General features: G+C 37.6%; 38 protein-coding genes and 1 long non-coding RNA gene across 85 annotated transcripts; 22 read left to right on the forward strand and 17 right to left on the reverse strand.

The window, feature by feature from the left end:
• Positions 1-15,390: 15,390 nt before the first annotated feature.
• Positions 15,391-24,562, reverse strand: LOC307152908 (hormonally up-regulated neu tumor-associated kinase homolog A-like). Its single transcript, XM_079861904.1, has 7 exons — positions 24,260-24,562; positions 20,197-20,489; positions 19,922-19,977; positions 18,887-19,022; positions 18,670-18,797; positions 17,507-17,630; positions 15,391-17,418 (listed from the first exon to the last, which is right to left on the reverse strand). Exons 1-7 carry the CDS (start codon positions 24,497-24,499, stop codon positions 16,701-16,703), a joined length of 1,695 nt encoding a protein of 564 aa, XP_079718030.1. The 5' UTR covers positions 24,500-24,562; the 3' UTR covers positions 15,391-16,700.
• A 6,693-nt stretch (positions 24,563-31,255) lies between these two features.
• LOC307153128 (hormonally up-regulated neu tumor-associated kinase homolog A-like) lies at positions 31,256-40,069 on the forward strand. Its single transcript, XM_079862302.1, has 9 exons — positions 31,256-31,867; positions 34,026-34,318; positions 34,572-34,627; positions 35,005-35,140; positions 35,222-35,349; positions 36,640-36,766; positions 36,855-37,023; positions 37,117-37,270; positions 38,134-40,069. The coding sequence occupies exons 1-9, from the start codon at positions 31,628-31,630 to the stop codon at positions 38,808-38,810; spliced, it is 1,980 nt and encodes a 659-aa protein (XP_079718428.1). The 5' UTR covers positions 31,256-31,627; the 3' UTR covers positions 38,811-40,069.
• Positions 40,070-47,818: 7,749 nt separating this feature from the next.
• Positions 47,819-50,500, reverse strand: mis18a (MIS18 kinetochore protein A). The gene is made up of 5 exons (XM_079861812.1): positions 50,207-50,500; positions 49,459-49,525; positions 49,230-49,352; positions 49,017-49,119; positions 47,819-48,277 (listed from the first exon to the last, which is right to left on the reverse strand). The coding sequence occupies exons 1-5, from the start codon at positions 50,412-50,414 to the stop codon at positions 48,200-48,202; spliced, it is 579 nt and encodes a 192-aa protein (XP_079717938.1). The 5' UTR covers positions 50,415-50,500; the 3' UTR covers positions 47,819-48,199.
• A 16-nt stretch (positions 50,501-50,516) lies between these two features.
• eva1c (eva-1 homolog C (C. elegans)) lies at positions 50,517-56,175 on the forward strand. 12 transcript variants are annotated; one of them, XM_079861808.1, is made up of 9 exons: positions 50,517-50,592; positions 51,283-51,449; positions 52,539-52,735; positions 52,986-53,109; positions 53,190-53,342; positions 53,995-54,138; positions 54,615-54,692; positions 54,784-54,870; positions 55,271-56,175. In XM_079861808.1, the coding sequence occupies exons 2-9, from the start codon at positions 51,335-51,337 to the stop codon at positions 55,684-55,686; spliced, it is 1,314 nt and encodes a 437-aa protein (XP_079717934.1). In that variant the 5' UTR covers positions 50,517-50,592; positions 51,283-51,334; the 3' UTR covers positions 55,687-56,175. The 12 variants fall into 12 exon arrangements, with proteins under 12 accessions (XP_079717934.1, XP_079717932.1, XP_079717933.1 ...); XM_079861806.1 differs by having other exon boundaries at positions 50,527-50,592; positions 51,137-51,449; XM_079861807.1 differs by having other exon boundaries at positions 50,527-50,559; positions 51,137-51,449.
• Positions 56,176-56,809: 634 nt separating this feature from the next.
• cfap298 (cilia and flagella associated protein 298) lies at positions 56,810-59,772 on the reverse strand. Of its 2 annotated transcripts, none has more exons than XM_079861810.1 (8): positions 59,695-59,772; positions 59,254-59,413; positions 58,865-59,032; positions 58,717-58,784; positions 58,442-58,600; positions 57,880-58,011; positions 57,445-57,540; positions 56,810-57,299 (listed from the first exon to the last, which is right to left on the reverse strand). In XM_079861810.1, exons 2-8 carry the CDS (start codon positions 59,390-59,392, stop codon positions 57,189-57,191), a joined length of 873 nt encoding a protein of 290 aa, XP_079717936.1. In that variant the 5' UTR covers positions 59,393-59,413; positions 59,695-59,772; the 3' UTR covers positions 56,810-57,188. The 2 variants fall into 2 exon arrangements, with proteins under 2 accessions (XP_079717936.1, XP_079717937.1); XM_079861811.1 differs by having other exon boundaries at positions 59,254-59,434; positions 59,695-59,734.
• A 558-nt stretch (positions 59,773-60,330) lies between these two features.
• Positions 60,331-67,010, forward strand: LOC307152716 (heat shock factor protein). The gene is made up of 12 exons (XM_079861580.1): positions 60,331-60,610; positions 61,909-62,017; positions 62,116-62,246; positions 62,380-62,495; positions 62,716-62,791; positions 62,866-62,927; positions 63,027-63,141; positions 63,275-63,393; positions 63,570-63,710; positions 65,256-65,352; positions 65,459-65,567; positions 65,703-67,010. Exons 1-12 carry the CDS (start codon positions 60,389-60,391, stop codon positions 65,858-65,860), a joined length of 1,455 nt encoding a protein of 484 aa, XP_079717706.1. The 5' UTR covers positions 60,331-60,388; the 3' UTR covers positions 65,861-67,010.
• On the forward strand, positions 66,866-80,628 carry LOC307152722 (cytokine receptor common subunit gamma-like). The gene is made up of 8 exons (XM_079861586.1): positions 66,866-67,010; positions 72,330-72,417; positions 72,501-72,673; positions 72,769-72,905; positions 73,195-73,360; positions 77,810-77,909; positions 78,024-78,114; positions 78,209-80,628. Exons 1-8 carry the CDS (start codon positions 66,929-66,931, stop codon positions 78,455-78,457), a joined length of 1,086 nt encoding a protein of 361 aa, XP_079717712.1. The 5' UTR covers positions 66,866-66,928; the 3' UTR covers positions 78,458-80,628.
• A 4,265-nt stretch (positions 80,629-84,893) lies between these two features.
• Positions 84,894-88,955, forward strand: LOC307152717 (cytokine receptor common subunit gamma-like). Of its 3 annotated transcripts, none has more exons than XR_013820039.1 (9): positions 84,894-85,017; positions 85,653-85,740; positions 85,824-85,996; positions 86,092-86,237; positions 86,631-86,790; positions 86,915-87,041; positions 87,156-87,249; positions 87,345-87,829; positions 88,191-88,955. XR_013820039.1 is itself a non-coding variant. In XM_079861581.1 (8 exons), exons 1-8 carry the CDS (start codon positions 84,936-84,938, stop codon positions 87,591-87,593), a joined length of 1,119 nt encoding a protein of 372 aa, XP_079717707.1. In that variant the 5' UTR covers positions 84,897-84,935; the 3' UTR covers positions 87,594-88,955. The 3 variants fall into 3 exon arrangements, 1 of the variants encoding a protein (XP_079717707.1); XR_013820040.1 differs by having other exon boundaries at positions 84,898-85,017; positions 87,345-87,745; positions 88,177-88,955; XM_079861581.1 differs by having other exon boundaries at positions 84,897-85,017; positions 87,345-88,955.
• Positions 88,868-92,390, reverse strand: LOC307152161 (ryanodine receptor 1-like; the record flags this gene model as incomplete). Its single annotated transcript, XM_079860568.1, has 13 exons — positions 88,868-89,294; positions 89,381-89,432; positions 89,522-89,622; positions 89,718-89,782; positions 89,945-90,101; positions 90,244-90,378; positions 90,459-90,605; positions 90,694-90,754; positions 90,954-91,090; positions 91,178-91,220; positions 91,487-91,617; positions 91,772-92,044; positions 92,280-92,390. The coding sequence occupies 13 exons, from the start codon at positions 92,388-92,390 to the stop codon at positions 89,199-89,201; spliced, it is 1,509 nt and encodes a 502-aa protein (XP_079716694.1). The 3' UTR covers positions 88,868-89,198.
• Positions 92,391-93,882: 1,492 nt separating this feature from the next.
• On the forward strand, positions 93,883-97,358 carry LOC307152718 (cytokine receptor common subunit gamma-like). Its single transcript, XM_079861582.1, has 8 exons — positions 93,883-94,018; positions 94,651-94,738; positions 94,822-94,994; positions 95,088-95,233; positions 95,627-95,783; positions 95,908-96,007; positions 96,122-96,215; positions 96,311-97,358. Exons 1-8 carry the CDS (start codon positions 93,937-93,939, stop codon positions 96,557-96,559), a joined length of 1,089 nt encoding a protein of 362 aa, XP_079717708.1. The 5' UTR covers positions 93,883-93,936; the 3' UTR covers positions 96,560-97,358.
• On the reverse strand, positions 97,005-100,793 carry LOC307152162 (ryanodine receptor 1-like; the record flags this gene model as incomplete). Its single annotated transcript, XM_079860569.1, has 13 exons — positions 97,005-97,700; positions 97,787-97,838; positions 97,928-98,028; positions 98,124-98,188; positions 98,351-98,507; positions 98,651-98,785; positions 98,866-99,012; positions 99,101-99,161; positions 99,361-99,497; positions 99,581-99,623; positions 99,890-100,020; positions 100,175-100,447; positions 100,683-100,793. The coding sequence occupies 13 exons, from the start codon at positions 100,791-100,793 to the stop codon at positions 97,605-97,607; spliced, it is 1,509 nt and encodes a 502-aa protein (XP_079716695.1). The 3' UTR covers positions 97,005-97,604.
• Positions 100,794-102,317: 1,524 nt separating this feature from the next.
• LOC307152720 (cytokine receptor common subunit gamma-like) lies at positions 102,318-105,619 on the forward strand. Its single transcript, XM_079861584.1, has 8 exons — positions 102,318-102,431; positions 103,064-103,151; positions 103,235-103,407; positions 103,501-103,646; positions 104,040-104,196; positions 104,321-104,420; positions 104,536-104,626; positions 104,722-105,619. Exons 1-8 carry the CDS (start codon positions 102,350-102,352, stop codon positions 104,968-104,970), a joined length of 1,086 nt encoding a protein of 361 aa, XP_079717710.1. The 5' UTR covers positions 102,318-102,349; the 3' UTR covers positions 104,971-105,619.
• Positions 105,620-105,973: 354 nt separating this feature from the next.
• On the reverse strand, positions 105,974-109,256 carry LOC307152163 (ryanodine receptor 1-like; the record flags this gene model as incomplete). The annotated part of the gene is made up of 13 exons (XM_079860570.1): positions 105,974-106,111; positions 106,198-106,249; positions 106,339-106,439; positions 106,529-106,593; positions 106,756-106,912; positions 107,080-107,214; positions 107,295-107,441; positions 107,530-107,590; positions 107,809-107,945; positions 108,029-108,071; positions 108,338-108,468; positions 108,623-108,895; positions 109,146-109,256. The coding sequence occupies 13 exons, from the start codon at positions 109,254-109,256 to the stop codon at positions 106,016-106,018; spliced, it is 1,509 nt and encodes a 502-aa protein (XP_079716696.1). The 3' UTR covers positions 105,974-106,015.
• Positions 109,257-110,780: 1,524 nt separating this feature from the next.
• On the forward strand, positions 110,781-114,082 carry LOC307152721 (cytokine receptor common subunit gamma-like). The gene is made up of 8 exons (XM_079861585.1): positions 110,781-110,894; positions 111,527-111,614; positions 111,698-111,870; positions 111,964-112,109; positions 112,503-112,659; positions 112,784-112,883; positions 112,999-113,089; positions 113,185-114,082. Exons 1-8 carry the CDS (start codon positions 110,813-110,815, stop codon positions 113,431-113,433), a joined length of 1,086 nt encoding a protein of 361 aa, XP_079717711.1. The 5' UTR covers positions 110,781-110,812; the 3' UTR covers positions 113,434-114,082.
• A 354-nt stretch (positions 114,083-114,436) lies between these two features.
• Positions 114,437-117,704, reverse strand: LOC307152164 (ryanodine receptor 1-like; the record flags this gene model as incomplete). Its single annotated transcript, XM_079860571.1, has 13 exons — positions 114,437-114,574; positions 114,661-114,712; positions 114,802-114,902; positions 114,992-115,056; positions 115,219-115,375; positions 115,543-115,677; positions 115,758-115,904; positions 115,993-116,053; positions 116,272-116,408; positions 116,492-116,534; positions 116,801-116,931; positions 117,086-117,358; positions 117,594-117,704. 13 exons carry the CDS (start codon positions 117,702-117,704, stop codon positions 114,479-114,481), a joined length of 1,509 nt encoding a protein of 502 aa, XP_079716697.1. The 3' UTR covers positions 114,437-114,478.
• A 1,504-nt stretch (positions 117,705-119,208) lies between these two features.
• On the forward strand, positions 119,209-120,202 carry LOC307152947. The gene is made up of 3 exons (XR_013820093.1): positions 119,209-119,322; positions 119,952-120,039; positions 120,123-120,202. It is a non-coding gene; the product is annotated as an uncharacterized lncRNA (long non-coding RNA).
• Positions 120,203-120,480: 278 nt separating this feature from the next.
• Positions 120,481-122,569, forward strand: LOC307152165 (cytokine receptor common subunit gamma-like; the record flags this gene model as incomplete). Its single annotated transcript, XM_079860572.1, has 5 exons — positions 120,481-120,536; positions 120,844-120,983; positions 121,108-121,234; positions 121,350-121,443; positions 121,538-122,569. 5 exons carry the CDS (start codon positions 120,481-120,483, stop codon positions 121,784-121,786), a joined length of 666 nt encoding a protein of 221 aa, XP_079716698.1. The 3' UTR covers positions 121,787-122,569.
• A 238-nt stretch (positions 122,570-122,807) lies between these two features.
• Positions 122,808-171,394, reverse strand: LOC307152945 (ryanodine receptor 1-like). 4 transcript variants are annotated; one of them, XM_079861951.1, is made up of 107 exons: positions 171,160-171,394; positions 167,498-167,617; positions 167,310-167,408; positions 167,028-167,048; positions 166,616-166,690; positions 166,412-166,490; positions 166,206-166,318; positions 166,018-166,117; positions 165,690-165,786; positions 165,520-165,594; positions 165,274-165,430; positions 165,010-165,174; positions 164,317-164,438; positions 163,882-164,071; positions 163,603-163,738; positions 163,375-163,470; positions 162,710-162,828; positions 162,483-162,616; positions 162,160-162,401; positions 161,889-162,081; positions 161,598-161,814; positions 161,408-161,512; positions 161,182-161,285; positions 160,073-160,156; positions 159,455-159,614; positions 159,054-159,201; positions 158,703-158,908; positions 157,913-158,087; positions 157,626-157,834; positions 156,834-157,192; positions 156,628-156,754; positions 156,341-156,501; positions 155,980-156,142; positions 155,632-155,718; positions 155,318-155,544; positions 154,726-155,170; positions 153,028-153,618; positions 152,744-152,944; positions 152,408-152,519; positions 152,048-152,188; positions 151,679-151,952; positions 151,434-151,548; positions 151,199-151,331; positions 150,952-151,046; positions 150,729-150,864; positions 150,348-150,534; positions 149,958-150,069; positions 149,744-149,864; positions 149,490-149,659; positions 149,096-149,316; positions 148,755-148,845; positions 148,529-148,669; positions 148,243-148,406; positions 148,069-148,147; positions 147,839-147,928; positions 147,592-147,729; positions 147,311-147,388; positions 147,131-147,206; positions 146,903-147,026; positions 146,671-146,786; positions 146,521-146,588; positions 146,311-146,432; positions 146,084-146,133; positions 145,824-145,884; positions 144,833-144,959; positions 144,630-144,741; positions 144,449-144,530; positions 144,233-144,363; positions 143,462-143,782; positions 143,137-143,377; positions 142,967-143,054; positions 142,708-142,800; positions 141,949-141,963; positions 138,697-138,867; positions 138,506-138,565; positions 138,288-138,422; positions 137,918-138,030; positions 137,708-137,804; positions 137,523-137,629; positions 137,141-137,192; positions 136,959-137,033; positions 134,136-134,235; positions 133,928-134,007; positions 133,763-133,839; positions 133,602-133,675; positions 133,077-133,094; positions 131,270-131,350; positions 130,904-130,992; positions 130,678-130,806; positions 130,350-130,454; positions 128,935-129,016; positions 127,547-128,847; positions 127,381-127,451; positions 127,109-127,274; positions 126,467-126,553; positions 125,958-126,230; positions 125,673-125,803; positions 125,364-125,406; positions 125,144-125,280; positions 124,884-124,944; positions 124,649-124,795; positions 124,434-124,568; positions 124,135-124,291; positions 123,908-123,972; positions 123,712-123,812; positions 123,571-123,622; positions 122,808-123,484 (listed from the first exon to the last, which is right to left on the reverse strand). In XM_079861951.1, exons 1-107 carry the CDS (start codon positions 171,205-171,207, stop codon positions 123,389-123,391), a joined length of 15,243 nt encoding a protein of 5,080 aa, XP_079718077.1. In that variant the 5' UTR covers positions 171,208-171,394; the 3' UTR covers positions 122,808-123,388. The 4 variants fall into 4 exon arrangements, with proteins under 4 accessions (XP_079718077.1, XP_079718075.1, XP_079718078.1 ...); XM_079861949.1 differs by lacking the exon at positions 141,949-141,963 and having other exon boundaries at positions 136,941-137,033; XM_079861952.1 differs by lacking the exons at positions 133,077-133,094; positions 141,949-141,963 and having other exon boundaries at positions 136,941-137,033.
• An 821-nt stretch (positions 171,395-172,215) lies between these two features.
• On the reverse strand, positions 172,216-178,494 carry LOC307152677 (uncharacterized protein). Its single transcript, XM_079861507.1, has 13 exons — positions 178,184-178,494; positions 177,817-177,905; positions 177,570-177,666; positions 176,788-177,071; positions 176,427-176,578; positions 176,159-176,305; positions 175,167-175,247; positions 174,968-175,070; positions 174,786-174,841; positions 174,593-174,698; positions 174,401-174,485; positions 174,175-174,313; positions 172,216-173,919 (listed from the first exon to the last, which is right to left on the reverse strand). The coding sequence occupies exons 1-13, from the start codon at positions 178,313-178,315 to the stop codon at positions 172,388-172,390; spliced, it is 3,003 nt and encodes a 1,000-aa protein (XP_079717633.1). The 5' UTR covers positions 178,316-178,494; the 3' UTR covers positions 172,216-172,387.
• A 1,295-nt stretch (positions 178,495-179,789) lies between these two features.
• mdh2 (malate dehydrogenase 2, NAD (mitochondrial)) lies at positions 179,790-185,280 on the reverse strand. Its single transcript, XM_079860338.1, has 9 exons — positions 185,034-185,280; positions 183,059-183,227; positions 182,634-182,717; positions 182,296-182,405; positions 181,245-181,370; positions 181,047-181,124; positions 180,617-180,716; positions 180,239-180,390; positions 179,790-180,094 (listed from the first exon to the last, which is right to left on the reverse strand). The coding sequence occupies exons 1-9, from the start codon at positions 185,094-185,096 to the stop codon at positions 179,963-179,965; spliced, it is 1,014 nt and encodes a 337-aa protein (XP_079716464.1). The 5' UTR covers positions 185,097-185,280; the 3' UTR covers positions 179,790-179,962.
• A 909-nt stretch (positions 185,281-186,189) lies between these two features.
• ska2 (spindle and kinetochore associated complex subunit 2) lies at positions 186,190-189,942 on the forward strand. 3 transcript variants are annotated; one of them, XM_079860808.1, is made up of 7 exons: positions 186,190-186,303; positions 187,886-187,975; positions 188,051-188,227; positions 188,392-188,466; positions 188,988-189,030; positions 189,154-189,286; positions 189,405-189,942. In XM_079860808.1, the coding sequence occupies exons 1-7, from the start codon at positions 186,274-186,276 to the stop codon at positions 189,535-189,537; spliced, it is 681 nt and encodes a 226-aa protein (XP_079716934.1). In that variant the 5' UTR covers positions 186,190-186,273; the 3' UTR covers positions 189,538-189,942. The 3 variants fall into 3 exon arrangements, with proteins under 3 accessions (XP_079716934.1, XP_079716935.1, XP_079716936.1); XM_079860810.1 differs by having other exon boundaries at positions 186,267-187,474; positions 187,673-187,975; XM_079860809.1 differs by lacking the exon at positions 188,392-188,466 and having other exon boundaries at positions 186,213-186,303.
• On the reverse strand, positions 189,918-206,261 carry tex14 (testis expressed 14, intercellular bridge forming factor). 3 transcript variants are annotated; one of them, XM_079860806.1, is made up of 29 exons: positions 206,153-206,261; positions 205,637-205,825; positions 205,434-205,548; positions 205,177-205,342; positions 204,849-204,988; positions 204,543-204,627; positions 203,802-203,935; positions 203,580-203,696; positions 202,604-202,727; positions 202,332-202,510; positions 201,872-202,020; positions 201,567-201,757; positions 200,561-200,666; positions 199,891-200,432; positions 199,029-199,096; positions 198,806-198,867; positions 198,485-198,697; positions 198,259-198,356; positions 196,362-196,481; positions 194,483-194,582; positions 194,309-194,384; positions 193,718-193,869; positions 193,476-193,594; positions 191,920-192,094; positions 191,661-191,804; positions 191,495-191,585; positions 190,686-190,807; positions 190,519-190,579; positions 189,918-190,300 (listed from the first exon to the last, which is right to left on the reverse strand). In XM_079860806.1, the coding sequence occupies exons 2-29, from the start codon at positions 205,764-205,766 to the stop codon at positions 190,255-190,257; spliced, it is 3,825 nt and encodes a 1,274-aa protein (XP_079716932.1). In that variant the 5' UTR covers positions 205,767-205,825; positions 206,153-206,261; the 3' UTR covers positions 189,918-190,254. The 3 variants fall into 3 exon arrangements, with proteins under 3 accessions (XP_079716932.1, XP_079716931.1, XP_079716933.1); XM_079860805.1 differs by having other exon boundaries at positions 200,561-200,669; XM_079860807.1 differs by having other exon boundaries at positions 189,933-190,300; positions 194,327-194,384; positions 200,561-200,669.
• Positions 206,262-207,493: 1,232 nt separating this feature from the next.
• Positions 207,494-223,798, forward strand: c2cd2 (C2 calcium dependent domain containing 2). Of its 2 annotated transcripts, none has more exons than XM_079860875.1 (14): positions 207,494-208,501; positions 208,652-208,747; positions 209,003-209,122; positions 212,364-212,465; positions 212,618-212,734; positions 213,280-213,397; positions 214,210-214,318; positions 214,761-214,825; positions 215,246-215,361; positions 215,643-215,799; positions 215,985-216,089; positions 216,255-216,382; positions 219,508-219,790; positions 221,694-223,798. In XM_079860875.1, the coding sequence occupies exons 1-14, from the start codon at positions 208,232-208,234 to the stop codon at positions 221,921-221,923; spliced, it is 2,016 nt and encodes a 671-aa protein (XP_079717001.1). In that variant the 5' UTR covers positions 207,494-208,231; the 3' UTR covers positions 221,924-223,798. The 2 variants fall into 2 exon arrangements, with proteins under 2 accessions (XP_079717001.1, XP_079717000.1); XM_079860874.1 differs by having other exon boundaries at positions 208,122-208,501; positions 212,364-212,464; positions 212,584-212,734.
• Positions 223,799-224,559: 761 nt separating this feature from the next.
• On the forward strand, positions 224,560-238,742 carry prdm15 (PR domain containing 15). 4 transcript variants are annotated; one of them, XM_079861090.1, is made up of 24 exons: positions 224,560-224,629; positions 225,798-225,837; positions 225,957-226,050; positions 226,934-227,087; positions 227,164-227,316; positions 227,470-227,572; positions 227,652-227,900; positions 228,780-228,936; positions 229,589-229,710; positions 229,812-229,906; positions 230,030-230,117; positions 230,855-231,022; positions 231,294-231,388; positions 231,484-231,615; positions 231,858-232,001; positions 233,074-233,237; positions 233,346-233,425; positions 233,578-233,697; positions 234,484-234,615; positions 234,717-234,800; positions 234,888-235,063; positions 236,265-236,342; positions 236,660-236,863; positions 237,645-238,742. In XM_079861090.1, the coding sequence occupies exons 2-24, from the start codon at positions 225,807-225,809 to the stop codon at positions 238,191-238,193; spliced, it is 3,372 nt and encodes a 1,123-aa protein (XP_079717216.1). In that variant the 5' UTR covers positions 224,560-224,629; positions 225,798-225,806; the 3' UTR covers positions 238,194-238,742. The 4 variants fall into 4 exon arrangements, with proteins under 4 accessions (XP_079717216.1, XP_079717217.1, XP_079717218.1 ...); XM_079861091.1 differs by having other exon boundaries at positions 228,783-228,936; XM_079861092.1 differs by lacking the exon at positions 236,265-236,342.
• Positions 238,743-238,851: 109 nt separating this feature from the next.
• On the forward strand, positions 238,852-243,176 carry tbl2 (transducin beta like 2). Its single transcript, XM_079862276.1, has 7 exons — positions 238,852-239,332; positions 239,495-239,610; positions 240,117-240,301; positions 240,414-240,565; positions 240,667-240,793; positions 241,019-241,171; positions 242,139-243,176. The coding sequence occupies exons 1-7, from the start codon at positions 239,200-239,202 to the stop codon at positions 242,596-242,598; spliced, it is 1,326 nt and encodes a 441-aa protein (XP_079718402.1). The 5' UTR covers positions 238,852-239,199; the 3' UTR covers positions 242,599-243,176.
• A 325-nt stretch (positions 243,177-243,501) lies between these two features.
• Positions 243,502-246,043, forward strand: bcl7ba (BAF chromatin remodeling complex subunit BCL7B a). The gene is made up of 6 exons (XM_079862303.1): positions 243,502-243,665; positions 244,249-244,324; positions 244,509-244,611; positions 244,754-244,924; positions 245,313-245,392; positions 245,568-246,043. The coding sequence occupies exons 1-6, from the start codon at positions 243,574-243,576 to the stop codon at positions 245,658-245,660; spliced, it is 615 nt and encodes a 204-aa protein (XP_079718429.1). The 5' UTR covers positions 243,502-243,573; the 3' UTR covers positions 245,661-246,043.
• Positions 246,044-248,137: 2,094 nt separating this feature from the next.
• col26a1 (collagen, type XXVI, alpha 1) lies at positions 248,138-264,483 on the forward strand. The gene is made up of 14 exons (XM_079862027.1): positions 248,138-248,472; positions 250,188-250,310; positions 250,414-250,517; positions 259,664-259,725; positions 259,812-259,941; positions 260,135-260,242; positions 260,335-260,460; positions 261,618-261,701; positions 261,798-261,841; positions 262,052-262,114; positions 262,243-262,278; positions 262,474-262,518; positions 262,593-262,668; positions 262,979-264,483. Exons 1-14 carry the CDS (start codon positions 248,330-248,332, stop codon positions 263,095-263,097), a joined length of 1,263 nt encoding a protein of 420 aa, XP_079718153.1. The 5' UTR covers positions 248,138-248,329; the 3' UTR covers positions 263,098-264,483.
• Positions 264,484-264,557: 74 nt separating this feature from the next.
• On the reverse strand, positions 264,558-267,165 carry myl10 (myosin, light chain 10, regulatory). The gene is made up of 7 exons (XM_079862347.1): positions 267,042-267,165; positions 266,432-266,518; positions 266,266-266,341; positions 265,662-265,766; positions 265,035-265,113; positions 264,904-264,952; positions 264,558-264,769 (listed from the first exon to the last, which is right to left on the reverse strand). Exons 1-7 carry the CDS (start codon positions 267,042-267,044, stop codon positions 264,665-264,667), a joined length of 504 nt encoding a protein of 167 aa, XP_079718473.1. The 5' UTR covers positions 267,045-267,165; the 3' UTR covers positions 264,558-264,664.
• A 4,672-nt stretch (positions 267,166-271,837) lies between these two features.
• On the forward strand, positions 271,838-393,525 carry cux1a (cut-like homeobox 1a). 9 transcript variants are annotated; one of them, XM_079862334.1, is made up of 26 exons: positions 271,838-272,048; positions 303,021-303,131; positions 325,835-325,882; positions 335,613-335,691; positions 339,848-339,985; positions 342,547-342,709; positions 345,135-345,202; positions 345,307-345,373; positions 356,482-356,530; positions 357,719-357,823; positions 358,679-358,867; positions 360,490-360,548; positions 361,779-361,830; positions 362,883-362,979; positions 364,410-365,138; positions 367,632-367,712; positions 368,853-368,954; positions 369,802-369,888; positions 370,764-371,227; positions 374,139-374,471; positions 374,712-374,871; positions 381,015-381,293; positions 381,770-381,790; positions 383,772-383,960; positions 387,457-387,757; positions 389,360-393,525. In XM_079862334.1, exons 5-26 carry the CDS (start codon positions 339,901-339,903, stop codon positions 389,802-389,804), a joined length of 4,125 nt encoding a protein of 1,374 aa, XP_079718460.1. In that variant the 5' UTR covers positions 271,838-272,048; positions 303,021-303,131; positions 325,835-325,882; positions 335,613-335,691; positions 339,848-339,900; the 3' UTR covers positions 389,805-393,525. The 9 variants fall into 9 exon arrangements, with proteins under 9 accessions (XP_079718460.1, XP_079718452.1, XP_079718454.1 ...); XM_079862326.1 differs by lacking the exon at positions 271,838-272,048 and adding an exon at positions 272,587-272,725; XM_079862327.1 differs by lacking the exon at positions 271,838-272,048 and adding an exon at positions 273,061-273,371.
• A 1,096-nt stretch (positions 393,526-394,621) lies between these two features.
• On the reverse strand, positions 394,622-396,385 carry dnajc30a (DnaJ (Hsp40) homolog, subfamily C, member 30a). The gene has a single exon (XM_079862346.1). The coding sequence runs from the start codon at positions 396,346-396,348 to the stop codon at positions 395,326-395,328; it is 1,023 nt and encodes a 340-aa protein (XP_079718472.1). The 5' UTR covers positions 396,349-396,385; the 3' UTR covers positions 394,622-395,325.
• Positions 396,386-396,934: 549 nt separating this feature from the next.
• kctd7 (potassium channel tetramerization domain containing 7) lies at positions 396,935-401,608 on the forward strand. Its single transcript, XM_079861579.1, has 4 exons — positions 396,935-398,550; positions 399,509-399,678; positions 399,878-400,056; positions 400,459-401,608. The coding sequence occupies exons 1-4, from the start codon at positions 398,257-398,259 to the stop codon at positions 400,833-400,835; spliced, it is 1,020 nt and encodes a 339-aa protein (XP_079717705.1). The 5' UTR covers positions 396,935-398,256; the 3' UTR covers positions 400,836-401,608.
• Positions 401,609-402,320: 712 nt separating this feature from the next.
• rabgef1 (RAB guanine nucleotide exchange factor (GEF) 1) lies at positions 402,321-409,936 on the forward strand. 8 transcript variants are annotated; one of them, XM_079862336.1, is made up of 11 exons: positions 402,321-402,377; positions 403,168-403,360; positions 403,538-403,731; positions 405,024-405,167; positions 405,555-405,575; positions 406,261-406,427; positions 406,511-406,598; positions 407,981-408,113; positions 408,516-408,607; positions 408,690-408,946; positions 409,276-409,936. In XM_079862336.1, the coding sequence occupies exons 2-11, from the start codon at positions 403,182-403,184 to the stop codon at positions 409,675-409,677; spliced, it is 1,677 nt and encodes a 558-aa protein (XP_079718462.1). In that variant the 5' UTR covers positions 402,321-402,377; positions 403,168-403,181; the 3' UTR covers positions 409,678-409,936. The 8 variants fall into 8 exon arrangements, with proteins under 8 accessions (XP_079718462.1, XP_079718463.1, XP_079718465.1 ...); XM_079862337.1 differs by having other exon boundaries at positions 406,517-406,598; XM_079862338.1 differs by having other exon boundaries at positions 402,347-402,498; positions 406,517-406,598.
• Positions 409,937-411,662: 1,726 nt separating this feature from the next.
• Positions 411,663-434,453, forward strand: trim37 (tripartite motif containing 37). The gene is made up of 25 exons (XM_079862348.1): positions 411,663-411,784; positions 412,459-412,539; positions 415,088-415,189; positions 415,848-415,888; positions 416,383-416,499; positions 417,636-417,723; positions 417,905-418,027; positions 418,868-418,991; positions 419,081-419,148; positions 419,454-419,578; positions 419,864-419,914; positions 420,013-420,094; positions 420,194-420,270; positions 420,362-420,541; positions 422,560-422,674; positions 423,209-423,406; positions 423,766-423,902; positions 426,052-426,134; positions 427,350-427,526; positions 427,651-427,941; positions 428,931-429,095; positions 430,286-430,478; positions 431,140-431,255; positions 431,578-431,730; positions 432,977-434,453. The coding sequence occupies exons 2-25, from the start codon at positions 412,519-412,521 to the stop codon at positions 433,033-433,035; spliced, it is 2,886 nt and encodes a 961-aa protein (XP_079718474.1). The 5' UTR covers positions 411,663-411,784; positions 412,459-412,518; the 3' UTR covers positions 433,036-434,453.
• A 5,095-nt stretch (positions 434,454-439,548) lies between these two features.
• On the reverse strand, positions 439,549-488,621 carry ppm1e (protein phosphatase, Mg2+/Mn2+ dependent, 1E). The gene is made up of 7 exons (XM_079861587.1): positions 488,358-488,621; positions 452,880-453,001; positions 448,770-448,969; positions 446,295-446,483; positions 446,060-446,203; positions 444,972-445,065; positions 439,549-443,912 (listed from the first exon to the last, which is right to left on the reverse strand). Exons 1-7 carry the CDS (start codon positions 488,537-488,539, stop codon positions 442,969-442,971), a joined length of 1,875 nt encoding a protein of 624 aa, XP_079717713.1. The 5' UTR covers positions 488,540-488,621; the 3' UTR covers positions 439,549-442,968.
• Positions 488,622-492,102: 3,481 nt separating this feature from the next.
• rad51c (RAD51 paralog C) lies at positions 492,103-495,776 on the reverse strand. The gene is made up of 9 exons (XM_079861133.1): positions 495,359-495,776; positions 495,005-495,248; positions 494,741-494,898; positions 494,425-494,558; positions 494,200-494,331; positions 493,208-493,274; positions 493,063-493,123; positions 492,421-492,481; positions 492,103-492,299 (listed from the first exon to the last, which is right to left on the reverse strand). Exons 1-9 carry the CDS (start codon positions 495,474-495,476, stop codon positions 492,207-492,209), a joined length of 1,068 nt encoding a protein of 355 aa, XP_079717259.1. The 5' UTR covers positions 495,477-495,776; the 3' UTR covers positions 492,103-492,206.
• A 565-nt stretch (positions 495,777-496,341) lies between these two features.
• On the forward strand, positions 496,342-498,651 carry atg101 (autophagy related 101). Of its 2 annotated transcripts, none has more exons than XM_079861963.1 (3): positions 496,342-496,441; positions 496,693-496,950; positions 497,654-498,651. In XM_079861963.1, exons 1-3 carry the CDS (start codon positions 496,343-496,345, stop codon positions 498,056-498,058), a joined length of 762 nt encoding a protein of 253 aa, XP_079718089.1. In that variant the 5' UTR covers position 496,342; the 3' UTR covers positions 498,059-498,651. The 2 variants fall into 2 exon arrangements, with proteins under 2 accessions (XP_079718089.1, XP_079718090.1); XM_079861964.1 differs by having other exon boundaries at positions 496,361-496,441; positions 496,680-496,950.
• Positions 498,652-498,777: 126 nt separating this feature from the next.
• On the reverse strand, positions 498,778-506,821 carry zbtb21 (zinc finger and BTB domain containing 21). The gene is made up of 2 exons (XM_079861962.1): positions 506,705-506,821; positions 498,778-504,112 (listed from the first exon to the last, which is right to left on the reverse strand). Exon 2 carries the CDS (start codon positions 504,105-504,107, stop codon positions 501,024-501,026), a length of 3,084 nt encoding a protein of 1,027 aa, XP_079718088.1. The 5' UTR covers positions 504,108-504,112; positions 506,705-506,821; the 3' UTR covers positions 498,778-501,023.
• A 2,150-nt stretch (positions 506,822-508,971) lies between these two features.
• On the forward strand, positions 508,972-522,259 carry umodl1 (uromodulin-like 1). The gene is made up of 18 exons (XM_079861508.1): positions 508,972-509,068; positions 509,793-510,035; positions 510,195-510,389; positions 510,481-510,584; positions 510,943-511,126; positions 512,000-512,140; positions 512,423-512,488; positions 512,608-512,733; positions 513,308-513,571; positions 513,762-513,874; positions 515,185-515,398; positions 515,542-515,679; positions 516,653-517,104; positions 518,792-518,925; positions 519,393-519,632; positions 521,241-521,400; positions 521,739-521,823; positions 521,944-522,259. The coding sequence occupies exons 1-18, from the start codon at positions 508,993-508,995 to the stop codon at positions 522,129-522,131; spliced, it is 3,123 nt and encodes a 1,040-aa protein (XP_079717634.1). The 5' UTR covers positions 508,972-508,992; the 3' UTR covers positions 522,132-522,259.
• A 4,107-nt stretch (positions 522,260-526,366) lies between these two features.
• map6a (microtubule-associated protein 6a) lies at positions 526,367-544,978 on the reverse strand. Of its 6 annotated transcripts, none has more exons than XM_079860500.1 (5): positions 543,941-544,978; positions 534,804-535,017; positions 533,165-533,379; positions 528,460-528,570; positions 526,367-526,873 (listed from the first exon to the last, which is right to left on the reverse strand). In XM_079860500.1, the coding sequence occupies exons 1-5, from the start codon at positions 544,645-544,647 to the stop codon at positions 526,741-526,743; spliced, it is 1,380 nt and encodes a 459-aa protein (XP_079716626.1). In that variant the 5' UTR covers positions 544,648-544,978; the 3' UTR covers positions 526,367-526,740. The 6 variants fall into 6 exon arrangements, with proteins under 6 accessions (XP_079716626.1, XP_079716631.1, XP_079716629.1 ...); XM_079860502.1 differs by lacking the exons at positions 526,367-526,873; positions 528,460-528,570 and adding exons at positions 529,503-530,111; positions 530,304-530,518 and having other exon boundaries at positions 533,202-533,379; XM_079860505.1 differs by lacking the exon at positions 528,460-528,570 and having other exon boundaries at positions 533,202-533,379.
• Positions 544,979-551,417: the final 6,439 nt, after the last annotated feature.

The raw sequence follows: 551,417 nt of genomic DNA on the forward strand, positions 1-551,417 counted from the left end.
TATAACAAGCAAAGGTTTCTCAATTTTTAAACGGCATCTAAATGTAGCTCAAACAGTAGAGCGTTAATTGGCGCTTGCAATGCCAAGGTCATGGGTTTGATTCCCAGGGAAAGCAAGAATTGATAAGAATGTGAATGTGTACCTTGAAATGCAATATAAGTTGCTTTGGATAAAAGCGTCTGCCAAATGCATAAGTGTAAGTGTATCTTATGTATCTTCATATGGATGGCAGTGATGAAGCTGAGGTGTGTAATTTCTACATAATAATAATAAAGTTATAGAAAATTATATTTATTAATAATAATAATAAAATTATAATTATTTATTTTTAGTTCATGATGTGAACTAAATTCAGTAACTCATGTTAACATATACAACTTTTATATTAGACTCCATTATTACATGCAGAAAAGAACATTGACCAAAATGAATAAATGCTGTACGACTATTGATCATTATTAAATTTATGTTAAACATTGTGTTACTTAAAAAGCACAGACTTCACCTTTCAAGTTTGGCTAGTGATGATCCAGTGATGGTCTTTAATCTTTTTTTGAAGAACAGCTGACTACTCCCACCTCTATCTCCATGAAATCTTTGACATACAGCAACAAAGATGTCCTCATTTTGCACAGGGTTTCCCTATGAAGAACATAACAGATTATTCAAGCAATTCAGTGCACAAAACCTTTGCAATATTTTCAAAATGTCCATAAAAAACTATTGCGAAATAACAGCGTTTCGTTAACCGATGTTATATGACTAAAATTTTAACTAGAATATAAGTCATAAGTCATAAAATAAGTCATTCCAAAAATCATGGCAATGGATGTCGGTTGGTTTACGTATATCACAGCCACCGCACTAGCCGTAATTTTTAATCGAAGGAGACGTAGGCACGTTATCCAAGCATTAATGGCAAGGAAAGCCCCTTATACTTGGGAGCGGAACATGGTGTTTCTGGGTGTTTCTCCCTTTGAGGTATATAGAAACGCAGCTAGTTTCTGCTACCATCAAAGCCTTCATTTCAGTATTTGGGTTAAAACCAGAGTACCTCCTGTTCCTAATTTAAGACATAGTAGGTCTTCCAATGAGTTATTATAGAATGTCTGCCTGTCAGCTCTGAGAGGATACTTTGTGAATGTGAAGGAATATGAACTCATAGGCCTTTGATTATTATCATTCAAACTCAGAAAGAACAGCAAAAACCACAAGCAGGAATTTGGTGTTCACTTTTGAAGGCTGTCATTTATTAGGGTATTACAGCAGGGAAAGAGTGATGGCAATGACAACTGAAGCCTGAACAGAACAGCTTGTTATAGTTTCATTATTTCACATGGCTGAGAGCTTATATAAATCTCTGAACCAAATTTGTAGAAGGTGTGCTAGTGTTTATAGTACTTACACAGGAGGACAAGTAGGTGTTGATGGTCGTAGCCATGTTGAGAAAAACTCCTTCACGGCCGTCAAAGCAGGACCCCTCTCTTCCTGCCAAATGTAAAGGGCAATCTGAAACATCAATAAGTGGAGCAATGTATGACTTCTACTCCATCAAGGAATCAATGACTGTTAAACGAGTTGAACTAAAGAGACAAGTAAACACGCAAGTGCAAAGAACAAAGCAATTCAGAGATCACAGAAAGAGAGTGTATTTTATAAACAAAAGATTCACCCACAAATTAACAATCTGCAATCATTTGTTCAACCTCATGTCATTGGACTTTCTTCTGTGGAACATAAAAGGAGACATTTAGCATGAATTCTTTTCTGAATGAGTAAAAGTAGTGCACAACGACTCATGCACTACATTCAGTGTCTTCTGAAGCTAAATACAGAACATCAGGTTTGATGTCAGTGATATCAAACAACACTGTTTTTCATCGAATTTTCATCGAATAATGAGTAAAACGCACTGTAAAATGGCATATAGACTACTGTTATGGTACTTTTGTAGCTACTTCCATTGTATGGAAAAGAACAGCTTGAACATTCTGCTAAACATCTCTTTTTGAAAAGAATAGCTTGAACATTCTACTAAACATCTCTTTTTGTGGTCTACGGAAGAGAAAAAGTCATCCAGGTTTGGAACGACATGACCGGAGTGTAAATGATGACAGAATTTGAATGTATGAGTGGACTATCCCTTTAAGAACAAGACCGATGCCAGTCAGTGAAACCAGAGGGTTTTGAGCAGACTCTTAGAGAGTACTACATCAATAGAGATTTCAAAAGTAGTACTGAGAGTTCTCTCTGGAACATACGGTCTCGTTTTTATCAGCAAGAGAGAAAGAAGTGATGGCAAGAGAAAAGGAGTGAGTGAGAGAGAGAGAGAGAGAGTCTTTCATTGTCACACAATTCAAAGCCCTTCCTTTAATGATGACAGTTCCTCCATAAAAAATATCAATGAGAATTAATATATACACAGATATTCCCATTTGTAGGCAGATGGCAAATTATTTTAACATGAGATGCCAGACACCTTGATTTAAGATGCGACATTGAAGGAAGTATGTAGAATGTGAATTATATAAAATGGAAAGAGCTGAGATGATAGATCTGAAGAGGGGAAAAAAGTCTATTATCTGTGTCTGGGTCACTTTGGGGAAAAATGTCTTTTGTTGAGATGCTTTCAGAAAGATTTCTAGCTGATGCATTAGAGCAACTTCCATTACAAATTATTCATATTTATTACAAACCAAAAAGCAAGTACTTCCATTACAAAATAATGAATTATGCCATATGTAGAAGAACTCCAATTACATAGAAATAGTTTGTGATATTTTTCACCTCACGTTGAAGGTCAATTGTGAAATCCAATTTGGGTGGCTAATAATTCACACGTTCTGCGGTTCAGAGACACCAGACCAAATAATATCTGTATTAAAAGTCTAAAGTAGCAGCTCGCTGCAGAGGTACCCAAGAAGCACGGAGATGAAATCTGACCGCTTAGCCAGGGGGCAGCTGAGAGCCCAGCCAGCCATGAGGTCAGAGTAACTGAAGCTGTAGGGGTCCTCTCAGAAAGCATAGTGGTGGATAATTGTCAGTTCATCATCATGGATGGGTCTGCCCAGAAACCACTCCTATGGAGAAAAAACACTTGGATAAAAAACAAGAAGCATTGGATTAATCTTCCAAGCCATGTTTCAGGCTGCTCTTTAATTTCCTCTGATTACTTTAAGTTTGCAGAAGATGGTTTTGTGTTGACATATCTACAGTTTTCTCCAGTGATTGTTTGTTTATGGAGTTGTAGCACTTTTAAAGGATCTACGGTTGATTTTAAGATTAAATTCATATGGCCTAAATAATATTATCCAAGAGACTGCGGCACAACATTTGTTTTCAGGTCGATGAGAGTCAAGAATATCACAGGTGAAATTTCACGCAATCAAGAAATGATTTATAAGAGAATTGATCCCTGAGGGCTCCCTCACAGCTGCTGATGATTGGATGCCTGAAATTCAAGTAGCATAGATCATTTCAAGTGCTGTGTGTCCTAAGAGTGAAAAGTACATTTGGCTGAAAAAGTAAATATGGGCAAAACTATTCAGTTGCTTACTACTTGAAATTTTGCATGTCCACCCTTATGAAAAAAAAATATATATTTCCCTATATGAATGATCAATATATTAAATGGTTTGACAGTATATTTGAAAATATATTGTGTTAATATATTACAAAATATTGAATAATACATAACGAATTGACGCTTTTCATATATTGAAAAATATGTGACAGTATATTATATTTACTAATATAGCATAATGTATGTAATTGTATATTTAGTAATACACTTCATGATAGATGTATATGTGATCAGATATGGTACTGCATGTGTAATATATTGCAGATATATTTACTCATGCACCATAAACACACATATATGGAGAAATATATAATGTAATATATTTCTTGTATTTTTTTAACTATTTACATTATAAATGTTTCATATTTTAAAGCTAGTTAATAAAAGCACAAGCACACCTGCATTTACTAAAGTATTTAGCCAAGAGAATATCACTGTGATGAGGAGTGCACAGCCATTACTTTTAAAATATAGTAATTATTGTCTTAATGTTGTTCGGCCAATTGACAACCTAACCACAGTCTTTACTCTTCAGCACAATGGTAAACCCAAAAACTCAGACATACCAGAAAACCTTTTAAACTCCAAAATAATAGAACCTTAAACACTAACAGACCCAAAATTGTATTTTGAAGTATATTCCCATATATTTTTGTTCCGTAAGGGCAGTCTCAGGGACATCAGTTATTTTCAGAACCTCAACCAATAACATGCTCTGTTAGTTTTCCTGATCCATAAACAACAATTGTAGCTGTAAGAATGCCACAGTGAACCAGGCATGAAGTCTTGATATTGCACGTTTGCAATAGCTAAAGTCTGACACTCACCTTTCTTATTAAATTTGTTCAGCAACTGCATAAGGTTGTGCAAATTCACGTTTGTCTCTTCTACCAAAAACACAATTTTTGGCAGTACTGTGAGGAAAGGCTAAAAAAAGAACAACATACAGCTGCATAAAATGTGATTAAGACAACCTTGTGAACAAACACTCATAATTCTGACATCAAGAGGTGGAGTACATTAACATTTGTGTTTGTTTTTGCGTTTTACCATGGCAGTGCTGGAAGAATGCTCCAGTTTCTATCATAATCTGACAGCTGGTGCAGGAGCACAACATATGGTGAACTCTGCAAAACAGCAAAAATTTTAAAGAGTTTATGCACAATGTTATTCATTAACTCAATGCATTCTGAGTGACAGTTGATATTAATTAAATATGAAATCTCTGTCATTAATTACTCACCCTTGTGTCGTTCAAAACCTGTACAACCTTTGTTCATCTTCGGAACATAAATCCAGATATGTTTGATGGAATTCGAGAGCTGTCTGAGCTCTCTGAGCTTTCTGAGTCTCCTAAGCTGATCATGTCGTAAACACAGTGCAGTGCGTCCAGTTTCTACGTCAGAATGCAGGCTCAGTATTGGCCCGCTTCTGCTCATGTGAACAGCGCCGGCCAATAATTAGCCGGCGTTCTGACGTAGAAACCAGACGCATCGCACTGTGTTTACTACATGATCAGCGTATGAGACTGACACGGAAGTGTTGAATAAAGTCGTTATTTTGAGAGACATTATAACATTAAGGTTGAACCACTGTCACATGGACTATTTTAACAATGTCTTTACTACCTTTCTGGGCCTTGAAAGTTGCAATGTTCAGAAACCTCGGATTTCATAAAAAATATCTTAATTTGTGTTCCAAAGATGACCGAAGGTCTTACAGATTTGGAACGACATGAGGGTGAGTAATTAATGACAGAAATTTCATTTTTGGGTGAACTAACACTTTAAAGTCCGCGTGAACCGGAAGTTGCAAACGACTTTTCTCCAGTGTTTTGACATATTTCCCAGTGAAAAGGAATATTGAACAGAGGGCAGGGTTTTACTCTAGCGCTCCTCCTCTCCATCTCTGCTCATAACAGACTAACGGTTTGAGGGGAGTGGTTAAGAGTTTCCCAACCCAAGCCGTCAAACCTACGTCATCAGCCATTCCAGACCGGAAGTAATTTTTCAGACTTTGATTAAAGATTACGACGGCAAACAAATTTTTTCTGTGTATTAACTTGCACGGATTAATTTTTCACCACAAGATTAGTAATATGCGCTAACAAAGTAAATCGGGTCAATTTTGATTTCAGTTGGACTTTAAGGAACAAGGCATGTCCTCATGCAGGTACTCAGTGACAGAAATACCATTGAAAGCTGCCAGGTAACTGAAATAGATCCATGTAAAATTGATATGCATGAATTCACAGTCAATCCAATTTTAAAGGAATACATCATGAAAAAATGAACATTCTGTAGAAATGAAAAAACAAAATGGTTTGGAATTACATAGAGATGATAAATCATGATTTTTATTTTTTCGGTAAAACTCTTCCTTTAAATGTAAACCTCATGTAAACCAAATTGCTGCAGTTCTACAATTGCAATTTTAAAATATTTAAATATTAAATTTAAATATGTAAATATTTTACATTTTAAATATTATGTTTAAAATTAAATATTTTTTAAAAAATATATATTTTTTAGCTTCATATGGCATCATAACAAATTATTTTTCAATTCAGGAGTTTACATACTGTACTTTTTTGTATGTTAATGCATCTCGCAGCCAAACAGTAGCTTAGTCTATGCCTTGGGGATTATGACCACAGGCTCTTCTAAATGTTTTGCGCTTCAAATCTAACTTTACAGAGAACGGTCAAGGACTGCAGATACCGAATGCGAAGAGGAAGAGGTAGGAGTTATGGAGTGCCGTATGAACCAGATGTGCTTAGAAAACTGAAACAGTAGCTTGTTTAGATGAAGCATGCATGCCATAGCAGAGAGTTTGTGGTTATTCTGAATGTGCTGGAAAATTCAGCAGATGGAAGATCAAGACAACATTTGTGAGAGTGTGGACAAAGGACGTTAGGATTTATTGACAGAAGAAAATTAAACACCCCACATGACTCACCATTTTAAAAACATCCATTTTGTTCTGTTATAGGAAAGCTTTCAAACTTGTATCTTTAATGTTCCATTTTCAGACTAGGCTGTTAACTCCCTCTGACAAATCAGTTAGCATGCACAAAAACAACAACCTGTTTTTTAAAGCACATTGTAATTCTTGACAATTTTCTAATCACATGGTATGAAAAGTTAAAAGTTAAGTGTGTAATTTCCGCAGTCCTAGCATAACCAAAGGAATAATGCTAACATAATGGCTTTCATTCACTAATAATGCCAAATTTTTATAAAACGCCAAATCATTCCAGGGCGTTCTTTATGACCTCACTCTTTTCTTGCTCTTGTCTGAGAGCATGCAGAGTAAGATCTTCAAATAAAGCAAAGTGTGCCATTATCAAAACCAGTTAAAACCCAACTAAAGAATTTTTGAATGATGCATTATTTAAAAACAGGTTTCCTGAGGAATTTTTAGCGGCTCAAGCTTTTTTTTAAAGGGAAATCAACCAACAGATCGGTCACTTATAGCTGTCTCTCAAAATTAAGGTGCGATAGGAGAAAGTATTTTAACATCAAATTACACACAACCATAAGCATATAAGAACTTTGTTAAAGTTTAAATCTACTTCCTTGGGGTCTGAGTTAATGAAAAACACCCAAATATCATTGTAACATACTGTAGATGATGCCTTAAATTTTTAAGTACAATCAACTTGGATGTTTCATTTCAACTTAAATTACATTAAACTGACTTAAACAATGAGTTGAATCTTGTATAACTTTAAAAAAAAAAGTTTTCATATAATTTTATAAAATATATATTTTTTTACAGTGTAGTGAAGCTTTGAAGGCTTCCTGACTGCTGCACTTTTGAAGGGGGGACAAAAGTAGCAAACTGCCCAAACTTGAGTGCCAGTTATACTGCCAATAGTGAGGAACTGGATGATGTTTATGACAATGCAGTGGAAAGAAATCGGGCCTTCTGAATTCAGGCAGTAAAAATGCTTCTAATGCCAGGTCACAGCCAGTCAGCGGGTCTATCCCTGCCCCAGCACAGCACACAGTGGTTAATAAGCAAAGCTGATGTGTCAGGCAGCGATGCTCGGAAAACCTTTTCCAAATGCCGTAGCCTCCCATACAGAAAAAAAAAAAATTGAAATATATTTTAAAGTGTCAAAAATATATGTGGCATATATTCCAAAAATATATTTTGAAAATATATTTCAAATATATTTATTTTGTGTATGGGCTATAAGGAGTCCTGCCGATTAACAGGAGGTCAAGATACCAACTGGAGCGTTCTTACCTTCCCGCTCAACAGCCCCAATCCTCCCATCCTTCCCGGCAGCCCCACTGTGAAAGTGGTCTTCTAATGAGCCTGAAAACCTCAACTTTCTCAAGAAAACCTCAAGTCTCTCAACTTTCAAAATCAGCCAAAACTCATAAGGAAGATCTCATAAGGAGGCTCTAATAAAAGTAAAAGAGAGAAGAGGCGATTAAGGGCCTTATTATCTGGAATGACTCACGGAAGGTGAGATTCGATTCAGAAACTTCTGCTTAAGAATTGGGATGCAGAGAATTCAGATAGCTAATTAGCAATGAGAAATTCAGTCTTCCAAATATAAAATATGCATCAGCGAGAAACTGAAGATATAGTGAAAGTAAGAGGCTGGGAAACAGATGGCATGATGAAACAAAGAGAAAAAAACTCACCTGAGAAAATGAAAGGCATCAGCAAAAATCCTTTCCTAGGCTCTGCACAACATGCTCATGTTCAACATGCACTTTTTGACAAACTTGTAGCGACCATATATAATGTTCTTGCTAGGAAACAGGCATCTGTCATGAGTCAATTTCAAATTGTTGTGGTAAAACACTAGTCACAACATTTACAAAACTGAAGAAGTTAATCATCTGTTCTTGGCAACACATGCAAATTTACCTCAATGTTTGGAGCAGCCATATTAGGCTATATTTATTATTATAATGGTACAATTATAAAGCATCTATCTATGTACTGTATCTATCATTGCCTATTAATTCTAATTCAAAATGCATTATAGCCCTATATTGAATACTATAGTTATACGTACATAGACAAACCCTTTTTCATTTTAAGCAAGGCTTTGTTAAGCCAACATTAAATCATTGTCTTGGTTTAATAATAATTCATTACATTTATATAGTACTTTTCTCTGCACTCAAAGCACTTTACATAGGGGGGAATGTCCTCAACCACCACCAATGTGCAACATCCACCTGGATGATACGACGGCAGCCATATTGCGCCAGAACGCCCACCTCACACCAGCTTATTGGTGGAGAGGAGACAGAGTGATGAAGCCAATGAGTATACATGGGGATGATTAGGAGGCCATGATGGACAGAGGCCAATGGGCAAATTTGGCCAGGATGCCGGGGTTACACCCCTACTCTTTCGAAGGAAGATTTTTTATGACCATAGAGAGTCAGGACCTCGGTTTAACGTCTCATCCGAAGGACAGTGCTTTTTGACAGTATAGTGTCCCCGTCACTATACTGGGGTGTCAGGTCCCACACAGACCACAGGGTGAGCACCCCCTGCTGGCCTCACTAACACCTCACTGAAGCTAAGCAGGGCTGAGCCTGGTTAGTACCTGGATGGGAGACCTCCTGGGAAAATTAGGTTGCTGCTGGAAGAGGTGTTAGTGAGGCCAGCAGGGGGTGCTCACACTGTGGTCTGTGTGGGACCTGCGCCCCAGTAAAGTGATGGGGACACTATGCTGTAACAAGCACCGTCCTTCGGACGCGACTTTAAACCGAGGCCCTGACTCTCTGTGGTCATTGAAAATCCAATTTGTCCATTGGCCTCTGTCCATCATGGCCTCCTAATCATCCCCATGTATACTCATTGGCTTCATCACTCTGTCTCCTCTCCATCAATAAGCTGGTGTGTGGTGGGCGTTCTGGCGCAATATGGCTGCCGTGCCGTCACATCATCCAGGTGGATGTTGCACATTGGTGGTGGTTGAGGAGATTCCCCCTTCTATGTAAAGCGCTATATAAGCACTATATAAATGTAATGAATTATTATTAGTAGTATTATAATTATGCATGTGTTTTCTTCAGTTGCAGCGTGTGGTGCTCTAAACCGTACAATCTGACTTTTCCTAAGACAACAGTGCCATCATGTGGGTGAAATTCAGCATCAGGACACACACATTTATTTCTGCATATAGTCTTCCTTAAAACTATACCTGGTTTAGGGTCTGAGCCTGATGGAGAAGTTCTGTTCTTCCTTGATCGGCCCTACAAGTTTCTCTGGCTCTGTATCACAAATACCACATCCATATAAAGAGAAAAAAACAGTAGGGAGAGAAATATATGAGCCATAATTAGATCTCAAATAATCTGCTTGATATTGCAAGACTCAATGCAACCCCCCCCCCCCCCCCCCCCCAAAAAAAAACATTCAAACTGAAGATATTTTTGTATATTTTCTGTGTTAATGAACATGATGACATCACACCATAGTTGCATGTAATTTTGATTAATTGTAAACATGTTGATTTTACATTTAATGGCGACTGTAAAATAAACAGAAGGATTAAGCTATGCAACTAACCAGTAAATTGATCAAACTTGTGAGGATTACTTTCTGTGATCAGTGGAAATATAAACTGTTAATATTTTATTCAATGTTACTGTAATAATATATACACAATTCTGTAAATGTTTAATGCAAATGAGCCATTGCATATATATATTTTAAATGATACTTAACACTAGCCTTTGGAAAATAAATAACACAAAAAAAGTCAACTGTTTAAAATAGAAGACAAACATAGACGAATATTAATGCCAGAGGTGGGACAAAGTCATTGTTATGCAAGTCACAAGTAAGTCTCAAGTCTTTGCCCTCGAGTCCCGAGTCAAGTCGAGTCAAAGATGAGGCAAGTCCCGAGTCGAGTCAAAAGTCAAAGCCAACAAGTCTCAAGTCGAGTCCAAAGTCCTACCATTTTAGTTTCGAGTCATTTCAAGTCTTCTTACCACAGAAATAAAATTTATACAAATCATGTATGTCTGTAAGATTTGTATTTATTTAAACCTCTTTTTATACAATGACATTAATTAAATACAGTAAAAAACAGAAAATTTAATTTTCACAAAAAATGCTTGTATTTCAACAGCATATTGCACTACAACAATGCACAGCATGCAGCTTCAGTCCTGTATTGTATTGACCTCATATTGCAAAACAGTTTAACTTTCAAATAGACATGGGTCGTTTTAGCCTAAACCTTTTTAAACATGTCATCAATAAAATCCTCACTCCTCAAAATTATCACTTCTGAAAAACTGGACCAACCTGATAATATAATTGGAATGCCTCCATAGAGACTGGTGTGTATGAGAGAGAGAGAGAGAGAGAGAGAGAGAGAGAGAGAGAGAGAGAGAGAGAGAGAGAGAGAGAGAGAGAGAGAGAGAGAGAGAGAGGTCTATTGGGGACTCGGCTATTATTTGAAGTTTTACGGTACATCCGATAAGGTGCTTAGCATTCGTTCAAAACTTACCTTTCTTTGTGCAACTTCAGGCAACTTCAAATTGCAACTTGTTTTTTGTCGACTACCTCGTAATTTTTATAGCCAAATGAAACTACCTTCGGTATCCTTTTGCCTACTGGCGCGTTGTTGCTTGTTGCGCTTCATTGGTTGTCTTGCAATGTGCCTGCTTACGCCGTTTCACACATACTCCGTGTGCAGTGCGTATGCGGTGCGTGTTGCAGTGCGTATGCGGTGCAAGACCAGCACGCGCAATAGTGCTTTCACATATGCTGCGTTTGCAGTGCGTGATCCGCGGCTGTACCACAAATACATAGCCTACTCACTATTTGTATTTCAAATCCAGAAGTTATTAGCAACTTTTATTTTAAAAAAGTTTTTTTGTCAGCATTGCGATTCTCTTTGTACACACGTCTCTTTAATAGACGTATTCACGTTTAAATACAATTTAAATAACGTATTATTTAATGCATTACTCTTATATAACTATATATTAAGTTGCTCAAGCAAGTGGTAAAATATTTAACCATGTAGGCTACTTATATTAAAATCGCATAGCCTACATTTTAAATTAAAACTTAAAATTGACAAAAACAGCAGACTCATAGGCTACTCTTTCTTTTGCATAATTTAAATCTTTATACAATAAATCTCGCATGTCACAAAGAACTTGTTTTTCCACCTCCACGAATGAGACGAGTGTTCATTATGTTGCCTTGTTGAATGATGTATTTCCTTTGATTTACCCCGGTCTTAACGTCTCAGCATTGCGATTCTCTTTGTACACATATACACTCTTTAATAGACGTATGCACGTTTAAACACAATTTAAACAATGTAGGCCTATTATTCAATGCATTACTTCTACTTATATTAAGTTCCTAAAGCAAGTGGTCAAATATTTAACCATGTAGGCTACTTATATAAAAAACAGCCGACTCTCATGCCTTTTCTTTTATATTTAAATTAATACAATAAATCTCGCATGTCACAAGGAACATGTTTTTCCACCTCCACGAATGAGAGTGTCGTTCATTATGTCGCCTTGTTGAGGTAAATTGTAGTTTTCCTTGCTTTACCCTGGTCTTAAAGTGAAAATAGTATTTAATTAAATACATTTATGGTGAGATTACTACATTTTATTTAATTAATCGCATTTATGGTGAAATTACTACATTTTTAGGTCAATCTGTGTTCATTTTGACCATGAAACATGCGCTGTCACTTTAATTCAGCGCGTGCAGCACAGCAGAAATAGACTCGGTGCGGAAACGATCGCGGCACTGCTGTATACGCACCGCACCTGGAACGGATCGACGGACTGCAACCGCATGCAGTGTGAAAGCTCTAACCTGTTAACATGGGTACGGAAAAAAATACGCACCGCTGGCGCATACGCACTGCAAACGGAGTATGTGTGAAACGGGCGTTAGATGCTGTCGAATCAAAACAACGTGGGACTACAGTGATTGGATGTCGTGCAGGCAGCGCGCGCGCTCTCTGCATGCATACAGGTGGTGCACATTTTTTTCACAGATGCAGATAAACTGAGAGCAGCGCGGCCGTGTGGACATTTTTTTCCCCAGTTTTCATGGGAAGTAGCAAGTCTTCTCGAGTCAAAAGGCGCAAGTCCAAGTGAAGTCACGAGTCATTGATGTTAAAGTCCAAGTCGAGTTGCAAGTCTTTGTACATTTTGTCAAGTCGAGTCTGAAGTCATCAAATTCATGACTCGAGTCTGACTCGAGTCCAAGTCACATGACTCGAGTCCACACCTCTGATTAATGCCATAATTTATCAGTGGACAGAAATTAAACAGTTAATGTGAATTTGCTTTTGGCGAGTTCAACATGAATTATTGTCAGCTATATACCAAGATGACTTGTGTATTAAATGGGGATGTGTAAAAAAATGGGCTGTTAGATCAGCTGTCTGCAAGGCCTGCTGTTATGAGATATGAATGTGCTCTTCTGGACATGGTGGCCCTGAGTTTGAGACAAGAAGTGAATAAACCCTATGATAAATATTTGAAATGTGCACAGTTTATTTGACCATTTTTTAACAATAATTCCTGCCAAAACTACATAGTTATTTCCATTGTAACCTTACCAAAACATTGCTAGTTGATTTGCTGGAAGACAAGAACAGCAATACATACCTTGTAATACCTTGTTTTTTACTGTTTATCTTGAGAATAAACTTTGGGCACTTCTCAAGATGTAGGGGGAGACCGGGATAGTTGTAACACTGGTTAATTGTAACACTTTCTCCAATCAGGAACAAGTTACAAATCACCTGATCCATACATGCTCGACACAGCAGATTTTAGAGCAGAAAAACTAATTTTAAAGTAAGAACGTTTTTTTTTTACTTCATTTATTTTTGTAATGGCAATTTCTGCTTTGTTGTTAAACTCAATTTATTGTGTTTATTGTGTCTGTCTAGATCATTTACATGCAAGTTGTTAGTGCAAATGTTTTGTTTGTTAGCTGTAAAGTGAGCTAGTTCATGGCTACAAGACTCTGGGTTGGTTGTAACATCAATGAAACATGTTACAACCTACCCCAGGTAAATATTTCAGTTTCCTTTGAATTTCAGTAAGCAATAGCTAAAAGCGGACTCGCCATGCTTAGAGTGAACCCTTGGTATTTCTAGCTGATATGATCCTAATGATCTGAGTGATCTGTTGGGTTTATATTCAGTGAGCATATCTGCAATGTATTGAGGTCCTAGGCCATTGAATGATTTATATACCAGTAATAATACTTTAAAATCAATCCTAAATCTAACTGGGAGCCAGTGTAAAGACCTGAGGACTGGTGTGATATGTTCATATTTTCTGGTTCTGCTCAGAATCCTGGCGGCAGCGTTCTGTATGAGCTGCAACTGTCTTATGGTCTTTTTGGGAAGGCCAGTGAGGAGTCCATTACAATAATCCACCCTGCTGATGATGAAAGCATGCACAAGGTTCTCTAAGTCTCTAAGAAACAAAGCATCTAATTCTTGCAATATTTTTCAGATGATAGTATGCTGATTTAGTTATTGCTTTGACATGACTACTGAAACTAAGGTCTGACTTTAAGCATGCAGACTCCTCAGCTCCACGCACGTCCCGCCTCTTTGCCCATTTTCTGTTATCAGGGAGTAACGCGCTGCCAAGATGGCGACGGCCGGCTCTGTACACTTTAGGCTTCAAAAATGCTCTTCAGAAACCTACAGGTGATGTCCAAGGGGGTAATCCAGCGTACTTTCCCTGGGGGCCGCCATTGGTTAGCAAGCCATCACCTGCTGTTAGCATTCAATTGACTCACATTCATTTTGGCGTCACTTTGACAGCGAATAACTTTACATCTGAGGCGTTTAAAGACTCTATTTATCCATTGTTTATTTCTAAAGAAACACGACAATGTATAAAAGGCTCCATTACCTTGTATCTTACGTTATGGCCCTGTAGAAGCAGTTTTTGTAAAAATAGGCTAATAATTGTGTCATAACTACGCGACTCTGTCACACAGTAGAGAAATTACTGTATAGACAGGAGGAGAAGCTCGCAGGCAATGGGGGGGACGTAGAGGCATAAAGTCCGATAAAGTCAAGGGAGAAGCCCATAGAAAGTCATAGGGCCCTATTTTAACGATCTGAAATGCAAGTATCAAGCGCGAAACGCAGTAACTTTGTGGGCGGGTTTTTTTACATAGATTTACATAAACCCCGCCCATGCACAGTAATACAAGCAGTGTTGATAAGAGGAAGAGTTGTTGCACATTTGTAAATTGTGAGTCTGCTCAAGCAGTCCGTCTTTTCACATTTATTGCAATACTTAACGTAACACAAATGCAATAGCATGTCACTCTGTAGGCATCTTACAACAGTTCCCACACTAGCGATTTATAGATTATCATGAAAGAATATGCTAATCAATGACTTGAATATAGATAACTCCACATCAGCTAGCCATTCAGAAACGTCCTGTTGCATTCTACATGTTGTCACTTCTTGAGTCTCTCCATCATTGTCCGACTCCGGTTTAAACATAAAAGGCAGAACAGTTTCTGACATTTTAGTGTGTGTTTGTGTGAGGTAATCGGAGCTGCTAACACACACACACACACACACACACACACACACACACAGTTACACCAGGTCACTCTGTCAAAAAAAGTACAACTGAAATTTAGGTATTGTGCATTTATTTGTGTCAAAAAAGTAATACATATTGCATTAGAATAGAAAATTCAGAACACAAATAATATTTCTATATATATATATACATATACATACATACATATATATATTTATTTTTTTATTTTTTTTATTTTTTACACCATTAAAATATCCTTTGACTTGGCAAATCAATACAAAACTTACAAAAGTCCTTCAAATGTATCTTCACATTAACAAAAGTACAAACACATGTCACCAAAAAACTGACATCGCTTTGGGAAAAAAAAAATGCCTGGTGTGCATGCGAAAGTGCAGTTGAGATCAGAAAAAAAGTTTTTCATTGCTCATAAGTTTTCTGTGCACATGAATGTGAAAGAGGTCTGCTTTGTAAATCTAATGTGAAAATGACAGCATTAATTTTTAAATCATTTTAAACCCATGGAATTAAAGACACTTGAGTTCTATGTCAGGCATATCTGAATCTCGTGTTATAAACAGGTCAGCCATCAAGTATACACTATTACACAATCTATTACTTTACATAATGCTCCTTTACTTTCGTTTTGTGTTTGTTTGTTTGTTTATTTAATTTTTTTGCGGAAGGAGGCTGGAACCGGTGAACGTTTAACATAAAAACTTAATTAAAAAATAAACAAACACAAAACGAAAGTAAAGCGGCAGCCCCTCATGGCGACTGCCGCATATAAACATAAAAAAACAAAACAAAGTACAGACCTGGCCCGCTCTCTCATCTATCACTGTCATCACTCCTTTTATTCTAACAGATCTCCTTCCGTGAGTCTAGAGGCTGGTGTGGCGTGCAGGTGACACTCTTTAGCAATCGCGCCACCAGCATCGCCCTGCTTGCCACAACTGAAAATCTTCCATTTCAACTCGAAGGCTAAATAATGAGGAATGTTGTCTTCCAATAAAATATTGATGTTTCACTACAGGTTTAAAAGTGAGGCTATTGGAAAAGTGACGCATTGACCTGAGTGTAATTACAATTTGAGTTTGAATAAAGTAAGAGTTTAAAAATCACTAATATTGTTTGCTCAAATAAGCGCACTATCAAAAAACCCTCCAACCATTCATTAAGAGTCTTTGTTGTTTTACTGTACATGAACATATATCAGTACACACATTATTGTGGGCAGTGACAGCTTTGTTTCACAGAAGAATTGTGCGTTAAAGGTTGTGGCACAGCTGCTACATGGCACTTGAACTAGAAGCTTGTTGAACGTGCTGCTGTATGTGTACTTGGCTTTCAGTGTCTACTGTCCTGGGGCTTTGTTACCTCAAGATCTACTTGTGTTCTATATGTTCTCTGCAAGCTGTGTATGACATGCCAAATAACTCCCCGTGGGGTTAGCAATGTCTCTGTTCTGCGTGTTACTGCAAGCATTGTTGATGAGAGAATACGGTACTGCATACATATGATTTTATATAATCGAAAAGTTCTCATCCTCAGCGCAGGGTTTTGAGAGCCCCTGAGGCGTAGAGCAGAGTTTGCATATGGTAGGGAGTTGGAGACTCCACTTCCACCGCAGGCTCTGGCCTGAACGGGGGCAGCTGGAAGCTGAAGGGCGGCAGCTTTCTCTTTAAAATCTGCCCGATACCCATGGAAGGGAACTTGCTGCGGTGTTGAAGGCTGTCGGGTTCTTCGCTACCCCTGCTGCTGGGAGGGTTACTGCTTGAATCTGAGGAGCTAGACCAGTCTGAAGTGGGAGGACTTTTCTTGGGTTGAGGTTTGACGATGAGAACAGGTGGCCTGGGGATCGTGGCCTTCTTCAAGTATGAGCTATCGGGTTGAAAAGCAGATACATGTCGAGGCGGAGAAAGTGCTCCGTTGGTCAGTTTGTACCATGGTGATGGACGAGCTTCTTTGCTTGGTTCCTTGCTTGCGGAAGCCCAGGAATGAGCGCCGAGGGAGGAAGGTGGGCGAACAGGGATGTTGACAGCTTTTGAGGGTTCTTTAGAGCTGTCTTTCTGGGGCGGCTTACCCTGTACTCTTACCCTGTACTCTTTTGAGAGTCTCTTCATTTTGTTGTTGAGGAGGAAGTACACAGCCAGTGTGTGGCAAGCTTTGTTATTGAGCACTGCACTCAGCACCTCACTGTGTTTGAAGCCCATTTTCTTAGCCATGTAGAGCAGAACCGTATGGTTGATCTCCTCAATGTGGATTCTGAGAGTTAAAAGGAGATGTTTTAGGTCACAATGTCATAAAAGGTGTAATAAAAGCAATTTAGCTTAAAGCATATTAGATGACTAACCTATTGTAAGGAACTCCAGTGTGAGGGTTGCCCAACTGCAGCCACGAGTCGGTCATCACTTGGTGGATGTTGGGTCTCTTGTCAGGGTCAGGCTCTAACAGTCTCTTCAGCAGATTGACGGCAGCTGTGAACACAGACAGGAAGCAGTGAGGACTTTGTGCAATGTTACTTTAAGTAAACAAGAAAATTATAAGCACATCCTTGGTCAGTCTCTAGGTTTAATTTATGTATTAGGACAAATAAATCATTATTTATTAGGACAAATATATAATGTTGTGGCCATTATGATTCTCCTACATCTAGCCTTTGTCAAGGGATGACTGCACAGCCTTGCGTCCATGAGATGCTAAATTATGGTGTTACATAATGAGGCTAATCTCATTTCGACACTGCATCATCCTGTTGTAATATATCCTGTCACAGATTTAGTAATGAATGAATCACCTGTTGTTGAGAATGCTCACGTAAGTGTAATGCAATGGAAAAGTCCACAGAATGTGACTAACCGCAATGTTGGGTGTAGCATAATTTTCAAGAGAATTTATCTGGAATTCTGCTTGCATCATTTAGGTCAGTGAACTTCAATGGTAATGTATTCTATTATATTCTAATCAATGGTAAGATGACTACTTAACTACATACTATGGACAAATCTTACATATTTGGAAGGTTTACAGACAGTATTAAAAAATCTGAATAAAGCATAATTCTATCATTTCTTCTAGAGAATAAAACTGTTTTTTTCCAGTGGTTGAAAAATAAGCCGCCACTTGTCTGGCATATTTGCAGTAAACAGTGGAATGGAACAGTCTGGAATTCTGCTTGCATATTTTCGTTCAGTACAATACAATGGTAATGGTATTTGTAGCATCCCTTGACTAATCTCGAACGGCTTGAGTGTGAGTAATGCATGGGTTTAATATAATTTTTGGCCGAACTATCCCTTTAAGCATTCAAAAGCACCATACTGGACTAAAAAACGGTGAAGTCTCACAAACATTACATTCATGCTCAACTTTTGGAGCATGATACCTATTAGAACGTAATTGGTAAGAGTACACAGGCTAATTTTCAGCATGTAATAGTTGCTTGTTCCTGTTTGAATGTTATCTTTGATTATAAATATCATTTTGAAAATCTCAGATATGCAGTTCTGTCAATACCTGAAGAGATAGATGGAGGTAGAGGGTTCATATCTATGTTCACCATCCTCTGATGCAGAGCTTCCAGGCTAAATGGCTCCACATTGAATGGTAGGGTACCAGTCAGCATGGTGTACATGTTCACCCCTCTACAATCAAAAACATACACAAAGTCAAATCCCCAAAAAATTACTCAATGTGAACTTAGAACATGGTGCTTCACATTTAGCAAACTCACATTGACCAGACATCCACTTTGAGCCCATATTTCTTCCTTGAGAGAAGCTCTGGTGCGGCGTATGCTGGGCTGCCACACTGTGTGCTGAAGGGATCAAAGTATCCCAGAATTCCCGCACAGTTACTGAGGCCAAAATCTGTATGGGGAAACAGAGAGAGGGTTGAGTATAAGACAATGTTTATGTGTACTGGCTCATAGAGGGATTGACTCTAAATACCTTCCCACTAGGAGGAATGCAAAAGTGTATATGGCTTCCCAACACTAACCCTGTCTGTCACACACAACTGCTAAATAAAGGCCATGTGTTTGCCAACAGAGAGGTGAGAAGTCGTTCGGTTTTAATGAGATACTGATTACTCAATCAGTCTTCACCACAAGCTAAAGATGAACGCTTTCATGTCACATCACTTTAGGTCAGGGGTCAGGAACCTTTTTTGACCAAAGAGAAAATGCATGTTTTCGTTTTTGGTTAATGCATTATTATAACTGATAATGTCTCTTGGTGCAGCAGAGCACCAGTTTCAATAAAAGTATATGTTTCTGTCCAGGCACTTTTTATATACTTTTATAAATTTTCGCTGTTGCTCTAAAAATCTTTCTTTTTGCCATTACCACAAACAAGCTACGTAACTCTGCTTGAATCTGAGTGCAGGAGCTCTAGTTTACCATAGAAACATAAGTGGTTTGCCGTTGATTTATATCGTGATACAGCACTGAACATTCCCTTTTGCCGGTACAACTTGAAATATGTTATGATAACCTTTTCATTACCTTCTGTAGACTGTACAACAAAGGATTTGTAATTGGCTGTTTTAATGCAGAAAGCTGATAAGGTGGGTCTAATTTTTTATCGATCATTTGTTGGTAAAAGGTGAGAGACCTGGCGGCATGATTTTTGTCAAAGAGCCAGATGTGCCTCACAAGCCATAGGTTCCCGACCGCTGCTTTAGGACTTATTAGTGTGACTTTGTGATGTTAAGTAAACCTATCAGGAGGAGCAAACCTTGCATAATGTAAATCTCAGACAATGCTTACCGATCAGTTTTATGTTGTCCTGTTCGTCAAGTAGGAGGTTATCAATCTTCAAGTCTCTGTTGAAAATAACTATAAATAAACTATGCCACAATAGTTCTTAAAAAGATTTAACTGCCCATTGTGCTCTAATAAAGACTTGTATACATTATACATTATATGTATATACAATTGGTTAGTTTTCAGAATTAATTCACTAATGTTTATTCCTTTGGAAAGTCTCATTTAAAGTTTCCTTATCGATGACCTCACACCCTGTGACTTTTTGGTTTTCTCACCTGTGAACAACTCCTGCCCTGTGCAGATGTTCCACTGCCATGACTAGCTGGCGTACGTATTTCTGGGCTTCTCTTTCATCCAGCCTTTTCTTCTCATAAATGTGGTTCATGAGGTTTCCACCAGGGCAGAGCTCCATGACGAGGTAGTAGCTGTTCTCCGTCTCCAGGATGTCCAGCAGTTGGGTGATGTGTGGGTGTCGGATCATCTGCTGAATCTGCCCTTCACGCCGCAAGTACTTTGTGACATACGAATCCTTTTTGACCTTTCTCTTGTCAATCACTTTCACCGCCACCTGTGAAGGTTAATAAAAAGGTTTTGTCAAGATAGAAAACACAACAGGACTGTTTATTGGTCTCCTTATGTATGGAATAATTCTAACAGCCCTGAACAGGCGAGGTGAACCAGACTAAGACAGATGGGACTCTTATTTCACATTTATCTGTCTCCTCACATCTCCAGGTTTGAATGTTTGACCCGAGTTCCTGTTGAGGAATCAGTGGGGGAGGGATAAGGACAAATGATCGATTGTAGTCACTAAAGTTTATAATTTGGATTTCTTTTAAAGTCTTGCCAGTGTTTAAACCACTCAGCACTCGTGCGCTCTCTTAGAGATAGAGCGCTCATGTACACTCACAAACAGCTCGCTAATACCAAATTGAGCATAAATGGTCAAATACTCACAAGTGTGTGTACAAAATTACAATCTTGACCAGCAGGCACGTAAACAGTCGTTTTTCTCTTTAACGTAAGCAGTTTGAAAAGAACATGCATGCAGTATATTGGATCCGTCCATTCGCTCTTAAAGTGACACTGACAGCCAATAAATAATCCTGCATGCTGTCTCTGATTTTCTTTTTGTTTTTTGTTGTTTGCTTAACATTACACTCACTGCTCTTGAATGAATAACTTTTGTAGCTTTATTTGAAAGAATTATTCTGTATTTAATTTATTAATGGGAGACAATCCAGTATTATTTTACGTTTGATTCCTTGTTCAGTTTCTGTAGTATTACCTCAATAATACTGTTTGACAAAAAAAAACATTAAAACATTTTATTTGTATCTTTATTATGTTGTATTTATTTGTGCTACTGCTTGTAAATTTCTTATTTTATTACTGACTTCTTAATTTGTCTTTTTGTGAATTCAATTCAACATTTCAAGTCAGGCTTAGCCATCAACATTTCAAATCAATAAGCTATAGTGCAATTCAATAGCCCCATTGTAAAAAAAACTAATATGCACTGCATTTCTAAATAATTCTACATGATAAAAAAAGCTCCGCTGGCAAAACCAGCAATGCAAGTTTGAGAGGTGGCACCCCGACAAATCTTGCGAGAATCACAACTTGCTTTGCGGCACGACATAGCCTATCATACATCAACAACATATGAAGCAGCCTCAATGGAAGACACTATAGCACGCATTTCAGACATTAATCATGGCAGAGTCGACGAAGAAAGTGCGGTCAGAAGAGTGCAGACAGCTCGATGGTGTTTTAAGCCCCCAATGGCTCCTTAGAGGCAGCTAACCCGACCCTCAACCTTAAACCTACCCATCCCCTCGCTGCCTGGAAGGCGCCGTTGGGGGCTTAAAACACCAAGTGCCGTGCAGACACGGCTCTGCGTGAGTGGTATTTACGACACGTTAAATACAAGTACTCCACAGCGACTCTAGGGGTCGCTGTTTGAGAAAAACGGACACTGCATAGTGTGCCTTAAAGACATTTATTTTGATGCTCCTTTGGCTGCGTTTACACTTGGCATTAACATGCGACCTGTATCCGGCTGTTGTCCACATACACATTGAAAAGACAAGTGTAAATGCGCTTCTGATCGGAATGTTATCCGATCAGCGTGTCCAAGTTCGGAGGTAGTCGAGGACGTATTGTGATCCGATCTCAGTGTAATGTAAACGCAATCCAGCCATCGTGTCTGCATTCACAGGTGGACCTCACACAAAACCCCGCCCACAGTCATTATTCCCCCTCCTCTCTCCGGAACTGAGAGCTGTGTGGTTTTGCGATACAGTCGTGCGAAGTACATCGCAAATATACTGAAGTGTTTGCTTTCGCACTCTAAAGTTGCGGAACACTTAATTTTCTGTAAAGAACGCTCATTTTTCCCACCACAGCTGGCGAAGTTCACGGATACGTTGTACCGTTTCCATTCTATTATACATGCAGCCTCGTCCTCCTCATTTTGCGAGATTTGTAAAATGTTCCCCCTACTGAAAACTGTTTTTAAAAGAAAGCCCACCACATCAGGTCGACTTTGCACCGGAGCCACCCTTTTTTTTTTCTTTTTTCTTTTTTTTTCACGGGAAAGCGAGATCCATTTTGTGATCCAGATACAGCCACTTGATGTGGACAGGTGTAAACGCATCGTGTCCTGATTGGCTTATGATCCGATCTGCTTGATCGGATCACGGTGTTCGCATGTGTAAACGCAGTTTATTAGTCTCTGTGCATACACAACCGACGCCTGACAGGATTATGTTTCTAACTATTTTTGTCATGTAATTTGGTATCAGTAACCGACAACAATTTGTAGCTCTGCCCGGGACAGACCTTTACTCCTTCCCACAGCAACAGTGAAAGGGGGCAATAGGACTGAACAAATCTCGGATATGCTTTGAAGATATTTCATTTCACTCACTGAAAGAGCAAACTACTTTTTAGCGCAATTTTCCTACGGACAAAATTGCGATTGTTAACTCATGAATTCTGTTCTGTCTGTGCGCACCAATCTTGCACTTCTATCTCCTCCTCAACCAGACCACCTAGAGACTTCGGGTTTTCGGCATTATGTTAAGGAAGGTCTAATCTCGGGAACGCACACACAAAAAAAAAAAAAAAAAAAAAAAAAAAACATAAAAAGATTTACTATCTCTTAGTGTTGTGATCCCATGACGTCAGAAAATTGCGCTAAAACACTCACTGAGTATTTATTACTTGTTTTCTAAGTATGCAAATAGAAGCTTCACCCAATAGAACATAATACAAAGGAAGACAGCAGCCAGTTAAAAAGAAAAACACACCCTACTCAGAGGAAGTTACATATTCACAGTCAACAAACAATAACTATAAATATTGTCATAAACCAGATATCACATCTAAGTAAAACACATAGGCTATTGAAGATACATTCTGCTGGTAGGCTATATAAAATTATGAAGAATAAATCGTGTTAATCTGTAACCTGAGATTAATACACCTGATCTGAATGCAAGCAGGCTCAAGGATTGAATGCATTTAATGCACAGATCCGATCTTTTGACCAGATCCGATTTTTTGGCCCGATCTGTTTGCACTCACTTTAGACAGGACTTGTAGGCTATCCGATATCTGTGTTTACATTAATCCAATATGGTTTTTGGTGATCGTTTTATTATCCATATGGTTTGATGGCCGTGATATTAAAATTATAGGCTATAATTCATGTCGGGTGGTCATGATTATTTTCCAGCATGGACAAGAAGATAACAACTGTCACCTGACGGAACAGATAGCCTATAGGACATAAAAACAAAATATTTTTCGTTTATCTAGCCTACAGCTCAGATCTAGAATTCTGAAGTGAAATAAAGTATAGCCTAAATGCGTCTCTACGCACTGTGTTTATCGTGAAATTTATATCGCGAAAATGAGTTTTTACGTCCATGTGATAGCCTACTGGGTAGGTAGCCTACTAAATAACAAGTAGCCAGCCTACTAAATTGTACTAATTTTTTTTTTATTATTGTAGGCTACTAAATAACAAGTAGCCTACAATAGAGAATTCAACTCGTGGTGTAGCCTATACCTGACTACACTGAGGGGGGTTTGACCAAAACAATTTAGACAGATGTTATTTCTCTTTTTAACTTTACATTTTCACTGGAAATAACAAATAGCTTACAAATGCATTTAGCCTAAGTCATGGTTTTGGCTGGGTTTTGACCAATTTCTATTTTGTTATTTCTCTTTCAAACAAGTTTCGTGCTTAGAGAATTATATAAACAAATAAATAAACAAATTAGCTACTTATTATTATGCCATTTTGACAGTGTTCACAAATCTCACCTTCTCGCCGGTGGTCGCATGAAGCCCCTCTCGCACTTTGGCGAACGACCCCTCTCCCAGCTTCCTCCCGATCAGATAATTCCCAACTCTTTTCGTGTGGTAAAAGTTTCGGAGGATGTCAGCTGGAGGACCGTTGCGTAGAGACGAAGGATGGATGTTTTCTGTGGCTACGGGAGCCTTAGCTTTCATCCCAAAAATCCTCCCGCTGTCCGTACCCATGTATGTTCCTGCATCGGGCATCCTTGCGACTGTTGAACGAAACCCGGTGTCCTCTGAATCTACTGCTTACTAAGAGCTCTATGAGAATGAGACATCGGAATTCCTGTCCCTTATACTAACCTGACACACGCGCCACCCAGGGGCGGATCTAGAAATTTGTTTATAGTGATGGCAAAGTGTGGCAACACCAAAGCAAGTGCAAATGCGTAGTTTTTTTTTTTGGATTTATGGCCTGACGTTCACAATTGTGTTCACAAATAGGCCTACAAAGTAGGCAAGTAGCCTAATCACCTTTACTGTTATATAGGCTACTGTTATTGTTAAATAACAACCTTTAATTTTTGATTTCATCGAGGTACTCTGAAAAACATCAACAGATTCTAAATGTTTCTGAGCTTGTATCTCTAAAGAAGACAAGCCTTTTTTTATTAATATTGCATAGGCTGCTTGCTTGGATGGTAAATCACATGTTTTAGTGCAAGTAAAAGAGCAACAAAAACTTTTGAATTTCCTAATGTTAGAAAGAAATCAGATGGGAATGTCTGTGTGGTCACCCAGAACACCCTACCAACCGTAACACCCCAGCAAGAGCCTAGCAACCACCCAGAATATCCTAGCAACCTAGCAACACTTTAGCAAACACCCCGGACATAGGCCGATCTATCCTGACCTATGTTTTTTAAACAAGAATTTAAGTTGACTTTAAGACAAGTCAGTATAAATTTGTCTTTCAAACTTTTCAAGTTATTACAGTTCTTCTTGATTGCTAACACACAATTCATGAAACTATTCACCATTTTCTCACAATTATCTCAAAACTTTACACCAACTTGCACAAACCTCAAAATATAAACCTCAAACTTCCAGGTCAAAATAAAATACTCTAGTCAAAATACATTCTCGTCTGTCAAAATCAAACTTTGACCTCATGACGCACAAAACATAACCGATTACTTTCCTGCCCAGTGAACCTATAGTAACCATCCACACGGCTAATTACAGGTGTGTCAAGAGCACAAATCACGAAATCTTTTAGTGGTCATGAAAATGTATTTCGATTTAGCATATTATTGATGCATTCTTCTCATATGACACTGCTTTCCACAGAAGTGCAGAAGCAAAACCTCCAGTAGTGTAGCTCAAAACAGGATTTGCCAGTCCATTTCTTGCTAATATGCAAATTGCATGCATAGGTTCTAAGGAAAAACAACTTTTTCATTCGTTTGCATGCCTCAACATTCCTTGCAATTATGAGGAAAACAACTGTGACCTCTTTGAAATTCCTGCTGTTACACCACAATGAGTTTAGTAGAAATGCAGTATGCATTTATAATAGGCCAATAAACATCTATTTCACTTCAGATTTTAAGTTTATTTTGGTTTCTTGTGACTTTAAAGATTCACACACACATAAAAACAAATTGACTATAATGCCCTACTGGCTGACTTGCCACTAACTGTAACACTGTACAGTAACATTTACTATTTTTACCTTACTATTTTTATTTTTACTTTACCTTGAATTTCTGAACACCAGGTAATGAGTAGCTTAGGTTCACTGCAGAGGGCAAGTATTTAAAAGGCACATATAAACACAGACAATGACTAGAAAATGTACCAATTTATATTTTGTTTGAAAGATTGATTGAATGTAGATTAAATAAAATTACAATAACAATGAAATAAAAATAAAAGCACAAATGAATGTTTTGTTCTCAGTCCCTTGAGTTTCTTTTATATTGAAGTGTTCAGCTCTAATGTTATTTGAATTATCTATACTTATGTTCTAATTGTATTTATTTATAGTTTGTAGATATTTCATTGTATTAACTTGTAGGCTAGTTCAATCATTTAAATTAGAGCTTTTGCTAATCCTTTGGATTTTGGTTTGTTTGAGCATTATTTAAATGGCAATACCAAACCAAATTAAAACATCAAAAATATGAAAGAGGGGAAATGCATTATACTGGTTCCCTGTTGAATATTCTTACCCCTTGAACAACCCGGTATCACGACAAGACGTGAAATAATCACGTTGGTCCCCTTTGGAAAACGTGTAGATGTCACAGTTTAACGCCCTCAAACGTGAATCTTACACGTTCCCTCAAACGTGAATATTACACGTTCCCTCAAACGTGAATCTTACACGTACCCTCAAACGTGAATCTTACACGTACCATTATCCCGGGACGTTTGCTAATCCTACCCCAATCTAATCATAACCATTTCTTAAAACTAAGTTACGTAGGCTACAATTATAAAGAAAAACAACAGACAGACAAGTATAATCACAATAATTTATTTATTGAGAAAATGTCAAAATCGGTACCAAAAGTTGTTCACGTGACGATGTGTCGCAGTCCTCTCTGGCAGTGGTTTTGTAGGTAACAGAGCAGAATTTAAGTTATTAATTCAAATCCATGAAAATGTTAATCCGTCTTCGGTTCGGTAGTTCGGTTCGCTCTGAGGGCTGCGCGCTTCATTTCAAATGTGAATGTGCATGACGCAATCTGTGACGAAGCAGGCGAGGCGAGAGCCAATGAGCGTTTGATATTGCCGTAACCATAGTAACCTTGAGGGCGCAATTTTTGAATTTGAATTCATAACAAGCGCGGGGTTTGACGTTTACGGTCAAGATGACGATTACTGGATAAAGGGCTGAGTTTGGATCTTTTTCTTGCAAATAATATATGGATTCTGAAGGTTTGGATTACATCAAGCTAATAAAATTTATGTATTTTGTGAATCGATGTTGTGTTGTAAGGTTAGTATATTATGGTTATTAGGAACGATAAATAAATTATTGTGATCATACTCGTCTGTCTGTTGTTTTTCTTTATAATTGTTGCCTAGGTAACGTTAGTTTTAAGAAATGGTTATGGTTAGGTTTAGGGGTAGGATTCGTGGCTCAAACTATCTTTTAATGCCATATTGTTCATAAAAATGCCATTTTCATACACATATCTGTCCATACGTTTTATCATTTTAATATTGTCCATAAAATGGGTATGTTTAGGTGTGGGAGTAGAAGTATAATCTATAAAATGGTAAGGAAATTGTACAGATATCTTCAATGGCAAACGTGTAAGATTCACGTTTGAGGGCGTTAAACTGTGACATCTACACGTTTTCCAAAGGGGACCAACGTGATTATTTCACGTCTTGTCGTGATACCGGGTTGCCTTGAAACATCTTGGTATTAGTTCTATGCATTAAATACAAAATGGTTGAGCTACTGTTGCCATAAACTGGCAAGCATATTTTCTACACATTCTATTAAACTTTTTTTCCTGAATTGATGAATCGCGGAGGCGAATTTTGAATTTCACTAATAAAGGGAAATGTAAAGGGCTACATCAACCAATGTTCTCTAAACTTGCTCAGATGTGCATGTCATGAACCTTCATTTGGCAAGCATATAGACAGAGCACAACACAATGTTACAAATTCTGACCATGGAAGAACAACAAGGAAGCAAAAAGGGTCAACAGCCAGGAAGAAGAAGAGGAATAAGGATGCGTGGTGGAAGGGTACAAAGGCAGTGGAAGAGGTAGAAGAGGCCAAGATTGTTGACATGATTTTGATGAAATAAGGGCCAATATTGTAGACCATGTTCTCAAACATGACCTTACAATGGCTGAGGCGGGTTGAAAGGTGCAGCCGAATGTTGGGAGAACAACCGTGTCCTTAACAAGGTTATTTTCGTAAACGAAAACTGAAACTAAGACTAAAAGTATTGGTCAAAAAACATTTTCGTAAGCTGAAATAAAATAGAAATTTCAACATTAATGAAAAACTAAAACTAAACGAAACTAACAACAGTTACTGAAAAACTAACTGAAACAAAATAATAATTAGCAGAAATAAATAATCGTTTTCGTAATTAATAAGCTCTCCTAAATAAGCCTACCGGAAAATCACTTTTTTCCATTCCACTGCCTTACTTTATTTTTCAATGTAGCCTATGACCGTTGCGCTTGAGTCTCGCGTCTTCTGCAGCATCACGTGCATGACACGACGCTCTAAAAACGCGGCACTCAAGTTAAAATAAGTTCAACTTTTAAAAGACCCGTATCGAGACCTTGCGCTTTTTCCCCACTGTGCCCGCGTCTTTTTCCGTTTTTCAAAGCAAAACCGCTTTCTGTGTGAACAGCCCTAAGACGAAAGGCCCAAATAAGTATTTCCACCTCATGCAAATACAGCTGTACCTTAATTCCAGGTATAAGATAACCATCTCGTGAAACTAGCCTAAACAAGATAGGCCTATAGGCCTAGGCTACTACATATTAGACAAGATACCACACTGAGCAGAAAACGGAAAAAACAAATAGCATGTCTATAACCCAGAAATAGACGTAGCCTATATTTGTCAGAAGTATACTAAATGTCTGAGATTTGAATATGTGTATAACTATGATGAGTATACGATTTTAAACAAAATGCATAAATGGATCAATACAAGAATAATGTTTGAAAGGATTAATCATAGAAATAAACTTAAAGAATAATCATAATAATCATACGCATATCTTTTTCTTTTTCTTATACACCACGTTTAACAAGATTTCATTTTTAATATTATTATATAATTTTTACTTTTTAGTTGCATTTGTTTGGTTCTTTGTTCATCCTCAAACAATTATTTTATTTTTATTATTAAGAGGTTTTCACAAGAGTTAAATGTAAACTGCAAACATTAAACTTTGCTGAAATTAAATGTCTTTGTAAAAAGTGAATAGTTGGATCAACTTAAAAAACTTACTTCAATTGGTAACACCTAAATAAATTAAGTTTTCTCAACTTAAATTATCCTGTTTTATCGTGAAATACGTGATAATTTAAGTTGAGAAAACTTAATTTCTTTAGGTGTTACCAATTGAAGTAATTTTTTTAAGTTGATCCAACTATTCACTTTTTACAATGTAAGTGTTCTGTTAACTCTGCTAAACTATAATTACTAAAACTAAAACTGAAACTTAATATAAAAACTAAATAGAAATGTGTTCACAAAATAAAAACTCAACTAAAACTAACAAAACCAATAATGAAACTAACTAAAACTAAACTGAAATTATAGGAAATTTGAAAATGATATTAAAATAAAAACTAATTTAAAAATGCAAAACTATAATAACCTTGGTCCTTAATCATTCAAACGTTTAGAGACAGAACAGAATGTAATCAGACAATATTCACTATGCAATGCTATTACAGTAGTCCATGTTCATTTTACATTATACAGTAAATCTACTTTGTAGAGACATGTAGTAAACAAAAAAGTGTTACACAACCCAGAATATGGTTTAAATTTATATTTTCCAAAGTAGCCACATTAAGCTTTGATGACAACTTGGCGCACTCATGATATTCTCTCATCAGATTCACGAGGTAGTCACTTGGAATGGTCAATTCAAAGGTTTGCTTTGTCAAGAGTTAACTTGTGACATTTATTGCCTTACTAATGTGCTTTAGTTTAAACTTTAGAGACTCATCAGTTGTCTTTTGCAGAGGAAGAGTGGGTACAGAGTCAATAGCCAATTAGTGCTACTACAACTACTCCATATTACGGCAAGAAACACTAAGACAGTCATTTTATGAAGGTGAGAATGAGAAAGTAAAATTCCCTGTTATTGGGGAACATGAGCTTTGAATGAATGAGAGAGAGAGAGAGTCAGAGAGAGTACTTGTCCTACGCATTATTGCCAATAGAGAGCGCAATAGACCTACCCACCTTCATTTCTCTGTACATCGCTCGTCTCATGACCGCATGGTAATGTAAACAAGCTGCCGACTAGCTGGGGTGTGGTGACGCAATATTATTAAAAAGCCAGACTTCCATTGTTGTGAAGATCTATTAATAATGTCTGGGTATTCATCGCTAAAAGATTACACTTTAATGAACGAATGAACACCAAGGCATTCATTTACAAAACACAATGTGTGTAAGATAGAATTTAGGGTTAATTGAAATAATTAAAACGACATTGGTGGTCTTTCGATTATCATTTTGTAGGATATACAGTTTTTTTTTTTGTTTCAACGATAATATTAAAATGGAAACAAATGAAACGTATAAGGTAGCCTACACTTGTCATATTTGTTCATCATTTATAGAGCATGACTGTCCGCATTTACAATATTGCCACCATTTAAAATACTTGAAGTGTTGAAATAGACATTACAGAAAACAAATGGGGTGAGGTAATCTAGAAATACATACATTTAAGGGAAAATGAAAGAAACTGGCATGGTAAAACTAAAGGTAAAAAATACAACGGGGATGAATTTATGTAGCTAGCTATAGGCCTATATGTGCTATGTTTATATAATAAAATAAGTGTAATTATATCTGATGAGGTGAATTGCATTAGCAAATGAGTTAAATCAAATCAAATCAATGCTCCACATCATATGCATGACATCACTGCATAGCCTAAAACGTGTTTGTGTGCATAAGCATGTCCGTCTCATTTGAATGAATAATCAATAGATAATTTAGTCGCGACCAATAGGTCAGCCAAAAGCGATCTACGTAAACCATCACTGGGGAAAGCTGATAGAAATCAGGAATCACTGCGAATCTGACCCCTCAGCAACATGCTCTTTGTTGTCTAGGTAAGCATGGGTGAGAGGCGGGGTTCATTTTACAACTCAGAAGAGGGCGGAGCCTCTGATCCCGACGCGGCAGCTGATTGGATTAGATTTTAACCCAGTGACTGAGAAGAGATTTGCTAGCAAATAAGAAACGCCCCCACCCCGTGCCGGGAAACTAACTTCAAATAACAAATATGAGAGATTCGGCAGTCAGACATTCACTTAATTCTCACTCAGATACAGAGAGGTGCTGGAATCTATTTAGCTTTGTCATTCGGAACAGTCCGCATGTAAATGAGACGTTTTGATAATTTGATTTAGATTAGGATCGAGTGGCTTTATTCATTATTCCATGACGAATGCAATAGTTAGGTAAACCTATTACAATCTTACAGTTTGCGGATTGACTGGCAGCTGAACCGAACAGGTGGCGCGTGTGTCAGGTTCCGCTAAGCGTTTAGTATTAGGGACGGGGATTCAGATGTCTCATTCTCATAGAGCTCTTAGTAAGCAGTAGATTCAGAGGACACCGGGTTTCGTTCAACAGGCGCAGGGATGCCCGATGCAGGAACAGACATGGGTACGGACAGCGGGAGGATTTTTGGGATGAAAGCTAAGGCTCCCGTAGCCACAGAAAACATCCATCCTTCGTCTCTAAGCAACGGTCCTCCAGCTGACATCCTCCGAAACTTTTACCACACGAAAAGAGTTGGGAATTATCTGATCGGGAGGAAGCTGGGAGAGGGGTCGTTCGCCAAAGTGCGAGAGGGGCTTCATGCGACCACCGGCGAGAAGGTGAGAAGATTTGAAGAAATGTTAGCTCACTTGCACCTAAATGACACTGAAAAAATGTCATAATAATAGAAACATAATAAACCACCAAGTCAATATAAATTGGTCAAAATCCAGCCAAATCATGACTTAAATGCTGTTGTATTTGTTATTTTCTAGCGATTGTTCATTGTCTACATGAAAATTGCTCACTGAAAAACTGTTGAGAATCCAGCCAAGACCTGACTAGAATGATGTTGCATTTATTATTTACTAGTTGATCCGTTTGTCTGAATATGAAAATGTAAAGTTAAAAAGAGAAATAACATCTGTCTAAATTGTTTTGGTCAAACCCCCCTCAGTGTCAATGGTAGTCTGTGGACCACGAGTTGAATTCTCGTTGTATTTGTTATTTAGTGATTTATTCTAAAACAAATGTTTTCCATCAATGTGAATATAAAGCTTGAATTCTATTTCAAAAGTACCCAGAAATCAGTTTGTGTTGGGTCCTTGGGGAAGAACAGCAGAAACATTCCCCTGATCATCAGGTTGAGTTGAGATGTTTCTCACTGGTCTCATGTTCCCCTTCATACAGATTAAATTGGGTAACAATCCTTGAGCCTGTTTGCATTCAGGTGTCTGTATTAATCTCAGATTACCCCAAAGAAAGTGTGCAACCCTTCATAATGAATGGATAAATATTTCTTATATATATATATATATATATATATATATATATATATAACACATTCAGCAGGATGCATATTCAGTATTTTACTCAGTTAGACATGATATCTGGTTTCTAGGGCGTGTTTTATGACAGTATATATTCATTATTGTTTGTTGACTGTGAATGTCACTTCCTCAATAAATAGGGTGTGTTTTTCTTTTTAACTGGCTGCTGTCTTCCTTTGTAAAATGTTCTGGGTGAAGCTTCTATTTGCATTAGAAAAAAAAAAGTTGTTTGCCCTTCCAGGGAGTGACCTGAAATACCTTCTTAGCATATCAGAGATTTGTTCAGTCCTCTTATGCTGTTGCTGTGGGAAGGAGAAGAGGTCTGTCCCGGGCGATGATGCAAACGCTAGCAATCACAAAGAGAAGCAAGGCTGCCTCGTGCTCTTGTCTCCTGCTTCGCTCTCGTTCTCTGACATCACCTAGAAAAACAGACAGGGTGGGGCGGGGCTCACGGTTGGTGGGCAATAGCACATGCTTCCCCCATGTCTGTTGTGAGCATATCTAACCCACTTTCACCCTCGCCGCCTTTGTCTGCCTGAGAGAAAAACAACATGTTAGTCTAAGGCTCCGGGGGTCCCCCTGCCACCCCCCTTTAACCATCGACCACCTTGTCAACAATGCTGGCAAAACACGACGGTTAAGATCCAGTAATGTCGGATTAGCATTTTGGGGATTGTTTAGAAATGGAACTTTCCCCCTTTTTCCTCAGTTCCTCCTTTAAAATGCTCCTCAGTTGGAGAAATTGGTCCAATTATCTGCTCAAATGGCCATGTTTGATCGGTTTGCTCAACAGTCTATTGATGATTTGTGGTGGCACAGCAAGTCACCCCTTCAACCCTCATCGGGTCACGCTCTGGGGCTCTTTCAAGGGTGGAACCAATAGCACCAGGCTATTGTTACAGCACACAGAGGGACATTTTACCCAGGACAAAGGAATCTTGTTTGATAAAGAACAAAGACCCTCCCCTCCCACCTTAATTGAGAAAAACCCCATCAAAATCATTAACAAATAAGCGAATTCACTTCCATGTGTATATGCATGCTATGCTACATTACATTGTCCGTGAACGTGTTTTTGAGGGGGCAGAGATTTTTTTAACCCAATGTTTATAAAGCATTAGTGGTTCACGGCATGTTGGTGACAAATGGGTGGCATTAACAGGCCATTTGGACATTCTTCATTCAACTGGAGGTGCTTTAACGACTACAAATCGGTCATTTGTCCTTATCCCTCCCCCACCGAGTCCTTCACAGGAACTCGGGTCAAACATTCAACCCTGGAGACGTGAGGAGACCGACAAATGTGAAATAAGAGTCCCATCTGTCTTAGTCTGGCTCACCTCACCTGTTCAGGACTGTTAGAATTATTCCATACATAAGGAGACCAATAAACAGTCCTGTTGTGTTTTCTATCTTGACGAAACCTCCTTTTTATTAACCTTCACAGGTGGCGGTGAAAGTGATTGACAAGAGAAAGGCCAAAAAGGATTCGTATGTCACAAAGAACTTGCGGCGTGAAGGGCAGATTCAGCAGATGATCCGACACCCACACATCACCCAACTGCTGGACATCCTGGAGACGGAGAACAGCTACTACCTCGTCATGGAGCTCTGCCCTGGTGGAAACCTCATGAACCACATTTATGAGAAGAAAAGGCTGGATGAAAGAGAAGCCCAGAAATACGTACGCCAGCTAGTCATGGCAGTGGAACATCTGCACAGGGCAGGAGTTGTTCACAGGTGAGAAAACCAAAAAGTCACAGGGTGTGAGGTCATCGATAAGGAAACTTTAAATGAGACTTTCCAAAGGAATAAACATTAGTGAATTAATTCTGAAAACTAAGAAACCATGTGTAGATACTCTGTAATGTATATAAGTCTATTTTAGAGCACAATAAGCAGTAAAATCAATTCAAAGACTATAGTGGCTTAGTTTGTTTATAGTTCAGACGGTTGATGAAAGTTGTTTGAATCACTTTTTTATTTTCAACAGAGACTTGAAGATTGAAAACCTCCTCCTTGATGAACAGGACAACATAAAACTGATCGGTAAGCATTGTATGAAATTTACATTATGCAATGTTTTCTCCTGACAGGCCTACTCAAAGAACGTCACAAAGTCACATTAAGTCCTAATGACCTAAAGTGATGTGACATGAAAGTGTTCATCTTTAGCATGTGGTGAAGACTGATTGAGTAATCAGTATCTCATTAAAACCGAACGACCTCTCATCTCTCTGTGAAGACTGTTGGCAAATGCATGGCCTTTATTTAGCAGTGGTGTGTGACAGATAGGGTTAGTGTTGGGAAGCCATATACACTTTTGCATTCCTCCTAGTGGGAAGGTATTTAGAGTCAATCCCTCTATGAGCCAGTACACATAAACAATGTCTTATACACAACCCTCTCTCTGTTTCCCCATACAGATTTTGGCCTCAGTAACTGTGCGGGAATTCTGGGATACTCTGATCCCTTCAGCACACAGTGTGGCAGCCCAGCATACGCCGCACCAGAGCTTCTCTCAAGGAAGAAATATGGGCCCAAAGTGGATGTCTGGTCAATGTGAGTTTGCTAAATCTGAAGCACCATGTTTCAAGTTCACATTGAGTACATATTTGACTATATGTATGTTTTTGATTGTAGAGGGGTGAACATGTACGCCATGCTGACTGGTACCCTACCATTCACTGTGGAGCCATTTAGCCTGAAAGCTCTGCATCAGAGGATGGTGGACAAAGATATGAACCCTCTACCTCCATCTATCTCTTCAGGTATTGACAGAACTGCATATCTGAGATTTTCAAAAAGATATTTATGACCACAAAGATCACATCCAAACAGGAACAAGCAACTATTACAATTAGCCTGAAAATTAGACCGTGTACTCCTACCAATTACGTTCTAATGGGTATCATGCTCCAGAAGTTGAGCATGAATGCAGTCTTTGTGGGACTGTACCATTTTTTAGTCCAGTATGGTGCTTTTGAATGCTTAATTGAAAAAAAATGGGGATGGTCTGGTGTCCACTGGTGTTTTAAATATCTCAGGAGATGAAAGACAAATCTAATAAAGCAGCGAGTCTTCATGAAACATCTAGTTTTCTGACTTATGTCACGCTATTTTGTAAACCTGTATTCCATAGAAAAACATTCCTGAGTGTCAACACCATTGCATGTGTAATCTTTTTATTTTTATGAAATCATTATATAGGTCATCATTTAGATACTTATTAGTTATGTCATCATATTGAGGTTTTACAAAAGTGGTTGCACATTTACTTTTCCATTTACCATTGTGCAATTCTCCTTTAACTTTGTTTTTTATTTGACTATTAAGCATGGTTAATTTTAATGGCAACAAACACATACTCAAAAGAACACAGTCAAAATTCTCAGTGAACCGTCAGCTCATAAACACTGTTTACTGCAAATATGCCAGACAAGTGGCGGCTTATTTTTCAACCACAGGAAAAACCGGGTTTTTTCTCTAGAAGTAATTATAGAATCTGCTTTATTCAGATTTTGTTAATACTGTCTGTAAACCTTCCAAAGATGTAAGATTTTTCCATAGTATGTAGTTAAGTAGTCATCTTACCATTGATTAGAATATAATAGAATACAATTATAGAATCTAATAATAGAATCTAATAGATCTTGAAAATGATGATACTGCCAACATTGCGGTTAATCACATTCTGTGGACTTTTCCATTGCATTACACTTATGTGAGCATTCTCAACAACAGGTGATTCATTCACTACTAAATCTGTGACAGGATATATTACAACAGGATGATGCAGTGTTGAAATGAGATTAGCCTCATTATGTAAGACCATTTAGCATCTCAAGGACGCAAGGCTGTGCAGTCATCCCTTGACAAAGGCTAGATGTAGGAGAATCATAATGGCCACAACATTATATATTTGTCCTAATAAATAATGATTTATTTGTCCTAATACATAAATTAAACCTAGAGACTGACCAAGGATGTGCTTATAATTTTCTTGTTTACTTAAAGTAACATTGCACAAAGTCCTCACTGCTTCCTGTCTGTGTTCACAGCTGCCGTCAATCTGCTGAAGAGACTGTTAGAGCCTGACCCCGACAAGAGACCCAACATCCACCAAGTGATGACCGACTCGTGGCTGCAGTTGGGCAACCCTCACACTGGAGTTCCTTACTTAAATAGGTTAGCCATCTAATATGCTTTAAGCTAAATTGCTTTTATTACACCTTTTATGACATTGTGACCTAAAACATCTCCTTTTAACTCTCAGAATCCACATTGAGGAGATCAACCATACGGTTCTGCTCCACATGACTGAGAAAATGGGCTACAAGCACAGTGAGGTGCTGAGTGCGGTGCTCACTAACAAAGCTTGCCACACACTGGCTGTGTACTTCCTTCTCAACAATAAAATGAAGAGACTGTCAAAAGAGTACAGGGTAAGTTTGAGGAACCAACATCTACACGATTATCCTTCATAGAACCTTGTCAGATGTGTTTCCTGAGTGTTTAACATACTTTCTTTCTCACAGGAGAAACAGTACAACATGGAGAAAGAGAAAAAGAGCGAGCTGTTTCAGACCCAGTGGAGGAAGCACATTGAGAAGATCACGATTCCACCCAAACAGACACCTGTCTATCTCGCTGTGAGCAAAGGCCCCACCAAGGAGAAGAAACAAAGAACTGGTAAGTGCCAAAACTATATACACAGTTAAACATAGACATGTATGAACCAACCATGTGGTTAAGACGTGATCTGGCACACAATTGATGCGTGACTTAGATGTACGTGACAATAATTGACAGAATGAGAACAAATGGTACCGTACATATACAATGGTACAAATGAAACCGTTTTTTAATATAGCTCTTTGTTGAAGGCAGCTTTGAATAAGCTCTGTTGCCTGAGGGATAATTCAATATTTTTTACTTGGCAAATAGGTTGACAGTAAATCAAACAAATGTAAAACCTTCAGGGCTGTTCAAGATCGCCAGAAAGATCAAGTTGAAGATTAAAGATGACTTCATTAGGCACATACAAATGTATAGAAAACCTGTTTCACACGCTCTCTCTTGTTTGTTTGCCAAGTCATGCGACTATATTGAAGTATTTCAAGCCTCAAAGATGCTCCAACTCCACAAACTCAGTATAACGTGTGGAACATCGTACAGTTGGTTGAAATTTTCACTTAGGGCAATAATTCACCCAAAAGTGAAAATGTATTCAGCTACTCACCCTCACGTCACTCCAAACCCCGAGCACAAAATATATATTTTTAAAATATCTGCTTATTTGTTTGTCCATACAATGAAAATCAGTTGGGTCCAAGGCTCTTTTGCCTGACTTTCATTGAATGAACAAAAACAGTGGAAACGTTCAACAACATCTTTTCTTAGTTTAAAATGTAAATGTCCAGCACTAAATTACAAAGACTTTCCCTAGGCCATCAGACTTTCTGCATGACAGTACTATAAAGATATTTGCTTGTACAAATAAAGACATGAGTTAGATCTGCTCTGAATCAAACTCTTTCTCCTATCAATTTCAGGTCTTCTGAAAGCTGTGACTGGAGGTTTTAAAGATGTTTACTCAGGACGTGGTGGTTGCATCACGTCCTCCTCTCTGGAGTACCTGGAGATCCACCCCCTGTTCCCAAACAACCCGCAGCCAGCCCATCCTACACCCGAGACCCAGCCGCCCCAGAAAGACAGCTCCAAAGAACCCTCAAAAGCTGTCAACATCCCTGTTCGCCCACCTTCCTCCCTCGGCGCTCATTCCTGGGCTTCCGCAAGCAAGGAACCAAGCAAAGAAGCTCCTCCATCACCATGGTACAAACTGACCAACGGAGCACTTTCTCCGCCTCGACATGTATCTGCTTTTCAACCCGATAGCTCATACTTGAAGAAGGCCACGATCCCCAGCCCACCTGTTCTCATCGTCAAACCTCAGCCCAAGAAAAGTCCTCCCACTTCAGACTGGTCTAGCTCTTCAGATTCAAGCGGTAGCCCTCCCAGCAGCGGGGGTAGCGAAGAACCCGACAGCCCTCAACACCGCAGCAAGTTCCCTTCCATGGGTATCGGGCAGATTTTAAAGAAAAAGCTGCCGCCCTTCAGCTTCCAGCTGCCCCCGTTCAGGCCAGAGCCTGCGGTGGAAGTGGAGTCTCCAACTCCCTACCATATGCAAACTCTGCTCTGCGCCTCAGGGGCTCTCAAAACCCTGTGTTGAGGATGAGAACTTTTCGATTATATAAAATCATATGTATGCAGTACCGTATTCTCTCATCAACAATGCTTGCAGTAACATGCAGAACACATACATTGCTAACCCCACGGGGAGTTATTTGGCATGTCATACACAGCTTGCAGAGAACATATAGAACACAAGTAGATCTTGAGGTAACAAAGCCCCAGGACAGTAGACACTGAAAGCCAAGTACACATACAGCAGCACGTTCAACAGGCTTCTAGTTCAAGTGCCATGTAGCAGCTGTGCCACAACCTTTAACGCACAATTCTTCTGTGAAACAAAGCTGTCACTGCCCACAATAATGTGTGTACTGATATATGTTCATGTACAGTAAAACAACAAAGACTGTTAATGAATGGTGGGAGGGTTTTTTGATAGTGCGCTTATTTGAGCAAACAGTATTATTTGATTTTTAAGCTCTTACTTAATTCAACCTCAAATTGTAATTGCACTCAGGTCAATGCTTCACTTTTTTAATAGCCTCACATTTAAACCTGTAGTGAAATGTCAATAATTCATTGGAAGACAACATTCCTAGTTTTTTCAATGTTGGACAACATTCCAACATTCCATTCCTCCTGTAGGGGATTGCTGGCATTTTGTATAGCCTTAAATATCTTGCATTCAGCCTTTTGGCTGTAATGGAAGATTTTCAGAATTATTTGAACTCTTCGTGTATAAGATTCATTTTATCTGCAGAGCATCATGTGAAGTAATAGATTGTGCAATAGTGTGTATATATTTAATAGCTGACCTGGTTATGACCAGGGTGGTGTTGTCTCTCCATTGAACGAAAGAGATTCAAATCTGCCTGTAAATAGAACTCAAGTGTCTTTAATTCCATGCGTTTAAAAATGATTCATGCTGTCTTTTTCACATTAGATTTACAAAGCAGACCTCTTTCACAGTCTTCACGTGCACAGAAGACTTATGAGCTGTGAACACATTTTCTGATCTCAACTACACTTTTGCATGCTCACCAGGATTTTTTAAAAAAGTGATGTCAGTTTTTTGGTGACACGTCTTTGTACTTTTGTTACGGTGAAGATAAATTTGAAGGTCTTTTGCAAGTTTTGTATTGATTTGCTTTTTTGCCAAGTTAAAGGAGATTTTTTAACACTGTAAAAAAGATTTTAAATATTTATATTTAAAGATTATTATTTGTGTTCTGAATTTTCTATTTTAATGCAGCATGTATTGTTTTTTTGACACAAATAAATGCACAATACTTACATTTCAGAGTTGTATATTTTTTGTGCACATAAAATGGCTCTACATAAAACACTCATTTTTGATGGTAGTTAAAAGAGTTTGTCACAGAAACTAAATTTTAACAGTCATTTACAGAGAAACAGGTGACCTGGTGTAACTCTATACGCTTTTCCCACGAGAACCCAGCAATAACCATTAAATGAGTGACAGCTGAAAGACCCTGTGTCAGATAATCCAGTCAGCTGTACCCTCACATGCACAAACACTCATATTATACACCCTCTTGTGTCGCTGTACAGGAGGGGGGGTTGACCCACAGACACAAACACTCTAGCCCAGATAAGTCTGTGCAGCTAAGCTGATAAAAGCTTAAGGACAAAAGAGGCTGCAAAGTATATTAAAGCAAAACTCTTTGTTTACAAAGGACGACACTCACTGAAAATCCTTTAGCGAAAAGTGGTGAAAACAAGCTATGATTAAAAAACATCTGATTCAGAGTAATTCACAACAACAACATGAGCTGAGGATAAATTGGCTGCGAGATATAGTGATATAGAACAACATTAAAATCAAACGCCTGACTTTAAACGATCATCCGCTTTTACCTAAATGTTTTAGCTCTGTAACTTACTTAAGAACATCCAACCAGACCTTACAAAGAAATGCTGAGATAATTCCATGGGACAGTGATGACATAAAGTAGAATTACAAAGCTACATCAGTACATTCTATGGAAGTGAATGATTACCACATTCATCATGTAGCTTGGAATCAATGGTCCTTCAGTGAATACCGTTGTGTTTCCCAGTAAATGTCCAATAAAACATTATAGTAGCTTTAAAGTAACTTTTGTAAGATTTGACTAGATTACTACTTTTATGGCTTTGGTAGAGGAATTTTCTGTGTTTTATACAAATTAAGCTCAATCAACAGAATTTTAGCAAAATAATTTTGACAAATGCCTCACTGTAACCCAGATTCTTGGTTCTTTTTGTTTTTAACGGATCATAATGTTCATGATTATCACCATTACGCCTTACATGCTGTTGATTGGGCTTAACGTGTTGAACCCAGAATATACAGATACAGAAATACAGAATATTTTACTGTATTTACCTATTTTAACTAGTAAGTGCTGATTGACTGATTCAGTGATATAAATGTAAACAGGAATACCAGTCAGGAAGCACTTGATGTCAGCAGAACAGAAATGAGTCTTGCATTAAGAACATGATGTCTGAGTTTAACACAAGAATAGAAGGGCTAATGTCAAGTTAACCTGCTGACATCATAACCTGAGCTAAAGGAAGGATAAATAATAAATCCCGGATATCCTTTAGTGTCATCAATATTAACCTACCGGGGCAATGTTAATACGGCATCGTCACAATTTAAAACTCTGTGTCCAGGGTGTGCAAATCCCTATTTACTGTTTGTTACATGGCAAAGACCATCATTAGACTCAAAGTCAAATAAAGGCCCTCTTGCTGTGCTTAGACCTCTCAATCTCTCAATCTGTTCTGGCTTAGACCCTGATTGAGACTAATCCTGTTTTCAAATGTTGTTTTTTTTATCAGCTGAGGAGCATTTTCTTTGTGTCTGAAAAAAACAGACAATTAATACCATCCTCACAGACCCAGTATAAAAAGGGGAGACAGGGGCTTTTCAGAGTAGGTTTATTTTTGAAAACTCAGTTTCTGTATAGATAGATACACAAATGTTTTGAGGGAAATGTTGTCACACTGCACATGTTGTAACAATAAAACAATTACACTATCTTAAAATTTCCAGCTAAATTTATTTATAAAACATTTACAAAACTTTAAAACAGTGTAATCTTAAAAAAAAAAAAAAAAAAAAAAAAAAAATTTTTTTTTTTTTAATAAGCCTGTATTCCATAAATAACCTTATAAAACTCATATGATAAATTGCGCCAATCTGATATTCATGAAAATACCCTTGTCCAGAGAACAAGCTACCTTCAGTGTGGTTTTATGGTCTTTATCTGTTTAATCAACAACTATTAAAAAACAGAGATTAGAATTTTGGTTTAGATGACAGAAATCACCAAATTATTTTAATTTAAAAGCGTTTCAAACTAGATGTACACATTTGGCCTATTAAATACAATTTACAACAACATTTCTAACAACCTCATTCTGTTGTGTTACTTCAGGAAGTTCGAAAATGTCACAATTCTTTTCATCATAATTGCAAGGAATGTTGAGGCGAATACACGCAAAGGAAAGGGCAGCTGTTTCATAGAACCTAAACATGTAATTTGTAAATTAGCAAGAATGGACTGGCAAATCCCGTTTTGAGCTACACTAGGAGGGTTTGTCTCTGCACTCCTTGTGTCGATTGCTTCATGGGGTTATTTGCAATGAAGTAACCTTCGCTTAATCAGACTGTCTACATTATTGATTACCACCCCACCAGTCCTCCAGGACAAAGAGTGTGTGTGTGTGTGTGTGTGTGTGTGTGTGTGTGTGTGTGTGTGTGTGTGTGTGTGTGTTTATGTCTGGACACTTAGATGAAGGTGGATGGGGTGGGTAAGATCATACTGAAAGTGCAGCGCATCAGCACTCCAGTTCAAGTGAGATGCACTCTGAGATTGCAGCTAGCATCCATTAATCAAAATGACAGCGGCTGGCGGAGCAGGTGAAAAAAAAATTAGGCTATGGGAGAAAAATACTTGAATTAAAAATTCAGTACAGCAGAACCGAGACAGTCATGTTCAGACAGTTCAGTCATGTTTTGTTCATGAACAAATCTGTGTTTTTAAATCTTTGAAATAAATGACATACATTCTGGTTCATTTATTTTTTGTTTATTAATGTAATTTTGAGGCTTTACTTCAACTGCTTTCCTTCGAAAATTCATTATACAACGAGTAAACGGCTTCCTAGAGCATGTTGTGGAGAATTTCATTGTTTTGACCGACCGAAGGAGTTGTTGCTTTGAGATTCAATGCAGCACTTAGACATTTAATTCGTGAACGAGTGAGGCATTTCATTTTGAAGTTTGTTTCGTGAGATTTGTTGTAACGCATATTTTAAAAGACAATAAGACATGTTTAACCATGAATGATCTGAGTTGTTTAACGAATCGATTGAGTGATGGAGTCAATGGTTCGGAACACAGGATAACAAAAGGTCACTGAAGAAAACTGGAAGAAAACGATGAGCAAATCTGATATATTTTAGGTAGGCCTACCTTTTATCTTAAAAGTGTTTGTTGAACGTATATAGAGCTACGGCCCGTTCACACAAAGACAATACAGTTTTAATAATCATTCTAATTCTCTGAGAACAGGAAAGTCCGCACTACAACTAATGATAAAGATACAGAAGAACAATATCGTTGGAATCCCTCTTTCCAGCTGATTAGAGAGAAAACGTGGACAGTCGATCAGAATCTGTCTGGCTTTAAGTCTTTCCCTGCCATTGACGGAACTTTCCATCAGTTTGAGACAACACTTCCCTGCCATTGACGTAATTTTTGAGACTGGGATAGCTGCAGGTGAGTAATATGCTTGCCGAAATGAGATGTCCCTAAAGGTGAATTGCTACAACAGAAATGGTGGTGAGTCATGCATATAACTACTCTTCCCAGAAGGACGGAAACACGGTACAACACATGACTATGGGAAGACATGCCTGAAAGGCCAATGATGACACATGACGATATGGTGTCCACAGCATATAAATGTAGTCGCATGCGTCATTCCCTTTGTTCAGTCCAGCTCTTCACCAAGCCTCTGACTGCGCGGGCCACAGAGGTGTTGTACCTTGTTTCCCTCCTTATGGGAACAGTTGTTATTTAGTTACTCAACATTCCCATTCAGCCGGTTCACTCGGTACAACACATGACTATGGGACATATATTCACGCCCCGCAAAGTTGCTGAACTAAACGCAAGGGACCAGCACCGCCACATACCCCTTTTCCTTTTTCATGGGAGCGACGGCCCCTGATTAAAAAACCCCTGCGGCGAGCACAAACTGACCTACCACCGCCGCAGTGACATCTAGTCTGTAAACCGGACAAATCTGTGCATGGTGATGCCCAACTGGCATCAGCATGAAAATCTTAAGCCATGCCCATAACATTTCCATGCCCTCATTTCACTTCCAACCACCACCTTGGAGGAGCAGTGATCTGCCTGCTTGAAAAAAATATATCATCAGAGCATTCCTCGCCCACATCCAGCGAGACAGAAACCTTCCCCCGACAGTCAAAGTTCTGCTTTCAGGGGCAGCCATGGGAACCTTGTCTGGAACACTACACCGACACTAAAATGTATATTAAACATTGTATACATTTTAAAATATTGCTGATTACTTACAAAGCACTAAATGGTTCAGCTCTGCAGTACTTGAGCGAGCTCTTAACACATAGTCCTTCACGTCTATTGCGATCTCAAAATTCCGGCCAGTTGATAATACCTCCTAGAATATCAAAATCGACTGCTGGCGGTAGATCCATTTCCTATTTAGCACCAAAACTTTGGAACAGTCTTCCTAACATTGTCCTCACTCTGTCAGTTCATCTAGACCAGTGATCTCAAACTCAATTCCTGGAGGGCCACAGCTCTGCACAGTTTTGCTCCAACCCTAATCAAACACACCTGATCCAGCTAATCAAGGTCTTCAGGATTACTAGAAACTTCCTTGCAGGTGTGAGTTGGAGCTGGTTGGAGCTAAACTGTGCAGAGTTGTGGCCCTCCAGGAATTGAGTTTGAGATCACTGATCTAAACACATCTATTTGACCTAGCATACATATAACACATTATAGACTTCTATAATTCAATGTTAGGCTGCATAGATTAGGTCAGCCGGAACCGGGAACTCTTCCCATAAATCCTGATGTACTTGTTACATCATAAGAAGAATGGCATCTACGCTAATATTAGTCTCTCTGTTTATCCCGAGGTTTACCACAGACCGTCGGATCCAGGCCGTATCCAGATCTGATGAAGGACCTGCGCCTGGACACAACGACAACTCATTCCTGAAGTGTCAACTAGTCTCTCCCCTGTGAAGGCCTCCTTCCCTTCCCTTTACCTCTGTACAGATAAAACGTTGTCAGGATAATTCCAGTTCACGTGGCTACATGGAAGCGATAAAAATTCTGTTTAATACATTTTAAGGCCAGACAAGTAGTTTGTTGAGGGTTGGTTTGTAAAGAAGGACTAAGCCTGTGCACATATATATTCAAATGCACATACTTATAGACTAAACACGTAATATGCATGTGCACGCCATCAGCGTTCTCACAGGTTCACGTTTTTATAGTTTGCGCAGAGAGAACCTTAAGGGTTTTCTGTTAGAACGGTGTCGTGTTAGCGGCCCCTAAGTTAATAACTAATGATCGTTGCGACAGAAGTGAATCAATCAAAACTAACTTTAGCTGGACAATAATTTTATTCTAAAGCTGCTGTAAAGCCAAAACAATCTCTGTTACTTTAATTTCCTATTATCACTGTAAAGCTGCTTTGAAACAATCTATGTTCTTAAAAGCGCTATATAAATGAAGGCGACTTAACTTGACACTCCTTGGCCTCCATACAATCGTTCCAACTCTCTATGGCCCCCATAAACGGCGATCGTTACATCTGGATCAGCACCTGAAGACAGGAGCGGACCATGTCTGGCCACTGCCCCACCGAGCACACATGCCTCTGGGTTGGAGAAATCCAGCCTAGCGTGGACAATTCCAAACACACTGGACATGCTCATGATGAGTATACCATAAACACCCAGAACAAGGTTCAGATATTTCTCATAAAAAAGTTTATTAGCCATTTGTTAGCTGTGCTAAACTCGAGCTAAAAACTTCTCTTTTATGCCTTTTTCTTCAACAAGAGTCACCACCATGGGGTTTCTTGTGAATGTGGCATGTTTGGACATTTTGTTTGAGAAAAGCTTATTAGCCCTTCGTTAGCGAAGCTAAACTTGTGCTAAAAGCTTTCTCTTTTCTGCATTAGTTTCGACAAGAATTACCACCGTGTGCTTTCCTTCTTGCAAAAATGTGGCGTGATGGTGTTCTAGCAGCATGGTGAAGAGCTGAAGAACAAGGGGAATGACTGGGTAATGGGTAATGACTACGACTGCATTTATATGCTGTGGGCAGGTAACCCCACCCATGTCGTCATGCATCATTGGCCTTTCAGGTGTGAATAAAGGTGTCTTCAGCAAATGGCACAAGAGCACGATATCCCATAGTCATGTGCTGTACTGAGTGAACCGACTGAATGGGAACACAAAACCCTAGCCCACACCCTGACAGACAGCTTTCACGACCAATGATAAACACCCTTCGCCACACCGCAACCTTTCATCATGCCCATCAATCCAACCTGCAGATACCCTCACTTGGAATTTTCCGGCTTTCCGTGTGTTCACGGTTATACCATAGGGGGGCTTATTACGCATTGGCAACTTCTGAAAGAATAGAGAATCTCAGGATCAAAACACAGGAAAAGGAGCAGAAACAAGCGATAAAAGCATTGCTTATGCACGTTGTAGTCTTTGGGGGAAAACATGATTTTCTTTGTTCAAAAAGTAGCTTTTTTAATGAAATTTGCCCACATTCAAGTTTTGATTGAAAAAAGAATGCATGAAGCTAGAATCCCTTTAGAAAATGAACCATGGTTTTACTGCAAACACACACACACACACACACAAATAACATGGTTAGTTAAACCATGTTATTTGTGTGTGTGTGTGTGTGTGTTTGCAGTAAAGCTAGTAAAGTTAGTTAAACCATGGTAACCACAAATTAATCATGGTTTTGCTACACTAACCACCATAGTTTAACCATGGCATTTGTAGTAAAACTTATCCACAAAAAAAAAAACATGGTTACTACTTTTACTATAATAAAACCATGGTTAATTTCAGTAAGGGATAAAACTTTGTGTGTGTGTGTGTATTGTTTAAAAGCAAAGGCCCTGTTTCTTTCTTTTAATATATTGCATGTTCAGATATTCATACACCAAAATGCGTGCTTAACATAATTAGGTTCGTTATCGTTCTTGAATTTGCACGGGCCTTTACTGAGATGAACCCCCATGAACTAGTACAACAAGAAAGGATATAGGCTACATGTAGAGTGATGTTGTTTCCCTCTACTGGACACAAACAATAAAAACGATGCAATAATACAATGTCCTATAAGCGTGTTTTACCTCTTGTTCCTATTTTTAACACTACTGGATAAACAGACAGAACGGAGGAGGAGTTCAAAGACACAAGAATGAAGAAGTCTCTGCGGGCGCGGGAGATGGAGACAACGCCCCTGCGAACGACTGACGCGCAACGTCATCAGACTGACAGACCGCCTCGCAAGCTGATTGGCTGTCCGGCAAATAAGGAAACGACGGATGATATGGCAACAGGCTCTAACGGCAGCATGTGCGCTTTGTTTCCATAGCAGCATGTCCCTTAGATACAGCTCTCTGGTTGGTCCGAGGCGCGCGGGTTTTCTCTCAGTCGCTGTTGTTATGCTACCCTAGGATTCGGGATTGGGGGCGCGCACCTTCAGGGGTCTCTAGCAGTCTTTTTCCCGCCTCTTGGTGGAGTGTGTTGCTAGGCACATTAGACAGGAACTGTAAACAAAAAAATGGCTTAAGCCCCCCTGCCCCCCTCCATCCTCATGCAATATCCACTTGTTATTGAACCAGTTTTCCAGAGGGTTGGAGCAGGGATGTTTTGATACAAAAGATGAAATATCAAAAACAAACAAGTGGAGGGCGAAAAAACAACACATGTGATGCTTTACCATTATATTTATGATGCAGTCTCACCCTGTGCATCACATGACAACAACACAAGGATCACTTCTGACAAAATATAAGCTGGTGACAAACCATTAATAGTTTTCTCTAACATACAGTACAGCAACATTTAAAGAACAATAAAATGTTGTTACATCTATTATATGCATGCATCTATGTCAAAGGACATCGTTTAGAATGTGTTTTATGACATTAATAAAAGGTAGGACACTACAGATGTGTGTGTCACTTGCAAACAACTGTATAGTAAATGCATTACAGTCAAACATAATTATCTTACACTAAAGAGTCCAAAATTCTCATTCATGACAGACATGAGGGATTATTATCCTCAATCATGAAACAACAGCTCACGTCATTTTTCAGAACTGCACTGGAGGTTAGTTTCAATCTCCAGTAGGCGTTGTCCTATTATCACGGCGAGGGATTTTATCTGCAAGGTATATTAGAAAATGACAGGAGCATAAGGAAATGACTATAGAATTTTGTATAATAAAATTAAATTAATTAATAAAAGCAAATAATTACCAGTACATATCTGAAAAAATACTAAAACATATTTTCACACTATGATGAAGACATTTCATCATCACCCACAGGAATCTTATTGTAAATCTTATCAGAGGTTTTCATTTGATTTATTTGACAAACACATAGACATGGAAAATTTCATTAAAACATTCAAATATCTCAAACAGACTGTCCCTTCTAGATCAAATTCTTTAACAGCTCCTAATATCTATTGTTTGCCGGACTCAGTGACCAAACAAAGAGCTCTGGCATCACCACAAGAGCGCCATCTGCTGTTTACTTGTGCGTTTTGAAACAGCAAAAAAGAATCAGATATTCTTATTCGTTTTCTACATATTTATATCTCTTCTTTGAACCCCCATCCCTCCCCATACTAAAGCACATTATTATTAGAGATATATTAGTTTGAATTTATTTATATTATCTAATGTTTTAATAACAATAAATATAACAGTTTTAAATGATTCGTTTTATTCTTTCTGTCATATTCTATACGCACTCAATATTGGCATTCATCTCTACATTTGTAGTGCAAAAGAAATTGGTTATTTTTAAACGGAGAGAGAGAGACAAGATTTACATCGGTTTACATCATACTCATAGATCAATAATTTAAATGTTCTCTAGGCGAACTACTTTACCTCTGTCATCTGCTGCTCCACAGTGTTCTGGTACTCCAGGGTCACTGGTTTGTCTTGTCTGTCTAATTCTGGCATCTGCTGGCCTGGACTGCCCACTACATAGCTATAGAGAGAAACAGTCATGTCCTCAATGAGAATTATGAGTTATGGTAAACATGCAAAAATCCAAAAAGACCCAAGATAAACAACACTTGTGCACAATAGGCTACTTACCTTTCAATATTTTCGACGTTAAAGCAGAAAAGGGATCTCTTGAAATCAAGCTTTTTTGGGGTTGATATGTACATGATTCCTAATTCTGCACAACACCCACGGCAGGTGAGATTAACAACGAGGCTAAACGTGAGAGACAATTTTACAGAGACATTGATTTTAATGTTTTGGTGGTTAGGGTGGGAAAAATACATCTATGACATATACTGTATACAAACAAATATCTCACCATCCAAGCTCCTTTTGGGTACCAGAAACAAAGGGCTCTTTCCCTATGGCAATATTGTCAGTGATACCTGAAATTCAAGGTGCAAAAATCAAGACATTGCATGTACTAAAAACATTACTGTCACAATCCTAACGTGTTGCTTAGTCCAATTTCAGCTAACTTTTGTTGTTTATCCAGAATTATTATTTTATGCTATTTTAACAAATGCATGCAAAAATGTATATTTAGATGTGATCATTATCAAGTCAAAAAATAACATTAACCACCATTCAAAAGTTTGAGGTCTCTGACATTGAGGTCTGCATTTATTTGATCAGAAATGCAGTAAAACTGTTAAAAGTTATTACAATTTACATACAATAACTGTTTTGTACTTTAACATTTTAAAACGTATTTTATTCCTGTGATGGCAAAGCATCATTACTCCAGAAATCATTCAAATAAGCAGATTTGGTGCTCAAGTAACATCCCTTATTATTATCAATGTTGAAAACAGTTGTGTTGCTTAATTTGCAAACTGTGATACATACATTCAGGATTCTATGATGAACAGAATATTCAAAATAACTTGTTAATTTTTTATAAACATTATAAACGTATATACGGACATTTTTTAGTCAATTTAATGCGCCTCTGCTGCATAAAAGTATTATTTTTTTTATTTATTTTTTTAAATCATACTGACATCAAACTTATCAAAGGCAGTGTCTTAACATACAACAGCAATAAAAACGTAATAATCTTTTACGTTTAAGCATGATTTGGTTCTGCTCGTCATCACAGCCTGCCCAGGACAGACTGTCTCCGATGGGCAGCTTGCATTTCCCGCACATAAACACGGCTGGGCCGTCGATTTCGCCATCTTCCTCCACTCTGTTGCTGCTGTCAGCGGCACTCTCGCAAACAGAGTATGTTTTATAGCTACAATCGTCCGGGACTTTAATTTTCCCAGCCATATTATTTTCAAAACTAGTAAAATGTTTTCAAACGTCCGCGGGCAGCTGTACTTCTGCTGGTTTGCAGTGAACGCATTTGAGAAGATAAGAGCAGAGCGCCCTCTTCTGCAACGGAGTAACACTTTCACTTGATTCTCAACGCGAGGTTCGTACAATAGCAGCCAGACGACCCTTCTCGGTTCGTATGGTTTTACTAGAATATTATAAACATGACCAAACTCATAATACTCAGGCAATCAATTATTAAAAACACACACACACAAATAAACATTTTCTTGTAAAACCATCTTTTAATAAACTAGGCTTTATAAAAGCTCAGAGGTCCCAAAAGTTTAGCTTCAAAGACAGTCGGTTCAATAATTATATGAAATATTATTGATTGTAAAGGCGGTTTAAATCAGATTGGTTACAATACTGTTGGCAGTGTCTCAACTCCTACAGCACTGCCAATTTTAGGCATTCACCGCCACGCCCCGTTCAAAAGTCCTATTCCTCATCCTCCTCAAAAATCACTTTCTGAATGTCAAGAAGTCTCTTGTTACTATTTGTAGTCTTGCTAAAGACCATAAACTCATCAATATTCGAATACATAATGCGAATGTCGCTGTTTTCAGGCACAACTGACTTGTTGCGCACTTGTTATTTCCCATAGGCTGCAACGCATTGACCGCGTCGCTTTGAAATGTTTTCTTTTTGCCTTATATCTTCTGACTTCTTTTTAGATTGAAACGATTCGCTTTCTTAGACTTTGGCGTGAAAGGAGTGGGATGTCAAAGTCGTGATATGAGAATAATATACTTTAGCGGGGTGAGATCCCTGGCAGGTGTGAGAGAGAGACGGGAATTCCTGACAGCCTTTCTTTCACCAGCACGCGCTTGAATGCACGCGGCTTGATGCAGAAATAATTGAAGAATTTGAACATGATCTCAGCGCTGCACCCAAGAAGCTGCCGTGCACCTGGGCTGTGTGTTCAAATACTTTACAGTGTTCTCATACTGTGGACCAAAGAAATGGACGGACTCTCGGATTTCTCAAGTGAGTCAATAATGATGAACTGTAAGACTAAAAAATATTTATGAATGCAATATTCAATAACAATCATAATGGAAAACGATTGAACGAATACAAATCATTTGTATTAATTATTAATTAATTAATGTTTTTTAAGTATACAGTCTAAAATAATTACACGTATGGATCAATGCCAAATCCTCCGTGATGGTTTCATCAATGTTTGAAATTTTGTATAACATTTCTAAAAATATTTTTTCTTTAATTGCACTAAAATGGCATAAATAAATCACAAGCTACCCAATAATTTAATTATTTATTAAACTTTTATTAATTTAAAAACCTTCATAAATATATAAGTAATATGTATGGGAATACTGGACAATCACACCACCTATAGACACTTTTGATGTGAAGTCTCACAAAAAAAATGACTTTAATTTTGAAAACAAAAAGTAGTTCATTGTAGAAGAGGTGTATCCAAATAATATTTTGCATGTTTTTTGAATTGCATTCATAGGGCTGTCAAAAGATTAATCGCGATTAATCGCATCCAAAATAAAAGTTTGTTTTTAATAATATATGTGTGTGTACGGTGTATAATTAAATTTGTATATATAAATACACACACATGCATGTATATGAAAAATGTGTTATTTATATATAAAAAAATATATATTTATATATAATATAAACTATATAAATATATATTCAGTATATGTATGCAAATATTTCTTAAATATATACATGCATGTGTGTGTATTTATATATACAAAATAATTATACACAGCACACACACATATATTATGTAAACACAAACTTTTATTTTGGATGCAATTAATCGCGATTAATCTTTTGACAGCCCTAATATATATATACTGGACAATTACTCCATATTAATCGCACTGATAATGTATTTTTAATGAACTTATTAGGTCCATTAGATAGTATATACTGGACAATTACACCATCTACAGACACTTTTGATGTGAAGCCTCACAAAAAAATAAAAATAGAAGAGGAGAAATAATATTTAGCATGCTTTCTAAATCGCGTTCATAATGTATTTTTAATGAACTTATTAGTTTCTCCCTCCCAAACCCCTTTCATTAGATTATCTGTTTAGGATCATCAACAGTCAATCAGCTCAAGCCTGTGATGGAGATCTCCTGCTCCTCAGGTGTCCACGACACTCCACCATAATGATTCGGTCTGCATTTTATGGACAGAGTGAAACCCTTCCCGGGATCGTGCCAGGAATGAGATGCCAATGGCGTAATCACAGCTGTTCTGCTACCACAGCGCTGCAGGTGAGGAGCCTGAGCCTTGCTTTCAGGAAAATAGACCTTTAATTGTGCATCCACTAAACACTAACTTGATTAAGTCATTTTAGTACCTTTTAAATAGTCCCACTGAGACTAGACTTCTGTGGCAGATCTTTTTCACTTCTGGCTCAGAAAATATAATGTGTTTTCCAGAGTCAGGACAAGGCTATACTACATTTTCCCTGCCTTTTGTATAACACACAGTCGATGGTCTTTGATTATCCCTCTCTATTAGAAAGTGCTCTCTGAATGCCAGGGTCATAGAGATTGCCAGTTCCTGGTTAATCATCAAGTCTTTGGCAGAGATCCTTGTCCTGGAACCCCTAAATTCCTCCATGTATCATACAGGTGTAAACCTAGTACGTATTTCCTTCTTTAAAGCCTTAATTGATTATTTCTTCCTCAAATATTTACTCCTCTAATAATTTTTGCCTTACAGCAGAGCACAAGAAGAAAGTAACATGTGAGGGAGATCGACTTCTGCTGCACTGCAAGTATCCAAAAGTTCTGAATATCTACTCTGCTGTTTATGGTAGACCGCTGGAGGAGAAAGACTTGTGCCCAGCCGAGGAACGAGAGCCTCCACCATTTGGTACGTTTTTAGGTTGAAGTCAGATTTATATTTAATATTACATTGATTTAATGGTAACATTTGGCTGTGGGTTAAATCAGTGGAAGAGCAACATGTTCCTGGATCAACATCTTTGTTGATCCTGGAACAAAATTCCAATCATCCAATCAGATTTGAGTTTGCCCAGTTTAGACTCTTTTTCAGCACACTTAAAAACCACTATTGCCAAAGTGCGATTCATCTTGCTCTATTTGTTTACCAGTAGCGTATGCTTATTCTTCTATACCAACTTACGTCACAGCCTACGATTCAATTGGTGTCATCATCGTACAGTCTACAATACATACATGCCGTACCCATGTTTATTAGATCCATGTCGTACAGTGTGATTTGTTCTTATAGGATTGCTGAAATCGCACTGTCTGTAGTAGGCATAACTCAGCAAAATCAGGGCGTGTATGTCCCAAAACAACGTAGAATGCAAATAATATAATACTAACATGCTCAAATAATGCATAGCTGGGATAACAGAATAAATAGACACATTTTTGCATTGTTGAATATGAGTCCATGCAGTCTATTTATAAAGTTCTTAATTTGATTTGAAGGAAAAAAATTATATTTTTGTGGTTTGTACTGTATAATAAGCCATTTTTTTTCTTTATTTTGGCAGAATGTCTTTTTCATGGAGCTGGTGATGTGGTATCCAAAATCTGCTATGGCAAACAGAGGTGTTTTTTTACTGTAGACCAGGAAAATTTCAAAGACCCCTGCCCTCCTGGAACAAAAAAGTATATCACCGTCCTTTATGCATGCGGTATGAGCGCTCTTATATCCATCAGAATCTTCCTAAAGCAAAACCTATTTGAGTGTGTTCTTGAAATGTCTTGAATTTTTCAAAATTAAAGTTGCATGACATGCCATCTTCATGGCATGGCAGATTTTAAATAAGTTTCCCATTGATTGAGAGCGTGGGAAAAGACTAACATATGGCCTTTGTCTCATCTCAGTTTGTTGATTAACCCGTCTGTTTTCTTCCCGTCCTTAAATTACAACGAAGACAAAGTTGTTTGGGAATAAAAATAGGGAATGAGCCTGGCATTTTGTAGCTCTCAGGGGTTTCCTGTGTAAGACTTCCTGTGATTGCTTTGAATGCCAGGCTTTTGTTACTGATTGAAGGCAGAATCAGTTCGCAGGAAAAGTAAAGATTACTCATCACCGTCGTATTGAAAGATCCTGGGAGATAACGACTGGGAGTTGGAAGTTGTTAACTTGTACTGTGCCTTTTTTCAGTTCCACAAAGTTTACTTAAGGAGGCTGATCCCAGAAGTTTCCAAACTACCTCAGTTCCTAACCAGAGCACCAAAAAAGGTGACGGTACACCATACAGTTCACTTTATATAGAACTGTGCAGTGGAGGTAAATTAACAATTAAACTGTCTTATTTTGTTGTTATTCGTAGGGGAACAGCCAGTCATAAGAAGTTCAAAGTTTCCAGAGAACAGGATTATTGTCAGCAATTCTTTAATGGCATATTTCTACATTACAGGTAAACTGAAATATATAAAATGTCTTAAATTGAACATACTTGGACATTTTTTATGATCCCTTCCCAGTCAACATAAAGTAGCGGGAGGGAATATATTTTTAAAATAAAAATCCCATTAAAATGATTGTTTATTTATATAAAATTCTATAATAAAATAAAAAATTCTATTATTATTTACTCACCTTCATGTAATTCAAACCTCTATGCTATAAGTTTCCCCATGCAATACAGATTAGAACTTTTAAGAATCTTCATGTTTCATTTTATTGAACTGTTTATGAACTGTTATACTGAAAATGTTATTTTTTGTGTTCCTCTGAAAAAAATAACTGCATATGCATGAATGACATTTTTTTTTTTTTGGTCAACTATTCTACATGAGTACTTTTCTCTTGCTCAGAGCATTCGGAGATGGCAGGACTACTCTTCACGTCAAGTGTTTGCGTGGGCCTTCTGATTGTTCTAATAGCCGTTTCAACGCAGCTAACCTGCAGTAGACATCTAAATACACCTACATTTAGGAAGAAGAGTGGAACGACCAATCTGGAAGAGGAAGAGCCAATGAACCAGGATAATGATGAGGAAGAAGATGAGGATGAGAAAGGGTCACTGACGGACAGTTCTAACCTGGCAGAGATAGACAGGAAGGTGTATTGCTGGGAAGATGTGGCGTACACCACAGAGGCAGCAGAGCTGATGGAGAGAATTGAACGCAGAGAGCTTGTGATTCAGGAAATCAGGATGAACGCATACCTCAATGGAAACACGTGCATCCTGCAGTCATACATGCCAGCTATTACACAGAATGTGCAGTAGCTGTAATTTCAACCAAATGGGAGTTAACTTTTTGAATGTTTTCTGTTACCAAAACACTGCAATGAAAGGTGAAGGGTGTAATTTCTGCAACACTTTTGCTAATCAGAACTGCCAAAACTGTCTTCAAACAGGTTTCCTGAACACTCCCCTCATCTATTAGTCATCCAAACAAATGGCCCCGCCCCAAACTCACATTATTTGTTGAGCTAATGTTGCTGTTGTTGGGCAGCTCAAATAAGTGAAGAAAATATCAAATTTTACACGGGAATGTCTTTAAAAACATTGCCAGGTGCCTTACTTAAAAAAAAAAAGAAAAAAAAAAAAAAAAGATCTGGCACAGGGCTAGCGATACCTGACGTGTTTTAGTGATTAAATGAAAAGTTTATTTATATAAAAGTAGCTGTTAAATAATATATGTGGTATTGAATGTAAATGCAAATTAAGATGGCAAAACATTTTTAATTAAAAGTATATTATATTTAAATGTACAATAAAAAAAAAAAAAAATTAACACAAACAGAATGTTCTTTTATTACACAACATCACACTCAACTTTCCTCTAACCTCTTTCTAGTGAAACCACATCTCCCGATACTGTAACCTCTCTTTTGCCTTGAGGAAAATAATATGTTCAGTAACTCCTTCTCAACGCTCTCCAAATGAACTCTGTGGTGCCACAGTAATCCTGAGTGCTGCTCAGAAACATCCTGTCTTTAAAATGCATCAAGTTTCAATTGAGCAATTGCCAGCGGCACAGACAAAGAAAGGAAAGGTGTTGCATCCTTTTGCCAATGAATTAGTACAGGGAAATCTTGTCTCATGCTTGCATTACACACACATTTACAAACAGACACATTAATTAAAGGATTAGTTCAATTCAGAATTAAAATTTCCTGATAATTTACTCATCTCCACGTCATCCAAGATATTAATGTCTTTCTTTCTTCAGTCGAAAAGGTTTTTCAGGAAAACATTCCAGGATTTTTCTCCATATAGTGGACTTTAACAGGAACCAGTGGGTGGAAGTTCCAAACTGCAGCTTCAAAGGGCTCTACACGATCTCTGAAGTCGTGGACGTGCATTTGTGGTTAAAAAGTTTATAAATGTTTATTTTTTTAGAAAATGACTAATCGTTTGGCTAGATAAGACCCTTATTCTGCGGCTGGAATCGTGTAGAGCCCTTTGAAGCTGCATTGAAACTGCAATTTGGACCTTCAACCCGTTGGTTCCTGTTGAAGTCCACTATGTGGAGAAAAATCCTGGAATGTTTTCCTCGAAAACCTTAATTTCTTTTCAACTGAAGAAAGAAAGACATGAACATCCTGGATGACATGGCGGTGAGTAAATTATCAGGAAATTTTTATTCTGAAGTGAACTACTCCTTTAAAACCTTTCATATGTAAGGAAGGCATCAAATTGCATAAAAAAGGCGTGTAGAAGAGATTAAGGTCTCTGATGTGCCAAACAGTTATTGTAGAAAAGCTGTGATTTTCTCTGTTAATCTATCTTGGGCCCCATTTGATATTTGTGAGTCCCTGGAACTGTCTTTTAAGGGCCTGTCTATCAGACCAACTGGACTGAAGATGTGTGTCATCATCTACCTCTTCTAGTTTCTAGAGCAAAACAGACAAAACAATGATGAATGCTCAACAATAATATATAAAGTACGTACACACACACACACACACACACACACACACAATACAATATATAATGAGGATATAAAATAAAAACAAAAGAATTAGAAGCTTCACTCACTTTCAGTTCTTCCTGCCTCTTGTAATAGTGCAGCATCATCTGTTTTTGTTCATCTTCACCTACTAGAGGTTCTCGCGCTGGTGCCCCCTGGCCTCTCTATAATGAAAATGTGATGGTGATTAGTTTTCATTTCATTTAATAGAAAAACCATGGCCAAATTGAATTATTTGCAGACACTTTCAAACACCAGGAGCCGGTTGCATCAATTAGTTAGTTAGTCATAAAAAATAAAAAAAAATCTTAAAGACTGTTTATACATTTTTTTAAGCCAGAAACATTAAATCTAGATTGATCCAATTTGATACTGAAAAGTAAGATCCCTAACTAACTGCTAGTTGGTCATACTAGTTCTTAAACACAGTCTTGAAATGTTTATGCAACTGGCCCCAGATCAAGGTCACAAAAAAATTACTAAAATTCACACCGAACACTTACTTTCTGAATTTTCACTATAATTTTCGTTTTCTCATTTTTCCCAACATAATCTTGCAGCTTTTTGCCCCTCTGCAGTTCTTTAGATGCCCACCACAGCTGAGCATCTTCATCTGGGATCACTTGCAATGAGGCCTGCAGTGGAAAGCCTTCATATCAGTATTACAGCTTTTATGTTCATTCAACAAATAAATAAAATTACACTAGTCTGTTTTATTTATGAAGTTAAAATGCTAACCCTGCAATGTGCATGTAGTTATTTAAGAGGAACATTCCACCCAAAGATTAAAAGTTTTTATTTCAATCATCATTTTCTCACCCTCATGTCATTTCAAACCTATATGACTTTCTTTCTTTTTCAGAACACAAAAGAAGATGGTTTGAAGAATGTTGGGTACCAAACAACATTGAAGCCCATTGACTTCCATTGAATGGGCAAAAAAACACTTTTTGACGTTTCTCGAAATATCTTCTTTTTTATTCCATAGAAGAAAGTCATACAGGTGTGCTATAACACAAGGGTAAGTGGTAAATTACATCATTTTAAATTTGGAAAATCTCATACCTGTGTTCCAGTAAGATCCTCTTGATTTTCAAACTCCATCCTAATTGGATCGTGTGGAGGCAGTCCCATTGGGTAAACTATCATCACAGCTCCTCGCAACTGGTCTAGAGCCTCTTTGACCATATCCATGGTAACACAGACATTTGCTCTTACTTGTTTCTATAGACAGAAGAAAATACATATATATATAAACATACATAGTTGTTACAATAATATCAGAAGGGTAACAATGTACTGAGGTTTAGAAGTATTCTATATTAAAAACAGCTTCATACGTTTGAGATTAAAGCCTTGGCTTCCTCCATTGTTTTCCTTAAAACATCTTTCATCTTCTCATTTGGAGCTAAATGGAAAAGCAGAGTACAGTTATAGCAATTAATGAGGCAATTCAAACTCAAACTTTAAATGTGACATGATGACTACCATGTCCATTTCGACGTCCAATCTCATCCTTCTTAAACTCAGCACCACTGCTGGGAATGCAGCGGTCTTCCCATTCATCCTTTAGTTTGAGCTCCATGATCTGATCATCGGCCAGGCCCTGCATATTTGGTGGAAGAGAGATCCCATGATCTGCCAGCTCTGGAATTTCTATGGAGATACAAATGAAAAGTGTCATGGTTGTGCATTTTTACACTTGTGAGTAACGTTAGTTGACTTCTATCATTTGCTAACTTGTAACTGCCACTGACAAAATACATGCATTTTTAAAACCATTTATGTATGAAATTGTCGATCAAGAACAAAAAATTGGCTAAATCCAAAGAATATGAGGCATTTTTACTGTTTTCACCACAAACTCATTGTCATACCAGAGCAGATCCTGTCCACTTTTAATCTTCCATTGTAGACCTCGCTGATCTGCTGGGACAGTGTCTCAATAGAGACATCCACTGTAGTATTGAAGAGAAACTGACTCTCGTCTCCTCGTTTGACGTGCAGCTGAACCATCTCTCACTTGCTGAATCAGTCCTGTGCAGGAATATTATAAATCTGAGATATGAAGGTAAAGTATATATAAAACCACTGGACGGCAAGGGAGATGTCGCGCAACTCGCGCCTGACTGTGTTTGTGTGTGTTACCATGGCAGCCATAACATCGCGTTTCAAGAAAATTCTAGCATGCTGTGCGGGCACGTCGCAGAAAATATGATTTTGAGGCATGAAATTAGTAATACAAGTAACAGAATAGAAATCGATAAATAATGATTTCAAACTCATTTCCACTATCAAATTAATCAAAATATACTTACTCTTGATTCAGTGCACCAACAGGCAGCAGTCTTTTACTGTCTATGGCAACAGCAGCGATACTATTTCCACAGGAAGTGGCTAATTCAAAATAAAAGTCTTTTTAAACGCTTAACGTTATGCTTCACCAAAGAGTCAGATTATAGGTTCACTCGTTTCTAGTTTCATACAAAGTAGTTTACCTAATTAATTTAACACGAATTTTAGTTTTCAATAATGCCACATACTCATTCACGCATTCACTTATATAATATACATGCGTGATAAATATTCCATAAAAGAGGTAGAAGATACCAGATCAAGTTACTCACTGGTTACTGTAAGGATTTATGATTTATTATAATTTATAATATTTTTTTATAATAATCTACATTTTATAATTTATTTATGATTATATCATTTACATTTATAATTTATTGCATATAATAAAACCATGCTGCTAAACCACAACAACGTTAATTTGTCTAATTAATTTAGACGCGTAAAAGATTTAGCTGTTGTTTATTATAATCAGACAAATTCAGGTATTTGAGCCTTGAAAGGGACTTTGTTTGAGCTCTTTATCAGAGTATATTTCAATACAGCAAAAGTTCATTTATTTTAAGTGAGTGATTATGTAAGACAGGCAGGTAAAATACGTACAAGACTTATGTATACTACAGAGAGCCATGTTGATGATTGGTGGATAGAGGGACAATGGGGTGTGTCGCAGCAGGAATATTCACGTGTTGGTCAACCTGGGACTCCTCACACTGGGCGAATGCCTCGAGCAGTGTGACATTTATCTTCACAGAAGACTTAAAGGTTATGATTTTAACAGGAGAGATGAAACACAGTAATAGCGTCCCAGCTTTTGTCAGCAAACTTTGGGCACTTGTAGAGGCTGAGTCAACGAACGAATTGATCTGCTGGAGCCAAGTGAGTGTTTTATGCAGAATACAGATGATTTAATTTAACTTCTGTTTATATTAAATAATTGTTATATAGTGGTTCTTTATTTACAGTATTACATGTCTTGTATATATCGTAATACAAACAACAAACAGTACAAATAATATTAACTCTTCAGAATATAAACTTCACAATAATAATAAACTCTTCAGAATTTCTTGTTATTCTTTTAACATTGCCCAGTAGACGTATATTCTGATGTAATCAGGTGCCATATTAGCAAAACGCTGTCTGACCTAGTTTACAAAACAGATCCACGTGTACTGTGCTGATGTTGGTGGAGGTAGCTCGCTATTGGTCCACTGTCCGTCCAATCGCTGCGCATTATATTATTAGAACTTGCGAACTAAAGTTGCCTGCAAGAATGAGTTTGGATTGGAACAGCGCGCTCTGAACCGATGCATCATGTGACAGATTTTGGAACGTCATGTTTACGCCCCCAAAATAGAACGTTTATCATAAACATCCATCAAAAAAAAAAAAAAAAAAAAAAATTCCGCCTGAGACTAGAAATGACTAGAAATGAGAAATGTTTCTAATAAAATAAAGTAGAACCTTTATTAAAAACCATTTAAATTATTTAATATTTTTGTTGTGGATTTTGAATAATGCAAAGTAGTGAATTGAACGTTTTAAAGTGTGATATTTTTTATTATTACAATTTAATGACTTTATGGATATTAACTTTTTTAATATCAGTTGTTTATGTATGCAAATATGACTTTATTTTCCTTGAAGTTGTTTTTATTAACAGAACCACCTATATATTATATATATATAACCACCATAACAATTAAGTACATTATGCTGAATAAATCAGTAATTAATATGTACTATATCAATGATTATATATTAAAATTATTTATTTATTAATGTTATTATATATCAGTATTACAGATATTAAAGTATTGTTTTACTAATATTGATCTAATCTGAATTGTTTTTCTTCAAGCAGGCATTTGTAACAAATACTAGTGCTTGCACATTTGAGTGCACATACTAGTGCCTGCATTATTCGATTGTGAGTTTTTATATGTTAAAGAAAACATGAGCTGTGCAAAACAATTCATGTTAAAATAAGTCAACTGTAATGGAATTCAGAAAGCAAACTGATTATAGAAACCTGCGTTATGTTGATGAGTGCAAGTGACCTTCAAGCTCAAAATAGTGTTTCATGCCAGACCAGAATAGGCTCTTCTTTAGAAATAGTTTAACAGATATAACGTGATGTAACAAACCACATCCGCCTGTTTCCTGTCTGTTAGGATGGCTGCAGTTTTCTTGTCCAGGATGAGCAACGGTTTAGCAGGGAAGTCCTGCCCCTTTACTTCAAACATAGCAACATGACCAGCTTTGTGCGCCAGCTTAACATGTGTAGGTGTTCAGCTAATGATGATAAGATATACAATGATAATATATGTATAAATTTAGCATGATAGATGATACTCTATGTGTCTGACCTCCAAATACAGATGGCTTCCACAAAGTGGTACATGTAGACGCTGGCTTGCCAAAAGCTGACGGGCAGGTAAATTGTGTTGAGTTTCAGCACGAGGACTTTCAGAGAGCTCAACCCCATCTGTTGGGCCTCATCCGCAGGAAGGTGAAGCCGATAAACCTTATCATACTTGTGCAGTACTCAAAATGCAGTGATATCTGCAAAGCAGTTGCTATCCATCACATTCTCTCATGCTAAGTAAGATACATTTGTGTTGTATATATGATTTCATGACTAGGTGTCAGTTAGCCGTGGAGTTGAAGAGGGAGGGCAGATCTCTCAGGTACTCGTTCAGGTTAGTCATGTCAAAGGCTGGCAAGACTCCTCAGACCTCAAACTCATGGCTTTGTGCAGGTGAGCCTTCCTCCAAGACAAGCACACTATTCATCAGTGTAAACCTACAGTAAACTTCAGTCCTGTTTGTGCACTTAATATATTTTAAAATGTCATTTATTCCAATAAGGGCAAAGTAGAAATGATTCAAAAATGCTGCTTTGGTGCTCAAGAAATGTTTCATCTTATTATCAAAGTTGAAAAGAACCATTTTCTTTTAACCATTTATCCATTCCTAAAGGGATAACGAGAGTTTGTGGAGAGAACTGGACTTGTTAAGACAGAACTATCAGAAGCAGCACAAAATCATACGCAAGGTAAATGAAATAGACAAATGTTATATATATAAATGACACTATACACAACTGATCCTTATTTCACTTCTTTTCAGATTATAAAGTTCATCCTCAACAGCGTCCAATCAAATGGGATCAAAGGTTGTAAAAGGAGACTGTAAGTTTCACTTAAAGTACACAAAATATTTTTAGTCAGTGAGAAATGCTATCTGCTCTTTAAGTTCTCACTTCTTGCATCACATTTCCTTTCAAACAGCCCTATGATCGACAATTCTGTCGAGTTTCAGTCAGCACCGAAATATGCCCGTTCCTTCAGTGTTAATCACACCCAAAGCACTTCCTCCCTCCAAGAAATCCCTTCGTTGCAAGAGGTACCTGCTAAAATCTTAGTCTGATCCACTTGTGGTCAATTATTCCATGTTTAACATATGAATTATGAAGTCATGTCATCAAACACAATGCTGTTTAGTTATAAAAGTAGCTCGATTTCTGTCACATTGAAAGGAAGTGACACCACTTTGGGTTTCTGGGCGGTTGGATGCGTCACCTGCTGACGTGTACTCAAATGGTACGATCATCTCTGACATCACCAACCTGCTGGATCAAACACCTGAGCCTATCAAGTAAGACAGCAGCAGTCCACCTGTAGTCACCATCCTCTACACAGGAGTCATGTTTTGTATAATTATAATCTTTTGAGGTTTTTAAACATTCTTCTTTAATGTGTAAAAAAGGAAATGAAAGTATTTTTCAGAGATTCAGTTTCTTTTCTGGTTTCGTTTCTTTTTCTGTTTTACAGAGCGGCTGAGACAGAAAGCCTTCCTGTAACTCTCCACCCATTCTTATCCCCCGCCTCCCCGACTCTGCCCTCCGTGGAGCTGGCGTTGTCTTTGCTGGATGACCCGACTGTCCAGGAGTTTGAGGAAATACCCTCGGAAAGGTTCATGCCTGTCATCTGTTCTATCAATAACTCTGTACAATACTTCATTGGGCTGCACAATTTGGGGGAAAAGTCTAATTGTGATTTTTATGATCAAAATTGTGAATGTGATTTTCCATGTTTGCTGCCACACACAAAAAAAAGTATACATCAAGATGACAATAACATAAATATATTAAACAAAATAAGAAATATTACTAGACAATTTCACTCTAAAAATAGTATTTAAACGTACAATATGTAATTTTTTTTCGCCACTAGGGGTCGCTAACCTCTTACAATAACAAAGGCGTAGTTTGATGACGCAACATTTGCTAAGAATTATAGATCTTGTCGTCAACGTCAAGCCGACCGATCTAATAATGTTTATGGATGAGTAAATACATCAATGTTTTTATCATGACTGTGATATGAAGCAGGATTGCTAAGAGACAGCTGTCAGCTCCACACGCGACGCGAGTCCCGCGGATATAAAAGGAATATGGAAATTTCATTCTACCGAACTACACGCGCAGAATTACTACTCACAGGTCAGTTTATTAGACAAATTAAACTTGTGAGGTAACGCAGTGCTGTTTCACTTGGTCTAACATTACACTATCACACTAAACTGCATTTGAATGTGTTGAAATGTATGTTATTCTATGTGTTAGTTTGTCTGTATGAGACTAGCAGTAAGCTAGATCAACATTAGAATAACATACAGATCATATTCTAACATTTTATCATTGTTGAACTATATAACATTGATTAGTTTTATGTAAATGTGCTCACCTGTTTAATAAAGTACATGTAGGAGCGGTCGAAGTCTCGGACGTGGAGCTCTCGTTTAGATACTGTCTATGGGAGCTCTCGGCATCTCGAAAACACAGGGCTGATATTGATTCTCGTTTTAGTTCTCCTTTTTTATCCAAAGTCTGCTTGCCATGGTCCATAATGTTTGAACGAAACAACAACAGCATGCAAATAGACATTGCGAACTACACAGTTGTCCACGTCTGTCGCTTTGGTTACTATCAGAGGGCTCTGGTTACTATGGCAGTACGAGCGGAAAACAGGGAGAACGCGGTTATGACGCCATTGACGGCGACAAAACGGAAATAAAGAAACGTGACGTGTCTTCGAATTAAATTACAAATTTCTCCTGGTTTGAAAGTTGTTGGAAACAGTCGGGATAATTTAAGTACACACAAAAAAAAAAAAATTACATAGATATAGTGATTTTTGCTATTTTTAAAGCAAAAAAATTACATATTGTACCTTTAAGAAAAATAGTATAATAAAATAAGTACAACTGTAAAATTAAAATACTAATATTTGTGTCTTAATCTATTTTCAAATGTTAAACCATTGAGCTTTTATTTTGACAGGAAACTGCACGGTTAAAGCTTGTCTTTTGCTGGTTTATAAATGCTTCTGGTGAAACGCAGCAAATATATTTATTTTAAATAAATTTGATAATCGAACCAAGCCACATCATGTTGACTTTAATTCGATTAAATGTTCAGCTCTAATATTTCACTCCCCCTCTTCTCTTGAGAGCAGAATTGATGTGTCTGATCCACTGGATCTTATTGACTCCAGTTTAGCAGCGATCCGCTCCTGCTCTCCACCTTCACCAGACCTGGACAATTTCAGCAAGGTCTGGCTTGCAACATCACACAACACAGAGGTTATTACAAGAGCACAGTGCTTGAGTTATACGTAGTTTAACATATCTGATCTGTCTGATTTCTTGTTCATGTTAGATCCTTAGTCCTGGCTGCCATGTTTCTGCTGTTAAAGACTCTATCACAGAAACCAAGATCAAACAGAGAGGCCAGAATGAAGATGACACGCTACCTCAAACCGACACAGGTACACATACTCCCACGCTTCCTTCTCACACCGTCCTAGACCCACACATGAATTTCCTGCACAAAACCACATGAACTCAGAACTTACACTATTTTTTTTTCAAGTTTCCCTGTTAAATATATTGTTTTTGTGCAGTTATACAGCAGAGAAGCTTGCAAGAAAATGCAGACTCGGAGCAGGAGCACTATGATGGTGAAGATATTTTACAATCTCTGCTGCAGATGGCGCAGGAAGCGTCCAGCTTCTCCTTCAGTAACACTACACTGCCCTTAGAGCTCTCCTTTGTCATTTAAAGCTCTACTGCATGGGTCATTTGATATTGTGATATGGTGGTTGATAGAGAAAAGTGCTATCTGAAACGGCCCAGTTGAGAGTTGATAGTCCAGTCATTTGATTAAGGGTTCAGACACGTGTCATTTTGATATTTGTCAATGGTAAATTATATAAATAATGTACATTTTCTGTCATGTTCTATTTTTATCCATCAGTGAACTGTAACATGGTAGTACTTCTATACAGTCTTGTTGACTCAAGATTGATTGTAGGGGAATGCAGTAGAGCAAAATGACAGAAAGCACTCAATGTTTTAAAAAGTCTGTAAATGGTGGAATTTTTTTTGTAAACGCAACCTCTGAATTGGGTGCTGGTTTTAAGTCAGTATTTGTGTGGGAAGGTTGCCATGATGAGAATTAGATTTCTAAATCAGTACATTTACATTTATAAATCCCCCTTTTTTTGGCACATAGAACTAATCTTGTACGCAAGTTACTTGATATTGATGCACCATATAAATATAAAAATATATGTACAATAAAACAATCAAAATGTATCAGCATCTCTTACATATGATGCAAAAATATAATTGATTATCAGTTTGTTTAATGGTTTATCTTCTTCAGAACAGTAAATTTCCCCACTGAAATAACGATATGGTAGCCAATTGTATGATAGCACAGAAGTGCAAAGTTTGTTTACAGTATGAATTGTGATGTGAAACATTTATTTTGTTGTACTTGATTGTTATATACAATGTCTACATGTAACTAAAGGTCAGAATATATATTTATTCCTTATACATATTAGTATTGCTTACTTTAGGTTTTTGATAACAGTGTGTTTTTATGTAAAAGTGAACTGTAATAAAAAATAAAATAAGTTATTCTAATTCCTATTTCTTCTAAATCCTAATCTAATTACTATTTTCTTTTATACACAAATTAAGCATTCAGTTCTTTTCATAACAGGCAGTGAGCAAAAAAGTGGTGAACAGGAAATAGATACGTCAACCCACAAAGAGCAGATACATTTAGAGCAGAACAGGGAAGAGTAAAACAGACACAAAACAAGTGAGTTATGTAATCATGTCCAAGATGATATTACTATTAGTCAGTCTTTTCCTTGGGAATATTCCTTCATTTGTATTTTCAGAATCATCTGAACCGAGTGAGTATGGTATAACTATGCTATTTTGAAAATAAAATGTTGTTTTTTCTTTATTGATTAGATTTGACATTATGTTGCCTTTACAATACATATAACAAAAAGTATTTTAAAAATCCACAAGGTTTACCAAAGTAATTTCTAAACAACTTAAATCAGGGGAGGGTACGTCGTGTTTTTATTAATTTCCTCCCCATTTTGTGGTTTTATATACAAATTTTAAAACTACGGAAGTAATGTGGTTGTACAACATTTAAGATGTTAAAATATAGTATGTTAACATATATAGGGCCTAAAAAGTCTGGCCACAGAGTTTATTTCATCAGAAGAGGTGACCATTCAGTACTACTCAGGAAATTGTGAAGTTCTTCAGCAACCTGTCGCTGAGAAGTTGACAAAATGTTCAGACGATTGCTTTCCAAAATGTCTGATCTGCCATGATGTGTACACGCAACATGAGCTTACAACCTTTTCGGTTTAGTTTTTTATACAAATTACTGTATTAAAATAGTCTAAGAATTCTTATGCAAGACATATGAGTTTACTTTTAATTTTAATCAGTAAGATTGAATAAAATAGTGTTTTTGACAAAAAAAAAAAAAAAAAAAAAAAAAACTTCCTGTATGTAACCATGTCTGTCTGGTCCTCTGGGGCCTCATTTATAACCCTTGCGTACGCACAAAACAGGCCCTGAAAGAGGCGTACGCCACATCATGTATCCAGAGATATTGTCAAAACCAGCATCAGCTATCAATATCAAAATGATTTAGCATTTCCAATTTATGTATTAAATTATTATTAGTATTTTTGTATTATTATTATTATTATTATTAGGGAAGGCCTATAGGCTACTTTTATTATTAAACTGGGCTATTTCATAGCGCATCACCGCATAACCAACGCGCTGTGAGGATAATAAAATATTACATAGAAGCTTCCTCCTTATTGAAAATTGTCTAAAACATTTAGGTCGATTACAATGAATTATAGGCATATAATTAATTATTAACAGTCTATAATATGTCCGAACACTGCAATAATTAGTCATCAATGAAAATTAAAAACAGCTTTATTTCAAAAACATTGTTTAACAAATTAATAAAAGAGGCACGGTGTAGATAGGCTACATCGCAGGTGGCTTGGAAGATGTGGGCAATGGTTAATCCAACAGTAATTTGTTGCTAGTTTGAACTTCAGAACTTAAAGATCTTCCTCTTATGTTTTTGGTAGTGGTGGGCGATACTGCAAATTTCGGTATCGATCCGATACCAAGTAAATACAGGGCCAGTATCGCCGATATCGATACCGATACTTTTTCATTTTAAAAACATGCACTTGAACTTGTATGCACTTTCCTGTGCTAGAGCAGTGTGTCATGATATATGAGGTGAATGCATCATTAATATGCTAAATCTGAATACGTTTTCATGACTACTAAATATTTTGTGATTTGTGCTCTCAACTCGCTTGTAATTAGTCAGTGACTTTTACAAAACTACCCTAATTATAGTACTAGCCTACTAGTATACTAGCCTACTGTTCAAAAGTTTGGGGTCTGTAAGATTTTTAATTCTCTTCTGCATTTATTTGATCAAAAATACAGTAAAAACTGGAATATTACAATTTAACATAGGTTTTCTATGTCATAGTAAACTGTAATTTATTCATGTGATCAAAGCTGAATTTTCGGCATCATTACTCCAGTCATGATGATAGTTCATTTTAATATGCTGATTTGCTGCTCAGGAAACATTTCTTATTATTATCAATGTTGAAAACAGTTTCATATTTTTGTGGAAACCATGATACATTTTATGCAGAATTATTTGATGAACAAAGTTGAAAGAACAGCATTTATATGAAGTAGATTTTTTTTAACAGTGTAAAACCCTTGACTGTCACTTTTGATCAATTTAATGCATCGATCCTTGTTGAATAAAAATATTCATTTCATTAAAGGAGTCATGACCTAGTATTACCTTGGATACCTACTGCTGTATTATAGTCTTTCAGGCCCTTCTAAAAAAGAAAAGTGAAAAAAAAATAAACACAGAGCTCCTCAGACCCTTATTTCTGAAGGCATTATTGTCTCGCGAGATCTGATGCGATATTTTGGCTGTCGTGGACAGTCATTTTAATAATGCAAATGAGGGGCGCGTTGATTGGTGGCAGGAAGGAGGGGGTTGACACCGCAGGTGACGCTTTAGCATATCATTACAAAATGACATCATGGCGCAAATTATGAATGAACCCGACCTGGCCGCGACCGGCTTCCCGGCCAGTGTATAAGTATGAGGCGCCGTTTAGGGCTTAAATCAAACTTCATTCACGCACACATATATGAAACACGCTTGCATACATACTAAGTAGTCACACATACATGTATATGAACTCTCCACGCACACGCACATACTCATATGAGACGCGAGCACGCACACGCACACACACACACACACAAACTAGACGGCGCCTCATATATAAGCGTTAGGCAATCAATATACAATAGCCGAATTCATGATGATCTCAGTCATTTGTTGTTTGCAAAGTAACGTTAGCAGCCATTCCCCATGTTTACCTCGAAGCTAATACTCCCGCTAGCATACAATAGCCGCATTAGCAGTTGGCTGCTGTTTGTTACACAGAGTAGAGCAATAAAAACACATTCTTACTGTTTCAATTGCAGGCAAGTGTCTGATTGCTGAAAATGGCCCCTTTTTCCCGAGCTTCGATGCCAACTTCGCCTGATATTGCCTCAAATTTGTGAAGGATTCCGGCGTAAAATGTTTAGTTAGCACAGACACATAACGTTAAGCCAGTGGGAAGGGTTGTAGGAACCGCGTCATTAAAAATGAATTTAATCCACTGGTCCCTGACAGCTTGGTCCGTTCTTGGGAGAGAAAACACATTTACATGTTGATTCTGGCAGTCAACAACAGAGCAACTCAGTGTGCACTACGTTTCTGCTTCTTTCTCGACTGAATATGAGGGGAGGAGGGGCGCCAGGGCGCACTTCCTGCGGCAGGTCTGCGGTGTCCATATATGGTATATCCTGCCCCGTCATGACGTCAAGTCGGAGCTGAAATCAAAATCTCGTATTTGAGTGCGCGTGCACGCGCGCTGGTTTATGAACCCTGGGGTAAACGAACGCTTCACTTTTAAATATCGGCTTCCCGGCCAGTGTATAATCGTTAGGCAATCATAACATACATTGATTCTCGTGGAAAAGTGAAAATTGCAGGTCATGACTCCTTTAAAAAAATCTTACTGACGTCAACATTTTGAACCGTTATGTACACTTTTGGTTTGTTTATTGCGAAATAACTCCCGATTGTTTCTCTGTCATCTAAGCAAGGCTTCGTTTCCCAAACGCACTGGGCCTGTGAGCACCAGCATCGAACGCTCTCTGTGATTGATTGGTTTCGTTTTGTATCCAGATGACTAGGAGAAAAGTTCTATCCTACACAATTATCCGCTAACATTCGCTTATTTTTCAACTTAGAAGCTTATTTTATGCACTGAATTGCGTGATAAATTAATAAAAAATGACTGGTAAAAAACACACACATTTGGATCGATATTTTTATGTGAGGATCGATCCTTTTCGATACCACGTCAGTATCGATATATCGATACTTCAGGATCGATCCGCCCACCGCCAGTTTTTGGCACAGGCGAAGTGAGGGAAAAAACACTGAGTTTAGGGCAATCGGTTCGTAGCTTTGCTTCAACTGTGCGATATAGTCACGAGGAGCGACCAAAATTTCTGACATGCCTGAAATTCATCCGACCATCCGATTGCCGGTCGGGATAGGTTAATCGCCTCTCGTTTACCCCTGCATGAATACTGCACGACAAACGACGCACGACAAAGCTGAAAATCGGCCCGACCCGAAAAAGAGTCGCACGACTCGAGTCAGAATTCGTCTCAAAATCGGACGAAAATCGCACATTGTATGCCCGCCTTTACAATTCTACGTTGTTACAATGTTGCGAGCACGTAGACAGCAAAGTTGCCATAGCAGAAATGAAAAGTGTCACAGACATTGCCACAACGTAAATGTGTTTGCTGGGTAAGATGCGTAATTATTCAAACACAACCTACAAGTTCATTGTCTAATGTGACACTTATTTGAACATCTTCTGGTCAGGTATGACAAATATTTAACTTATGTAAAAAGTATGAAGCCAAAATGACTTTAATGATGAGTAATTGATTTCAGCACTCCTTGAACAGGCAGCGATTTAAGCGCGCAGCCTACTTGTTGCACATTAATGTTTTTTAAAAAGGAGAAAAAGGTCTGTCCGACGTCGGATGTTGACGTCAGTCTGACGTGACGTCAACCCAACTTTCATTTCCAACCAAAATCCAATGTCGGACAGACAGATTTTGGTTGGAAATGAAAGTTGTAATAATAGTAATAGTAATAGTAATAATAATAATAACTGAATGTGCGCATGTATGCACAATCTTTCGTTGACTCGGATTTGTAAAGGGAATTTTGCGCAGGTTCTGGCGTACGCACGGTTTTATAAGTCTGATGCCTTGTCCAAATACCCAAACTTAAGGTCTTGGCCACTTAAGAGCGCGTGTACGTGACAGGAAGTAAGTGCGCAAGACTGCCCCATGCTTTAAAAATTGCAGTGCCATTAATGCACACTAAACCCACACTTTGGAGCGGTATTCGAGGCTAAGCATATCCCATCATGCATTATGTCCGGGACCTCATGTGCCGCGAAATCGCGAGATGTCAAGGAAAACATTCCACTATAATTTAAATTAATACTGTTTTTATCACTTAATTAGAAGCACCACAATTTTAAATTTGTGTCTTCTGTTAGTTGCAAAGCGACTACTGAACAGACTGAAATGCAAAGTATTGAAAATATAATATTTAAAATCTCTGTAAACACTTGCATTTTTTGCAAGACAATAAGTATGTCCCATCGAGTAATCAAAAGTCTCTTGCAGTCTTTACGCCTACTTGAACTCTTGGGCCAAATAGAGGAAATACGTCATGCAAGTAGACAAGTGGTCAAGTGCAAAGACAGCAAGTGTGGTTACAGTATTTGGACAAGGCATGAATATTTTTTGCTGTACGCCATTTTGGGTTTTTGGGCGCACATACACTTTTAATAAGGATCCTATACGCAATGAGACCCCTGAAGCTGAGCATCCTCTATGGACAAACAATATGCATTACAGGCTGTACTTTTCTTTCTTTCTTTTTTTTAGAAAATTGAATTGAGTTTGTAAATAAATTAAGGTTCTACAAAGTATACCCAAGGTGCATTTACTATACTGTTTCTCTCATCTTTACCCAGAAATAAACTGCCTTATCATAAATCTGGACTATGTTAACTGCACATGGAGTGAGCTTGGGCTCAAGTACAATTACAGTTTCAAGAGCAGGTGCGTATGTTGTACAAAATAGAAAAACCTGTAATTTTGGATGAAAATATCAAGACAAACAATTTTCTTTTGATTTCTCTTAGGTTTTCACATCACGAAATTCTGAATTGTTCTACATATCACAAGATTAACAAAGTTAATGTGGGCTGCATGTTTCCCTACAATAAACCACAAAGGTTTAATTTGTTGACCACATGGCTGTACAGTGACACTGGCAGTTTGGTGACAGAGCAGAACCATTCTCTGAAAGAATATGGTATGAAAAGTTATTCATATTTCTTACAACTTGACAACAACTGTATGGCAATAACTGGTTGATGGATTGATACGTTATACTGTGTTGCTTATCAGTGAAGCTTAACCCTCCGTTCAACCTGTCTGTGGTGGAGAGAAAAGATGCTGAACTGTGGCTGTACTGGAATGTCACGAATAATGGCAGCTGTATTGAGAGTGAAGTTCGTCACAGGACAAATAACAATGACTGGAAGGTATAAAATTAGTATTATAAAAATAAATTCTGATTGGATGAGCTACATTTGAAGCATGTGCACATTGAATATTTATTTAATACAGCCTCTCACAGCTTATTAATTTATTATGAAAAGCTTGTGCTGATATTCAGACAAACAGCAAGATTTGATATTGCCTTTATGCAACTATTAAATAAACAAATAAAATGAATAAAAATAAATTATCATTGTTATGCATTTCACCTTATGGTGTTGTCTGATAACCAGATACAAAACGTGGCACAGTTAACAACTTCTCTCTCTCCAGAACCCCCGTGCAGGCAGCAGGACCTCCTTCATTTTGACTTTTCCCTCCAGAAAACGGTATGAGTTCCAGGTCAGGGCTCGAATCTCATCATCCTGCGGAGAGTCTAAGTTTTGGAGCGACTGGAGTGAGTCTGTGTACTGGGGATCTTTAAAGACCAACGACACAGGTACCAATGCAGGACAAACTTATCACATCTTATCTCTAGTCACTCACTGATCTATATATGCCTATACAACTATACAAATATTCTTTACATAGATCAGTGGGCGTGACACGACAGATCAGTTTATCACAATCACAGCCAATCAAATCAGTTCTCAACGCACCGCAGCGCAGCGCACATGTATTTTGTCATTTTCGTATCTTCTGTTATGCTTCAGCGGATTGGATGCTTTTTATGGATTTACATGTTAGAACCTGAGGTATTTGTCATACTATACTTCGGATAGTATGTACTTCGGATAATTAATATACTTGAGGATGACATTTCAGGGTTTATTCATTAAAGACGGGAGTCTCTCACTGTTTCCACACTAGGCAGAGAGTACCAATACCCACACTTGCAGTCATTGCACTCAACCACTTGTCTACTTGACGTATTTCTTGTGTTTGGCCCAATAAAGTGTTAAAATGGGCTTCAAGAACTTGACTACCCAATGGGGCACGTTCACACTTGGCATGTTTGGTTCGATTAAAACGAACCCTGGTGTGTGCATTTAATTTGAATGAGTGTGAACGCTTTTGCGAACCCTGTTGCGAAACAAAGCAAGCAGAAAAAACAGGTATGCTTGAGCATTCTGTCCTTTTTAGGGTCGCATCTTGTCACATGTTTTGTTCGTTTACATGTCGTGTTCATGTTTCATTACAACCGTACCAGAGTTTGTTTGGAAGCACACCGAGACCTTTTCAGCGGTCTCGGTCTGCTTCCAAACGAACTCTGGTACGGTTGTAATGAAACATGAACACAAGGTAGAAAAAAATAAAAAATGTATCATTTCCAGAGCTGTAAACTATATACTATCTGCCAGACCCATACCCTTTAGGAAACTAAATAAATGTGTATTTATGTCATTTGATGTTTTTCCCAGTAGTTCCTTAAGTGAGTTCCCTTGGACCCCCAATCTTCTTATGCCTTCTTTCATCTTTATCCTTTCCGTCTCATACTTCTGACATTCAAACACCACATGTTTGGTGTCATTCAATAGCTTCAACCCTTCAACCGGCTTGTTTTGCCAAACCATCTACCATTTCATTTCCTTTAACTCCTACATGTGCGGGAACCCATGCAAGCTTTACCCATCTGTGTAAATATCCAGTTAGCCATTATACTCCTTCACACAAATCCATATTCTCTCCACTCTTGAAGTGACTATTTAATATCTGCAGGTCCAAACTGGCCATCCAAAACTCTGATTTTTAACCCTTTCATGCACCCATCATACCAGCATAACTGCCCTTGAGGGGTGAGACCTACCATGCCCTTGTAAGTTTGCCCAATAGTTGCCTCCCAATGCCAGCTGTTCCCTTCTTAACTGCAGAGGCATCTCACCCATCTCTACCTGCAATGCCACTGCCGGTGATGTCCGAAAAGTCCCACTACATCAGGGTTCACCAATCTCGGTCCTGGAGGGCCGCTGTCCTGCAGAGTTTAGCTCCAACCAGCTCCAACACACCTGTTTGAAAGTTTCTAGTATGCCTAGTGAGACCTTGATTAGCTGGTTCAGGTGTGTTTAATTGGGGTTGGAGCTAAACTCTGCAGGACAGCGGCCCTCCAGGACCGAGATTGGTGAACCCTGCACTACATCTTCTAAGTGATTGGGTTTGTTTAACTTCCAACTTGGCCAGTGTAGTTCTTGCTGCATCTACATGCTATATACAACCATAATCTATAACAGACTTAATCAGTGCAACATATATCTCCCTCAGTGATTGCCTGCTCGCCCCCCAGTCCACTCCTGCCAGACACCTCATCACATTTAATACCTTTTTACACTTTACTCTGATTTTCTCTATGTTCTCTATTTTCTCTGTGCCCCCTGTTAATCTAGCATCAAAAACCATTCCCAAAAACCTAAAGGACTGTACTTTCTCCAGTACATGCCCATATAAATTGAGATTAATCTCTTCCCCCACCTTTTTACTTGTAAAGAAAATCACTTGAGTTTTTTCTTTTGAAAATCTAACACCCCATCTCATTGCTATTGCTTCCTTGACCTTACTTACTGTATATATTCCTCCCCCTTTTCCACAAGGCCCCATCATCCATAAATAACGATCTTTCAATACCAGGCCCTACATCCGAAAATACATCATTTATCATGATGGTGATGAGCAAAGGACTAATAACACTGCCCTGAGGGGTCCCGTTTTCTACAAGAAGCTACCAGATATGTTTTTCCCAATTCTCACCTGAATAGAGCGCCCATACAGGAAATCTTTCACCCAGTTAAAGGCCCTAACATCCTACTCCCAAAAGATCTAATTTAACCAACAACCCTTCTTGCCACATCATTTCATACGCTTTCTCAACATCTAGAAGATTGCCACCACTGTTTCTCTATTAACCTGGAACCTCTACCCTTCCTGAATCCAGTTTGAAATTAAATTCTAACTCTATAGTATAGTCTAAGCAGTCTTCCTAATGCTATCTCACCCATAAAAGACAACATGATAACACATTTCATCTTCTCCTGGTGATGCCATCCCTGCACTGGTAATCACTCTCTCCATTCTGCACTCTCAGAAAAAGGTACACTTAATGCATCGTCCACTTCCTCTCTTTTTTCCAAGAATCCAGGATATGCCTTCAATGTCCTTCCCTTCCTTTCTTTCAATCCCCATCTAGGTTAACAGGATTGTGTATTGCTACAAAAGCTTTTCCCATCATCTCTGCCTTCTCCTTGTCTGTCACTGCCTTCTTCCCACTGACCAGTACAGGGTAATCCCATTCCCTCCTTACGCCACCCATCTTACTTATCATCCCCCATACTTCAGGTGTTATTCTACCTATTGAGCTGCATAACTCACTCCAATAATTACTCTTAACCTTGCGTATTGTCTTTTTTTACTAATGCTTGAGCTCTTTTATATTGAAATAAATGCTCATAATTATGAGTCCGACTCAATTGCCTGAAGGCCCTATTCCTCTTACAAATTCTCTGCATTCCTCTGTCCACCATGGAACTGCTTTCCTTCTCCTTCTTCCAGAACTCTTAGGCCCCGTCCACACTACTGCGTTTTCGTTTAAAAACGGAGAACTTTTGCTACGTTTGCACCTCCCGTCCACACTAAAACGGTAAAAACGGAGACCCAAAACGGAGAAGTTTAGAAACGCTGCCGACCCGTTTTTCGTTTTGAATCTCCGGAGGGCGTTTTAGTGTGGACGGGTCAAAACGGAGGACTTTAGAAACGATGACGCAGAAGCTCACGCTCGGCTCTATGATTGGGTGTCATCGGTCATGGCGTATCCTTCCCTTCCTTCCCTAAATTCTGCATTTTACAATGCTATAACTGCCAATTCGATCGATGTTTGACAATTCTCGTGTGCAGCGGTAATGTTAGCTACTTTCTTCTTCATCAAATCTGAGGAATAGTCAATCCGTTTCCTGTTTACACCGGCACGCGCATACCCAGTGTTGGTGAATGGTCACGTGATCCGCGTTTTCAGTCGTTTTAATGTGGACGGAGATCAATTCTAATATGCAGCTAAAAACGCTGGTGTGGACGGAGATCGTATTCGTTTTAATTCTCCGTTTCTAAACAAAAACGCAGTAGTGTGGACGGGGCCTTAGGAAGAGTTTCATTCACCACCCCTCTTATAATTTCTTGGAAACTACTATACTCTCTATCAATATCCATGTCTCTAATCTCCCCAGATAACCTTTCCTCACATAACTCTTTGAATTTTCACACAGTATTGTTTTGGATGTTCTGTAAGTTCTGTCTAGAAATATACGCCATAAAAGCCGACCAATCAGGTCGAACATATCCCTATGCCTTTAGGTTCGGTATCTTTAAGTTCGGTGTTAAAAATGACAATGGGAACGCTAAGCTAAGCTAACCAAGACTACATGTTGTTGTTTTTTGGTCCGGACAAAACGAACCAAGTGAACCAAACTACAAGTGTGAACACACCCTTTATTTACAGCTTTATTTCCACATTTTAATGTTCAGTGCTTTAAAATAAAGTTCTAAATGTCTGTTCAGTAGTCTCTATGTGACAAATGACAATTTAGTATATTGTAAGAACACAAAGGCTTGTAATTAAGTGATAAAAAGCGGTTGCAAACCTTTTACAAAATACACATACCCATCTCAGCAACAATAAAATGTGCAGCACTTTGTTTTGCTTCCAAATTATATGTAATATATATTTAAATTAACATCTAACGATTTCAGGGCATATGAATTATTGAACATGATGATTGATGGGATACAAAAAAGGCACTCCGAGGCAGAATTAGAGATAGTGTGGATTTAGTGTGCATTAAGTGCATTTATACCGTACTAAAGCATAAAAATATCATAATATGTTTGAAGAGATTTAGGAAATATGCTAAGTTGAAAACAATAATGAAAAGTGCAGCAGTGGCTTTAATGGCAACTCTTTTCCCAGAGAGTCTGGCTCCTGTGTCTGTGATGACACTGGTGCTGTATACAGTGGGAGCCACAATCATACTCGTCATACTCTCCTGCTTGCTGGTCCGTAGTGAGAGGTTAGAATACATTTTTTTGTCCAATCATTTTAAACATTTTAGTTTAATAATTTTCAACAATAAAAGTCCATAAGTGTTTTTATTTACTCTAATCTAATGTTTAATGTTCCTTAGATTAAGAATAATTTTAATACCAGTGGTACCAAATGCAGGACGAAATGTAAGCAAATACCTTGCATCCCTTTTTGACAATGATGGCATGGAGGTAAGCAGTTTTTTGTTTTTTAGTCATGTGCCTTGAATTTATTTTTTAATTCATAGAGGGGAATATGAGAATATATCATCTTTTTTTCACACAGAAATGGCTGTCCATGCCTAAAGATCTGGAGAACGGCTTCAAACCCAATTTCACAGAGCGTGCCTGTCCTGTGCGCGAGTACAGAATGGTGTCCCAGTCCAGCAGTGACAGTGAAAGCATCCTCTCAAACCCAACAGACCTGTCGTCAGATTACCAATGCATGCATAGCTATTCATCAGCCTCCACCATACCTGGACCTGCTGAACCCCTACCAACCCAGGACCCATCTCCAGTGGATAACCCAGTCTAGGTATCTGTCTTAACCCCTGTGTTATGTTGCGGGTCAATTTGACCCGTTTAGATTTTCTAGTTGTTGGAAATACTGGTTAACCTATGTTTTTTTTCTTGATATTTTGTGACTTTTTCTCATTTATCATCATGAACATGCATGCAAAGTTTCAACATGCTGGTGTTTTTTGACATATACAAACAAAATTACTGTTACTTTTGTGATGTTCGCAGGTCAATTTGACCCGCATATTTTAACGCTCTAAGGCAACTGTACGGACCCAAAATAATAACATTTCTTGGTTATACTTTGTTATTTTATTTTTTTACTACCTTATGAAGCTAAAAAATGAGGTTTTCCACACTTATTTCAATACAGAAAAATATTTTGTCAGCCACAGATGGTAAAAATTACCTATCATTTATTTTTTCAAGCTATCTGAAATAATATTAAACCTTTTTTTTTTTTCTTGATATTTTGTGACTTTTTCACATTTATCATCATGAACATGCATGCGAAGTTTCAACATGCTGGTGTTTTTTTTTTTTTGACATATACAAACAAAATTACTATTACGTTTGTGATGTTCGCAGGTCAATTTGACCATCATAGGCAGCTATTCAAAAGCAACTGTACAGACACAAAATAAAAACATTTATTTTATGTATGTCAGGGCATCAACTCCAGTTCTAAAGTGTAAGTGTATCTAAAAGTGCTCTAACCCAAACCAAACACACTTGAAAAAGCTAAATCATGGTGTTCAGAATTAATTGCAAATTACAAATGAAAATCTTTGACAGACACAGATAGTAAAATAAGCTCTCATTTATATATTCAAGATATCTGAAATATCTTGAGACTTTGACATAGACAGCAGGAAAAATGAGCTCAGATTAATTGATTAATTGTTCAGTTATGATGTTCTAAGCAACAAAAAAAAAAAAAAAAAATGTATATGCAAATATATATAAATATAATGTATATTCAAATTTAGTCAAAGTTTTTAAAAATGGTTAAAAAACATTTTCATTAAATCATATCTTCAGATATATATTTTTTGGAATATTTGACAAATGTTGATATTAAAAGTTTACAGTTTGTACCTGAATCTTTGTTGTTTTTCATAGTGTGATTTTTGAGGAATTGTATTGAATCCAATTAGGGTCAATTTGACCCGAACCATAAGGGGAGTGCACAGAATTCCAACATAACAAGGGATCTGACGGAGGCAATTCAGTGTAAGAGTTTAGAAATAAGTGTTATGAAATCAGAATTTTGATTGATGAAAAGTAGAACATTTACAGGTGAAAAAAAATATTGGCATTTTGCATACATTTTGTTTTAAAAAATTAACTCAGAGTCAAGTTACATATCAAAACAAGGAATGATAAATGTTTGAATGTTTGAATTTCTTATGTTCTTTTGTTTAAGCAGGATAATGTAGTGTTTGTCATTTAAATTGTATTCTTTTTTTTTTTTAATAAAGATGCCGTTCGTTTTCTCCATTTTAGTAGTCATGTAAGCACTTTTCATGTGTTTTTCCCCAGATTGTTTGCTCTTGTTCAGTTTTTTATTCACTTGTGTGTTCCTCGACATGTTATATCCGCTGTTTTCGACATGAGATTTCTGTAGTTACAGGTAGGAAGCCTAGTAAAAGATTAGTCTACTAAAGCAATGAGCTTTGTATCATAGTGTAAGATGTGTCTGATAAGAGATATATTTGGAAGAAAGAAGTAAATTCCAGAGTATGATTTGTGTACTGATGGTGAAAAGCCCTTCACCTTCCAAACCATGATTTAGAGTGCTTAATAGTTATTTGTGATTCATGCTGCTGCCAATTGGCAATGTAGTTGCAGTTTCATTTCAAATAGTTTAACTACATCTGTTTTTCATGTATCTCTTTGAAGAAAAAAAAAAAGTCTTAAAAAGTCATTTGAAATCCTACAATGAAACAATGTTGGTAGCACCTGTATGTTGCTGAAATGTATATTAGCTGTATGTTTTCATCAGGATTTTTGCATTTGTAGCATGTTGCTCATCAGTAGTACTGAACAACATGTTTTTGGATGTTTAACATTTACAATGTATGTGAACTTGCAATTTTAAGATTTAAGATGAGTAGATGTTTGTACACATATTATGTTTAAAGAATGTAATGCTTTTAAAATCACTGAATAAAAACAGCTACAGTTTATCACAATGTTTGTGATGATTATTTGCACATTTGGTTTAAATGATTATCCTTATTTAATTTTTCACAGTCAATTCTGATGTTTGAGCTGATGTTGAAGTGGGATGCTTATGCTCATAACTGCAAGAACATTAAATACAATTCATATTTACTTGGTTAAAACTTAATGTGACATGCACTAAAGAATGAGATAGGTCTTAGCAACATGAACATTTTAAATAAGAAGATTCTTAAAAACTACCAAAAATGTACTATGAATAAATAGCATGCATTTTGAGTGTATAACAGAGTTTAAATGATCTGCTACTGTGCATGTCTACAACAAAATTTATAATTATAAATTTCCATAAAACATGGTTTGCCACATAACATCATAATAGTTTTGTTAGTTTAAAAACTAGGTATAAAACAGAATTGCATTTATCCAAGCTAAGGCCAATTCACACTGCACGGACAGACGCAAACCAATGCCGACAGTCACCAGATTACAGCACGACACTTCTCAAGGCATTCTAAATCAGATTCAGCATGTTCAATCTGCTAAAACAAGCGCCGACAGACGCCAACAGACTCTGACTCAGTAACACACACTGATCCACAAAACTAACAAAGTGTCTGTTGCCATCTGTCAACGCAGTGTGAATTAGCCTTAAAGGACAAGTTCGGTATTTTACACTTAAAGCCCTGTTTACAGATCGTTTCTGATGAAATAGAACGGTTAAGATTAAATTTTGGACAAATGCTGCTGTCCCGAGAATTTTAGGTTTCTTTCGCTTTCCCCCCCCACCAGTAGACTGGGTGTATAGGTGCACTGGAACACTCCTTCCTAAAACACATTAAACTTTCGTTTACAAAGACGTGAAACTCACCGAGTGGTCAGGGGTGTCCACTGATATGCTCACACAAAAATCGCTGCAAAAGATGCTTTCCAACAGGTTTTATCGTAGTTTTTGTCTCCTCCATTGACTTGCATTGGATGTGCTGTGAGGTACGGTATTACTCCGCGCCGGAAACTGAAATGGGGTTCAGGGGTTGTTTTCTTCTTCTTCTTCGTGTTTTTTTTTTTTTTTTTTTTTTTTTTTTTTTTTTTTACGGCGGATCGCAAACAATGAAATGCCAGTGGTTTGCTTTATCGCCACCAACTGGGCTGGAGTGTCTATTATTCAAGCTGTCAACGGAAGAAGTTCGGGTGTGAGGCGTTTGGAAAAATAGCTCCACAGTTTTACAACGAATAGTAAAACACCTGTTGAAAAGCATATTTTGCAGCGATTTTTGTGTGAGCATATCAGTGGACACCCCTGACCACTCGATGAGTTTCACGTCTTTGTAAACGAAAGTTTAATGTGTTTTAGGAAGGAGTGTTCCAGTGCACCTATACACCCAGTCTACTGGTGGGGGGGTACGAAAGAAACCTAAAATTCTCGGGACAGCAGCATTTGTCCAAAATTTAATCTTAACCGTTCTATTTCATCAGAAAATGAAATAGAAACAGGGCTTTAAGTGTAAAATACCGAACTTGTCCTTTAATGGTTACTTTTCTGAAATGAGGCATCCCCGATGACATGTGACCTCTAGAAGATGCAGCCTTTGTAATGTTACAGCGATTAATGCGTCTTAAATTGCATACTCGGAATATACTTCTTTTGAATAAGTAATTACTTTGCGACCATTAAAAATGTTTGTTCTATAATATAATGTATTCCAGACATACATTAATTATGTTGTCACTGTCATGTGATGTATACCAGCCTTAGTTGAGTCGCTTCACTGACATTCACAAATCCTCTCCCATATTTGCCTACTATATAATACTAGAGAAGTAGGCTATACATAGCCATTGAGGACATAGTGGAGTGAAAGTCCCAGTGCTCAGATTCCAGGCAATCTGTTTATTGTCACCTTATTGACACAAAAGGTGACACAGTTAGCCTAACTTCCTTTTCTCTCCCTAGAATATCACAACATTCTCATCCAGTTTGCCTTTCCCTCCAAAAAAACTATGAGTTCCAGGTCAGGTCTCGAATCTCATCATCCTATATGGAGAATCTAAGTTTTGGAGCGACTGGAGTGAGTCTATACTGGGGATCTTTAAAGGCCAACACTGACACAGGCGTATACCAATGACGAACTTATCACATCTTTATATGCCTTACTGACTAATCATTTTCCTCGCCATGTTATGTTCGCTGTTTTCCACAGGAACGTATGTGAGATTTCTGTAGATTTGTTGGAAGAAAGCCAAACAGATTAGTCTACTAACATTTTTGTCGAAGCAATGAGGTTTGAATCATAGTGCAAGATGTTATCTGTGCTAACACATATATTTCAGCAGAAAGAAGTCAATTCTAGAGTATGATTCGTGTACGGTTGGGAAATGCCCATCATCTACCAACCCATGTATTATCTGATTATTTAGCTGAGTGCTATTTGTGATTCATGCTACTATTATGCTACTATTCATACCAGTAGGCCTAGTTGCATTTACAGTGCTGGTCAGAATTATTTGCCCCCTTGGTAAATATGATCAAAGATGTCTGTAAAAAATAAATCTGCTTTGTTAATCCTTTTGATATTTTATTAAAAAATTAGCAAAAATCTAACCTTTTATTGAAGTAAAAGAATTGAAAGTGGGGGGAAAATCACATTATGAAATAAATATACGTTGGGATCAATTATTTGCCCCCTTGTATAACTTAAATGTATTGTTTCTCTTGGGAAAAGTTTTTTTTTAAAGGCATCTGAAATCTTAAAATTAAACAATGTCAGTATGTTGCTGAAATATATTAGCTGTGAATGTTTTAATCTAGATTTTTTTGTATTTGTAGCGTGTGCTCATCTGTAGCAACTGATAAAAAAAATTACAATTAGAATGTAATTCTATAAACGTGCTTTTTTACGATTTTAATGATTAGAAGTTTGTACACAAATATGTTGCTTAAAGAATGCGATGATTTTGTAATCACTGAATAAAAACATTAAATTTATCAATGTCTATGATGATTATTTACACATTTTAATAAAACAGTCAATTCTGACTTTCAAGCTGATCTTGGAAGTGAGATGCTTATCATGAATAGCAAGAACATCAAATACAATAACAGTGTGATTTTGTGATCTGGTATTTTGCATGTCTACAACATAATTTCAAAGTATAATTTTACATAAAACATGTAAACATTCATGTGAAAATGAAAGGACACCCTATTAAATTCTGTGATTTTATGTATCAGGAATAATAAAATAAATAATAAATAAAATAATTTGGTCTTATAGGTAAATACAACCTCAGATGAACAACAACACATGACATATTGTCATTATTTATTTAACAAAAACCAGGCTAAAATGGAGAAGCATGGGGGACAAACTAAGTACACTCTTACTGCTTCCATAGGAATTAAGAGGGTGAGTAGCAGTCAGGCACTGCTAATCTAATGCCTTTGATGAATTGATCATCAGCGAGTGTGATCACCTCTATAACAGCAGAAGTTTGGGCAGTTTGCTGGTCCTGAAGCCTTCAGGTGTGTGTTAACACAATGCCAGGGAGGAAAGACATCAGTACTGATCTTAAAACAGCAACTGTTGCTGCCATCAATCTGAGAAGGGTTGTACGGCCATTTCCAAACAATATGATGTCCAACATTCTACAGTGAGGAAGATTATTCTCAAGTGGAAATCATTCAAGACAGCTGCCAATCTCCGTCTCAGTAAATTCACCCTACGGTCAGACCGTGCAATGCAACAGGACAATGATCCCAAGCACACATAAGAATGGCTGAAAAAGAAAAGAATTAAAGTGTTGCAATGGCCCAGTCAAAGTCCAGACCCCAACTGAAATGTTGTGACGTATAAACAAATGCCCACAAACCTCAATGAACTGAAGCAACGTTATAAAGGCCAGAATCTATATTTATTATTTGTGTGTGTGTATATACATATATATATATTAAAACTATTTTTCAGATGCCGATTCACTTGTACATAAAAACTCACATATTGAGTTTAAGTTTAAAACCTAAAAAAAGCAAGACTAATAATAATATATATATATATACTAATATTGTCTTGCTTATTTTAGGTTTTAAACTCTTTTTATGTACAAGTGAATCGGCATCTGAAAAATAGTGTGTAAAAATAGATACAAATTAAAAACAAATTTAGCATTCAGTTCTTTTTAGGCGGTGAGCAGAGTGGCTTCTTCAGAAACAGGAAATCTCACATATATACGTCAGCCCACAAAGAACAGATACATTTAGAGCAGAACAAGGAAGACTGAAACAGACACAAAACAAGTGAGTTATGTAAAACATGTCCAAGATGATATTACTATTTGTCAGCCTTTTCCTTGGGAATATTCCTTCATTTACATTTGCAGCATCATCCGAACCGAGTGAGTATCATATAACTATTTTGAATTTTTTTTTTTTTTTTGATTATTATTAGATTTGACATGTTGACTTAAAACATATAATACCAAGTAAGGTTTACAAAAGTAAATTCTGAGGGTAGGGTACGTTGTCTTTTTATTCATTTCTTCCCCATTTTGTGGTTTTATTTGCATTTTAAAACTACGGAAGTAGTGTAATATATATATTATTATATATATATATATAATAATATGTTAACATATATAGGGCCAAAAAAGTCTGGCCACAGAGATTATTTCCAAAATGTCTGATTTGCCATGATGTGTATATTTAACATGAGCTTTTCTGTTTAGTTTTTTATACAAATAACTAAATTAAAATATTCAAAGAATTCTTGTGTAAGTCATTGATTTTATACTTTCAATTTGAATTAATATTATGTAATAAAATTGTGTTTTTGACTAAACAATTTACATATTTCCTGTAGGCTATGTATACGTGTCTGTCTTGCTGAGTGAGCGTCCTCTACTGACAAACAATATGCATTACAAGCTGTAATTATTTAGAAAAATGAACCTCAGGAGTTTGTAAATAAGTTAAGGTTCTACGAAGTATACCCAAGGTGCGTTTATTATACTTTTCTCTCATCTTTACCCAGAAATAAACTGCATTATCATAAATCTGGACTATGTTAACTGCACATGGAGTGAGCTTGGGCTCAAGTACAATTACAGTTTCAAGAGCAGGTGCGTATGTTGTACAAAATAGAAAAACCTGTAATTTTGGATGAAAATATCAAGACAAACTATTTTCTTTTGATTTCTCTTAGGTTTTCACATTCTGAAATTCTGGATTGTTCTACATATCACAAGATTAACAGTGTTAATGTGGGCTGCATGTTTCCCTTCAAAGAAGAACAAAGGTTTAATTTGTTGACCACATGGCTGTACAGTGACACTGGCAGTTTGGTGACAGAGCAGAACCATTCTCTGAAAGATTATGGTATGAAAAGTTATTCATATTTCTTACAACTTGACAACAACTGTATGGCAATAACTGGTTGATGGATTGATACGTTATACTGTGTTGCTTATCAGTGAAGCTTAACCCTCCGTTCAACCTGTCTGTGGTGGAGAGAAAGTATGCTGAACTGTGGCTGTACTGGAATGTCACGAATGTCACGAATAATGACATCTGTATTGAGAGTGAAGTTCGTCACAGGACAAATAACAGTGACTGGAAGGTATAAAATTACTATTATAAAAAAACTAAATGAATTCTGATTGCATGAGCTACATTCGAAGCACGTGCACATTGTATTTGTGTTCCTATTTATTTAATACAGCCTCTCACAGCTTATTAATTTACGAGAAGCTCGAGCTGATATTCAGACAAACGATTGTGATTTTTATATTTCCTTAAAGCAACTATTAAATAAACAAATAAACTGAATAAAAATAAATTATCATTGCTATGTATCTCTAGCCTGGTAATACCAGACTCTGCTACTTCACTTTGCTTCGTATACAGAAGCGAAATGAAATTGAGCGGAAGTAGGAAGTCTGACGTAGTCAGGCTAATGTATCTCACCTTGTGACACAGAACGTGGCACAGTTAACAACTTCTCTCTCTCCAGAACCCCCGTGCGGCCAGCAGGACCTCCTTCATTTGGACTTTTCCCTCCAAAAAACGGTATGAGTTCCAGGTCAGGGCTCGAATCTCATCATACTGCGGAGAGTCTAAGTTTTGGAGCGACTGGAGTGAGTCTGTGTACTGGGGATCTTTAACCCTTAATGGTACGGAGTTGCCATATGGCAACACTTAATTATTACTCATGTCCTTGTTATTCAGAAAAAATACAATAGTTGAAAACAATAATGAAAAGTGCAGCAGTGGCTTTAATAGCAACTCTTTTCCCAGAGAGTCTGGCTCCTGTGTCTGTGACGACCATAGACAGTAAAATAAAGGTGACGACACTGGTGTTGTGTACAGTGGGAGCCACAATAATACTCGTCATACTCTCCTGCTTGCTGGTCCGTAGTGAGAGGTTAGAATACATTTTTTTGTCCAATCATTTTAAACATTTTAGTTTAATAATTTTCAACAATAAAAGTCCATAAGTGTTTTTATTTACTCTAATCTAATGTTTAATGTTCCTTAGATTAAGAATAATTTTAATACCAGTGGTACCAAATGCAGGACGAAATGTAAGCAAATACCTTGCATCCCTTTTTGACAATGATGGCAATATAGAGGTAAGCAGTTTTTTGTTTTTTTAGTCATGTACCTTGAATTTGTTTTTTAATTCATAGAGGGGAATATGAGAATATATCATCTTTTTTTCACACAGAAATGGCTGTCCTTTCCTAAAGATCTGGAGAACGGCTTCAAACCCAATTTCACAGAGCGTGCCTGTCCTGTGCGCGAGTACAGAATGGTGTCCCAGTCCAGCAGTGACAGTGAAAGCATCCTCTCAAACCCAACAGACCTGTCGTCAGATTACCAATGCATGCATAGCTATTCATCAGCCTCCACCATACCTGGACCTGCTGAACCCCTACCAACCCAGGACCCATCTCCAGTGGATAACCCAGTCTAGGTATCTGTCTTAATTGACGGAGGCAATTCAGTGTAAGAGTTTAGAAATAAGTGTTATGAAATTAGAATTTTGATTGATGAAAAGCAGAACATTAACAGGTGAAAATTTGTTTTTTCAGGTTATATAATGATAAAATCCAGTTTTGGTATTTTGCACACATTTTGTTAAAAAATAAATAATCCAGTTAGAGTGTCACGATTTGGTTATGTTTCATGTTCCTGTTTCATGTCTGTCATGTGATCCCCTGTTCAAGTCATGTGATCCTGCCATGTGTTCCCTTGTCTGATGTTCACAGGTGTCCCTTGTCTTGTCATTAGTCTTGTGCGTATTTAAGCCCTCATGTTTGCCACGTGTCTTGGTCAAGTTTTCTGTAAAGTGTTTCACTGTAACCATGGTTGGTAAGTGTCTTGTCAATGTTCATGCTTTTGTTTTATGTTTGTCAATAAACTGCACTTGGGTTCTCTCTACAACACAAAGAAAACTTGACCAAGAAAAGACATGGCAAACATGAGGGCTTAAATACAAGACTAATGACAAGACAAGGGACACCTGTGAACAATGAACCAATGACACATCAGACAAGGGAACACATGGCAGGATCACATTGAACTTGAACAGGGGACTTGAACAGGGGATCACATGACAGACATGAAACAGGAACATGAAACATAACCAAATCGTGACAGAGTCAAGTTACATATCCAAACAAGGAATGATAAATGCTTGAATGTTTTTATATTTTATTTCTTATGTTCTTTTGTTTAAGCAGAATAATCATAGTGTAAGATGTGTCTGATAAGAGATGTATTTGGAAGAAAGAAGTAAATTCTAGAGTATGATTTGTGTACTGGTGGGAAAAGCCCTTCACCTTCCAAACCATGATTTAGAGTGCTTAATAGTTATTTGTGATTCATGCTGCTGCCAATTGGCAATGTAGTTGCAGTTTCATTTCAAATAGTGTTTCATTTTAACTAGACAAGTTGCTCAGGGATTTTACTTTTCAATTGTTCTGCTTTTCTTTATGTATTTATTCATAAAAGGTCTTAAAAAATGCATTTAAAATCTTAAAATTAAACAATGTTGGTATGTTGCTGAAATGTATATTGCCGTGTTTATCATCAATAGTATTGAACAAGTTTTGAGTTGTTTGTACACAAATATTATGCTTAAAGAATGTAATGCTTTTGCAATCATTGCACAAAACAGCTAAACTATCAATGTCTGTGATGATTATTTATACATTTGGATTCAATTATTCTTTTTATTTCATTTTTCACAGTCAATTCTGATGTTTGAGCTGATATTGAAGTGGGATGCTTATGCTCATAACTGCAAGAACATTAAATACAATTCATATTTATGAAACAAAAGGTACTTGGTTAAAACTTAATGTGACACGCACTAAATCATTAGAATAGGTCTTAGCAACATGAACATTTTAAATGATTAGAAACTACCCAAAAACGTACTATCCATAAATAGCATGCTTTTTTTTTTTTTCTACAACATAATTTCTAAGTATAAATGTACATAAATCATGGCTGGTCGCATAACATCATGATAGTTTTGTTAGTTTAAAAAACTAGGTACAAAACAGAATTGCATTTATCCAAGCTGGTCTTCATATTGTTTTCTGAAGCAGTCTCCAGCAGGGAAGAAATCCCAGCATCTCTCTTGGTACATCTTCCACACATATGATTCCTGTCAAACACACACGCATATCCTATATGTTTGACTAACTCTTCATTATTGTTCTGATGAGGTGTGAACATTGTGACATGTCTCACCTGCCCAGTGTGCTCCGTTTCATCCTTGTTGATTAAGTACATCAGGAAGAACCTAGTCAAGAGAGAAACATTAGTTCTGTTTGTCTGGAGATGGAGAGATTGTATAACATCAGAAAGGTGCCATAAAACTGAATTGCTCACATGTAATTGGCCAGGTTGTGTTCTTCAAGCGTATGGGTCTCAAAGCCATGTGGAGTTGTATCAAAATAATCACTCCCAATACCACATATAAAGCATTTGGTCTGAAGAAGCAATGCAGTGTGTAAAATCAGACAGACAGCTAAGTATATAAATACTTAATATGTATTTTTTTATTGGACAGTAATGATCTCAGTACCTCCATATCTTCTTTTACTTGCTCTTGCTGGTCTCTCAGCTCCCCAAAAGCATCAATGATCAGACCTGTGCAGACAAACATGCATTGGCAGTGAATTGCAGTGTAGTGTTTTCAATCAGATCCAGAAAATGAAATTTCATAGCCAGCCATAAATCTCCAAAACGTAAGATTTAATGTGGTATAATTGCTAGGATGTTACACAATTTGAAAAGCAAGACAAATCTCACCTTGAATGATGGCCAGCAGGATGACGATGACAAAAAAGAAAAAAGTGATGTCGAAGACCACACGATAGAGTTCATACTCGTCCCCTGCTGGGTCCTCAATCTCGTCTCCTATACCTCCACCTGCCCGAACACCCACATACATGTGGAACAGATAACACTGCCAAGAGAAAGAGAGAGAGATTTGTTGGATTAAACAGCATGTGTTTGGTTAGCAAAGAATGGCAATTTTTTTTTAAGGACTATACATTATTGGAGAAAGAGAATAAAGGACAATTTGATTGTATAATGAAGTGACCAACCGTCATCATGTCGTCACACTTCATGTCCGGCTCATCCTCGTCCTCGCTCTTATTGTAGAACTTCCTGAAGAAGTTGAAGGCCACCACAGTGTAAAGGTACACAACCACAGCCAGCAAACCCACAGTCATCATCAGCTAAAAACAATCCAACAGAGTCAACCGGTGCATCAGTACTGATTTCCAGACCCAGTTTTGTTTTGTTGTACTGACTGTACCTGTTTTCCATTGTGTGTGACGGAGGAAAGAATTGTACGCAGGGTCTTGACACCCATTGCAATGTCCAAAAGGTGACAAGCAAAGAAGAAATGGTTGTAATGTCCCAGAAGTGACATCACTGTGTACCACACCAGGTAGAGGAAAGTCTAAAAATAAAGAACACGTAGTGCACATGACATGAACTTAGCAATCAATCAATAAAATAAAATGTATTAGCTCACAAAAAAGACTTACATTGTCTGTGAACACAACTCCAAACTTCCAGATCTGATACTTGATGTCAATGGCAGTGAGCCTAAAAAATAATATGGAAAGAAAATCTAAAACTTGATCTCATATGAAAACATTGCCTTGACCAATCTGATTATGAAAAATCTATATTTTTGAAATTCTGTTTGGTGCCACTAGTGGCAAATAATAACACATAACCTAAATGTAATATCTTAGATAAAATGTCACAAACTTATATGCCAGTAGTGATGTATTTTTAATACCATGCAAGCATGGAGTTGTCTGGCTCTTCGTGTTTCTTGTCTGTCTGTTGTTTGCTGACATCCAGCGATGCCAGATCCATACCCAGCAGCTCTGCGATTCGCTCACGTCCATAAATATCTCCGTATTTATCCAGAACCTTACAAAATAATCAAGAATAATAAAGCTTTGTAAATGCACTCATTTTAAACCAAAACACCAACTAACAGGAAGAATATTGGTTTACCTTTCGCTTAACAAATTTGTCCCAGTAGTTGGTGGGAAAGGAGCTAAAACAATGATAAAGAGTATTAGTTTTTTTTAAATAATTATTATTAAAGGACCACAACTGGCTAGGTCTGCTAATGAACACTTATTAGAACACTTATCCTAGCGCATTATGGAAACATTAATTAGGGACCACATACCAGATGTACAAAACAACTTTGAGCTCAAAACATAATCTAGGTTAACTTTCGTTGTAGTCTACATGTCCGTTTTCCGATATATCTTGTAAGAAACAGCTCCATAATAATCAAGATGTCTCCACACTTACGGTGTATTTAGCACCAATCTGTCCCACTGGCCTTTGATGTCATCATCCTCTGGCTGTTCAGTGATGTAAAGACCATCAAACTCCAGCTTTCTCGCCAGCTCTTTCTCTCTCCTAAAAATTACCAGTGGAATCTAACAGACAATGACATCATGATCACTCACTGATAGCACAAATAAATAAGAATATTCGTGTACATATTCCAGATCAGAATTAAATAAAAACCAAAAATCAAAACTGATAATCATATAAGTTCAGGCACTAAAATATGAAACTAGTGGTTAAAACCTTAAGGCAGTTGTATCCAATGATGGTTATGAAAGCGATGACGGTGTGCAGAATGGACAGGCCGGACATAGTGGGCTGCATGTATCCGGTACTCTCTTCCAGAAAATAATAGACAGGACCTTCCTCAACATCATCATCGCCTCCATCCTCTCTGCCAGAGCCATCAAAGTCCTCCCCAGAGCCTTCAAACAGCCCAGAGCCTTCAAACATCCCTGAGCCTTCAAACATGCCTGAGCCTTCAAACTCATCAGTATTGGGAGGAGTATCAGATACCTGGAGAAATAAAAAGATGGAGCCTTAAAAACAAAAACTAGATTTTATTTTTACATCTACTGTATGCGTATGCGAAAGCAAAATTATTGTGAGGCATGCCATTTTAAAAGGAATTTAAAATGGTCATGAATATTTGATAATTTAAACAAAAGGACATATAAAGGAGACCAGAAATCCAAATGGACCAAAAATTTAAATGGGAAAACAATGTAAAAATCTAAAATAAGTTTACAACCTTGTAGAAGAGAAGAATGAAGTTCAAGGCAAAGGAGATGAACAAAGCCAGGAAACGAAGGTTGTAGAAGTTACGGGACAAACTGTTCTGTAGATGAACAAAGAAGGACATATAATTTTTTAATATATTATCGGTACTAGCAACTAGTAAGAAGGCCTTTACAAGGAAATGGCTCAATGAAGATCCCCCATCTGAAATTTTAAATAATGTGTACAATATGGAAACTCTGACCTTTTCATCAAGACAACATAATGATAGAATTTCATCATATTGGGGGAAATGGTTGAAAAGATTACATCGGTTAACTAAGTGTTTTTTTCCCCCCATGAACATCAAATACAATAACTGTGATTTTGTGATCTGGTATTGTGCATGTCTACAACATAATTTCAAAGTATAATTTTACATAAAACATGTAAACATTCATGTGAAAATGAAAGGACACCCTATTAAATTCTGTGATTTTATGTATCAGGAATAATAAAATAAATAATAAATAAAATAATTTGGTCTTATAGGTAAATACAACCTCAGATGAACAACAACACATGACATATTACACCGTGTCATTATTTATTTAACAAAAACCAGGCTAAAATGGAGAAGCATGGGGGACAAACTAAGTACACTCTTACTGCTTCCATAGGAATTAAGAGGGTGAGTAGCAGTCAGGCACTGCTAATCAAATGCCTTTGATGAATTGATCATCAGCGAGCGTGATCACCTCTATAACAGCAGAAGTTTGGGCAGTTTGCTGGTCCTGGAGCCTTCAGGTGTGTGTTAACACTATGCCAGGGAGGAAAGACATCAGTACTGATCTTAAAACAGCAACTGTTGCTGCCATCAATCTGAGAAGGGTTGTACGGCCATTTCCAAACAATTTGATGTCCAACATTCTACAGTGAGGAAGATTATTCTCAAGTGGAAATCATTCAAGACAGTTGCCAATCTCCGTCTCAGTAAATTCACCCTACGGTCAGACCGTGCAATGCAACAGGACAATGATCCCAAGCACACAAAAGAATGGCTGAAAAAGAAAAGAATTAAAGTGTTGCAATGGCCCAGTCAAAGTCCAGACCTCAACCCAACTGAAATGTTGTGACGTATAAACAAATGCCCACAAACCTCAATGAACTGAAGCAACGTTATAAAGGCCAGAATCTATATTTATTATTTGTATATATATATATATATATATATATATATATATATATATGTGTATATATATAAATATATTAAAACTATTTTTCAGATGCCGATTCACTTGTACATAAAAACTCACATATTGAGTTTAAGTTTAAAACCTAAAAAAAGCAAGACTAATAATAATAATAATAATAATAATTATATATATATATATATATATATATATATATATATATATATATATATATATAAATATACTAATATTGTCTTGCTTATTTTAGGTTTTAAACTCTTTTTATGTACAAGTGAATCGGCATCTGAAAAATAGTGTGTAAAAATAGATACAAATTAAAAACAAATTTAGCATTCAGTTCTTTTTAGGCGGTGAGCAGAGTGGCTTCTTCAGAAACAGGAAATCTCACATATATACGTCAGCCCACAAAGAACAGATACATTTAGAGCAGAACAAGGAAGACTGAAACAGACACAAAACAAGTGAGTTATGTAAAACATGTCCAAGATGATATTACTATTTGTCAGCCTTTTCCTTGGGAATATTCCTTCATTTACATTTGCAGCATCATCCGAACCGAGTGAGTATCATATAACTATTTTGAAATTTTTTTTTTTTTTGATTATTATTAGATTTGACATGTTGACTTAAAACATATAATACCAAGTAAGGTTTACAAAAGTAAATTCTGAGGGTAGGGTACGTTGTCTTTTTATTCATTTCTTCCCCATTTTTTGGTTTTATTTGCATTTTAAAACTACGGAAGTAGTGTGGTTGTACAACATTTAAGATGTTGAAGTATAATATGTTAACATATATAGGGCCAAAAAAGTCTGGCCACAGAGATTATTTCCAAAATGTCTGATTTGCCATGATGTGTATATTTAACATGAGCTTTTCTGTTTAGTTTTTTATACAAATAACTAAATTAAAATATTCAAAGAATTCTTGTGTAAGTCATTGATTTTATACTTTCAATTTGAATTAATATTATGTAATAAAATTGTGTTTTTGACTAAACAATTTACATATTTCCTGTAGGCTATGTATACGTGTCTGTCTTGCTGAGTGAGCGTCCTCTACTGACAAACAATATGCATTACAAGCTGTAATTATTTAGAAAAATGAACCTCAGGAGTTTGTAAATAAGTTAAGGTTCTACGAAGTATACCCAAGGTGCGTTTATTATACTTTTCTCTCATCTTTACCCAGAAATAAACTGCATTATCATAAATCTGGACTATGTTAACTGCACATGGAGTGAGCTTGGGCTCAAGTACAATTACAGTTTCAAGAGCAGGTGCGTATGTTGTACAAAATAGAAAAACCTGTAATTTTGGATGAAAATATCAAGACAAACTATTTTCTTTTGATTTCTCTTAGGTTTTCACATTCTGAAATTCTGGATTGTTCTACATATCACAAGATTAACAGTGTTAATGTGGGCTGCATGTTTCCCTTCAAAGAAGAACAAAGGTTTAATTTGTTGACCACATGGCTGTACAGTGACACTGGCAGTTTGGTGACAGAGCAGAACCATTCTCTGAAAGATTATGGTATGAAAAGTTATTCATATTTCTTACAACTTGACAACAACTGTATGGCAATAACTGGTTGATGGACATACGTTATACTGTGTTGCTTATCAGTGAAGCTTAACCCTCCGTTCAACCTGTCTGTGGTGGAGAGAAAAGATGCTGAACTGTGGCTGTACTGGAATGTCACGAATGTCACGAATAATGACATCTGTATTGAGAGTGAAGTTCGTCACAGGACAAATAACAGTGACTGGAAGGTATAAAATTACTATTATAAAAAAACTAAATGAATTCTGATTGCATGAGCTACATTCGAAGCACGTGCACATTGTATTTGTGTTCCTATTTATTTAATACAGCCTCTCACAGCTTATTAATTTAGGAGAAGCTCGAGCTGATATTCAGACAAACGATTGTGATTTTTATATTTCCTTAAAGCAACTATTAAATAAACAAATAAACTGAATAAAAATAAATTATCATTGCTATGTATCTCTAGCCTGGTAATACCAGACTCTGCTACTTCACTTTGCTTCGTATACAGAAGCGAAATGAAATTGAGCGGAAGTAGGAAGTCTGACGTAGTCAGGCTAATGTATCTCACCTTGTGACACAGAACGTGGCACAGTTAACAACTTCTCTCTCTCCAGAACCCCCGTGCGGCCAGCAGGACCTCCTTCATTTTGCCTTTTCCCTCCAAAAAACGGTATGAGTTCCAGGTCAGGGCTCGAATCTCATACTGCGGAGAGTCTAAGTTTTGGAGCGACTGGAGTGAGTCTGTGTACTGGGGATCTTTAACCCTTAATGGTACGGAGTTGTCATATGGCAACAATTAATTACTACTCATGTCCTTGTTATTCAGAAAAAATACAATATTTGAAAGCAATAATGAAAAGTGCAGCAGTGGCTTTAATGGCAACTCTTTTCCCAGAGAGTCTGGCTCCTGTGTCTGTGATGACACTGGTGCTGTATACAGTGGGAGCCACAATAATACTCGTCATACTCTCCTGCTTGCTGGTCCGTAGTGAGAGGTTAGAATACATTTTTTTTGTCCATTCATTTTAAACATTTTAGTTTAATAATTTTCAACAATAAAAGTCCATAAGTGTTTTATTTACTCTAATCTAATGTTTAATGTTCCTTAGATTAAGAATAATTTTAATACCAGTGGTACCAAATGCAGGACGAAATGTAAGCAAATACCTTGCATCCCTTTTTGACAATGATGGCAATATAGAGGTAAGCAGTTTTTTTGTTTTTTAGTCATGTACCTTGAATTTGTTTTTTAATTCATAGAGGGGAATATGAGAATATATAATCTTTTTTTCACACAGAAATGGCTGTCCATTCCTAAAGATCTGGAGAACGGCTTCAAACCCAATTTCACAGAGCGTGCCTGTCCTGTGCGCGAGTACAGAATGGTGTCCCAGTCCAGCAGTGACAGTGAAAGCATCCTCTCAAACCCAACAGACCTGTCGTCAGATTACCAATGCATGCATAGCTATTCATCAGCCTCCACCATACCTGGACCTGCTGAACCCCTACCAACCCAGGACCCATCTCCAGTGGATAACCCAGTCTAGGTATCTGTCTTAATTGACGGAGGCAATTCAGTGTAAGAGTTTAGAAATAAGTGTTATGAAATTAGAATTTTGATTGATGAAAAGTAGAACATTAACAGGTGAAAATTTGCATAACATAACCAAATCGTGACAGAGTCAAGTTACATATCCAAACAAGGAATGATAAATGCTTGAATGTTTTTATATTTTATTTCTTATGTTCTTTTAAGCAGAATAATCATAGTGTAAGATGTGTCTGATAAGAGATGTATTTGGAAGAAAGAAGTAAATTCTAGAGTATGATTTGTGTACTGATGGTGAAAAGCCCTTCACCTTCCAAACCATGATTTAGAGTGCTTAATAGTTATTTGTGATTCATGCTGCTGCCAATTGGCAATGTAGTTGCAGTTTCATTTCAAATAGTGTTTCATTTTAACTAGACAAGTTGCTCAGGGATTTTACTTTTCAATTGTTCTGCTTTTCTTTATGTATTTATTCATAAAAGGTCTTAAATGCATTTAAAATCTTAAAATTAAACAATGTTGGTATGTTGCTGAAATGTATATTGCCGTGTTTATCATCAGTAGTATTGAACAAGTTTTGAGTTGTTTGTACACAAATATTATGCTTAAAGAATGTAATGCTTTTGCAATCATTGCACAAAACAGCTAAACTATCAATGTCTGTGATTATTTATACATTTGGATTCAATTATTCTTTTTATTTCATTTTTCACAGTCAATTCTGATGTTTGAGCTGATGTTGAAGTGGGATGCTTATGCTCATAACTGCAAGAACATTAAATACAATTCATATTTATGAAACAAAAGGTACTTGGTTAAAACTTAATGTGACACGCACTAAAGAATCATTAGAATAGGTCTTAGCAACATGAACATTTTAAATGATTAGAAACTACCCAAAAACGTACTATCCATAAATAGCATGCATTTTTTTTTTTCTACAACATAATTTCTAAGTATAAATGTACATAAATCATGGCTGGTCGCATAACATCATAATAGTTTTGTTAGTTTAAAAAACTAGGTACAAAACAGAATTGCATTTATCCAAGCTGGTCTTCATATTGTTTTCTGAAGCAGTCTCCAGCAGGGAAGAAATCCCAGCATCTCTCTTGGTACATCTTCCACACATATGATTCCTGTCAAACACACACGCATATCCTATATGTTTGAATAACTCTTCATTATTGTTATGATGAGGTGTGAACATTGTGACATGTCTCACCTGCCCAGTGTGCTCCGTTTCATCCTTGTTGATTAAGTACATCAGGAAGAACCTAGTCAAGAGAGAAACATTAGTTCTGTTTGTCTGGAGATGGAGAGATTGTATAACATCAGAAAGGTGCCATAAAACTGAACTGCTCACATGTAATTGGCTAGGTTGTGTTCTTCAAGCGTATGGGTCTCAAAGCCATGTGGAGTTGTATCAAAATAATCACTCCCAATACCACATATAAAGCATTTGGTCTGAAGAAGCAATGCAATGTGTAAAATCAGACAGACAGCTAAGTATATAAATACTTAATATGTATTTTTTTATTGGACAGTAATGATCTCAGTACCTCCATATCTTCTTTTACTTGCTCTTGCTGGTCTCTCAGCTCCCCAAAAGCATCAATGATCAGACCTGTGCAGACAAACATGCATTGGCAGTGAATTGCAGTGTAGTGTTTTCAATCAGATCCAGAAAATGAAATTTCATAGCCAGCCATAAATCTCCAAAATGTAAGATTTAATGTGGTATAATTGCTAGGATGTTACACAATTTGAAAAGCAAGACAAATCTCACCTTGAATGATGGCCAGCAGGATGACGATGACAAAAAAGAAAAAAGTGATGTCGAAGACCACACGATAGAGTTCATACTCGTCCCCTGCTGGGTCCTCAATCTCGTCTCCTATACCTCCACCTGCCCGAACACCCACATACATGTGGAACAGATAACACTGCCAAGAGAAAGAGAGAGAGATTTGTTGGATTAAACAGCATGTGTTTGGTTAGCGAAGAATAACAATTTTTTTTTTAAGTACTATACATTATTGGAGAAAGAGAATAAAGGACAATTTGATTGTATAATGAAGTGACCAACCGTCATCATGTCGTCACACTTCATGTCCGGCTCATCCTCGTCCTCGCTCTTATTGTAGAACTTCCTGAAGAAGTTGAAGGCCACCACAGTGTAAAGGTACACAACCACAGCCAGCAAACCCACAGTCATCATCAGCTAAAAACAATCCAACAGAGTCAACCGGTGCATCAGTACTGATTTCCAGACCCAGTTTTGTTTTGTTGTACTGACTGTACCTGTTTTCCATTGTGTGTGACGGAGGAAAGAATTGTACGCAGGGTCTTGACACCCATTGCAATGTCCAAAAGGTGACAAGCAAAGAAGAAATGGTTGTAATGTCCCAGAAGTGACATCACTGTGTACCACACCAGGTAGAGGAAAGTCTAAAAATAAAGAACACGTAGTGCACATGACATGAACTTAGCAATCAATCAATAAAATAAAATGTATTAGCTCACAAAAAAGACTTACATTGTCTGTGAACACAACTCCAAACTTCCAGATCTGATACTTGATGTCAATGGCAGTGAGCCTAAAAAATAATATGGAAAGAAAATCTAAAACTTGATCTCATATGAAAACATTGCCTTGACCAATCTGATTATGAAAAATCTATATTTTTGAAATTCTGTTTGGTGCCACTAGTGGCAAATAATAACACATAACCTAAATGTAATATCTTAGATAAGATGTCACAAACTTATATGCCAGTAGTGATGTATTTTTAATACCATGCAAGCATGGAGTTGTCTGGCTCTTCGTGTTTCTTGTCTGTCTGTTGTTTGCTGACATCCAGCGATGCCAGATCCATACCCAGCAGCTCTGCGATTCGCTCACGTCCATAAATATCTCCGTATTTATCCAGAACCTTACAAAATAATCAAGAATAATAAAGCTTTGTAAATGCACTCATTTTAAACCAAAACACCAACAGGAAGAATATTGGTTTACCTTTCGCTTAACAAATTTGTCCCAGTAGTTGGTGGGAAAGGAGCTAAAACAATGATAAAGAGTATTAGTTTTTTTTAAATAATTATTATTAAAGGACCACAACTGGCTAGGTCTGCTAATGAACACTTATTAGAACACTTATCCTAGCGCATTATGGAAACATTAATTAGGGACCACATACCAGATGTACAAAACAACTTTGAGCTCAAAACATAATCTAGGTTAACTTTCGTTGTAGTCTACATGTCCGTTTTCCGATATATCTTGTAAGAAACAGCTCCATAATAATCAAGATGTCTCCACACTTACGGTGTATTTAGCACCAATCTGTCCCACTGGCCTTTGATGTCATCATCCTCTGGCTGTTCAGTGATGTAAAGACCATCAAACTCCAGCTTTCTCGCCAGCTCTTTCTCTCTCCTAAAAATTACCAGTGGAATCTAACAGACAATGACATCATGATCACTCACTGATAGCACAAATAAATAAGAATATTCGTGTACATATTCCAGATCAGAATTAAATAAAAACCAAAAATCAAAACTGATAATCATATAAGTTCAGGCACTAAAATATGAAACTAGTGGTTAAAACCTTAAGGCAGTTGTATCCAATGATGGTTATGAAAGCGATGACGGTGTGCAGAATGGACAGGCCGGACATAGTGGGCTGCATGTATCCGGTACTTTCTTCCAGAAAATAATAGACAGGACCTTCCTCAACATCATCATCGCCTCCATCCTCTCTGCCAGAGCCATCAAAGTCCTCCCCAGAGCCTTCAAACAGCCCAGAGCCTTCAAACATCCCTGAGCCTTCAAACATGCCTGAGCCTTCAAACTCATCAGTATTGGGAGGAGTATCAGATACCTGGAGAAATAAAAAGATGGAGCCTTAAAAACAAAAACTAGATTTTATTTTTACATCTACTGTATGCGTATGCGAAAGCAAAATTATTGTGAGGCATGCCATTTTAAAAGGAATTTAAAATGGTCATGAATATTTGATAATTTAAACAAAAGGACATATAAAGGAGACCAGAAATCCAAATGGACCAAAAATTTAAATGGGAAAACAATGTAAAAATCTAAAATAAGTTTACAACCTTGTAGAAGAGAAGAATGAAGTTCAAGGCAAAGGAGATGAACAAAGCCAGGAAACGAAGGTTGTAGAAGTTACGGGACAAACTGTTCTGTAGATGAACAAAGAAGGACATATAATTTTTTAATATATTATCGGTACTAGCAACTAGTAAGAAGGCCTTTACAAGGAAATGGCTCAATGAAGATCCCCCATCTGAAATTTTAAATAATGTGTACAATATGGAAACTCTGACCTTTTCATCAAGACAACATAATGATAGAATTTCATCATATTGGGGGAAATGGTTGAAAAGATTACATCGGTTAACTAAGTGTTTTTTTCCCCCCATGAACATCAAATACAATAACTGTGATTTTGTGATCTGGTATTGTGCATGTCTACAACATAATTTCAAAGTATAATTTTACATAAAACATGTAAACATTCATGTGAAAATGAAAGGACACCCTATTAAATTCTGTGATTTTATGTATCAGGAATAATAAAATAAATAATAAATAAAATAATTTGGTCTTATAGGTAAATACAACCTCAGATGAACAACAACACATGACATATTACACCGTGTCATTATTTATTTAACAAAAACCAGGCTAAAATGGAGAAGCATGGGGGACAAACTAAGTACACTCTTACTGCTTCCATAGGAATTAAGAGGGTGAGTAGCAGTCAGGCACTGCTAATCAAATGCCTTTGATGAATTGATCATCAGCGAGCGTGATCACCTCTATAACAGCAGAAGTTTGGGCAGTTTGCTGGTCCTGGAGCCTTCAGGTGTGTGTTAACACTATGCCAGGGAGGAAAGACATCAGTACTGATCTTAAAACAGCAACTGTTGCTGCCATCAATCTGAGAAGGGTTGTACGGCCATTTCCAAACAATTTGATGTCCAACATTCTACAGTGAGGAAGATTATTCTCAAGTGGAAATCATTCAAGACAGTTGCCAATCTCCGTCTCAGTAAATTCACCCTACGGTCAGACCGTGCAATGCAACAGGACAATGATCCCAAGCACACAAAAGAATGGCTGAAAAAGAAAAGAATTAAAGTGTTGCAATGGCCCAGTCAAAGTCCAGACCTCAACCCAACTGAAATGTTGTGACGTATAAACAAATGCCCACAAACCTCAATGAACTGAAGCAACGTTATAAAGGCCAGAATCTATATTTATTATTTGTATATATATATATATATATATATATATATATATATATATATGTGTATATATATAAATATATTAAAACTATTTTTCAGATGCCGATTCACTTGTACATAAAAACTCACATATTGAGTTTAAGTTTAAAACCTAAAAAAAGCAAGACTAATAATAATAATAATAATAATAATTATATATATATATATATATATATATATATATATATATATATATATATATATATATATATAAATATACTAATATTGTCTTGCTTATTTTAGGTTTTAAACTCTTTTTATGTACAAGTGAATCGGCATCTGAAAAATAGTGTGTAAAAATAGATACAAATTAAAAACAAATTTAGCATTCAGTTCTTTTTAGGCGGTGAGCAGAGTGGCTTCTTCAGAAACAGGAAATCTCACATATATACGTCAGCCCACAAAGAACAGATACATTTAGAGCAGAACAAGGAAGACTGAAACAGACACAAAACAAGTGAGTTATGTAAAACATGTCCAAGATGATATTACTATTTGTCAGCCTTTTCCTTGGGAATATTCCTTCATTTACATTTGCAGCATCATCCGAACCGAGTGAGTATCATATAACTATTTTGAAATTTTTTTTTTTTTTGATTATTATTAGATTTGACATGTTGACTTAAAACATATAATACCAAGTAAGGTTTACAAAAGTAAATTCTGAGGGTAGGGTACGTTGTCTTTTTATTCATTTCTTCCCCATTTTTTGGTTTTATTTGCATTTTAAAACTACGGAAGTAGTGTGGTTGTACAACATTTAAGATGTTGAAGTATAATATGTTAACATATATAGGGCCAAAAAAGTCTGGCCACAGAGATTATTTCCAAAATGTCTGATCTGCCATGATGTGTATATTTAACATGAGCTTTTCTGTTTAGTTTTTTATACAAATAACTAAATTAAAATATTCAAAGAATTCTTGTGTAAGTCATTGATTTTATACTTTCAATTTGAATTAATATTATGTAATAAAATTGTGTTTTTGACTAAACAATTTACATATTTCCTGTAGGCTATGTATACGTGTCTGTCTTGCTGAGTGAGCGTCCTCTACTGACAAACAATATGCATTACAAGCTGTAATTATTTAGAAAAATGAACCTCAGGAGTTTGTAAATAAGTTAAGGTTCTACGAAGTATACCCAAGGTGCGTTTATTATACTTTTCTCTCATCTTTACCCAGAAATAAACTGCATTATCATAAATCTGGACTATGTTAACTGCACATGGAGTGAGCTTGGGCTCAAGTACAATTACAGTTTCAAGAGCAGGTGCGTATGTTGTACAAAATAGAAAAACCTGTAATTTTGGATGAAAATATCAAGACAAACTATTTTCTTTTGATTTCTCTTAGGTTTTCACATTCTGAAATTCTGGATTGTTCTACATATCACAAGATTAACAGTGTTAATGTGGGCTGCATGTTTCCCTTCAAAGAAGAACAAAGGTTTAATTTGTTGACCACATGGCTGTACAGTGACACTGGCAGTTTGGTGACAGAGCAGAACCATTCTCTGAAAGATTATGGTATGAAAAGTTATTCATATTTCTTACAACTTGACAACAACTGTATGGCAATAACTGGTTGATGGACATACGTTATACTGTGTTGCTTATCAGTGAAGCTTAACCCTCCGTTCAACCTGTCTGTGGTGGAGAGAAAAGATGCTGAACTGTGGCTGTACTGGAATGTCACGAATGTCACGAATAATGACATCTGTATTGAGAGTGAAGTTCGTCACAGGACAAATAACAGTGACTGGAAGGTATAAAATTACTATTATAAAAAAACTAAATGAATTCTGATTGCATGAGCTACATTCGAAGCACGTGCACATTGTATTTGTGTTCCTATTTATTTAATACAGCCTCTCACAGCTTATTAATTTAGGAGAAGCTCGAGCTGATATTCAGACAAACGATTGTGATTTTTATATTTCCTTAAAGCAACTATTAAATAAACAAATAAACTGAATAAAAATAAATTATCATTGCTATGTATCTCTAGCCTGGTAATACCAGACTCTGCTACTTCACTTTGCTTCGTATACAGAAGCGAAATGAAATTGAGCGGAAGTAGGAAGTCTGACGTAGTCAGGCTAATGTATCTCACCTTGTGACACAGAACGTGGCACAGTTAACAACTTCTCTCTCTCCAGAACCCCCGTGCGGCCAGCAGGACCTCCTTCATTTTGCCTTTTCCCTCCAAAAAACGGTATGAGTTCCAGGTCAGGGCTCGAATCTCATACTGCGGAGAGTCTAAGTTTTGGAGCGACTGGAGTGAGTCTGTGTACTGGGGATCTTTAACCCTTAATGGTACGGAGTTGTCATATGGCAACAATTAATTACTACTCATGTCCTTGTTATTCAGAAAAAATACAATATTTGAAAGCAATAATGAAAAGTGCAGCAGTGGCTTTAATAGCAACTCTTTTCCCAGAGAGTCTGGCTCCTGTGTCTGTGATGACACTGGTGCTGTATACAGTGGGAGCCACAATAATACTCGTCATACTCTCCTGCTTGCTGGTCCGTAGTGAGAGGTTAGAATACATTTTTTTTTGTCCATTCATTTTAAACATTTTAGTTTAATAATTTTCAACAATAAAAGTCCATAAGTGTTTTATTTACTCTAATCTAATGTTTAATGTTCCTTAGATTAAGAATAATTTTAATACCAGTGGTACCAAATGCAGGACGAAATGTAAGCAAATACCTTGCATCCCTTTTTGACAATGATGGCATGGAGGTAAGCAGTTTTTTTGTTTTTTAGTCATGTACCTTGAATTTGTTTTTTAATTCATAGAGGGGAATATGAGAATATATCATCTTTTTTTCACACAGAAATGGCTGTCCATGCCTAAAGATCTGGAGAACGGCTTCAAACCCAATTTCACAGAGCGTGCCTGTCCTGTGCGCGAGTACAGAATGGTGTCCCAGTCCAGCAGTGACAGTGAAAGCATCCTCTCAAACCCAACAGATCTGTCATCAGATTACCAATGCATGCATAGCTATTCATCAGCCTCCACCATACCTGGACCTGCTGAACCCCTACCAACCCAGGACCCATCTCCAGTGGATAACCCAGTCTAGGTATCTGTCTTAATTGACGGAGGCAATTCAGTGTAAGAGTTTAGAAATAAGTGTTATGAAATTAGAATTTTGATTGATGAAAAGTAGAACATTAACAGGTGAAAATTTGCATAACATAACCAAATCGTGACAGAGTCAAGTTACATATCCAAACAAGGAATGATAAATGCTTGAATGTTTTTATATTTTATTTCTTATGTTCTTTTAAGCAGAATAATCATAGTGTAAGATGTGTCTGATAAGAGATGTATTTGGAAGAAAGAAGTAAATTCTAGAGTATGATTTGTGTACTGATGGTGAAAAGCCCTTCACCTTCCAAACCATGATTTAGAGTGCTTAATAGTTATTTGTGATTCATGCTGCTGCCAATTGGCAATGTAGTTGCAGTTTCATTTCAAATAGTGTTTCATTTTAACTAGACAAGTTGCTCAGGGATTTTACTTTTCAATTGTTCTGCTTTTCTTTATGTATTTATTCATAAAAGGTCTTAAATGCATTTAAAATCTTAAAATTAAACAATGTTGGTATGTTGCTGAAATGTATATTGCCGTGTTTATCATCAGTAGTATTGAACAAGTTTTGAGTTGTTTGTACACAAATATTATGCTTAAAGAATGTAATGCTTTTGCAATCATTGCACAAAACAGCTAAACTATCAATGTCTGTGATTATTTATACATTTGGATTCAATTATTCTTTTTATTTCATTTTTCACAGTCAATTCTGATGTTTGAGCTGATGTTGAAGTGGGATGCTTATGCTCATAACTGCAAGAACATTAAATACAATTCATATTTATGAAACAAAAGGTACTTGGTTAAAACTTAATGTGACACGCACTAAATCATTAGAATAGGTCTTAGCAACATGAACATTTTAAATGATTAGAAACTACCCAAAAACGTACTATCCATAAATAGCATGCTTTTTTTTTTTTTTTCTACAACATAATTTCTAAGTATAAATGTACATAAATCATGGCTGGTCGCATAACATCATGATAGTTTTGTTAGTTTAAAAAACTAGGTACAAAACAGAATTGCATTTATCCAAGCTGGTCTTCATATTGTTTTCTGAAGCAGTCTCCAGCAGGGAAGAAATCCCAGCATCTCTCTTGGTACATCTTCCACACATATGATTCCTGTCAAACACACACGCATATCCTATATGTTTGAATAACTCTTCATTATTGTTCTGATGAGGTGTGAACATTGTGACATGTCTCACCTGCCCAGTGTGCTCCGTTTCATCCTTGTTGATTAAGTACATCAGGAAGAACCTAGTCAAGAGAGAAACATTAGTTCTGTTTGTCTGGAGATGGAGAGATTGTATAACATCAGAAAGGTGCCATAAAACTGAATTGCTCACATGTAATTGGCCAGGTTGTGTTCTTCAAGCGTATGGGTCTCAAAGCCATGTGGAGTTGTATCAAAATAATCACTCCCAATACCACATATAAAGCATTTGGTCTGAAGAAGCAATGCAATGTGTAAAATCAGACAGACAGCTATAAATACTTAATATGTATTTTTTTATAGGACAGTAATGATCTCAGTACCTCCATATCTTCTTTTACTTGCTCTTGCTGGTCTCTCAGCTCCCCAAAAGCATCAATGATCAGACCTGTGCAGACAAACATGCATTGGCAGTGAATTGCAGTGTAGTGTTTTCAATCAGATCCAGAAAATGAAATTTCATAGCCAGCCATAAATCTCCAAAATGTAAGATTTAATGTGGTATAATTGCTAAGATGTTACACAAGTTGAAAAGCAAGACAAGTCTCACCTTGAATGATGGCCAGCAGGATGACGATGACAAAAAAGAAAAAAGTGATGTCGAAGACCACACGATAGAGTTCATACTCGTCCCCTGCTGGGTCCTCAATCTCGTCTCCTATACCTCCACCTGCCCGAACACCCACATACATGTGGAACAGATAACACTGCCAAGAGAAAGAGAGAGAGATTTGTTGGATTATACAGCATGTGTTTGGTTAGCAAAGAATGGGAGAAAAAAGTGAACAACCCATAACAAATTTTTTTTTAAGTACTATACATTATTGGAGAAAGAGAATAAAGGACAATTTGATTGTATAATGAAGTGACCAACCGTCATCATGTCGTCACACTTCATGTCCGGCTCATCCTCGTCCTCGCTCTTATTGTAGAACTTCCTGAAGAAGTTGAAGGCCACCACAGTGTAAAGGTACACAACCACAGCCAGCAAACCCACAGTCATCATCAGCTAAAAACAATCCAACAGAGTCAACCGGTGCATCAGTACTGATTTCCAGACCCAGTTTTGTTTTGTTGTACTGACTGTACCTGTTTTCCATTGTGTGTGACGGAGGAAAGAATTGTACGCAGGGTCTTGACACCCATTGCAATGTCCAAAAGGTGACAAGCAAAGAAGAAATGGTTGTAATGTCCCAGAAGTGACATCACTGTGTACCACACCAGGTAGAGGAAAGTCTAAAAAAAAAGAACACGTAGTGCACATGACATGAACTTAGCAATCAATCAATAAAATAAAATGTATTAGCTCACAAAAAAGACTTACATTGTCTGTGAACACAACTCCAAACTTCCAGATCTGATACTTGATGTCAATGGCAGTGAGCCTAAAAAATAATATGGAAAGAAAATCTAAAACTTGATCTCATATGAAAACATTGCCTTGACCAATGGTTTTAGGGCAGGATGATCTGATTATGAAAAATCTATATTTTTGAAATTCTGTTTGGTGCCACTAGTGGCAAATAATAACACATAACCTAAATGTAATATCTTAGATAAGATGTCACAAACTTATATGCCAGTAGTGATGTATTTTTAATACCATGCAAGCATGGAGTTGTCTGGCTCTTCGTGTTTCTTGTCTGTCTGTTGTTTGCTGACATCCAGCGATGCCAGATCCATACCCAGCAGCTCTGCGATTCGCTCACGTCCATAAATATCTCCGTATTTATCCAGAACCTTACAAAATAATCAAGAATAATAAAGCTTTGTAAATGCACTCATTTTAAACCAAAACACCAACAGGAAGAATATTGGTTTACCTTTCGCTTAACAAATTTGTCCCAGTAGTTGGTGGGAAAGGAGCTAAAACAATGATAAAGAGTATTAGTTTTTTTTTAATAATTATTATTAAAGGACCACAACTGGCTAGGTCTGCTAATGAACACTTATTAGAACACTTATCCTAGCGCATTATGGAAACATTAATTAGGGACCACATACCAGATGTACAAAACAACTTTGAGCTCAAAACATAATCTAGGTTAACTTTCGTTGTAGTCTACATGTCCGTTTTCCGATATATCTTGTAAGAAACAGCTCCATAATAATCAAGATGTCTCCACACTTACGGTGTATTTAGCACCAATCTGTCCCACTGGCCTTTGATGTCATCATCCTCTGGCTGTTCAGTGATGTAAAGACCATCAAACTCCAGCTTTCTCGCCAGCTCTTTCTCTCTCCTAAAAATTACCAGTGGAATCTAACAGACAATGACATCATGATCACTCATTGATAGCACAAATAAATAAGAATATTCGTGTACATATTCCAGATCAGAATTAAATAAAAACCAAAAATCAAAACTGATAATCATATAAGTTCAGGCACTAAAATATGAAACTAGTGGTTAAAACCTTAAGGCAGTTGTATCCAATGATGGTTATGAAAGCGATGACGGTGTGCAGAATGGACAGGCCGGACATAGTGGGCTGCATGTATCCGGTACTTTCTTCCAGAAAATAATAGACAGGACCTTCCTCAACATCATCATCGCCTCCATCCTCTCTGCCAGAGCCATCAAAGTCCTCCCCAGAGCCTTCAAACAGCCCAGAGCCTTCAAACATCCCTGAGCCTTCAAACATGCCTGAGCCTTCAAACTCATCAGTATTGGGAGGAGTATCAGATACCTGGAGAAATAAAAAGATGGAGCCTTAAAAACACTAGAACTAGAACACAAATCTAAAACTAGATTTTATTTTTATATCTACTGTATGCGAAAACAAAATTATTGTGAGGCATGCCATTTTAAAAGGAATTTAAAATGGTCATGAATATTTGATAATTTAAACAAAAGGACATATAAAGGAGAGCAGAAATCCAAATGGACCAAAAATTTAAATGGGAAAACAATGTAAAAATCTAAAATAAGTTTACAACCTTGTAGAAGAGAAGAATGAAGTTCAAGGCAAAGGAGATGAACAAAGCCAGGAAACGAAGGTTGTAGAAGTTACGGGACAAACTGTTCTGTAGATGAACAAAGAAGGACATATAATTTTTTAATATATTATCGGTACTAGCAACTAGTAAGAAGGCCTTTACAAGGAAATGGCTCAATGAAGATCCCCCATCTGAAATTTTAAATAATGTGTACAATATGGAAACTCTGACCTTTTCATCAAGACAACATAATGATAGAATTTCATCATATTGGGGGAAATGGTTGAAAAGATTACATCGGTTAACTAAGTGTTTTTTTCCCCCCATGAACATCAAATACAATAACTGTGATTTTGTGATCTGGTATTGTGCATGTCTACAACATAATTTCAAAGTATAATTTTACATAAAACATGTAAACATTCATGTGAAAATGAAAGGACACCCTATTAAATTCTGTGATTTTATGTATCAGGAATAATAAAATAAATAATAAATAAAATAATTTGGTCTTATAGGTAAATACAACCTCAGATGAACAACAACACATGACATATTACACCGTGTCATTATTTATTTAACAAAAACCAGGCTAAAATGGAGAAGCATGGGGGACAAACTAAGTACACTCTTACTGCTTCCATAGGAATTAAGAGGGTGAGTAGCAGTCAGGCACTGCTAATCAAATGCCTTTGATGAATTGATCATCAGCGAGCGTGATCACCTCTATAACAGCAGAAGTTTGGGCAGTTTGCTGGTCCTGGAGCCTTCAGGTGTGTGTTAACACTATGCCAGGGAGGAAAGACATCAGTACTGATCTTAAAACAGCAACTGTTGCTGCCATCAATCTGAGAAGGGTTGTACGGCCATTTCCAAACAATTTGATGTCCAACATTCTACAGTGAGGAAGATTATTCTCAAGTGGAAATCATTCAAGACAGTTGCCAATCTCCGTCTCAGTAAATTCACCCTACGGTCAGACCGTGCAATGCAACAGGACAATGATCCCAAGCACACAAAAGAATGGCTGAAAAAGAAAAGAATTAAAGTGTTGCAATGGCCCAGTCAAAGTCCAGACCTCAACCCAACTGAAATGTTGTGACGTATAAACAAATGCCCACAAACCTCAATGAACTGAAGCAACGTTATAAAGGCCAGAATCTATATTTATTATTTGTATATATATATATATATATATATATATATATATATATATATGTGTATATATATAAATATATTAAAACTATTTTTCAGATGCCGATTCACTTGTACATAAAAACTCACATATTGAGTTTAAGTTTAAAACCTAAAAAAAGCAAGACTAATAATAATAATAATAATAATAATTATATATATATATATATATATATATATATATATATATATATATATATATATATATATATAAATATACTAATATTGTCTTGCTTATTTTAGGTTTTAAACTCTTTTTATGTACAAGTGAATCGGCATCTGAAAAATAGTGTGTAAAAATAGATACAAATTAAAAACAAATTTAGCATTCAGTTCTTTTTAGGCGGTGAGCAGAGTGGCTTCTTCAGAAACAGGAAATCTCACATATATACGTCAGCCCACAAAGAACAGATACATTTAGAGCAGAACAAGGAAGACTGAAACAGACACAAAACAAGTGAGTTATGTAAAACATGTCCAAGATGATATTACTATTTGTCAGCCTTTTCCTTGGGAATATTCCTTCATTTACATTTGCAGCATCATCCGAACCGAGTGAGTATCATATAACTATTTTGAAATTTTTTTTTTTTTTGATTATTATTAGATTTGACATGTTGACTTAAAACATATAATACCAAGTAAGGTTTACAAAAGTAAATTCTGAGGGTAGGGTACGTTGTCTTTTTATTCATTTCTTCCCCATTTTTTGGTTTTATTTGCATTTTAAAACTACGGAAGTAGTGTGGTTGTACAACATTTAAGATGTTGAAGTATAATATGTTAACATATATAGGGCCAAAAAAGTCTGGCCACAGAGATTATTTCCAAAATGTCTGATCTGCCATGATGTGTATATTTAACATGAGCTTTTCTGTTTAGTTTTTTATACAAATAACTAAATTAAAATATTCAAAGAATTCTTGTGTAAGTCATTGATTTTATACTTTCAATTTGAATTAATATTATGTAATAAAATTGTGTTTTTGACTAAACAATTTACATATTTCCTGTAGGCTATGTATACGTGTCTGTCTTGCTGAGTGAGCGTCCTCTACTGACAAACAATATGCATTACAAGCTGTAATTATTTAGAAAAATGAACCTCAGGAGTTTGTAAATAAGTTAAGGTTCTACGAAGTATACCCAAGGTGCGTTTATTATACTTTTCTCTCATCTTTACCCAGAAATAAACTGCATTATCATAAATCTGGACTATGTTAACTGCACATGGAGTGAGCTTGGGCTCAAGTACAATTACAGTTTCAAGAGCAGGTGCGTATGTTGTACAAAATAGAAAAACCTGTAATTTTGGATGAAAATATCAAGACAAACTATTTTCTTTTGATTTCTCTTAGGTTTTCACATTCTGAAATTCTGGATTGTTCTACATATCACAAGATTAACAGTGTTAATGTGGGCTGCATGTTTCCCTTCAAAGAAGAACAAAGGTTTAATTTGTTGACCACATGGCTGTACAGTGACACTGGCAGTTTGGTGACAGAGCAGAACCATTCTCTGAAAGATTATGGTATGAAAAGTTATTCATATTTCTTACAACTTGACAACAACTGTATGGCAATAACTGGTTGATGGACATACGTTATACTGTGTTGCTTATCAGTGAAGCTTAACCCTCCGTTCAACCTGTCTGTGGTGGAGAGAAAAGATGCTGAACTGTGGCTGTACTGGAATGTCACGAATGTCACGAATAATGACATCTGTATTGAGAGTGAAGTTCGTCACAGGACAAATAACAGTGACTGGAAGGTATAAAATTACTATTATAAAAAAACTAAATGAATTCTGATTGCATGAGCTACATTCGAAGCACGTGCACATTGTATTTGTGTTCCTATTTATTTAATACAGCCTCTCACAGCTTATTAATTTAGGAGAAGCTCGAGCTGATATTCAGACAAACGATTGTGATTTTTATATTTCCTTAAAGCAACTATTAAATAAACAAATAAACTGAATAAAAATAAATTATCATTGCTATGTATCTCTAGCCTGGTAATACCAGACTCTGCTACTTCACTTTGCTTCGTATACAGAAGCGAAATGAAATTGAGCGGAAGTAGGAAGTCTGACGTAGTCAGGCTAATGTATCTCACCTTGTGACACAGAACGTGGCACAGTTAACAACTTCTCTCTCTCCAGAACCCCCGTGCGGCCAGCAGGACCTCCTTCATTTTGCCTTTTCCCTCCAAAAAACGGTATGAGTTCCAGGTCAGGGCTCGAATCTCATACTGCGGAGAGTCTAAGTTTTGGAGCGACTGGAGTGAGTCTGTGTACTGGGGATCTTTAACCCTTAATGGTACGGAGTTGTCATATGGCAACAATTAATTACTACTCATGTCCTTGTTATTCAGAAAAAATACAATATTTGAAAGCAATAATGAAAAGTGCAGCAGTGGCTTTAATAGCAACTCTTTTCCCAGAGAGTCTGGCTCCTGTGTCTGTGATGACACTGGTGCTGTATACAGTGGGAGCCACAATAATACTCGTCATACTCTCCTGCTTGCTGGTCCGTAGTGAGAGGTTAGAATACATTTTTTTTTGTCCATTCATTTTAAACATTTTAGTTTAATAATTTTCAACAATAAAAGTCCATAAGTGTTTTATTTACTCTAATCTAATGTTTAATGTTCCTTAGATTAAGAATAATTTTAATACCAGTGGTACCAAATGCAGGACGAAATGTAAGCAAATACCTTGCATCCCTTTTTGACAATGATGGCATGGAGGTAAGCAGTTTTTTTGTTTTTTAGTCATGTACCTTGAATTTGTTTTTTAATTCATAGAGGGGAATATGAGAATATATCATCTTTTTTTCACACAGAAATGGCTGTCCATGCCTAAAGATCTGGAGAACGGCTTCAAACCCAATTTCACAGAGCGTGCCTGTCCTGTGCGCGAGTACAGAATGGTGTCCCAGTCCAGCAGTGACAGTGAAAGCATCCTCTCAAACCCAACAGATCTGTCATCAGATTACCAATGCATGCATAGCTATTCATCAGCCTCCACCATACCTGGACCTGCTGAACCCCTACCAACCCAGGACCCATCTCCAGTGGATAACCCAGTCTAGGTATCTGTCTTAATTGACGGAGGCAATTCAGTGTAAGAGTTTAGAAATAAGTGTTATGAAATTAGAATTTTGATTGATGAAAAGTAGAACATTAACAGGTGAAAATTTGCATAACATAACCAAATCGTGACAGAGTCAAGTTACATATCCAAACAAGGAATGATAAATGCTTGAATGTTTTTATATTTTATTTCTTATGTTCTTTTAAGCAGAATAATCATAGTGTAAGATGTGTCTGATAAGAGATGTATTTGGAAGAAAGAAGTAAATTCTAGAGTATGATTTGTGTACTGATGGTGAAAAGCCCTTCACCTTCCAAACCATGATTTAGAGTGCTTAATAGTTATTTGTGATTCATGCTGCTGCCAATTGGCAATGTAGTTGCAGTTTCATTTCAAATAGTGTTTCATTTTAACTAGACAAGTTGCTCAGGGATTTTACTTTTCAATTGTTCTGCTTTTCTTTATGTATTTATTCATAAAAGGTCTTAAATGCATTTAAAATCTTAAAATTAAACAATGTTGGTATGTTGCTGAAATGTATATTGCCGTGTTTATCATCAGTAGTATTGAACAAGTTTTGAGTTGTTTGTACACAAATATTATGCTTAAAGAATGTAATGCTTTTGCAATCATTGCACAAAACAGCTAAACTATCAATGTCTGTGATTATTTATACATTTGGATTCAATTATTCTTTTTATTTCATTTTTCACAGTCAATTCTGATGTTTGAGCTGATGTTGAAGTGGGATGCTTATGCTCATAACTGCAAGAACATTAAATACAATTCATATTTATGAAACAAAAGGTACTTGGTTAAAACTTAATGTGACACGCACTAAATCATTAGAATAGGTCTTAGCAACATGAACATTTTAAATGATTAGAAACTACCCAAAAACGTACTATCCATAAATAGCATGCTTTTTTTTTTTTTTTCTACAACATAATTTCTAAGTATAAATGTACATAAATCATGGCTGGTCGCATAACATCATGATAGTTTTGTTAGTTTAAAAAACTAGGTACAAAACAGAATTGCATTTATCCAAGCTGGTCTTCATATTGTTTTCTGAAGCAGTCTCCAGCAGGGAAGAAATCCCAGCATCTCTCTTGGTACATCTTCCACACATATGATTCCTGTCAAACACACACGCATATCCTATATGTTTGAATAACTCTTCATTATTGTTCTGATGAGGTGTGAACATTGTGACATGTCTCACCTGCCCAGTGTGCTCCGTTTCATCCTTGTTGATTAAGTACATCAGGAAGAACCTAGTCAAGAGAGAAACATTAGTTCTGTTTGTCTGGAGATGGAGAGATTGTATAACATCAGAAAGGTGCCATAAAACTGAATTGCTCACATGTAATTGGCCAGGTTGTGTTCTTCAAGCGTATGGGTCTCAAAGCCATGTGGAGTTGTATCAAAATAATCACTCCCAATACCACATATAAAGCATTTGGTCTGAAGAAGCAATGCAATGTGTAAAATCAGACAGACAGCTATAAATACTTAATATGTATTTTTTTATAGGACAGTAATGATCTCAGTACCTCCATATCTTCTTTTACTTGCTCTTGCTGGTCTCTCAGCTCCCCAAAAGCATCAATGATCAGACCTGTGCAGACAAACATGCATTGGCAGTGAATTGCAGTGTAGTGTTTTCAATCAGATCCAGAAAATGAAATTTCATAGCCAGCCATAAATCTCCAAAATGTAAGATTTAATGTGGTATAATTGCTAAGATGTTACACAAGTTGAAAAGCAAGACAAGTCTCACCTTGAATGATGGCCAGCAGGATGACGATGACAAAAAAGAAAAAAGTGATGTCGAAGACCACACGATAGAGTTCATACTCGTCCCCTGCTGGGTCCTCAATCTCGTCTCCTATACCTCCACCTGCCCGAACACCCACATACATGTGGAACAGATAACACTGCCAAGAGAAAGAGAGAGAGATTTGTTGGATTATACAGCATGTGTTTGGTTAGCAAAGAATGGGAGAAAAAAGTGAACAACCCATAACAAATTTTTTTTTAAGTACTATACATTATTGGAGAAAGAGAATAAAGGACAATTTGATTGTATAATGAAGTGACCAACCGTCATCATGTCGTCACACTTCATGTCCGGCTCATCCTCGTCCTCGCTCTTATTGTAGAACTTCCTGAAGAAGTTGAAGGCCACCACAGTGTAAAGGTACACAACCACAGCCAGCAAACCCACAGTCATCATCAGCTAAAAACAATCCAACAGAGTCAACCGGTGCATCAGTACTGATTTCCAGACCCAGTTTTGTTTTGTTGTACTGACTGTACCTGTTTTCCATTGTGTGTGACGGAGGAAAGAATTGTACGCAGGGTCTTGACACCCATTGCAATGTCCAAAAGGTGACAAGCAAAGAAGAAATGGTTGTAATGTCCCAGAAGTGACATCACTGTGTACCACACCAGGTAGAGGAAAGTCTAAAAAAAAAGAACACGTAGTGCACATGACATGAACTTAGCAATCAATCAATAAAATAAAATGTATTAGCTCACAAAAAAGACTTACATTGTCTGTGAACACAACTCCAAACTTCCAGATCTGATACTTGATGTCAATGGCAGTGAGCCTAAAAAATAATATGGAAAGAAAATCTAAAACTTGATCTCATATGAAAACATTGCCTTGACCAATGGTTTTAGGGCAGGATGATCTGATTATGAAAAATCTATATTTTTGAAATTCTGTTTGGTGCCACTAGTGGCAAATAATAACACATAACCTAAATGTAATATCTTAGATAAGATGTCACAAACTTATATGCCAGTAGTGATGTATTTTTAATACCATGCAAGCATGGAGTTGTCTGGCTCTTCGTGTTTCTTGTCTGTCTGTTGTTTGCTGACATCCAGCGATGCCAGATCCATACCCAGCAGCTCTGCGATTCGCTCACGTCCATAAATATCTCCGTATTTATCCAGAACCTTACAAAATAATCAAGAATAATAAAGCTTTGTAAATGCACTCATTTTAAACCAAAACACCAACAGGAAGAATATTGGTTTACCTTTCGCTTAACAAATTTGTCCCAGTAGTTGGTGGGAAAGGAGCTAAAACAATGATAAAGAGTATTAGTTTTTTTTTAATAATTATTATTAAAGGACCACAACTGGCTAGGTCTGCTAATGAACACTTATTAGAACACTTATCCTAGCGCATTATGGAAACATTAATTAGGGACCACATACCAGATGTACAAAACAACTTTGAGCTCAAAACATAATCTAGGTTAACTTTCGTTGTAGTCTACATGTCCGTTTTCCGATATATCTTGTAAGAAACAGCTCCATAATAATCAAGATGTCTCCACACTTACGGTGTATTTAGCACCAATCTGTCCCACTGGCCTTTGATGTCATCATCCTCTGGCTGTTCAGTGATGTAAAGACCATCAAACTCCAGCTTTCTCGCCAGCTCTTTCTCTCTCCTAAAAATTACCAGTGGAATCTAACAGACAATGACATCATGATCACTCATTGATAGCACAAATAAATAAGAATATTCGTGTACATATTCCAGATCAGAATTAAATAAAAACCAAAAATCAAAACTGATAATCATATAAGTTCAGGCACTAAAATATGAAACTAGTGGTTAAAACCTTAAGGCAGTTGTATCCAATGATGGTTATGAAAGCGATGACGGTGTGCAGAATGGACAGGCCGGACATAGTGGGCTGCATGTATCCGGTACTTTCTTCCAGAAAATAATAGACAGGACCTTCCTCAACATCATCATCGCCTCCATCCTCTCTGCCAGAGCCATCAAAGTCCTCCCCAGAGCCTTCAAACAGCCCAGAGCCTTCAAACATCCCTGAGCCTTCAAACATGCCTGAGCCTTCAAACTCATCAGTATTGGGAGGAGTATCAGATACCTGGAGAAATAAAAAGATGGAGCCTTAAAAACAAAAACTAGATTTTATTTTTACATCTACTGTATGCGTATGCGAAAGCAAAATTATTGTGAGGCATGCCATTTTAAAAGGAATTTAAAATGGTCATGAATATTTGATAATTTAAACAAAAGGACATATAAAGGAGACCAGAAATCCAAATGGACCAAAAATTTAAATGGGAAAACAATGTAAAAATCTAAAATAAGTTTACAACCTTGTAGAAGAGAAGAATGAAGTTCAAGGCAAAGGAGATGAACAAAGCCAGGAAACGAAGGTTGTAGAAGTTACGGGACAAACTGTTCTGTAGATGAACAAAGAAGGACATATAATTTTTTAATATATTATCGGTACTAGCAACTAGTAAGAAGGCCTTTACAAGGAAATGGCTCAATGAAGATCCCCCATCTGAAATTTTAAATAATGTGTACAATATGGAAACTCTGACCTTTTCATCAAGACAACATAATGATAGAATTTCATCATATTGGGGGAAATGGTTGAAAAGATTACATCGGTTAACTAAGTGTTTTTTTCCCCCCATGAACATCAAATACAATAACTGTGATTTTGTGATCTGGTATTGTGCATGTCTACAACATAATTTCAAAGTATAATTTTACATAAAACATGTAAACATTCATGTGAAAATGAAAGGACACCCTATTAAATTCTGTGATTTTATGTATCAGGAATAATAAAATAAATAATAAATAAAATAATTTGGTCTTATAGGTAAATACAACCTCAGATGAACAACAACACATGACATATTGTCATTATTTATTTAACAAAAACCAGGCTAAAATGGAGAAGCATGGGGGACAAACTAAGTACACTCTTACTGCTTCCATAGGAATTAAGAGGGTGAGTAGCAGTCAGGCACTGCTAATCTAATGCCTTTGATGAATTGATCATCAGCGAGTGTGATCACCTCTATAACAGCAGAAGTTTGGGCAGTTTGCTGGTCCTGAAGCCTTCAGGTATGTGTTAACACAATGCCAGGGAGGAAAGACATCAGCACTGATCTTAAAACAGCAACTGTTGCTGCCATCAATCTGAGAAGGGTTGTACGGCCATTTCCAAACGATTTGATGTCCAACATTCTACAGTGAGGAAGATTATTCTCAAGTGGAAATCATTCAAGACAGTTGCCAATCTCCGTCTCAGTAAATTCACCCTACGGTCAGACCGTGCAATGCAACAGGACAATGATCCCAAGCACACAACAGAATGGCTGAAAAAGAAAAGAATTAAAGTGTTGCAATGGCCCAGTCAAAGTCCAGACCTCAACCCAACTGAAATGTTGTGACGTATAAACAAATGCCCACAAACCTCAATGAACTGAAGCAACGTTATAAAGGCCAGAATCTATATTTATTATTTGTATATATATATATATATATATATATATATATATATATATATATATATATATATATATATATGTGTATATATATAAATATATTAAAACTATTTTTCAGATGCCGATTCACTTGTACATAAAAACTCACATATTGAGTTTAAGTTTAAAACCTAAAAAAAGCAAGACTAATAATAATAATAATAATAATAATAATTATATATATATATATATATATATATATATACTAATATTGTCTTGCTTATTTTAGGTTTTAAACTCTTTTTATGTACAAGTGAATCGGCATCTGAAAAATAGTGTGTAAAAATAGATACAAATTAAAAACAAATTTAGCATTCAGTTCTTTTTAGGCGGTGAGCAGAGTGGCTTCTTCAGAAACAGGAAATCTCACATATATACGTCAGCCCACAAAGAACAGATACATTTAGAGCAGAACAAGGAAGACTGAAACAGACACAAAACAAGTGAGTTATGTAAAACATGTCCAAGATGATATTACTATTTGTCAGCCTTTTCCTTGGGAATATTCCTTCATTTACATTTGCAGCATCATCCGAACCGAGTGAGTATCATATAACTATTTTGAATTTTTTTTTTTTTTTTGATTATTATTAGATTTGACATGTTGACTTAAAACATATAATACCAAGTAAGGTTTACAAAAGTAAATTCTGAGGGTAGGGTACGTTGTCTTTTTATTCATTTCTTCCCCATTTTGTGGTTTTATTTGCATTTTAAAACTACGGAAGTAGTGTAATATATATATTATTATATATATATATAATAATATGTTAACATATATAGGGCCAAAAAAGTCTGGCCACAGAGATTATTTCCAAAATGTCTGATTTGCCATGATGTGTATATTTAACATGAGCTTTTCTGTTTAGTTTTTTATACAAATAACTAAATTAAAATATTCAAAGAATTCTTGTGTAAGTCATTGATTTTATACTTTCAATTTGAATTAATATTATGTAATAAAATTGTGTTTTTGACTAAACAATTTACATATTTCCTGTAGGCTATGTATCAGTGTCTTGCTGAGTGAGCGTCCTCTACTGACAAACAATATGCATTACAAGCTGTAATTATTTAGAAAAATGAACCTCAGGAGTTTGTAAATAAGTTAAGGTTCTACGAAGTATACCCAAGGTGCGTTTATTATACTTTTCTCTCATCTTTACCCAGAAATAAACTGCATTATCATAAATCTGGACTATGTTAACTGCACATGGAGTGAGCTTGGGCTCAAGTACAATTACAGTTTCAAGAGCAGGTGCGTATGTTGTACAAAATAGAAAAACCTGTAATTTTGGATGAAAATATCAAGACAAACTATTTTCTTTTGATTTCTCTTAGGTTTTCACATTCTGAAATTCTGGATTGTTCTACATATCACAAGATTAACAGTGTTAATGTGGGCTGCATGTTTCCCTTCAAAGAAAAACAAAGGTTTAATTTGTTGACCACATGGCTGTACAGTGACACTGGCAGTTTGGTGACAGAGCAGAACCATTCTCTGAAAGATTATGGTATGAAAAGTTATTCATATTTCTTACAACTTGACAACAACTGTATGGCAATAACTGGTTGATGGATTGATACGTTATACTGTGTTGCTTATCAGTGAAGCTTAACCCTCCGTTCAACCTGTCTGTGGTGGAGAGAAAGTATGCTGAACTGTGGCTGTACTGGAATGTCACGAATGTCACGAATAATGACATCTGTATTGAGAGTGAAGTTCGTCACAGGACAAATAACAGTGACTGGAAGGTATAAAATTACTATTATAAAAAAACTAAATGAATTCTGATTGCATGAGCTACATTCGAAGCACGTGCACATTGTATTTGTGTTCCTATTTATTTAATACAGCCTCTCACAGCTTATTAATTTACGAGAAGCTCGAGCTGATATTCAGACAAACGATTGTGATTTTTATATTTCCTTAAAGCAACTATTAAATAAACAAATAAACTGAATAAAAATAAATTATCATTGCTATGTATCTCACCTTGTGACACAGAACGTGGTACAGTTAACAACTTCTCTCTCTCCAGAACCTCCGTGCGGCCAGCAGGACCTCCTTCATTTGGACTTTTCCCTCCAAAAAACGGTATGAGTTCCAGGTCAGGGCTCGAATCTCATCATACTGCGGAGAGTCTAAGTTTTGGAGCGACTGGAGTGAGTCTGTGTACTGGGGATCTTTAACCCTTAATGGTACGGAGTTGCCATATGGCAACACTTAATTATTACTCATGTCCTTGTTATTCAGAAAAAATACAATAGTTGAAAACAATAATGAAAAGTGCAGCAGTGGCTTTAATAGCAACTCTTTTCCCAGAGAGTCTGGCTCCTGTGTCTGTGACGACCATAGACAGTAAAATAAAGGTGACGACACTGGTGTTGTGTACAGTGGGAGCCACAATAATACTCGTCATACTCTCCTGCTTGCTGGTCCGTAGTGAGAGGTTAGAATACATTTTTTTGTCCAATCATTTTAAACATTTTAGTTTAATAATTTTCAACAATAAAAGTCCATAAGTGTTTTTTATTTACTCTAATCTAATGTTTAATGTTCCTTAGATTAAGAATAATTTTAATACCAGTGGTACCAAATGCAGGACGAAATGTAAGCAAATACCTTGCATCCCTTTTTGACAATGATGGCAATATAGAGGTAAGCAGTTTTTTGTTTTTTAGTCATGTACCTTGAATTTGTTTTTTAATTCATAGAGGGGAATATGAGAATATATCATCTTTTTTTCACACAGAAATGGCTGTCCTTTCCTAAAGATCTGGAGAACGGCTTCAAACCCAATTTCACAGAGCGTGCCTGTCCTGTGCGCGAGTACAGAATGGTGTCCCAGTCCAGCAGTGACAGTGAAAGCATCCTCTCAAACCCAACAGACCTGTCGTCAGATTACCAATGCATGCATAGCTATTCATCAGCCTCCACCATACCTGGACCTGCTGAACCCCTACCAACCCAGGACCCATCTCCAGTGGATAACCCAGTCTAGGTATCTGTCTTAATTGACGGAGGCAATTCAGTGTAAGAGTTTAGAAATAAGTGTTATGAAATTAGAATTTTGATTGATGAAAAGCAGAACATTAACAGGTGAAAATTTGTTTTTTCAGGTTATATAATGATAAAATCCAGTTTTGGTATTTTGCACACATTTTGTTAAAAAATAAATAATCCAGTTAGAGTGTCACGATTTGGTTATGTTTCATGTTCCTGTTTCATGTCTGTCATGTGATCCCCTGTTCAAGTCATGTGATCCTGCCATGTGTTCCCTTGTCTGATGTTCACAGGTGTCCCTTGTCTTGTCATTAGTCTTGTGCGTATTTAAGCCCTCATGTTTGCCACGTGTCTTGGTCAAGTTTTCTGTAAAGTGTTTCACTGTAACCATGGTTGGTAAGTGTCTTGTCAATGTTCATGCTTTTGTTTTATGTTTGTCAATAAACTGCACTTGGGTTCTCTCTACAACACAAAGAAAACTTGACCAAGAAAAGACATGGCAAACATGAGGGCTTAAATACAAGACTAATGACAAGACAAGGGACACCTGTGAACAATGAACCAATGACACATCAGACAAGGGAACACATGGCAGGATCACATTGAACTTGAACAGGGGACTTGAACAGGGGATCACATGACAGACATGAAACAGGAACATGAAACATAACCAAATCGTGACAGAGTCAAGTTACATATCCAAACAAGGAATGATAAATGCTTGAATGTTTTTATATTTTATTTCTTATGTTCTTTTGTTTAAGCAGAATAATCATAGTGTAAGATGTGTCTGATAAGAGATGTATTTGGAAGAAAGAAGTAAATTCTAGAGTATGATTTGTGTACTGGTGGGAAAAGCCCTTCACCTTCCAAACCATGATTTAGAGTGCTTAATAGTTATTTGTGATTCATGCTGCTGCCAATTGGCAATGTAGTTGCAGTTTCATTTCAAATAGTGTTTCATTTTAACTAGACAAGTTGCTCAGGGATTTTACTTTTCAATTGTTCTGCTTTTCTTTATGTATTTATTCATAAAAGGTCTTAAAAAATGCATTTAAAATCTTAAAATTAAACAATGTTGGTATGTTGCTGAAATGTATATTGCCGTGTTTATCATCAATAGTATTGAACAAGTTTTGAGTTGTTTGTACACAAATATTATGCTTAAAGAATGTAATGCTTTTGCAATCATTGCACAAAACAGCTAAACTATCAATGTCTGTGATTATTTATACATTTGGATTCAATTATTCTTTTTATTTCATTTTTCACAGTCAATTCTGATGTTTGAGCTGATATTGAAGTGGGATGCTTATGCTCATAACTGCAAGAACATTAAATACAATTCATATTTATGAAACAAAAGGTACTTGGTTAAAACTTAATGTGACACGCACTAAATCATTAGAATAGGTCTTAGCAACATGAACATTTTAAATGATTAGAAACTACCCAAAAACGTACTATCCATAAATAGCATGCTTTTTTTTTTTTTCTACAACATAATTTCTAAGTATAAATGTACATAAATCATGGCTGGTCGCATAACATCATGATAGTTTTGTTAGTTTAAAAAACTAGGTACAAAACAGAATTGCATTTATCCAAGCTGGTCTTCATATTGTTTTCTGAAGCAGTCTCCAGCAGGGAAGAAATCCCAGCATCTCTCTTGGTACATCTTCCACACATATGATTCCTGTCAAACACACACGCATATCCTATATGTTTGACTAACTCTTCATTATTGTTCTGATGAGGTGTGAACATTGTGACATGTCTCACCTGCCCAGTGTGCTCCGTTTCATCCTTGTTGATTAAGTACATCAGGAAGAACCTAGTCAAGAGAGAAACATTAGTTCTGTTTGTCTGGAGATGGAGAGATTGTATAACATCAGAAAGGTGCCATAAAACTGAATTGCTCACATGTAATTGGCCAGGTTGTGTTCTTCAAGCGTATGGGTCTCAAAGCCATGTGGAGTTGTATCAAAATAATCACTCCCAATACCACATATAAAGCATTTGGTCTGAAGAAGCAATGCAGTGTGTAAAATCAGACAGACAGCTAAGTATATAAATACTTAATATGTATTTTTTTATTGGACAGTAATGATCTCAGTACCTCCATATCTTCTTTTACTTGCTCTTGCTGGTCTCTCAGCTCCCCAAAAGCATCAATGATCAGACCTGTGCAGACAAACATGCATTGGCAGTGAATTGCAGTGTAGTGTTTTCAATCAGATCCAGAAAATGAAATTTCATAGCCAGCCATAAATCTCCAAAACGTAAGATTTAATGTGGTATAATTGCTAGGATGTTACACAATTTGAAAAGCAAGACAAATCTCACCTTGAATGATGGCCAGCAGGATGACGATGACAAAAAAGAAAAAAGTGATGTCGAAGACCACACGATAGAGTTCATACTCGTCCCCTGCTGGGTCCTCAATCTCGTCTCCTATACCTCCACCTGCCCGAACACCCACATACATGTGGAACAGATAACACTGCCAAGAGAAAGAGAGAGAGATTTGTTGGATTAAACAGCATGTGTTTGGTTAGCAAAGAATGGCAATTTTTTTTTAAGGACTATACATTATTGGAGAAAGAGAATAAAGGACAATTTGATTGTATAATGAAGTGACCAACCGTCATCATGTCGTCACACTTCATGTCCGGCTCATCCTCGTCCTCGCTCTTATTGTAGAACTTCCTGAAGAAGTTGAAGGCCACCACAGTGTAAAGGTACACAACCACAGCCAGCAAACCCACAGTCATCATCAGCTAAAAACAATCCAACAGAGTCAACCGGTGCATCAGTACTGATTTCCAGACCCAGTTTTGTTTTGTTGTACTGACTGTACCTGTTTTCCATTGTGTGTGACGGAGGAAAGAATTGTACGCAGGGTCTTGACACCCATTGCAATGTCCAAAAGGTGACAAGCAAAGAAGAAATGGTTGTAATGTCCCAGAAGTGACATCACTGTGTACCACACCAGGTAGAGGAAAGTCTAAAAATAAAGAACACGTAGTGCACATGACATGAACTTAGCAATCAATCAATAAAATAAAATGTATTAGCTCACAAAAAAGACTTACATTGTCTGTGAACACAACTCCAAACTTCCAGATCTGATACTTGATGTCAATGGCAGTGAGCCTAAAAAATAATATGGAAAGAAAATCTAAAACTTGATCTCATATGAAAACATTGCCTTGACCAATCTGATTATGAAAAATCTATATTTTTGAAATTCTGTTTGGTGCCACTAGTGGCAAATAATAACACATAACCTAAATGTAATATCTTAGATAAAATGTCACAAACTTGTATGCCAGTAGTGATGTATTTTTAATACCATGCAAGCATGGAGTTGTCTGGCTCTTCGTGTTTCTTGTCTGTCTGTTGTTTGCTGACATCCAGCGATGCCAGATCCATACCCAGCAGCTCTGCGATTCGCTCACGTCCATAAATATCTCCGTATTTATCCAGAACCTTACAAAATAATCAAGAATAATAAAGCTTTGTAAATGCACTCATTTTAAACCAAAACACCAACAGGAAGAATATTGGTTTACCTTTCGCTTAACAAATTTGTCCCAGTAGTTGGTGGGAAAGGAGCTAAAACAATGATAAAGAGTATTAGGTTTTTTTTAATAATTATTATTAAAGGACCACAACTGGCTAGGTCTGCTAATGAACACTTATTAGAACACTTATCCTAGCGCATTATGGAAACATTAATTAGGGACCACATACCAGATGTACAAAACAACTTTGAGCTCAAAACATAATCTAGGTTAACTTTCGTTGTAGTCTACATGTCCGTTTTCCGATATATCTTGTAAGAAACAGCTCCATAATAATCAAGATGTCTCCACACTTACGGTGTATTTAGCACCAATCTGTCCCACTGGCCTTTGATGTCATCATCCTCTGGCTGTTCAGTGATGTAAAGACCATCAAACTCCAGCTTTCTCGCCAGCTCTTTCTCTCTCCTAAAAATTACCAGTGGAATCTAACAGACAATGACATCATGATCACTCATTGATAGCACAAATAAATAAGAATATTCGTGTACATATTCCAGATCAGAATTAAATAAAAACCAAAAATCAAAACTGATAATCATATAAGTTCAGGCACTAAAATATGAAACTAGTGGTTAAAACCTTAAGGCAGTTGTATCCAATGATGGTTATGAAAGCGATGACGGTGTGCAGAATGGACAGGCCGGACATAGTGGGCTGCATGTATCCGGTACTTTCTTCCAGAAAATAATAGACAGGACCTTCCTCAACATCATCATCGCCTCCATCCTCTCTGCCAGAGCCATCAAAGTCCTCCCCAGAGCCTTCAAACAGCCCAGAGCCTTCAAACATCCCTGAGCCTTCAAACATGCCTGAGCCTTCAAACTCATCAGTATTGGGAGGAGTATCAGATACCTGGAGAAATAAAAAGATGGAGCCTTAAAAACAAAAACTAGATTTTATTTTTATATCTACTGTATGCGTATGCGAAAGCAAAATTATTGTGAGGCATGCCATTTTAAAAGGAATTTAAAATGGTCATGAATATTTGATAATTTAAACAAAAGGACATATAAAAGGAGAGCAGAAATCCAAATGGACCAAAAATTTAAATGGGAAAACAGTGTAAAAATCTAAAATAAGTTTACAACCTTGTAGAAGAGAAGAATGAAGTTCAAGGCAAAGGAGATGAACAAAGCCAGGAAACGAAGGTTGTAGAAGTTACGGGACAAACTGTTCTGTAGATGAACAAAGAAGGACATATAGTTTTTTAATATATTATCAGTACTAGCAACTAGTAAGAAGGCCTTTACAAGGAAATGGCTCAATGAAGATCCCCCATCTGAAATTTTAAATAATGTGTACAATATGGAAACTCTGACCTTCTCATCAAGACAACATAATGATAGAATTTCATCATATTGGGGGAAATGGTTGAAAAGATTACATCGGTTAACTAAGTGGTTTTTTCCCCCCATGCCATGAATATATGAGATAGAAGACTGTGTCGGATGTGTAATCCTTAACACAATTTTGTCCTGCAGAATTTGATAAAAATCTAAATACTATGTAATATAAGTTATACCCGCTGACCAGTGTATGTCTATGTATGTGTGTATGTGCTTGCGTATACATATGTACGTGTACACAAGAATATGTGTTTCTAATGCAAGGATAAGTATGAACATTTGTATTGTAGGTGTGTATGTTGTTGGTTTTTTGCCTTGTTCTTTGGAATCTGTTCCCATTTTTCTGTATTAGTTTGGGAAAAATAATATTATATTTTGTCCTACCATGAATTTATTTCTTTGAACATCCAGCTCGTTCCAGAGCTCAAATCCTGCTCCTTTGGCTGATTTCTTCTCCTTTGCTTTAGTGGCTTTCTTAGGTTTTGGTTCTTCTGGTGTTGTATCAGGCTTGACCTCTGCTTCTTTCTCTGCCTTCTCTCTATTCTCAGTGCTGTTACACAATGGTCATTCAAATTCTAAATACATCTAAAATACCATAAAGAATCAAACACAAACACTGCAATGTCTTGTTTTCCCTTCATTGTGGAGTCACTCACTCTGCTTTCTCAGGTTCAGGAGGATGTTCTTCGATAGCAGGAGGTTGCTCAGGTCCTGCTTCTTCTGATTGCTGCAGCATAAATAAACGAGACCAACATCACACATCTTTGTTTAGAACATTGGTGAAGAAACAAGAGGAAATCAGCCAAATGAAAACCCACATACCATTTTCCTCTTCATTAATGGAGTGCCCTCCGGAGTTGGTGGTTCCACGGGGGTCGTGTCACCCATATCTCCAAGTCCACCAGGTGTATCGATACCAGGAATCTTCCCACCATCTTTTTCCTGGATGTCCTCATCCTCTTCCTCTCCCCCTCCTGCTTCCATTGAGTCTGTTATCCCACCAGTATCCTGCTCCTCTCCACCCCTTGGTTCTCCAGGAAGGTCTCCGTGCACCTCATCCTGAGTAGGATCCGGCATGCTTGCCAGTAACTCGGTCACAGTGATGTTCTTAGCCCCTTCAACTAAACCGCCTCCAAAAAGTGTATGCCAGATGAGCAGGAAGAAACCTTTACACACACTGTAAATGAAATGGAGGATGCCCATGAGGATTGTCCACAGGAAGGTAACAAGTCCTACCACAATTTCCTTGATGGTCATCTTTCTGAGCCTACGGTACTGTCTGCGAATATTCCTAAAGGTGAACATGCCCAGGAAATTCATGACGCTTTGGATGAAATCAGCAAAGGCAGAGCTTGATTCTGGCTGGCCCTCCTCACCACCACCCTCTTCATCACCGCCGCCTCCTCCATCTCCTCCTTCAGGTTCCTCCTCTTCATCCTCTTCTCTCTCCTCCTCATCCTGCTCTGAAATCTGTGAAGCAATATTCATCTCGAAGATGGTGTCCTCACAGAAGTTGACAAAAAGCTCCATCTTCTCTGATTCGCCACCCTCGTTGACCACATCAAATATGAACTGCCGCTTGGACTCTTTGACTTGAGGCATCTCCCACTGTTTACGATTCACCTCACTGATCTCGAAGTAGATTCTCTCAATCTTCCTGCTGGCGCCCATTATCTCAATGCGGCCCAAGAATGGGCGGAAATAGTTCAGAACGCTCTCAGCTTGTTCGAGGAAGTTCTGCAACCTGGTATCATGAGGAACGTGTTCAGAGAGGTTGGTTAGCAGCACCGCTATGTTAAATCCGATATCTTTTGCTGGCTCTTGGAACCGATTGGCAAACTCCTCATAATGAATCATCTCATTCTCATCTGCCTCAGAGCAGGACAATAGGAACTGGATCTCTGAAGGTGTGTACTGTTTCTGGCTGTCCATGGCTTTCTGGAAGTCCTTCTTGGATATCAAACCTCTGGGGTCTGTCACATAGTCGCGGAATGCGTCAGATGCAACAATGTCCTTCAGCTTGAGGAACATGTCGAAGAATTTAAGGATCATTTCTACATTACTGGAGGATTCCACTAGCATGTCCACCATTTGCCGAGCAATGGTGCCATTTACAACATTACCTGTCAAATACAGAACCATGCAGTGTAATCAGATCTAGACTGAATAATGTGAAATTGATGAAAATAAATGCAAGATTGTCTTCATACCCTCCAACAAAGACAGTAGCATGACCACCATATCTTTCTGAAGGTCCAACAATTCCTTCAGGAGACCAATCTGACTGGAATCCTAGAAGAAAACAGAATTGACATACTAGCAGCACAATAACATATAATACATGCCAATACCTTGTTCAATATCTAAATGAACAAATTTTATAAAAATGTCTAATTTGTAAAACTAAAGGAACATAAAATGTAACATTTTTGAATAATGTTTTAAACAAAATAAACAACAACAACAACAACAACAACAACAAATGTAAACAATTGTTTTAGCCATAAGGTCTTCATTATTTGTAAGGGTTTAACTTTAAGGGTATGGCCAAAAAATAACTACAGTTGCATCTTTAAAAGAAACTTTACCTTATCAGATTGGCTGAGGATAATGTAAATTTCTGCAACATTTAAATGCAGGTTATTGCATGCAGCAACAATAACAGGGGTTAATAATTATTAGAAACACTCTATACATACAAGAAATCATGAAAATCATAAAAACTAAAATCAATCAGCACACTAAAGGTAGAATTATAGAATGGGCAAAACACTTTTTTAATAAAAAATCATGTAAAGCTGAAAACACATGGTTCTTTTGGGTAATGTTAACTGCCTTCCATCCATTTTCTCAGGCTGTTTGACGCACTTTTTTGCATACTTTAGATTTTTATTTATTTATTTTAAGTGAATTTATCATGTTAAATGAACAACAACAAAAAAAAAAACTAGATTTTGTGTCTAAAATGTTAAATACTTAAGCTAAAATATACAGAAATAAAAAGTATTTGGAATACTTCAAAATTTATATTCTTGGGTTCAAACAACCTGGATTTGGGAATCTGGAACATGAAGGGGGAAAACTCAAATACAATCACTTCAATAGATAAATAGAGTGATACATACTCTTCCCTGTATACGGCGTGTGAAAAACAGTTTAATTAATCAGTAAAGCATTGAGAGCAAAAACAATATTACATTCCAACACATTATTGTTTAAAATTGAAAAAGGAATGTAACATGTTCTTAACATTAGCATGTAATATAATCATTAAGAACAGTTCTACATGAGTAACTACTATAGTTTAATTTTCATGCATTTTCTATTAGCCACTAAAATAATAAATAAGCCATTTTAGTAGAAATTAAATATATTTGCTACTGGTAAAAGTGTGCATATCCACTGACAAGACAGGGAAACTGTGCACTGTCGTTTTATGCTCCATACAAGATGCTAAAATACTCTACAAAAACTACTCGTATATTAAGTTGAGAAATTACTCGTACAAAAAACACTAAGCCAACTTCATGTACATGAATGTTTCAGCTATGTGATCTAATGCATTCAGAGAGAATGAACACAAACAATTTTTACATAACAGAAAAATCTATTTTAGATAGGTTACCTGAGCCAGTTTCATCATCATATGGGCAAACACATGCAGAAAGCCCACCACAGCATCCCACAGGCGACTGTGGGCCAGGGACTGCTGGTTGCCTGTGCAGGGACCCTGAAACAGAAGGATAACCTAAATATATGGCACCTATATGTGAATTAAGTGTATGATTTTAGGGGAAATTAATGTACGGAGAATCACAGCAAGTAGATTCTGTTAAGGAGACTATTCAGCTTATGCAATCACAAAAGGGTTTGTGCAGCTACATGTAGAGGTAAATTATTAATATAGTAAATAAATGGAATAAAAATGTCAATGATCAAAAAATAAACTGCACCTGGATATACTCGGTAAGGCTGTTGAACACCTGTTTGGCCACAGCCATAGCTTTAGAGAAGTTTCTCTTGCCTGGTTCATCTATGATGTCTTTTCCTGAGTAATACCAGTAGAAATCACTGATAGACTCCTGGAGAGAGAAAATAAATGCCCACAAAGCAATATGTGTGCTGAAATCCAAATATAAGCAACATTTTATCGGGTTTTCCAGGGTAAAATGACCTCACCTGTAGTCTAAGCAGGTAATCCACTGTGCAGATAATGACATTGATGGTGGTGGTGCTGCCTGTCTGTGTTCTGAGGTAATTCTGGAAGTCTAAAGTGAAGTAAACTCACAGATGGTTAAACACACAATCTGTACTACAGACAGACATTACATTTCCAAAACCCTTGAAACTTGGCTCTTTAAATTCAGTTTTAAAGAGATAAAAAAAAAAAATCACAAGATACAGGTTTGAAACAATGATGGTGTAAAAAGACAGAATCAACTCTTTTTTTTAAAATGGTTGTGGGGCACAAATTGCAATAAATCACAGTACAAATTTTCATATTCACTGCGGTAAAATTTATGTGCAGATTCAGGACCCACCCACCATTATTGTGACCCTCACAGAGGAGCTGTAGAAAGCGGAAGAGGTCACAAGTGAACTCATCATCAGCCATCACCTTCTCACCTAGACGAAGGAGGGAAATGTGTGGGAATACATCACATAAAGGTGAATCTGTCTTTATGACATTCATCACAGGTTTAGTGTAGGAGCAGTCTGATTAGAACTGAGAAGAGAAAGACCGTAAGTGGAAGAAAGTGAGATTAAACAGCTTAGAGAAAGCAAACTGCCTCAAATCTCTCATGTTATGATGTTAGTGCAAACTGCAATATTTTTGTCCTTTTCTGCAAGAGATAAGCAGGAAATTTAGTTTTTTTTAGGAGTGTTTCAATCCACTGCCCAGTTCAGTATTAAGTACACGGACCAAGGTGCACTGAAAAATCCCAGTAAGCACCAATAAAGCTCGTAAGCATGAGTTGCTCACTATATTCACTGATGTCCTGTAAAATCATCAGAAATGGAGGACAAACTAATATTTCATAATGGTGCTGTAATTTTTAACAGATATAATAACAATGGGCAAAAAAGATATAATAAATGATACCAAAAAGATCTTAGTCATGGCACAATTTAACTGATTCACTTCCTTATGAACTAGGGAGTAGAATGAGACACAGCCTTTTGCATAATCACTAGTTCTTTAACTCCGACTGAACTATAGCAACAAAATGAGTCACATCACAGAATTACTTTACCCAAATAACACGACACATATACATTAACTAACTATACACATACACAATAATGTACCTATATGAAACAGATACAAGAACACTGATATACAATCACATAAACTGTGGTTCAAAAACAAAGGGGGATTAATTACAACATGAAGCCCTAACATAGATGGTACTTTAGCATGCGGGACAGACCTACTGCAATCCTAAACCTCAGCTGTGTTTGGGGAGGGAAGGAGGAGGTCATTACATAAAGCAAAATTCATAAAAATCACAGTCAGTCAAAGCCTTCAGCATGGAATGATATGTTTACAAATAGCTCCTTTGATAATTTTGTTGCATATAAAATTCACAAAATGTTAAATTGCAATGCTAAACTGCTGTCCACTAACATAGACTACCGTTTTGATGTGAGCAATTATGAATGATTGATTATTGGATTAAATATGACCTCATGGCAGGGGTAAATATAGGAGAGCATATAGGGTAATGTTAGGTGCAAATTGTGAAGCCAAGACAGAGTTAGATTTGGCTCAATTCATAATCAATGGCTTGATTTGGTAAGTTTAAGTTATATGTATTTGTTAAGAATAAAACACTCAATTTAAGAATTTTAGTGTGGTCATATGAAGGTTAAGACCCTTTTCGATAGAAACAAAACTAATGCTTATAAATACACGAAAGGAAAGTTCATTAATGCAAAAACCAACATTATGAATAAAAACATTTTTGTCTGTCACACTGAATAACTAAAATGCAGCATATATTTATTGTATCATTTAATTGATAGATTAGACACAATGCAGAGTTCTAGAGTTACAGTAGATCTGTTTCAACACTCAAGGGAAGAAAGAAAAACACTTCAGTCACATTCTGTCAGTGTGAATGAATAAGTCAGATACACCTTCTGTGATCTGTACTTGTGATGTGACTGACAGTTGTTTTTACAAATCCTTGAGTGATAAGATTCATATATATACACTTAAACGTATATATATTCTTCAAAAACCAAAAAAGCTAAGTTTCAAACAAAACTGATTTCAAAGATATAAAGGGACAGAGAAGAGTGACAGGAAGAAAGAAATGAAAAGAAGAGGGACAGAGGCATTATTTACCCCGTTCTAGCTTCATGTCTGAGGCCCGTGAAGGAAAGGAGGAATGAAAAGAGATGGAGGACAAAAGTATAGTCGTGGAAAAAGAGGGATGGTGAGTTGAGGGCAAACAGACGACATGGAGTGAAAAGGGAATTAATTATGGCCAATTTCATAATCTGCGTTTATTGACATCATATTAGACTAGATTATTACATCTGGAGACAAATGGAGTATATGACAATATGATTACAATTAATTTATTCAACTGATAAATTTTGTCAACAAAAATGAAGAGCATTTCCATGTTAGAATGACCAAACATGTATTATTACAGATGGATGATTGAATATTTGGATGCCATATGTAATTTTGGCAAGACTGTCTACATGTTTATGGATTGTTATATAGTTACTCTATACTTGCAAATTACATTTGATAGGACTATGATCTTCACAGCTTTCTGTATTGAACTAAAATCTTCCTTTTGACCATTTATTTGTATTTATCTTGATGAAAAAAAGATTCAAGATTATTAACGTTACTTACTTGTTCCCTCCTCTGACACCATACCTAGACCCTCTGCTTTATTCTGCCTCTCAAAAGCATTCAGGTCCAAAACACTGCAAAAGATGCCCAAACACTGATTTAATGAATCTATTAACTAGTGTGTGAATGTGAGATGACAACAGCCTCCAGTTAAAATATACCTGCAGGTCTGCATTAGAGCCTGGACACTGAGGAAGAAACCCACATCTTTCTTGTCTTTCAGATAGTCCAGCATTTTCTGCAAGCAAATAGTCAATCCTGTTACAGCTGAGCATTAGTGCAGGGTCTAATTCACTGTCTTGTCTCCATGCAGACTCATTACTAACCTGTTGGACCTCGCAGTTACCACCATTTAGAATAGAAATACCAAGTTTTAAGGTGGAAGAGACCATGCACCCTGTCTCACCTGTACAAAAAAAAAAAAAAGTGTTTTTAGGATGGCATGTAGAACAATAAATGGAAAGTTCAAGCTTAAAAAAAAAAGACTTGAAAAGATCCAATAGTGTTTGTGTGTGTGTAAGGGTGACCATGTACCCTTGCAGGCACTAATCATCTGTAGGACCATCTCAGCAGCCCCTCGGTTGTGTAGACGGGCCTGCTGGTAGAGGAGTCTTTGCTTTTCCATCTCTTTTTCCTGTAGGGTTAAACATGGAAAAATGAACTACCTGAAAGCCTTTAATGTGTCCTATTTCTCATAAACCATTCTTTCTGCTCAATCTCACTGCTCCACTACAGCAATTGAACTACAGAAACCATAACTAACCATAAAAGTAAAATCATCTTTCTTTATAAGCGACAATGATTATTTTTCAATCTTGATCAGGTGCTACTTGTCATTCAAAAGTCTTATTTGTGTGCTTTTCAAGATCCTGTTATGAAAATGTTGTTCATTATGTCCGTGGGCGTCAGACAATGATATGTAGAGTGACAATTAAAGTAACTTGCAGTTTCATGTGTTGTGTAAAGAAAATGATGTCAGTGGGTATTTCTAAATTTAGAAACTGGTATTTCTGTGAAGACGACAAAGGACAGCAGTGAGCATGTAAATTTATTGTCATCATCAACTCAAAACAATGAGCACTGTCGTTGTAGGAAAAACGTCAGTGAGCCGTGGTTGCGGTCTCATTAGTGGAAGTTTGTGGACAAAAAAGGTTGATTGTCTATTGTCGATAGTTTAAGATGTATGATCAAGATTACGCCATTTGCATGTCGTTTTTCACCACAAATTCTGCTGTTAAACATGGTTGTTTAAAACTAAGTTGCAATAATGTAGGCTAACAACATCAACAGAAGTCTCGTAACTCACAGTATGGCTTTAAAGGTTTATAAGGTAAAAATCAATTTCTCTATATGGAAATTGATTTAAGTTATAAACCTTTTTACTTTTGGAACCCAACTGTTGCACTCTATTTCTGTGTGAGCTGTGCTTCATACATGACTACACTATTGATAATTGACAAAGGATCTTTTTTGTTCACAAATTTTGCTAACGTGTTCTCACCTTAACTGAAAACTTGTAAAACATAGACATCTGGTCTAACGGCATTCTCGCATATATGTCTAAATATTTTATAAAACAAACTGGATATATTTTAGTTAAAATGCGATTATAATAGTGTTAAGGCGAGATTGTGAGTTGAGATTGAGATTGTGATTGTGAGTGCTTCACATTTATAAAAGATTTGGGCCCCGCTGATTATTCTTTTTATATTAAAAAACTCTGTTCTCTTTCACTCATGTTCATTTAGCATGCTCTCAATCAACCCCACCATCATTAGTTATGGGATAGTCATACTAATTTCCCACGTTTGTCTATCAGAGCAAACGTTGGACTACAGTAAACTCTCCTGATGGCTTTGCATCTCACAGAGAAACAAAGAGCCATACAGGTGTTACTCATCTACAGCTCTGTCTCCTGTTGGGAAGTGAACGATAAACAAAATATACATAACCCTTAGCCCACGTTACCAAACATCATACAACTTATTTTGAAATAAATGCAATTATTTTAAATTGTAGATATTTTAACAAATACAATTCCATAATGTTATCATTGAAATGATAATAAAAGCAAGCTTTTTATTACAAAAATAAAAGGTAGTGCAAAGTGAAAATTTTGAAAGCAAATACAAAAGCTGGCTTACTTACAGAAGCTTGCTTTTCAAAAAATGAACTGAATCATAAAATTTATAATTAAAAAATGACTGCATGCATAATATACCCCCCTCCCAAACCTCCCACCCCACCCATGCCACCCCCCTCCCATGTAAGCCTGGCCTAAACACCCAAAAGTGTGTGCATTTCTTCTTACCATGTCTTTACATAAACGCTCAGCCTGAGTGTGTATGTGTATGGCGCATACAATCCACTTCATCATAGGTGTTCCTGTGTGTTTGTTCCTCTGTGAGTGTGTGTAGACTAGGAGACTGCTCTGGCTTTAACTGTAGTCTGTGTGTCAGTATACTATGTCAGTATGGGGGGAAAACATTAATTAGTAATTTTCACATAATTAGTGTGAATGAGTTAAAGTAAATTAAGGTAAGAAATAGAATAGAAAGCATAAATATGACATAAGCCATCTTTAGTGATTACTCAAACTGTGAAACACCATATATTAGTAAAATGCATGTTCACTTGACACCTCACCCATAAAGCTCACGGCAAGAAAACAATAAATCATCCAACATATCATTAAAAAGCAACCATTAGGATATAGTTTCTTTTGGAACTTTTAAAGCTGCAACAGGTGAAATTTCACACTGAAATCTCTCTGAAGTCAACAATAATATAATGTATAAACTAAAATAATATAAATCACAAAAAATTATAATTGTATAATATATAACTCCTATTTTGTTGATTTTGATTTCTTTATGAAATTCACCCTTGTATGTTCATAACTGAATGGTACAACAAAAAGAATAAAAAACATTTCCTTAAGCCCAAACTACTAAACACTTAATAATAATGATGTTGTGGTACAAACTGTAAAATGAGTCCAAATATGAGTCTTTTTCATATGTAACATATTTGTCAAGTAAATGTATTCAGGTAATTTTTTATGCATTTGTGTTTAGTTGGTGGCTCAAAGCTATGTCAACTGTAAAATAAAAAAACACCTTTAAAAATGTTTTAAAGATGCTGCAGTGTGATGATGTTATTAATACATTAATAATGAGTCAGATGGAGAGACAGAGATAGATCAGAGAGCACAGGCCAGTCAGAGAAACATAAGATGCGATGTGAATGAATGGATGGATGGATGATACAGTGGTTGGTTTGGATGTCACTCTACCGCTTCTGTGTCTTCCCCGTCCCCAGCCCCCGGACTCCCCCTACCATCTCTGTCTGTCGCACCTCAAAGGGCATCTCCTCCTCTCCACCCTCCTCCTCCTCCTCTCCCCCCTCATCCTCTTCACCGATGTGGCAACTCTAAATTCAACAGAGATGAACAAAGAATATTACATAGTGTGAGGGCCTATAAAGTAATATGTATACATTTGGTGCTAACGGTTTACCATAAGACAAAAAGGTCTCACCTTAGCCATGATATCAGCGTATGCCATGTATAAGTAATCTATATCCAATTTACTGTGACAGAGCAGAAGCAGGGACAAGGAGATAAATAACAATGATTCAAAGACAACCACAGATGTAAAAAGGTCTTCATTGTTTGAAATGATAATTGTATATCATTATATATATATAATTTTTTGTATATTCAGACTGACATTATCCAGTACTTATATATTGCTTTTATTTTGTAATAGGTGATTACATTACATTGACAAAAACCATGTGAACAACGTGAATAGCTAGAGCTGTCTGTATAACAGTCACTGGTTAGGCCAAGTGATCATCTCTTTTTGCACCAGGAGCCAATTGTGTCATTCACTAACAAGTAGTGTGACGGGATCTCACCTCTTCTCAGTGAGGGCAGTGCGACTAAAATGAAGGATGAGCTGATGAAGAGGGTCTGGCTTTGTCTCCTTTTCCTCTTCCTCCTCTTCTTCCTCCTCCATTGCTTTCTACATCGGTGAGAACAAAAACTATATCATGTGGATTACATCACAAAAAATTGTTAAAATGCATGTGTGAGCACATACAGACAGGTCATCAATCATTCTGTCCTCAAAGGAATATCCTTCGGTGTGGATCCAGTTCCGCTTGTACCCATCTAGGAACATGTTAGATGCTCTATGGCTGAAAGAGAGATGGTAAACATTTATCTGTCTCCAATCCTGTTACCCCCTTTCTCATCATTTTATTCTATGAAACAGACCGACTGACTCTCATATGATAGTGTTTTGTCTTACCTGGGCAAGTTGTAAAGGGGAGTCATCCTGAAACAGGCCACCACCGCTCTACGTCGTTGCTTCGACAGCAGTTTGTGCCAAACCATTTTTTTGGACTTGAAAGGATGCTCTGTCTGAAGATGGAAAAAAAGACATAAGTCTAAGAAGAGAAAAAACAACTACACTGCAAGAACATACATTTTTATTTATTTTTTTATCTGATTTTAAACCGCATTTAAATTTGGCTATTATTAATGTATTGCTGTTCAGGCAACAAACTGGCGAATTTGACTGGGATACTGAAGTATAGTGGCAGTGTGGGTGAGTGGTCATCAAAATGTGATTTATTTGAGTTGCACTAGGATTTTCAAACCTTTAAATTCAAACTCACCACTTCAATGTGGTAGAGGACCGCAGAGACCTCCTGAACCCGCTTCACCACTTTCTCTGGAGCATCTGCATCTTCTGCCTTTCCTGCCATTTCCTTATACAGTGCCATCTGCCAGCGCATAGACGGGTTATCGACCTGAGAAGAGAGAGATAGCATTCGGATTCCTGCAAAAACACTTTAACATCAACACCAACACAAACATGCAGACATACACTTACCTTGCCCTGGAGGTGCAGGTTATTTTGCAAGAACTCTCTCACCTCCTCATCTGTGTCTTTCTATGGGTCAACAACACAACAGACTGGCTGAGTTTACCTTTTTTGCTGACCAACCTAAGTGAAACTTTATAACAACATCTAGGCTTGTGAGATAGATAGGGAGACAGACAGATATACGGTGATCACACTACCAAAGAATAGCGTGTCTTGGCCAGGTTAATGAGCTCCTGGTCTGCAGGAGAGCACATGTTAAGTCCAATGGGAAGCATTTTCTTCAGGGATGCTACAATGAGGGACGTTTGAACAGAGTATCGATCTCCACGTCTCTTTTTCTTGGTACGCTCCACATCCGAGCCACCAGCCTGAGATGAAAGCAACATTCAAAGCATGACAACTGATATAGACATCATGAAATAACTTTCAGTGAGACCTTATGGCATCTTATGAAAAGATTTTCATATTGAATGATGTGCTAACAAAGTCTGTTGACCAAAAAAATGGAAGTCCAACTCAAGATTTTACATTCATTTCATTGAGCAAAATACAAAGCTTCCTGTTCCCTAACAAGGACATAGACTGCTAAACAAAACAATCCATCCTTACTTGAAGACATTATTTCAGTCATTAGGTTTTATCTTTAAGTTAGGACTTCTTTAGAGAACAGTCCTTGGAAAGGAGTCATTCTGATTAATAGGGTGATTAAGAGGGAAGGGAGGGTAAATGTTCAGGGTTGCTTTTCATCAGAATAGACAACAACATTGGGGCTTAGTGGGGAAGACAAGGCATATATGGTCTGAAGCTAAAATCTCAATTCTAATCTTAACAGAGGTGACAACATTAAAAAGGGGGAAATTCATTCAACAAACGTCATCTTAGCGTAGACACATAATAAAAGCAGGCACTATAGATGGGCTGGTACTATAACGTGTCAGTGCAGCTTAATACACTCCATGCATTGAAAAGGTCTGCAAGGACATGCACGGTCATAACAAGCTCAGACTCAGGGGGAAGAGGAAGAGGAACTAAAAAAACACTGTAAAACTCATTCAGTGGCGTTAATTATAAAACTAAAGGGGATTTAATCGCTTTTGACTCATTTTGGGTTGCCAAAGTTAAGAAACTCAACCCACAGAGGCAATCATTTCAGTACGCTTGATCACACATGTCCTGTTTGCACCAATTAGCCCCTCCAATCCAGCACTTTCAGAGTTTCAGACATTGGGTCTCATTTAGAAAACATGAACAAAATAAATTGTATGTTTTAGACAAAAATCATTCTGCTCATGCTTCATGAATGAGAACCACTGTGGGTGAAAGAATATAGTATGTCAATCTAATTTGGTGTACTGACCCTGTGGTCTTGGTCTTAACCTTGTAAAGTCGTTGTGAATCATATTTTATGCATCAGGGCAGGCTTTTTATGGCTTATATACTATGATATAGTGAGAATATGAGGACTAACTTGGGGAGGACAAGAAACACCTCAATTTGATTTATATGGCCAAAAAGTAAGATGAAATTCTGATAGCTTGTAATGAATTTAAATCTTTATAACAGTATATTAGACTACTTGTATAAAATGCATTAAATTATCTGTTGTTACTATACATCTTCCAATAACATGTCTTAGCAAGATGCTGAAAAACCTGTTGTACACAATCTACTTCATGCCCTCTGTTGTTTGATTGATAGTTTATACTTTTTTAAATGCTTAGTTTTATGATCAAAGCTCTGTAATTTTTCATCATAGGGAGCAAAACATAATGCAATGCAACACAATGATGATTGAGAGATAATAAACATTCCTCAAAAGTCTGATGCATCATATTTGATACTCACATATTAACATGACTTTTATAAATAATGATCTATGGATAATCAAAAGTGAAGTTACTTCAGTCCAGTAAGTGTTCATCTTGAAGTATTACTAACAATGTATAGTTATTATTACATTTACTTTATAAAAATATCTAAAGATTTCTTAGCAAAACACGTGTACACAATGTGAAGGGGGACGTTTTACTTAAAGGCTTTTAAAAAGTATAAACTATCAATAAGACAATGGAAGCCATGTAGTAAATTGAGTACAACAGGTTTTTCAGCAAAGTTTTGATCACATAGATAATTTAGAGGCCTTAGAAATTTGTGTATCAAATATGATACAGTAGGATTTATATGGTTAAGACCACCCAGAATCAAATAAACATGGCCTTGGTGTGGGTCTCATAGCTTGGACCGACACGTCTTGGTCTGGGTCTTAATGGCTCCGTTAGTGGTCTGGATTTGGGTCTTGGGTATCTGATATTGTCTTCAACCCTGGTCAGAATAAAAGAATCAATGTATTATGTTGTGGTTGTTTCAGCTGTGGACCACGGTGTTAATGCAACTAACAATTAAAGCCAAGTTTTACAGGTTACGTTAGTCCTAAAGTATGTAAGTGTAATTCCCTTTTCCACAATCCCACCTCAATCATTTGTTTTTGATTGCATCAGGGGTCGTGGGCTAAAAGGGGTGGATGGGGAGACAAAAATGGAACATCATGGATGTGTAAGCCATTGGATATAAGTACAGAAACAATTCCAGTTAAGGTGGGATTAAGTAGGCACACATTAGAGGATGGACTCTAAATGCCCCCCCTTTGTCAAGGAGGATGATGAAATATAAATTAATTGAGGTCAAATTCCATCACATGAATCCAGTTTAGGAAATGAACTGAAGTACAGTTTGAATAGTTTGATGTGTGAATTTCTGCAAATTTCTGAGTCTCAGTTGACTTCCTGAACAGATTAAAAAAATTGACCCCAACCTGCAGCCGTTATACAAAAAGAAAAGGAAGATAAGAGATGTATGAAGATCCCCATCCGAACTACAGTCCAACAGATGCAAACCGCTGTACAGGGTGATGGCACAGGCCTCCAGGGGCTCGGACCCTCTGCGACGGACATGGAATCAAGTGCCATGAGCCTGACTCTACAAAGAGTTCTTTCATCAAACGCCTCGATTCAGACTCCCCCCCTCACACACTGGCAGGACGACAGGCGCCCTTGTGGCCCTTGTGTCCATGGGGATGGGATTTTTCTTGAGACTGAGAGTGCTCAGAATATACCCATTTAACATGATTATTTACATTGTGTTATTATATTTTCCTAAATTCCCATTTTAAGCTGTGTATCCCTCAAAAATCTGATCCATAAAGAGCACTAGAGACACCATTTTAGGGGAAAAAACACTATTATGCTTTTTATCATGATGCCCATCTACACATGAAACATGTAAAAAAAAAAAAAAAAAGAGTGTTATTCCTATAGACACTAGTCTTGTCAAACAGCTGTGAAGTCACAGTTATGAGTGCCAGTGTGTCGAGGGAGTTGATGAAATGCCTCCCCCCCTAGATGTGAGGTGCCATGCGGTAGCACAGCAGTCGTGCAGACAGAGAAGCTAACCTCAGAGTCCCCGGTCTAGAAAACCACCAGCATCCAGATGAGAAAAAGAGGACAGGGCACAGTCAGAGAGAGAACACCATTAACACTGTCACCTAAATCCTGTAAAACGCACCCGAAAAGCACTTGCACATAATACCAGTAATCACTGGCGTTTTGTGGCAGCAAGAATAAACTCAACGTCTTCATGAAAAAGCATGAAAGCACTGCACACTTTACCTTTTGATGTGGGGCTTGATGCCAAATCAACCATTGGCTGTTGGTTTATTAACAATTTTAAGTTTTTGTTTTGAGAAGAAAAAAACGGACTGAAAATCAGAGTTAATATTGTTAACTAAAACTAACTGATAAAGTTTAAATAAAATATAAATATTAGATGAAAAAATTTGAAAAACTGAAATCAAAATAAATTAAATGTACATTTTTTTTAAATTACTAGAATGTAAACTAAAATTAAAATGCAAACTGATTAAAAAAAAAATCTACTTCAAAATATTATAATGGTATATAAATAATTCTAAAATAAGGCTATTGACAACACAATGCTTAAGTTAGATTTTTTTTAATCAAATACCCCCCTCCCCCCTCTACAAAAAAAACAAACCTAATCTATAATGTAAATATAAAAAATACCAATATATAAATTATATATGTGAATTTGCAGAACAGAAAAACTACTCAGATCACGTGATAATCAAATAATAAGAAATAAATGATCAAATATGAAAGTCTATTTCCCATTTATTGACAGTAGGGCCTCACCTTGCTCATCTTGCTCTTACTGTCAGCAGTGAGGAAGGACATATTGTTGATTTCATTCATCACCACAAAGTTTTGCTCCTCTCGCTTGAAATTCTGCATATAGATAAAACCGAGAGAATGAGAAGAGAAGCTAGGTACATAGAATTGTTTGTTGTTGTGTTCAAATGTCATATGCTGTGGCTTCAATGAATGTGTTTATCATGACTACTGATACTGTATGTTTTTCTTTGTTTCATTCAAATAGACATTTGTCTCTTACATGAGATTTGGACCAGAAGATGAAGACCTCGCCCACCATGCGGAACAGTTCCTCGGCATCTGGGTCACGACATGTCAGCCATCTTGCTCTAAAACCCATGTGACATTTAAAATGTCAAGACAACTAAAAACGATGCTATTAAAATAACTTATGAAGGAACCACAAAATACCTGTTGTTATCCACATAGCGGATGAGAAGAGGGTAAAGAGCATACAGGTCTCTACAGAGAACTGCAAATTCATCTCTAATAGTTCCTTCCTCCTCATCCCCCTCAGATTTCCCCTCCATACGCAGGTGCTCTTCCTCAGCCACTACTTTAGACGTTCGCTTCTTCAGCTTCTCCATGGTGGGAATGAAATGGGATTTGAGCATCTCTGGTTTGGCTCGGCTCACAATGGGCTGGGAGAACACTGGATCGGAACAAGGATATTATGTTGAAGATCAGGTTCAGTGCAAAATACAAGCCCAGACTTGAGAATAACAACTTCTCGTACCCGCAAGCCTCTTCATCCAGGAAGCTTCGTCAATTCCCAAGTTGTTGACCACAATTTTCATGATACTTCCCAGGAGCTGGTTGAGGTGATCGGAGGTGACATCTGTACAAAGCTTACCCTCCAAATCGGGAAAGTTCTCCACTCCCCTCTCCCACCAGCGTGGTAGGTAGTTACACAGCATGGGCAGGGTGACCTCGATCACATGCGGCATTTCAGTGTAGCGAGCCCCTGATTCAGCCAGGTCTCCAATCTCTTTCAATAATATGTCTAGCTCAGGAATGTCCAAACACAGCTCTTGGACATGGTTTGGAAGGCCCAGGACTGTAGATAGAAGGAAAAAATGGAATAATAAAAATCAGATACAAATACATAAACAGATTTATATATAGTACCTTTCAAAAGTTTGGTCTCTGTAAGATATTTTAATGTTTTTGAGCAAGTTTCTTATTTTCACCAAAGCATACAATATAATTTATTCCTGTGATGGCAAAGCTGAAGTTTCAGCATCATTACTCCAGTCTTCAGTGTCACATGATTCTTCAGAAATCATTCTAATATGCTAATTTGGTGCTCAAGAGACATTTCCTATCATTATCAATGTTGAAAACAGTTGCACTGCTTAATATTTTTGTGGAAACCATGATCATATTTTCAGGATTCTTTAAGGAATGGAAAGTTTAAAAGAACAGCATTTATTTGAAATAGAAAATGTTTGTAACATTATAAATGTATTTTATTGAATGGAAGTGTAGCTGAAAAGAGATGACTTACTAGCTCTTTCTCTGGGTGTCTTGGTAGTGTAGACTGAAAACGCATTATACTCATTAAGATTGGGCTCCAGGTAGGCCACAGGCATGGCTGCAGCAAGATGAGCAAGACATTCTCCAAGGGCTGGTCTATGCCTAATGCACATAAAAAGGAAAAATATAAAAAACCCAACCACACTGTCACATACATTTATACACACATACACACGCAAATACAAACCTCTCTGCATGAGGTGTTTTTACTGTACCAAGAGAGTAGATGCTACACATGATTCGGTAGCATGACATCTGCAAATCATCCACTAACAGAGGCAAGACAGAGAGACGCACATTAATTTAACTACTATATATTCATTTTAAAATGAACATATGATAATTTAGTTTTCAAAAAAGGTCCTTACACATAACATCATCTCCAAATTGGTGCTGAGCGATGTGGTCAAACAGCGAAGTGAGGACAGGGAGCAGAGCTGTTGTGGTGTAGTTAATATTCTGAGACACGCCTTTCACCGGCTGAGAGACAAAAGACACAGATGGACTCGTGCCGTGCAAAAATAATGCAGGAAATAAACACCTTGTGATATTAGCATTACTAAAGTTGCACCTGATTGCCTTTGGACACTTTGCCAAGTTTGAGGTTTTCCACCATCTTTTCAATGTCATCAGCTGCACTCTCAAAGAACGAACGCAGCCCTGCTTTTACGATCTCAGGCCCGGATTTCATCACAGTTCTGTTAAAGTCAGAGAAATTTTACAATTTTTTACAAAACAGAGGTGTCAGACTCAGTTCCTGGAGGGCCACTGTCCAGCAGAGTTTAGTTCCAATCCTAATTAAACACACCTGAGCCAGCTATTCAAGAGCTGTGTTTGAAATCAGCCCCTATACCCTCATTCACTATTCCCTACATTACTCCACTAATATAGTCCACTTGAAGGAGTGAATGAAAACGAGTGACGGAATTAGGAAACTGAGTGCGCTGGAAGGGCTGCCGCTTTAGCATAGTTTGTGCTTGCTGTTTAATAATCATTTGAAACTAAGCAAACTGGCAGCTCCAGCAGAAATGAAAACATTTATCTTGAATTCGGCCATGGAAACTAACATGTATAAACCTTAATTAAACAAAATAATAATTGATTAAAAAGGAATTTATACCTGTATGATATTACGCTGTAGCAACATAGGACCAGTGGTTTGGAAAATCGATGAATTGATGATTCAGCTGCAGGTGCCATCTTCGGCTCTCACAGTGCATTGTGGGTATTCTCTAGCTGTTGAGTGTACATTGGTTGTACACTTGGTATTGCGGTGCATGCATCGTGGGATTGAATGAGTGCACTTGATTACATCCACTATGGTTTTGGACACCACAAAAATGGCTGTCCCCTCAAATAGTGCCCTAATTAAGGGTATGGGGGTGATTTCGGACACAGCCAAGGTCTTTAGGATTACTATAAACTTCCAGGCAGGTGTTATGAAACTAGTTGGAGCTACACTCTGGCCCTCCAAGAGTAGAGTTTGACACATTTGAGATACAACATACAACTGTTGTGCTACTGGTCTCTATTCTGATTGACAATTCATTTTAATGACTTACCTGGCATCAAGTGAGCGTGCAAGGATATGAAGGCAGTTGACAATAGCAGGTGCATCCGTACCTATATGTCACAAACAGATGGTATTACATCAAGGATAGATATTCAGCTTTTTTTAAAACCATAAACACTGAGGTAAAGCACATTAGATGCTCTACCGAGTTATTGGAGAGAATACACAAAAGAAAGGTAAAACACTCGAAATAAAAGTAATAAGGAAACGGAAAGGAAAAGTAATGGAGGACAGCAGAGTACATCTTACCAAAGAGAAACACTCTGTGTCGCACCAGGGCAGACATCTTACAGAAGATACTGATACCAAATTAAAGGAAATCAAACAAACATAAGAATGAACGTGAGAGAAAGAGGGAAAAGAAAGCAGCAAGAGGAACAGGGTGAAATAAAAAGTTGTAAAAAATGTAATGTGAAAGAATCTTGTATTTGACATTAACATCATATCAGACTGTTTAAGTGTCTGTGTGTTGTTACCTTGCAATCATCTCTTTTTCCTTGTTTGAGGCGTGTCCGCCACTGCCCAGGATTTTGGCCGGCGTGGACAGGAAGTAGAGGCAGTGGTTTTTAAAATACTGATTTATCAAAGGCAGAAGAATCTGAGGAGGACAGAAATATTTCACACACATTATTTACAGTCCTGATCAAACGTTAAATGCTAAAAGATTTCTTGGGAGTATAGACCACCTTGGCAAAGAACTTAATCTCTTGTTCGTGCGGCGACTTTTCCACACGGCCACTGCTCACAACTGCCTCTGTAAACACAAATGTCACAGAAAATGTAGTTAATCTCAGTTCATCCACAAATTCATGCAACACAAATGAATGCAGTTTTACCAAGATGTGCAATGAACTCCTGGGCAATGTCCATCCACTTTAGCAGCTTCTGTAGGAAGCCATACGTAAAACGCTTCTCAATAGATGAAATGTCACTTTCCATATCTTTGAGCCCCCTGGACATTTTAGACAATCACAATTATAGCAATTTACAACACAGATTTTAGACAAACACAATTATAGCAATTACATTATTTTGGAGTATATATATGGGTTTCAATGACTCCTGTACCTTGTCACAGCATATCCATGGAGCTGCAGAAACTTGAGTAGCTCATATGCTTTCTCTCTATCTCGTGCCTTTTCTTTAGCTGTCAGTGTGTCATAAGGCACAAGCAAAGGGTGTGTCCCTCCACCTAAGTACAAACACATAAAGAGAGATGTTGAAAAACTAAAATGAGCTGCAGAAAAATCATTTAAAAAAGGCTGTTTATTGGTCAGACATTGGAGAGAGGCTAACCTTTTGATTGTAACTCCATTTTCTTCTTGCGGCCCCAGGTGTTATGGTAGTTTTCTGCAAGCTGCTCTGCCATGGACTAGAAAACGCAGTGTGCTGTTAGCCATGGTGCTTTCAATTGTATTGAATTGGTGATGTTGAACTAATTGGGGTTGTGCTGTCTTTCTTTCAATCATTGTGTACCTGTAGCTCTCTGGACAGTGTCATGCCTGAGATGTCAATGGGCTGAGGGCTGTAGCCATGACTGGGGTCATAGGTTGCCTAGGAAAAGAAATTGTAAAAACTCTGCATTTGTGAATTATGATATCATACTCATATTTAGAGTATCAGTAATATATGCAATTTGTTGTTTAATATGTGAAACAAAAGTCACAAAACTTAATTTAGAGTTTTAGATACAGCAGCATTTGGTTTGTATCTCAATATTTTCCACTCTATCCTTTATTATCTCTATCCTCGCTTACCTGTGCAGTCTGTGAGATCTTGCGTGCTGTCTTCTCTGTTTTCTCGTCATCTCCATCTCTGGCTTTGTCCAATGTCCACTCCCAGGCAATCATGGCTTTCATGGACTCTTTAATAGGCCAGCGGTAGATTTCTTTATCCTAATGCAAATATTATTACATTAAAACATATGATATGATACACTTACAAATAACCAAATAGCACTATGGAGTCTGAGAGAGTGAAAATGTAATATATGATGTCTGTTACCTTTTCAGAGAATGTTTTGTAAGGCCTGAGCATGGGATGAGTCTTGGCATTTTCATCCAACACCTCACCAAAAGTCCAGTTGTTTTGGATCTGGTGGATTAAAAGGCACTGGTAAAACTCTTATACAAATAGATAAATAACACACTACCAGCCACCTAGCAAAACGATCGATCGATCGATCGATAGATCGATAGATCGATAGATAGATCGATAGATAGAATAATATATACCTTTTCAAAAGCCCATCTGTCATGTGTGTATTCTGCATATCTGTTGATGAAACCATCCAACTTCTCAGGAATGATAGTGCTATAAAAAAGAGAGAATCACAACAGCATAATTAATCAAATATTTGACTTTTTGTCAATTTGATAAATCTCACTAAAAAGAATAATTAAATGTACTTAGTGGTATCAACAGGTTTGGGGTCAAAGTTGCCCTCAGCATCAACAGAAGCCTTTTTCTCTGTTTTGGAGGAGTAGCTGGCGTCCACATAATCGGGAGGAATTGCTCCAGCGATCGCACATATGCAAGGCATGGCAATTTTGAATAGCTCTGCATCAAATTTCTGTTGGTGGACACAAATTAAAAAGCTATTTATTATGTTATTCTGTAATTTGAATGCATTTTGGGGACAGAATAACACTAATACTCTCTCAAACAGCTCAGAAATAGATGGCATATTCCCACCTTGTGAGCCAGAGATTCAAAAATTCCCCAGAAGAGTTTACGAGTGAGATGAAGCTCTTCCTCTGATGATACGCCAAAGTTAGCCCAGCCATTGGGCAAACAATAATATTTCCAACAACGCTCATAATGATTAGTAAGCAGCTGTAAAATAATGACAAACAGATGAGATGACTATAGCAACCAGCTTAAATTCATTGTATTGACGTGTAATGAAATAATCCCATACCTTAAGGGGCATTTTAGCATACTCATTCAGAATCGGCACATCAAATACCAGCCGCCTGAGGAGGTGCTGAAGCATGGAAGGACGCAGGTACCTGTAAAACAATAAGCAACCCCAAAATGAATTTTGAATGCATATTTGTTTTATTGGCATTTGTTGTAGTGCACAATTAGTTTTGGGTAGGTTACTCTAAAAAATAAATTAATTAATAGCTACCAATTACATCTTCAACAAGTGTAATTAGAATACTGTACTAATTGCTTTACTTTTTAAAGGGAAAAGTAATTAAATTACAGTAATTTATTGCTTAGTAATGAATTACACCCAACACTGCACACAAGTACCTGCACAAAGACATGAGACATTCCTCGATAACATCTCTCTGAGCTTTGGTAAGAGAGCGTCCTCGGGACAGCCTGTAGATGGTGTGAAGCATAGAGTCGATCATGATGGCGCGGTGGTCCGTCCCGGCGAACAAAGGAGCACATTTAGTGATGAGAGGCAGAACAGCGGAGCACAGGTAACGGTTCAGAGCAAGGGCCATTTCTGTAGTGCTGAACGCAGCCTTAGAGAAAGAACAGGATAGTAATTGTGACGGAACTGCAGATAGTTATGTAAAGAGAAAAGGAAACGATGAAAGCAAGACTTGAACCCGCAATTTCCATGTGAGCACCATCATTTGAATGCGGACACAGACAGCATTTTTGTTAGTGAAGAATGATACAGCAGACATCTTACTGTGTCTAAGGAAGCTGCTGCTCTCATGTCAGGCAGGAAGCCCACTTCTAGTACATGCAACAGGAAGTCCTGGTTGTCGATGCCATAAACTCTATCCAGGAACAGGACCATTGGTGCTTTATGATCAGGCACGAAACTAGCAGACATCTTTGGTTCAATGATGCTGTTATCTGAAATTTAATGAGCGTAGTAAGATAGGAAGTGTGAGAAAAGTAAGGATTCAAGCTTCCATCTACAAACTCTTTACTTGCTACCTTTTCCAAAAGCAGGTATCTGGACTGGCAAGCTGATCACACCAACAAGATCTTCAATGGGCACAAGAGACCTAAGAATGGCCCTGATTCTCAAAGCCTCACCTTTACCAGCCTGGATCAACTATACAAACAGACAGGAAGTGTGAGATGTTCAATCAAGTCAGATCTCATTGAGCACCACTCAAGCAGTTTCATAGAGTACAAACACACTTACGTGCATTTCAGGAGCACAGCGACCCAGCAAATCAATAAGAGCTGAGTAAAAGGACATGATGGCATTTCCCAGGTGAACTCTGTTCTCCTCATGCTGCTCCTCACCTCCAAACCTGACACATCATGAACAAGAAACACTCAAAAACCTCTCTACATACCACTGTAAAACCAAACAGTGACAATTGAGTTAACATGTTATTTCCCCTCTATACTATTCACTTCGCACAAGGTGCTTCCGTGTGTGAAAATGTTAGTGCGTGCGCAGGTTGTTCTGTGTGGGTGGTGGTAATGGTGGATATGTGAAACTGGTGGAAAATGGTGGAAACACTGATCGGGATAAAATTACTTTAATATACCAGACTAATCTAGTACAGAGATGCTTTGCCCTTACATTGGGAAGCGTCTGTCTTTTTTAACAGTGGGTCCATCTCTTGCAGGATCTTCTGAGATCTTAATGGCCTCTTCAATGGCAGCAAGCAGACCATTGCCCCCTTCTCCTCTCAGTGCAGGACCAAAACACTCAGGCCTCCTGATCAGCAGCCGAACCACCACATTAGCATTCTCCTCCACGCTCTCTCCTGAAAGCAGAACATTATACAAAACTTTTAATTTAATTTTATATTTTTTTATTATTTATTTTGTTTTATTTTTGTCATGTCAACATTATTTGCACTTCGCAATTCGCACACTAACAAACTACATTTTATATATAATACTGTATACTTTCCTTTGTCCAGCTAGACACAATCAAAATCGCATCATAAATACAAACCATTAACAAATACAGCAAAGCGCAGGAAATCCAGATACTTCTCTCCTCCACATGGATTCCACCCAATATCAGGGTAACCTTTTGATAAGAGCATGGGGCAGCTCTGCAGGCCACAACCAGCCAAGTACTTCACCACCTGCACAAACAGAGAGACAAACAGATTTTTGTAGGAGCCAAAAAAACTGGTCACAAAGATTTCCATCTGTACTTTAGGATGACGCACCATCTCCAAGTCTTGCTCTTGGAGAGCCAGAGCAAGTTCATTGTTATCGATACAGGATGCAGCAGCAACATCAAGAGGAGTAGAGCCACGCATTCCTGAAACAGTGATCACTGGTTGATTGATACAGCACTTAATACAGCAGAGTTTTAATTTAATTTAATTTGAACTAGGCTAAATATAAATGTACATTCTAGAGATGAAAAGTTATTAAAAAGGAAAGTGGGTTTCTTTAAGAATCAGACTTTACCCAGCCCAATCCCACTGTTCTGCAGGAGGTAGCCCAGATGATCAAACATTGAACGCTGATTCTGTCTGCTGATACGACAGAAATAACACAGGAAACGACAGCAGTTGGTCACCATTCGAGGGAATCTGATCTCCTGCCCAGAGCAAATGCAAATCAAATTAAATCTTTCAAACCAATTGATTCTTCAAATGTTTGAACATTGCATAAAAATGTGTTAAAAATATAAACTGTGTACCTTTGAATCGCCACCTCCAAGTACGTTCACCATAACCTCCATGACTGTCTCATGCATTCCCAGAGCTCTCATCAGGTTGGGGTGCTGGTAGAATACCCTGTTGCTCATAATATTTCTGAAAGAGAAACAGAGGGTGGTTGCAACTCTAGGGTGGTGGAAATTTCTCAAACTGTATCTATTGCAGTTACAATTATTGGTAGCATTTGAAGTTAAAGGACTTTTTATGAGTACGATCATGCACTCACCCAATACTTTGGATCATCAGCCTCTCCTCTTCTGGCCCCATTTGAACAATGAGCAGGGATCGGATCTGCCCCAGACACTCCAGTAGCTCCATTGTGTCTTGCACAGACACAGCATTGATAGTGTAGGCTTTGGGCAACGCTCGGATCAGCTCACCCAGGGCATCATACTGCCGGTGTAGCAGACTGAACATGAGCCGCACCAGCTCAGGGTTCTGAATGAAAGACTCCTGAGCCCAGTGGATCATGGTGTGAGAGATCAACTCCTGCAGAGTACCTGTGACACAAGAGCAGATGTTGATGTAATTATGGTAGGGGAAAACAAGATGGGACACGGAAGTCTAAAATGAAGTAAAAAACTAAATCTTTTACTGGGTTTTTTGTCTTCTTCAGGTTCAGGCTCTGCCTCTGGCTTCTTGCGTAAGCTCCTAACTTTCTCCACCAGTCTCAAGAGGCGCCCACGGAGAGAGGTGTCCACCACCTCTTCTTGCTCCTCCTCTTCAATATGCACACCTATGACAGAGAAGGAGAATCCATATGATTCCTTACATTATGTTTGAGAACAGTGAATCCTAAGATGTACCTAGTCTTGCTAAGGTAGAAAAAAATGCATATGGAAACAGGAGTGACATGCTAACAGGAATAAACATGGACTGTAATGATACTGGTCTTCGTATTACACAGTGACAGTATGTTCTTTGAAAAAATTTCCATTTGCATGGTTAAACTGACCACAATGACCCAAAAGATCATGGTGAAATGTCACCAGGCCATTCCGGACATCCTCAGGAACGGGGCTATCTTCATCCTCTGGACAATTCTTAAAGTTCATCAACATGTTCACCTGAATATACAGAGTTTATACAATTTTAGCTTTTTCTTACAAAAAAGTATATATATATATATATACACACACACATGTGTATATATGTGTGTGTGTGTGTATATATATATATATATATATATATATATGTGTGTGTGTGTGTGTGTATATATATATATATATATATATATATATACACACACACACACACACATATATACACATGTATAGTGGCTGTACAGTACCTGCTCCTGTGGAGGGGACCGGAATTCACGAGTCTTGCGGGCTGTTTCTGCAGCACTCATCGTAAAGGCCTGCATGAGCTCATTATATCGCTGTCTCTGATTGGTCTGCACCTGGTTGACAAACCTGTCTGAGAAAGCGATGATGGCTTCCACTCTGTGACGCAGCTCACAGTCACAGAAATATTGCAGGAGAGTACACATCTAAGGATGAGGAAGACAAAAAGTGAGACAAAAAGTAAAAAAGCGAGACAAAAATCCAATACTTTTAATCAGCAGTACTTCACCTGAAGTTTAACAGACTCAGGAAGCTTCATGTGCAGCAGTCCCTCTCCCACATCCTCCTCTTCCTTCACTTCTGCCTCAGCTGCATCAGTTTCTTTCTCAGCTTCTCCATCTGTTGCTTTCTCTCTGTCTGCTTTTTCCACAGCATGTTCGTCCTCCTTCCCTTCTTTTCCCGCCTGCTCATATTCCTCTTCCTCCTCAGGTTCAAGCTCATCCTCCTCAAGATCTTCTTCCTCATCCTCTCCCATGCCTTCATCCAATAGCTCTCCCTCATTTTTATTTTCTATTTGTTCCGCTTTCTCTTTTATCTCTATTCCTTCCTCTTTGCTGACCAGTTGTTTAGCATCTAAAATTTTGGCGGCCTCCAGTTCTTCAGCCTGGCTCTCTCCATCACTGAAGACGGATGGTTCGATCAGCTTCAGGATGTGCTTAACGTCGTTGTCATCAAACACGCCCATTATGAGCAGGGTGCTGATTAGCTTCAGGATGGGCACGAAGTGGAACTCAACGCTGCCCCCTACGGGATCCCGCATGGCCTGTCCACCATCCTGAACGGCTTCAGTAAGCATGTTGAGGGCATGGTCCTTAAGCATCTAAAGTACAGAAGGAGAAGAGTCAACAACAGAGAAATTAAAATGTCAACTTTGTGGCAGTTTTCACAAACAATCAGTGTTATTTTAGTATCATTGAGATCCTATTATAGTTTTTATTCATATTTTGAATAATTTTTTATATTTATATTTTCTTTTTTTTCAGTTTTCAAATGTAATTAAAATTTTGTTAATTTTGTAATTTCCATTAGTTATTTTTTATTTCATTTTAGTTTACATTTTTTAGTACATCAAGTTAAACTATAGCCTGGTTAAAACCAGACCATTCTCAGTAGTAACTGAGTTATGGTCTGGCAAAGCTTCATTAATAACTCATTTCCAAAGGGGCGTCACCAACGGACGTCGCTCAAATGCCTCTGGGCGCAATTGGATAGACCTAAAGGTATTTACCTTTATTTACCATTGAAGAAAAGGTATTTACTTTTGAATGTGTAGCAAAAAAGTAGGCAAGCTTTGGGACATACTAGGCTACTTCGTCATCTTTATCGGACGGATCTGTCGCGTGCATCCTGTCACGTAAACTGTCCTGTCAATCATCTTGTCACAGTTAAAATCCTCTATTAAATCTAATTTAATTTCCTACCGTTTCGGAGAGAAATGTAGTAGCACGTTCATCTGCCAGTGGGTCTTTCATGGAGACTGTCCTCATGTGTTTGCAATTTGAATATAATAATGCATTTAAAAGCTGAACGGACGTCGCTCAAATGCCTCTAGGCGCAATTGGATAGACCTAAAACCAATCAGAGCGATCGTCATTGTGTAAAGCCCGCCTCAACGTTTCTGATTGGTGCCACGATTTCGACGGATTAGAAATGGGCTTGAATGAGCTCTTTGCCAGACTACTTGCAGAGCAAATCTAAATTTGCCAGAAGTTGTCTGGGTTTTCCCAGGCTAGTTAAACTAAATAAAAATAAGAAATGCTGCCTTGGCAACAAGCTAAAAAAAGTTTAGGTTTTTTATACTTTATTTTGTTTCAGTTAAAATTTATTTCATTTCACACAGCAAAGTTAGTTTTTGATGCTTTTAGTTTTAGTTCTTGTTTTAGTTAACTATAATAACCCTGGCTTCTGTCTCATTTCCTCCACCTACCTGTAGAGGTAAGATGGGGCTGAGAGTGTAGAGGTCTGCATTAGTGCCCACAAACCCAGTTGGGGCAAAGTGAAGTTTGGGGCGCAGGCAGGTGGTGAGCCCGACCCCAGGTAGCGCATGGGCCTTCTCAGCGTCTGAATAGAGGGTGATGCTACGTGTCTCGTCTGTCATGGGCACAATGAACTCCTTATTGGTCATGAGACGGTTGCGCTTGGCAGACTCCAGGTGCATGGAGATGAGCAGGTCGTAGTATCCGCTGCGGATGGGGCCGGGCAGGTAGGTGTTCTCGATGGCGTAAAAGAGCTGCGATTCGTCCACGTGGCTGCAGAGGGCGTGCGCGACGCGGTTGTTGCCCAGTGCACAGACAGAACCATACAGTTTCAGAGTGTGGTAATGAAATTTCATCAGGTCGGTGCGTTCCGACAGTTCCAGGATGTCAATGCACCTGGAAAAGAGAGGAAGTGATATCAAATTCTGCCACTTGTTTAATCCATTACATTTTTCATTGTACACTGAATTCATTTATTTCAAAGGATCAAGGAAAGTTTTTCTAATGAAATAAGCGGGTAATAATTGCATACTAATGTAATACCTGCTTTCTTCTGGAATGTGCAGCGCCATCATAACGAGAGGTTCCATACATTGCACCTTCCAGCCCTGCCTCTCACTCACACGGCCAGTTTCAGGTTCCAGAAAGTGATTAGGCATCCGGCTCCATATGACAGGTGTCAACATCTGGACATCTAGCCTGGGAGGACACTGAGGGACCGGGTTCTTATGGTCACTGCGGAACATGGCCGCAGAGATGGGCATAATGTTCTGGATAAAGTGTGGTAAAAGAAGAATATGAATAAAAAACATTTTATGTCACAAAAAAGGAGGCAACTTTAGCACTAGGATAGTGACCTTTAGTTTGCCGAGTTCCACCTGTATCATGTTCTGGCTAGATGGCAAACAAAACACAGCAGGGAAGAGCTTAGTGTTGGGTTCCACCTGAAACACAGAGAAACAGCTTAATTTCACATTAAATAGACATAAATTATGGTGATTAAGTATTTTTAATTTCCTTAAAACACTGCAACCATGTAGTCATTGCACCCTGGTAAACAAACACACCACACTATTTACTTTTTCCAGTCACATTTTCAAATCAGAAAATGTAAAAAATCTACTGCAAACTTACCTAGTTCCTAATGTACTGTTCAGTTACAGGAAACAAATGAAGCCTAATTCACTCTGGCCACTTTATCTTACCTGGTAGAAAGCATGGATCTCTTTGCCATTGGCTGTAAAGGTCATCAGTCCTGTGTCCAGGTCCACCAAGCAGCCAATCACAAAGTCCTCCTGGCTGATGCGCGTTTGCTGCGAGCTGCTAAATTCTCCTCCCCACACCATGTAGCAGTTGCTGCGTTTTACACTGAGGAAAGCCGAAAAAGAGACAGGGTTGTGCTGAAACATCTAAAGTAACCTCCAGCATGATTTATTAGGGGGAATTTCAGGATATAAAATGGCTAAAGTTAAGCCTGCTTCCTTACTAGTCATATTCTGGCGAAAAATGCACTGAAATATGAAGCAGTATGAAGCTATATACTAAAGTTACCTCAAGTTAAGTTACCTGTCATGAATGTTGCCTTTATCATCCCCAACCGTAACAGTTACATTTCTGACTTTACAAAGATCAAAGTGTGGATCGTACAGGTGGTAGTCAGGAGTGACCCAGCCTACCCATACTCCACTGGGCTCCTGTCCGGCAAATACTCGGACTGAATAATAATACTGTTGGGATGAAAAGAAGGATTTTCTTTACAGGACAAGATTTTCATGCATCAACACATTATTTCGATGAAATTCCGCTTACACAGATATTTAGTAAGGGAAAAATTGTAAAAGTTTCATCCATACGGTAGTTGTGTTTGAGATAATATCAGCATCGTCTCGATCATCTGGGACAACATCCTCCATCAGACGAGGCACCGTTGGAACCACCGGTGGTGGGGTGAATGCTGCCTTCTTCGCCTTGGAAAAAAACCTGGAAATCACAGATATTTTGTCATTTCTGAATCAGAAGACAAGATTACAGATACAATGTCGCATCTATCTTCTCTCACCCTCTCTTTTTGCTCTTCTCTGTGGTGGTGTCCTTCTCATTTTCACCCTCTTTGCTGCCAGGAAGCTCTTTAGGGACTGATGGCTCTTTTTCTTTCTCATCTTGCTCCTTACGAGTGGCTGACTTCTTCAGAAGCTCAAACTCAGATTCGGGGTCCACCTCAAGAGCCTCATCCTCAGGGATAGTGAGGGTTCGGGTGAGGGGTGAAGCTCCCACTGGCACTTTGAAGGTTTCGTGAAATTCTATGGGCATGCTGAGTCTAAAGAACAGAAGGTCCGTGTTGGCATTCTGAGATCCAAATGTCCTATGAGTCAGTTTCAGACAGGGGGCGCTATCCACTGTTCCATCCACACGGCACACCTTTTGAAGCAATCAAAAAAAAAGAGGCCTGAGAGTTTGATATTTTGAATTAGCTTTTATTTTTATATTTTCAGTTTTCATTTAAATTTGAGTACATTTGGTAATGTGCTTTTTTCATTTTTATTCTTTTTTTAAAATATTTCTATTAATTTATTTAGGTAACACTTTACTTTAAGGTGACAGTTACACATTACTACATGCACTTACTGTAGTAATAACAGTAAATTATGCTACTAGCCCTAAGCCAAACCCTAACCTTAACTCAATAGTAAGCACATGTAGTTAATTAATATTACTCCGTACTTATTTGAGTAAGTACAATGAAACTAGGTCACCATAAAATAAAGTTATTTTAGTACTAGGACTTATTTATTTACTTAGTAGCCAAGGTAGATTAGCATGCATTTATAAGGGTTTTTCAGTGTGTTTTTACCTCAATATGAGGGTGGTCCATTGGTACAGGCACAAACTGGGGCAAGCTTTTGCTGAACCACATGGTAATATCTCTTTTCATGTTGATGGCGAAGGGCTCGAAACCTTCCTGCAGGCCACAGATTGTGAAGTAACGCAGGCTGCTCACATTCTGCCCAAGGTTGATACGGCCCACCTGGGACATCCCCAGACTGCATACAGGGATGAAGCCTGGTCCGGAGAACAGACATATTATTAAATGTCACAGCCAATTAACATCTCAATATCATTCCTCTTCGTGACTCTCACCTTCTCCGATCTCAATGTCTTTGAAGGCCATCTCAGATCCAGAGTCACTGATGAGCATCTCTCCATTCAGAGTAAACATGATGTTCTGCTCTGGCAGGTCGATCATGCAGCCCACAACGTCACCAGACTGCCACTGCCGGCCAAATGGCTCATTCCCTATGTGCCAACGCTGAGCCTAAGGGTAAAAATCAGGAAATTATATTATGCAGTACTGTTTTGATAAAAGAAATACACAGCTCCTCCGTTTTCAACATTAATAATAAGAAATGTTTCTTAAGCAGCAAATCAGCATGAATGATTAGAATGATTGAATAGTTAGAATAGCATAGAATAGATTGATAGAATGATGACATAACAAGAATAAATTACGCTCCAAAATATATTAAATTAGAAAGTTTTTTAAAATTGTAATAATATTTATTAATAACAATGTAATAACATTTCACAATATTACTGTTTTACTGTATTTTTGATCAAATAACTGCAGTCTTTTTCTGTTAGAATTAAAATTAGAGACTTATTAAAAAAACATTAAAAAAGATCAGACGGACCCCCGGACTTTTGAACAGTAGTGAATGACAATATTTCCTTTCTTTGGTGGTGTGATGCTAAGCAAAACTAATACTTGTCAATCTTCTAATGTAATGTAAAGACCATAGTCTAAGTTTGTGCATAAGCATGATCTATCTATTATCTAAGCATAATGCAATAATGTGCAATAATGTTTGTGGAGGGTTTCCAAAAAGAAGCCATTAAGGCTAATTCATGTTTATTAACAAAGTTTCAGTACCTTGAACCCATTGAAGACATAGGCTAGATCATCTGATCCCAGCTCTCTGTCTGCATGGACGTTTGGTCTTGCCCACCCAACTCTCATCTCTCCCACTGTTACCGCCTCAAACTCAAAGTACCATTTCCCCTGGGTCATCGCGTAGGATTTCTCTGCCCTGAACACGCGGATCTTATCACTCCGACCACTGCCATTCCCATGTCCACCTGGAATAAATGGTCACAGAGGTTTAGGTGAGTAAAAGTTTACAAATACAAAACTCATTGGATGACTTTAAGTTCCCTTTGTAGTAGAATTCTTCAAGAGTGGTATGAAGAGGTTGATTTGGTGCATGATTAGATGGACACTCACTGCTTTCCTGGTCAGGTGGCTCAATATTGTAGCCATAGCCAATCAGAGTTCGCACAGCAGCGCATACACTGTCACGATTGGTCTTTTTCGTCTTTTCATCCAGGAGAATGTATGGCACAAGACGGGGGTTGCGCTTGTTCACAATGTCCTAAAAAAAAGTAAAATCAGACGAAAATTAAGCAAACTCTACAGAAAGAACAGAAGCTGAAATGGTAATCTCATAGAATCTTCTAAATTTAGATATCATTTTTATTAATATTGTAATATTTTCACAATATCAGACTCGTAAAGGATGAGCCATGCTCTGGAAAGCATTTTTGCTCTTCCTTATTTTTGTAATTTATTGTTGTTGTTTTTATTTTGATCCTACTAAAAAGTGACAAAGTGTACACCTACAGTACCTGAACAATGCTGTAAGTCCAGCCTTGGCGGACACGGTCTCGAGCCCAGACATTGTGTCCATTTTCAGCCAGCCTTTCCACAAGTGTGTTCTGATTCGGTGTCAGCTTCACATAGTTGAGGTCCAGAGGAGCAGGTTTGTATCCATTACTTTGCATATATCTAAGAATTAAACAGAAACTAGTTTAAGTTTAGACATCATTGTTTTGCTTTTTCTCTCTACCATTTTGTCATTAAAATATCTATTATATCAGTACCTGTTGTTGTTAGCATACACTACGAATGTTGGGAGTAATGCATTACAAGTAATGCAAGTTACGTAATCAGATTACTTTTTTCACGTAACTAGTAAAAGTAATGCATTACTTTTAAATGTACAAAAAAATGTCTGAGTTACTTTGTCAAATAAGTAATGCAAGTTACTTTGTTTTCCCATATATTGACAGCTGACAGCTCTTCTGTCCACATGTTAAGAGAAATTGTAAGTAAGAAAAGGCATTGTGCACGTTGTGTAAACAACTGAAAGGTAAACTAACACTATTGTACCTTGTAATTGAATTAAAACTACTTTATTAGTGTTAAATGATTAGTGGTGGTTATTGAGATACTGTAATACTGACGTTTTAGGAAGTTTGATCTTCTTCAAGTTCTCCTCTGCTTTCTCGTCTCCCATGCCTACGTGACAACCTAAGGCCAGAAGAGTCCTGTAGACAGAATCCAGAGAACCAGGGGTTAACTAACCACACAGCAACAAATACAGGTGCTGGTCATATAATTAGAATATCATCAAAAAGTTGATTTATTTCAGTTACTCCATTCAAAAAGTGAAACTTGTATATTATATAGACTCATTACATGCAAAGTGAGATATTTCAAGCCTTTATTTGTTATAATTTTGATGATTATGGCTTACAGCTTGTGAAAACCACAAAATAAAAATCTCAGAAAATTAGAATATTACATGAAATCACACAATAATTACACAGTAATCCCATGGTCATTGAACCAGATTTTGGTTATTTTGGCAGTGTGGGCAGGTGCAAATCCTGCTGGAAAATGAAGTCAGCATCTCCATAAAGCTTGTCTGCTGAAGGAAGCATGAAGTGCTCTGAAAATGTCCTGGTAGACGGCTGCGTTGAGTGGACAGCACAGTGGACCAACACCAGCCGATGACATGGCTCCCCAAACCAACACAGACTGTGGAAACTTCACACTGGACTTCAAGCATCTTGGATTGTGTGCCTCTCCATTCTTCCTCCAGACTCTGGGACCTTGGTTTCCAAATGAGATGCAAAATTTGCTCTCATCAGAAAAGAGGACTTTGGTCCACTGTGCTTTATTAAATCCAGAGTCAACGCAGCCGTCTACCAGGACATTTTCAGAGCACTTCATGCTTCCTTCATTTTCCAGCAGGATTTGCACCTGCCCACACTGCCAAAGGAACCAAAACCTGGTTCAATGACCATGGGATTACTGTGTAATTACTGTGTGATTTCATGTAATATTCTAATTTTCTGAGATTTTGATTTTGTGGTTTTCACAAGCTGTAAGCCATAATCATCAAAATTATAACAAATAAAGGCTTGAGATATCTCACTTTGCATGTAATGAGTCTATATAATATACAAGTTTCACTTTTTTAACGGAATTACTGAAATAAATCAACTTTTTGATGATATTCTAATTATATGACCAGCACCTGTATATAAAAGCTCAGTATTTCACTTACTTCAGTGTCTCTCCGGACATTGCCAAGTTGTAGTTCTTCTCAGGGTCCGGGAGGCTTTGGAAGTCCACTAGACAAGGATGCAGCTTCTTGTTGTCATCACGAAACTGAAAGAGTGGGGACAGCAGACAGACCGTATTGAGTATGAATTGAAAAATGTTAATTGTGCATTTAGTATTTTAAAATAATCATTATATCCTTCAATTATATTTCATATTCATAGACTCACTGGTCCATAAGTCCAGCCCTGCTCAATTCGAGTAACGGCCCACAGCTCGTGGCTGTTCTCAGCCAGTTTCTCTCTGATACGCTCTAGGTGAGGAGGAAGAACAATCTGCGGAAATAATTTAGATGGCAAAATCAATACAGCAGGTCACTTTATTTACACAGACCTTTAACTGTATTTTCTGAAATCCTACCTGCACAGTGTCCACTGGGCAGGGAGTGAAAGCAGTGTGGGAGAGAGATTGGGTCGGCCCCAGAAGGTTCCGGACATCATTGAAGTCATGCTTGTACTCTTTAATGGGCTCAATCCGCAGCCTATCTCTGGGCAGAACTGCCTCATAGCATGGGGCATAACCTGGAGGAGGGAGGAATTTGAAGTCTCCATGCCGCCCGCCAAGGAGAAACCGAACTCTGTGAAGTGGAATGCATTTTTGAATTTGTCCTATAAGATTTTACATGTAATTTGTTGAAAAATCAGCTCTTACTTGATCCCAGCAGAGAAGCTGACCGCAGGGAAAAACAGACCGTCGAGATTGAAGTTCTCAAACATGCCTTGAACGGGATGTCCGTTAACACGGAAGGAGATGCTGGGCACGCTCAGATCCAAACAGCAGCTCACCACATCCTCAGCCGCAAGAATGTGTTGATTGGGTGACGTCACCTGACGTGGTACGCGACCTGATGAAAGCATAATGCTATAGATGTGCTCAATGAAATATCAATGCGCTGGAATAGATAGTGGAAGGTAATCCTAACCTGTCCACAGTTGTAGCCCATCAAAGCCATACGAGAAAAGATCATCTCCAACTCCATTGCTCCCCCATCCCTCTCCTCCTCCGGGGTAGGGGCTGTAGCCCTCCGTCAAAGCCCAGCCAACACGAAGGTGACACGCCTGAGCGGTCAGGAATGACTCCACGTGGTCTACGATCAACTCATAGTACCACTTCTTATATTGTGTAGAGCCTTCACACGTGCCCAGAAAAATGTTGGGTCTCATACTGCAACACATCAAACATGAGTCCAAACAAATGCATCTACAGATAACTTTTATATGTAATTTGGGTTGTACTGGGTCAGACCTGGTGACATAACTGATAATGTTGGTCTGCAGGAGGAGATCACGGCCCGGAAGCAGATTCTCAGTGATCAGATTCTGATTGGACCTCACGGCAACACCGTTACAAACACATAGAGAGCAGAGTACATCTAGAACCTACAAAGAAAACCCACAACAGAGCATGTGGTCAGATACGATTGAAGACACAGTAAAGAAAAGCTTTAACCTAGATTGCGAAAAGATATCAACCTTGTGATTGCGTCCATGTTTGTCCAGAAGCGCGATGATAGATTTGATGTGGTTCTCCTGGATGATGTTAAGCACCTCAGGGCTTTCAATAAGGATACAATACAGCACCTCCAGAATGCCTGAAAATTAAAAATATGCACATATACACTACCGTTCAAAAGCTTGGGGTTAGTAAGGATTGTTTTCTAAGAAATTTAATTATTTACTCAGTAAGGACACATTAAATTGATCAAAAGCAACAGTGAAAACATTAATATTGTTAAAAAGATTTCTATTTCAAATAAATGCTGTTCTTCTGAACTTTATATTCATCAAACAATCCACAATCACGGTTTCCACTGATCAGTCAACTATATTAGAATGATTTCTGAAGGATCATGATGCTGAAAATTCAGCCTTGCCATCACTGGAATAAATATAGTAAATGTAAATATAGTAAAATATTTTATATTGTAATAATATTTATTATTATTACAATATAATAATAGGCTGCTAGGATTACATTTTAAATGAAAGTTAAATTATATTTGCCAATGCTCTATTACTTTTTTTTTACCGGTTTCTTATTACCTGTGACTAAATCCATGTAAATTCAACCACTAATAGTCTGTTTTTTTATGACAAAGGTTCTTAAATGAATCTCAGAGGCATCTATGTGGACCTACCTGAGGATGCCTCTAAACGATCCAGTTTGCTGACAAGCCAGTCAAGATTATCACAGAACAAAGCACAGTTTGCCCTGTTTCCTCTAATCAGAGATGCTATAAAAGAAAAAAATGACAAGAGCATTACATTTTCCAAAAAACACTGAAAACAGTAAATCATTAAGTGCACCAGTGTGGTTAAGATTAGTCTGTATTACATGATTCAATCATGAGTAAACACAGCCATACCCAGCAGCTCATAAAATAAGTTGACAATCTCTTTCCAGGACTCAGCTGCATCTTCCCCAGCAAATTCTGAGAAGTGGGCCGAAGTGTTGTAGAAATTCAGCCGATCAACACAGTCCAATACGAGAGTGATCATGCCCTAATCAACATTGACATTGGTAATTATGTTTGGATGTTTTTGTAAAAGTTATACGCAGTGAATGTAAAGACAATATTTTTTCATTAGTATAAATAAAATTTGGTTTATCTGTATTTGCGTGTATTTTTGCGAGCATGTCTAACCTCCTCTTGAAATAGATTCTGACGGTTCCTTAAAGAGCGCAGTTTGGTCTGCTTCTCTTCATGTTCCAGCTCCTCGTCAGGAGGGCGGAAATAGAAGATGAGATCCTGCAAGGACAAAACAATAGAATCTAGAGGCAGAGATGGGGACGGACCTGGAGATTTACTTTTCCCACTCAGAGAGTCCAGACCCCTGTAAGACAACACAAATCAACAAAAAATAAATAATTTACCCGTACCCTGATATTTACCCTTGATAAAACAACAACAAATTTTATTAAACCAGTGTTAATGGTGCTAAGTTGACTATATGGTCTCAACGTCTGATTAGGCTTTTTTTTCTGTTTTGATAGGCTGGTTTAAGATTTTTCCAAGAATCCTTAAAGATTACAATTTGCTGCAATTTTAGACCAGATCTACAGCTGTATGTGGGCATACTTAATGAACTGAGTGAAGAGCCCCGCAGTGCTGTAGATCATCCTAGCAGCCTGGGATTCTGCTGTTTGAGAGCGGGCCACAGTCAGAGCATCGTCCATGTGACCCTCCTGATGCAGTATTGCCTAATGAAAAGAAATGCACATATTAGAATTGATTGAATCTGTGAATTCTGCAGTTTTAGGTCTGCTTAGGTCTGTGAATTTACACTACTGTTCAAAGGTTTGGGCTATGTAAGATTTTTTTTTTTATGTTTTTGAGTATAAAGTCTCTTATACTCACCCAGAACAAAAATACATTAAAACAGTAATAATGTGAAATATTATAACTTTTTATTTTAATATATTTTCGAATGTAATTTATTCATGTGACGGCGAAGCTGACTTTTCAGAAATTATTCTAATATTCTGATTTGAAGCTCAAGAAACATTTCTTGCTATTAAAAATGTTAAAAAGTTGTGCAGCTTAATATTTTTTTGTGGAAACAGTGATACAATGATTATTTTATGAATATAAAGTTCAAAAGAACAGAATTTATTTGAAATAGGATTTTTTTGTAACAATGTAAATGCTTTTACCGCCACCTTTGCTCAGTTTAATGCATCCTTGCTAAACAAAAGCATTCATTTCTTTTTAATCAAACAACACAGACCCCAAATGTTTTAACGCTAGTGTACATGAGGTTAAAACTTATACCTTTCTCTTCAGCGGCCCCAGTCGAGCAGACTTGGCATCCACTGAGGCATATGTGAGCCACAGGCTAGTAGAGACATGCTGCACGAAGCACATGGACTCTCCGTACTTGATCTCTGGGATCCCCATTCCTTCCACGTCACGTTTCTGAGCCACCTCTGTCTTCTCCTACTCAATCAAATTACATAAAAAGTTTTGACATCAAAACATTTTCAAAAGAGCAACCTCCCAGAGAGTATGTTATAAAGCTGAGAGCATTATTCAAACCTTAGAAGCACGAAAGCAGAAAGCAGAGTTCTTCGTATTCGCCTTTTCCGGGTCCACAATCAGGAGTCCTTTCTCTTCATCCAGGCACAGATACCTGCCTGTTGTGATGTGACGCACCCTGAAGGACTGACCCCACTTCATGTGGCTACCACTCCACCTGTGTACAATGAGATTAAACATCAGCTCTAAAGGAGAAAAACATTATTTTTGCTTGTCCAGGATCTGCTGTATAAAAATAGCACCAACCCGATGCGAAGAGGCTCCAGTCTCCAGAGAGATCTGGCGTGGCTGCACACGGCTCCACCTTCATAGTGTGCATTTCTGAAATTTCATGCAAAATAAGAAAAGATTGATTGTGGTGTAGATTAGCTGTTTGTGCATGTTTACATACAGTAGCATGTGGATGTGTATCTCACCGTCTCTGGTCGTCGCCCTGGTCTGCAGCAGGAATTGTTAAACACTCATCCATGTGCCCGTGGAAAAGACGCAGAACATGCCCTCCAGTCAGATACCCTGAACCAAGGAAACATCACAAAATAATGTATTACGTTTGTTATAAAGGCACTTTTAAAATTGGTCTACAATGCATATTGATACTGGTTGTATAATCAAATTTGGTAAAGGTTTTGGCACTTGCTACAATTCATACTATATTCATACTTGCAGCCCTAAAGCATTTAAAATGTCCCAAGTTTTATGGTAAACAAAATGTGGAATTTACGAAAGCTTGTACTTTAAGCTCACCCTCTGCCAGCTCACAGCCAGAACAGACTGGGTTCATGTTCCAAAGGGTCTGCATGAAAGAAGCGTCCACCATGAGGTCTCCGCTGGCATAGGACAGGTGCTGTTGATGGGACAGATGTTTCAAGTGAAACTGTAAGGCTCCATTTATAAGAGATTGTGTTGACTATATAGAGACGGACGGGCCTTACCAGATATCTCTCAGAGGACACGCTGACCAGGATGAGATCATCGCCCACCCTGACCTTCTCACCCTCTGACCTCTGCTTGGATGCAGGGTGAATGGTCCACCAACAAGCCTCACCTGGAGGGAGATTTTCTTAAACTCAGATTTCCCTTTTGTATATTTGCAAGCACTCAGTATATTTGAGATAACAATCTCCAAGAAATCAAACACCTGTCGAATCCTCCTGCAAGCCCACGTCAAAGGCCAGCTTGTCTGTGAGTGACCTTGATGTTGTCAAACAGCTAAGGTACTGCATCATGCAAAGAGATGGCAATCAATAAAAACAGAGGGAATAAATTATTTCGCTATAGTACATTTTCTCTTAAAATACTCATCCAGGGTTGGCCTGTATGTGTATATTAAAATTTGACTCACCATGCTAGAGTGAGTGTGTCTGAGAAGGATAGCATGGCCATACAACAACGTGCGGTGGCCTCCTCCTTGTGAAGACTAGAAAGAAGGTGGAAAAACATGACCACATACAATTCAAGGGACAAATCTATATAGATATGTTTTTTGTCACAGCAATAACTGAAAGATTAAGACAGAATTGCGTTAGGTGAGTAAAGACTATGAGAGGACAAAAGAATGTGTTGTTACAGTGTTTAGCATAAGGGTGGACTCAGTTATAACCCGCCTTTCCACTGTCTCCGACATTAGTGATGAATGACTTCTGGCCTGCCTTTTGTCAGAGATAGTGACAAGACGGCTATAATCTGAGGTAGAAACACAGCAATAAGAATAAGCTAAATTCAAGGAACATTTTGAGGCAAAAATGGAAACCTACCCATTTGTCCAAATCGACTGCCTATAGTATGCAAAAGAGAAAACAAGGTAAGGAGGACAAGAAATGTTCATGCATTTCATGGTTGTTTGGGCACAACAAGTAATTGAATTTGAATTGAGTTGGTTTGATATTAAAAGGATAGTTCACCCAAAAACGAAATGTATGTTATCATTTAATACTCACCGTAATGTTGTTCCAATTTAATTTTAAAATTTTTGGGTGGACTATCTCCTTTTAAGAGTGACTCTCACCCCATTCCTGATGTATGTGCTCTGAACAAACCTCAAGATCATTTGTGTTAGCTAGCATTTCCTGAAGGGCCCGCACAGACAAGGACTGCTCCAGGATAAAGCAGCATATGGCCAGATCAGGAGGAACATTCTAGAATGACAAAAAAAAAAAGTGTACAGAACACTGTGAATCCAAAACAGTATTTCATACATTCAGAATGACATGTAAGAAAAGCATACCTGGGCATTGGATGTAGTTTCCAGAAAGCACAAGCGATTCCCAAAACCCTCACAGGACAGACAGAGTTTGATCTGCTCCTTCAGGATAGTAGCTGTGCACTGTAGAACCACCTGGTCATCCTACAAAGAAAATAAATGTCAGGATGTCAGTCTTTGGGTAATATATCATGTTTTTAAAGAAGACTAAACATTTAAGAATAGATAAAGGGTTAATTCACACAAAAATACAAATTCTGTTGTCATTTACTCAACCTCATGTATAAGTCATTCTAGCCCTATTTATTTCTGCAGAACACAAAATACATTTTGATAAAATGTTGGTAACCCAACCATTTTGATGCTCTTTGACTTCTATTGTATTGACAAAAAACAAACACTGAGACATTTCTCAAAATATATATATATTTTTTGTGCTCCACAGGAAGAAACAAACTCGTACAGGTTTGGAACGACATGAGGGTGAATAAATGATGACAGATTTGACATTTTTGGGTGAACTATCCTTTTAGCATTAGACAAAAAGCTATCAAAATTGAAATGTCATTTATTTTATCCAGTGACTACTTTTTGGGGCACAATCTCACGCAACCTTATGATAAACAAAGACAATATTTTGATATAGAGAGTACTAGTAATCTCAATCTTTGTTCTACTGGAATCACAGAAATCCAATTCGATTCAGTATTGAATATTGCCACTTTCTGAAATACTGCTTTAGACAAGTCATTGATGTTTTCTTTGTAACAACATGCCCATAGCACACATTGCTGCTACATAACTTGGTATTTGTAACCTTGATCAAGGCAGCAAGCACCTAATCCTGAATGTGGCTCAGGTTACAGCCAAAACACTTGTGAGGAGGCTTAGATGAGGCCTGTCTGAGAAGATTGTTTATGTATTTTCAAGTTCTAAGAGAAGCAAAGTTATTTGACAGGTTATATGAAAATCATTTTATTTGATCTTGATACATGCATGTAGTAGTGCTACTAATTCTATGCACAACACCACCCTCTGTTACTCTATTGTCATACAAGTTGACCTCAAAAAGACTTGATTTAATAGATAACCTCATTACTGTTCCTTTGATTCAGTTTTATGAATATACAATGTTTATGTAAAATTGTCAGCATTTTATATTAAAGATGAAGCCTGACTTTATAGACAAATTGGGCCAGGTCATGTCCTTGACAAGCTAGTCTGCATGACAGTGTATTAAGCATGTAAGTGTGTCATCTGCTGAGATATTCCAGGGCTGGTATGTAACCCAGTGGGCCGTGGAAAACCCATGTCTACACCGACACATTCTGCTAGTAACCTGAGACACAGCGCTTCTGTTATAACAATATAGTCACTGTGAGATTGCAATTATAACATTTCCATTTAATAAATGGCAGAATACGTTTTTATAATATATGATAGGGAAATGCAACAAGCATTAATTTGATTTACAATCATCCCATTAAAATATTTAAACTTCTTGTTGGAAATACATACTGTTCAACAGTTAAGTTTTTTTAAAGACATTAAAGTTACAATCAAAAATCAAAATTGCCATTTTTAGTTTTTTTTTTTTTTTTGGAATGCTACTGTATTATAAATTGTTTATTCGTTATTCGTAAATTCATGTTCTCTCAAAATCTTTCATCAAAATAACTTCCCTTCCCACTTGCACCATCATCTGTTCTCTTTTCTGATGATGTTGTTATTTACTGGCGCGAGGACAACCTGTCACTCGCATGACATAACAGAAATAAGCAAATCACAGCGATCCAACAATCCAATCAATTCCCGATGGACAAAATCATGTTCAGCCCAACATTTTTTCTTGTTCGAGAAGCCGTTTCACTTAGCAACTTACGTTTCATGCCGACAGCAAGGAAACATGAAATTGGTCAAAAGTGACAGTAAAGACTTTTACATTGTTACAAAAGATTTCTATTTCAAAGAATCCTGAGAAAATGTATCACTGTTTCCACAAATATATTAAATAGCACAACTGTTTTCAACATTGATAATATAGGAAATGTTTCTAGAAAATTAGAATGATTTGATTTCTGAAGGATCATGTGACACTGAAGTCTGGAGTAATGATGCTGAATATTCAGCTTTACCATCACCAGAAATAAATTATATTTGAAGTTGTTATACTATTTCACAATATTACTGTTTTTACTGTATTTCTAATTAAATAAATACATGAGCAAATCAAATTTTTATTTTTGCCGTACACAATCACTTAGACCTGCTGTGTGACAAATACAATTTTAGAAGGATACTATTCAATGTGTGTATTAATATGAGGTAATAAAACTGCATAAAATGAAATTTGAAAATGTATTAAAGATTTTGAAGATTTGTTTTAAATGGTCTTCAAATAGTTTTAGCATGTCGTCACTTACTGTTTGAAACGACAACAACCCAATTAGTTTCACAAGAATTACATTTTTTTTTTAGTCAGCTTTCTCCCCTACTTGTCTCTCCCGGCCTCCTCCTCTATCCCTCTATTTCAGGCTGTGGCACCTGCTACATGCAATTTTCCTGGAGCCAGAGTCACACAAAAGAAACAGTGGAACTGTAAATCACTGAAGGACTGTTCATTTGGGACGATGGCTGTCTGACTTCTTGTTTCACAAATCACAGAATGTATCAAGAAACTGCATCAAAAATACCTTTCCATAAAACACTTTGTAATGAAGAATGATCCAAAATGATGCATTCTGTGACGTCTCGTAAACAGCATTAAAGGATTTCACAAGCTGGACCACTTCATCTACTTTTCTTTCATTATCTAGTCACTCACCATGAGTGTTCATGAAATGTTTCTGTTAATCAAACTCTTAATATGTGCTGAAAAGCTCTAGAGGCCATCATAAAAATAGGGGGACATGGAATAGACTTTTTAAATAGACTAACAAACAGGTGTTGGTTCATGACGGACCAGAAAGCTGCTAATCCCGTCTCTGTATATAGACTCAGAGCTCATAGACAGCAGCATCACAAACAACAGTACAAAACAGCACTAGTTGTCTTGATCTATGCTTCTGCATTGGTTGAACTCCATACTGTTAAAATCTTCCACTGCATCCATTATAGGACTGTTTGAGCACTTGTTAGAAGGACTTATTGTTCATGTTGACATAACCCCAACACAGCCAGGTCAGGCATTTACAACACTAAGGTCAAGCATATAGACTCATAAACATACACTACAGCATCATTCGCACATCTTAAATTCATAGATCTTTGTATATTTGGTCTAGATTTATATCTTGGTCTTGGCAGTATGTAGTCGTCATGCTTCTGTGCACAGTGCCAAGTGTAAAGTCATGTTTCAAACAGTGACAATCCAACCTCTGCACTGCACTATGTATAAATAGACAACAATGCCAGCAAATCCACACACCTGGTCAAGTCACTCCACATTCATCCAAAAACATTCATGAAAACTGAATGAGAAAGCTGTCAAAAACATTGACCACAATGTGCATTTAAGAATTCACACACCTTTCAAACAATGAATTTCCATGACTTCTGCATTCATTAAAACATTGTCATAAAAAAAAAAATATTTCTAATGCATTATCTATACATTCATTTTTCATACATCTATACATGCATTTTTTTTAACTAATTGGAGGTAAGGCATTCTCAATATAACTCACTGTTCGTAAGAACTGGATTTCCTCTTCTCCCTCTGCTGCTTCTGCCATGGTTCAGGAGATTTACAGGTACCAGCAAGAAAAGTGAGTCCCCTCTTTCCTTCTTCCCAGCTGGGACAGATCCCAGCCTTAGCTTCCCCACTTCTCTTTCACTTCGGACCACAGGCTGCCTGTGCGTGTGGAAGAACTGAGACTTCAGCTCTGGTGAATGCGGTTCACAGAGAGCTCCACTTTCTGTAACGTCCTCTCGCTGCTCCACATCAAAGAGGAGGAGCACCAGCTTCATAAAACTTACATTATCTCTGTTGGGCTTGGCTAAAGGATATCAACAATCTTTTTAGAATAATTCAAACTGGTTTAATGAGTGAAAATATTGTACTTTTCTTTTAAAACTTGGTTATTTTCCCTTTAATCTGGATTTGTTCCTTGAATATTTAAAGCAAATAAATAAATAAATAATTTCACTCTAAAAAAAAATATTCCAAGTCATCAAAAAGGATTCTCAAACTTAGTTAGTAAAAAGAAAAAAGAAAACTGTACTGAAATGCACTTGCAATGGAACTGTATGGGGCAACTGTTTGCCAATATACTTTTATTGCAATTGCATGTTTTGCTTTTACAAACTTAATCACACCGTTTTAGCTTAAATTTATTTAAGCAGAAATATTTTTTAAAAACATTTCCCAAACCAGTCTTCCTTACTAAACATGATATAGAACCAAAATCAGTTGCTGAAAGGGATAGTTCACCCAAAAAATGAACATTTTGTCATTTATTCACCCTCATGTTGTTCTAAACCTGTATGAGGAGTTTCTTAAGAAGATATTTTAAAGGATGCTGGTAACCAGACAGTTTTCCTACTATGGAAGTCAATGGGGTCCATCCACTGTCTGGTTACCAACATTCTTTAAAATATCTTCTTATGTGTTCAACAGAAGACACAAACTCAACTTGAGGGTAAGTAATTACATTTTAACTTGCAAACAGATTTTGTCACAGGTCCTTATATGGATGAATATTAAATTAACTGAACTTCTAGAAAATAACTACAAAAAAACTGAACTATTAAAACAGATTTTATTAAGAACAAAGAAAATTTGTGACAGTTCACAAACATAAACAAATAAAACCACTGTTGCATAAATAATAGTTTAATGATTACACAAACCATATTCAGATCCCAGTCGTTGGGAAATGATATTGAACTAATAAAAATTAAAGAACTAAATGATTAAAGTGGTAACGGGTTCCAAGTAGACATGCGCACCTCATGCGATGGCCAGCGGGGAGAGTCTCTGTAGCGCCTTTTAGTGGTCGGATGCCTAAACTGAAAGGTTGGAGAGGAAAGATCACCAGTCAACCTGTTACTTGTGTCATCTTCAAAAATCATACCATCTCGTGTCAAAGAAGCAAATGGTGGAAACTCAAATGGAGGACTGGCATTCAGCCATGAGGGGGTTTCCTTGTCGCTTTCGTGCAGAGGAGAGACTTGATCCGTTCTGAAGTCTTCAACTGAACTTGAGTCTTCAAAGAGATTCAATGGCACCATCTGCTGGAAGAACATTGGAGATGCAAGATCAGGTGTAAGAACTACAGGAGGAACATTTGAATCTTCACGATCGTCTTCCTCATGACCACCAATGTAACACTTCTGATCCAACAGTTTATGAAGATCAAACTCCTTGACATTCTGCTCTGTTTGCTTGCACAGGAACAGACATTCAGTTTTCTTCATTGCAGACAAATTCGGATCTTGATTTGGGTTTCCCAACGAGCTCAGAGAATCCACGTCATTTGTTGTCTGATTTTGGAGGGAATTTTGTGACCTCTTGCACATCTCTTGATGATGTAAATCATTAATCGGTTCTTGATCGACCGACTCCACACCTGAATCAGGGCTAGCGTCGCACATTCTTATGAAAGCCTGATTTGCTGGGGGAGATCCCACAGTGACAGGGCTCTGCTCTGGTGGTCTCTCAGATACGCCATCATGACTGATGGAGCGGCCAAATCGGCGTGCCCCCTGCCTCCGAAGGCGCGTGGCTCCCCTCTGAAGGGATTCCTGCGGTTTCTCCCGGAAATTAGGTGGCGCTCGAGATGTCCGGAGCAGCAAGGTCAAAGCACTAAAACCTCTAAGTCGCTCAGCCATGGACAAACGCTGATGGGGTCTTTTGAAACCAAGAGTTGAGTCTGTCACCTTGTCATGTTTATAATTCTTTTGTGTTTTAATGCTTCCTTTTGTCTCTTGCACTTCATTGATACCCACCTTCTTCTCCGTGGTTACATTCTCTTGCTCATTTGAAAGGGTCAGACTCGCAAACATCGGCCAGACACTGTTATCAATCTCAGTTTCAGCTCTACCAACTTCCTTTTCCAAAACAGGGATCTCATCAGTACACGACTCCAACATCACCTCAGGTAGGCTTATGGATCTACGAGGACGAGATCGGTTCTTAGAGCGGTTCTTATCTTTTTTGGACTCTTTACGCGGCTGCTTGACCTCTGGCTCATTCTCTACCTCTGTGCTTGCATTAATTTGAGACCCTTGATTTTGAGTAACAGATTGTATTACCTCACATTCTCCTAACCGCTCAAAGTCTTCAACTTCAAGTACAGTCCAGCATTCATCGTCACAGGGTTCTTCACTGTCCTGTCTCTGCATGAAAGATGCTTCAGATCCCATTTTTAGACAGTCATCAGGGCTTTCAGCAAAACCGCAGTTGAGAAGATTCGGGTCATTGTCCACCTCATTCCCAACAACAACTGCATGATTGAAAATTAAACGTTAACATTTTTTTTTATTTGAACAAAAAATATGAAAAGATTTAAAGTAACAATAATGTCAATGATAGTGATGAACTGACATATTGGCCAGATTTTTATTGAATCAGTAAATATTGTGTAAGAAACAGACTGACATGTAACTTTTACTCTGTAGTGCACAAATCAAATTCATGTAAGTTGATTCAAATGATAATCAAAAATCAGTCAAATAAATGAATAAAAACTCATCCAAACCTGCTTCTGGTTCATCAATGACAACAAGAGGTATCCTTGGAGTCATATCATCATTTATAAGTGGTGAATCACTTTTACAGTCAAGCTGTTCTTGGTGTTCTTCTGAACAAGGGTCTTTATGTGTTGGTATCACTGAAAGCTAAAAATATGAAACCAGGTTAGTAGAATGAAAAAAATAAAATGAAAAAAGTAAAAACTACTAAAAGCTGGTTTAAAAAAAACATACTTGGTTACTGTTGTTTCCACTGGACACAGTAAAAAATCGGAGAGATCTTTTTCTCCGATGCACCTTTTCTTCTTGTGTTGGAGGCCTGAAACCCCCAAAATATACACAGATAAGCCTAACTGCTACTCTTTGTAGATTAAATATCATCCCCAAATTAGTATTACAGAGTAGAGTTCAGTCGTGATACAGTACCGAAGCAATTTCCGCTGTTCTCTCGTGTGGCTTCTCTTCTTGGTGGTGATAATAGTATCTTCTTTACTACACTTTTCCTTCAGGGGACTATGACTGCTTAAAGATTCTAACAGATTTTTGCAAACTTTGTGGTATCAATATTCTACAACAATCATGAGATAAGCTGGTAAAATACACACATAAATAGACTGACCTTCTGGCTGAGTGACAGTTGTCGACCTGTCCTCTCTTAGGTCATGCAGAGACCGCCTGAACAATAGTAAACGCACAAGCTAAGAAACATCTGGGATGAACATCTTTTGCAAAGTAGTCTATGAAGTCATCTGACAACCAGACAAAATGGATATTTATGTATCAGATAAGCCAAAAATGTACCTTTTCTTCACAGATCCTTCAAGTTCAGGAAGTGATTCCTCGGTGGCTTTACGTTTGACTGTAACTGGAGATTGAGGAGTGGGGCTTTTTGAGAGAGGAGTCACTATAAAGATCAAAGAAGCATTTTTTTTTTTACTTTTGCAGTTCAAGAGAATAACTAATAGGAAAGCACTTACCATGCAAAAATATAGTGGCTCACCTGACGTGACATCTAAGACTATTGGAGGTCCAGTGGGTGTACGACATGGCTTCAGTTTGGAAAAAGCATCTACGAATATTTCTGAAACAATATTTTGATAAAAATGTACATCATCATTAAAACGGAAAGAAAGATATGCTAGGAATTTTTTTTTGTGCCCATAACATAAATCATTATATACTTATATTCTTCAGAATATATATTTTATAATCATCCTTATCATATCCTTCAGAAATGTATTCCTTTATTCTGATTTGGCCCTCGGGATTCTTTTTTTACTAGAATTTTTTTCATGTTTTTTCATAATTTTTTAATATTATATTGCAAAATCAAAGATGACACCATATATTTAGGATTGGTGGGGACCTAATAAAATAACTTTAAAAAAATACAGAATATTGGGGGGGGGGGGGGGGGGGGGGCATGACCACCTTAATTGTCTGTGGTGGTTATGGCAGTATGAAACCAACAATTGAAGAAACTTTCTTTAACAGAAGATGACAGGTGCAATATGTTCGCTATCCCCAGCAGATCATTATTATACATTTTATACCTTTCCTAAATTGTATCCATTCTGTTCTTTTTTTTTTTTTTGTTGCATTGTCAAAGGCTCTTAATGTTTCTGTGAAACCCTGCCCAATAATTGCAATTTTTGGTGTACTCCCTGTTGATGGCTTGCGCCATGCTAAAATTATTGCTTTTGCTTCATTGGTAGCCAGAAGAAGAATATTGTTACATTGGACATCCTCATGCCCACCTCCTAAATAGTCCTGGTTAAAGGACTTAATGTCCTTTTTCACAACTGGAAAAAATTATAGACTCTGTTAACTCATTTTATAAAATGTGGAACCATGTCCTTTCCTTTTTTGAGACTGTACCTTCATTGGAGATTTGATTTCCTTGTCATGTTTTCCATGTATGCCATGCATATTTGTCATTTAAGAACCTGCTCAATAAAAATATATATACAAAACAAACAATAAAAATCTCACCACCAACACTTCGTCTTCGTTGTCGTCTCAGACTTCTGTAAACACTGAGTCCTGTCCTCTTACTAAACATAGCACCACCTTCAGGAGAGGGTGTCTCTGTTCCCCCTGTTGCTTTTAAAGCCTCCAGCATACATGATGGAACAACACCTGATAGACAAAGTTCACACACAAGTACAAGCTCAGTTTACTCCAAATAATGGACCAAAATTGCTGCACCCAGCAAAGGGCAGGTTAACCAATCGCTCATTCAAATCTCCTCCATCTTTACCAATACGTTCTGCATGAAGAATGAGTGATTTGATCACTGATGTCTGCTGGTCTAAATGTTTCTCGGTGTCCAGAGTGAGTTTGCAAGGTTGACATTGAAGCAGGTTAGGAGCAATAACAACAGCCAGGCTACTCGCATCCATTCTATTCTCACTGCAAGGAAAATATGATCAAAAATTAGCTTGTGTATTGTCTGTACATCTATGCAAAGTGTTTTTAGCATGCTGACAATTACCACAGACAATAATTTTGACTTAAGATTAAATATTACAGAAAAATAAGAGACTATTCCTTTAAAATTTGCACAGATCCAAGGAAAATAAGACTCAAATTGATATTCAGGCTGCAATCAAATGTAAAACCTCTCTGCAGCTTGATGCAGAAAGGTGCAGAGGAATCTGAGAGCACGAGCGTGGGATGAAGGTAACAGAGCTGTAATGAGCAGAGTTGTTCTGTTTCTCGCTCCCTCCTGGTCATGTGTCATCTCAAGCCCCTGGGCCTGAATCAGAGGGATCTGGAGGTCTGTAGGGATGAGAGGAGATGGCAGCTCACGCAGGAACTGCTTGATGAGAGAGGCGACGTCACAAGGCTGCAGGAGGTCTGCGTGCGGGGGAAGGAAGACTGGCTTTCCCTGCTCCAAATCTGCCTATGAAATAAAAGCATTTGTTGTTACCTTTTCTTGCAGATCATTTTAAACATTTGTCAAAAGAGCTATTTGTATTTTAGATGTGCACTACCAGTCAAAAGTTGTATGTTTTTGAAAGAAGGCTCTTATTCTCAACAAGGCTGCATGTATTTAATCAAAAATACAGTAAAAACAGCAATTTTGTAAAATATGACTACAATGAAAACTTTTAACAAGCAGCCATTACTAAAGTCTTCAGTGTCATATTATCCTTCAGAAATTATTCTAATTAATGTAAATAATCTTATAATCTTATTTATTACAAACTTTATACCAGTATTGTAAAACTAGTGGGGGGGAAATACACGTGCAAAGGTCAAAACGGGTACCTGAATAAAAAGCTTGCCATCCATCAAAACACAAAATAGGCTAACTGTATAAATTTAAGACGCAGAGTGGTAAGATATAACCTGTTAATGCCATTGTGATATGATAAATGACAGATTTGTAGGAATTTACCCTTAGAGCTCGGATACGACTCAGGGATCCGGTCTTCCTGAAAAGACCTTCTGTATCAAGATGTTGTGACAGATATCCACAGGCCTCCACCAAGAACCTGAAAACCAGCACCTCATATGCTCTCATGTGGCATACAAACGCAGACTTCTATCTCTCAATCACTGTCATGCTGCTCTCGATTTAAAAACTCAATTTTAATTTTGATTATCTGAATTTTAAAACAAACAAGAGATGTTGATTAACATACTGAGGTACTGTACCGCCCATGTCTGAGAGTTGATGTTGAGGGAGCAAATGTATGTCACGTCCAAAAGCAAAGCGTTGTGACGAGCTCTCCTGAGAGACAAATTCAATGTATGTAAATCAGGGTTCACCAATCTCGGTCCTGGAGGGCCGCTGTCAAAGTTTAGCTCCAACCCCAATTAAACACACCTGAACCAGCTAATCAAGGTCTCACTAGGCATACTAGAAACTTTCAAACAGGTGTGTTGGAGCTGGTTGGAGCTAAAGTCTGCAGGACAGCGGCCCTACAGGACCGAGATTGGTGAACCCTGATGTAAATGATACAATATTTTAAGCAACAAATAATTGGCAGTCGTTTTTTTTTTTTTTACCTGACTAAAAGTTTGTTGACAGTTGGAATCTCCATTCAGAAAGTTCTTCCAGTTTTTCACGCGGATACCGACAGCTTTGAGCGCGTGAATGATCGCCACCACGCGCAAACGCTCCTCTGTTAAACCAGACATTATTTGACGGTCTGAACACCACAGAAACGTTCTGTCGAGATTCAGAATGGTTTGTTTAATTGGTTGTTATTTACTTGCACATTAAAGTCATGGAAACGGTAAATTTGGCTAATTAGTGCGGCGGTGGATGTGGAGACGACGTTTTCGTATGAACCGCCTGAAATGATTGGTGGCAGGTCGTTTCCGCTCATCTGCACGTATGCAAATGAGCTAACCTTATTCAAATAAGCCAATGTGTATATATATATATATATATTTTTTTTTTTTTTATAATATTTTTACTGGAATTGACTAATGTGTTTCCTTTTATTATTATTAAATTAAAAATAAAATAAATCCAGCCAGTTGAATATTTATCTCTAACTTGTTTGCAATACAGTTACATTTTTACTACCTTTTACGTCGGTAAACGGAGGGTAATTTTTTCTTTAATCAAAAGTGAGAAAACTGTACAAATATCAAAAAACAAATTATTGTTTTATTGGTTGTTTTAACCCTTTGAAAATATTAAAATATAAACATTAAACAATCTAATAATATATTCAAAAATTAGCATTTTTCAAAAGTAATATTTTTATTTTTAAATATCTCCTAATGTGATCAACATCTTGTTGGTTGGTAATTGTCAAGTGTTTTTTATAATATATTTATGCATGTAACTACATACATTAAAGCTTTTAGCATTTTTTTTTAAAGAAATTACCCATTTAAAGTCATTATAAAATACTGTTTTCAATGAGAGAACAATGCCATTTTAAGACCAAGGCCTTTGTAAGACACCAACTAATGCTACTGTAATTGGAAAAGGTGAAATAAAAACAAAACTGGATATATTTATAATACTATAAAACTGGATGTCTGAGGTTTTCAGAAAGTTGGGTAGTTAAGCTTGCAAAATATTGTGGGGGGGAAATCCTTTCAAATCATCATTCACGCAGGTAGTATCCCCTTCTTAAATAAAACAAATCTGGAGCAAACGATCATAAATAGATCTAAAAAAAAAAAAAAATAATAATAATATATATATATATATATATACATACATATAGAGAACTGATAAGAATGTAAAAAAATGTACCTTGAAATGCAACACAAGCCGCTTTGGATAAAGCGTCTGCCAAATGCATAAATGTAAATATATGCGTATGTGTGTGTGAGTGAGTGTGTAGGAAATATAAAATCTATTACATCAATAAGTTTAATTTAAATACCTCCAAATCACTATTCATTTGAATAAGCACATGGAAAGAGACTTGAATGTGAAAGTGGATCCTTGATTAAAAATAACAATAACACTGACAGTAGGTTTACTCAGAGCCATTTCTGTTTATGTAAAACTCATTCACATTGATTTATGAGTCACTCAAATTGCATCGGTTTATAACCAAAAAAAAAAAAAAATTTCAATAATATAATCTCATAGCAAAATAGCAATATTTTGAATAGAGTGAACTAAAATACAAGGACGTATATAGTTGGTAAACAAACCGTTTTATTGATGGCTGGATATTACTGTTTTAATCAGCACAAAGACTGTCTGCATCTTTGAAAATGATGAAAATACATGTTTGGGAAACCCTGTTGACATACAATGATTCAGCTTTATAAATAAAGGACATTTCACAGGTAGCGTGCCACAAGCACAGATCACTTCATGTTTGAAACAAAATCTTCTCCTTTCTTGATGGAGCCCTTCAGTTCATCCATGGCTTCAGCTACCAGCTTCTCCTCGAACGCAGAGATCTTGCCAAGGCCAAGGTTCTTTTCAATGCCGTTTTTCTGAGAAAAGGAAGAGAAATTACTAAAACAAATTTTAGTAGACAAAAACAAAGCCTGTTTTACCAGGTGGTTGTTGTCCCTGTGACCTTGTATGATCTGAACATAAGATGAAGTAACATCTAAAGAGGATCTAGCTAGATTTACCCCAAGCAGGAGAGGTGTAGAGAAGTATTTGCACTCCGTTTCCTCAGATCTCACAAATGCACATTCAACAACACCCTCCTTTCCATTCATGGCGTCAAGAAGGGAGAATGTGAACCTGGCTCCAGCGTAGGCCATGGACAGAGTGGCAGAGCCTATGAATAGAGACACATTTAGGTTTACAGATACAAGTTCATATTTCAGATCTTCTAAATTTTATTTTTAATGTGGCATTTCAAAAAAAAAAAAAAAAAAAAAAAAAATCTAAATTATGTTTCTGCACAATTAAAAAAAGATGCCAGCGACATGAAGGAACCAAAGCCTTACTTAATGCAATCAAAAAACAAGCAATCAATCAGCATCTAAATCCTCAGTTCTCACCTGCACCAGCTTTAGCTTTCACAACCTCAGTTCCTGCTTCCTGGATCCTGCCTGTCAAAGCAGACAGTTGATCTGCAGGGAACTCAACCTTGGGTGTGCACTGAAAACAACATGAAAAGAATAATACACATCAGCTTTATCATATCACCAAATAATCTAAACAACCTGTCCTAAAGAAAAAAAAAAGCCAATCAGAAGATATTTTACATTTATGGTACAGGACTGTAGACCAATGAGAGATTATACAATGAGCAGGGATATGCAGTGCAATGCCACTGAAATGAAGCAAGCAACCTACAAAATAGGCTGCCAAAAACTTGGATTGACATGAAAGTTAAAGCTTGAATTGGTACTAGTCATTGTAATGCAACACTGTTCAAATTCTTATTGAACAAGTTATCAGTTATGTAGTAATACAGGTTCTCCTCACCTGTGAAATGAGAGGAATGATGGTCTTTCCTGCATGACCTCCGACCACTGGCACATTGACTCGGGCGGGATCAAGGCCCTGGAAATATTGCAGTAACCGTGACAATGAAATGACTGTGCAAATGTATGTTCTGATGATGACATTAAACAAATAAGTCTGCACTTAAAAATCTGTATCAATTGAGTTTATAGAACTCACTTTGAGCTCAGCAACAAAAGCATTTGCTCTGACAATATCCAGTGTTGTCACACCAAAGACTCTGTTGGGGTGGTAGACGCCATGTTTCTTCATCACCTCTGATGTGATGGGAATAGTGGAGTTCACCTGAAATTCACAATGAAGTTTAATAATACAGAACTTGTTTTCCTATATGAACAATTATCAACTATCTTAAACGGGCGGTCCAAAGCATACATGCATGTATGTGTATGTGTATAGATATCTAGTGTTATATGCCATTTTGACCTTTGAGCAGTTATAAAGTGATATAGCAGCAATGTACTGATCTCTCCGAGACTTTATACAGGGTTCCCACACCTTGGTTAACTTCAAATTCAAGGACCTTTCAAGGACTTTCCAGGTCCAACACCCTCAAATTCTAGGACTTAATGTGGGGACACATTTCAATTGAGGGAAAGGTAACATCGTTTTACCTTGTAAGATACATTGTTATAGTTTTCATGTGTCAAATACAACTATGCAAAAAAGCTTTTTTTTTGCATTTACTTTTTGACAATATGACAAATATGATATTCTATTTGTCGTATTTCTGTTTTGCATAAAACTGAAGGATATTTGGTACATCCTAGACTGTATTATAAAATGATCTGATATTAACTTTTGCATGAATTTTTATTGAAAAGAGCTTAGGCTCATGTAACCAGCCTATTTTTGCAATGTTTCATGGTGTGTCTGTGAAACGTTGAGGTCCCATAGTTTCGTGTGCTCGTCACTTCGTCATGGCAACGTACAACACAAAGTACCTCACGCGGGAGACACTTAACATAACACGTAAAACTAACGTAAATATAGCAAGCTAGTATGCATAGGCCACGAAACGTTGGCAAAATAACACATTAGCGAACCGGAGGGAAAAATATGGAATTTTTTCCAGAAAACTTCTTTCGCAAAATAAATTCAAGCACCTGCATCTATGCATGTTTATTTTCAAAAACTTCCCAGGGCCTTGAAAAATATTTTTCAGATTCACAAACTCTCAAGGACCCGTGGGAACCCTGTTTATACTTACAGGGTTTGCAATGATGCAGATCATGGCCTCAGGGCAGTGACGGGCACAGGCATCAGCTAGTGTGGCCACAATAGTGGCATTGGTGTTGAACAGGTCATCACGGGTCATACCTACAAAAAAGGGCAAAAAGAACAATCTTCAGAAATGTATAGAAATCCATAAGAATTTCTCATTTATAACTGAGCCCAATTCTATCCCGAAGCCCTTATGTTTAAGCCAATCAAAAAAAAAATTGTTGAATATCCTATTTTACATTCACACAAATATAATGTTGCTAATGCCATTCGATGCTGACTATAAATGCGCTTAAAAAAAACAACATATATATATATACCCACCAGGCTTCCTTGGGACACCAGCAGGGATGACAACAACCTCACAGCCTTTCAGTGCAGCACCCAGCTGATCTGCTCCCATGTACCCTGCAAAGCAAGACAGTGAGCACTATAGCACTATTTACTAATTTAAAGTAAAAAAAAAAAAAAAAAGTGGTAGGGCTTAAGCATTGGAGAAGTCTAGCATATGTTACCAGATAAAAGTAGGTTGTTTCAACTGTCAGGTTTTGACATTTTAATTAAAAATGATGGGTTAAAAAGTTATCTGGATTATTCGTTCACAAGATTAAGATGATGCATTTAGAAAATACAGCAAATTTCCATTTCATGCCAACTTTAAAATAATAAGTATGATTTCTCTGCAAATACTAAAAAAGAAAACACCATCAGAACCAAGGAGGCTTGATGAGCCGAAGCCCTTTCTGTACCTGTGACATGGGCTCTGGTCTCAATGTGACTGAGGTCAGCAGCCACTCCAGGAGTGTGGGCGATATCGTAAAGTGACAGCTGGCTCACTAAAGGGCTGTTCTTCAGTAGGAGGGACAGGGGCTGCCCGATGCCCCCTGAGGCACCCAAGACAGCTACTTTCGCATTGTTCTGCAAGGAGGAAAAATTGCAACGTCACACAATTGCAATATGTGCTAATCCACCCTACTTATATCAGTAAAGTGTACTTTGACTCAATAGGCCATTAAATTTACTGCTTTGTATTGTTGTGTGCAATATATACACATTTAAGAGGTATCATTAATCATAACCTGGTTATCGAAAACTGTTTAAAGGGTTAATTCACCCAAAAATGAAAATGCTGTCATTATTACTCCAAATCTGTAAGATTTTCGTTCATCTTCGGAACACAAATGAAGATCTTGATGAAATCTGAGAGCTTTCTGTCCCTCCATTGACAGCTACACAACTACCACTTTGACACTTCAAAAGGTTCATTCAGAGATCGTAAAACTAATCCATATGAATTGAGCGGTTTAGTCCAGATTTCTGAAGAGACTCGATCACTTTATATGATGGACAGATTGAATTTAGGCTTTTATTCACATATAAACATTCATCAACTTATACATCAGTTGTGGTAAACAAGCTCAAGCATGTTCGCTTGACGTGCAAGAACCAATGAGATTCATTCCTGTGTGTTACGCAGCACGTTTGAGGTTCCTCAAGAACCAATGAGGTTTGATATCACGCATCAAGCAGGTTTGGTTGAGCTTGATCAATGCTTAAATGTTAATTATATCTGTTAATCAATTATTAGTTTGATTAACAGACGAATTAGTTTGACGATCTCTTTATGAAGCTTTTGAAGCGTCAAAGTGGTAGTTGCGTAGCTGTCAATGGAGGAACAGAATCAAAAAGATCTTCATTTGTTTTCAAAATATGAACTAAAGTCTTACTGGTTTGGAACGACATGGGGGTGAGTAATTCATTTTCATTTTTGGGTGAACTATCCCTTTAAATAAATAAATAAAAAATAGAACAACCTTTGAATGCAAAATGTTAAAAATCCTTTTGTGTGTCTATGCGTTTACAAATTAAGGTCACATAAACATCCTTTTTAAAACTGGACCTTGGGTCTTTTTCAGTCTGGAAATACGCCAGTGGGAAAATTTACTACCATTCGTGCAAAGAAATGGGAGGGTTTAAACCAAGTGATTAAGGACTCTGTTAAGTGTTTAGACCGTACAAAGGAAGTCTGTATGGCATACAAGTGCGAGTTTATGTAAAACAAACGAATTAGTCTTATTCTATTGGCAACTAAACGCCTGTATTGCACTGTGATGTATGGGGAATAGAAGTACAAGCCTTATAAAGCCCAAAGTTTTGTTTCATGAAACAAATCAGATGGTGAATCATCACAGTAGCGCTTTTGCCATTTAAAGCCAACACAAAAGCTGCATTAAGCCTGATCTCTCATTACAGATCAAGACACTTTGTAGTACTTGCTACACGACTGTAATGACCTTTCAAAGGGGGTCGAGTCAATGCGATGCCATCTCTAACCTGGATGATCGCACACAGGCAGAGGCAGACTACACGAGTTGGCAAGGTCGACTAAAACCTACTCATGGCGGACAGCAGGATTTCAACTGGATTCATGATTCTTGTAACCTCTATACACCTAAAGTCCATATGACTAAGAAATCATACTGTCAGTGTGCTGGCTAAATGCCAAGCAAGGTAACGTAACTTCTAGGTTACCTGGATGCAGGCTCTTACTTAGTTTCAACTATATTATTGTAGTCTATGGATTATTAAAGACCACGAATCAACAAAGAAAAAAAAAAAGTACATTTTGTTTTAATCTCAGTTTGGCATGTCATTATACACTCATATTCATCACGTAAGCTAATGTTAGCGCACACGCATGGTAACAAATATGAACGTTTTTACCTGGGAGGAGGTGGACAAGCTCCGGGCGAGGGTGGCTGTTGGTCTAGCGATGCGGGAGAACATGTTGGATTGATATTTTGTAAGTGCTTGCTGTTTTAAAATTAATATTTGATATAGAGCCCCTCCTGACTGTGACTCCAACGTCCTCTAACAAGACAACCGGGTGAGAACAAGCCTACGGTGCAGCCAAGCTTTGTTGACGCTATGACATACTGGCCTTCTCTGATTGGTGTAGCAGTCTGTATGCAGAGCTATGATTGAATAGAAACGTTGTCAGTCATGTTAAATGGGGCGGGGTTTACCACCGCTTACTCTTTCAATGGCTGATCACATCCTGGCGATCGATTGGTCCGTCTGGATGAAACGTCATAGAAACTTTTTCAGCCCTCTGATTTGTTTAGATTTTTTTTTTTTTTTTTTACAGTTTTAAAAAACTCTTTTGATAAACTTTTTTTTTCTTTTAAACAGTAGTAACTGCTCCTGGCCTATTAAGAATTTAGTTTTAAAACTGTCTAGGAGCATGATAATTCTAAAATTACCCCGGCCTGAACATTACACCTTGGAGAATAAAACATGTCTCTTGCTATATTTATAAGGCCTGGGACAAAATGTTTGTGAACTATTATTATAAATATATAGATAATGTAGTGTAAAGTCTGAATACTGTGCAGTGTAGTAATATAGAGTATGAATACAGTGCTGAGACTGGCTATGTTAGGTATATGATTCTAAATACTTTATTCAACAAAATGTGTGGTATACCAAAGCTTACAGCAAAGAATACTGTGTTCCGTACTTGACATTTCAGTGTGGTGTATAAAAAAAAAGTTATAAATTCATTATTTGATCTGAGTGACAAAAGTTTTTACAGAAAATGGATTTAAAACGCTAAATAATTGTTTTTCTTTCCAATAAACACTGTATTCCACAATGTAATTTTATCTAACACTCTAACACAAAACTTGAGGGGTGGAAGAAAAATATTTCAATCACTGAATTTAGGATTCATATTTCACATTCAATTATAAATAGTATGCGCAGTATACACACTGTAGTTAGTGCGTCCAAGACAGTACGTTAGAATTCCATCCCGAATATACCACCCCTTTCCGCTCTTTCTCCTTCCAAACTGACCAATCACCTTCCACGCTCTCTGACAGCTGACTAATCAGAGAAGGTCTTGCGTTCTGCTGCGAGCTTTATATTTCCGGGGCTGCTTTAGGAATGTAAACTATTCAACATGGAGACAGTTGATAAACTGGAGGCGATGGTAAGCTGTTTTTTCAAGCAAACGTTTCCATCAAACGTTTTCCCTTGTAAAGTGACGGTATCCGTCTATTTGTTAATAATACCGGTGCCTTTGCATTAGACGACGTAATGCAGAATAAAACATGAAAAATGACACGTTCTCTATATTCCTCTGTCTTTCCCTCAGGTTGAAGGGGAGAAAATTACGAAAAACATGTAGCTGGATGGCTAACTAGTGCCACAGCTAATTACATAATTTAATAATATCTACAGCAATATCAGTCTTCATGTCATTAAATTACTGTAATGCGCATATTTTGAAACGAAACCTTGGCATTCAGCCTGAAAATGTTTATTTGGTTCGATAGTTGGTCGGTAGTGAGGGGAGTGCGGGTGCGGGAGGGCCTGTGCGTCTGTCCGCCAAACTGTGCGCTGCAGCCCGAACTTACTCCCATACGTTATTCAATAAGGTTTATATACACTTATAAACTGTTCGGACATGTATACATCAAGTTAATGTCGCAGTTGTTATTAACAGATAGAATTAATATAAAATGTGTCCATTGCTTCTGGACGACACACAGATCTTTGTAAACGTTTAGTCTGAAGATTCTGTCTATTTGCATGCCTGCAAAATCTCATAAAAGTCATTTTTGTTATTCAATGATTTTTAGTAAAACCTTAAACCTGTATTAATTTTATATTTGCATGTTTAAATAGCATTAGTACGAGGAAACGATAGGGGGCGCAGTATTAGCTTGTCAGAAATTGTATGTATGTATGGATGTGTGTGTGTGTGTGTGTGTGTGTGTATATATCTTTATGAATAATTATGGATGTTGCCTAATAAATAAATAAGAAATAGACACAAAGTAGCTTTAAATAATGAATTAAATACCATAGCAATTAAACACTCACTTTTAAAATTATTGCCCATATTATGAAACATCTACATATCCGGATCTCAGCACTTTAGTGTTTGTGTTTTCTAATGTTTATGTTAAAACTGTGTTCTTCTTCCCAGGCTTTTTAATTGGCATTATTTACATGATTGTTGGATATTTCAGCATGCAAAAGGACCACCCTGAATGCGTACTGTCTGTCCAGTGCCCCTTTTATATTGTACTACTGATAACCCAGTTATTAAAGCAGTGCAATGTTAAAAGGGCATTGGCCAGGGATTTTTCTCAAAGGTAGGGTCAACAGCGTGGCCAGTCACATCAATTGCTGTTAACAGGTGCTCTGACTTCATTGCACTACTGTATTGGACAGCTAGCAGTGCAATAGTATTGTCAAAGCATCTGAGAACAGCTTTGCACAATGTTTACAACTTTTCAAAGAGGTGCACCATCTCAGTTGGCATATTGTTGTTTGTTTTCTCTGTTTTACAGGTTGTAATGTCTAATCCTAATTCTTGGGACCCTATCAGTATTGCCTCTGCTGTCCACTGTGTTCAGAGTAGTGCAATATTGCTAATAGGGTTTCAGGTTTTAGATCATACCCTCATTCAGATGGGCCAATAAATGCTAACGCCTATGAACGGCAATCAACTCCTGACTCTGAATGCTTACTGAATGATGGTGTTTAGATCCGTGTCCTTGTAGTTCCAGAAAGCAGAAGCTGATATAGAATATGTGGAAAAGCGGCTGAAATTTGACTTCATGGCAAATGTGCGTGAAGCGGGCTCGTTTGAGGTAAGTTTGTATACATTTATTCATTTTAAATAATGACTGAGTCTGTTTTTCTAAATCTGTGGTTGTGGATTTTAGGGAAACCCTGTTCAGTTGCTGGAGAACCTGTCGGCGATCAAAGCACGCCATTCGGCCCTGTGCACTCAAGTGGAGGAGATTGCAGCAGAACAGAAACGATCCATGGATTCCATACGAGCTCACTTGGACACGACAGTACAGCTGGTTCAACAGCTGCAGAACACAGCAGATGTGCAGGTATTTAGTGCAACAAGAGCACATCTAACAAAACTAAAGGGTCATTGTCAATGTTACTACACTAGAGGCCATACACAATGATTTTACCATGGTAAAGGGAGTGTTCTTTGAAAAGTAAAGTAGTTCCATTCCATGATTTGTTAATGGGAATTCTGGTGTTCAAGGTTCCTCCACTGACAGAAGAAGAACAAGAAGCGAGAGATGCTCTCTGCTCATCCATTGCTGCTTTAAATGTAGAGGTTAGACAGTTTTATCAAAAAATGCTTTTTATCATAATTACACAACTACACTACTGTTCAAAAGTTTGGGGTCGGTAAGATTTAAGAGAAAGAAGTTTCTTATGTCTGCATTTATTGGATCAAAAATACTGTAAAACCAGTAATGTTGTGAAATTCTATTTTAATATAGTTTACATTGTAATTTATTCATGTAATGGTAAAGCTGATTACAAAAATCAATGCTGAAAACAGTTGTGTTGCTATATATTTTCGTGGAAACCTTTTTTTTTTTTCTCTCCAGGATTCCTTGGTTAATAGAAAATTCAAAAGAACAGCATTTATTTGAACTGCAAAGCTTTTGTAACAAATACTTTGTCACTTTTGATCAATTTAATGTGTCCTTGCTGAATAACAGTATACATTTCTAACTTTTGAACAGTATTGTATGTCTCGTCTGTACCTATTAAAATGTTAATATTTGTGGTCTTTTGAGGCGAAAGCTTCTTTTTTAGCTATTTATGAATGCGTTTCTGTTTCTTTAGGCCATGCCGACATCAGAACCTGAAACTCAAGCACAGTCTGAATGTAAGGATGGAAGAAAATCATCAACATAAAGCAGCTGTAACATTTTCACAATGTCAAAGGTGAACAGCAACTTTATCAGTCTCAATAATTGTAATATATATAGTTGTTTTGTCTGTCTTGCAGCACGGAACATGCATGAAGAGGTGTCTGAGGGGACATTTGAGACTGTCCCGCGGAGTGTACGTGGTAACTTGAAGCTGAATGACCTCAACATGCTCAATAAGCAGTTATCCGAGTACTTCTCAGATAAGAACAGGTTTGTCTGGTCATATTTGACCCTGAGCCCTAACATGATTCACAATGTAGTGAGGTTTAAGGCAACCACATGATTTCTAATGCATTTGATATAAGTCTTTTCATTCTTGTCACTTCAGGGGGCCGATAAGCACTCAGAGAATGAAGAAGTTAAACATGAAAGTCAGTGATTCTGCAATGAAGACCTTACAACACCTTAAACTCATTGAGCTGGATAAGAAAGGACTTGTGTCATTGCTGGCAAAGGACTGATAAACCGGGACAAAATAGATGCAACCCCATCAAAATGTGTAAAGCCTCTATAACACACTTGAATGATGGCGTACTAGAGAACATTTCAGAAACATTTGTCCATGAAGTTCAGTATATACATTAATTGGGATTGCATACAAAATAAACTAACTTTTATCAGTCTTTTTAAGGAATAAACTTAATTTCTTCAGCATTGTTATGCTGCTGTATTAAATTATATCATCACCTGGAATCATTAGATTTGTACAAGAAAGAAACTGCATAAGTCAATATTATTTGTAAAGTTAAACAGTTGTTTATGTAACTTTAGATCATCAAGATCTCAGTAAAGCAAAGGAGACTATTTGTAAGATTCAGTAAATTAAATTTTTTTGTATGCAATAAAATGTCTTTTTTATTTTTATATATACGTGTTGTTTTATTTAGAATCTTTTTTCAAACATAACACGACAAATAGCAATACATTTTTTTTGTAGCAACTTCAAACGGAATGTCAAAATCAGAATGTCAAAGTAAATTGTAACATCAACGCTAGAACTCGAAGATGTGCATATATTAAGAACAAGTTTAAAAGCCAAGGGCTTTTCTTTGGAAAGATCTTTTTCCTTTAACAGTAAATTCAACATAAAGGAACACAAACCACATGCCTTAAGCATCTAAAATGGAAACAATTCAGATGCAAGAGACCTTGAGGAAATCCAAAAGATCGGCTCCTCTTTAACAGTGTGGTTTGACTGACTCTGGAGGTGTATGCTCAAGAACTCTGATGATAAAACAAACAAACAATGAAATTACAAAAATGAATTTTGGGGCAGGAAATTTAGCAAGTTTTAGTTAGCAAGTTACTTGTAAAGCATTCATTTAAGGCTGAAGTGTTTAAAAGTCAATGGTAATTTCAATATTTCTATTATAAGCAGTAAGATTTACACTAGCACTGTATTCCTGGGGTCAAATGCATTTTATTTTAGACTTCTTGTGCACCTGTTAGGATGGTTCTCCTGATTAGCTGTCTCAATCCTCTCTCCCAGCTCATTTACGACTTCTACAGAGAGAATCAACAAGGCCAGTTGAACACTACAGTGGGCGTTTGAGCTTATTTACTGAAGTTTTCAAGGCCAAAAGAGACCCCATAACTTCTTTTCACTCACCTGCTGTCTCTATGTAGTTTCTTTCTGGACAGCACAAGTCCCTCACATCCCCCTCTCCTATTTTGTCAGGGGCTCTTTCTGAAACCATTCTTTCCAGATCCACATCCAAGGTGGAGCTTGCTCTGCAAGATTTCAAAGTAAAAGTATCTTCTTTTTTTTGTTTGTTTTAGGAGAGGAAAAAAACATAATAGGACCTAAAAACTTGAATCCAAAAACATGAACAAAATATTCTATTAAAATAGCTGTCTGCAAGATTTTAGACTGAACTCCTTCCAAAATGTTGTACATAAAGAAATAATACATACATATCCACCCTTTACTGCTGTAGACTTTTAATGTACTATTCTGATTCATTTTAAAACAATGAAATCAAAATTGACAATTCTTATTTTTCTAAATGCAATTTATCCCTGCACATATTTTTTTTGTGCTCATAATCTTAAATCAAAACAGTAATGTTTTTTCTTGTTTGAGAAGCTGTTTTACTTGGATATACGTCAAAATAGGGGGAAAAAAATTCCCAATTTCCAATTCATGCAGACTTTTCATGCAGACAATTTCTGGTTCATTTACAAGTGTAAATGAAATATTACATACCTAAGTGGATAACTATCCGAGTTATAAAGACACATGAACTGTAAATAGACACTCATTTTTTTAGGGCAATGTTGTGTTAAATATAGATCAATTTCTCTATCCAAACAGCCCTAGAATCATTATGCAGGTTATTATTATATTTTTATCAACACTCAGAAAGTTATCAACCAATAATGAAATACCCCTTACTAAGGCAAAGTATTGGGTTTTACCTCTCAGTGTCATCAAGGCTGTGACTCTCATTGCTCTTTTGAGAGTTTGCATTACTTTCCATATCAGCAGAGTTAAGATCTGGATGCTGGTCTGAAAATACAAACGTACGTCTTTTTAATTCCTTTTAAAAATTAAAATAACAGTCCTAATGTAGATCCAGCTCACCATGTATCTGACACGGGTTTTCACCCTTACACTCTTCCTTCTTCTTTGAGATGCCTTCATCTTCACACACATTTTCTTCAGAGGACTCTTGATGTTTAGAATCTGATGGGTTGTCACCTACTTCCTCATCCACATCATTATTCTCTACAGGAATCACAAACAGTTTGATTCTCACACCATGTTAAAATCAATAATACTTCAACAATATATCCCATAATGAATTTTTGGAACACTATAGCAGTGAATTATAAATGCACACTGTCAATAGGATAATCCATCTCTTCACTGGTCTCCTGGCTGGTCTCAGTGGTCTGTCTTGCTCCAGAGCTGGCAGTGGTGAACTCTGCATTACCACTAGAGGGAGAGTCTGTTTCCTCCTTACACATTTGTCTTTTCAATGGAGACTGCAGGATGCTAGACACAGAGGCATTCGTCTGAAAAGAGATGCAGGATATCATTTAAAATGTAATAGCTGTGAATATACTGATGCAAATATAAGATAATGGAACATTTACCTTTGTCAGATAAAGCTTCTACAACAAAACAATAACAATAAGCATTTGTATATAGTAAAAATATTTTTAGTTAAGTCAATAAAACTTTATTAGTGAACTCAATCTGCCAAAACATGCATTGAAGACGTAAATATTGAAGATATTTGATGGCTAAAGTGTGCTATCATATTCTCCCGGTAGTCAACATGAGATTAAAAAGCACATATTAGAAAAATTAGAGATGAATTGATGTATTTTGGCTGATAACTGATAATTTATAATATTTTGAAGCCAATAACTGAAATATAGGTCAATTAGATATTATCATTCTACATTTAGAGACTGATTACAAAAAGAAACACTCACATTAAAAGTCTAAATTGGTAATAACATTAATAATAATTATAACATGTAGAGGTTAATAAAAAATAATGAATGGAATTATACACGCCTATAGCCAACATTCTTTTATGCAATAAAATTACACAAATATAACAAAGATTATAGAAACAAAATGCATGTGTGTCCTGGACAATAAACAAGCTCTGACTAGGCATTTTATTTATGTTTAACATTAGTCAGGCCAACTAGTATTAATAATCGGGAGTGTTCATTTAAAGGTGCTGTCTGTAAGAATGACAGCTAGTGGTCGAAATAGGTACTGCAGTCCAAATTCAAAATATCTGAGATCGTTGTACCCTGCCCCCTCCTCCTCAGACTCGACGCTCACACGGGTTGCCAGTGTAAGACACGCAACAGGAACGAGTGCAATTGACAATGAAAGCCGAGGAGACTTGCACACTGTAAGGTGATGAGTTGATTTATACGTGTTTTAATATGCTCTCGTTCATAGAGATTTTTAGATGGATACCGAGGCTTTTTAGGTTGCATAGAACCTGCAATCTCTGATCCAGTTTGTTTGGTGGCTGCAATACACTGTGTTTCGTGCCAACTGGCATCCCGGGGTGTCGAAATACTATTGGGTGAACTGGCAGTGGGCGAGATCACACAGACCAAAACAAAAACAGACATTCCGACACAAAACGCACATTTCAAAGTAAAATAACTGGTTGTAGCATTGTTTTTCAGAGAAACGAGTATGTGAACTCAGCATGTTTCCTAAATATCTGCAAACATATTATGGTATTTTTATGCTTTAGTAGAGTGAAAAAGTTACATACAGCACTTTTAAGTATAAATTATCAGTTTAATTGACTTATCGGATTGATACAGATAACATTATAAAAACACATTTTCGTCCGATAACCATATGACCGTTGATATATTTCAGAAATGTATTATTCAAATATGATTGACTGACATTGCTGCTGTCTCCTGCGCTGGCTGTGGCGTAACTCTCTGTGCAGACAGTGTGGGATAGGCTCGGGAGGGGGGGGAAGGGCTCAGAGCCAATCTGCACATCTTGAAGAGTCCTATGACCTGTAATTAAACAGTGTGCACAATTACATAAAACTGGCCCACAGAATGTACTCTGAATTTTGATTAATCCTAAAAGTGAAGCCTAAGTAGATGCATGTTATATTTTTCTGATTCACTTCATACCTTTTGGGCTGCGTGGGGTGCTGTTGCAGGGTGGATGTCCTCTGCTGTGAGGGATTGGACGGGCTTCAGGGGACCCCACCCACTTTTGGAGCTGGGCCGGTGAACAGGATATGCTGGAGAGATCCGGAATCTCAGTGAGGTCTGGCAAACAACTGATCAAACAAATAAACCAAAGCACAGAGGACAGACTCAGCCGAAGGAAGTCAGTATTGTTATTTTTATTTGCAAAGGACTCAACAGACAAAATACACTACCTTTCAAAAGTTTTGGGTTGGTAAGATTTTTTATTGTTTTTGAAAGTCTCTAATGCTCAGCAAGACTGCATTTACTTCATCAACAAACAGTAAAAACAGTAAAATTGTTTCTATTCTTTGATGAATAGAAAGTTCATTTAAAATAGAAATCTTTGATAACAGTATATAAATGTCTATACTGTCATTTGTGATCATTTTAATGTGTCCATGCTGAATTAAGTCTTACAAACCCCAAATATTTGAACTCACTGTACACTTAATAAAAAAATCATATTTATTACAACAAATCAATTCCATCTGCTGTTGAGCTTTGCGTGAAATGCTTAATTTCTTTTACCTGAGGGTAGGAAAGTACCTGTGCACAGGGGTAATGGATTCAGACTCCTTTGGGTACTCTTGAGCAAGCTGGTATTCTGGATAAAAATAAGGGTGATATAAAGGTTAGAAAAAAGGACAAACTTTACCCACAAAGCTGGTAATACAATGATTGCAGACTGTTTCATCTGTATACCACTCAGACTGTTTTCTACAGCTTGTTTTTCTTCTTCTTGAGATGTGCTGGGTCGACACACCTCCACTGTGACGTCCAACTCATCCTCTGAGCTCAGTGACTGAGAAATAAAGGGTTTACAAAAAATACTGACTTTATTCTTCGATATTTTAGGCCCAGTTGCACAGACAGGGCTTAGACTAAGTCAGGACTAAGCCTTAGTTCAATTAGGACTTCTCCGTAGCTTTTATAAACGCGCCTTAGAAAAAAACATTTCTGGTGTGCATCTTGAGTGTCAGCATCCTGCCTCCTGTTGTTTGTCTCCAGGCCTCTAGAGGTTACCTGTGTTCCCCTCTGCCTTAGTTCTTCCTCATGTGTCCTTGTTAGCGTTATCCAGGTCACCTGTGCCTTGTTTCCCCATAGACAGTATAAGAAATGGACACAGTGACACATAGACTTCAACGGAGAAAAGTGAAGTCAATTAGAAGCACTCTCTTCCTGATGGCTGAGTGTACTGCGCAGCCTCAAACTTAGCTTGACGACATAGATGTGATGTGAGCAACCTGTCTGACAGTTGTAAGTTTTCTAGTAGCTATGCCAAGAGAAATCTGAATCATTCCCTTCCAAATCTTGCCGAGACAGAGAGCGTGAGTAGGAGCTGTCCATGCGCTAGGAGCAGGAGCAACTTTATGACTCTATGGGCTTCTCCCTTGACTTTATCGGACTTTATGCCTCTACGTCCCCCCGATTGCCTGCGAGCTTCTCCTCCTGTCTATACGGTAATTTCTCTACTGTGCGACAGAGTCGCGTAGTTATGACGCAATCGTTAGCCTATTTTTACAAAAACAGTTTCTATGGGGCCATAACGTAAGATACAAGGTAATGGAGCCTTTTATACATTGTTGTTTCTTTTGAAATAAACAATGGACAAATGGAATCTTTAAACGCCTCAGATGTAAAGTTATTCGCTGACAAAGAGACGCCAAAATGAATTGGAGTCAATGGCATGCTAACAGCAGGTTTTTTCTTCCCTTGTTTCTCACTCGGTTTTTGAGTCTTGGCTATGTGTCTCCTCACAAGTCCTCCCAAGTCCGGTGTTCTTAGTGATTTGATTTTGTTTTTCCCCCCTCGTGGAGTTATTTTATTTTTCTTCTGTGATTGTTTGCAGTATCACTACTATTAGTAATACCTCTTTCTGAGAAGAAATTTTGTTGGATATTTTGTTTTTTTTTACTTGCAAAGTACCCTTTTTTTAAATAAATCTACTTTGCCTGGAGTATTGCCTTGAGTGTTTTGTTTGGGTCCAACATACCCTCCTAAGTGTTAGATCTCTCAACTCACCACACCTGAGACCCGAGTTTGAGCATGGCTTGTGATATTGAGACAAAATAATGGCACTGACATATTTTAAGATATGTCAGTAGGGCTGGGCGATATATCGCATGACATTGTTAGGCGCATCTCGTCAGTAAATCCGGTTCCTTGATTAGTAGTAAATCGCCATCACCTGCTTTCAGATGGAACGGCATTCACTACAAAGAGCCGTAGTTAACTGACAAGCTGAGCCATATCGCATTAATTATCGCAGGCGATACGTCCGCAATATTAATGCGATATGGCTCAGCTTGTACGTTAACTACAGCTCTTTGTAGTGAATGCCGTTCCATCTGAAAGCAGGTGATGGCGATTTACTACTAATCAAGGAACCGGCTTTACTGACGAGATGCGCCTAACAATGTCATGCGATATATCGCCCAGCCCTATATGTCAGTGCAAGACAAGTTGCTTTCAGTTAAAACAGCTCAAACATTCATTTTAGTCTGGGACTAGCTTAAGCCTTGTCTGTGAAACCAGGGTTAGAGTGTTACATGACAAAACTAACTTAAAAGTCCACTCTCACCTGAGAATGCTCTACACCAGATGATGTGCTTTTGGACAGGTGGTGTTTGGGTGTGTAGAACACACAAGACCGTTCTAAAGGGGTCTGTGTATAAGCCGAAGTATCCGAACTTCCCTCATCCTTTGGACACAACAGACAAATAAATGGTACATTTAAAAATTCAACATTTTACATATCGTCGCTGTCGGGCGGAAACCTTGTATGTCCAAATTTTGTCAATTTCATATTTTTTCACAAATCAATGTTATTGGTCAGTCCCCACGTGGTTCTGTTATTTTTACAAATTATTAACCAATTTAAAGTGTTGAAAATAATTTGAGAGCAAATCTCTTAACTCCATTGGACACTTCAACTGTCTGAGAATCCTCATAACGCCACCTCTTCACTCCACGGCGGGAGTCTCTGCTGCATTTTGTCTCCTCAAGATTGAAAGTCGCAACGATTAAGAAATCCTCGCCGAGCAACACATAAAGCAAGCCTTAACTCTGATTTTATCAGTGTTAAACTATGATATCAGTTATTGATGTATTTTAAATGTCTACTTTTTATTTTTACTAGGCATATTATAGGTGTGCATTGAAGTTTTAAAATGTATCTAATATAATACTTGAATTGAATTAAATGTTTTGGATACCAGCATTAAATTGTTTTTTTAATTTTACTGACTCGAAGTTGGCACTGTGCATGTAAAATACCCCAAGTAGCAGGTTTTATTTATGGGAGGAAAAAAAGGTCTGTCTACTGGCGCCAAGTAAGCCTATCTTTGGATAACTCTGTTTTTTAGACAATAACGAGTGAAAATAGTTAGGTTAGATACATTTGAGTAGGCCTGTTTTGTTAAAAATCGATAGCTGTAATGCTTCGGTGCAGAAGGAAGAATGTGAGCCACGAAGGTAAGTTTGCGTGCAGATTAGGCTAATTTCCGCCTATTAGACAGCCTAGTCACCTCATCGTTTTTTGTTCTGCTTCACTTATAGCTCTTAAACCTTTAAAATGGCGTTTAGGAAGATGTATGTAACCACAGTCGTTAGCTTTGGTTAACTATTGAAGCCTTTTTCTCTTGTCAAAAGGCTCAACGCGACCGCCGACTTTGTTTGCGTGCAGATTAATTTCCACCTATTTGCCTAGTATTTTGGTATTGCATCACTCATATCTCTTAAACGTTTAAAATGGAGTTTAGGAAGATGTATGTAACCACAATCATTAGATTTGAATAGCTCTTAAAGCCTTATCTCTTGTCAAAAGGATCAACACGACCGCAGACTTTGATGAACACTGCTGACAGCAGCGACGTCTGTCCGTACCATTCTTATCAATGACAGCGTAACCTCGTATCTCCCTGCTCCCAAGTAATAAATCTCTGATTAAACATGATTTTGGGGAAATGGTTGTGTTAATGTTGGTACACAACAGTATATGATAGCAATATAAGGCATAATACCAACTTTAAAGATACAATGTTTAATAACTCAAAAAATATGCAGTTTTTTTAAATTTCCTGAAAAATAATGGTTTTGGAGATACGAGGATTCCGCCCGACAGCGACGATATGCAGAAATTGTATATTTGTTAATACATCTTTCAGTCATAATTTACTTTCAAATGACACTTTATTAAACTCCCTCAGCTCTTATTAAACAGCCATAAACTATTACACAAATAGCTGTTTTTGTTACTGTACCTTTAAAACTTCTAGATGAAAAAAAAAAAAAAAAAAATATATATATATATATATATATATATATATATATATGATAACCGTTTTGCAAATGAAATATGGAACCTCGTCAAGATGATGAATACCGAATGTAAATGTTGGCAGTTGTGTTTTAATGGGGGAAAGAAACTTTAATGAACTGGTAAAAAACAAATATAAATAAAGGTTATAGTTTATCACCTCAGTTTGGCTTGTAGCCTCCAGCACTCCATTGGTCACGTCAAAAGTTTGATTGATAGTGTGGTAGTTTGTGCTCTCCTCACTATCACTCAGAATACCTGGACATAAATAGAATTTGAAAATTAGTTATTATTATTATTTAAAAATGGAATTTAATCAATTTAACCAAGATAAAACATGAATACATGAAATAGCTTAACAGCAATTTCAGGCATAGCTCTATTACCAGCAAAACTCTTGAACAGTTGCTCCAAATCAGTGCTTTCCTGGGTCTCAGATTCCGAGTAGCTGTTCACACTGTGTCTGATGTTGTGTCTCTGCCAGTCCTGTAGGTGAAGCTGTTGCTCATCTACATCCTCACTGTCACTGCTGCCAACAGCACCCAGTGGTTTCCCCAAACACCCACGTGCCATTAGGGCCACCGCATCACTAACCTCATCTGTACCGGCACATAGGACAGATCACATACCTTTTAAACACTTTTCTTTTTAAACTAGATAAACTACACATGAAGATAATGAATGCATGAGTGGCTGTTGTCTCTCACCGGTCCATGTGGGTTTTGTTCTGTCTTTCTGGGTCTCCGACAACCCAAGTTGCACATTTAACCTGAAAGAGATGTATTTGCTTATTTTTGTCATTCTCTTGCCTATTTGCTCATATATCTTTTCTGTTGTTGCCAAACTTGCCATCCTATCTATTATACTCCATTTTTGTATATGACTTAGTTGTATTAGTCTTTTTCTGCTAATGCACTTGTACTGTTGTACCTCTGACGTCCTGTCTGCTGCTGTCCTCTCTTTATTGCTTCGACTCTCTTGAAGTCACTTTTCTCCTCCTGTAAGTAAAGGTTTTCCACATATTTTTTTCTATATATTATTTAAAGCATCAACCTACACTGATTGCTATTCCATACATTTTTTGTTAGTATCTGGTATTTGTTAATGGTAATTGTCACTAATTTAGTTTAACATGTAACTCCCAGCTAGTTGATCATACAAGTCTGGTGATATTCTGAAGGTGAAGTATAGTGTGGGTGTGTGTGTGTGCACTACCGTTCAAAACTATAACTACCGTTCAAAAGTTTGAAAGTAAAGACTTGAAAAAAGTAAAGACTTTTACATTGTTACCTATAATTATCCATTTCTATTTCAAATCAATGCTGTTATTTTGAACTTTCTATTAATCAAAGAATCCTGGAAAAAAGTATATCACGGTTTCCACAAAGATTTTAAGCAGCACAATTTTTTGATAATAAATGTTTCTTTAGCAGCAAATCAGCATATTAGAATGATTTCTGAAAAGTGTAATGATGCTGAAAATTCAGCTTTGACAACACAGGAATAAATTACATTTTAAAATATATTACAATAGAAAATAGTTATTTTAAATTGTAATAATATTTCATACAATATTACTGTATGAGTTACTACAGTTTCACTGTTTTTTATCAAATAAATGCAGCCTTGGTGACCGTAAGAGACTTCTTTCAAAAACATAAAAAATCTAACAGACACCAAACTTTTAAGCAATTAATATTTATAATATATATATATATATATATATATATGTGTGTATATATATATCTTTTTTTTTTTTAGCATTGAAAAACACACACTTGTGTGCACATACCTGTACACTACTAGGATAGGACGTGCTCTCAAAGCTCTCATCTTGAGCTGAGCTGTACTGACTGACCTCGTCATCTGCATTAATGGTCCCCTCGTGTACCGGTATATAACTTTTGGACAATGGCCCGACAGCCTTCCAAACACTGTCACTGAGCTCTTCCTCCATGTTCACCCTCTTCACCACAGCATCCACCTCGTCAAAGCATGGGGTGCTCAATTGAGTCGCCTCCACATTATCCAGACTCTGCTCAGCTTGCTGTAGAAGAACCTCAGACACTTTAAGGTTGAGAACAATGGAGCCAGTATGCTTTGAGATGGAACTACTGATTGCCAGATCCTTGTCTGTATCAATATAGTTAGAACAAGATGGTTCAGAGAGTGGAGCATGATGGGTAATAGGCATCAATGGAATGTTGTCATGATGCAAAATATCCCAATGGAGGTCATCAGTGTCTAAGGTGGACTTCTCTTCTTCTGTGTAGATTCTTTCTAGGTGATGTTCCTGTATCTCATTGTGTACTGCAGTCCTGCAGTTCTGATATGCTAAAAGTAAAGTATAGGACAATCAAAGTATTACATTACATTAATGTTTTAACAGGCGCTTTCTTGCAAAAGTGATCATTTTCTAGACTCTAAAAGTTTCCCTAATCATGGCTGGATGGAAATCTCACCAGCTTCATCTTGCTCTTTCGCCTGATTAATGTCAGTGTTCCATCCAGGAATGCACTGAAGAGCCGACCAAGAGTTCCATCCACTTCTCTTATTCTTGCTTCTTATCTCCTGCAGCAGATTAGATTGCACTATTCACTCTCATGCTATCATATATTATCTCTGTATACCTGGAAAAACCTTGCACAACATGACCTTAATAGTTCTTTTTAATAATTTAATTGTAAAATAACTAAGAAAGAAAAGATAAAATATATAAGTTAAATAAAAAAAATAAAGGACAATAAAAGACATACACTACCATTCAAAATTTTGGGTTCAGGAAGATTTGTCACATATTTACCCATGTCTTGTCTGGACCTTTGTTGTATTTCTTGTCCTAGTCCTCGTTTCCTTGTTAAGCCTGTTTGCCCCTGTGTGGATATAGCCCTTTTGTTTCTCTTGTGCTTTGCTAGTTGTTGTTGTTTCATGGTAGATCGTATTCGTGTTTTGGGTCAGATGTTCCGGTCTATTCATGTGGAGTTTTGTTGTTTAAAAATGGATTCTCTCTCTGCCTCATCTCTCAGCATTCGTAACAATTTGTTTTTGATTAAAAATTATTAAATGCTGTTCTTTAAAACTTTCTATTTCTAAGCAGCACAACTGTTTTCAACATTGATAATAATAAGAAATGTTTCTTGAGCAGCAAACCAGCATATTAGAATGATTTCTGAAGGATCATGTGACACTAAAGACTGGAGTAATTGCTACTGAAAATTCAGCTTTGCCATCAAAAGAATAAAATTTATTCAAACAGAAAACAGTTATTTTAAACTGTAATAATATTTCACGATATTACTATTTTTACTGTATTTTTATCAAATAAATGCAGCCTTGATGAGCATAAGAGAATTTCAGGGACATTACAAAATAATCTAACCCACTCCAAACTTTTGAGTGGTAGTGTACATCTTGAAAAGAGAGCATGTTGATGCATATTGATGAGACATAACTAAACCATGTACAAACTCTGATATAACAGCGTAGATTGTAGCACAGATCGTGCAGGCTGCTGGTCCTGTGCTGGGCTCTGTACTGGAGGCCAGTCTGCAGGAACTGGTAGTAAGGCTCAGACACGGCAGGGTGTGCTATCAGAGCCTGACCGGCCTCTACTGACCGTCTTATGTAACGTGGGTCCATGGTGTCCCATGGCACAGCATCTGTACAAAGCAACACAACCACGGTACAAGTTACAAACTAGTAACACAAAAAGAGATCTATCACACAAGCTCTACATTAAAGATGACAGACAGTTTTCATTACATGACCTGTACCTGTATAGATCTCCTGTATAAGGGCGCACACACTATAGAGATCAGCTTTTCCTGTACATGCTCTACATCTAATCACTTCCGGAGCTGCCCAGTTTATCAGGCTGAGAGGCACAGGAACAGGAGGCGGGCTGTAGGGGCATGTTCCCTCACTGTAGTTGGAAAACATATCAAATGACTAAAGATTCAAATTACATAATGTAAAGGCCCATTCACACCAAGAACGGTAACTATAAAGAAAACTATAACAGTAACTATCTTAGGACCCACACCAGCAACTGATATTATTCTGTTTATTCTGGATTTTAGAACTATATCTTTATCAATATCATAATAGTTATCGTCCTAAGTATGAATGGAATGTCCATAATGAATATAAACATTTACACATTTCATTAATTCAAATGATTCTAAATTTATAGTCTATATATTTTAATATGTGCTTTTTGCAATGACGGTGTACCTGGGCACCATGAACCCGAGGCCCGTAACCTTGGCAACTCCAGGGTGTACTATGAGTACAGTGTGTGAGGAAAGGGCCCGGAGCACCAGAGATCGGCCGTTCAGGTACATTAACACCTCACACACCTGTAGCACCACAGATAACAGGTCAACCAGCTGTAGCAGAGGAAACTCATCCCGCTGCAGAGTGTGGAAATAAACAAAGAACACAGTTAAAACAAAACCACTTCTGTCATGTATAAATTTGTGCTTTCTGAAATGCTCAATTATTACCTTTTGATGCAGCAGACTGTACAGGGATCCTACATTCACTCTCTCATAGACCAGCCTTGTGCTGTTCAGGCCAGCGGACATACTCACAGCCATCAGCATCAGCAAGTGCGGGTGAGACACCTGACTACAGAGGACATCATAGAAATCATGGCTAGTGCACAATGTATTTATATAAGAAATAACAATGCAGGAAAATAAACATAGGTTTCGAATTACACGAGTATATGAAAACAATTTTGGACATTTGACTGAAGTTAAAGTCAACATAAAATCAAAGTGGACCTTATTAAATTTGTTGATAAATGTCACTGATTTAATAGTGCATGATTCTAGTCAGGGCTATTATAGTTAACTAACACTAAAAACATTAAAAACATTTTACTTGAAATAAATGTTAACCGAAACAAAATCAAATATAAAAAATAAAAACATTTTATTTTAGCAAGCTTAAGTAGCTAGCTAAGGCAACATTTCTTATTTTTATTTGGTTTAACTTAAATACTAAAAAACTATAACTAAAACTGAAATATATGTATAGACATTTGGAAAAACAGGAAATATAAAAATAAAAACTATAACAGGATCTCAATAGTACAAAAAAAGTTGTAATATCTTTCATTGAAATAAAAACTTTATCTACTTCTAAAATAACTTTTTTTCGGACAAAAGGCTGTGCAGACAGGAAAAATAATATTAAGCAATATAATATTAACCAATAATATCACAGCCCAACATGTTTCATTTAATTCCCAATCGATAAAATATACATTATTTTCCATTCAGTTTCACTAATAAATACTATTTTTATAATGTCTTCTAATTATAATTAAGTATAAGGGAAAACCATTTACATGAATAAACATTTAGTAAAAAAACTATGAAACAAAAAACAGTCCTACCACCTAAAGAAGTTAACTGTTGAGTTTGTCAAACTCTTTTGTAGCTTTTTTTATTCCTGGAATTTTTATAGTCTTACCAGCAATACTCCTGCTCAGAAATGAGAAGATCCAGAAGAGCATCTTTTTCTTCACATTGTTGCAAAATCTGATCATCTAGCTCTTTAACTGTGACACGACATCCTTTCCAACTGTAACTAAGGCATGGTTAAACAAAAAAAATGCTGTTATATCCATTGCATCTTTCCTCTGATGTGACTTCAATAGCATATTTAAAAAGATCATTCATTACAATGTCTTACTTGGTCATGCGTATGAAAGATCCACACATAAATGAATTGAGGGGCTCATCATTAGCTTGACCTAAGTCACCGTCACATATCAAGGGCACATAAGCAGCCAATCCCAGACTCAGCCCTGGCTTCTCAAAACATAACTGTAATGATTAAAGAAAAAAAACAATATCCTCACTGGGATTAGCCTAAGCTGTCAAAGTTAAAGGACATTGTGTTTAGTATGCTGTGCTAATGAGAAGAGGAATCGTAAAAGCATAGTTCACCTAAAAAAAAATGTTTAAATTCTGTCATTATTCACTTTAATGTCTTTCCAAACGTGTATGGCTTTCTTTCTTCTGCGGAACATAAATTAAGATATTTTGAAGAATGTTGGTTACCAAACAGTTTCGGTTCCCATTGACTTCCATTGTACTTGTTGTCTATATAATAGATGTCAATGGGAACAGAAACTTTTTGGTAACCAACATTCTTCAAAATATCTTCTTTTGTTTTCCACAAAAGAAGAAAGTCTTATAGGTTTGGAACGATATAAGTAAATGATGAAAGATTTTTAAATTTTGAACTATGCCTTCAATTCTAGAAATCATTGTAATACAGTAGTAATCTAGGATTTAAAACATAGTTTGGTCATCGATATGAAATGATTTATAAAAATTACCAAAATATGTGTATTCTTGGTGTGTTCAGGGGTTGTTCAGGGTTAACCTTCTCAAAATACTTGCGAGAGAATTTTTTTTTTACACAAACCTTTCCATAGCCAAAACACTGCATCTTCATATCACAGGCAGACATCTTATAGCTAGTTTTATTTTCATGACTGAACTCATATCCCCTAAAGAAAAGGACACAAACAAAAAGAATCAGAATTTTTACTTTCACTTTTGTACTAAAAACACTTGTACTGTATTGAGTTTCCATTTGATGTGCAATCTGAGTATTAAATCACTGTCCTACGTAGGTGTTGTTACTTTCTCATTCTCAAGAATAAATGACACTATAACAAAGAGTTTGAAAGTGTTCACTGAAGAAGATCAATGGTTCTGCGGATCTTACCAAGGGAGCAAGAGTTTGAGCAGGGATGGAGAGTTCAGGAGAGTCTTTGAGGAGGTAGGGGAGGAACGCACATCCCCAGACAGATGCGTCTGCAACAACCTCTGCATTTGAGACTCGCATCTCTTCAGAAAAGCAAGCATCTGTAGATAAGGAAGAACAATTAGTCAAATGGCATCTTTACACTGCAGAAGCTGCATCTGAAAATAAATCTGTACATAAACATATCTAAAATAATAAATTATATCCTGAAATACTCTGTCATGACAAAAACAAAGATTAAGGCTGTACTGATGCTGCATTTTATCTACAGAACCAAAGCAGCACAGACCTTGGGGCTGTTCTCCTGAGCACCTGCCTCGGCCCAGTCCTTCGGAGTCCGGCCCTGATCATCATGGAGACGCAGGTCCCCGCCAGCATCCAGCAGTGAACTCAGGAGCCAGGGATTACAAGAGAAAACTGCAGCATGGATGGGGGTACTTCCATCATTACAGCGGCTGGTGGACATAAGTATCACACGTGAGATAGTATGCTATTTTTCATATTCACACAATCTCCATGGATGATTATGGGAAGGTTTGGCCTTACTGATTTGGGTTTGCTCCATACTGCAAAAGTTTCTCTGCTACACTGACAAAGCCAAGGAGAGACGCGCAATAGAGTGGTGTCTGTCCAAGGTGGTTCATGCTGTCAACTCCCACACCTATGGAAGGTGGCATACAAAAAGCATTAATGAAACGTGTACAATCAAAGTAAAAATCATTTGAAATGCCCCTGAGATGTATTTAAACCTTTTTTGAGGACTTTCTCCACTTTTGCTACTTTTTTCTCAATTGTGTATCTGTGTAGGAGGGCTGGTAACCCTCCAATTTTCACAGTGCCCAGGAGCACTGGGCAGGGCATTGGCTGAACACCTGTCATGATGCTGATGTGATGTCCAATGGATCAAGTAAAGTTTCCAGAGGTTTCTTCTTCCTCACCTGTGAACCAAAATGTAGGCCTAAATTACTAGGTTGAATAGTTTTAGCATAGAAACCTAACCTAACGAGAGATTAACACATGTTTGCTAAACATTGTTTACTGACTAATTACAGTTGCAGTCAGAAAGTAAAAAAACAACAACAACTAATAAACAAGAAATAACCAGCGCAGTTCTCCTTACTGACTTCTGTTGTAACGTACTCAAACGTAACGTTAAATTTTAAATGTAATCAACGTAACTTACATCTAAGTTATGCTAGCAAGCGGACAAAATTAGACAAAGCTCATGTAATCTGAATATTCATATTTATCGCACTATAATTTACCAGTTCGGGAAGAGTTTTGTTGACTTTCGCTAATTTAAAATGAGTTTTGAAAGAAGTAAAGTAACTTCGATATTCTGTAATGTATTTCACGCGCTTCACTCGTTCTTGATGATTCTATTGGACGTTGGGAAACGGCGGATGGATACTATTGGATGAATCTAAAATATCGACATTTCAGATGTTTTATTTCATTAGAATCGATTCGAAGTATTTCAAATAGTGGTTTTATGTTTTGTTTAGACTTTATAAATAGACCTCATAAACTTTAAAGTGAGAATCTAATTTGTTAGCAAAACATTGTGATTGACACGCACTATTTCTCCTTCTGCTTTCTCCCTCCGCGCAAATATGCGACAAAACAAAATAATTTCAGTTTGTTTAATGTTAGTAATGAATAATGCTTTACCTCAGAAATAACAAAATATTACATATACTATAAACATCAGTATCGTTTGAAAGCCCGTTCCCGACACAGTTGAGAGTAAATAAATGAATCAAGTCATTATGATGAGAAACTTTTACATAATAATGAGATTTTCCACCTAAATATTATGACACGTTAACTCATAATTATCTGAACGTTTCACATTATTTTGAGATCATTTACGGGGAAAATTCTAATTGTTATGATATAGTAAGTCATTATTAGGAAACATTTTCTCAATATAATGAGACTAAATAATTATGAAATTATAATTTATATTTAATTTTAGTTATCTCATTATTATGATTTACAGATTCATATTTTTACTCAACTGTAGCATAAACAGGCTTCCATAGTGCATGGCGAACGATCTTGGATCGAAAGGATGGCTAAAGATTAAAAAAAAAAAAAAAAATGAAATCATTAAACAGTTTAATAATAAATAGTGAATCAACTTTAGAAAAAAAAATCTGATAAAAAAAATAGCCAAACTACGTTAAATGTTTTATGCTACTTTGGGAAATTAAGTTAGGACTAATTCCATTTAACCACAAAAAAAAAAAAAAAAAAAAAAAAAAAAAAAAATATATATATATATATATATATATATATATACATACAGTATATTCAAACTGAAAAAAAGCCATATATACAAAGAAACGCCCATTGTTCAAATGGTGTGTAAGGAAATGTCACAAGAGTCTATAGTCCTTTGTCTTTTTTCTGCTAAGCATAAATTCCCCATATGATGATATAAAGAAAACTATTCTAACTTATAAACTTATATTTTTTTTGTCAATATATTTATTTACGGCAATTTAATTTAATTTAATTATATTTTAAATTATTTTGAAAACTGCAGTAGGGACTTTTATTTTGTCTCGTCTGGTGACGGTGCTGACTGTGTCCTGAACCTCAACGCAAAGCTAATAATCCTTGAAATCAGAGGTGTGTGTTACAACACATCCTCTCTCTTTCTATCTCTCTTCTTACACGCACAGGAGGATGAACATCTCCGTTATAGAAGATGAGGACTGCACTTAATTTCACTTTTTAAACTCTTTTTTTGTTTTCTGCTCGGCTAATGTGATTGGTAACGTGGCTCATCAACACCGGGGGGATTTTCAGGAACTTTTTTTTCACGTCGAGTACTCCGGATCTAATGATTTAATTATTTAGAGATGTCTTCAAATAGCAAATAATAGTCCAACCGATGTCTTTAATGTATAATATTAATAATATTTTTTTTAAACCTGTAATAAAAAAAAAAAAATCTGTTTGTGTCCGATAACACTGTTAAACGCCTCGCAGATAAATTCACACTCGGTTTACTGTGACTAACGGATGTTAAAAATGTTACTTAGTGTGTAAGTAGTTGTGCAGATGCTCTAATATTATAAATATCACATTATAATTGTATTTTGTTTTATCTGTCGCTGTCGTGCTGGTTGACGTGAGATTTACGAGCCTCAATCCACCGGTCTCGTGTTTCCACCCACCCTCCGTTCGTGAACTTTCATTTTTGCTTTTTTGTGAAGGTGTTTTATTAGTCAATTCTAGGAAGGAAAGTGTCGTTATTGTGTTGGGATGCGGAAGGGTGAGGAGCAGAGCTGAGGGTAAACATGTTAAGGGTTTAAGAGAATGGCTCGGTGATCATGTCGTCTATGGAGGGTGTTTTCTCCGGGGTGGGTGACTGGCAGTGGCTCTGCATGGTCACTCTCTTTCTGGCCTCTGTTGTCACTTTGATCATATACTTGGTGCTGTATTTTTCCAACGAACCCCCTGCTGGGAAAACACCTCTCAGTCATGTGGATTCAGAGGAAGCTGATGGGATTTTATGCTGGGTGCTGTCTCTGAAAAGCTGGAAGAGTCAGTGGAGAAGAGCCTGGTTTAGGGGCCTTAATGAGGAAGCTCGTAGATCACAGGTTGGTTTGTAATTCAGTTATATATATCTCTCTCTATATATATTGTTAGTCTTTAAAATCGCACATGATTTCCTAAAAAAAAAAAAGAGATTGTTGTGGTCTTTTTTTTTTGCTTATTGTATTACTTTGGTATTTTGTTCCTCTTATTAGAGTGGGATTCAGCTGACCTTTGAAGATGATGGTGTCCAGTCATCAGAACTGGCCTTGGACCAGATTTCAAGCTTTACAAAAACAGCCGGTCAAAAGGTAAGGGCAATGAGGGCATGCTTCGAATGTTTATATACACTATCCTATATTGTGGATCTCCCTGCTTGCCTGTATTTAGGTTTGCATGTGTTGAATCAAAATAGGGATATGATGAGTATGATATAAGACTTCTCCTTTTGACCTGCACTGCTGTTTGTTGATTCAGAAAAGTTATTAGCAGTGTTATGACTGTTAAAATGTCAGGATATTTAAAGTTTCCACCTAGTTTTAGTCATAGCTGGTTTCTTTTTGCAGGATGTCCTGTGTCAGGTGGTTGGGAACAAACTGCAGTTTTCGGTCTGTGCTTTACCGAGCTCAGCATCTTCAGAAACACCCCTGAGATACAGTGTGAAAATATCTCCACTTCGTCTGCAGGTAAAAACGAGTGTTTATTCTGCTCTTTAAAGTCACTTGAGGATGGTTGAGTAAACATCAGGCTTTGGCATCTGTATAACAAATTGTCAAACAAGACAGTCATTGTTTGAATGCTTCCCGAGATATTGGCATTTGGTTTGGAGGATGAACCAGTTTTTTTTAAAAACATTCAAATGGAGCAGACAAGCGTCTCATTCTGTGTGCTTCTAGGAAAGCCTGTCACGTGTTTTGTCATCAAAGTAAATAGTTATTTTAATCACATGGGGATAAATCAACACTATGCTTAATTTAACTGTACATTCAGTTTGAGTGAAGAGGGAAATGAGTCTTATTGGGAAATTAATTCTATTCTATAGCAAGTAATAAAGTTTTAGGATTTTGAAACCTTTAAAACAAAGAAGTGTTATGGTGTAAAATGAATAATACATTTTTCAGATTCTGCTTGGTTTTTATGTCACTAATCATATGTTTGTACAAAAGGTCAGTTTTCACTTTTCCCTTGGATATACAAAAAAAATTGTAGAATTAAAGCAATACACAAAAAACAATGTTTTCATTAGTGTTCTGTATTGTATTTTATTAATATTTTTAAATGAATTGGCTTTTCATTTTCATTTTAGTTTCAGTTGGTCGTTTTATGTGCTTTTGTAATTTTTATTAATTATTTAATATTTCATTATAGCTTTAATTTTTGTTATTTTTATTTCAGTTTTAGTAATTTTAGTACATCAACTTAAATCATTTAGTTGCCAAGTAAATGCTTGTAATTTTCATTTAAGTTTTTCATCTAATATTTATTTCAGCTTAAATATTAAATAATTTTAGCAAAGTCAGTTTCCGCTGTATTTGAATGATTATAGTAATAAGCTTGTAAATGAGCACAGTTGTATGTTTGGAAACGCATGGCACTGATGAAGGGTTGAACCCGAAAACGTTTTGCGCAACTTTATTTGTGTCCTCTGGGCAATAAATTCATGTGAGTTTTTTAGCGTATTTTTTGTGTGCGGATCTTCTTTTGTCATTTTTAATAGTTTTAGTTAACCCTGACAACACTGCTCCATTTGTGTACAGTCCTATTAGACCTATATGGAATGAGGAATAAACACATTTGCCCTTGAATGGGACGTCCTATGTTCTCATGCACCATCCTGCATGCTTTTGATTTATAGGGCGTGACTCACTCTGCCATTTTATTCGCCACGGGAATCAGATTAAGTGCCTCAGTCGCGAGCACTGGCTCAGTGTCCTGCCTTTATTTTAATCACCGTTAATATGTCTCTGCCTCAGGAAAGAGCATGTGCACTTGCTCTAGTACATCCTGCCCAGAATTATTCATGGAAAAGCTTGTACCTCTTGAACAGTTATTTTAATATTGCACTACAAAAAAAAAAAGAAAAAACTGTATATCACAATTTCAGTGTGCAGAGCTGTAGCTTTTCTGCAGAACTGCTGTTCTGCAGTAGTTGACAATACATTGTGTTTAAGAGCTCACACCGGCTTTGCTCAATTGAATTACAGCTATTTTTAAACCAGCAAGTTACTCGACGACTCATTGTTGTGCTGATTCCGTTTTAGCTTTAAGTGCATTGAGTGGCTAAACATTTAACCTGTTGTAAAATCTTTCATTTTCCTCATGTGTCTCCACAATCCGCCTCGGATCTATGGTATTCTGTAGTAGTAGGCAGTTTTTGTTTAAGAGGATTAGGCCAAGTGCTAGATTGTAAATAGAATTACGGGCATGTGCCAAATGTACATACAGAATGCTTGTATGTTTAGGAGTGTTTGCGTTTATTTTCTTTTTGTCTTTTCAACCTCTTTCTGGAGGAATCCTTATGGCTATTGCATATTTTCTGTCTGTTTCCCCTGCTGGTCAAGGCCGGTTACTGGAAAGCTCCCAGCTCTTGTTAGAATGGCTTTGTAGGCTGAATAACAGTATATTTGGGGCTTTTGTTTCTGTTCTAGAGGTCATTGCACTCTAGACCCCACAGCCGTATACAAGGTTGTGGAATAACCCATTTATTTTAACTCCATGCGGTCCAACTCTTGGCAAGGTTACAAGCACTGTAAGCAAATATATTTTCAGGCTAAGATTGAAGTAGATCGATTGAAGCATTTCCTGTTTATATAAATCTTACTGTAAGCTAATAGTAACTGGTTAGCATTTGCTGTCTCTTCAGACTATTATTTCATGTGATTTAGGAATGAACTTGAGAGCACTGGAAAGGAATTTGGCGTCCTGTCATTTTTTCCTCCTCGTTTCATCCAAGTTCATTCTCCAGAAATGTAAAGCAGTCGTGCTTGGACATGACAGCCCATTCCTCTATGTACTGTGGGCCCTGCGGCTCAATGAGCCGTTGTGAATATGAGAATGCTCTGGACCCTTTGTTTATTGTGAGTTTGAAGTAGGCAGTGTTAGGTTATTCTGTTGTAGGTCGCTGTGTGTTTTTGCCTTGCTGAATTGAAGCAGCAGCATTTATTGCTTAATTTATAGCTGATATTTGGTCATTTGTTTATTTCAGTTGGTTTTCAGCATTTTTCTGAAATCAATAATATTCATACACATACTTGTGAGTGCACAGTAGTTTGATTCAATCTAAGCTGACAATGGTAAATAGCCATAAGTTATTTATATAAAGGTATTTATTTTATATTTACAAAAGATTTCAATTTCAAATAAATGCTGTGTATTGCAGTTTCCACAATTGCTTTTAGCATGGATAATAATAATAAATGTTTCTTGAGTACCAAAACAGCATAATGATTTCTGAAGGATCATGTGACACTGAAGATTGGAGTAATGATGCTGAAAATCTAGCCATCACAGGAATAAACTACATTTTAAAAAACATTAAAATAAAAAAAGTTATTTTATGTTGTTATCATATTCTCAATATTACTGTTTTACTGTATTATTATCTTACTGACCCAAACTTTAGATAAGCTTTACATATAAACAGTTTAAATTTATATCCATAATTTAATGCAAAAATAAATGCCCAAAAATTCCTAATAAATAGAAGCTAACATTGTTTTACATGATGGTTGACGTTTTAATTTTAACTATGTTTTCTGTTTCGTGAACGTTTAAAAGCAACAAAACAATTGAGACCTTATATTAAACCATGTTTAAAGAGGTTTTAGGCTTTACAATTTTGTACGGTCTCATGACTTATTGCTCAAATCACCCCTTGCTTTGTGTCTGTGGTTATAAGTAACATTTGTGTGTCTATTGTTGTCACAGCTGGCCCTACAGATGAAAGAGGTGAACAGGGAGGTGGAGATTTCCTGGAGGGTGCTTCACCTGGACTCTGTAGATTTGCAGCTGACGCCAAGTTTTGCGCAGGTATATTCACTCATCAGACCACTCAAGAAAGAAAAGATCATGATTAAGTACAGTTCTCATTGTCTGTCATTTGTAAATCTCAGTAGTATTTAAGGGGTAACTTCTGCTTATTTTTTCGGAAAGCACATGGCATGACTCTGTGTGTGTTTCAGGGAGATTATGAGAGTCTAAGTGAAGCGGCTGTGAGCGACAGGCTCAGGCAGGTCTTGAATGGAGCTCAAGCATTTGTAACTCTGAGCAGCCGACCTGCAGAGTCTGCAGAAATCCAGGTACAACCCTGCGCAAATGTCATTAAGTGTTTATCGTATGATCATTAGTTCTTAATCCTCTCTAAAAAGCTTCCACATAATTTCAAGTTCAACCACATAAGAGTTTTAAAACCCTATTAAGTTGTTCCAAATATAAATGTCCTGTATAAATGTCTTTCTTCTGCTTAACACAGAAGAAGATATTTTGAAGAACATGGGTAATCAAACAGTTGATGGGGCCCCATTGACTTCCATAGATTTTTTTTCCATACTATGGAAGTCAATGGGTCTCATCAATTGTTTGGTTACCCATATTCTTGAAGAAATTTTGATTTCAGCAGAAGAAAGAAATTCATAAGGGTTTGGAACAACTTGAGGATGGGTGATTTCATTTTTGGGTGAACTATCCCTTTAAGGCCTTGAATTTATGATCTGATAAATGTCATAATATTCAGAGAATTACATAACTTTGGAATTTTCTCAGAATGGAGAGAAAAACACAGAAAAGGATGTTGCTGTTGATGTTATGAGTGATAATGTTTTATTTCCTCTGTCCTCTTCAACAGGAAGTAAGGAACAAGACCTTGCAGGCGACCTCACCCCCAAAGCCCCCGCGAGCGCATGAGTGGAAACTATTAGTGAAGAACATCCGGGTCACATGCAAACAGGAGAATGGTGCTGCAGGTCAGTGACCAAAAGAGTGGTGCATCGCACACACATATTAATGAAGAATGCACGTCCTTTCAGTTGTTTAATATTTAGCCAACTCATTTTTGCAGATTTATACAATATTCAATAAAATGCAACATGATGTATATTGGTTAAAACATGCTTTTCAGCATTTGAAAAAACAATTTTGTAACAGTTAAGTATCACCTTTTTTTTTATTATGTGTCTCTTAATCACAGGTAGCTGTTTATGATGGGCCATTTATATGGTCATATGATTCACAAAGATTTACATCCTTGAAATCCCATTGGTCTCGTTATGTATTAAATGGACCTCATATGTGCCACAGACCTCAGCTAATGTTTTTATATTGCTTGGATCGAAGAAATAAAGCCAATAATTTGGATGGAATTTTGTTGTGGGCGCAAAGTGCAGGCAGCACTTCCCAAAAAGCACCGCCCCCACGACTTCTTGAGTTAACTGCCTGTGTTTCCCTCAATCAGGATGTCCCTTCTGTTCGGAAATCATTTTCAGAAGTGGTCTAATTGTCCCACTGCTCTCCAGCCAAGTCACTATTACAGCCTAGCAAGCACTTAATGGAGACAACTGGCAGCTCATCCGTTTTATGCATAATTCATTTTGACAAAGAGTGTTCTCTGCATTAGTCAGTAATTTAGCTCCAACAGTACTAGATCTCTTCTCTTTGTTTTTTGGCACAAATATCTGGTTTTATTTGAATGGGGTACATGTACATTAGCAAATGAGTCTACTTTTGGAATGGTATTGCTTGTGCTTGAAGATAAAAACTGTTTCTGTTCTGCTTTCAGGCGGCATGAATCCCCAGTGTATCCTCCAGTTGGATGATCCTCCTCAGAAGGTCACCAGTTCAGTCTTGACTAACACATCCAACCTGGCCTGGGATCAGCCCTTCATATTGTGAGTTCAGGTCCTCCTCCCCAGCTGCTCCTGCCAACTTCATTTATACCCATTGAAAAAAATAATCTGTTTTAACCTTTTGCCACTGTTATAGAAAATTACAATAGAGATAGGACAAGAAATTACTGAGAGAGGAGGCGCCGACATGAAAGGGAAATAATGTGAATATATATATATATATATATATATATATAAAATTATTTCTAGTCTTATTATTTTAACATTTTATATTTATTATTATTTTAACATTTTTCAAAATTGGAAACCTTCAAAAGCTTGGTCAAGATTGTCGACTCACAAATCCACACAAAATTAAAAACCAGCAACCATTTCCTAAGACTTAAAAAATAAAATGATTGGTATTTTTGGGGCATCTTTCAATCTTTTTAGATAGGAATGCCGTATGATTTATTTTATCTCCTGTCTCTGTGTGGTTTTGCAGTGAGCTTAGCGCCCGATCAAAGGAGCTGAACATCCAGGTCGTGGATAACGGCAAACCTCAGGAGAGTAAGTCCACATGACCGAAAATAAACCGGCTTAACTGCATAAAAACAGAATAGTGATATCCATTAATCTGGGTGTGCAGAAGCTTGAAGGTCATCTGTGAATTTTAATCTACTTTCTGTCATCTGTTTCTCTAAATCATGAAATATTCTCAAAATGAGGTGAAAGTGATATATTTATTGAGCTAATAGAAGGATACTGTGGTAACATTATGATTTGAACTCTGCTAACAGACACGTGACGGCCTCCATTACATCATGTCATTGGCCTTTCACCCTGATTTCTAACAGGCCAGATGCACTTGTGTGAAATGTGTTTGTCTGTTTATTCAGTGTCACTTTTGCCTTCCTAGGCAAACACATTGATTAAATAATGTGCATTAATTTGATTTGTTCTGGGTATCACTCTCTGTTCTCCTCCCAGGTGGTTTGTTAGGTCAGGTATCTGTGCCTTTTGATCTAGTGAAGAAACACCCCAAAGGTCAACAGACTTTTTCACTCATGAACAAAGATCATATAACCGGATCACTAACTACTGAGGTAAATATATATCAAATATCATCAATATGTCATAATGAGACTTTGATCTCATTTTAGATCTAATTCTCATAGAAATGTCTCTATGTATTTTTGTGTACATTGGCCTGAAACTCTGAAGTGAATTAGAAAGCCCTAGCTTAATATGCAGAAAGAACTATAAGTAAACCTAAACTATAGTTTCGTTTCGTTTCGTTTGGAAAATTAATTATGCCACACTGAATATTTGTTTACCAACCTGAATGAATGAAACCTGGCGTTACCTCTTCATGCTCTCTGTGTAGTTCACCTACCTGGAGCCCAGCGAGGTGCGGAGCTGGCAGACGCCCACTCCGGCCCCTACTAAGAGAGTGGAGATGGACCGCACTGTGATGCCCTGTGGCACCGTTGTCACCACTGTCACTGCTGTGAGGAGTAAACCAGGACGACCTTTGCAACCTGGTACCTTTCATTTGACCTTTGATTCAGTTGTTAATTTTTGAGGGAGGCAAAATAGTGGGGGTGTTATTTGGGTATTTGTTATTAAAGTTAAATATGAAAATGCTACAATTGTTATGTCATTCTCCTTAACCACGAAATCAAAATCTCTAATATGATTTTTGTGTTTTTAAAAATCCCTCTTACAGAATCCAGATCACCCTCTAAAAATAAGCTGGCGGAGAGAAGGGTGTCAGAGCAGCAGTCAATACTCGGAGCCAAAGTTAGCAAAGCCCTGTCATCATCGGATACAGGTGAGATTTCCAAGCTTGTTGACTTCAGTGGCTAAATGCATTTCCTTTTATTTCTGCACCGCAAGTGCTCATTAGCTATCCCGGAGCAAGCATGAATGGAAAATACACATTAGTAATAGGTTACATTCAGCATTTGTACACTCTTTTTCTCTCTTTCCTGCACAGAGTTATTGATGCTAAATGGGACCGACCCTGTAGCCGAGGCTGCCATCAGACAACTCCATGAGTCGGCAAAACAGAAGCTCAAATCTCCTGTCAAAAAGAGCACCATCATCATCTCAGGAGTAACCAAGGTACAGAAAAAGACTACTTGCCCACATATATGCGTATTTAGTAGGGATCTACTCTATATTGGCACTAGGGCTGGGTAAAAAAAATCGATTCTCATTTTTACGAACCGATATCGATTCTTAAATCCCAAGAATCGATTAGTCATCCTGTTGTCAGTTGATGAATGAATGGAGCATTGTAGCACGCATCCCATCCAATAAATCGCAATAATCTTTGTCCATTTTCTTACGAAATTAAAAAACATAAATACCGTTTTGGCGCTGTGGCGTGAGATCGCTCTGGCGCAGCTCAAGAGAAGCAGCAGCGCGGAGCACACATGATCTTCTCTTCCGCCTTAATAATACCAGTTACAGCGTGAAATAAACATGAATGAGCTTCTGAAAGTGTGTTAAAAGATAGAGTACAACTTATCGAAATCCGTATCGTCACATGGAATCGCTCAATCAGTGTTTCAACCGTGGAAAGACGTCAGTAAAACAGCTTGTAAACAATGTCATGTAACGTCACATTTACCTCAGAAAAACCATATCCAGTGACCATAAACTCGTTAGTCAGCTAGAGAGGAACATTTTGCTAAATACATGCACCATATTACATATTCATTATAATTTTTAATGTTCTTCAATATTTAATGCATGTTAAATCTGGCAAGTTTTTATGACAGCCACCATTTAAATGTTTATATTTCATGTAACTTTAATATAAAAATAAATAAGTGTAATTTAAGTGTTTGTATGCAAATCAGTTCATTTTTACCTTATATATATTATATTATATATTATTATCAATATTATAGTAGGCTAATGAGGCCTATAGGCAGGGCTGGACTGGGACAGAAAATCGGCCCTGGCATTTTGGCCCAGACTGGCCCACTACATATGATAATAAACACCACCCATCTTTGCACACCTTTGAATATGTTTTTGTTTAACTCCTATTCATTAAAACCACTAATGCCATGTAATGAGTGAGTATAAACGAGTGAGAGTTAACAGATGAAATAAGTACAAAATTGTAATTTATTAATACAATCGAACTATACTCCACACAGTGGTGAATCCAAAAAACAAACTATAAGCTGCATTGGCATAGCAATACCAGTGTTTCTCACAGGAATTTTGGTAAAACTGTGGTGGGTGGACCTCTAGGGGGGTTTGGGAGCATGGTCCCCCTAAGAAATTTTTTTGCATTTTAATGTTAAATTCATCAATCTGGTGCAGTTTGAGGGTTCAAAATTAAAAGCTCCAACCCATATTCAGGGTGCAAGTATAACAAAGAAAAAAATCAAACCTCTTTTAGTAACAGTGTCTGTCTATATTACACTACTACATAATAATAGTTATAATATTAATCTCATGATAGTAGCCTAATATCCATATATTGTAAAAAATAATGCACAGAAAAATAAAGAAAACTTTCATAATTAGTTTTGTACTAATTTCTATACTTGAAAGAGATGAGCACATGATCTTTTATTTTGACGGAAACTGCATCGAGCTTTTATTTTGGCGGAAAACATGGATACAAACGCGTCTCATTAAACTTCTAGTAAATTGCTGTAATCGTCAACTATGCAGATGTGGAAATAATCTGTAACTGGGTTATGGGTTCCTACACTCATAGCCAAAGTGTTTTGAAAGTAGTTCTGCTTACCGCGGACTCTACGTTACACTTTCTCATCTCTCTCCTGATCCTCCTCACTATCCTCATTATCAGCCACTGGAGCTGATGAAGGTCCTGCTGCTGCAGAAAACATATATATCTTGACACATTTTACAGCGTCTGCTTGAAGGGCCTCTATCTATTTTTCACACTATTTCTCTGTACATTCCTTGCGTTTCTTCTCCATCTCTCAGACTATTTTGACAGATACACACTTGACACTTCACGCTCACTCAAAGCCCAAAGGGGAAGGTGTTTAGAGATGTGATTGGGCCAGCCCAGTGTCAATCAAGAAAACAACCAATTGGCCGCTGATCTACGCGTTTCATGGGCCGGTCTGTCAGTGGAAAAAAAAACTAACGCTTACTTTTTTTTGACTAATGCATTACACCGGCACTAACCCAGCGCCGTCAATTAAACAAAACAAAACGAATGGGCCGCCGATGTACGAGTTTTATGGGCCGTCAAAAAAAAAAAAAAAAAAAAAAAAAAAAAGTATGAGATGTATCGGCCCAAAAGCACGTCGGCCCACCGGGCATTTGCCCGGTATGCCAGATTACCAGTCCAGCCCTGCCTATAGGCTACAACTGACTCCCATAGTTTACAGCATTAGTTAAGAGATTTGTTTTCCTTGAGAAAATTTGCCATGCATTGTACCTGATATCCAAAATAATCAATAGTGAATTGAATCGAATCGGAATCGAAATCGAATCGAATTGCAAGCTTGTGAATTGAAATCGAATCCAATTGTGAAATTTGTGTTAATACCCAGTCCTAAAATTGGTACCATATCACTTTTGTTTACTTTTTTCTGTGCATGCTCATTTCCCATATTTTTACATTTATATTACCATTGGTGTCATCAAATGCTTACTTAAATGTTTTTTTTTTTAAAAATAGTAATAATTTAATACATTTGTTAAATGCAATATTTAGCAAATATCAAGCTGAATTTATTTATTTTTTTGTACATTTATAATGTTGTGATTCCCAAAATTACTTGTAGCATTAAAAAAATATTTGATTTGATGATTTTGATTTATTTATACAAAATTGTGCAAATTTATTAGACAGATTTATTTTATTTATCTTTTTCAAAATTGGAAACCTTCTAATCCTACTGTAGATGAAGATTATCAACCCATGAATCCACACAAAACACAGCAAGCATTTCCTAAGACTTCAAAATTAAAATGTTTGTAGTTTGTCATTTTTGGGACATCTATCAATCTTTTTAGATCTTTTTACATTATAATGTTGTGATGTCTGAATTCACGCGTAGAATTTAAACAACTGATTTTGATTTTAATATATTTTTACAAAATTGTCAGTATCAGACATTTGTCCTGTATCTACTAATAGTTAGTGATACCTTGCCCTAGTCACAATGTTACATTATAAAGCAAGTTCTTTGGCTTTAATTGTCAGTTTCTAATTGAAGCTTTGCTATTAACCTGCTCCCTAGGCCCCTCTAACACAGGATGAGGAGATGACTTTGATGGCAGGATATGCAGCTGCAATGGACGCTTCTATGTCCGGAGCATCTGAGGGCACCAGCAGCGAAGCAGCAGCATTACCCTCGGAAACTGTGACAGAACCCAGCTTTCTCAAACCCATAGAGTCTCTGGTGGGTGCGAATGGCACAGATCATGTGGAGGACTGGGAGAGTCAGGCTGGAGAGGACCCAGATGTGGATAAGTCCTCTCTGTCCCTCTGTACCTCTGAAACGGGTTCCAAAAAAGGAAAAGGTGAGGGGAATGGACTTTGAGCTTTATGTGTATGAAGAACAACAACATTCAGAATTATGCTGAGCTGGGTTTTGGGTTTCTATTTAACCAGTTTACACCTTCAAACTACATAAAGTGCTTAACTAGAGTCATAAATCTGATCACAGGTCTGCATGTGATCCACAAGGTCAATGGCATGCATTTACACTACCATTCAAACGTTTGAGAGTCGTTAAGATTGCTTTATGTTTTTGAAACAAGTCTCTATTTGATCACGCTGATACATTTTATCAGGATCTTTTGTTTAATAGAAAGTTCAAAAGAACAGAATTTAATTAGAACAAGATTTCTTTTGTAACATAAATACCTTTACTGTCACTTTTTAACTATTTAATGCATGCTTGTTGGAACAAAAGTATTAATTTCTTAAAAAATTGAACAGTAGTGTATATGCTAGTGCAGGGGTTTTCAAACTGTGGTCACAGAGTGGGTCGCACAAAGTCAATTGGCTGCAGCTAAATTTGCGTTTCAGTGAATGACACACATTTCGTCTATGGATGCACGATATTCCAACATTAAGTAAAAATCGCTTCGAATTTGCAAAGGCCGCGTTTTAATTATATACATATGCGCTGTCATATCAATTTCTTTCATATCAAACTTTTGATTAACATTAAGGGTACAGTACAGTGTTTTCTCATCTCAAATATTTTGGTGGGTCTTGACATAGATTATACTTGCCTAGGTGGGTCCTGGAATGGAAAAGTTTGGGAACCCCTGTGCTATTGTATAGGTAGTGTATCAAGTAAATTGGTGGTATTTTGCCCCATGAAGTTGTAACTACAATATTTGTTAATCTAGAATTAATTATTCTAAAAAGCTGATCTGAATCCTAAACTAATGTCCCTTAAGCCAATGAGTAAAGTAGCCATTTATTACGTCACTTGAGTTGCTTAATGTAAACAATCTTAAAAAAAAAGGAACATCTCAACCAAATTCAAGTCTTGTTAGTGGCATGCCAGTTAACACAGAGCTACTAAATTCTGTCTTACCTTTGTTTGTGTCTCTAATAAGAATGTTGCAGCACTGTCTAGTGTCTTTCTGTCTGTACTTCTCACATTTGATGACATTCACTTTCTTTTTTGTCCTCTGTACCTCTCCCTTATCACTTTGTTTATTTTTTTCTTTGCTGTCTTAAAGTGGAAACCTGTGCTAACCAGACTTTATTGCTGGAAGAGTAAGTGACCTTTTGAGAAGTCTATAATAGTACAATTATGTAGACTTCCCTGTGAAATTGTTAACAAACCCTTTTAGTAAAAAAAAGCTAGTCCATGCCCCAGCGCTTTAAACTTCCATTGGGATAATAAGCAAGTCATTACCCTGTATTGGATCAACATGGTTTCAAACGTGAATTTTGGACATGGAGAAAGATTTGACATGCTGCTTGGCTTCTCAAATCTTTGGAGGCACCTCTTGTTTTTTGTTTTGTGCTATTAAACCTTTTCATTGTTGGCTAAGTGAGAGTTTTGGCTGATAACTTGCCCTAACTGCATACAAATCCAGAAGTTCAAACTTCCTGAACTTCTAAGCTGGTGTGGACTGGTTTAGGCTGCTTTGATTCTAAAACCAAGCACTTTCAAACACGTTTGCATAGTCTGTGTTAGTAGTGTGCTTGTATTCTTTCAGCTAATTTCCATCTGATGCTGCCAGTGTATCTTTCAGAGCTGAATATGACACAAATTGCATCACAATTCCCACAAATCCTCTGTGTTTTCATGGTAGTCAATAAATCCAAAAGAATATTTGATTACTAATTTTATGGTTTAGCTTCCTGTTGATCAGAGTTTGACTTCCGGGTTGGCTCAGTGAAGTATGTTAGTGAGCTTGGCTGATTATTTTCATCTCTCTTTGGCGCCCCCTGTAGGCAGCTTCCTGCACAAGAGTGCCAAGCTATTCTTCAGACGGCGACATCAGCGAAAGGAGCCAGGGATGAGCCAGTCCCACAATGACCTGCAGTACTTGGAGCATCCCGAGGCGGCCATGATGGGCGACAGGGAAAAGAGGACGGCCACCTTCAGGCGCATTATCAACAACAAGCTTCTACCCAAGAGCAAGAGCAAAGCCAACGGCACAGTGAGAGAACCGCCCACGTGAACTGCCCACTCTGTTGCAATAGAGAAGGCCTTCATCGAAACTAATAGTTTTTGCACCTCTTAATTTTTAAAAAAAAATGTCATCATTTTCACATTCATTCTCAACTTTTATGCAAGTCATTTCTTGCTTCTTGGCTGTATTTGCCAAAACCTCTGCGTTACAACAATCACTGTTTCATCAACTCCCTCTCAACACATCATGCACATTCTCAGAATTCCAATTTCTTTATCATTCAGACCCTTTAGCTTGGTTTTTCTTGATCTACTCTATGAAGTCTGTCTTCATGGCACTAGTTTCATCTCTTCATCCATGTAAATAGGCATCACAGGCTTGTCACTTTGTCTTTCACCTTGTGAAATGTGTGTTTATGCAAGAAAGTTTACAGAACAGCATCCAAATGAACACTGGCTCTCTTCGTCGCTCCAAATGACTCAAAAGAGTCGTTTAACCTTATGCAAACAGTGGTCGTCATGCAAAAGATACTGTGTTTGTGGCCTTTTAACCAAAGTGGGATTTGAGGATAACCTTTTCTTGCTATTTACCTAAGCTTTATCCCTCTGGAAACCCTCTGGTGACCTGATGGAACCTGGACTATCTGACTATCTAAGGGAAAACCATCAGTTTGATTTGCACTTCTTTATATGCTCAGAACTCATTCCAAATGCATTTGCAGTGATGTGCAGCGAATTCTTGGGGGGTTTGGTTGTGAACATGCTCTGGATTTGTTCGAAATCATGTGAAAGATCTCTGCCTTTATGTGAACTGAATATGGGTGTTTTTATTTTGATAGGGAGACTAATCTGCAGTTTAAGCCTAATTGTCTCTGGGAATAGTGACTCTTATTTCCCCAAATTTGTTAAGTGAAATATTTCCTAACAGAGCATAACATTTAAAATGTTCTGGGTTGGCACTGATATGTTCGTTTTAAGACGGGTTTGGTTTTCTGTTCATCTTTTAATTTCTAAATATTAAGCAGAGTTGGGAAAATATCAACAAAAGGTATTATTAGGGTTATTTTATTTTAAATATTTTCTTTTTAAGCATACATTATTCAATATACTGTATAATTGTAAAATGTGCTGATTTGATTTTTTTTTCTTTCTTTTTCCCTCCGCCATTCCACAATACCACACAATGTTAAAGAAGTTGATGTGTGTGAATTGTACCAAAGGTTTTTAACACTAAGAAAGGGCATTTTCCCATTTGAGAAAGACCAGAATGCAAGAGGACTAGCCTCTTGAATTTAGCTATTCAATATGTTCACGATTCAGGAGTTATTTTCCCAAGAGTGGTGTTTTCTTTGACTTGTAATGAAATGTTGGCTGTGAATGCCAACCAGTTTGTATTCTGGAACTGCAGTGGATTTGTGGTAAGGGGATTCAATAACAGGCTCCATTTGACATTTACTTGAACTCAAGCTGCATATCTAGAAGAAACCTGAATGCCTGTCCATAGTGAATGTTGCCAGAAAGAAACCTCAGCAGTCTGGCTGTTAACTCTGAATTTCGGGAGGACTACTGTTCTGTGTTCAAATTTTTTTTTTTTTTTTTTTTTTTTTTTCATTTTGTCTGTTGTGTGTTGCCATTTACAGCCTGGCTGTTAACATTTCATTTGGTGGTATTTCTTAACAGGTCATTTTAATTGAAAAAGGAGGCAAATGAAGATTTTATTTTTGTCATGCTTGCTTGGCCGTACAGAGGTGATCTAGCCTTTAAATAAAATCGAACACATCAGTCCTCTTTATATGCGTATCATCATAATATAATCATGTGCATTGAAGAACTCCTCATTAACTTAACTCATCTGTGCTTTCTATTGGACTCTGGTGTCCTTAACCAGAATGTCTATAGAAATTGTTGTTGTGAATGATAATTGTATCCATGAGAACCTGTTTATCACCATAACACATTTACCTGTAATATTAAGATCACACATCTGCATGGCCTGTGCAGTAAGAACTCATAAAGCTTTTCCTTTTGTAGTCCTAAAACCCTCTGGAATTCTCTGTTAGCTTTTAAGAATGGTGGTTTGTGATATTAAATAAAGTCTGTAATTACTTGAAGAGACTTGTTTTGCTCTATAATATAAATCACACATGGATATGTTGTTGACAACTACCACAAGTATGCTAGTTTATGAAACCCTGTTGTTATATCAATAAAGCTTTAAATTTCACATTTGATGTATGAGTTTGTGTAATGTGTGTTGCTAATGCAAAAGTCTTTTCAAGTAATGCTAAACAGAGCTTTTGTTACTTCTCGAACCCAATAGGAACTTCCTGAGGGAACCTATGGCTGATTAGCTTCCTGGTTATCCTACAAAATGACATTATAACTGAACGGTTCTGTTATAAAAAGTGACAAAGACCTTGATATCTGTGCATAATGAATGTAAGCCTGTGCTTATGTTATGTTCATTAACATATCTATTGGTTTGAGCAGTAAACACTGACTGAAAACTCGTTTGTTTCTGCATTCGTTTTTGCTGTCAAAATAGGATTCAGAGTCAGACATGTTATTTTGTGTGTCTCTACAATATAATTAATCAGCTGTAATATTGATGACAATCTTACGGTGGTCCGTATGAGGAAAAACTACACTTCCCATAATGCAATTCGCGGGTCTTATTTCCGGTCCTGCGCGGTTTCTGGAGCGGATTGGAACCCGGAGTCAGGATTCACTAAATGTGTAGACGTTTGGAAAACAGGTAATGACTTTATGCTAAACTTGTGAGGTAGTTATATTCAAACGCATTGAACGAAATCCCCAAATGCTCCTCATTCAAAGGTACAGCAGCAATGAAAAGTGTGAGCGAAGCGAGTTTGTTGTGCTTTGCGCTTTCAAACGCTCTGGCTCCAGATGAGCGCTGCGTCTCCATTCCATCCGCCATGCCGATTGTTCTTTGTTACATTTGCATTGCTGAAAGAGAGCGAGCGCAGCCTGAGATCGGAGTTAAAACCCGGCTACAGTTTGAAATCTTCCCAAATCACGGATTCTGTCCGCATCGGTCCGTATTGTACTCTTTCCCTGGCTGCTTACAGGCGTTTCATTCGCGGACAGCTCCCTGTACGGCGTTGATAAAGAGCGTCATGCGTTGTGATTGTTGATCTTGGGAGCATCAACAAAATCTGTTGCATTGTGTAATGGGTTTTGTTGACTGTCAGCAATGCAATCAACACAACGTTATAATGGAAAAGTGCTTTTAATTGTTTTTTGCATTTAGACCTGAAGGACTTCTAATTTTAAACGTATTATTTCAAATAATATTCTCCTTATACATACTAGGCATATATTTAGTCCAGATTTATAAAGTTATATAAAAAATATATTTAAAACCCAGTTCATACCAAATGCTTAAATACACCCAATGAACGTTTTTAAAATTCATGTCATTTATATATATATAATATATATTAAAAATAATATATGGTAAAATATATATACAAAAAAGCCTAATTTTAAAGGCAAATGTTATAGCATAAGTTATTTGACATAGTATTTGATTATTATTATATTTGTAACAAATTACTTTAGTACTTTAATAATTGGATGTTTACCAAAGCTGATTTTTTATTTATTTATTAGTTATTAAATAATATTTGTGGAAAATGGTTTTACATTTTTCCAATATATGTAGTGAACATGAAAAAAAAGTTTATATTTCTAAGAACTTGCATGTTTTTAATATTTTAATGTCATATGTTTCAAAATATAATTTAAAATGGTCTCAGATGTGTTTTATATGTATAAATATATATATATGTATGTGTGTGTGTGTGTGTGTGTGTGTGTGTGTGTTATTAATAACTATCATAAGGACAGCATGCTGTTACAGGTGTTAAAACTAATGTACATATTTGATGCATCATCTTTAGGGTGTCAGAATGGCAGAGCAGACACCAGATGAGTTTATTTGTAAGTGCACAACTATAATCTTGCTTGTTTATGAATATGCATGAAACATTATTGTCACTAGTGAGCTTGTTTTACTCAAGTACATGGCATAATATTGCATGTGACTCTTCTTCCTGCAGGGTGTGAGGACTGCGGGCAGTACCATGACTCTGAGTGTCCTGAGCTGGGACCCATCGTCACAGTGAAGGACTCATTTGTTCTAAGTCGGGCACGGTGAGCGGACATGGGTGGCTTTTGGCCAAATACCCTGAAAAGGGGTTTTGGCACCTCCTGAGAGTACTGACCTGAGAGTACAATTAGATGGTCATATGTGTGATTTTCAAAGGTCACATATTGACTGTCTTATGTTTATTAACAGTATATAAGTATGACTTGGTATTTCTTTTAATGGGAAATTCTTGGACTAGGTGCTTGAATTTCTTAGTGCCTTTGTGACATTTATCGCTGAATTGTATTGTGACAATAACAGTAGGCCTATGCATTACATTATGACAGGGTTTCCCAAACTGGGGTTAATGGAAGAACTGCAGGGGGATTGTGAGATGAAAAGCTAATGTTCATACATATGTAAAATTTGTACAATTTTAATTTAAAAAACATTTAGTTACATATATTACAAATTTAAATATCATAAATTTTGTCTGTACACTGTCCTTCAAAAGTTTGGGGTCAGTAAGATTGTTTAAGAGAAAACATTTATCTCTTAAGATCACCAAGGATGCCTTATTTGATCATAAATACAGTTAAAATTTTTACAGTTTTAAGGACCTTCTTTTCTTTTTTTAATATATTTTAAAATGTATTTTATTCCTGGGATGGCAAAGGTACATTTTCAGCATCATTACTCCAGTCTTCAGCGTCACATGATCCTTCAGAAATCATTCTAACATGCTGATTTGCTGCTCAAGAAACATTTAAAGCTGTTTTCTATTTACTTTTTTTTTTTACTGTATTTTTGTTCAAATAAATACAGCCTACTTGAGCATAAGAAACATCTTATGAAATTCTTAAAAGATTAAGAAATTCTTAATTATTCCACACTTTTGGCTGCATATGAAGTTTTAACTTAAGAACATAATCAGTGTCCATGTTCCAGGTCATCCTTACCAGACAGCTTGGAGATCAGATCAGCTGAGGAGGGGAACGAAGGCGTGTTTGTACTTAGACGGCTGGTTAAAAGGACTCGATTTGGCCCTTTTGAGGCCAAGAGGGTTCCAAGCCTTCAAATTGAGGGTGCATTTCCTTTAAAGGTAAACAATAGACCATTAATATGTCTCTCCTAACCACATGACCTATACTTAATGTTTTCTCTATTGTGCATCTTAGATATTCCAGAAGGACGGATCGGTGGTGTGTTTTGACTCCTCCAATGAAGACGACTGTAACTGGATGATGTTGGTTCGGCCTGCCACAGACCACCAACACCAAAATCTGACGGCCTACCAGCAAGATGATGATGTTTACTTTAATACATCACAGGTGCATTGATACCGCACTGTCACTTCTGTTCCTTTAATAGCACTGTGGTTATATAGTGACTTAGATTGTAAAATTAAATGTATTTATTGCAGTGTTCTGTTAAACTTCAAATGGCAATTTATTCGAATTGTTTTTTCATTTCCTCCATTTCAGGATGTTCTGCCCGGAACAGAATTGAGAGTCTGGTATGGGGCATTTTATGCCAAAAAAATGGATCGGCTTGTTCTTAGGTCACCTGTACTTCCACCTCCAACAGGTATGTGTGCTTTAAAGTATCTGTGCAGTGTGCAGTATACGTACACTTAATGATGTAATTTATCATTTTGCCTCTTCAGAAATGGTGTCCTGCAAACCTGGAGTCCCTCTGGCGAAGGGGCCACCAACAGAAACCCTTCCTGTCCCAGAGCAACTGCTCTGCCAAACCCCTGCAGACGCACCTGTCCAGCAGGTTGCAGAGGCGCTACCCCAAAACAACACGGCCAACATTGCCCCCACCCCACCAGAGCCAACCAGAAAACAAGGCAGACCAAGACGGACAAAAGCACAGAAACTTGCGCCGAGTGGATCAGCTGATTCCGATCAAGGTGAGGTGGGGATTTCAGGGGTATAAAGGGGTTTGATTGGTTTTTAAAGGGGTCATATAATGGTACATGCACTTTTACAAGTTGATTGTACTGAAACGTGTGTTGGCAGTGCCTGTACACAACCATCATAAAATGATAGAAATCTATCCAGTGGTTTTTTAAAAATCTTCTTATATGTTTTCCCCTCTCCTGAATCAAGCCGTTCGATTTTGTGACGTCACAAAATCGACACCCCTCCCACGATTGTTGATTGACAGGAGCATTTCAACACAGACCCGCCCTCGCTCGTGAGCGAGCTGTCAATCATAGTCCGCGCGGATCGGCGAGGTCATTGTTGTGATAGCTGGAGCACTGTCTATGAGCAGAATGTCGTCTAAGCGATTGTGGTGTTCTGTTCTTGGGTGTAATAAGGAACACAGCAGTCATTTTGATGTTCCTAAATCCGTACAGCTGAAGACGCAGTGGCTGAGTTGGTTTTCGAAGGGAATATTCCCCACGATCAACGTCAATGCTTTCATGTTTGAGCGAATCATTTCACACACCAGACTGCTTTACAAACAAGTTCAGTAAAAAGCTGGTTCAGTAAAAAGCACAGAACAGAGGGGCGGGGTGAGCAAAGCTCATTATCATTTAAAGACACATGCACTTAAACGGCGTGCTGAAAACAGAGCTGTTTTTAACCAGGTAAAATGAGTGTTTTCTTACAGTACTAATGAGAATTTTTAATTAAAGTATGTTACAAACTTTTAATTTAGACCCTAAAGAATCATATTAGCTTGTACAAAAATGGCATTATATGACCCCTTTAAAGCACGTTTTGCAGAGAAGTAACACATGAAAAATTGTTTGAATGAGCTTTATTTTTCACTTCCCATCTAGCAGAATCCACTGTTCCTGCATCTGGTGAGCCGCCTCTCAGTACTTTGGCTCCTGATGTTCCCCTTACTGTACTGGATGTCCAAGAGGTCATGGTGGCTGGAGACGGCCCGCCACTCAAAACATCTCGGGTGACACGCTCCCCCATATCCTCTGGGAAGTAAGGACAACCTTTACAATTCACTTATGTCACATCCTCTGGGTTTTTAAACACATACACTATTGTTTAAAAGTTTGGGGTTTGTCTTATTTAAATAAAGAAAGAAAGAAAGAAATACTTCTGTTCAGAAAGGATGCATTAAATTGATCAAAAGTGACATTGAAGACATTTATAATATCACAAAAGATTTCTACTTTAAATAATATTATATATATATATATATATATATATATATATATATATATATATATATATATATATATATATATATATATATATAACTTTATATTCATCAAAGAATCCTAAAAAATGTATCATGTTTCCAGAAAAATATTAGGCAAATATTAACTGTTTTCAGTGATGAGAAATGTTTATTGAGCTCCAAATCAGCATATTAAAATAATTTCTGAAGGATCATGTGACACTGAAGACTGGAGTAATGATGCTGAAAATTCAGCTTTGCATCACAGGAATAAAATAGAAAACAGGAATTTAAATTGTAATAATATTTCCCAATAATACTGTTTTTACTGTATTTTTGCTCAAATAAATGCAGCCACGGTGAAAAACATGATCAAATCTTACTGACCCCACACTTTTGAACAGTTGTGTAATTTCACTTGAACAATTCTTGACCCTGTTTTTCTGTTAGACCTGGTGTGAGGAGGCGATCTCTGCGGCAGGGTGGTGATCATAAAAGAGTTTACCAGTGCTGCCTCTGCTGTAAGGTGTTTCAGAACAGCAGCAACCTCAACCGACACATCCGTTCCCACGGTAACTCTCCCATCATCTCTGGAAATAACTGATCACACTGCATAACACAATCTGAGGTTATTAGATGTGCCATATACTGAATACTTTTGTGTCACTTACAGGTGATAAGTGTTTTAAATGTGATGAGTGTGACAAGATGTTCAGTCGAAAGGAGAGTCTTAAACAGCATATATCTTACAAACACAGCAAGAATCAGGTATGGCAATTTTTGAACCAATAATTTCATGTTTACTGATAGTTAAAAATAGCATGTTTTAAAATGTCATTTTACACATATCTGTGTGTCTTTTATATGTTTTATTTGTGTGTGTTTTCTTAGTCTGATATAGAGTATAGGTACAAATGTTCAACCTGTGAGAAATCCTTCCGAGTGGAAAATGCCTTAAGATTTCATAACTGCAGGACAGGTAAAAAAAAAAAAAAAAAAGTTTCATTTTAATATTCATTCATTATAATAAGTACATTTTTGTGTTTTATATTTATGGGGAGTTATTCAAATTTACATAATAAATAATACTATTAATACTGCTACTACTACTACTAATAATAATTTTTAACATAATTATTGATGATGATAATAATGTTTGTGTTTTATTAAAAATAATACTTTATTATATCTTTTTTATTAAGTTATTATATTATTGGTCAATTTACTTTTTTGAGCTGTTTGTTTAATTCACTATGTAATGTAATTAATTAAATGAAAAGTTTTCATTTTACGGTAACACTACAATAAGATTTCATTTGTTAACACAAACAAGAATGAACAATACTTCTACAGCATTTATTAATCTTAAATAAATAAATAATGTTAATCTCAGCATTTACTACTACATCTTACCATAACTACATCTGTTAACATAGGTTAATGCACTGTGAACTAACTTGAACATCAATATTTTTATTACAGTAACTAACATTAACAAAGGTTAATAAATGCTGTAAAAATATTGCTGATTGTTAATATTAGTTAATGCATTAACTAATGTTAACTAATGAGACCTTAATTATTAACAATTTGACTTTTTTGAGTTATAAAACACGCCTTTAGAAATTTATTTTACAAATGTATCGTACAAACGAACACAATATGTATTTGACCGTATGCACAACATCTATTTTGTATGTTTCCCTCTCGTTGCAGATGACAAAACGTTCCAGTGTGAGATATGTTCAAGGTTTTTCTCCACTAACAGTAATTTGTCCAAGCACAAGAAGAAACACGGAGAGAAGCTGTATGCGTGTGAGATCTGCAATAAGATGTTCTACCGCAAAGATGTCATGCAGGACCACCAGAGGCGGCATGTTGTTGGTGAGTTATGAACGTTGCTGCTTCAAATAAAACAAGAAAATACTCTGTGCCCATGTAGAATATTCATATAAAGTCATTTTGAAAGTAAATGGCAGGTAAAGTCTGTTTATCTAATCAGTAAATAAACACAAACATCTGCTCTACTTGACTTCTCTGTTTCTAGGCCTCATTAACTTTCTTTGTCCTTTTCTGTAGGTAAAGACCATCAACCATTATGTCACTTGCTCTGTATGTGCACTAATGGCTTTCACCACCCATTGCTTTTCCACAGGTCCGAAAAACATGAAACGAGAGGAGCTTGAAGCGAACGGGGAGGAGGGAAGCAAATACAGAAAGGAGCCTTCGGCGTGTCCCATTTGTGGAAAGGTGGTGTTCCTAGACCAAGGACACCATATTTGTTGTTGAAATCAGATCTGTGTAGCATTGAATAAATAAATAAAATAAATCACTTTTTATTCAAGGTGTTTTCCTGTCGGAGTAACATGAACAAACACTTACTAACCCACGGGGACAAGAAATACACCTGTGAGATCTGTGGCCGCAGGTTCTTCCGTGTGGACGTCCTGAGAGATCACATACATGTACACTTTAAGGTGAGGAATAGTGATGTGCAAAATTATCTTTTCATTATCAAGTATGACCAGTTGACTAGTCAGCCTGATGGAAGTGCTGAATAAATAGGTTCCACTACGTCACATCAATACCCAAGGGGCATTTAAATGCTTAAAGCATCATTTTAAAAAAGTTAGTTAGCTAGTTGAGCATAATGACTACTCTAAAAAGAGTTCATATGTTGTGGTGTACTCTAAATGAAGTCCAAAACCATCTCTTTCAGGACATCGCCTTAATGGACGAGCAGGAAAGAGAGGACTTCATTAAAAAGATTGGCATCTCTATGGAGGAGAGTGACGACAGTTCTGATGAGGAAGATGAGAAGAACGATCCTGAACATCACAAATACAGCTGCAAGAAATGTCAGGTAAAGTAGGAGCTTATGTCATAATTGATTAAACTGTTCTGATGTCTCGAAATGATGTTTTTTTTTATGTATTATATATACACTCACCGGCCACTTTATTAGGTATACTTTGCTAGTACTGGGTTGGAGCCCCTTTTGCCTTCAGAACTGCCTTAATTCTTCATGGCATAGATTCAACAAGGTGCTGGAAACATTCTTTAGAGATATTGGTCCCTATTGACATGATAGCATCACGCAGTTGCTGCAGATTTGTCGACTGCACATGTATGATGCGAATGCACATCCCAAAGGTGCTCTATTGGATTGAGATCTGCCTTTTGAGTGTAGTAAACTCATTGTCATGTTCAAGAAACCAGTTTGAGATGATTTGAGCTTTGTGACATGGCATGTTATCCTGATGGAAGTAGCCATCAGAAGATGGGTACATGAGGTCATAAAAGGATGGAAATGGTCAGAAACAATACTCAGGTAGCCTGTGGCGTTTAAACAATTGCTCAATTGTACTAAGGGGCCCAAAGTGTGCCGAGAAAATATCCCCCACACCATTACACCACTACCTCCAGCCTGAACTGTTGATTCAAGGCAGGTGGATCCATGCTTTTATTTTGTTTATGCCAAATTCTGACCCTACCGTATGAATGTTGCAGCAGAAATTGAGACTCATCAGACCAGGCAATGTTTCTACTATCCAATTTTGGTGAGCTCATCTGAATCGTTGCATCAGTTTCCTGTTCTTAGCTGACAGGAGTGGCACCGGTCTGGTCTTCTGCTGCTGTAGCCTATCTGCTTCAAGGTTCGACGTGTTGTGCGTTCAGAGACGCTCTTCTGCATACCTTGGTTCAAGTTGGTTGTAACGAGTGGTCATTTGAGTTACTGTTGCCTTTCTATCAGCTTGAGCCAGTCTGGCCATTCTTCTCTTCTCACAGAAACATTTAATTGCTAAATAAAAATGTACATTAAAAATCATGTGATTTTCATGATGTTGCTTAATCTTATATTCCCAGCAAAATAGTTTATTTATTTATCATGAACATTCATTCTCTCTCCACCACTTTTCAACTACCTTCATCAGGTGACATTCGCCAAGGGTCGTGACTACTTGAAACACATAATGGACATGCATAAGGAAAAAGGTTACAACTGCACAATGTGCAACCGCCGTTTTGCTCTGAAGGCCACGTACAACGCTCACCTGGTCATCCACCGAGACCACCTGCCCGATCCTGCAGTGCAGAAGTAAGACAGAGAGATTGGATTTCAAATATTTGCTTCTTCACGAGTCTGTAGAAAAACATTTAAGATTCTTTTTTGCAGGAAAGTTAAATGCCATTCCTTTCTTCACAGATACATTCATCCGTGTGACATGTGCGGACGGATCTTCAACAGCATCGGCAACCTGGAGAGGCACAAAATCATCCACACAGGTGAGTCTTAGTTCTACAGGTATAGCACACAGGTAGAAAAAATAGATATTATGCTCTAAACTGAACAATTGCTTTGATTTTTAAAGTATTTAATCACTTACATTTTATAGACAAGGCTTAATTAAAAGTGATAAACCCTCTGGCCGCTGCAGGTGTGAAAAGCCATGGCTGTGATCAGTGTGGAAAGTCCTTCGCTAGGAAAGACATGCTAAAGGAACATCTGAGAGTCCATGACAACGTCAGAGACTTCCTGTGTGCAGAGTGTGGGAAAGGTGCGGACACTTATCTCCCTCTCCATCCCATAATACACCTTGCATATTAATGTGAAACACTGTCACTGCGTCCCAGTTCACCTACTTATACTATACCCTAAAATTATGTACTGTTTTTGTGAAGAAAAAGTACATCATTTTGAGTGTGTAGCAGAGGAGTACGCAAGTTTGTCAGAATTGCGTCTTTAACGGACAGCTCTGTCACTTAGTTATGTGCATCCTGTCATGTTTTAAACTGCCCTGCCAATCATCTTGTCACAGTTAAAATCCTCCACATTTAATTTATACCATTTTGGACGTTGATCTGGCAGTCATGGGTTTGCAATTTGCATAATGATGCATTCAAAAGTTAATGACCAAACTTATCTGTACAAAAGTTCACAATGCTGTTGCAGATGAAATATAATGTGGATAACAGTGTAAAAATATATTTTCGTCAGGTTAGATACTGATAATAAATCACTCAAACCCCTTTATCTAAACCTCACTTCTTAGCCTCTGGACTCACACATCCGGCATGTTTGTAGTTTTTTAACACTTTTTATTTGTGTTTGTAGTTCTACTCAAATTCTCGTCCATAGCCGTTAGAGTGTGCACGGATCTGCACTTCGGATTCTAACCGGAAAAGTAGACCAATCGGGTATCTTTGGAATACTCATTTCAACACTACGATTTTGGACACAATAATTCTATTTTACTATTAAGGATGGATAGTATGCGAATTGGGACGCAGCATGTAGCTCAATTTTAACTGGATTAGGACATAAATGCATCTGTGTTTTCCAGGCATGAAGACAAAACATGCTCTACGGCATCATATGAAACTGCACAAGGGAATTAAAGAATATGAATGTAAAGAGTGTAACCGCAAATTTGCCCAGAAAGTCAACATGCTGAAGCATTACAAAAGACACACGGGTGAGGATCACATCATACTGTAATATATAATGTTAATGTTAATGTTACATATGATACATATTGCAAAAATGTATTCAAAATATAATAATGTATTCCTTCAGGCACAAAGGACTTTATGTGTGAGCTGTGCGGGAAGACATTTAGTGAGAGAAACACAATGGAAACGCACAAGCTTATTCATACAGGTACGTGTCACTGAAATATTACACAGAGTTTGGTTTAATTACTCTAAAACAGTCAAATATTTACTCTCGTCTGTCTTGTTTTTGCAGTTGGAAAGACGTTTTCTTGCGCTGTCTGTGACAAGAAGTATGTGACGCAGTATATGCTTCAGAAACACATGCAGTTGACCCATGAGAAGGTGGAGGCTCAGAGCTGTCACCTGTGCGGCACCAAAGTCTCCACACGTGCCTCCATGAACCGCCACATGCGCCGCAAACACCCAGAGGTGAGAAACAACCACACGCCGCCAGGGTTAATGACATTACCGATTAAAATATTTATTTTTCTTTTGATATTGTCAATGATAATTAAGATGAAAGATGAGATGAGAGACGAAAATGACAAATAATGAGAATTCACTTAAAACACGATATGTAATATGACTAGAAAAAAGATATTATATAATATTAAAGATAACTAACAATGATAGAAGACATATGTTGAAAAATGCATTTCTTTATACATTTTACACATTTAAATTACAACCCCAAATCAAGAAATGTTGGGACGTTTTGTAAAATGCCATAGAATCTGTGATTTGTTAATTCTCTTTAAACTTTTTTAACTAACTTTTTCGGAGTGTGTTGCAGCCATCGAAATATGTTAAAAATACAATTAAGTTGTTGTGAAAACATTGGGAATCTTTTCTTTGTACTTTTGTCAGTTAAATAAAGTTGAAAGAGAATGAACAAATCACAGATTCTTGATTTTATTGCATTTTATGCAAAAATGTCCCAACTTTTCTTGATTTGGGGTTGTAAATAAAGGTTTAAATAAATAAACTATACATTTTTCAAAATGTAAATTTTTCAAGATAACTATAAGTTTTCATCAAATAAATATTGTTTTTGTTGAGTAAATTACATGCTATTTTAGTCAGAGTAAATTGGTCGAAAAAAAATTAACGAATTTATGAAAGTAAAATATGAATGAGTATGAAATCCCAAGATAGTGATTAATTTTAAAAGACATTTTCATTTCATATTTACAGAGCCACGCACATGACATCCAGACAAAAAATAATAATATCGTGGCCACGAATTAGGAATTCATTCCACAACTTTAATTAATTTGTTCCTTTGTTATAGTAAATCGTGACCACATTGAACTAATTTGCTCCCTTGTTTTGATTTAACTAAAACAATGTAACAAATTTTTTACAACGTGGCCATGATTTACTAAAACGAGGGATCAAATTATTATATTGTGTGCGTGATTTACTTAAAATGAGGGAACTATTTAGTAAAAGTCCTGACGTAACTAACTAATTATTTACTACTATACTAGTAATTAACTAATTGTTCATTTGTGGCCATGATATACATATTTTTTGTCCGCATGTCATATGCGGGGCATTTTTTGATCACACCTTTAAAATGTTTGAGCTTATGGAAAGCCATATGTCTAAGCTTCATATGATCTTTCAGATTGTGACTGTACGATTGGGTGACTTTGATCTTCAAGAACCGTCAACAGTCGACGCCTCTACCATTAGTATTGCACAGGTTTGTCTTTTAACAACCTGTATTGCATGATGATAGACAGAGAATGAAAATTAAAGGAGGATAGGGTCTTTTTTTGTGGTTATATTGTTGGTCTTTTTAATGCCTTTAATAGATAGGATAGCGTAGATGAGACAGGAAGCAATGGGGTGGAGAGAGAGGGGAACAGGACAGCCAGGACTCGAACTCTGGTCGCCTGAAGCTCATCTGCGCCACATGTCGGAGCGCTATCCACAAGGCTATTGCTCTGACTTGAGAGACATTTCATTGTTTTTTTTTTCATTATTTGGTTTCTGTTTGTTGTTCTCTCTGTTATTCAGCCCTCTCTGACTCTGGAGAAAGGCTCTCTCGCTGTGGAAAAAGTCTCCAGGAACTCCAATCCCTCCAAGAAGAGGGCAAAATTCCTGCCTCACGAGTCTGAGCTGTCTGATTCAGACGAGTACGCTGACTTCACCAGCAGAACCACTGAGTTCTCGAACACCGTGGGAGATGAAACCAACTCTGCTGTGCAGAGCATTCAGCAGGTTTGTTCCGTCAGAAATTATCTCTTAGCATTTCTCCCATTAAAGTCAACATGAAAACAAAATTGAGCATAGACTACCGTTCAAAGTTTGGGGTCAGTAAGATTTTTTAATGAAATGAAAAATTCAACAAGGGAGCATTTAAATTGATCAAAAATGATAGTAAAGACATTTACAATGTTACAAAATGCAAATTCAGCTTTGCCATCACAGGAATAAATTACATTTTAATATATATTCATATTGTAACAAATATTTTGCAATATTCCTGTTTTTACTGTAAATTTTGATAAAATAATTGCAGCCTTGGTGAGCATAAGAGTATTTGTTCAAAATTTGTTTAAAATTCTTACCGACCCCCTACTTTTGAGCAGTAGAGTAACTTAAAAACACTAAAATCAGTGATTTAAAATTACAAAAGTTAATTTAGATATCGCTACATTATAATGTACAGTGTGAAAATGGATATTCAAATTTGACTAAATGTAAAAATAGAGAAAATGAGCATGCCCAAATAAATATCCAATATCAACCAATACTGATACATATAAAAAGCTCTAACATTGTCTGATAACCGAGATGGTACCAATATGTACACTACAGTATCCCTAGATCTAATCAATTCCTGATGGATAAAATCAAAAGAGTAGAATGGGTTGTGAATGCCATTTCCTGGACTTTTAAAACCGACAGATATTTCAATTTGGTTGTGCATTTGATTTTTTAGATGTTGCTTAATTTAAATTATACTGAATAATCTCCTCTGTCAAATGTTCACACACAGGTGGTAGTGTTGGCTGACCCCAGCGCCCCTCCAGCCCCCTCCAGCTCGGTCAGTTTAACCAACATCACTGTGACTCCCATCACCACACCCGCTCCCGCCCAGTTCAGCAGCCTGCAGCCTGTCGCCGTCAGCCACCTCGCTCCGAGCGATCGCTCCCTCACCCTGGACAGCTCCATCCTCACCGTGACCTTCGACGCCGTCAGCGGTTCAGCCATGCTGCACAACCGTCCAGCAGATCTCCAGTCAGAGGCGGTGGGGTCCACGGGGGCCGCGGCTCCGCAATCAGTGGCACATTTCATCAACCTCACCACCTTCGTCAACCCCATCTCCCACCAGCTGGAGCAGCCCGCTTTAACCTGGAGGCCCGTCGCACCGGCCGATGGAGATCATGCCACCACCATAGATGACACCCAGACGGATGTTCAGTCCGCTCAGGCACCGTCAGAACAGCCACAACCACTGCCAGAGCAAAGGCATCAGATTCAGCCGCAAGTCACAGGACCTCCTCAACAACAGACCACTGCAGCACCGCAGATGTTCAGCTACTGAGAAATCAAGTACATGATATAATTTATAGCTACGGTCCCTTTTTGGAAATTGGACCAATATGAGGAAAAGGATTTGTTATTAATTGAGCACTTCACGTTGTTGAAAGTACGACTGTGACTTTAAGGGCAGCACAAGCCTTTTGTTGGAATTGATGAAAAACCAGTGGACAATTTCAACCAACTATTAAGATGCTGAAGGTTATTATGATTATTTTTTATGAATGCATGAAACGTCTGGTGATGATTTAAGAAAAAGCGAGGACCTTAGTTTTTTCAAAATGATAACTAAAATTATATTTGTTGTTTGATGTCATTCTGTAGCACCTGTGGAGTGATGATGTCAAAAAGAATGAATCTATAGAAATGCAATACATGGATATAGTGTATTGTGAGTGCTAACTGGAAATATTTTCTATTTTTTCTTTCCTTTTTTTTTAGGAAAAATGAGTTGTCCTAATAAATGCATGTATGGATTTGTCTCAAATGTGTGAATATCCACCAATAACTTTAAATAAATAAAAAAACAGATACCAGTATGTAGTGTATCCCTAAAATCAAATCATATTTTGTTAATCATTCTTTGGATCAAACGGATCGTTTGTAAATTTCTGCTGAGAATCCAAACCGTTAGGGGCGCTAACAGCTCGAACTTTTCATTCGCTCACCAACGAAAGAGAGAGAGAGTCTCGCGGCTGCGCGGTGGAGAACTGTGAAGAGATATTTAGCACTTGATTACGTGCGTGTAGTGTAATTCATTCTGAGATAACAGACCCCTTTTGAGGTTTCATTTCATACACGTAATTTATATAATACGTTTTGCAATTTTCAAAACAAATACAGGTGCTCCCCCGAGAAGTTTGATCCTTTAGGATAGTCAATGAAGAGGCATTGGAGTGAAGTGGAACTAAGTGCGACTCAAGTTACAGTGAAGAGAGAGAAACAGATCTGCTTCTATACAGCCTGCTTGCCTGTGTCAGGGGTGATAACGTGGCATAAACCTCGCCAAGATGGAGTTTGCAGCGATCTTTGCACTGTCAGTACTGATAGGTGCACTGGTTTTGTTAGTGGTCGTGGCTGTTGGTAGACAGAAAGGTGAATTATCTGAGCAAAACGAACAGAAGAAAGACACCGATGCACCGGGTAAGTGTGTCTGTGTGTCCCTCCTCTATATTGCCAGCAGCAACTTTAGTTTTGAAGTTGATTTTTGTCACTAACATAACGATGTTGTAAGTTCGTTTCAAAGACATAGTTTAGGTTGGAGAGTAGTTTATTTTGATGCTATGTAACTGGATAATGTTACAGTGGAGGAAAATGCAACGAAGGCTCCTTCCAAAAAGCAGAAGCAGCAACAGCGCCCCCGTAAGGAGAGACCGCAGCAGCACACATTCTCACACCAGCTACTGGCTTCCTCTCTCAAGGTATTTCGCGATCAAATCTAAAAAAATATAGTAAACACATGACGTCATTTGCTGGGAAAGCATGTCAAGGGCAACCAGTAGAAGACCAGGATGGCATAGAAATGAATGGTTTTATTCAGGAAGGATGCATCAAATTAAAAATGACAGTAAAGTCATATAATGTTACAAGACATTTCATTTTTTAAGTTTCTACCCATCAAAGAATTCTGAAAAAATGTATGACTAAAATATTAAGCAGCACATATGGTTTCAGCATTGATAATAATACAGAAATGATTCTTGAGCACCAAATCATCATATTAGAATGATTCCCGAAGGATCATGTGACACTGAAGTCTGAAGTAATGATGCTGAAAATTCAATCATTATAGGAATAAATTACATTTTAAAATATAAATTGTAATGATATTATATTGGGTTATATTGTCTTATTTTAAATCTCAAGATTTCGAACTGTCTCCTGTATGTTGATCTGTATTTCTGTGCATGTCATTCCCCCCTTCTAGAGTCACAGTGGCAATGTGACGTGCCTGGATTTTAGTAGCAACGCCAAATACCTTGCATCTTCCTCAGATGACCGTACCATCAGGATTTGGAGCACTAAAGACTTCCTTGACCGAGATCACAAGTGCTTGCGGGCCAACGTGGAGTTTGACCACGCCACACTCGTCCGCTTTAGCCCAGACTGTCGGTACGTTTGGCCTCATTAACACGCCCAATTTATGTAATTACCATATTTTGTCATGTTTTCTGTTGCTGTTTTAAACCGTTATTAATGCTGACTGGTTGTTTTTTGTCCCTAGAGCGTTTATCACTTGGCTGTCTAATGGAGAGACCATTCGAATCTATAAGATGATTAAAAAAGATGATGGGACATTCAGTTTTAAAGCTGCTCCAGGGGATTTCCCTCAGAAACACAAGGGGATCATTATCAACATCGGAATCGCAGAGACAGGTCAGTGGACTTAATTAAATCTGAACTGTATTAAATGTCATGTACATAAGCTAAGCAAGCTTGCATAAGACTTAATTACTAATTTTAGATTCTGTTTTCAGGCAAATTTATAATGTCTGCCTCTGTTGACACCACCATTGTGATCTGGGATCTGAAAGGAGAGGTTTTAGCTACTATCAACACTAATCAGATGACCAACTCGCATGCTGCTGTTTCACCGTGTGGACGGTTAGTTCTAGAAGCAATACGAGCAGCTCCTTATGTACAAGTGTTTTTGGGTCAAATATATTTTTAATATATTTATGTAATAACGTTTGCGTAATAATGAAACCCTCTTTGCAACATCTGCATCACATTCATACTGAAATGTGCTGTGTCAATGGTATTAAAGAAGTGTAATGCAGATGAAATAGATTTAAACCTCTATTTTTTATATATATTTCTTCTCATAAGGTTTGTTGCGTCCTGTGGCTTTACCCCCGATGTGAAGGTGTGGGAGGTTTGCTTTGCTAAATCAGGGGAGTTCAAAGAGGTCACCCGTGCATTTGACCTTAAGGGACACTCAGCTGGAGTTTACTCCTTTGATTTCTCCAATGACTCTCGAAGGCAAGATCATCTTTCTCTCACTCACTCACTCACTCACACACACACACGCTCTCTCTCGATCTCTCTTTGTGTGTCTGCATGTGTATGTATGTATGTATATATATATATATATATATATATATGTATATGTGTGTATATATACATGTATGTATGTATGTATGTGTGTGTGTGTAAAAATCATTATTAATCAGTGTTTAGTACTATTCATATACTATTATTATTATTCATATTTTGAATTTTCAGTTTTTATTTTAATTTTAGTTTAAGTTTGAGTAATTTTATGTACATACTTTTGTCACTTTTATTAGTTAATTTTATTTTATTTAGCTTTAATTTGATTAAATCTTTTAGCTTAAAGTCCCCTGGTAGTCTTCTGTAGGTTATCCCTTAAAACTCATCTTTGATCACCAAAATGACATATATTAAACGTTTTCTCCTGTGAAATGTTTTTATTCATGCCTTAAAATAGCTTGAATGTAACTCTACACCCTTGCTTCATTTAGTATACGTGGATCTATGAATATGCAAACTAGTCCCCGCCTCCACTCACTCACACCAGCTCAGAGATCCACTCGATCAACTTTACTGTAGTAAATGCTGCACAATGGGAAGTGGAAATACTGGTTTAATTCAGCCATATATGTTTGAACCAGAAACTGATTCAGAAGAAGAAGTGGAAGAATGAATTAATATCGATATATCAGAATGGTAATGTGTTTTATGTATTGCTTTCTAAAACTACGGACACATAACAGTCATTAATATGATTAGCCTTTGGCTTGACTACGTTATCAAACAGCTAATAATGTGTTGCTAATATTACACAAACTATGTTCCCGTTCACATCTCAGAGTCAGACGGCTGCCTTCTAACAATCAGTATACTTTCATTGAGTTTATAATTCTCACGGTCAAATTTAAGTATAAATCGATAGCTACTACTAATAACACTTCACTACCTTTTACAGAATGGTGACCGTGTCCAAAGACGGCACATGGAAGCTGTGGGACACTGATGTGGAGTATAAGAAAAAGCAGGACCCATATTTGCTCCGGACCATGCCATGTCAGGTGTCGGAGGGGAGCCGCGTTGCCCTGTCACCCGACGGTCGTGTAGTAGCCATATCAAACGGTTGTGATATAGCCTTATACAGTGCTACCACTGGTGAACTAGAGGAGGAGTTTCACGGTGTTCACAGCGAACAAATAGCCGACCTTAAGTTTGACATCAACAGCCGTTTCCTAGTGAGTACTGGGGACCGTGCCATTCGCGTCTTTCACAATGTAACCGGGTACCGCGCTGCCATCCAGGACATGGAGACCATGCTGAAGAAAACTACAAATGATGGAGTGAGACAGAGACTCCAGCAGCAGATATCAGATGCTCAGAGCGCTCTGGAAACAGTGCTGAATGCAACAAAGAACTAAAGGCTGATTTGTTTTCACTGGGAAGCAAGTCTGTTTTCGGTTTCAGAAATAAGTGGCTTTAGCATGCTGATTTTATTGAATAAATCAAATGTTTTTAAGTGTTTGTAAATTACTTTTGTTCCACTACATTTTCTTCTGTCGTCTTTTTGAGTCTTTTAAGGTGACGTTTTTACACTTTTCAGGGGAAATACACTGCCCTACAAAGGCAACAAGCTGTAATACTGAAATGAATATATTTTTGGATTGATTTGATTATTTTCATCCTCCTTAATTCTCTAAATGAGCATAGCTAGCTGTCTGCCTGTCAAAGGGCAGATTATTATCTCATACCTCAAATTTGACTAAATGTAGTCACTGTGTTTTGCGTTTGAACTGCATTATGTTTGACTTTATAATTTTGCCTACTTACGTTTCTCTGCATATTGAACAGGGATAGGAATATTTTAGAATCAAATAATTGATATACAGCACCTTTTAAGGAACTTGTCAGCTGCAAAGTTTTGTAAGAATTAAATCATTAAAAGGTATATTTAAATAATTGTAAAGTAATGAATAGAAATAATAAACTGTTAACTTTTTATTAAATGTTATTAACTGTTAAGAATTACAACACTAATTTTAATATCTTAATACAGCTATAAAAAAAAAAACCAGCCCCCGAAGACTTTTATTTTGAAAGGTACTATAACTATTTAGAGTTAAATTAAAGCATTTAGGTTATAAACAAGTATAATCCTTAAAGGATGATTTGGCCATTCGGTCGTTGACTCACTGGATATGATTATAATGACTATAATAAAGTTAATAATAAAATGTAAAAAAAAAAAAAAAAAAACAGCAGCCACCTGTGCCCTATGTAAGTAGGTGGGACCTGTCAAGAAGCTCTGGAAAGTATGAGTTCTCGCGATGCGAGATTTGTGCAGCCAGACTGCGAGACCGACACGATTCCAGTAAGAGTACCGATAACATTCAGAAATGTCGGGTCGTTCGGTCCGCGCAGAGACCCGAAGTCGCGCTAAAGATGACATTAAGAAAGTGATGGCCGCCATCGAGAGAGTACGGAGATGGTGAGTATAACGGGCGACGTCAAGACACTTTGAAAGAGAAATGTTTTTCAAAAGAGAAACTTCAGTCGGAAAGGAGGAGGAGTTTGATAAGAGGATGCTGTTTGATTGACACAAGAGACAGCCAATGTCAGCGCACTTGTCTTTATTTTCTCAAGGGACAAGTGGCAAAAAGAGGCGGGACTTAAGGTTTTTAAAAGCTTTCTTCATGTGATGAAAAAGTGTAGTATGTAGGGACTGTCAGTAACCTATAATAGCTAACTGATTTTATTGTTTGTTTTTTTACTAGTTTATATAATCTATTATACATTTACTGTGCAAAAGAGTAATCCAAGCACACCCAGTAAGGCCGAAGCACTTTTGTTATTGAAATAAATGGGGATATTTGATAGGGGTCATCTCATTAACAAATGGACCTTGTAATCCCATGTCCCAAAAAAACAGCTCTTAGATGAACCAAAACTTTCTCCATCTGGAAACTTGATAAGTGTTTTTTTCTGCATGGTTGCGTTTTTAACATGGAAACTTGACAGAGCTTTTCAAGTCATGTATATAGGAAACCTGTTACACAATTGCTCCATTTCAGGGAGAAGAAATGGGTCACAGTTGGTGATACATCATTACGAATATTTAAATGGGTTCCTGTGGTGGACACAAAGGAGGTACGACACATCTAAGATGTTCTTTTCTCTTGGTTTTAATTGTACCTTCATGTCATCTGGATAAGCTAAATGCATGTACAAAAATATGTTGTTTCCATTTCATACATGTAGATGAAAATATAATCTGTACATATTATCTGAAACTCCACAGTATTTACTGTATCTGTTACCCGATGTCTTTTAGAAGGACAAGAGCAAAGTGTCTGTGGGTGGAGAAATGCAACGGAAGAATTTTCCCACGGAGGAGGCGTCTGATAACGCCTGTTCTGTACTATTAGATTTTCAAGGTGAACAGATGCAAGTTTTAAAGGGTTAATTCACCCAAAAATTACAATTCTGTCATTGTTTGCTCACCCTCATGTTGTTCCAAACCCATATGATGTTCATGTCAAATTCGAATCTTCTCTTGGTTGCCTATTGCCTTCTCAGATGACAACAGCAACCAGAGTTCTCTCGACTCCTACCAGCATAAAATAGCTGCAGACAGCAGCAATAACTCCAGTCTACCGCCCAGTGAGCCGGTCAGTCCTGCTCCTCAGAGTCTAGACTATCATACAGATGACCCACTGCCGCCCACCCTCGGCCAGGAAATCATGGAGGGTGAGACTCATAGCTTGCATTTTTCATTAAGTTTAATGTTGACCTCAGAGCTGAGAGACTCATTATATTATCTTATACTACTTTGTAATTTCATATTATTTTCAATATTTAAATGTTAGTTTAATGTTAATCTCTGAGAGATTCATTACTCATTTTATATTATTACTAAATAAATGACTCATTTTCAAAGGTATATTCAGTGTTTCATAAACCCTGAAGCTTTTATAAACCTTATTTAGATTCCACTGTAAGTTGTTTTCCCTCTTTGTGTCATGCTGATTTGTTCTGAACAAATGTGTTGCGCTCTTATCTTCTAAAAATACAAAGTTCACTGAGATCTTTGAGTCAGTTGACCCACTTTCAACATGTTAACTTTTTTTTTTTCTAGAACCGCTGCTGCAGTCAAGTGAGATTGCAGATGAGCCGCCAACACTGATCAAAGAAGATCTCCTTCCCCTCACTGCTCAGGTACAAAACTAGCCAGAGGTTGATAATAAAGCATGAATGCAAGGACAGTTCTTCTGCCTTGGGTTGTGGGCCTTGCTTGTCTTCAAATTCAATCTTTTTTTACATTTTTTAATTTGCTTTTATTCTCAACGCAACAACTCTCTGTGTCAGCTAGTGATTGTTCCTTTTTCTCCAGGTGCAGGAGGATGAGGACAGTTGTGGAGCCCCACCACTAAAAAGAATTTGTACCGAGCAGGTCTCGGTCATCCAGGCAGCCCCTCTGAGCTAACACACACACACACGCGCACACACACACACTGTACACTGGGCATTGATAATCAGCCAGACTGATCACTGACCTTCCTAGAACTGCTGCAAAAGACACAATATGGACCAGACATCGAGAAAGCACTATATTTATTATCGCATGGAATAGCTTTGCAACATTTAAGATTTACAAATCTTGGCCTTCCCTTTTTAACTCTTGTTCCCAGAACACACAGAATATGTTTCAATTCTGGTCATGTTGTAAAGATCTCGCAGTAGAATTCGGACGTGACATAAATGAAGCATTATTTCATAGGTTTATAAGCCAAAATCAAAAGAAGCCAGACTATTAAAGGAGAACTCCAGTCAATTTTAACATTGAGCTCATTTTTTTGTACATTTGGAGTGCTGTCAATACAGAGAACAACGACAAAAATCGGTGTTGCCTACACCGTGTTATCCTCTTTTTAAAATTTGCACCCTGTTGACTTCAATGGGGCAAGTTTTAAACCTGCTTTTAGCCTCTTAACATCCTTGATGTGTCATTACAAGTGCCCAGCCATGTGAGTGATTCCTTAGAGTCAACACGCGGTGAATCTGACTGCAGTAGATGTGAAAGATATGAATAAAAATGATATTTATTTAGCCAGCGCTCATACCTGTATTTACATCCTGTTTTCGGTCAAAGTCCATAGTAATCGATTGTCGAGTTCACGCGCATTGGTTTAGTACCTATGATCACGCGCGTGAACTCGACAATCGATTACTATGGACTTTGACCGAAAACAGGATGTAAATACAAGTATGTGCGCTGGCTGAATAAACATAATTTTTATTCATATCTTTCACATCTACTGCAGTCAGATTCACCGCGTTCACTCCGAAGGAATCACTCACATGACCTGTGCACTTGTAATGACACATCAAGGATGTTAAGAGGCTAAAAGCAGGTTTAAAACTTGCCCCATTGAAGTCAACAGGGTGCAAATTTTAAAAAGAGGATAACACAGTGTAGGCAACACCGATTTTTGTCGTTGTTCTCTGTATTGACAGCACTCCAAATGTACAAAAAAATGAGCTCAATGTTAAAATTGACCGGAGTTCTCCTTTAACTGGACATTCCTGTTTACCGGGAGAGCAGTTCTCTCACTTTAAAGCCCTTCTTGTTGAAATTGCTGTTACAGTTATTATAATGATAATAGTTTTATGTTGTAGTCAGTGGAATGTGATGCTTGATAAAAAAAGAAAGCCATAAAATAATTTCATGTTGACTGAAGGCTTAGCCATTATTGAAGAAAATGTATTTCAAAACAAAGACAAATAGTGAGTTATATAACAAGGGTACTTGAAATATAATTGAATACATCACGCTTTATGCACAAATAATCTCATTAGACCACACCATTCTCTTTTAATAAATACAATGACTTAACATGCAGAAGGTCTTCAATCAAATTCTGTGAGTTTACATGCAGATTGAAATGAATGTTTAAGCTATGATTCAAAAGATGTGAATGATATGTAGATTTTCTGTTTGTAGATTCTGGTCTCAGGGTATCTAGTGCCTCCAACTGTTAAAGAAGCACCCTTCCAGCTCTCATTTGTTTCATTAATTGAACATTTACTAATTTGTCTCAATGTAACACATACATTGAAAGAAGTTATTATTTAGTATGTTGGTATTATTCATAAAATTTTACAGGAATGGTTTTTGTCTAGTGGGCACATTGAGGTTGATGAAGCAGCCATATTGTTATTTGAAGCAAATATTATTAAAATATTAGACATTCATTTCAAGAAACTTATTTTTTGTCATTATTCTTTCAAAACAATAACAATATACACTACCGTTCAAAAGTTTGGGATCTATAAGATATTTTTTTACAAGTTCAATTTAAAAATATATATATATTTAAAAAAAAAAAAAATACTTTTATTCAGCAAGGATGCATTAAATTGATCAAAATGCAGTAAAGACATTCACAATGTAAAAAAAAAAAAAGTTTTTCAAATAAATGCTAAACTTTCTGCTCATCAAAGAATATATATATATATATATATATATCACGCTTGCCACAAAAGTATTAAAAGTTTTTTCAGCCTTGCTGAGCATACGAAACTTCTTTCAAAAACATTACAAACGTCTTTAAAAGAAAAGAACCAAACTTTAGTGTAGGAGATTCAAGATCTGTGGTATTAAAAAGTGGTTGACCAGCGGGTGGCGCTAAAGCCTCATTACACATTTTAAATCAGAACTATTAAATATTATTTTTGCCCATCAGTTTTATTATTATTATTATTTATTTATTTACGTATCAGCATTGTATTTAATGATGAAATCTCTATCCATGTATGTTATGTTTCTCCTCTAGTTGTTTTCTCTGTATTTATTTTGCCATTTACAGTACATTAATTCATACCTAGACGGCGTTTTGGATGTCACAAACCCCTGCAGCATTTTTTGGCCACGCTAACTATGATGTAGGCTAGTAGATACTAGATAGTAAGCCAAATATGTTATGAGACACAGCCAGTGTTTTACTCCAGAAGAGCGGATAGCATTCTGACTGTCTCGTCTCTCCTCCTTCAGGTCTCTCAATAACTCACTCAGGCGTTTAACACAACTTGTCTGAGCAGGACAACATCAGATAAAGCGCAGGGAATAAGCAAAGAGTTGTTAGACGTCGGACCATGCGTGAGGGATTTTGGAAACTTCTTTGTATTTTCATGTTGTCGCTTCGTCCTTTTAAAGCCTCAGCAGCTCTTTATCAGGTTCCAGTGAGACTGCAGCGAACAGTGTCCGAACACAACACTGGAGCAAACACACTCAACAGGTAAACTCTGACTTCATGTGCTCGATGTGTGTAACATTAGAGAAAGAGATTTACTAACCAGCTGGAGCATCACTGGGTTATCAAACTGATTGATTTAAAGCCTTAGTATATTGCAGGATGATGGATTAAGGTCAATGAACTCGAGTTATAACAGTCGAGCATTTCTATTATTATCTAATCGAACAATATTTTACTTTTTAGAAATATTATTTACAACTGTTTATGTGGCTTACAATTTTTCTGGATGTATATGTAATGTGTAGGCTAATTTTTTTTTTTTTTTTTTTTTTTTTTTAAATAACCTACACACAAAAAAACTGGTGTAGGATATATTTATAACAGTTTTCACTCAGAAAACACTAGTATTTCACAAATAATTACAATGAAACATTGAATTAAACATGACATTTAGAAAAATTAGTAGTAGTTTTAAGTAGAAAGAATGAAATAGTAATTTCTTGTAAAACGTACTTCAATAATCATTGTTTTATTTACGACTTTGAAAAATCATTTTACAGTGCACATCTATCTATCTATCTATCTATCTATCTATCTATCTATCTATCATCTGTCTGTCTATCTGTTCTGTCATTCTGTCTGTTGTTCTATCTATCTATCTATCTATCTATCTATCATCTGTCTGTCTATCTATTTGTTCTGTCATTCTGTTTGTTGTTCTATCTATCTATCTATCTATCTATCTATCTATATATCTATCATCTGTCTGTCTATCTGTTCTGTCATTCTGTCTGTTGTTCTATCTATCTATCTATCTATCTATCTATCTATCTATCTATCTATCTATCTATCTATCTATCTATCTATCATCTGTCTGTCTGTCTATCTGTTCTGTCATTCTGTCTGTTGTTCTATCTATCTATCTATCTATCTATCTATCTATCTATCTATCTATCTATCTATCTATCTATCTATCTATCTATCTATCTATCTATCTATCCTAAATACATCTGTGAAGACTCATGTGGACCCCTGATTGAATTCCCAGAAAAAGCACAAAACAAACCAAAGCCAAAAGTATTTATCTTAAAAATGAATAGTTCTTTTTCCCAACAGATGTGGCAAAATAATTTGCGGTTTGACATGTGGTTGAGGTTGAGCTCTTTAGTCTAGACGTGTAGAGCTTCATGTGCGCCTGTGGTCCGGTCACGACTCATCACAATCTGTCCTGTGAAACAAAGAAGAACAATGACATGAAAGACAAAACGGTCACAATCCTGGGATATTTTGAATCACCTGAGACATATCAGAAAGGAAGTTTTCCAGGTTTTTTTGTTTTAGTTCTTTTAAAGACCCTTCGGGTGTTAAATGAATGTCGGGAGAGAATAAATCATTCAGTCTCCCATGGTAAAGGAAAAAAGATATGCTTGTGCCACTGAGAGGGTCTCTCTGAGGACCCTCAGTCCACTGTGCTGTATTTCATTTCGCTTTTGAAGTGAAGGAGCTTCATGAAGAAACATTATGGCACTAAAACTACTGAAGTCACATGCTTGTTTGTTTTGCAATGCCATATGAGTTTTGTGAAAAGGAATTTTAGGAAGACTTTTATCACTCTCTACCTAATGCTCTAAATTTCCATGATTTCATTGGCATTCATTTCTCCATGATTTTTTTTCTATTCGATTTTTGACATTGTTGGATACTGATTGGTCTGGTCTTTGTCATTATTATTGTTTATTCATCATGGAACGAATAAGGAACCGGTGCCAGTACACAGTACAGAAGACAGTTTCATGTCAGACACAAAATGGGACAGAGACTGTTGTGCAGCGACTGTTTCAGAGTTGCCGATGGCCTGGACCATGTGCGAACCTCATCAGGTACAGAGAAAAGAAATGATCTCATGGTATAAACTGGATTATACTCTACTGTTTACTCTCACATTCACTAACGATGATGCTTTGCTTTTCTGTATTTTCCCAGCTACAGAACTCTGGTGAGACCTGTGTACAGAGTGACCTACAGGAAAATCACTTCTCTGGAATGGCGATGCTGTCCGGGATTCCATGGGGAAGACTGCAGAGAGGGTGAGGGAGATCATTTCTCACCAATCTCAAGTTCACTGAAGTATTACTGAAGCATTTGAATAACATTTATTACTTGTGCCTAGAAAATCATAACATTATCACAGTGATTTTGTGGTTGGACTCTTTTGATTTGTGTAAGCAAGCAACCACATTGAAACCACCCAAGCATCGAGCAAGAGTTTTGCACGGGCAAACACCACTTACACTTGGCTTGGTGTGTCTTAGTGGGTGGTTCTTTTTCAAATTTAAGTCTCTTAGCAACAAGGACAGATCCTTTACATTCAGTTTGAGGGTGTGAATGTGAGTGACAACAGCTGGTCTGACTGTGGGAATCAATCATCTGGTAGAAAAAGGGAAAGTGTCAATAATTTTTCCACTGAATGTATTTCCCCTCTCTCTATATAAGGATTGGCCATGTCACAAATATGCTCAGATTTGCCATGATACAAAAATTTGCAATCAAAAGTCAATATGTCTCAATATAAATATATTTCTTATATTCTTCCAAGATTAAATTATCTGTATATCTGATGTGATTCTATTTGTATTTATCCTGAGGAATTTTAGGAAGAGTATCTAAGACAAGTTCTTTGGAAGTCTACTGCCAATGCATCCTTTTCTTAACCTTTTGTGGGTATAAACACAAAGATCTGTAAGTATTTTACCTGAGCCCCTTTCACACAGAGATTCCGGAAAATACATGGATAATGTATCCCGGGATTTGTCCCGGGATCGTTTGATTTTGGTTCATTCACACTGCCAGTGATTTTCCGGAATCTGTGAGTGCGTTCACACACATCCCGTAAAGATCCCATAAAGACACGTGACATCAGGATGTGATAACTCCTGTCAGATGTCAGTTCTACTGATAACTCCTCTTCATCATTTCTACACAAAGACGAGTCCATACTCCCCAGTAGCGCGACTGGGTTTGCCGAGTGGCTCGTTCCCCATATGCTGTAGCATAGGTTGTAGAAATGGCACGTGCGTCATCACTACGACACACCCCTTACGGTATTGGTCCAAGCTTTTGTTCACACAGGGCGCATTCCGGGACTGATCCCGATAATGTCACTAGGTCCCCATCCCGGCATCGATCCCGGCATCAATCCCGGGACGTGTTTGCGTTCACACTCTAGCAATTTTACAGCAATTTCCCGGGATCAACACACTGTGTGAAAGGGGCTCTGGTAACCCTGTCTAATGTCAATGTCATGTCATATTGGTACAGTTACTTACACACTTTACTCCTAGAGTGATAGTCATAATCAAAACCAGCACGGCTCTGGGTCTTTGCATATATCGGTAAATACATTTTAATTAAACTAAAATAAATAACTGGAAGAAAATATTTTGAATTAAGGAAATGAGTCAATGCTTTTGATTCATTTTAATTTGTTTGACACAGCACAGTTAGATGTGGTAGAGGTCACAATAGTCCAAATAATTTTGACCCAATAAGGATAATTGACCCATGACACACATTCCCATGTTTTTCTGGATGCTGGTTTAATGAACCTCCTCCCCCCCCACAGCAGACACACTGGCCCGTCTGCGGTGTCTCTTTTCAGATCATCCCCTTTGAGATGTGGATGATTTAGTTTGGGTCAAATCCAAGGGCGCCACGATCTCTGACATGTGAATAAATCAGAAATCTTCATTCCCTATCCCTCTCTCCTTTCTCCTTCCTCCTCCTTTTTATCCCTCTCCATTGGGTTCATAGCTTCAGCCTGAGGCTGTCAATCCCCTGGGTCTCAGGCCCCTCTGTGTTTGGTTTATTTAAGAACATATTTTTGGACTTTGGATTGTGACTCGTAGTCAAACAGCTCAAGTTAGGTCAAAGTCAGTCGTGTGAAATCCCAACATTTCCATTTATTGTGTGTAATGAGGCCTAAAGAAGAATGCTGTGTCTGATTTCAGTCATTAAAAAAACCCTTTTTACATTTCCGGGTTTGGAACGTTGTTAAACTAAAGCAGGGTGAACTTGTACATGGGTCGATGACCATTGCAAATATAGCTATTATAATTATTTTATTGCATTCCCATTTGCTCCAACAGCAGCTGTATTAGAAACCCCATATTTGAATCCAATGGTAAAATAACACTAAGTATAGTGTTATAATGTGCTCTTCTTAAAGAAAAGTTTGTGGAAAGGGTGCTTTATCTATTACTAGGCTCTAAATGGGCGATTCACACCCATTTTAAAACATGAGACACATGAATCAAATGCAATGGGAAATTTTGGGAAATGTGGAATGGGAAAATAATGCAAGGAATGGACCCAAGCGCACAGCCATCTTTCGTTTTTGCGATAGCTCTGTATATTTCTATTGCATTGCTGTCGAAGAGTAATTAGCTGGTGAATAAGTAGATTTACTTATTGTAGAGTTAACTAAAGTTATCATGAAGCGAATGTCAAAGGTTTTTTAAAAACTTCTAACTTGAGCATGAGTTTTCTGAACGCAGTGTCATGCGAAAGACACAAGACACGAATGGTCAAACACATCCATCTAGGGCATGTTTCATGATGTACATTTCATGTCCATGTATTTATTCATTCGGTGAACCATTTACTAGCAAGCTGTTGTCATCAGGCAGGATTCAGACCTTGGTTGTAGGAACAAGCCAAATGTAAGAGTGAGCAATCCAGCTAAATATATAAACAGAAATGCGATAAGAAACTTAAACTGATTCATTCTCCCCTGGAGTTGTGCTTTAGATGTTTATTCATATCACTTTGACAGTTATTGAGAATTGTGTGACTATCTGTGGTCATGTTGAACCACATTAGTGATGTTTAGTCCTTCAGGAATGTACAGTGTCGAAAATTCATGTGCCTTGTATTAAAAGATACCAGTGTGATGAAGTTGTTTGTTCATTAATGCAGCCCAGACAAAGAAATCTTTCCCATCCATCAGATTAGTCAGCAAAATGCTGGACTTTTTGTTGCTGTACCTCCCTCGGTTAGTTTTGTTTTAGTCAATATTCTTTGTATATTGAGGCCAGTTCTTCTCTTGATCTCATTACATTTCCACATAAGTATGTCAAAGACTTGGATATTCTGATCAGTTGTGTTTAACTATGTGAAAAGTATAGCTTCGTGTTTGACTAAGAATGAGTAGACGTCAAGGAATGCAAGAGTGCAAAGCTGTTGAGGTGTGGGAGGATGGTTGCAGCTGGGATCGACAGCTGTAAGAGATCCTTTGTCCCATAACGGTATTCCAATTGTCACTAGAGAGGAACTCCCAGAGATAGCATGCAACACATCAAAAATCTACTGTTATGTTTTTGTATTTGATGTAAAAAATGTAATTGATATCTCCTAATTCAGAGGTTTTTGAGCTTTTTGTGATATACACTAACAATCAAAAGTTTCATGATCTCTAAATCAGCATGTTAGAACGATTTCTGAAGGATCTGAAGGAGTAATGATGCTGAAAATTCAGCTTTATCATCAGGGAAATATATAAAAATTGAAAACAGCTTTAAAAATGGTATTAATATTTCACAGTATTACTGTTTTAATCAAATAAATCCCTTTTTGATCAAATAAGAGCCTCGGTGAGCATTAAAAACTTCAGAAAATTGTAGACTTTTGAAACATAAAAGACTTGGTATTGTAGTGTAGAAATACAACATGTTTCCAAAAACTGACTAACTACTAAAAACCAATTATTATCTGAGAAATTTTTACTTTGATTTGCATAATACAGCTTTAGGCATTGTATGTTTTTCTACCCACTGTTAGAGTAAAGATAGATTACCTGAGGATCAATAAATATTACAATTTATGTTTATCATATTTAATCTTAATTTAACATATAACTTCAACAGCTCAAAAAATACATTTAGCAAAATGCTTGCTTGTCTCCTTAAATGTTCTGCGTACCTCTCAACTGTTTTTACCATTTGGTGCAGCTCTACTTTTTTACTTAGTAGTTAACTTTTATGCATGCTGCACATAACAGTGGTTTGGGGGGACGGAGTTAGTTAGATCCCTAAATGGCAGTCTAAACAATAAGTTGGAGTGTTTTTTTATAAGTACATTTACTAAACAGTTAATTTAATACAAGTATAAATCATTTTATCAACAGTATAATATTATGGCTCCCTGAGGGTTCATGGATTCATGTTTGAAAACCACCAAACCCTGATTGTTAGACTAAAGGCATTAGTCATTCATGGGAACAATTCCCATCAGCAGAATTACTTGGGTACTCAAACTTCCCATAATGCCCTGGTCAGGGTCTTATCTATATCTATATAGTTTACTCCAGCTGTCTTTCTTACTACCCCCATACCAGGTTTCCAGAAGGCCTGGCAGAGTTTCAAATCTATCACCTGCTTTAGAAATTCCTTTATTGAGATTGTGATCAGTACCCCTAGCTGTGGGAAAATGGGATGTCTGTGGTGTGGTATCTCATGATTGATGAGGACGCGTGTGCTCCAGCCCCCTCAGCTGCCTGTGGCGGGTGAGATCATCTCATTTCTGTGGTGGAGCACAGATGGACAAGCCAATGTGTTCTACCTGTTCATTAGGGTAACTTGTAAAGACTATGAACCCAAAACTGCATCTCATAAATGCATGGTGAATATAATCAGTGTGCAAATTATACAGTGACCAACGCCAACAGAGACATTCACGACCAATGGCAACAGGACACGTTCTTTGGGTTTTTCAGTACCCTTGTCAGCATCTGTTGCTGATAGCTGGCGCTTGTTTTCGCTGACTGAACATGTCAGCGTTTGGCGGGTAGTGCAGTGCCTGAGAAGTGACATACTGTAATCTGGTGATTGTCTGCATTAATCAGCGTCTGTGTGGGTGCAGTGAGAATTAAGCATTAAGCAACTCAAAATGTCTTTTGGTGCCTGCAGTGTCTCTAGTTAGCCAAACAGTATTCTACAATAAATACAGTGTGGAATAATTAAGATTTTTAAATGTTTTTGAAAGAAGTCTAAAAAAAACTGAATTATTCCAAACTTTTGACATATAGTGTATATTTATATATATATGAGTATATTATAGATTAATATAAGTGATGTATATGTATGTGACATCTTTGTAGCTCTGATTTACTTGTGATTTAACTTTTTGTGGTTACTTTTGAAAATGTTTTTGAAATATTTATTGAATATTAAGTTTTAGTGATGATGAAATGTATTACTTCTTACTTTTTAGTAACTTTTTGACTTTCTTTTGGGGTTTGAGCCTTAAATGGGGGTGGAAACCTCCAAAACCCCCTGTAATTTCCACCATGAACAGTGTTGGATAAGTTACTCTAGAAAAGTAATTAATTACTAGCTAATTACATCTTAAACAGTGAAATTAGATCACTGTACGAATTACTCTCTCCAAAAAGTGTTGCGTTACTCATTACCAATTACTTTCTAAATCCCATATCAACCTCGACCAGTTGAACAATACAAGGATGAAACTGCTCTTTTAATAAATAATATAAAATCGCATAAATTCTTCTTGAAATGATTATTCTCTCTATTTAAAGGGAGAAGGTTACATTTAAAACATACATTTTAACATTAGATGTTTAATTTTGATGTTAAATACACTATTGTTTTATATAGACTTACATCAGAAGTAACTAATTAAATTACAGAAAAATTCAGAGTAATCCCTTACTTTACTTTTTCAAAGGAAAAGTAATTGAATTACAGTAATTAATTAGTAATGCATTGCACCCAACACTGACCATGAATATAAATTAGTCTAAATAATCACAAAGTAGGGCTAAACTAAAATGATTAAAATGATTATTTTGCTGGAAATTATTACTCTTATTAAATTACTCTTATTCAACTTTTCAGACCAAGAAACACATCTGATCCAGTTGGACTGTCCAAGTACCACATGGTCACCAAGATGGGCTATGCATAATAGTCTAAAACAATATTACAAATAGATCAGAAACATGAACATCACAATTTTAACAAATGCAAGACAGCACAGCTGCAAGGTGTTGTGGTTGCAGCTGGAATCAACAGCTGTAAGAGATCCTTTGTCTCTCAACGTTATTCCAGTTGTCACTAGAGAGCAACTCCCGTCTCCCAGTGATATTATGAATTAAATGAAATGTCAAATGTAAATTAAAATGTTATTTTAATTTATTTATGTAGGTGCTTCACAAACCAAATAAGCAAAAGCAGACCCCTGCAATTATGTGAAAGTGCATTTTAAACTGGATTGAATTTAGATTTGTTTAGTCTGCTTGTATACTATACGCTTTAGGGGGGTACAATTTCCAGCGAATGAATCCCAAAGAGGAATAGCAAGCAATTATCAGTCTTCCTGCAATGCATGTGCCCAAAGTATTTGTTTGAGGGCAGATACAGAGACTAAAGCTCATTACTAACAAGTCTGCTTGTATTTAGCATAGAAAAAAAGTTAATGACGCACAATCTAGATCTGGCAATACATCTTATTAAAATTCTGTATAAAACAAATTCATTGCGTCGCATTTTACCAATAAACCACTTTATAAACTGCATTCACCCTGGAGAAGATGCAGGAGTATCTTATGTCTTCATAATCTCTGAAAACCCCATCAGTCTCTGCCAGAATGCTGTTAATGGGTGTGGAGTCTTAATGTGGTCAGCTTGCATGTGTGATTTGTGTATTTGTTCTTCTTGAGTCGCGCTCTGGTTTGGTACATCAATACATCACTGATGTCTGCGTTGGCACGTGTTTGCGTAACTTTATTAACCATGTCAGTTTTAATCAAATCGTTGTGCTAGTTCCAAAAAATGTAGGCCCGATTAAGCCTTCCCTCGCATCTGCAGAAAGCATAACGGTCCAGTGTCTGCAGATCCCATTGTGCTGCTCTTCTTTACAGCTGATCCGTTGGGTGTTTTTCCAGAATACCCCAACGTTCATTTGTCCACTGATCTGAGAGCGGTCCGGTATCCAGCAGAGCCTTGCGTTACGGCCAAGGCACAAAGAGAACAGGCATGTCAGAGACAGCTGAACATTTCATTCTACGTTTTCATAGTCTGCCAAACTTCAACAGCGCTTTAACTTGCACACAGTGCCATGGAGTCCCTACAAAGTAAATATTATAGAACTAGTGTTTTATATTTAATCTTTTAGCATAACTGATATAGAGTGAATGGCATTCTTTGGGTTTCCCAGCATGGGTGTTCCCTCAGAGAGGAGACATGCAGTTAGCATTGCACTTTAATGCAGTCCTCATGGCCTTCCACCTCGAAAAACAGAGACATGTCAACTTTCCTGCACTGTTGGATGTGTATATTGTGGTGAGGAGTGACAAATTTGTTCCTTTGCGCTTCATGGAATGAGCTAATGTCCCTTCATGAGGTTTGGCATCCAAACTGTTTCTTTGATGACACTGTGACATGCTTGTGGCCTTTGTCAAGTCAATTGAGAGCAGATTATAAAGCTTGTAGTGTTCTAAATGTCTCATTGGAAGAAAATAGAATGATGTTATGATAATTTAGTTTTTTGTTGCCAAGTAGTTTGCTGCATACTAACTAAAATTAGCAAAACCACTAGCTTTGGTCTATTAACCACACACATTTTCCAGTAGTTTAGATGTTTTTAAAGTAGTGGAAGTCTGGTTTATTTTAGTGGTCCATTTGAATGTACACAAATGAGTTCAAAAATGAGTCCTGTACTGCATTTTTGGTATTTTTTAATCCAAATTTAATCTTCAATTCCTTACTATGTTTCAACCAGTCAAAAATGAAGGTGGTTAGTGTCTTTGTTTTTAGCTGTATTTAGTCCCTGATGGATGAAATCAAGTCCTGTTCTACAATTTTTTCTCATTCAATTTCACAGAGAAACAAAGACTGGGCTTGGTAAGAATTTTTTACGTTTTTGAAAGAAGTCTTTTATGCTTTATTTGGTCAAAATACAGTAAAAACAGTAACATTGTGAAATATTACAATTTAAATGTAACTGTTTTTTATTTTAATATATTTTAAAATATTATACCTGTAATGGTAAAGCTGAATGTTCAGAATCATTATTCCAGTCTTCAGTGTCACATGATCCTTCAGAAAACATTCTAATATGCCGATTTGGTGCTCTACAAACATTTATTTATTATTATCAAAATAACTTTATAAAATCATGAAAAATAATGTCATTTTTGACCAATTTAATGTGTCCATGCTGAATAAAGTATTTTGTTTTTAAAACTTTTTTTGCTGACCTCAAACTTTTAAATGGCAATGTCAAATAATATGTAATAAATGGGTTGCAAACAGCAATTCGTGTTTACATTAAAGTAGCTTCCCCAGCTTAGCATAATCAATTTTTGTTTCTTAAATATTGTTACATTTTGTTCTAAAGTTTAATTTCTAATCTCATTATCTGTGTATTACATTTCACATATAAAATTTCAGCACTAAGAGATCAGCTGCCATTCATCATCATCTCATTTCATGCCAAATGATTCCCAAGACTCTGCTGTCTTGGAAGATCGCTCTTCCTCCACAGAAAGGTCCAGCACCTTGCGGTTGTCTTCAGCTCCTGACCCGCTCTGTGCTGTGAGGAGTGTCTCTCTTAAAAGAGAAAGGTGAATTTTGGGGAAACCCAGAGTGAGATATTTCCCTTCACTAGGTTTCCATGCATATGGAAAACCACGGCTGGCCAGTGTCTGGTTTTCCTGTTCCTTATCCTACCCCAGGGAGGGATGTCAACCAAAGATGTGATTGAACTCATTTAGTGTCTCTCTAACAAGTTCTCGTTGTTCACAAAACAACACTGAGCATACAACTGATATTTTGGTTTCACACCGAGGTTTTGGGATTGATTTCATTTTTGGACTACAAATCAGTGACTCTGGAAGGATCCTTGGAATTTTTAAGGACAGTATGAATGAATGTGTCTCTGTTACGTTCATGGTGAGAGCATCACACTAACCTCATTCAGATCAGTTCTGTTTACCACTTTGACTAGTATGCAATTATAATATTGCAAAAACAGAGCAATCTTTAGATTGAATGATCATAGATTTGACTTATGACTCAACAGATGGCTGAGAGATTTATAGCATTTGCTTAATCCATTCACTCTGTGCTATATCATTTTTGATGGTGAAAAATCCCCCTTTTCTCTGCTGTCATAACACGTTACCTTAACATCTCTTTTTTTGCATTCATCCCTTTAGAGTGCATGAACTGTACTGGTTATGCTGACGTCAAAGAGCGCTTGAGTGTCATCGAAGCTCAGGTAAGATAGAAATGTAGGTAATCTCTTGTGTTAACCAGTCACATTTAAGTTAAGATGGTAAGAGTGTGGTTTTTCTTTTTTAACAGATAATGTTACTGAGAGATGCCGAGGCACCCCCTCTCCCTCTTTCCAGCCAATCACCTGAGAGAACAGCTGATAATGAGGTGGACAGGGCACACCCCTCACCAATAACACCCAATGCCATTGGCCGACCAGGTAAGAAAACATGATGTATATGTTTTACTATATTGTTCTTTAGGATGTGTAATTTCATATGATATTTATCTGTTTTATTTTCTTTTCTTTTTTATTTTATATATAATTAAATCTTAAAATATATAAAATACATACATATTTATAAATATAAGTTTTAAATATTTTTGTTTTATATTTTATATTGTCTTCCCAGGACCAAAAGGACAACCAGGACCTGTTGGGCTCCCAGGTCCCCCTGGTCCTCCTGGACCTTTAGGAAAGATAGGCTTTTCTGGAAAACCTGGTCCTATGGGACCTAGAGGTAAGAACTAGCTCTTTAACTTGACTGGGAATATTAAAGCAAATATTTTCACTTAGCTTCACAGCTCCCCTGGTTACGTCTGATCTCTATAGGACCTCAAGGGCTGAAAGGTCCTCCAGGAGAAAGAGGCCTTCCTGGTCCGCCGGGGCCTGCTGCACCCTCTCCCTTCTCCATTAGGGGAGACGTTTTCACTCTAATGGCTAAACAACATGGCGAATGTGAGTACAACAGTCCGCATTAAACATGCGGTTCACTGTCTACATTTTTGACATTTATGACTTTAAAGGGATAGTTCACCCAAAAATGAAAATTCTGTCATTAATTACTCACCCTCATGTCGTTCCAAACCTGTAAGATCTTCCGAACACAAATGAAGATCTTTTTAATGAAATCTGAGAGCTTTCTGTTCTTCCATAGACAGCTATGCAACTACCAATTTGACGCTTCAAAAAGTTCCTAAAGAGATTGTAAAACTAATCCATATGAATTGAGCAGTTTAGTCCAAATCTTCTGAAGAGACTCGATCGCTTAATGTGATGAACAGATTTAATTTGCGCTTTGATCAGCGAACATAAACCTTAAGTTCAACCTAACCTGCTTGACGTGCGAGAACAAACCTCACTGGTTCTTGTGGAAGCTCAAACGTGCTGCGTAACATACAAGAATGGTTCTCACACGTCAAGCGAATTTGCTTCCGTTTACCACAACTGATGTGTGAGTTGGTGAATCTTTATAAATAAAATGAATAAAAGAATCAATTAATAAATTATGAATAAAAGCCTAAATTAAATCTGTTCATCAAATAAAGCGATCGTGTCTCTTCAGGAAATTTGGGCTAAACCACTCAATTCATATGAATTAGTGCTACGATCTCTTTATGAACTTTTTGCAGCGTCAAAGTGGTAGTTGCGTAGCTGTCAATGGAGGGAGAGAAAGCTCTCAGATTTCATTAAAAAGATCTTCATTTGTGTTCCGAAGATGAACGAAAGACTTACGGATTTGGAATGGCATGAGGGTGAGTAATTAATGACAGAATTTTCACCATTATTAATCAGGGTTAAAGAAAATAAGGAATTGAATACGTAAATGATTTGTAACAGCAGCAACCTTTCAAATGTTATTCTCAAAATGACCATAAGATGGCAGCATTTGAGTAGTATCAGCTTTAAACCTCTCAGAGCTCTGCCTTACTTTAAGAGTCTGGTTGGCTTCTATCTGTCAACAGTTAATCAGGGTCATTTGTTAGCTGTCTGTGGAGCATCATAACCCAAAACAGAACCTGAGCAGCAAATCCTACTGAACAGAACAGCGGTACAGCTGCCCAAATCACATTTGCTGTAAGTGAAGTTACATTAGCCTACATTACATGTTTCAGATGCGGATAGTGACTTTTCTGCCTATCGTGACCTTCAGACTTTCCTTGGATCCCCAGGGCCCTCCGGCCCTCCTGGTCCGCCAGGTATGCCAGAACACCAGAGCATACATAACAGTTTCACCTGGTATCACCCACCTATTTCATCACACATTTAATCTTCTATCCGTATGTGTTGAACAGGGCCTGCCGGACCACCTGGACACCCAGGTACCCCGGGGAAAAATGTAAGGCATTTTTATCATTATGGAATGTATTTAGAATATATTTCAGGATAAATAGAAAGAGTTAATGATATATTTAGTGTTCTTGCAGATTATACATGAAATGTGCTCTAAAATAGTATGCATTTACAGTTTGAATGAGGAAATAAATAAATGAACAATACATATGGATGTATAAGGCACAGTGTACTTATTATTTCACATTCATCATAGGCTGACATAAGCTTTTCAGGCACACCAGGTGACAGGGGACCTAAAGGAGATCCAGGAGAAAGAGTGAGTCATCAATAAAGACCTACATTTAGATAGAAATTACATCTTAATCTTATACATTTTGCATTTTAGATAAAAAATGTAATGTTTTTTATTTGGGCTAATTAGATTGTCTCACTCTATTTTCAAAGGGTCCACTTGGAATAACAGGAAAGCAAGGGCAGCCTGTGAGCGCACATACTGGATTGCATTTATATTTATAACAATTATTTATTTTTTGTTTTTATTATCATTTTGAATCAATTCATAAATCAATGAATTTATTTTTCAATGCATTTCATTTTTATAATTAAGATAATTAAATGTAATTAAAAAATAATATATATATATATACATGTATATAAAATAAATTTTGTGAGCAGGGTGTTCCAGGTCCTAAAGGTGAGCCGGGAGAGACTCCAGGAGAGGTAAGGATGATGCACAAAAAAAATGGGATAGTTTTGTATGTTTAGTTATGATGATTTATTGTCACTTCTTGCAGGTGCAGCAGTTGAGGGAAGCGCTGAAGATTTTGGCAGAGAGGGTTCTCATTCTAGAACACATGATTGGCATTCATGGTGAGAATTATGGATTAATATTAATTATAAGTTTATAATTATGGAGTTATAAGTTATAACTAGACTCAGTTGGATTCCAGAGCGTCATTAGTATCCCATGGCATACGCTGTCAGCTGCCAGAGAGGTTAGCATCTGCAGCAATTATTTAGTAATGACTTTAAGGTTGCATGAGGATGAATTGCTTTTAAGTATAAAATTGACATCAGAGGACCATAAATATATAGCCAATTATTTATTTTTAGACACATGCATGGTTATGCAGCTTCTTTCCCTTTATTTTTGTTTCTTTCGTTTCATCACTCTGCCCAGATACTCTGTTGGACTCTGGTTCTGGAATAGATCTCCTGGCAGACTTCATGCTAACAGGCAGTGCTAAAAGTGTTGGTGACGCCAGACCCTCCTCTCCTCTTACTTCGGACAGAGAGTAGCCGGACTCTGTTGGGTATGAAGAGTGAATAACAAACACTTGTGACCACAAGACCTTTATCTCCTGTCTGTTGTTCTGAAGGCCAGATCACTCAATGTATGTGTTGATGAGTATAATGAAAGTGGCACTGATCTTTTCTATTTTATTTACTTTATGTATTTTATGTTTAATGGTAATAATCTGTCCGAAAACCATTTTCATTGACATTCACGATCCATTCATCTTCTGTAATGTGATGTATTTCAAGGGCGGGCCTTTATTTTATCCATCAGGAATTGATTGGATGTTGAAAAGTGGGCATTACTTACAGAATAGAGCCTGAATGTGAGTTTGCTAAAATGATGACTAATTAGCTATTTTGCTATTGGTTAGAAGTATCCAAGTGATGTCAGCAGAAAAAAAGGTTATTTTATAGTAAGAGCAAGTTATTAGATCTTGATTAAAAATGATAAAAAGTAAGACTGAATAACATGCACCAATTAATCATTCACAATAAGAACAGAAACACGCATTAAGAACGTAACTGGAATCAATTTTCAGTGACTTTAAGTGTGTATTTACTGTAGTTTGTTTCTTTTATGATAGTAAAAGTGAGGATTTTGGAATGGCAGGATATTTGGGGTAATTTACATGATTATACATACAAAAAATAGCATTCTTTACACATTTCTTAATGAGCATGAATGATGATTTTATCAAGCTGAAAAATTTGTATTGTCATTAAAAAAAAGTATAGTCTTAAAGACTTTCCAGAAAACTAAAAAGGCACAATTTTTCTTGTCATTTCCTTTTTGTTTTCTGATCGATGACCTAAGATGACCTCATGCACATAATTATATATAGCACTCTTAGCAGGGGCTTTGTTTGAAAACACTTCAAGTCTCAAAACTCACAGCAACCGTAAAAAATACACTAGAATAGAACTTTAAAACCAAATTTAGCCCTTTGCCTATATAGAAAGGGCAACGTCTACCACAATAAATTGTGTTTACACCTCTGCTCACCTGTTCTTATTCATAAAGCCTATCATTGACTCGCTGAAAACCCAAAATGGCAGAACGCACCCAGGTCTGCTATAAATAGGGTTGTAGTGAATAGCCAGAGAGACACAAAAGGCCCTGTTGACCTTGTTCGCAGAGGACCGTTCAACACTCCATTGTGGCTTTAAGCTTATTGTTGCGCTTGAGCTTTTGTAATCCCCTCAGGAGGGAACAAAATCTTTCTGAATCTTGGGCTTTTTCTTGTTGTTGAGTTAAGAAAGAAACCATGTCTGAAGTGTTTGTCCAAAAAGTTTCCCACAGTAAAACTTTACGTTATTGAGAGCCAAAATCTGATTGTTTGTATTTTGATTTTTGACTTTTTAAATAAATTTTTTATGGGAAACAGCATTTTTTTATTTACTTATTTATGGATGGATGGATGGATGGTATTTTAGCAAGTTTAAACCCTCCAACAACAACAGTTTTTTTTATCTCTTTATTGACAAAAGGCACAGATACAGAGCTTAAGAGGAAGACAACACACAAAGGGACATGAACAAACATGGAGAAACATCGGAAATGTCATTTTTACTCCTGTTCCTTATCCTCTCCGTGGGTGATGACGTAGCACAGGTTTTTGTAGTCCAGGTTGCCAGCCACATCCAAGGGGAAGTTTGTGAACATCTGGTTTACCTAGGTACATTTTGTAAAAATGTTCTTGATTAAAATGCATTTTTTATATATTTTAATATTAAATATAAAATTCATCATCAGCATCTCAGACAAATTGGTGCCTTTGCATTTCAGAAGAAAGAAAAGTATATTACCTCAGCCTCAGTAAATTTGTCAGCCTGGGACATAAGGTGATATTTGATCCTGTGAGGAGAAACAAAAGAAATATATTAAATGCTGTGCATTTCAAGGAGACTTTGGACTTTAAAGTCAGTGATTTACTTACTCTTCTCCTTTAAGGATTCCTGTGCCCTCTGGGTCGAAGATCTTAAAGGCATTGAGAATAGTCTCCTCGGGGTCTGTACCTGTCAGTCACAGAAAGGTAACAGATTATAGATTATTCTGTAACTATAATGAATCAAATATAGTCTTATACATGTCAAAAGCTTAAAGGGATAGTTCACCCAGAAATGAAAATTCTGTCATCATTTACTCACCCTCAAGTTGTTCCAAACCCGTATGAATTTCTTTCTTCTGCTGAACACAAAAGCAGATATTTTGAAGAATGTCAGTAACCAGACAGTTGACTTCCATAGTATTTTTTCTCCATACTTTGGAAGTCATCAACTGTTTGGTTACCCATATTTTTCAAAATATCTTCTTTTGTGTTCAGTAGAAGAAAGAAATTCATACAGGTTTGGAACAACATGAGGGTGAGTAAATGCCTATCCCTTTAATTAACAAAGAAATGAGTCATTTTTGGAGGAAGTTGCATTCAAAATCTATGCTTCTGATGCTAAACTATACAATTCATATATCAGTATGCAGCATGCCTGATGTCTGCTGGGTTCTGCTGCTATTTACACCTCATTAGCATGATTCTCATTTCAATTCTGATAAATTTGATTCTTGCCTTTGAGCTTCTCTCCAAACATGGTGAGGAAGACGGTAAAGTTAATGGGGCCGGAGGCTTCCTTTAGCATCTCATCAAGCTCATCGTTGCCAACATTGAGACGTCCTGCCAAACACGGGCATACAGAGATATACATTAATACAGAGTGCCACTTCCTCTGATAGTTTGAATGTAGTGGGAGTAGACCATAGATATTTAATGCAATAAAATACCAATGAGACCAGATTACAGGGCCAGGGAAAATTATAATTAGCCTAGGTATATTTCGCTTTACTTTTAAAAGACAAAGTTTTAGAATTTTGAGGGGGAAAAAAATAACAAAATGTACTTGAATTGTTGTGCTGACATTATGATTTGTAATGAAATCAATTATTAAATTAGAAAGATTTTACTGCTGTATATGAATTTATCAATGGTTTCATATGCATCTAAATCTGTTAAACAGTGCTATAATCACATTTAGGCTTCACAGCATTCAGTAGGGGGCTAAAGAGGAGCCACTGTAACCCTTAGAACAATACCCTTGTTGGATCAATAGGATAAACACCTTTAAGTATCTCCAGTATTTACACTATATACATGCATTTAGTGAGGCTTCACACACCCAGAGCAGCAAATGTGTCCCTCAGGTCGTTTTTGTCAATAAAGCCATCTCTGTTCTGGTCCATGATGGTGAAAGCCTAGAGAAGCATTCAGATTTACAGAGGTAAGTACAAAAAAAATATGCTAAAATAAAATGTTTAAGTTAGTGAATCCTAGAAATGACCCACCTCTTTAAACTCCTGTATCTGTGACTGCTCAAACATGCTAAACACATTGGAGCTGGCAGCTTCCTTCTTCTTGGCCTTCTTTGGTGCCTGGGATTGAGAGCAAAAACAATTTAGATGATTTTTTCCCCCCCTGCCTTTATGCTATTTAAATGTAATTTTGAAGCACATAAAACTTAAAAATTCATGCAAAAATGACATGACCCGCAAAGACGTTTGCTATAATACACTTTAACCGCTCTACGGCACAAAATGAACTCTGCCGAGTTTGACATTGAGAGCTGTCAAAATGTGGCCCTATTCAAGCACATCATGAATTTAGTTGCATTTAGTCCGAAAATGCTACAAATTAAACACTATATATTGACTCCTGGAACAGTTACTCACTGAGAAGTTTCCTGAAATTTAAAGAAGAAGAAAAAGTTGCTCTCATAACTAAGATCTGGGTTAATGAAAATGGTCCTTTTTAAAAGATATACATGTACAAAACCTTCCATTGCATGTACTTTCTAACATAAAATACAATATTATCTCAGTTAGAAGACCAACGCCACTCAGTTTCACCACCATTTCCATGTTAAGATTGGACGAAGCAAAGAGACACGGTTCCTACCATTGTGAAGAGCTTCTCTTTACTCTGTTCTTGGTCTCAAAAGCCTGAGGGACACTCAAACATCGTCGGTTTCCAGCTATATATTGGCACAATTGGCTTGACGGCCCACCTGTTCTATGTTTAGACAAAGGAGGAGGCACAACAGAAGAATACTTGCCATATAGAGAATCACCAACCCTACCACCCCCCAGTTATTGTTACGGACAGATGCTAGGTGATGTGATCAGGGTGTGTGGGCTTTGCTATCTTAGGATCATTGGATGCACCCTAACCCCCTAAGACTCTTCTACACGCCTAATGTGTCGTTTAAAGTCCGTGTGAAGCCGGCTAGCTTCTCACATCAGTGCGTTTGGTCAGATGTTGACGCAATGTCTCCGCTACGTGGATTACTTTAATTATTTGATGCCTTGTTACATTGGTGATCAGTATAGACACTTTTGACCAGCTTACAAGTCACGGTTAGGAGGCTCATAGCACAGTCTAACTTGAGTGTATTTGATGAGAATCAAACATTCTGGAGAGATGAATCCGAGAAATATTTATTTATACTTTTTAGACTTATGCTTAAATGGATGCAACAGCAGACAACATACTCATATATGCATCTGTTACGTCGTGCATTGCATTTTTATCACTTATTCTTCACATATTTTATATTCATTGCAACTATCTACTCTTTTTGTTCTGCTCAGTTACACACATTTTTTTTTGTACTATTTGATTGTATTATATTTTGTACAGTCTTTGTATAGGGGAGAATGGGGCTAGTTGTCACACTTTTAACTCTGTTGATTTATTTTAAACATTTATTATATTTTTTATTTATTTTTTAAAACATCTGCTTTGGTCTACATTGTTATTAAATGAAACTAAAACTGCAACTAATCTATCTATCTATCTATCTATCTATCTATCTATCTATCGGTCTATCTATCTGTCTGTCTGTTTGTCTCTATCTATCTATCTATCTATCTATCTATCTCTCTCTCTCTCTCTCTCTCTCTCTCTATCTCTGTCTGTCTGTCTATCTATCTATCTATCTATCTATCTATCTATCTATCTATCTATCTATCTATCTCTGTCTATCTATCTATAGTTATCTCTATCTATCTATCTATCTATCTATCTATCTATCTATCTATCTATCTATCTATCTATCTATCTATCTATCTATCTATCTATCTATCTGTCTGTCTGTCTGTCTGTTTGTTTGTCTCTATCTATCTATCTATCTATCTATCTATCTATCTATCTATCTCTCTATCTCTGTCTGTCTGTCTATCTATCTATCTATCTATCTATCTCTGTCTGTCTATCTATCTATCTATCTATCTCTCTATCTCTGTCTGTCTATCTATCTATCTATCTATCTATCTATCTATCTATCTATCTATCTATCTATCTATCTATCTATCTATCTATCTATCTATCTATCTATCTATCTATCTATCTCTGTCTATCTATATAGTTATCTCTATCTATCTATAGTTATCTCTATCTATCTATCTATCTATCTATCTATCTATCTATCTATCTATCTATCTATCTATCTATCTATCTATCTATCTATCTATCTATCTATCTATCTATCTATCTATCTATCTATCTATCTATCTATCTATCTATCTATCTATCTACCTATCTATCTATCTATCTATCTATCTATCCAAACAAATTACAACACATTTATGAAATATACCTTTGTCTTTAAAGGACAATTAAAACATTTGGTTAAAATCCACTGGCAGATTCTGATTTTGATTTATCGGCACGTATAGGGCAAACCAATCGCATATTATTGATATACACGCATATGGAACTCATCCGTTTCAATCCAGTCATTATAACGTGAGTTGTAGTCAATCCCTTGGCTTTAACTCAGCATGCAACTCTTATGAACATATTGTTTCGACTTTGTCTCCCATTATCTGTTGAGAACAATTGGGCTGAACAAAAGCCATTCTCAGCACTACAGATATAGCCAGGCATCCCATGCTTGCCAGATTTAAATGTGCTCTTGCAAACAGCCAAGTGATGTGCCGTCAGACTGCCGTAAATAATCTGTCCAGCTATCCTGGCTCGACAGCAGGCTGTGTAAAGCTTGTTTTAGCAGACAACTGAACGAACACTGTCCAAAAGAGCTGCGGAGAAGAACTGCATCATGGGATGCTAGGAATGCCACTGTGATCTCCTGCTTGGCATTGTGCATGTGTGTGTGTGTGGAGTGTGCTGTGTGCCCATGTTAGGAGTGTGACCAGCAGGTGGGGGGGCGAGAAGGAGTCAAGGTCTGCTTATGTGTGCTAGCAGTAACACAACTGATCGGGAGCCTGGCGGGGAAGTGTCAGCTTCCTACAGCTGCTTCTTACTGTCAATCAAATTAGCCATATGGTTCCATCACACCTTAACAGGCCTGTGAATACAGGCTGCTTTATATGAGAACACTGAGATGATGCACGGCCATTTAGTCGTTTTTGATGTTCCTCTCATTATTTTAATTGGAAAATCAGGTAACTTGGGCCACGTTTTGATCTCTCTAGTATATATCATTAAAATGTAGGCTACATAATGCTTGATTTTACGTTTTTCAGTAATATTGTAAAATATAACGACAATTAAAAAACAAATCTATTTGAATATATTTTCAATTGCAATTTTCAGCATCATTACGCAGTCTTCAGTGTCACATGATCCTTCAGAAATCATTCATGCTGATTTGCTGCAATGTTGAATCAATGTTGAAAACTGTTGTTCTGCTTAATATTTTTTTGTGGAAAACTGTGATGCATTTTTTTTTCAGGATTCTTTGATGAATTTAAAATAGAAATAATTGTTTAACATTGTAACCATCTTTCACTTTTGATCAGTTTAATGGATCCTTGCTGAATCAAATTAATTTCTTTAAAAAAGTTCTACACACACTGGTTTTATAAAAGTGTAAAAATGAATGCTAATGGAATTGCATTCATTTAATTTTTGTTTATACATTTTGTTTAGCATTGTTTATATTTAAATTAAAGTTGGTTGTAGTTTGTTTGCCTGCAGATGGAGCAGTTTACCCAATTTCATGAAGTACAATGTAAGTTTCTAAAGATGATATTCCCCCACCACAAAGCCTATCACCTGTACAATTAGATCTTCATGGACGTATTTACACAGGAAATTATAATCTACAAGCAATTTATATTTCAAATGTTGTCATATAGTACGTATAATTTACAGTAAAGATGAATTTGTGTTTATGACTAGATTTCAGACACCTGTCCATTGATCATCACATACAGGTGTGCATGAGAAAAGTCAGACACATCCCCAGAACAATGCCCTCCTCACATCTCTGCTTGTCTCTTCATTATGTTCGCTTGCCATGTCTTTGCATCTCCATAATTAAAATCTAATCCTGCATGCCGACTTTTTAAACGAGGACTAGCCTCAAGAGGAGGCTTATTTGATTAAAAAAGGGGAAGGGTAGAGGAGGGAGTCCTCCACAGCTCGGCAGGCAGGAGAGACAGCTCTTAATTGTGCTCCCATGAGGTGTGCGCACGCCTGGGCGGAGAGAGGGGGGGCTGGGTGCTCAGAGGCTCCAGTGGGCCTGAAAAAACAAACCGCCAGTGGGACTGGCTCTCCTGCGCGGCTCCCCTGGTGTCTCAGAGAAGGGAACCGAGGGGAGGAGCACTTATGAGGAGCCACGGGACTCTACGAGCTTCCAATTCTCACTCCGCCCCGCAGGGTCTGATCTGAAACTCCCCCCTCTCTGTGTGCGGTGGTGAGGGCGAGAAGCAGGCCTGCTCTACAGAAGAACGGAACTAATGGGAACGTAGCTCTGCAATCCGGCTGTATAAATGAAGGTTAATTGCTCATTGTTCACTTAAGGTTTAAACCGTGGCACTTGACTTTCCTCCATAGCTCCTGGTTTATTTTTGGTTTTACATACACACTCGTTTTCTTTTGCATGGTAGGCTACTGTAAAAAATATATGTTGTGCTATAATTATCACTATCTCACTCTTATTTAAATGCTGTTTTACTCATTACACAGTTGGTTCGAACTGTATTTTATAGGTTCTGAACTTGTACTCTGCACAAGAACAATAAAGTTGAATCTAATCTACAAAATAAAAAGATCATTAAAGTAGGTAGAAATTAGCAACATTATTGCAACAACAAAAAAAAGTTTCTCTGCATTATTTTCAGTTTTTGACTATTAAGTACCTTTTTACAGTAAAAGAGCAAACGATCACAGAATATGAACTATATACATAGGCTATATTAAAAATAATAATCATATATAGGCCTATATATACAATATATATATATGAATATTTTTTTATATGTAATATAATATTTTACTTAATATATATACATTTGTATGTGTGTGTGCGTTTCTGTCTGTGTATTATGTAATATAATAAAAATAACAACAACAACAGTAATTATTACTAGGCTATTATTTAAAAAACGTACTTTCCAAGAATCGTTGGCTAAATTTGATTGTTCATCACCAGTAGGCCTAATTGAATAATATAATAATAATAATAATAATACAATTTTACTTAATAAATAATGCATTTATCTAATCAGCGTAATCAGTTTCCAGGAATTAACCCAGCTAAATACCGATTGGTTATCATCACTAATTGTAACAATTAATACGATTAGTTTGGATCATCACCATGTCCCATGAACAATGAGTTGAGACGCTACTATATGTACCCAATAGAGGGCGCTACTCTCCAAGTTCAAGTTCAAAAGCAGTATTTACAATTCATCAGGAATCGACCGGACAAGGGTTCATGATATAACATCAAACCATCTAATGCCTCCATCTTAAACACCGTCCATTACCATTTAAAATGCATATTGCTTTATGCAGTATGTATATGGATTAGACCTAGGTTGTGTTTCTCTTTATTTAAGCTATCGATCGCCGTTTCCACATTCTTCACGCAAGATTGCCCATAAAATCAATATAATAGATGTATTGGTTTTAGAGTAGGCTACAAAACAGAGGGTAAGTGGACATTTAGACAACAATCAGCAAACACATTATAAGACAATTGCGTACACAAAAGAACATCAGATATATTTTCAATGGGATTAAAGATAAAAACTAAATCAAAAATCAATATATCAGGTGTGCGAATACTAAAAAAACAGGCCAGCAGATTCTTGATTTGACTATGAGAAGCATAAAAACACATAAGCTACGCGTTCCGTTCGCGTTGCTCTCCTCGCGTCAGGTCTGATCAGTGTCTCGCAAAATCTATCTATAGTGATAAAAAAAATCAATAACCGTATAAACTCTCTTCTTATAACGGATAAAACGTATCCTGCATCCCCCTCCCGCTCCTGCGCCACGGGGGGCTCGATTGAACACGGAAACTCCATCCCGCGTTTTCTGCCTTTTATTTAGGACGGTCTCAATAATTGTTTTCAGTAGCCCTATTCAATATCGCAGGTTGGCATTCGTTCGATAACTCCATTCCGCGCGCGCCCGCGACGTTCGATCTGCTCCGCTCCGTGTTTTGCGCGCGCTCCCCCGCCTCTCTCTCTCTCTCTCGCTGAACTCCAGCCCCTCTCGCGCTCTCTCTATCAGCCTTTCATTCCGTCTCAATATGTCTCAAGATGGCGGCCAATGCGGGATCGATGTTTCAATATTGGAAACGCTTTGATTTGCAGCAGCTCCAGGTCAGCTCTCTTTCGCTTTGTATTCGCTGTGTGTGCCGGTAAGCCGGTCCCGGGGAGCGTCGCGCTGAGAGGCTGGCGCGTCGCTCTCGCGTCGGCTCTTTCGCCGGGTTCGGTGCCCATTGATTAAAGCGGCTCTCGCGCTGATCGGAAATTGATCCTCTTTGTTCAATTCCCATCGATCAACCATCACGGTCAAGGTGGATGCGGCCACTTTGGCAATGGGAGCCCGAAGGTTTCCCGATTCTTTCCTGCTCCTTTCCATCTCCGGGATGTTTTGGGAATAGTTTGTGCTGAAGAGATTTAGATAGTATGTTTGTTGAAATAATTTTGTGTTTAGAAGTGTGTCGCGCTACACGGGTGGCGCTGTGCTGGACCGAGACGTTATTGCTTAGTAACGAGAGAGGTGTTAGACTGCCTTCCTTTTTAGATTTCACCTCGTTTATTGTTTTCTAACACTTTTTGTGTGACTCTAGAAGTTTATAAAGTTAGCAAACTGAAAGTTCAGCTTCAGTAGTTAAGTTTAAATCGAAGACGGAATTGGCTGCTAAACCTGCGCCAGACAGGAACAATTAAACACAAAACAATAAACAAACACGAACGGATGAAGGATTTTGTGAAATATAGATGTGGGACACTAGAAAATAAGGTTTGTTTCGTTATTCAGTTACAAAGTCCGACTAAATAGTTCTTCAAAACAAATTAATGCAATGTCTTTTTTTCCTTCACATATAACTTGTGTTCTGTCGTTCTACATAAAATGCATCAAACGAGCGTTTTAACGCTTGTGGAACGTAACGAGTCTGTTTGCTCTGCATTTGTTTTGGTATAATATTGTTATTGTTTAAAAAAAAAAATCGATTAACGTTAGGTGTCAAAGTCAGAACTCTTTCGTCTTTCGTTATTTGTAATGTTCGTGCTGTTGGAGTATGAAGTGCATTTGTCGCGTTTGGTTAAGCATAAACAATAGACCCATGATTATATCAATTATTGATTAAGAGTTTATGTATTTATGAACTGAGGTCGCAAAGCTTAGCTTGAAGAAATCGCTGACCTATTTTTCGATCGAACTTTATAATTCCTCTTACCAGTAACCATTTATACATCTTCACAAGCTTCACTAGACATTTAAAAATCGATAACGTATCATGTAAAAATCGATATAACTCGATAGTAACAAGTAAACCACCTCTTTGGGTAGACTAGATTTTCTGCGTTATAAGTGTTTAAGAATGTGCTTATTTTGAACAAAAAATCGTGTTTTTGTTTTGTTTTTTTTTGGTCAAAAATAGCCTACTAAATTCAAGCAGAATGTAGAATACTTTATATGTGCATGCACTATGTTCTGGGATGCTATTCAGCTTTTGTGTAACATTAATCTGTAATTGTCAAACACTGCCAGACTCGTTGCATGTCAGATGTTTTGCTGTTTGATTATGTTGTTGTGTTGTAGGAAAATCATTTATTTAATTAGGTTCCAGACATATATTCTTGAACATAAAGGGACCACACACACAGCTAGGCATATTCTGATGTGGTGACTCTAAATTTTCAGTGCTCTCCCTCCCTTCTTCCTCCCCTCCCTCCTTCCCTCCCTCCCTCCTTCCTTGTCTCTCTCTCTTTCTATCTGTCTCCCAGGCTGATAAGAACTGGCATCAGCGAGTTCAGGCATTGATGATGTCATGGATGCTATCTTGTTTTGTTTTTTGCTACTTTTGTGTTTTTATTCAGACCTCTAAATCTTATTTTTCATTATGTTTTAAATGACTTTATTTATCTATTTCTTGTATTTTTTGTTTTTTTCTGTTTAACTCGACTGATTTAAGCTTAATGCCTCTATGTGAATCAGATGTCTCGGATTACCCTGCAAAAACCACACCAGACAATGGAAGAAAGTCGTCTGAATTATAATTTCCCCAAACGTATGACTCTAAGCAGACCTTTTTGTCTCATATATCCAGAACTTTTTGTTTGTCGGTGTCACCTGCTGCCTCCTGTCACCACGTGGTTCTGAGGACTGTGGATGCAGGTGAGGTGTAAGTGTACCTCCCTTAGTGTGTGGTCCCGAGTTTTCGTGCGTCAACGCAGAGAGATTAGCGATTGACGCAGGCAGTACTGCCACCATCAAGATGTGAGCAGACTCTCTTGTCAGGACCTGCGTTGGGGCCCTGTGATGACTTTAAAATGTGTTTGATATCTTTAATGAGGGGCACATGGGCCGGCTGCGGTACACTGTGTACATAAACACCATACGAGTGTAATCTTTCGCATTTTTGGTTCCTATGTGGTTACTGTATGATTGGCACGGCTGTGTCTTAGAGATCTTCTACAATATTCCTGTGAAGAGTTTCAGCAGGCTTGGATGTTTGACATTAGTTGTGCTATCATCAGCTTTTCTTATGGCAATATTTAGATAATTAACTGATTACTCAATAAATCTTGGTAAACACTCATTATTAGGAGACATACATGAATGATGCATGCTATTTGCATTTTAATATTTGGTAACTCTTTTGTTTAGGGTCCAATTCTCACTATTAATTAGTTGCTTATTAGCATGCATATTACTAGGATATTGACTTTATTAGTATTTATTAATGCTTTATTCTGCATGACCATATTCTACATCCCTTAATCCTACACCAATACCTAAACTTAACAACTACCGTCCTTACTAACTATTAATAAGCAGTAATTAGGAGTTTGAGGCAAAAATTGTAGTTAAAGGGTTCCTATTATGCCCTTTTTACAAAGTCTTGATTTTATTTTTGGGGTGTACTATGAAGCCCCTCCTTCCAAAATACGAAATGTGCTGTGATTGGTTAGCTGGCCCAGTGTGTTGTGATTGGTACCACTTAGCACGTGTTTGGGAAATGTCCCGCCCCTCAATAACTGTGAGTTCTTCTCTAGTGTAAATATTGAGGATGATGTAAATTCCAAACCAATTCAAGCCCGATTCAGACCCTGACAATGTTAACAAACAAGAGGATTGTGCAGAATGGATTTCATGCACGGATTTCACAGGACGTTTCAGAGTGGTATGTTTTTTGTTAAAATATATTTTTTTAATACATTATACTGCCCTACAAAGCAAAAAGGCAGTAACTACGCAGAGTGCAGAACTGAGAAAAATGACTTTAAAGTTATTCTGTCATCCAGCCTAAGTAGTTGTAGGTAGATTATTGGACATGTGGCTGTTTTGTTACTTTATATTAGCTTACTCTTTGTACATATCAATCCTCATATTTAATTTGATATTTTACCCCTATTTTGTAGTTACTGTATTCTTGCTTTGTAAATTTGCTTTGTATTACTTACCAAAAACGTGGTACCATACCAAGGAAAAAGGCAGTAACTACAGATTCTCCAAAAACTATTACCATTTTTCTCCAAAACGACACACATTTGAGATAAGATGGTTTGTCACATAACAAAGGATGCCTTGAATGTCATGAAAATGATAATAACTCATTTTTGACCAAAAATGCAGTTACTGCCTTTTTGCTTTGTAGGGCAGTATAGATACGATGTTATCCACCATTTAATCGTGATTTTTGTCGGAAAACTATGGTAATGCAAACAGTAATCGATCACAAAACCAAAGTAAATTTTCCTAAGGAGCGGTGAACCGTCTTACAAAAGCGGGAGTTTACAAAAGCTACAGAAAACAAGCTGTTCTCCATCAAATGTACAGCGCACAGATAAACATTGGGGTTATAATGTTCAGGAACAGTGTTTAAAATAAGTTTTAACCACTCTTAAGTTCGTCAGCATTAGGAATGTCAAAAAAAAGAGTTTTGTAAATGTTTTGGAAAAAATAGTCTTTTTGACATAGCGACAACACTGTCTTCTCTAATGCAGCTCAACCAGGCCTTGTCCCATTTTTTGCGTATTTCCTGTGCCGGGATTATTTAAATGCGTTGTAGTCCAAACGAGCCGTTCGTTGTAGTTCTTGAAAAGGGGATTCTGTTCAATAAAACTTTGAGCTCTGTAACCTTGCAGATCTTTTTTTATGCTCAAACACTTACACTCTAACTAAATTTGAAAAAGTGGAAAAGCATAATAGGACCCTTTTAGTAGTTAATTAATAGTGAGAATTGGACCCTAAATTAAAATGTGACTGAATATTTTTGAGGAGATTGGAGTATTTTTATATAAAAAAAAACTAAAAAACCCCCACAAACATCACTTATTGAATTGAGCACCGGTATTTTGACTTGAGGTTTTGGTAATAACTGTCTGACTGACACCTGACTGGATTCGAAAGACACGGGAAAGTCCCTAAAAAGTAAGCAGGAATGTCGCCACGTGTCTGCGAAAATGCGGATAAACTACTTTTAGGCATGGTTTTAATGCTGACATGAAAGATGAATAGAACAACAGCGTCTCTGTGGAGCCCACCCCACACATTCACACAGACTCAGATCCTGACCACTTCAAAACCAAGCCAACTATATGAGGCCCCAAAACAACACACATATTTGCATGTGGCCTCTCCAAATTTAGCCTCAAAGTAAAGCACTTCAATTGACTCTTGTATTTGTCTAATTTCACAATTTAGACGCATAATAAATTCTACAAGGCTCTTTGAGTGTCTTGATATGCACTTGAGAAAAAAAGTTACTTTATATTAGGTACTTGGGTACTATTAGGTACTTGCATACATTTTTTTTAGATACAACAGTGTACTTTTTTTAAAAATATATTCAATATTTGTATTCATACATGTTGTATTGCAAAAGCACTTGCTGCTTTTGAGGTGGGACACGGGTAAGGTTAAGGACAGGTTTGGTGGTATTGTTAGGTTTAAGGGTTGGTATAACAACAGTGTAATTATAGAAGTAATGGTAGCACTTTATTTACAGTCCTGTTTTGCATGAACATACAACGTAGTATTGACAACTGGGTATTATTACAAATATTAATTACAGCTGTAAATTTAGTGTTGGTTAGTTACACTTTAATTTAAGGTGTTCGTGTTCCAGTGTAATAAAACATTTAAGTGCTGAGTTATAAGTATCTACATACGTACTTACTTTAGGGTTAGGTTTAGGGTTTGGTTTGTGGCTAGTTACATGTAATTATGCATCATTTACTGTTTTTAATAAAGTAAGTACATGTTACATGTAACGAGGACACTGTAAAATAAAGTATTACCCAGGTATTTTTCAAATGTAAGTGCAATGTAAAAACATGTTTACACAATAAGTGCATTGTATCAACTGATTAATTTAAATGTTAGTACATAGTAGTTAAAGACACTTAAGCCCTGTCCTAAATTGAACCCTGAGCTCTCACAAACATCCATACTTTAGTATGTCTGTTGTAAAGCTCACCAAATCGAGGGTGCATATCAGCTGGATGGTGGGCGCTCGCGAGCAACATTCTGAAACCTAAAATGACAAATGGGACATTTCTTGTGGACTTAACAGACACCTTACACGGCGGCCATTGTAATTCCACAAGACCGCAAGTGTTTGGGACAGGGCCTTAATATAATGTGGGACCCAAAAAACATATATCACTTGGGTTAAATTGGACTGAATTGTAAAAAAAAAAAAAAAAAAAGTGTGATTTGTGTACATTAATAGCCTTTTCATATTCGTAAAGACCTGAGGAATATTACATGCACAGTATTAAGTTGTCTGTATAGTGATTTCACATTACGATTTCCTTTGCTGTGTTGTGACAGGAGATTCAGTCTGTTGCCTTGCTTTGGTTATTAAAAAAACGTAGTTTGTCACTGAAAAGAATAGGTTAGTGATTTCAGATCCGGTACCAGATCAGCCCAGACGCTGATAATCCTACAGTATTTTTGAATTACCTACTCTATTAGGTGCTGCAATCTAAAATAAGAAGAGTTTGTTCTCTCTGTGTAGTTGTCTACCATCTCATATGATCATCGCATGCTAGCGATGGTGGCCTGAGTATAGCTCCTTTAAAGGGAACTCTGTTCTTGTGTGATAAACTTGATGATGATGTATTTTTATTTGGTCTAAAGAGGGAATCGAACTGTTCCTAAGGCAGTTCACTTGCCCCCAATGTATAACTTGTGTATAAAATGAAACTGGGTGCGCTTAGATATATTTATAGATGTATACGTGCTTACATAGATGTTTTTTTTTACTGGACTATGTAATATGAAGTGGCCAAATAGTTAATAAAAGTGTTTAAGGGAGTGCTTTTTATAGGCTGTTGTGTGCGTGTTGACCCCTCTTTCATTTGCTGATCGGTCTGCACTCGGTTGCTGGAGATAAAGATGGCAGGAAGAATTCAGTGGCCATGGGAATCAGGGGGGGAGGCCATGTGCCAGCACACTCTTTCTCTCTTTCTCTCTCCGTCACCCTCTCTCAGACGCTCATACACACGGTCATTACCTCACTGACTGCCCCCTTTCGCTGTGTCTGAGGGCTGGGGTTTCACAGGGGGGCCGCTCCCCTCCCGCCCCACACAGGGAAGCCAGAACTCTGACGCCACCAGCATAATTAGCCGTCCATTTCAAATAGAACCCAAGTTGGAGGAGGGGATGAGAGCGCTCGCCCCTCCCACCCCTTCTCTCTTCCTCTCTTTTTCTCTCTTTCTCGCTTCCTTTCGATCGTACTTTATGGCGTGTTTGGTCTACATGCCTGTGCACTCTGGAAATTCTTTTAGTTTGAAGGAATTTAACGCTTCTGATTTGTTTTACAGCAACTGAATTGAGAAAAAGAGTAAATTGCAGAAGACAACTAAAGTTTAATGGCACTATAATGGTCTTTTTCTGTATTAAACTTTGTTTTAAGTTTAATGGCACTATAATGGTCTTTTTCTGTATTAAACTTTGTTTTAAGTCAACATAAAAAACCTTTTTACTTTTCTTCAAAATGTTTTAAATGAGCTTTCCTCTGGAACAATTTTCCTGGCTATTTGATCATGTTAACCAAACTCGAACTGTTGTTTTAGCAAACTCGCATTCAATCTGGCTTTATTCTAATAGCGTAAATAAGGCAATTTTTTTATGATCTAATCAATTCATCATGGATAAAAAGTTCTGACCTCCAGTTTTTATTGTTGGATATCCAGTTTCATTTGGAAATGTGTCGGATTAAGGAAGTAAAATGGGTTGAAATTGCAGTTTGTCTTGACTTTAAAGCTGTACAATCACAAATTGTAACATGAAAACTGTAAACAAATGTTTACATTTGTTAGAAAACCACACTTCCTTTTAGGGCTTTAACATGTTTCCTGGTGCCTGTTCAAAAACCACTTAAAGCCCTGAATGGGGAAAAATGAACTGCTGAATAATATTTATGTAAAATAGTGTTAAAACAATGCGTCAGGTTATTACTGTGATAGACTGTGGAAAAAGGTTAGAACAGCGTTTTATTTGCTTCTGTTCAGAAACATCTGGAAAGAGTTTGAGGGAAGTAGTTCTGAATTAAGAGCCATGGGAAAGAGATCTGCTCCGATTGCCCTCTTTCCTGAGCGAAGGAGAGAGAGAGAGAGAGATAAAGTGAGATACTTAAAGGGAAGTTTAGTCCAAATGGTCTTTTTGTATATTGTCACTCAAAACAGATTTTATACTTCTTTAAAAATCATTACTCTTTGTTCCATGTCATTTAGATTATGTTTAATGTAGTCATTAAAACCAAATTATGACTGTTGTTCTCATTGTTTTCCAGTGCTTTTATGCAGGTTATAGGTTTAGAGTCTGTCATAAGCAGCCATTTTAAACCTAGCTGGACCATTTGTTGTGATTGCATCTTTGAACGCTTCACGCTGCAACCCGATCTATTGTTTTCATACAAGATTCAGCTACTCTGTGATGAGAAGAGCATGTTTTTATTTCCAGTCTTCGCTGCCATTTCGAGGCTCTGCCGCGCCACACTAATTTGCTGCAGATATGTTTAAAAAATCACAACCGCTGAGATCAAAGGCCTTGACAAAGCCTGTGACTTTACTGTGCATAAAACTAATGAGGTGCATCTTTCTGTGTCTGGATGCTTTTTCATCTCGTTGTTGTCTTCTGTAGTCGCCGGTGGTCAATATGCAGCTTACAGCAACCCTTGATTTGCTATAATTTGGATTTCTATGCAAATTTCATTTTGGACGAGGGGTGAACGATTCAAACTTTGCTAGCCACGAAGCAAGGTTTGATAGTTATCGCCCACTTTGGATTCTTAAGTTAACATGAAATCAAAATTATTGAAAAGTACAATAATTGGCTCTGAGTCTGAAATGACTTTTCACAAACTTTGCTTGTTTCAATCAATGCCTATTGAATAAAATACCACTCTAGATCATTTGAGCATTTGTTCCCCTCAGAAATATCTCATTACAGAAGTTAAAGGTTTTTGAACACTTAAATCTTTAATTTAATCAACAAATCATTGGTGAAACTAGCTAGCGCTAAACCTGACTGCTAGTTATTGGCGATTTTGCCACCTCAAAATCAACATGAAATCAAAATTGACTGCATTTACTTTATAAATAGGATAGTTCCAGGTCTTTTTTGTGGGTGATGAATGCAAGTTATTCCAAAGATACAAATGTTTGTCTTCCATCTCTAAACTGACTCCACCAAATTGTCATTTTTCTCATCCTAAATCATTGAATATTTTATTATCTTAGAAATTATGCCATATCAGATAAAATTGTTTGCTAACATGGTTTCTTGTTGACGTCAATCCTTGATGAAACTATTAGCTAACGCTCAGAACTGATGCCACCTGTCACTTTTCCTGCCCTACAATGCAATTTTGTTATCCTCAGAATATGTTGCATTTCATCACTAAAATTGTTAGCAAACACCGTTACATATTCATCTCAACTGCGAGTTATTGGTAAAACTATAGTAACAGTGAAGCCAAACCACTATGTATCCAACACAAAACACAAAATGACTCGTCATGATCTTGTATTCGATCCAAGCAGCAGGCAGACATCGTCCCTCGCTCGATAATTTACTGGGCGAGATTTTGTTTGAAAAATAGAGATTGTATTTGCTCTTTAAATATCAGAGTATCGATCGCACACGGCGGCAGAGGCCGAAGACTCGCAGTCGGAACTGTTAATGTGTGGGAGACTCGAGAGACTGGAATCTCACTCACATGCCATGTTTGATAAAAGCCCAGCTCTTAGGGGGCTATGAACAGTCCATTTCAGCTGAGGCGAGGAGGAGGCGCGCACCTCTCTTTCTCCCTTTATCTCTCTCGCTCTCCTTCCCTCTCTCGTTTTCTTACCGCTCGCTGCGAGAGATGATTGAAAAGCTGGAGTTTCCATCAGCGGCCGTCAGCTGTAAATGTACTCAGACTGCTGAAACAGCCCTGCGTTGTTGCTGACCGTGGCATGGGCCAGAGGATGTAGCGCCATATTGCATCGTGTGTAGTGTGCCAGCATAATCAGGTGTGAATAAGTAGGTCAGCTGTGGTCTGTGTTTCGCGTTGCCAGTTGGTATTTCTGACAGCAGCCCAGAGTTTTTGTGCAGTCGGAGGTTTGCGGATTGTTGACGTTGATGACTGTGTGCGGGAAGAGTTGGACTTTTGCAGCTTTTGTGTCCACAAGAAGGATGAATCACATATGTGTTGGGTTACATAAGATGCCAACCCTTTGGCGGGACGACCCAAGCTCTTTTTCGATTTGAACTCTTTTTAATTCTGTCGTTTCTCATTCGGACTCTCTCTGGTTGGCATGTAGCCTTGGTTTGATTGCCAACTGAGAAAGTGCTATGGCTGTATCAGGATACCTGTCGTAAGGTGACACACTCTTTTGTCCGCTGGTCTTGCATGGCGACTTCCTTTGAGCGCTTTCAGTCGAGAGACATCTGGACTGTTGTTTAACTTTGCTGTCTCAAGCACAAACAGGTGTTTTTGTGACTAAATGAATGGATTAACCAGCAGACCCAGAAACAGTTCCACTCCAGACTCCAATGCCAATTTTTTTTTTTAACCTTGTGCTGTGTGCGTAATCCTAGAGATATAAATAGCCTTCCTCAATAAGAACTGGAAGGAAGGGCACATGCACAGCAACCTTCATACGTTTTGTTTGGTGCATTTACTTAATTTGTTTAATGTGAAGGTTTGTAATCATAATTTTAAAAAGTAGTTTGTATAAAGTTGCTTTGAGGCCTTGTGGCCTATTGACTTTGGCGGTTTAGGCATGTGCAAAAGTACATTAAGAAAACTAGTCAATTAATTGTTGTTAAAAGAGAGTTGAATATTCTTTCATCACATACTTACCCTTCCAAACCTTGCTTTTTCCCCTGTGAAATACAAAAGAAGATATTTAATGTAGAATGTTTAAATTGGGAGGGGGGAGGGGTAGATAGTGATTAATTAGGCTGTTTTAGGGGCCACCTGACCCACAACTTTTTTTTTTTAAACCCGGTTTCTTAAGAAGCTAAAAATAATTCATATAAGATGACAAAACTATAAGACATTGCATGTGTTGTGCTGTACAAAACCGTACGACCCATATCTAAATGTAATTGTAAATTGTAATATAAAAAAAATACAACTTTTGGTACTTTTTGTACCATTCAAGTTATAATCTTACAATTTCGCTTTCTTGAACGAATTCTTGCATAAGTTTTCATAAGAGTGTGTTGAAGACACGTTCACGAACAGTTGGCCCAAGCACAACGGAATGAAATTAAATGCAGGCATTTCGAGATGCATTTCTAAATATTTCTTTTTCAGTTTTTAGCTCGACCCAGTTATATATAATCATCAAATTTTGGGGTTGGTAAGATTGTTTTTAATGTTTGTTTTTTTAATACTCATGAAGGCTACATTTTATTTGATAAAAAAATTGCGAAATATAATTAACTTCAATTTTCACTTATTTTATTCCTGTAATGGCAAAGCTGAATTTTCAGCATCCATTAGTCTTCAGCGTCACATGATCCTTCAGAAATCATTCTAATATGCTTTTTTGGTACTTTAGAAACGTTTCTTATTATCATCAATATTTATTTATAATAGAAAATCTTTTATAATATTAATGACTGATTAATTTACTGTCACTTTTGATTAATTTAATGCATCCCTGGTGAATAAAAGTATTCATTTCTTTATAAAAAGAAATCTTACTGACCCCAAACTTTTGAACATTAATATATATATATTAAAAGTTTTTTTTTCATCTTCATAAGCACTATGTAAGCTTGCTTAGACTTTATAATCTTATGAGAATAGCGTGTCTGTTAAAATAGGAGTTTTCGTTGGACACCGTTAGAGGAGTTTTTATTCTTGAGGAGCCCCAGATGCTCAGTACATTATGTGATATGATGGTGGCTCCTAATTTAGCCGCAGTCTTATCCTGTATGGATGAGTAATTGTGTCCATAAAGAAGGTTAATCTTCATAACAGGGGAACATAAACCAGATCTCTCTGGATCCTCTTCTGTTTCAGCACAGAACAGGGGAAGAGAGTGTTACTGAAGCTCAGAGCAAGGAACTTTTTTGGGTCGGAAGAATTTAGTGCCGTTTCTGAGAAAATAAACATTACGCTTCAATTTGCTCCTCAAAGTTATTGTCTGGTCTAAGAAAGCGCAGGCAAACTGAGGTGAGGTTCACTTATTTTAGACCAACTCTCCGCATTTCCCTAGTAGGAAGGTCTGGACGGTTGGGGGGAAAGATGGCATTTTGTGAATGCCTCAAAGTTTCCGGAAAAGTTCATCTCAGAGCTTTGAGTGCCGTCTTGCTCCATTACTATTCTTGGAGAGTCTCAGGTAGCCATGGCGAAGAGTTTGCACCCAGCTGTGGTTTAAGTGCTCTGTGAGAATGGGAAATAATCAGGAGACCCTTTAGCCTCCTGTCTACACTTTTTCCCTTCTGCCTTGCACTCGCACACATACACACTTTTGGGTTTTACTCCAGAAGTCCCTTGCCAGCCTGGGCTCAGCACTTTAAAAACCCAAACAAAACAAAATCCTCTGCGGGGGCCCTCGGTGCCTAGGGAACCGGGCAGCTCCACCTCACACTCAGCAGCAGCAGGGCTCCCTGATCTGGCTTGGAGCTAGACTTTGGCTGAACTTTCACTTTTGCCTGAAACAGTTATTATTAGTGACCTGAAAACCTCCAGGAGGAGTGGAAATGGAAGCCAGATGCCGTTAGTGGCTGGAAAACGATATTAAGCTTTCAAATGGTGCCCATGGGGAGGGAGACTGACATGGATTTCCATGTTGGGGGGGTGAAGAAACTGTGACCCCGGCGCTGCTCTGGTGATTTGTTCTGCCGATGGCTCATGCTTGAATATCACTACAGGGGTGGTGGTGGGGTGGGGGGTGTTTGGGGAGGGGTCAGACCTCCAAATTTGCTTGTTCGCGGGGGTATGAACACTATCGTTAGTGCTGGTGGTACATATGCAAAACATTGGTGGTTCTTCAAATGTAGGTCATGATTTTTTTCCCAAAGATTTTAATTATATTATATATTTCAGTATTTTTTTTATTTATATTCCCCCCCCAGGCTTTTAATGATATTCCATGTATTTATGTATTAAGTCTGAAATGGCTCAAAAAGATGATAGCCTGCGTTTTCAATCAGGTCTTAATTAGTTTCAACCAAACAATGTTACCAATTCAATTCAAAGTAAAATATTCATGTAAAATATGGCAAAAAATCTAATTAAAAATCAGAATAAAATGAGGTTGGTCTAAAATAAGTTTTATCACCATTTTTGGAAAGTAGGTTTATGCCATCAAAATATTCATTCTTGCAATTTATGAACTAAAGAGTGGTATTGGTATTTTGTTAGTTTGGATCCAGCTTGTAATTTTCTTAAAATAGCAACTACATAAAAACTCTCAACCTTGAGTTTCCATTCATATTATTTGTAAACTCTCTCTGTTACATATGATGTGTTTACTATAGGCAAAGGTAAAACCTTACTCTGCTTTTTAGTCTGACAATGACATCTCTGGATTAGTCCAGTACACGCGCTGCCCCTTTAATTCCTGCACTTCCTCATCCCCTTGTTCTCTCTCTTTATACAAAATGTCTGTGCAGCCTCCAGCGAGGTTCTGTCTCCAGGAGGGTAATTATTTTTAGCAGGAAGTGTCTGAAAATGGACTGTACTTGGTCAGATGTGTGTGTGTTGTACTTGCATGTGTGTGTGTTGGCCCCTGCCTGGCTGGCCTAGCTTGCAGTGAAGAGAGATTGGCGGGATGTTGGTGTTGTTATTAGTCTTAACAGCAGCCGGGCAGAGGATGTGCTCTCCTCGGTCCCATGGGATATCAGAGACAGATCCGAGGAGATCAGAAGGCCGAATATGTCAGATGAATTTCAGCAAGAGGGAATGAAAATAGCAGGCTAGCAGGGGAGCCTTTTTTGCTTATTTATGAGAACATCACACCTGGCCTATATCGGCACAATCACATTCTACCCTGTTATTGTGCTACTTGCAACGTTTTTATCCTAGGTGGTCAAAAGGGATTTTTCTCAACCCTTTGTGGTTGTTGTTCTCGCCCCTTAAATCAACATAATTTGGCAAATTGCTCTTTTATTTGTACGATTTCTCAAAGTTACCCAGTGACGTTATAGTTATCAGTTTGTGCAGGATTGTTTGAGGTGTTTGCCTTCAGTTCAGCTGGACTATTTCTTTTGGCAGGCCTATATGTACATCTGACACTGATGGCTTCCCTGGCCATCGTCCAGAGAATATTTCAAACAACATGCTTTTTAAAAGACCGCTGTGCGTCCTGGGAGTTACAGCATAATTAAACAGACTTGAACCTCTCCGCGCAGAAACAAATCACTATAAATATCGACATACTGAAAAGGGCTTTGACTGCGGTCTTCCATAGATTTTTGCATTTTGTTTTAGTTATTACATAAGATTTATCATATCTGTATTTCTTGTGCTTTGTTTTACAGGTGTAGATGCATATCAAGACTTTTTCTTTATCATTTTGTGCATTTCGTACAACAAAGGCAACATGAAATCAATATTGACCCTGTTTACTTTAATACACATTCCTAGTTTTATTTGTGAACAAAATCATTGCACAATGTTAAATAAAATATATATTATAAAACAAAAATGTAAGAACCGGGTAGGCAAGCTGGCATTTGAAAAAATAGAAAGAAGAAAAAATTCTGATCTTAACAAGACAGAGCATCCAGTGCTGATGGTATGATTTGAGAACTCAGCCCACCTAAAACATCTCAATCCCTCATTTAACGGTCTGCTTTATCTTTGCGAGCAATCAGGTGGCGTATATTCTCTTTTAATCCAGGACTTTCACTTACACTGAGGTATTATCTCTGTTAAACACACATCCGCACACAGATACTCGTTCCAAATGCATCCAAGACCTCCATTATGGAGAGATGCATTATCTGTCACGCTGGAATGTGCGAATTATGGATTTACACGACCTGCATCCGAGGCCAGAGATAGAAGGGGGAAAAAATGGGAGTTGGTGAGTCGATGAGTAGAAGCATCGTGTTTTGCTTCACGTTTCTTCGGTCTGTAACTATTGCTGGTGTCTGAGTCATCAGTTCAAGTCTCTGGGAAATATGTTCTGTACTTTATGCTGCTGGTATTGTTCCAAGATTTAAACTACTGATCTCATGCTAATTCCAAATTAGAGGATCGATCCAGAAATGTCTGATAGCGATCTGCCTTATCCAGGAAGTTCAGACAAGTTCAGAATCACTGGAATGTTGTTTCTTATATTGAGGAGGGCACATTCACATGACCAAGGTTTAAAATCCGCTATATGCACAGAACATTCTTATGAACTTCCGCAAGAAAACTTACAGGGAAGCATCACTTGTTGGTGTGGTATCTTCAGTTTTCTGAGGTAACTTTAACAGCATCAATATTGTAGTTTATAATCAGAATATAGTCAGTTAAATAGTCAGGCCTAGCATTAATTTAGTTGTTCAAATGTAAAAAGAGATTAAACGGATGTTTAAACTTCAGCGTTTTTAACTACAGCTGAGCACTGTTGCATCCCTCAGTTCCTCCTCAGCAAAATTCAATTGTACCATCAGTTTTCACTTTCCCAGCCGATTACCAACATTGAAAGAAATGGATCATGCATAAAATGTATCATCTGTTTCTACACGGGATGTTAATCTTTCTGTTTAAAGGTTGTGATTCTCCACTCATACGTCTGTATTGTTATTTTAAGTTGGTTCACTTGTAAAATGCGATTGCCATATTCCCAGGATCTCTTGTTTTTCTTTATTGATAATTGACAGGCCGCTACATCAGACACAGAATTTAAAATTTAGCCTTCTTAACACTCAGATTAAGCGATTACATTTCAGTAAGGTCGTTCTATATCTTTCAACATACCTTCTGATGTTCATTCACGTTTATTTCCTGCACTAACTAGTAGTAAAGAGGAAGAGATGATCAGTTCACGCGTGCTGAACGACAGCGATTTGTCACACCACATTAAAAAGCACCAAAAAGCTATTTATTGTTCGAAAGCGGAGACTTTGTTTCATATCAAAAGTAACAAAGCACAAAGCTTATTGCGATATATTGGATGGGAGGCAGTCACACTACAAACTTTTTGTACTGAAATTGAAAACAGCATAGACTAAAATATCAGTTCTTGGAATCGATATCTATTCATCAAAATGAGAATTAATTAAAATGTTGAACCAAGGCAGATCTTGAAGGCAGCAAGTAGGCCTATAAAATGACCTCTTGACAGCTGACCAAAAATCCCTGAGATGACTTATCAAAAACCAGGAAGTAACCGTGCATATACAGTATTTAAATGATAATCTGATATAAGTGATGTGAACGATTAATATAGCCTATATATTTACTTTTTCTCTGTCTTAGTTAGCCTTTGGTGTCTTTGTATGTCTGGCCATGTCATGTCCAGCCAGTGAGAGTCATCATGGACTGCTTTGCTGACTAATCCAACTGACGTTTTTGGCAAAGTCTGGCCTAAGAAAAAGTAGGGGGTAGTACTTGTGCATTCACGAGAGCATGTATGCGTTTGCATCTGCCATTGTGTGTGTGTTTGCGCGTGTGTGGTCGTGCTTTGGCAGCGTGAGTTTGTTGTTCCCGGAGGCATGGTAGTGAAAGCGGCCCCGTAGAACGAGAAGAGCGCTCATGACGGTACTCGCTGGGAAAACCGCAGGCCAGACGAGCTGATTGGACTGCGCTGTGACACCATGTTTCCCATGTTCTGAACAGCTTTCACTGGAAGCCGGCCAACACAGAGGGGGACCCCTCTCTCCTGCTCTCCGCCTCTTTATTTCTCTCCTTTCTTGCCCTCTTGTGCTCCCTCTATCCCATTCAGACCGATGTTATTGAGACGAGAGGGTTGCTGAAACTGCAAACCAGCCTTTGAAATGGAAAACAAATTTAAGAAAACAAGCATGGATTGATTTCCTCACTGCTTTTCTCATCTACATCTCCTCCCCTACTTCATTTGTGCTGGATGGAAAGGGAGGTTTGATCCTCGAGAACTTGTCCTCATGTCTTTTCTAAACCTTCATCACTGGCTTTCTTCAGTGAAACACAAATGAAGATATTTTGAAGAATGTTGGGATCCAAAACTACACTGGACCCTATTGAAATTCATTGAGACATTCTTCAAAATATCATCTTTTCTGTTCCACGTTTTTAGGTATCTTTTGGTTCCATTGTAAAAACTGCGTTATTTCAGCTATTATGTTCGACCACTAGCCCTCCTCCATCTTGGGTGAGGTTGTTTTTGTGCTAGTCATAGTGGTAATAACTCTCAATAGGTCACAGAGATTATCAGCCATTCACAGATGCGCTCAGATTAATTTAGCGTCGATGGGCTTAATTGTTCTTGCAGCTCTGTCACTAGGATATAGACATAGCTGGGCAGGTGCATTGCAGGTTCTTTTCCACGTTTCAACAAAAACAGCAACGTTGAGGTGGTCATTCATCCTCACGAACATAATCGAAAAAGAGCTGCCAGGGAAGGCCCATTTAGAAACGGCTCTGATAGCGTTCTGTTCGCGATAAATACTTAAAGCATTCGGAGAGCTCAGTCTGCGGGCTGCAGCACATTTCATGCATTATTGAGGTTATGAGGGCTGAGGTGTTCTTCTGTGTCTCGCAGACAAAGACCAAAAAAGCCGAGAGGCTTTGTGTATCAACGCTTCCAGAGCAGAGTGAGTTCTAGTATGCATTGATAAACATTTATCGATGAAGACGGTAATGTGGTTTTGGATTACGGGTGTTGTCACGAATCACAAGATGTTTAGTAGTCAATATCAATACCAGAATCCAAACCAATATCCATTTTTGATAAGTTTCACAGCAAAAAGTTTGATACTGAGCATGCATTTTTAAATAAGTTTATTGACATTTTTTTCACAGTTTTACTTTGATAAATTAGATTAAAACAGTAGATCAATGTATTCTTCAGATATTTTGCAATTAAGCACAAGTAAACATTCAGTAATAAAAAAGTTTAAATAAAATCAAATCACCTTTATTTATAAAGCGCTTTTTACAATACAGATTGTTTCAAAGCAGCTTTACAGTGATAACAGGAAATGAATGCAACAAAGATTGTTTTGGCTGTACAGCAGATCTAGAAGAAAGTCATTGTCCAGTTTAAGTAAGTTCAGCGTGCCGTTGATTAATTTCCATTGTAAAAAATAAAATCATTAGTTATTAATTTATTAAATTTATAATAAAAAATAATTAACTAAAATTAAGAATTGAGCCAATTTATTTATCAGCTTGCTATGCTACGGGGCCCTATAAGGGGTGACATGGTTATAGAAAAAAGCTTTGATGTTCACTCCCAAAACTTTTGTGTTCCCCCGAGAAACTTTGCATTCACTCGCAAAAGCATTTAAATATACTTTTCCTCCCATGTCATATTAAAAGTTTTGCAAATGAACAAATAGTTTTTCAGTGGTATGAAAAACTATTTGCGCAAGAACGCTAAATTTTACAAGTCCAAGCACAAAAGCATTGAAATGTGATATTTCATCATTGCTCCTATTTTCCTCCAAAATAATTTTTTTTTCACATCACCATGACCCTTTTGAGGCTCTGTACTACAAAAGTGCTCATTAACAGTCGGAAACATGACCTTGTGCGCAGTGCACATGCTCTAACCTTTCGTACTGTTGTGGTTATTATGTGAGAGTGGCTCAAATTCAAATACTTTCCTGTGATCTCTCATTTGTTATAATGTCCAAAAATAGTGCTCACCACCAATCTATCCTCGTCATATCCCCCCCCCCCCCCAGCTGCTTTCGTGACTGTTTTTATGGTCTGTGTAGAACAGTTCCCCATGCAGTCTCCCATTATGTCGATATTGCATATTCCTTTGACTGTGTTTTGTATTTAGACATGGCACGTAAGCATATTCTGAGTTCAGGGCAGCTCAGCAGATGTGCAATGGAAGGAAATTCACAATCAAAATAATGTTCTGGATAATATGGCAGCGCGGAGTCGTGGGGATGGTGCTCGCGGGGGGGGGTGTTGGCGACTCGCTGAACTAAAGTTAGCAGCTTTTTTTCGCTGAGTCAGTGTTTGAGTTTAGCTTTTCCACTCCGGGCTCGTGAACGTTTCTGCTGACGCATTCTTAATCCCTTCCTTTACTATACTTTTGTGAGCAGTTGTGTGTCAGTTCTTGCGGTTGCTAATGCTACATCTCCACTATTATATGAAAATAAATGAACTAAACAAGCTTTTTGGGAAAAACTCCCCCTTAAATAAACACCTAGCTTTGACTTGGAGGTGTTAAAAGCATTTGAATATGTTTACCTTTAAGTGAATCTAAAGGAGGAGTTCTTTGTTGGCTTATCTAATGCTGTTAGAGACCTAGTGTTTGTGTTGATGTATGAAGGTCGGACTTGTGTAGTGTTTCAGATGAGGGTTGATTGACTGAGGCGTGCTGAAGGTCAGTCGTATTTCTGCACCTTCTCTAAGGTCACAGCCGGCGATGGCAGAGAGCCAGTATACACATATACTCATAGACCAGTGCCAACACAATAGCAGCCAGATTACTGTTTACCTCACACACTGCCTTACATCTTTACTGGCCTACTGTGTACACACTACTACTGCGAGTGCTATACTCCATTCTGAACATATAGCCTAACTTTAGAATGGAGTGACTTGTGGGCTTAAGTTCAGTTTTTAATTGTTTTATTACAGAGAACATAATCTATCTCACATATTTGCAGTTAAAATGCTTGTTTGATTATTTTTAACAAGTCAAGTGTACAAGGAATAGCCTAGTTCAACATGAAAAGTGTTGATTTCTACTTTTTGTGGAACACTAATTGGCAGTAGTCTTTTTTTCTCTCTTATAGTGACCTGTAAACATCAAGCTCCAGATTGATATCATCCATCAAAGTATAATAAAAGTACCACTAGACACATAAGAACTAGTTTCATTTGATGTCATCATTAACTTCATAATGTTGCAACACTTCCGGTTTGACAGTTATGCCAAACATCATTTGTTCTTGCATGTCTCATAACCAGTCATCATGACCCATTCACTCAAAAATTAGGAATGCACAGATATCCTCATTTTAGTTGATACTACTACTGATAAACCAATAATTACTTTCGTGTCATGTCTGATATTAATATTCTATATTATTTTATCTAAATACAAATGCTAAAAAATAAAGGCCATTAAAAGTAAATTTAGGCATCACAATATTATAATGTACAGTATGAAAATATTTAATATAATATTTAATAATAAATTAATAGGTAAATATAATCACAAATCGATTAATAAATCTCTATTATACACTGAAAATTGATGTGATACTGCTATATAGTGCATCAGCTTCAGTGGAATTAGAATATGGCACGTGTCGACTATATATATATATATGCAACTGTTATGATGCTTTTTTTCATTTTTGGTGTTTGACAGTCTTTATCCACTTTTACTGTACATAAAACAGCAGCTTGAACATTCTTCAAATCCTTTTGAGTTCCATGGAACAATGGAAATCATATGGATTTGGAACAACAAGAGGGTGAGTAAATGATGCACTGTTTCTTTAAGACACTGAGCCAATTAAATACAGGCTCTGAATTGAATGGTGGTCCGGTTTTGGTTAGGGAATGTTATCGCTCTCATACAGTGTGCTGAACTTTATTTTATACTGTTTTAATGCAGCGGTGCGTGCCGTCTGGAATGACCGGCCCTCACTCGTGGAGCACTGTAGCATGTCTCTGCCCACTTAACTTGCATAAAAATGTTTTCCTGTCTTTCCGGTGTGATGCGAGTGAAAGATACAAGAACTGCCTAATCAGCAGCTGAGGTGCTGAAGGTCACATGCTAATATGCAGGGAGATTAACCCCAACTGAAAACATGAAGAGTAGATTTGATCCGTTGACATAAAATACCGGTTGGGCTGTTTATAGGTGAAACACAGTACAGGAATAATATGGAAAGATTAAAGTAATGTTTTAACTGGCTGATATGTTTTTGATCCACCTGCTATGTCACCATCTTTTGTGTTTTTAGCAGCTCGATGTGTATACATGCTGACTGTTCAACAATTGCAATCATTGTTGTATTCACCCCCCACACTTTTTTGTCAAAAAAAAAAAAAAAAGCTATTGGAATTTCCTGAAATGTCATCCCCATTAAAATGTCCATGATGCATCCATTGAGGAGATCTTAGACTTTTGTTTCACTGAAATTGAGTGACAGTTCCTTTTAAAACAAAGTTTCTTCATTTTGTTCAATTCAGTCTAAACAGCTTTGTTTATTCAAAGTCACATGCTTGCAGTGTAAAAGAAGTCGCACATTTGAAGTCTAAACCAAGTTGATTTATAGTTACGCATTTGCAGTGTAGATAGCTTTTTTTATTCAAAGTTGTGCACTTGCAGTGTAAATGTTTTATATTTTTAAATTACAGAGTTGCAGTCAGGGCCGGCCCAGTTGGTGCCCTAGGCAAGATTTTGGATAATGCCCGCCGCAAGCCAACTAATACCAATGGTAACTGCACTGTCATGCATAATTAACGTGTTATGGTCATGTATTAATATCACGTCATGATGCAGTGTTTAAAATAATTAATCCAAGTCCAACGTAACTTGTTGTTAACTATTACCCAAGATGTCCGCGCCATACTGGGACATTGGTGGCTTCACTTTTCTGCTAGTGAAGATGCGTCGTCCATCTTTTTTACAGTCTATGTTATAAACGCGCTCAAAGAGGGCTCCCTTTATAATCACTAAAAAGCGTGCTGAACTCCGAGTCAGCACTGAACAAAAACTGTATTTTGACTAACTTAAACCTCTGATTGGCCACTGCGTTCAAGTGATCAACAAACATGTCTGTGATTGGCTTCATTGTTCAACGTTGTAAATAGAAACACTTTGGGTGCTTCTCAATACTCAAATTGATGATTCCTCCAGCCCGTGACCCGGAAACCGATCAAACTTAGCCATCTTTCTTAAAGGACATCTCAACTCTCTAATTGCACCGCGAGGAATGAGGAGCAAGGAAGCTTCCTGAGGAGTCATGAGTGAGGATACGCAGGTGTATCCTTCCCTCAAATCCTAAGGGGATGGAGCTTAGATGCAAGGAAAGGAAGCAAGGATGAAATGAGAAATGAGAAGACACTCTCCAGAGCACAAACACTAGGGTTTGTCAAATCTGTTTCCCCCAAAATGATATTATTAGAGTATCAACTTAGGGTGCTCTTGCTTTCGTCTGGGAGAACTGGACCTGCCTCTCATGCGGCGCCCCCTGTCATTCTATGCCATAGACAACCGCCACGTCACCTATGCCACGGTCAGGCCCTGGTTGCAGTGTTGAAACCTTCATTGATTCAAAGTCGTGCATTAGCAGTGACGACCGCTTTTTTGAATCATGCTCTTGCAGTGTGGACAGCTTTGATTATTCACTCACACACTTGCAGTTGAGACAGTCACACACATTTGCAGTGTACACAGTTCATTTCTAAGTCAAACGCTGGCAGTGTAGTTTTTGATTCGGAGTTGTGCAGCTGCTGTGTAGAAAGCTTTTTTGATTCACTCAGGCACTTGCACTTTAGACGGCTTCATTGTCGAAGTTGCACACATTTGCACATGTGCATTACAGTTAAGTTCAAAGTCAAATTCTTGCAGTGTACACAGCTTTTGATTTGGAGCTGTGCATTTGCAGTGTAGACAGCTTCACTGACACTTGCAGTTTAGACAGCTTGTTGATTAGAATTGAAGTGTTCTAGTTTTGCAATGTCGTCTGCTTGTAGACTTGTTCTTATTGTTTACACTAGTGAATGAGAACAACGAATCGGAACAATGCAGCTTGGCCTCTCTGAGTCAGTTGGACTGTACTGTAATATCTAGTTCAGGTCACCGTCTGCGGCCCCAGCCCGCAACAATTAACCGCTTGTTGTCTTGTGAAGAACAAACACCCCCTTCTTTCTTCTCTCTGCCCCGTTATGCTAATTTCCAGTTATGAATCCGAGCATCTAATTAATTCAGTTTACAGCAGAGATTTCAGGATAAACAAACCTTGTATTAAAATGCAAATATGCAGAAGAGTTTGTGGTAGTTAGATGCCAGACTCTGTCATGAAATTCTTGAAAAATAATGCAGCACTTGTGCTCTTTTTTTTTTTTTTTTTTACACAGCACCTCGCCCGCTGAATGAAGGCTTAGGACTGGCCATGTGTGTTTACGCTGAGGGCAAATATGTTTCCTATGGTGCTTTGCTCGCTGTGCATCACTTCATATTCTTTTCCCAGAGACCGTACACTGGCACACAATGTTAAAAAAATATATACACAAAATGAAAAGGAAAAGATTGAGAAACTTGTCATTCATTATAACGTTCACAAAGTTTCATAGACATGCAGTATGGTAGTAAACAATCCTCATAACAAACAGTCTGACGTGTACTTTTGTGGAGTCAGTAATTGATTTTTTTCTTACTCAAGGCAGTAACATTAACTCGGCTGCTATCCAGAAAGACAAGATGATCTCTGCCTCTATTGTCATGCAGTCTTAGGCCGGTCAAACTGTTTGAGAAACAGTTCACGTCCCTCCCAACCAGAGATCCACTCCCCAGACGTCGCCTCCACTCCCAACCGGAGATATAATTGCCTTAATTAGTTTCTTTAAAACCCGCGTAACATTTAAGGAATGTTGTTATCAGTGGTGGAAGAGGCAGAGATGTATATATTTGCTTGGAGAAACGTAAAAGTTTCTGGAGGTAAAGGCGTGCTTCGCTTTTTCTCGATAACACGTCAAGGATTTTTTTGCAAAGTCCCTTACTGTATGACTGTGACAAGCAAGCAGTTCCAACACGTGCTCTCAGACCCCCTCAGATTGCGATTCTTCCAGTGCTGACTGAAAGCCTCTGAAGTAAATTGCTGATCTTGTTGCATAATAAATCAAAGGCGGAACTATGGTGGTTTAAAGAAATAAGAAAGAAAGAGAGAATAAGCTCTGGGCTTGTTCTTGTTCCTCAGCTTTAATGAACTGCGCTGTAAGCCCTTGAGAGCTCTGTTGATAGCAAACATGGCGTGTAAGATGGTGAACCGGTCCTGGATTCATTACAGCCGTAGGAGCGGCTGATATCGCGCGCCCTGTGGACCAACCGGACCGCTCTGACAAGAGATAACGCTGATCTGTGAGAACGGCTTTGACAGAGTTTGTTAAAAAGAAACTATCCTAATGAGAATATTGTGTCAGACGTAATCCCAATACTGTGACTCTGAGAAGCCTTCAAAGAATTTCAGTTTAAAGATGTGTAGAGATGTTAACAAGTTCACGATCACTCGAGTTGTTAAGATGCTGTTAGACGAATCAGGTCTGACATGTATAGGTGGTTGTATCAGTGAGATTTATACTGTCTAAGAAACTTTTTCTGTGTGCGTTTTAAGCTGTCACTCCTGGTGTCCAGCCTACAAAACAAGTTGGAATTAGTAATGCATGTACAGTCTGTTAAACCGCCTCAAAAAACTCCTGCCCTCCCCAGCTGGTATGAAAGGGAGTGTTCTTCTGTCAACAACTGGGACATTGTTGCACTGAGACGACCCAAATGTACTGCATCATAATCAGCAAGCCCCCATAATGCTTTGAGTGTCTCTTAATTGGATGGAAATGAAGTCTGGTCTGTAGTTTGTCCATACCTAATGAGACTCAACCCCACGGTCCCTTGTTATTCACAGATTCTGTGTATGCGAGCGCGTCGTGCGTGCGGTTGCCTGTGTTCCCAGAGGTTGCAACAGTGGGCTCTCACATTATAAAGCTCTGTGAACGTGGTGGTCTTGATTGGGTACCGCATGCCACAGTGTGAAGTTTCTGCGCTATCGCAACCTCCTGCAACGATATTACTCACACGCCTTTGTCTGATTGTTGCTGTGTGATAGTGGATCTTGACGACGTGCCAAATCCTTGATTTGCAATTAAGCCATCTAAGCTAACGGAGACAGGAAGATTTAGTGTATCATAGACTACTGAGACACATGCATTGTTCGTGCAGTGCGATTAGGTCATTGTTGAACTTTTTCAGACTGTGTGTGTAATTCAAGACTCAGAACAAGGAAGGAACTGAATGGATCAGACCATGTTGTAATGCTTGTGGTTTGGTAAATGTTTGAATCAAATTTGAATCAGTTTTTTAAATGCATTAAAATGCTTGATAGCATGTTGTAAATGCAATTGTCCAATGTAAATTGTCAATTGTCCCTCTTGAATGATGAATATAGACTATTGATACCTACTGAACTGATATAGACAATTTTTTCCTTACACACAGGCGCAGAATGCACATGCTTGTTGACAGTCGTCTGTAATCATTTTGGTGTGTTCAAGCGCAGATGATTTGGCTTCTTTAAAGGGGGGGTGAAATGCTCATTTTCACTCAATCTCCTGTTAATCTTGAGTACCTATAGAGTAGTATTGCATCCTTCATATCTCCAAAAAGTCTTTAGTTTTATTAGTTTCTTTAGTTTAAAGATAGGCTGTACCGAGTCTTTCCGAAAAAACCCGAGCGTCTGGAGGCGGGCCGTGTGGGCGAAGCCAGAGCCATAGAGAGAATCCGTCGATCTGGGCTTTGTTTATAAAACATTCATCGTCGAAATGCAGGGAACAAACAGTCTACACAACTACACAACAATCTGCATCCACTGTTCCTAACGCTGGGTTCTTTGGGAAGCTTTCCCTCACACTTAAAAACACACTTTGGAGACACTATGCAGCGCTGCCGATGATTTCCTGTTGAAGCGCGTTGATGTGCGCGGTCTCGCTCTCCTCTGGTCGACGTGTGCGCGGCCGCGCTTTTCCGGGAGAAATGCTCATATAAGGAGTTCCACTTTGGTCTACGTCATTAGATCCACGGTCGAAAAAAACCCAGCCGAAACTTGTACCAACCCGGAAGTAAGATTTTCGGCACATATTTTTTAAAAACTTTGGCCATGTTATGCATGAGAATCCATCTCTTTAACACTGTAAACAACTCTGAATACATGAAACACCATTGTACCCCCCCTTTAATTATTTTGATAATTTATTTTGTTCAGTGAAATCACGTGAAGTGTGTGAACAAAGTTTTTCTAAAATTAATCTTACTTCCCAGCTCTACATATAGTATGAGAGTTAAAACAGTGTTTTTTGCCCCAGCCTGCTTTGTTAATAAGTAGCTTGTTTCTAGAAAAATCTTAACTGCTTTTTGTGGTTACAATTACACAACAACGATGTACTAAAAAGGTACTAAAAAGTTTTTCCTTTGCTTTTTTTTTTTGTGTACAACGTTGTCAAAACCGTCTCTGTTCACACGGTTGCATGAAAATGACTAAAACCGTTGTATTATGCATGCCAGGTCAGTAGTTGGCAATGTCACTTTGTAAAGCCTATAGACTGAACACATAATACTCATGCGCTTGATGTCAGTCTTTTCACAAATTTGCCATTATATAGTTTACATGGAGACAACAACTTTGGAATTTTTCAGTGTAGTGCAGGATGAGCCATCAATATTTTTTGTCCTTTTTCACGGACGCAAATATTGTATATTTTAATAGTGTGTTATCTGCAAAAGGTTACTTTTATTAACAAAGCTTCATAGGGTCAAGTTTCCCTCTGCTCTTACGTTCATACTCCCTGAGGAGCAATTAAATCATCGCTCACAGGACTGGCACTTAAGGTGTGAGAGCACATTGACCCATTTATGTGAAAACAATATTAATATGGTTCTTTACTTTGTGGGTAAAGTCACACATCAGTGGCGCCAGGCCCTTCGCTTTACTACTAACTCTAGAGCATCAAGGGGTCAAGTGCAATATTCAGTCTTTAGAGGTCACAAACTCTAACACAATGTCGAGGGATCTCTTTTCGGGATGTGACATGGTTAAGTTCAAACTTCTGCTGCCAAATCTTTGGCTTAGGTGTTTAACAGACCCCACTACAGTGTACACAGAGTCAAAGCTCAAAACGGCGGGTCAGCGTTGAGATTAGTTGCTCACACAAAGCAGGTTTGTTATAAATGGTAGCAGCAATAGCAAAGACTTTGATAAAGGGCTTAACGGCTATGCCGGCGTAAAAATAGATTAGCTCTATCTGTGCTAATGGCAGTCGTTGGTGCCTTTCAAAACACACATACACACGCACGTCTTTCATAGTTTTTTTCACTTAAGTATAAAGTCATACCCTTCAGAAATCAGGTCACCTTTTTTTTAGACCAAGTGATTAAAGGACAAGCTATAAAAAAACCTCAAACTGTAAAATCTTTTTCTTTTTTGGCTAACTCAAGTACACTGGACAATTCTTTCTTCTTTTATTTTGGGACGTTTGAACACTTTTTTTTTTGAAGGGCAGTGAAGAGGTGACTCAATCTCAGTCCACAAAAAGTGTGACTTTTGTGGTGCCGTTGGCTTTTTTTTTCTTTTTTTTTTTCTTTTTGAAGTTTGAAACAATTTTTCATTGTCTGGTGGGTTGTGCATACATTTGCAACTTACTTCCATACTGTTTTTTCAAGTAGGGCTGCACGATATAAACTGATATTGTGATATTCTTTTTTCTGTGATGTATATAGCGATATAAAAACATAGAGGAATTTTCAACGGATGACTTGAATAGCTATTTGTGGAAAGAATTAATCATTTTACAATGATTAGGGTGATTAGGGTGATAGAAATTAAAAATAATAAAGCTTTTAATTTGAAGACATTTGAGTGTAAACCATCCTTATAGGGCGGAACAATTTGGAAAAAAACTTCTGTTTACTCTCTTTACAAGAACAAACTCAAGCCTCTTTCAGTAATCAAAGTGAACAGAGCCCACTTGAGTTTCATAAGCTATATTCCCACTGTTTTTGACCCATTCAGTATAAAATAATGTATACTAAACTTTTTTAAAATTAGGAATATGTGTGATGTTTTTTCACTTGTGTTCACTTAACCAGCTTTTCTTGCTAACAGAATTATAAACCCATTTGTTCAGAATTCTATCCACCATTTTTAGTTACAGTACAGCTCCCACGACAAAAGTGTGTCTGCTGTCCTCTCTCACCTGTGTTAGAATCTTGCTTTGTTTTTATCTGTTCCTGACTGCCTCTGAGCTGTTGACCCTCTTGAGTGCTCAGGTGCTCTGTGGCTCAGCGACACTGGCAGTTATAAAGAGAGAGAGGAGGAAATCTAATGGCCTGTGAGAAAGATAGGTTATGAGAGAATGAAGGAAGAAAAACAGCAGCTATACAGAGAGAGAGAGAGAGGGAGAGAGAGAGAGAGAGAGGCCTCGCTGACGTTTCCCTGCTGCATATGCAGCTGATAGTATCTGGCAGGGCCTGGCTCTCTGGGGAGCCCTGTAATCTGTTCCATCAGCGTTTACTACCGAACAAATTAACTAAGACAAGCACCGCCGCCTGAGCCAGCAGAATTCTTCCATTAGGAAAATTATAAAGCTATTATGGGGAACAATTTGGTCCTTTATATAAATGACTCTCATTGGAGGGCTACAGGGCTTCCTTGAACTACACCAGGGGGGCTGGATGGAATACCCTTGGGGGCATTACCACTATTGATACCAATAGGAAAGAAAAATTGCGCTCTTTAATATCTCAAACATTTCTCCTTGACGGCAGTGAGATTAAATGGAGAGTTTATTAAGTCTCTGAGAAAAAAAGACCCCAGGAAACTCGCACGTGTCTCCTTTGGAGTTTCTTAAATATAGTATCTTAACATTTGAATTATTTTCCCCAAGTAATTTTAGGAGAAACATCTGAGACAAAGTTGATACTTCACTGAAGAACCTTCTTAAGCTTTGAAAGTGCAATTTTTACTGTATTATGATTCATATTTGCTGAAATTAAAATTGTGTAAGACAAGAATATATATCCTGATTACATTCACAAATCAGTTCTGAAGTTGACATTTTGAATCCAACTCACTTATTTGATTAAAAATTGTCAAAATTGTGAATCAAATAAGCATTCTTTTCATTGAACCCCTTCAACACAGTTAAGAACGATTTATTTACAAATGCTTTCCTAAGTTGGAAACATAAGCTTTACTGTATTATTCATATTTCCTGTAATTTTGGCTGAACGAATTGCATTATGGTGTAAGCCGAATATATATCATGATTATGGAGAGGTAATGTATATAGACTACCCTTAATAGGCGTGCGTACATGTCATGTCAGTGCATTGTTAGGGTAAATGCATGATGTCACAATTTATTTCCGTCACAGTCTCACTGCTTGTTTTAATAACAAGTCATTTAGGAAGACCAGAACCAGAGCCCACTTACATAGCATGACGTTTTTATCTAAAACATGTCCCATTGACCCAGAAACCAATGATCCACACCCGTCTCTTGGGATGGTATTTTAAAACCAGATTTGTCCCTGGAGATCAGCCCTCGTGCTTTTACCTTGCCAGACTAGCCGAACGACGAGTGCTTTGCGGAGCCATGTGTCTTCCTATGTGGAAGGAGGAGGTGATAATAACAGAGGAGAGTAAAACTGGGGCGAGACTGTGGTGACTCAGCCCCCCAGTTGTTGTGTTGGAGGTTTGGGGAGTCTGGCGCACAGAGTTCCAGCCTAATTAAGTTGATTTGTTCCCAGCATCTGGCTCCCAGATGTCAGACGATATTCTTTAGCTCAGCTCCCTGCTGTTGAGAGGAGAGGAGTGGGACGGCAGGGACCGCAGACTGCTGACTTTTCACGAGGCCCACCAGGGGTGGGACTACAGCGTGCTGTGGGTGACTGAGGGATGCGGTGGCCAATCGCAGTGCGTTTGTCGCAAATTTTAGGGAATCTGATTGGTCCGTTCGAATGAGTGGTTTATAGCTGCATTGTGCCTGCAGGTGCATACCAAGCAGTTTTCTCACACCTTATAAAACGCGCGTTTTCTGCAAAATAGACGTGATGTTTGGTGTGAACTGTGAAGGTCCATTCGTATTGTTTTTACAGCTTTTGAACCAGTTGATCCAAGTCACATTTTGGACTGAATGATTCATATGCAAATCAGTTCTTAAGTTGACATTTTTACTGCGTCTGAAGTCGATAACTGTCGGAGTAGTTACTACATATGAATTTGAATTTACTTTGCGACTGTTAAAGAAGTATGTTCTATATAGTATGAATATGGGTAGTATGAATGAAATTCGGACAGTAACAACATGGCGGATGTAGTATGTCACGTGACCTACCAGCATCAGTTGCATCCGCTTCACTTCCATTCATAAATCCCCTCCCGTGGCCTTATGGGATAGTCGAAGTATCCATCGAATGCGTACTTCAGAATCTCGGTGGAAGTAGTAGTACTTTTCGCCAACTGTTTTTCAGATACCATGTATTCGGACATACAACTGTTTTGGGACTGTTTTTCGCATACTATATAGTAGGGAAGTATTCGATTTCGGACGTTGCGCTTGAATTTAGAGTTTAGTCCAAATTGTGAATTGAATCAACTTTTCAAGCAATTTTTTTCAACAAACCAGTTGATTTGATTCACAATTCAAAGCAGTTTATTCACAAATATATTTTTAAGCTGACAATTTAAATCCAACTCGCTGAATCATTTAGAGAATCAAATCAGCTGGTTAAGTTGACATCTTGAATCCAACTCGCTGAATTATATTTGTCTAAATTGTGAATTGGATCAATGATCTTTCAGTTTGGAAAAAAAGTTAAAATGTGTAAATAATTAAAGAATTCAAATTTTTACATTTTTATCCTTTTTATCTGATTGTCATAGGGAAGACAAATCGGTTCTAAAAATCCAAAAACTAAAATGATTGGCAATTCTGTAAATTCAAGGTTGATATTTAGGCACGGCTCACTGATCTCATTTCATTTATTTACTAAAACCGTTACTCTGGAATCTCACGTGAATCGTTTCCCTTATCTGTCCTCAGAAAGAACTGGATGCCACCGCCACAGCCCTGGCCAACAGACAGGATGAAAGCGAGCAGTCCAGGAAAAAACTCATCGACCAAAGCCGCGAGTTCAAGAAGAATACTCCAGAGGTGAGAAAAAGCGAGAAATGGAGTGAGAGATGATTCTCCAAATGATAGGAAGCTCAAAGGTAGTGGAGCGAAGGGGAATTTGAGTGCCTAATTTTCATATGTCTGGACTGGCACATCCTGGTCTCCTGGGTACATTTGAAGCACCAAATTTCGGCATTTCATATCAGTTGATATTCTTCTGCTTGCACTCTACCTCCATTTTTGCTGCTTTCATGGTTTTAAATGTGCACCCTGTAGAGTTGCAGTCTTGTTATTACAATTGTTCCACTTGAGTTCTATAGCATGACCGTGCCTTTAGATTACTTTTCGGATTTTGCACTTGTCTGAAACTCGGCATGGCCTCGTAAGAGAGGTCAGTGGCAGAGAAACCAGAGGATATTATGGTTTATCCATTTAGGGAATACTCGGTCTGCATGAATAGTGGCGGACGGTCGTGTCCAGACCATAGGGTTGTCTGTGAGGTCATGTTCCAGAGGCAAAACCGACGATGCATGTTAGCAAGACAGTAAGGATCAGTGATTCTTTATTTACTGAAAACCCTTTCTGATCTGATAGAGTTCTAAAACAAATGCGCCCTGACAGTTGGAGAACATCACGCCTATTGGATCAGGATGGTTATCAGATGTTTGTTCTGTTTAGAAACAGATTATTCTTAATGTGTGAATGTGATGTTTATCGACTCTTGTTTCTATCATATAGTATTTACAGACACAAAATCTTGAATCACATGGAGGGTTAGCTTTCTGTCAGGTAATTGCATGGATGAGTGACATTCATGACATGTTTAACTCATTTATCGATTTTGACTCTTATTCTGAAATTTATTTGTAAAGTAAATCTAGATAGGATGTTTAATAAAAGCACAGGAATCTGTCCTTTTTTATGGCAGAAAAATCAGAAAATAGTATGAAAAATCATATTTTTGTAGAAATATATTTTGTTATTTAGCCGTATGCAATTTTATTGATACATTAATTTAATAAAATTGTATTATTAATATTACTACTACTACTACTACTACTACTACTACTACTAATAATAATAATAATAATACAAAAAAATATAACGATACCAAATGTAATATAATAAATGAGAAAAATTATACAATGTTATTGTTGGGGTGGTGTGGCGCCATTGGGGTGGTGTGGCGCAGTGGATAAGACACATGCCTTTGGTGTGAGAGACCAGGGTTTGAATCCACTGTGAGACACCAATGTGTCCCTGAGCAAGACACTTAACCCCTAGTTGCTCCAGAGGCGTGCGACCTCTGACATAATTAGCAATTGTAAGTCGCTTTGGATAAAAGCGTCAGCTAAATGAATAAATGTAAATGTAAATGTAATGTAAAAAAATACAGTATTGCATACAAATGTTATATTAAATTCTGCTATACAGTAAAAAAATGCAAATTAGTGAATCTATTGACCATTTGTTCTGTTTTCTGAGGCTGTTTATTTATGTTTGCTGTTTATTTGTCTCAAATTTAGTATTGTACTGAAGACAAAACTTTTGTATCTAATGGGTCAGAACAGTGCAGATCAGGATGTAGTAATTGCGTCATTCAGTCAAAATGAATGAAAAGAAAGTAGAGAAAGAGACATCAAACATCTGTCAGAAGACTTCTAGAGTTCAAAATAACCTTGGGCTTTTCTTTTAGTCTTTGATTAATAATATCCTTATCAGCCTAAGTGTGCTTTTGTAAAGATTTCAGACAGGTGCCTCCAATCTTTCCAAACGCCAAATCCGTATAATTCCTTACTGTATTTGGTTTTGAGAAGTCTCTGCCAGCCCATCTGGGGTGTCGAGAACTCAAGGGCACCGCAGCGCTCCGGCCTGCTCTATCTTTGATCATGGTTGCCGTCGCCTCCTGCCCTCCTCCCTCTCGCTCCCTCTTTCCTGCCTCTCGTTTTGCGAATTCCTCGCGAGTTACCACTCCCAGAGAGTGCCGATGAATAAATGGAAAATAAAAAACCTGTTTTGTCTCCGGAGCCTCAATAAATCAGTCCCCCTTTTCCATTTAAAATGTCCAGGGCTGCAATTTATGTCTGAGCTTAATAACCCGTTACTAAATTAATCGTGCTGGGGGTTTTGGCTGGGAGGCCACGCGTTCGGAGATTCTGTGAACCCTGTAAAAGAAAAAAAAAGTCCATCTGAGTGCTTTTCTGCCCGGTACCCAAGGTGCAAGACATCAAGGGCCTCAGTCAGAGAGGTGGAAATTCTATCTCTGATGAGGGAAGTTGGAAAGTTACCTTAATGGCTGGACTGCTGGATGTGGAATTAATGTGGCATGGCTACCTTGCTGTACCGTTTCTTCTGACACAAGGCAAGCCGTAATCTAACCTAGGTGGACTTTGTCGTATCAGCTTTTTTTTTTTTTAGTTGAATTTGAATGTTTGTGCTTAATTTTCTCATAAATTTGCATCAGGTTCCACCATTTAAGAGAACAGATCATCCCAAAAAATGTGATTGTCATTCCAAACTTTCTTCTGTGAAACTCAAAAGGTGAATTTTTGCTGAATATCCTTGCTAGCTTTATAATGAAGAGCGGAGTTTTAAGCTCCAAAAAAAAAAATATGTATGATAAAACTAGTCCAAAACTAATAGCGCTTGCTCAAATATTGATTTATTGATGCATGACGTTCATGACGTTTTATGGATGCATCATTTTTGCCTCTTCAATTCTGTCATTTTTTAATCGAATCCAAATAGGATGTATGACAAAAGCAAAGTAACGGCTTTTAATATAGCACAATTTAGGAAGTTTAATAAATTTTAATTAATTTAATTATATTTTGATAATAATAGTAATCCTACAATATGTAATATAATAAAATGTATTATACAATATTTTAGACAAATGTCATTTTAAAATCTGCCTTACTATATATATATCACTACGTGTCAACCAAATGAATAGCACAAATTTTACTTTTCAAACAAATCTTTTTAATAAATCCACTGTACAAGTATTTGTTTATGATTTGGACTGATTTAGTTCTTAAAATCGCGTGAACCGGAAGTTCTTCTAAATGAGAAAAATAGAGGGTGTGGCTTGTTTTTTCTGTACAGTGGGGATTGATTGGATCTAGAAAAGTAGGCGTTCCCTTCACCTTGCTGAGACCCAAGCCATCAAACTGACATCATCAGAGATGGAAGGCCATTCCACAGGGGAAGTACATTTTCAGATAACGTAGACAAAAAAAAAAAGAAAGAAAAGAAAAGTGGATCAACTTGCACGGATTAATTGTTTATCACAAGACTAGAAATGTGTGCTAACTGTAAATGGGGTCAATTTTGATTTCATACTGACTTAAGTTTCACTCACTGACTCCAGCATTAACAGCCCACTTTAGGGGAATATTAATAATGTATGGTTTTTTTTGTTGTTGTTGTTGGTTTGTTAGTCACACAACGCTCTAATGGCTTCAGAAGACTTGAACTATAGCACTATAGAACTAAAGTTTTTTTGTAACATTTTTATGATATTTATGGTGCTTTTGTGTACTTTTTGAAACTCTAGTCCTTATTCATTGTAAATACACAGAAAAGAGTGACCAGTGTGTTATTTGTCTTTTGTGCTCCACTGAAGAGAGAAAATCCATACAGGTTAGGAATGACATGAGGAAATTATGGCACTTTTTTCACGTTTGGATAAACTGTCTCTTTAAAGTTTTCAGAACTTATCTGTATATATTTAGACAGATGAATTGCCATTTTTGTTTCTCTGTCTCTCCATATCCGTTTCCATTTTCAGTTCCACTGTAGTTGTGTAATTGTTATTGACTGGTTATTTATGTAGCTCCTTCATGGTTCTGGTTCGCCTCAGGATGCTGGTTGAAAAGTTTATTGTCCGCTATGTGATGTCAATGTGACAGATAGGGATTTGTTAGGATGACCCGTTATTTTCCAACCGATTACGTAACGTCTGTGTTTTGCTCGGCGTGCACCTGTGAAATAAATAATCCTAAGCAGCCGTTAAATTTGCCACAGATCACTTCATTTAGTCTTTTTTTCGAATGCATAAATATTTAAACCAAACAACCGCAGCATTTGGTCCTATTTTCGTTTAGCTTTCACATGCTCATTTAGATGAAGTTTTAAATAGGATGTGACGGAGACTGAAAGAGACCAGTGTGTCGGCGCTGAAATTATATTCCGAGCTGCCTGCATGATGGAAATATTTTCATAAGGTCATGTGCATTCCCTCCCCTCCAGCTCACATATTTTGAGTTTATGCATTAGACACCATTGATAAAAATCACATTTTTTGCATTTTTGCTGAGAGTGTTGCACCACATGCAAACACCATAACTTGAAGAGCGCATTTAAACTTTACGCTGAGTGTTTGATGGTGAATAAACCACACAGATGTTAAAAGCGGTGCTCTTTCTATACACTCTTTAAAGTGAACATATTAGTTCTTCTAATCATATTTTACTTCCGTAATGTGGCATTTTTTTTGAGTTAAACAATATTCAATTACAAAAATGTAAGGTGGGACTTGATATAATATCTATATGGCAGGTGGTTGGTAGGATAGGGTTTGAAAATGAAGACTGTGTTTGGTGACTTCAGATTGAAGGAAAGTGCAATGAAAGATTACAATTTTTTTTTTTTTACTACTTTTGTGCAATGATGAAACATTCGTAAGATCTGAAATGTGTATTAAGAATTTAAATATTGTCATTTTGATTGCATATGCTGACTTTATTTGATGTTTTGATGGTCAGCCTTGTGTGCCATTTTAAATTTACTTGAGACTTTTTTCAATTTCAGTGTGAATCTAATGATGCAGAATTGTAATTTTAAATTTAAAAAGTTGAATTAAAATGGAATTAATTTCAAAGAAACTCGTTTGACTGCTGTAAGTGTACTTCATAATACAATTTGTTCGAATTTTAGAATGAATAATATACAAAAATATTAAACATTAAGTGATATTAATAATCAGTTTTTGAAAACCCACCCATAGTTTTTTTTTTATACATATTTTGTTGTTAAATAAATGAACTTTCATTTTAAAAATATATCTTTTTTTTTTTTTTTTTAAATCTTGTTTTTGGCTGCATTGAACTTTAGAAATCCACTCATGCAAAAAAAGTATTCTACATATCAGGGAATAAATAGGCATAATTAGTCTAATTTATGTCATTTTGTCAAAAATATTTTTTTTTGCTCTCTTTGAATTGCAATTTAGTAAATTCCTCTTCCTACTATTTTAATTCGACTTCCTGCAGGTTGTGACCAATTCAGTGCAACTCATGAATTTAAAGAGCTAATTCTTAAATTCTGACATTGATCTAGTGAGAAGATATATTTTTTAAATTGTTTTTATCATATCATTTTATCAAATCATATTGTCTACAGGCGCATAAATAATTCTTGTGCTGATTCTCAGCGTCAAAGGCCACTATAAAGAACAGAGTCAGTCGTCAGTTTTTTTCAGTTATGATTGTTGTGTGTGCGTCAGCCATTTTGATTTTTGCTCCTTCACTGGCTTTGATGTTGCCTTAAAGGGGACGGCTGGTTGGCCTCTGGACGTTGTGATGTTAGTGTCCGGAGATTTCATTGGCTGCCAGGGCTGGTCAGAGAGAGCTGTGAACTGAATGGGCCTGACAAAATGAATACAGTAATTAGGGCTGATCCACTGGCATGCCGCCCACGCTGGCAGACTGGCGTCTTACACTGTTAATTATAGCCGTCCCGTTCTTAACACGACATTAGGGTATTTACCAAGGACTGAATTTGTTACAGTGTATTTGTGTGTGTGTTTGTGTATCTCTGTGTGTAGAGGTAGTGAGAGAGAGAGCATTGTGTGACTAGCACACTGAAAAATGCCTTTGATGTTGACACTGTAATGGAGGGATGGGGGGATGGGGGGCTGGGAGGCACAATCCAGTGAGGTCTGGGGTCGACATATCCGGTTTGTAGACCCAAGACATTCACCACATTCATACGTGACCGATTAAGTGTTTTCACTGCCAGTAGGAAAGAAAAATCACGAGTCATGTTTCTTTATATATGTCAATTGTTTCTTCTAGACTGCAGTGAGATTACATGTGGAGACTTTTGCCAAATTTTTCCTGAGAAAAGACCCCAGTAATCTCACGTGTATCCATTATAGTTTCAGAAGAGAACAATAACAACTGTGGAATAGCCATGATATGAAAGTCGGCAATCAAAAGCCAGAGATTTCAATATGAGCTTAAACAAGTGTTGTATATTTGAAATATACACCACTGAGAACTGTGAGTCTTTTGAGCTATGATAAAGTAATCGGCAAGCAATAGTTTTCCTGTGGGATGCTTGCACACATGTTTAGTCTATCTTGGATCAACAGGTCTTATTCAGGGTTTCAGTTTAATCATGCTCTTTCTCAGTATTTTGTGTATATATTAAACCATTTTGCCATTTTCAAACTGGAATTCTGGAATTGCGACATAATACATGGTTTAAACAGCAATGTAAGAATAATCTGACTAAATATTGTTTATATTTTTGTTTAGAAGTAATATGTAATATATACATATTTAATTAAAATACTGTATTTTTATTATACACTGCCAGTTTGTGACGAGTAAGAGTTTTAAAAAACAAACAAATATAACCTTCATTCATCAAGGAAGCATTAAATTGATCAAAAGACATTTATAATGTTACAAAAGATTTCTATTTTTAAAAAAAGCTGTTCTTTTGAACTTTCTATTGAGCAAAGAATTTATCAAATGCATCACGGTTTCCACTTGCTGCAATATTAAGCAGCGCAACGGTTTTCAACATTGATAATGTTAATAAATATTTCTTGATTACCAAATCAGCATATTAGAATGATTTCTGAAAGATCATGTGACGCTAAAGACTGGCGTAATGGCTGCTGAAAATTCAGCTTTGCCTTGACATAATAAATTACATTTTAAAATATATTAAAATAGAAAATAGTTATTTTAAATTGTAATAATATTTCAAAATATTACTGATTTTACTGTATTTTTCAAATGCTGTCTTGGCTAGCATAAAATACTTCTTTCAAGAACTTTCAAACACAAAATCTTACAGATCACAAACTTTTTGAATGCATTTAATATAGTGCAATAACGTTCATAATGGACCTTGCATGTAGTTTTATTGGATTGTTTTTTGAATGTGTATGTTGTATATATTTGAATGAGATAACATCCTTAATTTTCTGAAAAAAATGTTCAAAGTTTCTTCTGTGTCCTGTCAGAAGTGATTTGCTTTTACATGGTATCCTTGAAGAGGGGCTGACCTACTAAAGGCTTGTGTGGGAGAGACGGGTCAGGGATATCTGTCTCTCTGCATAGCCTTCAGGTTCATGGTGGGGTTTTAGCATTAGTGCCTATGTATCTCCTCCTGGCAGGATAGTAGAGCTGAGATATTTAAAATATCAAAATAAACTTCAGAGTTGTTGATGATTTCTTTCCTCGCCCTTCCCCCTCCTTGGGTTTTTCTGTGAGGTTGAGAGTACTTGTTTAATGTACTGGTTCATTGTATTTGTGCCTGTAGGATTTGATCCATCTGCTCAGCCAAAGTGGGAATGAGACTGGAGTGGAACTGATGGGGCTTGACTGTGTGCCACTTCCTGTCTCTCTCATCTGACTTGATTGGCTGTTCCTCAGAGCTTCCTGTCTGATAGTCACCACTGGACTTTGCTGAGTGTTATGCATTTGGATATTCTGACTACTGTGTCTATGTTATGAATCACGCTGCCCCACATTTAAAAACGAGTCTGCTTCAGTTTCTCTTAGATCACTGTTGGTTGTGCTTGATTGGTAGTTTTTGAAATTAATGCTGATTCCTTCATAATTGTATAATATTTAGTGTTCATGTCCGTTCTAGTTTATCATCACCCGTCTGGTGACTTTATTACCGACATGAAATATTCAAAAATGAGCCAATTTCTGTGATGTCATAAGGATTCATTTATTTTCCCATCAGAATGCATCACTGAGCATGTGTGAGTACCCTAACCTGACACTGAGCACTTTGGGTCTGTAGGAAGATGCACGACTAGAGCTGAATATAATTTTTCCACCTTGTTTAGAATCCCTTTGTGCTGAGATATTGCACTGGGTCATTAGAGCCGACAGGAATGGGACAAGGAATGGGAATAGGAGCCGGAATGGGAACCTCCCTCTGGAGTTCTGGGGGTTCGTCTGTCCCTGAGCTGCCTGGAGAAGAGTAATCTGTCTTCTCGAGGCGACCTAGCCGACAACAGATTGGTCACGTTAGCCGAGCCTTTTGCAACCCCCAGCGATCCTTTCAAAACCCTGCAATCTACAGTCCTGCGGTCAGAAATCAAGCCTTAAAGGGATAGTTCACCCAAAAATAAAACTTCTGTGATCATTTACACACCCTTATGTCATTCCAAACCTGTACGACTTTATTTATGTGGAACACAAAAGAAGGTATTTTGAAGATCTGTTCTTGCACATATAATGAAAGTCAGTGGGGTCCAAAACAACATTAAACCTCATTGACTTTCATTATGTGGGCAAAAAACTTCTTTTTTTTATGAGCAAGCAGCTCATTGAATTAAATCTGATAGTAGAAGTAGAAAATCTGATAGTATTTTCTTACGCACTCTAATAATCTTTGCTTTATTTACAACTTCAAAAGCGTTTTTACATTGCACGAGGGTGTGTAAAAGATTATAGAATTTTCATTTTTATGTGAACTATCAATTTGTATCCTATAATGCCTGGGAGGATCTTGGATCAGAGCCTGGATGTATCAAGAATCGAAATTCCCGTCCATTTTATTACACTAATTAAGCAATTAGATGCAAACAGTCTCAAGTTTGTTTGACACGCACAGTGCCTAAAGCCTTTTTTTCCTCCATCAGCTTTTTCTTAATGTCATTTTTTGACGTTTGATTAGAAAATACTACATTACAATTGTCATCGTCGTATTTGCATTTGAATCAATACAGTAAATACAATGTTTGTTTAGCCCGTTTATGAAAGAACCTTTATATATTGTTCACATGTGTGAATACTTATGTTCTTTGTGCTTTAATACAAAGAAAACATCTACTATTGTTTGTAGGGTGAAAAAGAATACTTATATTCTTAGAAAGTGAGTACTTACACTGTCACATTATTGTTTAGTGCCAAAGAACACTTATACTCTTTGTTTGGGAATTTTACGCAACCTTATTCTGGCTAAACAACATATTATTGTGTCAGTGAATGTGTGTGTGTGTGTGTGTTTGTGTGTGTTTGTTTGTGTGTTTTAGCGTCTGCAAGCACCCGATAACCCACACACTCATCTTCGTCTCCTTGGGTGGGCAGTGTATCGGCCTTGGGAGTGTGATCAGATTTCATGCTGTGCTCCATCATTCCCGAGCAAACGGCTGCGCTGTCATACGCACTCGAATGCACGCTGAAACATGCACACTCAAACGCATATGCTCTACACACTCGTAAAGACGCTCTTCGTGTGTAAAAGAACACAGACAGGCATGCACACATGCACAGACGCCATTAACCCTAGATCCACTTACCACTTTTCAACACTGGGCTTGCCTGTCCTGTGCTTTTCAGCGCCGCTGAACCTCCGGAAGCCTGTCCTCTGAAGGGCCCCAGTCTCAATCACCTGGTCCCCAGTGTTAGATGTCCTAACAGAGACCTACTTTTACTGATTAATGTACCTCTGAGGTCTTTGTCTGACTTGGGTTACCGATTCTTAAAGTAAATCCGCACACACACCTGCACAGCGTCCTTTTTAACAGCCCTTAATAGGGCTGGGCATTGACACAAATTTCATGATTCAATTAAATTTTAATTCACAAGCTTGTGATTTGATTAAATTCTGATTACAATTGAATTCTATATTAAATTTTGTCAAGGAAAAAAAATCTCTCTACTAATGCTGTAAACTAGAGGTCTACACGGAATATCCCGCCCACTTCGCCGATAATGGTTGATTTTATCCCGTTCCCGTCCAAAACTTTCCACGTTTTTCAAACATAAATGAAATAATGAAGAACGGGTTAAGTAAAAATATAATGAATATATAATAGTGCATATATTTAGCAAAATGCTCTTCTCTAGAATTAATTTTTTTTAGCTGACTAATGAGTTTTTGGTCATTGAACGACTTTTCTGAGGTAAATGTAACATTACGTGACATTGTTTACAAGCTGTTTTATTGACATCTTTCAGCGCTTGAAACGCTGATTGAGTGATTACATGATACAGATTTTGGGAAGTTGCACTGTATTTTTGAACATACCTTCCGATGTTCATTCATGTTTATTTCGTGCTATGACTAGTAGTAAAGAGGAAGAGCTTTGCTTGAACTAAAGCGGCTACAGCAATCTGTCACCAATACAGCATTTATTGTTTGAATTAGGTAATAAAATTAACCAAATTTGAAAACTGAGACCTTTTCATACAAAAAGTAGAAAGCTTTTGCGGTTATTGGATGGGAGGCATGATACAAAGTTTGATTCATCAGCTGAAAACAATATAGACTACAAGATTGATTCTTCAATTGATTTATCAAAATGAGAATAGATTAAAATCAAGAAATCGACATTTTTAACCCAGCCCTAGCCCTTAAACTTTTGGTGTGACATAAAAGATCTGGCATATTATCCTTTCCTATAGGCCCATTAAATCGTACCCTATTTTAGTAGTTTGCTTAACATGGGATATTTTAAGCACCCACCGCCTGACTAATGCGACAATCATTCCTGTCATCTCTTTATTTGGATGTGGCTGCCATATTTTTACCAGTGCTGAGTGACAATGGCCAAAGCGTGCTCAGATGTATGTACGTGGCTGCCCCTTTCCTTCACCCACCCTGCCCTGTGTCCGGGTCTCTGCCCGTCACTCCATCTGCCACCTGCGGTTGGAGGTGCCAACGCTACAGACCATTAGCACAGAGCAGGTCTGTATTTATAGCGCTTAACAGGCATGACTCAACAGCATCACTGTTTGCTTTTAGCTGTAATGGAATCTACGCTTTGCCGAACACAGAAAACCCATTATTGTGTATGATAATATTGTTTCTGTCGATGGGCGAACCGGGACTGAAATTTCCACTGGACCGCTTGCACCTGCAGAAACCTTGTTTATAGTGAGAGAGAAATGGGCAGGCGAAGGTGTAAGTTAGTGTTAGTGTGTGTGTGTTTTTTTTTTTTTCTTCAGTGTGGAGCATTGACTGATGTCATTCCGGCCATGTGACTCTGCTGTTGGAGATGAGGTAATGGCTGTTGACGTTTACAGCTCCCCTTAATGAAAGACTGTGTAAAGTGTGATGGTTGTAACGGGACGTAAAACCAGCTAGTAAACCTCTAATGTCACGCAGGACTACATGACATAGACTCTCAGGTTTTAGCCTTTTCAGATGCTTTCCAGATGATTTTTTTTTCTGAATCGCAGTTGTGTTTTTGATGCAGTTTTGTTTAAAAGGTTAGAACGCGTAATAATCCATAAACTATACATATTTCGAATACCGTTTACCACTTCAGAGGACTTTGCGCTAGACTTTGCGTAACCTAGATATTCATATTAATTTTAAAACATTTAATATACATTTCAATTTGTTTTATTCATTTTATTTATAAATCTTTAAATATTTATATTTACATTTTTATATATATAAATATTTATAAATAACATTTTAAACAAATTTTATAATGTATATTACATACTACATTTTATGAACAAATATTTACTGAATAATAATATTTTTAGTATATTATAATTATAATATTTAATATTATAACTATTATTTCTATTTTATAATTAATATAATATTATATTTACATGTACACTCAATTTTTTTATTATAATTATGTAACATTTATTTAAAAAAAATACATACATATATCACTTATTTATGGCCATGTTTGTGTGTGTCTAATGATGTGTCTGCAAGTGTATGGCAATTGCTAGTGTGTGACTGCACTGGGCCTCCCCCTTGCCAGTGTCCTCTGTTTCCCATTCCAGCCCTGATGAGTCAGAGTCTGTGAATGCAGCCGAGCGTACAGCAGCACAGTGACGTTAATGTGTTTACGCTCTGTGTGCTCCCTCTGCTACAGTGGGGCGCGCTGACCTCCACATACAGGCACAGTCTCAATTTTTCAAGCACACACAGTCTCTCCTCCTCAAAACAGACACAGTTTCTCCTTTACAAGCACAGTCTGTACTTTACATACTAACACGGTCTCTTTTACAAGCCAGTGCAGTTCATTTTTTACAGGCTAGCACAGTCTTTCCTAGAAAAAAATAACACAGGCTCTCGTCTTCAAACATACAGTTGTGTAAATTACAAGCTAACATCTCTTTTAAAAGCTATCCAATTTTCTCCTTTTCAAACTATCACAGGCTGTCCTCTTCAAACAGAAACAATTTCTACTATTAAAGTCTACTTTACATGTTAACAGTCTTTGTTTTAAATCCTCTTGAAACAGATACAGTCTCTCGTCACATTAACACTTTATTTTGATGGTCCCTTTTGATCATTCTGTTGGCTAAAAGTAACTTTGCAACTACATGTCAACTAACTCTCATTAAAGTGTTAGTCGACTGTCTGCTAAATATCTGCTAACTCTTTATTGTGATGGTCCTCTAACAGACATTCTATACTGACTATAAGTAACTTCTAACCCTTACCCTACCAGTCTGCTAATACTCTACTAATACTCTAATGAGAGTTAGTAGACATGTAGGTGCAAGGTTGCTTATAGTCAACAGAATGTGTTAAAGGGACCATCAAAATAAAATGAAACCCTAGTCACAAGCTAACGTTTTCTCATTTGTGGCTGCACACATTTATTTATTTATTTTTGCTCTTTTTTTTTTCCTCGGAAATTTTAATTGTTTGCTTGTTTGTTGGACAAAAATTTTGATTTATATATCGGAATGAAAATGTACAATACTAATATTGATGGCTGTCTTTTTCTTGACCATCAAGCTTTTATTTAGGAGGAAAATTGCTAAAGACCCCTAAAGTTTCTCTTTTGTTGACAACAGCTGGTTTATAAGCACTTGTCGTTACAAGTTTGGGAAGATGGTTGGCACATGTGTTTCCAAATGCAGGTTAAAAGTGTCTCAAACTCAAAGCACATGCAGAGATGAGTTTATTTGGAGAAGCATTTAGTGTGAACCGGCCGCCATGAGACACTGAAAACAACGGATCATGAGCTGTACGCGTGCAAATTAACACAGTGCCTCGCTTCACTCTGAAACACACAATGCATACTGTATGTTTATAATTAAATCACAGCCTTTACAATTTGATAATCGTACAAAGTCATATCACGATTTGGGTTTTATTTCTATTAATCGTGCAGCCCTACTTTAATTTACAAGCTAATAAAGTCTATTTTCTTTAAACAGTCTTTCTTCAATCCCTCTCTTTACAAGCTAAAAGACTCTTTCCTTTTCAAACACAGTCTCGCATTATCAGACAACACAGTCTATCATCTTCAAACAGATAGTTTCTCTTTTACAAGTGAACACAGTCTCTCCTCTCCACACAGACACGTTTCTTCCTTTTATATACAGCCTATTCTTTCCAACATGTGCGTTTCTCTTTTCCACAGTCACAATCCCACAATCCCTTCCAGGCACAGTCGCTCCCGTTCCTCCTGTCCACAGATTACATTGTCGTTCTCTGCACACAGAGCCCCGTTTTCTCTCCCCCGGTCTGAATGTCTGTTGAGAACAGACTTCAGTTTCACTTTATTCAGTAGAGGAGGGAGGGGGGACTTTGCACAGTTGTGGTCCCTCCTGTGAACAGCCATGGCTGTCAGTGAAACATTAAACTGATTTGTGGGTTGTGTGATTCTCCTGAGGGAGGTGGGCTGGCAGTCTTCCTGCAATTCTGTCCCTCAATCTCAATACTGATCTTAAATCAGTACGGTCTGAAAACCTATCCACTAAATTGATGTTTTATAATAAACAGCGAGTGTAGTTCACGCTCGGCGTCCAGACACTGTGAAACAGATGTCTTCTCAGCTGTAACAAATTGTTGTGTGTGTATATATTTATAGTCTTGGCGTACGATGGACCTCGTTCCATTTTTTTACTGAATGATCCTGGCTTGTGACGTGAATGTGCATTTAAGCGTGTTCTGAGTGTTTGTTCTACTGCTCTTAATTGTTTTACAGTGCACGCCACTCCGCTTTTTGTTACCCAATATGGTTAAATCTAGCAGATTCTTGCCGTACCCTGCCCATTCGTCCTCTGTTTATGTCCATTTCTCTTTTATATGTCCTCTGAAATGTCTTTGTGTTTTCCGAGAGACACTTGCATCAGCCTCCTCCCACCACATGTTTTATTTGAGGTAATTTTCAGAGCCTGAGACCCCCTCCACCCTCTGACAGAATTACAAGGCAGAAATAATCGTGCAACATAAAACACTATTTAAAGTTTTCACAAGGTTCAGGCGAGCGGAGGGGGGCTGTTTCCATGGAATATGCTTTTAAGAGGAATGCTGACAATTATGCACCCTGAGTGGAAAAAGCAACTCATTCCCATGTTTCGTCTGTAACGTTTGGCCCGCAGATCCTCCGACCTAGTGTCCGAATCACACCTTGTGCACTTTGTTGTGCACTTTTTGAGATGTTGGCCATTTTGTAGTGTTATCCGAAAAGTAAACAGCATAGTGTAGTTTAGTCTTTTCTACCCATACCCATAATGCATTTGTTATATAGTGTAGCTGATCTGTGTGTGTGTGTATATATATGTGTATATATATATATATATATATATATATATATATATATATATATATATATATATATATTATTTTTTATTATTTTATTATACTTGCTCTCAATGGTATTTTTACATGGACTGTCACTGTACACAGCGGAAATTATGATTTATATATCACCTGTATGTAATGCATTCATCTATGGTGGATGAATGTTACTGATGTCTTCATTAATGCTTTAGGGGCAAATCGACACTCATTATTTGTCAAACACTATATAGGGAATAGTGAATCAGTGAACGATTTCAAATGCAGGACAAATGAATGAATAGTCACTGTGTAGAGTCACTGTCAATGAATGACCACATGTTTCACTTCAAGCTGTGTCCACAATTGCAAAATGACCTTTTAGACGCAAGCGAGGTGATGTAAAGATGAACCAAATACGAAAAAATGCAAACAAACAGCATCATGTGGACAAGGGGGCAGGCAAGATGTCCACTCATTCGCTGTGAGACGGTTTCATCACCAGATAGAGGGTGCCCTGCATTCCTCTGAGGCAGAAGGCCATGTCTTTCTCCCTTTTTTTCCACCATCCCCCCTTTTCCTCTTTCATTTCCCTTCTTTCATCCCTCTCTCCCTCTGATCTGCATGGCCGCATCTCAGGTTTTTCTCCTGAAGCAATCTCTATAAATAGACCTTCAATAGCTGCTGCCTAACAAACCTGCTCATCAGAACTAATTGCTAAAGAAAAGTTCTTTTTTTTCCCCCAGCTTTCTTTGCATTAACTCTTTCCTCCTCTACGATGGCCTGTGTGATCACGAAATAAAGAAGGCTTTCTAGGACACTTTGTGAAAATATTCTTTGATGTTTGAGATGAAAAGGGTCCTTTTTTAATCTATATGTTATTTATATTATAAAATAATTTATTGCATTTTAACATAATTTATGAAAATATGAAAGTTTGTTTTTATAAAATTATCTTATAAAAATGTTCTATAATATTTATATCTATAATATAATATGTTCTTTTCAGTGTTGTTATCGTTAACTTAAACTATTTAAAAAGTTCATTTAAAAAAGTTAAAATAATATCTAAAATTATTAAAATTCAATTTTTAAATTAAGAGAAAAAAACAAAGTAAGAAAAATGACAACAAAATATTAAAATATTAATAGGCGCTATAATAGTATATCAATACTAATAAAATGACACATATTATATGATATTATATTATATTATATTATATTATATTATATTATATTATATTATATTATATTATATTATATTATATTACTATATTTCAGCCTTTGGAGATTAGGTATTTGTGATGTTTGTGGTGTGTATTATTAAAGGTTGGTGGGGGGGGGGGGGGAGGGATTGTGATTGATAGCCTCCATCAAGAGAGTGTGTGTCTGAGAGGCCGGCCGGTCCTAGATCACAGCGTCTTTGTTTGGGGGTCTGTCTGACAGTTCCGTGACCTCATTACCAGACCAGCGTCTGGGGGCATTCATCTCGTGGGGGCCAACGGGGGCCCCCAACCCCTATCCATTCTTGATTTTCTCTCTATTTCTCATTTTATCCTACTGTAACAACTCTTATTTATATGGTTATGCTGCGCACAACCCCTTCTCATGTTTATGTGTGGTTAAGAGAGCGTGTAAGTTTTAAGGTGGAGCTGAAATTGGTCTGAATGCAATGGGGGTCTGTTCTACGTCTGCTTTAATTGACTGTGACCTTAAGGGTGTGGGAGCATGGAATAGGGGACACTGACACGCCCACGCGCAGACATGCGTGCACAGCTGCGCACACAGACAGACACACACACACACACAAGCTTGGGTGCAATAGGTAAGCACCGATGCCCTAAATTTGCATACACTATATAGTCTTGTTAATGTAAGAATAACTATCACCATTGCTCATGTTTAAAGGTTGTTCAAATCCCTAACCATAAATATAACTTTAGAACATTGTGATTAGACTTAAACATTTACCTTTGTTTGCATGAATTTTCGCGGGCGAAATTGTCATTTCAATAGGAATGCACATTATAGGGGAATTTCACAAGAAGGCGAAAGATTTCTTCACCACGGGTTCAAATTGGTCATGCGGACTCGCCACATTGACCAGCTGAAAACTGCTTAGTTTGAAAGTGATGTCTGTGTGAGCTGTACTTCTTCTTACATTACTACACTATTAACAAATTATAGACAATGGAATTTTTTGCATGTTTTTTGCCCATCAAATTTCGCACCTATCCACGGGCACAGCCATTTGTAACTTGAATGTGCGAGGCTTCTGGCGTCAAGCTTCTAGTTATTTTACCTGTACAAAAAGAGTCTGTAATGTTGCTTTATATTGCGAACTTGTATTTATGATATCTCATTATTTAAATGTATTATCATAATCATAAACACACTGGTTTGGTGCACAGATGGTTGTGCTGTTTAGTGCACTTTTTAATTCTTCTAGTTATTTACCTATAGCGGCTAATGAATTGGAAGTCTCAGCTCAATGTTTATTTATTTAGCACTTTTAAAAAACCGAGGGTTTACCAAAGTGCTGTACAAGCAATAATTAAAATAAAACAATAACATAACAAAAAGCAAGATCATTAAAACACAACAAGATCACACATTCACAGAAAATAGCCTATTTGTATGATGCAAGGTGGATAGACAGGTGTTGGGCAAGGAATGGGCAAACTAATCCTATAGACTTGCATTAGAGGAAGAACCCAAGCCATAAATACCACTGAGGATATCCTAGCAATACCCTGGCAACCACCCTGAAAGCCCTAGCAACTACATAGCAACACCCTGGCAACCACTAAGAGCAGCCTAGTGTTTTGGCAAGTTTTGCATTGAGAAAAGTTGAGTGGTGCTTTCATATTTTCTTTAGAAACTGTGAAAGTGTTTTCATATTCATCCTATTGTTTTCTTTTGTTTCCATCCTGTTCCGAAAGCTGAGCAGGGGTTCAGCACCGAACCACTGATAGGTACCTTTCTTCTTTCGTTTTTACATGAAGAACACGGAAAATATCTGATTCTACAGATTCTTGCACAGAAGCTGACGATGCACTTTGGTATCAGCCACCTTCAGTAAAATGCCACAGTTCTTTTTCCTGAAGAATGTTTGGAAGTATGTGTGTGTTCTATAATGGAGGCACAGCGGCCTTTCTCTTATCAGTGTAACTCTCCTTTCATCCATCATGGCTGCTCTCTGCTGTCTATGCATGAGTGTGTGTGTGTGTGTGTACTTTTGAATAACGAGCAGGGTGATGCTCTTGGACTTTGTTGAATGGAGATTCTACATCCAGAAGGCAGCAGAAGACAAGAGAAGACATCCAGTGGACAGGCGATACCATGTGCTTTCCTGTTTCCACCATTTCCAGCGCTGGATTTAGTGAGATTTACGATTCACAGAACAGGCCGGTAGCCATTTTCCAGGAGAGTCCAAAACATAAAACTAGATTCACTGAGCTGAACATTATTTCATTATTTCATTACTTCATTACTGTTGTATAATCTCATACTACAGCTTCTATCTTACGGAAAGTGCTGGATTTAAGAATCTGGCCCACAAAATTCAGTAAAAATTATGAGCACCTGCAAGAGATGACTTTACAAAGCGTGTTCATGTATTAAGTATTTTGGCTAGTCATGTTTTCTGCTCTCAAATAGTGTATTCTCTGTTTTAGTTAACCCATTTTACCATTTCCAAATTCAGAATTTCAGAGATTTTCCACAGTAATCTGTATGGTAAATGTGGAAGAAGCATGCAGTTTCTTTTGTGGACCTATATGTAACTCAGCCTATGAGTCTCAATAATATTTCCATTTAATGGAGGCATAAAAGCAACATAAATTTGTGCCAGAATAGATTTTGATCTGTGTCTGTATAAGAGAATATGCATGAGGAGGATTTAGGAAAATTATGGGTGTCCATCATTTTGTTAAATCCTCCTTGTGTATATTCTCTCGGTCAATCAGATACGATTAAACCGATCTGTTGATCACCGTACCTACCAAGCTTAGATGGTATTACGGCAGACACCAGAAGCTTAAAACAGGCCTGGCCTGGTTCCACTAAGGCAATGCCACCGCAGATGCCAGCGTGCCAGGACCAGTTGGCATGTGATACTCTATATAATGGAGTGAGTGGGAGGAGGGAGAGGCTCACGTTGATGGTAAATAATTCACCAGGCTGGCACATGCAGCTGTGTAATCTGCCAAACTGGTGGGTTTAAAGATGCATCGTGCTAGAGGAGGGGACGGCTTTCAGGGACTTTAGGTGGATCTGGATTTGGAGACACTGCAGAACGTGTTTCTGCTGGTTGATTGAGTACAGCGCCACTCACAAGCCCCCCAACGGATGTGATCATTGCTCAAAACCCTTTTGCTCAGAGAGAAAGATCTGTTTCTCTGTTTTTGTAGGTAGCTTTCCAGTGGTTGACGGATAATTTTTTCTATTTATTTATTTTTATATTTTCTGATGACGGGTATTGATATTAATAATACTATCAATAGCTGATATACAATGCTGATCAGGGGTCAGCAATTAACTAGGACTTTGAGCAGAAATGTGTTGATTTATTTGAAAATTATTGAACTTTGCCAGATATCTATAATTGAGTCGAGTGTTAAATATAACACTAATAGGAAGGGGCTCATGATTCAAATATTTTTAATCAATATTAAAATATATATTTTTTTATATTTTAAATATTGCGCCTTAATTTAATTTGATCACAATATAGGTCATATAAGCAAATCCAATTTAGTTATAACAGGATGTATCAATATTTACTCAAATGAACTAATTATTCCAAATCAGAATTGCATGCATGCATGATATCATCTGATGCTGATAATCGGATAATATTTGATTCATAGCTTGACAATCTCTATAATTAATTTCCCTTTTCAGTCATCCATGAGGTGCAGTTTGCCTGCATGGGTTTTGCTCGTTCAGCTGTTAAGCTTCCGTCACGTCATGTTTTGACCTCACCGTCTCTTTCCGTGCCGCAGTAGTCCGACAGATTGTGTTTCCGTCTTCAGACCCCTTTGGATTTAACAACGACTTGCACATGCTCGAACTTGGCTCAGTTCCTGGAGATTTACTTTTATTGCAAGCTTTTTATCCATTCGCTAACAATATAAATGTATTTTTATGCACTGCTGTCTGCGAAGAAACGCTGGCAGATTGCATCTGCAGAGAAAGATGGGAGTACGAGAATACCGCTCAAGGCGGGCAGGGGAACTCTCTTTTGGCCAGGCCCCGAGTATTATGTTGAAACCAGATGTTGAGAGATGTTTCCTCCTGGTCACGTGGGCCCCTCTGGTGCGGCACTTACATAAATGTCATCTGTACAGTAGCCAGTGCGGGCGGGAGAGCGGGAACGGAGGCCCAGCTGCTCGCTCTGGGAAGATGAAGAGTGCAGTGGGGTCAAAGCTACCCTCCACCACTTCTGTCTGCTCTCTGCCAGTGCTCGTTCTCTCCAAACATGAGTGAGACATGCAGACGTCAGCTAGTTGCGGGAATCTTGCTTTGTCATTGTGTTACCTGCTCATCACGATCAACCTTGCTGACATGTTGTGTGTATACACTATTTAACACTAGCAGTCAACATGTTTTTTTTCACTGACGGGTAAAGATTTACTATCGATACTAGATCAATGGTTTGGAGCACAGATGGTTGTTCTATTTACTGCACTTTTTAATTCAAGTTATTTACCTATAGCGGCTAATGAATCGAAAGTATCACACATTCACAGAAAAAAAGCTTATTTCTATAATGCAAGGTGGATAGACAGGTGTTGGGCAAGAAATGGGCAAACTAATCCTATAGACTTGGATAAGAGGAAGAGCCCAAGCCGTAAATACCACTGAGGACACCCTAGCAATACCCTGGCAACCACCCTGAAAGCCCTAGCAATTTCATAGCAACACCCTGGTAACCACTCTGAAAGTCCTAGCAACAACATAGCAACACCCTGGCAACCACTAAGAGCAGCCTAGAAGTGTTTTCATATTTATTCTATTGTTTTCTTTTGTTTCCATCCTGTTGCGAATGCTGAGCAGGGGTTCAGCACCGAACCACTGATAGGTACCTTTCTTTTTTCGTTTTTACATGAAGAACCTGGAAAATATCTGATTCTACAGATTCTAGCAGTCAAAATGTTTTTTTCAGTGTCAGGTAATGATTTACTATCGATACTAGATCATTGGTATTGTACCGAAACCAAAATTTTGGTATTGATGATGTCTTAAGAGCGGGCTGGCTGATAGGCAATACAATACCAATAATTATTGCCATCATTTTAGCAGTTGACAAAACATTACAGTAAATGGTGTGTTCACACCTTTGTAAATTTGCATAATATTTACTCAAAATATTTTCAACAAATTTGAAAACCCTCCCATTCAAATGAGAGGTTTGGCCACTTATACCTTTACATTTATTATTTCACCACCCATTTATATAATAACACACACATACAAAGTATAATTACCAAAAAATTGTTAAGCTATCTTAAATTTAGTTTTTTATCTTGTATTTGAGCATATTTTTTAAGTAGCTACCTTTTTGTTTTGCTTTTTTACTTTGTGGTCTAACTAATGCATATAGATCATGCAAAAGTATTTTCTCTTAAATTAGTCAAATATTTCATAATTTTATTTGTAAATCTGATACACTGATCATTACTCAACTCTTAGACCACAGACAAAACCATAAAGAAAGTTGGATGGACTAAGGAGAAGGATTTTTTGCTACTTTTCCTGTAAAATACAATTCTGTGTTGCCCATTATATTAAATATATCTGCTATGGCGACTCCTACACTGCTAATGAAACGCGAGCAGCTTCGGTAATGATGTGTATATCTTTATGCCGCAGTGGCGTAATGGCCTGCGTCCTGGCGATTACAGCACTCAGGGCGCCGTTTTATTCGGCCCCAGCGCTCAGTAATGTGTTTGTGCGTGGTAGGCATTCCTATACTGACTTTTAATGTGAGGGCTTTTTGTCCGGCTGGGAGATTTATTCACAGCCGTGTGTAATGTCATTTCATGTTGAAACACCCACCCTATGTTCAAATGAAAGAGGCATTGATGTTCATCTTAATCTGATATACTTTAATACCACGGCATCAAAATTACTCGACTGTAAGGGCCTGCAAGAGGAGGGAGGTGCGCTGCCATGCAAAACTTGAAACAAAGACACGTTTTGTTTTCCAGAAGCAGATTTTTTTTTTATTTCTCTTTATGATTCTTCTTTTTTTTTTTAAATGAAAATTTCATATCATTCAGAAATGTGAGCTGAAAAGCAACTCATTCATCTGTAACTTTATGACAAGATGATATAGTAATAGACTTCAGTTGTAAATCTTTCTTTAGAACTAATTATGTAATTTATTCGCATCGACTGCACAGCTGTAGCGCACATATACATGCATGTGGCGCTACACTTTGCTTTTTGTTCTCGTTGTTTTTGCATGAGCGGTTTTTTGCAGCAGAGAGGACTGAGTCATGGAGAACTCATGCAAGGGAAAAACGAGGGCATATCAGGAGAGAGAAAGAGAGAGAGTACGGATGCATACATATACACTCCTTAAAGCAAATACTGTCCTTTGCCCATAGTCAGGAGCAGCACAAGGTGATACTCTTTTGTGTGAGAGAGCATTTATTTGTGTGTGTGCATACACTTGGGCACGCACTTGCTGTGTGTTTTTTTTTTCCCCCTTCTTTTGAAGAGAACAAACCCAGCCCTTGGACATTTGATAAATTAAGATATCCATTTGAATACATTTTGTGTATTTCCCCCCCTTTTTTTCCCCCTCCATCTACGATCAGATGCCTGGCATTGACTGCTCTCAATATGCTACATTGAAAAAAAATGGAGAATTTGATAGACAATGTCGTATCTATTAATTTCAAACACTGTTCAGAATCTTATATAGTAAAATAATCGTTCTTATAGTTCTAATGTCTGTTTTTTTTCTATTGCAGGATTTGCGTAAACAGATAGCTCCTTTGCTGAAAGGCTTTCAAGCAGAGGTGAGTTGTCTTCCTAAACTTTTTACTTGCATTTATTATCATAAACTCTTAAAGATGATGTGTGTATTTTTTTTGATGTATAATGCTTACTTTTATCCCCAAAACAGCTGTAAGTAAGCCATTTGTGTTGTTTCTCTTGAAAAGTCTAAATACTGTGCCTCTGAGGCGCTATGAAAACATTCATCTGTTTGTTTGAGCCCCTCAACCTGCCCAACAACAGTGGCATTGGTTCAACCAATGGTGTGAGTTTGAGGGCGGTACTATTTGTTTGACCAGCCAATTGCAGGGGCGAGTGCTCAGGGAAACATGTTTGAAAACAGTCGACAGTGGTAGTGGTGCAGAAAATAGATTTGTGCTTTAAAAATAAAGGTTCAAATTGTGTGAAGTGTGTGTGTATATATATATATATATATATATATATATATATATATATATATATATATATATATATATATATATATATATATATATATATATATATATATATATATATATATATATATATATATATATATATATATGAGAAGCTTGTTATTCTTGTTATTTTTGGGGGGCTTTCTTAAAGACCCCCCAAATCCAATGTGTGGATGTGAACCTGCATTATAAAATCAATAACTTGCCTCAAACTTTTTGAGTTTTTGGTATTATTCATAATTAATTCCCGAAACATGCTAAAGACACACATGTAACTGGTTTACACCAGAATATTGTATGGTGGAATACTGGAAATATATATAAAATAATTATATAGAGCAGGGATGCAGTGTCCTGTCCAGTGCAAATTTTTAGCTTCAACACACTTGCTTGAAAGTTTCTAGTGAGTCTAAAGACCTTTATTAGCTGGTTCAGGTGTGTTTAATATGGTTGGAGCTAAACAGGTTTGGAAAACCCTGATATAGGCTTTATATTCACAGATATAGGTATTATTGGAATGATTTTATTTGATGTTAATTGACTATTTTATTTTATTCAAAGTATTCTTTGATTTTAGCATATAATGTTTCCAAAATACATTGTATTCTTCGTGAAATTCCTGATTGTGTAGACCGGAGTCATATTCCTAGGAAAAAAATAGCAATAGTTTCAGTTGTTTAATCAATACAGTGTGACAAAGCTGCTCAGCTAGCGGTCAGAGAGCACTACTGTTCAACTCACCTCATGGCTTAACACAGCAAATATGACAAATATGAAATATGTGTATATCATGCTCTCACCAATTAATCTCACAACCTTCCTTGTAAGGAACGAAAGGGAAAAGACCTGTTTGCTTAACTCGTCACAGACCTGGTGGAAGATGGCCCTCTCTGGTCTGATTATAGTCTTGACGGGCTAAAAAGCCCACCTGATTTTACAACAGTGCTTATTATGTGACAGTTTGTTTTTCTTGTTCTTGTTATTTGAGGCCTGCTTGTGTTGTACAAAGCCTCCATATTTTGTCAGCATCTAATCAGATCAGACAGTTTTGATACGTTCTCGCTGTTTGCTCTCCCGCTTTTTTATTTCCGTCCGTCGGATGAGAGCGAAATCCTAATGATGTTTTCGCTCCATTGTGTCAGGTAAGTCTATTTGTTCATGGCCGAGCCAGAATGATGGACTCCTGAGTTTCACATCTCAGAGGTAGAGAGAATCTTTTGGTTTTTTTTGGTTAACCTTAAGGCATAAATGAGATTTTCTTTTGGACGCTCTGGTAATCAGTAACAATATTATGTAGAACGACTATGGCTCTATTCTTGCATCAAGTCATTTTTTTTTTACTTTGCTAAATAAAATTCAAAAAGATTTTAATTAGATCAGTGGTTCTCAACTGGTGGGTCACATATCTTTCCAACAACAATCTCTCTTTTTCTCTTTCTCTCTATGTGTGTGTGTCTGTGTAGATAGATAGATGGACGCATGGATTTAACAGATATTACAGATCAATTTTCTGTAATGCACCAGTTTTATATATATATATATATATATATATATATAAAAAACTATTATATACATTATTGTTGGTCTTTACACTAAAATTTTGCTGTGAATTGTTGGCAAAAATTCATGAAAGCGTTTATAATTTTACAAGCACACCAATATTGCAATAGTAAAGTTTTCATCACATTTAATAATTGTTTCAAAATTATGTGAAATAAGTTCACCAGTTCTTCTCAGGGAATAAAGCTGTGTTTCCTTTGACAGGTCTTTGTTGATATAGAACTGGGACATGGTGCTGTGTTCCATATGTAATGTACATTACCATTCAATATGACAGCAGGCAGATATTCAAATGCCCTTTGCAGCACAGACTTAAAATATCATAATAATAATAATAGTAGAAGGATTTTGAGTGAGTTTTGTTTTGAGCCCTACCTTCTTAAAACATTCTTTACTTTAATTAAGGTCTATTTTAGTCCAATACAGGCTGAGTTACACCTAATGTTCCTTGATAATTCAGTCAATTAGTTGTACTGTTGCGCGATATCAAACCGAGTTTGATTAGGTTGAATAACCCGCTGTGCTGAACTCGATTGTTAGGGTTTCTCAATCTCTTAGTTACCAGCAACTCAAGTGTGAGAGCTTTGAAGTGTTTCCTGCTCTTCTATGCTAATAATGTTAAATTATCTGAAAAGATTTTCATAAAATAGCTGTGCTTTTAAACAATAGGCCTTTCACAGGATTATATTTGAGGTTTGTAAAGTATTTAACGGCAGGTTCAGAATAACTCTTTGGCTCTATTTATGTTGTACAGGCTCAGTTCCAGAGGGGTCTGGCCCACCCAATCATGAGTTTAGCCCACCCTCTGTTATAGAGGATACAGTAATTGTCATAATACCATAATGCTGAATAATATTTACATGACACCCCAAATTACTTCAAAGAGTTGATATTTTTTTATTTGAATTTAATTTAATTTTTTATCATATATATTTTTTGTACAATATTAAAATAGTGTGTGTCCAAAAATAAATGACCATGTCCAAAAATGTGATTGTACTTTTTGTAGCACTTATTAGCTGGACTGATTTAAAAGAATTTTATACCTCTTTAATCAGTTACTGACTTTGTCAATTCCAGACCAGATTTTTTTTGCCTGTTTTTCCAGGCTGTGTTTTTTTCCATCCATTTTTTTCCCAAAAACCCCCAAAAAAACATCACTGGCACTATTATGTTGGAAAAAAGGGTGACTTTGACGTTCCAATTCCTCTATTTCCCTCAATAATTTTCTGCTCCTTTTTCACTATTCTGTCTAACGAAGTGGCAAAACAGTCCAAAAATAATAAAAGAGAAGGAAAGTGAGAAGTATGTGTCAATTTTCCTTTCCTTTGACCTCAAAAGCACTTCCACTATCCGTTAAATTATATTTCTGTATATGTAATGCAGCGTTTGACGGCCTTCAGCAGCACCTTGCATTAAGAGGCTGTCGAGGAGCTCGAAGCGCAGTGAAACACGGCCGTATGTAACTTTGATGAAGTGAGGGCTGTGAGTAGTGGCTCCCTGTTCTCCTCTCATGAGTCAGTACCTCTGGCTAACTGCTCCATTATAGCTCATTGTGGTTTCGGAGCGGTGTTCTCGAGGACTAGCCTGTCATTAACTGAGGTAGTCGCCCCACTTCAAATCTCTGCTTGGTTAAATTTAAATCCCTATCCCACCACTATAACAGCGAAATCGTTTTAAACCGCCTATTATTTTTCATCGAGAAATATTTCCTTATTGACAGTGCCTGACCTCGACAAAAACGGCCTGACTGCTCCGACCAGAAATGGGCATTTTTTGGGGCATTTTTTTCAGGCGTCAGCTATTTGACGATAATTGGCGGGAGGGATGGGTTCGCGTGTGTTTTGTCTTGTCAGTCTGACCGTCCATTAAATCTTAAAATAGACAAAGAGACTTCAATTTTACAGCACCAATTTAAAAAAAAAAAAAAAGACAGAGTATATATATAATTCATAATGGCAGACAGACCAATGAATACAGCCGTTTGCAATGGGTGAATGATTTTTTTCTGTTTAATTTCTATCTTCCGTTTTCCTGTAACGGTGGGTTTGTTAAAATAGCACGTTTGAGTCAGACCGACGCAGATCTCTTGGGTCAGCGCAGAGTCCTTACCACATGTCATTTTTTTCATTCTAGAGAGCGAGAGCCTCCTCTTTTCCTGTCAGGAAATGAGAGTACAATAGGGAGCTGTACATAGCACGCGGCTGGGGCCCTGTTTGGGGTTGCACACGCACGTGTAAATTGTGTAAATTATAGACTTGGGGGAGGGGGGGTCCCTCTAATAATTGTAAAGATTTTTTTTGTTTTTGCTCATTTATAGCCACAAGCCTTAAGTTACAGATGTTCGAGAAGACTTGCTGTATAATAGCTTCCAGCCTCAAATTTTAATTATTTATTCTTTTTTTGAGAGGGTACTTGAGGTGATCCTTGTTCACTTGGTGCCCTAGGCGAGATAAGACATGACCAAAAGAGAGCACATTTTAAGTGGTATAGCTAGTGGTCATTTTTATTTTTTATTTTGTTTTATTAAATTTTTATTTGATTTGCTTTGCTTAGTTTTAGTTTTTTTGGCTTGGCTTTGTTTTGTTTTGATTGACTTTTACTCTTTTGTGGTCCTGTCTCACTTGGTACCCTAGACAAGATAAGTCACGTCCAAAGAAAACAAAAAATACTTTTTAAGTGGTATAGCAAGTTTTGCACAAAAAAAAGTTAGTCATTACAATAATTATTTTATTGTACGTTTGACATTACATTCACTGTTTTAACACACATTCACACTGTTTTTTAGTGGTCCTTAATTCAGATTTAATTCGCGATTCAGTATGTTATGTGAAAACTGCTCAAATAGTTTGGACTCCTAGAGTGTATGTGCAGTTCAATGTTATTGTGCCTTTTTAAGTGCAAGAAAAAAGCCCCCATTTAGCTTCTTATCTCAAGCTTCATTTTGATAATAAATAATTGTCATTACTTAGTGGAAAATTCAACATTCTTAAAGAAAGAGTGCACGACGGAGAGAGGGAGAGAGTAAGTTGACCCGCGAGTAAATATCTCTGTGAAGACAGCTAATCACTCTGGCAGCCGTTTACCGAGAGCCATGGAAGTTCTACAAATTTGGAAGTCAGTATTGATTTGACGTAATTGTGCACTAATTTTAGCGGGCCGGAGTCTGCAGATGCTGAACATTGCCAAGTGCTGAGGAGAGAGGAGGTTAGTGGCAGCTCAGATAAATGAGTTCAGGTCCAGTGGTGGATGAATCTGAATTGTCTATATATGCATGCAAACAAAGTAAGTGTATGTGTGTAGGTTGCAAATGTAGGTAGTTAGCTAGCCACCTCGTTTTGGATGCATTTTCTTTTAACACTTTTATCCTTGGTGCTCATATTGATGTAGGTTCAAATCCTTGTAAAAAGCTAATGAGTAAGTCAGAGTTAGATCTATGGTGCAGTGGTTAGTGCATGTGCTCGGAGCCTTGGTGACACAGGTTCAAGTCTGCAATGTGCACCATTCCTTTCTCTTACAAATAATTTCCTGCCACACTCAGTCTAATAAAAGAGGCAAAATGAAACAAAAACAGAACTAAGAGAAACTTGGGTCAAATATGTTTGAAGGCTGGTCTTCTGTTTTGAGGTCGATGCAGGTCAGTAGAACTGATGGAGTTTTCTCCCTCCGCTATCAGCAGTGCCAAGTCTGTGCTCCCTCACAGAAACAAGAGCTATTTATAACCGTTTCCCCCACCCATCTCAACCCCTGTTCCGGCTGGACCGTAAGGGAATAACGCCGTTTAAACTGGCATGCTTTTGATGCCACCAGATAGACTGCATGTTGTGTGGTTCAAAGGGGCGGAACTGACTGTGTTTGTGTGTGCGTGCATGCATGTGTGTGTCATACTTGTTATACTTTTTACTCCAGTGAATGTTTCTCAGGGTAGGTTATTTCTGCATAGAGACACACCTCAAAAGGCTTAAAAAAAAAGTGTAAAGGTATAAACTACCATTCAAAGTTTGGGGTCAGTACGTTTTTTTGTATTTGACTGTTTTTAAAGAGGTCTCTAATGCTCACCAAGGCTGTGTTTATTTAATCAAAAATACAGTAAAAACAGTAATACTGTGAAATATTATAACAATTTAATAGACCGTTTTCTGTTTTAATACATTTTACAATGTAAATTCCTGTGTTGGCAAAGCTAAATTTGATGAATGTTCAGTGTCACTTCCAATATGCTGATTTGGTGATCAAAAAACATTTCATATCATCAATTTTGAAAACGGTTGTGCTGCTTAATATTTTTGTGGAAACCACGACGCATTTTATTGCAAGATTCTATGATGAATAGAAAGTTCACAAGAACTGCATTTATTTTTTGTAACATTATAAATGTCTTTACTGTCACTATTGGTCAGTTTATTGCATCCTTTCTGAATAAACTTTCCCTAAAAAACTTTTGACTTTTGTTAACATCTTTTGCGTGTCAACTAATCCAGGTCTTCCCTATATGTGGCCATTTGTAGGCGTTTATTTGAAGGGTATAATGTCTGAGGCTGTTTGCATGACTTTGTGTTTAAGTCCTGCAGCATGATGATGCCAGATGCCCTGGCCGTCAGATTTAGCTGGTAGCGGAGTAAGAGAAGAGCAGATAATCTACGCTGAGCTGCGACGGTATCCGCAAAGTCACGCATGCCACTTCTGCCTGCTTCTAGGCAGCCTTACAGTCTCTTAACCTCATGTCTGGTTCAGAGCTCTGAGAGTTTAAAAATTGACATTGGTTCCTGCTGGATTTCAGGGGTAGACGTGGACCCGTGCCGAGTAAGAGAGAGAGAAACAGAGACAAGTTTAATTGCTCCATCTGCAAGAGGGCTGCAGAACTTGGCCCTGCCTGGGCCGATCCAGATGTTTTCCGGCAAGAAACATCTGAAAATGTTTAATTTCTTTCCCATAGGAGTGAAAAGTCTGTTACATGTTGGATATTTACAGTGGCAACTGCCCTGTTCCATCCATCAAGGCCAGCCGTCTCAGGGCTGCAGATTTACAGCTTTTATTTGATGTTCCGCTGCTGGAAGACCAAACACACAACACTTGTGAACATGTAAACAGCACAGGAGTTCAGCGTTTTCTTAATGGATAAAAGCAATACTGTTGATTCAGACCAGATTGTTTTTGGGTGTGGGGTACTGCCGTTTTGGTGAGGTTCAGAAAGACTTGCAGAACCTTGGAGGATCTGATGCTGCGTCCACGTCATAGCAAAATGACCATAATTACAAGTTCCTGTCTTGTAAAAACTGCTTGCGTCTTAGTCAAACTTTTAATTACAACTTGGAATTCTTCTGAATTTTATGAACACTCTTACATGTCCATTGTGACATAATGTAAAAAGAACCATGAATTTGAAGAACTATTTCAAATTCGGAGTCCAAGAATGGTGAAAAACCCTTTAAGGATTCAAGCTTGGTTATTTTTAATTTGTCTTTTATATTTAGTTTAGTTTAGTAAAAAAAAAGTTTGACTTTTAGTATTATTACTATTAGTAGTGTCTGATAATGTTAACTAGTGAAGGTTTTTAGTTTTTTTTTAAAACACCTCATCCATTTGAATTAAATCAAAGATGATTTTAATTTTTTGTTTCATCACCAAGTTCTAGAATCTTAAGAAACCGCTTTTGAGTTCTGGAATACTGAAAAACCCAGCTCTGTGTTCCGGAATTTTCCAGGACTTTGCTCCAGCTGTTGGAATGTAGAACTCGGGTTAAGCTAGGTGAAGATTTGGTTCAGTTTTTAGCAGCTCCTAAATTACTGTATACAGGCCGTACTGATTTGGGTCCTTGTTTCCTGTCAGGTTTGACCCAGTTTGCTAGATTTGGCCCAGTTGGGCCTGGCTGCATGCTGGTTCTACAGCAGGCTGTCATCCGTACGCTGTCATCATCAGAGTTGCACGGTGGGAAAGTGCTGCCATGGCATTTTGTAATTTCTATAAGCGGTTCACCACACCCTACTAAAGACAATCACTGTGTCGATCCAAGATGTTTCTCGTGCCTTTGGTTGTCACATTTTTAAGACACTGATAAATGTAGTTCTCAGCAACTTGAGAAATGTTGCATTTGGTGGAAAGACGCTAGCAAGATGCAGTATTGGTTCCAACTCAAAAGCTGTCCAAGAAGGTTGGCAACCTAATTATGTTGCCTTCTAAGGTACGTCATTTATGTAGTCAAGCATTGTATGCTTTGTGGAGAAAGCAGTCCCAGTATGCATTGCGACAAGCTCCAAAATAAACCCAAGATTGCAGAAAATGTTGGCGAGAGAAATTTTTATAAACTTGTTTTATTCAGTACCGAAAAGTAGGGAGTTAAATGGAAATTCAATCAACTTGTTAACATCAAATGTATAGAAATCGCAAAATAACGTTTATGTTGACAAGATGGTATCAACAGAGTATTTTTGGTCAAACCACAACAGAAGGCAGTTGGATGATGTATTATAATCTGGCCAGAGTCACCACAGCTGTGTGTGTATTCAGATTAAGAGAGATCAGTGTCTTTATTAGAGCTGTATAAACTGAAGAGCCTATATTACTACCTTACCGCTCTCGCTCTCTTTCCCTGTTGTGTGTTATGGCACTGGGTTTTTGCACTGTTTGTTCCAGCTGTCATACATCGCCACTGAAGGGTCAATAAGGTCACCTGTGCCAGCGAGACCCTGGAAGACAGAGGCTTACTGCTTAGTGCAATGATTCCTTTTTAGTTCTATAGCTATTGACAGTGATATTATCATGCTGTGATAGTGCCTGTAAGTATGTATCTGGATTAGTATCCAGTATACCGGTACTAAAGATGTACCAATAAATATTTCTTATAATGCACTTTATTGCTCTACTGTAATTTATCATTTTATTTTAAATTAAAATATTATTTTAAATTGTTAATATATATTATTTTTTATTAAATTATATATTTTTTCAAATAATTAACTTCAGGATTTATTTATTATTATTAGGAAGAGGGAGTTTAACTAAATTAAGTTAAGTAGAAATATGTTTGTAAAATTATTTCAAATTGTTTTTTTGTTAAATCTGCATTGCCTTCTATTGACATCTGTTATGACCGTGATCATGCATCCTTGGGCAAATTGACAATTAGATTGTGTTGGGGGTGGTACCTCAGTGACTGTGGCCACCATTCTGAAAATCATCTATCTTCAGGAAATGATGAAGGCCTCTTCTTGCAGTGGGAGCCGTAACCCAGATACAGTATGTAATTTGCCCATACGTACGTGTCTGCTGTGCTCTATATTAAGGCCAAAAGTTCTTCTCATTATCAGAGTCCCTCATTACCTGTTTCTGTCATCTCATGCTCACAGGGATTTGGATTTATACCTGATAATTACCTTCTATATAAAGCGAACCAGAAACGGCCCGAGCGTATACACCTGAAGCGTGCCCCCAAAATGCCTCGACCCAGCACTTGGAAAAATATCGCATGTGTCAAAAAATGAATGATTTACCGTGTGTGAATGAAAAGGGTCACGGTTATGTACACTTAGCCATTTTATTTAGGTCGAATAGATGGTAAGTGATGCATGTAATGTGCGCATGTGAGTTCAAAATCTCTTTTTCTAGGCTGTTTTCCATATGGCCATCTTTAATGGACTCGTCATTGCTGCTAATGTATGCAAATTTCAACCTGGTTGCTAATGCAATTACCAAGCCTGCAGTTCCAAGCGCTACCCGATTCAGTTATTGTTTTGTTTTTTCCCCCTCATTGTTTCAGATCGACGCCTTGAGTAAAAGAAGTAAAGAATCAGAGGCTGCTTTCCTCAGCGTGTACAAGAGATTAATCGATGTCCCAGGTATGTCTCAGCTCGCTCTGTGCTGGCTGCTCTCACACAGACACACACACACACAAATGCACTCTCACACACTGCTGTAGTGTTTCAGTGAGGCGAGAATACTGTAAACACATCAGTCATATTTATGAGACCTCCGTCTCTAGTGTCTAAAACACACATGCGCGCGCGGGCCGTCTTAATGACTTCTACGGCTTTAGAGACCTGCTCCGTTCCGAACCCCACTCACACGGAGAAACTTGGATTCTAATAAAATCCGCATTCATTGCCCCACAAACACCTTTTAATCTTCTGAATTGGCTTTCTAACGGTGAGATAATGGCCCCCTGATCCTCAGTTTTTATATGGTAATGTTCTGTTGCGCTGATCTTTAATAAGTTAATGGTGCCGCAAAGGTTCATGTGACATCTCGAAGCGTCTTTAGCTCGGCTGCTCAACAGAGTTTTGCTCTAGACTGAAAAAAAGTTCACCAAGGGAGAGTGTGGATAATGTATCAAACCCTGCTTAGGTAAAAGTGCGACTGTTGAGTGTATCGAAAAATCCGGCTTCTGGTTGAACTGAAATTGAGGATTAGTTTGGGAAACCTTCAGACACCCTAACAGTTACACACACACACACACACACACACACACACACACACACACACACACACACACACACACACACACACACACACACACACACACACACACACACACACACACACACACACACACACACACACACACACACCTAGCTGTTTAGCCCCGCCCACATCTGTTGAGTGACAGGGAGGCAGACAGACAGACAGTGCCGCCTGGGCCTGTTGGAGCAGGTTGGACTGTCTGCCTGCACAACTACTTAGTACATCCCTAAATTGTCACAATGCTGCGGTCTGGAGATCCCGGGCCAACTCAACGGCGTGTCTGTGTGTTTGGAAGTGTGTGCATGTGTATTTGACTACCTTTATATGTGTGTATAATGTGTTTTTGAGAGTATACTGTATGTGTGTGTGTGTGTTGCAGGATGTTGGAGTGGGAGGTCTAGTCTGGGAATGTCTGTTTCTATCTGTGAAATCTGGAGCTTGTCCAGTCCTGTCTATTTGTCTGCGAATGTGATCACAGCTTGACAAATTATCTTGTGATAGTTACACCGGTACACTGTGTAGGCCTGCATGTGTGTGAGCATTGTGGTGTGTGTTAACGGGAATGTTCGGAAGTGTTTCAGGTACCTCTATGTATGCAACATTTAGCTTACTTCACAAGACTGATGTGTATATATATATATATATATATATATATATATATATATATATATATATATATATATATATATATATATATATATATATATATATATATATATATATATATATATAATATTTGGTTCATTATTTAAAGCTAATTTGCGTCTATTTCTTATTTATTTATTAGGTAACATCAATAATTGTTCATACATATACATATATATATACACACATTATTTATATATATATATATATATATATATATATATATATATATATAACAGATACAAAACTCAACCGTAAAGATTTTAATGTTTTAATAATGAACAATTGTGGATGTTACCTAATAATAACACTTTCTCTTCTATTCTATTCTATCATTTAAAAAAAAATAAAAAATGAACATGTACTGCGTTAGATTAAACTGAGAAGGGTCATAGCACTTGCATTGCATATTGTTGTCCTACTGTTAGTTTAACTGCTTCTATTGTTCTCATTTGTAAGTCGCTTTGGATAAAAGCGTCTGCTAAATAAATAAATGTAAATGTAAGATTTTCTTTTTTTACTTTGCTCAGTCAGGCAAGTTTGGCCCTGCAAATAGTTTCACTAGCCAACAAAAACATTCCCCCCTACATTTTTATGAATTAATTTAGAATTTTACTTCAAACTTATTTCAATTTTTTTATGTGTTGTTGCTTTTAACTAAAACTATTAAAATCTTTTTCATTCATTTAAATAAAGTAAATATATCTTAAATGAAAATAGAAATGGAAAGCTAAATAGAAATTTTGAAAAAAACAAAAACTAATAAAAATGCCAAAAGCACATAAGAAAATAGCTAAAACCTAAAATAAAATTAGAATGAAAACATAAAATAAAAGCTAATTAAAAATATTAAGAAATACTAGTATATTAATAAAATACATAATATATTATTAATATAATATATTGTTCGCACTGAGTTTGAATATTGAGTTAGAATATTTAGAAATAGTACATCCATGTTTCCCATGCCAAAATGCCACTATGATTGTCACCAAGTCAGCCATTGTGAATTCAGAATTCTGTTCACACTGTAATTCACTTGTGCAATTAATCAGTTGTCGGTTTAGGGTCATTTTATTGGTTTTTTTAATGTTGGTTTTTGCTTTTAGAGACTGAATGTGTGTCATAGATGCTACACCTCTACTAAAGTAAATTTTAAAACATCTAAACATTCCCACTTGTCCTTTTTAGGTTCTTTTGGTGAGGCCATCCAACACAGTACTTCAGTTTAGCTTTAGACTGCAACCTAACAGAACGGATTGTGCTTGTGGTGTTGTGTTGTACATCAAATGACACGCATCCAAATTGATGTGCCTGTGTAAATCAGATTTGAATTGGCTGGTCATTTCGGTCACATGACAGTCACGTTCAGAATTGAGCGACACGCGTGGTCGCCCATCAAGCTGAGTTGAACTGAAATGGCAGTTGCCACGGCTACAAAAGGGAACACACCATGACAGCATATCATTCAGACTTCCTCTTGCAGTTTTTAGATATGACACACTCTCACACACCACACATGCACATCACACATAACACACCCCATCAGCGTTTCCTGTACCTTCAGATGAGAACGAGGGCGAGGGCGAGGGATGTGTGCCGAAAACCACAATCTCGACTGTAGCTTCACGTAGAACTTGTACAGGAATGACATTTTTTATTTTAGACTCATGTCTGTCAGCTTTTCGTTCTCCGATTTTACTCACACTCGCTCTCTCTCACGCTCTCATGTTCCGCAGGGGCTAATAAAATAGTTTGATTACATAATTAACTTGGCTGTCTCATTAAGGAAAATCAACGGGAACAGGGCCATAATTAGTCATATAGCAATTAGCATTTGAGGGGGACAGACAGTGATGAAAAAGCGTGTGTGTGTGTGTCAGAATGTCTTAGTCCTTCAGTGCGGAGAGGCTGGCCCCGGTCCCACGCCACCGCTGCGCTCGACCCCGCTTTCACTTAACATCGCCTTCCATTTATGAAAGCAACAAATTAACACCCTGCCAAATATGAATTACTATAACTTCTTTTACAACCTGCTAATCTGAAATTGCAGCAGCTGGTGGTGTATTTTGGTCGCTTTTTCTGACATCAATTTTGAAACTATGATGGTTATCGGGATTTGATCGAAAGGACTAATTTGTCAGCCTAATTGTTTTCTTTTTTAGAATTATTTTATTAGAAATATTTTTTTTTGGTATTTTAAATACAAGATGCAATTTTTTTATTACTTCTATTTTTATAGATCATTTTTTTAAAAACATTTTTATTTTGTTTTATTTGACTGAGAATGCAAGGGCCCTTAGTTTACTGTGGTGGTTCCACTGATTTTTGATTATTCATTGTTTTAGCATTTAAGGGACAAGTATAATTGATTTAAAATATGATTCATATGTTTTCTATAAGAAGTTGTTTTTTGTGAACATCGAGTAAATATTGTGTTTTAGTGCATCTTTGTTTTTAATCACTGTTGGTAGTGTCATGTTCCAGCAGCAAATTAGAATTACCGTGGTACGTGTCCAGAAAACACGGTACACGGTACTTGAATGGTCTCTGTCCAAAATCAGTGATAATACCATGTGTCTTTTTGGTGCTTTTTTGTTATTGTTATTTAACAGAGCAGAATTTAAACCGAGGCGCTGGAGCGCTGTGTGGATTTATTGGCGTGTTTTGGCTTGGTTTGTTTTTCTAGTTAACATTTTTAGCTGTGGTTGGCAATCCGCAAAAATGCAAAAACACTTTTAGGTATTTAATGAAGCTGCACACTGCGCATAGACAAACCAACACTGATCTCTATACACAGCTCTCACTGACTGAATCAAACCTTTGACCTGCTCTGAACGCGGTGCACACGATATTCTGAACTGTAGTGTGTGTGTGGATGTGTTTCAGATCCTGTTTCGGCTTTGGAGGCAACTCAGCAACTCCAGGTGACTGGTCGGAAGATGCACGACTTAGAGACAGAAAACCAGAGGCTCAAAGATACACTACAAGAGTACGAACGTGAAATTGCAGAGGTTAAAAACCAAGGTAACCAGCCCAGTTTTCAGTGCTGCTTGAAATTAGGGCCAAAAAAATTATAATAAATAATTCACAAAACTAAATATGTAGAACTTTCTCCGCATATAAAAGAAATGAGTAACACTTTAGTTTAGGGTATAATTCTCACTATTAGCTAGATGCTTATTAGCATGCATATTATTAGGATATTGGCTGTTTTAATGTTGTTTTAAGCACATATTAATGCTTTATTCAGCATGGCCATATTCTACATTCTACCCTTGATCCTACCCAATACCTTAACTTAACAACTATTTCACTAACTACTAATAAGCAGTAATTAGGAGTTTGAGGCAAAAGTCATAGTTTGTTAATAGTGAGAGTTGGACCCTAAACTAAAGTGAGACCAAGAAAGGTTACCAAATGTAACTCGTATAATGTAACCATGGCCAAAAAAAAAAAAAAAAAAAAAAAATCTCATATATATTAGATATCGGGTGGACGGAAAAAAAAAAAAAAAAAAAAAAAAAAAAAAAATATATATATATATATATATATATATATATATATATATATATATATATATATATATATATATATATATATATTTTTTTTTTTTATTATTATTATTTTTTTATATTTAATTTTTATTTTATTTTTATTATTATTATTATTATTATTATTTATTTATATATATATTTTTTTTATATATATATATATTTTTTTATTATATATATATATATATATATATATATATATATATATATATATATATATATATATATATATATATATATATATATATATATATAATTTTTTTTTTTATTTTTTTTTTTTTATATTACTATATATTTTCACACGCGTATACGCACGCACGCACGCACGCACGCACACACACACACACACACACACACACATATATTTATTAACCATTTGTTCATAGCCTACTTTTCCCAATCCAATCCTCCTTATGGATAACATCAAGTTTTATTAAATCACTACATTACTTCCTGTAATATTGTTCCACTCAAAATTGTCACGACATGGAAGTTAAATGCTCTTTGTAAGCATTCTCATTTTGTAAAACAGGGTTTTTCTGTATCTAGTCAAGTTGGCAGGCCGAATAAGTGTACCCACATAGACGGGGCCCTATTTTTGTTCGAATGAGCTGTAGTCATCTGAGCTCTATTTCTGTCCCTCTGCTGTTTCAGCCAGACATGTTTCCTGGTTTTTCTTTTTTTAACATAAACAACGGAGAAAGATCACTCCCTCACGGTCTGTGGAATTCCCCTAATCGATGCAGTCCAATAACTGCAGTATTTTATTTGTCCTGCACCAGCCGTAGGAAACACCACGTGCGACCTCTCTCACGCAGACACGCGTATACGTGTACACACGTGTGTATTCTACACACTGATCTTTCTCAGGTCAGTGATCCTCCAGTCTCCCAGTGTTTAAAGTCCAGTTTAGCATTTAAGGGTCTAAAAGGGCTCTTGTGGGACTGCTGCTCATTGATTATGTGTCAGCGCTGAAGTGCTGGAGTTTAAATCACCGCAGATGGCTGTGCAGGAGACGGAGAGAGGAGGAAAAAGCTCTCTATCAGGGATATTTTTGTGTGGATGTGTGTGTGTGTGTGTGTGTAGGCATGCAAACACACACATTATTCTATCATGGTGGGGACTTTCCCTTGACTTCTGTTTTTTTTTTTTTTTTATACTGAGCTAATGAAATTTTCTATCCTCTTTCCCTACACCTAATCATGAATACAAGCCTCTCGGAAACAGTTTAACATTTTCTTTAAATGAACATTTCACCCTAAAATAAAAATTTTCATTATTTACTTTATTTTATCCTCATACCATTTCAAACTTGTATGTCTGTCTTTCTTCTGTTGAACGCAAAGCAAGCAATTTCAAAAAATGTGCTGGTCACTCTTTTCAATGCAATTACAATGAATTGGGTTTTGAGCTTCCAGGCTTCAAAAATGATGCAGAGGCACCATAAAAGTATGATAAGAGTGGTTCATATGATTCGTGGTGGATTTACAGTCTTCTAAAGTCTAATACTGTAGCTTTGGTTGAGAAACAGACTGAAATATAAGACATTATTCACTGATAATCTTCCCTCCAGTGGGCTGTTACAGTACCTTGAAAACTGTTCAGACTGGATCATTGAGTCTGATTTTCAGTGAGAAATTACTTAAATTTCGGTTTGTTTTCACACAAAGCTGTCAAACAGCTTCAGAAGACTTGGATTATAGTCGTATGAACTACTTTTATGATACTTTTATAGTTTTATGGTGCTTTTGTGTCCATTTGAAGCTTCAGTCCCCATTCATTGTAATTGTCACAGTCTTCATTGCTCCTTTTGTCTTCCATGAAAGAAAAAGTTTCAAGATTTTTCATTTTGGGTGAATTGTTCCTTAAAGATATTATTTAATATGTTTATTAGGCGGTTTTCCTCTTGGCTGATTTCAGGTTTTACTGTCCTTTGGGGGCATTTGCCCACACAATGTTGGCAAAAACTAAACCAAACACATCCATAGGCCTCCACTGTCTGTATTTTTAATGCCCTCTCTTTCTCTCTTACAGAAGTCACTATTAAAGCACTTAAAGAGAAGCTGGAGCAGTATGAGCGTTCTCTACAGGACAAGAACACAGAGGAAGCTCTCGATCAAAACCAGGAGCAATCAGGAAGAGAACAGAGGGAAAGCAGAGGAGAAAACCTTCCTAACAACTATGCAGACCAGGAGAGGTTAGCCTGACCATTGCACAAATCCAATACTACATTAATTGTAATGTTTATGTTATGAATTCATAGGCTGTGTTTCAAAACCAAGTAACCAAGTGAGCTGCCTGCCTAGACAGCAATTTTGAGCATCACATGTGCGTTGAAATGATGTGCTGAAAAACTGAATCAGGAAAGAAATCATAACAAGATTATGAATGCAGAGCTAGAAATCAACATTTTCAGCTTTTTTTAGGTATCATAGGTTCAACACTAAATTTAGATCAAATTTTTGTGAATCATAGGTGCCTTTCTAACTAAATTCTGTATTCAAGGCAACATTTTCCGCCATGATAGTTGCGCTTAATGTGTCTGGATCAAAACTAAAACCATCAAAAAAAACCTTTTTGTTTCTTAAAATAAAATAAATGTTAATTGTTAAAAAAAAACATACTGTTAAAAAAACTAACTTTTTTCAACCTCAGCTGGGTGCCAAGGCAACATTTCTCATAACTAGATGTATAACTAAAACTGAAATGTAAAAAAAAAAAAAAGTAATAAAAATGACCAGATTAAAACTTTAACTAAAATTTAAATAAAAAAGAAAAATATAAAAACTAATATTTTGAACTAATTCAAAATATTAATAAAAACTTGAATAGTATCTCAATGATGCCAAAATAACATTTAATCTGGATAGGCAGCTCACTAGGTAGTTCACTTTAAAAATATAGCTATACGTCTGCATCGGAAATATTCATTTAAAGGGTTAGTTCACCCAAAAATGAAAATTCTGTCAATAATTAATCACCCTCATGTCGTTCCAAACCCGTAAGAGCTTCGCTCATCTTCGGAACACAAATTAAGATATTTTTTATGAAATCCGAGAGCTGTCTGAACCATCCACAGACTACAACGTAATTTCCACGGTCAAGCCCCAGAAAGGCAGTAAAGACATCGTTAAAATAGTCCATTGGACTCCAGTGGTTCAACCTTAATGTTATGAAGCAATGAGAATACTTTTTGAGTGCAAAAACAAACAAAAATAACGACTTAATTCAACAATCTATTCTCCTCCATGCCAGTCTGCTACGCGATTCACGTAAGCACCATCACGCATACATGTGATCATGTGATTGTGCTCAGCCAATAGTGAACCAGCGTTCTGTTGTAAAACACGGAAGAGCAGGGGCACGTTCAAGTTCAAAACGGTGCGCAACGTTTTGCTACGGTTTCCGGGTTGAACGTCATGTTTCCTGGAAACGGCGTGCACCGGTGTGCAACGGGGTTTGAGGTACGTTTTCTCTTGTTTGGTGGGTGTGTCAGAACTGCAGTCTAATCAGCAGCAACATGTATATAAAGCACGCGGTATTAAAGTGAACTCGCACAATGGGTTCAAGGAAAGTAATTTACAAATGTGTTCGATGTAGCTCGGTATATGCAACAACTGAGGATATTAGACGACATGTTTGTCGTAAGTTTTATTGTAAAAATATAGGATATCAACATAATGTAGTTGTTTATATTTTTAGCTTCATTGCAAGTGTATGACATTTGGTATAGAAATAAACAATGGTAATTAAGTGCTTTTCCTAAAAATGAGAAAGAAAATACAGGGTATTAAAACAGTATGAACTACAAATAAAGTCAGTATGTGAGGCTAAATAGATGTGTTTTAGTCTGAATTAGGTAAGATGTGTGCTTCCATTTCAGTTTCAACAATCCCTTCACTCGATTGGGATGTTCTCTTTTGTTCTGGGCGGCAAGTGCAGTAACTGTAACATCGGGCATATTTTGTAGCATTAAACACATAATTATACCGACTTCATCAGGCTCAGAAAATTCTTCACAAAGAACACAATGGCCTTCTCAGCTGCCATAGTTGCAACTCTTGCGTCATCAGAACAGTGTTCAACGCATCACCGTTTCTGTTTAAAAAACGTTGTGCAACGTTTTGTCGGGGCTGAACGCAGCCCTGTACTTTGTGAATACCCCAACAAAGTGAATAGCGTAAGAGAGTGGCAGGGAAGAGAGGAGAGTTTGTTGAATAAAGTTGTTATTTTAGGTTTTTTTTGCCCACAAAAGGTATTCTCGTCGCTTGATAAACTTAAGGTTGAGCCACTGTAGTCACTTGGACTATTTTAACGATGTCTTTACTAACTTTTCTGGGCTGGCAAATGCAATTACCTAGTAGCCTATGAAGGAGTGAGACAGCGCTCAGATTTCATCAAAAATATCTTAATTTGTGTTCCGAAGATGAACCAAAGTCTTACGGGGTTGGAACAACATGAGGGTGAGTAATTACTGACAGAATCTTCATTTTTGGGTGAACTAACCCTTTAAACGTTAAAAACGTTTGTATTGTACCGCAGCGTTAAAGTGACTGCTGTCTTTACATTAATATATGTTTGGAAACAGTTGTTTTAATTGTTTCCTGTATGTCTCTATGCAGTCAGCCACAGCAGAGCCAGGACAGCAGGACAGAAGGCTTGGACATGAAAACACAGTCCTTACAAACAGGTTTGCTAATGCATTCACCGTCAGGTTATGCGTTTTTGCAATTACATACATGTACTTTAAATTTGAAGCTTGTTTTCCTGACATTTGTTTCATTTGTTGCACAGCACTTGAAGCAACTCAGGCAGAACTCCACGAACTGAAGACAAAATACGATGAAGAATCCACAGCAAAGTGAGTAACCAGTTTTTAATTCTGACGGGACGTTTACAGGAGACAGTTTGGGATTAGAGCTGAAATGGCTCGTATTTCCCCTTGTGTGTTTCCTCGACTGTCTGCTAGGCGTGCTACATCTTTGTCTCACCTTTGCACACACATTTACCCACATTTGCGTGTCCATACAGACACAGACAAACACACACACACCTTTGATCCACACCAAAACAGCTTATAATCCTACTGCAGACAGGTTTGATTATGGGGGAAAACACAGTGTGGTGAAATCACACCTTCATTCATGGACAAGTTTTGATATTCAATAGTCCTCACATCCCGCCCATGCTGCCTTCATGGCTACACGAGACTGAATAATGGATGACACAATCCTCATAACTCGCACGGATGCTCTGAGTGATTCTCTGAGTATCCAATAATGACGGGATTCGTACCATCGACTGACATTTTGTAGGCGGTGAATCAGTGTGTGCATACTTGCTCAAATGCGCCTTTTGTTTGCACATTGTGTCTGTTTGCCTTGATCTGGGTCATGCGTGTGTGTTTGTGTGCGTCTGGATGTGTGCGTTCCTCCGCTTGCTCTCCCTGTCATGTGGTCGGGGTTAGGTGGCAATTTCCTTGTCTCGCTGTCACTGAGGAATGCATCCTGTTGCAGAGTACACTCGCTGCGGGCTGTTTCGGCACTGCTCGATGCGCAGGGAGTGGCGTAATTACACTACCTGTGATCAAACCAAACCCTGCCATGCCAGACCCCCAGCACTGCAACTTTGAAGTAAAAAAAAGACACTTTTTTTAGCTCAGAAATCCACATTGGTGAGCTGCTGCCGAACCGGAAGGTCACGGCAAGGTTCATTTGATGAAAAGATATGCTTCTGATTCAACAATAAATCTCACTCTCATGCTTGTGCACAAACTTTTGAATATGACTGTGTACATGCAAACAAGAAAATGCATTGTGACGTTCAGTAACATTGGCCTGTTTCCAATCCGCCTGGTCTCTCCCGGGGACTCTTTTCAGAGACTGGCAGGTAAAACGTTTCCACTCCATTAGATTTCTTACCTGCTTCTCATCCTGATGCTCCAGCTTTCATTTATTAGCTTTTGCTTTGGTGCTTTCTTTTGGTTTCTGAACTAAGACTGATTATTCACAATATATTGGAAATGATTGTGCTGTTGATATAAAATTAAACTACACATTGTTGATATCACAATTAATTGTGAATGAGAGGGTAGATCATGTCTTTTTTACGCAAATAGCAAATATAGTGCTACACCGTGTCCTAACCAGCTGTTTCCATGTGACAGTATATCAGAAGACATTTAAATATTTGATGTCAAATTTTGTTGAGCCAGATTTTGAACCCAATGAAGAAACCAAGCAATCGATACGATAAAGTCCTCGTTGTGACGTGGTTTGTTGTATTCATTTCTGATCCATAATTATATATATTTATATTATTATTATATATATATATATAATTTTTATAGCATTTTATGTGTTGTTATATATAGGTGGTGTTCAGTTATTTAACTTTTTGTGCCATTTTATATATAATAAATAGTTAAATATTGCTTTTATGGCTTTGTTGGTTGAAAATCATTGAATACATCTTTTGTTTAATTAATAAACAAAACATTATCTTTATTATTAATAATTTTAAGTAGATTACTGACTTACTGTATATATGTTGCCAAACAGATTTGAAATGACCCTTTTTAACCATTTAAAAAACCTATTTTGCTACTAGTAAGTGGCAGTGGTTTTGGTCTATGTACATATGCTGTGTATAGATAGATAGATAGATAGATAGATAGATAGATAGATAGATAGATAGATAGATAGATAGATAGATAGATAGATAGATAGATTTGTGCTTTATACATCCAATTTTGCCTAAGCCTGGATCCAAGGATTCATCGTTATCTTGTTGTTGTGATTGCTGACTTAATGAGGTTACGTGATTCTGTGCATGTGTCTTTGGTAGGGGATAAAGGAATCCCGCCCCCATCTAAGAGCCCTTTCCTGGCCTCAGGGTTTTACATGCTCCGTTAGCTCAGTTCATCTACAGTGACAGTAGGTGGATCTCAACGGGAAGGGTTTAGAGACGTTTGTGTGTATCGTATCGCGTAGTTAAATAAACATAAGAATGTGTCATGCTCCACAGTGCTCCAGTAATAAGCGAATGAGAAAGGAAATCCCTCGGCGGGCAGTTGTTCTGCCTTTGATGCGGGCGGTTAGCTCTGGGTGTTCAGCAGGTATGGACAGAAAATCCATAACGTTGATCGATCATCCCCCATATGAACCGTGGAGATGTTTGCGGTCGCGCTTATTGAAAGACTGCACGTGTTAAACCTAATGTGGAATCAAATAGAATGGAATAACGATTCAATGTATGCTATTGTAAAAACTGTTTTACTTTTTCAGCCTCTAAAGCGACTTGCTGATGTTATCAAGGCAATATGGGCGGAGAAAACTGTAATATTAATCATTGAAATCTCAACCTGACATGTTTTTTGATGGATAGAAGAGTTACTACTTTTTTAATCCAGTTTTCACCCTTTTAACATGCAATTTTTCTTGAACTAGTCAGTCCAGTAACATCATTCCTATTTTTGTCTCTCATATTCCTTCCTGTCGTCTCACCCTCCCCTTCCTCTTTTTCTTTTTTAGTTCATTCTGAAGGAAGGATGGTATCAGCTGCAAAGAGAGTGTGTATTTGGTGGCGTGTGTGTGTGTGTGTCTTGGGTTCAGGGTGAAAAGAGGAGCAGGGTTCAGTCGAGCGTAATAATGGAATGCTTCAATTCGCTTCACTGTTTGTATGCGACCTCTCTCTCCCTTTTTCTCTCTCTTTTCCCCTCCCCCAACGCCCTCCCCCACTATCCCTCCCCTCCCAGACGTGTTCACGGTGGAATGTCCGCCTTTCTCACAGGCCCGCGAGGTGTCTGTCGTCCCAGCCATCTATCTTGTTCTTTCTCTCTCTCTCTCTTAGGGCTCTGTGTTGTGCTGAAATTTTAATCCGGTTCTTTTTCTTTTCCAGCCCAGACTCTCCTCTCATCCCTCCTCAGGACCTCCTCATTAACGTCCTGCCAGTTACAGTAACTACAGCTGGCACAGACACGGGCATCAGCCCATGCATGCCCGCGCAAACACACGCCAGTGCTGACACACAAACGCTGAGATGAAAAAATTATAAACAATGTACCTTGTTCATATTTAACGTATATAGTTCGTATTTAACGTATATATCAATTTTTAACTTATTGTGTTCACATTTTACTCCACTTATTTGTATTTAATTTAATATTTTCATATTTAAAATATTTTATTTGTAATGTAGTTGTCGCGTTTAACTCATAATTTTTTTACTTAATGTCCTCAAATTATTTGGATTTAATATTGAATTCAAATCATATTTAGCTAGACTTATTCATTTCATATATAACGTATTTTCTCATTTAAACTAACATTTTTAAACTTAGCGTTGTCTTATTTAAGTATTTTTTTATGTATTTAACTCAACCTATTTTTATTTAACCATATAACTAAATTGTTTAGTATTTAAAGGGTTTGTTCACCCAAAAATGAAAATTGTCCCATAATTTACTCACCCTCAAGCCACCCAAGGATATTTTTTATGTTTTTTTAAATTATATTATATTATATTATGTTATTATATAGCTATATTATATATATTATATAATTATATTTGTACATTAATATATAAAATATTAATATATATTTATATTAATTCAACATTTTCATGTATTTGTGCTGAATGTTTTTCGTATTTGACTTAACATATTCAGATGTACCTCAACATTTACATATCTAACGTTTATGTATATTTTCATATGTAGCAATTTATCATAAGCATAGTTAACTCTTTCAACACATAGTTAACACATGTTTTTGTAGTAAACAAAGTGGAAAAGTACGTAATGTTTATTACCTCGGGCAGTTTTAGCAATCGCAAGGCTCAGGGTTGAGTTTGTCAAGCTGTGTGGCCTGTTGTGCTTGTTCCCAGCGTGGTTAAACTCTCTCTGGTTTTCCCTGACTGAATTGGAAAGAAACAACATGCAATTAAAGTTGTTTCTCCTGCGCTGAAAGTGGCAGGTTGGGTTTTGCAGTGTGTCCTTTACGAGACAAATGGGCAGTAGATTTTAGCTTACAAAAATAGCAGCCGTGTGTGAGGCCTGTGGAATTGTGTGTGTGTTTGTGCGGATGTTGGATCGCGAGTGTGCGCCTAGGTGGAGATGTGTGCATGTGTTAAAAAGAGAGAGAAATGGAGAGAGACGGAGTGAATTTCTGTTTGTGGTTTATGTGGGCTCTGCGTATGTGTGTGTGTGTGTGAGATGTAAACCGTGGAGAAGTGCACTGGGCCAGTGAGCTGGTGCAGTCAGTGTTCTGGCATGCAAGAGCTGTGCACACGAATTTCATCGGCTCCTGGTGACATGACAGTCCCCACGGGCTCGCCGCGACCGCAAGCACGCGTGTGCGTGTTCGCCTGTGAACACACCTTCAGATCCTTTTGTCTGTGCATCCTGTGATGTTACATGCACTGACTCGGATTAACAGCGCAGTTTGATTCCCTTCAAATCCAGGCAGAAGAGCAACGTCAGGCCTGTTCGCACCTCTCAGCCTTTTTCGTCTCTGCATCCAGCGTGTTTTGCTTGACAGGGTCTCTGCTGTGCTGTTGGTTGTGTGACATTTCAGAGGGTGGATTTTTGCTCTGTCTGATCCATTTGTCTGTACTCCCATCAGTCTGGCAGGTTTTGAATTACTGCGGGGAGCACAAAGGACCTCATCCTACCCACCTGATTTATCTGCACAGATCTACGCTCGCTGGCTGAGTGCAAAGAAAACATTTCATCTGTGTCAAGCAAGACATTTCGCCTTACCAGAAGCTCTTACATTGTTCCCTGATATTTCCACCGTATTGTGCAGATGTATTGTACAACAATGCAGCTTTTTTCAAATAGAGCCCTGTACACTAGTATAAACTAGCATGATTAGCTAAGCTAATCTGACCATCACTATTGCTCAAACTTATGGTTATGGGGTTTTCTAAACCACAGACCTTAAGCATTAAACACTGTTGGGTAATTCTACTAGTAACATTTGTAATAGAAATACAAATTATACCTCATATCATGCAGTTCTATTACTTTTTTCAGCTATAAAACTTCATCTGAAGGTGGATAAAACTATAAAAATATATAAAACAATATTTGTAGATCAGAATATCATAGAGATTTGAGGTTTTTTTTACTTAGGCCAGTAAGTAACTACCCTTGACACCCACCCTTTTTCTTCATTTTTTCAAAGATTCAAATGTTTGTGTATTATACTTGACATTTTAACTATTTGATATTGTCATTTACCTCAGTGTTTATGTATGTAACTCAGTATTTTTATATTAAGGAATGTGTCTTATGCATAGTCAACATTTTCACACTTTACTTATGGTTAAGTGTTTTCTGAACCACAAACCTAGTATTAAACCTTAATATCAATCATTGGTAACATGTAAATAGACCTGTACCATTTGTGCTATAAACAGAAATGATACCTCAAGTTAAGCAACTTGTAGAGGACTATTGCTTTTCTGAATGCCCAAACTTTGCGATTCTCATCTGGTGGTAAAATAATATCCCATAGAAAGAGGTAGCAGACCAGTATCTATGGATCGGAATAATTTGGAGATTTGGGGTTGTGATATTTTAAAACGCCTCATATTTCCTTCAGAAAATGTAAAAATCTAGCTATTGGTGAGGTTGAATAACTCCATATAATGAAATCACAGATTAATCAACAACATTAGTAGTTAATTTACTCCAAAACAAAACTCTTGAGATGATTATACACCTGTGTGATTGCTGTCAAGAAAAAATTGGGTCGTTGATGTTTGTTGTTTTGAGAGTTAGTGTGAGGAATGACACTTCTGAGAACGAGCTTTTTTATCTCCTGGAGGTCAGACACTCAACAAGAGGAGAAAAAAAAAAAATCAAACCCCGAGGGTTTTCTTACTACCCTAGCCTTCAAAAGGTTAAGAGAGGATGGGAGGACAAAAAATAAAAACCCAGCAGGATAAAGCCCACACTGGCTCCATAAGATAGGGGCCAAATGGAGAAAGAGAGCAAAATGGAAATCTAATGGGCTAAATCTGTGAAATGTCGTACCAGCCCAGGGGGATTTGAGCCGCAGCAGAAACAAAGACACTGGGGAGAGAGCGAGCGAGAGTGAGTTCGAGCAAGACGGGAGAGAAAGAGAGAGAGAATCGCCTGAAAGAGTTGAATTACAGCCAGAGGATGCATGTAACCTGGACCTCTCTCTCGCTAGCTTCGCCCGAGCGCCGAGTTAACCTCCCTTTCTGACAGCCATGCTGGATGGAAAAGGTCAGAATCAAAGCAGCTGGTTCTCATAATTTATCAGGCCTGTGACGACCAAACACAATAATCAAAAGCAGTAAGTGTTTAATACGCTCTATTCATCAGCGGTAGCTCGTAGAATAACAAAAGAAGTCATGTTTATATGTTCCTGGATTACGTTCACAGTGTTTTTTCTTTGGACTTTCCCACATCGTAGCGTGTTCATATGTAGATGAAATAATCCCAATAAATTGTCTCGCAGATAACCTTTGGCCCCCGGTCCGAGGTGATGAAGAACATGCCGTTTTTGAAGGCTGAGCTCCGATGGGAGTTACGCATGTCTTACGCAGTTCTCGTCCTTATCTTTTCATCTTTAAAGGGGACATATCATGAAAAACTGTTTTGGACTTTTGAAATAAAAGTTCAATGTACAATGCTGATACACTTCCTTAGTCCACTTGAAACATCTAGAAACATTTTACAAAGTTGCAGATTTGTGAACTACATTAGTACACAGAAGTCAGCCAATCGCAACAGGTCTAATTTGCATATATACTTCTTGAAGATACAGTAGCGAAAACAGCCTGTTTAAATATAAGGGTCAGAGAGAGGGCGTAACACTAAATTAAGATTGTTTTCAGTGCAAGAAACCTTGACTAACACAAGTGGATTCAAGGAAAAGAAATACTGCGAAAGTGTCGAATATGGCCCCTTTAAGGTCATCATTTAATGTGTTTTTACAGTGGGGCCCATAAAGGAGGGAGTGAACACGAGCTGACGAGAGCAAAAATGAGTAGAGATTAGGTTATGTAGCTTCGCAATAGTGTGTGTGTGTGAGTGAGAGAAAGAATGAGTGCCTCTTTACACTGTATTTAAGAGGGATTGTATTTTTTGTATTCTGTGCCATGACGAGATCATGACACTGTTAATGCATAAAATAAACCTCTGATCTGCAGTCGTTAGGTTTAAAGGAGTATTATATTCCATAATTCCCAAATCTATGCTGATCTAACATTTATTTAATGATTTATATTTAACTCTTTGGGTTTGGTAAAGCTCAGAGGAAAAAAAAAACTAGCTTAATATATATTTTACTGTAATTATTAACTACATTATATTGAATATTTTCATTTTTAAAGTCAAAGTGAGCATATTTGACCATATTCAGTTTCTGTAAATGTTACTGTTCTTATTGTGAACAATTCATCTGTGCACATTATTCTAAATAATAAATCACAGGTTATTTTAATAGCTTTTTAGGCATTGTTTTTAGCTCCATTCTGTTGTGTAACACCCATTTTTCACAATCCAATTAATTCCCTGTGGATAACCTCAAGTCCCGTCCTACCTTTTTTTTTTCTTGTTAAATATCCTGTTTCACTCAGAAATGTCACATTACAGAAATAAAATGGGTTGTGAATAGGGTTTCACATTGACGTTAGAGGGCCATCATAATTGGAGTGAATAATTATGTTTCAATAACAATTTGAAACATAGTATTTTCACAGCGCTCTTCACTTTCAGCCACAATGAAACTCCAACGCTGCATCATCCATGAGACGCCGGAGTCACGCGCTTAAAAGTGCGCACAAAGCTGAGTTAAGCTCATCTGAATCATTAAACCAAATCGCCTCTAATTAAGCTTGGCTGTTGAATTAATTTCAGCTGTGCTTGACTCCTCTCAGTTTGCAGTCACATGGTCAGAAATGTCAATGGGAGAACCGTTCGAGAGGAGAGTACAGTGGGTGACAGAAATAATGCAAGTGCTTTTATCAAATTAAGAGCTCAGTATGTGGGATAACAAGTTTCACTTGATGAAAGATAATGTGTTGGTTGAACACTTTGTCTGTTTCAGATCTGACTTCAAGCATCAGCTTTGCTGCTTCAAGTGTAAATGCTTTGAGTTTGGTAGAGATAATGGTACAAAATCAAACAGAAACTGCTACATTGAGTAGTAGCCTAGCAGTTAGCACACATGCTACAACACAATATTGTGTGTGATCATTTTGAGATTGTGTAAACGTGTGAGATGTTAAATATTGCGTCACAAAATTAAAAATGCTTTGAGTTTGGTTATGATTGTGGCAAACAATATAAATATATAAATGATTAAGTGTAAATATCAAACAAAAACAGCTACAATAGGAGTATTAGCATAAAGGTGCTGTCACATTTACCATTGTTTAGCAAATTTTCGCAAGCAAAATCCAATTATTTCAGTAGGAATCCACTTGATCTGGAATTTCGCGCAAGGTGCAAGAATTCCTCTCACAGATTTCGCAATGGGTTTAAGTTGACTTTTGTGTGAGCTGCGCTTCGTACATTGCTATTGACAATAGACGATGGACCTTTTTTTACCCAAAAAATATTGCAGAAAGTTTGCTAATGATACCGTACCTTAACTGTTAGCCCATGTGCTACAACACGTTATGTTGTGCAAAACGCTTTGAGTTTGGTAAGAGTTGTTACAAAATCAACAACAAAAAAAAAAGTTTTTTTTTGAAGCTGTAGCCTAGCTGTTCTGTTGGCACACGTTACAACACGTTATCACGTGTGAATGCTTTGAATTTGGTTAAGATTGTGGTACAAAATCAAAACAAAAACGGATTTGTTGGAGCTGTAGCCTAGCGGTTAGCACATCTGAGCTGTAAATGTTAAAGGGATACTTCAGGATTTAGCATTAAGCTTTGTATTAGTAGAAAACCTGTATTATTTTCGAATTACCATGCTTTCCACCCTCATATCCCCCTGAGAGGAGAGATTTATGTATTTTTTGTCTGGAAAAAATCCTCCGATGACGCAAAAATCGTCATTTTGCGTCATCGGAGGATTTTCTGGCCAGAGGCTAAAGACTACAGCCAGTAGATGGCGTTGTTCCGCATGTTTTCAGCCCGCCCATAGAGGGGTGGGATCTCACTCACAGAATGTACACAGTGTCAGCCGTCTTTCTTTGGAAGCTAAGCTAGCAGGCTCTTGTTCTGTGGAGAAAGCTGAATAGTAGGAGAAAGCGGAGTAGTAGGAGAAAGCTGAGTAAGTATCCTCCTCCATCGTCCTTTTCCCGGACTTGTCCGGCGGGCGAGATCGTTCAAAATGTCCGGGATTCGGCTTTTGCTTTCTGCGGTCGCCATTCATTGTTTACATGCACACCTCTTGTTTCAATCTAACTGAATTCATTCCGATCGTGAATCTGAATGTAGTTTACATGAACGCTAAACAAGTGATCGGTTGATGTGAGTTTTAACATTGCTAAGAAAATTCCCGCTCCTCCGCGAGAGATGCGAGACCGGCGCGTCTCAGTAATGACGCCACCGGCCTCGCGTCGTTCTCCCGCGGCCCTCAGCCTCGTCCTGCTCGCCACAGTAAACATGATGAATGGCGTCTGTAGAACGCAAAAGCCGAATCCCGGACATTCTGGGCGATCCCGAAATCCCAGGCAGACTCGTCACGGAGACTCACTGGTAGCCTAACCTTGTTTTAAACTGCGCTCTCTTACCAGTAGGCGTGGCCTCCTAGGGCAGCGAAGCAAGTGCATTCTGGGAGTTGTTGTCTTTCATCCACATGAGCCAAAAATACATTTTCTGGCTTTTCTCAGTCTAGAAAGCTCCAAATTAAAAATTTTCTTCACATTTCTTCTACATAAATGACCTATTTTAAATACACATTCATCTTTCCAGAGGTGAAGTATCCCTTTAAGTATGCCGTGGGAAAACTTCTGAAATATAATGAAACATTTGAAAGTGCATGTTATATGCAAAAGGTTATTTATTCAGAATATACTGGCAACAAATTGTCATCAGTAAAGAGAGACACTTTTTAATGTAATTACATTTAGCAACAGGCATGCTAACCAGCTAAACCTTAATATAACCTTGACTATGGATTTGGATCACAATGTTTTCAAGAAACTTTTATTCCCAATCACTTCTGTCCCATTTTCTCCAGTCTCGTAACAGTTCATTTACCAGAAGAGTTAGCAATGGGAAGACTTTTGTAATTTTTCCAGACAGAAGGATCAATGTTTGAAAGCTGTTTTTGAGAGACAAAACTACACTCATTTGAGATGAATGTTTAATGGGTACATAAAGTACTGTTAACCTTTATTGAAAGCAGTTGTGTTTACACACCTAAGCCATGCCATTTGCTGGGCTGAGCCGCGCGCTAGCAGAATTGAGAATATTATATCAGATTAGTGTGCATTAAAAGGAGTCTGAGGCCTATATTAGTGTAATCCCTCTGTTTTAACCTGGGCTTGTCCATGTGGCTGAGCCGTGAACCCACTGCTGGGCTACACAGCTCACAGTCCAGCGGATTACTGTGAAATCGAGAGGGCTTAATGGCCCTGCGTGCGCGCTGTAGTGTGTATGTGTGTGTTTGTCAGTGTGCATACGGGTGAGTGTGCAAGTGTTCACATGCATGACGGGGTTATGGAAGTCCAACTGAAATGGCTGATCTTAATACAACAACACACACATATCCAGATGTTTTCATGATGAATGCCCTCACGAACACATCTAGCTGCTCATAATTGCATGCGCACACACGCAAGCGGCTCAGAAGTGAGGCAAGATGCTGATTACCAATTTTATGTTGATGTGAGGTCTTCTGTTCCACCTGGTCCATTCTTTACATGACCCATTTTATTGCATTGCGATATGTTGCATCACTGTGTTTTACTGCAACAAATCTGCGCTACCATTTCCCTCCTGCCTGCGTAAGTAATGTGCGCTTTCATTTTTCAGGGCCAATGAGATTGAAGCGGTGATGACAGATTTGGAAAGAGCCAATCAGGTAAAGGCCATATTCCTCATGGAAAAGTGACTCGTATTTCTATTGTATGCAAATCTAAAACACAGTAACAGCTTGTTTAGGTTTTTTATTAATACCTCCAGTCTAATGGACTGTACAGAAATTGCCGTGCTAGTTTGCAAATTTATTTTATTAGCACACAACTTTATTGCAGTCACATATATCCAAGTTCTACATATCCTAATTCCCTCCATCTGCTTTCCTTTTGGAAGAAATCCATCATTCCCTTCACTTTTTTGAGCTGTGAGCCCCAACGGCTAAATCTAAATGAATATCAGATCTTTTATGTGATGCAATATAAAGAATCTCTTGCCCTTTTTATGTTTTTTTTTTTTGTTTTTTTTGCATTTCTGGGGATTCTGTTTTATCATAAGTCTATTGTTTTTCTGACCTTATATGTTTGGGAAAGAAGATGTGTAGGAATGTTTTATTTTGTATTATGTAATATTATTAATTGATTTCGTCTAGACTTATTTCTTGCTAAAGCACTCAAAAGTTCAATTTTCTGAATGTTTCTTTTTGTAAACTAAAATCTGTTTGCTTATCTAAAAATTATAAACTTTTATCTTTTTGAAAATGTAGGGCAAGCAATAAACAAACACCCGAGTAAAAAGTTTATAATCATTGTTTTCATTAGCATTATTATTCCAATCAACAGAAAAAAGAACATTTGGTAAGACTTGTTACGTAGACGTTTAGAATAAATTTGCATAATTTAGCTTGTCATTACCATAAATGCATAAAGATGGTGGTGTTGGATTTGGTGCAGCTAAAGGTTGAACGCTTTAAGCAGCTTTTACAATATATAATTATTATTTTTTTAAGTCTCATCATGAATCCAGACATTTGTCTTTAGGTCAGGGATCCATTCTAGGGCAACAAATGAATTAACACCACAATCTTTATTTAAAATAAATTCTGAGTGATTTGCATATTCTGTGAATCAACCAACCGTACATACCTTGACACACTTTAGCTTGAATACTAGAGCACTCAGCCAAGTAGGACCCATGTGAGTTCAGTTAACATTTTTCAGCCCAGCCATATAAAAACAGGCCTGTGATCTTTTAGCTCCCAGTCTTCACAATTCATAAACGTTGGTTGATATAATGGTTATGAATCCTCAACCATGGCATTTTTTCACCCATTTGATCTGTTTGTGGCCCACAGAGGGCCGAGGCGGCAGAGAGGGATGCTGTGAGTCTGAGGGAGCAGCTCGCTTCAGCTGGCAAGACACTGCAACCATCCAATCAGATCGAGAAAACACCGGAAATGGTAAGAGTGATTCTCTGCTTGCCTGTACTGTAGAGAGAGGGGCAGAAAGAGGGAGAATAAAGGAGGGAATGGTAATGTGGGAACACTTTCCATGAAGCCTATAATAATTTAATGCATTATGGAGATATTCCCAGTGCATTAGCATTCACAATGTTGTTGTAAATAATTGTAAATATTATAACTTGATTAATTAATTTGATTGATACTGTAATTGTTCTTATTAATATTATTATAAAAAGATTGATTAATCAATTAGTGTTTTCAAAGAAGATTGAATCATGATTAATTGTAAGAAATATTTGTAATATAATACCTGATATTCCTAATGTATTATGCATTTACAATGCCATTGTAAATAATTGTGGCCAGTATAATTTTTTAATGTGTGATGTATTTTTTCATTTTTATGTATGTGTATGTAAACACACACATTGTATTTGATCCACTTCAAATGTTGACTACTGTATAATTATTAATTACATTTTAATATTCATTTATTTATAGTTAGTAAATAAATTTTGAAAAAATGATGAATGAATGTTTACAGCATGAAATATATAAACATAATTAATCATAAGCAATATAATACTGTTATATTTAATTATGGTTATATAATTATTTATGAAACATTTGCAATGTACATTACATACATAGGGTGTTATGAATATAGTGCATTTAAAATACCTTCATAATGCTTTACACAGTATCTACATGCTTGACAAGGCAGGTTTAATTATATATCACATTTTATACAGAATAGTAATTCACATTGCACTGCTTGGAAAACGCACAGGAAGTGTTACCGTTTACGTTGTCAATGCAGCATTGTAAAAAGTGTGTATTTGTTGTGTATAGGACAAGTCTCTGGAGGCGCTATCTTGCACCAGTCTGGAGGCAGAGTTGGGTGCTAAGGAGAGGGAGGTGGAGCGTTTGGCCGAGGATGTTCAAAGACTCCAGGCCAGTCTGGCCCAGCTCAGCGAGACCTCCACCAATCAGATCAGTCAGCTTGAGCAGCAGCTGAGCTCCAAAGAGGCCGTACTAAAGGTCAGTCACTGAAGCATATTAATAAAAAATATAGGTAATATATCAAGTAGGGCATAATTTGTGCCCTCCAGCCAGTATTGAACACTGTTTGAACTGTTTAGAGTGTTAGTGCTATATAAAAATTCCTGCATTGCAGTCCTTACCTGTGATAAAATCGCTGTACCTCACAGCCTTCTTCATTAATACATAAGCATAAATGAAGAAGCTCCTCTCTTTAGTTCGCTGACAGCTTTAACAAGGACAAGTGAATGAGCCTGGTGGTTCATTATGGAGCAGCGGCCCATCTTAAGTCACATTAACACTGGACTCCAGACACGGGCTGTTTCAACTCGACATTTCATGTTGGATGAAGCGAATGGTCCTGCTCGTGGCAGCAGTCGGCTGCAGGACAGGCCTGTAAATGTTGCAGCGGCTCACACGAGCCATGTGACCTATGTAGTGAATGTTTAGAGTTTGAATGACAGCTGGTTGGATGGCAGGAGACTGAGCTGAGACGAAGCCTTCGCTGAGCCTCACACGGAGAGACTGCTCTGATCTGCCCTGCCTGGAGCAGACTCAAGTTCTACTGAAGAATCTGAGCATGTGCAGTGCGGACAGATTCATGAGCGCATACACATTCTTGGACGCACATACGGAATAGTGGTCGAGCTAAATGTGTTTTTTTTTTAATGGTCGATATCTAGAAAGCAGAACGGCTGATATAAAGCCAAAGTATATAACAATTTAAAGATAGCAAATAAACAATACAAATAAATGTACACAAAATAGCTACATTTGTACACTTAATTTCACAATATTTACTCAAAGTTTGAAATATATGAGAATGGAGAATTACCAAAAAATATCTATACAAAACTCTTATCCAGAGTGACTTCAGTGTGTTTCAGTTATATACTGTGTATACACACAGAAGTCAAAAGTTTGGAGTTGGTCACCAAAAGCAATTTATTTGATCAAAAATACAGTAAAGCAGTAATACTGTGAAATTAATTATTTAAAGTAACAGTTTTTTAAATATATTTTAAAATATAATTTATTCCTGAGCTGAATACATTTTTATTAAAAAAATTGCATTTGAAAGAAATATTTTATCAGATTATAAGTATTGCTACTATCACTTTTGATCAATTTAACACATCCTTGCTGAATTAAAATATTACAAATATTAAGTCTTACTAACCCCAAACTTCTGAACGGTGTTGTATATGAACAAAAATATTCTGGTTTCAATTTCATTTTTAATTGAATTTATTTGTAATTTTATCACAATAATAACATGGGAAAGACATGTTTAATGGTTTGTTTCTTTTTAAATTCTATGTATTTTGAGCCCCTTAAAGGGATATTGCACAAAAAAAATCTGCCATTACTTACCTATCCCAAACTCGTTTGCTGTTTGCTATCTACGGAAGATTTTTTGAAGACCCTCTATGCAGCTCTTTAAGCTCATTATGACCATGTCTATCAATCTCCAAAAAGACAGAGTACATTGACCGAATTCTCATTGGAAGTGCCTCTCTAAAGTGAATATTGTGAATTTTCAGAGCTTAATACAGTTCATACACTGATTCACATTACAATTTTGCTTATAAATAAGTATATCTGCCTTTTCCCCTCCCCAGCATCTCGAAGAAAAGCTTCAAGAGCAGTCTGACTACGAGGAGATCAAACGAGAACTCGGGTAAGTTCTAAAGCACTAATTCTGTCAGCACAAATAATCCTGATGCTTTAGCCTTTTCCTTCTCATATGTGTGAATATTTTAGCATCATTAACATCATTTTAACGCTGATGTTGCATCAACCTTAACGTGATATCCAAGTACGTAATACCATGAATTGACTGTATCGTAGGTCTAAATAAGCAAAGGTTTTGTTTGCAGTGACCTGAACTGGTCATGTTGTATCCACCTTTATAATTTAAGACCCTCAGACCATTCTTAACCTTTATCTGCCGCTCCATTATGCATGTGTCTTCCCCGTCCTTTCTCGCTGCAGGGCTCGAACTATGAGTCCTCATTACCTGGTGGTCTTGAACTTTACAGTCAGACGTACTGAATTTGATCTGATGTAGTACAGCCAAGCTGAGATATGAACCGCAGGGATCGCCAAACTCCGTCTGCGCACGGATCTTTTATTCCCATATTTTACCAGAAGGAATTTTACTCTGTGGTAATCTCCGTTCGGTTTAATAAATTCAAAGAACCTTAGGTATGCGAGGAGTATTGGGTCTTATTTTTGAGAAAAGCAGATTAAGCACGCTTTGTTGTCGGAGTGGTTTCTGCACAGGACTGAGGGATTTCTGCGTTTCATCTCCAGCCACAGCTGTAATGAGGAGGCTAACGTAGTTTGCATCGGCGATAACCTAATTGAGTGATGTGTGTGTTTTTGGCTCGGCCGCTCGTCTGTGCTATCGGTGTGTGTGTTGGGAGGCTTCGGGAGATGTCTGGCTGTCCGTTGCATAACTCGATTTTAGGCGTAATATTCCCAATTGGGACTTATAAAGCAAGTAATCCATGAATAGAGGGTGTTGTTAAGATCTGTGCTTGTCTGATGATCGGCCTAAAAAGCCGCTTTGCTGAATGTATATTGATAGCTTGTTGTCTACTCGAGGCACATTCCACCGTGATATAATGAGTGTTTTCACCCAAAAGGCTTTTGAAAATGGCCCGGTTTAATCCATAGATAACAGATCAGCGCTGGGTAGAGTGCAGCTAGGCACACAGGTTAATTTGGGTAACGTGATTGTAGGTGTCACAGAAATTTTCGAATCACGAACGCTGAGCCAACGCCTATTAAGCGTTCAGTTCTTGACCTGAAACGGAAAGCGAAGGCATATTTTATGCTTGTAGGACCATTATTTTAATACGTACACTTTTTTTTTTCTTTTTTTTTTTTTTTTTACTCTCGCCAGCACCCTGAAATCAATCGAGCACAACTCATCAGATCATCACTCTTCAGCACAGGTAAGACGTCATGTCATTAGAAAGAATAAAGTTGATTTGTATTGATTTGTCCTTTAAATGCATTATAATTGTGAAAGGCAGCATGTTTTATTGGCGTTGATGCTTTTTAAATTCATTTATTCATTTATTTTAAAAAAAAGAAGATACATGTATTAATTTTTTTCATCTAAATTCATGTGAAAGAGCTGATATCTGAGATTTTTTCCAGTTGTTTTCTTAATGTTTCATTCTTTCCTTCTTCCTTTATATTCTTTCTCCATTCATTCCTCATTTCTTTTCTTTTCCTTCCTTTCTGTTCCCTTCCTTCATTCATCACTTCCTTCCTTTCATTTCCTCACTTTTTAAATTTTCTTCCCCCATTTCTTTCTTTCCTTTCTTTCCTTTCCATATCTTTGCTTTTGTTTCTTTCATCCTTCCTTCCTTCCTTCCTTCCTTCCTTCCCATTCCTTTCCTTGTTTATGCCTTAATTTCCCTTCTTCCTTCTTTCCTTCCTTTCTAAAACTGTACATTTGTTTTTCTTTCTTTCTTACTTCCCTTTCTATAACTTTCATTTTGTTTTTGTTCCTTCAATTGACTTCTTCCTTTCTTTTCCTTCCTTCCTTCCTTCCTTCCTTCCTTCCTTCCTTCCTTCCTTCCTTCCTTTCTTCCTTCCTTCCTTCCTTCCTTCCTTCCTTCCTTCCTTTCTAAAACTTTACATTTGTTTTTCTTTCTTTCTTACTTCCCTTTCTATAACTTTCCTTTTGTTTTTATTCCTTCAATTGACTTCTTCCTTTCTTTTCCTTCCTGTCTGTTTCCTTCCTTCCTTCCTTCCTTCCTTCCTTCCTTCCTTCCTTCCTTCCTTCCTTCCTTCCTTCCTTCCTTCCTTCCTTTCTAAAACTTTACATTTGTTTGTTTTCTTTCTTCCTTACTTCCCTTTCCATAACTTTCCTTTTGTTTTTGTTCATTCAATTGCCTTCTGCCTTTTTACATCCTTCCTCACTTCCTTTCCCCCCTCTTTTCTGTTTCCTTCCTTCCTATTTTTTCTCCTCTCCCTCATCTATCCTTCATTTTAGGACTCGTCCAAGCCTTTGGAGATGTTGCTGACAGGGAAAGACCATAACCAGCTCTCAGAGAGCGCATTGAAACGACTGGCCAACAGTGACTTCAGTGGTGAGTTTCCAGTGTCCAGCCTATTCTGAGAAACATTAACTTCCAGTTACTGGGAAATTGCAAAGCTGCAGTTTATACACAGCACCTTTGGTGATTTTATTGATTTCTTTTTTCCAAACCTAACTTCATCTAAAATCCAGTAGGATGTGCAACATGACCTAAAAAAACTTTCAGAACTTGAGCTGAATGATTTTATTTGGCCCCAAGAAAAAAATGAATAAATATCGTAACAGATCATACTGATAGTGACGAGTTAGGTTTGGAGGCACCCGTGTTGTGAAGGTCAGTTCACCCTTTTCTAGAGGCAGCAACATATTAGGATTTGGTATGTAGGAGATCAGGTCACCTGGGGCTTGCATAAATCCTGAACGGCTAGCGGAGACCAATGTGATAATTAGGCCTTATTTCCCTTTTCCTGCCCTTTCGACTACGCTCTGAATGTGTGAGGCTGAAAATGTCATTACAGAACACCTCTGGACACCCCATGGAGATCATACATTTAATTTGCGTTTTAAATGTGACTTTATATCACAAATTTTGCATTTTTAAACCTGGCATTCGCTGCTGACGGCAATGACAGAGAATCGTCTGTGATCGTAGCATGTATCTGTCTCTGACAGCCAACAGAATTCTATTGCACTGGATATTGATTTTGCCACCGTTGTATAAAGTGATGGTATTGTTATGGAAGCGCACACAGCAGAGGTGTTTTGTCATGGCAAAAAGGATAACCGTACTGACACCCACAATCCCTTGCAGTGAACAGTCCCCACAGCATGAGCAGGTAGCCCACGCACAGTTGCCTGGCCTGATATCTCTGGACATGCCTGCTAGTCTACAGACCTCAGAGGAGATCAGTGTTAAACGTCAGCCTGTGGCACATGCGCACTCATACACATACACAAACAGATACGGCTGTGGTTTGAATCTGGCCTTCTATACGTTCCAGTCCCATTCCTGCTTAGATGACCTCCTTTCCCATTTCAGTATAAAGTGGCTAAAAGTCTAGAACTATGCTAATTAAATGTTCTTTATGGACAGTCATCATTGGAGTAATAGTCCTATTTCACATCTCTCTGGAATACTTGATTGTGATTGGTCAGATGGCATTGTGTAGTCATATTTTTTTGTATAATGATGGCTAAACTGTTCCAGTTAACCGATTTCCTTTTGCTAGTTATGTCTTTGGAATGTACTCTTTCTTTACTCAACTTTACTCAATATTTTAATATTTCTTACTTAATTCATTAAGTAGCCATGTAATAAGTGAATGTACTGTCAGTTGGCCAGTCTCCCAAAATAAACCCCTTCAGGATGATACAAAATCATCTTGCCAGGATTTTACTCTGCATTTATCTCTTAAATATATTTAGTATCAGTCTAAATCAGTATCCATGATTTTCCTCGTCACCCATCGGTTTGTTTTACAGGTGCATTGGGGCGGAAAAGTAATGAAACTACAGTGGAAAACCCTCAGCGTCTTCCTGCCACTCCGGTCCCTACCACACTCCAGGGGTCTCCTCCTCCTCCCTCCCCTCAGCTTTTGATGAGGACGGGCACCGCTACCTCCGAATCTGCTGCCAGTGCCAACGGTACCCACCCTTTTTCCCCCACGGGCATCGGGCCAGACTTCTTTACCCCCGGCATGGCCAGCGTGGGTGCCACGTTCCCCCCACTGGCTGGCAAAATGGCACTCAACTCTCTTCTTCAGAGGCAGCTCATGCAAACCATCTACACCAAAGCCCTCCAGGACCCTTCTCCAAGTTCTGTTCTGTTCGGGCCACCCCATTACGCTACAACCAATTCTCTCTCCAGCCCCCTACCCCCTCAATCAGCGGGCAGCCCGGAGGTTAACGGCATGGCGCCCTCCCCCAGCCAGTCGGAGGGCGCGGGTAGCACGTCGGAAGGGGAGGAAATGGACACGGCTGAGATCGCCCGACAGGTCAAGGAGCAGCTGATCAAACACAACATCGGTCAGCGTGTGTTTGGTCATTATGTTCTGGGTCTGTCCCAAGGCTCTGTCAGTGAGATTCTGGCCCGGCCCAAACCCTGGAGCAAGTTAACCATCCGTGGCAAAGAGCCGTTTCACAAGATGAAGCACTTCCTGTCTGATGAGCAGAACATCCTGGCGCTGAGGAGCATCCAGGGCAGGCAGAGAGGTCAGTAACAGAGCTTGAGGAAAAGACATAACCTTGTTATCTCAGATGATGTCCCAACTCGCGTTTATTTTCAAACATTATGCATGCGACTAAAATGTGCTCTGTAACAGCATGATAAATTTCTCTCATATATAAGCAACTTCAACATGGGCACACTAATGTTAGCATTCTCACAGAGCACATATCCCTTTAAAGAGTCAAATCGGATGCGTTAAATAGTCAAATATGTGCAATAACGAGAGGGCAGTGCTTTGCGATTGCTGTGATCCAGATGTACTACCCCATATTGAAGCTTGTTTCTGCCTCCAAAAATTTGGATTGGGTAATTGTGAGATAAAATTTTAAATAAGAACCAAATTAACACTTTGAACTAAAATTTGTGAGATGAGGTGGCAATTGACACTTATAAAGTTGCATTTGTGAGATGTTTGTGATGTTTTTGAGGTGTGAAGTCGTATTTGTGAGCTATTATAGTCACAATTGTGAGCTATGAAGTCTCATTCGTGAGGTATATATATATATTTTTTTAACTATATAAATAAGTCGCAATTATGAGTCAAAAGTTAATTTGTGAAAAAAGTTAATTTGTGAGGTAAAAAAGGTGCGAGGTATAAAGTTGCATTTGTGAGGTAAAAAAAAGTCACATTTGTAAGGTATGATGTGTCAGTCGTGATGTATAAAGACACAATCGTGAAGTATGAAGCCGCAATTTTATTTTTTATTTTTTTATTTTTTATTTTGGGTGAAAACAGGCTTCCATGATTCCCTTTCGATAAGCTTTAGGCTAACCCTAACCCTTTCATCCACAATGCAATGGTGCACATAACTTTCAAAATTGAGAGTCTTCAGATAACTACATGAAGCGCATAGAGACTAGATACTAGATTCTGACGAAAACGCTATTAGTACTCAGTTGGCACAGGCGGCTTGTTGATTAGAGCTAAACATCAGGAGTCAACCCTTTCTTTCATTTCGGTCTCAGCCTACGGGTGAAGAGGAAGTTCAGAGAGGTTTGCAAGCGTTATGTTTTGCCTCAAGTCTGTGTTTCACAGCTAGAGTGAACAAATCAAGGCCGAGCCCAGCGTGAGCGAGAGTACTTGCATATGAGGGCAGTTGGCTGTGAATCCTTGAAGCCGTGTTGAGCCGAGTCTAAGTTTGTTCAGTCTAGCTGTGAGGCAGTAGTTTTGAAACAGAGCCGGAGCTGAAAAAGGCTGACTGTGCTGCCCGTGCGTCTGCACACCGGTTTGGAACGTCTTCAAGGGAGTCTGGTCTGGCTGTCTGCCTCCATAGAGTCGGCTTGTGGTCTCCCATGGGAGTAGGAACTTTGTAAAAACCTTAAAACCCATTCATTCACATCAAAGACCTGGGCTAAAGGAGCACATTAATGTTGAAATAATCACTCGAGTGAGTTCTGCAGGGTGCAGGTGGCTTTCTATGAGGTCAGACTAGGTCGATTTGTGTTTAAGCTTAACAAACTACCATTCAAAGGATATTTACACTTATCAGTTCATGTAAAGGTATTACTTTGGATTAGAATTACTAAGTGTTTCCAAAACTGACTGTGAAGACATTCTGACATCTATATAAGATCAGAGCTCAACAATAAGAATTCTTTTGCAACACATTTTAAATGCTTCAGAAAATGATTTAGGTTCCCCCCCCCCCTACCTTTTAGAGAAATATATTATTATTACCCAAAACTAAAAAAAAAAAAAAAAATACTTTAAAATATTTTTTAGTTATAGTTTCTATATTTATAAATTGAAATTTTATTTAATAGTTAATAGTTTATTAATTTAATTAGTTATTAGTTAAATTAAAAAAGTTTCTTTTTCAGGTTTTCAGAAAAAAATATTTTTTTCTAAATATTAATTCTTATTATTTGTGTTTGTAATGTGTATTTTTATTGGTGTTTTTAAATGTTTGAATTGTAATTGTGACAAATATAAAGCTGTCTACTACTATATATATTTGTATTTTTATTTAAATTAAACAATATATAAAATATATTTTTCTGAAAAGCAGATTTTTTTTTTTAAATATTAAACAATAAAAATTAAAATATATTTTCTTCACCAAAGAAAAAATAATAATTTAGGTTTTTAATTTGCAGTAAGTGCTGGAAATGATAAAATTACAATATAACTCTGAAAGCTATGCAAATGATTCATGATTCAATGAGATGAAAACTGGTCATTGTAGCAGATACAACAAAATTTAATCTGTCTTCTCTAATAATAGCTAAATAACCATAGTAACACATCTAAATCAGGTGCATTCAAATTCCAAATGCAGATCATTTGCACGTCATGCAGTGATGCTGCAACACTAGACTGATAGGACAGGTGACATTTCCATCAACAGGCCTAAAAAAATCTCTCATATTTGGGTCATTCTTATTGTTGAGCCCTGGAGATGATTGGACAACTGACAGCAGAAGTTTAGGGCTTGGTCTTACTTTATTTCTATCTTCCGCCACTTGTTTTCCAACAGAGAACCCAGGCCAGAACCTGAACAGAGTATTTCAGGATGTTCCGAAGCGAAGAACCGGCTCGGAAGGCTCCACGCGGCCAGGTCTGTCTCACGCCTTCCCTCTCGTGTTACGAGTTTCTGGAGTGTCAGATCCGCTCTGTCTGTATGTTTTTGTTGTGCTGGTCTGTTTCTTCTCAATCTCTGGCCTGGAATCTGTTGCAAAACAAGTGAGTTAGACAGACAGGGCTGGAAGAAGTGTGACTGGAATAAAAAAAAAAGTCTCGTTCCGACTGTCTGAAGACAGCGGTTTACAATAACTGCTACACCTTTGACTTCATAGATTAGTTTCAAACTTTGGAAAAACTTTATGTGAGTGTTATCAAGTCTAAACCAATGTAACTTTCCATCACGGAGGTCCTTGAGAAGTCTGTCATGTTATTTTGTGGTCAGCTTGTGTGTTTATATATGTGTGTGTGTGGCAGAATCCTTCAGGCAGATCCACAGTGCCACCACATTACAACTGGTGGTTGAGTCTCCCCTAGGGCGGCGCTGTGGGTGGCTAGCCTGTGTGTGTGTGTGTGTGTGTGTGAGAGAGAAAGGGCGAGAGAGCATTACTTCCACCTCACACACTTGTCCAGCTGCTCTCATCACACACCAGTGACTCTGACCTTGCCCTGTTTCCCACTGCTCATTGGGCAGTTCCTCTGCCACTTTTTCCCCTTCTCTCTCTCTCCATATTTATTATTATTGCGCCGACCCGTCTGATGATACTTCCATACAAGCTCCGTTGTTTCTCATGGACTTTGTCCAAATCTCACCGACTCTTTGTTCTGTGGACTTGTGGAGGACAGGAAAAGGTTTCAGTCCTTACACAGGAAGTGCTGCTGTAGCCAGGGGCAGTGCAGGTGCTGATTCACACAGTATTATAGACAAGCAAACGATTGCTAATGGTTTTTTAGTTCTGTGCCGTTGAGTTTGGTTGCAGGATTGCATTTCCATAACATAAAAAAAGTGCCAGTCTTATTTTAGCATACCGCATAGATTGTTGTTAAAGTAAGCTTGCGTTTGCACCTGTTTAAACTTGCCGTGCAGAAATAGTAAAGAGCATAGCAATATTTTTTTTGCTGTTTTCAATCTAAAAGGTTGTATATTGTGCTCCATTTCAGAACAAAACTGATCTATATGTTGTTGTTACACATGATGTCTCACGCACAGCTACATGTCCTTGTCGTGTCTTCACAGGTAACATCACCACGCGGATCCGCACACCTGAGACCGGCTCCGATGAAGCCATCAAGTCCATCTTGGAGCAGGCCAAGAGAGAGTTACAAGTGCAGAAAGCAGGTGAGTCTTTTTATGCCATCAGGAAAACAAGGGTCCAGGCATTCACACCTGTTTTCCATTGACCCACAACCAGTTAAAGTCACTTCAGGATAGGACTCACTTTTGTCACCTGAATACGATCATTCTTGCATTCACTTTTTCTAAATGAGCCAGTAAGTTTTCTGATGTAGAACTGATTGTGGCATCGTCATACTAATAAAATACACTACTGTTCAAAAGGTTAGGGTAGGTAAGTGTTTTGTTTTAAATAAATTTTATTAAGCAAGGATGCATTCAATTGTTCAGAAGTAATAAGTCATTTATAATTCTACAAAAGATTTTTTTCTATCTCAAATGAATGCTGTTCTTTTGAATGTTTTAAAAATAAATTAAGGTTTCTAACAAAATAAAGCAGCGCAACTTTTTTTTAAGCATTGATGATATGTTTCTTGCGCACCCAATCAGCATATTAGAATGTTTTCTGAAGGATCATGTGACACTGAAAATTCAGATTTGCCAGTAGAGGAGTAAATTACATTTAAAAATATATTAAAACAGAAAACGGTCATTTTAAATTGTAATGCTATTTTACAATATTACTGTTTTTACTGTATTTTTGATAAATGCAGCCTTGGTGAGACTCCTTTCAAACAACTTTTGAACAGTAATGTATGTTGGCTAAAACTGTAATTGCAATGTAGATTTTTGCACACAAGAACTGTCTAAAACAAATGATTATATCAGTCAATAACATACTGAGTCGTATCCTCCCTGTTTTGAGTGTTTAAAATTCCCACTTTTACCTTTTCCTGTCCAAGCTTGTGTAACGGAATTAAACTAACTGTCTCTTCCCCACCTGCCACTGCAGACGGCGTGGGGGAGAGGCAACGGCGATCAGGTTACCACAGAGGGTCGGGCAGCTATTTCCAAATATATGCACACAGTCTAAGACTTGGTGAGGTTTTGTGCTGTCTGTTGAAAGTTCCCCCCAGATTTTACTCCCACGCCAAGAGCGCTACTGCTTCCAATTAACTTCTCACTGTCATAAATCAGTCTGAGTCATGGAGATTTATGACCGATGTATGTTTTATATATATACATCAATGAAAAACCCAGTGTATACACATGTTGAGAAATCTTTTATGATCTAACTCTCAGAAAACTGACGTCTTTAACTTTATTATTTGAAACTCTTTACAGAGAGTTCCTTTTGCTGTAATATTATAGCATTTATATACAGTATATATTACATTTACATTAAACTCCAAATTTATTCTACAGTATTATTGGGTAACATAGGGCAGCAATCTCTTACTGGCACCCTATGAGTAGTTCATCCAACATGAGAGTTCTGTCATCATTTATTTACCCTCATGTCTTTCCAAACCAGTATAGCTTTTATTCTTCTGTGGAACACAAAAGATGATGTTTTTGAATGTTAACGCTACTCTTTTCCATGCTATAGTATAGAAGTATATGGTCAGGGGCTGTTGATATCCAAAAATAAGAGACATATGAGTATAAAAACACCATTAGAGTATCATAACATTAGTCTATATAGCAAAATTGTCATTTTATGAAACTATTTTGTCTTTTTTGAAGCTTGACAGCTTGTGGTAACTATATTCTTTCACTGACATAACATTCTTAAATTTTTCTACTTTTGTGTTCCACAGAAGAAAGTAAGTCATATGGGTTTTGAAAACACAAGGAAGAGTATATAATGCCAGAATAGTTATTTTTATTTAGGCCGGTTTTTTGAGTAATAATATGGTGATTTATTGGTAAAACAGATTGTGACCACTTACATGTTGTCTTCTGTTCCTGCAGTTGAGAATTCTCAGCCTCCGTCCTCCTCCAGCAACTCTGACGAGAACATTCGCTCCATCCTTGAGCAGGCTCGGAGGGAGATGGAGGCCCAGCAGGTGGCTTTGGAGCCTGTATTGAAGGCCAGCTCTATGGCCCCGACAGATCTCTCGCTGCTGGGCTCAAAGCTCCTGGGCTCCCCGCTCTCCACTCTCCCCTACACCCCAATTGCTCAGTCTCTGAAAAAGCCCTCCACCTCTCCTCTCTTAGACTTCCACAGTGGGGTGAAGAAGGAGATGGGTGAGGTGGCCGTCTCAGATATGGGGCTGGATGGGGTGCCCAAGCTCGGACGTCTCTCTGAGAGTGGAGGAGGTGTAGGTGGGGGTTCTTGGAGGGAACACTGGTGGAGCACAGGTCTTTCTGAGCGCCGCGGAACCGGGCAGACCTCCGTTAGCGAAGATCCCCACAGCCAAGAGGATAGCAAGGAGGTATAGTGCATTATTAGTAACATGTATATTTATGCGTGTTATTTTAGTATTAGTTATATAATATTATGATATTTTGAAGTATTATAATTTAAAGCTTATATTTTTGTATTTTATTTTAAGTAATCTAATGTGCTTTTGTCATTTTTATTTGTTTTTTCCCCCCAATATTTTTATTTAGTTTAAATTTATTTTTATTTCAGGTTTAGTATTAGTTATATAATATTATGATATTTTGAAGTATTATAATTTAAAGCTTATATTTTTGTTTTTTATTTTATTTTAAGTAGTGGTGCGCCGTTATCGGCGTTAACGTGCTGCGTTAACGCGAGACTCTTATCGCGCGATAAAAAAAATATCGCCGTTAATCTATTCTCAAAGTTGGGTTGGGAACTACTCTATAGACGAATCCGACGAGCGTTCTGTGTAGGCTGCCATCTTGTGGCGACGCCATTACTGAGCTGTTACTAGTATAAACAAACCTCCGTGATAACGCACCCTCGATGACAGCTACAGCCAGGCAGTATGACTTGTTGGGTTGATGATGTTAAGACAGTGGGCTCCAGTCACAGATGAAGGTACAAACGATCTTACAGATTATTTATGAAAATAGCTTGGCAATAACTATGCTAGCTAGGCTAGCTAACGAGGAAACTATAAAAAGATCTGTCCATTTGGCAACAATAAATAAATGAATATCAAATAAACGAATTCATGTTTTTCATTTGTGACCATTATTTATCTCATTTTCACATTTCAAAAGGAAAGGGTGGTACAGCTAACTGCTAGCGTTGTTGGTTCTCAGAGTGAGAGTCACAGTCAAGCAAATCAAACATTAACAACAGACATAAGTAATGTTACTACTGCCCCAACGCGCCCCTTCGGTTGTTTTAAAGAGTATTTTCTCCTTCGCCTGGCATCCGATGATCAACAAAATGCCAACTACAGGTCACTGATAGAGGGTCAAAATGATCTGAGCTCCGGATGGTTTGGTTAGCTAAATAATGCACACTCTACCAGATGATAAACACATAACGTTAGTTCTAAAAGGACCTGTCCGATTTTCACAGACCATTAACAACACTCATACTGTACAAATAACTCGGCAGAGGAAGAATAGTAAAGTTGTAGATGTAACGTTAGTGACAGTCGTAAATCGCGGGCTGTTTATTCCAGTGGACGCAACCAAACCAATAGGAGGCAATGGCGCAACGCTACCCAGCAACAGCTCAGTAATGGCGCCCGCTTACTTCCGGTAGTTTCGCCGAATTCGTCTATATACTACACAAGCTATGATGACGCAATCTACCCGCGGCCGCGAGGTAAACCCGGCTGCAACGCATCATATTCATCGTCATCTCAAGTAAACACGGCTGAAAGTGAAAGCTGGTGAAAAAGATCCGTGCAACATCCATTATTTGGACTTGGTTCGGATTTAAGCCGTCCGACGAGCAGCAGCAAACTATAGACAGAGTGTGTGGGGTCACAGTTCGGTAAGTTAACACACGACTAATCCGTTCTACCACCTCAAATTCAAAACGAAACATGATATCACTGAATACCAGCGCGCGCGTATTATTCCCAATATATCTTAGTGGTGTAGCACATAATCTCTGTCTGCGCCCGATTTTAAGAATCGTTGTTGTGTTTCTTTTTAACTGAAAAGACATCAGTTAGACAATATTCTAATTTTAAATTTGGGGTTTCATAAGCTCCAAGCCATAATAAACATTAGACCTACTTAAGTCTCTGCAGCTAGTGTACTTACATTTTATTTATCTGCAAAATTATGTTGTATACTTACAGTTTTGCACAATATATGTTCTCAAAACTACATACACCCTTAAAAAAAAAACAAAAAACATTTAGCAGTTGTTTAGCAGGGTCTGTGTAACCTGTTCTGAAATGGTTTTATTATAATATATATTGTTATCGCAAGAGGCTGCAATGTATATCACAATATGGATTTTAGGCCATATCGCCCATCCCTAATTGATAGCCTATAGTAGTTGATAATAACATAGGCCTACCTAATGTTGCCTACGGACGGTAACAGTACAGTAGTAACCTTTTACAGTCTATGAGTAGAACAGCTTTCTCAAGCAGTTTGTGATGCATTTTGGAAACAGGAGATGAGCCCCTGGTCTAATGCGCCACCTGGCTGGAGAAACCCGTTCTCAAAGACTTACTTTTATAGTCATTATTTGGGTAGCACACATATTCTGAATGCCTTCGTCAGAATTCAAATGAGCCATTTTAATCTAGATTAATCTAGATTAATTTCAAAATTAATCTAGATTAATCTAGATTAAAAAAATTAATCTATGCCCACCTCTAATTTTAAGTAATCTAATGTGCTTTTGTCATTTTTATTTGTTTTTTCCCCCCAATATTTTTATTTAGTTTAAATTTATTTTTATTTCAGATTTAGTTATTTTACTACTTTTTTTAGTTAGTTTCCAGGACAACATTTAAAATTTCCATTTTCCGTCAATATTTTTTTTAAAATGTTTATTTCAATTAACAAAAACCATTTGAATAGTTTGTTTTAGTTGTATATTGTCAATAAGTTGTCTATATATCTTTTTTTCTATGCATCATTAAAATACTATTAAATGTGTAAATCAGAAAATATACATAAAACTATGGCTGTTAATTCAATAAAATAATTGTGATTAATGTCATGATTTCAGACCAGTCTTTAGAGAGCAGAATATAGAAACTGAAAAAATTCTGTGTGTAATTTATGCCACCCGAACATCTATATTGCATACAGGGAATACTATTTCATCCAGAAGTTCTGAATTTACTTTATATTATTCCAGTCAGACTCAGAATTATCCTGTACTTGCACACTAGAATGCAGTTCCCTCATATGGCTAACCCCAACTCTGTTACTCTTTGCCCCCACCAGAAGCTCCCTCGGCTGGGCAGCACCGCGCCCGTGGCTCCTGCTTCCTCTCTGGATTACTGGAAGGACTGGCCCAGCTCAGAGTCCCCGTACTCACAAAGTTCAGAGCTCAGTCTGCAGATGCCCAGCGGCAGTGAGACCCCTCAGAGCAGCCCACTGCCTTCCTCCTCGCCTTTACTGTCCATCCCCAAAGTCGCCAAACCCGTGGTGCCCCCGCTCACCCCAGAGCAGTACGAGTACTACATGTACCAGGAAGTAGACACTGTCGATCTCACACAGCAAGTCAAAGACAAACTAGCCAAGAATGGCATCTGCCAGCGGATCTTTGGTGAGAAGGTCAGTGCTTTTCACATCAGATACGCTTCCATTGATTACCCATCCGTCGTTCTGCTAAGAAATGATTTGAGCGCTTGTGTGTCGGCTTCTTTTTTATACTCCATGCAAATGTATCACTTTGTAATACCAGCTGCATCTTTCTTCTTATTGCATCATAAAATATCTTCATATTGGTTTCAGGGCTGTTTTTCTTTGAATCTCATGTACCGTATCCCCTGTGTGTTTGTGTGCGGGTTGCAGGTGCTGGGCCTCTCTCAGGGGAGCGTGAGCGACATGCTCTCTCGGCCGAAGCACTGGAGCAAGCTCACGCAGAAAGGAAGAGAGCCGTTTATACGCATGCAGTTATGGCTGAACGGCGAGCTGGGCCAGGCACTGATGCCAATGCCCGGACAGACACAAGGTAACATCCAGACACTGTTTACCATCACACACTCATGTGCACAGAGGAACTCTTTCTACAAAGCATCATAGGTGAAAATACAATCAAACGCTCTGTGGCAAAATTTCAGGGTTCTTGAGGCACCGCAAAAAAGAGCTGTTTTCAATTTGGAGATTCATTCAAATTTACCTGAAAATAACCAAAATGTTAAGAAGTGGATCAGGACAAACTTTGTCCTGATTTATGATAGTTCATAGATTAAAAGTAAAGTAAAGTAAATTAATAAATTAGTAACATATTATCAAATAAAATAATAAAATAAAATTCTTTTGATTCTATCTGATCAATGTCAAATATTATTTACTGTGGTAAAATGTGTCAAGCAGTGAAATTGACACATTGATGCATCCTTCATGCATTTACTTCATTTTATTTTATATGCCACATTTCTCATGCTTCAGAAGTGTTGCATCGCAAGTGTTGCATACGTGCGAGAATGTGTTACGCGTCTGGAAATTTCACATTCTGAAAGTAGTTAAAACTGATTTTGTCCTCTTTTTGTGAAGTGATGATATCACTTAGATAATAATTTAACACGCATTATTTCATGCTCTGCAGATCAGTAGTAGCAGAGAACCCGGAAGTTCTTGTGTGACCTCAGTGTAGTTTCATCTATACAATGAAACATGCATAGTGGCTCAAGACGGATGTGAAAGAGCTTCTCGTTCTGATGTGGCTTTGGTTTCTTGGTTTCACTACTCACATCCTGAGCAGTCATCAAAGCCACCATTCATTCGGCTTTCTTATCATTTGGCATGGGCGTTTGAGAATGCAAAACTCTCCCTCCTATCCCTTTTTCGCCAATCACATCCTCTACTCGCTAAAATTAGATTACTAAAATACAGTATCTAGCTCAGAAATTATCGCAGGAAGAAAAGCAAGCTGCCTGGTCTCTCATGTTGAGATTGCCAATTTTTGACACAAAAAAACACCTTTTTTTCTTGATGTATATCTTGTTTGATTTCAGAAGTTTCATTTTGACTTAAATGGATGGCTTATAATACAGGGCACTCTGAGAAGCAGTTAAAAAAAAAAGAAGAAAAACATTATTTCCTGAAAATGCTAATGGCTGCATTCCTTTAATGGTTTGACTAATACTGGTTTTAGCCTGGCTTGAATAAATAACCGAGGGCAAACCAAATCTCAGTGTATTTCTGCAATAGTTTAGCCAGCTGTACCTCATTCGGCCCGACGGTGGGAGAATTTAAATAACTCATGACTAAATGGATTCAGGATCATACTGTTGACCCACTTTTAGTGTGCAATGCTAGGATAACAGCATTCTGTTGATCGATTTCAGATGAATATCAATGCGCTACGTAATCATTAGCACTTATGTTTAGTGGCTTGTTCAAATCCTAAACCCTTAGCATCACACTTTGGTGCGTTATTCTTCCCGCATTGTTTGTGATACAGACCTGAATGATAACTGAAACTGACTTTGCATGCTATCATACTTATGGATGTGAAAATCTAGTTATTATTTTGCAGTTCAAGGCCTTTTTAAAACCCGTCATGCCGTTTATTAGCAGTCATCAATTTTTATATTTCCGTTGACCTGAATTTCAAGGAAAGGCATTGGGGGGTTGGGTTAAATCGCTGCAGCGTGGATGGGGAGGGGGTCTGTCTCATAGGGGCCATCCAGAAAAGGCCCCCTGGGCTCTCTCAAGAGCCTCCTTGAGCTGTTGTAATCAATTAGCCCATCAGTGCTGGAATATATGATAATTATCCACCTCTCCTCCTCTGTGACTGGCTGCCGAACGCACCATCATGCTCCAGTGGCTGATTAATATGCAAATAATCAGCCGATGGAATGATAAATTGGAGTCAAGCTGTGCGTGTGAGTGCGAGGCCGATTATGATGAATAGCACTTGCTCGCTGTCCTACTTAAAGAAGCTTTTCTCTGTCATTTTTACCACAAATTAAGCCGAGTAATATATACATTTTAGCAATGAGTTCAGCAAGAGGTGGGGAAAAAAAGGAAAAGGAAATGATCAACTTTGAACTGAGGCTGTTAACTTAAACAGAATTGTAAATGTCAGACCATCTTCTTGTTTAATCCAACCTGGGGGGAATTTACAGTTGTTGTTAACCACACACTAAGACAAAAACACAAGGTTATTGTAATTTTGAAATATTCCCTTATTTTTTAAGTCTTTACATTTCATGACGTTACATTGGAAATATAAGAAATCTTGTATGTTCACCAAGGCTGCATTTATTTGATAAAAAATACGGTAAAAGCAGTAATATTATGAAATATTACAATTTAAAGGGGTGGTTCAGGATTTTCGACATCGGACCTCATTTTCAAGTGAGCCTGGTTGTTATTCATCAGTGGAGACAGTTTTCAAAAAAATTCATCCAGTCCTTACTTTTGGATAGTTCACCTATGCTAGGCTAGCGCGAGTCAACGGTGCACGTTAGCCTGCCATTAAAAACAGTTTTACCCACTCCACAGTACACCAAAAGCAAATAAATGATAACGCCAGACTATCAATGTAAATGTCTGTTGAGAGAATAATGTTAGAAATCAAACTACCCTTTCATCACATTGCATTAGTTATAATTTGTTCCCTGTATTTATAAGCAGCGGCGGAGTTATATTTGGTTACCTAGGAAACCGAGAGAGCCGGTCCACATAACAATCACGCAAGTGTATTTACCTGCCGCAGATAATTGAGATACTAGAGTACTTTGATTTCTAACATTATTCTCTCAACAGACATTTACATCGATAGTCTGGCGTTATCATTTATTTGCTTTTGGTGTACTGTGGAGTAGGTAAAACTGTTTTTAATGGCAGGCTAACGTGCACCGTTGACTCGCGCTAGCCTAGCATAGGCGAACTATCCAAAAGTAAGAACTGGATGAATTTTTTTGAAAACTGTCTCCACTGATGAATAACAACCAGGCTCACATGAGGTCCGATGTCGAAAATCCTCTACCACCCCTTTAAAATAACTTTTTATTTGAATATATTTTAAAGTGTAATTTATTATTGTGATAGAAAAGCTGATTTATTAAATGTATTAACTGATTTATTAAACATTAACATTATAAATGCCTTTACTGTCACTTTTGATCAGTTTAAAGTCTTTGTTGAATAAAAATATCAATTTCTTTAAAAAAAAATCTTACTCGGGCAGTATACACTAGTATAATTTTAGTTTTCAACCCCTTTAACAGTATTATTTATTGTGATGATGTGGTTTTCACATTTACCTGCCTGGAAACATCACGTACTGGAAGTGAACCTTTATTGGTTGTTTAACTTGTTTTATATTTATCAAACACTCCCTTCCTCTCGTATAGGGTGAAAGAATACATCAATATAAAAGCATTTCTTTTTAAACAGTTTTTTTTTTTTCAAACTCATTTTTTTATTTTGTCTTTATTTTTTATTAACCCTAGTAACCTTGGCATAAGGATATATGTTTACACATACATTCATCCGGTGACGTGCCAGTGTGGATAGTTGGGGGAAAAAGTGTGTTTAAATGAACTGGCCAGGCTTGACCGATTTGCCAGATAATCTGAACAGCAGGCACCATAATGGCCCGAGCTTTAGAGGGTCTGTAATGGGTTTCTTTCTTCCAGCTGCCCTGTTCTGTGCCTCACAGCTTTCAGCACGGAGCACTTAGCACTGAGCTAATGCACCTCAGCGAAAAAAAAAAAAAACTGCAAATGGTGGCAGGACACAGGAAAGAGCCTGAATGTGGATTTAAAACGGGACGTTTTTGATGACTCGGATTGATTTAGGTCAAGTGATTGATACAGTATATGCTGGTTTATAGAAAGAGATGAGTCGGTTATTGCTTAAAAATAGAGGACTACTTCACCCGGAAATGAAACTCTGTCATAATTACTCACCCTTATGTCGTTCCAAACCAGCATGACTTTCTTTCATCCACTGTAACTGCACAGAAAACCACTATGTTCTTCACAAATGTTTCTTTTGTTTTGTGCTGACTTTGCCAAAGAAGGAAAGTCATACAGGTTTGTAATGACACTGTGGTGAGGAAATAATCATTTTCATTTTTTGGCTGAACTATCCTTTTCAGATAAGCCATGTGGGAAAATTTAAAAAAGGAAGCTACACACTAAAGGTTAAAAAAAAAGACTAAAAGACTATGTAGATGTGGTTGCAACACCACGCACGGTTCTTCCTGTTCGCTTTCTGTTGTCCTCTAGCAAGTGTCCTGTATATTGCCTGTCCTTACTGACCCTCATTAGGACGACACACTCAACCGGGCTAAAACAAGCTCTCCTCCAGGGTGTGTGTGTGTGTGTGTATGCATAGGTGTGTGTGTGTGTGAGAGTGAGTTGAAGAGCACTACATGACCCCTCATCAGTCTCTCCAGATCCGCTCCTCTGAATGTCAGTCCGTCCTTGCGATCATCCAATCAGAACCCATATAAGATTAGACCGCGCTGTAGTTTGAGGTGAGAGCGCGTCGATCGGATGTTTTCGGGCCCGTTCGGGTTTAAACCTGTTGTGTGCCAATGAGACTCAATCTCATCATGCATCAAAATTAGGGCCGGACAGATGTAGGCTTTCACGTTTGTGCCGCTTATTCCAGCTTCAGCGTGTGTGTGTGTGTGCTCAGCCACATGTGTAGCTGCATTAACCAGCTGTGTGTCCAGATGCGGTCGCCCCTCCCGTCCTCTTTATCACACGCATACGCACTGGTTACTTGCAGCATGTCACAGGAACATCCTGTCATTCCTGCTCGTGTCCCAAAAACACCTCCTACCTCCCTCGTTCCCCTCCCACACAGAGACACGCACACACACACGCAGACCATGCCGCCAGTCAAACTGTCACCAGGCTGTGCGTGGTCTTGCTGCAGATCTGATATGACTGCCTGCTCCCCGCCTTGAGCGCCCTGCTCTCTGCTTGCCGTGTCCCCCAGCTCGGCAGGCAGCTAATCCAAACTGACGCTCCCTCCCGATGCTCTCTTCACCACCAGCACTGCACTGCACTGCCACAGCAAACCAATCAGAGAGTCGAGCTGAAAGGGCTAGAGGAAGATGGGAAATGAAAGGGAAGAGTATTAGAGAGCATGTTAGGTGCTTGATGTCCACGTATTAAAGGAACAATTCACTCAAAATGAAAATGCTCATTATTTACTCGCTCTTAAACACATACGTATGTCTTTTTATTTTCTGTTCAACAAAATAAAGGGAGGCGTATGTTTGTTGATGAAATCAGAATTTAAGCTCTCATGTTTCTAGATGTTCAGAGTACTTTAAATATCGGTCCGATTACACAATTTGTTATATATATAAAATATATTCATTATTATTCATTCTAATTAATTGTTAATATTAGTTATTAAGACGTAACCCCTTTTATTTAAAAATATACATATAAATAAATAAAGATGTGTAAGTTTGGTACAAGAATTTTTAATGTTTTTGAAAGACTTTTGTTTTCACCAAGGCTGCGTTTATTTGATCAAAAATTAGTCAAAGCTGATTTGGTGCTCAAGAAACATATCTTTATTGATATAAATTATATATTAATATTTTTGTGGAATCCTTGATAAAAAAAAAATAAAAAAATTTCTTTGATTGAATATAATGTTAAAAAGAAGAGCATTTATTTGCAATAGAAACTACACTCACTTTTGATCAATTTAATGTGTCCTTGCTAAATATAAATGATTAATTTGTTTAAAAAAATCTTACTGATCCCAAGCATTTGAACTATAGTGTATTTTCGGCCTTGGAGATTCTTCAATAAAATATATTTTTTCTGTTTCATTAAAGTTTCATTGTTGGAAGAGCTAACTCGGTATGAACATATTCATTCTCAGAACACCAAACACGTTTAACTCCCTTCCTCCTTAATTTATTTGTCTCATTATGCTTCAAGAGAAGCTGTGACTTGGCATGACATGATGCATCTGTCACTGTCCATCACTTCCTGTTGCTGAGCAGGAGGACCTTGTTTAGGGTTACGGTTTCATTGGCTACTCACTCCATATTTAGACAGATCTTCATTCAGGCCTTCTGTCGATAAATAATGCCCAGCCAACGGACGAGGTCACGTGTTGCGTTGGCGCAACGTCTTAATTCGGTTCCTCTCGTTTCCATAGAGATTACTCCGAAGACCTCAGCCAGCTGCAGTCCTGCCCCAGAATCCCCTCTGAGTTCGGCTGAGGAGTCGGTAAAAAGCCAGCAGGAGGAGCAGATGTGCCGAGCGTCCATCCAGGAGCCCAGCGAAACTTCCGAGTCCCAGCCTGGCACGCCTCTACCGTTACCTCTGCCGGGACACGGGGGTCTTAGCATACAAGAGATGGTGGCAATGTCACCCGAGCTGGACACCTACGCCATCACTAAGAAAGTAAAAGAAGTTCTCACAGATAACAACCTTGGTGAGTGTGTTCAATAAACCCAATGGTGGCCAGTGTACCCCAGTGAACAAAATTTGGACTCTAATCTCTAATCTACTCATAATTTCTAGTAGTTAAACTACAAACATTCTACGTTCTGAAAAAGTAATGCTACACTATAGGAATCGTGGTTGACTAGTTGAGAATTCAATTGAGTATTTTTTTGTAAATTTTATTATATCAGTTTTTAAATATAGAAATGATCAAATATAAAAAAAAATATATATACTACAACTTTTTAATAACTTTAATGTAAAAATATTAGTTTAAAATGTTTATATAAATTAACATTAAAAAACATTAAATTAACATCACAAACATTATAAGTATACATAACACACAAGACAATACTAAAACAAATCAACAACAATCATTGCATTTCAAATTTTAACAGCATTGGACACAAAAGGTAACTGAAAAACTTTCTTCATTGCATGTGGTCTCCCTGATGGCAACAGGTGAAACTCACCATGAAGAGGGTGAGACACATCCCCTACTATCACTAAAGCCTTTTGCTTGATTTTACATTTTATGTGTATAGATCATTCAGATGTTTCTGTGTCTTGCCAAATATCTTACTGGCTTCATTTACAATCTTGGACAGCATGACCCTGTTTTTAACACTCAAATTACCATACCACGAGGTCATGTTAAAAGTTCAAATACTTCAACAACATTTGCATAGACCATTTCAAGTGATTTAACCTCCTGATGAAATACAACCTTTGTTGTAAAACTAAATGGGTAGGCGGATTCACAACAGCTTTGGCACCTATGCTCTGTTGTTATGCATCATCATCATCATCATCATCATCATCAGTGTTCCGCGTTCTCATTGCTGGAATTAGGGAGATTTCATGCGCAAGGGAAAGTGGTCCGTAAATTGCTTGTCCAAGTGGTAAAGTTTGACGTTTTTTAGATATCGATCACCGAAAAACACACTGTATTTGAAACAAAACTAACCAGACTAAATCAAATGGAAAAAATTCAAATGGTTGTTAATTTGCATTATTTCAACTTATTTTTTTCAAAAATACTCATTTTTATTTCTTATACTTTATTATATTTTACTTAAATGTTATTATAATAGGCTACTTGCATTTACATTTATTATGCTTGTGATTTATTTATAATACTTATATTTATATTTAATATATTATACTTTTTTAAAATGTATTTATAAAGCATGTTATGTATCGTTACATACAGTTAAGCTATAATTGGTGGTTTTTGTTTACTAATAAGGTAGAAAAATTGCCACACATAAATCGACATAAGTCGTGTTGTTTATTTGTCGTCCATGATTTAGATTCGTCAGAAGCATTCAGCATACATTTAATAGATACAGTACATCATGTTTTTGTCCTAGAGAGACGATACATGTAATAATGGCTCTCCACATGAGAGGACAGGTGGAGGACGGGTTGGCCCTGCTTTAGGACCTAATGGCCGTCCACTCCGACTGTCCCTGCCATAATTAATGAGAGGTCGAACGAGAATGCCACACTGGACACAGCTACTTTCTCCTTCACCGTTTGTTTTAACTCGCATCAACCGTTGTCCTTATGTTCAAAAGAGAATTGACCAAAAACACCAGTACTTTCTCTTTGTGAACTTTGTGTTTATACTTTCTTCTTTTATAGTCATGTGATCACACACACAATATAACAAAGGAAAGTACGGATATATCGCGCAGACGACACCTCAGCGTGATACTGTGACGGTCTCTTTCATCTCGCAGATTCTCATTTCCCGACGTGATGTTTGTCTCGGGAGCAACAAAGATTTGTTGTGCTCTGTAGTGGTATTGACCTGTATAAAGTGCAAAATGTAAAGACAGCTGTGTTGATACGAGTCTGCGCGGAGAGAGAGAAGTAATCTTCTGGGATCTCAGGCTTTTGTTTTACTCTGGGGAACATTTCCTTTTTGAACATAGACGGATCGCAGTTATTGTCGAGAGGATTCAGGTGCCTTTTATTTGGGTTAAAAAAAAATTATTTTGAAAGCTTAAGCGGCCGTTGAAAACAGCTTGAAAGCACCTTGAAAACAGTTTGAAAGTGCCTTGTCTTAAAGGTGGAGGTTAAAAGCGAAATCAGCAGGGTTTGTTTGATCAAACTTTGATGCCATATTACAATAAAAGCATGTTCTTAAATACATTTTTAATAGTAATATTGGCCCAGAATAAATATTACAGTGGCCTCAAAACACATTTAGACACTTAAGAAAGTTAAACTGTATGAATGTCTTCCATTTTATACCAAAATGTCAAACCAAGTGGCATTTTCCCCACGAGAAAAATAGCTCAAAATACATTAAGTAAAACATTACACAAAAATAGGTTTGTTAATGATAAAACAATAAATTGTAAAAATGTTATTTGGACACTTTCAGGTTGTCCAGCATGAGTGGAACATGTTGACATGAAGGTTTCTTGACGGATACGATTGTCTGTGTTTACAGGCCAGCGTCTGTTTGGAGAGAGCATTCTGGGTTTGACGCAGGGCTCTGTGTCTGATCTGCTGGCCCGGCCCAAGCCCTGGCATAAGCTCAGCCTGAAGGGGCGAGAGCCGTTTGTACGCATGCAGCTATGGCTGAGCGACCCGCGCAACGTGGAGAAACTCATGGACATGAAACGGATGGAAAAGAAAGGTAATCTCTCCTCTAAAGGCGTCTGCCGCAGTCTGGCCGCACACCAAGACCTGTTTGCAATTGTCTGTGTTGTTTCAGAATGTTTTTATTTCACTGTTTATTAAAGTGCTTCAGTTTGTTCAGTGTCGGTTTAGTTGGCAGGTCTCTTCAGGACGGTTGAAAGACTTCTGTCTGGTGTGGGATTTTATTAATCTTTTCTTGTTTTATTGCTTGACGTTGGAGCTGTGGTGCAGCAGATTGCTTGATCCATTGTGCTCACTTGGGTTGAGTTCGGCTTGTGCTCGTTTTTTTCACTGACAAAGTGCTGGTGCCCAATCTGGGCCTGTTCCGTATGAAGAGAAGGAGGCTCAGGGTGCAGGATAATGTCCTTAACACATTTCATTTTTAAAAGAACAGCTCAATCTGGCTACATTGATGCAAAAACAAAACTTATAATTAACAGAACCATTTGACTTTGTGTTATTCTGCAAAATTACTTCAGCCACTTTAAAATCTCGAATAATGTGATATGTAAAATGATTGATGTATTATTTTCAAGTTGCTTCTGGCCGTTGAATTCAGACGCTGAATTACACTACCGTTCAAAAAGTATGATTTTTTTTATTTGTTATTTTTAAATAAGTCCCTTATGCTCATCAAGGCTGCATTTATTTGATCAAAAATACAGTAAAAACAGTAATAATGAAATATTACTACAATCCACAATAACTGTTTTCTATTTTTAAATATAAAAAAAAGCTTATTTTTCAGCATCATTACTCCAGTCTTCAGTGTCACATGATCCTTCATAAATCATTCTAACATGTTTATTTGGTGCTCATGAAACACTTCATATTATTAATTGAATTTCATATTATTATTAATAGTGTTCTTTAATGAATAGAAAGTTGAAAAGAACAGCATTTATTCTACATTTTGTAACACTATACATGTTTTTTTTGTCACTCTTGATCGATTTAATGAATTCTTGCTTTTGATTTGAATGTTAGCGTAAGAGTTTGTTACATTTGTAACAATATAACAAATGTTACATGTTCAAAGCTACGAGTAATACTAATAAATGAAGACTTGTTCTTACATCTTTCCAATAACAAAAAAAAAAAAAATTCTGCACAACCATTATAGAACGCTAGCCCCTTTTGTCATGTGTCCATATTTACTTTCAGCACCTGCTAATTATCGGCAAGCGTGCGTTTGTGTTTATCCGGTATTGATTCCAACAGGCGCAGGAGTTGCAGAAAACAATCTTTAAGCTGCCTCTCGTCAGCGCGCCTCACTTTAATGTGAAGAGATGCGCGAGATGCCGGAGATGAGCCGGTCAGGCAGAGGGAGGCCTGATGGGCTGTTTGATTGCTCTTTTTTTCCCTCTTTAATAGCCCAGATGTGTCCTCTGGCTGCCGAATAGGCCGCACATGCTCTGTGAGGCCGCTCGTCGCTCCGCTGTCTGGATTGATGAGGGTGGGAGATGTCAGTTCCATGATCGACTGTGACAGGCTGACGGCTCTGTGGGGCTGGCTTACTTAAAGTCCACTGCACCCAGCGCCGGGCCCGCACGCCTGCGAGCATGCAGCAGGCCAAGTGAACATTCCTGGAGTCATTAGGCCTGTTTAACACTCCTCTCGGGCTAAAAGTGACATTACTGGTGCTCCCTGGGTGACGATGACGATGATGGTTTTGTTATGAGTCAGGCTTTTGCGGTTCGTGTGCGCGGAGCGGGCGAAACTCGGGGGGGACCTCCTCGTTAGAGTGAAACTGGCTCCACCGTTTACCCCTAAAGCCCACTGTGCGCTTGCCAGGGACAGAAAGCAACAGCTTTGCTGTCGTGTTCTTTCTATCTGTTTTTGTCTCTCTCTCCACCTCGCTGTTTTTTGCTCTAGCTTTACAGAAAAGAGTATGAGTTTGACCTCGGCGCTGGCTAGAGGCACAAAGCAAATTAGCCTTGCTTGGCCCTTGTTCTGAGAGTTTTAGCTACCAGCGGAATCTTTTACCATTGCTGTTGCCAAAGGCTCGTCTTCAACAGACACTGAAACGCAGCGGAAATGACAAATTTCACACACAGCTGTGTAGTGAGCTGTACTGCACTTTTTTAATCAGAGCAGGGATATTGATGTTCGTTTAAAAAAATTGAAAGACATACTGGTTAAACAGTGTTATTGTTTCTGTAAATTGTTCTTATTAAGCTGTAAATTGTTTGAAGGAGAAGGAGTGATTGGTGTTTTGAGAACATTTGCTTAGCCTATCATGAACAGCTTTCTCCTGGCCTAGTTGGGCCAGTATTTCAGATTTGTACTTGCTCGGCCAACATTTTTACTGGCAATAACACTTTTAATCTGTAATATTGTTAAATACTATTACAATTTAAAATATATACAAAGTTCTGTCATGAAACTCTAGATGGCGCAGGCTGATTAATTTAACCTGCTTGCAATTACATCATTATCTATAGGGCACAGCTGATTGGTTCCTGCTCTATCAGCAGCCAATGAGCTCGCTGCTCAACCTTCAAATACTTGGTTGGCATTTGCCTTCATTAATCTGGTCTTTAGTGTCACGTGATTCTTTAGAAATTATTCTAATATGCTGATTTGGTGCTCATGAAATATTTCTTCTTATTATTATCAATGTTGAAAACAGTTGTGCTGCTTAATATTTTGTGGAAACAGTGATACATTTTTTAAGATTCTTTTATAAATAGAAATCATTTATTTGAAATAGGAAATTAAATGTCATTATAAATGTCTTTACTGTCACTTTTGATCAAATTAATATAACGTAGAAAAACTTTTTTTTAAATAAAAAATACAGTAGCTGGAGATTTTAAACGTTGAATAGACATGATGCAAAACATTACTGATTTATCATTTTCAACCTACTTTAACTGACTCTCACAAAAAAAAAATCTATGTTATGTGGCATTTAGACCACATTACTTTATTTAAATTAACATAATTTGCTAAAAAGCATAAAACATAAAAAAACAACGTGTACAATAAATAATGTACAACAAATGCAAACCTTTATGAAAGCATAGTTCAACTCAAATCACCAGGTTCTCTTTATCATTAAACCCATATGAATCTGCTTTTTGTTGGGGAAGTTTTTATGTATTTATTTATAGTTATTATTTTTGCAATGCTGGTGGGATAATGGTGGAATCAAATATCTGAGCCAAATTCACAAAGACCTTGATGCAATAATAATATTTGTAATCAGAGACTGCCCCCTACTGACTAGAGAGAAATACAGCATTCAAGCACTGTATTAACTATAATTGAATGTACAGCATCTAACACACTGTAACCACCATAGACACTGAGGGGGACACATTGCCCATCTACCCCCCACCCCCCCTTTTTTATTTTTATTTTTTTAAGTATTGACAAGTCAATATGAGGCTATCTTGAATATTTCCTGTTCAACAACATCTTGTGATATGCATTTGATTATGTATATTCTCTGATTGAATTTACAGCTGTTTTCCATATGTGTTTTCCAGCCTACATGAAGAGGCGCCACAGCTCCATTGGTGAGAGTCATTCGCTGGACAGTGGTCTGTCAGGAAGTGACCTCATTCAGTGCGCCAGCCCCCAACACCTCTCCCAGCAGCAGCAGCAGCAGCAGCAGCCCCAGCAGCCCCATCTGAAGAAACCCCGTGTGGTTCTGGCTCCAGAAGAGAAGGAAGCTCTGAAGAGAGCCTACCAGCAGAAGCCTTACCCCTCCCCTAAAACCATCGAGGAGTTAGCGAGCCAGCTCAACCTCAAAACCAGCACAGTCATCAACTGGTTCCACAACTACAGGTATGGTGGCACTTTAGGCCGGTTCACACCAAAAATGATTACTGAAATAACTAGGGCTGCTCGATTATGGCGAAAATCATAATCACGATTATTTTGCTTAATATTGAAATCACGATTATTTAAAACGAATTATAGCTGGGTGATATGATCAAAGTCTTATTTCATGATTTGAGTCATTTTAAATGTTAGTGAAATTTCACAATTATCAATACAATTAATGTAAGTAAAAGTCCTCAAAACAGTTACAGAAGACAAGTAAACAGTCAGCAATACAACAAACTAACCCACAAAAAATACAACAGAACAAAATTACAAATTAAATAAACAGTATTTTTTTTTTTTTTAGGAAGATGTACTCACAGTGGTATTCAGATAAGTTTTAGCCTACAACAGAAATTGAATAAAGTAATCAAATGTAAAATAACATTATACATTAAATATAGACTAATCTTTATTAAAACTACAGTTTATTCATTCAAGAGCAGAGTGATTTTATCTTTGTCTTTTGTTGTTTGATTAACAATAATGACTGCAGCAGATTTATTAGGCTGCTGTCACTTTAAGAGCTAATGCACAGACACAATATACTGTTACAGATAGCGCTCTTTCTCAGTGTTTACATTCACTTAAGACATAACCGACTGTGTTTACGAGGATACTTACCAAAACGGCATTTTGACATATTTGTGTTTAGGCGAGTATCTAAATCCCACAGTATACTTTGCTTATGCACGTTCCGCCCCGTCTCGGAGCGTGCACACACGAGGCTGCCTAGGAAACACTATCTCTTTCGCGGTTTCTCTTTTAATAACACATGTTTAATATCAAGCACATCCTGTAGTTTAGCAGTAATAGACTGCATTTTACAACACTCACTTATTTGGTTGATTTGGATGTCAAGTTTGGGCTTTTAGGGAGGAATGAAAGTGCACCGCTGTGAAGGAACGGAAGGTGCGCAGAATGGAATGCGGCAGCTGCACAATAATCGTTTCACGTCGATAATCTTGTTTTCATATTCGTTGGAAGCCAAAAAACGAAATCGAAAATCAATTACGATTAATCACACAGCCCTAATATATTAAGCATCCACACAAATTGGCAGTAATATTCTGCTTTAAATGCTAGAGCTTGGGTGGATTCTGATTGGCTGTCAATGTTTTTATCGCTGATCAGCTGTAAAAAATGATTCCAATTGTATCGTTCTTCTGTGTCGTTATAGTGTGGACTTCCCTATTCTCATAGCATTAGAACGATTATTAAAACTTTATTCACGAGTTCACACTTGCATCAAATTAAACAGAGTAAAGATTATGCGTATTTGGCGTGCTGTCCGGGGGGAGGGCTCCGGGCTCAGAATTTTTTGCCCGTACCCAGAGTAATGGAGGGAAGTCTGCTGTATACCTCTTAATTCGTTGATTGGGTTGATTAACTGAATGTGCTCCACTCGTGTTTAATTAGCTTTGATTATCTGAATGCGCTCCACAGGTGTTTAATTAGGTTTAATTATCTGAACTTGCTCCTCCCGAACTTTGTTAATAAAACATCATTAGTTACCACTTGCCTGTATTCCCGTTCTCACGAGTCTTGTTCTTGTTTTCGCAGGTCCCGTATCCGACGAGAGCTCTTTATAGAAGAGATCCAGGCAGCGGCTGGCGAAGGCGGGTCCCCCTCGGCGCGGGCCGGCAAGTCCGGGGGCGAGGGAGACAACAGCTGCGACGGCACCGAGTCCGACAGCACAGCGGAGGGCCGACCGAGCGGCTCAGAGGAGCGCAAGCGCATCCTGGAGAGCCCCGGCCTCAGCCACAGAGACGAAGAGGGCGAGGGCGAGTTCCCCAGCGCTTCGGGCACCAGCAGGCCACGGGGAGGTATCATAGACAGCCTGTTCGGCATTCCCGAGTCCGTATCTGTTCCCACTGCCGCTCCAACCCCCTGCCGAAACCCAAAGGACAGCAGTCTGCGCAAGAAGAAAGCAGCCAACCTCAACAACATCATCCATAGGCTGGAGAAAGCGGCGAACCGCGACGAGCCTCACGAATGGGAGTTCTGAGCCACCGCCGTGTTGTCGTTTTATTCTCACTTTGTCCCTCACTGAGCTAACCTGGCCAAGCCTGGTGCACACACACCACCGGTTAACCCAAGGGTTTTCAAATCGCTGTTTAGAAGTGGGCTATCAGAGACGAGAACAAGAAAAGGAAATGAGTTTTTAGTCTGTTTATTTTGTGAAGCACTTAACAGCCCTGCTGGCCACAGGGCTGTAACACCATTGGGTTATGGTGAAGACACAAAACTTAAAAGCACAGGAGAGGGAGCGTTCCCCACTAAATATTCTCAAGACTGGTGACAGTCACAAAAAAAAAAAAAAACGAGTACACACTATGATATCACAGTGTCTCTATTTCTAATAGAGATGTTCTCACCAACATGCTGAATAACTGTTACAATAATTTATCAGTTCTCAAGACTCTTGGGAGTTTCCTCTTTTGTATCATGTATGCTTCGGCCATCAGCAGAGACTAGTTCGAAACCGGTTTCAAACCAAAAGTCAAGCATTTAAAAGCAAGTGTTGGCTGAAGGAACACGGGTGCACCGTCCCACCTGCCTCTCCCTCCCTACCCCAGAGGAGGCCATCCAATGGCTATGCAACTCTAGTACGCAATGGATTCCAGCGTAATGGAACCCGCATTATTTTCACAGTTCGGAAGCTTCTCCGATGTGAGAAGAAAATCCTTTTTATAGCAATTAAGTTGCCACCGAGAGATTGCACAGTCAGTTGACTCTAAACAGCACTCCTTTTGATTTTACACGCCAACGGCCTAAAAGAGAAAAAAAATCATGCGAACGAAAAATAATCGTCGTAAATAAGAATCCACGTATCATGCAAAAATTCATACTGTTGTTGTAAGGTCGACGCAAATGGGAGATGGGAGAAATTTCGTAACTTGATAGCTAAGTGTCAATTTTTATCGTTATTTAGGTCTCTTGTAAGGGTAGCGCTCGTTTATTTTTTTTCCATAGCTTTAATCGCCTCCGCGACTTGCGTTTTGAAGCTCGCAGAGGTCTTGTTTAATAATAAACGTCCTTTTAGGCCAAAACAAAGACAGATAGTGAAGAAAAAAAGGATTTGTACAGTACTTTGAGTAAATATTCCTGACAAGATATTTTTTAAAGAGAATGAACAAGCCTGATTTTTATCCTCTTATAAAAGAACCATACATCAGAGACCTCTAACCAAGTTGGGCGGTTTGGGCCCATAGAATTACAATTCTAATCCAATATCTATGGTGTTATAAATTCTAATTCTACGGTGTGGCCGTGGGCCACTGCACTGTATGGGCTGGTCCTCAGCACCAGGGTACCGGACGCTGAGTATGCGGGCTCTCGTGCAAACTCGAAACTTCAGGTTTTTCACCAGCTTCTCCATTCGCTGTTCACACGAGCTTTTCAGAGTATGTTCACGGCACGCGTCTGTCCTCCAAGACAACTGGAAAACCACCTTGCAAAATGGACTTTTTCATACTGTATATGACGGAGGACTCGGGACACATCTTCATCCACATTTCTTGTTTAACACATAAAAAAGAGGAAAATATGTAGATTGTGAATGAAAAGCTCTTTTAACGTTAGGAACCTGAGGTGAATCGCTACACATGCGCGTCAGAGGACGCGGCGAGGACTTCGCACCTCTGTAGAAAACGTTCTTTCTCTCCTGAAACACCTTTCAAAACCTGCTCACTTTTCACCTCCGGCCCTTGTGTCATTGTATGCAGTTGATTTTGTGAACGAAAGCACAGAACGGTGGTGCCACGCGCTCGTCTGTGTGCGAACCTTGAGTGTGAGGTTGTTTGTGTGTGTGAGTGTGTGTGACTGTTGACAAGAGCGATCTATATTTGTATATTACTACTACTACTCGCCACAGGCTGTGGAAGCAAACACCTCCTCACGTCCCTAAGCTATTTAGCAGTCCTGCAGCATATCACATAGTACATTTAAGTTCTTTTTATTTACACGCATAAACTAATGGTAGATATTTTTTTTTTGTTTGTTGGTGTGGTTTGCTTATTTATAGATGCTGTCTTTTACATATTGATGTCTTATATTGTTATACGTGTTCTTTTTTTTGTAATGGAAGGGACTATAAAAGGTCAGGTTACATATTTTTAGACTAATAGACTGCCGGCAGTATTGGATTACATTTAAATGATGTACTTTTGATACATGTCTATTGATTAATTCTGAAGATTATCATTTTTTCATTATTTTTTTTTTGTTCATATATTTTACTCTGTTAGTGAGCTGGATGAACAGTTGCTACGTTGACAAAGGAAGCAGAATTATATGTATTGCATTAATGATTTTAATTAGTACACATTTTAGATGTTTTAACAATTTAAAAAATATGACAATTCAAGATGAATTGCATTTGGCTGTATTCACTCTACAAAGGCAAACCGATTGATGCTCTTGAATTATGTTTTCAGGTAATGAATTAACCTGCGAACGTTCTGAGATTACTTTTGTTATCGCAATCAAGCTTAGTTGCTACATTGAGCCAGTGAACAACTGGTAGTTAACGTCACTGAAAATAGCCGTTGCTTTGAGCTGCACCTTGAGGAATTGGTCTTTTAATTGTTGTTTTTTTAAGTTTTTTTTTTTTTTTTTTAAAGTAGGAATGAAATTCACTTGATGTCGTTCGGTTGCGTAAAAATTTACGCCGATTAATCTTGGAGAACAATGTCGGTTTAAAACTACCTTTGGCCTTTTTTATATGTGCCAATGAATGATTCAAAATCAAATTAGTCTATTTAAGACCTAACGAAAGCACAGAGAGATACTTCATGAACCAATGTTTTATCGGAATATACGAATACGTCGAAGCCCGTGACTGTTTATCAAACGTTCTCTCCACATCTAACATTGGAGTGCCTTCACTGAAAACTGTTCGCTATTAGAATCGCGTCGTCTTCATTCCAAGTAAGTGATTGGAAATATCGTGTGTCAGATACCACGTTTTAGCAATTTTCGCCAGCAAGTTCAAGAATAAGGTCTCATCTAGTCTCAGGTCATAATATTCTGTACTTTTAGGGTGTCTGTATTGTTTTATCTGAGAGAAAACAGCTGTCCCAGGATTCAGGCTTGGTTATGAAAAAAACCAAAGTTTTTACAATGGCAATTTCAATCGGTTAACTCCACATTTTTTTGTCCCAAATGTCTTTTTAATCATTTCTAGGCATTCATTAGATGTTTAATTTAATTTTGTTATTGTGTTGTATTGTAACGGTAAGTTTCCCCCCGCGCTGGAGGAAGTTCACAGATGGATTTGGCATGTGGAAACTCTTAAATGATTTGTAAAATAGACTGTAGTGTGGACCAAATTGTCAAAACAGACAAATCAACTTGTAAAGACTCTTTTCCGATCATAAACATGTGATTTCAATTGAAGAAGAAGAAAAAAACACACACATTTAAGGAGCACATTCAGATCTGGTCTATATTAAGGACGCTTTTATATGTCTGCCACGTTCTCACTGACTGAACCGTAACCGTACTGTTGATATCATGGCATGAAACACTTAGAATAACACTTAGAAACAACGAGTTTCCAGACGATTCTCAATGCAAGATGTCCAGCACTTTTTCTCTGCTTTTTGCTAATATTTTTCTATGGAAAGTATTGCAGATGACTAAACACATCAACATACGACTGCACAGACAGCACATTTATATGATTTCTTTAAAAAAAAAGACAAAAAAAGAAAAAAGAAAAACAAAGCAACAAAAAAAAAAAAGATCATCATTATTGATATTACATTGGTAGTCACGAGTAGCATTAATGTAGATATTCGTCCGTAGCTTAGTTCGCTAGTGGTGTCATAATTGTTACCTCGTTTATTCCCTCACACTTACATCACTTCCTGAGACAGTATGTTCTTTCTTCACCTGAGACAGTATGTTCTGAACAGCCACAATTTGTTTCATTGTATCCCAGATGGAGATTTTCTCTCTCTCTTTGTTTTTAAAGTTGTGTAATTGTGTTACATGTGAGGCGAGCACGACGATTATACACCTGTCTCAGCGAGAGCAACAATTTAACGTAGTTATCATGATTCATTTCGACCAACAACCTATGGAAATGGGATGTCTTGATCACGACATTCAGATCTCTCTTTCTCTCTCTCTCTCTGTTGTTGCTCTGTATGCTGTAATATGGGTAATATGAAGCCTTGTAATGAAATATGACAGGCAGCTCCCAACACAAGCTGGTATCCTATAGATTCTCCTTAGGTCTCTCAAAGCTCAGGTAGAACCTCGGTTTAGCACAGTCCTTTTGTCCATTAGTTTGTTGGTGACACTTTCCCTCTTACACCTGCTAACGACAGTTGTATGGTTTATTTTTCTATGTGTCATGGTTTTGAACCACAAGATGGAGCTGAATCCTCCATTTTACCTGAATAAAGACTCTTCCACTTTGTTCTCTTGATATGTATTTAGTTCGGTTGGTTTTTCCTTTGTGTATCATCATGTAGTCTTGTATTCTGTTCCCAGCGCTGTTCTAATCCAAAATGAAAAAAGCAATATCACTGTTTGAAATTCATTATATTATTATTATTATTCCTCATAACCACCATAGGTGTATTAACTGAAGTAAATATCTTTTGTACAAACACATTATCACTGTACTCTGCATTTATTTGAGTATTTCTGATGTCAGAAATTTGAACCCATGTTCAAGCAGCCCAGGTCAAGCATAATTTACATGTCTAAATGTTTTATGACTACGGCAGTTATATATATATGCACATGTGTATCTATTATGGGGATGTGTTTTTAAGCACCCAAATGAAACTACAACACAAAAGTCTCAAAAATAAACATTTACTGCTAGAAACACCACACTTCCATACAATCAATGACCGAAGACAAAGTTGCTGAAATATTTTGAATAATTTATTTTTTCTTATCTACATCCACAGAATAAATATTCCTCCATGCAGAAGGTACACTTAAATTGCATTGTTGTAATTTCAGCAAATCTCCATTTCCAGGTTCATCCCAATGTGAGATTGAACCAACATTTTGTATTAGCAGTCGACATCCTTATAGCCAGTCACAACTTTTCCATCATTCTTCCAAGTGATTGTTACACTTTAATTGTTACGTCACAGACGTTTATTTGAACACAATACTTGACAGTTATTATAAAATTTTAATTGGTAGCTTAGGTGAAGTGAAGCCAGACAAATAATATTAATAAACTGGTAAGTTTTTACCAAGGGCCTTTGTGCAAAATAAAGCCACAAGTGTTTATTAATCCTTAGATTTTGAATACAGTTTAACAGATGAGGTAGAGCACACACTTATAGCTACAATGGCACAAATGATAATATATCATTATCATATCATGGGGATATTTAATGGGTATCTTGCCAAAGTATTACCTTTGAGGGGGTTGTTGCAACTGTCCGTATGTTAGGGGGAAAGAAAAGGTAAATGTAAAATATCAGAACCATATATTTGTGTGTTGACTGTTAATATTTGAGAGATATGCTTCAAGTATCCCTGTATCTTAATCACTTGCTAGACCTTAGGCTAAGTAAGATTGCCATTGCCATAGCCAGCATTAACCCCACAGTGATCTCCTTCAACCTGCCCAGTTTCACATCCTCATAGTTCTCCTTCTTCTTCCTGAGTATCTCTTCTCTGCGCTGCCGGAGCTGCTTCTCTCTCTGAAGTTGTTCTCCATAGTGTGATCTGATGAAGGTATCAAAGTCGAAGATGTTTTGCTGGGTGGCTCCAACAGAGGGGGAGTGTCGGGCTCTGGTCTGCTGTCCTGATGCTGGACTCTCTCTACCAGTGGGTTTACTGGATCCCAGCAGGTCTGCTTGACTCAGGATCCCTCGATTATATTTCCTCCTCAGAGCTTTATTACCCAGGACGTGGTAAGCCTCACTGATCTGAGAGAACATGAACGTGGCCTCCTCGCTCCCTGCATTCTTGTCCGGGTGATATATAAAGGACTGTTTATAGTAAGCAGTCTTGATTTGAGCATGCGTGGCTGTTGGAGACACTCCCAAAATGTCATAATAACCAGACTTTGATTTGTATAGTGGCTCAGCTCGACTGCCGTTATTTTGCGAGCCACTGTAAGCTCTGGTGAAAGACGCAATTCCATAGGGAGTCTTTTTATGAAGTTTTCCAAGTGTTCCCCAACTTGAGCTCTTCCAGGACGGCACGTGCACTGGAGATGCATTAGACTTAAATACACGACAGATATTCCATTTACTAATATTTCCAGAGCAGAAGTTCAACGGTACTTTCAAGCTGTGTGTATCTCCACCAGCACCCGTGAAGCGGGTAAAGAGTCTGTTTACATTCTCTTCTGCAGTCTCCAGAACAGCCGGGCTGGTTTCATGCAGTCCTTTAACAGCGCGAACACTCTCATTTCGAGTCTTGCAGAGCTGTAGTGACTTTGTTAAAGCTGCAACATAAGCTGCCTGTGAGACGGGTTTATAGTCTTTATCCAAAAGCGGGAGATTTTGCGCTTTTAAACGCTTGTAAGCTTCTCTCCCGAACCGGTGTCTGACCTCCGCCATTGCGCAGAGATCACCTAAATCAAACAACCGTCAGCAGTTTCCGTGAGCAGCAAAGTGACCAATTAGATTTGCCCTTCTTTTCAGGTTGAGTGAAATTTGGCCAATGCCGTGCGAGGAGAATATTTCCATGAAAGAGATTGGTGGAGAGTTGAGGCTGTTGTTACATCATAATTGTTGACTGTAGGATTTGGGTCATTCCTACAATTCAATTTTTAAAATGAAACACAGTTTTTGTTATTCATTTATTTATATTCATTCATAAATGATTTATTTATTCATTAAATAATATAGGTCAAAATATCAACATTCAGTGGACAAACTATCAGTATTATTACTTCAAGTTAATCACTAAAATGTATTTTTAGATAATGTAACCATAGACATTTAATTGTAATGAAAAAAGTGTTATTTCAGCTGCTCTGTGGGCAGGAGAGAATGACCATAGACGATTTTAATGGGTAAAATTTAAAGGGCCCTAATAAAATTCTATTCCGTAGAAATTTACCATTATAAATGTTATTAAATGTATTGGGGACACATACAAAAGCACTTAATTTATCCTGCTAATGCACTGCTTTCTAAATTCAGTTCAATTCACTTTTATTTGTATAGTGCTCTTCACAATGTAGTTTCAAAGCAGCTTTACAGAAAATGCATGTGTACATTACCATTAGAGTGTTATCAGAGGTGACTGCTTACAAATAATGTATTTAATGTACATAGCCTATACAAATCAGTTAGCTAACATCCCCCCAGTTCCACAGACAAGTCTCAGACTAAAATGCATGTTTGAGCTGTTTTAACTGAAAAACAATAGCTCTGTCTCAAGAAGTCAAGATGGACACCAGTAATGTTTTTTTTTTCTTTCTAAGGCATGTATATAAAAGCCTAGTCCTGGCTTAATTTAAGCCCTGTCTGTGAAACCAGGCCAATTATGTATTCATTTTAGGCAGACACTATGAGCTTATACTGAAGTAATTACAAGTTGTGAGCATAATGATTACAATAAATTTAGCATTGGTGCATGATGATTCAGAGTTTGCGTCATCTGAAGTCCTCGCAGGAGTTGGAGTCATCTCTTCACAGGTTTTGTGGCATCTGAAAACTTTGTAGACGAGGATGGATCCAAACTGGAGCTGGGCAGCTGGCATACCCTCTAGTTACCTCAGAACAGAAATAGAAAAGCAATGGAAAATAATTAACGTAGCTGCTGTTCATAATATTTCAAGCAAAGATAATAATGTGTATTCGATCTGATATAACTGGAGCACATAAGATGTATTATGCTGCTTGGCTAAAGAGATAGGGTCTATTTAAACTGGGCTAGTTGTCTCTAAGCTCCAAACATCATCAGGAAGGCTATGCCAGAGTTTAGGAGCCAAATGCGAAAATGCTCTCTCTCATATAGTGGACTTAGATATCCTAGGTACAACCAAAAGTCCAGAGGTTTTTTGTTTTTTACCTCAAAGAGCGTGGTGGATACATACTAACACTATTTTGGAATCAGAGAATTCTTAAACATGAATAAAAATTAATAACATATATAGTGTATGTGTGTGTGTATTTTATATAGCCTAACTAGTTTAAACTCTGCCCTACATAAAAGTGAAGCCTGATGAACTACGTGTACAAGTTACGCAGGTTTGTAAATCTCAATGTTTACGCCTGTAGCGGAGTACACAGCTGAAAACATTCCAGGCGTGCGCTGTCACCTACGCAATTTGCGTACGTGCTTTACCGAGCACAAGAGCAGTCTCATATCCACCTGATCAGCGAGCCTGTAGACCACGCCTCTCGCGCGGGGTGTGCAGTCAGTGCTACCCTGCCGTCCTGGACATCATAACAATCGCTGACAGTCTACGTGTGGGCCTGAATCTGAACTATTATCAAACCTGCTGTGGTGTGTGCATGCAGCATAATGGAGCAGGCGAAACAAACGGAGAACCGCCTCCGCTTTCCTTTAACGCAGCAGCTCCGCTCCAAATGGCAACATCACGGGTGAGGAGGTTCGCGCAGGAGGGGCGGACGGTCCCTCCTCAGCCGAGAGTGATGGTGGTGTTTTCGGCTGCGAGTGACACTGAAAATCAGGGAGATGCGATGTCGGGTACGGACACCGGGGAAGAGGAATACCGCAAACCAGTCATACCTGTCCCTAATCTTAATCTGGGGAAGTCCCTTCGCACTTTAGACGCACCTGAGGAGGTAAGTCCCCGAGGTTTAAAGAGGATGTGCTATTATTATCATCACGGAGCAGTTTGTTGTACTATAAGTGTGATTTATGAAATGTCCACTATCATCTGCGTTTTCCTCAATATGATTCTTTTTCCAAAAATTATCTGGAGGAACCGTGTAGTTTCCTTTTGCGTTTAATCATAACCGTTTCCATAGGCAACAGATGTATTGAGTGTGTTTGCTTCCCGATTACTGCAATCTGATTGGTCCTTTATCCCAGTGGGGCGGGTGAACGTCGCCTTTGATTGGTTCACTTCACACGTCAATCAAATCATATCAACTGGATTAAACCAACTAATCGCGTTTTGCAGAGTCAGACTGCTGATAAACACAGAGTGACCTGTCGAGATGTGTAAATGCTTAGTCCAACACCCGGGTTTTAAGATAATTTAAACAATTAACAGCATTCAATTTAGTAGGTAATGTTTCAAAAGTTCAGAAGATGCTAAAGATACACGTCTCAGTCCTGGTGCATAATGATTACCCTCATTACAGTGAAATATGTTATATACACTATCTGTTTTTGAAAGAAATGTATACTGAATTGATTAAAACAAGTAAATACATTTATAATGCTACACAACATTTCTATTTGAAATCAATTCTGTTCTTTTAAACTTTCTATTTTTTAAAGAATCCTGAAAAAAGGTATCCCAGTTTTCACAGCACAACTGTTTTCAACAATTAAGACTGATGAAATGTCTTTACCATCACAGGAATAAGTTACATTCTAAAAGGTATTCAAATAGAGTAATTGTAATTCTGTTTCACATTATTATTATTATTTTTCCTGTTTAATGCAGCCTTGATGACCATTAGAGACTTCTTTCAAAATCATTAAAAACGTCTTACCCAAACTTTGAGATGTTGTGTACATTCAGACTAACGTAAAAGGATATTTTTGTTTCTTCTCTCTCTCTCTCCATAGTTCCCCGAGGTCATCCCGCTGAATGTAGGAGGAACATATTTCACCACTCGGCTGTCCACTCTGCGACGTTATGAGGACACTATGCTGGCCGCCATGTTTAGTGGCCGCCACCAAATTCCCCGGGATGCAGAGGGGCGATATTTCATCGACCGAGATGGAGCATATTTTGGGTTAGTGTTTAGTTTAGTGAATATCTGATTATGTTTAGTGCCTAGTACCCAAAAATACAAAGCAAACATTATGATTATCTGAATTTAGCTTTTGTTTTTATTATTTCATCAGTGGATGACTCAAATAACTGCTCGATATCCAGTTTAAAATCGCATGCTTATTAGAAGTGCTTATATATATACACTTCTCTGGCTTTAGGGATATTCTGAATTTCTTGCGAGAAGGTGAGCTGCCTCAGAGGGACCGTGTTCGTGCGGTGCACAGAGAAGCTCAGTATTATGCTATTGGGCCTCTTTTGGAAAGCCTGGAAGACACGCAGCCACTTACCGGAGAGAAAGTGCGACAGGCTTTTCTTGATCTCTTGCCATATTATAAAGGTAAAATAAAATAATTAGGGGTGTAACAATACACTCATGTCACAATTCGGTTCGATACACGATAATGATCTCAAGATACGATACTCTGAACAAAGCCAGAGTAAAAAAAACTTGTAGCACATATGGTAAACGGCGATCGCAAACAGACCGACTGAGGGGAGCCCCGCTTTCTCTAACTCGCACTGGGCCCCGTCCCTTGCTTGGCATGGCCCTGGTCATTACCATAAATTGAAACTTTTATTTTGGGTGAACTATACATAAACATATTGTCACTATCCACAATGCATGCTGCTTTTTTGTATTGCATTAATGCAATATATTGTTACACCCCTAAAAATGATAAAGAAAATGAATAAAAAAAGTTGTTTTCATTTAACTAAACATTGTTCCATTTTGCTCCAGAAAATCTTGAGCGCATTGTGGAGATCGCAAAACTTCGCGCCATGCAGCGGAAGGCTCGCTTTGCGAAACTGAAGATCTGCGTGTACAAGGAGGAGATGCCTATCACCCCTTATGAAAGACCGCTGTTCAATTCGCTGCGGTTTGAGCGTTCAGAGAGTGAGGCCAAGCTGTTTGAGCACCATTGTGAGGTTGACGTGTCCTTTGGGCCCTGGGAGGCAGTGGCTGATGTTTATGACCTTCTTCACTGCATAGTGAGCGACCTGGCAGATCGTGGCATCTCTGCTGACCAGCAATGCATCGGCGTGTGTGACAAACACCTCATCAACCACTACTACTGCAAAAGGCCCATCTATGAGTTCAAAATCACCTGGTGGTGAAGGTGAAAGTGTTTTAGCAGGTGTTTTGCCAAGAACTGAGATCAAGGTCTGAGCAAGTGATGTTTGCTGCTGTCTACAGTTACAATGAACCAGCAAGATCATGGAATCTTTCTCGAAATGAATGGAAATATTAATGACAAGCTTTTGAATAAGATGGCTGTTATTATGGCAGTTGCTCTTTTGTTTCTTCATGAAACTGCAATTTGCAACCCAAAATTTTCTTTATGGGCAGCTCTATCGATTCTTTAGTTTTTGTAAGTAATCGTTTAACTTAGTTTCTTTAGAATAAAGCTGGAATTGTTCCCTCCAGTTGTTGTTTTAAAGGGGTTTTCTGGAATCGACCTCAGAGGAAGTGAATTTATTAAGTGAAACAGTGTTTTCTGTTCTAATTATTACGACATTTCTGCAAAGTACGCTTTTGTGTTAGGTGTAATGAATGTATTAACAGTTTGATCAAAGAATCAATCAGCTGGACTCACATTGGGAAATTGGACGTTTGTTATTGCTTGTGATGTATTTCTTAAGAAGGAAACCTTTTTTCCCTATAGTATTTTAAAATGATTTTACCCCATTTGTTTAACTTCATTTATATATGTAGGACCTGATCTGTATTATGTTGCCAGTGATGACAAGCACTATCATGCAGATATTGACTTTAACTAATACAAAGGTCTCATCTGGTATTTACAGCCACCCAAAGCTTCACATAAAGCCTTCTTAAATAACCATACACCACTAGGCAAGCATACAATTATTGATTTATGTAAAATAAAAACCTTCTAAAAAATGTATTTTTAAGAATAAGTTTACGTACGTACTACATTGAATATGACATGTCCTGAATATGAATCAAAAGAAGTATATATTTAAAATTGTTCTTAAAGACTGTTAGCTACCTTATTGCAGGTTAGATTGCCTATTTTGCTATACTTTGACTCTTTATGAAATTATTTTCTGCTGCCAATAGCTTTTAATTGCCATAACCCTCAACAATTGCATATGATTTAGCAGTATTTATTAATTTAATCATCTGAAACCTCTGTCTCTCATTGGATTGCTGTGAGAGCTGTGAAGGCCACATGAAGTTGCATGAGCTCTCTGTGTTTTGGCAGCAGAATATCTAATACGAGATAAAAATGCATCTGATAATCCTAACTGGGCTTTATTTTCAGTCGTTGCCCAGTTTACTTTATGTTGCTTATTTATTACCCGATGCATATTTGTTCTCTGTTGTACATTTGGTGAATACTGTTGTTTGAATTTCTTTATTGTACTGGCTCTTATTGTGCTGATAATAAACCATATATTTTGCAATTTATTAGAAACGGCATTTTTTTTTATTTTAAACGTTTATAATAATGCTTCATTTATCAGATTGGAAAACGAAAGTACAAAAGGTGATGAAATACATAGATGTATGCGCTGTATTTGGACTGTTGACATTTTGGAGCTCATCCCACATATAGCCCCGCCCACACAACGCATACCACCAGTCGCGAGGATATGATGTCATTGTGACCCGGAGAAGAGACCGCTGACGAGGTATCTGTCGCTGTCCGGTAGATTGACATTGCTCACGAAAACTTGCTTTTTTTGTTGCAAATGTTTTGTTTAATATAGTTTTAGACGGAATGATACATATTTATCTTACATCCTGCTGAACGTGAGTTGTTGCGTTTGTTTTTACCGGCGTAGCAGTTTAGCTAGCTTGACGTGTTTACCTGCCGCGAAGTGAATTGCATTCAATGTTATTTTCAGTAGACGATATATTTTCTAAGTTGATTTTGAACTCCCCATTAGACATTTAATAAATGTTTAGTTAGCACTGAAAATAAGCTACAACCCCCGGTATTGAACGAACGATGTCAGTATGTGATGTAATACTCGGAGTTTAATGTCATGTCACCGGTGTTGATCAGAATGTTTGTGTTTTCAAGCCTTTATTTCGTTAAAACTATAAAGAGACGAGACCAAACATGTTTGAACTACTTACTTTTTTCATTTCGATTGAGATGCAGTTGTTTGACATCAGGTCTCATTCGCATTTTAATTTATATATATATATATATATATATATATATATATATATATATATATATATATATATATATATAATACTTACGCTTTAGCTCGAAAATATGAATCTAAGTGTGAATATCTGATATTCACATTAGTTTCACTTTAAGCTCTGCTCAGATTATTGAAATGACTCCACTTGTCTCGTTTTTAGCAATGTTGACATCCGTGGTATGTTCTGCATGAGTCGCATGTCTATTGTCTTGCTGCATACTGCAGACAGGATATGCAAATTCAAACCTGTTTCTTTACCTAGACAAAAGAGACACAATGAGTCAGCGCTCGGAGCGACGGGGGATCCATGTGGACCAATCAGAACTGCTGTGTAAGAAAGGCTGCGGTTACTATGGCAATGCTGCCTGGCAGGGCCTGTGCTCCAAGTGCTGGAGGGAGGAATACCAGAGAGCCCGGCAGAGACAGATCCAGGAGGACTGGGCTTTGGCGGAGAAGTGAGTTGGACATGCTGCTTATGAAACTCTCATGAAGGTGGAATTAAACTCTAGTGCTTGTGTTTTGTTAGTTTAAGTATTAAGTAAAAGAATCATTCTACGTCGTCATGAGAGAGATTCATAAAGCAAAAACTGATGTTCAGACAGACTGATGTAATGACGTGCTTCCTGTCACAGGCTGCAACGAGAAGAGGAGGCAGCTTATGTCAGCAGTCACAGTTCCTCTCAGACCCAGCCTCCACAGTCCCACTCTCAGCCCTCTCTCGCCACCTTCTCCAAGTTTGAGGAGAAGAAAACCAATGAGAAAACCCGCAAGGTCACCACCGTGAAGAAGTTCTTCAGCCCCTCCTCCCGCACGGCACCTAAAAAAGGTACGAGGAGGGTGGGGTTGGAGCGATATGAGTGTGATTATTGTTGTTTTGCAGTGGGAGGAGTCAGCTGATGACCAGCAGTGGGTGTGGCTTGTGGATTCGATTTGGTGTTGTTCGTCTGCAACCGACAAAATTAATATTTGCCCTTGATAACATATGTCTTAGGTTGGTATTAGGTTGGACAAGGAAAAACTGGTTGAAAATACAGTGGAGCTGAGTCAGTGCTGTAGATTTTTCCTTTCTTTGCCACTTTTCCCCTAGTGCCCAATATAAAAAAACTGCACTTTTGCTTCTAGATTCCCTCTAATTTTCATATGCAAATTACTTCCCTTATCATCATACATAGTTCCATTTTGATTTTACCATGTCATTAGATGACATCTCTCTGATAAAGCCATAAACTGTGCCTGCATGCAACATCCAAACAGCAATTTGGAACTTATACTAGTTTAATATTAGTTTATTAGACATAAATGAATGTAATTGAAAGGCTTTATCATTGAAACGTCAAGTATACACTACCGTTCAAAATGTTGGGGTCAGTAAGAATTATTAATTACGTTTTTTTAAATTAATCAGTAAGGTTTTTGAACGAAGTAATTTGATCCAAAATACAGTAAAAACTGTAATAGTGAAATATTATTACAATTTACAATAACTGTTTTCTATTTGAATATATTTAAAATGTAATTTATTCCTCTGATGGCAAGGCTGAATTTTCAGCATAATTACTCCAGTCTTCAGTGTCACATGATCCTTCAGAAATCATTCTAATATGCTGATTTGCTGCTCAAGAATTATTATTTTTTTTTTAACAGCATTTATTTGAAATAGAAATCTTTTGTAACATTGTAAATGTCTCTTTTTATAATTTTTTTTTATAAATTTTATCAACATCCTTGGTGAATAAAAGTATTCTTTTCTTTCTTAAAAAATAAAATCTTACTGACCCTTAACTTTTAAACATTGGTGTAATAAATCTTTGCATGATTTGATGCATTTATGTTCATTTGTGATCACGTCATGATTTTATAATTTGTCTATCATGTTTTTATGAGATGATTTTATTTCATCAAGTGATCCACCATTCATCTCTCAACTTTTTTTCATCTCGTTGCTGTTCTGCCGTTCTGTCTGATCTCCGCCCCACCTCTCATCTTTTTCACATTCTCATCTGAAACTCCTATGGTGCCACATTTGTAACCCCCCCCCCCCCCCCCCCCCCCCCCCATTTCAACCCCCCCTCCATTTTTGTGTCGCCCGTTTCCCTTTGCCTACCCTGGGTGTTTTAGTCCCCCCTGAAAAAGAAAGAGAGAAACGAGAGAAAGAGAAAGAGGAGAAGTTGCAGGGCAGGAGGGAGAGCCATGGAGAAACCCTCCTGAGGGATCTGAAGGGCATTTTTACCCAACCCTGGGATATGGGCTCCCCCACTGAAGGTAACCGACAGAGCCTGAAGAAAGATCTGGGGTAATGAAAAGGAAACGTGGGTGGAGATTGCAGTGTTTGTCTTTTCTGAGGTGGACCACCCCGTTTTTGTGTGTTTTGATGTTCTGTGTTAAAGAGGTAGCTGTTTAAAAGTGTCTTTACTAAAAGTATTTCACAAAGTACAACAAACATTTCAGAGTTCAGATTTTATTTTAACATTTTATGTTCCCCTCAGATGTTCTTTGTGACATACTGCCCTGATCTATACTGTGGATTTGTTCATTTCTCTATGTTACTTGTGTGTGCGTCAAAAGACATGATTTCACCCTACCATTTTTTTTAACGTTCACTGTCTCATTGTCATGCGTCCTCCTCTTTTCTTGTCAATCTGGTGGCAGCTCTGGTATCGAGGCTGAGAGGTGGGTATTAGTGCCACATCACTGTAGCCCTCCGGCACAAATCACAGAAAACAAACCAATGCATCAGTGTTGTGTATATATATGAGCTGCATGCATTCAGGCTGAAATTCTTCTAACACTCCATTACTGTCAATGGGGTGTTCAGAAAGACAGGTGCAACAGCATTTGGTGCGCCTGTTTGTGTAGTGTTTAGCTAAAGCATGCTTGTACCAGAATTCTCTCTGTTCATTCAGTTACTCTATTACCATCTTTGCCTGGTCTGATGTCAAAGGTGTTGGCATGGTAACAGATCAATATTTCAGTAGGATGGCCTACTTTTGAGAAGGTTGTTCTCTCCCTTTATGGGCTACAAGTTGATTTGGGCTTGTGAATATATATATATATATATAAATATTATGACATTTTACATTGGTTTATTCAGTGGAGTTTTTCTTTATTCTTTGCAGAAAGTCATGTCTAATTCAGCCTTTATTACTTAACTAATCTGTTGATTTTTTTTAATACATTTGGCTACCCATTGGACTTTGATTGTTGTAGAATGATGGGAAACTACTTAATTTCACATGACATTCTGCAATGAAAACTGACTCTGCTGAGCTTCCATTTTCATCCGATCCATTTTAATATCCACTTTATGTTCATACGGTTTGTTTGTAAACATTGTGCGCTTATTTCTGTTCCTCAGAGAGTCACGAGGGGAAAACGCCCAGTCCTTCCATTACCCGTCAGTCCAGCATCGAGACCGATCGTGCGTCACAAGACTTCTTGGAGTTCCTCAAGACCTTGCAGAAGCCCGGCAGAGAGATCCAAAAGCAGAGCCGCGCTTTCATAGACAGCATGGGAAATAAAAAGGTCAGAACCAGGGTCACATCCCCACATCAACTTTTAGCTGTTAATCATTTCAATAAGCATATTTTTTTTGTATTTGTTCGGAGATGCAGGATCTTAGTGCTGAAGAACTGTCTGAGTGTGTGCAGGACTTCTATCAGGGCATGTCTGACCGACTCTTGAATCATTATAAAGGTAGGATTCATTCTGCAGAGAAACCTAGCAGCATTTAAAAAGACTCAAGTTACTGGTTTGAATCACTCGAATTGCTCATTGAATCCATTTGAGTGACTACCGAATCTGATGCACTTAAAGACCGGATGTTTTTTTGTAATCGTATTTGAGAGAAGATATTATCTAAAAATGTTGTATGTACTGGCAGAGGCAGAATTATTTAGAAAGCGGGAAATGTTTACAAAATGGAACCTTTTCATATTTGTTATTATTATTTAAATATGGGCAGACTAGGACATTAACATTTCTAAAATTGCAGTCAGCCATCCACTTCATGGTGCATTTTAAGCTTTTTGCAGCACGAAACATTAGTTTTTAGAGCATGACAAACTTAAAAATGACTTATGATTTTTGTTTGTTTGTTTGTTCAATATTAATTTAAAGTGTTTGATCCTGATTAAAGACTTTTGAAAAGTTTGTAAATGGCAGCTATAAGATTTGATTGGCTAGTGGATCAAATTCAGCAAAATGATTAACCGCAGTGCCATTGGAGATCATCGGGGACATTTTGACCTAAATTCAGGGTGGGCAAATCATTGTTATTTTGATATATTTATATACTCTTAATATTTATTAATATTTTGAATTAGCTTTTATTGAGATATTTTCAGTTTCCTTTTAATTTTATTTACAATTTTAGGAATTGTATGTGCTTTTGTCCTTTAAAAATAGTTTTTTTCGTGTAATATTTATTTCAGATTTATTTAATTAAACAAATTTTTTTTTTATAATTTTAGTTTTAGTTAACAATAACTACACTGTGGCAAATCCTGTACACCCAGCCACCATGTCTGCTAACCATCAAAGAAACTTCATTGCTGTCCCAGCATGGTGACGTGGGAGCAGGTTTGTGTAACAAACTTGAGATGAGCATCACAGATTTCATGTTTGTTAGGAAAACACAAGTATGTGAGGTATCTAAAGGATATTTTGTTGTATATTAGTGGAAGGGGCTGTTCTCTGTGGAATGCTGTGATCGGATCATTTTCTCCACTTCTCTGAGATATATTCATATTTATCATCCTTAATGCCCTTACTGAAGCATATTTTAATGGACTGTGATAGTCTGAACTCTGTTAGAATTCATTATTTTTCAGTTGACTCTTATGAAAAGATTTTAATGAAGTAAGACCAGATCTAGTTTTAGAATTTTTATCTAAGATAAAATAAAAAAATCTCTTTCTCGCTACGAATATAGCCAAGGTAGCTGGGATGGCGTTAAACTATAAACAAACCAACATTCATATTTAGACTTCACTTTTAATGGTTTTAATTTTTTTGCCAGAATTCAGATGAATGCTTCCTTTACAGATGTAAACCTCAGTGTGTTCCTCTTTCCTCAGGCTCCTCTGAGAAGGTGGACAGGGTGATGGACCAAGTGGAAAAGTACATCATGACACGTCTCTACAAGAGCGTCTTCTGTCCGGAGACCTCAGATGATGAGAAAAAAGACCTGGCCACCCAGCGCAGGATTCGGTCAGCCAGTGTTATTTTAGTTGTATTTATATATTATTATTATTATAGTATTTTTTATTATTTGAAATAAGCTTTTCATTTTTAGTTTAGGTTTTTGTAAAATATTTTAGTAATTTTAGCACTTCAGCTTACTTTTATTTCAGTTAGTTACGAAGGCAACATTTCTAATTTCCTTTTAAGTTTTACATCTAATGTTTATATTTATAATTCAGTTTTATATAAATGAACAAAAACAATTTTTAATAGTTTTGTTTTTAGTTAACAATAACAACATTGGTAAACGCTCCATATCATTGTAAAGTTAAAGAATGCATATTCCTCAAGAAAGCACAGTATAATGCTTTTACGCATTCTCCGGCAGTCTTGATTAGCTCCTTGAAAAATGGTTGGCTGGTTTTTCAGGGCCTTACATTGGGTAACCATTCAGATGTTGTGTGTTCCTGTGGACGAGGAGATCCCAGAAGTCTCTGATAGTGTAGTCAAAGCCATCACGGGTGAGTCTGCAAAGCTTGGTATTATTTTGTCCTTTATTTGCTGTTTTCCATCAGAATACAGATTTTATTTTGTCTACCACAGATGTTATTGAGATGGACTCCAAGCGTGTGCCCAGGGATAAACTGGCTTTCATCACCAGTTGCAGCAAGCATATATTCAACGCCATCAGGGTCACCAAGAACGAACCAGCTTCTGCAGATGACTTCCTACCCACCCTCATCTATATCGTGTTGAAGGCCAACCCGCCACGGCTGCAGTCCAACATTCAGTACATCACACGCTTCTGCAACCCCTCAAGGCTCATGACAGGAGAGGATGGATACTACTTCACTAATCTAGTGGGTCTACACATAATTTGAATGTGGCCATAATTTGGCATTAAACAAATTTTGTGGAATTATTTGGTTCAAAACTGCACATTTTTCTTTAAATTATATGCCACTTAGTTTGATATCTAATGCAATGAAATGAATACATTTTTAGCTGTGGCAAAAGGGTCCAAAAACAGTTTAGGGCCACTGTAATTACTGCTGTAATTACTGGCTGATTAGTCATTTGGGAATAAACCTTCCTGTTTAGTCTAGTCTAGTCTTTTTGATTCATGTATTTTCTTTGCAATTTTTCATTGTATCTTTTCAATTTCATCTTCATCACGTGTTCCCTGCAGTGCTGTGCCGTTGCCTTCATAGAGAAGCTGGATGCCCACTCCTTGAATCTCAGCCCTGAGGACTTTGAGCGCTACATGTCCGGTCAGGCTTCCCCTCGAAGGCAAGACGATCCTGCAGCCTGGCTCCAGAGTGGTTCCCTTTTCAATCCAGCACTTAGCCAGATCCATCAAAATCTCAGTGTCCTATCCAACCTTGAGAAAAGACAGCAGCAGGTCATGGAGGGGGCGCAGAGCCTGCAGACCGAACTGGCAGAATGGCAGGACAGCGTGGCCCGCGAGGTGCAGGAGATCCTGGAGCGATACCCACTGGAGATCAAATCACGAGCATCCGCAATCGATGCGGAGAACGTGGAGAACGACAGGCTGCCACCCCCCCTTCAGCCGCAAGTGTTTGCGGGTTAGCATAGCATTAGTTTCCTGTGTGAATAAGCCAGAGACATGGTCGTACCAAGACGGGTAAAGCATGTTTTTATATGCAATGACTGCTCTCGTCCAAGATCTCTGCTCCTTTTCTGCCCATATTTGGGCTGTTACCATTCCATATGCTTTTTAAATTCTTACACAGTCCCCCGTTACATCTTTTCTGCAAACATATTCTTGTCGGACTACTTTTGTGCTGCTGATTCAAAAAGGACGAGGCAGAGTTTGTGAAACTAAACACGATTTTCTAACCTGGTTTTAGAAGATCTGTTAGAAGTGTGATGTACCTTAATACATGAGCTGTTTTAAATTACTGAATCAAATAGCTGCTAATACGTCCTTTAATATGATTGCGAATTTGATGTGATCGTAAACCACATATCAGCTTTTCTCATGTAGATAATTCATGTTCACTGTAGGGTTTCACCCCATGACTTAGTGTGATGTTCTCCTGGATGAAGGTCTTTTTTTTTATTGATGTATAAAGTGTTTTGTCGCTCATACTGTATACTTAGGAAATTTAAAGTTGAATCCCATGCAAAAATTTATGATTTTATTAGAATTTGTGTATTTTGGTACGTTTCGAAGATGGTCATTCTTAAACGTTTATTCACATTATCGATGGGATATAATGTTGTGCAGACATTTCAGCAATAAACACTATTTACATAGGACTTTGTTTACTTACAAATGAAAATATTGGTATAAAGCTGTGCATTTGCTCACCTAAAATGAATGTGCAATTCTGTCATGGTGGCCACAGGTTGTACACAAATAACTACTCCGTCTCCAGCCAGGATAATGTTTTGCATTTGATTGTCAGCATTACACATAACCAATTTAATCGTGATCCTGTTGTTACTTTTAAAACTGCCCCAGATGTAACTGTAACAGGTACTTAGCAAAACACTATATTCTTGTGGAAATAATTGGTTTCATTTACAGTAATGATGTTGATTTATGACTGTGTGATATTTTAACTGAGTTGCTTTATTTATGATGTAAATATAACCTGAGGTGTGTTATTTTGCTGTCTGTGAATGATTATTTATCACTTTGTAGCAGCATAATATATCAGCATAGCATAATGCTGACGGTAGAAATAGTCATCGCCATGTTTTTAACCCTATGGCTGACAATATTTGGAAAATCATGTACCTTTCTTTTGTACCGAAGCATACTCTAAATGTGTGTAAAGTTGAGTACTGTATCAGTGCTGTATTTATGCATGGGAAGTGAGATTCTAGTGTTCCTAACTCTGAAATGAGTTGATTTGCGTCTCATTGGGTATAGCCTGAATCTAACTGTTTAATTTGCACATGTTCATAAGGGACTTTGATTTAATGAGCCATCAGATCCATAACAGATCTGTAGCCCCACCAAACCCGAGTCTCGTACGATGGTTCCTCTGCACCTGCAGGCCTCCAGAGCTTCTCAGTATAGAATGTAGGTCGACTCGGGGTCTCTCTGGAGAGACACTTCAAGTGATTTCTTCACTCTACATTTACACTCATTATTCAGTCAATATGTAACAATTTGTGTTTGGTTATTTTAAGCATTGATATAACGTGTTGTATGAGTTATTAGTATAATTTGACACAAAAAAGGCCATGACATAACACCTAAACTTTATTAGTTTGACCTGCTTCAACTTTTACTGTTACCCTAGAAAACAAGTACATGCGGGCATCGATTTGATATAAGTTTCTAAATGTGATACATCAGTTAGGTATTTAGTTACAAAAACGGTTAAAAGGACTGAATAGTCATGAATAAAATATTTGATGTTGGCGCTTTTGAGTGGGCGTGCAAATTCTCCAAATACTCCGCCCACTCCATATGCTAGTTTGTAATTGGTTAATGCTAATATCATCGGCTACCAACAGTGAATACGATTGGTGGATACGGTCTCCCATGGTGACTGACACGGTCTCCCATGGTGACTGACGTTGACATATAGGCGCTTTCGCTGCTTGCTGCTAGTCCATAAACAAGCAGTCTGATGCTGCAATACCTGTTCATAAAACACTAAATTAATAGCGTTTGATGTAGACAGTCGGATTGACGGATCTGAGTGCAACATTAAAAGGTAATTGCATTTTGATGGACGCGAGGTTTTTCTACATGGTTAACAGAGTTTTGAGCAACCCTTCTAGCTAACTTGCTAATATGCTAACCTGTGCTACATCACCTGCTAGAATGTATTTGCGCTAATATTTTATTTGAACAGGTTATCAATCGTTTTTTGTCCTCTCTGCATTGGTATTGAGTTTTATGCTCGCACATGAAGATTATTAATAGTATTATTATTTTTGGTGAATGTGCTCCATAATTATCTCAGTTATTATTATTATGCAGATATATTTAATAGATGACAGCGTTTGTTATTAGTTGAACTGGGCGTGATACTGACCGTCTGTGGGTTATTTGATTTTTAAAGTCAACCCTGACCACTGAAAGCTTGTATTTGATGCGGATATGTTCTTTTATAACATCATAAAGGCCTCCAGTTGATGTTGGCAGATGTTTCCTGCAGTTCATTCAATGTGTTTTGGCTATCTGCGGTCATACAGTAAAGCTCACACAGATGCATGTCTTCTGCCACTTGTCACATCAGCTCTGCGTTGCCAGACATATTTATAGTAAATCTGGGAAAAGTCTGAAGACTGTCTTTTATTTGACTAGCAGACTGTGTGCATGATACTACTGCTATAGTCTTCAATAATGAAATGTGAGCATCTCTGCTGTCTGTTTTTACCTCAGTGAAAGCACCAGGATTCTCCTGTCAGATATAGTTGGCTGTAAGAAGTCAAACTGGCAGAGATGGATGAGCAGAGTGTTGAGGTATGTTTACTGTGTGTGTGTTTTATACTAACAGGTACCAAGTTTTAAAAATGTTTTATCAGAGACAAAAACTTGACATGGAACATTAAATTGAACTTTTACCGAAACAGGAAAAGTCTGTCACTATTTACTCACCCTTATGTCCAATGTGAACAACTTTCCTTCTTCATTGGAACATAAAATGCGAATTTATTAGGAATATTCTGAACACTTTTGTCAAAATTGACTCAGAACTCCCAAATTCAATTCAATTCAAGATTATTTGTATAGCAGTTTTCGCAGTGGATATTGTTTCAAAGCAGCTTTACAATAATGCTTAATTCAATGTTACAATTTAGGAAGTATTTTGTATCAGCCAGAGATGAGTGTATGAAAGTAATGTCCATATAGAGCTGGTAAGTCCCGCCCATCCGTAAAACCCCAAGTGGACCTCTAGGTTGAAAAATCGTCAATGCAAGTGAATGGGAGAACATAATTATTTTCTGGTCCCGTTTGAATTGTGCCATGAATGTGAACATATGTTGTCTGTGAATTTTTTATATAATGTTTCATGTTATGAGTTTGACAGTTTAAGGTATGATTCTTCGGCTAGCAGTTGTGGAAAAGACATAACGAGAAAGACTACATGTCGCCTATGTGACGTCACCACATAAAGTTGACTTACCCGTGGTTTTCGCCAACCTCAATGATTTTGTCCTCTCCCTGAAAGAAGGCGGTGAAGTGCACCAAAGACACAGCCATGTTTAGCGGGATCCGTGAGCTAGTGTCCGTGTGCTAGTGGTGGTGACGTTTCAAACGCGTCGAAAGCAGCGAAGAGTTGTAGTCCACAAAGTGCTCTCACACAAAGTCTAACCGTATCAAACTTCTACACGCTAAATTGTAGCATTCTTTACACGAAAAGGTATATAAAAAATTCACAGACAACATATGTTCACATTCATGGCACAATTCAAACAGGACCAGAAAATAATTATTTTCTCCCATTCACTTGCATTGACGATTTTTCAACCTAGAGGTCCAGTGGGGTTAGCGGAAGGGGGCGGGACTTACCAGCTCTATGGCAGTAATGCACAGCTATAATATAAGTTAACGTTGTATATTCAGTTAAGTAGACACAGCAAATTTGTTAGGCTGCAATTATAACTTGTGATAGTAATGATTACAACAATATAAGGATAATATTACAATTAAGGATAATATTTGATAGTTTTGTATATCAATCCACAAGTGCTGTCATCTGAAGTCTAGAGGTAGAAGAAGAATTAGCGTAGCTGCTGTTCATAGCATTTTAGGCAGAAGATGATCATGATCATTTTCCATACTGGCGTGATGAATCCGATCTTTAAGCAAAAAGAACTGGATGAAATATTCGATTGCTACCGATCCACAATCTGATTTCTGACTTGTGATGCAGCCTGAATCATAATCACACCGAGTTCGTTCGTTGGCCAGAGGAGAACTGGCCCCCTGACTGAGCTCCATTCTGTTACCTGATGGAGTTTGGGTTTCTTGCTATTGTCGCCTCTGGCTTGCTTAGTTGAGGACATGTAATATTCAGCATTATTAGTGATTTGACTGCACTGACACTATTGGATGAGAACTGAACTGAGCTGGACTATTACATCACTGAACTGACTTCAGCTGACCACTATTTTCTTTTAGAGAAAAACTCTGTTTGCATCATTGAATTATTTGTTAAAAGAAACTATGTGAGGATGAGTAAATAAAGACAGAATATTTATTTCTGGCAAAACTGTTCCATTAAGAACATAAACTAAGTATATTGTGGTAAATATATTGTTAGTGTTACGCTAATAAAGTCATGTGTTCATGTATCAACTAACAAGAAGCTCATTACATGTTGTTTAAAAGTTGACAGAACACTATCCCTCTTAATGCCCAGTACACATTGTACGATTTTGGGCTGTCCCAGACGAAAGATGACCAATTGTGGCGATTTCATTGGTCGTGGCTAAACGGTGGTCCTACGTCATACAGTGGGAGAGGTGCAAAGACGGCTGTTGTCACGGTCTTACAACCAAAGATAGCCTGCGATCATTTTCAATTTAGCATGATCATCTCACAGTGTTTGCTGCTACAACCTACGTCTACTAACTAGCCAATAAAAATGCAACATGATTACATGAAATGTCGTATTGATCAATGCGACATGGCGCTAAAACTTAAAGCTACTTACCTCCATTTGCAAAACTGGCATGCCAAGATGGCCTCTTTTCCCTAGCCATGACCATGTCCATATTCTCCTCTTTCGCATCCTCCTCTTTTTCGCACATACTACAATTCCCAAAGTGTGATTCATCTTGCTCTATTTGTTTACCACTAGCGCATGCTGATGACGTGTTATTCTTCTATACCAACTTACGTCACAGCCTACGATTCAATAAGTGTCATCATCGTACAGTCTACCTACGTCATACCAAGTTTATTAGATCCATGTTGTACAGTGTGATTTGTAATGATCATATAGGATTGCCAAAAGCAGGCATAAGTTTGTCTGAATTGCCTCTTCTCTTGCGTCCCTCTTCAGAGTATTGCGGAAGTCTTCCGCTGCTTCATTTGCATGGAAAAGCTGCGCGATGCCCGTCTCTGCCCTCATTGTTCCAAACTCTGCTGTTTCAGCTGCATACGGGTGAGCAAACACGTACACACTCATTAACACACAGCCAAGAGGAGCTCACAGTGTACCAGAGCCCTGTGTAATGAATCAATACTCCCTGTGCTCTCTTTATTTTCACTTGACAGGATATGAGTATATTCATATAACGGGATTTGGTTTAAAAACATTTATTAAGTATTTTTTGAAAATAATACACACTTCAACTTTAACTGTGGGTCTGTGGCCGGTTGCATAAACTGTATAGACTAGTCTTAAATGTTTCTTAAAAACGTAAAGTTCTTAAACGTTTTTTTTCCCCTCAAGACTGGTCCAAATCAGTTCCATAAAAAGGCTGTTTGGTCTACTTTGAAAAGGATAAGTAACACTTATTACCTCTTGTCTAACTGCTAGTTGGTCAGACTAGTTCTTAAGACACAGTCATAACATAGTGGCTAAGTTTATGCAACTGGCCCCATATCTAAAAGATTATAGTTGTTTTTGCCAAAACCATTTGTTTAATGAGCAGTATAAATGCTTTTTAGATGCTTTCCATGTGCATTTTGAAAAGAATCCCACTAATAAAACTCTTAAAATGTATTTTAATAATTGACCTTTTACTGATTCAGAGTATAAGCCAAGCTAGCATTTATAAATGAGTACATTTTGTTCTTTTTGTTTCTCTTCCTGGCAGCGATGGCTGACAGAACAGAGAGCTCAATGTCCCCACTGTCGGTAAGTTCTGAGGTTCAACTTCAAATGATTCTTTGAGCTCTGACAGTCTTTGGAGTAAATCTAGAGGATTAAGTATTGATTTTTCTATTGTTAGAGTTCATTTCAGGGAAGCATTGATTAGTTACATTAAAGAAACCACATCCAAAAAAACTTTAGAAAACTGGACCAGAGCCATCTGATATTTGGCAACAGAAACACACTTACGTAATTGCCAAAGCAGTTTGAAGTGCGTTCAAACTAGAGCTCTATAATTAAATCTCAAACACAAAAACTCTATTATCAGGAGTGCTGGAACAGATCCATCCCTGATACTCGTTTCTGGTTGATTAAAAAAATTTAAAAAATACAAATGATGACAGTATGGTAGAACCAACTTGAATCCAGTTTGCGACACTGTCCTCTCTTGATTTAAAAAAGTGGGAATAATAATAATAATAATAATAAATATGTATATGGTCCTTTTGGCTAATACAAATTCTAAATGTTGAATTCAGAGCTCCTCTTCAGCTGAGGGAACTGGTCAACTGTCGCTGGGCAGAGGAAGTGACTCAACAACTGGACACACTGCAGCTCTGCAACCTCACAAAACATGAGGAGAACGACAAAGACAAGTGAGCCATACACTTATTCGCATTGAATATTTATGCTATTCTAACGGCTGCAGTGCGGTGTTTTTCCAACATGGACACTTTTGGTCCTGTTAAATAACTATTTTTATAAAGTAATGTTTTTTTTTAAAGAAAGAAATTGATACTTTTATTCATCAGGGACACTTTACATTAAATCGAACAGAAAACTACATTTTTTTTGTAACATTATAAATGTCTTTACTATTTCAAATAAATGCTGTTTCTGAACTTTCTATTCTCCAAAGATTCCTAAAAATGTATCACCGTTTCACCATAAAAATATTATACTGCATTACTGTTTTCAACATTGATAATATAAGAACATTTTCTTGAGCACCAAATCAGCATGATAGAATGATCATGTGACAGTGAAGCCTGAAGTAATTATGCTGAAAATTCAGCTTTACCATTACAGGGATAAGATACATTTTATACACATATATTATATTTTACAATGTTACCGTATTCACTGTACTTTTGGTTAAATAAATACAACCGTGGCATAAGAGAGTACTTTCAAAAACATTAAAAATCATACAAGCCCCAAACATTTGAACAGTAGTGTCTATACAATTAATACTTCTATATATTAATCATTGTTGAGTGTCTGTGTGTGTATAAAATTTATATTGAATTTAAAGGGTTAGTTCACCCAAAAATGAAAATTCTATCAATAATTACTCACCCTCATGTTGTTCCAACCTCTTAAGACTTTCGTTCATCTTTGGAACACAAATTAAGATATTTTTGATTAAATCTGAGAGCTGGATCATTTTTGATCAAGTATTACATTTTGATTTAAGTATACAAGTATATATAAGTATTGATTTTCTTATTAATTTCACACTTTAAACACATTAAAGCTTTTAAAATGTGATCTTTTTTTAATCATAGATTTAAATATCTAGACATAAAAGGCATTTGATTAGCAAAAATATGATAAAAAGTTTTTTTATATAGAAAAAAAGATATGCTACAGAGAGTATACTGGATTTTTCATTTCTGAGTCTCCTCTCATTTCATCAAATAACTAACTAACTAAATGACCAATTAGTGTACACTTTAATACTGACTGCCAGTGATACTCTCCTTACTCCGTCATTCTCTCACCCTAACAGGTGTGAGAACCATCATGAAAAGTTGAGCGTGTTCTGCTGGACTTGTAAGAAGTGCATCTGTCACCAGTGTGCTCTGTGGGGAGGCATGGTATGTGTTTCTGTCTTCAAAACACATTAGTCAGGCTGGTGGATTACATCAATGGTGTCATTTCCTCCTCAGATGAAACATGACTGGTCACACATAGGAGCATATCATCAATGAATAACACTGCACCTAACGATGTCAGTTAGTCTCAAACAGGAACTTCCCTGTCTCCTCCTCTCCACAGCATGGAGGTCATACGTTCAAACCCCTGGCCGAGATCTACGAGCAGCATGTGACGAAGGTGAACGAGGAGGTGGCTAAGCTGCGGCGCCGGCTGATGGAGCTCATTAGTCTGGTTCAAGAAGTGGTAAGCACCCTTGCTTCTCATTCACGCCCACTCGCAGCATTTAGACGTGTTTAGAGTTGACAATTCATAATGGATGTTAGTTTACCGGCCTCAAATGCCTTTTAGATGGAACTGCTAATGACAAATCAAATGTTATCTAATTACATGTATTCCTGGTTTGATAAGTGGCGTTTTACATAATGCGTTACATAATAAAGACGTTTTACATAATGTAGAACTCCAGGATGCCAAGAAACCCACATACATCCATCAGTTACTGATTATAGCTCACTTTTGAATCCTACGTCAGGTGATTGGCCAATAGAGGGCGCCATAGCACATGTATCCACAGCAAATTAAGATATTCAAGATGCACTACATGGACAAAAAACATCTAGTGGAAAGTCTTCCCAGAAATGGAAGTATTAATGCTGAAGGCAAAGCTGAATTTTCACCATTATTACTTCAGTCTGTGAAGGATCAGTGTCACATGATCCTTCACAAGTCATTCTAATATGCTGATTTTGTGCCCAAGAAACATTTGTTATTATTATCGGTGTTGAAAATATAGTAATACATTTTTTTAGGGTTCTTTGGTGAATAGAAAGAACAAAAGAACAGCATTTATTTTAAACAGAATTTAAAAATATATATATTTTAATACTTTTCTGTCCCTTTTGATCAATTTAATTGATCCTTTCTGAATAAAAGTATTATTTCTTGCAAAAAAAATGAAAAATCTTACTGAGCCCTAAATATTGAATGACAGTGTGTTGGCCAGTAATGTGAATACAACTAAGTTAAAGAAACAAGGTCAGAAGTATTCTGTGTTAATTTAATCGCATTTTCTTTGTTTTTCAGGAGAAGAACGTTGAGGCGGTGCGTGGGGCGAAGGATGAGAGGGTGAGGGAAATCCGGAACGCTGTGGAAATGATGATTGCTCGACTTGATAATCAGCTCAAGAACAAACTCATCACGCTCATGGGTACAAGCATGCTTTTCTTCTGCCATCGTTTTCATATAACTTGATCTTTGAGGTAATATTGGTCTAATGTAGTGTTGCTGCACCCACAGGACAGAAGACCTCTCTGACACAGGAAACAGAACTGCTGGAGTCTCTGCTGCAGGAAGTGGAACATCAGGTGTGTGCAGTACGAGTAAAATAATACAGACATGCAATGTGGTCCAAGAGTCTGAGACAATCAGAGAAACTTCAAAATATATTATTTTATTCTTCTAAAATTAAATTAGAATTATTTTTCAGATGCTCTATTACTAAATCAAATAAGCACATTTGACCAACAAAAGGAGGACGAACCAAATACTAAGTCATTCTAAAAATTAATGTTGAAGTGTCAGTTCAACTTTTCACTTACATTATGTTGATTGAATGAATTTGTAATGGAAAAAATAGCATTAAAGTGTGACGTGTGTTTACACCCTACAGCTGCGTTCATGCAGTAAGAGCGAGCTGATCTCCAAGAGTCCAGAGATCCTGCTTATGTTCCAGCAGGTTCACAGGAAACCAATGCAGTCTTTTGTCACCACTCCTGTCCCACCAGACTTCACCAGGTATGCACATTCAGATACCTGTTATACTGCCACTTCAAGCTCACTGAGATCTCATCTCTGCATGAAGTTATGTGCTCTCTGTGACAGACTGTGAATAATGAAAATTCTCTAGGCTAATAGAGCCGTTCAATCACGGTGTCAGTTTGTAGGCAACACGGTAGGCTACTTCACTTAAAATAACGCTCCTTTATTTATAAATGAATTGATGTTTGTGGTCAACATTTCTTGAATAGACTTTCCCTCTGCAATATAAATTGCATGCAGTCATATCTCATTTCTTCTCAGTGAGCTGGTCCCTGCCTATGACTCCAGCACTTTTGTTTTGGCAAACTTCAGGTAATGACTCTCCCTTTATCTCTCTTATTAATTTATTTCTTAAATGGTGCATTAGTTCTCTTGCGTGACTTTAATTGTTGTTGTCTTGTTGCCCGAAGTACTCTGCGGCAGAGAGCCGACCCCGTCTACAGCCCCCCGCTCCAGATATCAGGCCTTTGCTGGAGGTTGAAGGTTTATCCGGTACGTTTGTCACAAGTAACATGGAGACAAATTGAAATTCAGATAAAAAAAAAAAAAAAACCTCTTCCTATTCTCACAGACTTTGTTTTTGTGGTTTAGGATGGAAATGGAGTTGTTCGGGGAAACTATCTCTCTGTTTTTCTGGAGTTGTCTGCGGGGCTTCCTGAGACATCCAAGTAGGCCGCACCCCCCGATCTTGTCCTCTCATCTTGCTGCATAGTCTCACAAATAACTTTTTTCATGCCTAACTCATTGCATTCCCTCTAGATATGAATACAGGGTGGAGATGGTCCATCAGGCCTCCAGTGACCCCACTAAAAACATAATTCGAGAGTTTGCATCAGACTTTGAGGTGGGCGAGTGCTGGGGGTATAACAGGTTCTTCAGGTTGGACCTTCTCGCCAGTGAGGGATACTTGAATATGCAGACTGACACGCTTGTGCTCAGGTGCGAGCTTGCATATTTATATTAGACCTTTTTATAGCTCTGATAGCTCCTTTAATATTAAAGGGGTCATGAACTGCATTTTTAAATAAAAAATTATAATGTTCATTGAGGTCCATTTATAATGTTAGCAAGATTTTTGCATCAAAAAACATCCTAATTTAGAAGTAATAGGCAATTTTCTATCCTGTTTTTGACCCTCTCTTTGAAACACTCCGTTTTGATAGGCGTGCCGCATTCAAGACTTGGAAGTAAACGCCCACTGCTATGATTGGTTAACACCGTGTCTACACCAGACGCAAGCGACGCAACACAACAAAAGTAAATAGATCCCATTATAATCACTGATGCTGTCTACACTGGATGCGGCACGATGTGACAAATTCCTGAGGGTAAATTGATGCCTCGTTCTATTTCTGAGGTACTTCTTATACTAAGGACAGTTGGATTTGCAGTGGTCGCTTTGTCACGTCCGGTGTGGACACAGTGTAACAGTTTTGCAAAATAATTTTCAACGTCCCCGCTACACGTGTGGAATCATTTTGAAAACTTCCGATGTTCGCCATACATGTTCCTGATCCCGAATCAGAAGACAAACCTACACCTCAAATAACAGTTTGGTAATTAATATCTTTATTTATATTTATTCCTTATGTATTTCTGAGGTAGTATTGTATTTTATTACATTAAATTAGTGTTGAAATGGCACATAGTTGAATTTTCCAACTGTGAAACATTTATGTGCATTACATCATTTTGGGAGATTGGTTTCAATAAAAGCTGTTTTTGGACTAACAAGGAAGTTTTGAGTTCTGAAACTTATTTTTCAGAGTAAAATTACCAATATGTCAAAAGGTCAAGGAAATTCATGACCCCTTTAATATAAATATTTAAAGGGATAGTTCACCCAAAAATGAAAATTCTGTCAGTAATTACTCACCCTCATGTTGTTCCAACCCCGTAAGACCTTCGTTCATCTTCGGAACACAAATTAAGATATTTTTGATTAAATCTGAGAGTTGTCTAACTCCTCCATAGGCTTCTAAGGGACTGAAACTTGCTGGCCCAGAAAATGTATTAAAGACATCGTTAATATAGTCCAAGTGACTCCAGTGGCTCGATCTTAAGTTTATAAAGCGAAGAGAATACTTTTTGTGCGCAAAAACAAACAAAAATAACGACTTTATTCCACTTTTCATTTCCTTCTCTCTGGGCCTCGGGTCTTTTCACGTAGTGTTTAAGCGTAGCGCGTCTGTGTTGCACATCACCACGTAGGCTCACTATTGGCCGACGCTGGTCATGTGTGATACGTGGTGACGTACAACACAGACGCGCTACGCTTAAACACTACGTGAAAAGACCCGAGGCCCAGAGAGAAGGAAATGAAAAGTGGAATAAAGTCGTTATTTTTGTTTGTTTTTGCGCACAAAAAGTATTTTCGTCGCTTTATAAACTTAAGATCGAGCCACTGGAGTCACTTGGACTATATTAACGATGTCTTTAATACATTTTCTGGGCCAGCAAGTTTCAGTCCCTTAGAAGCCTATGGAGGAGTTAGACAACTCTCAGATTTAATCAAAAATATCAAAATTTGTGTTCCGAAGATGAACGAAAGTCTTACGGGGTTGGAACAACATGAGGGTGAGTAATTACTGACAGAATTTTCATTTTTGGGTGAACTATCCCTTTAAGTTCATTTACTTTGCACTTGTGTTAGTTATTAGAGCCTTTTGACACAGAAAGCATAATTGTGTTCAAAAACTTCTTAGATGGAATTTAACTTTGAAGTTAAAATACTTTAACTTTTGATTAAACAAAGTGTCTTAAACGTGGCATTTATGCCAAAAATACAGAAAAAAAGGTGGGACTCATTGAAACGCAAATGGATTTAAGAACACGTCTTGTGTGAACCATTGTCTCTGCTTATAGAATAATCATTCAATGTATCAGATAAAGGGGTGTATCCAGTGTATGCTGTCTTGTTCATTTCTCATGCTCTGCTTTTTCCATTAATGTCACAGGTATCAAGTGCGATCACCTACGTTTTTTCAGAAGTGTAGAGATCAGTATTGGTATATAACTCAGCTGGAGTCGGCCCAGTCCAGTTACATTCAGCAGATCAACAACCTAAAAGAGGTCAGTGTTAAAGATGCAGTTATGTGTAGTTCTATGTAACCCTGAAAACAGCCTCCTTAGGATCTGGCTAGAAGAAACTGCATTGCTTTCTTCTATACAGACTGAAGCCAATGTATACATTTACTTTTCATGTAATATTAATGCTTTAACATGTAATGCCTGTTAATGTTTTTAAGCTTAACTAAATAGATAGTCCACCCAAAACTAAAAAATTCTGCCATCATTTACTCACCCTCATGTAATTCCAAACCTGTATGACTTTCTTCTGCGGAACACAAAAGAAGATATTTTGAATAATGTTGGAAAGAGAATGGCTCCTATACTCTGCTTGATCCATACTATGGAAGACAATAGGAACTGAAACTGTTTTCTTTCCGACATTATTCAAAATACCTTCTTTTGTGTTCCGCAGAAGTCTTGCAAGTTTGTAACAACATTAGGTTGAGTAAATGATGACAGTATTTTCATTTTTGGGTGGACTATACCTTTAAGATGTGATGTATGTTGCTTATGTTCTGGTATATTTCTGTTCAGAGGTTGGCCATAGAACTGTTCCGTCGGCAGAAGTCACGGAGTTCGTCTCCACCTGATCGGCGTCTCTGTCCCACAACTTCCTCCGAGAGAGACTCTCGTCAGGGGAAGAGCTCCTTGCTGGAGGAAGGGAGTCAGGCAGCATCAGTGGGGACGAAGGAAGATGAGGATGAAGAGAAGACCCAGCATGATGACTCTAATGTAAGGCCTGCTAAGAGCAGCATGATGACGTTCATAGCTACTTTTATTTATTTTTTTTACTTCCCTTTGAGAACTAGAAAAGTACAGTTTTTTTTTTTTACTCCTATAAGATATTATCCATCATTTCATCATAGCCACATCTTTGATTACATCTCTTACATCATCATCCTCTGAAAGTAGGCTGTGTTTTTAGGCATTTAACATTCACATCAGAGTACATTCATTGTGATCTCTAAAGAAAACAAGCTTACATACTAATGTAATGTAGTGAACCTGCAGATTTCTGTGCTTGGAGCTATTTGATGTTATATTACGCACATTGGGATCAGTTTGATGATGATGTGTTGATGCAACGTTAGGAGTTGTCTGACGGGGACCTGGAGGTGGACTGTCTAACTGGAGACGAAGATGTCAATCCTCTGGATGGAAGTAGCACCTCTGGGAGCTCCACAGCCACCAGTAACACGGAGGAGAATGACATTGACGAAGAGACCATGTATGTACAAGATTTAAAAACAGCCTTACTAAAATTTCAGAATGTGCTTTTTAAGCAGAACCACTTGACTCTAAGTGATTTTATCATGGATGTTAGAGGCATAATTCACCCAAAATATGGGAATATTCTCTCAGCATTTACTTTACATGTTGTTTCAAAATTGTATTTCGTTCTTTAACTCGCTCAAAGCTATTGTATGGTTTCAGAAGTCTAGTGCATTGGAAGTCATATGGACCATTTTTTTGGACTTGACAGTCTCCGTTAATTTTCTTTTATATAGAAATATGCTGCTTGGAGATTCTTTTTGAAGATTTTTATTTGAAAAAAGAAAAGAACGGCATGAGGGTGATTAAATAATGACAGGATTTTCTTTTTTGGCTGAACTATTTCTTTTGACCCAGGTAAAATCAGGTGATATAATTGTTATTAACAGATTTATGCCTCATCCAATGAGGTTTTAGAGACCGAATTATTTTATTTTAAAATATTTATTTTATAGTAATTGATGGAAAACACCACTTGATGAAAGTCACAAGCTTCACTGTGGTACGTATGTCGATAAAGTAGATCTATTGAAAGTGTTTCTGGCAAAATCGTGATCAGCTCTAATAGCAGTACTCATCATTTGTTAGGTCACATCCTTATGGTGTGGTAAATACTAGTGTACTAAAAATATTGCATAAGAGATGGTGCTTTGTGTGCCAGAGGGTAACAGCTGTATCCTCCCCCTGACTGGAAAACACAGTTTAATTAGGGCTGCTCCCACAACTGTGACAGGAAGCCCCTCGCGCACTGTGTTCAACCAGAGAAGAGCTGTTCTTTCTATCCTGTCCTTTCACGATCTGAGAAAATGAGCACTATTGGCAGCTTTGACTTGTGTAGGCTCTGTGAGAGTGCTCGTGTTTCTGTAGTGAGGTGTTGGAGTCAGAACCTCACATGTTTCTGCTCATGCTGCCGGCTACCGCCTGCTCACACAGCTCTCAAATGCACACACTGCTCCAACCAGATGAGACGAATGAGTCATCAGAGCCTCTACCTCCTGCTTACAAATGCTCGTTCTCACAGAATCTCTTTTCCGACGTGCACAGCACACACACAGCTCTTGTTCTCAGGCCCACGCACATTCTCTCACACCTTTGACTCCATTTGCTCGAGTGTTTTGTGTGTGCCCATGGACTAACCGTTGCCCAAATATCAGAAGCCCACTTCTTCAGGATAAAGTAGGGGAGAGAGGGAATATAAGGTTAGGACCTTATTATCATATCAAATGCATTTTCTGTGACCGCTTGAGATTGCATATTTTTGATTTGATTTGATTCGATTTGATCAGTGTGTGTTAAAGCACAAAAAGCTTCTTTTTTTTATTTTTTATTTTTTACTTGCAGCATGTTTTTAAGATTTTTGGATGTGCTTCACGTGTTCTTCACATGAGCTTCACATGCATCCTGATGTCACTCAGGCAAACCAGAGAAGTCTCGATTGGATGGCTATTTTCATTTAAAGCCGCACAATCCCTGCAATGTACATACACACTTTTTTTCAATATATAAAGAGAACCCACAGAATCAGTGTTTTTTTTATTCTATATTTAATAAAATTTAAAAAATCCAATATACAAAGATATTTTTATTGGTGGGGCCAGTGCAAGTACTAGCAGGGTAAGCAAACATTTGTTCGATGTATCCGTGTGGAGTCGAGGATCTCAGCTTCTATAAATACTGTAGTGGATCAGCAAAGTACCGCTGGAGAGGACTGAGTCATCACACGGTTGAGCCTGAGACAATGGTGCATGTGTTAACCTTACACACAGACACACACACATACCCACATATACATACATATTCAGCAGTAAGCTTGGAGCAGAACGCTATCAACACCCCCTGTGGAGAAGCTTATTTCAGACCGTACCACTTCTCACTATTAACAGGGGGAGCCACGCAAATGAATTTAAAGCATGTGGCGATACGCTGGGGACATAATGCCCGGCCACGCCTCATTTAGCTCCATTGGGATCCAATTAATAATTTCCACACATACACCAAATATTAGAGCTGATCTGGTTATGCATTGTAGTTTTGTTTACTTGCTGCTGACATTCCACTAGTACTAGAGAAATAATACAAGTGTGAATTGTTTCCATCTGTTGTAGGTCTGGTGAGAATGACGTGGAGTACAGTGGGAATCTAGACCTTGAGGAAGGTGAATTACCTGATGATGTTGCCGGGGCAACAGGTGAACCAGATTTTCTCCAAGTGCCCTCACTGATACTAATAATGCTGTTTCTCTAATGAAAAGCGAATGTCATGCATATGGCAATCTGGTGTGTTGAAACACTTGGCTTTGAAGTGTCATCGATTGCGACACGCTGTTAATCAGTTGTAGTCATGAAACCGAGCCAAATTACCATATCAGCCTTTGAGGATTTACTGCAGAATCTGCAGTTTAAAACGCGGTTAGAGCGTCTGCTGAAAGACTGTTAGTGTTCACTCAATCGAAATGACATTTAATAATTCCCTAAAAAAACTTTTAACTAGAACTATAATGTTTTTAGTGTTGAAACAGCTGAGCTGTGTTAAAGTCGGCATGCAACTGAAGTTGTGATCATCGTTTGAGTGAAACTGCCTCTCAAACGAGAAACAAAAAATGTAGGATGGGACTTGATTTTGTCCATCGGAAATTGATTGGATCGTTGGATTGCTGTCGTCTGTCGAGTGACAGGTTGCTGGAGGGGAGGGGAAAATTATTTTTATGAAAGTTTGTGCATGGATAAGTCATTTATAATGAACAATGCAATATTCCATTCAAAATAATAATTGTAAATTTTGATTTCATGGGGACTTCAACTAAAACTAATAAAACTGGTAATTGAAAAAAGAATCTGAAATAATCTAAAATATAAATATATTAAATGAAAAACTTTTATTATTTAATTCCAGGTAATTGCCATGGTAATATTTAAATTACTTTAAGATTATGAACTAAAACTAAAGCTAAAATTAAAAACTTGAAATAAAGTTATTAATAAAAATATTATACTAATATTAATTAAAATATTAATTAGTACTATAAACGTATATTAATAAAACTAAAATAAAACTGTAGCTGAGAAACAATTTATATTTATATAACACATAATTTACATAAACACATTACCACCTTCTGGTGTGCGTAATAAAAAAATGAAGAAAAAGAATTCAACATTCCATTGTCAATTATTCCTGAGTTATTTTAGACAATATTTACTTAAAATGCATTCAGATTGAAAAAAAAAACAGACATAAAATCAGCATTATCCATTGGTATAGTCTAGTACTTTGTTCCTGTACTTTTAATATCCCTAATGGCTTCCACCTTTACATGCTGCTAACCCACTGACTACAGCTTCATAATACTACCCTTACACAAGCTAAGTCCTCTGTGTACTAACTGTCTCCCCCTGCTGGTCAGGAGATTCGGGTGCCTGTGCCCGGGGCTCAAGGCGTGGGGCAGGTGCAAGTTCAGCCAGCCTCCTGGAGATCGACCCGGTCATCCTCATTCAACTCTTGGACCTGAAGGACCGCAGTCATGTGGAGTCCCTGTGGGGGATGCAGCCCCGCCCCCCTACCTCTCTCCTCCAGAGCCAAGGTGTCAATGATGTCATCAAAATGGAGATTACAATTATTCAACATAAACTTGATAACACCCTAAAGTGTCTGTAGCATCTAAAGTTGGTATGATTCATGACTCATTAACCATTTTTGATTGACAGCCGCTGCGGTGCCCTCCCGTAAAGAGCGTGAGCGTCGCCCTCAGGCGGTGCGTCGGTCAGCCCCGGACTCGGGGGTCCTGATCAGACTGAAGGCTCAGATGGCAGAAGTGCGCAGTAAGATGTCAGACGTGAAAGGGCAGCTGGAAGCTCGCAGTGGAGCCGGTCGAGTCTCCTCTCAGGAAGCCTCGGTCCACGAGCAGGGCCCCTCCATGGACTCCGAGATGGGACCCAGTCGCAAACCCAGTGAACTGCTCTTCAAAGCGCCCATTTCATCAAGACACTCTCGCAGTGGTATGCACTGAGCTTTTTTTTTTAAAGGTTTATTTTTGCCATTTTGGGAGAGTGAACGGTGGGATCAGGAAAGGCCTCTGAGCTGGAATTCTGATTCGGGTCGTCCGAAGCACAAATTGTCTGAGTGCTGCCCATGAGGCTGTCGGTTCCATCAGCAGTGAGCTAGTTACTCCTCATACATTTATGAGTAGATGATGCGTAACACAACCATTGTTTTTTATATTAACATGAAGATTAGATTTTAGGTTAAAATTTTATGGATTTGTTTGTGTCATTTAGGTGCCTTTTATAAAAAAAATTGTGAAATTAATTTTTAAAAGGACAGATATTCTATGTAGTCTTTAAAAATTTGATGAGCTCCTAAAACTGCCTGCGTAATGATTGTTAAATAATTCGCAAAATGCTGTGTAAAATATTTTTAGATAGAGTGTAGCATATTACACTGCACGAAATGTCAGAATTCAGGCTGTTTATTATATAATATATAGGTATTAATTTAGTATTGATGTAGAGATATCAAAATCACTTTAAAAAAAAACATTACCATCTACAGGATATTTTGAACTTTTTGTGTACGCCATTTGTTCATATTTACGCTACTGTTCAAAAGTTTGTGATCAGTAAGATATTTTAATTTGTTTTAATTTATTTTATTCAACATTTTTATTTAGCAAGGACGCACTAAATTGATCAAAAGACAGTAATAAATTATTATTCCAAATACTATACTATTCCAAATAAATGCTGTTCTTTCTATTCATAAAAGAATCCTAAAAAAAAATGCATCATGCGGAAATCCGGTTTCCACAAAAATATTCATTTGAATCAGATATTTAATATTTCACAGTATCTCTTTTTTTATCAAATAAATGCAGCCTTTATGAGCATATGACACAAAAATATAATAACATTTTACAGACCCCAATCTTTTGAATGGTAGTGTGTATTGTTGTAGATTCAGCCTGGCTTTGTTTGGGTCTTTGTTTTAGGGGTGAAGAAGGCTGGTTCTCCTAAGCAGGAGAGTGTGGGAGCGCTGGGTGGACTGTCCCTGCGCCGGACTGTGGATGCTGGAGAGAAGGAGCTGAGAGGAGCAGGCCGAGAGTCCCCTACTGAACCTGCTCTGTGTCCCAGAGAGGGACCCTCCTCCTTAGATGGTTTGTACACTACTCTGTTCATCTCGTAATTATTGAAATGTAATGAGAAACAATCAACATACAGTAGTAGACTCGTTATCCGCCATTTATCTTGTGAGAAAAGCACACTGCATGCTGCTTTTCAGCATATTGCACAAGTAATGCTTTTTACTGAGAGGCCATGTCAAATTAAAGGTTTATTTCACCCAAAAATGAAAATTATTCCATGATTTACTTGCCCTCAAGCCATCCTAGGTGTATACGACTTTCTTCTTTCAGAGTTATATTAAAAAATATCCTGGCTTTATAATTGGAGTGAATGGTACTTTAGATTTTGAAGCCTAAAAAATTGCATCCATCCATCATAAAAGTAATCCATACGACTCCAGGGGGTTAATAAAGGCCTTCTGGAGCGAACCGATGCGTTAACATTATAAACTATAATCACTGGCTTCTGGTAACGGCCGTACGCGAGACTAGTTCCGGTGGAAGAGTGACCTCTGACCCGATGTAGGATGTTGGAGTAGCGTAAGCTTAGGTGAGGGTAGACGCCGCTCGGTTTAAGCCAATAGAGCTGGGCGACAAACTCAAGCTCCTCCGACATTTATCTTTACAAATTCTCGTTTTAGACTTCTAACTCGTGACCAGAGCTTCCACTTTCGTCAGGTCAGAGGTCACTCTTCCACCAGAACTCGACCTGCGTAAGGCCGTTACCGGAAGCCAGTGATTATAGTTTATAAAATTATAAATATGGATATTTTTCTGGAGCTGTATGGATTACTTTTATGATGGATGGATGCACTTTTTTGGGCTTCAAAATCTAAGGTACCATTCACTCCAATTATAAAGCTTTGAAGAGCCAGGATATTTTTTATATAACTCTGATTGTGTTTGGCTGAAAGAAAAACTCATATATACCTAGGATGGCTTGAGGGTGAGTAAATTATGGGATAATTAATTTTTTTTGTGTGAACTAACCCTTTAACCCAACCAGCCTAATTTTACAGGGCTTCCTAAAACTAGTCATTCAGATAGAGGCTCAAGCTGGTCGATTATGAAAATATGTCGCTTTGCCCATCCCTAGAAGCAACAATAGCTATGAATAATCTGAAAAGATTAATTTGGGGAAAAGCAGACTTCTGGGAAACTCAACCCTGATATTTCAGGGCGTATTCAAATGGTCTGAAATGACATTTATCTGTGTTTTGCAGGCTCCCTGAAAGCGCGCAGTGTGCAGAGTTCTCCTCCCTCGCTGGGAAGCAGCTCCTCGTCCTCCGATAAGCCCTCTGGCTCCAAACACGAGGAGCTGCTGTACGGAGCTTCAGCTTCAGACCTGTTCAGCATCACGGCTCTCAACGGGGCGGCTGCACCCGCCACCAAACAGCGCAGGACTCCAGCCGCTGGGTAATGCACATAAAACAAGCCATCGCTGTGTAATTGTGCGTTTCCATTCATGAACAAATCCAGTAATTGGGCTTGATTGAAGGTTGCCGTTTTTATACCTAGAATAGACATTTAAATGCTGATGAGATCCTCAGTAAAGGTGCGCTGATTTTAATTTGTCGTAATTTGTTACATTCAATAGAATTATCATAATCTGAGTTCTATTCTGATGCTATAAATCAGTGGATGTCTTTGTATTAACTCGAAGAAAGAGACTTTATTGGGCACTTTTGCATAGTTTTTTTCCCCTCCACAGTGAATATTAAGGTAAAATGACACACAATAGCTTTCACAATGCTAATATTTGGCTCTGTTTAAGTTTTGCTGGTTTATGGGTTTGATTTTGTTTAGTTTTTTGTTTTTTTGGTTTGGTTTCACGTTAAATATTTGTCATACAATAGCTTTCACCAGGCAAATTTTTGTTTAGTTAGTTTGTTTCATGTAAAATAACAAGCAACATAAGCCTGGTTCCACGGACATGGCTTAGATTAAGCCAGGATTACTCCTTAGTTCAATTACGGCTTTGGTTTAGTTTGTTAGTTTGTTTTCTCTTTTGTTTTACACAAAATAGCATGATACACAATGTTTTTTTTTATCATGCTAATAAGATTGTACCCCTCAGGCCTGGCCTGCTGACAGACAGCTCTCTGAACTGTGATCAAGAGAGTGCCTGTGAAATCCAGTCACTGCTGTCACTGGCTGAGCCATCGTCCTCTTCCTCCTCACGCCCTGATGAAGGTGAGACATGAAGATCCGCTCTCAAAAACATGGGCCATAATTACACTGCAGCATGTTATATTTGTGTTACATCAATGAGTCATTGCACAAACGGTGAAGGAACGCAGTCATTCAACTGCATATAAAATTAGACGTGTTCTCAGGATTTGACAGTTCGTCATACTCCTAATGGCCCAAGGTTACCGTCAGGAGGCTCTTGAGTAACACTCCCTTATCTGATGCTTTATTGCAAAGGAAATGAAGCAGAACTAATACCGAAAAACACGTGTTCTCAGTGCTGATATCTGGCAGTTCATATGAGCGCATGGTCATCTGTCCTCAGATCTCCTCAGCCAGAAACAGCCTCACCGCGTTCTGCCGAGCATGAGCAGTGACAGCGAGCTGGACTGTGACACGGAGAACGAGAACGAGGATGAAGTTGTGTCTCTGGAGGCTGGAGACTGTGCGTTTGACACCAGAACACTACCCTGCCCAGGTTTATATCTCACACTTCACTGACACTGCTAGCTCAGCCACACTTGACACACTTGACTGAACTTGTTTTTTCATGATCTTTTTGATCTAAAGGCTTAGGCTTATACTTCCTTTTTTTTTTTCTCTCTATTCAGGTCAAATTGAAAATTTACCTTGCATTTTTACATATGCAAATTAGGCTCAATCTCATTAAAAATGAAGCGAAAAATTGCTCATTTATAACAAAAGCAATACACAAGTGCACCTTAAATGTTTCATAGATTTTATCTTTATATCAATTATTTATCCTGTTTGTTCATTCCTCCATCTCCTTTTAACTCTTTCCCCGCCAGCGTTTTTTTTTTTTTATGTCAAAATGTCATAATTTTCACAAAAATGTCCATGGCCCCCAGAATATTTTGTTGTATGAATATCTGAACATGATATATGTCAAAAGAAAGAACAGAGCCTCTGTTTTAAAACAAAAACATTTGATTCTAGCTTAATGCATTCTTTTTACTCAGCTCTTGAATGTGGGTTAGTTTCATAAAAAAGCAGCATTTTGAACAAAAAGCTGAGAAAATCACTTGTTTCTTGTTTTTGATCTGGAGATTCTCTTCTCTTTCAGAAAACGCGCACTGTACGGTACTGTATAGCAGTGAAAACTCGGAAAGCTGGAAAATTCAGTCAATGGCTGGGAAAGAGTTAAATGTTTATTAATTTGTCTATTATACCTAAACTGATTTAACCCTGTTCTTAGCATGAAAACAGCCTTAAATGCTGAAAACAAATTCCAGAAATCTATCTGACAGTTACAAGAAATGTAATTTAAGAATGTCAATGTCACTTCACTTGGCTGTTGAAGCTAACCAGTTCTAATTTAATTAATAATATATATTTAATGTTTATTCATTTTGAGGATTAATTTTGATGTTTTCTAAAATTTGGTAGTTGAGGATGCAATTTTTTTGCAGTCAAAATGGTTAAATCCAAGAAAATCATGCTTTTTGCCTGTATATCTCCCCTTTTAGTAGAGTGTTATTCTATATTAGGGAAACACTCAATCACACAGCCTGTATGTTGAATAAATGTAATTACGTGCTTTGTTAAAGTTTAAAATAGGTCGGCCACCTGTCTAGCCTCTGATTATCTCTGTGTGTGGGCCTGACTGCACCAGCTTATTCTAATATTCCAGTATTGTGACTTTCGTTCCAGCGACCTGTGTGTGGTCTGCTGACGTCCTGTCTGTGTGTGTGTGTCGTTCTCAGGCGAGCAGCTGATCCCTGATGATCTGAGCTTTGTGTCTGGAGAGACCACAGAGAGGTGATCCGCCTCTGAAGTCGTCAGGCTCTGAATGTGCTCCTCACAGTTATGTCTGTGCACTTACTTTATGTTAAGATAGAACAGGAATATATGTGCTACTGTATATGTTATTTAAGAGAAACACAACTTTCAGGATTTCTTTTTTTTTTCCTCTGCATTGTGAAATGCGTAACATTCCGTTATAAAGGTGTATACATTTATGTGTGCATAACTAGATAATCATATATTAAAGTTGTATACTACATTTCTTTACTTTTGCAATGCTGCTTATTGTCATAATTTTATAGGGCGTTGCCAAACAGTTGCCCTATTTTTTTTTTTTTTTTTGAATAACTGAGTTTAAATGTTTTGGCACATTACGTCAGAATGTCAATACAGATGCTGCTCTGTTACCGATTCATGTGGCTTTATATTAGTGAGTTTTGTAGCTAACCCCTCTTCAGCTGTGTAGTCCACAAAGCATAGCTTTCTATACCCAACACACATTTACATTGACTAAATGTCTGCAAAAAGGGAACATGGAGCCGATACAAGTTCAAATCATTTTCTAAATTTGATTGTTTTTTATATATATATATATATATATATATCAAATAAGCAGTTATTACACAGCTCAGTTACAAGCATTAGTGAACTTATTAATGCTACATTCCCATTTTTGCTTGGTGTTTTTGTTTTTTTGTTTTCCCCTTTTTATTTATATATCTCCATGTTAACGCCTATAAGATGTCCAAATAAAAGGCAGTTACATACTTAAACCAAAGTCTCAGGTGGGTCCATGTCTGTTTTTAGCCCCACGCAGGTGGTATTTTGCGTCAGAACTGCTGGAGTGTTTGTGTGGTTTGTTTTGAGCTCAGACACACATTGATGACAGCTGGATATTACAGCGTTTCTGTTGTGAATAGATGTGGTGGCGTCATGAACAGCCGGGGAGTGATGCACTTATATTCATCTGAGGTCACAGTGTTGCTCTTTGCATGGTCAGCTTTCACTCAGTACGGTCTGTTGAACGTGTGAATGTTTTGTTGAAAAGTGTACTTGCTTTCGCTGTTTAATCTTTGGCTTAAGAATTAACAACAGGTCAGTGCTTTATACAAATACTTTTTTTTTTTTTTTTTTTTCTGCTTCCCCTCCAGCATGTTTATAGTCTCTGCAAAGTCTAAAACAATGAAGACAGTGTTCCTTGACTGTTCAATATAAATCTAATGCTTTGCTTTGTGCTGTAATAATAATGTCCTTATTTTGATGTTTTATGTTTCATATGAGCAATAGAGAAATCTGCTTACTGGTTTATTTCTCTAGCATATTTTTAAAGATAGTTTGTGTTTGGAAGGGAGGGAGGCTCAAAACAACCTGGAGTATATTCACAGTATGTACTGTATATTTATCTAAATTAAAATCTGAACAAATAAAAGATGTGATACTATTAAATACTTTGTTTTCTTCTTCTTTGAGTCACATCAATTGCAATGTGTTAAAGTGTACAAAAAAATTACAGGTCCAATGTCATCCCCAAATAAGAATTATTATATAATATAAAATGAAAATGTTTTATTTAAGATGTAATAAAAATACTTATATTGTTTGTGTAAAATTACATGTTGTATTCATACTTTTTGGACTTTTTATTTCTTGGCATTCCAATTTTTCTCAAAGATGATTTATTATTTTTTGTTTTATTTACTCTATTATTATTTTTTTAATCAGCATAAATTAAATGCCTTTACTATACCACTATATACATGTTCTTCATATAAAAAATATATATATTTTAACTTTGTTTATTGTTAAAATGTTTATAAAAATGTGATTCTAAATATGATTCTAAAAAACGATTTCTAAAATGTTAACTATATTTTATTTATTTTAGATTTTGAGGTGAAATATGACCTGGATTTCAGCCTAAAAAGAATTATATAATAAAATATAATGATTTTTTTTTCTTTTTTAAATATAAAAATATGTATACGTGTTAAATTAAATTTAGGTAAAAAGAAATTGTGACAATTAAGCAGATTTTTATTATTATTATTATTTAAAATTAGTTTGATTTTTTTTGGCATTCAAATTTTTCTTAAAGGTGATTTATGCTACTGTATAACGTTTTTATTTTTAAATCGGTATACATTAAAAGTAGGGCTGTTAAACGATTAATCGCGATTAATCGCATCCAAAATAAAAGTTTGTTTTTACATAATATATGTGTGTGTACGGTGTATAATTATTTTCTATATATAAATACGCACACATGCATGTATATATTTAAGAAATATTTGCATGTATATACTGTGTATATATATTTATATTATATATAAATATTTTATATATAAATAACACATTTTCTTAAATATATATATGCATGTGTGTGTATTTATATATAGAAAATAATTATACTCCGTACACAGACATAAATTATGTAAACACAAACTTTTATTTTGGATGCGATTAATCGTTTGACAGCCCTAATTAAAAGCAAATACATTTATTATTATTTATAAATACACTTTATAAATATAGATTTTAAGTTTATTTATTAAGCTAAACTTGTTAAAAAGTTTATTATAATTGTCATAAACATGATTCAAAATCGTAATGATTCTAAAAATGGATTATTTCCTGCTTTATATGTTGGGGGTGAAATATGACCAGGATCTGGTTTTGGTGAGATTCACACACTGACTGCTGTGTCATGTGTGTGTGTGTGTGTGCATGTCCATTGCCTGTTTGCACCTGCTGTCTGGTCTAGTCTGTACACTGTGCAGTGCCAGATCAGTGCTGTGTGAGAATAAGCCCAGCAGTGTTTATGTGGATGAGTGCGTGTTGGCTCTGATTCGGTCCTCTTCACATCCGTTCCCTCCACTCCTCCAGCACCTGACTGCCAACACTCACTTCAGTCTCTTTGAAGACATGTTGTGATGGATCCGTGTCAATCTTGGGATTCTGATAACACCTGGTTTGGCCTATACATCCTTTAACATTCCCAGCTATTTAAGCCTCTAAATGTGTGTGTGTTTTGTGCCGTCATGACCGATCTTCAGGCAGTTTCAGAGGATTTATGTAACAGGCTGGACCTTTTTTTTTTTTTTTTGTGGGGAAAGTGTTGGACGCTAAGCACACAGTTTTAATTTACTGCTCATCCAGAGAGCGGAACACTAAATCCTGTTGTCGGTGCAATTCATCACCTTCAATCTAGACCACTCAACCGGAAAAATCCAGCTTAAAGTACATCTTTTTTTTAGTTACAGGTTAGACACAAAAGCACTAGCTGGCTTTCACTTAAGTTGAGCTGGGTCATGATCGAAAACAAAATACCTTTGATTCTAAACGTCAGTGCTTTAACACAACATCACTGTTGATTTAGTTTGAAATGAGTCTTTTAGACCGAAATTGACCTTGCTTGCTTGGTTTTCAGTAACAGCTTGAGTCTTGACACGAAAATACAACGCATGCCCTATTTTGGTTTGCGTAATAATTACATAAACTACATGTTTGAAGAGGAAAAGCTCTTCTGAAGTTCAGCAGGGACTGGTTAGGAAGTGCTTCACTGTGGACTGGCTTTAAATATATAACCATTAATAATTTAAGAGTGATTAAAGTTTAATACACTCAACACAGACCAGGAGGCACTTCCTGCTATAGCTTACATACACCTGTACTGCTGATAAACGTAGCATGGTGTTATGTATTTGTGTATTATGTAAAGTCTATATGCCTACACATAATTCTAAAAACTATTTCATTATTATTAAATTGAGTCATTTAAAATAGTCAAGTAACAAACTTACTCTACAACCAGGTGACAATGTTGCATATGTGTGACACGGGCTCATGCTCCTATCGCCACAGGAAGTGCAAGTAGCTTGATTAAAAGGCAGCTTGTTCAATTAAATTGTCCTGTGTTATTGCCAAGGCCTGACAGGTGGAGGACGGAGACTATAATTACTTGTCCTGGCTCAGAAAATCTTCAGGGGTCACAACCAGGTCTCGTGTGTCAGCAATAAGGACTCGCTGTACTTCAGATCTCAGAACACTCACAGAAATTAATAGAAATAGTAAGGCTACTGTTAATGTGTAGCCTACCGTCAGACTGTAACACGGTTAAAACTACTGTAAATCTTATGGGCTGATAGAGACTTTATCGGCATAAAGTGTACGGGTTTGGGAAATCTGAAACTAGTTAGTGAATATGTCATACATACTCATGTAAGCCTCACAAACATACAGACATATGACTCTTGTGCAAAGAGTCAATTGCGAACTTAACGATTCACTGACTGAGTCTGATTCAAACCGAATCTCACGAGCACAAAACATTTCATAAATGTTCTGTTTAAACGACCCTTTACAGACCAATCCAAACATGTTTTTTGCATTTAGGGTTAATGCAAGACACACATCAGTGTAAAAAACGTATGGTCATGAGAGGTCACATTTTTGTGACATCAGAAATGACGACTTGCGTTGTGACCACTGTTGCGTGTGGGAATATTTAAATAACGCCTGATGGTATATTTCAGCTCTTAAGGTATATTTAAGTACGTCACCTCACAAGATAATTGACAATAGGCCTACTGCATATTGACACACAAAGTTTTCACGACTGTTGCAAATGCTGATAAGATTTAGGGCCCATTGACACGACACCGTTTTTCACTAAAACGGCATTTTGAGAGCCTGAAAATGCAAACTTTTAAAAAACGGGTTTCAAAGTGCATGTTTTTGAAAATGAAGCCATTGTGGTCTTCCTGCAAACTACAAAAATGCTAATTTAGGAAAAACTGTGACGTCATACGTATACGTGTTCAGCCCCGCCCCTTTTCAGCGCTGCGCTCGTTGTCTTTTGACTTCCGGTCTGTATTTTCACAGTAATTTTGCGTGTTTATTAATGAACGGCTCGTTTTAAAATCTTCCCGGTCGACTGACATTTGTTTTGTCATCTGCTTTAAACATTACAGTCCTCATGATAACTTTCGTTAACTTTACATTAAGTAAATCCACTTCAAAAGCTAATTATTCCTGGACAGCAGCGCCATAGAAATATACAGAGCGACCGCAAAACGGAAGTTAAAAGACAATATTCTAAAGATGGCGGCGCCCTCGTTTCTCTGGCGCATAAGGTCACATAGTGTTTTTTTTTTAACAAAGTGACATCGCCAACTACTGGCCTGTCAGCAGAATACAGCGTTTATATTCGTTTTCGTAGGTACGTGTGAATGGCTCTACGAAACAAATGCAAAGCAAAAACGTTCCTGTTTTTAGTAAGCTACAAGTATATATTTTTTTGTAGCATTTTTGTTTGTTTGTTCATTTGCATGCCTTCCAATATTTGTATGGAGGATAGACATAGCCTACCTATCTGTATGATTGAAGCAAACCGGCATTTCACACAAAAAATTGGAGCAAAAAAAAAAAAAAAACTTTTTGTTGTTGTTAAATCTGAACCTTGAAGCTATTTAAATCATGAATCACATCATCAGTGTGTTCAATCCATGATCTAAATCTGACTGACTTCCAGGTCACCTTCCCTCTATAAATAGCTAATAGGCTACTATGACCAAAGTGATCAGTACAAAATCTTGAAGATGAAACTGCTTTCAGGCACATACCATTAAAACTGTTACGCATCCCATCAAAAAAACAAAAACTCTTTGGAGTACAGTAGTGGTTTCTCATCAACACAGGTTTAATAGAATACAGTGATGACCATTAACATAGGTTTTCTTTTTTAAGATACTTCCCCCCCAACTCTAAGTTGTCTGGAAACCCTTCCTCATCTTTGCTTTAGAGAAGACAAGCCCTTTGAAGAGCTCTCTTCACTCATGGCTTGCGTAGGTTCATTATTGCTAGCAGAAAAAGAGCAGTACTGAACAGTACATGGACAAAAAGCAGTGACAGCAAGTAAGGAGAGGGCTAACCGTCATGAAAGATAGAGCGCGCGCCCTTGACGCAGAAACTATCGCTAGGGGAAACGCTGCGTCTAACAGTCAGTCCATGGGGGCCAAGGCTCAACAGTGTGTGAAGACGAAGTGAGATGTTCTACACTGAAATTAACCATCCGAAAACTTTGGTCCTTTGACTCATTACCACTCGGTGAATAAGCGAGATCCTGCCTGTGACTGTATTACAGACGCCCAGTGCTGCATCTGTTAGACTTTGCGCACTTCCAAGTAGTTTTCAAGTACGTACTTCAGTGAGAAGGGGGCGGGGCCAGGGGTTAGGCCTACTGAAAAGCGTTATCCATCTGAGTTATCAGTGGTGATTAAAATAGCACATTTAGCAGACAGACATCACATACACATCTCAACTGTTACGCGCACCCACGCACTCAAAACACACATACGTACGTACATGTATACAATATAAGTTACTACACTTCTGATATATAATTTGTGCCCCGTACGAGGTGATGATTGTGAGGGAGATTGTACATGATGGTGAGGGAGAAAAGGGAAGGCTCTATGAATCTATAATCCGCATAGGCTATATCATGTGGAGCGGAGCTTCGTCGTGAGGTCCATGTCCTGTGAATTTCCAGTCATCAATCCCGCACCGAAGGCCTTGAGGAAACGTTTTTCCGCTTCTAGTGCAGATCTACGATTTACGATTCATGATGGAGGTGGCAGGGCAGCCGGTGACGTGCTCAGAAACTCCCACAAGGGTATAAAACCAGGTGACGAATCTCATAATGGGCGGTAGAGTGCGTACAGACATTCGGGGCAGTCTTTTAATGGGGGTAAATGTTTAATTGATCCTCCTCCTTGTTCGTGTTTCAAGCTCTAAGGAGGGTTCCTCTTACATTCGACATCTGCATGTACATTCTGGACCAGTTAAAATGCACAATGACTGTTCAACTTCCCATTCAAGCCCCCTTTTTGACAGGAGAACAATGGTGTCGGGTGAGAAGTTGGGCTCAATTCGTGGCTGGAAGCGGATGATGAGGGGAGCTTGAATGACAACACAAAGGCTGAGTGAATGATGGATGTTAAGCCCCGCCCCGCCCACAACCCTCTGCAAACTAAAATAAATAAATTGAAACTGATCAGTGAAATTCTTCTGTTAAGTTTTCTAAATGAGTTTGAAGACTGAATATAATAATGCACAGACCATTTGGTGATTGATCACACCTGTCTCAAACTAACAATGTATTGTGGGTTATACTTTTGTAACTGTGACAGTTGCTTCGTAGTTCTGTCCACTTGGTAATCGGTAAAGCACGATCAGCTTAATGTTCACCCAAAAATGAAATTCTGTCATCATTTACTCGCCCTCATGTTGTCCCAAACCCTTATTTCAAAATATCTTCATTTTGAGGGTGACGGAATTGTCATTTTTGGGTGAATTCTCCCTTTCAGGCCAAGAATTTCCAAAGCATGTTGCTTCTAAATGGCGCCATGATATCAGTGACTGAGAGACCGATAATAATTAATATTTCTAAACTGAGTAATGAGTCAGTGTACTCTTATTACATTTTAATGTTAAAGTACAGTATATGTACTTCTACCATTTCAATTTTCAACAAATTCGGATTTAAAAAAATAAAAGTATGGTAAAGATGGTAAAAAAAGACAGTCCTAATCTTAAGCATCCATTTCTGAATAAAGAAACTGGTAGAGTTTAGAATAAACAAAGTAGCAGAGCGGTCATATTGACTCTACATCAACTTCACAGCGTGTCAAAAACAGGCCAATGTTGGAGATAATAAAGGCACACATTGTGCTGCTGAAACTCTATTATCCATGTCCTCAACACCTGAGGGGCACTTCAAACTATGAGCATCTCCTGTCGGCTTTGTTCTGATGTCAATCAAGCCTTCTGGGCTACACTTACACATCCTATACAAGCTTAGATTGACAATCAGACAGATCTTAATCCAGTTTGCCAATATAAAGAAATCAAATATTTGGCTGAACATATTTGTTTTGACTGGAAACTGAGTCTTTGACTACTTTTCCTCCGCAGGATTTAACAACAAGCTCTTTGTAGGTGGTTGTAGGTGTAGCGCTGTCTAGGGATGGTAGTGTGCCTCCTGATGATCATATTCTTTGGTTTTGAAACTGAATATGTATAGAATATTTACTGCATCTAAATTTGATCTGATATGTTCACTCCAAGGCGATGATTGGAAAAGCAACAGGCGTTGTTTGTCAGTGACTTATGTTATTTCTAGTTAGCGTCATCAAAGGGTGGTTGGAGATATGTTGAATGTTCAAATGCTTTGACGTGGCAGCCGCCCAAAAACAGCCCAGAACGTTCCACAAATAGAATACAAAATAAGCCTCTTAAAATTAAAATCATTTTGTTCTTTCAACAAATGGTCAGTGAAAGTGGTGCTTTTGTGATTTCCTGTAGCAATAAACATTTAGCAAAACTAAACTGTACCCTATTTGTGGAAAGTGCCATTTATGGTTTTCACGTCTTACAAAACGAACAAGGTAAAACAAGGGGCCATAAACAGCACATACATTATGTGTGCTAAAAACATACACAAATGAATATGATGCCACTCGCTTTTCAATGACATCCTCACACCATCATCGAGTAACCCGTTCATACAGTGTACGCTTTGGATAAAAAGGAAAAAATAAATAAAAGGTCTATGAGGTTATTCTGAACAAGTTAATCAGAAGGTGTAGTGTCTGGACATTAAAATGGCTTTAATAACCAAGAGCTGTATCATTTCTCTTGCCTCAGAAACCAGATTTAAGATCTGTACTCCTGTTGACCGCAATCACCTGCTTGCTTCTACACCGGGTTTACGTTATGCGTGTGTGTAAATAGAGGATAGTGTTAGGACAGTGTTAACACTCTTTCCACACACACAAATCAAACTGGATCAGAGAGAGGGTTATGAGGATGAGGAGGAAGCTGGCAGAGAGTAATGAAGGATTCTGATAGGCTGGCTCATATAAGATAAACGTGGAAGCGTTAATGCAATGTAGTATCTCATATGTTTGAGTGTGTGTTTCTGTTCCAGAACCCAGTGAGCTGCCTCGCTGCCTGCTCCTTACATAGACAGCAGTCCGTGAAATCTCAAAAGTGACTCATTTGGACCATCTACATAGGCAGTAACACAAATAGCAATGAGCACAAAGGAATTTCAGTAGGGTTTGCTCTCAGCATGTTGCTATCATAACAACATGATAAGGTACGGTCACATAGTACATGTCAATAGTGTTGAGACAAATGAAGCGCAGCTCACACAGACGTCACTTTCAAACCAAGCAGATTACTTTTGGTCAACGTGGCGAATTCTTTAACAAAAGCGAAATCTGCATAGTGAACATTTCTGCTCTCACATGAAACTCACAATGCGCAAATTCCCATTGGAATTACTGGATTTCGTAAATGTGACCGCAACTATTCTCTGATAAGTAAATACTGTAGCACTCACAAAAAAGTCTGGTTTTAATTATATTTAACTGTTTTAATCAATAGTTTAATTCCTCTCGTTCGTCTTCTGCACAAGTATACATGCAATGCTGCCTTAGAATTTGTCCGAAACGAGGTATCTTTTCCATCTGAAGGGTGCCTTAAAATGCTGCCTGCTCACACAGACGTCACTTTCAATCTAAGCAGATTTCCTTTGGTCACCACAGCGAATTCGCATGAGCAACTTAAACATGAGCGAAATCTGCATGGTGAACTTTTCGCACGAATTTCTATTGAAATGATTGGATCTCGCTCATTAAATTTCTCTAAGCAATGGTAAAAGTGACCGCACCTTTTCTCTGAATAGCATAAAGTTGCCACTATCGCTTAGAATTTGTCCAAAATGATATATCTTTTCCATCTGAATGGTACCTTAAAATGCTGCCTATGAAGAGTGCTCACAAGGTTTTGGAACGGAGCGTACATGTATGTATGCGTGTGCCCACTGCATGAGTATGTTTCATCTTCAGGGACAGAGGGCGGCATGATGGGGCAAGGAAGTTGTCGATTAGACCCTTTTGCTGTGGGTTACATGGGGAAAGGCTATCCCAGGCTTCCTCTCTGGGGAGCGGAGAGGATAGGGCACGCTAGGGAAGCAGCTCAGAGGACCGTGGCGTTCTCTGGCCCTCCGAATCAAGCTCTTCGATTCCCTCCTCAGCGGCATGACCTCCAGCCGCCTCTTCCTCCGGCCCTCCTGAGGGAAGAGCGCAGCCACCTCCAGCAATTGTCCATCTGAGGTGGTCTGCGTGTAGGAGGGCACTGTGGATTTAGGCTGGGGCTTTTGCCTGTACCCACTGAGGCCATCCTCTTGGTAGGGACGCCAGGCCGCGCCGCCCCCGCCGTAGGGGTGTATGAGGTCTGGCGTGACGGTTCTCATTGGGGGCAGGCCGGATGAAGCTGGGAGCCTGAAGCAGCCAGTCTCTGCACGCATGTCTGGCCCCGTGATGCTCAGACTTGTTCTGTCCGTAAACGAATCCATGCGGTCTTCGTAGGCCAGGTCAGCGGGCGCCGAGCACTGTTGGAGTGGCCAGCCGCCCCGGTTCTTTCCTCCGTTCTCCGCCCCTCCGTCTTGACACACCAGCTCACTCTGCAAGGGCTCCACTTCCTCTTCCTCCTCCTCCTCTCCCGCATCCTCCACCGGATCCTCTTCCCGTTGCTCCTCCGGTTCATCTGAGGGTGGGGGCAAACGGGGATCTCTGAGGAACACCACAATGACCGAGATGTTGTCGCTGGACCCCGCGTCTCGGGCCGAGGCCACTAGCTTGTGGGCCACCATGGAGGTGTCCCCGCTGTTCTCCTGCAAGTGGTCGCTGACCACGCGCACGGCTTCGTCTGGGTTCACGGTGTCGTAGAAGCCGTCGCAGGCCAGGATCAAGTAGTCCTCGCTGCCGTCCAGGTTGAAGGTGGCGCAGTCTGCATCACCACAGATATAGGGCTTGTGTTCTGAATCGCCTGCACATAGACATACAAAAAATACTTCATTGTCAAGAAAATAATGCCCTAATGAAAAGAAACTGTCCAAAAATATGTTTCAATATTTTTTTCTTTTGATCTTGGAGTGAAATATGACTCGGGCATGTTCTGGACTTTTGTAATTGCAAACAACCAGTTGCCTAGGCTATGGCAGAATTAGCCTCACTTGTCCTATTTATGAATCAAGAGCTTTAAGGGAATTAAATGCTAAACTGATGGGATTATCTGACAGATTAGCTATCAGCATTTAAGAGTGCAACGGTTCCTGTGCACGAAGCCGTGGGAACACTGCCTAAGGATTTTGCTGGAGGTCAGTCTTTGTTATTACGGCAATGTTCATTAGCCTGAAAGCCGTAATCTTACACTAGCTAATGTACATACTATAAAGGACACTGATACTGTATCAATAATTTATTGAGGTAATGAAGAAGTCAGATAATTCAAATAAATTTGTGGTTGGTACATTTTTCAACTCCAACTACACAGTTGGTCTGATTACGCAAGTTTAGAATCAGTTTTAACAATAATCAATATTGTTCTTCAATAGTACACAGTCTCAGCTACTGATTTACACCAAGTGGAAGCTGCACAATCTGGCTACATTGATTAAATCGAGTCTGTGCCAGGGTTTCCTTTCTAAAATGCTGTTTCCTTCATACTGAAATCTGTAGTGTGGTGATAAAGGGTTTTCTGCTGTGGCCTGAACATCCTCTTCTAAAAATACGCACACACTGACCTTTAGTTCACTTTAACTTACAAAAGATCCTGTCTAAATAAGTGAATATCTTCTAGGAGCCCAAAAGGAAAGTCCTTTAAACCCGTCTTAGGGAGTTTTTACCTCTACGCTGATGGCTTTAGCTTGATTACTGGGATTTGTGAGATACTATACTGTAAAGCTGGTTTAGAACAGTACTGTATGTATCGTGAAAAGTGCTATTCAAGTGATTTGTGCAGTTGTTCATAGCATTTTACAGAGCACAAACAGGGCTGTCAATTCTGCATGTTAAAATGTGTATTGGAATCCCAAAGGTCGCATACCTATGGCTCTTGACACGGACAGGCTGCCGTTCACCCTCCATGTGCCGAACCAGATCACACACCCACCCAGAGCCTCAATCCTCTTTTTCTCATCCTACACACACATAAACAAACAAACAATACAGTCATGAGGAGTCATTAACTATAACAGCTAGTATCATTTTCAGTTCAGTGTCAGTTACTAAACTCAAATTGGCTGAAATGTCAGACTGTGACTTACATACAATTTCATTATATAGCTAAAGCTCCAAAGACTCGGCTCAACAGACCCACTCTTGGGAGTGTGTTGTGACTTTTGTCGATTGAATGGGCTGTGAAGGACATCCTTCATAAAGAGCTGGGCCTCATGTATAAATGTTGCACACAATTTTGCAATTTTCCACACACAAATCGGGATTTATAATTTTTTTTTTAAAAACTTGCCATAAATATGTGAAAAATATGTAAACAATTTTTCAATACCTTTTTTGTGCGTATGCAAGGTTTATACATCAGGCCCCTGGACTTCTGGGGTAAAAATAAAGGTAATTTGCAAAAAAATCTGATCTAGGACCAATTTTTGCCAACTCTATATTGGTCTCCTACTATTTTAAATTAAATCTTCTGTAAAGATTTTTTTTCTTTGAAAGAAATCTCTTAAGCCCTCCAAGGCTGCATTTATTTGATAAAAAATATAGTAATATTGTGAAATAGTATTACAATTTAAAATAACTTTTGTCTGTTTTAACATATATTTCAATGTAAGGTTTTCCTGTGATGGCAAAGCTGAATTTTCAGGGTGTTCAGTCAGTGTCACATGATCCTTCAGAAATCATTCTAATTTGCTGATTTGGTTCTCAAGAAACATTTCAGGACTATTTAATGAATAGAAAGTTCAAAAGAACTTTTTTTTTTTACAAATGAAAATCTTTTGCAGCATTATAAATGTCTTTACTGTCACTTCAAATCACACTTATCAGTTAAATGCATCCTTGCTGAATAACAAATTGGTGTTAACTTCTTACTGACCACAAAAGTTTGAACTGTAGTGAACTGTATATCAATTAAATATGAAATGAAATAAAAAAATAATGGACAATACACCTCACCTCTCTGTCTGGTTTGTGTGGTTTCATCAGCTCCACCGGTTGACCTCTTTTCACCATCATGACCTGTGAGTCGCCTAGCCAGGCCACGTACAGCGTGTGACCCCTCAGAAAGGTCACGACCCCTGTGGTGCCACAGCGCAGGTTCTGTTCCAGACATATGGATGCACAAAGATGTTGTAAGTGCACAAAGGGCTGATAGGAGCATCGTGACTGTGTTTATAGGGAAGGAACTCACCTCACGTGACGCCTTCTGCATGAATCGCTGATCTGTCAGTCTGAAGGAGTGACACAGGGCCTCTATCGGATCCTGACTGAACATTTCCTGTCTGACCAGGTTTACGTGCAGGTGATTGGCAGCGTAGATGGCAGCGTCCACCCCGCCGTGACCGTCAAACACGGCGAAAAACGCCTGCTCTTCCTGATCCTAAACACATGATTTTTTTGTTAGCTTTACCTCATAAAACGCCTGCGATAATAATTAAACTATATATAATTTATTTAAGATTTCATCATGATTCAAATTTTGTTACAGTCACTCGCTGAACTGAAATAAATGTTTGTTGTTAATAGCTTATTGCCACATAGAAATTCCCATAATCCATTCTTAATTGAAATAAATCTCTATAAACGTCTCTCAATGCAAAACAAAACAAAAAACGTGCCAGCCTCTGGCATCCAACAGATCAGGAGCTGGTCGCTTAATCAACTGCAGCGAACGTGGCTAAATGAAATATTACACATGAGAAATATATGCAAATCAAATGTTGGTGTTTCCTCTAGTCGATCGGTTTTCATTATCAGCAGCTTACGAATCATTAAATGGCTTAGTTCCGTAGCAGGGCTGGTCAAACAGGATAAGCTCTCATTGGTATAAATAAGGATTTCATAATGAAAGACTCCTTGAGCTGCCATTACTGACACTGTGTCGACGATGAACCCAAGCGGCTCGAGGCCAATTGAAAAGCTCCAGTTTTAATCAACAAAGCATGACACATGGATGCACTGAGCAACTATTTTGAATTGAACTGATTTTCTTTGATTATTCAATGAATACAAATTTCCACATCTTGCATGCAATGTTCTGTAAAACAACAGCTGTCTGCCTGAAAATGAGTTTCCTCACCGACTAGAGAACAAAACAAAAGATAATCACGCCAGTAAAATCATAAAATTGCAACTTTTTCAGTGTAGTTTATTGAAAATTAAATGCATAATCATCCTGAGTCTCAGTTATTTAATGTATTCAGGACTGAAATTTTAGCATTAGGAATACATTAGTTTGTATTCTAGTTTTGACGAGTCACTTACATAGAACAGCACTGATATAACAACAATGTTCACATCTCTTGCTCTGAATGATGTCCACTTAGACTGGTCTCTGATCTGTTTCTGCCTAAGGCAAAGGAATGCTGGTGTTCACCAATAATACCAGTAAAAGCCCAGCATTTATGTAACAAATGGCAGATGTGAAGAACCGCCCCAGAGACTATGAGGACAGGGAAGAGCGTATTGATGAAATGTGCTGCCATCAGGATGGGATATTCTTTAGGGAGGGTTTATTTCATGCTACAGTGGACGGCTATGCAACAGTGTTTACTCTTATTGGAGGAAGAATAACCCACACGTCTCATCCGAAGAATCAAGCAGATCTAGATGTGAGGCGGCAAATCTGCCTGCACTTATTGCTTTCCAGTGACGAAGCACATTCTCGCTCGACTGGAAATTACACTGGCAATCAGGAAAGAAATTACATAATGTTGTTTCTGCTGGGATGTTACATTCCGCACAACTCTATTATGTTGAAAAGTGATGTTAAGTGTACCGGTGCTTTAGCATCTACAGAACCTAGACTCACATTTGTGAGAGCTATTTGTTAAGGCACGGAAGGCTCAGCAGAGGCTTTAACATGAGTTTTTGATGAAAAACAATCATGAGCTGTTGACAGCCTTAGCATTCATGTTAGATGCCTGTGGGTCGCGCTGTGGCTTAGCAGCTCGCGTAGATCCTCAGACACATTGAGCCCTGGTGCTCATGTGGGCGTTGCAGGTTTAAATCTGCCTTTCAACATTTCCTGCTGATATTAAATTCTCTTCTCTCCATCAAAAAGGACATAAAAATAAGATTAGAGAAGAATTTTCCTTTGCCTGAAATTTGCATGACACAATCTCTATAACCATTAAATGTGTTGTAAGAATTTATTTGGCATACCACGGATAAAATGTCCCTATCTGACAGACATTCCTGAAATAAGTATATATGAAATTATATTTGTCTCTGTGACAGAACAGAAATCTTGGATTATTTGATGTTCATTATACACTACTGTTTAAATGTATGTGGTCGGTATGGTTTTTGTAAGAAGTTTTTTAATGCTCACCAGCGCTGCATTTATTTGATTAAAAAAACAGTAAAACTGTAATGTGGTTGTTAAGTATAAATATAATAATAAATAAATGTAAAAAAAAATCATCATTTTTTCCTGTGATGGCAAAGCTGAATTTTCAGCATCATTATTCCAGTCTTCAGTATCACATGATCCTTCACAAATCATTCTAATATGCTTATTTGCTGCTCAAGAAACATTTATTATTATTATCAATGTTGAAAACAGCTGTGCTAGTTTAATATTAGTAATCCTGAAACTCGATACCAACAGTAGTGTATTTTATTAAAAATAAAAGGTAATTCAAACTCACGATCAAGGTCATACCTGTATATTGAAGAGTGAGTTGAAGTCAGGAATGACAACATGTTTGTCTTCCATCTTTCGGCGCATGTTTTTAATAGCGTGGATGGAGGTCTCGTAGTAGGGCATGTGGCGACGGCGATACGGGAACTCTTTTAGCCAATGACAGCACGTCTCGCACAGCTTATTAAAGATCAGCCGTGCCAGCTTTACCGAATCGATCTCTGCCAAGGCAAATAACATGTTACATGTTACACATGCTAACACAAACACTCTGCTTTGATTCATGATGACTAATCAACCATGGTTTCATATGTCACAACACTGTAAAAAAAAAAAAACACATACATGCACCATACGCAAACAGACAGTGCTGTTTTTTGCTCACAAGCCAAACAGATTTGACTGTAATATTGTATTGGAAAGGAAGAGTGCATGAGCTGCTGATTAAATGCACAGTGGAAGCGGAATTGAGGACAGTGGGCAAAAGAGGCCATCTGCCAACTGAGAAAGAGAGAGAGAGAGAGAGGAGGTGACTGGTTAATGATGATGGGATTGTTCCAGCTCTGGTCTCTATGGACTAAAGCTGACGTTCCTTAGTTCTGTGAAGTTCGATATCAATATGTTTGAAACACACGCTCTCCCGTTCTCAAAGCTTTTCAGACGGTAATATGAAGCATTTGATGCACAACTAACAGGTTTGTTTTGTTGTTTTAAATAGGTTGAGTATTGAAAAGTGCCTATAGCCTATAGGGATAGTTCACTCAAAAATCTGGCATCATTTACTAATCCTCATGTTTTTACAAACCCGCATCTTAAAAGGTCGAGATGCATGTCTCTCATAACAATGCACCATATCAGAGTCCAAAGAGAGCAGGGATCTCCCCATTAAATGACTGACAATGATTTTCAAGATAAGGACAAGATCAGCAGTGTAAATAAGTCTTAAATTTTATTCTGCTTGTTACATCAAGTTGTATTGTATTGTATGACTTTAAAAGACTATACCATATGATAATTACTTTTATGATGCTTTTTAAAACTTTTTAGCCTTCTGGTCAATATTTGCATAAATCGTACTATATTGAGTTAAAATTTATTTAGACAAAATACTATAGAATTTTAATATGTATTTTATTTATTTTAACATATATACTATTTATTACTATAATGATAATTATTTTCATGTTATGGTCGATATTAAAATTCTTGATTGTCTAAATAAATTAAAAAGTATAGCAATAAAAACTGAAATTATTTTATATGCTGTTTAAAACTGTTATTCAACTGTTTTATATGCGACAAGTGTATTTAGGCAACACAAAATTATAATGTACCGTATGAAAATGGATATTTATTTTAAGATAAGCTAAAGATTACATTTAACAGTGTTACATAAAGCTGTTGTATGACTTCAAAAGATTTGGAAAATAGCAAGAACTATGAACAACTTTTATGGCGCTTTGGGTCTTCTGGTCACTATTTGCATTCATTGTATGAAAAAAGTGCAGCATGGACATTCTTTAAAACATTTGTTATGGTTTTGAAGAAAGAAAGTCATACAGGTTTGGAAAAACATGAGGTTGAGTAAATTAAGCCAGCTTTTTATTTTGTAGGTGCAAAACCTTTAAAAGTATCACTGGCAATCAAATTATTTGTTTCTCAATCTCATAAAATTTTGCTGGAAGAGTTTGCATAGCAAAACTTATGGCAAAGTCCCGGATTTGCCTAATGGAGTGTCTGTTTTTTATGACTCAATTTGTGGCATATTTTTCAATGGCAGTATTTCCTCTTCCCTTTTTCTCCATCAGTCCACCACAGTGCTGCTTTTGACAGATGTATTTTATCATTGCGTGGACGAAGAGGCCTTTTAGATTGTTTGATGGTTGTAAAGTAGACATTACATGCTCTTTCCTCTTCCCTTATCCTTTTAGATGCACTCTCTCTCTCTCTCTCTGTCTCTCTCTCTACGTCTTGTCTCCGTGGGCACAGAGTCTAAATTGAATCTGCCATCTCAGGGCTGCGCGGGTGAACAGTATGTACTGCCTTCGCCCTGAGCAGACGTCTGTCTGCCGCCCAGTATACTGATGTCAGTCGTTTCCACTGCTACAACTTCCACTGAACATACTCTCTGCTGCTGGCATGGGTCACATCACGTAGGCCTGTTTAAAAGACCATACCTCCCGTGAAACCCTTGATGAACTGTCCCGGCTGAGGAAACCCAGACTCTGCTCAAGTGGAGTTCTCGAGCTCTGACGTATTTTTGAACAGTGCTTAAACTCAACGCAGATTGCGGTCCATCTGGCCTTATAAATCTACCGTCCAATCAGGAAAGTGTCTGGGATTAGTGTGCTAAGTGAATGTCTGTGCTAACTCATGACGGCAATAGTTGGATGTGAACCACAGGGAATTATTTCAGCCTTCGTGACTTGTCGGAATGATTGTATTTATGAGATCAGTGCACATGAACGCCACCGCAATGTAATTAGCAGTGGGAAAACTCTGAATTTTCTTTCCGAGTTGGAGCATGTCTATTAAAGAATTATGACAGAAACAAATTGCTGTCGGTCATAATTAAAGATGAAATTTGTCATTTCTGAGTCACTAGCTAGTTTGGTTGTGCAGCCAGACCTAATTTCCCATAATTCACTGTGGCAGCACGAAAACGTTAAAATACATAAATAAAATAACATACTATTTTGTCGAATTACATTAAAAACCAATAACTACATATGGCAGCACGAGAATTTTAAAATACATAAAAATTAGGGCTGTCAAACAATTAATCGCGATTAATCGCATCCAAAATAAAAGTTTGTGTTTACATAATATATATGTGTGTGTACGGTGTATAATTATTTTCTATATATAAATACACACACATGCATGTATATATTTAAGAAATATTTGCATGTATATACTGTGTATATATATTTATATTATATATAATTTATATTATATATAAATATTTTATATATAAATAACAAATTTTTCTTAAATATATATGCATGTGTGTGTATTTATATATAGAAAATAATTATACTCCATACACACACATATATTATGTAAACACAAACTTTTATTTTGGATGCGATTAATCGCGATTAATCGCGATTAATCGTTTGACAGCCCTAATAAAAATACAAATAGTTATTTTTATTTTATTTAGACAATAAAGTATAGAATTTTAATATCTATTTCATTAATTTATTTATATATACTATATATTATAATGATAATTATTTTCATGTTATGGTTGCTGGTAAAATTCTACAGGAGCTTATATTGTCTAAATAAATGAAAAATATAACACTAAAAACTAAAATCAATTGTTTTAAATACAGTAAGAAAAATTCATATTCATTTTGATATTTGCTAAAGATTACGTTAAAAAAATTGTTACGAAATTATTAGTGTTTTTAGAAATATAAGGTGATCGAAAAGTAAAAATAAAGCAACTTGGCATGTACAATTAAATGCAACATCGACCGATACGTATTCATGTAAAAAATCCTAAATATAGGCTGATAACAAATATGGTACTGAAATATTTTGCATCCACATCAACATTTGAATGCCAGGCATTATCTGTTTTAACATTCTTTCAGTTTACAGTTATTGCTACAGAAAGAGTCTTGACGGTGAGAGCGAAGTGAAGGGGGAAATTAATCAGAACGGACATGATTTCATAACAAAAAGAAGTGATTGACATTAAAATATGAATCGATTTTCGGAGCTCTCCTTTCAACAACAGCTAAAACTGTGGCACATTAGCAGCCTTTTCCATCTCAAATTCCTTTGCCATTTCAATTCGAATATAGAAAGATAAGAAAGCAATTCAGGCCAGCGTTAAGTTAGTAAGTGACCTAAATTTGCACTTGAATAGGAGGCTCAAAATTGTGCAGAATGGCCTACATTCGGATCAAATATTATGTGATCTCTTCTCTACTCGATAGCAACACTTCAATACAGATTCTCTGGCTTTATTGATGCTGCATGACTTCAGATGGGTCACGACGAGTGTCAAAAACTACAATGAATCAACGCTAGACTAGTCTCAGTCCAAGTCGTCCATTCATTAATCGAGTCTTTTCAGTTTACGTTTATGTGATGCAGTTTTTATGGGTCACTCACGAGGCAGCCTGTCTGTTCCGTCCTCCGCATTCTTGATGCGATGGTACACAGAGAGATCGCTCTGCAGAATACTGTCGGCTGTACCACGGGCCAGAGCTGCAGCCAAGGAGAAAGGGCAGTTACTGTGAAAGAGAAATGAGGAGAGAAAGAGAGAGCGCTTTTAAAACATCTGCTGAGTAGATCACAGAAACATTATGCAAAGGAGCGCTGTCAGGATTTGATTCAATTTCCCCTTCATTTTTTCTTTTCTCAGCACCAGAGCGAGAGCTCGTTTAACCGTGAGATGATGAGTAGGAGGCAAAAGCAATATGCACAGGTCAAAACAGAGAAAATGGCCAAAGAATCCATCTGAATAGGTTCTTATGATCACCGTGCACCAAAAAAACCCTCTTTGCAAACAGACTTTCTTTCAGTATGGGTCAAATATTCCTTTAAAAAAGCTTATGCTGGGGAACAAGGGTAAAAAGCTGAACTGTAAGTGTTAAAGCCTGGCTTTTTAACTACTGATGTGAATATCCTTTTAGGGCTTGTCGCTCTGATGGATTGAGAGAGTGAGGAGAGGCACTCTAAAACTAGCCTGACCCAAATCCACTTTAGCACTCCGCAGTGCTGAGAGCCGGGACCCTGCTGGATCACTGAAAATAAATACAACTGCACATTATGAAATCAAGAGCCGACACTTAAAGACAAGCCCCGTCATCCCCATAAGAGGATTTCATAAGAGATGATCGTGGAATTCTCATCCAAACAGAGCAGGGATCTCCCCATTAAATGACTGACAATGATGTTCAAGATAAGGACAAGAAATCCTTTATTTTATATGACATATTGACATGCTGACATTTTTTGGGGGGGTAGATTACAAGAATATAATCTAATTCAGAGTTGAAATGCACATTTTAAGACCTTTATGGAACCGGTTTTGACTGTGAATATATATACACACACACACACACACACACACACACACACTACCGTTCAAAAGTTAAGGGTTGGTAAGGATTTTTTATGCTTTTTGAAATAAGTCTAATGCTCACCAAGGCGGCATTTATTTGATCAAAAATACAGTAAAACAGCAATTGTAACGTTTTCAATTTTGGTTCCATTTCACTGTTTTCTGTTCCTCTTTTGCCTGCCTTAGTTCTCTAGTTAGTTCCCCTGGTTGTTAATTAGTTCCCACACCTGTTCCGGTTTATCCTTAATTACACTCGCCATGTAAGCCCTGAGTTTTTTTCTTTTGTTCAGTTCTTTGTCAGTCACAGGAGATTAAAGGGGTGGTTCAGGATTTTCGACATCGGACCTCATTTTCAAGTGAGCCTGGTTGTTATTCATCAGTGGAGACAGTTTTCAAAAAAAATTCATCCAGTCCTTACTTTTGGATAGTTCGCCTATGCTAGGCTAGCGCTAGTCAACGGTGCATGTTAGCCTGCCATTAAAAACAATTTTACCCACTCCACAGTACACCAAAAGCAAATAAATTATAACGCCAGACTATCGATGTAAATGTCTGTTGAGAGAATAATGTTAGAAATCAAAGTACTCTTGTATCTCAATTATCTGCGGCAGGTTAATACACTTGCGTGATTGTTATGTGGACCGGCTCTCTCGGTTTCCTAGGTAACCAAATATAACTCCTAGACTGCTTATAAATACAGGGAACAAATTATAACTAATGCAATGTGATGAAAGGGTAGTTTGATTTCTAACATTATTCTCTCAACAGACATTTACATCGATAGTCTGGCGTTATAATTTATTTGCTTTTGGTGTACTGTGGAGTGGGTAAAACTGTTTTTAATGGCAGGCTAACGTGCACCGTTGACTCGCGCTAGCCTAGCATAGGCGAACTATCCAAAAGTAAGGACTGGATTAATTTTTTTGAAAACTGTCTCCACTGATGAATAACAACCAGGCTCACATGAAAATGAGGTCCGATGTCGAAAATCCTTGAACCACCCCTTTAACTTAACACAACCCCACATATGTTTTAGTTTGAAAATGTATCTTTTTTCTCTCCGTTTTCGCCTTCCGTCCACACGGAGACAGTGTTTTTGTCTGAAAACTGACCTGGATGCATCAGTGAATGGTGAGATTTTGATAAATAAAATGATCCTGCCAGAAGAATAGCATGAGAATTTTCCGTCTGTATCATCTCAGTGAGCTTTTGTGAGGTTTTGCGCATGCGTAGTGAGGTAAATTTAGTGTTTTCTGACGTTTCAGTGTGGAATGTGGATGAGAAACCTTTGGAGAAGGCTTGAAAACGCTAGTGTGGATAGAGAGCGTTTTCAAAACACAGTTTTCTAAAGTATCCGGATTAATTAATGTAGATATTCCCTTGGGAAAGCGTTTTCGAAAAGCTTTGCAGGATAAAAACTGCATCTCAATGTGGACGGAAGGCCAAAATGGAGAGAAAAAGATGCGTTTTAAAATGAAAACATATTAGTGTGGGCAAGGCCTGAGTGTTCTGTTTTGGATTTATTAAAGACTGTTTTTGTTTCTCCACTTCTTCTTTGTGTGCTTTATTACACCCACACATTACAGAAATATTGTGAAATAGTATTACAATTTAAAATAACTGTTTTCTATTTTAATATATTTTACAATGTAATTTTATTCCTGTAATGGAAATATGAATTTTTCAGCAGCCATTACTGCAGTCTTCAGTGTTACATGATCCTTCAAACATGCTAATTTAGGCCTCAAGGAACATTTATTATTATTATTATCAATGCTGAAAACATTTCTGCTTAATATTTTTTTTGTGGAAACCATTTATTTTCAGGATTCTTTGATTAATAGAAAGTGCAAAAGAAGAACAACACTTATATTTTGTAACATTACAGTAGCATAACTATTGATCAATGTAATGCTTCCTTGCTGATCAAATCCCCCAAAAAAGAAGACAATTTAATTATTGCTTTTCCGACCATTCAATAATAATAAAAAAAAACACAGACAAATAAGTGCAGTTTCTAACTGTGGAAAGGAACAATTATCTGACTAGAGGAACACATTAATATCAGTGAATAAATATACCACAGAAATCTTCTAAACGTGTGTCTTAGACAGTGTCAATGTGCCATTCCCGTCCACTCAGTCAGTGAGGGGCTTCAGCAGCGTTTGCCAACATTCTGTTGAATTAATAGCTTCAGCTGTGGCCTGATGAGAGAGGATAACACAGCCATCCAATAATGTGATGGCCTAATCCTCAAAACATTTATTATGACGCGCTCAATTTATGAACGATGGTCCATAATGAATTAAAACAATGGATTTAATTCTAAATAAAAAATTTTTCCCTAAGTTTCTGGTAACACTGTATATGAATCCTCTATATGTAATGTATTATAAAATGTTCAGTTATAATGCCATATAATACATCTTATACATGTTGTATGTCATCTGTACCATTATATTCTTGGTTACACCCATTCATTGTAGAATATAAAGTATGAGCAACCCACAACTAAAGTCTTGTATCAGTTACAGTTCTCTGGTGCTACCACGAGTAAGTATTAAGAAAATATAACCAAAAATGAGGCATTATGAATATGTTAATCATGCATTAAAATGCCTCCGCTCTGGTGGCCATAGAAACATGAGGCTGTACAGCAATGGCAGCTGATGCGCCTGCGTAACCATGACAACCCTGACAGCACAACGTGGGCTGCGCCATGACGACGGGATGCTGTGGTGAGTGATGTTGTAGTGAGGAAAAAAGCCACCATCTGCCCTCAGGTCAGAACACACGTTAGATATTAGAAATCAGAGCAATCTCTAACTGCTTCACACACACACACACACACACAAACACAGTCAGCACAAGAGGCTGGGATACCAGCCCCGCAGACAGGAGGGCGGAAAGTGGAGCGTTCTCAAGGACGGCTCAATGACGGTCTGCTCCAAATGAAAGGATCCAGCAGAGAGATGAGAAGGAGGCTAAAAACTAACAGCTAACAGATTCTTCCAGACAACATGATATAGTTGGCTCTCTCAGTATGAAGAAGTGATGAAAGAGATTTTAATCAGAATCAATTTACCCACATAATTATCCTAATTACACTGTTCATCTTTTTTGGATCTAGCTATCCATGTATTATCTATCCATCTTTCTATCTGTCTGTGTCCATCCATCCATCCGCAGATCTGTCAATCTAGCTATCTATCTAGTTTGGATCTACAGTGAGGAAAATAAGTATTTGAACACCCTGCTATTTTGCAAGTTCTCCCACTTGGAAATCATGGAGGGGTCTGAAATTGTCATCGTAGGTGCATGTCCACTGTGAGAGACATAATCTAAAAAAATATATATATCCAGAAATCACAATATATGATTTTTTAACTATTTATTTGTATGATACAGCTGCAAATAAGTATTTGAACACCTGTCTATCAGCTAGAATTCTGACCCTCAAAGACCTGTTAGTCTGCCTTTAAAATGTCCACCTCCACTCCATTTATTATCCTAAATTAGATGCACCTGTTTGAGGTCGTTAGCTGCATAAAGACACCTGTCCACCCCATACAATCAGTAAGAATCCAACTACTAACATGGCCAAGACCAAAGAGCTGTCCAAAGACACTAGAGACAAAATTGTACACCTCCACAAGGCTGGAAAGGGCTACGGGGAAATTGCCAAGCAGCTTGGTGAAAAAAGGTCCACTGTTGGAGCAATCATTAGAAAATGGAAGAAGCTAAACATGACTGTCAATCTCCCTCGGACTGGGGCTCCATGCAAGATCTCACCTCGTGGGGTCTCAATGATCCTGAGAAAGGTGAGAAATCAGCCCAGAACTACACGGGAGGAGCTGGTCAATGACCTGAAAAGAGCTGGGACCACCGTTTCCAAGGTTACTGTTGGTAATACACTAAGACATCATGGTTTGAAATCATGCATGGCACGGAAGGTTCCCCTGCTTAAACCAGCACATGTCAAGGCCCGTCTTAAGTTTGCCAATGACCATTTGGATGATCCACAGGAGTCATGGGAGAAAGTCATGTGGTCAGATGAGACCAAAATAGAACTTTTTGGTCATAATTCCACTAAACGTGTTTGGAGGAAGAAGAATGATGAGTACCATCCCAAGAACACCATCCCTACTGTGAAGCATGGGGGTGGTAGCATCATGCTTTGGGGGTGTTTTTCTGCACATGGGACAGGGCGACTGCACTGTATTAAGGAGAGGATGACCGGGGCCATGTATTGCGAGATTTTGGGGAACAACCTCCTTCCCTCAGTTAGAGCATTGAAGATGGGTCGAGGCTGGGTCTTCCAACATGACCCAACATGACCCGAAGCACACAGCCAGGATAACCAAGGAGTGGCTCTGTAAGAAGCATATCAAGGTTCTGGCGTGGCCTAGCCAGTCTCCAGACCTAAACCCAATAGAGAATCTTTGGAGGGAGCTCAAACTCCGTGTTTCTCAGCGACAGCCCAGAAACCTGACTGATCTAGAGAAGATCTGTGTGGAGGAGTGGGCCAAAATCCCTCCTGCAGTGTGTGCAAACCTGGTGAAAAACTACAGGAAACGTTTGACCTCTGTAATTGCAAACAAAGGCTACTGTACCAAATATTAACATTGATTTTCTCAGGTGTTCAAATACTTATTTGCAGCTGTATCATACAAATAAATAGTTAAAAAATCATACATTGTGATTTCTGGATTTTTTTTTTTAGATTATGTCTCTCACAGTGGACATGCACCTACGATGACAATTTCAGACCCCTCCATGATTTCTAAGTGGGAGAACTTGCAAAATAGCAGGGTGTTCAAATACTTATTTTCCTCACTGTATCTCTATGTATCTTTCTATCTGTCTGTGTCCATCCATCCATCCATCCGCAGATCGATCAATCTATCTATCTATCTATCTATCTATCTATCTATCTATCTATCTATCTATCTATCTATCTATCTGTTCATTGATCTATCCACCTTTCTCTATTTGTTTATCGATTTCTATCCATTTATCTGTTCATCTATATGTAAATCAATCTGTTTATTACTCTCTCTTTCTTCCTCTATCTGTCTATCTGTTCATCAGTTTATCCATTTATCTATGCATCTATTTATCCACTTATCCATCCACCTATCCACCCATCCACAATACCTAACTAACATGGTGTGTGAATCAGATCCTAAAAGACACTGGAAGTCTTTGAAATCATGCGTGTCGCAGGGACAGCAGTGTGCTTTAGTGTCCGCCATGACAGAAATATGAAAAGATGGGAAAGAAAAGTGACAGTGAGATGTGGGAGGAACTGATGGCCTGAGGAGGGGACGACGACAGAAAGAGAGAGAAATGACATGCCAATTGCCATCACATTCTGGGATCCTCCTCCGCATTTCCATTCATAGAAATGCTCTTGCTCTTTCTCTCCTTCTCACACGCACGCAGCCGTCACTACCTGAGTGGGAGGGGGTGCTGAGGTGGGGAGCTCTGATTGGCTGAGCCTCTCGGGCACAGCTAAGGTGAGCCAATGGGAGACGCCCGTTTCTTAAGCAGCACAGAGGAGTCTGAGGAATGCTAAGGAATGAGGATTAGAGAAGAGTCTTTTTTTGTCCTCTCAACCAAGTTGCAATATATATATATATATACACACGCTGCTTTCTTTTTCCCCAGACTTCAAAGCATCGCACAAAGTGCCGTCTCTGTAGTAGACTAAGATCTCACAGCATGGTTATGTGTTGCCAGAGACTGTGAAAGGAAATTAAGCATAAATAGAAATGTCTCTGCTCTCATTTTGGTTGCGTTTAACAGATTAGCCTGGTTACGGAAGATAACTGCAACTATACAGCAGGAGGGTAAAAAAAAAGAGAAGGAGAGTGAGAGAAACAGAAATGTGTGTCGGGGAGCCTTGCTTTGACGTCATTCAGAGGAATGAAGGCTCAGTGTGGCTAACACTATATAGTCACACTTGATGTCAGGAGAGAAGTGACGCTTTGCGCACACACGAATACACACTATTGATGGACTTGCATTGCATATGAATGCAGTAATTATAACTAGGGACGTAGTTAAAGACCCACACACACATTCAAAATTAGTTTCATCTCATAATACAATAATTAAGCAAGGTATAAGAGGCTGTGTTATAATTTAAAGGGCTTTCTTCCAAGCTCTCAAATGCCTTATTGCTTAAATTAAATAGATAATACATAATAAGAATATAAGATAAATCATTTTTCAGTAAATATAACTTAACCTTTAAGCGGGTGCACTGAAAAAAATAGTTGTAGGATCTACTTTGAAACACTTTTCTCTCAGAAATTGCTAGTAAATTTCACAAATAATTACAAAGTGCAAGTGACATTGAATTAATCAAGAAATTTTGTAGAAAGACCGAAATAGTATTTTCTTGTAAAATTAAGTTCGACAAAATCAAATCGACAACAGTAACGCTGGCTCACCCAATGCAGTGCATTTGGGGCGGGGCTATCTGTCTGTTCAACCAATGGCATACAGATGGAAACTAATGTGAAAACAGTCATTATATTAGCAATTCTGTTTAATAATAGACTTTAAGACTAGATGAACTACAATTTTATTTTCCAATACATTTGAACTAAATATGGAAATAGTTATGTGTATCTGGAAGAGCCTGTTTTTGTTTTAGTGTGGCTTGGCATTCACGTTATAACCCACCTACAGCAAAATCATGTCACACACACACAAGGCTCTCAAGGGGGTTTCTACTCCTACATTAACTTTCAACGTCCTTGACTGTGTAAGATCTCCCAAACACTCAACATCACTAGTGTCACACACAGCTTCTCCTCTGAGACGCCAGTTCAGTTTAGCGATAAGTGGCTGTTCTGTTGTGATCCATGTTTGTGACGTGCAGCCATAATGAAGTATCATTTATCATCAAGATTAAACTATGATAAACATGCCTAAAATGATTATTAATGGGATAGTTTGCAAAAAAAAAAAAAATGTGTTCACAACTCGTATGACTTACTTTCTTCTGTGGAACACAAAAGGTATTTTCAGCAAATAATGGCTCAAATTTTTGGTCTGTTCCTTACAAAGCTATCATATGACTTCAGAAGAGATGATAAATATGGACTACATTTATGGTGTTTTGTTTCTTTCTTGTTTGTTATGTTAGAGTCTGCTAGTCCTAGTCCCCAACCACTTTCATTATATTTAGGAGCCAGGATATTCTTTAGAAAAATCATCTTTTATGTTCCACTAAAGAAAGTAAGTCAGATGGGTTTGAAACGACATGAGGGAAAGTAAATAATGACAACATTTTTCCCTTTTCCTTTAATGTGCGCAACATACCATGTTTAATTGTGTAATACAGCATGTAAGTGGACTTTCCCCAGTTCATCAGAAGAGCTGGTGGGTGAAAATTAAATGAAATTTGTGGGTGCTTGTTGATAAGTTGGAGTGTGTGTGTGTGTGTGTGTGGGCGCTCTCTCACATATATGACTCAAGGGTTATTAATAGAAGCATTCAGGATTAACACCAAACTAAATCCTCTTCCTGTCCATCACTCTCTCAATCTCTCTATTACACCCACTGTCCTCCCACACACACACACACACACACACACACATACACGTACAATAACAGCATGCCTAAATAAAGACTAGTGCTTGTTCTGGGTCAAGGACCTTCATGAAAACCCCACTTTTCCCATCATTCCTCTTCTGCTCAGTATAGCGCCTCAGAGTCACGCTTTCGGAAAGGGAGGGAGAGAAAAGAGAGAGATGGCGTCATCACACCCACACATTGCGCTAACCCACACTTTTCATACTCTCTTCCTTTGACCTGCCTGCTGACGTCGCACAGGTTGAAAAGCTTTGCATACCTTTACCGACAAACTGAGTAAGAGCTAAATAGAAAGAGAGACAGAATGAGACCTAAAGATAAAGAGAGAAATAGGGCTTTATCAGAATAGGCTGCTTTTTGATGTCACAGAAAGTCGTGTTATCTCAGGTAACAGATAAAGGTGGGGTACACAGCGCAACTGGGCCTCAGAGAGCATCCTCATTATTTAATCTTTATACGGCAATTTCAAGGCACAGACAAGCAGCATTTAGTTCTTAATGTCACGGACTGTTTCGCCTATCATCATTTCTGGAGGCTTTGTTCAGAGTGGTGTACAAAAATACATTAAAATGAATAAAATTATGTCCATGCCATTATTTACAGAAAAATAAATGACTAAAGGAAAGCTAGATCTTTTCACTGCCTGTTCATACCAAGAACGATAACTGTCAATATAACTATAGAGAAAACAGTGTTAGTGCCCACACTGACGCATAGTAATATTCAGTTTATTATAAGCACACTGCAGTTGTCTTCTGCCACTTTAATCATTCTGAAAGTGTTTCCAATAATATCATTGCTCTGTGTGATTAGAGTTATATTTACTGGTGTTCCCAATTCTCATAGAATTAGAACGATTATTAAAACTTAATATAGTTATCGTCCTTGGTGTGAACTGTGAACCAGGGTCTTCAGAATGTCATTGTTCTTTGAAGGAACCACCAGCATGATGCTAGAATGTTATTAGGGTGTTGCTATGTTCTTTTAAAGGTGTTCTGAATCGGTTTTAGAATGTTGCTGTGGTGGCTAGGATGCATGGTTTGGTTGCAAATTGGTTGCTTACTATATATATATGTATATATATGTATATACACATACGCTGCATCCAAAATCGAATACTTTCCTACTATATAGTATGCGAAAAACAGTAAACCATAGTAAAAGTTAAAACATTAAAAGTTCCATAGTAAAAACATGTAATATTGAGGTAATAAATATAAAAACAAAAACCAACCCATTTCTTCTGGAATTTAAATTAGCGGTTGAATGTGGCATCTACGTATACCTATGGCTTACTGGCCCAGTTTTTTATCAATTTAATCGTCCAGTAACGTATAAAACAAAATTACCTTTTGAAAATAGTAAAAGCACACTTCTCAACAAACTGTATAATTTGATTCAACATTCATGCCCTTTTTTTAAACAAAAACGGTGCAAAAAAAAGTCTAATTCTTAGTTACGAATTTAAGCACACCCCTATAATTTGACAATTATTGTCTATAGAGAAATGTTGCCCTAGTGTTCTTGATCTCCAGTGTTAATTGGACCACAGGACTGAACAGATTTGAGTGCACTTGTGTTGGAATCTAGGCCATCAGCCCTCCAAACTCTTCACAGACGTTATCGCCATGCCATCTGGGCATCATCTCTCCCTGGCAAGGCGGCTCTATGTCCGAATCTCCAAAGGGGCAAGAACACAGTGGCCTGAAACCCGGGCTGGACGGTTGCCAGCAGAGGCTCCAGGCTATGACATAATACGACACACACCTTGACACCTAGCAAGGGGATTGAACACCCCCGGGAGAATCAAAAATTATGCCTGGACATCCTGCAAGCATGTGAAAAATAAAAACAGAATGAAAATCGCTATCATTGAAAAAAATCAACAGGCTGGTGAATTAGAAATATGGGGCAACAGAAATATAGAAACATAAAGGAGATTAGAGCTAAAGAAAACAGAAAATATGAAATGACCTCACAGATCATTTTTGCACAGCACTGATTGATAATGCTTGATAAAAAAAATAGCATGGCTTTACTAATGGGGATCTTCTAGGAATTCTAAAAGCAGCCTATATAAAGTTGCATAATCTTAATGGCATCCTAATCATAAAACCATAAAACAACAAATAACTGTGAAATATATCCATCCTAGCTAACCTAATTCCATCCTCTCCAGTAGTTTTATTACAGGTCTGTTAAGGTCATTGCTGCTCAGTACTGAATGCATGTCCACAATCATCATGTTGATTGTACATTGCCATAATGCAGTTGCAATGATACTGTGTGTGGTCAGTATCATCACACCCTAAAAACCATAAGCAAGCCAATACAAAACATAAACTGGTTAGCCAATTTGAGTTATAACACCATATACCGAGTCCAATCTGTTGCTAGGTGCTACTAGGCAGAGGGCGTACTGTGGTTATTAAAGATCTTTGAATGTGCGTATCTACCCAGGATGTTAATGGGGCCTGAATAAACACATATTTGACAAAGTGTCATCATGTAATAGAGCCACTGTTTAACACACAGCTCTCAATCACGTAGTTCTGTTTAGCGAAACCAGTGAGGTCGGATATTACCGGACACTTTTTGAGTCATAAGCTCCCTCTGGAATATTTGTTTTTCCCCACAATGCATTTGCCAAACAAATCTCTTTTTGGATTATGGAAAGCAGGGTTTGAACTTTCACTTGGTAATACACCTTTCCTAGAAGTGATATTTGGTTGATTTGTAAATAATAGATGACCATTCAATATTTTAAATATCAATATTTATGATTTTTTTTCAAATTCCTTGTATTTCATTAATTACAGATTATAGTGTATGGAAAAGCAATGTTCAATGATTTCATACATAAATTAAAACATATTATTTATAGTAATATATAAATAGAAAAATATGAAAATATATTTAAATAATTATAATATTTTTTTTTTTTTTACATAATTATAAAAATGTAATTTAATATAAATATGTGTGTGTGTATTATTATACATATAATTGACATATTAATTAATTTAAAGTCAAGTAATCTTTATTTATATAGCGCTTTATACAATAGATTGTTTTAAAGCAGCTTTAGAGGGATATAGAGGAAAATAATAATAATGAGTTCAATTATGCTTTAAAGCAACTCTAAAAAGACAAAAGTGTCATTGTTCAGCTGGAAATTAGTCGATCCAGTTTCGTTCAATAACTGTGTAAAGATCATCAATATTAAAATTGAGTTCAATTCAGCTGAAAACAGTGATGTCATCAGTTCTCATCCAATTGTGTCAGTAAAGTCAAATTGCCGAATATTAAGTGTCCCCAACTAAGCAAGCCAGAGGCGACAGTGGAAAGGAACCTAAACTCCATCAGGTGACAGACAAAAACAAATTAGTCTCTCTCTCCATTCAAAATTCCTGTTGATGTTAATCATAAGTCCAAGGTTCAAGTTTCGGTACATAGCAGACAAATTAGGTCTCAGGCTGGCAGCATGTAGATGCTTGAAAATCTGAAGGATAAATAAGGTGAGCGATGTGGGCTATACGAAATGAAGTGTGCAAGTCTATTTGAGAGCAGATGACCTAGTTGAGCCAAAGAGGACGGTAATTTAGGCTGTAGTGAGACCGACGCACAGTTCTACCTTCTGACCAAAACTTCTTTCTCTCCCCTCTAATAACTTCCAAATTTATATTCCACAGCAACCAGTTTTCCATATTCATCGAAAAATGATTCCACCCATCCTTAGCAGACTTCATAAACTATTTTAGGCTACTTTTGTTTTAATTAGAGAGAGTTAGGTCAAGGTCAAAGGTCAAAGCATATCTTGCCACATGCACAGTGAGGAAAACCTGTACAATGAAATTCTTTGAAATTCTATGAAACTGCAAAGTATGTAAAAACAAAAACAAAAAACACACACAAACAAAATAAAAATGCTGTAGAAATAAGAATTAGACTGTATAAAATATTAAAATATGTGTAACCCAATGTGCAATATTGACTATGTGCAAAATAATAATACATTAAAGTGCAATTTGAGTGCAGCTTCATGATAATAGCAGCAATAACATTAACATATGTGCAATTGATGCAACAATTAGTCCAACTATTCTATGAGATAGATGAGACTAATCTGTGTCCACTGGCTACCTGTTTAAGAGTCTGATAGTTGAGGGGTAGAACGAGTTCCTAAATCTAAAAGTCCTGCATTTCACACTGCTATACCTCCGTCCCGAGGGTAGAAGAGTGAACAGTCCATGCTGGGGGTGGGTAGGGTCCTTAATGATGGAGGACTCTGAGATGGTAGATGGCCTGCAGAGAAGGCAGTGGAGTCCTGATGATCTTCTCAGCAGTCTTCACAATTTGCGGTCATTTGCGGTCCCTCACAGTAGTGTTTCCAAACCACACAGATGTTAAAGATGTCAACTAAAACTAATATTGTATAATGGAAGCTATAAGTCAACTACAATGATGTAATATACTGTTTTATGCCATTTTACAATAGTTTGATCTTAAAAGGGATTAAAACTCACAGAAAATGGCTGCCAGTCAAAAAAACATGAACAATGTGTAAGCATAGAGGCATAAATAGCCGGACAAAAGCCTGGATTCACTGTGTTTCTTACTATTGAGAGCCCCCCCTGATGAGCTTCTTCGTCCTTCACCTGTAATATTTGGTCAGAATAACTTGAGAGGTTGACAAGAGCAATTTTTCAAGAGAAACCAGGGCACTTGGAGAGACTCTACACCTTTAAGTGCACTTATACGGCACTGAGAGCGGATGGAACAATGGAACACACTTGGTTACTTCTTGTTCCGCCCAAGCCAATCATGTTGCTTGGGCCAAGGTTGTCTCCATGGCGATGGCAATGCTCAATTCTTGAGGTAAACCATGTGAATTTTCTTTGACACTTGAAAGAACACAAACATCTTTGTTATTAATCTGCCAGTTAATTAACCTTAAATCCAGATACCAGGGCAGCTTCATGAATAAATCTTACTAGAAAGGCTTGATATCTTTGGTTTGAATTCCCAAAAGAATTATGTGCTATCTTAGACATAAAATCTTATTTCCCTAAAAATCGGGAAATCTAATGCTTGCTATCGCATGATTTGACATTGCTCCCTTACACTGAAAAAAAGATGCTGTAGAACCTGCAGGACAGCCAGCCAGCCTCATTTCAGGACACAAACAAAACCTCTCGCCCTATTGTCTTCCAACCCGGGATTAACACCATAATCCAGAGATTACCATTTGCACTATTTTCCAGCCTTATTTGGCTATAGACAGACAAAGAGAGTCCGGGATGTCTCGGGAAGCAGCCGGCGCTTCCGGCGCAATTGTTAATTTCGGAAGTCCCCGAGAAGGAATTAATCAGCGGCATGGAGATTATTACCCAACACGCCTCTGCTGATTAAGAGTTACGCAAAGAGACATCACGAGTGCACACAAGGCCATGACTTTGGAAGCAACATGCTCAGCAATGCCCTGGGTTCATCGTCACTGATCTATAAGGCGATCAAATTAGAGTCTCTCGTCCACAAATGAAAGCACAGACACTGCCATGATCGGGGCAAAATAATCATCCTGCCTTGTTAGTACTTATGTACTTAAAGGGTTAGTTCACCCAAAAATGAAAATTCTGTCAGTAATTACTCACCCTCATGTTGTTCCAACCATGTAAGTCTTTCGTTCATCTTCGGAACACAAATTAAGATATTTTTGATGAAATCTGACGACTGCATCACTCCTCCATAGGCTTTCAGAGGGACCGAAACTCGTCGGCCCAGAAAAGTTTTTAAAAACATTGTTAAAATAGTCCAAGTGACTACAGTGGCTCTACATTACGTTTATCATGCGACGACAATACTTTTTGTGCGGAAAAACAACAGTTGGATCTTTATCCAACTATTAGTGTTCTTCAATGTGGGCCTCTGACGGGAGCGCCAGGACGCATGCGCGAGAACTGAGATTACGGCGTTCTTCTTCTATTGTTACTGGCTGCTCAGTCGTATTACCGCCATTTACTGTACAAGATCATAGATATCATATAATAATATGATATCTATGTACAAGTTGACGTCCCGACATTGCCGGAAGCGCAAAGCGTTCTGTTTATAAGAAGAGGAAGACGCACGCTGTAGAACGAAGAAGAAGAAGAAGAAGAAGAACGCCGTAATCTCAGTTCTCGCGCATGCGTCGTGGTGCTCCCGTGAACTCTCGCCAGAGGCCCACATTGAAGTACACTAATAGTTGGATAAAGTCGTTATTTTTGTTGTTTTTCCGCACAAAAAGTATTGTCGTCGCATGATAAACGTAATGTAGAGCCACTGTAGTCACTTGGACTATTTTAACGATGTTTTTAATAACTATTCTGGGCCGATGAGTTTCGGTCCCTCTGAAAGCCTATGGAGGAGTGATGCAGCCGTCAGATTTCATCAAAAATATCTTAATTTGTGTTCCGAAGATGAACGAAAGACTTACATGGTTGGAACAACATGAGGGTGAGTAATTACTGACAGAATTTTCATTTTTGGGTTAACTAACCCTTTAAAGTTCTCCTCCACTAGCCTCGAACGCTTACCCTGTCTGCCATTGGTTGGACAAACAGATATTTCCACCACAAAATCACACCATTTTTTGAGCCACTGTTGTCATGCTGAGCTGATCAGGTAAAACAACCTTTGAGGGTATCAACCTAGAATGTATTACACAAAGATCTACACAAACAAGACTGCTCTTGTTCCAGATAATGTCATTGTTTGGGTGTGTTCAGATCTCTGGAATGCAGAGGTGATCAAAACAGTTCACTCAGCTGAACCTGTAAAAATACATTTGCACAGCCATGTTTAATGATGAATATATTTTAGCTGTGTTTCAAACCATAGTCAGTTCCCATATCACAAAAAATATATATATTTCAAAATATATTTCAAATGTATCTATAGTATATAAAACTGGGCCGTTTAAGGAAATATATTTTTCAAACCGGAAATATATTCCATATAATACTTAAATGCCAAAATATATTACAAAATATGTTTTAAATCTTTACTAATTTATTAATGAATCTTTATAAATCTAATTTAATTTTGGCTATATATAATATATATAAATGGCTATATATATATATATATAAAAACACAATTATAAAATTTAATAAATCTATTGTTATATATATATGAGAGAGAGAGAGAGAGAGAGAGAGAGAACCTAAGCATATAATATAAATATGTACAACAAATATATTTGTCACCGGTATAAAATCAGATGTGCACTTCAAGCGTAATGCATATCTTAAGTGCCATAAACCCATATTATAAGGTTCAATTAACGTGCATGTTATATTTTAGCCCAAATCAAATATGCAATTATTTTCTTGAGAGTCTACCCTCAGGACTTACTAATTACACACTGGAGACAATTATTGAGAGGCACTGTGTGGTAGTTGCTCAGTTCAGAGTTGACTTTGCAGTTTGCTCAATGGCACTTTGCAAAATGAAATTGATCAACTTGGAACAGGCAGTTCCTCTTAAGTATACAGGGCATTTTGAGCTCACCCTGAATCTCAGGTAAATCAATGATAAGGTTGTGGATTTGGTTCACTGAACTAAGCCATACCGCAGCCTGCTTCTAAATTAACTACATTTCTTTCAGAACATTTAAGTTGATCGAGTTGGTGCTTTACGCCATGGTGCATGATAGGATTTCGAGTGTTTTGATGTTTGTTTTGAGTGGGGATATCCTGAGTAAACCATTTATCCTATTATTTCTTCCCTCTCCCTTGCAAGTACACACACAAACACACACACAGGAGAGCGCATCATTCTTGTCGCTGATGTATTCCTTCTTCCCAGGTGGAGAAGAGGGGAGCTGACTGGTCGAAACTGCAACGATCGCTGCTGACGCCACAGGAAGAGTCTGTGTTAGTGTGTGTGTGTGTGTGTGTGTGTGTGTGTGTGTGTGTGTGTGTGTGTGTGCTCAGCATGCATAATATTGCCCTGCACAGACAGGGTTTCTGGCACTGATACCTGTCCTTGTAAACAGAGAAGATTGACAAATTGGCTTTACTCTGATAGGAACACTCTGACAAACTGCCCCACTTGTTTAAAGAAACAGTTCACCCGAAAATGAATCACTTACTCTCATTTCATTCCAAATGTTTTTTTTTGCATGACTTCCTTCCATGGAACACAAAAGCTTATTTTTTTTATGAAAATCCTGACCACTTTTTTCAGTACAATGGGAGTGAAGAGAGACTGGGGCTGCCATGCTTAAAAAACTCAATAAACGCATCATAAAAGTGCTCCATAGAGCTTGTGAACTACATTTCTATTCAAAAGTTTAATATAAGATATAAATACCAAATCAAATATAAAGCAACAAAAGAAACCTCAACATTTTTTAGAAGATATTTTGCTTTCATTTTTGTGAAGCAAGTCAAATTAGCCAGGCTAAGCGTCGTCAGAGAGCGACATAAGTGGCCTTAAGACCAAAGACTGGATTATGTAATCCACCAGCTGGCAGATCTGTTGTTTTGAGCAGCGAGATCATCTTAGGGGAAAAACCTGCACAGTCATGAATCTATGGACAAAAGGCTAATGATCACATGCAAAGTCTATCCTGTGGTAAACACAGATCCCAACAAGGTCACGATTGCAGGCAACATGGACAAGAGACTGCTTTCCATTTCCTCTTCCAAATCCTAGGCTTTCCTCTATAGTTATCCCACTCTAAGAAGCCCCCCCAAAACCCTGGTTTAGAGAGATGAGTCAGAATCTAAGCCCCACGGTGGTCCAGATTATTCACTGATGAGTCAGAGCTTTAGCGGAGAGAGAGCGAGAGAGAGAGCGGGGTACATCCAGGCACTTGACTGGAACACTGTGGCTAGTCGTGGATCTTTGGGGCGGCTCTGCTCATCAGCACATTGCTTATTATGACTCAGCCCTCACGCGGTCCACTCTCCCAGCGCTGACAGCTGAAGGCCACTGCAGAGGCGGACCGACGCAGCACACTATCTTCAGTCAGCTAATAGCTCCCTGCGACTCGGAGAGGGCCACGCTGTCACTGTGTGCTTTCTCCTTGTCAGTGTTGTGAAAGTTACGGTACCTCATCTCTCTCCCAGTGTCTAAAACGTCTTACTCACTATGTACAACACGCAGGGTAAAGAATAACGCAGGTGTGCAATTCAAAATAGCACTAACGTGGTTTTCCACCTCAGTGTTTTTCCTGGTCGTGAAGGTCACGACGATATCAAGAACTGAGCTGGAAAGGCTGGAGAAACGGTATGGAGGACAAAGGTCATGACAAAATGGGAAAGCAACTTTGTTGTGAAAGCTTTCAACAGAAAGTTGTTATGACTAAAACAGTCAGTGAAGATTTCTGGAGCCTTGGCCTCAGCAAGGACGTATTAAATTGATCAAATGCCACAGTAAAGACATTATATTTCAAAAGATTTTTCAAATAAATGCTGTTCTTTAAACTTTTTCATTCATCAAAGAAACGACAAAAGTATTAAGCAGCGCGAATGTTTTCAAAAAACTATTTTTTTTAACATTTTTACACAATTTTGAGCACCAAATCAGCATATGAGAATGATTTCTGGTGATTGAAATGATGCTGAAACAGGAATCACAGGAATAAATTACATTTTAAAATATATTAAAATGTAAAAACATTATATAATATTATTATATAAGAGACTTATTTTAAAAACATTAAAAAAAATTCATACCAACCACAAACTTTTAGTTATTTGAATAATTATAAAAATATATTCTTGCAGTAAAACCAAATGCAAATGGTTTTTTGGTATAATTCTCTGTGAAATTGCACTGACTAATTGTCCATGCAACAGTGATGAAAGTCCAACATTTTGGTTCAGAATTTGATCTGTGGCTGGGCTTCGTGGTGACAAGCTGAGACCCTGAAACACACACACACACATACCGCAATACAAAAGCCTGGACTGAAATGAATCTGCTGTTCCAGTGCAATGAATCTCGAAACGGTGCAGGGGGGCATTCTAGTCTGAGGGGGTGGCGAGGGGCGGCAGGGGCGCTCGGCATTGTGTGCAAGCGGAGCGCCAGCCTGGAAAGTCAATAGCGGGGCCAGTGTGTTAAATATGTAGATGCCAGTGGCGTCAATAATGCAGATTTTCTCGGTGGTGGCAGGAGCCGCTGTCATAGTACGCCAAACTGCAGACACTAAGCTGTTCGACTAAAGTGGGTTTGATGGGCCAGAACTGGATCATGATGTCCACAAAATCCTATCACGTCCTGACCCAGATGTGAAGTTAAACTTTTATTTTTTGAATTTCTTCCATCATAGAGAATGCAGAGTTTACCTGGCTAGGTCACCCAAAAATAAAATGTCTGTCATCAAGTTGTTCTTTCTTCTGTGAAACAAAAACAAAGATGCAAACAACACTGGACCTCAATGACTTTCATTGTATGGACAAAAACCTAACCATAACCCTAAAAATCTTCAAAATATCTTCTTTTGTGTTCCACAGACAAAATAATGTAAAATATGACAGAAATGCTATGAAATGCCATAAAATGCAACAAACATAAATGACCCATACCTGGACAGAAATCAATATCACAGTCCATGGCGTTTGACACATAACTGGTCATTTGCTCATTTTCAATTTTTTTTTATGGATAAAAAGATGTAATAATATATGTATCAAGCTGCATATGTTCATTGAGCTATCAAGGACACCAATATATGATTTGAGCCCCTGGAGAGTCAAAACTTTCTGACCAAGGAGGAGTTTAACCTGAACCTTCTCTACATTTTTACAACATTTTGCTTATTGTTGCATTTGCTTACATCATACTGATGCAATAACTATATGAAGACCATCTTAGAGCAATATGAATATAACATGCAGTATACACACAATATGGCAACATACTGATGTGATAGAGTTACATAACCCGACTGTAGATTGGATTAGCTTTCTAAAGACTGCTGGACAAGTAGAGCCATGGACATGTAAGCTGCAAATGTGCTCTAACTTCAGCCACTGGAAACTGAAATATGTCACTCAGGGGTCTTGACATTCACTCAACTGGAACAAGTCAATGTCATGACCCAAAACTGCAATAGATGACTTCCACAGCAGCAATGTTACAACAAGAATCAGGGGAAAGGTACAACTGGAAAAGGTACAACTGGAATAATGTTCTGGTTGCATTTTGAAGATGCTGTTTCATCCAGACGACTAACACTGGATGAAGAAGTGGCCTTGAATTGAAACCAGGTCCTAGGTCAACGCTATTTGACCCTATCTCTCTATCTCTCTGTCATAAGCTTCTGTTGGTAACCACGCCTGGATTGTGGTTATTTGATCTAATCCACTTTATATCAAACTTTTAATTTGGAATCCAAATAATAATATATGGAATCCAAAGATAATACAGAAATGCAGTGAAATACACACAATGACTGTTTTTCAAGGGCAGAAGTATGATAGGCAAGTATAATACACCAGTGCTAACACTACCATATAGGGTTGCAAATGTACACTACGTAAAAAAATAATAAAAAAATGTTTTAAAGAAAATAAATGAATACCATTGTATTAATACCAATGATTAATATCATTCAGCACACATTGGATTATTACGACACATTAGATTTATTAAAAGTCACTTTTTAAGGGTGAGCAAAAGGCCGTTTTTGTGTGTGTCCCTTTAAATGCAAATGAGCTGCTGCTCCCGGCACAGAGGGCAGAGCTTCGACAGCTCGTTCTTAGCAGCTTCGATTACCTCACATAGACATGCACTGAAAATTTCAAAAACTTTTAGCCTTTTATGTTCAAACCTGAGTCAGACAAAGATGGAGAGACTCAAGAAGAAGTGACAACATGTAGACAACATTTCTGAATGGTAAGTTGATGAATTTATCTTGATAATCTATAAATCGCGGGGGCGGGGTTTATGTAAATTTTACTAACCCGGGAGGAATGTCGTGTAGTCCTTACCAGCCGTTTGTTGTAGTCCTTAAAAAACGATTTCTTTAAAAGCAAATATCTCCCTTTGCTTTGAACTTTGAGCATTGTAACTTTGCAGATGTTGTTTATGCTCAAACACCAACATTACACACTAACTAAAGTTAGAAAAGTGAAATCATAATCAACCACCCCTTTAAATATAGAAAAGAGTTTTTTTTATTTGGAATATTTTTATTTTTTTTTTTTTTTTTGCTGCGGTATTATTTGATCAAATAAATGCAGCCTTGATGAGCATAAGAGACTTTCAAAAATAAAAAATCTTAATGACCCCAACAATTTTTAACAGTGGTGTATATAATCAAGGCTTTATGTTCATTGTGGGTTTTTAAAATTCACATGGCAAATATATATTTCTTTTTTCAAGCTAGTCTGCCCTAAAATGGAAAAAGTTAAATATTAGGATGGCCTACTTATTGATGCTACTACAACAATAGCATCAATATTATCAATACTGTAATGCTATTTCTTGGATTCAATATGAGGCTTTTAGTCCATACAATGGAAGTCAATGGTAACCAAAACTGTTTAGTTCTTTAAAATATTTTCTTCCACAGAAGAAAATGAATGTTAATTTTGGGGTGAACTATCCATTTAAGGAGTACATGTATCAAATTGCACTGTAAACATGATGTCAACCATAAAACATTGTGATATATACAGTCAACATGAATATGGTGTGTCTGTGAGCTGAAGAGCTCCAGATCCAGGGAAGCGGTGTAATGTAGGTCACTTTACTACTCTGCCTCCACACAGCCCCAGTTCCACAGCCCAGGGACTATAGGTAGAAAGTAATGATCAAGGGAGAGTATACACATACACACACACACCAGCACACTGTATTGGGTCATCCACTCCAGCTAGTCCACTTTCCCTGTCCTCTACAAGGTCACCTTCTGAGGTTGCCAAATGAAACCAGAACACTTTTCTCAGGGCGGTGATCCATATTCAGAGTCAGACTGAATCAAAATGAGGTTTAACTTATAGCAACTCACCACCATTTACACTGAGCATTGCAGGACAACAGGTGCATTTCATCTAGATCTCCTCGACCACAAGGTTCACACCAAAGAGGTCAGGGACTATGCTAGCCAGCAAAACCATAAACCTCTGATCCAATTAAAAAGCACAGATGCATAAAAAAAACATTTTGCACCAAATGTTCGAAAACACAACTGAATTATTTGACATTTGGAGAACTGAATAATTGATCTAGCTTCGTAATAAAAATAATATTTATAGATTTGATGCGAACATGTTGCAACAAAAAGATGCTGCATTTATACTGCCATAAAACTAAACTTAAAGTTCAGTAACATCAAGTGTTTGCAGGTCTGGACAAAACCTGAAGTAAAACAGCTGGAGGGAAAATTGCAACTACAGGAGAGAAGGGAAGGCAAAAGAGGAAAAAGGCAGGACGGGAAAGAGAAGAAGAGAGAAACTAATTTTTCAGAGCCAGATTGGAGACATCAAGTGTCAGGATTAAGAGAGATTAAATGTGCCAACAGTTTTGGGCATTCTGCTTAACAAAAGATGCTTTTAAAAAAGCAATTTTAAGACTGCATCTCAGCACAAAACAAACTCAAGACATTCTTTACTTAAGTTAAAGAATAAGCAAAACCACAAATTATACTTACAAAGTCACAGAATTTTCATAATACATAATTATTTCATTATAAGGAACATAAGATAACTTAAAGTATTGTTATTTAACTAAACTAGAACTAAAACTATTAAAAATATTAAAAAAAGAAATACATAAAAAAGTGTTAATTAAAATAAACCAAAATAAAATATAAGATTAGAACTTAAAAACTTAAACTTAAAAAACTACAAATGGTACCTTGCCAACTAACTGAAAAAATAAATAAGTTGAATTTTATTTTTACTTCAGAAACTATTAAAACTAAAAGCAAAAAAAAAAAACTCAACAAAATGAAAACTCAATTACTAAATTACTAAAACAAACGAAAAATAAAATGAAAATTAAATATAAAAAAATATAATCTAATTCAAAATATTATTAAATACTATATATAATAATACTAAAATAACACTGAAATAATACTAAAAGTTCTCAAAAGAGGCCTTCGGGCTCTCAAAACAAAAGGAAATAAAATAAATCAGAGGGAAAAAATACAGAAAATAAATTGTACTGAAAATAAATCTAGCTAATTCTGTTAGTTTGATTAAAAAAATGTGTGTGTTGCTACGTTTTCTAATTATCAAATGAATTAAATATAAATTATATCATGTTCTGTAATTTGTCCTCAGTTTAATCCTCTACACAGTCTCTAACATCATCCGTTGTAAAATCACTGTAACGCACCGCCTTGAGTGGCTCATTCTATAGAGAAGTACCTGTTAATGACTAGCACTAATCTGGACGATGTTGTGTGCATGACTCTACCACTTCTGACCTCAATGATATTGCAATGGGAAATCCAGACCCTGTAGATCTCAGAGTGTTAAATGAACAGTGTCTCTTCTGACAGCCTGAATAAACGAAGCCCTTTATTGCAGAACCTGAGGGGACCCTGTGCTAAAAGTGGTGTCGATAAGGCCACTGCACTGGTCCATCAGCACTGGTGGAAGGGCAAGAGCTGCAGTGCTGGGGCAGCCCTTAGTAATCCCAGCACAGCCTGATGATTAAGGGATTACCACAGCAAGTAGTTTTCCATCCCAGGAGAGCCCTGCTCATTGGACTGGTCAGCACAATATAGACAGGAAGAATGAAAAAGTGGAAAAGAGAGAGAGGCGGGAGGAACCAACTGAAGCGTAAAGATCAAAATCTGGCTTTGGGCATGAGAAACGAAGGAAAAGATATGTCGATGGGTTCCCTGAATGACTAGATGACTAGTCAGGCTTAAGGAATCCATGTTAAATTGGGTTGACTTGATATGTATAAGTAAAAACAACTAGACAGAGGGCAACAAAATTATACAGAATTCAGGGGTCTCGAGGCACGTTTTTGAAAGCCGTCTTAAAAACAATTGACACGCATGACGAGGTGCAAAAAACTAAAAACTTAAATAGTTTGTAGAAGAATTTAGGCATTACAACAGTATAATGTACAGAATGGAGTGTAAACATTTTAAATATCTAAAATACTGACTGGTAAATGTCCAATTTGAGCCAATAATTAAACTTTTTCTTTTTTTAATTGTGCTGATATATCGTCCATCCCTAAAATGTATAAACAGTATAATATATGTATATATAATATTATATCAGGAATATAGTAATATTATATTTTATGGTAATCAGTAAATGACTGATATTATAAATGTATCCTACTTGTAATAAACATATTAAAGCAGACCAAAACCTACAATATTTTGAGTGAATTTAGGCATCAGAATATTATAGATATAGATATCTATACAGAAGTGTATAGAATGAAAGATTTTATACACAAACACACAAAGATCTGCGGGGGGGAAGATATATTTTACTATATCTCTTTACATAAATAGGTTTAGGAAAAGAAGAACGGGACGGTTGGATTTAGTAATAGAACAACGTGACAGTTGGGTGTAGGAAAAAAAGAACGGGATGTTTGGGTTTAGGAAACTTGACATGTGGGACATGATCCCCGGTCTACTGGGTGAAAGTCCTGTGTTGTTTGACCCATCCATCCCAACCAACCGGATTTTCGGCCTTTCACACTACTCGCCACCGTAGTCACTCTCAATGCTACGGAATCGTGCTGACCATCACGAAAACAAAACAAAACAGATAAACGTGTCCATGTATACAAATCAATAGATTAAATTACGTGACCATTTCACAAACTGTCGTGAGACTGGGCTGGTCTGACAGGGTGGGGGGGCGTGGCATCACGACGGTGGCTCTCCATCATGATGTCGGTCAGCCATCACGATGGACGATGATATCGTCTATCGGCACAACCCTAATTTGAAATGTTGTAAAAGCGAGGTGGAGATGGCATTTTTAAGACTCAACAGGTGAGCAAAGTATTTTAGATAAATTGCTATATGAAGCTTTCTAACAGAGGTCATTGTAAAACATCTATTATGGAGAGTCATTTCAATATGGTTTTTGTAGCAGTGTGCTGGAAGTACCATGTCTATAAATAGATCCTTTCAAACTGTGAATGTTTTATGAGAAGTAGGATAACTACATTCATCTGCAGTCACGCAGAGCTGAAGCACAACCAAAACAATGTTCATCCACAAAATACATGTTTTTTAACCGCAAGAGGGCCAAAAGTTACATAGCGTACCTTTAGTGCTATATGATGGCAAAATGGCAGAACCAATTAAATATTCTATATTGGTCAATAGCAGCAACACATTTCAAATTAATAAATAAGATAATATATACACTCACCTAAAGGATTTTTAGGAACACCATACTAATACTGTGTTTGACCCCCTTTCGCCTTCAGAACTGCCTTAATTCTACGTGGCATTGATTCAACAAGGTGCTGAAAGCATTCTTTAGAAATGTTGGCCCATATTGATAGGATAGCATCTTGCAGTTGATGGAGATTTGTGGGATGCACATCCAGGGCACGAAGCTCCCGTTCCACCACATCCCAAAGTTGCTCTATTGGGTTGAGATCTGGTGACTGTGGGGGCCATTTTAGTACAGTGAACTCATTGTCATGTTCAAGAAACCAATTTGAAATGATTCGAGCTTTGTGACATGGTGCATTATCCTCCTGGAAGTAGCCATCAGAGGATGGGTACATGGTGGTCATAAAGGAATGGACATGGTCAGAAACAATGCTCAGGTAGGCTGTGGCATTTAAAAGATGCCCAATTGGCACTAAGGGGCCTAAAGTGTGCCAAGAAAACATCCCCCACACCATTACACCACCACCACCAGCCTGCACAGTGGTAACAAGGCATGATGGATCCAATGTTCTCATTCTGTTTACGCCAAATTCTGACTCTACCATCTGAATGTCTCAACAAAAATCAAGACTCATCAGACCAGGCAACATTTTTCCAGTCTTCAACTGTCCAATTTTGGTGAGCTCGTGCAAATTGTAGCCTCTTTTTCCTATTTGTAGTGGAGATGAGTGGTACCCGGTGGGGTCTTCTGCTGTTGTAGTCCATCCGCCTCAAGGTTGTGCGTGTTGTGGCTTCACAAATGCTTTGCTGCATACCTCGGTTGTAACGAGTGGTTATTTCAGTCAAAGTTGCTCTTCTATCAGCTTGAATCAGTCGGCCCATTCTCCTCTGACCTCTAGCATCAACAAGGCATTTTCGCCCACAGGACTGGATGTTTTTCCCTTTTCACACCATTATTTGTAAACCCTAGAAATGGTTGTGCGTGAAAATCCCAGTAACTGAGCAGATTGTGAAATACTCAGACCGGCCCGTCTGGCACCAACAACCATGCCACGCTCAAAATTGCTTAAATCACCTTTCTTTCCCATTCTGACATTCAGTTTGGAGTTCAGGAGATTGTCTTGACCAGGACCACACCCCTAATGCATTGAAGCAACTGCCATGTGATTGGTTGATTAGATAATTGCATTAATGAGAAATTGAACAGGTGTTCCTAATAATCCTTTAGGTGAGTGTATATAAGTTGCTGATATATATCATCCATCTTTAGACATTCAGAGAGTTTTCTGTTAATATCAGCACACTAATCAAACCATATGTAAGTGACAGGAAAGATCAATATGCCACCAAACAGCTAGTCAGTTGTCAGACAGCTAGTTGACCATTGCACATCTCTAAATGTACTACAGTATATAACAACTTAAAATGCAAAATTATTGGAAAGAACATAACAACAACACAGTGATTTTTCCAAATGCCATTCCTGATTAAGGGTTTCAAAGCTTTGGCATTTCAAACACACTTCTTAAAGGGTGAACTTTGCCTTTTGAAAGTACAGCGAACTGCACGGTGCACCTGAGCGCGCCAGCACCAAACAGAATGAAAACCAGCCCCTGTCCAACCCACTCAGCTTAATTGCTCTGCAACTGCAGAGAAGCGGGGAATCAATCATATTTCCATTCAATTAGCCAGCCAGCAGTTAGAGAGGAGGTGATGGACCTCTTTTAAACAAATGAAATACAGGCAGGAATATACAACCTTGGAGGACCTGTGAGGGAGACACTGCTGGCAGCTCTACGGTGATGAGAATGTTGCACAACGCTTTAAATGCTTTTGTTTTTGTGGTCTAAGGTTTACGTAACATGTCGCAGGTGCTTTTTTTGTTTGTGATGGAAGAATGAAAGCTTGTTGACGAGAAAATCCAAGAGAACACAAGTATTATAGCGCATTACACTGACCCCGATGCGGAAAGACATTTCAGTGGCAGATCTGAAATGACATGCACTTTTAAGTCAATATGAAACCAAAATGGATCTTATTACCTTTCTTCAAACATATGCCTGACCTTATAGAGCGCTGCGGTGATGATGTATTTTTGTAGGCCAACCCGGAAGTTAGAATCAAACACACTGGTTTCCTCAAAAAAAAAAAAAAAAAAAAACTAATAGGATTTTTTCATAGACTTTTGATTGTCGCAAAAGATAAGCTCTGTGATCAACAAAAGTTGATGACACATACACATTTTGTCCATAGATAATTTTCACAAATGAACACAACTTTTATGAATTTTGAAGCCTAAATACAATTGGCAGGAATAAAAAGCTAACCTTAGGCTATGAACAAACTACACCCCACGGTCGCACGACTTCAAAAGGTACCACCACCAAGATTTCAACGACTCTTTTAGCATTCCAGGGTTGGAAGGCATCAAGCAACGTCCGAATCCAAAGTTAGCTTAACTTCCTGTCTCCTAAGATGCCTTAAAGATTTTTGAAGGCAGCATAGATGTATCCTTCACTCCCTTTAATATCCGAGAATCCTGTGCTTTCCATTCTGTGACAGTTGAGCTAAAAAATAAAGATGGCATCTGAAAGTTGCGGTTGGTGGTCAGTTTGTGTAAATGTACATTTTTGACCAACGTTTTCCACTTTTGATGTCATGTCTTTTGACGTTCTAGCGAGAAATTACTATTGTAGTAATTAAATATTTGCTTGGTTTTAACAATCTTTGGTGAAAACTGTTACATTGCCTCAGATGTCTGTCCAAAATCAGTTTCGTGAGGTACCTTTGTTCGCTAACGCTGCCTGCAAAGTCATTGCCTGATAGGGCAGCGAGGCATCAAGTTTTCGGATGCAGACTTAGTCTTTATAAAAAAAATAAAAAAAATTATATATATATATATATATATATATATATACCCTGAAAGTTAGCATATTTTGTAAGAACATGATTATAAACACAACGTAGATGTGTAGAAGAGTTAAAGGGATACTCCACTTTTTTTGGAAATAGGCTCATTTTACAACTACCCCAGAGTTAAACAGCTGAGTTTTACCATTTTCGAATCCATTCAGCCGATCTCCGGGTCTGGCAGTACCACTTTTAGCATAGCTTAGCATAGATCATTGAATCGGACAAGACCATTAGCATCTCTCTCAAAAAAAATGACCAAAGAGTTTCGATATTTTTCCTATTTAAAACTTGACTCTTCTGTAGTTACATCATAAGACTGACGGAAAATGTAAAGTTGCGATTTTCTAGGCTGATATGGCTAGGAACTATACTCTCATTCCTGCGTAATAATCAACGATGAGTCCAGCAGGCGTAATGATATGACGCAGCGCCTGAAAATAGGTCTAATAGGTTAGACAAACTTAGTCCCGGTCACGTTGGAAGTTACTGAGCTGGGGACTATTTTCAGGCGCTGCGTCATATCATTACGCCTGCTGGACTCATGGTACGGCAGCAAAGTTTCTTGATTATTACGCAGGAATGAGAGTATAGTTCCTAACCATATCAGCCTAGAAAATTGCAACTTTTCATTTTCCGTCGGTCTTAGTACACGATGTAACTACAGAAGAGTCAAGATTTAAATAGGAAAAATATAGAAACTCTTTGGTCATTTTTTTGGGAGAAATGCTAATGGTCTTGTCCGATTCAATGATCTATGCTAAGCTATGCTAAAAGTGGTACCGCCAGACCCGGAGTTCGGCTGAATGGATTCGAAAACGGTAAAACTCAACTGTTTAACTCTGGGGGAGTTGTAAAATGAGCCTATTTCCAAAAAAAGTGGAGTATCCCTTTAACTGTTCGGTGTGATGGCGTTTAATGTTCCTGACAACGTCTGCAGCAACTTGTTAGCAACCGCATTTTTCATAAAATCATGAGTGGGGTATTACTGGTGTGTTTTATGTTGTAGAATAAAATGTGACAATATCTTGAGCTTCTTTTAACCAGTCAGCACAGACCTTATTTCAGGCTTTTAGCCAAAATCCCACTAAAAAAAACATTGACTGCAGTACGATGGAACAGGAAGTGCTAAAATGCTAACTCGTTTCTTGGTTTTGGCCTACAAAAATATGTTTCATCTGTGCGCATTATTCCAGATAAAAAAATAAATATATAAAAAAAATGTCATACCTTACCCCACATCTGAAATATCTTTCCTTTTCAGCTGACATAATTTGTGACGAAACCCTCTTATTTGTCAAACCTTCGCTGGATATTTCACGACACAAAAATACAGAAGTAAAATGTAGCGTAAACACCATTTCATGCTAAAGTCCATGGTATATTTTGCTCTCAAAAGGCCTTAAGCTTACAATTGTATGCACACAAAACAATTTAAACAAAATTAATTACATGATATGCAAATGAATTAATCGAATACTTCAATTCCATTCATACAGGACATGTTCTTGCGCTCTCTGGCACATCCGTACACACTGTCCCCTTTGAGATGAAGCACCCTGATCTCTGAACAGTGACAAAAAGACAAGACAATCTGGTCTTAGGCTCTCTCTTATCCTCTCCTGACCTCCCAAGAGGCACATTTAGGGAAAACCGAAAAAGAGAGAAGACCTTAAGCCGAGTCCTAATTAATATCTGGCCCAGAAAACATCATTCACGGAAGTGCAAATAACGGTTATGGATGCCAATGGTGGTTTATAAGTAATGACTTGTGAATCCTTGAGGAGCAGCTCTCTCCCTCTCTCTCTCTCTCTCTCTCTCTCTTCTTGGCCACTGCTGTCATCCTTGTTTGTCCCAGTGCAGTTCTAAATTTGTCCATATAGACTGTCGAAGCGGAGGCTAGTTCATTCTGCCGTCAGCTGAAATGAAAACAAGCTGAGGGGAGCCACACTCGCTTCTCTTAAGTGTCAGGTCTGATCACAGTGGAGATGAACACACAGTCCTAGAAGCCTAGGGGAGGCAATGAGCTGGATTGATTTATTGATCAAATATTCTTCACTGTGTTTTGTGGTTTCAGCTGCAAGCTATTACTCAGAAAATGAAATTCAATTACAGGCAATAGGAGAGCCACAGGGGTTTAAAACGTTGCAAGGATCTGATGGTATTCTGAGCACTTCAGAGCATGCAACGGACAAGTAAGGTACTCTATGTTTCTTGCCGAATGCATTTAACTTGCATTATTGCATTACTGATCAAAAAGTGTGCAACAATTTTGTTTCTGAACTACTTTAAACCTGATAGAGGTTTTTGAAAAAAATATCACAATTATTAATTAATTTGGGAGCTTTTCCCACAAAATACTAATTAGTGATGCACCTATATTAAAATTCTGGCTGATACCAATAAGCAAGTAATTATTTTCAAGCTATGGCTGAATTATCAGTGCCCAATATTACAACTCAGTTCTATTTAGTCTAAAATACATTTAATTGATTAAATTAAATAAAATCAATAATTTAAATGCAACAACTGAATTTAGGCATCACAACAATTTAAGGCTTCATTTTACAATGTTAGCAGATTATTAGCATTTTAACTTTAAGTGAGCGTTAGATGGCAATTTTTTTTATATCAATGTAAAAATAGGGGAAATGAGCATGAACAATTAAATATCAGTTGATACAGATAAATGAAAAAAAAACAACAACGATGTTTTATATAAATTTTATATACTAGGCTATATATAAATAGTTCTTGATAACCAATATATTGTGCATCCCAGCATATCTTGTACTGTAAGTATTTTGATTCAAATTGTAAATGGATTGACAGTTCTAATAATTCATAAATAAAAAATAAAATAAAATAAATCTAAATAATTTACAGAATTGTATTACTTTATTTGTAACAAATTGACAAAAAATTTTTACAAATATTTTTTTAGACAGCACACAATAGACTGGGTTTTGAGCCTGAAATAAATCTAAATCTGATTATAGCTCTACAAAAGAAAGTGTGTATGTGATCGGAGTGGTAGGGGGTTGGGTGAACGGGCTACGCCGATCATCTGAAGCACAGCTGCTGTCAGTGTGTGCCTGAAGAGAAACCATACTCTAATGCCAAGCCAAGGGTGCCCGTGGCCACACTGACCCAAATGAAAAAATAGCATCCTTTCATCTAGACAACACCTGGCCACAGATACATTGTCTGCTCTAATGGAAACAATGCGCTGCTGACACATCTATTTGTTTTGCTTAATTATCGGATCAATGTTGTCATGATCAGACATCAGAGGACGGGTCATCTGTGATGCTGATCAAACACTGATAATGAAGAATCCATGAGATGACAGCAGTTTAAAGGGACAGTTCCCCCCAAAATGAGTACTGAACACAAATGTGCAAAACATTTGTAATATTTTTCAATTATAGAAACTAGATTATCCCATATTATAATGTGGTTTATGATCCCATTTGTGTGTATATCCTTAAAAAATACAAGGTGATTACATTTTTTGAATTTTAAACCTTCCATTCTCTTAAATATTTGAACCCTAAACCTGATCTTCACTCGACATAAAGGGAAACTCCTGTCATCACAGATGAGTGAACGCCGCATATGATGCTACAACATGCAAATCCTTCCCTCTGCAACAGATATTTCCTCCATCATTGATTCTATCATGACACAGTTGTGTTGTGTAGTGTGCCTTTTTTTCATTACCATAGGCGCTCCCTTGGGCTCTGTGCGTGTTGATGTGTTGCACGTCTTTTGTGCGTGGGCACGCATATGTGTGAGTTTTGTGTACCTCTGTATGTGTGTGGTTTACAGCTGCGAGAGACGGGGGTTTAATGAGCTTTAGGAGAGCGTTCCTCTATCCATTAGTGTCTATCAGGACTCCCCATGGGCTTGGAGGGCCTGCTCACCACAGGAGGAGGAAACAACCTCCCTCCCAACCTCCTTTTTTAGCCACACATTCGCCTCACATCCCCATTTATCAGAGAACAACAACTAAACCAGACTGTGCTGGATAACATCATCGAAGGTTTACTGTCAACTAAAATAGAATGGGTATTCCTGTTCGACTTGATTTTGAATTTAGAGAGAGATCACTGACATACTGCGGAATAAAAACGCTTTATTATACTTACAATACTAGCATCATGAATTTCACCATTCATATATGAGGGTGGGTCACAAGGATTGTCACAAAACGAAGGGAAAAACTATCCAAAATGTAATAATAAAATGCAACTAACCATATAATTATACATTTAGAATAGCAAAACAATTGTACAATTTAAAAAAAAAAAATATATATATATTTTAATATTCTCAAATTAGTAGTTGATGGTAGAGTATGTGCAGCCAATCAAACTCTATAATATTTTAGAAAAAATTAATGTCACTAAGAAACCATGCCAACATGCATTTAAAAAAAAAATTATGTAAAAAAATAAAATAAAATAAAATAAATAAATAAATAAAAGCATGGAGCAACTAGTTGCAAGGTAAAAAAAAAAAAAATTAAATGAAATACAATTCTGACATTCATGTCAATTAAAATACCAAAATGGAACAGTTGCAAGGAAAAGTTAATAAATACATAAATAAATAAAACAACCTGCCTACATTATGTACAGCATAAAATCTGGGTCAAAACCAATCAAAACCAGTTGAGGAAGACTATATTACAATACTGGACCTTCAAAAAGAACAGTAAAAGCACAAGCTAAACCAATGCTGTCGTTAACATAAATCATGCATTGAGGACCCCACCAGCGGAGTACGCTATATTAATATAAAAGATGCCGCGATGAAATCCTTATGTGTAGAGGTCTGCAGAGTCACTGTTTCTCTATTGATTGGCTCTTATTAAATGATACCCTGCATTCTTCCCCAGTCAGACATGTCACGCCACTGGTGGGTTGCCACCATCATTGGAGCTCTGGATTTGTAACGAAGCTTATTCACTGTGCCGTCACCGACCTCCCCCTCCCATTTTTTTCTTCTCTTCTTCTTCTCCTTTTTTACACATACACACACAGCCACCCTGTACCCGCACTCTAGAGGGAACAGAACAAAGGGGATCTCCACTTTTCTCTCAGGACTATTATTAGATCTTCAACCCAGCGACAAAATAATCATACGTTCAGCTGAATCACCACACAGGAAGCAGAAGCTTCAATCCTGAAGTATGCGAGGCGGGCGAGCAAGCCTTCGTTTAGAGCTAGGATAAACTGATGTAGCTAAATGGAAGAGGATGCATTATTTAGGGATCTAAATTCATGTTTAGATTTGAAATAAATGCATATACACCGCTCTGACTATACAAAATAATTATGCATTCCAGTGGCAAATGGTTTAATCAATCTATGTCAGGTTAAGGTCATTCAACTTAGCTGCCTGTCAGAAAAACGCTAAACACCCATCAACCTCAGGCAAACTGACCATATAACTCTCTCCTGAGGATCAGATATTAGTCAGGGTCAGTAACCTAAAATAAACATTAACATCTGAGTATCCAAACAGACATCGGTGCATTGAGCGCTGCAAAAATCTGAATGTGGAAACAGCTCTGTGATTCCCCAAAAAACTGTATTTGAGTGTTTGTTTGTGCGAGAGCAAAAGGGATTCTCCACAGCAGGCCATGGCAACCTGCTGCTGACATTTGAAAGAAATTCAAACACAAAAAACAATAACCTCGTTGTTGGGCGCAGTTTAGATCAAAATGAAAAGGTCTGTAGATGTGTAAAATATGATTTGAGCAAATGCATTCAAGGATGTAACCAAATATTCAAGATTCAAGTGTCCAAAGGTCAGATTTTATGAATCAGTCACAGAAAATTCCACATTGATTGACCACTAATCTGAATAGTCACATTATAATCCATGTCTAATAACACACAGATTATAAATGGTGTCTAATAATATTAAGAATATTCTTATTATAATTGTCAAGTGATATTCATATTATTTACATAATAATCAGTTCATAATAATATAAAGATTTTAATCAATCTCTAATAATATTCAGATTATAACCAATGTCCATGAAAATTCAGGATACTCACAATATAATCAATGTCTAACAACATTTAGACTATTCAAATCATAATCAATTTCTAGTAATTCTCAGAATATTCTTATAATCATTTTCAAATAATATTCAGAATATTCATCTTATAATCAATGCCTAGTATTTCTTAGAATATTCATAGAATCAATGTAAAATAATATTCAAAATGTTCTAATTATAATAATGTCTGTGATGGTAATTTATGGCCCTGAAATCATACTCACAAGCCAAAAAAGGACCTATGTAAAATATACTCCATTATAGCCACAAAATGGATGCAGATATATGAAACGTGAAACTAAAAATAAATCAATGTAGCACAGTTGAAAACACCTGACTCAGGAAATGTGCAACTATATGGGCATTTGCGCAACCATTTATCACCAGATCCATTAGATGTGTATGAGTAGGTCTATTTCATGCTCATAAAGGTTCTGCTGGGTTTGAATGGGCTATTTATAGCAAGCCAATGACGTAGTTTATCAAACGTAACCCCTTCCCACAGATCTCGCCCAGAATTCAAAACACCGCGATATCACAATGCTCGCTACACTTCATTTACACTAAGCTGTTCACGTTTGAATGTACATGAAGATGTAGACAGGTGTGTCTCGGCATATGGCGATGGCACACACAACTGCCTAAATCTTGAAATAAAAAGGTAACCGTGTTGCATGAAACATGCATGGGGTCTAAACCAGTCATGCTAAGTTATCTCGTCGACCGACGAACCCCGTCCAGCGCTTGATACTGGCGACACGGATGCGGGATGCTGAATGCTTACTCAGATTACAAACTGATAAGCATGCGATCATCTCAAATGAAAACATGTCGTTAACAACTGATCGAAAAGAAAATGGTAACGTCAACTCAAAATATGGAGAAATACAGGTGCTCGTACCACATCAGAGGATTAAAGACACGAGTAAAGGGGGTCACTGGAGAACGGAGGGTGTAGCCTATCAGAAAAATGGACTACAAATATCTGCTTGCATTGCACTGTGAACGAAACACATAAAAAAAAAAGTATTTTCCCATCAGGATGACTTTCACAGTTGTCATATTTTTCCTTAATCTGTAATTGCTATCATTGTTATAATATCAATTAGGCTATTATTAAATATTAAAATCTGACGATATAACGTTAATTATAACTATTCAAACTATTGACGCACCTGTAGACATATCATAGTAACACATGAACTATTTGGGAAAAGCTATAGTTTTCGAAAGTGGCCAGACTAAAACTTTCCCCGTGTCGAAATGTACGAAACATTCAGATCTGGAACTGTGTGAAACTGTGAAGTTCCCTACAGTAATAATATCCAACACTGTGCTTGAGTTATTAAGAGTGATGAATATTCCTGTGCTTCTCATCCACACACACACACACACACACACACAAATAACTGTGCAGGTTACTTCTCTAATTTGAACACGGGACAAAAAAAAATTGTTTCCTTTTGTCTTTCGTCCACATATTTTTATTCGTATGCTCTCTAATGTTATAAGCGCATCTGATAGGCTAATATAACAACATATGCATAGTAAGTGAAACAAATGAAGCGCGACGGCGCATCGGTACTTAACTATTTACACAGGTGCTGGAGACACAGGTCGAGGCATTCCCCTTCCACCTCTTCCTCCGAGATGTGGTCCGACAAGGGGCGCATAGGTAGAGGTCCGTCCTCTTGGAGAGGTGGCTTCATCTCACGCAAGAAGAGCTCCAAGAACCTCTTGAAGGTTTTCTCCTCGTTGGCAGAACCGGCCATTGCTTCTCATTCCTGGAGAGACCAGAGACAGCTGGAGCCGGGAAAGAAGTCTGCACTACTTTGAATCATAGGCTGGAGCGACTCTCTAGTCGCGCGAGTTGGGGAGGGCCCGCGCCGCGCGCGTGAAAAGAGAGGGGAGTCGCACAACAGACCGACGTGACGTCACAAGGGGCGGGGTATGATACAGGGGGAGGGGGGTGATACAGGAAAATGAACTTTTTCATGAACCCATTTAATTCCATATTTGTGATGAAAATGTACTTTTACATCAAAGGGTCTAATTTGTTTAAGCATTTTACATGGAATGTTTCATTTACCTGGCTTAAATAGTCACGTGACCCTTTCAGTTGGCCCTTCTGAAAGCTGTCAAAGTGCCATAAAAGGAAGCATGTGAAAGAGATACACTCATATGCACTTTAAAATATTATATGCACCAAATACACTTATAATAGAAGATACACTTATAATATTTGTTGCATATTTTGGTACATATAATATTTTAAAGGTCTATTATTAATAGGCTATAATATTTAGATTGCTCTTATGTAAATCATGACATGATATGAACATGTCGCATTTTTGATCAGTGGAAACACCACAGGCTGTTTTCCACCAGTTACAAATATGACCAGAGATTAACAAACAAAACATATACTTCCCACGTGACGTAACTGGGAAAATTTAGACATTAAACGGGTTAAAAGGCCATACAAACATTATGTGATTTCTTTATTTTGCATTGGAATGCTTTAAACCAATTTTTTATACCTTAAATATTCATTTAAATTAGTTGGTTTTGAATACATCTGGGATTTTTAAAAAACGTATGCCTAATTAAATAGAACATTAATAATGCAAATAATAGATAGCCTATTCTACAGTACAACCTATTTTCTTTTTTTCTTTTTTTTACACGTGCTGTGTTCTGTAGGCCTACTAAAAGAGGAAATGTGCATTGAGGAGAAAAACACATAAAAACAGACATAAATAACGCACTTCAGGAGTGCCACGGGTTTGTACGTGCCATACTATATATAAAACACTTAAAGTGTAAGAATATCAATTTTGTTATAAATAACTTCCCAGTAGACGCAAATCCGTGATGCGTGCACTAAGCCAACCTTTTTTAGCCACATCAGTTTCGTACCTGCTTGAACGTATGACGTCGGTCGAGCACAAAAGCTTGTGACGTAATCAGCCTATGGTTCATGCTGATTGATTTTGGTTGTGTCTGCATCGTCCTCATTTGGCACTCCTTTAACGTTATCTCGCAAATAAACACAATTTACACGGATTATAACCTATTTCCTGCCAAAGTTGAAATAAGTATCCGATTAATAGCACTATATTCATATTCTTAATGGCCCCAATATAAATACATTTATAACCGTCAACATGAGGGCTGTTTGCTAGCCTAAGCCCTCATACATTTGATGTACATTAGGCTATTATTAAAACCTGATTAGGCTGAGACTGATACGCCGTGCGAAACAATTATTTAATCGTTTAATCGAAACGGCCGAGGCTTACTTCGACAGAGCTCTTAGAGAGAATGTTTATGAGTGGGAAAACTCGATAAGTGATGCTCGCTGTGCGTGTATATAGGACATCAGAGCTTAAGCTAAAAATAACAACTGTTGTAGATTTCACATCATCGCTGGGAATTAACTGTTCTGCTCCCAGGCATTGTTAGTTCAGCTGCAGGTTGCCTGATAGTATTATTAACCATTTAACATTTAAATAACGGGGGGGAAAAATCTAAAAACTTTTTACATGGTTTGAAAAATACCCTATACTTACCGTGGTTTTAAAGTATGCGTTAGTTCAACCGGGGGTTGCCAGATCACATTAAACGCAAAATTAACCCTTTCAAAAATGTATTAGTGTAAATATTTTCACTCAAAATATTATAAACAACTACGAGAAATTAAAATGACAGAAAAGCGTCTTAAACGGATTATTGGAATATCCCATATTCAGAATAAACATTGTTATTTCAACTATGGGTTGCCAGATACTATTATTAGCTTCTTATACGTTTAAAGGATATTCCATATTTACTTTGGTTTTACTACTTGTATTGCTAGTTCAACTGGCAACAGCTATCTAATCATAGTTTCTGGAAAAATATCACAGTTACCACATTTATTGCTAGGTAATGAAAATGACAGAACACTTTAATATATTTTATTGACTGTAACTCACTATTTTGAAACTGTTACCATGGTGCATGTTTGTAAAGGATGACAAAGTGTATCCTTGCCGGTATACAGCAATCTGAAATTGTTTTCATAGTCAGATAGTAACCTGTGATATTATAAGTCTTAAGGTAAAGGGATGTCTGATGCAGTGCCCCAGGATGACAGTTACACAGCAGTGTAGGAATAATACCCAGTGTACCTTCCTCACCTGAGAAAGCCTGAGGTCTAGTGTCTGTTAGGACACAAGTCACTCATCTTAAACCAGCCCTGACAAATGATCTAATCCTATTAGTCTAGCAGTCACAGGCAGTTCTTCTTTCATGATCTAACCATGTGTCTAACATGGAGGTTAAAAACATCAAGAACACAATGTCCTCTTCTGTCCACAAAATCAATTCTTCTGCCAGATGTCTAAACTATCTATTGCCAGCCAAGGAAATATGAGGTGAAGTGCTCATATTTTATCTTTGTGCTGATGTAATGCTGGCTTTCCAGTGTATAATTCAATTAAAGTGATGAACCTCACACGTACACGCTGGGAATAAACTGAACCTGGATGATATACTGTTGCTTGGAGGTGAATGTGAGCGGTAAACTCTTTATCTTCATATTGTCACTCATGCAACAAGCAAGACTGAAAGTCATCCTGATGCGACCTGTACAACACAATATACACAACACCTTCTCACTGGGTTCATTAGAGCCAAATTATTCAATACACTGTTACTAATTTAGCATATTATGGCACAAAAGTTTTGGCCCATGCAATTTAAGTGACATGATTAATGACTGGTGATTGTCAATTACTTTGACTAATGGATGGCACTTGAAGCTGCAGAAAAACAATTTTGCATATATTATATACAGGAGATTAGCCAGGAAAAGTGGTGGGGAATATTAAGTGGCGTGCAGGACGAGACCGAGGGCCTTGAGAGGACGGCGCGAGGCCGGTGGCGTGATTGATAATGAGGGACACCTGCGCGACCCACCGGTCTCGCATCTCTCACAGAGGAGAGCGACGACAGTGAAGATCGAGAGAGGACAGCCCTGGACTTGTGTTGTGTTTGTTTTATTATATGTGTCTTTTACTTTCGTTTTGTATTTGTTTATTTTATTATTAAATTGTGTGTTGAACATCCTTCTTCCCACAACATCTAACCTTGCTACAAATAGCTTTTAATATTTTAATAAATATATAGCCTATAACCAGTTCCGTCATCCAATTTAAGTAGGAAAGTTTTGGTCACTTTGGAATTGCATTTTCATTATTTACTCCTGAATTGTAACACGGTCTGATTGTCCGGTGGGAAATTTATATCGGTCATCCACTAATACCACAATAACACCAATAACTAAGGGCCAACAATCGATATTCTATACTTTATTTTATTAATAATCCAATAACTAATTGTTATTATTTGAGTTTTCATATAATATATAAATATCTGTACATTCCTGACAGATCCTCAAGACAGATCCTCCATTCGAGGGCGTTTGCTGTAGTTTTCTGAAGGAGATGCATGTCTGGGTTCATCTGGGGCATCCCTGAAACCCTGGACCTGTGTGAGATCATATATATATAGGAAAAACTATGTCATACATTTTCGATATAAAGAGTTGTATATAAGTATATAATATATTCCCCCCTGTTACTAATGTTTCTGTTACTATTAAACTTACTGTAATCTGATACTGAATTGTGGCCTCCATTTGACTTGGGGATTTGTACAGGGAGGCAAGCCTAAGCACAAAGTGGACATGTGAAAACAACATAAAATTACTTGTTATATCATTGCACAATGGACATCTCTCTTCCACTCTGACCTTGTCTGCTAAGTTTAAAAAGCAAGAGGGTCTGCGGCAATTCAAATGCAGGGAAGCTGAACTTTACAGCCAGAAGAAAGACCTTCAACTTTATAGAGAGAGACGAGAGAGCAAGATGGAGATGCTCTCTGTGCCTCTCAGCTTCCAGCAGTTACAAAGTAATAGACTGGCAGGAATGCAGGAGGCATTATGAATAAGGTCTGGCTACAAAAGGCAAAGCCAGCTACTTGTTCAAAGTGATTCATTCCATCACCCACGGAGGTGAAGGGTAAAGAGTTTATGCAACATACTCTCGCACTCTCACACTCTCTCTCTAGAAGACACATTTGGCTGAGAACACCACAGATGTTGGCTGTTTTTTTGTTGTTGTTTTTTATTCTATAGCAATATTTTGCTGTGTCAGGTTGAGTGGACTGAAAGACTAGGCTAAATCCAGTAGAAAAAAAGCCACAATAAACACCTTCACACACAATTAGCTAATTAAAAAAGTCTGTTTACCTCCTCAGTCCCTCCCAGTGCAGGATGAGCCTCTGTGTCGCGGCATGACCCCAACTCTCACCTAATGTGTGAATTGTAATTGTTAGGATGGTGACTATGCAAAGCAAAACAATGCATGAATGCCCTCATATCTGTTATGTCTTACCTAATGCAGGAACCAGCTTGGATTGCCCATTTGAAACTCTTGTGGTCATCTGATTGGTCAAAACAACCTAAAAACACATGGTAACTCAATTAAAAAATGTTTTGATTAAATTTGATATATATATATATATATATATATAAAATCAAAATATTAAAAGCTATTCTTGCCATTTAATATTCCCCACAACTTTTCCTGGCTAATCTCCTGTGTGTGTGCGTGTGTGTGTGTGTGTGTATATATATATATTATATATATATATTATATATATATATATATATATATATATATATATATATATATATATACACATATACATATATAAAGTACCCGTCAGTCAGTAATTTTCTTCTTCTTCTTTTTTTTTAAATTAGCACTATTATTCAGCAAGTGTTAAGATGTGTTACTATTATTCAGATGTGTTAAATTAATTAAAAAAAAGTCAAAGTAAAGATTTATATTGTGAGAAAAGATTTCTATTTTTAATAAATGCTGTTCTTTTTTACTTTTTATTCATCAATGAACCCTGAAAAAAGTATCACAGGTTCCAAACAAATATTAAGCAGCACAACTGTTTCCAACATTGATAATAACCGAGTATAAAATTGGCATATTATAATGATTTCTGAAGAGTCATGTGACACTGAAGACTGGAGTAATGATGCTGAAAATTCAGCTTTGCGTCACAGAAGTAAATTATATTTTAAGTATATTAAAATAGAAAACCACAATTTTAAATTGTAGGCTAATAATATTTCACAATATTACTGTTTTTTTCTGTATTTATATAAATATATGTATATAAATATATGTATATATATATATATATATATATATATATATATATATGTAAAATTCAAATACTTTTTGTTAAATACAATTTTATTTATTTAAATTTAATCAAATATGAGTATTCTGCAAAAAATTATTAATTAAATCCTAGATTTGCCTACTATTTGTTATTCTTTGTTTCAGTGGTATGAGCTGCTGCGTACCGCTAAACTGTGTTGTGTTGCTAGTTGGATGAGCTGCTGGGCAAGGCCGTTCAGGAGGCGGGTCCTCTGAGAAAGATCCTCAAAGTCATGGCGGAATGGGAAGGCAATGCTGTCAATCACTATTAACCGCACCTATGATTGAACATGTAATTTATGAGCATCTAAATAGAAGTAATATCACTGTGCTGAAAGAGATATCAGTGGTCTAGATTATTCATATTTTACCTCAGGATGCTCAGACAGGAAGTCAGGTAAGAGGTAAACCTCAGCTAACAGCTCTACATAGTCATGACAACGGACCAAGAAGAGGTTGGACAAGATCTTCTCGACAGTAAGTTCCTCTAAAGCTTGTGTCTGTTCTAAGAGGAAAAGTAAAGACAGATGACAATTATACATTTTGTGTCTTAATAATTAATGAAAATTCTCAATAATCTACAGATAAAGCTGATCAGTATTGGACCTGTAGAGTTAATTAAGCATTTTTTCTGAATATACGTCCACATTTAGACATCCCAACTAAACCCAGCTACTCAAATCAGACCTGTATCCTCTGCTAGGAGGGTGCAGTGCTGCACGGCTGCTTTCGCCATATCAGCAACCCTCTGCACCAAGAAACTGCCTTCTGTGTCTACATACAGTGCCTTTCCTCCCAGGCCTCCGAAACACACAGGAATCTGCACATCCACAGCCAGCTGCATGCTTTCAAATGGGAAAAACAGACCAGTTTGTATCAACACAAACATGTATCGCTTATTACCAGTTTTAAGATGAACTAACACATTTTGAAATCTGTTTCCTCCCATACCATAACTGAGTCTTTCCGACACCAGGGGCTCCACAGATCTCTGTGGTCTTTCCCACAGGCACACCCCCTCCAAGGACATTATCCAGGCCTGAGCAGAATGTTACAATGCTCCCCAGACTTTGCTCCTGGTGCAGAAGATCCAGGGCTGTTAAGCTCTCTGTTGCCGCCCTCTGCTGGTGAGGCTGGGCATCGTCCCTCAACATCTGCAACACCTCCACTGCCTCCTCTTGTGATATCCCTGCCTCTGCCAACGAAACAAGCATGGATTTAACGAAAATGTACTTTTCTAGTAATCTGTAACTAGTGTGAGGCTATTTTCAAATTCAAAAGTTGGGTTTTTAGTTATATAAATACCTTTGCAGAGCTGAAGAGGACGCATGTCAATCAAGTCTGAGGCCACTTGGAAACCCGCATTGATGAGTTTTACCTTCACTGAGGGCGCCAGGGGGAGGCTGGGCACAGTCCTGTGCATTTCAACACTAGCGTTGACTGATAAAAAAAAAACAGGCTGAAAAGTCGGTACTATGACAGTTTAGTTAACCGCGTAAAATCTACTCTGCAGGATTTATTATCTATAGAATATTTTCGCTAAATGAAAATAAATATAAACCATTCAAATATAAACATACGAGGACTTATGTTTCTTTATATTTTTCTTCCTTTTGATGCTCCCTCCAAAACAAGAGACGACACTGAATGGGAAAATGCTCTTCAAAATAAAAGTCTCAAGACGCCATTAACACATTTCTAGTTTACGAGTACATGTTGAAATGCTGAATATAGATTACTCATGTAATTTCCGTAGTAATGAGAAGGATTTGCATTTATTTTTTTCATTGTATGGAAATATTTGGATTGACTAAATATAATTTTACAACTGAGTGGAAGGTCCAAGAAAAAAAATTGTATTGGAAAAGTTCTATATGCATACAATTAAATGGTTTGGCTTTAAACATTTGGTTTATTTTTTATTTTATATATTTTATCATGCCTCGGAACAGTACGGCTGTAGAATGTAATAATATTATTAAAACAATAATCGATATTTATTAGTAGTAGTAATTTTCGTTTTACCTGACACCTTTTATTTGGACATTTTCTTTATTGTTTGCATCATTTAACCACTTTATTAAACGTTGTTCACTATATATTGACTGAACATTTGTTTTATCGTAAAAAAACGATTGTTGATAAGTAGCAAATACAACATCTACACTGATTTAGAAGTTAGCTAAAGAAAACAGTTTTTTGCCATTAAATCTTGCTAGCACGATAATGTCAGTCCAGTTCTTCCTACTGAACCTCATCTAGAAACGTTCGTGAAACGCTAAAACTAAAATGTCCCTTATCCCGCCCTGTACGTATTTGACGTATGTTTACAAAACAAGAGTACCACGTCGGAAGAAAAATAATGCGCGTCGACATTTCGTACCTCAGGTAAATATGTTATGTGAACGCCCTTTTGAGTCTTAAATTACATTTGATATTCATAATTATATTGTTATGTCCATATTTTATTATAACTTCGAATCTTAGGCTGTGTCACTCAGTCTAAAGTGGCGCTTTTTAGAAGCAGAACAGCTGAAGGTGTACAGCTCCGAGTCTATTTGTATTTGACACATTTGAGCTCAGATCAACAGATCGAATGAAAGCCCTTTTGTTTTAATAACTGTAGAACCGTATTATAGAGCAGCATGAACTGTCGATCAGAGGTCCTGGAGGTGTCAGTGGAGGGCAGGCAGGTGGATGAGGCCATGCTAGCCCTCCTGCACACCATCCTCCTGCACCGCAGCACAGGGAAATTTCACTATAAGAAAGAGGGCACGTACTCCATCGGCACAGTGGGAACTCAAGACGTGGACTGCGACTTCATCGACTTCACATTCGTGCGAGTGTCTTCTGATGAGCTGGACAGGGTCATCAGGAAAGCGGTAGCAGAATTTAAGGTATTTTTGATCACAGTTACACTTAAAGGGATAGTTCACCCAAAAATCCTGTCATCATTTACTCACCGTCAAGTTGTTCCAAGTCTGTATGAATGTCTTTCTTCTGCTGAACACAATAGAAGATATTTTGAAGAGTATGGGTAACAAAACAGTTGATGGGCCCCTTTGACTTCCATAGTGTGCAAAAAAAAAGTCAGTGGGGCTCATCAACTGTTTGGTTATCAACATTCTTCAGGATATTTTTTTTGTGTGTTCAGCAGGAGAAAGAAATTCACTCGAGGGTGAGTAAATGATAACAGAATTTTCATTTTTGGCGAACTATCCGTTTAATGATTTTTACTATCGTTATTGGATATTATACTTTATTTGAAAATTGTAATATGGTAAACCATGTTTGGACATGCATTATTCAGCAAGTTTGAGTACTATGGTATTATCCTACTTTATCATGGTACCACCCTCACACTTTTTTTTGCAAAGAGATGTGTAAAAAATGTTTAGTAATTGCTGTATGTACATAACTTTCCGTTATTGGTAAAAACAAAACATGTAATTGAAATGTTATTTTTCTCACCTACTATTAATAATAGGTTAAATAATAATACAATTATTAATACAAATTCCTATCCCAAAATTAGCAACAATCTTACGAAATTGCGAAATTGCACTTTTTATAACCACAACCTTTTTTTTTTCTACCCAGGACGCTCTTGGCAATTCCGGAAGTGATGGCATGGGTCAGATCTCTGTGGAGTTCTACCAGAAGAAGAAGTCACGCTGGCCCTTTTCTGATGAATGCATCCCTTGGGAGGTCTGGAGCATCAAGGTGAACGTGGTGAACCTGGCCAACGAACAGGAGCGTCAGATCTGCAGAGAGAAAGTTGGCGAGAAGCTCGGAGAGAAAGTCATCAACATCGTGGAGGTGATTAACCGTCACGAGTATCTTCCCAAGATGCCCACACAGTCAGAGGTGGACAATGTGTTTGATACGAGTTTGAAAGACGTCCAGCCGTATCTGTACAAGATCACGTACCAGATCACAGATTCTCTGGGCACGTCAGTGAGCACTACCATGAGGAGGCTGATCAAAGACACACTGGCATTGTAAAAATGTGACCGTGAAGCTGCTGGAGCCTAATGGTCGTTGGACATTTATGATGATCTTGTAAAAAAATAGAAAATCACATTAGCGGGATTTAAAATAAATTCACTACACTTTTCCAGGATAATAATGATATCCATTATCTTTCAGCTAATTCAAACAAGCATCTAGTTCAGTTATTTTTTGTTTTTAATAAATCTACTTATGCATCCTAAATTATATCATATTGTTCTTTTGAATTTGTTTGTCTGTGTTTTTTGTTACCCTGATAAACACAAATTTAAGAACAACATGTGTGTTAGTGTTCTTGGAAAATGCAATGTGTGAGAACAATTGCAAACTGTTTTATAATCATCACAATTAAGCCACAAGTAGGTGTTTTTTCCATGAATTCACTCAAGTTCAGATGGTCTTTTAAAGCCTGTTCATAATTTAAACAAAATATTGCTGCAAATTTCATGAAAAACGTCTTTACCATTAATTCTTCCCACATTTAAATATTATTTTGTATATTATCAATGACAAGACTTTCTGTAAAATTTTAAACTGACACAATGTCCATAATTACGGTAGATGAAATAAACACAGGTTACACAGTATTGATATTTATTTTATAAAGCAAGCACAGAAAACAGTAGAAAATGCTTTAACACAAAAACTGATACAGTTTTTAAAGCCACATTAGAACAATTCAAGTGCTTACAAATATTAGTTATTGCAGTGATACCACAGGAATACCAAAAAAGATAATGGCTCGGTTTCACAAACAGGGCTTAGATTAAGCCAAGATTAGGTCCTATTTCAATCAGGGCAAAACACTTGAGACAAAACAATTGCACTGACATATTTTAAGGTATGTCAGTGCAAGTTGCTCCAGTTTAAACAGCTCAAACATGCAATTTAGTCTAGCTTAAGCCTTGTCTGTGAAACCGGGGGATAATGTTCATGTACAAACAAAGACCAGAAAAATGTGTTTGAGGATTAAACGTTCTGTTCTGTCATCACTATTCATTTAATGTCATACAATCTTTCAATGAACCACATTAAGAAATTTATCAATTACTGAGTGAAATGCTCGTTTTATCATCAGTCTGCTAATAATATGGTTTAACTTTTAACCCTAAACAAAAAGCTGATGTTAAGTGTCGAGTAATACTGGGGACAAAAGTAAATGCAAACTAAATCAGGTATTTCTATCCTGAGAAATAGCCAACTTATTCATTAATCAATACCTTTTTAGGGGGATAAGGTCAAAAGGAATGTATTACTGTTTTATCCATCAAAATATAGAGTAAATGACAGTAGCTGAGGGAAAATGCAAAGAGCAAGCAACATATTTAAATTTTGTGCTTAAAGGCCACAAGCTTGCTAAGCCAAACATCCCCTAATGTAAGGGAAGAAGACTTTCTAATATTTAAAATACTTGCTAAATATAAGATTACGGCTTTTGTGCTTTAATATTTTAGAATAAAGATCTTCTCTGGGTCATACTGTCACAGAAAAGGGCCACTGAACATTAGGAATGTCCAACCATTCAACATCATTGCATCAAGACTTCATTAATCACTGAGTACTGAGTTCTGGTAAGTTGAGCTTACACTATGGTAGAGCTCACAATGTACTGATACAGTACTGATACAGTGTGAATATCTACTTAAACTTCATCTCTACACATTTATGAGAAGTAATTCCCACATATACTGCATGTCCTGTACAACAAAAGTATTAGAAGATCCACATCGCAGGCACACACTAAACAGCTTAAAGAACGTCACTCCAAACCTGCTAATTGTACACATAAAGCCTTCTATTTGTTCAATACAATCACTGAATATTATCCACAACCTCTAAACAAAAATACCATGAAAGCCTACAGAACTGGCAAAACACATGAACAAAAATACTCTTAAAATGAAAAATACAACTTAAGTAGCAATGTTGAAATTAAATTATAAACATGTTTTCTTCACCTCTGTCAATGTTCACTAAGTTTGATACATACATTTTAGTCTGCTTAAGATTTGCTTTTTATATGGTGCTTAAATTATCAAAGCAACAATTCAATACAAAAGGGATAGTTCACACAACAATTTACTCACTCTAATGTTGTTCCAAACCTGTATGAGTGTTCTGTTGAACACAAAAGAATATATTTGAAAAATGTTGGTAACCAGACAGTTGACGTTAGCCATTGACTTCTATAGTAGGAAGTCAATGGCTACCGTCAACTGTCTGGTTACCAACATTTTTCAAATATATTCTCTACCGTCAACTATTTGATTACCAGCATATCATTTTTGGGTGAACTATCCCTTTAATAGTTTTAACAACAGTGGCAGGGCTGAATTGTGTATGTAACAGAAAAATCTAAATGGGGCAAAAATAAACTTAAAGCCATCGTTTTAGGGTAGAAAAAGGGGAATTAATTTTTAGTTTTGGATGTGACGGATCTATCTTTTCTAACTAAAGAGCCATGTCTACACCAGCCTGTGCTTTTAATAGAGAACAATGTTTATTTGGAATTGCTTGAAAGTGCTAAATAACAGCATAAAGGCCACTAAAACAAGAGAGGTGGACATCTTCTGTGTAATAACCCAACAAAAGTCATCACACATTTGTTTGCAATAATTCAAAGAAAGTAATTTAGAAGAGTTCTTAAGGTGAAAGAAGTCCGTTTCATTTAACAGTCTTTTTTGATCACTGAACAATAAACCTAAAATAAAAAATAATACAGGGAAATGCTTTAGAAAACAAATTTGTTTTAAGAAACTCTTGGCATGCAATCCGAGATGCATTCTGAATACTGTTTATAGAAATAAGATATATTAAGTATGATTAAATGCTGTTAATAAATCCCTGGGTTTTGGCTGCAAAGTGTGTCCCAAAGTAAATCATGTTTAAAAGAGAAATTGTCCAAGTTAGTTGATTCCAATGGTTAAGGGCTACAAATGTGCAACTGCATTTATCACTCTTACGTATGGCTCTGCTCGTGACTCCACAGACTGAAAGCAGTCTTAAATGTCCGGTGACAGAATTTGCACATGTACTGCCGTTTAAAGGTGAGTGCAGAGAGGGTTGGCGCATGGTAAAAAAGTGTGTCGGATTCCTGCGGGGTGATAGTTTTGTCTGTGCTGTTGGACTTGGCATTTGAATGTTCCCCAGGCTCATCGTCACTAGTCTTGTCCTGCTCTGGCTTCTTGAGTTTGGTTGACGGTGACATGGAGCCTCTGGGTTCCTCCTCTGAGGTGTCCACCCCAGAACAGGTCGCTGTGAGTGGAGGTTTTTGAGAAGTTGGAGGCTCTGGGATGGAAATCGTAAGAGGTGGAGAAGGAGATGGAGAAGACGGAAGCCTGTCAATCTCTCTCATCCCTGGCTCTTCAGGTGTGGACATATGGGATTGGTAGTGGCTCCAGAGACGGAAGTTGGTCCTGAACGCTTTATGACATATGTGGCAGATGAAGGGTTTGATATGGCAAAGCAGTTCCTGATGTCGTTCCAGGTCTTTGTGGCTGCTGAAAAGCTTTCCACACTTTTCACAAGGCCAAACGCCCGGTTCCTCGGATGCGGTGCTCACGTTATCCTTGGCTGATACGGCTTCTTCTTGAGGTTCCTCTTTGACCTGCAGCTCCCCTTGACCGTGAGCGCTCAAGTCCTCTGGGACATAAGACGATGAGTCTTCAGAATCATAGATGGGTGGAACAGATGAGTCGCTGTACACTGCTTCCTCTCTGGGGTCACGTATCAACTCCTGAGAAGAGGGAGGAACTCCGAACACATTGGATGATTCGTCGTGATTGCTCTCCTGGAGGCCGAGAGTCAACTGCTCCTTTACACTCATCATGTTGTGATTGTGAACTTCCACCTGATGACGCCAAATGCTGAAAGAGGACTTAAATGTGCGCATACATTCAAGGCAGGTCAGCTTTTTGTACTTGCAGTGAGCTTCATGGTCTTTCTTGACGACTGTGTTGGAGAATCGAAGTCCACAGTATGGGCAGACTGTAGCATACCTGCAAGCTCTCTCATGGTCTTCTAATTCAGGCAAAGAGGGCAGCTTCTCATTGCAGAGCCGGCAAGAAAATACGTCCTTATCTTGGTTTTCTTTAAGATGTGCCAACTGCTGCTGCTGCTGCTTGTATTGAAGGTCTCTCTCAGCATCCGTGTCAAGGTTAGCCGGCTCAGCGGAGTGTCCCTTCATGTGTAGCTTCAAGTGTGACTGGAAAAAAAACATTTTGCCACAGTAGGGGCATCCGTATGACCTTGATCGCCTGCTTTTCCTGCCAAAGGGTTGTGACTGCAGGCCTTGCTTGGTTCTCCTGAGCTTCATAATCAAGGCCTTCTTTATCTCCCGCTCTCGGACTATATCGATTAGCTTCCTCTGAAACTTCTCATCCAGGACCGAATAGGAACTGGAGGAGGGTGCAGGATTTTGCACCACACCATGCTGGGTTTGGCAGTGAGTCCAGACCTTGAAGTTTGTGTGAAAGCGCTTATGGCAGATGTCGCAAGCATACGGCTTCTCTGGGTTGTGGTACATGTTTACGTGGCGATACAGACCCGCATTGGACCTGAAAACCTTCAGGCAGTTCCAGCACTTAAACATTTTGTTTGGCCGAAGTTCTCCAGGTTCCTCGTTACTAGTGTCCATGTTGGAATTGTAAGGTACCTCATCAAACGTGCTTTCCTGATGCAACAGATGATGCTCATTAACAGGCCTGGATCTCTTAAAGGGCATATAACTACCATCTATCTTACTCTTCCTCTTCATCGAGGGAGTAAAATACCCCCTGGGACCTTCATCATAATTTGCCTGAAAGTCTTTGAAATTTACCGGCAGGTTGTCTCCAACAGTAATGCGAACAATTTCAGAAGGGTCAGCAAGGGGACTGCTGGGCTCTGCTTTGATTCTGAGTTGAGTTGTTTGAGTGCCGTCCATCTCATACACATTTCGTTGTCTCGACCTGAGAAGAAGTGGCATATCTTTTGACACCCGGTCCTCATTTTCAGGGGATGGTGACCTAGCTGTTGTGGCCATTAACTTGACCACAGACTGTTCTCGACTTTGTGAGTCCTTTAGCTCCAGAGCTGGAGAAAAAACGGGAACTGGACTATCCATAGACAATGATCTGCGCAGCAGACTTTTAATAAGTGGCCCACTTCGGTCAACAGTTTGGTTGCGTGGGCCATGTTGCTCACCCACTGGTCTGGAATCATGCGATGCATCCATTCTGCCATTAAAGGTGGTGTCAGTTTGATCTGATTGTAGGCTAGCATGCTGTACAGACTCACTGAATGACACTGAGGATGTTAGTTGCGGCCTCGTAGATGGCGATCGGTATTCAGTTCGATGTCTCAGTATGGATGTTGGAGAGGAGATGATAGATTTGCAGTCACCCTCAGCTGTGTTTTTGTTTAAATTTCTGCTGTTGGAGGTACTGTTTGATTCTTTTTCATTTGGTCTGATGTGTCCTGAGGATTGGCTCTGATCACTGAAATTGTGTGTGAGCGAGGGTTGCTCTGTGACCTGTTTAAACGGTTTTCCCTGAAGACTCAAACTTTTCCTTGGAAACATTTCCATGTTAGGCTGCTCACCCTGACTTTGATGTACAATAACACTTCTCTTTTGAAAAGCACCATCCTCCTCCTCAGAGAGCAACATTTGTTTTCTCGACACACAGTATGACGCCTGAGGTCTTATAGACATGATGTTGGTTAGAAATGGAATGCCGAGGCTATAGCCCAGCTCCTGTATTGCTGCCAGACTGCATTTCTCCACAAACAGAGATGATGAGTAGATGTAGTTTAGCACAATCTCAAAAGCATCAGGCTCACAGAAGTCAAGCTGAACAATGGAGCGGTTCTCCGAGTCCCTTCTGGAAAACAGAGACTGGAAATACTCACTGCAGGCTGCAAGGATGCTTTTATGGGCCTGGTACTGTTGATCACCCACTAACAACACAACATCACAGAGCTGACCCATCAACCGCTGCTCATTGAGGGCACCCAGCAGTGAAACACCATGGGCAGGGTTACAGTAGTGCCCCAGGCTCTCCATTTTGGCTATGAAGGAGAATAAAAGAAAAGACAAATTTAGTGACATTGCAAATTCGTTACAACAGTGACTTAAAATAAGTTACATCAAAATAATCTTGGTAATACTTTCATTCATTAACATTACTTAATGCACAAGGTATCATAAACTACAAATGAACAGCGATTTTTTTTCATTTATAAATACACTGTCCATTGTTCATTAATGTTCACGCTGGTAAGACTTTACAATAAGGTCTCATTAATATTCTTAATATTTAGCCTTCCAATATTGTCTTGAATAATAAAGCACCTTGGAGTTGAGGTTGAGAACCACTGCATTACAGTATACACTCCTGGGCAAAAAAAGAAAAGCCCAAAATGGCGAAACATTAAGCTTTTAATTGTCTTACCCACAAATTATTGTTCAGGAAATTAGCTAAATTTAAGTGCATTACTATTTTAATGCACTACTTAAAAAAGCCATTGCGGTCTCAGAAAATGAAGTTTTTTGGCAGAATATGGGAAGTTTGATTCAGAGACTGTGGTTCAGCAGTCGTGTGGAGTGATGAATCACAATGAAACACGAGTTGCATGGTGATGCTCCAGAGTGGTGCCTTCAAAAATCTGCTGAGAAATATATTAATAAATGCATCTCTACCACAGTGAAGCATGGAGGAAGAGCTGTCATTGTGTGCAGAGCCTTTTTAGCTGCTGGGATTGTTGAGCTACTTCACTGTGAAAAGTAATTTAATGCTTTGAAATACAGGAGAATATTACAGAATGGCTTGCTTCCCAGAAATTAAAAGTTGTTATCTAAAGAGGAATGATCAGATGTTATTTTATCAACAAGACAATGCTCCTGCACAAATTGCAATGACAACCATAAAGTGGCTTGAGAACAAGTCCATCGGGCTCATGTTTTGGCCTGGTCAGAGTCCAGATTTGAACCCTATAGTGAATATATAGATTGGACTCACATTAAACTCAAACAAACTGGGAGAAGTTTTTCAACTACTCATGAACTGTTTAAAGCTATTAACATTGACTCTTCTTCCTGTAAAAAACTGTCTGCAAGTTGGGGAAGGCTATTCCATAAAGCTAAGTTACTTTATCTACAGTGTTTCTGCAATTCTTGCTGATTTCCTGACCAGTGATTTGTGATTCAAATGGTTAAGACAATTAAAATACCACTAATATTTTAGTTTAGCCCATTAGTAGTGGCCAAAAATGATGCCAGGAGGAGATATTTATTTTTAATGTCGCTACACATTTGATTAAACAAAAAAACAAAACAACAACAAAAAAAGAGGAAAATATTTTGTATTTAAAAATTATATATATATGAGGGAAGAACAAAACACTAAACTTGGTTAAGGTATTTAAATTAGCCTATTTGGCAAAACAAATAAAAAATGCAAACTACAGCTACAGGTTCTAGCTTATTTTATTATGCTAAAAAAGGAATGCATAGAGGGGGAAAAAAAACATGCACTGACTACTACAACATAATCAGTTATTAATATTTCATTGGTTCTTCTCTTGTTTTTTCATGTGTTCATAATTTCTGTTTGACAGCCTGGCCAAAAAATATGTCTGCATAATTTTGTGTTTCATTGCATTATCACAAATAAAACAATTGTTTACAAACAATATGTATGATATGTTTACAAAATCTATAACAAATTTTAGTAATATTTGAATAAAGGGGGAAGTTGACAAATTTCCTAGGCCGGACACCACTTTTGGCCATTGTAAAAAAAAAAAAAAAATTAATAATAATAAAAAAAAATTGGAGCAACATATACACTGTGCAACATTTTGCCTGATTGGAAACATGAATTTATTATGAAATAAAACACTGTTATTGCGTAAAAGAAAAAATTATGTCTGCAAAACACAAACAGAGAGGAAAAAAAAGCATAATGATCTAATTTGCACGAGATAAACAAGAACTTTTAATTGAAAATTTGTAATCTGTTAAATTACATGTTATCATTAAAGATAACAACAAGCAAATTAAAGTCAGAAAATGCAGTAACCGGGCCTGCCCAGTGTCTACGCATGCGCACAAGGACCGCTGATTACATCATGTCTAACGTTACAGTTGGTTTTACGCTGCCTAGAGTATTCGCTCATGAAAACGCGGAGTGAGCATTTTTCCATTAAATGATTTCGCTAGATAATCCTCCCTCTTAATCGCGAGTTCCATTTCAAATAAATAATTTGTTGATTCGCCGTTGCCAAACTGTGACCATAATTACCCAACACGTCACAAAATACAGGCAACTGGTTGCGTTTCTATACTCTAATTCACAAGATAGGAAATGAATCGATTATAACACGCGTCTGCGCGCGCGAGACACACAGACACACACACACACACACACACACACACACACACACACACACACACACACACACACACACACACCCTCTTCGGTCACCGACTGCGCAGACGTCGCATCCTGCACAACAGGCTGGAGCAGCCGCTTATGTCAGGAAAGAGAGAGAGCGAGAAAATCTCCTCGGCGTTACGTCAGGAAAGACAAATTTAACCAAAACAACATCCAACTACTTCAGTTAGACGGTGAAATAAAGTTGTTCAGCATTTCAACTCACCCTAGTTTGGTGGCTTTGAATGCCGCGGAGCTCCGACACTGGACTTTGTTTCAGAGTTGCGTTGAGCATGAAGCAGTCGTGATTCCATCCATCTTGTATTTGACGTCATCCCACTCTAGGGATGAGGTCATCGCTAAGAACGCTCGTCACGTGTGCTGCTCTCTGATTGGCTGCTGCATAAGCTGTGGCCTGTGGGCGTTCATGGAGGAAATGAGCGGAGGATGACGGACTGATAAACAGTTGAGTTGAGTTCGCATGCATACACTTATTAAAGAAACAGGAAGCATTTTGTCTTTAAGGTATACATAGAAATCAGCACTTCCAAAGATACGTGTTGTCATTCCCCTGGAAGTGATTTGAAACAACGTGTATTTGTTACTTAATTCACTGTTTAATAATAGGTTTGCGAAAACTTGAAAGTGTTTGCATTAAAAATAATTTTTGCACAATGTGTTATGTGCATTTTATTTAAAAGTGAGAGCTTTAATTGTATTGAATTGGAAAATAATTTCCATCTGATTAATAGAAATTACCAAAAAATATTAAAATATAATATTAATCATATTAAGTTATCAAAATAATAGTTACAGCACAAAGAATTATGTTTTACCATTTTAATTTGCAGCATCTAACTAAACAAACTGCATTGCTCTGAGAGACTTTTTTATTATACTTAAAGTTGCTTATAGACATGATGTATTTTTGTACTACAATATTCTGTATATGTTGCATGCTTATCAGAGTGAATAACAAATTGCACATTATTCTAGAAGATCTGGGTTCTTTTCCCTCTGCAACTAATTAAAATGACATGAATAATAAAGTCTGTCAAAGAATCACGGACGTTGTACTCATTATATCTTCCTTGGGGAGAGTTAAATTGTGTTTACCCACAAGCAAGTTAACTCATAATATGAAAGTGAAAGTTCAACACCATCACACATAGTGATTTTTGATGTTTGTGTAGGAAGATGACATGCTCTATTTCCAGGGTTCCCATCGTTATGGAAAACCTGAAACTATCAAGGATGTTTAGAATTGTGAAGCACAGAATTGCCTGGGCACCACAGCAAAAATGGCTGCCCACTGCTCCGGGTCTGTGTGTGCACGGTTTGCATTGTGTGTGTTCACTTCTCACTGCTCCTCATGTGTGTGCACTTGAATGGGTTAAATGCAGAGAGGACAAATTCAGAGTATGGGTTACCATACTTGGCCTCCATGTGCCACTTTCACTTAAATCAGGATTTGAAATCAGTGTGTAGTTTGGACACCATATAATTTCTGACTCAACACAGCAGGAACAGCTCACTGTTTAAAAGAAACTGCAATACAGAAACACCACATATTTTGTACTGTAATTGTATATATATTTAAGCTCGATTTATTTTCCTCAGTCTATTATTTGACAAATAACGTGTTGAATTATGATCCTCTCAGTAGTTTCTCAAGCACACGGTACATTGTGCTCTCTTGCTCTCTGCATGAGAACACATTAGTCACTCAGTGAGCGCATAACACTAACATTCTTTAATTAGGCAATTTTTCACACCACATTTATTAGCTGCTAGATTTATCCAAATGCCAGGCTGGCTGCTGATAATCTGGTGTCCGTATGTGTGCGTCTGTGTATTTATGACTTGTAGTATGTTCTCATAGGCTAAGTATTATGTGCACTGCTAATTCTAACTAAGCTGGTTCAGTCACAGCACAATTTTCACCAGGAAGAAAATATCATGAAGCAAAAAGCCTTTTGCAGTTCAACAAGCGTGAGCTTAGAGGATTGCAAAAGTGTGTAAAATCACCATGGTGACACTTTGAAAAACACGAAGAGCATCATTAGGGAATTTTCTCACCATTAACTCAAATAAAGCCTATTGCCATGACTAAAATGTCTGATAAGACCAAAATCAAACCACATTTAGTCATTTTTACGCTACTGTATATTTTATTCTCAAAACCCTTTCAAAATTAATTTTAATTCCCACTACCAGCCCACCATGGCTTAAAGGTAAATCGTCAATATCACATATTACACCATACAGTAGGTGAAAGTGAAATGCTTTTAAAAATGCCATTGATTTTCCACTGTTGTTACAGGAGTCACCTGTGCAGAGCAATTAGAACAGACTCCAGGGAGTTAAAGGGCGTCTGTGGAGAGCAGTGGGAGAGGGGCAAGAAGAAGGGTTTGCTTTCAACAGTGTATGTGGAGCTCACAGAGTAACCTGTTCTGTTCACAATGACTGGTTTTTAAAAACGAGAGGCAAGAATTTGGCAAATCACGATTCAAAATGCATTGGGTCGTTGCTACCTGGTTAATCACATCTCTCCTTGGCCTTGGAATGGGGCATAATACTTTATTTGAAGGTAGGAAAAATCTGCTCATGTTATCCAAATATGTTTCATTTCAGTATCAAAATTGTGTCAGATGTTTTCCTAAAATTTCCAATAGAAATAAAAATGAGACATACAGGGAAAGTTTCTAAAATGAATGTGGATAAAAGTAGAAGTTTTGATGAGAAAGTTCATAGTGAAATCTCTGACATTTGATTTCATACTTTGGTATCTTAGCAAACCAGAGCAATAGTTTCACCTCTGAACTTCTTAAGGAGATTTCTTTCTCCAAAAAAGATAATAATAAAAAAAAAAATCAGTGAAGAATCAGCTGGAAAGTTCTCCATTTATATAAACTCCTTCCACTACATTTAATATCATTGATTTTTCTTTTATGGTGGGATGATGTCTATAAATATGAATCTCTTTTAAATGTTATATCTTTTTATATATGTAGCAAACAAGTATTACTACAATTGTGAAATGTTATTACAATATCAAATAAATTCAGTTCATTTTAGCTTTTTTTATTCATCGAAGAATCCTGAAAAAAATGTATTATGGTTTCCACAAAACTACCAAAAATCACAACACAATGTTTTCAACATTATTAATAAAAATAAATGTTTGTTGAGCACCAAATCGGCATATTAGAGTGATTTCCGAAGGATCATGTGACAATGACGACTGTAGTAATGGCTATAAGATTGTAGATTTAGTCTGTTCCAGACAATTTAGAATTTCTTTCATTTTTCAGGATATGACCGGACTCTGTCAGGTTATCATCTGTGTAACGTGACTGAGCTTGTTTCGGTGACCAATGTGATCTCCTATCCAACCTCGTACACCCAGAGGAGACCGTGTGGTGGGTGGCTGCCATGGGCAATGTGTGACGTTGTGGTTTATAAGACAGAATACAAAACACTGGTGTATAACATGTCCAAACAGGTCATGAAATGCTGTCATGGCTACGAACAAGTTGGGAGTTACTGTGCCTTGTGTGAGTATTTTCAAAAAAATTCATTTGAAATAGATTGTAAAATTGGAAAGAGAAGCAATGCTGCGGCTTGTCTTAATCAGCATTTAAAGTGACATTATTGTAGCCTTTTTTTTTTTTTACCGTAAAAGTATTTTTTTATTGATATTGTCATTATCTCAGCCTTGAACAGAAGTGCAGAATTCACATCTAAGCCAGGACTGTGTCCCTCAACAAGTGTGACAAGGTCTCTGTGGAATAATTCAAACTCCTCTGGCTCCATGTGCAAGTGGGACATAGATTGTCCTAAGTGGCAAAAATGCTGTCAGACAGAAAACATCTCCAACATCTATCAGTGCTCAGACCCAGTACCACCAGGTACACAATCCCATACACTACATTCCAGAATTCTAATAGGCACATTGTTAAATAACATTCAATAAGTTTAAAATGTCCATTTGTCCTCAAGCCAACAGAACCTGCTTCAATGTGACAATAACAGTTAAGACAAGCTTTCAGCTAGTAACTATGGACAAAGGACTCTTCAACCACACCAGACTACTGCACTCTGTGGTTTGTAATCATCGTCTATCATTCAATAACTTTAGGTAGTTGAGCTCCCTACCAAGGCAGCATACTTGGAGCAAACACTACATTTTGAAATAGCCCATAGGCTTTGTCTAGTGCAGAGGTCTTCAATCCTGCTCCTGGAGGGCCACTGTCCTGCAGAGTTTAGTTCCAACCTGCTTCAGCACACCTGCCTTTGAATACTCAAGCGATTCTGAAGTGCTTGATGAGCTGATTCAGGTGTGTTTGATTAGGGTTGGAACTAAACTTTGCAGGACAGTGGCCCTCCAGGAGCAGGATTGAAGACCTCTGGTCTAGTGGCTATGTTGATCTGCAGAGATGTAACTGCTGGTTCTTTCTGTAGGTAACTGGCGCTCTGGGAACTGCTGAAATTTCTGTGCATCATGTCCGGTCATGGTCTGCAGGGTCCTTCACAACCTCTTCATCACTGCTGGTTTGTTCTTCTAATGTCTTATTTAAAGAAGATATCTCTACAAGACTGGAACAGTTGGGAAACATTGAGGAGGTGACTAGTGTGGTGGTCCAAGGTAGGACAAGCATGCAGCGTGATTGGCATTTCATATGATTCATTTAGTCAAGAATGACAAAATGTGCTTTTAATGTGAATAGTAACATATTTCAATGTTTGATATTTTTGAATGCATTTGTATTGTGTTGAGTCGCCACTTGATGTCTAATGTACAATCCATTGTGTATTTATGACTGTTCATAACTTTTAAAGTCAGTTACATACCTAGATTGGCCTAATTTGATACCCAAAGTAAGATTAATTAACTGCTAGTTGGTTATACTAGTTCTTAAAGTCCCCCTGTAGTCAACCATTTGTTCCCTTAAAACTCACCTTTGATCATCAAAATGACATATTAATCGTTTTTCCTTGAAAAAAGTCTTAAAATAGCTTGAATGTAAAACACTACACCCTTGCATCTTTTAGTCTACGCGTTCTATGAATATGCAAATTAGCCCCGCCCCCACTCACACCAGCTCAGAGATCCACTCGTTGACGATCGATCACACGTTGACGTGATTGGTTACAAGCAGGTTACAAGGTAGTTTGTGTGACATCAGAAACACCAGCGATTTCAAACCGCGATTGAAACTGTCTTTGGTTCACTTCACTGCAGTTTTAAGGAGAAAATCTTCAGCAATGGTGTTGATTTATGAATTTGCACATGGTTTGTCTTAAATCATATTAAAAACACCACATAGACATATAAACAACATTAAAAGCTTTATTTTCACCACAGGGGGACTTTAAGACACAGTCTTAACAATGGCTGTAGGTTTTGGGAACCACTGATCTATATTAACTTTTATGTAATAATTACAGCTTGTCCATCATCTTGATGAATCCATATCTTACAAACACACTCATGGATACATTATCATTTCCTACACAGATGTGGATGAATGTGCAGTTCCGGAATTGAACAGTTGTTCTCCACATGCACACTGCATGAATTCACAAGGATCTTACTCATGTGCCTGTCATGATGGGTATCATGACCTCAATCCTTCACAGCCAGGAACAGATTGCATGGGTAAGAAAGGACAATCATTCAATCAACCAACCACATGAAGCTACCTGACGAAGACTAAAAGGGTTGAAACGTTTTTTTTTTGGTCTAATATTAAAATAGAGTTTGAGAGCTCTAGCTGTTTCCCTCTTTTGCTTTTCTGAAGGCCTTCTTGGATGTTTTTGGTCACACACCTGTTTTTTAAAGGTGCACACACCATTTTGTTTTGTTTATGAAGCCCCATAATTCTGAAAGGACCAAAAATCCAGTTAAGTGTTTTTTTGTTTTGATTTGTTTCTAATGCAGCCAGTGTCACTGTGCAACCTTTCATGAACAGCACTACTCCATCCTCGATTACTCACCCCCCGCCAGGTACACTTGGAATAAGTTCTGCTTATCTCCAACTCTGTCAAAAATGATCATTTATGATGCACATTTTTATCAGGAATCACTTTGAATCTAGTTTGTGCTGCTTTCCCTTCTTTTTTAAGGTAATAGAACAATCACTGATGGAAAACAGATGAGTCCCACCTCCTCTGGACCAATCTGGACATCCACTGCTGATCCCTCTTCACGTTTAAACAATCCTTCCATCAGCCGACCACCTTCTACATGCGGTGTGTAATGCAAAAATGCCAAGTACACATACAGGCAGAGGACATTTTGTTAATACATTTTAAGTGGCACAGTATACGTGGTTCTTGGATCAAGTAAATAATGCTGACCGACAGAAAACAAATGGCTTTGTGGTTTAGTCCATTTGCCCTGTTTCCAGCATGCACTGGGCAGTGAATAATTAACATAGTTTGCATTGTTTTATTTGCAGGTTTTATATTCATTTGTGTTGTTGATTATATCATAATGAGATGATACATAATAATTAACTATTTAAAACCATGTAAATAAAGAAAGACTTTTGTGCAGGTTTAATAAGAGAATCTAAGAAATCTCCTTAAAGAGGTCGTGTCTAAATCTGTCTAGATCTAAATTGGTATAATGTTTATCATATTTTAAGTCATGGAAAATCTGTGTTTAGAATTGGTCTGAATCAGTTATTAATGGAAACTCATTGTTCAAAAATTGCTTTTGTTAAAACGAATGTCTTTGAACCCCCCTCATTTTGTGTGTAGCCTGTTTTGACTTGTATAGCCATATATCTATCCAACTACTAACTTCTTTTTCTTTGTTAAGACTTCATACCTGAGATCGCCAATCTGTTCTCTTATGACGTAAATGCATCAACCTTTCATGTGGCATGGACCACCAACAACCAAACTGGGGTCACTTTCCACCTGGTTCTGCTACAAGGGACCACTGTGCTGGAAAACATATCGCATGTGGAGAACTTTAACTGGATGTTCAATAGCCTGAATCCTGCGGTTCTTTATACTGTACGTGTCACTCCATTTGTCTGTGGTAACCAGGGAAACTCCAAGGAGATCAAAGTGAGAACAGGCAAGTATAGCATTGGGTTAATTAGTATTAAGTGCTTAATGTGTAATTTATGTATAATTATTCTTTATTACAAATTCAGACTAGAATAATACTACGGTTTATAGATTCCTGAAGTTTATGCTGTATATTACAGTGTCAGCATGATAAAATGTGCTCACATTAAGGTAACTAAATACTGTGTTTTCTTTAGATGGACAGTCATTTCTAGCTACGGCCCGTTTGACAAACATGAACTATACAGAGGCCTTGAGTGACCCAAACAGTGATGCATATAAGGAGTTCTGTAGAAGTGTCATAGATGAGGTTTGATGGATTCCATATTTATCTAAACACATGATTAAAAATGTATCAACATGATACTTTAAGCTTGACATAAAATACACTCTTCAATCATCCAGTAAAAAACCCCCATTGGTTTACTAAAAGCTTGATGTTATTAGAGCTATTGCACATCCTTAAGGTTTGATATTATTATTATTATTAAACACCGTCCTGTACATTTAGACATGAATGAAACCATAACTTATGCAACTAAGTGAAGGAAAGGTGACTTACAGTTTTCACCTGGAAACAGTAAAATCCTGCATATTTACGTTGAAGGCAGTGGAGCTTCAGACTAAAGGTCCTTGCACACTGAGTCCTAAATTTTCGAATGCGTTTTATATTTATCATTTGGCGGCTCTGAATTGTCAAAACACCTCTAAAAATGCTTGCTACGGATGCGATAAACGCAGAAAATGGAACCTGTTCCAAATTTATTTTATGACGGACGAAAGTTTCGGAGGCAGTGTGTAAACATGATTGACACAACGTGAGTTCGTATTTATTTTTTAACGTGCAAAAATTTGGTTTGAGAATTTTGGACTCAGTGTGCAAGGACCTTAAGTCTACAAATAATCGTGATTATGATTACTGCTGCCTCTTTTTGTGAAAAGTGTCGATTCACTTTTGCCTCAAAGGTTTCTATTTACTATTTTTTTCAGCAATGAGCACTGTAACCAATCACAGACTAGCACATAAAATCAATGGCCAGAGGCACAGAAGAAATATGCTAAATTTTGCTATAATTATATCGAGAAATGTGTAGACACAATGTAAATACGAGATTCATTGTGGAGTATACTGTAGTCAACTTCATTGATTCACAGCGGGTGGAGATTGATGTCCAGTTCCCCCTCGCTGGACTTAATGGAACGGTTGGTCTAACCATACCCTAACCCTACCATAACCCTATAGCTACACGTAACTCCACCCATTAGGTCCACAGAGGTGGAGCTGGACTAAGTCAAGCCCCACCCATTATGTCCATCAAGGCTGCACTGAATGCCATTTGGCTCTGCAGTGAGCACCACTTGGACCTAAATGTGACTTTGAAATCATTGAGACTTGGTGGTGGGCTCAGTCAGCAAACTTAGCAACACTTTAGCAACTACATAGCAACACCTTGGCAACCACCTCACAACACCCTAGTGTTTTGCATTGGCAAGCACTCACATTTTCATCAGATAATGCAAAAATCTTTTGACAAAAATCTTTTGTTTTAAGCTATATGATTCATAATAACCAAGATCATTTTCAAAAATGTGTTGATACTCTTTCAAATGTGTCTGCAGATTCTTTTGTACTTGCCTCCAGAGACCCGTGCACTAGTCAACTCTGGGCAGGTCATCATCCAGATCACATCCCTCTCAGCTGGCAGTATAATCGTGAACTTTTCCATCATTTTTCAACCCAGCAGCAACCTGACCATGTCTAGCATGTCCAGAGATTTTATTGCGTCTCTACAGAAAAGCTCTAAATACACAGTAGACAGTATAAACACAGAAGGTATGGGTTATTCTTTCATGTATTAAAGAATTAAATAAGTTATTACTAAACATTAAATGAAGTTTGATGTTGGAACTGTTTCCACACTCGTTAATGATGTGACATGTTGACTTGAGATGTGATTGGTCTCTTGTTATTTATAGATTTAAATGAGTGTGTGGCAGCTGTGGCGGACTGCTCTCCGTGGGCTTCCTGTGAAAACACGAATGGCTCATACACCTGTGCCTGTTGGTCTGGATACACAGATTTCAACCCCAGTAGACTAGGACGCAGCTGTGCAGGTACATGCTGTATAATGCTACTGTTGAGAGATTTCATTAGAATGTCACACACCTTTAATTGAGACAAACAGAAGTCAATCATGCACAGATACCTGTGACTAAAAATCACAGCATGGATGTGGTATACTGCAGCAATAGAGTGCCACAGTGATGACATATTTTTGTAGGCCAACTCAGAATTTAGCATCAATCAGGTTCATCCCTTGACAAAAACCCAATAAGATTTTCCCATTGGCTTTTGAATTATTGCAAAAAACAAGCTGCTTGACCAACAAAAGTTTATCATTAAAGTTCATCATGATAATCTTCACAAATGAAAACAACTTTTATGAATTGTAAAGCATAATTACATTACAATTTATAGAGTTAAAAAACTAAATGTAGGCTTTAAACAAACTATACCACAGTCACATGACTTCAACGTCACCGGCATTAAGCTTTCAATAACTCTTTCAGTCTTTACTTAAAAAAACATTTTCTCTGAAATTGAGTTAGAATAGTTACAAAAGTGCAATTATAAATTGTATTAGTGAGTAGACAAGTTTACATGTTCGATGTGATGACGTTTAGTGTCCTTTGTAGTCCCATTAAGCCATTTATTAGCAAAAAATCACAAAGTATTTTTTTTCACAGATTTTTTTTAATGCTGTAGAAAAAAACTTGAAAATATCTTAAGCCTGTGTTAATCACAGACCTTATTTCAGGCATTTAACCCACTCAATAAAACCATTGACTTCAAGACAACAGAACCGGAAATGCTAAAATGCTAATTGCTAACTTGTTTCTGGGTTTTGGCCTACAAAATATGTCATCCCTGAAGCACTCTATTAGCAAGCGACAACAATCCAATTAATTCTAAGTGGATACAATCAAGTCCTCCCTACATTTTTTCTATTTCAAAAAGCTATTTTACTCAGATGAACTGTATCTGTTATTTTATTCTCTTCTGTGTTTCTTCCTGTTCATGACATAGCTTCACCTAACGCCACAACCGTTAATCCCACCACAAACTATCCTGGAGTATCTTCAAATTCCACTGTCACGGACACTACAACGTCTATCACAAAAACTACGTTTGGAAACCTATCTATAAGCAGTACAGTGAGCACAGCTCATGTTCAGAGCACCACCAAAACAACAGTGTCTTCGACTTCCACGACTAACAGACTCACAACAATGCTGGCAAACATTACTACAACAGTACCCGCACACACGACATCAAACATTCAAGGCCATTTGATCTCATATATAGCTGTTGAGTGCAGCCTAGGGTATATATCAGTCTTCATAAGGCGAGAAGCCTTCATCAGCATCCCAGAGATTGCCCTGTACCTCGGTAAACCAGAATGTGTTCTCAACGAAAGAAATGTATCCCATGCGTGGGTCACTACAGCTTGGGATAAGTGTGGTATTACACTAGAGCATGTAAGTCCTCCAGTATCATTGAGTTTATATCAGTGCAACTTTAGTATCATTATAAAGATAATATTGTAGTATTTATTAATACATTGGATTGTTTTTTCTTTTTCCATATTCATTTTCATTTTAGTTAAAGTTTTTGTAATTTAGTTTTTTTATTTTAATGTTTTTTATTTGTATTCGTTTTTTATTTCAGTTTTAGTTATTTTATTATATAAAGTTAAGCCAGTTTTATTATACAATAAGTTGACATGCACTTGACATCCCCTAACATACATTCTTCTGCCTATATTAATTTTAGTAGACTGTATTATTAATATCTGCCAACACTTTATTTTGATGATCCCCCAACAGACATTCTTCTTACTATAACTAACTTTGGCAAGTGCATGTCAACTTATTCTGCTGCTAACCCTTTCCATAACAGTCTACTAGTTAGTTGTGGAGCTCCACGATTAATCGTTAAAAGATTGTAATCTCGATTTAAACACCCACGCGTTCTCATTCCTAAACGAAAACGATTCTCCCGTGTATATTATACCTGTGACAAAATCACAGCGGAACATTCAAATCTGCGTTCGCGCTGCCTGAGTCAGAAAGAGCAGATGGCATGTAGATATTAACAGCTATTAGCCCATATGAAACAGACAAATATTCATATTATCACAGAAGAACTGGGATAAACGTTTATAGTTCGGATATAAACATTGATGTCTATGGAAGCGATAAATCACCTTTAACATGGCCTTTCAAATAACGACTGTATAGATTACATCGTTACGCCAGTAGGTGGCTACAAGTAGTAAGACCAGACCTTAGTTCAGACTTACCTTTAATGTTCATACCGGAGTCAGACAAAATGGAGACTCAAAAAGAAATGACAACATGTAGAAAACATTTCTGAATGGTTAGTTGATGAATTTATGTAGCTTATGTGTAGTTATCTTCTAGTCATTGATTAGCATATTCTGTCTTGATAATCTATAAATCGTCTTCCGGGGGCGGGGTTTATGTACATTTTAGGGTTAGTGATGTCACTAACCCGGGAGGAATGTCATGTAGTCCCTACCAGTCCTTAAAAAGCAATTTCTTAAGAAGAAAATATCTCCCTTTGCTTTAAAGGGATAGTTCACTTTGAAATTAAATTTTGGTATGTTTTAGCTTACCTGAAGGGCATCCAAGATGTAGGTGTCTTTTTTTCCGCAGTAGTTTCAATTTTGATATTTTTAGGTCAAACCGTTCTTGTCTGATAGTCATATCATGCAGGTCTATGGTCACTGTCTCAAAGAGCATGCACAGAGTCCAAATTAAAACAATTCCCCATCGTCCAAATTAAACAATTCCCCATCATAAGTACACATTGATGGCCTAAGACACGAAACGAGCGGTTTGTGTGAGAAAACGAACAGTATTTATATCGTTTTTACCTCTTACAACACAACCACGTCCAAGTGATCTGAGGGCGCGGGCGCTTCCTGCTGTGTGACCTGTACACAGACTGTTGCATAGAAATATATACACTATAGTCAATATATATATACCTATAGTCAACACAATGTTTGAATGCACCATCAAAATAAATTATTAACAAGTTGTGTTATGGTTTTAGTTTTTGTTAACTATAAAAACTGGTTTATGCAGAATTTAGTATGATAACATAACCAATGTTTTTTTTTTTTTTTTTGTCTTTCAGAACAGCACCCATAATTCATTTAATGTGATTCTATACAACAATTTGTCGTTGGTTTCTAATGTGCATCTAGAAGTTCCCATCATCTGCACTTACCCCAGTCGCATCCTCATCTCCACGGGATACGACCCCCCCGGGTACAGTGCTTCCATAGCAACTGTCTCTATGGAGCTTGTTTTTCTTGCTTTTCAGGCTCAGTACCCCGTCCCTTGTCACGTCAAGTACATCTAGACTCAATTTAAGGTGTTAATTATGTCAGCGTATATTAAACAACAAACAATTTTCCTAAACTCAGATACCAAACTGAGACCAGATACCAAACTTAGGGGTGGAAACTCCAGTAATTTAGTTTGTTGTTTTCAGTGGGTGAATCTCATGTGTCCAGGTCACATTTTACACCAAAATCCCCCCAAAAAAGAAAGGAATTTTTTCAAAAAGAAAATGAAGACTGTTTTAAGAACCATTAAATATATATTATTAAAAATATAATTCATGAAAATGCAAAAAATAGCATTTGGTCACAAATTAATCTTAATTTTCTTTAAGATTTTTGATTTCTGAGTGAAACTCATTTTGTCGCTACTAACAAACCCTGTCTTTTTAGGCCTTTTGAAATGATCAATAACCCAGTGGCTGGATTGGGTAGCTTCCAGGTTACAGTGCGTCTGCTGAATGGGACGTCTCCATTACCTGAGAATTATGCCTTATACCCTGATGATGAGGTCATTGTTGAGGTTGCGATCAACACTAATATCACTCAAATCAAAGTTATCATCAGCAAGTGCTGGGCCACTTCAAGCAGCAACTCATCAGAGTCACCCAGCCATGTGTTTCTGCTGGATGGGTGGGTACAGCTGAATAATGTCTTTCAATATGAGAATGTAAATTTTGCAATGGCTATTTTTATTTGGCAAGAACTTGCAGCTTTTAAAGGAGAACTCCGGTCAATTTTAACATTGAGCTCATTTTTTTTGTCAATTTGGAGTGCTGTCAGTACAGAGAACAACGATAAAAATCGGTGTTGCCTACACCGTGTTATCCTCTTTTTAAAATTTGCACCCTGTTGACTTCAATGGGGCAAGTTTTAAACCTGCTTTTAGCCTCTTAACATCCTTGATGTGTCATTACAAGTGCCCAGCCATGTGAGTGATTCCTTCAGAGTGAACGCGGGTGAATCTGTCGAGTTCACGCGCATAGGTTTAGTACGTACGATCATGCGCCCGAACTCGACAATCGATTACTGTGGGCTTCAACCGAAAACAGGATGTAAATACAGGTATGAGCGCTGGCTAAAATAACATCACTTTTATTAATATCTTTCACATCTACTGCAGTCAGATTCACCCGCGTTCACTCTGAAGGAATCACTCACATGGCTGGGCACTTGTAATGACACATCAATGATGTTAAGAGGCTAAAAGCAGGTTTAAAACTTGCCCCATTGAAGTCAACAGGGTGCAAATTTTAAAAAGAGGATAACACGGTGTAGGCAACACCGATTTTTGTCGTTGTTCTCTGTATTGACAGCACTCCAAATGTACAAAAAAATGAGCTCAATGTTAAAATTGACCGGAGTTCTCCTTTAAAGACACACTTCGCAGTTTCCGTTTTTTTCTCAAACAGCGACCCCTAGAGACGCTGTGGAGTACTTGTATTTAACGTTACTGTCGTAAATACCACTCACTCAGAGCCGTCGTTTTATTTTCCTTGACTCTTCTGACCGCGCTTTCTTTGTTTTCTTCGTCGACTCTGCCATGATTCACGTCTGAAATGTGTGCTATTGTCTTCCATAGAGGCTGCTTCATATGTTGTTGATGTATGTGACGTTGTGCCTTAAAGCAAGTCGTGATTATCGCGAGATTTGTTGGGGCGCCACCTCTCAAACCTGCATTGCTGGTTTTGCCAGCGGCGTATTCTACGAGCTGCCCAGTGGAAAATACCACATGATGGGGTGTTCATGTGCATTTTCCACGTCGGCTTTTGGTATTTACCATAATTACCATAGCACGTGAAGGCTCCATAAGGGGTCGCCGTTTACACGACACCGTTTTCAACTAAAATCGTAAAGTAAAACTTATGTGTTTTGGCCGCTCATTTACACGATACCGTTATCGTCTCCGTGTCAACTACAAAAACACAAATTGTGCACGAAAAATGCAAAGGAATAACTGGTTTTAGAACATCATTGTAAACGTACCCTAAAATATTAACATTTGTAATTGGCTTTCCATAGTGAAAAGACGAAAACTACGTTTTGGAAGAAGGATTGATGGTGTATTGACTCATAATTAAAATTTTGTTAATTTTGAAAAAGTTTCATAGTGTATCTTTAAAATGAGGTTTTACCATGATATATATAATCACAGGTGCTCAACTGTCAACATTTAACTGTTCTGTTATTAGAAACACGCTGTGTAATGCCAGTGTTCACACATCTCTCACTGCTTCTCAGATGTGCAGTGGCAAACTCCTACACAACTGTTCTTCAGAACGGAAACAGCACTGTGTCTTTGGTGTCAGTGCAGATCTTCTCATTCGTGAATCTGGACGTCATCTACCTGCACTGCCAGATCCAGATCTGTGTTGAAATTCAGGAAAACACCTGCAGACCTGTGGGTTGAGAGCTTACATTTTATGTAATTCATTCATATACAGTGGCCTTACAAAGCATTTGGACACTTAGGCCTCACAAACCAAGAATTAAGTGGCACCTGAAATTATTATTTTATACTATACTTTTATTTGATGTATTCTAAGTGTCCAAATACATATTGGGACCACTATAGTTTATGCTAAATAGATAAATAATTTTTTTAAATTTAATTAAAAAATTTAATTTATTTTTATTTCTTTCACATTTTTGTTGTTTATTTTTTTCTTTTTTGCATAAATTAAAAGAACAGCATGTAAGAAAGTTTCATATATAAATAATCTTTTTGCAATTCATTAGGAATGTATGGGGAGGGCATACAGGGCTTCCAACTTATTTGAATCGACAAAGGCCTCCGTTGGACCCTTAAAGAGATTAAATAAAGGTAAATACTTGAGTACTAATGAATATGAATGCTCATATAATGTCTTTATTCCTTGTATATAAGGACATCATTTCAGGTGACAAAATCACTATTAAACCTTTTTTTTTTTTTTTCTTAAAGCATCGCCCCAAACTGATACATCAGATTCTCTGCAGACTATTGGATTTGTTCTACTTGGCGTTGGTGTGTTTCTGTTTTCCCTGGCTGCCATCGCAGGATTGGTGTATCACAAAAGGAAAATCGGGGTCTACAACTTTAATTTCAAACCACAGCAGGAGAACTTCAGCTATAATGTTTTTAGCACGTAACTGCTCTGTAACCGTAAACTGAGGTATAATGTTATTATTGGATATTACTAATATGCCTATTACTAAATATTAAACATTACTACTAAAATTACTGCACTGTAAAAAAAAATATTTTCATGATTTGTTATCACAACATTTTTTCTTTTGTCAAATCAACTTAGATAATTTATATTGTTCAGATAACATATTTTGAATTTGAATCTCCTTCATAGTATTAACTCACATTTTTAATTTCAATAAACTCAAAATTAAGGCAATCAGGTTACTTACTTTTTTAAGTTAAACCAACAATATTTTTTTACAGTGTAAAATTGGATATTACTAATAATTTAAAATAGAACATTCAAATTAAGAGTTTAATTTAACTATATTTTTGTACTAATTTACAAGTTACTTTAATTTAACTAATTTTTAATTTTTTTTATTTTTTTTTTTGTCAGCACTATAAAACTTAAAATAAACTACCAAATACACAGCTTTGTCAGTGATGGCACTCTCTTAAAAATGCCACTAGAGGACGCTGTTGTATTAACGGTGCAATTTGATACCAGCTTTGGTCTGTTGTCTGCATGTGCTGTAGCTCCATTTAGTGGCAGATGAAAATTTGACTCTTGTTTTATTAGTTATTATTTTAAATAAATGTATACTTTACCTGTCTATTAAATGTTCTATCAAATTTGTGTTTCAGACTGTTTATTTCTTTATTAAAAAAAAAAAAAAAAGGGTTTAAGGAGTGCATGTAATATGAGTACGTTGTGGTCCGAAAAAGACAGTAGGGAATACACAATTAGAATAACACCAGGCTGAGTAAATGATTAATTCATTTTTACTTTAGGATGAACTAACCCTCTAACATTTCCTAAAAAATAATTCGAGTAGGCCTATCCGAGACTTTGAATGCATGGAGCCTGTGGGAGAGAGAACAAAACCTTGCATTTATTGTTGGCTGAAGGGGTTTGTGAATTCTCCAGAGACCTGGAGTGTAATGTAAGTGCATTTCGGAGAGAGGTAAGTCACACACATCTTCAACTCACAGATTCGTATTATAGCCTACATCTAGCCTAAAAGTAAAGTAAGGCATCTCGGTGGCAACGTGCCTCCTGGAGTTGTATAATTGTGTATTTGTGTGTTTTCACAGATATACTGAATGAGTGTGGGTGAATCTGTGAGCATGTTTATGTTTGCTGTAAATTCATACCTGTTGAAGGAAATAAGCATGTTATCTTGCACACTGGATTTCACTATGGTTTTTTTTAAGTTACAAACATTTCAGTTCTTCAAAGTCTGGATTTGTAAATTGCATCAGGTTAAAGATGTACATCAACAGATTTGAAATATACAAATATATATCTGTTATTTTAATTACTGGTTCCCCCTGCTTCTGTTAATTAGCACTAAAAGCCCTCCAGCAATTGACCTACTGTCACAGAAGCATATTAAAAGATCTTGTGGAAAAAAATAGCTTGTTTGGGCCAATTAAAAACTGTTAAATACAGTAATAAATAAAACAATATTACAAATCTAGGCCTACATAAAATGTGATTTCATGCTAAATATTTTATATATTATTCTTCATTGTTCTATTTATCATCTATAAAAGAGGATGTGTAATGTAATACACCCAGGTCGAGATATACTCATCAGTGTTTATTAGAAAGAGCAATGGGCTGTAGAAAGGAAGGACACAAGTTAATGTCTTTTATTCCAGTAAATACAATTATAAGGATGCAGCTGAATCATTAGTGTTGTAATTTAAAAAAGTCCATGTTCAATTCCATCTATTCTGCATCCTTGGGTCTCTGAAGATGAGATCAAGTCTTCATCTCATCTAGAATTTCAAGAGTCTTCTTAATAACGCAAGGGTTGTTGTTTTTAAACGCATCCCTGCGGAAATGGCCAGTTTAGATTAGTTGGTTTGGTTCTGGTTAGCTGATGGTGGATTCCAGTTAAACCAGCTATTAACCATCTTTCACTTCCTCCCTTTCTGCAATATCTGCAAAATACCCTCAGCGTACATGCGCAACCCAATATTATCAGTGAGGCTGTTGTAATGAAGGCCAGCTAGTAAAGCGCAAGTAAACCTCACTCCCCTATAACCTCAAGAACCGTGCTATGGACTGAGACTAAGCTGCAGTTTTTAGGGTCCTTGTTGCGCCCGTCTCCCATGCCGGTAACACCGTTTCGAATCCCGCTAGGAGCAGGTGTGAGTAGGAGCAGTCACATTGGTGCCGTGACCCGGATGGGAGTGAAGTTTAGTGTAAGGTGTGAGTGTAACGGAGGTCAGCTAGTAAAAAGCTGTGCAAATAAACCTCACTCCCCTGGCCTCAAGAGGCGCGTCTTTAGCATCCTTGTTAGCACGCCCACCTCCCATGCCGGTGATGCTGGTTGGAATCCCGCTCAGAGCGGGTGTGAGTAGGACCAGTTATGGCTGATTCACACAGAGGGCCCTATCTTGCACCCAGCGCAATTGACTTTGTACACCGACGCATGTATCATTCCTATTTTGCACCCGCGCAAAGTGCGCTTTTCCCTTCCACAGAAGCACGTCGCTAAACTAGGGAATGAACTTGCGCTCCCTGGGCGGTTCAGCGCAAAAAAGGAGGTGTGTTCCGGCGCAAACGTTCCTTCATGCTATTTTGCAGGTTTAGAAAACAATTGCGCCACTAACCAGGAAAAAAATAGTTTAAAGTCAGTGGCGCGTTGCGCATGTTATTCATATGCTATTTTAAGGGCGCATGCTTGGCCATAATCAATGAAGCGTGTGCACAACACGCATACTTTGATTCTCTCATCTACACAGAAGCAGCAGTTTTCATTTTTGCAAATCATACATTATTACGATAGATAGATAGATAGATAGATAGATAGATAGATAGATAGATAGATAGATAGACAATTTATTATAAAAGCATACATCTAGCTTACACATTTACCCAAATTATCATACGCCTTTTTAACCAAAGTTAATTTGGGTGGGTTTCTCCATCCCCAACCTCCCTGACGAGAGCGTTGCTCTCCTCGGCTGTGAACCGCTCCTGGCGCGCGCCTGGCAAATCCGCCGTTATAATAGGAATCCGCTTTAGAACAAACGCGCCTGCTCTTAAAGGGAATGTGAGATGACGCTCTGATTGGTTTATTTCACGTTACGCCCAAACCACACCTATGAATAATGAAGCTGCTTCAGACCAACCCATTTTAGATTTGCGCCTGGCGCAAGAGTCATTTATCCCGCCGGGAAAATAGCAACAGCGCCAAGACCCGCCCACAAAGTTACTTGCGCTTTGCGCTTTGACACTTGCGTTTCAGATCGTTAAAATAGGGCCCAGAATGCGTTTGTCCTTAGAAAAATGCGAGATACGGGCAGTGGAATGGGAAAAAAACGAAAGATCTCGAGACGCGTCTTTTTAAAGTTGAACTCATTTTAACCTGAGCGCCGCGTTTTTAGAATGCGGTGTCATGCGCGAGACGCTGCAAAAGACGCAAGACGCCAGCACAACGGTGAAACACGTCTGTCTAGTGTGTTTACATACACATTTTTGATATGAAGGACAAGTGGATTTGCAATGGACACTTTGTCCCATCCAGTGTAGACAGCTTCTAGCTTTTCCGGCGCAACGTGACAACAACGGTCGTGTCCGGTGTAGACACTGTTTTAGGTTCAACAGACAATCCCACAATTCACATCAGACAGGAGTACCTATAGATCCTTGTGCGAGAGCCTCTTAAGTAAATCTTTCATTAGATCTCTGTCCAAAGTTCCCTCTAAACTTTGAATTATTCTGAGGATTGGTATAAAGACAGCTGACTTGGAAAATGGGAGATGACAGCTCACCCGTTTACATCAAGATGGGGACTTTCCGTTGACTTTTGTTTTAATGAGCTGAAATCAAATTTGTTAAATGTATACAATATATCACTTGGTGAATAGCATAAGAGCTTTCAGGATGGTATAATTAAATCAAATCTATAAAATTTAAATAAAGTTACCATGTAGGGGAGTAGGGGAGAACGATGCTAGTCATTACCTATAAGATTTTGAGTCAGATTGGGGCACATGTATTTTAAATGTTAAACAATTAATTTTCCAATAATATTTCTTGGTCATTATAATAATAATAATAATTTATTTTAATATGATGCTTAATAATATGCCCTACTGAATAAAAATGTTGGGTACAGATTTCTTCATGAATATTGCAATGAATACAAAGTAGAAGAAGGCAAGAAAATCGGATAAACTCATCACATTTATTAGACTCTCAAACAGTATGTTATACTATAAGGAAGCACTTAATGACAGATGATATTTGCTACTCTAAACAATCATCATGGCAACACTGTATATGTTTTGAGAAAGAGCATGAAACAAAATACATTTATAGCACCATTTCAGTTGTTGCAAACAGTCTGGGAGCGCAGGTACTATATGTTCATGTGTTTCTCATTGGGAAGCTCATAATTTAGTCTTAATCTATAACATACAATATATACATACAGTACTTTAATTCCACATGTCTCTCTATCTGCAAAAATACTTCCTAAAATATTTCTCATTACTTCATTGTTCAGTCTATAGCTGCCTGCCTTCCTCTCACTCGTGTGCTTTGTGTCAGTACTTGACATCCGGAGCGAACCGGACTACTCCCCGACTCCGTGGTTCTGATCGTTCCACCAGTGGTTCTCCTCCAGAGGTACCCTCGGAATAATAATCGCTGACTCGTCCGAGGCCAGACTCAGATTCTCTAGGAAGCAGCACAGTGTTATTGCCAAAGGAGGAGCGGAAGGGCGACAGGGAGAGAGAGAAAGAGAGACACAGAGACACAACATGAGGTGTTTTATCTGGTAGATAGCATTGTGCACTAGAAGAAACAAGTCTTTGAGCATCCTGAGAGCACTTTTTACTCATTTCTATTTATAGAGATTCTATTTGTAGCGAGATCAATGTAGGTGAGAATAGATCAAGCAAATGTACGTCTAATATCCAATAACATATGCTAAAGAAATTATTTACGACCTCGAGTGCCTTCCATTCGGTATAGTGAATATAGTCGTGGCTAAAGGATCGTGTCTGGTATAACGCACAACAGACTTCAACTCATTTAGCTGGGACTATATTCACAACATGGCACAACTTCGCAGAAAAAGCACACTGTAAGTAGTGAACTTTGATGCAAAGGGAGAAATGCTGTAATATGTAGTTTTCATGATAAGGTTGTCTGTTGTTCTACTACTTTGATTAATGATAAAGGATGGAGCAAGATTTGTTTTACAAACTTTAATGTTACATCAGCCATTCACGTTAGTGCTCGGCTAAATATGCACTGTTATTGATACTGTTAATGATACAGTTCTTCCAATGTTTCATAATCAAACTCGTGCTGGGATTGATATGGTAAAATCAATGTCATCGTTACTGTATTTACAGTGTGTACAATCGATGAGCTTTAGGAAGCTTCCGGACGGAGCTGAAATTCAGTTATGTTAATGGCCGTTATAAAATAGTGTAAAAAGAACAGCAATCCAAGACTTTGAAAGTCATGCTATTATTAATAAGTATTTAAAATATTTCTAAGTTAAATATTGTACTGTATTTCTAGGTCACTAATTAAAAGCAAATTTGTCCCACTTTTTTTTTTCTTTTAAACAAAACTATTTTCACCAGTGGTCTCAGATGTTTGGACCCCACTGTATATAAATAAATAGATGAATTATGATTGTAATCTCAGGTTGTTCAAAGGAAAAGTGCAGAAATTAAAACCAGCATGAAAACAACAAGACAGACACCACTAAACAGGAATACAATGTGCTGTGTTTCTAAAACTAAAGCAGTTTAAACATCAAGTTCAATTTCATTAATCTTTTGAATACAAAAAGAGAAAAGAAATTAATCTATGAGTGACATTTAAAGTTCACTGTAAATTGATTGTTCCAGTGTTAAGGAGAAGAGATTGATGGTACATCAAATTACAAGTACTACAAATATGTGATGTATGTGTATGTGATGTTAGTCCACACTGAAACGAAACACACATGTATTAAAAAAAACCCCCACTGTGACAAAGTTTTCAACATCCTCCAAAAACAACAGGAAAACAACATACAGTACATGAGCAGTCAAACTGTCAACCTTTGGCCAAACACTTTCCATATGGAAGAGAATACGCATGGGGTAGCAAATCAAAAGATGAAGAACATTGAGCAGTTATGGTGTACTCAATTCTCAATGGAAACACGAGCGCAACACTACAGTTTCCCACAGTGAGTAATAATTGTGCTGCTGAGGTACGGATGGAGACGGAAGAAGCTTTTATTCTCAGGCGAGTATTACCTTGGGTCGGGCAGTGCACAGCGCCACAGGTGTTGCTTTAGTGTCTGCACCCAACCAATATCTCGGATGGGCTGAAAGAGCTGAATGTAGTGGTACTGTTTTAGCATAACCCTTCAAACGAACGACAAGATCACTCGTTAGCTGAACATTAAAGTAGTTAAAGGGATGGTTCACCCCAAAATGAAAATTATGTCGTTATAATTCTGGCATAACTATAATGATAAAGTTCTAAAAATCGTTCTAAATATTAAAGAATAGCAGAGACCACACCATAGCTATAACAATAACGGCACAGAGAAACAATATCGTTGAAATCACTTTGGGAACGATTTTTTTTTTTCAGCTGAAAAACAGCCAATCAGAATACATCCTGCTTTCGAACTCGAGCATTTGATGACAAAGTGCGCACTTAGAATGAAGAGAACGATATATTGTCCGCTGGTGCGGACGATAAAAGTTATTGTTATAGTTATATTATCGGTCTTTGTGTGAACTTGCCTTTACTCACCCTCATGTCGTTCCAAAACTGTGTGACTTTCTTTTTTTCCATGGAACACAAAAGGAAACAACTCTCATTATGTCAAACTTTGTCGAAAACTTTTGTATTCAATGGAAGAAATAAAGTCATACAGGCTTGGTACGACACAAGGATGAGTAAATCATAAGATAATTTTTGTTTTAGGGTGATCTATTCCTTTAACTCCCAAAGCACAAAATCATTATATAGAATCAACCAAATTTAAATCAATCAATAACTCACATTATTAAAGCCAATCATTAAAGACTTGACACATTGATCTTTCAAGGATCATTCTATTCAGGATGGGATATCAATAGTTTCTCATTTGTACGTACATCTATGATACTTGGTCCTGGAATAGGAGACTGCATCTTTTATTACTTTGCACATATGAGACACTGAAAGCTGCAATATATCAGATTCACTCAAGATGCAAACATATATTTCTCAACTCTCAGCTGACAGCAATATGCACAACCATAAAGATGCCAGAACCTATTCCAGAGCCTGTCACACAAAATATGAGAGTCGCAAAACCAAACGTAAACCATAAACATCGGAATAGTTCTCTTCCATGTGGATTCGACATCTATGACAGCGACAGAGAGACAGACAGAAGGACAGGGCAGAAACGATACAGATGCACCTACCATCGAGTCCCCAAACCCTCCCACATGAACCACCACAAAATGAACCACGACACCTCTGTTTCTGCGTTTGCATTTATTAATTTCAATAAATATGAGCAAGCAAGAGAGAAATCACAATTCACATCATCAAAGTTAAATCTGAGGCCTTTCATATAACATTGTTTTTTTCTCTCTCTCCTTTTTCAGTATGCATGGACTATATAGCACCTGTGCTAAGCACACAAACACGCAAGCACGCACTCTCACTGGACATGTACATTCCCGCTAGCTTGTCCTCCTCTGTCTCCCCAGGACACCTTCCCTTAATTCCCAGATTATATTAGCACAGTAATTGAGTCACCAAAGGCTGCAAAATACAAGAAAAGGCCCTCACCCTGTGGCGTAGTCATTCAGAGCACAGCACTGAAGAGAATGGGCTCCATGTAGCTGTTCTAAAGCCAGACTGAAGAAATGAATACTTTAATTCGTTACAAATTCTGAAACTTTGTGTTCAATTCCACAAGGGACTCTGGATTTGAAGCCTGTATTTAATATATTTATATATATATGGTACAACTGCTTTTAAATGGCACTTTACATGGCAACTGTTAGTTCACAGAACATTATCAATGGGAGAGATGTTACAGAAGCACTGCGTCACTTGTCAAGCTCATTCAATAAAGTCGGCATGAAACAAAATTTGCTATAGTCTTTTCTTCCCAATTGTGATGTATATATCCAAGTAAAGCGGCATCTCGAACAAGAACAAATGTAGGGCGGGACTTGATTTTGTCCATCAGGAATTGATTGGATAGTTGTTTGCTATTGCCGTGATCACATGCGAGTGACAGGTTCTCCTGCCTTCGTGCCAGTAAACACGTCATCAGAGAAGAGAAGAGATGAGATGACGCTGCAGAAGGGAGGGGAAGTTTTGATTAAAGATTATAAGATGTCACATGAATTAAAAAAATTGCAATAATCCATAAAAAAATTGATTTTGATTTGTCCCTTTTGGTTTCATGGTGACTTAAAAAAAAAAAAAAAAAACACTTTGTTGTGCACGACAGCGGTTCCTGGCTGAATTTGGAATAGCACACTACTCTTATTATTCCTGTCAAGAGAATTACTCTTAGAAAAATAGTATTAGTATACTATTCTGAGTTCAGCCTCTATCTTTTGTGGTTGCCCCCGTCATTGACCAATCTGAGATGACTGTATTTGCAATATCTGTATTATTCACATTCCACAAATGGAAACACGTCAATTTATGGAGGAATAAATGCAATTACCCCTAAACTTAATAAATGCATGTCAATTTATTTCATACATTTAGTTAGATGTTTATACCTTTTAAATGCTTTATTTATACAGGCTTCAAGTACATTTCTTCAATCTGGCAATAGATCACGGACTTACTGTGCACTGATAGGGCAAACAGGACAATGAGATCACATATTTGACATACTGACAATGGAGAAGACCTCAAAGGATGAAACCAGAGACAGAGAGGATTTGCAGAGGGGAGGTACATGGTAAAAAAATAAAAGCATGATCTTACACTATGCTCTTCCATAATGCCAGGAAATTAAGACATTAGGATACCAAAATGAATGTCATTCAGTCTCATGATCTACCAACATCTTTAGTTCTTCCATCACAAACAGACATGAATCTGCGTCAGTCATGTCACATGCAAAGAAAATGAAAGCCATGATTATGTGCTGTTACATCAGGCCTGATCAGATTATATATAAAAAGGTTTCACTGGCAACACAAAATCATCTCTGTGAATGGATCAGCATTGAAATTTAAAGGGATAGTTCACTCAAAAATGAAAATTCTGTCATCATTTACTCACCCATCATCTCATATACCGTTCTTTCTGCTGTGATGTAAATGTTTTTGTTCAGGTGAGTAAATTATGACAGAATTTTTTCCCTTTAAGTCTGCATAAAATGTCCTCTTGTACATGTGCATCATGGGAAAAGGCCATTTTGGGGCCTTACGTTTGAATATAACAAACATAAAGAAATATGACAATGGTCATGCAGTTGAGAGTAAACAAACAGCATTCCAAACAGACTGCATTCGACTTACCAATACATCAGGGGACACGTGATAATAAACAGAACAATTAGTCGAGAATACAGGTCATGTCAGTCATTGAACAACAGGGGGGATGCAGGACCAAACAAAGCAGGAGACACTCTGGGAAAAGTCATTAATAATTAATACGCTGAATCTGCATTCACATAAAAAGGGGCTTTGATTTAAAGCTGGCTAATCTATTGACCTTTTGAGTTCCCTCTACTTTTGGGATCCCCCATCTGTCTACCTCAGGGGCTCCCTTAGGGGGGATGGGAAGTGTGCGTGTGAAACAGCTGGGAAGAGCATGGAATAGAAGCCCACTAACACCTCAAAACCAAACAATACAAAAACATGTTTTAGTTTATCTTAGATTTTCTACAGGTTTGTTTTGCACATAAAAATCACAGTGAACATCCTATTCTATCCAAAGACAAATTGACATCCCCTAATGCAATATCATGTTACTGTAATCCAGTTGGCTGTCCAGGCAACCAAGTGGGCTGAAACAAGGCCTAATTTTTATATGATATTGACAGATGGCTTTTTGGAGATACTGATGTTCCCACAAAGCTATTTGGAGATATTCTGTTCCTGTAATGATTCAACAACATTTTCATGATGGAAAAAATTTGCAAGAAAACAGAGAAAATAATTAAAATAATCACAGCACCAAAGTGATAACATAACATATCACTTGGGAGCCTGGGGTGTTCAATCAATAAAAGGATTACATAAAACAGGCAAAGCAAGCAGGTAATAGATCAATATAATTGTAAAACCAAAGATGCACATTTATCAAAGATTTTGGACTAAGAAATTGGCCTTTGTGGCTTTTACATGTTCCCTAATTTACATAAACATGATTTAAAAAGGCTTATCGTACACAAATCAGCTTGATTGTAAAACCCTTGATAAATGAAACCCACCAGTCTGAGCATCTGATGGGAAGTAAAACATACTGAGCTTCTAGCCAATGGCTCCATGCAAGATAAGAGCATCCACTAGCCAACCAGTAGAGCGGTTGCCATGGAAACCTTGTTGTGGAGATGAGGAGAGTGTGTGGAGCTATAGTAAATGCAAACGCTTTGATATTACTGGTGAGATTGTGAGGCAAAACTGGAGAAAAAACGTAAAATTCCAACCCTGAAAATGTTCTAAAAAACAGCCCACTGACCTCTCAGAGAGAGAGAGAGAGAGAGAGAGAGAGAGAGAGAGAGAGAGAGAGAGAGAGAGAGAGGGGGGGGGGGGGGGCGGTGTGTATTGGAAATATACAGTGAGGAATAAAACGAGAGGTGCATCAGATAGATAAAAAGAAAGAGAGAGAGCGAGAGAGAAAGGGGGGAGGGGGAAGCAATGGACAGAATAGTAAAGGAATGAGAACCTCTTGTTAAATAATTTTGCAGCCTTCGTTCTGCTTTCACCCTTTCAGGAAGAGATTAAATGAGAGAAGAAGTGCAATGGTTTTTACTCTTTCGCCTCAGCCAGTTTGTTGTTGATCTCTTTACTTTTCTCCTTGTCGCCCTGCGCCACTCTGCTCCCCGGCTGGTTCTCGGAGCTCTTCTTTTTCGAACCGCGCACTGACGTCGCCTGCTTCTCCTTGGACTTCTTCAGCGGTTTGCCAGGTGTGGCAGATGTGGAGGTGCTCTTTTTCGGTTTGGATCGAGGAAGACTGGTTTTCTCAACCTGTATAAGACATGAAATGGCACACAAATGATATTTTACTACCGATATGCAACGTATTCCATTATCCAATGGGAAATGTAGGATAGGACTTGGATTGAATGGAAATGTTAGACTACGTTATTACTGGTTAACATTAATTGTCTCACCCATTCAGCCCTGGGTATGCCACCAGAAAAAATATTTTAGAGGCAGAGAAAGTTGATACGCTTGAACTTACGCTTGAAATTTAAGTACATTTTTTCTTCTGTAATGTTCATCTGAGTGAAACGTATTATTGAAAAAGAAAAAGAAAAATGTAGGGCAGGCACTTAGTTTTATCCATCAAATATTAATTGGATGGAGGAAGATCTGAATGCGAACTGCGAGATTAAGGCCAGTAATAAAAAAGGGGTGGGTTTAAGTGGACTAATTGATTGGAGAAGTTCATCATGTCACCAGAGAGAAGTCTGTCATATTCAAGATCGAGTTATGACATTTTAAGAGTTATGAGGTTGCAATTTTTTTTAGGGCTGTCAAACGATTAATCGCGATTAATCGCATCCAAAATAAAAGTTTGTGTTTACATAATATATGTGTGTGTACGGTGTATAATTATTTTCTATATATAAATACACACACATGCATATATATTTAAGAAAAATGTGTTATTTATATATAAAATATTTATATATAATATAAATTATATATAATATAAATATATATACACAGTATATATATGCAAATATTTCTTAAATATATACATGCATGTGTGTGTATTTATATATAGAAAATAATTATACACCGTACACACACATATATTATGTAAAAACAAACTTTTATTTTGGATGCGATTAATTACGATTAATCGTTTGACAGCCCTAATTTTTTTAAAATGAAACAATAACATGCATTTAAAAAAATAGACATGGTGAATTTTCCTGTCATGCCGACTTTCAAGAAGTAAATCTTAAAATTTTGATTGCACATTGTTAAGACCGCACACAGATTTTTGTAATTCAAAAATAGTTGAAAAAAAAATCACTTTTGATCATACAGTTTTGGTCACACAAAAGCCACACAGTATACGGATCTCAAAACAAACACTGTTAGTAAAGATATTAATTAGCCAGAAGTCCAGAACTGACTCTGATGCTAATGTAAAGCAAGTCAGAACAGTTCAATGAAACAAAGAGCTGATGCTGATTCGATGCTAAGAAAAGACACTAAACCCCTGAAGCCAAAGTTACGTCAAACTACTTTGAAAAAGTACTGCTGAGAAAAAAAACTGTTGTTCAGTTCTTTTCCAGCCACTGAGCACATAAATTGCTGACATCAAAAATTGATTTCCAGCCCTCTGCAACAAGCACAAGAACGTAACTCATAGTGCTCAACCTCTAATCCGAGTACTGTGTAGTTTTTCTTAACTTCTACACACAGGCTCTTACCTTGCTGCTCTCTCTGTAAGGTTCATGATACAGTGTGCGGATCCTCCTCCTATCCAGGCCCTTGTTGTCATCTGGCAGCTGACTGCCCTGGCAGCCCCTGTAGGTGGCGCTGTAGCTGGTCTCCAGATTAGCCCTCTCATCGGGAGGCTTATACTGAGACTGGGTCCTGAAGACCTTCACAGATTTCACATCTGCGTAGGCTTTGAACTCATTCCTGACATTAGGAAACAGATAACATCACAATTATTGGAAAATCAAGTGTAGTGGGGATTCATCCCACACATATTGAATTTTAAGACCACACTGTGAATCCAGAAAGGTATAAAACTGAAAGTGCACAGTTAAATCTGAGACGTGTAGTTATAGGCAAAAAAATGGCTTGGGTTTCACAGCCGTGAACTATGATTTTCAACTTGCTAGTCTGCAGCAGTTAGGGGAGGGACATTCTCATTCTAGAGAGCATTTGATCAGATAAAGAAGTCCAAGATGAGTCATCAATATTTTAGATCAATTTTTTCCTGTAAAGAAATGCATATTTTAAATTCATATATCTGCTAAAAGTTACTTAGTCAATGTTTAGAATAGTGCTGCACGATTAATCATATCGCAATCGCAATCGCGATGTCAAGCCTATGCGATTATATGGCGCAAAATGCTGCGATTTTTTATATTAAATAAACAAATTAGCGCTGTTAACGGAATTAACGCAGCGTCTGTTAATTTTTGGCATCCTTTGGCTAGTGTTACATGATCCCTCTCTTATTCATGCAAATGCTTTTAAACCATTCATGCGCGATAAGACAAAAAAGAACGCGCTGCCTGTGAATGTCCTGACAGTGACACACAGAAAGACTCGCGCTAATATTGTGAGTGCGCACAAAACAGCATGCCAGAATACAGCTCTCTTTCGAGCTTGAACGAACAATAACACGCACAATTATGCCAAAATGTCTTTTTGTCGAGTATCTTCATGACATAAGAGTAGTCTTATGATGAACGTGAAGAGTTGTGACTCGTGAGAGAATGAGGCGCGAGTGAGATCCGCGTCTCTGACAGCAGCGGCTGGTCTTAAAGGGACAGTACACAGTAGCCACTAATTATATCTGTCGCTAAAGTTAATCAAAGAACAAAGGAAACAGAGAAAAACACTCTTTTCAGAACTTTTTTCTTTAGGCAGATTATCACTAATCTGTGTGTGCATTTATTTTCCTTGAGAACCAAGCAAGTTGACTCATGAAACCATTTGTTTATTATATCGCACATATAAAAATGTAATATCGCGTAATATCGCGTAATAAACTTGTAAAAATGGCAAAATATGTGGTTGAAGAATAGCAATTATTGACCCTATTAAAATTGAAGTTTTGTTACTAGTATTTGTATATTAGATATAGTATATGATAGTGTACTTCTAAACTAGGGTCAATAATTGCTATTCTTCAACCACATATTTTGCCATTTTTACAAGTTTTGACAGATCACACAAATCAAGAGAGCAATCTTTCAGATTACAACAAAGCGCTACACTATAATACACAACAATGATTGCATATAGAATAATTATTTGATATGGCTATATATAGACACTGCCGTATAGACCTAGATATTATGCACCCTCCATAATGCAGAGATTTCTCTACATCTGCATCTCAACTCAACAGAAGAGTTTTTCCTGAGGCAGTGGCCACTTCTTTTGGATGAGTAATGAGTCTTTATTCACAGAGATGACACAGACAAATGGTATATACTTCACGGGTGTGTGCATTGCAGATTACCCAACATCCAACTTATCCGCAGTACATCTAACACACATGCACACATACAGACAGAAACCACTGAGAGCAGCAAAAAACAGAAGTCTTATACAAACGAAAATTATTTCAAAATCTTTTAAAAACAGATTAATTCACGAATGAATCAATTCAAAACGATTTGTGAACTGGTTTTAACGATTCAGTCAAAAGATTCACTGGCAAATCAGAATCACTCTCTTGCAAGTTTTAGCTGAGGAAACATGGAACGTTGGATTTCCACTATATTTACATGATTTTTAAAGATTTATATTACATTTTCATGACTTTTCCAGGCCTGGAAAACATAGTATCAAAATTCCCCAATTTTTAATAATGGGAACCCTCTCTCTTTCTTTTTGGTTCTGTAACATTACAACCTCAGAGGGGCAGACTATATTGATTAGGACTGATAGAACAGGAAAGCGACGTCAGTGTCAGGCAGGGTGAACCATTATCATACCATTAGATCAATTAGTTGCTTAGCTTCCATGAATAAGAATCAAATCAATACCTCTTTGTATGAAACAGAATCAACCATTCTGACATATTAAGATTAGGTTTAAAAAAAGAACTGAGAACATTTGATATCAAACACTGTTCTACTGGAGATGAGATTAGATAAGATTACTGGATCTGAAACTCCTTTACAGTTAGAATTAGGAAAGATTCTAGGCCTGTTAGTATGTGATTGCCAAGCTGATGAACAAAGTCATGGGACAGCATGTGGGAGAACATTAACACCCACAGAGAAAATAGGGGATGTGAAAACCACACATGCCCCATGCCATGCTTTATAGAGGAATATTACAGGTTAAAAACGAGTGACTCTTTATCAACAGCAAAAATAGCTGAATACAATTATTTTGACTCTCAGTTTCTAGAAACATTTTTAAAAAACTTTTGCAATTTTGAGTTTTTAAATTATCCAGAGGTTGATGAACCTATATGAAGGTTGAATAAAACAATCTTGGAAACTATTTACTTTTCAAATCCTTTTTGTATATATATATATGTTGTTCCAGACCCAAACTTTCAATCTTAAACTATGAAAAATCATTATAAAAATATAATTATTTAATCAAACATTTTTTACATTTCTACCACACAATGCTATTAATGGTGTTATTTTTAGTATTATGTATATATACTATTATAGTATTTCATGAATTTACTGATTCATTTCAATTGACAAATTAATAAACAACACTTGCTAATATTAAAAATACATAATTTGAGATGTGTTGGAAATTACATTTTTGTTTTGATCTATTAGATGCATGCATCCTGAGTTTGACTATAAAATTGTGGCTAGTGTTTTGATTTAATGTGAGGCCTGTTGAGAGCACAGGGGAGCGAAAAAGAAAGAACTGAAAGGTGTTACATAAGACAAATGAAGTCCAGTCAGAGTGCTTGAAATGACAGTACAAAGGCAGCTTATAGAAGTCAAGGCCACAGGCAGCAAACACTCACAGGACAAACATGAAAGAAGAAGGGGGAGGAGTCAGAGTTTATACAGCACAAGATAAAGCAACACACACACACACATAGAAAAAGACATAAAGACAGAGAGAGAAGGATTTACACACATACATTTGGACTGATAACAATGAACTTAGTGTGCTTATTGTAAATCAGTGCTTGGTACCAGCTGTCAAATCATTCATTTGATAAAGGACATCAACACTGTTCAACAATGTTGTTTTATACCTACTTATTTTCTTACTAATCTAACAGATTTAATGGAAAATCACAATATTTATTCAAATGAGCTCACACATTTAATAAACTGTTGTCATCTGTATATTTGAGCATACAGTGAGGTTGATACCTCTTCTTCTCCCCAGGCATTGGGCTTTTGTGAACAGCCGTCACTATGGTGATATGCTGGCACTAGAGAATTGTGTGGTGGGGTGCCAGAGCAATGCATCATGGGTAGGCTTGGCACACTGGAGTAACGTGGTGTTTAACAGAAGCATGTAAAGCTGTTTTGCTTTTTACTTGGATCCAAAAACAACATCCTGATTATTTTAATGTAGTCTAGACCTGTCAGATGACAACACACAGCATCTGATGCTACCAATAATAAACAGTGTATTTGAATGAATCAAAAGTGATTCCTTCTATTAATCCACCGGCACTGAAAACAATTATTTGATTAGTAAAGTCACTTCTCATTCTAGTAACGTACTTGCTCTTAAATGGGTCCAGATCAATAGGTTTCATCCAGCATGTGCATCGTGTTTCAGTTTCTGCTGTATGGCATATTCCTTTTGACATTAACTTTGGACTCCAAGTGAATCCCAATGAGATCAGCCATGGTGTAATACTGCCTTGTAAGGCAAAACTCTCTCTTATTTCTCTCTCTCTCGCTCTCTCTCTTTGCTGCTTCTTCTGTTATTGATTCCAGTGTTTGAATGGTTACAGTGCCTTCAGTTACTGCACAAGTAAAGAGAGGGAAGGCAGAAGAATGAAAAAAAATAATTCATTTAATAGTAATAAAAGTTTTTTCATCTAATTTTTATATTTTATTCTATTTCAGCTTTATTTAAATTGATACAATTTTTTTTAATAGTTTCAGGGTACGTTTACATGACAATGATGCACTAAACACAGAAATGTTTTTGAAATTGAAAGTTGATTTTGAAAAGTTTTGTGTACAGACAACAACGAATGTACACACGGATCTGCTAAAGGGGTGGGCGATATACCGGTAGACACGAAAAGAGAGAAAATTCATCTTACCTGAATCACTTTTATAACTTTAGAATATGCATTCATTGTTTTTTTTTTATATATTTGATTACATTTTATGTAGTATTTCTAGTGCTTGATGTTTTTCAGGTAGGTCTATTTCATTTGTGTCTTTGTTCTATTGTAGTTTGTTTTCTTTGCTCTTTCTTTATCACTGTTTACTAGTGTTGTCAAAAGTACCGATTTCGATACCAAGTCGGTAATGAAATTTAGAAAATGTGACGATATATTTTGAAAGCAGGCGTCTATCAGCGGATATATTAGGGATCCGGCGAGGAGTGTCAAAGACGTCTATTTACAACACGTTTTTGAAGCGTTGATCATTGTAGCCAATCACAGACATGTTGAGCTTGTGAACACAATGGCCAATCAGAGGTTAAGAATCCATTCAACAGTGCTCAAAATGCTAGAGGGAAATGCTGGTATTGTCACATTTTTTAAATTCCAGTACCGACTTGGTACCGAAGACGGTACTTTTGACAACAACTACTGTTTACTTGTCTTCAGTAAGCTTGAGAGTTTTTTAGGCAAGTTTTTAAAATGATATTGAAAATGGTGATTAGAATTCTGAAATTTTAATGGGACGAAAAAATTGTATATCATAAAAACCTTTTTGAAAGCAAAAATAACTACATATATATCATTATTGTAAAATAAAATGACTCATATCGTGATTTTTGCCCACAACTAAAATGCTGTTGCCTATTATGCATGCCAGTCAGTTGGCAATGTCACTTTGTAAAGAAACACAATGCACCAATAAACTGAACAATCATATAATATGCTTGTGCATATCACGTAATATGCATGCGCATGAAGTCACTGTTTTCACAAATTTGCATTTTTGTAGTTTACATGGAGATGATAACTTGCAAAGTTTCCAGGCCCCCAAAATGCTGTTGTCATGTAAATGAACAGCCATAAAGAATAAAAAGTTTTCCATTTTTAGTTGAAAACGGTGTCGTGTAAATGTCCCTTAAAGGGATAGTTCGGCCAAAAATGATATTTAACCCATGATTTACTCACCCTCAAGCCGTTCGAGATGCATATGTCAATCTTTTTTCAGACGAACACATTTTCAGTTATTTTAGAAAATGTCTTAGATCTTTCAGTGGTTATAATGTGAAGCTTTGGGGTCCACCTTCTTCAAGTCCCAAAATGTGCATACATCCTTCACAAAAGTAATCCATCCGGCTCCAGGGGGATAAACGAAGGCCTTCTGAGGGTAATCCGTGCGGTTTTGTCGTAAAAATATACATATTTAAAACTTTATAAACGAAAATAACTGGCTTTTGTTTTGCTCTGCTCTCTGGCTGCGCTGTCACGTTCGTTCTACGTCACGACGCTTCCTATGCTACGGATTACCCTCAGAAGGCCTTCGTTTATCCCCCTGGAGCCGGATGGATTACTTTTGTGAAGGATGCATTAGGGCTGTCGCGATAACCGCAATATCGCAGTACCGCGCTACTGACAAGCCAACCGCAGAGGAATTCAAGTTACCGCAGCAACCGCGATATTTGCGTGTTTTCTTTTTTCATAAGGCTACCCTTCTTGTTTTGAACTTCGTGCATGTGTATGGAATGTTAAATAAGTTAATAATGATAAGACGTGGCGATCATGGTTTTATCATAGTGATTTGTACGGAGGCTTCGTGGATTTGCACTTAAGCCTAAACAGACAGTGAATGAGAGAGATCGACTGAGCGCGTGCGATTACCTGCGTCTGTCTTTGAGGTCAAGTCATATTCGTGAAAAGGTTGCCCTGTCCAAGGAAAGTTAAATATTTTTCCTGTCATCCTTTTAACGTTTAAAATAAAGGGTATTTACCATGAATGGCATCAGCGACAGCCGACAGCGCTGGTCAGCATCCACAGCGCGAGGAACTCGCGGTCGCGGGAAAAAAAACTCAGTGAGTCACGCATTGCTGGTCAGCGGAGCCTTGAAAAGTGGAGATTAAAAGTTAAAAATAATTTACCTTGTTTCATTACTATCTTTTAATGAACACGTTTTTGAACGTGTTGTTGAATGAATGGTTTAATGACTCACTCAAAGACAGTCCGTTGCCGTAACAACTGCGCGCGTGACAGGCTTTCAATGCGGAGAGACGCTGTTTATTGGTTACTGAAAATGTACTCGTTTTTGTGCATGCTGACCACATCGTGACACTTAATATAGCAACAAATAAATAAATATTATTTTATAAGATTAATAAATTAATAAATGCGGTAAAACCGCATATCGCGCTATTGAGCCACTCAAAATTACCGCAAGGGAAAATCCTTCACCGCGACAGCCCTAGGATGCATGCACATTTTGGGACTTGAAGGAGGTGGACCCCATAGCTTCACATTATAACCACTGAAAGATCTAAGACATTTTCTAAAATAACTGAAAATGTGTTCGTCTGAAGAAAGATTGACATGCATCTCGAACGGCTTGAGGGTGAGTAAATCATGGGTTAAATATCATTTTTGGCCGAACTATCCCTTTAAGTTTTAGTTATCAATAAACAACATTGAATCAGAGCTATGGTGTGCATGTCAACAATAAAAAAATAAGAAACAAATAAACAACCCTAAAATTATTAATAAATAAAAAATGACTGCTAAACACTGATTTTATGCACATATAATATATCGTACAGAGATAAATTGCAGACCAAAGCATATTGATCTGCAGGGGGAGAGAGAGAGAGGGACACTAGAGAGATAAATGAAAAGATTGATGGAAAGATAGATGAAGGAAGCAACTTTCTCTCCACCACATCCTGTCAAGGCACACCTGTGTTTTCTCTGGCTCAAAATAAAACACTACAGAATGTTATTGCAGGCTTCTTACAGCCTTCTTACAGCCCTACAGCTTTGTAGCATGACAAGGCAAAAAAAAAAAAAAACCTCAGGACTAAACATAAGATTAAGTCAAATTAATCCTGAGCTTTTCAGTTTAAGGAATCACACTATAACAATTCATGCATAGACTGTCACACAAAATGAACTGATGACTCAGTGTTTTTTTCCTCCTAGTCAAGAAAAAAAACTGCCCTGATGCAGTTCTTCTCACTCAACAAATAAGCCTAATATATGCAAGTCTAAAGGCTACATCCCAATGCAATGTATTTTAATGCAGAGTAAATTCAATACCATAAACATTGTTTCCATTTAGTCATTAAACAAATGTATCCAAAGCAACCTGCAAATTCGAAACATCACAAGCAATTTACCATAAATGTACAGTATAAAAAAGCTCAATCTTGTTTAGATGCACAAATTAGTCATTTGCAAGCGCACATGAATGAGTGGGAGAATTATGGACAAATTGCCACCTGTCAATTAAACACAACTACTCAACAATGACAATGACAGACTTTTGAATTGAGATCCAAATCTGAGAACTTTCTTTCTTTACACATTTATTGTTCACTGTTTGTAATAAAAAAGTGATTGAAAGAAAACAGAATACCACGCAGGACCAGGAACAGCACAGCACTATACACACTTCAGCTCCATCTGTTTTAGGCTAAGATTGGCAAATAAAAAAAGCACTGTTTTATATGCTAGCTAGCTGGAAAACAAAAGCTTATTGTAGGGGTCTGCAAAGAGTGCTCTCTGAATTCCACAAACATGACAATTTTACACCACTTTCATAACAAATTGATTATTAACAACTGGAAATTCCACAATTCACCTACTGCCCTCACTTAGCCCTAAAGCTAACCCTGAAGAAAATGAAAGTCATTTCCAAAAACAGCATCTGTTCCTGCGCTCCCCTGCCCCCTGCATGTCCTGCCATCTGTAGGTGTAGTTAGTACAGCAGTAGCCTATACGCCAGATTCAACCCACAGCTGACCTCCATTGTATGACCTTTTTTTACTCCAAAACACACTTTTTTATTGATTTCTATTGCTTTAGTTTTATACTGAGCTAATGATATTTTATAACCCCTAAACTTAAAGCTAATTGTTCAATTTTTTCCCTCCTTTTCAATAAGACATCATTTAGTATTATGTAGCTAGCCTAGCACAATTTATCATAATATTTAGTATCATTATGAGAGGCATTTGGTCCTTTCTATACACATATATTCATGTATAGATTCAATACCAGGTATAACACTAGTACATATGTTGGTATGCTGTTATGCTCTGTCTCTCCCTTTTGCCGGAAGTTTCCTCCCAAAATCTGCCTCTGAATGCCTGCAGTTCTCAACATTGCACATCAATGCGACAGACAATACTACTGGTACTTTTGCTGTAAGTTGCTAGTTTTTAAAACATTTTGAAACTTTTTTTAGTGACAAATAGCAATTTATACCCGATACAATATTTTGGAGCTTGGCATAATTAGAAAATTACATTCATTATATAAAGGTCCATACCTTTTTAAGATTTTACTAATTTACATGACCATTCCAGGTTTAGGGATCAAGGTTTTTTTTTATTAGGCTACATCATATCCAGGTTTTCCAAGAGTTTGGAATAATTTAAGTCTTATTTTAAATAATTTTTATGTTATTCTAAGGAAGTTTGCTGAGGGCCCCTAGTGGGTCCAAGATCCCTCGTTGAAAACAACTGCTGTACAATAATAATCAGCCATACCTATAGGAGCTGCCAGAGGTGACTTCTTGTTTGATCTTCCGGTTGAGGGCATCCACATCTGCCCTCCCTTTTCCCTCTGTAGTGGTGGCATCCCCCATGCCCTGCCCTTCCAACTTCATGTCAGCTTTGATTTCAGAATCCATGGTCACTTTCTTGGCTTGCTTCTTTTTCCTTCCACTAGACAGGATCTCCTTCTCTTGCACCTTGTCCGCAATCTGACTCTTTTCCACCCCACTGTCGATCATATCTGTCTTGGTGTGTTTGGATCTGTCAGGGATGCGGTCAGGGCCCACTGAGATGGTCGGAGAGGGTTTGGGGATCCAAGGATGATCACCCTTCTTTGGGATAGGCCAGGGTTTGTAGTCTTTCTGATACTGGGTCTCGTTGTTAAAAGGGACCTCAGGGCAATGATAGTCGTTCTTTGGCTTGCAGCTGGGCTCCGGACGAACTTTCCAGTGTTTAAAGTCCTGGCGCATCACAGATCCGCAGATGTTCTCTTCATGGGCTGGAGGTCCTTTGGTCACCGCGTCGTGGTCGTTCTGAAGCGGCTGCGTTTCTATGGCGACCTTCTGCTGCAGGTGAAGATGCTGCATTTCGGACACGTCCGAGTACTTGGTGAAAACCAACGGCACCGCAATGTCGGCCTTGTCCAGCTGGTTCCAGAACCGAGCCATACAGCAGGCTCTGGAGATACAGGGCCATGCCATGATGGTTTGCCAACGTCTTACCTTCTGTTATGCCAATCTCTTCCTTTCCCCGAAGCTGTTTTGTATTCAGTTTGTGGAACTAATCGCGCTCGCGAGCCTCACAGGAAATACTCAAAATGTCCGATTCGCAATGTTTTCCCCCCCTTAAAACGATGTTGTCAAAGATGACAGGACACAAATCCACTTTAAAAGATGCATTACGGGTTCTTGAGGGGTTTAATCTATGGAATATTCTGGTTTAGCTCCGTCCTGATCCCCTTGCGTTCGTTACAATACGAGAATTTGTGAAGACACAGCAGCCCCTCCCGCGCGCGCGCCCTGCTCCGCTCAGCATCCATAGAGAGGAGCTGAATCACCTGCCACTCTCATCATCACGCAACGTCTGCAATGCGCTCAAAGCCCCGCCCACTAAACTAGAGTCCTGAAGACATCGCTGTTGGAAATGATGGGAGAGATGCTCAAAAATAGTTTAAACATGTTTCCTCATTTATAATGATACAGATAATCATTATAATGATATTCTGCAGATACAAAATTAACCATTTTAAAATGTTTTTTAAAAAAGTCCTTTATGCTCAGCAAGACTGCGTTTATTTGAGCAAATATAGCCTAAACAGTAACACTGTAAATGTTATTACAATTTAAAATAACTGTTTTCTCTTTTAGTTTACTCCTGTGATGGCAAAGATGAATTTTCAGCATCATTGTTACTCTCGTCTTCAGTGTCACATGATCCTTCAGAAATCATTCTAATTGCTCAACATTTCTTATTATTATCAATGTTGAAAACAGTTGTGCTGCTTAATTAATTTTTGTGATTTTTTTTTAACATTTATTTTAAATAAAAATCTTTTGTAACATTACATGTCTTTTCTATCATTGTAATGCATCTTTGCGTGAATATTGCTTGACTCATGCTTAACAATAGGTGAGTAATCAATAGGTGAGTAAAGGTTTTATAGCATTCCATAAGTATTTGAATGAAGATTATTACTTAACCCTCTGATGGTCTTCGTTTAGCAGTCACACTGGGGGCCTTCCCGGTCATAAATGACCGGACACCTAAAAATGAAACTTCCTCCATCCCAGTAAAAACCAATGCAATTTATTTTTGTTCTATAATATTTATTCTTTTTAATTTAGAATTTTGAGACAATTTGATTGAACTTATTAATATTTATGCAATATTTATAGTCCATTTTTTGCCATTGAAAATAATGATTTTTTTTTTTTTTTTTTTGGATTTAAAAAAAAAAAATTCTATGCAGTATTTTCGGGTAAAATAGAGACTAGGCTTTCAGAAAAAAAATAAAATAAAAAAAAATTCATCAATTTATTAATCATAAAATTAAATAAAACATGATATTGCATGGGTTTACCACTAGATGCCTGTATAGCTCTAAATGGAGATGTTTGTGAATTCTAGTTGTTTTTGGACCAAATTACTTACTTTTAAGATGTGGATTGAATGTATTTTTTTAGAAATTCTCAAATAATACTTTTTGCCAAGGTTTCTAACATTTTATTAATTATTATTTTAATAATTTTAATAATTATTATATTAATTATATATACATATATTAATTATAATTATTAATTATGTTATGTTTTTCACTCTTGATGTTTTAGAGCTTCACCCCTTCATTGCTGAGCATTTTTTTTCTGCATCGTGGCTGATTTGTACACTGTAAAAAATATTTTTGCAATTTAGTTATTTCAACTTATTTTTGTGAGTAGAGATAACTAGATTGTCCAGACAACAAGAAATTTTAAGTTTTCTTGTCCTCAACTAGACTGAAAGTTGAATGAACAACTTAAATTGTTATTTTAACTCAAAAATGTATGTTTAAACAACTGCACTAGATTGTCTGTTGAATTAACAAGTATTATTGTTATTTTAACTTATACATTTAAGTTGAAACAACTGCACTAAATTTCCTGCTGGTTTTACTTCAATTATATTCTAATGAAGTATAAATGACTTTAATAGAAGAAAATTTACTTTGTAAAGTAAACTTAGTAAACTAAACTTAATTTATCTATATATCTTGCTGTCTGGTAGACTGCATTAAAACCTAAACTTCAATTTTATTTTAGTGTGTAACGTTAGCCTACATTAAAAACATTACTATTATTTAAAATTATGAGCACAAATTAATTAAATTACACAAAAAAATTGTATAGCTGTTTCAGTTTTTATCTTATTCATGGTCAGATTCAATCCATCATGGGCGGATTTGAGCGATTCATGAAAATGAACCTCTCAAGATGATTCGGTGAATCATTTTTTTTCTCTCTGAGAATTTTCGAGAAGCCCGCGGAAACTGGATGATTTTCCCTGTTGGACCTTAGCTGCTACGTGTCTTCAGAAGAAGTGACACAGAGTAAGTGAAAGTGGATGCAAGGTTTTAGTTCGTTTTAGAATTATATTATCCATTTCGAGTCAGAGTGTTTTTGTACATAGAAGATTCGCTGATTTGTTTTACTTCCTTGTGTTCAAGCTTCAGTCAAAAGCTGCTCGTTCACCAACCGGAGTTACCGGACCAAACCGGATTTTTTTTTTTTTTTTACCTCAGTTTCATCTCAGTTGCAGAGCGCCAGATATAAGTTTTCACCAAAATATTTGAATTAAAAAAGTAACTGTCAAATTGAATCGATATGGGTGATAAATATCAAGTAACGTTAATACGTCTGTGGTTTGAAATGTCACGGTTTCCAAGTTAGGCTGCTGTTCAGTGTTTGGATTTTGCCGGCCTCGCGCCATTTCGTTCATGTTTTAAGAAATTTTGATAATAGGGTGAATTACTCACGATGTTGTCACGAATTTAAGACTATTAAGTGTATTTCTGCACATAGAATATTCGCTCATTGTACTTTCTCGTGTTGACTCACAGGTTCAGTCGACTAAAGCTTGTTCATCAACCGGAATTTTTTACCTCAGTCACTTCAATTCAACTCAGTTGCAGAGCGCCAGATATAAGTTAGGTAAGTTTTGACCACAATCTTTGAATTAGAAAAGTAAATGTTAACGTGAATCGATATGGGTGATGTACAATTAATACGTCTGTGGTTTTAATGTTTTCATTATTACTAACGTTATTCGGAGTTTGGATCTTGTGCCATGTCGTCGCGCTTATGTTCATGTTTTAAGAAATCTTGATAATAGGATGAATTAGTCACGATGTTGTCACGAATTTAAGATTATTGAGTGTATTTCGAATCAGAGTGTTTTGCACATAGAAGATTATCTCATTGTATTTCCTCGTGTTGACAGGTTCCGTCAAGTTGACTAAAAGCTTGTTCGCCAACTGGATTTTTTTTACTTCAGTCATTAGGCTACATAACAGTTGCAGAGCACCAGATGCAGGTGAGTTTTCACTGTAATCTTTGGGAATTCTTAAAATTAACTATCAATTTGAATTGATGTGGGTAAAATAAGTAACTTATTATATCTGTACTTTTAAATGTGACTGTTTTTATTAATATGGGAAATGGTTGTGATTGACACGCACTGCATGTTATGCGTGTTTGAGTCACTTGTAATTTGAGAACACATTTAAACCATCTTCCTAAATTCATCATGTGAATCGTTTATAAACCTGTAGTCTGAAGTTTTAGGCATTTGAAAGCAAAAATATTTGGGTTAGTTCATTTAGGGTTAGTTCACCCAAAAATGAAAATTCTGTCATGCATTAATCATTTCTTGTAAAATAATTCTGTAATTACTCATCCTCATGTTGTTCCAACCCCATAACCCCTAATTTCCACCAACTGCGGAACGGCTGCAGATCTACTCCGGAACGGCGGCGGAGTCAGAAGGTTTCCATTAAACCTCAATACACACAAAAAATACACACAAGTTAATGTGTGTATTTTCATTGAATGCGGAACGGCTGCGTTCCAACTCCGGCAATCCGCAGCCCTCCGGAGCAGATACGCAGAGCTTCTATTTTTGCCAGATGCCGGAGAGCTCCGCAGCAATTCAGCACTTATATCGCGCGATCATATACTTAGATCTCGTGGGTCCTTGTGACCTCAGCTGTCAGTCATGGCCACAGCCATTCCGCAACAAATCCGGACCTGGTGGGTATTGAAGGATGATGGAGCACAGAGCCGACACGCAGCGGAGCTGATCCGCAGCCGTTCCGCAGTTGGTGAAAATCCGGGTTAAGACTTTCGTTCATCTTTGAAGCACAAATTAAGATATTTTTGATTAAATCTGTGAGCTGTCTCACTCCTCCATAGGCTTCTAGGCAATTTCATTCTGCCGGTCCAGAAAAGTTAGTACAAACATTGTTAAAATAGTCCAAGTGACTACAGTGGCTCAACCTTAAGTTTATTAAGTGACGAGAATACTTTTTGTGCGAAAAAAACAAACAAAAATAATGGCTTTATTCAACTCTTCATTTTCTTCCATGTGGGCCTCTGACGTGAGTTCACGAGAGCGCCACGATGCATGCGCGAGAACTGAGAAGATGTTGAAAAAAGTCTGGGGGGGTTTTTTGCACAAAAAGTATTCTCGTCGCTTGATAAACTTAAGGTTGAGCCACTGTAGTCACTTGGACTATTGTAACAATTTTTTTACTAACTTTTCTGGGCTGGCAGACATCGATTACCCAGCAGTCTATGAAGGAGTGAGCCAGCTCTCAGATTTCATCAAGATGTTCCGAAGATGAACGAAAGTCTTACGGGGTTGGAACAACACCTTTAATGCTTTTCAGAGTTTCTTTTTGAAAGGAATGTTGTGAACAGGATGTTTCATGTGTTGGTATGTTGTGGGAGTGGCATTTTAGAGTGTTTAGTTTAATTGATGAATTTGTTGAAGCTTGAGTGCATAAATAATTGGTAACTTAGTTGATATTAAAATGGCATTTAAGCCAATTCATAGGTCTTTAATGTGTTTAACAATGTTTAAACGGTTTCTTTTGGAACAAAGGATGTTTCTATATTGAATGCTGTGGGTTGATCTTGTTTAATGTTATTTAACAAATTAATCCACAAGACATGCATTGAGACAGGTGTAAAACACCTTTCCATGAGGTTGTTTTCTGCAATTTCATTGCAAAAAAAAATTGTATTGTATATAACACCTGATGTACTCGTTACATCATAAGAAGAATGGCATCTACGCTAATGTTAGTCTTTCTGTTTATTCCAAGGTTTACTGAAGTCAGCCGGATCCGGGCCGTATCCAGATCAGGTGGTGGACCTGCGCCTGGACCCATCTACAACTCATCCCTGAAGTGCCAGCCTCATCAGCCCTGTGAAGGCCTCATCGACACGACAGCCATCAGCACTGATCCTCAACAAACTCGTATACATACCGGCGTGACTCCGACTTCCAACCAGATGGAACTGGATAAATATTCTGAATGTTCTGATCCAATCTGACTTCTGACCTGTAACGCTGCCTGAATCATAATCATACACTGTTCGTTCTTTGGCCAGAGGAGAACTGGCCCCGACTGAGCCTGGGTTCTCCCAAGGTTTTTTTCTCCATTCTGTCACCTGATGGAGTTTTGGTTTCTTGCCACTGTTGCCTTGGCTTTTGGCTTGCTTAGTTGGGGACATTTAATATTTAACAATATTATTGATCTGCCTTAATTAAGGTGGAAGATGATGCAATTTTCTTCTAGAAACAAACTTTGTTGTATTATTTTCATGTTATCACTGTGAAGCTGCTTTGATACAATCTGTATTGTAAAAAGTGCTATATAAATAAAGGTGACTTAACTATTGTAAATTGTATCAGTGATCGATAATTTTCCTTTTTTTTTTTTTTTTTTAATCAAATGTATTTTACAAATTAATGTTCTAGTAGTAATTAATTTGGTACTGCTGCAGGTTTCAAAATACTACTTTAGTTGGCTGAACTTATTAGATGTAGTTTAGAAAACTTAACTTTAGTTTGCTGAACTTATTGGATGTAGTTTAGAAAACTTAACTTTAGTTGACTTAACTTAAATTCGAAGTTAACTTAACTAAATTAAATCAGTTCATTGTACTTCATAACTTGTCAGGTAAACTTTTCCAAATTTGTCAGGTACACTTTTATAAATAAGTTAGTTTAACTTAAAAATATCCATGCAAAAAGATAACAAAAAATAATGAGTTAAGTCAACAAAATAATTTTTTACAGTGTAGAGAATTTTTGTGTTTTTGTCAATTTCCCATTCATTTCCTATGGGGGTAATTTTGACCGAAGACCAAAATCATAACTAATTTTTTTACGACCACTTAGCATGCTCGGATCATGAACTCAATTTTTTTGTGTGTTCACATACCTAATGCCAGAAAAGTCACCAAGTTTCGTAACATTCTGATGAAGCTGTGATTTTTAAAAATTCAAAACAGATTTTTGTAATCTGAATTTATTGGTGTGTATGTGTATAAACGTGTGTTTGTATGTGTGTGTGTGTGGGTGGGTGTGAATTTTTTGCACTCTTGATGTTGTAGAGTGTCACCCCTTTACTGCGGTGTACTTTTTTTTAGAATCGTGTCCGATTTGTAGATTGTACAGACAAAAATTCAGAGAATTTTTGTGTTTTTGTAAATTTCCCATTCATTTCCTATGGGTCGGTCATTTTTGACCGAAGACCACGAGTGTGACTCTTTTTGTTTACGACCACTTAGCATGCTCGGATCATGACCTCAATTTTTTTTTGTATTCACATACCTAATGCCAGAAAAGTCACCAAGTTTCATAACCTTCCGATGAAGCTGTGATTTTTAAAATTTCAAAACAGAAAATTATTCGGTCAGAAATGACC

The sequence above is a fragment of the Squalius cephalus genome, assembly GCF_949319135.1.
Source record: "Squalius cephalus genome assembly, chromosome: 24".
Taxonomy (NCBI): Eukaryota; Metazoa; Chordata; class Actinopteri; order Cypriniformes; family Leuciscidae; genus Squalius; species Squalius cephalus.

Coding starts and splice junctions, on each gene's coding strand:
- LOC307152908 (XM_079861904.1), bottom strand. CDS start 24,499: ATGCCCGATGCAGGAACATACATGGGTACGGACAGCGGGAGGATTTTT. Junction 20,490..24,259: donor ATGCGACCACCGGCGAGAAG/GTGAGATTTGTG, acceptor TAACCTTCACAG/GTGGCGGTGAAAGTGATTGA. Junction 18,798..18,886: donor AAAGTGGATGTCTGGTCAAT/GTGAGTTTGCTA, acceptor TTTTGATTGTAG/AGGGGTGAACATGTACACCA.
- cfap298 (XM_079861810.1), bottom strand. CDS start 59,392: ATGGTTCAGCTGCACGTCAAACGAGGAGACGAGAGTCAGTTTCTCTTC. Junction 58,785..58,864: donor TGGACGTCGAAATGGACATG/GTAGTCATCATG, acceptor TTTTCCATTTAG/CTCCAAATGAGAAGATGAAA. Junction 58,012..58,441: donor AGGATCTTACTGGAACACAG/GTATGAGATTTT, acceptor TTTCCACTGCAG/GCCTCATTGCAAGTGATCCC.
- LOC307152722 (XM_079861586.1), top strand. CDS start 66,929: ATGTCCAAGATGATATTACTATTAGTCAGTCTTTTCCTTGGGAATATT. Junction 72,418..72,500: donor AATTACAGTTTCAAGAGCAG/GTGCGTATGTTG, acceptor GATTTCTCTTAG/GTTTTCACATCACGAAATTC. Junction 72,674..72,768: donor CCATTCTCTGAAAGAATATG/GTATGAAAAGTT, acceptor GTTGCTTATCAG/TGAAGCTTAACCCTCCGTTC.
- rabgef1 (XM_079862336.1), top strand. CDS start 403,182: ATGAGTCAGCGCTCGGAGCGACGGGGGATCCATGTGGACCAATCAGAA. Junction 406,428..406,510: donor ACAGCATGGGAAATAAAAAG/GTCAGAACCAGG, acceptor ATTTGTTCGGAG/ATGCAGGATCTTAGTGCTGA. Junction 408,114..408,515: donor GCCACCCAGCGCAGGATTCG/GTCAGCCAGTGT, acceptor CTGGTTTTTCAG/GGCCTTACATTGGGTAACCA.
- zbtb21 (XM_079861962.1), bottom strand. CDS start 504,107: ATGGAGAGCCTGGGGCACTACTGTAACCCTGCCCATGGTGTTTCACTG.
- eva1c (XM_079861802.1), top strand. CDS start 51,335: ATGATCTCAGCGCTGCACCCAAGAAGCTGCCGTGCACCTGGGCTGTGT. Junction 53,110..53,189: donor ATCATACAGGTGTAAACCTA/GTACGTATTTCC, acceptor TTTGCCTTACAG/CAGAGCACAAGAAGAAAGTA. Junction 54,871..55,270: donor GGCATATTTCTACATTACAG/GTAAACTGAAAT, acceptor TCTCTTGCTCAG/AGCATTCGGAGATGGCAGGA.
- LOC307152945 (XM_079861949.1), bottom strand. CDS start 171,207: ATGGCAGAAGCAGCAGAGGGAGAAGAGGAAATCCAGTTCTTACGAACA. Junction 155,171..155,317: donor CACATTCCAGAAGAAAGCAG/GTATTACATTAG, acceptor TCTCTTTTCCAG/GTGCATTGACATCCTGGAAC. Junction 123,973..124,134: donor CCTGCTGGCCATCATTCAAG/GTGAGATTTGTC, acceptor TTGTCTGCACAG/GTCTGATCATTGATGCTTTT.
- cux1a (XM_079862326.1), top strand. CDS start 272,663: ATGGCGGCCAATGCGGGATCGATGTTTCAATATTGGAAACGCTTTGAT. Junction 368,955..369,801: donor GTTACAAGTGCAGAAAGCAG/GTGAGTCTTTTT, acceptor CTGCCACTGCAG/ACGGCGTGGGGGAGAGGCAA. Junction 374,472..374,711: donor AGCGGATCTTTGGTGAGAAG/GTCAGTGCTTTT, acceptor TGCGGGTTGCAG/GTGCTGGGCCTCTCTCAGGG.
- ppm1e (XM_079861587.1), bottom strand. CDS start 488,539: ATGGCCGGTTCTGCCAACGAGGAGAAAACCTTCAAGAGGTTCTTGGAG. Junction 446,204..446,294: donor TGCAGAAGGCGTCACGTGAG/GTGAGTTCCTTC, acceptor TGTCTGGAACAG/AACCTGCGCTGTGGCACCAC. Junction 443,913..444,971: donor GTCCGTGTCAAGAGCCATAG/GTATGCGACCTT, acceptor GTCTATGTGCAG/GCGATTCAGAACACAAGCCC.
- col26a1 (XM_079862027.1), top strand. CDS start 248,330: ATGCGTGAGGGATTTTGGAAACTTCTTTGTATTTTCATGTTGTCGCTT. Junction 260,461..261,617: donor GGCTAAACAACATGGCGAAT/GTGAGTACAACA, acceptor TACATGTTTCAG/ATGCGGATAGTGACTTTTCT. Junction 262,519..262,592: donor CGGGAGAGACTCCAGGAGAG/GTAAGGATGATG, acceptor CACTTCTTGCAG/GTGCAGCAGTTGAGGGAAGC.
- tbl2 (XM_079862276.1), top strand. CDS start 239,200: ATGGAGTTTGCAGCGATCTTTGCACTGTCAGTACTGATAGGTGCACTG. Junction 240,566..240,666: donor CATCGGAATCGCAGAGACAG/GTCAGTGGACTT, acceptor TTCTGTTTTCAG/GCAAATTTATAATGTCTGCC. Junction 241,172..242,138: donor TTCTCCAATGACTCTCGAAG/GCAAGATCATCT, acceptor TACCTTTTACAG/AATGGTGACCGTGTCCAAAG.
- LOC307152718 (XM_079861582.1), top strand. CDS start 93,937: ATGTCCAAGATGATATTACTATTTGTCAGCCTTTTCCTTGGGAATATT. Junction 94,739..94,821: donor AATTACAGTTTCAAGAGCAG/GTGCGTATGTTG, acceptor GATTTCTCTTAG/GTTTTCACATTCTGAAATTC. Junction 96,008..96,121: donor TTGCTGGTCCGTAGTGAGAG/GTTAGAATACAT, acceptor AATGTTCCTTAG/ATTAAGAATAATTTTAATAC.
- tex14 (XM_079860805.1), bottom strand. CDS start 205,766: ATGACAGGTGTTCAGCCAATGCCCTGCCCAGTGCTCCTGGGCACTGTG. Junction 198,868..199,028: donor CAGCAGACAGGACGTCAGAG/GTACAACAGTAC, acceptor CATCTCTTTCAG/GTTAAATGTGCAACTTGGGT. Junction 191,805..191,919: donor GATGGATTATCCTATTGACA/GTGTGCATTTAT, acceptor TGATTCCTGTAG/AGAATAATGATGTGGATGAG.
- LOC307152721 (XM_079861585.1), top strand. CDS start 110,813: ATGTCCAAGATGATATTACTATTTGTCAGCCTTTTCCTTGGGAATATT. Junction 111,615..111,697: donor AATTACAGTTTCAAGAGCAG/GTGCGTATGTTG, acceptor GATTTCTCTTAG/GTTTTCACATTCTGAAATTC. Junction 112,884..112,998: donor TTGCTGGTCCGTAGTGAGAG/GTTAGAATACAT, acceptor AATGTTCCTTAG/ATTAAGAATAATTTTAATAC.
- mis18a (XM_079861812.1), bottom strand. CDS start 50,414: ATGGCTGGGAAAATTAAAGTCCCGGACGATTGTAGCTATAAAACATAC. Junction 49,120..49,229: donor AACGTCGAAAATATTGAAAG/GTAAGTAGCCTA, acceptor TTCTCTCTATAG/CTATGTAGTGGGCAGTCCAG. Junction 48,278..49,016: donor TGGAGCAGCAGATGACAGAG/GTAAAGTAGTTC, acceptor TATACCTTGCAG/ATAAAATCCCTCGCCGTGAT.
- mdh2 (XM_079860338.1), bottom strand. CDS start 185,096: ATGTTCTCCCGCATCGCTAGACCAACAGCCACCCTCGCCCGGAGCTTG. Junction 180,391..180,616: donor GAAAGCTAAAGCTGGTGCAG/GTGAGAACTGAG, acceptor CTCTATTCATAG/GCTCTGCCACTCTGTCCATG. Junction 180,095..180,238: donor CTACACCTCTCCTGCTTGGG/GTAAATCTAGCT, acceptor TCCTTTTCTCAG/AAAAACGGCATTGAAAAGAA.
- LOC307152677 (XM_079861507.1), bottom strand. CDS start 178,315: ATGTCTGGTTTAACAGAGGAGCGTTTGCGCGTGGTGGCGATCATTCAC. Junction 177,906..178,183: donor GTCAACAAACTTTTAGTCAG/GTAAAAAAAAAA, acceptor TTTGTCTCTCAG/GAGAGCTCGTCACAACGCTT. Junction 176,306..176,426: donor TCTTCATGCAGAACGTATTG/GTAAAGATGGAG, acceptor TTTGTCTATCAG/GTGTTGTTCCATCATGTATG.
- trim37 (XM_079862348.1), top strand. CDS start 412,519: ATGGATGAGCAGAGTGTTGAG. Junction 420,271..420,361: donor GGGCTTCCTGAGACATCCAA/GTAGGCCGCACC, acceptor CATTCCCTCTAG/ATATGAATACAGGGTGGAGA. Junction 420,542..422,559: donor ACTGACACGCTTGTGCTCAG/GTGCGAGCTTGC, acceptor TTAATGTCACAG/GTATCAAGTGCGATCACCTA.
- LOC307152717 (XM_079861581.1), top strand. CDS start 84,936: ATGTCCAAGATGATATTACTATTTGTCAGCCTTTTCCTTGGGAATATT. Junction 85,018..85,652: donor TGCAGCATCATCCGAACCGA/GTGAGTATCATA, acceptor ATCTTTACCCAG/AAATAAACTGCATTATCATA. Junction 85,997..86,091: donor CCATTCTCTGAAAGATTATG/GTATGAAAAGTT, acceptor GTTGCTTATCAG/TGAAGCTTAACCCTCCGTTC.
- LOC307152720 (XM_079861584.1), top strand. CDS start 102,350: ATGTCCAAGATGATATTACTATTTGTCAGCCTTTTCCTTGGGAATATT. Junction 103,152..103,234: donor AATTACAGTTTCAAGAGCAG/GTGCGTATGTTG, acceptor GATTTCTCTTAG/GTTTTCACATTCTGAAATTC. Junction 104,627..104,721: donor TTGACAATGATGGCATGGAG/GTAAGCAGTTTT, acceptor TTTTTCACACAG/AAATGGCTGTCCATGCCTAA.
- ska2 (XM_079860808.1), top strand. CDS start 186,274: ATGGAGACAGTTGATAAACTGGAGGCGATG. Junction 186,304..187,885: donor TTGATAAACTGGAGGCGATG/GTAAGCTGTTTT, acceptor GTGTCCTTGTAG/TTCCAGAAAGCAGAAGCTGA. Junction 188,228..188,391: donor AGAACACAGCAGATGTGCAG/GTATTTAGTGCA, acceptor CTGGTGTTCAAG/GTTCCTCCACTGACAGAAGA.
- bcl7ba (XM_079862303.1), top strand. CDS start 243,574: ATGTCGGGTCGTTCGGTCCGCGCAGAGACCCGAAGTCGCGCTAAAGAT. Junction 244,925..245,312: donor CGGCCAGGAAATCATGGAGG/GTGAGACTCATA, acceptor TTTTTTTTCTAG/AACCGCTGCTGCAGTCAAGT. Junction 245,393..245,567: donor TCCTTCCCCTCACTGCTCAG/GTACAAAACTAG, acceptor CTTTTTCTCCAG/GTGCAGGAGGATGAGGACAG.
- atg101 (XM_079861963.1), top strand. CDS start 496,343: ATGTCCCTTATCCCGCCCTGTACGTATTTGACGTATGTTTACAAAACA. Junction 496,442..496,692: donor GTCGACATTTCGTACCTCAG/GTAAATATGTTA, acceptor ACCGTATTATAG/AGCAGCATGAACTGTCGATC. Junction 496,951..497,653: donor AAGCGGTAGCAGAATTTAAG/GTATTTTTGATC, acceptor TTTTCTACCCAG/GACGCTCTTGGCAATTCCGG.
- LOC307152716 (XM_079861580.1), top strand. CDS start 60,389: ATGGGGTGTGTCGCAGCAGGAATATTCACGTGTTGGTCAACCTGGGAC. Junction 65,353..65,458: donor ACCTGGACAATTTCAGCAAG/GTCTGGCTTGCA, acceptor TGTTCATGTTAG/ATCCTTAGTCCTGGCTGCCA. Junction 65,568..65,702: donor GCTACCTCAAACCGACACAG/GTACACATACTC, acceptor GTTTTTGTGCAG/TTATACAGCAGAGAAGCTTG.
- prdm15 (XM_079861090.1), top strand. CDS start 225,807: ATGGCAGAGCAGACACCAGATGAGTTTATTT. Junction 231,023..231,293: donor CCAGAGGCGGCATGTTGTTG/GTGAGTTATGAA, acceptor GCTTTTCCACAG/GTCCGAAAAACATGAAACGA. Junction 236,864..237,644: donor CTGTGCAGAGCATTCAGCAG/GTTTGTTCCGTC, acceptor GTTCACACACAG/GTGGTAGTGTTGGCTGACCC.
- myl10 (XM_079862347.1), bottom strand. Junction 264,953..265,034: donor GGAATCCTTAAAGGAGAAGA/GTAAGTAAATCA, acceptor TTCTCCTCACAG/GATCAAATATCACCTTATGT. Junction 264,770..264,903: donor ACAAATTTACTGAGGCTGAG/GTAATATACTTT, acceptor AAATGTACCTAG/GTAAACCAGATGTTCACAAA.
- LOC307153128 (XM_079862302.1), top strand. CDS start 31,628: ATGCCCGATGCAGGAACAGACATGGGTACGGACAGCGGGAGGATTTTT. Junction 35,350..36,639: donor ACCTCCATCTATCTCTTCAG/GTATTGACAGAA, acceptor CTGTGTTCACAG/CTGCCGTCAATCTGCTGAAG. Junction 37,271..38,133: donor GGAGAAGAAACAAAGAACTG/GTAAGTGCCAAA, acceptor TATCAATTTCAG/GTCTTCTGAAAGCTGTGACT.
- kctd7 (XM_079861579.1), top strand. CDS start 398,257: ATGCAGCATAATGGAGCAGGCGAAACAAACGGAGAACCGCCTCCGCTT. Junction 399,679..399,877: donor CGAGATGGAGCATATTTTGG/GTTAGTGTTTAG, acceptor CTCTGGCTTTAG/GGATATTCTGAATTTCTTGC. Junction 400,057..400,458: donor TCTCTTGCCATATTATAAAG/GTAAAATAAAAT, acceptor ATTTTGCTCCAG/AAAATCTTGAGCGCATTGTG.
- dnajc30a (XM_079862346.1), bottom strand. CDS start 396,348: ATGGCGGAGGTCAGACACCGGTTCGGGAGAGAAGCTTACAAGCGTTTA.
- rad51c (XM_079861133.1), bottom strand. CDS start 495,476: ATGCACAGGACTGTGCCCAGCCTCCCCCTGGCGCCCTCAGTGAAGGTA. Junction 495,249..495,358: donor TCCTCTTCAGCTCTGCAAAG/GTATTTATATAA, acceptor TTTCGTTGGCAG/AGGCAGGGATATCACAAGAG. Junction 493,275..494,199: donor CAACACAACACAGTTTAGCG/GTACGCAGCAGC, acceptor ATGTGTTTTTAG/GTTGTTTTGACCAATCAGAT.
- map6a (XM_079860500.1), bottom strand. CDS start 544,647: ATGGCATGGCCCTGTATCTCCAGAGCCTGCTGTATGGCTCGGTTCTGG. Junction 535,018..543,940: donor ACCTCTGGCAGCTCCTATAG/GTATGGCTGATT, acceptor TCCTAATGTCAG/GAATGAGTTCAAAGCCTACG. Junction 528,571..533,164: donor AAACTGGCTGAGGCGAAAGA/GTAAAAACCATT, acceptor GTTCGTTTGAAG/GGTTATGCTAAAACAGTACC.
- umodl1 (XM_079861508.1), top strand. CDS start 508,993: ATGCATTGGGTCGTTGCTACCTGGTTAATCACATCTCTCCTTGGCCTT. Junction 515,399..515,541: donor AGACAGTATAAACACAGAAG/GTATGGGTTATT, acceptor TGTTATTTATAG/ATTTAAATGAGTGTGTGGCA. Junction 521,824..521,943: donor CTTAAAGAGATTAAATAAAG/GTAAATACTTGA, acceptor TTTTTCTTAAAG/CATCGCCCCAAACTGATACA.
- c2cd2 (XM_079860874.1), top strand. CDS start 208,232: ATGTCGTCTATGGAGGGTGTTTTCTCCGGGGTGGGTGACTGGCAGTGG. Junction 214,826..215,245: donor TAACGGCAAACCTCAGGAGA/GTAAGTCCACAT, acceptor TTCTCCTCCCAG/GTGGTTTGTTAGGTCAGGTA. Junction 219,791..221,693: donor GGGTTCCAAAAAAGGAAAAG/GTGAGGGGAATG, acceptor CGCCCCCTGTAG/GCAGCTTCCTGCACAAGAGT.